Source organism: Schistocerca piceifrons, chromosome 7 (assembly GCF_021461385.2).
Source record: "Schistocerca piceifrons isolate TAMUIC-IGC-003096 chromosome 7, iqSchPice1.1, whole genome shotgun sequence".
Lineage (NCBI taxonomy): Eukaryota > Metazoa > Arthropoda > Insecta > Orthoptera > Acrididae > Schistocerca > Schistocerca piceifrons.
Genome location: NC_060144.1, coordinates 803,761 through 1,380,476, shown reverse-complemented (window position 1 = coordinate 1,380,476; position 576,716 = coordinate 803,761). Strand labels below are relative to the sequence as shown.

Sequence of the window (576,716 nt, the reverse complement as noted above, 5' to 3'; positions counted from 1 at the left end):
TTTTTCCACACTTGAAGAGAAACGGTTTCGCACACCTCAGTGGAGTAGACGTTCTACAGATTCATTTTTGATGAAGTTGAGCGCGTTAGAAATGCCTCACGTAGCTGACTTTGAAACATCAGACAGCCCTCACTTTCGAGGACGCTGTCGCAAGCAGCAAGGTCGGTGCGAGTGGCGGCGGGCGCACGTGATCCGAGTCCCGAGGAAGAGTGGCAACTTGGCCTGCACCCCCGTCTATAGCCACTTCTTGCAAATAGAGTCGCTCAGGCTCAAAATAAGCTTGTGCGCAGGGGCCGCCAAGTTTCAGTCGCACTGTACATGCGCGCCTGCACACGGTATTTTGTGGAAGAGCAACAGTCAGGGGCCGAGGGGCCGCATGTGGCTCGCGAGCTCTGTTTTGCCGACCACTGGGCGGAGCACATACACAACAGCAGTAACTGCAGCAACAGAGAATCCATATTAGTTATACTTTGCCATTACCGAAGACAAAACGTGTATACAGAACGTCACATCGAATCACAGAAACAATATACGGCCGTCGGAAAAGGGTCCAAACTCCGTGCCAGGCTTTTATCTGTTGGGTTATTTGAAGGCGAGAGTGTACTCAGACAGGCCGAGATGCTTGCAGCAATTGAAAAATCGAATTTCGGATGAAATTTCCTCCAGTAGTTACGAAAGATGTGCTAAAAAACTGGTTGAAACGCCTCGAGTATCGTGTAGCTGCGAATGATAGTCATTTGTCCGATGTAGCACTTCATAATAATGAATGTTGTACCTTGTGCTAAATGTTCAATTTTGTTTCGCTGTTAGTTTGTGTGTTATTGAAATGTGAAATCGCCAAAACATTGTGAAACAACCTATGCAATGCGAATAAATACTCTAAGCCAAAAAATAAAAGACACACTACGAAGGACTTGCGAGAATTGGTCACAAAGTGATATTCACACATGTATCGGCGGAAAATACAAAATCGTAAATTCTGTCTGCCCACGGATGAATGTGTGATGCTGCAGCGCAGCAGCTAGCAAGGATAGTAAATAGGGGACACGTCTATGCCACCGGTTAAAGCATTTTCGAATTTCATCCCGTGCACTCAGTTGGACAGTAACCATTCCTCGCAGACAAACGCGTGAACAATATACGCAAATGTCAGCATTTGAGAAGTAGTTGGCTCAAAGAAGACGGTAGAAGTAACTGGCGCATCGCTCGACATTTGAATAGTAACGATGCCACTGTTGGACAATGCAGGCAGAAATTGGTGAACCGTGCCGAATACAGCGTCAAGAAGGACTTGGTCGATCTAGAGAGGCGACAGAAGTAGAGGAAGGACCGCGCAATCGTCGCAGCAGCACTCAAGCCCCGCATTTACCATTATCATCGATCCGATGTGCAACAGGTAACCACAACGACCACTAATAGATGGCTCGCAGGAAAGGGGGCTGACTCGCGACGCCACTTTCTAAGACTACCAGTGACCTCAATACGTCAACAAGCCCGTTTGCGGTGGTGTGGGGCACATTCGGCCTGAAATCTCGTTTACTCGAGTAGAATTGTCTTCGGTGGTGAATCCCGCTTCGAAATGAGCCCCGATGAGCATGCAAAGACGCGTCCGGAGACGCCCCGAACAGGGTCGGAAACCAGCCTGGCGGTGCTCGCCATATGGCCCAACAAACAGGAGTGATGGACTCGCGTGCCCTTTCATTTAATAGCAGGACACCTTTGGTTGTCAACCGTGGCACCCTTACAGTATGTCGACGATATTCTACGCCCCGTTTTGTCGCCGTTTATGGCAAGCCGTCCTGGGCTTACATTTGAGCAAAATAATGCCCGCCCGCACACGGGGAGAGTTTCCGTAGCTTGTCATCGCGCTTGCCAGACCCTACCTTGGGTAGCAATGTACCGAGTGAGGTGGCGCAGTGGTTAGCACACTGGACTCGCATTCGGGAGGACGACGGTTCAAACCCGTCTCCAGCCATCCTGATTTAGGTTTTTCGTGATTTCCCTAAATCGTTTCACGCAAATGCCGGGTTGATTCCTTTGAAAGGGCACGGCCGATTTCCTTCCCCATCCTTCCCTAATCCGAGATTGTGCTCCGTCTCTAATGACCTCGTTGTTGACGGGACGTTAAACACCAATCACCTCCTCGGGTAGCAGTGTCACCAGAACTATCCCCAATTGAGAATGTTTGGAACATTACGGGCAGGGCCCTCCAGCCAGCTCGCCAGCTGCATTAAAACTTTTTATTTTCGAATCTTTATCGAAATAACTTTGATGTTTATTTTTATTCAATTAATTGTTTTAAATTAATATTTTAAATATCTAATCCTTTGTCATGCTATTTTAGTCATAATATTAAGTACTTCATTTGCCTGTATTCTGTCTCACTCATTCTGCGTTTGGAATCTTCGTGCAATACTTTTTTATGTATTAAGTTTGATTTAATTTCTTCCGTTTTATCTTTTTATATTTTCGTCACTACTACTGCCCCCATTACTTCTATTCCTTATGTTGCTTGAATTTCATTTTATTTATAATCCGTTTTCTCGTTTAAATCTTCATCTGCGATATTTTGTCCTTAGTGCAACAACAGTTCATGTTTTCAATGTATAAGTATGAAATGTTTGTATAACGGTTACCATCCAAAGAAATGTACCTTTTGTAGCGAAAAATCTGTTTTCGAATCCTTTGCACAGTCAATGGAAATAGAATATTTCGTCTTTGGTTTTTATCCAATAGATCGGGACTTTCAAACGTTTAACTACACTACAGATAAATAAAAATAATTAAAATCGCAGACACAAAGATTCCAATCCTTTTTCAAGACAAAGTAAGAGCAATACGATGCTTAAAATGACGTGAAAATGATTAGATACTTAAAAAAATACATTTTGAACCAATTAAATGAATAAAAATAATGATCAAAGTAATTTCGATAAATATTTCAAAATAAAAAATTTTAAAACACATCCTGAGATTCGAGCCCTCAACATTCTTAACGTCAGGAACGTACCTTAAACACCACGGCACAAAAAAAACCTCATTATGTACTATTACCACTTTAAAAAAACTGTAATATCAGGTGAAATTAAGAATTTTTTCATCGATTACTCCCAAACAAGTGTACACCAGGATGAATGGCTGCAAGCGTGATACCTGGTACACTAACCTATATCATCGTGTAGATTGTTTCAAAAATTCGAGCCCAAACTGGGGGTCCCTCCTTCTAGCATGATCTCATCGCGTGTGGGATAAGATCCCAGGCATACACACTGAATGCACTTGCTGCCATTTCTTAAAGGCGCCATTATCTGCCGTACCATTTAACTGCCGTCTACTAATCCACCTCTCATTCTGCACCTGCTTTGACGTGACGCGGAATACAGATAGCCTTCCAGCCTACTGTATCGCACTGGCTCAGATTGCCCTCAGTTCCAGATAGAACTTTACACTTACTGTGTTGTACTCAGGGCTTGCCTCTCACGACGCTTGATCTGCACAGAGCAACTAGTCCTGCGACTGACACGCTACTCACAGCCAAGCGGGTGGCCAGGTTGCAGACCAGCCCTTCTGGAGAGGGAACAGCGTCTAGATAATACTTGAGATACTTTGGTTATTTTTAGGAAATTAGGCCAAGAAATCCTCTTGCAACAACTTTCAGCTGTTCGAGTGAACGCAATACAACTTTCAACTGTGCACGAATTTCAGGCAACGCATTCTGATCCTAGAAATAGCAATCACAATAGTATTCCATTCTAGTTAATGTCAATGAAATTGTCTCCTAGAATATTGCAGCTTAGGAGATCCATATAGAATCAGTTATATATATAGAAACAGAAATTTGCGTCAACAGCAAATAATGAAAATTTACTAAACAAGGTATAGTAAGGTGCACCAGACTCTTTTTTTAAAGATGTATTATTGCAACAATTTACGATCACTATGTGAATTTAAGTTGTACCGGACGTCTGGATTGTAAACATGTTTTATGAAAATTTATCACTTTTCATGGCTGTGGCTATACAAATAGCGTTAAGCGATTATAAACTCATATATGGCTAATCACAAAAATAAACACTCCAGCTAAGAGGGAACAATGTTTCTGAATCGATATGCAACTGTAATGATTACTAAAATACGTCGATTTATTAGGAAACACAATGCATGTGGTACTCGTAAATTGTCGAATTTTCTCGAATTATACCTCTAATCACATTACAGTTAGGGAGAAACATTTACGTGGAACTATTGCATAAGTTCTTAGGATGCTCAGATACTGGATGCAGCTGTCGATTTCGTACGAATTACGTTGCTATCACACTAGGAACCCTATGAAAATTTTAAAAATACAAAATATATGATAATACCAATTTTTTATGCACCCAACGAATGATAACTAGTAGGTGCAGCAGCACGTTCATTTTCACATGCGGCGTTAGAACGTAGAATTTGTGAGCTTAATTTTCAGAACGTTAGAATGTAGAATTTGTTAGCTTAATTTTCAAAACGACGTAGTCTCACTCACACATAAAGAAAGAAACCGGAAGTCTGCTACATGTACAGAGAACGCTCAGAAACCAGAAATTACAACAAATTTTATGCATTCGAGTATTTTAGTGACTCCAACACTTGCGTGCCAAAGATGGGAACTGTAGCTTCCTTTGTTCCACGAAAAACGATGGAAAACGAGGAGCAATTTCCACTTGAGCGACTGCTTCGTTTCCTACATTCAGTACCCTTCTCGTTGCCCGCCCGGCTAGCCGCGCGGTCTAACGCGCTGCTTCCCGATCGGGAAGGCGTGTCGGTCCCCGGCACGAATCCCCCCCCGTGTATTAGTGTCGAGGGCCGGTGTGCGGGCCAGCCTGTGGATGGTCTTAAAGGCGGTTTTCCTTCTGCCTCGGCAAATGCGGGCTGGTTCCCCTTATTCCGCCTCAGTTACACTATGTCGCAAATTGCTGCGCAAACACTGTCTCCAGGTACACGTACACCATCACTACTCTACCACGCAAACATTTGGGGTTACACTCGTCTAGTATGAGACGTTCCCGGGGGAGGTGGGGGGGTGGGGGGGGGGGGAGAAATGGTTCAAATGGCTCTGAGCACTATGGGACTTAACTTCTGAGGTCATGAGTCCCCTAGAACTTAGAACTAATTAAACCTAACTAACCTAAGGACATCACACACATCCATGCACGAGGCAGGATTCGAACCTGCGACCGTAGCGGTCGCGCGGTTCCCGACTGTAGCGCCTAGAATCGCTCGGCCACTCCGGCTGGCGCTGGGGGAGAGGGGGGGGGGGTTGTCTACTGGGGGCCGAACGGCATAGTAATCCTGGGTTCTGTGTGGCGCGGCGGTGGGGTGGGTGGACTGCTGTGGCCTGTTGTGGGGTTGTGAACCACTGAGGACTACGGCGGGGCGAAGACCCTCTGTTATCTTAATAAGCTTATTCAACAGTTACTGGGAAAGAAATATTAATCACCTCCAATTGTGTTCCGCAAGCGACCACGATATGCGTTGCGCGAAAAAAATTCAGAAGCCAGATGATTACGTTCGTGTTCACACGCATGTTAATATACCTTCCTATTATATTTTTGATTGATACTGAGCTGTTTTAATGACTGTGTCAGTCTTACCCTGTATTCTACATCTTACTCTCTGTCCCATAGGACTATTGTATCACTGCTGGCTTGCTAAACCTAATGTAATCCCCTTAAAAGTGCAACAATTTTCTACTAGTGCAGAGAACATCGTACAGTGTATTTATAATACAGGTTACAAGTTTTTGTGGCAGTTAACTTTTAAAAAGGTGTATCAGAAAAATAATACGCAGCGGAACAACCCAGAAGATTATATTTTTACGGTACCTATTGGGCTGTATAGTAAATCTCCTATTTGTAGAATATTCAAGGTCCAAAATACGAATCACAGTCGTAAAAAGTTCCTTAAAGAGATAATGTTTACGTGCCACAGTTTTGGTTTTACTGGATGCCGAGTGGAGGCTAGTCCCAACTGCAATGCACAATTAACAAACGAAGAAACGAGGTTATTAGTTGCAGTAATTCATCAAAAGATAGGATTTCCGAGCATGTACCTTCTCAGTTTTGCAATCATTGGCTCAGTAATCAAAATTAATGGTTTGTCTAAGACTGTAACAGGTACGTACCACTTTATGTAAATGACATTAACGTAGCAGAATGCGAGTACAATAGCAAATTGTTTGTCTTTTGTATCCATCCAGTACGATCTCCGATGTTTAAAATTTCATTATAATTGTCTCCCGCATCCTTGCATCAGATATAAAATTTAACTTTCTGGCCGCTAATACTGTAAAAAATAGCTTTCTGCAAACACGTTTCTCAGATAAGTATCCTTTTTTATTTATGAGAATCACATATCGTATGTACGATACGGTTTACACTCACTACCTAATGAGCTTTCATATCTGACTTCCTCTTGTCATCTGCTTCCAAGAAGTAACTTACAAAACATATGTTTGCCCAGGCTGGCGCAAGAACAAAGATCATACGTGCAACTGAATGTTTAACAGCAAATTTGATCTGCAAAATGAGTCGACTTTTATTATAATTTAGTTCTTATTTCTTATCAGACTAGTTTATAAGTAATTATTGTCTTTCCTTCAGCAATTTACGTTTTTTAGTTTTATGTTTACTGTCATTTGTTGAGTTTCACAGTTATAAATATATTTTGAATTTTGGTGTAGTAATTGAGAACGTTGCAAATAAATATTTGATGTTAGAAAACAGATTAGTTCGTTCACTTTCCGATTTTTTAATAATAATTTGGAAAAATTACAACTGGATTTAAGTATATGGTATTACAAAACGGTTTTGGATAGACAAAAAACACACTCATACAATGTATGAAGAATGACCATATAACGTCGACAGCAGAAATACTCAAACGACAATAGCATGGTTCAAACTTCCATTCCAGAAAGCACAAGCATTGAAATTTTCTGTTAACATATCATGATTTGCAGTCAGTACTCTCTTTCCGGTTCTGGTCCTAGCTGCTACCTCCACATTTCCAATACAGTTCACCTGCGGAAATTATACGTATGTGTATGCTCACCACATACTCGAACTTGAGCAACAAGGCACACTTCCCAGGGTGCATAGCGATGGTTCCAGATATGCCATGTAGAATAATGCTGGACAGTACACTTACAGAAAGTTTAACTCTTGGCATCGCTCGACCATACCACTCTCCGGTATACTGCTGCCATTTTTGAGTTATGCAGAGGAGAACTGCTTCATGTTGGGTATAAACATCCAGCGTGAAAGTAAATCAATCAGCTTGTACACAGGAGTAAAAAACTATAAGATAAAACTAATACACTTATTGAAGGGAAAGAAATCGCAACTCCAAACAATACTTAATTTACAAAATTTCGGGAATAAATTTGTCTAGGTGATTAATATTGCAGATTGACGTAAGGCGGAGATAAGCCATTGCAAATACGAATTGATGGTATATGAACAACAGATGTAACCGCCAGAATATTGAATGTAAAAATGCATTCACTGTGTTGTACAGGTGCTGGGTGGCAGTTTGTGGGATGGAGTTCCATGTGTGTTCCACTTAGTCGGTCAATACTGGGACGGTTAATCCTGTTGTTGAATGACGCTAGAGTTGTCGTCGGATGATGCCCATACGCGCTCACCTGGTGATCGAGCAGACCAAGGGAACGTGTCGACATCCTCTAGAGCATGTTGGTTACAACAGAAGTATGTGGGCCAGCGTTTCCCCGTTGGGAAACACACCGAGGAATGCTGTTCATGAATGGCAGCACAACAGGTCGAATCACCAAATTCAGTACAAATTTGCAGTCTGGGTGGGTGGGATAACCCCACGAGAATGTTGTTGCTGTCATACAAAATGGCACCCCAGACCATAACACCAGGTGTAGGGCTGGTGTGTCCAGCACACAGACAGGTTAGCCGCAGGCCCTGAACTGGCCTTGTTCTTACCAGCAAATGGCAATCACTGTCACCTAGGGAGACAGAAAACACAACAGGTCTCCTTCCGCCCTCCAGTGAGCTGCTGCTCAAGTCGCAAGTGGCAGTGGATTGGACTGGGTTCAGTGGAATGCACGTTACAGGGCGTCTGGCTCAGAGCTGTCCTTGAAATAACAGATTTGTAACAGTTCGTTGTGTCACTGCGATGTCAACTGCTTCTCAAATTGCTGCTGCAGATGCCGTACGATAGGCCGGAACCATACGAACACGCTGATCTTCCCTCCTGTTAGTGTTACATGGCTGCCCGGAGCCCAGTCTTCTTGCGACCAACGTTGCCAACAATCATGTACAATGGCTACATTCCTGCCAAGTCTTACTGCGTTATGGCAGAAGGAACATCCAGCTTCTCGTAGCTCAATTACAACACGACCTCGTTCAAACTCTGTCAGGAGTTGATATTGGCGTCTCGGTCGTCTTAACGTCTAACATCATCTCACCAAATTCAATATCAAAGATAACGAACGCACACGGCCGTTACAGCGTGTATTTAAAACAAATATGATATGCGTTCTCACAGTGGCACTGCTAGTGCCACTAATTGGAGCTTGCTGTCTAATGCTGATCCGTAGAACAGGTATCCGTAATCAAAGTGTTTCCGTAGCAGGAACCGGTTAAAAGTCATCGCTATCCCCGATAAGAGCCCAACCATATTCCAGTCGCAGCTCTGATGATAATGATATATCAGATATCAGGAGTCCAACTTAATTTACCATCGATAATCATCCCGAGATATCGAGTTGTTTTCGAACTGGAAATGTATGTTGTCCCACTTGCATTGTTCGGAGAAGTGGAATCCTATGGCGAGTAATGGTCACAAGAGTAGACTTCCTATCACAAATTTTGAAGCCACTTTCTGCACACCACTCATGCAGATGAATGAGAGTAGTGTGCATTTTCCAATGAAAGGACTGAAGAGTACTGTCTTCGGAATATAGGCAAACGTCGCCTGTGTACTGTTATATTTTAATGTCACTGGAAAAGTTATCATGAACGTTTGCACTGGATAGTAAGGGAGTAAAGACAGAGACCTGCGGGAGTCGTCTGCTAATTTCTCTGGGCCCCAATCTAGTTCCGTGTTACAAAATAATTTTCTTACTATTGCTCAGAAAGCTTTCAACGTTACGTACGATTAGTTTCGGACTCTGAAGTTTCTCCATTTTCTTCCCTAAGACTGACAAGATGATGTTGTCGAATGCTTTAGTTAAGTCCTTGAATGCAATTGTCATGCACTTATTCCGAGAGAAATTCATATGTATGCCAGTAACTCACTGTAGAAGACTTTCAGTTGTCCATTTTCCTTTTCGAAACCCAAGCTGTTTTTTCGGTAATATGTTCCCGTTTACACCGCACCATTTTAAACGTCACTTAGTAATCCTTCTCATTACCTTCGCCGAACACAGTAGTAAGGTGACAGGTCGATTGGGTTTATCACATCTTTTTCCCGATATTTGGACTGGGACGACACGACTTATTTTCAGCGAGTCGATTTTTTTTGTCTTTTGTCTCCATACACTATTGTGAATTTTCAGCAGTAGTGGTTTCCCTTTGTGTGGGATGTGTCGTAGCATTCGGTAGTCAACAGAATCCGGGCCAGATGCATGGAAGAGCGCAATGTGAGTCGATCCAGCGAAAAGGATTGTGTACCGGCCGAAGTGGCCGTGCGGTTAAAGGCGCTGCAGTCTGGAACCGCAAGACCGCTACGGTCGCAGGTTCGAATCCTGCCTCGGGCATGGATGTTTGTGATGTCCTTAGGTTAGTTAGGTTTACCTAGTTCTAGGGGACTAATGACCTCAGCAGTTGAGTCCCATAGTGCTCAGAGCCAAGGATTGTGTAACGACACCGTCGTCCTCTTCCTATTCCGCCCTGTCTTCCTTGTCCATTACGTCATGTGGGACTATCTTACACAAGAACGATTCTAAAAGTTTTCGGATGCTGGAGGTATGTGCATGTCCATTGTCAGTCCGTTTTTTATGTTCCTTATCACATTCAAAATCCTTGTTATTTGTGTTTCTTTGCAGACTGCAGTGCAGAAATATTGCCACGGTTTTCGTTTTTGTACTTGGACATCTTCTTGGCTGTAGTTAGCGCTTTCTTAAGAGCATTAGAAAGATTTTTTTATTTTCTCAATGCCTCCTTCCGTTGCTTGAGGACTGCATTACATTCTGAATCCCACAAAGAGAGTGCTGGATGATGAGTAGTCCGCTAAGTCCTTTTTGAGATATTGCGCGCTTCGCTGCTTCGTTGATAAGCAATACCAAGACTTGATAGCGTTTTCTGGATCCTCAGTTTCGATGATCGCTCCCAGTTTTTCATCCAGTAGTGTTTCATGTACGTTCCAGTTGGCTTTGTTTGTGTTTCATTTCCGGCTGAGTGCGTGTTTGAAAGTCTCCCTGGGTTGTGCATTTATTATGATTTCAATTGACAACTGATCCGAACCTAAACTACCCGGTATCACTTCCCATGGTGCTCCGGTGGACAATGTAGGGGATGCTATGCTCACGTCTACTGCCTTCGGGACTTCATTTGGTCGTACTATCCTGCGAGTGACCCTCACGTAGTATTAGAAGGTTTGCCGAATCTAGTGCATCCACCAGCATTTCTTCCCAGTCGATTGGCATTTCAGCAGCCTCACGATGTATGGCGGCCGATAAAGTCACATAGTAACAGAAGGCATTTCCCGATGGAAGCAATGATTGTTGTTATCTGTTGTTTATAAAGTCTGTCGTCAGTGCTTTGTATGCTGAGACCAAATTCAGATGGAGATCCTTGATCCGCACCCTGGCATCCACCATTCGTAATGCATAATGCTGAGTGCCAGCACTGACAACCGAAAAGCGAATATCTTGCTTTACCAACAACGCTGCACCGCCATCTTCTCTAATACCAGAGTAGCCTGAGAATGCGATTGGTACGTTCGGTTTTAACCATGTTTCGTTGATTACACAAATGTTTGGATTAGTTTCGAGCAGAATTATTACAAAATGTGTGTGATATCTTGTTGTTGTTGTTGTGGTCTTCAGTCCTGAGACTGGTTTGATGCAGCTCTCCATGCTACTCTATCCTGTGCAAGCTTCTTCATCTCCCAGTACCTACTGCAACCTACATCCTTCTGAATCTGCTTAGTGTATTGATCTCTTGGTCTCCCTCTACGATTTTTACCCTCCACGCTGCCCTCCAATGCTAAATTTGTGATCCCTTGATGTCTCAAAACATGTCCTACCAACCGATCCCTTCTTCTAGTCAAGTTGTGCCACAAACTTCTCTTCTCCCCAATCCTATTCAATACCTCCTCATTAGTTACGTGATCTACCCACCTTATCTTCAGCATTCTTCTGTAGCACCACATTTCGAAAGCTTCTATTCTCTTCTTGTCCAAACTGGTTATCGTCCATGTTTCACTTCCATACATGGCTACACTCCATACAAATACTTTCAGAAACGACTTCCTGACACTTAAATCTATACTCGATGTTAACAAATTTCTCTTCTTCAGAAACGATTTCCTTGCCATTGCCAGTCTACATTTTATATCCTCTCTACTTCGACCATCATCAGTTATTTTACTCCCTAAATAGCAAAACTCCTTTACTACTTTAAGTGTCTCATTTCCTAATCTAATCCCCTCAGCATCACCCGATTTAATTTGACTACATTCATTATCCTCGTTTTGCTTTTGTTGATGTTCATCTTATATCCTCCTTTCAATACACTGTCCATTCCATTCAACTGTTCTTCCAAGTCCTTTGCTGTCTCTGACAGAATTACAATGTCATCGGCGAACCTTAAAGTTTTTACTTCTTCTCCATGAATTTTAATACCTACTCCGAATGTTTCCTTTGTTTCCTTTACTGCTTGCTCAATATACAGATTGAATAACATCGGGGAGAGGCTACAACCCTGTCTCACTCCTTTCCCAACCACTGCTTCCCTTTCATGCCCCTCGACTCTTATAACTGCCATCTGGTTTCTGTACAAATTGTAAATAGCCTTTCGCTCCCTGTATTTTACCCCTGCCACCTTCAGAATTTGAAAGAGAGTATTCCGGTTAACGTTGTCAAAAGCTTTCTCTAAGTCTACAAATGCTAGAAACGTAGGTTTGCCTTTTCTTAATCTTTCTTCTAAGATAAGTCGTAAGGTTAGTATTGCCTCACGTGTTCCAACATTTCTACGGAATCCAAACTGATCTTCCCCGAGGTCCGCTTCTACCAGTTTTTCCATTCGTCTGTAAAGAATTCGCGTTAGTATTTTGCAGCTGTGACTTATTAAACTGATAGTTCAGTAATTTTTACATCTGTCAACACCTGCTTTCTTTGGGATTGGAATTATTATATTCTTCTTGAAGTCTGTGGGTATTTCGCCTGTCTCATACATCTTGCTCACCAGATGGTAGAGTTTTGTCATGACTGGCTCTCCCAAGGCCATCAGTAGTTCTGATGGAATGTTGTCTACTCCCGGGGCCTTGTTTCGACTCAGGTCTTTCAGTGCTCTGTCAAACTCTTCACGCAGTATCTTATCTCCCATTTCATCTTCATCTACATCCTCTTCCATTTCCATAATATTGTCCTCAAGGACATCGCCCTTGTATAAACCCTCTATATACTCCATCCACCTTTCTGCCTTCCCTTCTTTGCTTAGAACTGGGTTGCCATCTGAGCTCTTGATATTCATACAAGTGGTTCTCTTCTCTCCAAAGGTCTCTTTAATTTTCCTGTAGGCAGTATCTATCTTACCCCTAGTGAGACAAGCCTCTACATCCTTACATTTGTCCTCTAGCCATGCCTGCGTAGCCATTTTGCACTTCCTGTCGATCTCATTTTTGAGACGTTTGTATTCCTTTTTGCCTGCTTCATTTACTGCATTTTTATATTTTCTCCTTTCATCAATTAAATTCAATATTTCTTCTGTTACCCAAGGATTTCTATTAGCCCTCGTCTTTTTACCTACTTGATCCTCTGCTGCCTTCACTACTTCATCCCTCAGAGCTACCCATTCTTCTTCTACTGTATTTCTTTCCCCCATTCCTGTCAATTGTTCCCTTATGCTCTTCCTGAAACTCTGTACAACCTCTGGTTCTTTCAGATTATCCAGGTCCCATCTCCTTAAATTCCCGCCTTTTTGCTGTTTCTTCAGTTTCAATCTGCAGTTCAAATGGTTCAAATGGCTCTGAGCACTATGGGACTTAACATCAGTGGTCATCAGTCCCCTAGAACTTAGAACTACTTAAACCTAACTAACCTAAGGACATCACACACATCCATGCCCGGGGCAGGATTCGAACCTGCGACCGTAGCAGTCGCGCAGCTCCGGACTGAGCGCTTAGAACCGCGAGACCACCGCGGCCGGCAGTCTGCAGTTCATAACCAATAGATTGTGGTCAGAATCCACATCTGCCCCTGGAAATGTCTTATAATTTAAAACCTGGTTCCTAAATCACTGTCTTACCATTACGTAATCTATCTGATACCTTTTAGTATCTCCAGGATTCTTCCAGGTATACAACCTTCTTTCATGAATCTTGAACCAAGTGTTAGCTATGATTAAGTTATGCTCTGTGCAAAATTCTACAAGGCGGCTTCCTCTTTCATTTCTTACCCCCAATTCATATTCACCTACTACGTTTTCTTCTCTCCCTTTTCCTACTCTCGAATTCCTGTCACCCATGACTATTAAATTTTCGTCTCCCTTCACTACCTGAATAATTTCTTTTATCTCGTCATGCATTTCATCAATTTCTTCATCATCTGCAGAGCTAGTTGGCATATAAACTTGTACTACTGTAGTAGGCATGGGCTTTGTGTCTATCTTGGCCACAATAATGCGTTCACTATGCTGTTTGTAGTAGCTAACCTGCACTCCTATTTTTTATTCATTATTAAACCTACTCCTGCATTACCCCTATTTGATTTTGTATTTATAACCCTGTATTCACCTGACCAAAAGTCTTGTTCCTCCTGCCACCGAACTTCACTAATTCCCACTATATCTAACTTTAACCTATCCATTTCCCTTTTTAAATTTTCTAACCTACCTGCCCGATTAAGGGATCTGACATTCCACGCTCCGATCCGTAGAATGCCAGTTTTCTTTCTCCTGATAACGACGTCCTCTTGAGTAGTCCCCGCCCGGAGATCCGAATGGGGGACTATTTTACCTCCGGTATATTTTACCCAAGAGGACACCATCATCATTTAATCATACAGTAAAGCTGCATGTCCTCGGGAGAAATTACGGCTGTAGTTTCCCCTTGCTTTCAGCCGTTCGCAGTACCAGCACAGCAAGGCCGTTTTGGTTAGTGTTACAAGGCCAGATTAGTCAATTATCCAGACTGTTGCCCCTGCAACTACTGAAAAGGCTGCTGCCCCTCTTCAGGAACCACACGTTTGTCTGGCCTCTCAACAGATACCCCTCCGTTGTGGTTGCACCTACGGTACGGCCATCTGTATCGCTGAGGCACGCAAGCCTCCCCACCAACGGCAAGGTCCATGGTTCATGGTGTGGGGTTGATATCTTATGGGACTTAAATGCTAAGGTCTTCAGTCTCTAGGCTTTATTTCGAATGCTGTCTTTGTTTGCCTTGAGCGATCTTCTGTTGGATAATCTTATAGGCCATTTTGAGGTGTAAGGAGTGGGAGCAACATATTGTGGATTCGCATCTACATTTACATCTACATGGATATTCTGCAAATGACTTTCAAGTGCCTGGCAGAGGATCGAATCGGTAGTACGGGAATAGGCCCATTAGTAGCCTGTTGATTCGGTATCGCAGCCATAATTATACTTAAAATGTTGTTAACGAGGTAGTTCCCAAAATCACTCTTTTGACTGAGTCTATGAAAATGTGCTGGGAAGATTTTGGGACTTATTGGAGCGAGAAGGACGCAGAGTTCAGGTAGACGCAACTGGTCCAAGGGTACCCTACCTTGGGTGGACCCGCTATATTCCATGGTGTAGACAGGCATGCCGTATGAGAGAAAGGGGCTGCGGTATCATCGGCGAATCCACAGGAGCCACCGTTCTCCAAGTCTGCGGCATTGTCGTCATGGAATGGACTGGTTGCTTTGTCTAAGAAAGAATTTTGGACCAAGACATTGGCAGTTAATCCTGACAGTCTCAATTTTCATAGAGTTTCCTCTTCCATCGTTATATTGATTATGTGCTTGAGTAATGAATCACACGTCTAATAACTTCGCTTAGTGCCATAGAGTGGAGCCATCACATTTTTCTGTCTCTGCCTTCAACAAATAAGCTGAACGGCCATTTGTCGGTAGTTTTGCATAAGTTAGCACTGCAACTTACATGTAGGTGGGTGGTGGCATCTTGTTGGGTGGCGTCGACAGGTAGCATTTTTTCCCTTTTATCTAGTTGTTCGCCGTGTCCTTCCTCTCTGTGTAGTCCTGTTGGCGTTTCTACGAGGGCTGCAGGTCTCGTGCTGTAGCTGCATCGACAGGTGGAACATATTGGTATGTGTCTGTGTTGTGGAGCCCGATGCCTGCGTTGCTAATCACTTAACTGATGCGTGCATGAAGCGCATCAGCAACCATTGCGACAATGTGGGGTTGATTTTGCGAAGTTTGTGGATCAGATGGGGCTGTAATCGCCAACGTCCATGGTGGTGATTGCAACGCAGCAAAAGTTTTAACAATTTACAGAGCCTCTGGAAGTAGAACAAATACCAGAACGAACTATCATCGCGTATAACGCGTGAGCACTAGTCGAGTAGAAAGTGTGTACTCGGTAGCTTGCCGAAGTTGTCTCTTCCGCTCCCCAGAGTGAACTGTTAGATAGTTCACATCCTTGGCTAGGTGGATGGAGCACGGTCTCGAAAATTATTGGCATCTTCCTAAACTGCTAGACATATACACAACTCCGGCGTGCACGTCGCTGATTGGCTGCCGTTCTATGGTCGTAGCTCCAAATAGTGAATTTCCGATCCGTTGAGTCTGCTCGAATCGACGTCGTCTTCACTGCTCTGGCCCTCCTATCACACGGTTTTGTCCGTCTAACATACGTGGAAAAATGGAATTGCACAGTGATGTGGAATTCAAACACTAGCAGCAGCGACGCTAAATATGTATCTGAGATAGGTAGTGAAAGAATACCATCTTGGGGACTGGATTTTAGATATTGGTAACAATAAAGGAATAAAGCTTGTAGTAATTACAAATATGTCATATCAGTAACTATTTGACAGGAGTTGCTTGTTGGCAGTAGTTTATTTTACCGGTCTAGCTTCAGGTGTTGTATCTGTACTACAAAAGACACACTCTTCTCATAATATTTTACTTATAGTGTACGCAGCAGTGCTTTATGGGTATCCGATTTTTCGTATCAATATAACGTGACTTGCCTCTAAGTTAATCTTTCTATCGTGCTTCAATGACGATATTTCGTAATAATCGTGTAATAGTACGATCATATTATATACATAGGTACATATAAGCAATCAGCATTAGGTATATGTATGCAGTTGTCATGGGCAACAGCTGTACATGCAAATATCATAGAAATCATACATATTATGAAAATGATTCTACATACAGTATGTATGTATATTCCACATCCCCTCGTAAACCACTGGACCAATTTCGAACGAACTTGGTACACATCTCACTTACCAGAATGAAATTTCCACTCTGTAGCGAATTGTGGGCTGATATGAAACTTCCTGGCAGATTAAAACTGTGTGCCGGACTGAGAATCGAACGCGGGACCTAGTTCGATTCTCGGCCAGGCACACAATTTTAACCTGCCAGGAAGTTCCATATAACTTACTGTCTGGAAAGAATCGATGTGAGGGTAAGAAATACGTACCTAGCAAAGGTGTGGGGGTGGGGGTGGTAAACCGCCCGCGAATTCCCAGACTTTATTTTTCAAATGTGTGTGAAATCTTATGGGACTTAACTGCTAAGGTCATCACTCCCTAAGCTTACACACTGCAGCCCCTTAGACCACTCGGCTAATCCCGCGCGGCCCAGACTTTACTCACCCATTATTTGAGAATGAGAGAACTTAGTGACTTGTAACAAACTTTACACATAATTTCAAAGTTTACGAAACTTTTTCTCGCTGACAACCTCAACAAAATGATGAACGGAAAATAAGTTCACCGCTTATTACATTTTCGTATCCATGCCGCATCAAGCATTACGTTTTACTTCTTTACTACCAAATTTATCCTCGACGCATTTTGCACTCGGTATTCACATTTCTTTTTTTTTTTTTTGGTCATCAGTCTACTGACAGGTTTGATGCGGCCCGCCACGAACTCCTTTCCTGTGCTAACCTCTTCATGTCAGAGTAGCACTTGCAACATACCTCCTCAATTATTTGCTTGACGTATTCCAATCTCTGTCTTCCTCTACAGTTTTTGCCCTCTACAGCTCCCTCTAGTACCATGGAAGTCATTCCCTCAAGTCTTAGCAGATGTCCTATCATCCTGTCCCTTCTCCTTATCAGTGTTTTCCACATATTCCTTTCCTCTCCGATTCTGCGTAGAACCTCCTCATTCCTTACCTTATCAGTCCACCTAATTTTCAACATTCGTCTATAGCACCACATCTCAAATGCTTCGATTCTCTTCTGTTCCGGTTTTCCCACAGTCCATGTTTCACTACCATACAATGTTGTACTCCAGACGTACATCCTCAGAAATTTCTTCCTCAAATTAAGGCCGGTATTTGATATTAGTAGACTTCTCTTGGCCAGAAATGCCTTTTTGCCACAGCGAGTCTGCTTTTGATGTCCTCCTTGCTCCGTCCGTCATTGGTTATTTTACTGCCTAGGTAGCAGAATTCCTTAACTTCATTGACTCCGTGGCCATCAATGCTGATGTTAAGTTTCTCGCTGTTCTCATTTCTACTACTTCTCATTACCTTCGTCTTTCTCCGATTTACTCTCAAACCATACTGTGTACTCATTAGACTGTTCATTCCGTTCAGCAGATCATTGTATCGCTTTTCGGTCCTTTGGTTACATTAAATCTCCGTTGAAAACTTCGTCTTGTTGCAACAACACTGTGTTCTAGGCGGTGGAATTCCAACACCATAAAAATCTTCTGTTCTAAGGAATAAACCGTGTTGTCTACAGCACACTTGCACGTTGTGAACAGCACACGCTTACAGCAGAAAGACGACGTACAGAATGGCGCACCCACAGACTGCGTTGTCGTCTATATCTTTCACATCACTTGCAGCGCCATCTGTTGTTGAAAATTGTAACTACTGTAATTTCGAAAGTTTGTCTGCCTGAAAATGTACTGTTGTCCCAAGCATATTGCAACAAACGGTGTATTTCTATCGCTGCTCGTTTAGTTTTTATTGCCGTTTCAAATATACCGGTCATTTTTTAAACACCCTGTTAGTGAATATAAGTGACATGTGCGTACTTTGGCAAAGTCGCGAGAAAAGCTCTTCCTAAACCCCTTGATCGGTTTCAATCAAGCTTGGTAGACATATTACTTACTATCTGGAATGAAATACTATGGGGTAAGAAACATCAGAGTGCTATTGTGGTGGGGTACTTGGTGAGAGAGGTTAGCGAGGTGGACTGAGAGGGGTAAGGACGAGGAAGACACAGACAGGGTGAAGAGCTGGTGAACAGAGAGAGAGGAGAAGGACGAAATGGACAGAGAAAGGGAAGAGGTGGAGACGAACAAAGACACGGGCGAGGAGGAGGTAAGCAGAGAGAGTGGGAGGAGAAGATGTGCACAGAGAGGGGGAGGAGGAGATTGACTTACGGGAGGGGAGCGAAGAGATGAACAGACGGGCAGGAGGTGATGGACAGAGGGAATTGAGCAGCTGATGGTGAAAGAGAGAGAGGAGCAAATGGACAGGAACAAGGGCGGGAGCAGATGGACAGAGAGTGGACAGATTCGAATAATGCACTCAGCTACTATATAATACAGCTACTTCCAATTTATATTATATCTGTTAGCAAAACAAAGAAATGTGCTGACGCTTTCGTAAAAAGTAGAAATTTTCGTATGTAGAAGGTGTTGGAAAATTCCCATTGTAAAGGGCTTGTAGAGGGGAGTGAGTACACAATATTTTGAATAGGAACCCATGTCTGGAAACGTCATCCAAAGACGCTACAGAGCGTCGAAGTTATAAGCCCCGGCGCCTGTGAATGATTCCGTGATGATATTACAAATTTTCGACGATGATGGAGATGGATAAATGTATCAATTTTAAGTGAGGATTTCTGTACCGGAAACTAATGAATCGAAAGTTACAAGCGAAAATCCCACTGATACCTCTGACAATGGAATAGATATACCGGTACAGTTGTTGCTGTTACCTTAGGGTATGCAACTTTCAGGGCAACAACTGTTCTGGAACATGTATTCCACTGTCAGAGGTATCAGAACAATTTTCGCTTATAACTTTTGCCTCGTTCGTTTCCGGTACAGACACCCTTACCTCATTGATATATTTATCTTTCTCTAATATCGGTAAAAGTCTGTAACATCGTTATGGAATCACCCTGTATATACATACCTTTACAGATGCGGCCGCCTCTACGTTTCACGCTCTACAGCGTAACTGGATGACGTTCCCGGACATGGGGTAATATTTAAAATATTATGTACTCACTTCCTTTTGCAAGTCCTAGAAGTTTGTAATGGGAATTTCCAAAAAGCCTGTGTGACGAAACATCCTGACAGTACTTTAAATGAACAAGCCAATCTACAAAAACAAAAAATTCGTCGAAAATTTCACTATCATTCTTTAACGTCAACACATATATTTGTTTTGCTAACAGAGGTAATACAAATTACAAGTAACATTATGTTTATTCTATGGCATATAACAAAAAAACAATCTTCGCGTGTATTCGTGTAATTGCCGCCAATGACGACTGCGTATACCGGTTGCTTCAAAATGAATACCGGGTTTTGAGGCTTTGTAGCGTTTATTATATTCAACTTACAAGTACAAATGAAAGAGCAACTCAAATACCTTTTATGACAAGTGTTCAATGTGAGCGTCATTTGGAACACTGCACACATCGATTCGATAGTGAGTTCTTCCCAAACCTTGTGTCTGGAGTAATTGTTCCAACAACTGCTTCCGTCCTGGTTCTTAAGTCGGTTTGATCAGCCGACCGCTGAGGCACATACACATGATCCTTTATGATGCCCCAAAGGTGAAAATAACATGGCGTCAAATCGGGTGAACGTGAAGGCCATGCGAAACGAGCTCTGTCATCTGGCCCGTTGCGGCCGATCCAGCGGTCGGATAGTGATTTACACACCAACTTGCTACCAAATAAAGTTCTACAGTTCTCCTTTTTCCAACTGAGGAAAGAACCATAGGTCTAGCGCACCAAGATAAGAAATACCAGTTATAGTTGCTTCACCGAAAAGTAAAGACTTATAAACTTGCCGACGCGATATGGCACAAAAAACATTCAATTTAGGGACTCTCGTTGCAATTGTAAAATCTCGTGCGGGCTTGCTGTCCTCGGTTGTGCACATTATGTGTGTTCACATTTCCACTTACGTGAAATGTCGATTCACCACAGAAGACGACACCATCCAGAAAATCTTCACCGTCATGCAGCAACATTTTGTTTGCAAAGCTGGCACGTAAACCGTAGTCTGCCGGCTTCAGAGCTTGTAACAACTGCAAACGCTAAGGACACAGTTGTAAGCGTCTCCTTTAAGTCTCCACACAGACGTCACGGGAACTGTTAATTCACGACAAGTCTTCTGAACTGTTTTTTAGGGCTACACGTGAAAGAATGTCTCACTCGCTCAATACGTTCTTCAGTCATTTTTGGTCGCTCATACTCTTCCCTTTTGCTAAGACAGTCGGTGTCTTCAAACAATGGTATCATCTGCGGATATTACTATATATGGTGAAGAGCCAAAGAAACTGCTACACCTACCTAATATCGTATAGGGCCCCCGCTAGCAGGCAGACGTGCCGCAACACGACGTGGCATGGACTCGAATAATGTCTGAAGCAGTGCTGGAGGGAACTGACACCATGAATCCTGCAGGGCTGTCCATAAAACCGTAAGAGTACGAGGGTGGAGATCTCTTCTGGACAGCGCGTTGCAAGGTTCCCCACATGTATTCAATAATGATCATGTCAGGGGAGTTTAGTGGCCATAGGAAGTGTTTAAACTCAGAAGAGTGTTCCTGGAGCCACTCTGTAGCAATTCTGAACGTGTGGGCTGTCGCACTGTCCTGCCGGAATTTCCCAAGTATCAGGGGTCATGCATCACTCCAACTGCACACGCCCCACACCATTACAGATCCTCCATCAGCTTGAACAGTGTCCCCTGCTGACATGCAGGGTCCATAGATTCGTGAAGTTGTCTCCATACTCGTACACGTCCATCCGCTCGATACAATTTGAAACGAGACTCGTCCGACCAGGCAACATGTTTCCAGTCATCAACAGTCGAATGTCGGTGTTGACGGGCTTCCTCCTTGCAGTTGTGCCTTGAGAATGGCAGGGTGTGCTCCAGTCGAAATATCGGCGGTGGTCGACGACGTCACCCGGCAGTAAACCCGTGAGTTATTTGTGTATAGGTTGTCCAAAAAAGTGTAGAATTGATCCCAACTAGAAGAAAAGTCTCTATAAAGATATGTCCGGAAACCAATACCTGTTCAGATATGGACCAGTCTGTCCTCCCATTCCCATCTGTCTGTTACGTAGAAGCTATAGGTAGTGCCACAACTGGGTTCCACGCATCCTTCACCCCTGCTACGCAATGAATCATTACTCTTTGCAGTACACCCGGCTACATTCGTGCTGCGTCATATGCACTGAGATGACAAAAGTCGTGGCACAGTTCGTAAAATCGTGTCGGACCTCCTTTTGCCCGGCGTAGTGCAGCAACTCGACGTTGCATGGACAAGTCGTTGGAAGTCCCTTGCAGAAATACCGAGCCATTCTGCCTCTACAGTCGTCCATAATTGCGAAAGCGTTGCCCGTGCAGGATTTTGTGTACGAATTGTCTTCTCGATTATGTACCATAAACGTTCGATGGGTTTCATGTCGGGAGATCCGGGTGGCCAAATCATTTGCTCGAATTGTCCAGAATGTTGCCAACAGCGGTGGCCGGGAGACATTGGGTATTGTCGTCCGCAAAAATTCCGTCGTATTTGGGAACATAAGTCCACGAATGGCTGCAAGTCGTCTCCGAGCAGCCGAATGTAACCGAGAATCCAGTCCATTGCATGTAAACACAGCCCACACCATTATGGAGACACTAATAGCTACCATAGCAGCTTGTTGACAACCTTCGTGGAGTCTGCGCCACACTCGAACCCTACCGTCAGCTCCTACCAACTCAAGTCAGGACTCGCCTGACCAGGCCACTGTTTATCGTCTAGGCCCCAAGCGATAGGTCCACGCGATATCGTACTGTTAGCAAAGGCAATGGCGACGGTCGTCTGTTGCCATAGCCCATTAACAACAAATTTCGCCACAATCTCCTAACGGATAAGTTCGTCGTATGTCCCGCATTTATTTCTGCAGTTATTTCACGCACTGTTGCTTGTCAGTTCGCAATGACAACTCCATGCAAACACCGCTGCTCTCGGTCGCTAATTGCAGGTCGTTGGCCACTGCGTTGTCCGTGATGAGAGGAAATGTCTGAAATTTGGTATTCTCAGCACACCCTTGACACTGTGAATCTAGGACTATTGACTTTCCAAACGTTTTCAAAACTAGCTCGAAATATAATTCCGCGTTAAAAAGTCTGTTAATTCCACGGGTGCTGCGATAAGCACGTCGATGACCTTTTCACACGAATCAGTCACTCACTACTAATGACAGCTCCTCCATCGCACCGCCATTTTATGTCTTGTGCACGCGATACTACCGCCATCACTATCCCATGACTTCCGTCACTTCCGTGTATATTGGTCTGTCTATCTGCAAGGGTAAGTTTCTCCAATACCACTGGTAATTCAATGCACAGAAATCGGTGATAACAGCACAAGTTAATCCTTTTGGTAAAGAGTATAGACCTATGATTTTGACACCGACAGTTCCCTGCCCATACACTGATACTGCAGCGGTCCTGATGTCTCACCTCCATCATCGCTCGAGGTTCTGCACGTGCCCCCAGGTCCATAATGTGGTAATTTGCAACCCCTTCTCTAGTGAATCCTGTCTCATCGTTAAAGTGAACTGCGGATCTTCGACGGCACGTATCTCAACAGATATTGGTTCCCGAACAAATCATTTTGAGAATCTTTCTTCTATTTTTGAATAATACTACCCGCTGCAGAAATAGGTTACACTTTCTTTATACATACTGTATATGATCCGGTGGATAATGTCGAAAGCTCCGTGAGGCTGTTGGTGGACGATGCTGTTGTGCATAGGATAGTCGTAACACCAGAAAATATTAGTAAAATGTTGAGGGGGCTGCAGAGAAGAGAAGCTTGATGTGAGGACTTCCGGTGATCCTCAACATGAATTAGGGTAAAGTACTGCATATACATTGGGTAAAAGACTATTTATTGTGAGACTACACTGTCGGATTATGTGGATTACGTGACCATTTCAGCTGATCAGGTCCATCCCATGGTACAATGTTTCTTCCACAATGGTGATACTGTGTTCCAAGACGACAGGGCTGTGTTTACACAGCTGACATAGTCCAGGACTGGTTTTATGAGGACGAGGATGCACTGTCGCATCTGACGTGGCCACCGCAGTCACCAGATATAAATATTATCAAGCCTTTGCGATGTACTTTGGAAGATCTCTATCATCGTTGCCTGAACTTGGAACTATTTAGCAAGAAGAATGGTACAGGATTTCCTTGAAAATCATACAGGCCCTGTATTTATTCACTCCTAGACGGTTGCAAACTTTTTTGAATGCCAACGGCTTTCCTACACCATATTAGGCTTGTTAATCTGTCGTGTATCTGGTGTCACCTTATTTTTGTCCCCCCCCCCCCCCCCCCCCCCCCCCACTGTACAAGTTATGCGTCACGGAGAGGTGAACTGTTAAAATTTCGAGAGGGTACGTTCAGAGAAGAGTCAGGCTACATATTACTCCCAGAATGACTCTGCAGTGGAGCGTGTGCTGTAATGAAAGTTACTTGCAGATTAAAAGTGTGCGTCAAACACTAACCGGTACCTTTCGCCGTCACTCCTCTTATCCACTGAGCTATTCAGACAAGACTGACGATCTGTCCTCGCAGCTTCTGCCAGTACCTCTACATGTACCTCTCTCCTACTTCCCAAACTGTACAAAACCTCTTCCTCATACCTAGCGACACTAGCAATCGGTCCGCAGCTCGTGGTCGTGCGGTAGCGTTCTCGCTTCCAACGCCCGGGTTCCCGGGTTCGATTCCCGGCGGGGTCAGGGATTTTCTCTGCCTCGTGATGACTGGGTGTTGTGTGATGTCCTAAGGTTAGTTAGGTTTAAGTAGTTCCAAGTTCTAGGGGACTGATGACCATATCTGTTAAGTCCCATAGTGCTCAGAGCCATTTGAACCATTTGAACTAGCAATCGTGAAAATAAAAATATCGCGGAGAGATGACTAAGCCACAGCATAGGAGTTGTTTTCAGGATGAATATTTCAGTCTGCAGAGGAGTGTACGCTGGTATGAAATTTCCATGCAGATTAAATCAAATTAAATCTGTGTGGCGCATGGTACTCGAGCCCTTACCATCCGCGACCAATGTACTAACCGACAGGCAAGGTTGTGAGTTCGTGTCCTACACAGCTTTAATCTGCTAGGAAGTTTCAACATATTTCTTCCTCCCAATAACCACCAAATTCAAAAACGACGCAAGAACTGATCGGACAAGGACTGTGGAAGATGCTTCGTTTGTGAACCACGTGTGGATGTGTGTTTCAGCTATTGCTCTGCAGCATTTATTTACAGCTATCATGATGTTGCAAACATGTGGATAATTTGAATAAGGGCTTATGAAAGCGACATTTGCAACTTAGAAACCGGTCGTATTACTATAAGGAGTAACTGTAGCAACTGTTATTTGGAAAATTAGCGAACATTTAAAGAGCCCGTCGGATGATTGCACATGACTATTAACACTTTGTATTGTTTTCAGCATCTGTTTTCTTGAACTTCATGCATTCATTTGGTTAGCCTTGAAGTAAGCCAACTGGCACCGAAACCGAAACGACCTTTCGGAACGGTTCTAGGACGAACTTTTTCTACAGCCGTAGTGCACTGCCTCTACAGTAATTGTGCCCTCAAAATTGCTACCTAGTGCCGGAGAGTGAAGATGTGAAAACGGCCAGCGTGGTTTTACGCTGTAACCAGTCTTTTGTCAAGATTTTCTAATTGCCGCCAAGATGCTTTTAGTATACACAGGATACCGATCAGACGGCAAATGTTTCTGTTCTACGTGGTAGCTATCATCAAGTTGAAGCTCTTCGAATGTCCTATGCCTCCCCCAACGAATGATTTCCTTTGATGAGTTTACTAAAAAGCGTTTTCTTCGCTGCTACAGACGGGTGTGCCACCCGAAATTTTCGTGATTACTTCTCAGTGGGTGCCTTCGAAGTAACTCATCTGCGCACAGCTGCTATTGTCCGAATAATCTCTGAACTATTGTCGTTCGGGTCATTAACCATTCATTAATTGGAGTCCTATGTGCAAAATCCTACTACCATTGCTATGACACTAGTATTTGATAGCAGTAACTCAGCAGTCATGAAATGATAACAAGCAGTGGTTCTCGGAGCAGCAAATAAACTTTGCTATCCAGACTAACAAGAAGAAGGAATAATTGAGTGTCGTGAGTTCCTGACGTATGTAGAGCAACATTTTCTTTCAAGTAGGGGCTAGATAACTAAATAAATTGTAGGAAGGGTATATACTGAGGTGTGTTTTGAATTTTACTTTGAACTGGTAGGGACAAGTATCAAAAAAAAGGTCGTACGGACACACGACCGGTATTGGGTTCCGAGGAGATATGCTCGCTTTGAGGTCGAGATAAAAGTTCTTTGACAGTGGAGGTTTCAATTATTGAAACACACGTAAGAACACTCAAGCAAGCGGGATTTTTCTCCCTGTATCAGTGTTTCAGGGCTACATTAATATCCTATCGCTACCACTTTGAACGCGTTCAGGTCTTACTACCTGCGGACTTGCATTGGCGGCGACCGTGCAGCTGAACACTAGCACACACAGAATACTTCCACACGCCTGATGTGTTCTGATATGTGCTTTCAGCCACTGAAACCTATATTGTCAAAGATGTTTTATTTCCGCCTTTAAATGGGTGTACCTCCGTTAGAACGCATTTCCGGCGTTACGTCCACATGACTTTTGTTTGCGTCTTATCCTCTCAGGGATGATTTACAGCAGTTGGTCCCTATTTAGTAAAATCTTTCTGTATAATGAAGTAGTGTCTGATCAAAGCTACGAAAATGTTTAGACAGATATTGATAAGATTGGAAAGCGGTGCAAAGGTTGTCAACTTGCTTTAAATGTTTAGAAATGTAAAATTATGCATTCGCAAAATGAAAAAAAAGTAACATTCAGCTACTACAATATCTATGTGTTTCTACTGGAATTAGTCAACTCATGCATCTGATTGCAACAGTTTATAGGGATATGAAATGCAACAATCAGACTACGTCGTAGGTCAAACATGTGTCGAATGTGGGAACAGGCAGTTAGTCTACAAAAGAGAATGCTTACGAAACACTTATGCGACCCACCCTCGAATATTGCTCAAATGTGTGGGAACCCCGTACCAAATCTGGGGAGAGCGCGGAGATGCTGGAAAAAAAATGAGCTGGCAGACACGTGAAACGAGACGCAAATTATTCCCAAAAGCCTTCTTACAGAGTTTCGGGGTCAAGTGAGGAATCTAGACGTATATTGCATTCCCCTACATATCGTATCGCAAAAACAAGAATAGACACATTACAATGCACACCAAGGTGTTTAAATAGTCATACTTCCTGCGCTCCATACTTGAGTGAGTGGAATGGGAAGAAGCCCTATAACTCGTCCAATGGGAAATGCACTCTGCTATATACTTCAGAGAGTTTGTAGGGTGCAGATGTACGAGGGCGTGCTGATAAGTAATGCGACGACTTTTTTACATGAAAACTGTTACAGCTGTTTAAATATAACAAACGTTACTAACATTCTAAATCTTTATTTTTCACATCTACATATGTTGTTGTTGTGGTCTTCAGTCCTGAGACTGGTTTGATGCAGCTCTCCATGCTACTCTATCCTGTGCAAGCTTTTTCATCTCCCAGTACCTACTGCAACCTACATCCTTCTGAATCTGCTTAGTGTATTCATCTCTTGGTCTCCCTCTACGATTTTTACCCTCCACGCTGCCCTCCAATACTAAATTGGTGATCCCTTGATGCCTCATCTACATATAGTGACGGGAAAAAAACACCAGAAAGAAGGAGTTTCTACATCAGAAAGATGATGTCTATTCAAATTTCGCTCCTCTCGCATAAGAGTGGCGCTAGTAACACCTCTGTGAGGATGTAAATCAGATTTGCTTTAAATACGTGCTTTAACGACCGTGAACGTAAGTTACATTGGAAACTGGACGTAGTGAGTCGATGCTAGTCAAAAATGCCTTTAAGATGACGAAGACGCCGTTATCAACAGCTAACTGAGCGAGGTCCTGTAATAGGGTTACGAGAAGCTGGATGTTCCTTCCGTGATATTGCAGAAAGACTTGGCAGGAACGTAGCCACAGTGCACAATTGCTGGCAGGGAAAGTACGGTCGCAGGAAGACCAGGACCCGGACGGCCACGCACTACTACCAAGAGGAAAGACTCGAGTTCAGCCTATGGCTGTGGCGGATCAAAATGCGTCTGCAGCAGCAATTTGAGTAGCAGGTAGCAACACAATGGCACAATGAACTTTTAATAAATCGGTTACTCCAAGGACAGCTCCGAACCAGACGCCCTGTAGCGCGCATTCCACTGACCCCAAACCACCGCCGTTCGCGACTTCAGTAGCATTAGAGGGCGGAGGGAGGTCTGTTGTGTTTTCTGGTGAAAGCTGGTTCTCTCTCGAGGCAGTGAAGGCGGTGTGTTGGTTAGGGGGACGCCAGGTGAGTGCCTGCAACCAATTCTCGTCGTTATCTCAGCCTGACTGCAAACTCGGACGTCAGTCTGGTAATTCGGCGCGTCGTGCTGCCATTCATGAAGAGCTCTCCGACGGATGTTTTACAACAGGGTAACGCTCACCCACAATCCGCTGTTGTAACCCGACATGTTCTGCAGTGTCGACATGCTGCCTTCGCCTCGTCGATCACCAGAGCTGTCTCCAAATGAACACGTACGCGTATCATTGGACGACGAGTCCAGTGTCATCCACAACCAACATGAACCGACCCTGTATCGACTGGCCTAGCTCAAAAGGCATGGAAGTCCATCCCATGAACCGACATCTGGCACCTGTACGACACAATGCATGACATTTGGGTGCTTGCATTCATTATTCTGGCGGTTGCGCCGTTTTTTGGTGTACCAAAAACAATCAACACCGTCCAAACAGGCCTCGAAGGCCTTAGGCATCAAAAAATGGCTCTGAGCACTATGGGACTTAACTTCTAAGGTCATCAGTCGCCTAGAACTTAGAACTAATTAAACCTAACTAAGGACCTCACACACATCCATGCCCGAGGCAGGATTCGAACCTGCGACCGTAGCGGTCGCTCGGTTCCAGACTGTAGCGCCTAGAAGCGCACGGCCACTCCGGCCGGCCCTTTGGCATCACCGGATGCGGATACAGAGGGGCGTGTGATCGGCACACCGCTTTCCCGGCCATTGTCTGTCTTCGTGACAGGTACCGCTACTCCTCAATCGAGTATCTCCTCAATTGGCCTCACAAGGGCCGAATGCAGCCCGCTTACCAACAGCACTCGGCAGACCCACACAGTGGCCCACCCACGTGCTGCCTAAGCCTGACAGTGCTTAAATATGTTACCCAGAAAAATGTATTCCCGAAAATTTATTACTTCACATTCGTGTATTTGCAGCCGTCTGCCGCTAGACGACTCCGAATGATGACGTGTAACATGGCTGTGGGTGACGTAACTGTATCTGTGCTTGAAAAACAGAGTGCTGTAATCGAGTTTCGAATTAAAGAGTTCGTCCACAATCGAGTAATCTCTCCTTCAGCATGACAATGTCGGAGCACGGATGAGCATTGCTACATCTGCAACAATCCGACGCCAAAGGTTTACTGTTATCGATCCTCCTCCAAACAATTCCAACTTGGCCCATTCCGGCTTTCATTTTTTTTTTTCAAAAACTTAAAGTACATCTTCGAGGACTTCCACTTCGATAATGATGATGCTGTGGAAGCATAAATGAGTTGTGGCCCCATCAACAAAGTCAAACATTCTACGAATAGGTATCAACAAACTAGCCGTATGCTGGGAGAAATGTGTTCGTCACCAGGATGACTTTCTTGAGAAATAAATATGTAGACACGAAGCTGTAGAATTTTAATAACGTTTGTTTTATTTAAAAAGCTTTAACAATTTTTCGCACAAAAATTCCGAGGCTTTACTTTTCAGAACACCTTCGTAGTTAAAAAACTGCGGGCTCCAAAAACAACGCCTGTCATTGTCATTGCTGATTTCGTTATTACGCTTTTCTGCGATATTCGTTAAAAGAGGAGGCTGATACCTTAGCTTCATACGGGACTTCCTAACAAACGAAATGATGCGCGACAGTGATATGCTGTCGTTTTCAGCAGAATTGTCACATAGTGGGATGACCACTTTTCGCGGGTTTCTGTCAGCAGTGCTTTTCTGGCTCTAGTGCGTACCAACATTTAGATAAAACCTCTGCTTGTCCTCCCTTAGAACATCTGCGCCTGTGTTTTTTCGCTTTGTCACTGCGTGAACATGAAGTCGACCAGCAAGCAGTAGAATCTATTACTCGGCAAAGCAAAGCGTTGTCCGTGCAGTAGCGGAAGCTAAGTTCGTCACCACGTACAGCCACGCCCCGGTTCTTAGCACAGTAGTACGCGTTGTTACCTCGCAGTTAAGTGATTACGGGTAGCTGCGGAGGCTTTCTGTTGGCGCCGTCAAATTTCTTGCCGAAGAGTATGAGAAAGAAATGACTGTGGAGACGGAAACTGTGATGGTACGAGGAAGCAAAATATTAAAGCCAAGTGAGTCGATGGTGTGAAAACGACGCTAGGAGGACACTACGCTGAGATCAGTGGAAGTGAAGTATTTACCACAAAGAAAAAGCAGCAAAATCCATACAATAAATATGTCACTGACGACATGGATAAATGTGTTATTATGAAGAATACAAGGGAAAACCAACTTTGCAAAACCTTGACACACTACTTCCCACATAACAAGGGTAGCAAAGAAACTCGGACAAAGGGAGGGTGCAGGGTCGAGAACGGGGATTGGAGGACGGATTGAATGTTGACTTAGTTTAACACATTAATCCACATTGGTATATATGGCAGAAGAAGAATAAATAGCCACAAAATGTAGCAATAGATAGCGCTGTAAAAATCGTAAATAGCGGTCGACTACGAATGAAAAATGAATTATACAACAATGCGTAAGGTCTACGTTTGATGTTAAACAAGTTGTACTACTTATTGTGCATGGGTGTACAGGTGTGATACTGTTAGTTAAGTAAGCCCATCCACCACGGCAAGGTCATATCGCATCGGATGGGAAAAATCAGTTTTTAATTGTCCTGAGGCCAAAAACCACATGAAAAGCTTCACTCCCATCGGTTTTTAATTGTCCTGAGGCCAAAAACCGCATAAAAAGCACCAATCACATCGGTTTTTAAGTGTCCAGAGGCCAAAAACCGCATAAAAAGCATCGATCGAAATAAAATCGGATTATTAATTTCCGTGTCACTGGCGCAAAACACGTTCAGTACGCTGTCCACCGTTGACTGCAACAATTTGAAATCGAGAAACAGCATGTTTCACAACTGATCGAAGTGTTTCCGGGGTCACGTTCAGAATGTGTTGCGCAGTGCGTGCCTTCAATGCAGCTAAGTTTGCAATCGGAACACTGAACACGTCATCTTTCAGATAGCCAGAAGTCACAGCCAGAAGTCACATGGATTAAGATCTGGTGACCAGGACGGACAGGTTTTAGAGAAATGGCCTCTGGTAATTCTAGCATTTCCGAAATGGCGCTTCAGCAGCAGCTTAAGGGTACTTTGCCTGCTCAATATTATGTAAAAATCAACACCTATTTCTTTCAGACACTGTTTATAACGTGTATGTTTTACAGATTTTTTGTTAATATCAGGTAATGCAGCACACTTTCTAAACAAATTAGAAGTATTTTGAATATTTTTGAACCGGCTTAAGGTTATTAAAAAAATTACAAAGGAATTGATGCAATTTTTTTCCAAAATGCTTCCTCAGATTGAGGTACCATTTAATCCACTGTTATACATTTGAAAGACACCAAATTTTTACCAGAAATGCATGACATGACGTCTGAAGTACTAGACCTATTTAATTCCACCTATTATGTATATTACAGGAATAAAAATTATCACATCTTACATTTTAATTTTTATAATTAATTGTAGAAATATTATTTTTTCTATAATTTAGTTGATTCTGCTACAAAGCTTAGGTCTACTACATAAGTATAGACTATTGCAAGCTACAGAAAAAACATTAGAGCAATGCTTTATAAACTTCAGGAAATATTTGTACCTGAACTCTGAAAAATGCAACTTGTGGGAATTTGCGAATGAAGAAATGAGTCCAATTAAACTGACCCTCAGAACATTCCTGCAGCATTTCTTCATCTTCAAGCTTCCTCTTGGCATTCCTTTTCGCACTTCTTGCTTCTTTAGCAACTTGAAGAGCGAATCTTTCAGCTTCATGCACCTGTTGTATGTCACACGCAAGAAATTCATCTTCCACGTTAGAGACACATTTTATGCCTACATTTCTCATTACTTCCAACCTTCCTATCACTCCATCATTGGAACATATCACTGCATCTAGTACACCAACTTTTAATGTATTTAGTCCTACAAAAACATTCTTCTCCATGTGCAATGATTGAAACTTTCGTTTGTATTCTGAATGCCCCCGGAAGACATTTGCTAAGCAAAACAGGGTCACTCAGGTCTCTAAAAATTGGTTTTATTTCATTCATAACAGGCTCAGGAGGAGAATGCTTGTGATGGTGTATTTGACCACTTTCTTTTTTTTTTTTTTTTTTTTGTAACCACACCAAGAATCTGCTCCTTTAGGACGAAGTCCGTGAACAGGATGGTCAAATGTGGACAACTTACGAAAGTAGGTGGCCCATACAGCTTTTCTCATTGCTGTAACATCATTCAGAGGTGCAGTTCGTCTAATGGCCAGTCCATATTAACTCTGAAGGTCTAGTTCAGTTTCTGCTAATCTGCCTCGGTAAGACAGAGATTTTCCATCAGATAGCAACTTTCCTTTCATTTCTATTCGTAGCTCCCTCAATCTAGCACACATTCTCTTTTGCACATGTCCACAACACTCCAGTTTTGTTACCAAGGTATCACCACAAACATTGAACTCATTAATTTTATTGAAAGCTTTAGTTCCAGTCGCCTAGGTACTTCGTATATCTAACGTTATTAACAGGTGCCGACCTCTGAAATATTTTTAGAGCTCCATCACACTCCATACTTCCACTGTAACCATCATTATTCTTAGAACACTGATGTTCAATATGTTCTTCAGTGTTACCATGGTACGTGTGGTATTACTTAGATAAGCACTCAACATCAACAACTTTTCCATTCTCCAGAGGATTAGCACTTACAACACCATTCAAGGAACGATGTCCTCGTTGTTTCCATGTCCCATCAAGTGCAACAGAAATGTCCCTGGTACCACTAATGTTTACAGTTTCTTCTACTGCACGTTTCATAGATGCTTTATACACAAACGTCAAGCCACCTAAAAGTATTCTTATGTACTTGCTGAACCTACTGGGAGGAGGAGGAAGGTTCATCAAACCACAAAACGTTTGAGCAGCCTTTTTCCTTTTCCTATTTGCACACATTGCATACACTAACTTCAAATTCACATCATATAAATTATGTACAATGTTCGAAGTCATTTTCAAGGTAGATTTATTGCAGGATCTACACAGAACAACTAATTTTGACGCTAACCCCTTCCTGCTACATTGTTGTTCAGTTATTTCCAGACAGCCTACATCATCACATTGTCTACATTTCACCACTTCCTTTATCAAAGAAGCTAAGATGCCCACATCAGCAACAACAAATCCACCACAGACAGAGTCATTCTTAACACAAAAGATTGAATCACCAGGAGGCGTGCCGTGTGGGAGTTTCTTCCCTGGAGAACTGATACTTAGGTTACTTTCAACAGTGTGGCTTGCTTTGTTTGTGAACTGGTTACCACGGAATTTCCTTTTATTGAATTTCTTGATGCGTGGTATAGTTCGTATTTATTGCACACTAAAGGATATATACTTCCACAAAACAAATATTCAGTAACACGTAAACAAACTACTTCAGCGAAACTAGAAACCTGCACTGTAACCAACATATACAATGTATCTTACGTATAATCGCTGGAAACAGAAAGTTCACAGTTCTTTTCGAAATAATACTGGTTTCTATAACGGAAATAAAGGGGGCGTGCTGGCATACATGACCGTAACTTTAAAATTTGATATATATCGGTGATTTTTCATTTGAAGCCCTTTTATGTATATATCAATGTAATCAGAAAAGACTATAGAATTTAATGAACTCATAAAAAATTTTGAGTTTTCCTCTATTTGTAAGTACCCGGTAACCTTAACTGGATTTGCAATGTGCAGAGGTGCGCCATCTTGCATAAAAATTATCCCATCCACACTTCCACTCTGCTGGAGAGCTAGAATGACGTGGTTGCGCAATAGGCATTCATAGCCGCGGCACAGCTAACAGGACCGGAAGCACCTGTCTCTTAAAAAAAAATATGGCCCTATGATAAATGATGCCACACAGTGACCTTTTCAGGATGAAGTGGTGCTGGTTGATTTGCGTGTGGCTTTTCCGTTGCCAATATTCGACAATTCTATGTATTGACATATCCTGTCAGTGGAAGTGGGCTGCGTCTGTCCACAAAATCTTCCACTGCCAATCATTGTCCACTTCGATGCCAGCAAGAAATTCTAAAGCAAAGGTCTCTCTTGTTGGCAGGTCAACAGGAAGCAACTCATGCACCATGCTCACCGTTATGTCCAATGTTCGTGCAATTCTCTGTGCACTTGCGTCTTCTTACATTGCTGTGGCCACTGTTTCCACTGACGTCGAATCAATTCGTTTCCTCCCTGTACCAAGTTGCACATCAAAAGAACCCGTCTTTTCGAATTTCCGAATCATTTTCTTCAGACTCACGGAAGTCATCGGACCAATGCCTTTTTTCAAACCTCCAGAACTTTGCAGAGCTATGTGTGCACAGTCATTATTCTTGTAATACAGCTTTGGAAGCAGAGCCCGATCCTGCATTGAGACAGTCATGGCGAACGTCGCAGGCGCGAAAGGAGGAAAAGCCGTGTGCCCGGCGTGTTTACAATCACACCAAAAAGTATTGGCACAGTTACATTTTAGTGGTTGTAGGTTAAACGAAACATATATTTCAGAACAGAACCCAGACACGTGCCACCTTATATTACATAGGTTATAAATATGTCAAAATCACCTGTCCGTAAAGTAACATACAGTGTTATGAAAATAAACATCGCTCTTATGCAGCCAAAAAGGTATTGGCACACGCGTATGAATCGGACAGTGTGTTCATTTTCTTCACTGATGTTCACCGTCTAATAGCTAGTGTGCATCCCTTTAGCATCTACAACAGCACTTAAATGGCTCGGAATGCTTTGTATTAAATTCTGGATGATATCAGGGGTAATTTTCGACCATTCCTCCAGGAGCACTTTCTCCAAGCCGTCTTTACCGGACGGACGCCTTTTTCTGACTTGTGTGTCAAGATGAGCCCACAGGTTCTCAATGGGGTTCAAATCAGGACTATGAGATGGTGTTAGAACCCTTCTGGGGGCATTGTACAATAACCACTCCCGGGTTTTCATGGCGGTATGTTTTGGGTCGTTGTCTTGCTGGAAATGAAACACCACAGTAAGGCCCAATGTCTGTGCACTAGCGAGTAAATTATCTCGCAACACGTCGATGTATCTCATATGATCCATTGTACCGTGGATTACAACTAGATTTCCAACCCCGGACGTCGCCATACAGTCCCAGACCATGATACCGCCCCTACCATGTTTGACTGTGGGATGCATGTGTTTGATGTCGAGATGCGTATTTGGCTTGCGCCAAACTTTCTTTCTTGCATCAAATCCGAACACATTGACCTTCGATTCGTCGCTAAATAGTGTTTCAAAACACCATCGGCTTGCTGATGTAGTCCTTGGCAAGCTGCAGGCGTTTCTGCCGGTTAATTTACGATATGTATGGGTTTTTCCTGGGAGAACGTCCATGCATGTCAGCCTATTTCAACACATTTCGTATAGCTTGAACACTAACCATCTTGTCGGACGTTGTCTGAACAACCTCAGCAATAATTGCTGCACTTGTGGCAGGTTCGTTCCGAGCAGGTGCGATGATACGGCGACGCTCTCGGGTTGTAAGCACTTCTGGACGTCCAGGACGACACTTGTTCACTGTTGTTCCAGTCTCTTTATATTTATGAATGATGGTTCGTACCGTGGCGTAGCTAACAGACACCTCTGCTCCGATTTGTCGCTAGCTTCTCCCTTGTGAAAGGAGCAATACCACTCTCTTACGCAACGCCACTGAATGTTCCTTCTTCTTCGGCCCCATGCTGACCACTATCGCGCAATACAGCAACATACTAGCGAATGGGCCGTCAACGACATGCAGTGTCTATTGCGTCTGCAGATGGCGTTCCGGTACCTGAAAACCCAGCAATGTACCGAGAAGCCACGCTCTGTGCCAGTACTTTTTGTATGCAGTGGAGATACACGTTTTCCCTTAACACTGGATTTCTTTGTTAATGTTTGGCACTGTGGACAGAATTGTAATGTCTGGTATGTAAGGTAGCACGTGCATGTGCTGTGTACCGGAAGACGCAGCGTTTGTAACCAGCAACAATAAATACGCACGTGTGCCAGTACTTTTTGTTGCGATTGTATATCAAATTCAGTGGATCGTGCGCATGACAGAGATTTTCATTTACGTACGCTGACACATACAATGCCTTCTATTGATCAATTTTCACACTGGTTTTTTTTTTTCTTCTGCCATACGTTTTCCCCCCTTCTCCGATAATATTGCGTTGCAATTTGACGTCATTCTGACCAATGTTATTAAGTAATGGTATAAATATTTACAATGGCGTTTGAGGTACTCATCTTACATTTGTATTCAGCTAACATTTGTCATCTGTGGGTTTACGCTCCTGGTAGCCGCTGGGATAATGTAAATTATTTCCACTGACAGTGCTTGATAGTGAAAATATTTTTTGAAGGTGATTACTAACAGCCGTCAAGTAATGTATACAATGCATGTTTGACCATTAGCAGCTTTTATTTTAAATCCAAATATCGAACGGTTTCAGTCATGGACCATCTTCACGGATAAGGGTTAAAATGGTTTAAGCCACAACATTAGATTTGTCATTATTTAAACAATATGTAGAGCATGCCATGAATAACAATATACGAAACAGGACTTTTAAAGGCAAACATATAATACCAGGTGTACACAGGGCAGTGTTTACTAACACTAAACTAACTACAATACTTTGCCGCAACGGCGTGTAGTTTTCAATAAATTTAAGAGAAACTTATTTCTTTAATACTCTGCAACATAGGTTTTACATATGTTAATTTGGTAGCTATAAATCAGCGGCTAACCTAAATTTAGCGGTATTCTCCCATATTTTGCGATCGTATAGACCAACACATTTGAACGCCGACAAAATTTTAAAACAAGAAATACATCAAACGAATTGTAATGGAGCCAAGACGCCAAATGTGCCATCGTAATACCATAAACGGTGGGCTGTCTCATCACTAAGAACACCGCTGCCATTTTAATAGATATTAAATTCATCTCATCTGTTTCTCGAGGATGATATCTCCCGTACGAAGGTCCACAAGAGTGAACGACTGTTACTTTAAACCATATCATTATACCCAACCGAGCGGGGTGGCTCACTGGTTAGGGCACTGGACCCACATTCGAGAGGACGACGGTTCAAACCCGCTTCCGGCCATCCTGATTTAGGTTTTCCGTGATTTCACTAAAACGTATCATGCAAATGGCGCGGTGGTTCCTTTGTAAGGGCATGGCCGGCTTCCTTCCATAATCCAATGGGACCGATGACCTCGCTGTTTGGTCCCCTCCCATGAATCAAGCAACCAACAGATAGCCATATCCGACTCCTTGTGCTCCCCTTGTGAGTAAAATTGTTACCAATGGAATTTCTTTTAAAGGTGGCAGAATATACAAGTTCTCATATACGAAAGAGACGACATATTTTGAAAAAGTAACTTCCTTAGATTTTTCCGAAAAAAAAAGACACATAAGAATTAAAGTGGCCCGTGGTTCAGTTAGAAGAAACGTGGATTCTTACATGTTACCCTGAGAATAAATGCTATCAAAATGATAGTGCCCAAAAAGTATTGTCAAACAAACGTGCAGTCTAGCAATAATTTTGTATTGTGCAGAGCACTGTGGTATAGACGTGCAGCGTGTGACAGAACACTTGTAATAATGCGCATGCTATTACTATAATCTGTTCATCATTAAGAATAAATCTGATGTAAACATTGCACTATGTATTCTTCCGCGTTTGCTGGAACCCCAATGGACTTCCGTTTCACGTGGGACTGCAGCCAAGCTGTCTCGAGTACTCTCAAGTACGTTTTGTGCTGTGCGTTCCGCGCACATAGGCTGGGCGGTAATACGGGACAACACCTTCACCGGCGCAGTTAACTTGGGCAGCACTGGTTGCAGCAAGCCTGCAGTGACGCGCCCAGCTGCAGTTCACACGTAGAAAGGGAGACGAGCAGAGGAGCAATACAGCTTCGAATGTCATTAATTTTTAAGCTGAATGGAATAATACACTGCAAATCTCCCACAATATGCGCCTTAGAAGACTAGAAGAAAACCGCAACACGTTATCGTTTTTAGATAACGTACTATTGTAATTAAAAACAAGACTGATGAAAATTCCTGACTTAACAGCGGGGTAATTTTACTGCATAAATTGTGTGTAACGTAAGAGAGTACTGAAGTGTTTCACCACATAGTTAAATATACGTAGAAGCCACTGAAGGTATTACTTACAGTCAGTCGTCAGGTAATCTGTACGGTCGGAGGTTCGAATGCTGCCTCGGGCACGGATGTGTGTGATGTCCTTAGGTTCGTTAGGTTTAAGTAGTTCTAAGTTCTAGGGGACATGACCTTAGAAGTCAAGTCCCATAGTGCTTAGAACCATTTGAACCATTTGGTAATCTCTTAGCTCCTTCCTTATTCGAATCCGAGAAACATATTTCAGTTCTGGAAGTGTCACCTGCTACGTTGACAACGAGCCTATCATCAACAGAATCCACGAAGCCAACCCCGCACAGCATGTTCTCTTTCTTTTATGACGGGTCGTTCTATATTCCGGTCAGCGTTCGGCAGTAACGTGTGAAAAAGCTGCGTACATTAGTTCCAGTACGTCTGGCAGCTTAACAGTCTTGTTACTTCTCGAGTCAAATCCAACAGCTTGGCTCCAGGTCTGTTGGGTTCATGCTGTAATGATACAGTAACAAATGTAAAAATGTAGCATTTGTGTGATGCCCTCGATCTGTGAAAATGATTGTTTTTCATGTTTCTACGATACTTATTTACCTCTGTGGTATAAAACGATGGACATGGTCCAAATAAAGAGGTTTGGTTTTTCATTTTTGCCTTAAAAATTAAATTGTTGAGTTCCCTTAATTTAAAGAACTTTTATGAACAGTCCTTCATAATCGATAATTAAGAATTTGTATTTGAAATAGAAACAGGAATTTCGCTTCCAATAGGCCTATGTAATTAGGAACAAGAAGACGTGCATCATTCATAAAAAATGATGATGAGTTTTATAATTACGAAATGTAAGTATTTCATATTGAACGAGGAAAAAAAGATTGTGGGTAGATCTCAACCAACGCACTAATAACCGCATTTGGTTCACATTCCATTACGTGACCGACTGCACTGCACGTTCAATGTGGGTTTGTTTATCAACCGCATTATATAAAATGGGAAAACTTCAAAGTCGCTTGTCTCCGTAAATTTATGAAAAACATTAAGAACAGCCTATTTCTCGAGAGTTTTTAACAGTGTTCCACGCGCGTGTTTCACTACGGAACAGAAAGCAGCCTCAGCCATTTTCATACTGCGCATTAACAGCGCGACAATCAGAGCACAACGCTGCAGTGGCTGAGACTGCACACGATTTTTGAAATAAAAACTACGTGGCTAAAGCGTGATTAAGAAAAATGTAGACGGCTGTTAATACATTTGAATATCTTATAGTTTCGCTTAACGTAACTTATGTACGTGTTTTAGGGAATGGCCATTGTCCTTCCTAGAAATCCTAGCATATCTTTAGAACACCATCCTTTACACCGGGTTTTTGCTCTATCGATAGAAGGCCACAAAAGTTATTCTCTTCCTAAATCGCAACAGATCACTTTTTGATAATTCTTCCTACCAACCAGTTAATCTAACCCAGATCCTCGGCAATGTCCATGATTCCATCCTTCCCAAACGCATCCACAAGCACCTTGAATGGTACTCCTCCTCTTCCACTACCCACTGCAGCTTGTATCTCAACTTTTCCGGAGATAACGAACTCCTAACAAAACTCTTGAACAACATGCACTGCGTCTTGCTTTTCACATCTGACTGCCTTCATCTACCCTTATGCTGTACTGGCTTACGAAGTTCCGTCACCTCCTGCCCTATGTTTGCCGTGCGCAGTTTCAACCTTCACCATCGAAAAAAGCATAAGTTAATCTCTGAGGTCTAACCATCCTGCCAACTGTTACCTCTACCCCACTTGTCCAAAAAGAGACTCCAACCTGCCCTCTTCCTATCAAACTGAAATCCTACCATATAGTAACTCCTACATTGCAGCTACAGGTTCGTTCCTCATGTTACGTTCTCACTACTACTCCCTCTAAACAATAAAGTAGTGTGCCAATCAACCGTAATCGAGCTTCTGGCATAACAGCAAGTCGAAATAAATAAATAAATAAATAAATTGCAGTCCGGCAATAACGCCGCTGAAAGTTAGGACGATATCAATTAATAGGCATAATGTACAAAGAATTCTAAATGCGTGAGACTAAATGCATGAGACGGGTCCCAATTCTTGCCACTTATAGTGTATTTAAAATTAGTTGCGATTTTTTACGTTTGGCTCACCGGTGGGGACAGGACGCCGTTGCCCACGTAACACCAATGGCAAGCCGGCTTTCCCTACCAGGCCGCCAGCAGTTCGCTTGGTAAAGCGCCCCCGTTGTCACGCCGTGGGTAAACGGTACCAAGTGGTGTCGCGGTTTAGAGGCACCTACGTTCATTAGCTCTCGTAGTAAAGTGATATTTTCAAGTGGCCGTCCAAGAACACGTTTCCTGGCTTTGAAAATAATGCTCTGTGAAAAACATTCCTCCGAACTCGACAATATTAAAGGACAATGAGCAATGCCACTCGGTTGTGATGGATAAAGGCCCAACAAAGCAGCGGCGGAAAGCGGCTATTTTTCTCTGGATAGAAAGGAATGTTCGATTGGATAATGTTGAACCTAGTTTGTGTAAGGCGAAGTTAATGCAACTTTTAGTACTGTACCAGCCGAGAACCTGACCCTACCTGGTCGACAAACTGGCTAACACTGAAGGCATACTTTAATCAAGCTTCCTCCGTACCATGCCCATTTAAATCCGAGAATGTATGGGCCTAGGCGAAAAGAAATGTTGCGAAAAACAACAAGAAATTTACGCTCATTGTGGTTGAAATACTGACAAAAGAAATCACTGCAAATGTTACATCACAGGACTGCTCTCAAGTTGTCAGCCATACCAAGAATGTAGTTGAGGAGACATGGATTCATGAAGGATTGTGTCGAATTTTGAGTAATACTTTACTTCTCTTGTTGCTGTGTTAACATCTTCTTCTTCTGCCTAAACACAGTAGAATTTACAGATGCACATCTCGCTGACATTCTATCGTATTTGAAAGGGTGACGGAATCGTAAAATACCATATTATTAAACTAGCAACTGAGGCCGATACATATCAATAGTTATGAGAAAGCCCATTCTCAGTACAAAAATAAATATGCAGTTTCTTCACTTATATTGTTGCAAACCCTCAGCAACTCTCGTTTCACAGGCTGTGTGTGGTCCTTAAAAACTACATTATTTCATTTTTAAAAAAACTGTAGTTGCTTGAATATCGCGGTAGATTGGAGGCTTCACATATTAATCACAAGGAAAAATATTCTCCTCTTTGCGTGCTACCATTTGCCAACTCCTGTTTCGATATCCCAGACTGTTTATGAGATGCGAGGGATTTAGGCTATGAATATTTCATTCCAACTTTTTCAGTGGCGTGTGTGTTCGTGACGGAGACCTTTAAATACATTCCATTTTCTAGACATTGCAGACACATAGCAATATTTGTAGAAGTTTAAAATGTTATCTAAATACCATATTCAGTAACATATGATGTAACACACACCAAACGCAAATTCATAGCGACCCCTGTTTTTCACTACAAACCTTAAGAATTTCTTGCAGTAGTTTGGCTAATACCGAAATATCACAATAACCATGACCGTTAACGAAATGATAGGTAATTCATCATAAAGCTGATAAATGAGTCTCGGAGCTTATTACCGTACAGTTTGACAAATATTGCAGATGGGCCAGCTCGCGCGACTGACAGGTTACGCGCCGAGCAGGCCCGGCATTCGTCGCCAGCACATCCTGGCAGCTACGTTTCCCTCCTCCCGCTCCGTACTGAACTGTCAGAAGTTGCAGCTAATTTTAAACACAATATACACGTTTCTTGCATGGCGCCCTTACTGTGTTGCAGTTTTAATGGCCAGAATGTATATAACAGGTAAAGACGTTACAATAAGCTTCTTGGGGTTGAAGCTCTTTTTTCAGTGTTTGCTTTTAACAAAACGTACGATTTGGCAAAACACAATTTTGTTTTTTACCCCAAACATGTATCACTGCAGTTGCAGCATCTTCAGTGGGCTTTTATTTTATGGCTGTTAAAGATAAAGAATGTTCTTTACTGTTTGTATGCATTAACTATTAGTTTTTAAATCATAATTAACTTACAGACATTTGAAAAAACACATAAAATTATGAATAGATAGATTTTACCACATGGTGTGATATATTGTGTTTCTACAGTGACCCTTTCGTTCCACAGTTTGTCATCTGCAACCACTTACACCTTAAAGTAGATAAATTGTTTAAGCCAAAATTACGATTTGAAAATTGTTATTTCTATGGCTCAAATTAATTAATTCTATGTGTGTGTGTCTATTTACATTATGTTTCACTTACGTTTTTCTTTTTCCTCATATCCATGACTGCCAAACATTATATATTGAGCTAGTGCTGTAGCTGAGAAGGCCAGCTGAAGTAGTGCAGTGAGCGGTGACCACTTTTTTTGATTCAGTTGCTGTGTGTGCTGTTTGAAAGTGTAGAAGGCCAGGTCAAGCGCCCTAACAATATGTTAAGGAAACACGGAATACGTACACGGATCAAGATTGAAGTGGCGCGTTGTCGTACCGCAAAACAAATGTTTCCTTCTGGCAATGCATCCCATCATCCTTCGTGACAATGCCCCATACCGACACAGCGAGCCCCGTGCAGGACCTCCTGCGTACGCTAGGGTAGGAGATACTGGAACATCCACCGTATTCGCCCAATATGAGTCCGTGCAACTACGACCTCTTCGCCAAAATGAAGATAGCTGTTAGTGGCATGCGCTACAACACTACAAAACACATAATCCGTACTATAGGGCTGTCCTTGTGAGGCATCGGCATTGATGGATGTGCTGACGGTATATGATGCCTTCCATCTCTATGTGGGGGTAGGTGATCGATGTGCGGGGCAATTAAGGGCATGTAATACTGTCAAGTCTTTTAATAAAGTATGGTATGAATTATTACCCTGTTACCACTACTTTTCACCCGTCCCATGTAACAGACTATGGAAATGAAGTACCGTGCTTCTCGACAGATCGTAGGGGGACGATGCGGGAGACCCGCACCGCCGTTCTAGGCAAGGTCCTAGTGGAGGTGGTTTGCCGTTGCCTTCCTCCGACCGTAATGGTGATGAATGATGATGATGAAGAAGACCATACAACAACACCCAGTCATCTCGGGACAGGGGAAAACCCCTGACCCCGCCGGGAATCGAACCCGTGCTCGGGAAGCGAGAACGCTACCGCGAGACCACGAGCGACGGACGTAACAAAGTATAGATTTCACAAACATAATATAATTCATTGGCATAAAGGAATCTGTTATCAAATTGCCCCGATTATTTGTTTTGTGTGATATTCTACTAAACTACACTATTTGCAGCAAGTTAGTTTCTAATCATCTCGATGTTATATTATCTAATACTCCCATTGGTAAGGTAACAACATTAACGTCACGGTCAGTGATGTCACAATCCCTAACTTTTCCGACAGCCAATCGTACAAAAGACCAGCAATTTTTTTAGAGATCTTTAATGCCCCATTGCAGCAAAAGAGCGTATTTTTATAGTACACTGGTTCAAATACCAGTAACAGAAATATATTCAATATGGTATTTGTTCGTATAGCCAATTACAGCACAGATAATTGATAGTTATTAATAGCCATAAAATAGATGGCAAGGAAACTGCAATAAACCATATTGCAGAATAACAGTTTACGCCATCTCTAATATCTGTTGTCGCAGGAGAGGAGTCTGGAGCAAAGTTCCGTCATCCTCACTCAGTTCTGACGCTCCACACAAGGTACCTTTGAAGCGACTATAAGGGCCACCACAGAAGAACGACGGATCGCGGCAACCCGTTGCCACGTCGCGCGATCTGTGTACAGAACGTACGTGCGTGGCTGAATCGTAGACTGCAACGACCGATCTCTGATCGCTTGGAATTCCCATTAAAATAAAATGAATCGGATGGTGCACGTGTGTGTGTAACAACCGATCGCTGATTCGGAAAATTAAATCGTATGCGACTTGTGACAGTGTGGCTGCCTGGCAACGATTCGCTTGTCTAGATATTAAGCAAAATTATGCAGTTTGGATTCACTTCACTATGTCCACGTACAGTAAGAACTTTACGTTGGAATTTATAATTATTCAGGGAGCACAAATAATTATGCAAAGTTAAGTTGAAGCCGGAGTTGCCAATTATATTAAGAAGAAAACAAATGTAAAAACATAGATAACCTAACATAGATAACATAGATTTTGCAGCATTAGTGTTTTTAAACCTGTTTAGTGGAAGTATAAATTAAATTAAGTTTATAGTAAAAATCACATTTACTGAGCTCCATCTGGTGATTTTGAGTTCTTTATGAAACAACTAGACGCTTATTAAGGTTTCTAATTTCTAAACAAAGCGAGTTAATATGAAGTGCGCATTTTAATTCAAACGTTTAGGCTTACCCGTTCTACAGTTAATCTGTCTTGTACAACATACGAGTTGTGTAAGCCAGAAGAGCGGTATTTCATAATATTTCTATGGATACTTAGAGATTTTAAAATCGTTGTGTAAATATTTTCAGTTAAACTAAATGACTAATAAGTGACAAAAGGAACTGACAACTTTAAGAAATATTTGCGAAATATAGACAGTAAATATGATTACAGCACACTTAGAGTCAATAAGAAATGTATTGCACTGTGTAACATAGCTTACAGTTCCCAAGAAAAGCGTTTCAAAACAACTTTAATGAATTACAATTCCCGTGGTTTTTTTTTCCAGTATTTGTGGACAAGCGAAGGTCAACTGCCACTATTGCAAAATATAACAGTTCATTTTCCACAACAGACTTTCACGAGGGTCGTGTTTGAGATACTGTGTGAAACTGCTTGATTAATCGCTCGTGTGTGTCGGGGACGAAGCGAGCGACTGATTGCAGGCAATTTCGCTGGCGATCCTATCATGCCCTATGCCGGGTGTATAAGCAGACTACGCGTGCTGTACAAACGTGCACTGTGCTTCGTACTTGTCATCTATCAACACACACAGTTCGCAGCGTAATGTAAACATCTTGCTCTGAGGACTTAAAGGTGAGGCTAACAAACAAATCGACAAAACAACAGGACATTCACGATGTAACAGCAGCACACACAGAAAATTATTGGTTAATCTTTAGGACTGAAGATAGTACTGTGTTCGAGCATGGTTAGAGCAGTCTACGTCGCGGTTCGAAAAATCTCAGCATAGCTCCACGACGGGTCTACCGCTGCAGTTTACTCTCACGATAGTAATTACTATTCACTCTCTATAATTTTTATTTAGTTCATTGGGAATTTAATTTTTAATAAATTTTCTTCCTTGGCTCCGCCCAATGTTCTCGATTTACGTAACAAAAACTATCAGTGCAGATCGCATCATTTTAAATTTTTAAGGTATGGTAACCGCTTTTAATCGTCCGTAGATCATCATCAGACCAGTAATGTCTCCAGGAGAAAGCCGTGACATAAAGTCACGCAGGAGCAAAGTGACCGTCGTGAACCATATACGCAGTCCGCAGAAAGCTGAGTACGTCACAAGGTAATAAACTGTTAACGAAATACTGAATGACTTTATTGATCCTAAATGATGTGTTTCGGCGTATTAATCATAAGATAATCCTGTCACTGAAGGTAACCAGTGGAGCTGATAGTTTTATGATATTAACCAGCATGAAGAGTCTCTTAATGCTGGTTTCATTCATATCATTTAACTATCAGGTCCACTGCTTACCTTCAGTGCCAGGATTATCTTATGGTTGCATGCGCCGAAACACGTCATATTGAATCAATAAATTAGTTTTGTTTTCAGTTAATCACTTTGCGATTTACTCAGCTTTCTACAGCCTACATTTATAGTAACGTCTCCATTCGTGACGTGTGGAAACGATACGAGAACCCAGAGAGAAAGAAGCGTCTGTCATCAACTGCAGTGACGCCTCACCAATGATGCTAGTCTAATGGACTTGTACTGAAGCGTGTTACCGTACCATAACAGTAATAACAATCTGCGTTTTTGGACTGATTGTCTTTGTTACTTTATGTGTTCAAAAATTATTTTCTCATCTTCTTCGCGTTCATCTTCACTTGCAACCAATTTGCTGAAATCATCTTAATAGCCAAATGCATTTTTTTCTCTCTTACGACTGTTTCATATTCATTTGTAGGACATTTTCGCCTTTTTCTGTTAGTTTACTTAGAAATCATCATAAGTTTTTAAGCATGCCAGAACATACTTAAATGTTTTAAAATGTACTTCAGCACGAAATAGTCTCTTTCAAAATGACCATTCTGTCGAAAATAAAAGGAAGGATAGGCAAACAGCAATCAGTCACAATGCCATTAGTTTTTATTACTCCTGCATATCTAGATTTCGGCTATAAGTAGCCATCTTCAGTGCATTTGAGTTGCAATCGTATGGTGGCATCTACTGCCGCGAGTGTGTTGAACTGCAACTCAAAAGAACTGAAGATAGCTACTTATAGCCGAAATCTAGATATGCAGGAGTAATAAAAACTAATGGCATTGCGACTGATTACTGTGTGTGTCTTCTCCCTTATATTCCAGGTAACTGTGCACAACAGTTCCTTATAGAATCAAAGCTGGTCGAAATTATAATCGAGGTGATTCGAGACAGAGCCGATAATCACAGGCGAAAATGTTTCCCTCAAATGACATATGTTTGAGCACCATTATCAGTTCCTGAGTAAAATACTTAAGCAATTAGCATAAATATGTTTAGTTGCTTTTAAAAATAATCATCTAAATTTACACGTCTGTCGCCTGTACATTGTGGTACACGACTTTTCAATGACGAAAAGAAAACAGGACATCAAGCGTAATGGACAAAAAATGGGGTCTGAAGCACAAGTTTTAACATTTTTTAATGTTCGGATAATAAGTTGCCGTCTCTTTATCTAAGAATAGATGATGAATGCAGCTAGCCGCTACCTCTGTGTAATGTCTTGTCTGTATAGACGTGTATCTGTTGCCTTTAAGATCCCTTCACCTTCACACATAAATCTATACAGTAGAGTAAGGGCCTCCCATTTCTTGTCTGATCCGTGATAAGACAGGCGAAAAGTTAGACTAATGGAGGATTATTAGTATTATCTCTATTTTCATTCGCTCTCTCTCTTTCTCTCCTTTATCTAGGTACAGTTTTTAATATAATATTTCATTACGTGAAATCAGCCAAATAGAATCTTTGGTGGAGTCCTTCGTCTTGGTAATCAGCGGCTGGCTTGCTGTAAGAGATCTTTAAATTTATTATTACTGTTAAACACTGCAGTCAGTCGGGAGAATCAATCGTGTGGACAATTTGTTCCTTTTACGAAAGATTGCGAATTCCAGATGTGTTCGAAGCCTTTTTGGACGATTTAACACAGACTCAGTGATTGCAGGCTCTCTTCGACACAGCTGAAACTTCCCCACTAATTACAGGGCCAACGTGATCATCAAATGATTCAGAAAAAACTCATTCGTTCATTCACTCCAGAACAAAAAAGTCACAAACCTTATTTATGAAGGAAATTGTGTATTAAATCCATCTCCATTACATATCCAGATCTCCGGTGATTCCACGCCTTAATTATTTTCCTTTTACAGTCTCTTTCTCTTCAAACAAACCGCTAGCGGCACAAATGTTAATTGGCTCGCTTTAGCGAGAAGAAAAGCAGAATATGTATCTCTCAGAAACACGTCAATCCCTCAACAGATACTACAGAAGCTGTCCTAGTTCCCACTCTAACAACCATGCACTCTAACAACCATGGAGAATGCATCTCTGTTATTTCAAAGAATAAACGCACTAGAAAATACTTTGGCGTCGTCGAGCTGTCGCCGCATATGTTACGAGAAAATCAGATCAGATAACTTTTCCAAAGTGAATGAATGTGGATGGTTTGATTGAAAATGATTAATTGGTGCGTGGTAGAGGTTATTTTCTGTGGGGACATTACAATGCCCCTCGCAGCGAGCGAAGTTTGTGAGCCTAATTTTGATTTACCGAACACACTTCGCGAGCTATCTATTAGTGTGGGTAACCAGGAAGTGATGAGTGTCAGTCCTCTGACTGAAAAAAAAATTATGTTTAAGACAGACGAAGAAAAGAAACATTGAAAACAGAAGAAATGAAGAGACAGGTACCGCGACTGTATTGCTTTTACGTGCATCAAGGTATTATGTCTGCTGTGTACAACCAAGGAAGATGATCTTTCATCAAACTGTTATCAGGGTTTACCCATTCGGGAACTTTCTTAAGCAGGGAAACCTTGGAAAACCTCTTAAGCCTAGACCCCCAGCCTACGGTACATAGAAGATAGGAAAGCCTGCAGAAGAGAAAAAATAATTTTGAAATTGATCTCTAAAGGAAAGATAGCGATCGATTTATATAACGATTTGAAGAAGAGTGATTTGTGCCTCTAGCTAAACAAAATTTTACAATCAATAACTCGAGTTTTTTTTACAATCTTGTTCCCAAGGATAATATCTTGTGGTGCTGAAACTCCCCCGGATCTTGCATGTCCCCGACGTCCACATTTGTAGTCGGTCTTCTACGCGGCCCACAATGGGAAGAGTAGAAGAGACAGGGTTACCAGATTTCACATGCAACATTCATTCCAAAAGAATTAGCAATGACCGAAAGGGAAACTCTTCCTGTAAAAGAACTGGTTAGGTTGCACCGTTCAAGATTCTCCTTTTTGAAAACAAAATCCCTATGGCTTCATGCATCCTTTTTCTTACGATGTACTGCAAGGAATTTAGCCATTGACTTAAGGTTTCCATTTATCCATTGACTAATGCTGTTGCCGAAAACATCATAATATTTGCTCTAGTTTGAATTTTCTTTTGGACTTCGCATCACCACTTGTGCTTATAAGCCCAAAAATTGTGACGCATTTTCGGTCAATGATTTATTCTTCGTAATTTAAAGGATTCATGCAACTTGCAGTAGATTTTGGATTCAAATCATCGAATAATGGAAAGTGTGGTTCATTTTACACAAAGACATAATCCATCATTTCCTTGAAAAGTCATATCATTTATCTATACTGATAAAAATTTTATCCTAAATACATATATTTCTCCGCTTGATTGCTGTAATGTAAAAGTTATTAGTAGTGAGGAATGTGGATTCACTTCTTTCATTTATTCTCTGATTCATCCGGCATTCATACATGCACATATATGGAAATGGATTTTCAAGAAAAATTCCAAAGTGAACAAGACCCATTAAATAACTACTAATTCTATGAATCTTACTTTCTTTTGACATTCAACAATAAATCAAGAACTCTTAACGTCTAATTATGAGACTTTTTTGAAGTTCAACATCAATCAGTTTCCCCTCGCGTTTGATGCGAGTCTTTTACAAAGCATATCTGTGTCGTCTATATCGATTCTAACTCTCGCGCCGACGTCAATTTTTTCGCGCGGGAAATTATCTTTGCGGCGTTAACCGTCACTCATGATTCACTGCCTAAACGCATCACTTCACACGTTTACACATCTAAGCGTGCACTTGAAATTATATATGAACATTCATTGGGAACCTCTTTTGATTATGCAGCGTCATTTTCGGGAAACATTTCTTTCTTCTTGAAGGTCATTCAGATCCTTTATAATTCTTGATAACATTAGCAGTCCTAAAGTTCCATGTTTACCCAAACACAGGTGAAGCCTATCTCCACTATCTTCTTTGCAGCACTCAATACTAGTAGTTAGTCACTATTTCTACAATCTGTGTCACTGATTAATTATTTCAGTTTAAAGTTTTCTAACACTAAACACACAGTTTATTGTTATGTTTTTACAAGCGTTCATCTCTGTCACTCGCAACACCATTCCTCCCTATCTTCTAATCTTCATTAAATTTTTTCAAGTCGTTATGGGAAAATAGCCCTTTAGTTTTGTTAGATCCCGGGTATGCTAACAGATAAGCCCCAGGGTTCGGAATTTGTAGAATGATGTATGGGCCAGTATATAATAACTCCCATTTCTTTATACTCTTCTTTATTAAGGATGATTTGGTATGTCTTTTGACTAGTACCTTCTCTTCGACGTGGTACGCCTGTACCCTCTTGATTGTCATATTGTTGTTTTCTCTGATCAGCCTTTTGCGTCATATTTATGATGGCTTGTCTTATTTTTTCTTCCCAAGGCATCTCAGTTTCCTGAGTTTTGGGCATATGTTCAGTCCAGAAGTTTTCTTCTTTTGCCTCAAACATCAATTCATGAGGTGTATATCCAGTGGAGGAGTGGGGCATGTTGTTGTATATCTGCTCAAATTCTTCCACATAATTTGCCCACGCAGTTTGCTTATTATGGCAATAGGTCATCAAACTCCATTTCAACATGCGATGTATTTCCTTTTGAACTTGAGCCTTTAACCTCAAGGGAACAGGATAGAAAGTTCTATAATACGTTTCGTGCGGCTTAACGTAGAGATGGCATATGTATCCCTTAATAACTCCTGGCCTTTCATCAAAAACGTTTTCATACATTAATAATAATTCACTGAGCTGCTTCTTCTGATTTTCGATAATGCAGTCGGATTCATTTAACGTTTCAAACACTAATTGACCGAAATCTTCTTTGACTTGGAACTCATTAATTACGTGCTCTTTAGAATTTTGGGCCGTCCTGATTACTTGCACCCTGATCCCACAATAATATTTTCTCGTAAGGCTTTTTTTTTTTCAACAACTCCAACTCAATTTCTTGTTTATTAACATTCAACCAAATTTTTCCTGTTTGAAAATCTATTCTGCATCCGTATTGACGTAGGCTGTCGACTCCGATAATGCAATATACCACCAAATTTTTCACAACAAGGAATGTGCTTAATATTGCTACATTTCCGAATTCCACACCAAGTAGTGACTGCACCTTTACATTAGCCGATCGAGCCCCAACGGCGTCTATTATTCTGCAATTTTGATCTGGAAATACTGGTACTCGTCTTATATTTCTGATCCTGTTGAATAGTGCCTCCGAAATAACATTTGTGGTTGCAGCTGTGTCTAAAACCGCCACTATAGGTACGGTCTCAATAATGACTTGCACTTCGGCTACTGCCACCTGTTTCTTACCCTCATCTTGTGGTTCTAAGTCCTCGGTCAGTTCATCTGCCAGTAATCGTCCTTCATTATACGTTAGCATGGGTACACATATCCTGTTGCCCCTCAACCAATTGTTGACCGCTCCTCCGGGGCACGAGTGGGTCCTTACAAGTTTGTTGGATTTTGATTTGTCTGCTGGTTGACATCATCCGTCACTTCGGTAATTACCGGTTGATTCGTAGATGTCCGTCCCCACTGATGTTGGCTATTTGAATTCATTCCTCCCGATTGATTCCACTTTCTATTATTGTTATTATTCCAGGCTTGGGGTCTGAAATTTCTTTCGTTCCCCACACGGGGTTGCATCTTTTCCCGTTCCTGTTGTTCCTTGAATAGCCCCTCGCATGACCATTGCCGGGATTACTATTGAGATTTTGAGGGGTTCCTCCATTATTTAACGATCTCTGTTCATTCCTTCTAAGTGTCGATTGATCGCCATTGGTATAACCCTTACTTCCACCTTGCCTACCGTTTGGCGGAGGTTCTATCGCCCTATATTGGAATCTGTTATCACGGGTTTTCTGGTTGTTCTCTTCGATAATATCTATATGGTCTAACGTCGTGAGGAACGACTCCAAGTCTTTGTTGTTGCCGTAAATCAATTGATTCCGGATGCTAGTTGGTAGTCTTGCCTTAAGTATGTTTATTATGTCTGGCAAGGGCATAGGTCTGTCCCAGTATCTCGTTTTATTTATATATTTTTCGAAATACCTTCTAAGGCTTCCTTTCGAAAAGGAGAAAGGCTCTGGGTAGAGCACCTCCTGCCTTAGGCGTTCCTGTACCCCTTCTGACCAGAACTTTCCTAAAAACGCCTTCTCAAAATCGTCGTATGTCGGGCAAACAGGTCATGTCCGAGTCCCAGATCGCCCCCGAACCTTGTATATATCCTGTAACAAAACTGATCTTCTGCCACTCCGACCAATTTCTGGGTAGCACTCCTCTGAAACTTCGAATAAAAACAATTGAATGGACCCCCCTTTTGTCAGGGTTAAAAATCTGGAATAGCCGATGTTTTATCATTTTTTCTTCGGCATGGCAAAGGCTTTCGTAATCTCCGTTAGATAAGAATTCACGCGAACAACCAGCTTGTGGCAATTTAATGTTTGAATTACTTGCACAAGTCGGTATTGTGTGCGAATGGGCTGTAACTGGCTCTATAGTCACCGCCAACTTCTGCTGCTGGCCTGTATTCATTTGTTCTGAGCCTTGTTGTGAAGCGCGCATCGACTCTTCTATCGTTTGTTTCCAATGCTCCAAATCAGCACCTAACTGCTGTCGCACCTCCTCAAGTCCTTTCGCAAACAAATTCTCTCCCTGTTTGCCAGATAAACTCTGGAATGCTGCCTTAACATTTTGCTCAACGTTTTCACACATTATCCTTTTGTTTTCTAATGTGATTTCGGATAATTTACCCGTCAGTACGTTAATTTTGTGGTCTATAACGTCTTGACGCTCTGTCAGATGTTCAACGCTTTCCTTTAGGTTAGTCTGTGTACGTGCCAATTCAGGAAGTTGCGCAATTGCACATGACATGGCGTCTTGCTTTTGTACTAATTGCGGAACCATTTCCACTTGTTCCCGTACAGTATCTATCTTAATAGCCACATACTCCTCCATTTCGACACGTACGCCGTGAGTAGATTCCTCACATTGTGCTTTCACCAATTCTATTTGTGCAGTTAATTTTCGTTCAGTGTCTTCGGCCTGATCTTTGAGTTCCTTGGTCTTCGCCTCTATCCGCTGCTCTAATTCGGAAAAACTGTCTTATAACTGCTGCTTAATCTCAGTCTGGACTAATTTCGTCTCTTCTTGAGTTTGAGTGACTGTCACTAATTGTACTTTAATATCGGTTTTCAGATTTTCCTGCACTTCAGTAACTGAGGCTAATTTCGCGTTAATGCCGGTTTTCAGATTTTCCTGCCCTTCAGTAACTGAGGCTAATTTCGCGTTAATGTCGGTTTTCAGATTTTCCTGCCCTTCAGTAACTGAGGCTAATTTCGTATCCAAATCATTTTGCCCTTCAGTAACTGAGGCAAATTTCGCATTAATGTCGGTTTTTGAAAGTATTCATGCTCTCGGTTATCATCTGCATCTGTCTCATGATAATTACCAATGGATCTAATCCCTGCTGAGTACTTGCTGTTACACCTCCAGCCGTGTCTACAGGGCGCTCTATTCCGCTATCTGTAGCCATCGGTCCTACAACACTTCTTACTGCATCATTATTATCAGTGCTAACAGCTGAAGGCTGTTGCGTGCTGCTTTGCTCTGCTTGACTCATCCTAAACATTGCCCTAGTTAAAACCATATAAATGTTCTACTGTCACTATATATAACTCCCTTCTACTGTCACTATATGTAACTCCCTTCACACAAGAGTACTTCTGTGTCTACTTTCTTCACGTACATATACAGATAAATGCAACTGGGACAGGTCAATCAAAACACTTCCTATATCTAACACGAACACAATTAATCAATGTTCAAATATCAAATAACACTAAACAGAAAAGCGTGTACTGAAACTAGACTAGCAAGCTTTAATAATAAAAATTTAGATCTGGCCTTTTCTCTGCGCCCAGCTTGCTGTCTTTCGGCTTTATTTTTTTGGCTGATCCGGGATAAGACAGGCGGAAACTTAGACTAATGGAGGATTATGAATATTATCTCTATTTTCATTCGCTCTCTCTCTTTCTCTCCTTTATCTATGTACAGTTTTTAATATAATACACTCCTGGAAATTGAAATAAGAACACCGTGAATTCATTGTCCCAGGAAGGGGAAACTTTATTGACACATTCCTGAGGTCAGATACATCACATGATCACACTGACAGAACCACAGGCACATAGACACAGGCAACAGAGCATGCACAAAGTCGGCACTGGTACAGTGTATATCCACCTTTCGCAGCAATGCAGACTGCTATTCTCCAATGGAGACGATCGTAGAGATGCTGGATGTAGTCCTGTGGAACGGCTTGCCATGCCATTTCCACCTGGCGCCTCAGTTGGACCAGCGTTCGTGCTGGACGTGCAGACCGCGTGAGACGACGCTTCATCCAGTCCCAAACATGCTCAATGGGGGACAGATCCGGAGATCTTGCTGGCCAGGGTAGTTGACTTACACCTTCTAGAGCACGTTGGGTGGCACGGGATACATGCGGACGTGCATTGTCCTGTTGGAACAGCAAGTTCCCTTGCCGGTCTAGGAATGGTAGAACGATGGGTTCGATGACGGTTTGGATGTACCGTGCACTATTCAGTGTCCCCTCGACGATCACCAGTGGTGTACGGCCAGTGTAGGAGATCGCTCCCCACACCATGATGCCGGGTGTTGGCCCTGTGTGCCTCGGTCGTATGCAGTCCTGATTGTGGCGCTCACCTGCACGGCGCCAAACACGCATACGACCATCATTGGCACCAAGGCAGAAGCGACTGTCATCGCTGAAGACGACACGTCTCCATTCGTCCCTCCATTCACGCCTGTCGCGGCACCACTGGAGGCGGGCTGCACGATGTTGGGGCGTGAGCGGAAGACGGCCTAACGGTGTGCGGGACCGTAGCCCAGCTTCATGGAGACGGTTGCGAATGGTCCTCGCCGATACCCCAGGAGCAACAGTGTCCCTAATTTGCTGGGAAGTGGCGGTGCGGTCCCCTACGGCACTGCGTAGGATCCTATGGTCTTGGCGTGCATCCGTGCGTCGCTGCGGTCCGGTCCCAGGTCGACGGGCACGTGCACCTATCGCCGACCACTGGCGACAACATCGATGTACTGTGGAGACCTCACGCCCCACGTGTTGAGCAATTCGGCGGTACGTCCACCCGGCCTCCCGCATGCCCACTATACGCCCTCGCTCAAAGTCCGTCAACTGCACATACGGTTCACGTCCACGCTGTCGCGGCATGCTACCAGTGTTAAAGACTGCGATGGAGCTCCGTATGCCACGGCAAACTGGCTGACACTGACGGCGGAGGTGCACAAATGCTGCGCAGCTAGCGCCATTCGACGGCCAACACCGCGGTTCCTGGTGTGTCCGCTGTGCCGTGCGTGTGATCATTGCTTGTACAGCCCTCTCGCAGTGTCCGGAGCAAGTATGGTGGGTCTGACACACCGGTGTCAATGTGTTCTTTTTTCCATTTCCAGGAGTGTATTTCATTACGTGAAATCAGCCAAATAGAATCTTTGGTGGAGTCCTTCGTCTTGGTAATCAGCGGCTGACTTGCTGTAAGAGATCTTTAAATTTATTATTACTGTTAAACACTGCGGTCAGTCGAGAGAATCAATCGTGTGGACAATTTGTTCCTTTTACGAAAGATTGCGAATTCCAGATGTGTACGAAGCCTTTTTGGACGATTTAACACAGACTCAGTGATTGCAGGCTCTCTTCGACACAGCTGAAACTTCCCCACTAATTACAGGGCCAACGTGATCATCAAATGATTCAGAAAAAACTCATTCGTTCATTCACTCCAGAACAAAAAAGTCACAAACCTTATTTATGAAGGAAATTGTGTATTAAATCCATCTCCATTACATATCCAGATCTCCGGTGATTCCACGCCTTAATTATTTTCCTTTTACAGTCTCTTTCTCTTCAAACAAACCGCTAGCGGCACAAATGTTAATTGGCTCGCTTTAGCGAGAAGAAAAGCAGAATATGTATCTCTCAGAAACACGTCAATCCCTCAACAGATACTACAGAAGCTGTCCTAGTTCCCACTCTAACAACCATGCACTCTAACAACCATGGAGAATGCATCTCTGTTATTTCAAAGAATTTTCCAAAGTGAATGAATGTGGATGGTTTGATTGGAAATGATTAATTGGTGCGTGGTAGAGGGTATTTTCTGTGGGGACATTACAAAGTATAGGCGTCCGGAAGGAAGGGGGGTGGAGATGAGGTTAAAAGGTGTCATTTGGCTTCTCCTAGAATTTAGGGTATAGAGTTATCTCTTATTTCAGAATTGTGACTCATTTTGGAAATGGTATACTGTGACACTACGAAACAGTAGACTTAGTATTGGGGAGCGCGAATGGAAATATTGTGAATGCAACAGCCGCAACATCAACATTTGGTTGTCGCGCTGTTCACGGCTTCGGTTATGCCTTTTTCTGCGCTCAGCATCAGACGTAACATTCCCAAACTAGCGTCTCCAACATTTCCTCTGTCGCTTGCTAATACTGCCTTTATCGAGTTGCAGAAACGGACCGTTTCGACAACCAATGCAGAGGCCAAAACCAATTGCCATGACACCCTGAGATGCTCGTAGAGGCGACACACCAGAATGAGTAAACCCAGGATGGTCGCGCGGAGTCGCCGCGCGGTCACAGGCGCCATGTCACGGAGTGCGCGGCCCCTCCCGCCGGAGGCGCGAGTCCTCCCTCGGGCATGGCTGTGTGTGTTGTCCTTAGCGTAATTTAGTGTAAGTCAGTGTAAGTAGTGTGTAAGTCTAGGGGCCGATGACCTCAGCAGTTTGCACCCTTAGGAATTCACACACACACACACACACACACACACACACACACACACACACACACACACACACACACGCGCGCCAGGATGGTTCCTTTGAAAGGACACGAGCGATTTCCTTCCCCATCCTTGAAATATTCCTAGCTTGTACTCCGTCTCTAATGATCTCGATGTCGATGGGACGAGACGTTAAACAATAATCCTTGTTCTTTTCAGAATCATTAAGCTCCCTAGTAGACAGAGACCAAGAATTTAACTAACACTAACATAAATAATCTTGACAGTTCTTTCGTGACGACAGAGAAGAAGGGCTGAGCAATTGAAAGTAAGAATTACTTCTTGTTGTGAGTACACGCTTCTGATCGGATAACTGGATATTTTTCTAGAGGAATAACTATTTCACAAAAATGGAAAAAAGTCCGAAGGACCACACTGTATTTCTTCCAAAACAATCACAGTAACTGAGTTGAGAAACCAAAGTATGTGATGCCCCGAGCGTCGAGAGGCCAAGACGAAGACTGCTGGCAGTTTTTCCTGACTGCAGTGGCGGCGTTCCTCGGTTGCCTAGTTGGCTGCAGTTCAGTCCGAGGGTCGCGTTGAACCTGTTGGACGCTTCATAGAGGCTCTTAGTGAGGAGCCGCTGCAGCCCAGAGATCTCCCACGTCGACTGGTTCAATAACCGATACCAAACTGCCGTTCCGTGGTTGTGCGCCAGCATAAATACTGTCGCGGTTTGCGGATACGGCGCAACCTGCTTCTGGGTTTATGACATTGCGGAGGAAAATAGCGCCCTCGAATGCCGCGCCGCGGTCGTGGCAGAGATTCCGTGGACAACAAATCTGCCTGTGTAGCTGTTCTCCGGAAAGTTTACTAACAGTGATGCGAGCGCGGTCGGTGTCTGAGCTATCGTGTTGGGGCGGTCGACGCCTGAAGCTTCGATGCCCATTGGATGCGGGTAATATGTCCAGCTGGCGAGTAACAGAGACACAGCACACCCCACTGCTTCCCTCCAGCTGTGAATAAACGTGACTCTAATATGGCAGGCCCATATCCATACCTAAATTCCAGAAGCACGTCCCTTCCCTCCAGTGCACAACTTAACCACAGCAGCAATGTAACATTTGTCACAACAAACAAGGACAATGACGGTCTCCTGAGACGACATACTAATTTTCACGGCACAGGAATTGAAGCAGGACCTGAAAAAAGTCATGTTATACTGTACGTGTGCAAATATAAGCTACATTTTTCTGAACGCAGATTCAACATTCTGGAAACGAAATTATCGTTTCTTGAACTTAAAAAGAGAAAAAAGATATAATTGCAATGGCGAAAAGGTGTTCTCTCGAGAAGGTCACACATCCACGATTTCTACACTATACAATGCTACATGTAGTCATAGAGTTACTATTTCGGCATTTATGAAATGGTTGCAGAATATGTTGTCAAGCTGCGGAGGCTAAGGACTGTGTTGGTTCAATCGTATGTGGCAGGCGGTTAATAGTCAGTTCTGTATGCTAATGTGAGAGTACTTCTGGGATGCACTTTACACAAACAACTAAAAAACAAACAACAACGCGTCAGTCGATATAAAAAACAGAAGACATGAAAATAATGCATTAAAATCATTAGAATGATCAGACGTGAAGCTCTGTCGGCAAAGAAAGCAATTATGGATGGCATCAAAGCTGAATTAGCGTTTTTTAAAAATTTATTTTCCTTACCTACACTTCGAGGAGCACTAATATATTTTCGTTTTGCCGATTATTTCTGTAGATACTCAACAGTACTTTTTCAGTTCTGTTTCCAGTTTGAGATTTTTAATTTTCTTTTTTAAGCTAATATAATTAGTATCTGAATAAAAGTACATTTTGTGACTATTACTTATTAACGCGTTGTTGTGGTCTTCAGTCCTGAGACTGGTTTGATGCAGCTCTCCATGCTACTCTATCCTGTGCAAGCTCCTTCATCTCCCAGTACCTACTGCAACCTACATCCTTCTGAATCTGTTTAGTTTATCCATCTCTTGGTCTCCCTCTACGATTTTTACCCTTCACGCTGCCCTCCAACGCTAAATTTGTGATCCCTTGATGCCGCAGAACATGTCCTACCAACCGATCCCTTCTTCTAGCCAAGTTGTGCCACAAACTTCTCTTCTCCCCAATCCTATTCAATACCTCCTCATTAGTTACGTGATCTACACTCCTAATCTCCAACATTCTTCTGTAGCACCACATTTCGAAAGCTTCTATTCTCTTCTTGTCCAAACTGGTTATCGTCCATGTTTCACTTCCATACATGGCTACACTCCATACAAATAGTTTCAGAAAGGACTTCCTGACAATTAAATCTATATTCGATGTTAACAAATTTCTCTTCTTCAGAAACGCTTTCTTTGCCAATGCCAGTCTCCGTTTTATATCCTCTCTACTTCGACCATCATCAGTTATTTTGCTCCCCAAATAGCAAAACTCCTTTACTACTTTAAGTGTCTCATTTCCTAATCTAATTCCCTCAGCATCAGCCGACTTAATTCGACTACATTCCATTATCCTCGTTTTGCTTTTGTTGATGTTCATCTTATATACTCCTTTCATGACACTGTCCATTCCGTTCAACTGCTCTTCCAAGTCCTTTGCTGTCTCTGACAGAATTACAATGTCATCGGTGAACCTCAAAGTTTTTTTTCTTCTCCCTGGATTTTAGTACCTACTCCAAATTTTTCTTTTGTTTCCTTTTCTGCTTGCTCAATATACAGACTGAATAACATCGGGGAGAGGCTACAACCCTGTCTCACTCCCTTCCCAACCACTGCTTCCCTTTCATGCCCCTCGACTCTTATAACTCCCATCTGGTTTCTGTACACATTGTAAATAGCCTTTCCCTCCCTGTATTTTACCCCTGCCACCTTTAAAATTTGAAAGAGAGTATTCTAGTCAACATGGTCAAAAGCTTTCTCTAAGTCTACAAATGCTAGAAACGTAGGTTTGCCTTTCCTTAATCTTTCTTCTAAGATAAGTCGTAGGGTCAGTATTGCCTCATGTGTACCAACATTTCTACGGAATCCTAACTGACCCTTCCCGAGGTCGACTTCTACCAGTTTTTCCACTCGTCTGTAAAGATTTCGCGTTAGTATTTTGTAGCTGTGACTTATTAAACTGATAGTGCGGTAATTTTCACATCTGTCACACCTGCTTTCTTTGGGATTGGAATTATTATATTCTTCTTGAAGTCTGAGGGTATTTCGCCTGTCTCATACATCTTGCTCACCAGATGGTAGAGTTTTGTCAGGACTGGCTCTCCCAAGACCGTCAATAGTTCTAATGGAATGTTGTCTACTCCTGGGGCCTTCGACTCAGGTCTTTCAGTGCTCTGTCAAACTCTTCACGCGGTATCGTATCTCCCATTTCATCTACATCCTCTTCTATTTCCGTAATATTGTCGTCAAGTACATCGCCCTTTGTATAGATCCTCTATATACTCCGTCCACCTTTCTGCTTTCCCTTCTTTGCTTAGAATTGGGTTTCCATCTGAACTCTTGATATTCATACAAGTGGCTCTCTTTTCTCCAAAGGTCTCTTTAATTTGCTGTAGGCAGTATCTATCTTACCCCTAGTGAGATAAGCCTCTACATCCTTACATTTGTCCTCTAGCCATGCCTGCTTAGCCATTTTACACTTCCTGTCGATCTCATTTTTGAGACGTTTGTATTCCTTTTTGCCTGCTTCATTTACTGCATTTTTATATTTTCTCCTTTCATCAATTAAATTCAATACTTCTTCTCTTACCCAAGGTTTTCTACTAGCCCTCGTCTTTTTACCTACTTGATCCTCTGCTGCCTTCACTACTTCATCCCTCAGAGCTACCCATTTTTCTTCTACTGTATTTCTTTGCCCCATTCCTGTCAATTGATCCCTTATGCTCTCCCTGAAACTCTGTACAACCTCTGGCTTAGTCAGTTTATCCAGGTCCCATCTCCTTAAATTCCCACCTTTTTGCATTTTCTTCAGTTTTAATCTACAGTTCATAACCAATAGATTGTGGTCAGAGTCTACATCTGCCCCTGGAAATATCTTACAATTTAAAACCTGATTCCTAAATCTCTGTCTTACCATTATACAATCTATCTGATACCTTTTAGTATCTCCAGTGTTCTTCCATGTATACAACCGTCTTTTATGATTCGTGAACCAAGTGTTAGTTATGATTATGTTGTGCTCTGTGCAAAATTCGACCAGGCGGCTTCCTCTTTCATTTCTTACCCCCAATCCATATTCACCTACTATGTTTCCTTCTCTCCCTTTTCCTACGCTCGAATTCCAGTCACCCATGACTATTAAATTTTCGTCTCCCTTCACTACCTGAATAATTTCTTTCATCTCATAATACATTTCTTCAATTTCTACGTCATCTGCTGAGATAGTTGGCATATAAACTTGTACTACTGTAGTAGGCATGGGCTTCGTGTCTATCTTGGCCACTATAATACGTTCACTATGCTGTTTGTCGTAGCTTTTATTCATTATTAAACCTACTCCTGCATTCCCCCTATTTGATTTTGTATTTATAACCCTGTATTCACCTGACCAGAAGTCTTGTTCCTCCTGCCACCGAACTTCACTCATTCCCACTATATCTAACTTTAACCTATCCAGTTCCCTTTTTAAATTTTTTAACCTACCTGCCCGATTATGGGATCTGACATTCCACGCTCCGATCCGTAGAACGCCAGTTTTCTTTTTCCTGATAACGACATCCTCCTGAGTAGTCCCCGCCCGGAGATCCGGCTGTAGTTTCCCCTTGCTTTCAGCCGTTCGCAGTACCAGCACAGCAAGGCCGTTTTGGTTAGTGTTACAAGGCCAGATCAGTCAATCATCCAGACTCTTGCCCCTGCAACTACTGAAAAGGCTGCTGCCCCTCTTCAGAAACCATACGTCTGTCTGGCCTCACAACAAATACCCCTCCGTTGTGGTTGCACCTACGGTACGGCTATCTGTATCGTTGAGGCACGCAAGCCTCCCCACCAACGGCAAGGTCCACGGTTCATGGGGGAGGGGGGGGGGTTAATCACATACTGACGTAATATAGAAACATTAACTCAAAAAATATGGCATCCGTAGTCATATTAAGAAATTGAACGATGTAGTTTGTTGCATATCCTGTTTAAATATTCTTATCTTTTAGGTATCAAAGTAATACACAGTATTTTCAAAAACTATGGAGCGCATAAATATCACTCCACTGACAGAATAAGTTTCGTATACGAGTATCTCCTTCATGGGGAACGACACATCATCAAAATCACTTTATACAGGGTGTTACAAAAAGGTACGGCCAAACTTTCAGGAAACATTCCTCACACACAAAGAAAGAAAATATGTTAAGTGGACATGTGTCCGGAAACGATTACTTTCCATGTTAGAGCTCATTTTATTACTTCTCTTCAAATCACATTAATCATGGAATGGAAACACACCGCAACAGAGCGTACCAGCGTGACTTCAAACACTTTGTTACAGGAAATGTTCAAAATGTCCTCCGTTAGCGAGGATACATGCATCCACCCTCCGTCGCATGGAATCCCTGATGCGCTGATGCAGCCCTGGAAAATGGCGTATTGTATCACAGCAGTCCACAATACGAGCACGAAGAGTCTCTACATTTGGTATCGGGGTTGCGTAGACAAGAGCTTTCAAATGCCCCCATAAATGAAAGTCAAGAGGGTTGAGGTCAGGAGAGCGTGGAGGCCATGGAATTGGACCGCCTCTACCAATCCATCGGTCACCGAATCTGTTGTTGAGAAGCGTACGAACACTTCGACTGAAATGTGCAGGAGCTCCATCGTGCATGAACCACATGTTGTGTCGTACTTCTAAAGGCACATGTTCTAGCAGCACAGGTAGAGTATCCCGTATGAAATCATGGTAAAGTGCTCCATTGAGCGTAGGTGGAAGAACATGGGGCCCAATCAAGACATCATGAACAATGCCTGCCCAAACGTTCACAGAAAATCTGTGTTGATGACGTGATTGCGCAATTGCGTGCGGATTCTCGTCAGCCCACACATGTTGATTGTGAAAATTTACAATTTGATCACGTTGAATCGAGCAAGTACAGTACATACTGACGAAACTAAAATGAGCTCTAACATGGAAATTAAGCGTTTCCGGACACATGTCCACATAACATCTTTTCTTTATTTGTATGTGAGGAAAGTTTCCTGAAAGTTTGGCCGTACCTTTTTGTAACACCCTGTATAAGTTACACAAGAAAATGACAGTTTGAGAATTTTGCCCCATCTTGGACAAAATTCAGCGGACGCTATGGACATAAGTCTCAGAAACCATTGCTGCTTGAGAAAACAATTTTACCAAACACACTTCCAACCAGACAGTTCCGTTGTTTGTTCCGTTGCTTCGCAGATGTTTAAAATGATATATTTACTGCTCAGCCTAGCATTAAATAATACAGTTTAAGGAATGGCGTCGCATGAACACTGCGTGAGAAGTCTTGTTGTAAGTTTATTCAAATCCACCATGAGTTTATACCGCATACGTAGGGAAGATGATTTAATGCTGCTTCCTCACGTGCCCCTCGTAAATGTAGAATTCATGCAAAGCGATAGCTTGCTCTGGCTGCTTGGAAGTTTCCCGCATATCTCTTGCACTCGCGAATAGTAAGTCACTCCATATGATTGTTCGAACAACATATCGGCAAATCTCGGAGCCGTTAGAGTACGAGTATCGTTTGCCCAGCCCTAGCTGGCAGTGTATGGGTACAAAACGCTTAACGTTCCGATGTTATTCAACTTCCACCGAATCAGAACTAGGGAGAACAGATATTAAGAACAGTACGCCAAACACTGTGTACATATACAATGTGAAAATTGTTTAAGCCGACAAACACTGGGAGGTTGCACGGGACACCAAAACAAATATTTATCTCTAATTTCCTGGGAGCATCATGTAATCCAGTAGAGGGCGTATTCGTCTTTCAGTTGTAGTGGCTAGTTTGCTGTTGTAACGGTTCCCGTTGTACCAGTAGAGGATATACCTGTATTTCGCTCTTCAGTTGTAATAGCTTTTTCATATTCACAGTTGGTTGTACGTCTTGACCCAGGGCAGTACTTGTGCTGTGTACTGAGCACTGACACCAGGGACCTTGAAACGACGAGAGGCTTCGTTCTTCCGTAACCCTCAGTGGTTCACAACCCCACAACAGGCCACCCACCCCATCGCAGCCCCCCATCGAACCCAGGTTATTGTGCGCTTCGGGCCCCAATGGACCCCCCCACCCCCCAGGGAACGTCTCATACCAGACGAGTTTACCCCAGATGTTTGCGTGGTAGAGTAATGATGGTGTACACGTACGTGGAGACAGTGTTTGCGCAGCAATCGCCAACATAGTATAACTGAGGCTGAATAAGGGGAACCAGCCCGCATTCGTCGAGTCAGATGGACAGGCTGGCCGGTACACCGGACCTCGGCACGCCTTCCCGCCCGGGAAGCAGCGCGTTAGACAGCGGGGCTAGCCAGGAGGGCACTACTTGTTTACTGATGATACTTTATACTTGGAGTGAACACAATGATATGCTTGACACTTACTACATAGTGAACTACGACGGACAAACAGCACAGCGGGTCTAACGACAACAATATTCCAATCGCCGTACCCAACAACATTCGACGTTTACTGCTGTGTATCAACGTCTGCGTGAGGCCGGGTCATTTGTCAGATCACCTGGACAGGGACGAAATCACACAGAGTGAATTCTGCAGTTTGAGAAAACTGTCCTACAGCACGTTATTCAAATCCACCATGAGTTTATACCGCATACGTAGGGAAGCCTTCCATCAGCATTCGTACAATTACACAGAACGTGGGGACGAATCAGATGAATGTAAGAAACGTCCTTTATAGCAGTTGTTGCATCCATTTCACTTACAGTGTGTACATAACCTGCAGCCTGATGATTACGCACTCAGAACACAGTGTTCCGAGTGGTACCTAATGCATCCAAAATTTCCATCCTCTGTGCTCTTTCCAGACGAAGCTACGTTCGGAAGTGATGGGGTCTTCAACATCCACAATGCGCATGTTCTAAGTGAGTTCCACATGCCACATTTACTTGTGCTTATCAAGTGCGGTTCGACGTGAATGTGTGGCACGGTGTTGTTGGTGACTGTTTAATTGGGCCATTACATGGCAGGCGCAATCACAATTTTCTCGTCGGAACATTGGTAGAATTGCTGGATGGCATGCCACTCACTACAAGACAGCGCATGTGGTTCCAGAATGACGGGGCGCCAGCACATTTCAGTCGTCCTGCGTGTCGACTCTTGAACCGACAGTTCCCAGAAAAGTAGATTCGCAGAGGTGGTCCTTTACCATGACCTGCTCAGTCCCTTGATTTGATCCCTCTGAACATTTTTGTGTGGCGAGAGATGTGCAATCTTGTGTACAGAACCCCTGTTGAATCAAAAAAGGATCTGACGGCGCCGGTAGTGGCAGGATAAATTAAGTACACTCCTGCAGTCTTTGTCAGTGTTAGACACAACAAGACCAGCCGTTCTAACCATTGTTTACAGGTCAATGGAGGCATTCTTGAACATCTATTGTAACTGAAGTAATTGTGTTGTGTTAATGTTGTTGTCTTTAGGTAATAAAGAATTACAAATTGTTTGTGTTACTTTTTGTCTACTGTGAGTAGATTTGATGTCCTCACAAAATGAAGGAAAATTAGAGAAAGTGTTCTCAGTGTCCCATGCAACCTCACAGATTTTTCTGATTAAATTAAATTTCATCCAGAGAAAACTCCTTACCGTTCTAAAAAATTCCTCGAAGGAAAATATTACAGAAAAATATTTCTTTTGGTGTTCCGTGTAACCTCCCAGAGTTCGTCGGTTTAAATAATTTTCACCATTTATAAATTGGAATGGCCAAAACTCAAACGATGTTGGTCCCATTTGAAGATGTCTGAACTCGCGGCTAGGCGCAAGTATAGACACGATTTGTGCGCACCTGTTACACACAGGTATGTTGTGAACACAGCTCCACGTTGCTAGTTAGTCAGCTTTGAAAGTAGGATAGACGCAAATGTCATAAGATATTGGTGATTACAGCAGAATTATTATTTCCGACGCCAACAGGGTAAACAGCGGATCTTCAGTATCACAGAGAGAATGTTTCCACAAGCGTAAATCGCAAAGCCGTAAAGGGTGATCTGCAGAGGCTGGACAAAAGTTTGAAAACACGTTGCCACGACCATTGCGGGGTAGGAAAACCTTTAGCATTCAAAGCACTTCCCAGTCGCCTCGGAATGGTTAAATACAAATGTCGCATGGTCTTCAAGGGAATCTTATACAATTCTTCTTGCAAAATGTGGCAAGTTCAGGTGGATAGCGATCAAGCACTCTTCTCTCCAAATTAGATAATACTGAGATCTGGTGACGGTGGTGGTCACGGAAGATTTGCTAATTCATCCTCGTGCTCACAAAACCAGTGCTGGACCACACGAGCTGTGTGAACAAGGGACCTGTCGTCCTGGAACACAGCATCACCGTTGAGAAACAAACACTGTACCATGGGATAGAGCTGATCAGCCAAAATTGTCACATAATCCTTTGCAGTGATGCGACCTTGCAGGGTAGCCATGGGGCCCGCGGAATACCACTATGGCTGCCCAAATCATCACCGAACCCCCGCCATATTTCACTCTTGGTAGCTAAACTCTTACAGAAGTTAGAAACAGTGTGAAACTCATCGGGCCAAATCACTTTCATCCGTTGCTCGAGGTTTAGTGGCTTCTGCGCCACTGTTTCCTGGCATTTGCACCACCGATAAATGGTTGCTGACGGAGTTGGCGTGTGCGACATTCTGTTGTGCAGCTGCCGTATTCTTATTTTTCGTCACAATCATCGTCAGTGATGTCTGTCACGATCGCTCAACACACAGTTTCGTCCGTGTTTTGACTTAGTGGATCATGTTTTCCCTGACTGCGGTATAAATCTTCAATACCGTACCTCTTGGAACATATAACTCCGACTCCCTTGGTTACGAAAGCACCTACTATGCGAGAACCAACAATTTCCGACGTTCGATTTCAGTTAGCTCCAACATAATGCACTCACAACTACACAGCACTCTGTTCTGATCTCGACTGACACTTGCAACGTATTGAGGACACTGCACAGGTGCCGTTCGTGGTCAAATACAACAGTGCAACCTGCAGGCTTAGCTAGCATCTGCATTTTCGTTCAAGCATGCATTTATCGCTGTTTTTCCATATTTCTATTCAACACCTGTACGTCTGTTTCGTTCCAACGCTGTCCATCAAGCAGGTCAGTCTCGGGCATGCCTCAACTCGCCCACTCTTAATAGACCCTTGTCATTTTCCATTTGTTGGAAAGAATACTTCTTGTCTGTCGAAAAGTTGCGTTCCCTCGGCCTGGAGTGCCATAAGATGTGCTTAATAAATTGAAGAATTACAATACTCGGCGTTCCTAAGCGTCCCTTCACATCACAAATTTTGATGAACTGGGCGGTGACGCAAGGAAGTAGGGCGGACAATAACAACAGGTACTTTTGAGGCAGAAAATAGTCACAGTATACCTTCAACGTGTTCTTCTTGCGCTTCAGTTTCAATTATTATCATACGTTTAATTTCATGCAACGATTTACATCGCTGACGTGGAGGAACATTCAACTAATGCGGCATTATGAGCAAGCTACAAAGTTGCGCACGTCATTGCAACAAGTGGCGTGCCATTTTCAGTGGGGACTCTCTTCAAATCGTGTTTGCTGTGACCGTCGTAGACCGCTTATGCAAAGAGAGATAAAGGAATCTGAAGACGTTGGTATCTCCAAGCAAACAGATTCTCGTCGGATCCGACTTATGAGCGTGGATCTGGAAAATCAACTTACTGATTAACGCTTACTGAAACCACCGATGTGGTAGGCTACGCGCGGCTTTCAATAATCTGTTGTGCGTGGTGTTGACTCGAAACTATGGGTTTTCGAGGAGCTCTGAGAGGTGGTACCTATGGACTACACAACGCGGGTCGCGATATGTCTGATGTCATGTCTGAATCCGCTGAAAACATGTGTTTGCCTTGCGACAGGCTCTGTTTTATCACGACAGATGAAGCACCTCTAATACTTGGGCGTCAGCAAGTTTTTGTGTCTAGTATCAAAGAAAAAATCATGACCGAATTTGGGAAAGATATCAAATATACACTGCTTTGTCAACGAGGGAGCGCTTCGCGCAGAATGTGCGCAGTATAGCGACGACATGAAAGTCATCGTACAGTGTGAGAATTTTGTAAGGCGCATTGGTGTCGATCAGCGACAGTTAAAAAGGTTTTTGCAAGATCTGGAAGCAAAATATGGTGAGGTACCTTATCATTGTGCGGTACGATGGCTTAGTACAAGCAAAGTTCGCGATGCACTCCTTACACTTCGGAAGGAAATCGGCCTATTCATGAAAATGAAAGGAGAGAGACAGCCAGTATTCAGTGACGACAAATTTTATACGGACTTGGGTCCTCGCTGATACTACGAGACACTTAAATTTGACAGTACAAGTAAAGAATGTTTATTTCTAACATGCATTCACGCACACGTTCCGTGTACTTGAAAGACTGATTCATAAAAGAAACCTAACGTTCCCTGAAAGCCTTTCATCACTACAGTTACCCTGAGACTAATGTTTCACAACTTATCAACAATATATCGTGCAACTCTGTCAGTATTTTGTGACAAGGTTGAAGGACCTGAGCAGCCTACAAAATGAATTCAGATTATTTGACACTTCATTTTCCACTGCACCAGATATTCTGCCTTCGGAAATGTAATTAGAATTATTTAATGTCCAGAACAGCACCCTACTCAAGGACAGGTATTACAAAACAAGCAGTTTCTTAAGATAGTATCGTGACGTTCATGTAGAAGAGTTTCCGTAGCTACACAGGAATGCAGCTAACATTACTTTTACATTTGGGTTAACGTATTTCCATGAACAACCGTTTTCCGTGATGAAGAGCATAAGAACTACAGAAAGATTCGAGGTCTGCGACCGAACGCTAAAGGGCATTCTATGTGCTTCTTAACGTTGCGACAAAAAAAGAGTCTCACTCCAAATATTGCAGTCAAAAAGAAATATCTTGTATCACAACCATAATACAAAATTCGTATTTATCACTTGGACTGAATGTTTATGTTCGATACACCTTGTTGCAATGTATTTGTTTGATCGTGGTCTCACTACCCAGTTCTGTTACGTGCACGGTGTTGACTGTCGATCAGGGACGTTTCAACCATTAGGCAAGAATACGCGGCCACCTAGGGCGGCAAAATTTTAGTGGTGGCAAAGAGAGGAACAAATTAACTTCAAACCAAACAGCGAAAAAATCGAGCAAATGAGGAGAAAAAATGGAAGAGAGGAAAAATTAAAACACCGAATTATTTTCAAAAGCATACGGAACAGAACCATGGACCTTGCTGTTGGTGGGAAGGCTTGCGTGCCTCAGCGATACAGATAGCCGTACCGTAGGTGCAGCCACAACGGAGGGGTATCTATTGAGAGGCCAGACAAACATGTGGTTCCTGAAGATGGTCAGTAGCCTTTTCAGTAGTTGCAGGGGCAACAGTCTGGATGATTGACTTATCTGGCCTTGTAACGTTAACCAAAATGGTCTTCCTGTGCTCGTACTGCAAACGGCTGAAAGCAAGGGGTAACTACAGCCGTAATTTTTCCCGAGGGCATGCAGCTTTACTGTATGATTAAATGATGACGGCGTCCTCTTGGGTAAAATAATTCCCCTTTCGCATCACCGGGCGTGGACTATTCAAGAGGACGTCGTTATCAGGAGAAACAAAAGTGGCGTTCTACGGATCGGAGCATGGAATGTCAGATTCCTTAATCGGGCAGGTAGGTTAGAACATTTAAAAAGGGAAATGGTGGTGGCGGTTAGTGTTTAACGTCTCGTCGACAACGAGGTCATTAGAGACGGAGCGCAAGCTCGGGTTAGGGAAGGATTGGGAAGGAAATCGGCCGTGCCCTTTCAAAGGAACCATCTCGGCATTCGCCTGAAACGATTTAGGGAAATCACGGAAAACCTAAATCAGGATGGCCGGAGACGGGATTGAACCGTCGTCCCCCCGAATGCAAAGGGAAATGGATAGGTTGAAGTTAGATATAATGGGAATTAGTGAAGTTCGGTGGCAGGAGGAACAAGAGCTCTGGTCAGGTGAATACAGGGTTATAAATACAAAATCAAATAGGGGTAACGCAAGAGTAGGTTTATTAGCGAATAAAAAGATACAGCGCGGGTCAGCTACTACGAAAAGCATAGTGAAAGAATTATAGTAGTCAAGATAGACACGCATCCCACGCCTACCACATTAGTACAAGTTTATAAGCCAACTAGCTCTGCAGATGACGAAGAGATTGAAGAAATGTATGATGAGATAAAAGAAATTGTTCAGATAGTGAAGAGAGACGAAAATTTAATAGTCTTGGGGGGACTGGAATTCGGTAGTAGGAAAAGGAAGAGAAGGGAAAGTGGTATGTGAATATGGAATGGGGGTAGGGATTGAAAGAAAAATCCGCCTGGTAGAATTTTGCACAGAACGTAACTTAATCATATCTAACTCTTGGTTTAAGAACCATGAAAGAAGGTTGTATACGTAGAAGAGACCTGGAGACACTGGAAGGTTTCAGATAGATTATACAATGGTAAGACTGAGATTTAGGCACCAGGTTTTAAATTGTAAAACATTTTTAGGGGCAGGTGTGGACTACAATCTATTGGTTATGAACTGTAGATAAAAACTAAGGAAACTGCAGTAAGGAAGGAATTTAAGGAGATGAGACCTGGATAAGCTGAAAGAACCAGAGGCTGCAGACAGTTTCCGAGAGAGCATTAGGGAACGATTGACAGGAATACGATAAAGAAATACAATAGAAGAAGACTGGGTAGCTTTGGGAGATGAAATAGTGAAGACAGCAGAGGATCAGGTAGGTAAAAAGACGAGGGCTAATAGAAATCATTGGGTAACAGAAGAGAGTTGAATTTAATTGATGAAAGGAAAAAATATTAAAAAAACAGTAAACAAAGCAGGCAAAAAGTAATACAGACGTCTCAAAAATGAGATCGACAGGAAGTGCAAAATGGCTAGGCAGGGATGGCTAGACGACAAATGTAAGGATGTAAAGGCATATATCACTAGGGGTAAGATAGATACTGCCTACAGGAAAATTAAAGGGACCCTTGGAGGAAAGAGAACCACCTGTATAGATATCAAGAGTTCAGATGGAAAACCTATTCTAAGCAAAGAAGGGAAAGCAGAAAGATGGTAGGAGTATATAGAGGGTCTATACAAGGGCGATGTGCTTGAGGACAATATCATTGAAATTGAAGAGGATGTAGATGAAGATAAAATGGGAGAGCCGGCCGCGGTGGTCTAGCGGTTCTCGTCACTCAGTCTGGAACCGCGGGACAGCTACGGTCGCAGGTTCGAATCCTGCCTCGGGTATGGATGTGTGTGATGTCCTTAGGTTAGTTACGTTTAATTAGTTCTAAGTTCTAGGCGACTGATGACCTCAGAAGTTAAGTCGCACAGTGCTCAGAGCCATTTTAAAATGGGAGATATGATATTGTGTGAAGAATTTGGCAGAGCCCTGAAAGACAGAAGACGAAACAAGGCACTGGGAGTAGATGACATTCCATTAGAACTACTGATAGCTTTGGGAGAGCCAGCCCTGACAAAACTACCATCTGGTGAGCAAGATGTATCAGACAGGCGAAACACCCTTAGACTTCAAGAAGAATATAGTAATTCCGATACCAAAGAAAGCGCCGGCCAGAGTGGCCGTGCTGTTCTAGGCGCTACAGTCTGGAACCGAGCGACCGCTATGGTCGCAGGTTCGAATCCTGCCTCGGGCATGGATGTGTGTGCTGTCCTTAGGTTAGTTAGGTTTAATTACTTCTTAGTTCTAGGCGACTGATGACCTGAGAAGTTAAGTCGCATAGTGCTCAGAGCCATTTGAACCATTTTGAACCAAAGAAAGCAGTTGTTGACAGGTGTGAAAATTACCGAACTATCAGCTTAACAAGTCACCGCTGCAAAATACTAACACGAATTCTTTGCAGACGAATGGAAAGACTGGTAGAAGCCGACATTGGGGAAGATCAGTTCGGATTCCATAGAAATGTTGGGAGACGTGAGGCAATACTGACCCTACCACTTACCTTAGAAGCTGTATTAAGGAAAGTCAAACCTACGTTTCTAGCATTTGTAGAATTAGGAAAGCTTTTGACAATGTTGACTAGAATACTCTCTTTCAAATTCTGAAGGTGGCCGGGGTCAAATAAAGGAAGTGAAAGGCTATTTACAATTTGTACAAAAACCAGATGGATGTTATAAGAGTCGAGGGCATGAAAGGGAAGCAGTGGTTGGGAAGGGAGTGAGACAGGGTTGTTGCCTATCTCCGATGTTATTCAATCTGTCTATTGATCAAGCAGAAAAGGAAACAAAAGAAAAATTTGGAGTAGGAATTAAAATCTATGGAGAAGAAATAAAAACTCTGCGTTTTGCCGATGACATTGTAATTCTGTCAGAGACAGCAAAGGACTTGGAAGAGCAGTTGAATGGAATGATGATATAAGATGAACATCAACAAAAGGAGGAAATGAGACACTTTGGGGAGCAAAATAACTGATGATGGTCGAAGTATAGAGGATATAAAATGCCAAGAAAAGCGTTTCTGAAGAAGAGAAATTTGTTTACATCGAGTATTGATTTAAGTGTCAGGAAGTCATTTCTAAAAGTATTTGAACGAAGTGTAGCCATGTATGGATGTGAAAAATGGACGATAATATATTAGACAAGAAGAGAATAGAAACTTTCAAAATGCGGTGCTACAGAAGAATGCTGAAGATTAGATGGGTATATCACATAACTAATGAAGAGGTACTGAATAATATTGAGGAGAAGAGAATTTTGTGGCAAAACTTGACTAGAAGAAGGGATCGGTTGGTAGGACACTTTCTGAGGCATCAAGGGATCAGAAATTTAATATTGGAGAGCAACATGAAGGGTAAAAATCGTAGACGGAGACTAAGAGATGAATACACTAAGAAGATTCAGAAGGCTGTAGGGTGCAGTAGTTACTTGGAGATGAAGAAGCTTGCAGAGGATAGAGTAGCATGGAGAGCTGCACAAATCAGTGTCTGGACTGAATAGCACAACAACAACACCGAACAGTTACTTGATAAGTCTTTACTTAGCTTTGAAGAAACTAAACACGTTGCCTCTGCCTAATGCAAAATTAAAACAGCCTCTACTGATAACGAAACGGGAATCACTTAGACCACTTCGTCACCGGTGTGGCTAATAAAATTTATAGAACGTTCAACAGAAAATGCAAACAAGGTGTCATTTATTTATTTAACCGCAAGAAAGTGGCTGCTGAAAAAAATGAGATTTATTCCTTATTCCAAAAATATGTCAATTAAAACAGAAACGATATAACTCTACATTCTCCAGTGACCTAGTTCGATGATTCTACATGTTTCCCATCAGTACAGCATAATTTCTAAATTCAAGGAAAAATTCGTTCTCCGCAGAAAGAAGTCCATTTTCTTGCATTTGAATAAAATCGTATTTGATGCCTGATTTGGTTGCACTTGTATATTCAGCTGAGTTCTTGTTTAACACGAACAGCTTATTCTTCCTATTTCAGTTATTTTGGGAAATTGTGAATTCCGAGAACAAAAAATATGAAATTAATGACATTCGTTGTCCTCAATGAACTTTTAGGATTCAGGGCAAAGCTTGAAAAGTGAGGACTGTCCCCAGAAATGAGGACGTCTGGTCATCTTATGGTTCAAATGGCTCTGAGCACTATGGGACTTAACAGCTGAGGTCATCAGTCCCCTAGAACTTAGAGCTACTTAAACCTAACTAACCTAAGGACATCACACACATCCATGCCCGAGGCAGGATTCGAACCTGCGACCGTAGCGGTCGCGCGGTTCCAGACTGTAGCGCCTATAACCGCTCGGCCACACCGGCCGGCGGTCATCTAATGATTAAATGTATAGTAGAAGGTTTCCATTGTTGTGCTTTTGGATGTTGGTGGTGGTGGAGGAGGGGATATCAGAGAGACCGATGGTAATGAAACGGAGAGCCAGGTGAAAGGCAACATTCTTTGTACTTCCATTTGAAGCATATCCTTAAGTAGCTTCTAATCTCTTTATTTATATGATCACTAAGAGAATTGTTGTTGGCTTAACTTCAGCTTAGATTCTTTCCACAAACGACTAACTTCTTGCTCACCCATGTGTTTCCACTTGTCGGCAAGCAGCTTAACTGTACGCCATCCCCCCTGCCGAATCTTCAGCATCATAACTAAGTTAGTGATAGGAGCTTGTGAGGCGCTGCAATCCCCGTGTACACATTTTCCCGAAAGATGTGCTGTTTACAGAGTTAGTGACGGAATGACTTGTTATTTTCACATGCCGGACGCTGCTGCTATGCGTTTATCTGTTTCCTTGTAGGAGGTATCCTCCGCTACTAACGATCATTTTATATAGGCGTGTTGCAGGCATCGTATAATTTCTGAACCGTGATCAGATGTGAACAGTGGACAATATACCTCTCCGAAAAACTATATTGTGCTCTTGTCATGCAGAGCAAATGTTTTACGTAAGTAATTTTTTCGTTTTACTGTTCGATAAAATAGTTTATCGTAGAGAAACTGGGAAGAAGGATGTATGTGATGTGCCTGAAATATATTTCTCACAATGGAATATTAACAACGCTACATTCCATACGACTGATAGGTTGGAAATGCAGGCGATCTAACATTACAGCCCATTTTAAGTGTAGAACAATGTAGCCTTACGAGTGCGTGTGTCTATGTTCTCTCTTACCAATACCTTCCAGGTACAGATCCTAGACTCTAGAATAACAGAGTTGATAGCTTGGTTGATTTACGTAAAACTGCGTCGAACTCCATCTGTCTGGAGCTCCATTGCACATAAAAGTCATTCGTTTCTTGTTCTTCTTAACTGTCTGCTATTACATGACGACACTTTGAAATCTGTTACTAAACATCGATAAGGAGTGCTAAGCTCCTCGGCATGGGCGCAACTCGAGAGGAGTGAGGCCTCAGAAAGCTCCATTCATTCCCGAGGCGTGAAGCGTAGCAATCTTCTTCTGGTCGGTCGTAGATTAATTCGCTAACGGTGCTGCAGGGTGGGTTCATCAATGGCAGTGTGAGCCTCCTCAGTCTCTAATTTTACCCTAAGACAGCGAGAATGCTCTGTGACTCTCATACGCATAGAGATAGATCGTAAATCAAACACTATGATTGAGGTGATAGAAATATGTGGAGCGCTGTCTGGTGTACTACGATAATAGCTATGATACTGAAATTGGGGAAACATGCTGTCACATCATTGGTCGGTGTTGAACTTACTGTAAAATTGCTAAAATTGTTCGCACTATCATCTGCGATGCTTATTATTAGAGTACATCGATGGTGTCTTTTCCATTCCATCCGTCCACTGGCACACTGTTGGTTACCACATAATGATTGACTGATATCGCTTGTTTGAGTTGGGGGAAAGAGTTTTGATGGATACACAGCACCTTCTGGGGTGGATAGCACCGAAACACTGATCGTGTACATGAGTGTAATATGAGGCATCAGTCGAAAGGGAACGCAGAGGCATCCGTTATTCTGTCAGTGTGACAGACGAGTCTAAATGTAGAGCTCGTGAATCACCTTCGGACTGTAGTTTGGAGACCTATGCCAACGCCGAAAAAATCTTCCAGTTCACTTATGTTGTAACTGTTTTTTATTTAAAATCAGCCGATGCGTGTTACGCCATCCGCCGTAAGAATATGATTTACACTGTGCAACATCTAGTTTCCTGCGAAAGGCTGTGGATCAGAACTTCTTAATGTCAGTTTAGAAGCTGCCACAGGCCTTGAAGTCGTGGCAGAAAAACGAAATGTTTGGCATTGTACCAAAGCGTGTTAGAAAACTGTGTTTCAAACAACTAAACAGGACCAGAGGGAGCGTCTTTTGCGACTTAGTGTAGTCTGTGGGATACGATCATTCGCCTAGAGTGTAGGTGATCAAACTTTAAAGTGACCTCTGAAGTGCCTGTATATTTAATAGGGTCGTGCCACACAGGCAGCAGTAGCAGCAGCAGTTTGATGTGTAAATTTGGTGAGGGACGGCGTATACCATTAGGAATGCTTGGAGGGCTGCACGCTGTGCTGTTCTGGGAAGCATTGCAAAATCTCTTTCTCCGCACTGGACCGCACTGCAGCTTTGTGTCATTGCGCCAGCATTGGTGCCAAGATGACTTCTATATCGGATGAAGTTAGTGGACCATTTATAGTTCGTAATTTTTCTCTGTTGGGGAGTAGAGAATAACGATGATAGCATGTTGGGCTGATTGATTTGAATGGACATGGATCTGCTTCGGACTGTAGTATCTGTATCTAGTTTGGATACATACCATTTCCGCCGAATGGTCTTGTTGCACTTTAACTCAGGTCGTTCTGTTTCTACACAGGTTTCAGAAGGTGGTGGATATGTCTTTCTCCGACTTCTGCTCAGTTCCGACTTAAATTGGAACGATCACATGTGGAGAGCTGTAGAAATGGGATCAGTTGCAAGATGCGTAGGAGGTGACTAAAAACATGTTGGAATTTTACTGTGGCAGCTAGGTTCGAGAAAGGTGACTCGTTTCGAGATATGGGAGCGCCAGAAATATGATTGAGTAGTGGTTGTAATCATTAAAGAATTGTCAATAGGATCCAATGCAGGTATGTACTTGAATGGGAAGACCTGTTTCCAAATCTTAGACATCATTTCTAGCGGATAGCGTAACACTAGAGATCTTAGAAGCTAGTGTCCATTTTATTATGACCTCAATTAGCACATCATCTACAACTACTGTTAGTGTTCCTTCTCAATCAGTCATCGCTTATAACTCAGTGGATATATCGTGGAACCTTTGACATGGTATCGAGACAGAATGCGCTACAAATACTATAGAATTATCTAGCTGGGGCGGTGTGAGGGAGTCGCAAATACCGCTTACATACCACGTTCCTTAGCCGAATCACTTTCAAAATGCGGTAATTTTATCATGATGTTGCATTGGCGGCTACATGTTGGTCTCATAATCACATTCCTACGATCACCGTCATGGAATGTCATGGAATTTGCCCGCAAAAAAAAAAAAAAAAAAAAAAAAACACCTCATTCAGAAGAGTTAATGTCATACCTCGATTTGTAAAGTGGGTATAGCTTTTAACATGGATACTTGTGTGCACCTGTAAAACCAAGACTGCTTGTGACAGTAACATACAGTAGTTGTTGCGATCTGGTTTTTTTAACATCTGTCCGATTACATCTCTCTTTCTAAGACACTCGCATGAAAAACCTAAGAGATATTCCCATTCATCGTTGATTTTCGGTCAGTATTATTTTGCATCGTGTGGAATCATTTATTCGTCAAGTATTCTACTTAGTAGTAGTGGGGGGTATGTGATTTGTCTGCATTTTAGCATCAGGCTTTAATGTATGTGTGTTCCGAAATGTGTAATGGAAATGACTATGTCCAGTCGTATGGAAGGTACAGATATTTCCATTTCCACAGCCTCAGCCTTCGGTAGGGTGTATTTCGGATACTTCGCTCATTGTCGAATGCCTTTCAATTGAGACCGCGATCGTAACATTTAGTTGTAGGCACAGGGATAAAATATATATGTGACCGATTTCTTAGGATGATTCATTCTACCTGTGCATGCTCGGTCTGCAGCGTCGGTGACCTGTGCGGGAATGATTCACGTTTCCCATTAACGGCAGCAGCCATCCAAGTGCAGAGACCTGTTGGAGTTTAGGAATGTATCTGAGTTAACTTTGCCATCCTCTAGACGACCGAACAGCGAACTAATACTTAGTATGTGCTGGGTGACTTTCGTGATCAAGTGGAAATTTGAGAAGATTGTGTATGGAGGTGCGTTTGCACTGGACCGTTATTCCCTCCCATTTAAATTGTTCGGTCGACTGCTTCTGCACATTTCGCGCCTTTATTTAGTAGAGAGAAGATCGATTGTGGGGTGTGCATCTAGCATGTGGAAGACATGTTTGCCAGTTTTCTAGACGTGAGAAGCACCTTAGTTGGCCTTGTAAATTAAAGGCATGATTTCGAATCTGTTACATCACCGAGATCGGTATTCGTGGATGGAAATATCATTTTTCATCTGTTTGTTTCTAGTTACTCAGCGGTCTAGAGCATGCCCCACCTAGCTAAAGTTTTGGGTTTGTATAGAAATAATTCCCAGTCTATATCTTCGGAATGATATTGCGTGAGCGATCGACAGGGTGCTGCCTAGTGCTTGATATCGAGAAGTACCACGGAAATGGTATAAAATTATGGCCAACCATGCCAAACAAAATATGTGTGTTCTTGTAATCCCTGAGTCTGGAGATGTGTGTAGAAAAGCGAGCAAACACGGAGGCAGGTTCGGAGCAGAAACATTAACGTGTTTGTGCTGGGGGAAACGATCCCGAATTTGTAGAACAGTTCTGAGAGCGACTTCGGTTCGCTGAGGGTGCTCTGATCGCGCGTTGGGAGTGGATGCCTTGTGATCGTTGGCTGTGGGAAAATATATAGTGCTGTAAGGAATATATATACAGTACTGTCCATCTTCACGGTATAAGTATGAATGATGTAAAAGGGACGATTTTGTTTGGCGCAGGATACGAATTGTATGTTTACTATATTGACACGGTATGCGGTGATATATTGCTGGGTCGGAGATCTGTTTCGCGTACTAATATTCGAGCTCCTGTCCTTGGTGGGAGAGCAGTTTAATTAAGTAGGCGTCTTTCCGTATTGGATTATATGTATGGTAGTTTGTAAGATTTAATTGCCAGTGCAATATGGCGATCTGTGTAAAATAACCGCTGAAAGTCTGCAGAAGGAAAAAAGGCGGACAGTGCTTCAATACCAGCGGCATCAGTAATTCGGTGGGTAAATTCGATAAGAGCCAGTCATAATGCTCGATTCATTCACATCCTTTGTGTTGGGATATCGGAACCTCTACATAGAGGAGGGAACGTTTGTGTGTGTTGAAAGCAGGAATGGTAACACGTGATGGACTGGGTACCACGTTAGGTCCGTGAGGTAGACTGCATTCGTCATTATACCTCGCTATTTTCGTAAACAAGTTCTGTTAGGGCAACAATTTCCGTGCATGCAAGCTGAGACATCAAGAAGGCAAGCGTTAACTATTTCTGGGACACTATATAATTTCAGCGATGTCGGCTTGGCTCTTATTTTTTACACAGTCATGTGACATCAGTATAAGATTGAGAACAATGTTAGATGCGCTTGCGAGGGTTTGTAGCTATGTGTACGCATTTCACGGCGTTGTATCAGCCACACTGGGCAGTTAAAAAAAAGCACAGTTAGACATAACTTTAATGTCGTGCTACTCTGTCGTCAACGGTAAAGACAATTGGTGCCCAGAGGTGTCTCACAAATGAGAGCTGAGTGAGCCCCCCTTGGAGTTCTGTGACGTCAGTATAAAACTGACTGCATAATAGAGGCAGCTTTCACCAACATCCAGCAGTGGCTCGTGGCTGTGACAGCGCATGTGTCCCTGAAGCGTTTGTGCTCCCATCTGGTCGTATCATCATGGCGCCTACGTGATCACGTATTTCGATAGGAATTTCTCAGGTACCAGGTATGAAAGGGATGTCACCGTCTTATGCTTGAGGGCAGCTGTACATGGTTTGACAGCTGATGGCCGCGTCACTTTACAGGGGCTGTTGCTAGCCTCCTGTGCGCTCTACTGGACAGGGTGTGGCGGATGGTGTCTGCGTGCATTGATTCCCTGTCTGTTGGATTCTATTGTGAGTGGGCCTGTAGGCTGTGCTATGCGCTATTTGGACAGTTTACGAGTTCTTAGCATGTCTACACATCACTGTGCTGCATTATTTCGGAGGAGTCTGGAAATCTGTACTGAAATTATTTATTTAAGTTAGGAGTTGTTTGCGTGTCTGGAGAGCGTTATTTAGGAGTAGTTTACCGGTCTGCAGACTGTGTATTCTGACCCCAAGCACATCAGGGCGAGTGTTTTGTGTCAGTGTGATAAATTTACTCCATCCCTAAATAACATGTTCCAAAATAAATTACACTCCTTCCTTACTCTCCCCAGCAGCCCAGACAGGCTGCGTCCTTTTTCCAGAAATTCCTAGGAAGAGGTGGCAGTTGGATGACTTAAGTTAGTGGAGGTAGCCCAAGTGACCTATCTTCCTGCCATTTTTCTTAGCTGTGATGCGTTATCCTGTTGGAATTTGAACTTCCCGCCATTTTTCTGGGGGAGGGTGGGAGTTAGGTTAGTGGCCTATCTTCCCAACAAAATACAAACTTCCCGCCAAAAGCCGCCATCTTGGATGACATCACGGCCACCATCTTGGATGACGTCACGGCCGCCATCTTGGATAACGGTACTTTGTGTCAGAATCACCCCTGTCCCAATGCAGATGCCCCTCCCCCATTTTAATATCTCCTAATTAATGGATGTTTGCCTAGGTAGTTGGCATCTGGTTCAGAACTTTAACTTGTCAACCCCCCTTCCCGCTCCTCTTCACTCTCTCTAGCCCCAACAACCCCACAAAAACATCAAATAATTTTTTCTGGGGAAGCAGATTTTTGTTTCTAAGTAAGCACAATATAATCTTGACTATTTTTGTGAATGGAAACAAATAAGCCACTTTTATAAATGAAACAGCTTAAATGATTATTAATCAAGCAGTACAAATAACCAAAGGCCCTTTTAGTGATAAATGACTTTAAAATGCAGCTTAGAATCTCTGCCTCCTTAGACATGTTTCTCGCCGAGGCGATACGACAAGTTCCAATAAGAATATTGCAACTTGGCAGTTATCTGTGTGACACTCGTATTCCCACAGGAAAGATTACAAGAAGTAACAAGACACAGCACGTGACAATAGTCTTGGGTGTGGTGTGTCGCTGTCGGTCTTGGTGTGGGATACTTCCAAACGTGTCACGTATTTACTTAAGAGTGGAAAGAGGTATGACTGTCCTTCCAGCTTTAAAAGCAATATCGATATGTTAGTTACCTTTTGTACACATGACCTAACATGCACACGAGCTAACATGCACAAACGTATAACGGACGGCGACTACACTTTTTACTGCTACATTTTCAAAATACGTGCTGTGTTTTACTTAATTTGGAAGCCGATAACTATGGGCAGTAGGGGAAAGAAAACGAGGAAAAGAGTTCATTATCAAGCTATGATAGCAAACGAAAGGATGTAAAGAAATCAATTTTTTTAACCGAATAGTTTCCTCAAAATCGAATGAGGAAGGTGACATAGCTAGGAACACACTCATATTGTAATACAGCGATTGTTAATTTTTTGCGTGAAAATTAAAGGTATTAATGAGAAACTTTCTACCAGAAACAGGTGTAGCATTGCTTCATATACACAAAACAATTTTCTTAAGGCACATCAGATGACTTGAAAGCTCCCTCCATGTGTATCGTTCAATGCTTTAGCATGGAGCAACAACTCTTTTGCGTCCGACGACACAACAATCGTATCGGCGTTGTATTGCTGTCGTCCAAGTGTGAACCAGTTAATTTGCTTCAACTATGTTTGTTTGCGGTCCATCACGCGGCTTGCTTCTGTGTCATAACGCGAGTCGCATTGAGCATTGTATTGCATACTATATGACCTCAATGAGAACCGTGCCTAACTTTTTCTGTTGGAAATTTTGAAGTTACGTCATCAGATCGACACCTTTAGTCACACTATTTTCGATTGACAAACTAGAGAGTCGTGCTTGACTGATAGTGAACCTATGATAATTCTTAATTAATCTAAGTTGTGAAAAACTCATTTCACTTCGCACTAAAGAAACACACAGTTGTGAAAATATTAACGCCAAAATAAGGATGGGAATAGATTCGGAATATTAATATTCAACCACGAACTGTAAAGAAACTTAAAAGAGCTGCAACCAAGAGATTATTGTTTTGGAACTTCGGCAGTTTTTAGAAATCTGTTCACACGTAGAATTTCTTCAGTGATATTGTCATCAGAATTCTCATCATAATTGAAAACTAAACTTTTTACAATCGTGAGAAGTTCCGTTTCTGGGTTTGTACATACATTCGTTTACACATTTATTCGAAAAACTCTATTTTGAATCCATCAGACCTTAAACTGGGTATCTCCTCCATCTACAACATTATTTTTTGACGATGACAGCACGTACCTTCGCTAATAAAGGATAGGCTTTCATTATTTTACAGTCTCAAATCTCTACTTAACACGAAATAATAACTGACGAAAACCTACGCAGCCTAACCAAATCGTTCAAAAACAGTTTAGTGATCGACGAGTTATGTTAACAATGCTCTTCCATGTATCACTGTCTCAAATACTGTGTGCTATTCTAGCGGTAACATGCGCGTATGCATGGTCAGGTCCAGCCCATAAGCTCTCTAGCTACCCGCACAGCCCTGAGCCCAGAATGAAACAACGAAATAAAAGATATTTTTACAACTAAAATAGGGCCACAAAACATAAGATTTTCTCACACCCGCGGAGCCGGTAACCAGCTCAGACTGCACCCTCCTCCGCGGGAGGCTGACGCTTGAAGAACCCAGAGTCAGCTACTCAAGGACAACTACAGGCAGCACTGCATGATGTGTGCATCAATCTCCCTCCAGAAAGATTCCAACAGCTCAAGGAGTCCATGTATAGACATGTAACTCAGTTTTGTGGGCACACAGTTTTAGCTATAAATAACTATAACCACAAACCATATTGTCGTAACGATTTAAATCTGCAGATAAACACATTAGGTAGAAATATGGGCTAGCTTCAGACTGCAATTCTACAAGAACCCCAAGAGCTTTTTTCCCTTCCCCCTTCCGAACCATCAAAGGCATTAAATCGGTTTCCTTCCTCCCTTCTGCCCAACCAGACGTCCAATGATGAAGAAAGTGCTCCACTAATCAAGAGTTAAACGAACCAGGGGGCATAATTATGGTTGCTTTTAATAAGTAAGAAAGTTACTGGTTTCCTTTCATTAAATTTGAAAGTATTAAGACTAATGCACACGGGTCGCAATTTGTCGAGAAATTCATTCAAGATCAAATCATATAAACCTAAGACTGGTGATAGGCACTTTGCATAACATGTTCCGACTAAAAAATCATAGTATATATCTTTCATAAATTTCACGTGTAAAAGTACTAGGAATTAAGACTTACCCTTCCTCACTGAACACGAAAAATACACGAGGGAAAAATACTCGAAACAAATTTTTGAACATCTGCTAGAAGCGACATATGAGCAAATGCACATAACAACTTTCATTGTCATTTCAGATGTTCTGATATATTTCCTCAGGTTTGTGAGATCTATGGCTAAAAGTTATTGCAACTGTGTTTAAGAGTAGACGTCTAGTCTAGGACAAAATGACTATGTTGTCTTCTTAGCTGGTGCAAACGATATTAATGGATCAAAACATGGTTTTATTGCATCACTAGATGAAACCATTGCAAAATCTAGGCACACACAACTAATTCTATGCACAGTACCGTATAGATATGACATGCCAAATGAAAATAGCAAAATCTACGAAATGAACAGTTACTTGATGCAGAAGGCGTCTTACAGTGAACACACCAGAGTTTTAGATGTAAATAGCTTCCTCCAACAGAAAGACTTCGCTAGGCATAGGCTTCACTTACATAAAAATGGGAAAAAGAAACTGTGTGTTAATCTGCTGAATGCCATCAAAAGTCCACTGATAACAAGAAGTGCCATAAAACGTGTTACACCAGGACATCAAACATATATGTGGACAATCTCAGAAGAATGAACAATACTGCAGCTGAAACAACAACAACAACACCAGGAGCTGCAGAGCCAAAAGTGAATATGCAGTCAGGATCATCAAGGAAAACATCAGAAACAGTGTTAGAAAAGAAGAAGGTATTCACAGTCAGCACCAAGTTACCACCAACATCCTGTGCAAAAATCTCGTCAAGTGCCATAAATCAATCAGCCCACGACATTTTTGAAATGAAATAAAATAAATAAGCGGAAATAGCAAAAAATGTGCAGCCACACTCCAAATCAGTACCACTGGAAACTGTGACAAGATCTTCAACACGAAAACGTAGACCTCCAGCCTACAGCCAGGATTTTTTATAGGCAAGAACACCAGTAGCTCCCTGCTAGCAGCAAACCAAAGGAAAACAGATGCAGAGCAGAATCTTCATGAACCAAAACTACAAGAAAACCCGGTGAGTGGTGTCAAAACTCATTCAATTCGAAAACAGTCACTATTATCCTTTAAAGAATTACACCATAATGTGCAGTCAATGTTTAATAAGTTACTAGAAATAGATCTCTTCCAAAAAACAAAGTCACACTTAGATGTTCTCTGTATTACCGACACTGGTTAACAGAAGACTTGGTGAATTTACTCTAGCTGGTTATTCTTGTAGGAACAAAAGTAAGGGAGGTGGTACAGCAGTCTATGTAAAAAAAAATTAAGCTACAGAAGCCTCACAAGGTACAATAATATGCAAATAGAATCAGACTTTGAATTCTCCTTAATTATCTTAACAGACTATAACCTATTGATACTGAATGTATATAGAGCGCCTCATGGGAACATCCAAACATTCAATCACTCCCTCGAAGCACTACTCACAAAAATTCACTCACTAAACAGAATTCTATTAACAAGTGGAGATTTTAATATCAGCATCCTCACACCTGGAAAAACAAAGATGAATTGTTGAATATTACAAATTCATTCAACCTATCCCCAACTGTAAACACACCAACCAGGATCACAAAAAATTCAAGAACAGCCCTAGATCAGATTTTCATAAACACAGACAAACTACACCACTCAATCGAAGTCATCAGCATAGGTTACAGTGAACATGAAGCACAAATACTAATAGCGAATTTAAATTACATAAGACAGTATCCCACAAAAACTAAAAAGCAAAGACAATTTAATGGTGATAATATAAGGCTTTTTAACTATCTGTTAAGGGCTGAAAACTGGGCAGAGGTCTATAAAGAAAATGTTTAAACTACATATTAAATTGAAACTTCCTGGCAGATTAAAACTGTGTGCCGGACCGAGACTCGAACTCCGGACCTTTGCCTTTCGCAGGCAAGTGCTCTACCAACTGAGCTACCCAAGCACGACTCATGCCCCACCCTCACAGCTTTACTTCTGCCAGTACCTCGTCTCCTACCTTCCAAAGGTACTGGCAGAAGTAAAGCTGTGAGGACGGGGCGTGAGTCGTGCTTGGGTAGCTCAGTTGGTAGAGCACTTGCCCGCAAAAGGCAAAGGTCCTGAATTCGAGTCTCGGTCCGGCACACAGTTTTAATCTGCCAGGAATTTTCATATCTGCGCACACTTCGCTGCAGGTGAAAATCTCATTCTACATATTTAATTCCTTCCATGAAACATTTCTCCACCACTTCAATACTGCATTTCCACTGAAATCCAGGAAAATTGGAAACAAACACACAAACTCATGGATAAGAAAAGGAATAAGGATCTCCAGCAAAAAAAAAAAAAAAAAATTACTTAAAAAATCAGATTAAACACCATGAAGTCGATGATCAGTTTAGGTCATATTGTAAGACCTATTTTGCAATCTACAGGAAAGCAATCCAACAAGCAAAAAAATTATACAATAATAAATTTATAAAGGCATCTAACAATAAAATGAAAGGCATGTGGACAGTTGTAAAAAATGAAACAGACAGTAAGAAGCATGTTATAAACAAAACATTAAAACTAAACCTAAATGATGAAGTCACATCAGATCCCCACAAAATAGTAAATGGTTTTAATGACTATTTTAGCAAAATAGCAGAAAACCTGAAACAGAAAAACTGCCACAGACCAAATACTCAACACCAAACACTAATGTAAACCATACCAGTACAGGCATTAATGTTTCTTCACAAACTCTCTAATACTGAAGTGCTTACAGCTATAAAAAGACTAAAGAATAAGTACCCCAGTGGCAGTGACAACATTCCTGATTTAATTGTAAAGAAACGTGGAGAATCCATTGTAGAACCCCTAACCCACACAAAAAATGCATCCTTTACAAATGGAGTTTTTCCTGACCTGCTAAAGACTTTTCAAATTACCCCACTTCACAAAAAGGGACCTAAAATGATGTAGCCAATTACAGTCCCATAGCCAACTCAGCTCATTCTCAAAAATATTTGAAAAATGATTTTATACCAGATTGGAAGACTATACTAATAAACTATCCTCATTAACAAAACACCAGCATGGTTTTAGAAAACCAAAGACGTCTATCACAGCTATTTATGAGTATCTCAACAAAACCTTAAAAGCACTAGATAATAAGGAAATCTCTACTGGTAGCTTTTTAGATTTATCTAAAGCCTTTGATGTAATTGACCATACCATACTCCTTAAGAAGCTAGCAAATAAAGGTATAACAGGAATTGCAAACAAATGGTTGGAATCTTACCTGTCAAACAGATTACAAAAAGTTGAAATTACTTTTGGAAAAAAGAATACAACCACCCATCAATGTACTGTACACTCCTCTGACACAATGCCTATTAGATATGGTGTGCCACAAGGCTTAATCCTGGGAGCCATACTGTTTCTGCTATACATTGATGACATAAGCACGAAGCTTGGTACAGGACATAGCACACTATTTGCCAAAGACACGAGTATACTAATAACAGATACTGATACAGAGGACCACAACCAAAAAATTAAACCGCTTATGTCATCACTCAGCAAATGGTTCAACCAGAACAAACAGATTGTAAATATACATAAAACAATGTACATCAACTTTAGACTCTCATCCCAAAAACAAGAAATGCCCAATGTGATTCTAAATAACCAAGAGCTTACATGTGTGGGCTCTGTCAAGTTTCTTAGCATACAGCTTGAAGAAAATCTTAAGTGGGAGGCTCACACAAATTATCTCTCAAAAAAACTATCAGCTGTGTGTTACATTTTAAGAATACTAAAAAAATCAGTCACAAAATCTGTTCTCATACATGTATATTATGCTTACTTCCACTCTACATTACATTATAGAATCATATTTTGGGGGAACTCACCTGGAGGTAGTTATATTTTCAAAATGCAGAAAAAGCCGATATGCATAATATGTAACCTAAGACATAATGAATCATGTAGACAACATTTCAAAACAAATGGCATTATGACACTGCCCTCTGCTTACATTTATAATATCGTCTCATTTGTAAAGCCATACCTGTTAATCAATGACTGCACATTAAAATTCAATGGAGATATTCATAACTATGCAACAAGACAGCAATCTGACATACATATGATTCCGTCCAGAACTACCTGCTACCAAAAAAGTGTTATAAATGTAGGGATACAAATGTATAATAATTTACCAAATGAAAGCAACAAAGAGACCAAGAGCCTTCACACATAAGTCAAAAAAGTACCTCTTTGACCAATGCTTTCATGCAGTTGATCATTTCTTTGAAAGGGGTCAGAATTGCAAACAATTTTATAATAAATGTTCAATTAGGTCTGAAAATTATATACCGTGCATGTCTATGAAGTATACTGTATTATTATATTCTGTGCATGTCTATGAAATATACTAGATTATTTTACTATTACATTTGTATTGGCTGTTTGTATTTTACTACACAACATTTGTATTTACTGTTTTGTTAAAGATAGATAATTTCCTCATTACAAAACAATGTAAAATCAATTTATTAAAAATTACTTGCAAATATGTTCTTTTGACCTGTCCAATATCAAATGTACAACTGTACAATTCTGTGATTTGTATTGAGTATTTTGTTTAAGATAGATAATTTCCTCACTACAAAATAATGTAAAAATCAATTTGTAAAAATTACTTGTAAATATGCTGTCTTGACCTTTCGAATATCATATGTACAACTGTACAATACTATGATTGCCTGGATCAATACAATACAATACTATACAATACAGTAAAGTAGAGATTGTTTGAGATGGTACATTTCCTCTAGTCTTAAAGTCATGTAACTATCCAGTTCCCAAGGTATCCTTGAAGTCTATGAAATATTTTTGTGCAATTAAGGCAAATATTTTGCTTTCATTGGTTTGCTGCATAACATAGTCGATGTAGGTACCCGTTTGACTGCATTGTTGAATGGATGGGAAAGTGTTTGTCCCTGATATCAGTGATGAGTATCCATATTTGCAATTTAGAGAAAAAAGGGAAATTGAATGCAAGCTGTATATGTATGTGTACAATATAGCTTCGACTGCACGATAGTTACGTCATTTCCTAATTCTATTCAAGAAACGATCAACTTGAGAGAGGTCAGATGATCAAAGAAAGTTGCAGTACATGTATATTATAATTACATTGCAGGGAGTCTCTGACACTTCTGGAACAATAGCAATAAAGCCTTACTATCGACAGATTAGTTGTGTGTAAAGATTACTTTTATTTGTAAGGATCACTTACTTTGAATGTATGAGAGACTACACTGTTGCTTGTCAGAGGTAAAAAATCTGCGAGAACAAGTTGCAAATTAACGCTTTTAACCATAGAGGATAATTTTATGTTTTGTCTCTGGCACCCTAAATTATCTCACTTGTAGAAAATGTAATTATTGGTATTATATATGAACCATTATAAGATTCGATTTAGTAATTATTCGTGTTCTTTCCATGTTCTGTAAGGAGTAATGGTCTCAGTACTTCGTCCTGTGTAAAACATGATCAGAAATTCATTGCATATAGTCTTCATTTGTTTGCTGTTACACTATCCTTGTAGCTTTCAGAAGCTTGATTAAGAGACCTCATCAAATGCTAAAACTTGACATCTTCTAGATGTACTGACGGCAGCATTGTTCTGTCATGCATATAGCAGATGCCATAGAGTATACAGTAGATACCAGTATCATATCTGTTAAATACACAAGAACTGCAGGAAACTCCTGTGTGTAATGCTGCTTCCACTTAATTTGACGAAAGTGTCAACAAGACACTTGCTTTTTGGAACATTGACACAGTCCATCAGGTACAGCAGCTTTTTTTCTGATTTGTGGTTTATGTGTGTCTTACATAGTACCCAGTAATGTCTCTGAATAATCTATATCACAGACTCTACCAATTGCACGTTTTGTATAGTGCCTTGTGAATTAATAGTACAGTATCATACAAATATAATGGAACCATAAAAGCTGTTAATTGAGTGCTTTTTAATTTTAGTTCCCCCTGTCAAATATACATACACTACAGCGTCAGGATAAAGCACTCTGGTGCTGTGGAATGAGTCTACAGATTTATTCAAGTAAAAGAGGTAGAAATGAAGAGTTATATTTGTAAACTACGCTATTAACTGCGTTGTAATAATTGTTTACTATATGATTTTTACGCTTGTAATGTGTTTTACTCATTTTGTACTTAAAACTGTTCAAAAGAAGTACCTTAGACACTAATAAGTATTGAGAAAACTCTACTGATTTTCCTGTACTTGAATGTGTATACTGCTTGTGTGTACTTCAGAATACATAATTGTGCAAGCAAAGTATTTATTTTCACGCTGTGGGAATAATGGGTAATTTTACTATAAACTAGAATATTAGCAGAGTTCGCCACTCATGAACATAGACATAAACCAATATAAAATTAATCGTAGAAAGAATGGCTAATTGGGTATGATTTTCCAATTTCCTTGAATATTTCTCAGAATTTTCATTTTCTTGTCTTCACATAAGGAGCATGTTGTTAACACTTTCAACACTGCCCTCTTCACACCCGGCACTTGGTTCTGAACTGGCATATTTAATGGATGTTTGAAATTATGTTGCAAAGAACAGAAAAATGATATGAATATGGTTCTTGCATCATTTAAAGGAAAAAGTAAGAGCTTTACATAAATGTGAGTTTATTTTACGATATAAAATACAAATGGTTGTAATAATTAAAGAAGAAAACACAAAAATACCGGCGATAAAAAAGTTTTACATGATCTCTCTCTTGAGTAATGCCATTATTACTGTATCTAAATTTAAAAGAAGTTATCACTGGACTGTCTAACTGCAGGTACCTGTAAACTAGAGTATTTTATAGTTCAGATGTAGTTAGCCTTTGTGTGAAAATCCTGGAAACACTGTGGCTCGCAAAGGCCAAAGCCACAGTCCTTGCACCACCATCTACTTTCCTTCCTGATGCGCTTTCCAGTCTCTTGCTTCCCCCTGTCTGAACATACTTTGCAATACCTAGTAGTATTCACCTTGTTTGCAGTGGGTGGGACCTTCTCTGGAAAGTGTCTTGCAAATGTCCTCTCAATTTGTGAGGATGAGGCGGCTTGTTGCTGAAAAATATTTCCGTCCTTCTGGGCCAATTTCTTCCCCACTCTGTGAATAAAGTCTACTAGGATACATTCTTCCTATTGTTCTCCTTATATAAAATAAAACTGTTGACAGTTGACACGATAAACAAATGGAAAACAGCTTTTACCACACTTCAAAGTTTTTGGGCAAACAGATAATAGCTGGAGCATTGATCTACTCTGTCAACCCTAGCTTTATTCTTATTGTAATCAATAATAACGGTTGGCTTTACAATTTCTGCTATTCCACCTTTGGTCCTCACTTGAATACTAGTGCTGTTAGACTTATGCTTTGTGGAAAGACAAAAAAGTCTCGTTTTGACTTCCACTTCACTGCCAAGAGATGGAGTTTCCTTTGAAAAACTATCTTTTTTTTTAATTTTAATGTTCTGAATATTCATCGCAAACCTTTCCAGTTTTTCAGTACAGTTCCCACTCCAAGAGCTTTATTTTCCCACAACATGTCCAAAAGAGATGGACTGCTGTAGTATCTATCCATATAAATGCAATGTCCTTTGCCAAACTACTGTGAACACAACCTTTTTACAAGGCCTTGGATACTATTGTCAACACTGCCTGCAGAGCCTGTATATACATCACAGTTTAGCATATAACCAGTTGATGAATCGCAGAGAGCATACAATTTTATTCCATATTTATTGGGTTTGTTTTTCATGTATACCCTGAAGCTTGTTCTACCACGAAACGGACACATTGCCTCGTCTATTGTCAGATTCATGACTGGACGAAAACTAATTTTGGTTTATTCACAAAAAAATCAAACAAAGGCCTGACTTTGTTAAGTGACTCGTCCTTTTCTTCGCCTCTAATGAACATAGCATTGTCATTCAAGTGTAACATCGACAATGTAGCGAAAAATCGTCGCGACTCAACAATTTACTCGCAAATCCAGTCTGCGGAAACGGGTTTGTTGACCAATAATCACTGATTTTCGGCAATTTGACGACGCACATGTGCAAAATAATACTTCACTAAATCTCTTGCAATTTTACTGCCGACCACTTACGCCAAACAGAGTTTATTTTCAGGCTACCTTTGCGTTTCATTGTCGTAATAACGTTACCAGCGTACAGATTCGTTTCACTTTTGATGATCTGAATAAGGTCGTCATCAAAGAAATAACTAAAATATTGAAGCTGCTCATTGGCATCTGAAAAATGCGATGCTCCGCCAACCACCTCCTGGAAATCCGGCAGTGCTGGCTGATCGTCTGGTTCCGACCAATCTTGCTCTTTGTGCTCAGTGAGCCACACACGACCAGGTACCACAGATGGTGACTGATGGTCTGTACCATTGTCTGCATAGAAAAAAATAATGCTATGATTGGTACTAAAAGGTACTAAATGCAAGTGAAGTAATGAACATTACTCAAAATGCGGTAATGAACTCTTCACTTTATGAGCAATTGAGATATATACATACCTGAATCATCACTTGTACTCTCGCCTGGAGATTATGATTCCTCTTTGTCAGAATCGTCAATTGCAGATCCTGCATCTCCATAAAGAATATCTAAGATCTCTGTCTCCGTCAACTCGCTGCGCGATATTTTCACAATCGTAAACACCTGTGAATGAACGGCAGGTAACTTCGTCTTTCCAGTGATCACAGCCGCTCGCAGGATGAGACAGCCGATAAGTGCTTGCCTCTTGCGCAAGAAGAATGAAATACCTTCACATTAGTTGGCGAAATTGCTTCGGAGACGAGCTAAACGCGCTTACGGAGCCAAATAAAGGCTCGCCCGTACCGTATACGGGCGCCGTCGCCAACGTCAGGGCGGCCGCGCCCGTATGGCGTACGGGCACCGTGCTCTAAGTGTTTACACAAGAACAGAATGCAGCCTACAGACAATGTTAACAAGTTTTTCATCAGCTTGTTTGATCCAATCATATGCTACCCATAAGTTATTTCCTGGATTTAACATTAGCTGTCTTTGTCAGGCAACGTGTGCATTCATATTTACGAACTTGTACAGAGTATGAAAAGATAACACACTTATTGTTGTTGAAATAAAGTATTTTGCACTTCACATTGTTGTTAAACTGAAGCATTTTGCACTACATGTTAATTTACAAATGTCGAGCTTTAGCTTGTACATAAAATAAAAATCAATAATGTGATATAGGAGGCTATAAGCTGACTGATTTCACATTATTGCAGTGTATTTGCAAACTTATATGGAAACAGAACTAACACTCTAACTATAATGAAGTACCATACTATTACCTTACGTGACATTGGTGAACACATGCCTACTGAAGACATATGTGTGGCTCATTGACATACGGAACTAAATAACACTACCTTTTGACCTTAGTTCTTTTTAGACACACACACATACACACACACACACACACACACACACACACACACACGCCCACGCCTCTACACCTCTACGAGGTGACTTGCATGGATTGCTGGGTAAGGTAAGAGAGTATAGAACTGTGTCAGCTGGGTAGGGAAAGATGTGTGGGAGAAAGGAGAAGCTATGTAAGTAGTGGGAGACAGAAGAGGGGGAGAAATATGGGTGTCAACAGCACTGTCAAAAGGATGATTAAATACGATAAAAACAATACTGATGGAGCGGAGTTAGTGAGCTTTGATTTCGCGTACGTGTGGGAGAGAGGGAAGTGGTCATTTGGGGGGGGGGGGGGGGGAGGGGGGGAGATAATGCAGTGCCAGGACAGAGGAGGAATGGTTTATAAAATGACTGGACGCTCTCCTGTGTATTCCATCCATTCAGTTCTGTGATTGTAACTGCTCCTGAGAGATACGTGTGTCAACCTCATCTATCTCCCAGTTTTTCGCTACCATTCTTACAGCAAACGCCTTCCCTTCTCTTGACTGAGTACCTCATCTGAGTGGTACAGAAACTGCTTCTGATCTGTCAGTGTTGACGTGATTGTGGGGATGTCATTAGTGTGTCTGTCTGTGTGTGTATGTTTGTGTGTGTGTTTGGGGTGGGGGGCGGGGGGCCGGGAAGGGGGTTTATGGGAGTCTCTCTCTCTCTCTCTCTCTCTCTCTCTCTCACACACACACACACACACACACACACACACACACACACACACATAGGTAAAGTACTGGGTAGAGACTGGGGAAAGGAACCACTCATGGTGTGCTTCAATGAAATATGTCAGCATCTGCTGAACATGGTTTACAGAAACATCAAAAAGGCCACAAGAGGATAAGAAACCTGTTTGTCCAGAATAAATGAGTTAGGTTGTCCAGTGTTTAAGGCACCAAACTCATATTCAGAAGGAGTGAAGTTCATATCACCCTCAGGTGATTGAGATTAAGGTTTTCTGCTATTTCGTGAAGTCTATTAAAGTAAAAGTAATTACTAGGATAATTCGTTATTATCCTTGTGCTATTGGAGATAGTGCTTCATGTAATGACCTTTTCATTTGTTCAACCTTAGACACCAGTTTTCCTTTCTTGCGTCATCCAGTATAGAGATCTCTTGTTTTAAACTTTGTATGACACCAAAGCTTTTCTATTTTACCTGTAAACATTGTGTGTGTAGTAAGATAAACACAGTATGATGTGCCAACTACTGGACACTGACCATGTTGTGTATGTAACAGATGACAGAAGGGCTTTGGTGTTAAAATATCTGAAAACTGAAGTCAATTCAGATTTTTAATTCTCATATGTAGAATAGGTTATTCATTTGAGGGAAATGATGATTTTGTAATTTTTGTGCAGCCATCCTGGAGATAATACATTCTACAGTAACATCGACAGTATGCCGGACATTCGACCCCGGCGGAAGTCCATACCACTTGTCTCAGAACTTGTAAGTTTCAAATCACACTCTTTTATGTTATTTTATGTATTAATTATTAAGGTTTGAAAGTATTATATAGTAATTGAGATTAAAATCTTTATACTTCATAATGTCGCTATCTCCTCTCACAATTTGAAACCAGATTTTCATTACTGATGAAATTTCTTAGAATTTTGCATTTTTAGAAACTACTATGATTCATCTGATCTGAGTACCATTTTAAACTTTAGGAATATCTGTGCTACCAATTATTTTGTCTTTTAGTAATTTCCAAAATTGATTTAATAGAATCAGTAAATTCCAAGAAAATTGTGTTTCCTTTTCTCAAGTCAGTAAGTAATAAGTAATTAATAATCAGCTACTCTTAATGTAACAGACTTTTCTATTACCACATGCATACCCATTGTAGAACATCAGCTTTTAAGTCAGTAAGCCTTTAGAGATCATTTTGGATGTCCCATATAAGTTACAGAACAGCATTTTGAAGAACGTCTCCCTTTACCACTCAGTACACTGAATCCAAAAATGAACTTAGATAACTGAACACTTTTTATTTCTACCGGAAAGGATGTTGCAAGTATATTTAGCATCTATGGGTATTTTTTTTGTCACCTTAATTTCTCTCATGTATTGCAAATTACACTTTCATGGTTCATTATGCCTATGTTGACCAAACTATTTTACTGTTCATTATGCCTATGTTGACCAAACTATTTTACTGTTCATTTTAGTTAATGTTTTCTAAAAATCTCATTTAGGTGAAGTCTTCATGTATAATGAAATTGCCAGTGCCTATTAAGCCATGTTCAGAATACACAGAAATTGCTTTTGGCAGCCTTTATATATATATGAAGGATAGGAAGGCAATTAAAGCTCGAGAATGATTATGATTAATTGTGATATGCCTTATAAGGCACCCATTGCTTTATAAAACTCAGGGGAAAAAAGAAGTGATCTGCCACTGCAATCATCACATTATTTTGTTACAAACGTTATGTTAAATTGAGGCACATGTACAGGTATAAAACAAACAAAAATTACTGAAGAATGTTAGTCTTAATTTTGGTTGTCTAACTGTAAAAAAATAGACTTTGTTAATGGATAAAGTATGTATTCGGAAGGTAGCATCACAAAACTGCAGTCATATCATGGTAATTCACAATAATTTTTATGATCATTCTGTCAATATCTTATTTTGACAGTACCAAGTCACATAATTTGACTAGTTATTCTATATGTTTGAAAACTAACTGGACAAAAACTAAAATAACACTATATCTTTTTTATGCTACAATCTTCTGCAGGTTCTCAAGGTATTGACTAGAAAAGTCTTACTCATTAGAACTGCATGTTTCACATTTGAATGTGTGTTTGGTTGTATTATCTCTGGAAAATTTCCAATGTGCTTCCATAGAGTGAAGATTAATAGTTGCATGCTAAAATAGATTACCATTAATCATGGAGTTTGTTCAACCTTTAGTACTTGTTGTGACATATTTGTTGTCTTGCTGTTTGCTAGTAGTTTTCCTCGAGTCCATGACAACAGCGATTGTAAAGTAACCCTATTGTTCGTAGACTGAACTCAAATAACCTATTACAACTTTGTGTTATGCACAGTTAAACGTCTTTTATATTCAGTGTACTTCAGGAAAAATGGAAAGATCACAAGACTTCAATTACGATTCTGTTTCATATCTGTAGATGTGACAGACTGCAGGAGTAAAGTATTCAGGTGATTCTCAGTTAATTCTTTTGTAAAAACTGTTATGATAGAAGTTTATAGTATTTAGAAATCATTTCAGATAACAAGCAATTCTCATTTCTCCTGGTTTATTTTAAATATTATATAGTGTAATGAACTTTTTACCTAGTTTGCCATTTCACTTGGAGCTCCTCATTCCGGCCATTAGGGTATTATGTAGTACTTCTGTACACAGTTCATAATTTTATGACTCCTCTCCATCACTTATGATGAAGAGTTACCAGAAACTGATACATAAAACTGTTGTTTGTATCATGCAACTTGTTAGTGATGTTTGTGTTACATGATACAGGAGCAAATGTTAAGGAAACAGTGTGGGCAAGTCTTAAGCTACATTTACACTGGTGGATTTGTTGCGGAGATTTGTGCCCAGGACACGTAGCCGATGAGGTGTAGCACAATTCGCAAGTTCGTGCGACATGTGCCTGCAATATCGTCGTCAGAATTCCAAGAAATACTCCGTTCTGGCACACGTGCCTGTATCCGCTCGCTGATCCAAAACACAGCGCAAAACCCAGATACATTTTCTACTGTGTATACAGTTCACAGGCAGACTCGTTGCGTTGCATCTTGGGTACAAGTAATCAGTTGTGTGTACAAGGAGGTTAGGTTTTTGTAGTATCCTGTATCAGTCCTTAAATCTCAATTTGCAAAGGCAGAGTGAACGAAAAATAATACTCTGAAAGTTATTGAAGAATTTCGCGAATGGCATTCGTTGTGGGCTCCCACATCCCGCAATTACAAAAACAGAAACGCTAAACGAGATTTAATTCATGACCTTGCGTGTTTATTCGACGTTTCCGATAAGGAGATGGACAGTAAATCACATAACCTGGGGTCACAATTCCTCAGGGAATTCAATAAATCTGTTTCTTTGAAGACATCAGGTCCTGGAAGAGAAGAGATTTGCTCATCAGAATGGTATGCCTTCGAATTGTTGCTCTTCCTAAAGGATATAAACAAACCAAGAACAAGTTTATCCACGTTTGAGGTAAGTTATAGCATATTTATTTTACATTATTTGTATCAAAAATATTTATTTACATAACAATCTGGAATGTAATTGTGTTATTTACACTTGTGCACTGAAAAAGAAAGCATTTTCTGTGAATTTAACATTCATCACTGAACTAAACATACAAATATTGCCACTGCACTTGTCCTTCGTCGGTGACAATATGTAACAAATTCATTCCTCACTTGCTTCGCATCTTCGGCAACATTTCTACACGTTCTTGGTAGCCATGTGAGTGGTGTTGGTCTCTACATCTCCCAGGTTCTATGGTCCCTCATTCTATATTTTCATAATTGAAACTGCCTGGCGGCGAATAAATTGTGCGAGCTTCTCGATTTCTTCGTAAGAAATTGTGAAGATAAATGCAGCACAAAGTTACAATACTTGCTATCTGGGGCCAAGGTGAATCGGTTTTCGTAGAACATGAAAGACTGATGATAATATGCCAAAGGCATTTTCTACAACTCGATGGGCTCTACTGAGCCTGTAATTACATATTCTTTCTTATGACTCTCTGGGAAGGGCTTCATGACGTGTTGTTGTAATGCGAAGGCATTATCAGCAACAATTGCGTAGTGTGTAGACACTGTTCTTCCAGACAGCGATTTCGTTCCTGGTACATGCAGCGCACCTGCTTGAAGGGCTTTGTTGAAGCTTGTACGATTAAATACACCTCCATCTGATACACGTCCTTGTACTCCCACATCTGTATAAATAAACTGGTAGTTGCCATCTACTAATGCCATTAAAACAATACTGGAAGTGTCTTTGTAGTTATAATAACTGCTTCCAGCATATGCAGGATTAACTACGCCCCTATGCAGCGAGGGCAGTTCCAGGGAATCTCAAATTCTCGTGCAATTTCCTCCCACTGTGCTTCAGAATTCGGTACCTGAAAAAAATAAACAAAAAGTCTGAAGAATGTTTTCCTATTTTTTTTATATTTTTATTTTAGTGTACGTCGGAAGAGAGAAGTGAAGAGGACACAACGCTGGAAGAGGAACAGAGTACCTGCAGAAAAGAATAGAGTACCTCAAGTACACAATCAGAGCCATCAAGTCAACCGCAGAAGAAGGCTAAAATTATCAGCGGTAATCTAAACACATCAGATGATGCTGCATACGAGGTGCTCAAGTGCACCAGCCAGCACATTCTAGGGAAAAAGGACAACAAGTCCATGTCGTTTTCAAAATATGTTGAATGTCAACTGAGAGAAATACGGAACAATAAACGTTTAACAATTTTACAAAAAAGATACAAGAGTTGATTTCCGAAGCAAAAATGGAAGAGCTCGAAGAATTTGGGTGTACAAGTGAAGTAACTGAATTGAACTTTGGGAGCAGTCCGAAAATGTATATATTTTTCAGAAGATAACTGAAGTTGTCAAGTAGTAATAGCTTTTTAATTTTAAATTTTCATTTAAATAAAAGGTAGATAAAGATAACGGGTCCTACATTAATTTCTCCTTGAAGTGCCTTTATTGTAGCTTGACACACTTTTGGTATTATATGAATGATTTCGGATTTGGAAATCCTATGCATGTACATCAACGAGCCATACGAATCTCCAGCAACTAAAAAGCATAATGTAATGGCAAGCTGTTCAGCAGGAGTTACAGCATCTCGAAAATTTGTGTCCTTTAATGTGTAGTATTGGGCAGTCATATTTAATAATACTTCAAAGTCCGTCATAGACATACAAACAAAATTTTTGAAACCCTGTTTGTCTTGAAGTTTTAGGTCACTCATCACTGAACTGTAAGCTCCATGACAACACCATTTACTGAGAAAATTACGCACCCACCATCTACATTCCTTTCTCCGAATTTTATTCTCCCGTTTTACAATTAGATTCACAGCGCTAGCGCATAGAAATTAAAGTTCTGCACCAGATGCCATGTTGCGCGAAACTGACTCGCTACATATCGCCAGTGAGAACGCTCTACCTGGCTACTTGTGCCGAGCACATCTCCCTGAACTAATTCGCGAGTACAAAATGCCGAGATACTTTTCTCCGTGACTTGTGCCGGGTACAAATCTCTGCGACAAATCCCTCATGGTAAACATAGCATTACAGTTTACAATTTTTTTACTTTATTTAGAGTATCTGTGTGGAAATTAATGCATTCAGGTGTTTTATTATTGATAAATTATTTGATATATGAATGAGGATTCCAATCAACAACAATGACAGATCAATCTTCTGTTACTCAACAAACGAAACTAAAAAACTGGCTAGGGTAGAGAGAGAGAGAGAGAGAGAGGGAGAGAGAGAGAGAGAGAGAGAGAGAGAGATGCACTTGACTAATTACAACTACAGATAGTATTCTTTGCAAGATCCCAGACCAGTAGTATAGGATTTAGATCTAAAAGGTATGAAGGAAGCCAGGTAGGGAATCATTTTCTTGCAAAATTTTGCTGGTGGAAAAAAGAGGAAAAAGTTGGTGCTCCTTCATTAAGACCAAATGTTCAGGTTTCCTTGTTTCTACCTATTTTTAATTTTTTTCTGTCCTATTTGATAGTCCATCACTTTAGAGGAGAAGTGACCATGAAACTAAACTTTGCGTTCACAACAATGGATCTTTTTCTGGCACTGTTCTTTGACAATACTCATTAGAGATTGTCATTATGCAAAATTTATTAACAGTGTAGTGTGTATAAAAATAAATATATCACTGGCCACTTTAGTTATGTTGCTTAGGCTCCATTTAAAACCAAATCCCCTAAATGGAACAGTTTTTTCTAAGTTTCTTTGCTAGCCTTGAAGTCTTTTGTGACAAAAGCTGTCAAATTTTTGCAGTTACAGTTCTCATTGTCTTGTTCATAATATCACAGAAATTGTTGTCTAATACTACATTTATTTATGTCATCAATGTAATATTTATTGTGTGCATTTTACTTGTTTTGTTTCAAGGCAGATACTTGAATACTGCTGCAGTTGGCATCATATCCCTCCTTCCATTATTTGCACACCAATGACTTTCTTGTGTCTTCTGTCTCTGACTCTGTCACACCACTTTCCCACCTTTCTCATTGTCATTGCCAGTAAAATTAATGATGTTAACAGCAAGTTTTACCTTCCTGTAAAGGTATTTTCTGTCTTCACTTTTCCTGGATGCTTTTCAGGCTTGCACTGCATTGCAACAATATATGCCACTTTGAATTAGAACATTAAGTCGTGATGAAGTAAGTTTGTACTATGGCTAGATTACCAATTCTCCTCGCAAAGAAATAACATAATATTTTCTTATTTATTATCTAAAGATAAGAACGGAGGGAAAAATAATATAAGTTTAGGTAAGAGAAAAAAATATGGAAAAAGTAGAAATCTGATGGAGAGAGAACAAGAACAGTAGGTAAGTTAGAAAGCAATGTACAAATAACAGATTCACAATTGAGATGGGCAGGAAGAGAATAAAAGAATAATCTTTTTATATGTAAACACAATTTATTTATTTATCATGTGTAGACCTAAACTATTACTGTTTGTATTCCCATATAAACAATACTATTAAAAATGCATGATTTTGGCAACGAAAATTAATTTTCAAAATGTATTGCAGTCATTATTAGTCTCCCATGTTCTGTCACACTTTCCTTTTCCAAGAATCCCTTCTCTGTTGAGTACATGCATGATCGATATGCAGACAAAAATTGCAAGCTGAGTGTTCTGTTTGTGTATTCTGATTAATTGAAGCTGCATGCAGCATGTTTGTAGTTCTTTTTGTCAAATCCAGTAAGTGTTACACGATGATTTAGAAATACATTGAAACTCTAGAGCAAAAAGAATGTCAGATAATTTTGAAACTGATTATTGAAGACTTTAACAATGCTAATGTTAATGTCATTTTATACATATAGAAATATTTAGTTGCAACACACTAACATTCTTCTTCTCAAAAACTTTCCTTGAACATTTGGTTTGTAGTTACCAAGTAGTGACATATTTGCTGCTTTCTTTTAATCAGTTTTTTGTGTTAAGTTTTTATTGTTTCTGTACCAGTAAATGCACAAAAGTCCATTGAAATTACATTAATTTTGTTGTTGTTCCTATTTTTTCATAGTAGTTGCATATGTTTGTGTTGAGGAACTTTACATTAAGTTGGGTATTGTATTTTTAAGAGTAATCTGTGAATTGCTAATAATCATGCGAATGTGAAATACTTTACTTGTTAGTATTAATTTTGTGTATTATAACACTTTGAAAAAGAAGTAAAGCACCAGTTGTCAATTTGTAAAATTTTAAAATTGTCATGAACATATTATTGGTGCAGTGAGTTGATTTTCATGTAATAAGCATTTTAACAGTTATGGTGCTATTGGCTATGAAGACTTGAGCTGCATAAGAATTGAGAAATACTTAAATAGCATGGGCCACTATTTCAGGTAAGACTTATGAGACGGTAGTAGCATAATATCAGATTAAATAAGCACTATATACTGAAAGTACGACTGTCTAATGTTAGGATGAGCATTCTTCCAGTTTAAATGGGACACACATATCTCGGGGACTTGTTCATCTACAGAGAAAGTTTCAATACTACATAAATTATTAGTGTCTTTGGTAAGAGAGCTAACATTGGTAATTAGGCACAGACTTGTCAGCTGCAGTACAATGAGCTGCAACTGATAAACAGTTCCCATGACTGAAATGAGAAGTGATCTGATGTATGAAAGAGAAGAATTTTTATTCTATAGAAGCCAGTAAATTATGTAGAGAAAATTCACAACAGTGTAAATGACTTTTAGGGCTTTAAAATGAATTTTTTTTTTTTTTTTTTTTTTTTTGGTCTTAAGATGAGGAATAGCAAAACTAGCACTACTTCCAGTGCTTCAGATTTGATAGAGAATGATGTTTGTCTGTCATTTCCCATTGTATAAATGGAAGAATGAGTACAGACTATCATACACACACACACACACACACACACACACACACACACACACACACACACACACACCACACACACACAGCTTTCTGTAGAAGAACTTAAAATATGTAGTACATGTTTAAAGGTAATGATAATAAGATCATAAGAATAGCAAACTGTGATGTTTTGGAAACTGGGTGAGTTTGCAGATACTAGGAACTGGAATAGTTCAGAAAATACAGACTGAAATCATCATCATTGTCTTGGACAGTTTCCAGCCACTGGCTGGGTCTGTCGGGAACACAAGCCTCTCCATCCTGTTCTGTCTTTCCACCATTCCCCCTCTTCCACCTTCGTCCAGTTCTCTCCTCTTCTCATCACACATTCCTTCACTCCCTTTACCCATCTATCTCTTGGTCTTCCTCTGGGCCTCTTCCCCTCCAGTTGCAGATCAAACATCCTCTTTGGAATTCTTCCCTCATGTGTCCATACCACTGCAGTCTTGATTTTTCTATCCTGTCCTGTACTGGTTCCTCCTTTAGTCTTTCCCTCACATACACATTTCACAATCTGTCTCGTCTTGTTACACCCAACCTGCTCCTCTGGAACTTCATTTCACTAGCCTGTATTCTACTTATGTTGCTTTTGTGCATTACCCATGTCTCACTTCCGTATGCCAATATGGGGACAAAGTAGGTTCGGTATATAATTCCCTTGGATTTCTGTGGCACCTCCTTGCTCCAAATAAGCCCCCTAATGCATTTGTAGAACTGCCCTGCTTTTCTGCACCTTGAAGTTCTCTACCACTTGTAGTTTTTCCCCTCCACAAGTTATATCCACATTTGGCCTATTCTTCTTCCTTGTTGTGACGATTATTTCACTTTTCTTTGCAGAGAAATGCATTCCATATTGTGCTGCCGTTGCCTCCCATGCATCTAACTGCTCTTGCACCTCCTTCTCGCAATTTCCCCATAACATCAGGTCATCGGCAAAAAGCACTGCTTTCATTTTATGATCTCCAATTGCATCTGGTACTTGCTGTTGGATTTCATCCATAACAATAATAAACAATAAAGGCGAAAGTGCACTTCCCTATCGCAGCCCATTTTCCAGCTTGAACCATGCAGTACGTTCCCTCCCCACTTTCACACAACTTTCACTTCCCTCATACATTTTTCTGACTTTTTGTGTTATCTCTTCATCTATTCCTTTTGCGTTCAGCACATCCCAGAGCTTGTCCCTACAGATACTGTCATACGCCTTCTCAATATCCAAAAAGGCCATGATTAAGTCCTTCCCATACTCATAGTGCCTTTCCTGCGGTTGCCTTACCGCAAATATGAGGTCCGTTGTTGATCTTCCCGGTCTGAAACCGTACTGCTCCTCTTGCAGTCTACTTTCAATACTGCTTCTTATTCTCTTCTCCAGGATCTTTTCATAGATTTTTCCACAGTGGCATAGCAGGGTGATTCCTCTGTAGTTCACTGAAGTCACAGGAAGTAAATAAGTAGGTGCAATAAAGATGATGTTACAGAGTGGGAAGATGTGAGACACCTCTCAGCTGCACATTCACTGAAATCAAATTCTACTGTGCACTGTTGTATATTGATATTATAGGCAATATACACTGAGTAGACAGAAGTCGTGAAATACTTCTTAATATTGTGTCGGACCTCCTTTTGCCTGGCATAGCACAGCATCGTTATGTGGCATGGATTGAACAAGTTGTTGGAAGTCCCTGCAGAAATATTGAGGCATGCTACCTATATAGCCATCCATAATTGCAAAAGTGTTGCCAATGCATATTTTGTGCATGAACTGATCTTTTGACTATGTCCCACAGATGTTTGAAGGGATTAATTTCAGGTGAGCTGGGTGGCCAAATCATTTGCTCCGACTGTGCAGAATGATCTTCAAACTAATCACAAACACTTTTGGCCCAGTAACATGGCACATTGTTATCCATAAAAATTCCATTGTTGTTTAGAAACATGAAGTCCATGAATGGCTGCAGCTGGTCTCCAAGTAGCTGAACATTACCATTTCCAGTCAGTGATCGGTTCAGTTAGGCCAGAGCACCCAGTTCATTCCGTGTAAACACAGCCCACACCATTGTTGAGCTACCACCAGTTTGACAGCTCAGGTCCATTGCTTCACGGGGTCTATGCCACACTCAAACCCTACCATCAACTCGTACCACTGAAATCGAGACTGACCAGGACACGATTTTCCAGTCACCTGTGGTCCAATCGATATAGTCACGAACCCAGGAGAGGTGCTGAAGGCAATGTCGTGCTGTTAGCAGAGGCAGTTATGTCAGTCTTCTGCTGCCATAGCTCATTAACACCAAATTTCACCACACCGACCTAACGAATGTGCTCACAGAACATCGCACGTTGATTTCTGCTGTTATTTCGTGCAATGTTGCTTGTCTGTTAGCACTGACAACTCAATGCAAACAGCACTGGTCTCGGTCATTAAGTGGGGACCGTCAGCCACTATGTTGTCTGTGGTGAGAGGTAGTACTTAACATTTGGTACACTCTTGACACTGTGGATCTCGAAATATTGAATTCCCAAAGAATTTCCGAAATGGGATACCCTGTGCGTCGTACCGCCAACTACCATTCCACATTCAAAATCTCTTAATTCTGCTTGTGCAACCACAGTCACATCAGAACCCTTTTCTCATGAATCACCTGAGTACAAGTGACAATTCTCCCAGTGCACTTCCCTTTTATACCTGACAGTACCTGCACCTGTACATGTGCATGTGCATGTTGCTACCCTCATCACCTCAGTGTGTGGTTCACTTGAGATCACTTTGTATGTATTCTGGAGGGACTTTCAAGGCCTGTGCCACTCATACTAAAGTGTATAACTGGAAGTAATGCTTTCACACAGTCAGTGCATTATGCTAAATCATCCTGAGTAGTCACTCTGAGAATTTCGATGTCATATTGATTTTTCCTGAAGAGCTTTCAATTTAATAAACTATATATTTAAGTGAAACGTCCACATCAATCTTAATATCAGCATCAGAATAAGTGTATTGGCTGAAAAGGTGCCAAAACAGGAACAGGTGCACAAGTTAAATTAGTAACGAATTTCTAGCTTTTGGAACAGTTAAGTAGTTCCTTTGTAGGAGTAAAGGAAATGAAAAAATAGAACAGTTAAGCTATACTGCACCAAATTCTGCATTAGGAATACACAACATGTAGAAATAAGTTCCAAAGCAGTATTAATGAGCTTTTGAAAATCTAATACAAGATATTATGTAATCCATATGAAAGTGAAAGATACACATCTACATACGTACTCAGCAAGACATCATACAGTGCATGGTGAAGGTTACTGATTACATCAACCAGTAACAAATCAATAAAGTCAAACATCCACCTTCTGTTCTGCAAACCTGATGTTCTCATATCATTTTGCAATTTTACCTTAGATGTTTAATTAGTGTGACTATTTCAAGCAACACACTACTAATACTGTATACGAATGTTACATGATTGTTTTTCCTATTAATCTGCATTAACTTATCATTTTTATACATTTCGAGCAAGCTGCCATTCATCTCACCAAAGATAAGTTGTGTCTATCTTCATATGATTGCTCAGTGATGACACCTTCCTGTACACTACAGCTTCACCACCAAACAGCCATAAACTGGTGCTCACCCTGTCTGTCAGATCATTTATGTACATGGAGAATTAGAATGTTCCTATTACACTTCCCTGGGCGCTCCTGATGATACCTTCATCTCTGATGAACACTCACCATCGAGGACAAAATAATGGATTCTGTTACTTAAAAAGTAAATATTTTGTTCGTATGTGGGCCTCCAAGAATTTTGTGAAAGAAAACATTGTCTGTAGTACGTTGTTATTTATCCTTTATTTGCTGCGCATGTGGCCATTTTGACTGTAAGTCATTTTATGGCACCTACAAAAATACATGAATGCGGACAAATATTACATTAAATACTGTGAAATATTGTTAACCATAACTGCAATTGGGTTTACTTTCCACAGAGGTAGTCTTACTTATTCATAAGCAGTATGCTATATTTCCTATGTGTTGTGGCATACATTCGGGGGAAAAGAAATAAGAAAAAAAAATTCATATATTCATCCGTATGTGGAATAATACATCTGTATTGCAGTTTGAGATCAAAACCGTCATACTAGTAGCAAATAACCACTTCATCTCTTGTGTAGACCACAAGATTTCTATATTCAGACAGTGGCAGAAATCAGCCATTATGATCTCTAGAAAGAATACATTCAAAGATTAGACAGACGACCATCAATAATATTCCTCTGTGTACCTTATATACTTTGAAGTTGTGCCAGTAAGTGTAATTTAAGCTTATTTCTAGGAACATATTTTGTGAAACATGCTACAACGTTAAAATGAACCAAACAATGGAAAATCCAGAATGGAATGTATAATATTAAATATAAAAATAAATAATTATAAGAATTATGAACCATATGTTACAAAGTCAAGGTGATATGCATAAACTACACATTATAACATAGTAATTGGGGTAGAAATCCAAATATGCATTTTAAGCGATGTGCATTTTCTATTGAACCAAGAGTGCAACAATCTGTTTTTCCTCAGCATTTTCCAAATTTGATTATTAAACAATAGAGTGATTTTTCCATCCTTTATCTGCATACTTGGCACACACATCTCCAGAGCAAAGATGTAGACACAGAAAATGAAAGATACACAAAAGCAGGAAGATGAAGGACAAGATTGGAAGGTAGCGGGTAGGAAGAGGAGAGAAGACCTGAAAGGGGAAAATAGAGAAAGTATGATTGTAAAATGTTGTAAAAGGAAACAGCAGCATAGAAGTAATGATGATGTGAAATATTATTTAAAAAACAGAGGAATGAAGAGTGTTAAAGATAGTGGAGATGCAAAGGGAGGAGAACAGACCATAATTTTTTACCAGGCAGATGGGGAATCCCATTAATGATTTGAAGAGGTAGTTTGTTTCAGTTGAGCCTCCAAGAAACTGGGTGTTGCATGAGGGCTAAATATTTTGGCAAATACACTGATCACAACTGCGTTATGTGCTCAGAAATAGAATACTGTGTGTTGCTTATCGACTTTCATTCCGACTTGAGCTCGTAAGTCGTCATACCATTAGACATTAATAGACAGAACTTGCATACTATTTGGCATATTATAGTTTAGAAATCAATTTGGAAATGTAGTTGAAAATTTCAACATGGCCATCCTCATGAAAAAGAACCTTGAAAATGAGTCATACATATATATTTTATAAATTAGAATCATTGCCAGCCACCTTCTAACTAATCTCACAAATTACATAATGAGCAACAGAGATGATTTTTGTAGCCTTTAACCTTGAACTACAGAAATCAGTTAACCTTTCTTGAAAATCCACCACATTTATATCAAAGTAGAAAAATATCACAGACTGGGTGACAGTATAACTATCCCAAACACACCTCTGTTCACTGTCTCATGTTTTATTGTACAGTGTTCCATTGAAATCAAGCTCACTTATTTCAGGATGACATTTTGAACTTGACACAAATTTCTGCAGATGGTGATTTAGCAAGATTTGTGTGCTAAATGGGAAATCAGTATCTAAGAAAAAGTCTCGTTAATAATAATAATAATAATAATAAAACCCGTGGAGGCCCGGGAAAAGAATAGGCCTCCGGTATGTTCTGCCAGTGAAATATGTCTGCTTGTGTCTGTATATGTGTGGATGGATATGTGTGTGTGCGTGTGAGTGTATACCCGTCCTTTTTTCCCCCTACGGTAAGTCTTTCCGCTCCCAGGATTGGAATGACTCCTTACCCTCTCCCTTAAAACCCACATCCTTTCGTCTTTCCCTCTCCTTCCCTCTTTCCTGATGAGGCAACAGTTTGTTGCGAAAGCTTGAATTTTGTGTGTATGTTTGTGTTTGTTTGTGTGTCTTTCGACCTGCCAGTGCTTTCGTTCGGTAAGTCACATCATCTTAGTTTTTTGATAAATTATTTAACAGTTACACTGCAGACCCATACACTGTCCCTGATACACTTACACAAGGAATAACTTATCTGAAACTTAAAGATCAAGCAGACAGAGCAAACCCAGCAAAATATCACCCCTTAACATGCCTACCAACAATATACAAAATATTAACTTCAGTCATTACACAGAAACTAATGACACACACAACACAGAACAAAACTATAAATGAAGAACAAAAAGGCTGCTGCAAAGGAGCACGAAGATGTAAAGAGCACCTGATAATAGATGCAGAGGTGACATATCAAGCTAAAACTACGCATACATTGGTTACCAAAAAGCTTTTGATAGTTTCCCTGTCTCACGGTTACTACAAATATTGGAAATATACAAAGTAGATCCTAAATTGATACAGTTCCTAAACATAGTAATGAAAAATTGCAAAACCACACTTAATATCCAAAGAAATTCAAATAATATCACATCACAGCCAATACAGATTAAGTGTGGAATATACCAAGGAGACTCATTAAGTCCTTTCTGTTCTGTCTTGCTCTGAACTCACTACCAAACATGCTAAATAATACAAATTATGGATATAATATTACTGGAACATACCAACACAAAATCACAAATTTGCTATACATAGATGATCTAAAAATACTGGGAGCAACAAATCAACAACTCAACCAATTACTAAAGATAACAGAAGTATTCAGCAATGATATAAATATGGCTTTTGGAACAGACAAATGGAAGAAAAATAGCATAGTCAAGGGAAAACACACTAAATATGAAGATTACATATTGGATAACCACAGTGACTGCATAGAAGCAATGGAAAAAACAGATGCCTATAAATATTTAGGATACAGACAAAAAGTAGGAATAGATAATACAAATATTAAAGAAGAACTAAAAGAAAAATATAGACAAAGACTAACAAAAATACTGAAAACAGAATTGACAGCAAGAAACAAGACAAAAGTTATAAATACTTATGCTATACCAGTATTGACCTACTCATTTGGAGTAGTGAAATGGACTAACACAGACCTAGAAGCACTCGATACACTTACACGATCACGTTCACAATGCCACAAATATAGAATACATCACATACATTCGGCAATAGAAAGCTTCACATTAAGCAGAAAGGAAGGAGGAAAGGGAATTATCGACATAAAAAACCTATATTATGGACAGGTAGACAATTTAAGAAATTTCTTTATAGAATGATCAGAAACTAGCAAAATACACAAAGCAATCACTTATATAAATATATCGGCTACACCACTGCAATTTCATAACCACTTCTACAACCCTTTAGATCGCATAACATCAACAGATACGAAGAAAGTAAATTAGAAAAAGAAAATTATACATGGCAAGCACCTGTATCATCTAACACAGTCACGCATCAATCAAGATGCCTCCAACACATGGCTGAGAAAAGGCAATATATACAGTGAGACAGAAGGATTCATGATTGCAATAGAGGATCAAACAATAAACACCAGATATTGTTGTTGTTGTTGTTGTTGTTGTTGTTGTTGTTGTCTTCAGTCCTGAGACTGGTTTGATGCAGCTCTCCATGCTACTCTATCGTGTGCAAGCTTCTTCATCTCCCAGTACTTACTGCAACCTACATCCTTCTGAATCTGCTTAGTGTATTCATCTCTTGGTCTCCCTCTACGACTTTTACCCTCCACGCTGCCCCCCAATGCTAAATTTGTGATCCCTTGATGCCTCAGAACATGCCCTACCAACCAGTCCCTTCGGCCAGTCAAGTTGTGCCACAAACTTCTCTTCTCCCCTATTCTATTCAATACCTCCTCATTAGTTATGTGATCTACCCATCTAATCTTCAGCATTCTTCTGTAGCACCACATTTCTAAAGCTTCTATTCTCTTCTTGTCCAAACTATTTATCATCCATGTTTCACTTCCATACATGGCTACACTCCATACAAATAGTTTCAGAAATGACTTCCTGACACTTAAATCTATATTCGATGTTAACAAATTCCTTTTCTTCAGAAACACTTTCCTTGCCATAGCCAGTCTACATTTTATATCCTCTCTACTTCGACCATCATCAGTTATTTTGCTCCCCAAATAGCAAAACTCCTTTACTACTTTAAGTGTCTCATTTCCTAATCTAATTCCCTCAGCATCACGGACTTAATTTGACTACATTCCATGATCCTCGTTATGCTTTTGTTGATGTTCATCTTATATCCTCCTGTCAAGACACTGCAAATTCCATTCAACTGCTCTTCCAGGTCCTTTGCTGCCTCTAACAGAATTACAATGTCATCGGTGAACCTCAAAGTTTTTATTTCTTCTCCATGGATTTTAATACCTACTCCAAATTTTTCTTTTGTTTCTTTTACTGCTTGCTCAATATACAGATTGAATAACATCGGGGATAGGCTACAACCCTGTCTCACTCCCTTCCCAACCACTGCTTCCCTTTCATGCCCCTCGACTCTTATAACTGCCATCTGGTTACTGTACAAATTGTAAAAAGCCTTTTGGTCCCTGTATTTTACCCCTGCCACCTTCAGAATTTGAAAGAGAGTATTCCATTCAACATTGTCAAACGCTTTCTCTATGTCTACAAATGCTAGAAATGTAGGTTTGCCTTTCCTTAATCTTTCTTCTAAGATAAGGCGTAAGGTCAGTATTGCCTCATGTGTTCCAACATTTCTACGGAATCCAAACTGATCTTCCCTGAGGTCGACTTCTACCAGTTTTTCCACTCGTCTGTAAAGATTTCGCGTTAGTATTTTGCAGCTGTGACTTATTAAACTGATAGTTCGGTAATTTTCACATCTGTCAACACCTGCTTTCTTTGGGATTGGAATTATTATATTCTTCTTGAAGTCTGAGGGTATTTCGCCTGTCTCATACATCTTGCTCACCAGATGGTAGAGTTTTGTCATGAATGGCACTCCAAAGGCTGTCAGTAGTTCTAATGGAATGTTGTCTACTCCTGGGGCGTTGTTTCAACTCAGGTCTTTCAGTGCTCTGTCAAACTCTTCACGCAGTATCGTATCTCCCATTTCATCTTCATCTACCTGCTCTTCCATTTCCTTAATATTGTCCTCGAGTACATCGCCCTTGTATAGCCCCTGTATATACTTCTTCCACCTTCCTGCTTTCCCTTCTTTGCTTAGAACTGGGTTTCCATCTGAGCTCTTGATATTCATACAAGTGGTTCTCTTTTCTCCAAAGGTCTCTTTAATTTTTCTGTAGGCAGTATCTATCTTACCCCTAGTGAGACAAGCCTCTGCATCCATACATTTGTCCTGTAGCCATCCCTGCTTAGCAGTTTAGCCCTCCCTGTCGATCTCATTTTTGAGACGTTTGTATTCCTTTTTGCCTGCTTTATTTACTGCATTTTTATATTATCTCCTTCATCAATAAAATTCAATATATGTTCTGTTACCCTAGGATTTCTACCAGCCCTCGTCTTTTTACCTACTTGATCGTCTGCTGCTTTCACTACTTCATCCCTGTGCTACCCATTCTTCTTCTGCTGTATTTCTTTCCCCAATTCCTGTCAATTGTTCCCTTATGCTCTCCCCGAAACTCTGTGCAACCTCTGGTTTAGTCAGTTTATCCAGGTCCCATCTCCTTAAATTCCCACCTTTTTGCAGTTTCTTCAGTTTTAATCTACAGTTCATAACCAATAGATTGTGGTCAGAGTCCACATCTGCCCCTGGAAATGTCTTACAATTTAAAACCTGATTCCTAAATCTCTGTCTTACTATGATATAATCTATCTGATACCTTTTAGTGTCTCCATGGTTCATTCATACAACCTTCTTTGATGATTCTTGAACCAAGTGTTAGCTATGATTAATTTATGCTCTGTGCAAAATTCTACCAGATGGCTTCCTCTTTCATTTCTTACCCCCAATTCATATTCACCTACTACGTTTTCTTCTCTCCCTTTTCCTACTCTCGAATTCCTGTCACCCATGACTATTAAATTTTCGTCTCCCTTCACTACCTGAATAATTTCTTTTATCTCATCATACATTTCATCAATTTCTTCATCGTCTGTAGAGCTAATTGGCATACAAACTTGTACTACTGTAGTAGGCATGGGCTTCGTGTCTACCTTGGCCACAATAATGTGTTCACTATGCTGTTTGTTGTAGCTTACCCGCACTCCTATTTTTTTATTCATTATCAAACCTACTCCTGCATTACCCCTATTTGATTTTGTATTTATAACCCTGTATTCACCTGACCAAAAGTCTTATTCCTCCTGCCACCGAACTTCACTAATTCCCACTATATCTAACTTTAACTTATCCATTTCCCTTTTTAAATTTTCTAACCTACCTGCCCAATTAAGGGATCTGACATTCCATGCTCTGATCCATAGAATGCCAGTTTTCTTTCTCCTGATAACGACGTCCTAAATGCAATGTAACATATACCGTACAGTTAAAAGGAAATCACACTTGATCAAGGTCCGCATCACTTTCCATTTTTAACCAGAAATGACGTCTGAGAAAGGAAAGAAATAATAATAATAAAACATCTGAGTTTGAATGGCAGGTTGCCTACTTGTATTGCATTCTCATGTCTAAGAAGATTGCATTTCTAAGAGATATAAATACATACTCAAAACATATCTGAAAGTAGGCATTTTTGGTAACACAAATAAGTTAATAATGTTTAGGGAAAAACGTCTTACTGAAAGCGTATATCTGTTAATAAGCAAATGGTGAATTGTTTCCAGGGCTCTCAGGTGTCCAGCCAGATGCGATCGTTGAACTCCCATGATATGTCGGCGAATAACCTTACCTCCATCATCAGGTGGTTCTGATGGAATGGTCTGTCTGCTCATTGTCAGTGTTATTTATGTCTGTCAGTCGGGCTTCAACTCCCTGCGCCGACAGTCCGATTGCAGCTGCCGACATTCCACCTGTGAGGACCGACACACTGATTGTGGCCACCGACCATCCATTTGCAGGTGCTGAGCTAAGTAAGGGTTTCCATGCCTTGCTCAGCTGAAAACCTGTGCCTCAGTTTATGAGATTGTCCGTTACATGAATTTCAATGGCCTTCTTGAAGATACTGTTCCAGTAGAAGGTGGTAGGGCCAGAATCTCGGTCTCCTCGTATTTCACATTGTGTCCAGTTTCCAAGCAGTGTTCTGCCAGAGCCAATTTGTTGGGCTGGCCTAGGCGCGTGTGGCATTGGTGTTCTTTGCAGTGGTCTTTGACTGTTCGGATGGTTTGACTGATGTAGCATTTGCCACAACCATATGGAATATTATATATGCCTGCTTTCTCGAGGCCAAATCCATCTTTCACCGTCCCCGGTCTCTTTCGTACTCGCAATCTGAATGTTGGCAGCTGCAGTCGGACTGTCGACAAAATGAATTGAAGCATGACTGACGGCTATAAATAACACTGATAATGAGCACACAGACAATTCCATCAGAGCCACCTGATGATGTTGGAAAGGCTATTTGCTGAAATATCGTGGGACTTCGACGATCGCATCTGGCTGGACACCCGAGAGCCCAGGAAACAACACATACGCCGTGAAAGCCTCCGATCACATAAATGGTGAATTGTTCATTTTACTTCAAGAAAGATGTGAATCCATTATGTTGTTATGGTATTCAGTCCAAAGACTGGTTTGATGCAGCTCTCCAAGCTACATTATCCTGTGCGAGCCTCTTCATCTCCAATTAACTACACCAACCTACATCATTCTGAATCTGCTTACTGTATTCATCTCTTGGTCTTCCTCTGTAATTTTTACCTCCCCTACTTCCCTCCAATAGTAAATAGATGATCCCTTGATGTCTCAAAATCTGTCCTAGCAACTGACCTCTTCTCCTAGTCACGTTGTGCCACAAATTTCATTTATTCTCAATTCTGTTCAGTACTTTCTTATTAGTTACATGATCTACCTATCTTCAGCATTCTTCTGTAGCACCACATTTCAAAAGATTGGGCATTCTCCTCTTGTCTAAACTGTTTATTGTCCCTATTTCATATCCTTTCATGGCTACACTCCATACAAATACTTTCACAAAAGACTTCCTAACACATAAATTTATATTCAGTGTTAACAAATTTCTATTCTTCAGAAAAATTTTTCTTGCCAGTTCTAATCTACATTATATATTCTCTGTACATCGGCCATCATCATTTATTTTGGTGTTCAAGTAATAAAACACATCTGTATACTACTTTAAGTGTCTCGTTTCCTAATCTAATTCCCTCAGCATCACCTGTTTTGATTGACGACTTTTCATTTCTTTGTTTTGCTTTTGTTGATGTTCATTTTACATCCTCCTTTCAAGACACTGTCCATTCCATTCAACTGCTCTTCCAAGTCCTTTGCTATCTCTGACAGGATTACAATGTTGTCAGCAAACCTCAGAGTTTTTATTTCTTCTCTCTGAACTTTCATTGCTATTCCAAATTTTTGTTTGGTTTCCCTTACTGCTTGCTCAGTGTACAGATTGAATACCATGGGTATGCTGTAGCCTTGTTTCACTCCCTTCTCAATCACTACTTCCTTTTCATACCCCTCGACTCCTAAAACTGCCATCTGGTCTATATACAAGTTGTAAATAGCCTTTTGCTACCTGTATTTTATGTCTGCTGCCTTTAGAATTTTGAAGAGAGTACTCCAGCGAACATTGTTAAACACTTTTTTTAAGTCTACAAATGCTATAAACATAGGTCTGTCTTTCCTTAACGTTTCTTCTAAGTAAAGGTGGTAGGGTGAGTATTGCTTACCAGTTCCTACATTTCTCTGGAATCCAAACTGATCTTCCCTGAGCATGGCTTCTATCAGTTTTTCCATTCTTCTGTAAAGTATTCATGTTAGTATTTTCCAGTTGATAGTTTGGTAGTATTCACACCTGTTGACACCTAACTTTCTTTGGAATTGTAATTACTGTATTCTTTTTGAAGTATGAGAGTATTTCACCTGTCTAATACATTTTGTACTCTAGATGGAAGAGTTTTGTCTTAGCTGGCTATCCCAAGGCTATCAGCAGTTCTGACGGAATGTCATCTACTCTTGGGGCCTCGTTTCAATTTAGGTCTTTTACTGCTCTGTTAAATTCTGCATTTAGTTTCATATCTCCTATTTCATCTTCATTTACACACTCTCCCAGTTTAATCTACAGTTCATAACCAGTAAATTGTGGTCAGACTTCACATCTGCTCCTGTAAACGTCGTACAATTTAAAATATGGTTCTGAAATACCTGTCCTTTCCCCGATTCCATATTCACCTACTGTTTTCCCTTGTCTTCCTTTTCCTACTATTGAGTTCCAGTCCTCCACCACAATGAAATTTTTGTTTCTCTTAACTATCTGAATAACTTCTTTTATCCCCTCACACATTTCTTCAGTCTCTTCATCATCTGTGAAGCTAGTTGGCATATAAATTTGTATTATTGTGGTGGGTGTGGGCTTCATGTCTATCTTGGCTACAATAATGAATTCACTGTGCTGTTCATAGTAGCTTACTCACTTCCTGTTTTCTTATTCATTATTAAACCTACTCCTGTGCATTACCCCAAGTTGATTTTGTATTTAACTCTGTATTCACCTGACCAGAAGTCCTGTTCTTCCTACCAGTGAACTTCACTAATTCCCTGTATATCTGTCTTCAACCTATCTATTTCCCTTTTTAATTTTTCCAACCTACCTGTCCTATTCAGGGATATAACATTCCATGCTCCAATCCATAGAACGCTAGTTTTGTGTCTCCTGATGATGGCATCCTCCTGAATAGTCCCAGCCCAGAGAACAGAATTGGGGACTATTTTATCTGCAGAATATTTTACCCAGTAGGGTGTCATCATCATTTAACCATACAGTAGTGCTGCAGGCCATCAAGAAAAATTACAGGTGTAGTTTCCCCTAGTTTTCAGCCATTCGCAGTACCAGAACAGCAAAGCCATTTTGGTTGAGGTTAATGATGCCAGATCAGTCAGTCATCCAGACTGTTGCCCATGTAGCTACTGAGAAGACTGCTGCCTCTCTTCTGGAACCATGTTTTCATGGCCTCTCAACAGGTACCGATACCACTCTGTTGTTGTTGCACCTACAGTATGGCTATCTGTATAGCTGAGGCAACAAGTCACCCCACCAACAGACAGGTTTATGCTTTATTCGGGGGAGGGGGGGGCATTACATGTGAGGTAATGTCACAGACAGCTGATAAAAAGCTTCCTATTGAATATCGTGAAATGTTATTATGCTATGAAATAAATACAGAATGACTTATTGTAATTACTATAATTATGAGTGGAATGGAAACAGTGGGTAAAAAACGCTCATATATAGTGAAGGCATTGATGTGTCACATCATATGGGTTTGATTCGTAGTTGTACATCTCTACAAATCATCCACACTTTTCTCTCTGTGGTTTCCCTCTCCCTCTATTATATTGTGTCCTACTAATCCCATCTCTGTGCATGACACTTCACAGCCTGGGCCAGTTTGAAATACTTCTAGTGCCATGTTCTTATCCATTTCCCTTGGTTCCCCTCGGTTTCCCTCCCTTTCCCAGCCTTTTCCTTGTCCTTGCATTTGCCCCTGCCTTCCCTTCCTATCTTTCTTGTCCCTCTCTCCCACTCCACCCAACCCAGTCCTCCATGCCTAATTGTTATTATCTTTAGAATGTTTATAAGGAGGACTTTTTCATCTTTCAAAACAACTGTTAAAGTGGACACTGTACTTGTATGTATTAACTATATACATACACCCACGTCCATAAGGTAAGAGATCCTTGAGGTCAATGAAAAAATAACATTGCATCATGCTCACTTTCTGTAACCTAAACAGTAGCTGAACAACATGGAGAAACAAGGCACACAGCTATCAGACTGCTAAGCATACTCGAAATAAAGGTCCTTGGGTATAGTGATTCTAACTGTGAGTTTTGTGTGTGTTTGACCCATATTTTTCAAAAAGGATTCAGTGGCATACACATTTGGGAGATATTACACAGGCCACATCATTGGAAGTTTAGACATGAATGTCACCTGCAGGATGATGTAACAGTTGTGAAGAAGATCCTAGGGGCGATTAAACAGTCATTGACAGTATTGACAAAGACAAGCACGAGCTGGAAACTGGAACAAAGATTGTTACCTTGTCTTCAATGTCTGAAGACATTCAGCCACCTCAGCACTTGTCTGGCTAGAGACTATGTTGCAGCCTGCTGGCCTCATGTTTCTCACAACATTGTGTGTTAGTGACTTTGAATGGTTGCTCAGTGACCCATTAATTTTTGGGTAGTGGCATTTTCATGTTTGAACTATAATCCAGCCTGGAAAGTGATTCCTACTGTTTGTTCATCTGGTACACCTCTCTGACTCTTTACAATTCTGGCAAAATTGTGATAAAGAATCAATAAAGTAGCACCAGTTTCCTCATTTTGAATGACATAATTTTAGACTTATGTGGTGGATGAATGTCTGTAGTAAGTAAATGCAATATGAGAAAATCACACATGTAGCATGGTCTGCTTCTTCTTCCTGTTTTAAATCCAGTTGAACATGTGTGGGATTCATTAAGCTGAAAGACTATAGCCCTAATATTGCCCACAGAGGATGGTTGTTTTATTATGAAAGGCTTTAGAGCAAACTGTGCTAGATCACCAAGACCATGGTATAACTGGTTTTCCAGTATACTGTGTATCCATATCACTGTCTCAGAAGCCACATTTAGCAAAGGTACCTTTTAATACGAGCACAATAACTTTGTTTTGTGTAGCTCAAAGTTGCTTTAAATTAGGGTTGCATGTTGCATACAGCGAAGTCCATTACTACTAAAATGTCATTTAGCATGAATGTGAGAGATTGTAAGAATCTGTGAAAATGTATTTGCAGTATCAGTTTGCTAGTATAGTTGACTGCACATTATTTCACCATCACAGAAATGATAGCAAGCATCATTCAAGTTCTTGACAACAACATTTGATGTGAAATAAAATGTGCATGCAGGTCCTTGTAAAACCAGTAATTAATACATTAGTAAGTCTTCATTCATCACATTGTGGGCAAGTGAATTATGGTTTTCATCACAAAGGACGTTTAGGTTAATAAGTAGAAATTTGTGCTAATGGAATGTTAGAAAAAGTACACAGTTAGATGGAGAATTTCATAGTTAACAGAACCAGTGACACTATCTTTAGCCTACTGGTTAGAGATTGTCAGAAGCAACAGTAGGGTCCAGTGTACATGGATAAAATGTGATGCAAGCACTGAAATTAAAGATTTAAATTGTTATCTTCTAGGATTGTTTGTAGATGACAAAACTGCATAAAGGGAGGTCACATCATTAAAAACTTAACACTAGTTGCAGGGAGATTTGAAGAGAATCAGCTTGTGATGAAAAGACTCAACATAACTTATGTAACTCTAAGCCAAGTAAAAAGACAAAAAAGTCTTATTAATTCCTTCACTTCAAACTGGCCATCAATCTCTGAAAAAACTCCTGACTCCAAACTGTTTTTCTGGAGGAATTTAACATTCACAAACACAAAAACTTTGCTTTAGGGATGGCAGATGCCAAACAGTTTCTTCGGAAGAATTGTAAGAAGGTTTAATTCGCCCATGAAGGACAGCTTTTTCCACACCCATGCTCAACAACTCAATAAGTATTGATTACCAGTCTGGGACTCTTACCATATGGATTAATGGAAGAGATAGAGAAGATTCAAGGAAGAGCTGCACGCTTCATCAAGGGTTTGCATAGTTAATGAGAGTCATAGAAATGTCAACTCTAATGGGAGACACTACAAGAAAGACATCATGAATCGTAGAGAGATTTTCTCTCATGTTGCAGTAGTCTGTGACCAAAATGGTACTGAAACAGAGGATGACAGACTAAAGGCCGAAATACTAAATGTCTTTTTCCAAAGCTGTTTCACAGAGGAAGACTGCACTGTAGTTCCTTCTCTAGATTGTCGCACAGATGACAAAATGGTAGATATCGAAATAGACGACAGAGGGATAGAGAAACAATTAAAATTGCTCAAAAGAGGAAAGGCCGCTGGACCTGATGGGATACCAGTTTGATTTTACACAGAGTATGCTAAGGAACTTGCCCCCCTTCTGGCAGCGGTGTACCGTAGGTCTCTAGAAGAGTGCAGACAGACTAAAGGCCAAAATACTAAATGTCTTTTTCCAAAGCTGTTTCACAGAGGAAGACTGCACTGTAGTTCCTTCTCTAGATTGTCGCACAGATGACAAAATGGTAGATATCGAAATAGACGACAGAGGGATAGAGAAACAATTAAAATTGCTCAAAAGAGGAAAGGCCGCTGGACCTGATGGGATACCAGTTCAATTTTACACAGAGTACGCGAAGGAACTTGCCCCCTTCTTGCAGCGATATACCGTATGTCTCTAGAAGAGTGCAGCATTCCAAAGGATTGGAAAAGGGCACAGGTCACCCCTGTTTTCAAGAAGGGATGTCAAACAGATGTGCAGAACTATAGACCTATATCTCTAATGTTGATCAGTTGTAGAATTTTGGAACACATATTATGTTCGAGTATAATGACATTTTTGGAGACTAGAAATCTACTCTGTAGGAATCAGCACAGGTTTCAAAAAAGACAATTGTGTGAAACCTAGCTTGCGCTATTTGTCCATGAGACTCAGAGGGCCATAGACACAGGTTCCCAGGTAGATGCCGTGTTTCGTGACTTCCGCAATGCATTCGATACAGTTCTCCACAATCGTTTAATGAACAAAGTAAGAGCATATGGACTATCAGACCAATTGTGTAATTGGATTGAAGAGTTCCTAGATAACAGAACACAGCATGTCATTCTCAATGGAGAGAGGTCTTCCGAAGTAAGAGTGATTTCAGGTGTGCCACAGGGAGTGTCATAGGACCGTTGCTATTCACAATATACATAAATGATCTTGTGGATAACATCGGAAGTTCACTGAGGCTTTTTGCGGATGATGCTGTGGTATATCGAGAGGTTGTAACAATGGAAAATTGTACTGAAATGCAGGAGGATTTGCAGTGAATTGACGCATGGTGCAGGGAATGGCAATTGAATCTCAATGTAGACAAGTGTAATGTGCTGTGAATACATAGAAAGAAAGATCCCTTATCATTTAGCTACAATATAGCAGGTCAGCAACTGGAAGCAGCTAATTCCATAAATTATCTGGTAGCATGCATTAGGAGTGATTTAAAATGGAATGATCATATAAAGTTGATCGTCAGTAAAGCAGGTGCCAGACTGAGATTCGTTGGAAGAATCCTAAGGAAATGCAATCCAAAAACAAAGGAAGTAGGGTACAATACACTTTTTTGCCCACAGCTTGAATACTGCTCACCAGTGTGGGATCCATACCAGATAAGGTTGATAGAAGAGATAGAGAAGATCCAACGGAGAGCAGCACGCTTCGTTACAGGATGATTTAGTAATCGCGAAAGCATTACGGAGGTGATAGATAAACTCCAGTGGAAGACTCTGCAGGAGAGATGCTCAGTAGCTGGGTACAGGCTTTTGTTGAAGTTTCGAGAACATATCTTCATCGAGGAGTCAAGCAGTATATTGCTCCCTCCTACGTATATCTCGCAAAGAGACCATGAGGATAAAATCAGAGAGATTAGAGCCCACACAGAGGCATACTGACAATCCTTCTTTCCACGAACTATACGAGACTGGAATAGAAGGGAGAACTCATAGAGGTACTCGAGGTACCCTCCGCCACACACCGTCAGGTGGATTACGGAGTATGGATGTAGGTGTAGATGTAGTCTATGTTCTATTATGAGTCAAGGAACATATTACTCCATTACTCCCTCCATCTTACATTTAATGTAATTTTCACAATTTTGACATCTTTCTACTATTGTACTGTGGATGAGCAAAATGGAAAAGGAGGCAGATGTTTCTGAAACATCATTTCCCCTCCACCACGATGCAGGTAGTGGCTTGCACTGTTGTATTGTTATTGTGGTCCACAGTCTGAAGACTGGTTAGATGTAGCTCTCGACTCTGGTTTGTCTTGTGCAAACCTCTTCAGCTGTTCTTTACAGCTGCAACACTCATACTGTTGAACCTCCTCACTGTAGTCAAGCTGTGGTTTCCGCTACAATTTTTCCGTCTCCGCACTTCTGTCCAATACCAAATTTACAGTTCCTTGTTGCCCCAGGATGTTTCCTATCATCTGATCTTTTCTTGTAGTCAAGTTTTTGCCAGTCTGTTTCAGTACCTCTTCAGTAGTTATCCAATTTACCTATCTAGTCTTCTTTTTCTGTAGCAACACATTACAAATGCTCATGTTCTCTTCTTGTCTGAACTGTTTATCATCCACATGTCACTTCCATACAGGGCTATAAGCAAGACAAATATCTTCAGGAAAAACTTCCTAACACTTAAATTTATATTTGACATTAACAAATTTCTCTTTTCCAGACATGCTTTTGTGCTGTTACCAGTCTGCATTTCATATCCTGTCTGTTTTGGCCATTTTCAGTTATTTTGTTGTCCAAAAAGCAAAACTCAAAAACTAATTTTAATATTTCTGGATCTAATTTCCTCAGCTGATTCAGTTTGACTACATTCAATTATTGCTCTACTTTTGTTGATAATTATCTTATAAGCTCTTTTCCGAAAGGTATCCACCCTTGAAACTGTGTGTCGGACAAGACTCAAACTTTGGACCTTTGCCTTTGTGGGCAAGTGCTCTACCGACTGAATATCCGAACATGACCCTTGGCCCATCCTCACGGCTTTATTCAATCAGTACCTCATTGCCCACCTTCCAAACTTCACAGAAGTTCTCCTGTGCAACTTGTGGGATAACCATTGCTGGAAGGAAGTTTTGCAGGAGAACGTCTGTGTACTTTGGGAGGTAGGAGATGAGATGCTGGTAGAAGTAAAGCTGTGAGAATGGGTTGTGACCCATGCTTGGATTACTCAGTCTGTAAAGTACTAACCCTTGGAAGCAAAGTCTCGAGCTCAAGTCTCAGTCCAGAGCGCATTTTTTATCTGGCAGGAAGTTTCACATCAACATCTTCACACCCCCACTGTGGAGTGAGAATTTCATTTGGCTATCCATTCTGTTCATCTTATTTTCTGAGTTCTTTGCCATATCTGACAGAACTACAATGTCATTGACAAACGTTAAAGTTTATTTTCTTCACCCTGAACTTTAACAACCTTCCCAAAGTTCTCTTTGATTTACTTTGCTGCTTGCTCAGTGGACAGATTGGATAACATCAAGGATAGGATACAACCCCATCTCACTTGCCTTCCCAACTGCTGCTCCTTTTGCATGTCGTCTGACTCTTACAACTGCTGTTTGGTTTCTGTACAAGTTGTAGGAAAGTGGTTGCTCCCTGTTTTCTATTCCTGCTTTTTCTCAATTTCAAAGAGTATTTTCCAGTATACTTTGTCAAAAGCTTTCTCTAACTCTACAATATAAGTTTGTCTTTCTTTAATCCATGAATCTACCTTACAAGTCATAGTGTTGGTACTGACTTGAATGTTGCCAAATTTCTCTGGAAGCCAAACTGATCTTCCCCAAGGTCAGCTTCCGTCAGACTTTCAGTTCTTCTGTAAACACTTCATGTCAGTATTTTGCTACTATGGCTTATTAAACTGATCATTCAGTAATATTCATACCTGTCAACATCTGGCTTCTTTGGGACTGGAATTATTGCATTCTTTGTTAGGGTTAAGGGTATTTAGCTTGATTGGTATATCTCTTGTATCATGTGGGAAAGTCTTGTCATGGCTGGCTCTCTCAAGGTTCTCAATAACTCTGTGGGAATATCATCACTCCAAGGACTTTGTTTTGACTAAGGCCTTTCAGTGACCTGTCAGATATGTCTCACTGTATGTCTCCCATCTCATATTCTCTTCTTATAACATCATCTTCAAGTTTGTTTCCCTTTTGTAGACCCTATATAATTCTTTCCACCATCCAGTCTCCCCTTCTTTGCTTAATACTGACTTGCCATCTGAGCTCTTGATAATCACACAACTACTTCTCTTTTCTCCAAAGATCTTTTTAACTGTCCTATCCATGACATTGATCTTATTTACCTTTCCTTTAGGCATGCGTGTTTTGCAGCTTTGCACTTCTCCTGTAGCCATTCCTGCTTTTTCATCTTGCACTGCCTGTCAGTCTCATTTTTTACATGACTGTGATTTTTTTACCTGCTTCATTAGCTACATTTTTGTGTTTTCTCATTTTGTCAGTTAAATTCATCATCTTGTGTGTTACCCAAAGAATTTTAATTGGCTTTGTCTTTTTTGCTCTTTGATCCTCTGCTACCTCCACTATTTTATGTCTCAAAGCTACCAATTTGTTTTCTATTGAATTCCTTTTCCTTAGTTCGTCAGTCATTATCTAGTGCTCCCTTTGAAACTCTCTCTTATCTAGGTCTTATTGTCAAAATTTTCTGCCTATCTGCAGTCCATAACAAATAATTTATGGTAGGACTCCACATCTGTCCATGGAAAATGTTTTACAGTTTAAAACCTGATTTCTAAATTATATAATCTACCCAAAACCTTCTGGTTTCTCCTGGTCCCATCCACAAATCAATCTTATTTTGTGATTCCTAAACCTATTGTCAACAGTGATAAATTATGGTCTGTGCAAAATTCTACAAGGCCTTTTCTTCTCATGTTAGATTCACCCAGTAAATGTTCTCATATTATTTTCCCTTCTCTCCCATTTCTTATGAATTATGGCTTCTCACACATTTACATCTTTGTCTTCTTTAACAATCTGACTAATTTCTTTTCTCATACCATTTTCAAATCTTTTTATCACCCATGGAGCTAGTAGGCACATATAGGCCTAATTCTATTACTATGGTGGGTGTTGGCTTTACTTACCTGCCTCATTAAGGAATCTAACACTACATACTTTGACCAATAGAATGCCAGTTTTATTTTTCCTGATGCCACATCCTCCCGACTAATCTTCACCCAAAGATCTGAAAGGGGGTGTTGTTGTTGTTGTGGTCTTCAGTCCTGAGACTGGTTTGATGCAGCTCTCCACGCTACTCTATCCTGTGCAAGCTTCTTCATCTCACAGTACCTACTGCTACCTACTTCCTTCTGATTCTGCTTAGTGTATTCATCTCTTCGTCTTCCTCTACAATTCTTACCCTCCATGCTGCCCTCCAATACTAAATTTGTGATCCCTTGATGCCTCAGAACATGTCCTACCAACCAATCCCTTCTTCTAGTCAAGTTGTGCCACAAACTCCTTTTCTCCCCAATCCTATTCGGTACCTCCTCATTAGTTATGTGATCTATCCATCTAATCTTCAGTATTCTTCTGTAACACCACATTTTGAAAGCTTCTGTTTTCTTCTTGTCCAAACTAGTTATCGTCCATGTTTCACTTCCATACATGGCTACACTCCATACATATACTTTCAGAAACGACTTCCTGACACTTAAATCTATACCCGATGTTAACAAATTTCTCTTCTTCAGAAACGCTTTCTTTGCCGTCACCAGTCTACATTTATTTTGCTCCCCAAATAGTAAAACTCCTTTACTGCTTTAAATTTCTCATTTCCTAATCTAATTCCCTCAGCATCACCCGACTTAATTCGACTACATTCCATTATCCTCGTTTTGCTTTTGTTGATGTTCATCTTATATCCTCCTTTTAAGACACTTTCCATTCTGTTCAACTGCTCTTCCAAGTCCTTTGCTGTCTCTGACAGAATTACAATGTCATTGGCGAACCTTAAGGTTTTTATTTCTTCTCCATGGATTTTAATACCTACTCCGAATTTTTCTTTTGTTTCCTTTACTGCTTGCTCAATATACAGATTGAATAACATCAGGGAGAGGCTACAACCCTGTCTCACTCCCTTCCCAACCACTGCTTCCCTTTCATGTCCCTCGACTCTTATAATTGCCATCTGGTTTCTGTACAAATTGTAAATAGCCTTTCGCTCCCTGTATTTTACTTCTGCCACCTTCAGAATTTGAAAGAGAGTATTACAGTCAACATTGTCGAAAGCTTTCTCTAAGTCTACAAATGCTAGAAACATAGGTTTGCCTTTTCTTAATCTAACTTCTAAAATAAGTCGTAAGGTCAATATTGCCTCACGTGTCCCCATATTTCTATGGAATCCAAACTGATCTTCCCCAAGGTTGACTTCTACTAGTTTATCCATTCGTCTGTATAGAACTTGCGTTAGTATTTTGCAGCTGTGACTTATCAAACTGATAGTTCGGTAATTTTCACATCTGTCAACGCCTGCTTTCTTTGGGATTGGAATTATTATATTCTTCTTGAAGTCTGACGGTATTTCGCCTGTTTCATACATTTTGCTCACCAGATGGTAGAGTTTGTCAGGACTGGCTCTCCCAAGGCTGTCAGTAGTTCTAATGGAATGTTGTCTACTCCCGGGGCCTTGTTTTGACTCAGGTCTTTCAGTGCTCTGTCAAACTCTCCACGCAGTATCATATCTCCCATATCATCTTCATCTACATCCTCTTCCATTTCCATAATATTGTCCTCAAGTACACCGAACTTGTATAGATCCTCTATATACTCTTTCCACCTTTCTGCTTTCCCTTCTTTGCTTAGAACTGGGTTTCCATCTGAGCTCTTGATATTCATACAAGTGGTTCTCTTTTCTCCAAAGGTCTCTTTAATTTTCCTGTAGGCAGTATCTATCTTACCCCTAGTGAGATAAGCCTCTGCATCCGTACATTTGTCCTCTAGCCATCCCTGCTTAGCAGTTTTGCACTTCCTGTCGATCTCATTTTTGAGACGTTTGTATTCCTTTTTGCCTGCTTTATTTACTGCATTTTTATATTTTCTCCTTTCATCAATTAAATTCAATATTTCTTCTGTCATCCAAGGATTTCTATTAGCCCTCGTCTTTTTACCTACTTGATCGTCTGCTGCTTTCACTACTTCATCCCTGTGCTACCCATTCTTCTTCTGCTATATTTCTTTCCCCCATTCCTGTCAATTGTTCCCTTATGCTCTCCCTGGAACTCTCTGCAACCTCTGGTTTAGTCAGTTTATCCAGGTCCCATCTCCTTAAATTCCCACCTTTTTGCAGTTTCTTCAGTTTTAATCTACAGTTCATAACCAATAGATTGTGGTCAGAGTCCACATCTGCCCCTGGAAATGTCTTACAATTTAAAACCTGATTCCTAAATCTCTGTCTTACCATTATATAATCTATCTCATACCTTTTAGTATCTCCAGGGTTCTTCCATGTATACAACCTTCTTTGATGATTCTTGAACCAAGTGTTAGCTATGATTAAGTTATGCTCTGCGCAAAATTCTACCAGGCGGCTTCCTCGTTCATTTCTTACCCCCAATCCATATTCACCTACTACGTTTCCTTCTCTCCCTTTTCCTACTACCGAATTCCAGTCACCCATGACTATTAAATTTTTGTCTCCCTTCACTATCTGAATAATTTCTTTTATTTCATAATACATTTCTTCAATTTCTTCATCATCTGCAGAGCTAGTTGGCATATGGACTTGTACTACTGTCGTAGGCATGGGCTTCGTGTCTATCTTGGCCACAACAATGCGTTCGCTGTGCTGTTTGTAGTAGCTTACCTGCATTCCTATTGTATTATTCATTATTAAACCTACTCCTGCATAACCCCTATTTGATTTTGTATTTATAACCCTGTATTCAACTGATCAAAAGTCTTGTTCCTCCTGCCACCAAACTTCACTAATTCCCACTATATCCAACTTTAACCTATCCATTTCCCTTTTTTAAATTTTCTAACCTACCTGCCCGATTAAGGGATCTGACATTCCACGCTCCGATCCGTAGAATGCCAGTTTTCTTTCTCCTGAGAACGACGTCCTCTTGAGTAGTCCCCACCCTGAGATCCGAATGGGGGACTATTTTACCTCCGAAATATTTTACCCAAGAGGATGCCATCATCATTTATCCATACAGTAAAGCTGCATGCCCTCGGGAAAAATTACGGCCGTTGTTTCCCTTGCTTTCAGCCGTTCGCAGTACCAGCACAGCAAGGCCGTTTTGGTTAGTGTTACAAGGCCAGATCAGTCAATCATACAGAGTTTTGCCCCTGCAATTACTGTAAAGGCTGCTGCCCCTCTTCAGGAACCACACGTTTGTCTGGCCTCTCAACAGATACCCCTCCATTGTGGTTGTACCTACGGTACGGCTATCTGTATTGCTGAGGCACGCAAGCCTCCCCACCAACGGCAAGGACTATGATTCATGGGAGGGGAGGGGGAAGGATCCAGGATTTTTCCTGAAAAGAATGCACTCATCAGTAAACCTTACAGTAGAACTTCATGTTCTGAAAAAAATATAATGACTGTATTTTCCCATGCTTTCAGCCAGTCACAGTACTAACATAACGAGGCTATACTGGCTAATGTTACAAGGCTAGGTCAGTCAATCATCCAAACTGTTATCTGTGTGATTGCTGAAAAGGTTGCTGCCCCTCTTCAGGGAATAAAGGCAGTCTGTTTGAAATTGCTCATGTCTGAAATTCAAATCGACTGGTGAGTAACATTCAGCACTATGTCTCTCAATCCCATGAACCATAAAATGTTTGAATCCTCCTTGGCATGCTGCATATATAGTGGTCGACATGTTGCTGCTCAGACTTCTCAAACCCTTGGACAGTGGATCTCTTGAAGTCATCCAGTGTGTGAGGAAAGTTTTACAGTGTCATTCTGCAAGTTTCAACTATCCCCAACCATGCTTATTCAGGTTCATTTCAGCACTTCACCCCATTTGGTGGACTAAGCCTCCTGTTGGAAAATGTTCACTACGTGGGTGTAGTGTGCTCAGTATTATTGTCTTGAAAAACAAATCCATTGTCAAAATGCCATATGTATGGTGGGACAATAGGTTGGAGGATCCTGTCCCAAACCTACACAGCCCTGAAATTAACCTACATGAAGATGAGAGGTCTTGAGAACAAGACAGTAAGGACACCAAGCAGAAAAGGAGGAGGTACCTTTCTTATTTGTGCCTCATGCTATAAGTTCTCCCCCCTCCCCCCCTCCCAACCCCACCCCATCCCACCCTTCTAAACTAAATAAGTAATCTGTTTATTATTCAAAAGTAATCTCCATAACTGTTGATGCATTTATCCCATTGTGAGACAAACAGTCAATGCCTTTAAAGGAAAAATATTTGCAGTTGCCTATTGAAAGTGTGTACACCTCTTCATCTGAAGCAAATTAACAGGCAAGAATGTCTTGGTTTTAACATGGGAAGAGATTGGGACAGTATGGAGACTGTGGAAGAGCTTCCCAGCAAAACTTGTGAAAACATGTGGGCAGCCCACAAGCTGCCAAGTTTGTTTTGGCTACCACGCAGAAGCCCTTACATGTCCTCCATACAGTCCCACTGCCTCACCATGTGATTTTCATATTCTTAGAGCCCTCAAGAAAGACATTAATGGCTGTAGATTTGGTTCAAACACAGAGGTGCATGTCTGAGTACAGTCAAGTTTCTGTAGGCCACCATAAACATTTCTCCATGAAAGCATTGCCTGTCTTGTCTCACAGTGGAAGAAATATATTAATAGTGTGGTGATTTCTTTTGAAACACTGATGCAGCACTGGAAGGATGTTTTGCATGTGTGGTGTGGTGTGTGTGTGTGGGGGGGGGGGGGGGGGGGCATGAAACTTTGTGCGCACATGCTGAGTGTATGTACTAATTAATTGTAATAAAGGACTTTGTTTCAGAGCTGAGCATTTTGTGGTATATTTTTAATGTACCTGTCCTCTTCTGTGTGTTTCCTCTATGTGGTGTGTAGTGGTCTGTCAGCCTATGCATTTTATCCATCAGGGATTTTGCATTAGTCCACTGAATGTAATTAAATATTTAACATAACTCCAGAACAGATGAGTAGTAACTTACTGACATTTTTCAGATATGCATAAATGTTATCAATTTGTCAAGATTTGACCCTTAATAGAGCTCAGATGAAACCAGATATGTTTTATAAGACATAAAGATGATTTGTCTTATGTGCATTTCAGTAGTAGAACCATTCTTATCATGATTTTGTCATAAAATTTATTGGAAGAAGTGGTCTAATAGAGAATTTCCTCTGAGTTACATTGATAACAAGTTTCATGATGAAGGCACAGTGACACTGTTGTAGTGAGGTGCACTTGTCAACAGAACGATTGTTACTAAAGATACATTTTGTACCATTAGTTGAAGTATTTCTGATTATGACACTAATTATGACAATGGGGTTTTTATGCTTCAGTGTTTTTTATTTATTTTTTCCTTACCATAATATATATGATGTAGATAGTAATTCTTTGAGAGGGTCAACAGTAAAAACTTGTTCACTGTCTAGTTTGTCTTATTTCCTGTAACTTCCATACCTTAAACACAGTTGACATAGCATAGCCTATAGTATTCTGGTTGCCTGATATTGTCTCATTCATATATATGGGTAAAATGAGGTACATGGGGAAGACCAAGCTTTGTAGACACAACAGACTTCTCAGTAAGCCCTATTTATCCCAATCTAAGCTGCAAATACAAAATTTGCTGAAGAGGACACACCAATAAAGACTTATCCTCCCAAATTATTCCCCTGTTAAGGAAGATAAAAAAGAACAGTTGGTACTGGCTTGATTGGTTAAGTTTTGAGTGATTCATTTCAGAGATGGAGGCTATATTTGAAAAATTCATATATTGAAAAGAGGTGTGAGATACATGGTAATGCATGTGAATGCACTAAACTTCCAGAGACAGTCGTGTTACTTTATGTGAGGTGTGAAACTGAAATAAGTGTGTATAGACCAGTTAGTTTTTACTTATCACAATACCTTAATAATATCTTGGAGAGAGAGGAATGACAGGCAGCTAAAATTTTGTTAGCTTCAACTTGCTCATTTATATTGCACCAGTGCATGCAGTTTGACTGAGCACACTAAAGTATTCTTTACTCAAAACATTATTCTTTATGCAGATGGTGAAATAGTTTATGCCTAGAACGGTTTCCTTCTAATGTACAGAAGTCTTCAACTTTCCCCATAGTGTTCACATAACGAAATGATGATTATAGTATTAACTTTTCTGTGTCATACGATACAAAACTGTATACTTCTCCAACAGCTTTTCTCAATTTTGAGTGGCAGTAAGTTGGTGCTGTTGTCAACCTCAATCATTTATATAATCATTTGAGTCTTGTGCATATGTTTTAGTAACTATTACAAACAGTTTTCATGTAACCACATTCATTCATGTTATTTCATTATATAATTTTGGAAAGGGAGTCTCAATCAACTTTTTGTGCCCATGTGTAGCTCTCAGAGGCAGTTTCTGTGAGTACTGTCACAAGAGTAGATGTGCTTCTTGCTTCCTAGTAGCTGTGCACACTACTGACACAGAACTCGCAGGTGAAATAGAAAAACCTGTACCAGTCACTTACCTTACATTTTCATTGTTCAAGACATCATAACAGTATGTTCACACTGCAATTTACAATGTCAAATTCAGAAACTGAGTTATAAAAAAATGAAACAAAGATAATAGGAAAGCTCTTGTGATAGTCTGCTCAGCATATAGAAATATCAGTCTGCACATGCAATAACATGAATGAGGCGCACTGATTGCCAGCTTTGCTGTTTGCACTTAATGAAATTGTTATTTTCTGCTTAGTTTTAGAATCAGAATAGATTGAAATGTCTTTTATATTTGTGTGACCAGGAAATTGTGTTTGTAAAATATTTCAGTTAATAATAACAACATTTGCGACATCTACTACTGTAATGTAAGAGTGGAATCAGACAGAACAAAACTATTATCAGTATATATATTTTATAAGTACTTCAAATAACAGTAATGTGCTACATATCATGCACCAATAAACAAACATTCATAAAACATCACACAACAGTGTACACTGTGCTTTTCATCCTGTCATTGAAGTTGTTATTAAATTAGCCACAGACACTACAGAAGGCCATACTCACCAAGAACAGAAAATGGAATGAGACTGACAGTGACACACAAATTTTAAGACTGAATCATATTCTATAAAATTAAATGTTTCTTGTTTAACAGTGAAGACAGGAAAGACACAGCAAAGAAACAGACTAGTTACTTGGAACCTAGTGGAAAATAAGGAGATTCAGAATTTTTAGTGAACTCTGCTCTCTACAATGTTATTATTAAATTTGTAATATATTACTTATCCTGAACACTTGAAATTGGACACTGTTTAATATTTCTGTCACTTCACCCAGATTCTGCTAGTGGTGAGTAAGGTCATTTCATGTCTGACTTGTAGTTTTATACTAATGCTATTGTTTCATTCTGTGTGTAATCCACATGCAACATGCTACAAGTATGAATAATTGAATATTACACTTGGAAAGTATGTCACTAGTTGACCTGAAAGCATTGTGTAAGCACAAATTCAGTCTTCTCAAATAACTTTCAGTATTTTCCCAATTTCAATGCAGTTTTGTATTATATGAGTCGATAGGTGCACAGAAAAAGTTAACATTTTGATCTTAGTAATGGTGCCATAAAAGGTGTAATGAAAAAATAGGTATAATTATCATTTCTTCCAGAGTAATTACTAGGTCACAGTTGACTTCAAACTGCACATTGCATATACTTTAGAAATATGTAGTGTATAGGAACTTCTTTGTTTCTTTATTTTACTTTGTTGTTGTGTTTGATATGCTTGCTGGTAGTTGATGTAGTACTATTTCCTGTGTTAATCATGGTGATCTCATTTGTCAGTTCAGTCAAGCTTTCAGTTCTATATTTAATCTTCACAACCTTTTTGTTATATCTGATATTCTCTCTCTCTCTCTCTCTCTCTCTCTCTCTCTCTCTCTCTCTCTCTCTCTCTCTCTCGCTTAACCAGGAGCACACGCGCGTGCACCCACCCACCCACCCACCCACACACACACACACACACACACACACACACACACACACACACACACACACACAGAGTTGCATAAATACAAAATTAAAAAAGTTTTGTTACACAGAAAGCAATCAAATCATGCTAAATCAGAATATGGATTTTAATTATGTGAAAAATTGATCAAACAGCTTTGAGTATTAAAGTAATCAATAGCACTTAGTGCAAGTAAATGCACAATGAAGACCAGAGGATCTGAAGATTCTCAACAGTGTTTTGTAATCGTTTTTCACATGTAGTGAAAGCTAAAGATACCGAGAAGTCCATCACATTTCTGTGTTAGTATTTCAATATTTACAGTGGAATTTTTGGAAAGTTAAGTGCCTGCAATGCATATGACACAATATACTGAGTTAAGCAATGTAACATACACTTGATAATCAAATGCACACAAATACAAATTTTCATATTAAATGAAAACTTGATGTTCTACTGAGTCTCAAACCAAATTTGTTGCATATTATACATGCAACACTCAAGAATTTGTTTTCTGAATACATCTCAACTCAGTGCCTCAGTATGTCAGTAAATCTCAACTGTGTGTCCAAACTCCACAGGGTCTTTCCTGCATGCATGGCAAACTGACTCCGCTAAGATAAATTATGTGGTAGAGAATGGCTTTGTTACAGCCCAAGATTTGTTTCCACGTTGGGACTTATGCGTTTCTATGTAGTATGTACTGAAATGAACTTTCCTATCATATTAAAATTGCGTGGTGGACTGGGACTCAAAAATACTCTGCTGCCGAGCATTTTATTTAATAAAGAGCCATCTTCTATGCTGTGCATAAGGAATTTTTGCAGTTACAAAAGTGAAGCAGGCAGGTTAGGAAGATATTGTGGCACCAGAAAACATGTAAAAAGAGTTACTGACCAAGTATTTTGTTGGACTGTGAATAAAAATACAAACTGAATCTTGAAACACTTTGCATTCACTGACTATGAAAAAGCATCTAATAGTAAAAAAAAATCCTTCCTGTGTGGGATTTTATGAGCAAATGATTATATTCTCCCCACCTTGTGGATGCCATAGAAGGCTTATAGCATGGCACAAAAATAATGTTGAAAATAGGAAACCTACTACCTGAAGATATTTGCATCAATCAAGGAGTAGGTCATGGTTGTAATTTAGCTCGTATTCTTTTCAGTATATACGTAGGTAATTTAGTTAGAGAATATAAGTTGAGAATGAGGCCAGGAACTGAAATAAATTAAAGAATGCCCCTAATGACAGTATTTTTTTGGTAATCAACAGAGCTTTGTAATATCCTCAAAAAACCTGTTTGAGATATTACATGGAAGTCCCCACACAGTGGCCAGAATATGGCTTGTGTAGGCAAATATGTAGGCCAAACAAAAATAACCCTTAGATGATAGAGTGATTGTACAAGTGTGAATGTTACCTAACTTACAACATTAATCATGATTTTGATTACAAGTTGCATATGTAGCTGGCATATGTGAAACAATATGAAGGAATCTAGGAAAATAAGGAATGTGGTTGCTGTATCATGTTCACTGTATGCAGAGATTTAGATGAGGAATACCAGATTTCATAGTAAGATACATCATCGGAAATGAGATTTCTGAGATCTCTAAAAAGCTGCATGGAACTAGATGTATTTAAAAGTGATGAAGCATGGGAGAACTGAAAATTTTTAAAATGAAAGAAAATAAAGGAAAATATCTCACAAACATGAACAGAATATAAGAATGAAGAATACTAATTGAAGTTTTATGACGTAGATTGAATGGCAGAAGAAATGTTAGAAGACAAACTAGATGTTGGTATCAACTTGCTTTGTGGCTAAAACAGTCATGTGTACTAGTCCTTGGAAGAAGTATTGGAATCCTTAATCACTAACTACTGAGACATAAGCAAACTCCAGTGGAGCTGAGAGACCCAAAGTGAAGACAGACCCCTATTTTAAAGCTTCTGAGACTTGAAAATACTTCTTTCAGTGAGAGGAAAACGCTGACAGGAAATAGAAATTGTGAAGGATGATGTGCAAGTGAAAGAGGTAAGGAGAAGTTACCCAACATCAACAACAAGAGTCAATAGCTAGAGGACAGAAACTTTCTAACAGTTGATATAGGAAACCCAACGACCTGCAGGCAGTCAACACATCCAAGTTTCAAGCAGAAATGCTGAATGAAATCATGGGATTTTAATAATATACAAACAGGAATATTTTTTTTTATATTTGCTTTGTGTGTGTGTGTGTGTGTGTGTGTGTGTGTGTGTGTGTGTGTGTGTGTGTGGGTGGGTGGGTAGGAGGGGGGAGAAGCTATTTTCAATACTTGTAAGCATGGAAAGGGAGGTTCAAATGAGTTGAGTGTGGAACAAGTATCTTAGTATATGATATTTAATCTTGTGTTGCATTGTAATCAGATGATGGAAGTTTGCAGTGGGTATCATTTTCCTGTAACCAGTTACTGTTACAGAAAATTCATTCATAGTTATTTGGCTGTATAATTGAGTACACAATTTACAAGTCAGCTGGTGGATTGTATACATGCTGAGTTAGTCTGTTTTAAGAGAAAGGGTTGCCAGTCTCATGAGTTCTTTCATTTTCTGAAGTTATTCAGTCACAAGTGTGTTTAGCTACACTCCATTTGCAGGGGCCACATTTAGTGAGTTGTGAATAATAGAGCACCAAAGTATAAGCCAGGCACAGTATTTCCCTTGTTACTGCCTGTTATTTGGTGATGCAAATAATTACTCACTTTGTGCCATGAAGACTATGGCTTACATAAATTATACTCTGAAATGATACTAACTTCATAAAAAAAGCAGATAAGAATTTCTAAAAGAGTGCAGATAGAAATCATTTCTAAATCAACTATGTGTATTGGACATTTCCATGTGATTCATAAAATAATTCAGCCAGCCAGTATCATCTGATGAGAAAGTTTGTTTCACCAATTGTACCAATAGTTTCTGGTTATTTGATTCTAAAAAACATTGGTGGATTAAAAGCCGTTTATCAAAGTACATTGTTTTTAATTTATTACTTCTTTAATTCCATGATCTCGATTGATTGTAGGAGACAGATGTACCCATTGTTGTCAATTTGTATATCAGTTGTCTCCATATATTTACATTCACTCATTCAATAAGTGACATGTGAGAGATGTCCACATCTCTTACACATTTGATTAATTTTGTATCTTTGTTTTAGAAGATCATGTAACTGTTTTTGACATTCAGATGGCTGTATGTTGCCACTGAACTGGAATCATCTTGGATATGATTGAGGAAAGTGTTAAAGACCCTTATGACCCAACTCTGTTGCTTTCCCCAAGTCCACAAGCCTGACAGTTATTGCTCTGGCAAATAATGTACCTATGCACTTGAACTTTTAGAAATGATATTGTTGCCTGTAATGAAGCTGTGAGAAAAGGAAAAAAGTATGAATATCTGGTCAGATCTAAAAAATTTCAGTGTTGTTCAGGTACTCACCTAGGACTTAAAGTACTGTTGGGGAGTACGAGTAAACATAAGCACATTACTACAAGTTTTATCAGTAGCATCTACAGCCAGATGTGACATTTAAATTTATAGTAAATCATAATGTATGGAAATATGAAGTGAGAAAAGGGAATTAGTTTATTTGTGGATAAGTCATATCTCTGAGAACTCACAGATTTTATGGAACTGAGATTGGTTGTAGAGTGCTTATATAACCTACCCATAAATATTGCTTGAGAGTGTTGGAAATATACCCAGACTCTACCATGAGCAGTCATAAAGCCTTTACAGAGTAGAATAGACATCTTACATACAAGTCTTGCAGAAATGGTAAAGAGTCTAAGATAGTAGGTGCCTGAGGAACCAGTTTCCAGTTAAGAATGTAAGGAACTATGACAGTTTTCCATGTGTTGCCCACATAAGTATTACAAACAAGTAGATCTAATTTATAACAGGATGTCATTTCTCCCATCTATGGAAATGACAGCAAAGAAATACTTCTGTGATACAGCACAGTACAAGCTACCCTCATCTTGTCTTTTCAGTTATTTTCAGAAATTAGCTCTAGATACCGAAGATAAATTTAAAAAAAACTGCCCTCTTCATTAAAAAAAAAAAAAAAAATTTTTTCAGCAGATGAGATTTTTGAAAGTGTATTGATCAGACCCACTTTTAAAAAGTGTCCCATCACGTGGAAAAGGGTGTAAGAAATAGTTTAGAGATTGGAAAATGGGCATTGGAGCAGGCAGCATTAGTCACAACAACAGACTTGAGTATTTAAGCTGTGAGAAGGGATGTATGAAGAGATAAGGCAATTGATAATACTCACAATCAAGCCAATGACATATGGACTGTGAAATGATAGGAAAGAAAAAGAGTTGGCAGAGGGAAGCAAAAGGTCACAGAGCAAAGAAATAACTTAAGATCTTCATCAGTTAAAATAAAGTACAGTCCTATTACCATAACTAAAAGCTCATCAGAGAAGGAGAAGGGAAGAGATGAAAATGCATTCAGTTTGGTACAAATCGAAGTGATGGGACCCTGTGTGTGTTGGAGCCAAAATCTTCAAATAAGGAATTATTTAAGTTCTCAATTTCAGACATGAATAATGCAACATATAAACCATGTTCAGCATGTTGGGTTACACTAGTACTGCTCATACTCCATATGTGTTATGTTAGGTTCTTATTAAGTTACTGGCATAGAAAATTATATTAGTTTATACTGGTACTGAGAGGTATTTTTTATTTAATAAAAGACTGGTGCATTATGTGTTGTAAGGTGATACATAGCATTGCACTATCCACAAAGTGTACTCTAATACAGGTGGAATTTACCGCTAAAGAGATATGTGAGTAGAAATTAATGTAGATCATGTAGTGTGGATGTAGATGTAGATTTTCCCTTTGTATATGTCAGTAATTGAGTAAGAGTAGTAGCTTATCCTGTAATGAAGTCATAAAGAGAGTAGATATGAATGACATTTGAATCCCTTATAAGTCTTTGTCGTTTGAGTATTTTTGTGTTCAGTACTCAATACTTAACTCTCAACACTATTTTGACTATTCTGTTGTTGCCTTTTTTTCACCTTTAGAAGTTTTGTTGCAGCAGACTTTGCAGTCAGGCAGCCACAGTCTGAGTGCATAATTTTGAAAAGGATAAGACTGCTTTAGCTATAAGTGCTTTGTTTATAGGCAGACTGGCTTTGCAACATTTTAGTTGTATGCTTGACATATTGATGCATCAACTGTTAGCACACAGTCCAGTGTGCATCTGTTGGTAAATGGATGGACCGTGAGCTGCTTAATTTTGCATAATCCCATAGATGATCATATATGGTCTGTTTTGATCAGTATTTTGGTATGTGTGGACCCCATTACACTGTTCATGGTATCATGGGAACATCCCATTTTGTATTATGCTATTTTGTGTTTGATATCCACTTACTTAGCAAAAAATTCCTTTGGATACTGGATCATCCCATTCTCTTTTCTCGATTAGAACATGACTTGATTTTATTGCACGTGACAATGCAGCTAAAATGCTGCAAAACTGGTCATGCCTATAAAACCATAATATCTTTTCAAAAGTTTTGTGTCCCACAACATAAAATTATAAAAAAAGCTTCTAACTCACAGTGCAATTTTTTTTATTTCCAGTTTCAATGTTGTTTGTATTTGGCATTTGTCCATACAGTTACCTTCATTCTTTTTTGAGGTCTCTTTTTCTCTCTGTGTATATAATTTGATTTATTTATTTCTGTGGGTGGTGTTTAATTACTTTTTGATAAGACTAGAAACAGAAAACAGGAAAGTTATTGAACTTTTAATATTCACAGTTGTTTTTCTGTATTTCATTTTTGCAAAGGCAACTGGTGCTCTTGAGGTATATAATGTTCAGAAACAATAAAAATTGATGTTAATGCATATTTAATTATTGTCATATCATACAGTGAGTATCTGAAACATTGTATTTTTAACTAATGCTTAGTAAAGTAATGATTTGCAGCAGATAATAATTGGGCATTATTGTGGATTGTATTTCCGCATTTTTTACATAATGACACTCTGTTTCTAGACAATGGCAGCAACCAAGCGTAATGCCGGGCTGACATCTGCAGTTCCCAGAGCCACTCTTAATGATGAAGAATTGGTAAGTTCATATAAGATTATCATTGTTAAAATGTTTCTATTGCAAAATTGAATAAAAGCTTGGAACAAAACATTGAAACAGCCCATTTTAAACATGGAGAAACTAATTAGTGGAATATGGTTGGACAGTCTTTGCTCAGATAGGAATTAAGATGTTGCATTTATGTGCGAGGGCTGTTCAAAAAGTAAGGTGACTTTTCAAATGGCATGGGCAACATACATTCGATTATCAAGCTTTTTTTTTTTTTTTTTTTTTTTCCATACACACATGTCCCGAACATATGTTCACAGTTTCAAGTGTATTTGTTTTTGACAGATAGAAAGGTTAGATGTGTTTTAGTGTACTCAGTGATTTTTAGTGATTTAAAAATTGAGCAAAGAATTTGCAGCAAATTATGTGTGAAAAATGTAATCAAGTGCTCTAAAACATTTGAAATGTTGACAGTGGCATATGGTTAGTCTGCTCTATGTAAAAAATATGTTTACAAGTGGTACAAGCTCTTCCAAGATAGCCGAGAAGATGCCAGTGATGAACCTCGCTCTGGACGCCCCAGCACATCAACAACAGATGATAACATTTAAGCTGTGAATTACTGTAAGAGAAGTTGCTGAGGATGTTGGCTTATCAGTCGACTCATGTCACGCAATTTTTTCAGATGTTTTGGGCATGAGACATGTGTCAGCAAAGTTTGTGCCAAAACGTCTCATTTTGGATCAGTAGAACCATCACATGAGCATCGCTCAAGAGCTCTTGAATGACATCAATGAGGATCCTGATTTGCTGAAAATTGTCATAACTGGTGATGAAACATGGTTTTATGGTTACGATCTCAAACCAAAGCCCAGTCGTCCAAAAGGTAGCATCCTGGAGAGCCAAGGCTGATGATCTCAAACCAAAGCCCAGTCGTCCAAAAGGAAGCATCCACACAGTGAAAAAAAAAAAAAAAAAAACACACCAAGTTTGGTCAAATTTCAAAGCTTTGCTGTCTTTTTTTTTTTTTTCAATTACTGTGGCATAGTGCGTCATGAATTTTTGCCTCAAGGTCGTAAGGCGAGTGAGGAGTATTACCTTGCTGTTATGCACTGTTTGTGAGAAGCAATACACAAAAATCATCTGGAATTGTGGAAAAACTGTTCATGGCTTTTGCATCACGACAATACCACTGCTAATTTGTCATTGCTTACAAGAGATATTTTGGACAAAAACAACACAACAATCATGCCTCAGTCACCATACTCACCAGATTTCGCCCCCTGTGACTTTTTCCTGTTCCCAAACTGAAGAGACCTATGAAAGGATGAAGATTTTAAATGATTGAGGAAATAAAAACTGCATCACTGGAAGTACTCAAGGCTGTACCAAAAAGTGCTTACTAAAAGTGCTTCGAGGATCACAAGAAGCATTGGAACAAGTGTATTGTGTCTGAGGGAGATTACTTTAAAGGGAACAACATGAATATTGATGAATAAATAAATATTGGAATACAAACGTCTCAAAAATGAGATCGACAGGAAGTGCAAAACTGCTAAGCAGGGATGGCTAGAGGACAAATGTACGGATGCAGAGGCTTATCTCACTAGGGGTAAGATAGATACTGCCTACAGGAAAATTAAAGAGACCTTTGGAGAAAAGAGAACCACTTGTATGAATATCAAGAGCTCAGATGGAAACCCAGTTCTAAGCAAAGAAGGGAAAGCAGAAAGGTGGAAAGAGTATATAGAGGATCTATACAAGTTCGATGTACTTGAGGACAATATTATGGAAATGGAAGAGGATGTAGATGAAGATGATATGGGAGATATGATACTGCGTGGAGAGTTTGACAGAGCACTGAAAGACCTGAGTCAAAACAAGGCCCCGGGAGTAGACAACATTCCATTAGAACTACTGACAGCCTTGGGAGAGCCAGTCCTGACAAACTCTACCATCTGGTGAGCAAAATGTATGAAACAGGCGAAATACCGTCAGACTTCAAGAAGAATATAATAATTCCAATCCCAAAGAAAGCAGGCGTTGACAGATGTGAAAATTACCGAACTATCAGTTTGATAAGTCACAGCTGCAAAATACTAACGCAAGTTCTGTACAGACGAATGGATAAACTAGTAGAAGTCAACCTTGGGGAAGATCAGTTTGGATTCCATAGAAATATGGGGACACGTGAGGCAATACTGACCTTACGACTTATTTTAGAAGTTAGATTAAGAAAAGGCAAACCTATGTTTCTAGCATTTGTAGACTTAGAGAAAGCTTTCGACAATGTTGACTGTAATACTCTCTTTCAAATTCTGAAGGTGGCAGAAGTAAAATACAGGGAGCGAAAGGCTATTTACAATTTGTACAGAAACCAGATGGCAATTATAAGAGTCGAGGGACATGAAAGGGAAGCAGTGGTTGGGAAAGGAGTGAGACAGGGTTGTAGGCTCTCCCCGATGTTATTCAATCTGTATATTGAGCAAGCAGTAAAGGAAACAAAAGAAAAATTCGGAGTAGGTATTAAAATTCATGGAGAAGAAGTAAAAACTTTGAGGTTCGCCGATGACATTGTAATTCTGTCAGAGACAGCAAAGGACTTGGAAGAGCAGTTGAACGGAATGGACAGTGTCTCGAAAGGAGGATATAAGATGAACATCAACAAAAGCAAAATGAGGATAATGGAATGTAGTCAAATTAAATCGGGTGATGCTGAGGGAATTAGATTAGGAAATGAGACACTTAAAGTAGTAAAGGAGTTTTGCTATTTAGGGAGTAAAATAACTGATGATGGTCAAAGTAGAGAGGATATAAAATGTAGACTGGCAATGGCAAGGAAATCGTTTCTGAAGAAGAGAAATTTGTTAACATCGAGTATAGATTTAAGTGTCAAGAAGTCGTTTCTGAAAGTATTTGTATGGAGTGTAGCCATGTATGGAAGTGAAACATGGACGATAACCAGTTTGGACAAGAAGAGAATAGAAGCTTTCGAAATGTGGTGCTACAGAAGAATGCTGAAGATAAGGTGGGTAGATCACGTAACTAATGAGGAGATATTGAATAGGATTGGGGAGAAGAGAAGTTTGTGGCACAACTTGACTAGAAGAAGGGATCGGTTGGTAGGACATGTTTTGAGGCATCAAGAGATCACAAATTTAGCATTGGAGGGCAGCATGGAGGGTAAAAATCGTAGAGGGAGACCAAGAGATGAATACACTAAGCAGATTCAAAAGGATGTAGGTTGCAGTAGGTACTGGGAGATGAAGAAGCTTGCACAGGATAGAGTAGCATGGAGAGCTGCATCAAACCAGTCTCAGGACTGAAGACCACAACAACAACAAAAAATATTTTTTCATAAAAATATAAAGCCACCTTACTTTTTGAACACAATTTGTGCTTTGTAACATGCTGCCTTTATGTTAGCATACATACTACTTCTCAAAAGTTGTCTTTTGAACTTTTATTTGGTTTCATAATGGAAACATATGTAACCTGGAGATGGTTGTTTTCACTGATACTGTACCCAATGCATTCGTTACTATTGTAAGCAGAAAGTTGTTAATGGATACATGTTACTTAATTTGTTCTCTAAGACCAATTACAAGTAGCATGTACTCAGTTGAGACAGTAAGGAATGGGTGGGCCCTACAGAGAAATTTCTGCAACCATTGTTTAATGTGCTTGTTCAGGGACTCAGTTCATCTCTGTTGTTAGTCAGATAAATTTATCACTTTCTTTGTTAATGTAGTAATAACAGACTGCATGTAAGGTCATCATCTTAGAATTTAACACATTATCATTGAATTTGTAACTGCAGGATCAAAAAAGTTTTTGCAAATACCTTTGCTATTTGTTCCATGTGATCCATTGTTATGTTATGAAAAGAGTATTGATTTTCTTATTATATTGTCATGTAGAAGAAGATGTAATTAGATGAATGATGAACACTAACTTCACTTAATGAAGATTTATTCAGCACTTGCACATACAAGAGTGCGGAGCGAACTGCTTCCGGGCAGAACACATACAGTATATATACTATATATAAAAACAAAGATGAGGTGACTTACCGAACAAAAGCGCTGGCAGGTCGATAGACACACAAACAAACACAAACATACACACAAAATTCAAGCTTTCGCAACAAACTGTTGCCTCATCAGGAAAGAGGGAAGGAGAGGGGAAGACGAAAGGAAGTGGGTTTTAAGGGAGAGGGTAAGGAGTCATTCCAATCCCGGGAGCGTAAAGACTTACCTTAGGGGGAAAAAAGGACAGGTATACACTCGCACACACGCACATATCCATCCACACATATATATACTGTTACAGAACATTCCAATACAATTATTTTTGACATTTGTGGATACTTCTAGAATGTACTCGAACCAAATGTAGAAATTAAAATTTTACAGTTCAGGTGACTTTTGAACTCATGACCCCCCATGCAACAGTCTAGTATCATAACCACTACACCATGGTGCTACTCAGCTTCTTCTGCAACATTGCTCCCTCCTTAAGAGAACAGCATGTCAGAGTGATGTCGTCCTAGTATGGGAACGAGTCATCGGTCCTGCATACTCTGACTCCCAATGACTGATGTTTGCACTGGCAGTGATCTTCTTAGAACTTCCTTTGCTGCTACACTCTTCATCACCTTTCTGCTTGTTGCTTGTCACTGGAGCTTTGAGTTTACCCTGGGTTGCAGAATCCTTATAAGGCTTCATTTGAAGGATGTGGACTGTAGCTCAGACCTTTCGTTGTTTTGTGTTGGGGATGAAATCTTCATAAGTAACATCAGTCGACTGTTTTACAACCTTATAAGGTCCAAAGTAGCACCTGAGGAGCTTCTCAGAGAGACCAACCTTCTGAACAGGAGTGAAGAGCCAGACGAGGTCACCAGTCTGGTAGACAACAGGGCGGTGGCTCACGTCATACGTTCGGTGATCGTTTTCTTGAGCCTGCAGCATGCAGAGTCGAGCTAACTGCCAAGCTTCCTCTGCTCTGTTTAACGCCTGGCTAATGTAGTCATCGTCCACGTCATCAGGATGTAACGGAAACACAGTGTCCATCGTCTTAGTCACTTCACACCCATGCACCAGGAAAAATGGTGTAAATCCTGTGGTGTCTTGTTTGGTGGTGTTGTAGGCAAATGTCACAGAATGTAGCACCTCATCCCAGTTGCTCTGCTAAATATTGATGAACATTGATAGCATGTCAGCCAAGGTCTTACTAAGGTGTTCAGTACGCCTGTTAGTTTGCAGATGGTACGCAGTCATCATGTGATGGGTAATGTTGCACTGACGGCTTGTCTCTGTCACAAGATTTGATTGAAAAACTTTCCTTCGATCCATAGTTAACAACTTTGGAGCACCATGTTTTAATACAATGTCTTCCACAATGAATTTGCCTACCTCGAATGCTTTGACTGTTTTTGTGGCTTTTGGAATGGCATAGCATGTCAGATAATCAGTGCAAACAATAATCCATCTATTGCCATTAGCAGATGTTGGAAATCGTCCAAGGAGGTCAATCTCAACACGCTGGAAAGGCATTTCAGCTGGTGCAAGTGGTATGAGTCGGCCAGGTGGTTTTTGAGGAACTGCCTTTCTCGTCTGGCACTCTCGACAGTGCGACACGCAATGACGGACACTCCTAAATAAACCTGACCAGAAAAATCTCTTATGAATCCAATCGTATGTCTTGATAAATCCTAAATATCTGGCCTCAGGTGTGTCATGGAATTTCTGTAGAATATCTAAGCACATCACTGATAGACACCTCTTTCCAAAAGAGTCAAAATTTTCTTGCAAAGTAATCCATTAACTACCTTAAATTTTCCTTTCACATTCTTTGACCGATTTAAGGCAAGCATAATTTGAGATATCTTGGTGTCCTTCTTCTGCTCAGCAGAGAGATCCTGGAGTGAAGTGAGACAGTCACTATCTTCATCAAAGTCTTGATGGTCTTGCACAGGGTTTCTAGAAAGACAGTCGGCATCTTGGTGTTTTCTTCCACTTTTGTACACTATGGTAATGTCATACTCTTGAAGACATAGTGCCCACCTGGCGAGTCATCCTGTTGGATCCATAAGACCTGCCAACCAACAAAGTGAATGAAGTGCATTTTCAACTTCTCATGGCATAATGAATAATCCATTAAATTTTGGGCATGCAATATGAAATACAAAATCCACCTCACACATTGCACAATGGTTCACCAGTGTTGTTGCTATCACAGAGAAAACTTTTGCAGTGTTCCTTCACACCATTACAATATGAACATCCATCAATCCCCACTTTAAATCTGTTTAACAAACAATTAGAAATTGCAAACTCCTCAAAATTTCTATGCTTCTAGATTCAGGAAATCATGAAATGGGACACACTCATGAACTGTGTCAGCAAGAAGCTAAGCAGAAAATGCTATGGCATAAAAATACTTACTATGTGTAGAAGAAAAAAAAGACATCCAAAAATGCATGTTATCTGCTGCAATATGGGATAATTTTTTGGGGCAACTTTTTAGTAAGAAAAATGCTGTTTCATATAGCACAAAAAGGATCATAAAGGCAGCTGAATTAGCAGTACCCAGAAGCTCTTCCAAACCCCGATTTAAAGCACTCGAGAAACTACCATTGCCATGCTTGTACATTTTGACATGGTTACTTACCTGAAGGACATTTCAAAGGCTAAAAATAACTCAATATGTACAAATCAAGAAGTCTGTACATATGACACCAAGCAAAAATTGGATCTTCACATTGAGTATGCAGATACCACCCTTAGATAGAATGAACCACTGTAGACTGGGGAAAAAACTTTGCAATAAACTTCCTCCACCACATCAAGATAGTAAAAGAAATGCAAAAGTTAAAAATTATTCTAAATTAACAAATTTGCAAGATAGATATCATTGTAAGTGAATATATGTTGGCATAAATTTAAATTATTCTCCTTTTTCTTTCAGTATATTCCTTTTGATATCTGTTGTATTATATGTTAAATTATATTACTGTTTTAATGTAGTATATTGCACTGTGTATTGTACTCTATTACATCCTTAAAATTATTTACATCTTTGAGTTAATTACATTGTAATATGCCATGTATTTAAAACTGTATACCAATGTACAAAATAGTCACATCCCATTAAAATGAAATATGAATAATAATATTCTGTTCTTCTTTTGTCACAGAAAATGCATGTGTACAAGAAGACACTGCAAGCCCTCATCTACCCAATATCCAGCACAACACCCCACAACTTTGTTCTGTGGACAGCGACATCACCAACTTACTGCTACGAATGTGAGGGTCTGCTTTGGGGCATTGCAAGACAAGGGGTTCGCTGTACAGAATGTGGTGTGAAATGTCACGAGAAATGCAAGGACCTGCTGAATGCTGACTGCTTGCAAAGTTTGTATAAAATGACTTTTAGTTAATTTAAGCTCAAATTACAACAGTGTAAAGTAGCTATGAAATATTACTTACAAGAAGAATAAGGGAAGGAAGCTTATTAACTTTTATGCGATTCATGTATTACATCTACATTTACATACATGTGCCACAAGCCATCGTATGGTGTATGGTGAAGGGTAACTTGTACCACCACTAGTCATTCACTTGTCTGTTCCATTTGCAAATAGAGCAAAGGAAAGATGAACATGTATATGACTACATGAGGCCTAATTTCTCTTGTCTTGTCTTAACAATCTTTACACAAAATGTAAGTTGGATGCTGATAAATCATTCGGGAACCAGATGCAAATGCTGAGCCTTCAAATTTTCTCAATAGTGTTTCACAAAAAAAATGTCATAATCCCTACAGGGGGTCCCATTTTGAGTTCATGGATCATTAGTGTAGTACTTGCCTGTTGATTGAATTGCTTTGCTGTCTTCCTTTAATTTTAGCTGGTGGGGTCCCAAACATGTGAACAGTACCCAAGAATGGGTCGCAGTAGTGTCGGGGTTGTTTGTCTCAGTAGCATGAAATTGTTCGTTTACTGAGATGTCATGCTTTGTCGCTGGCAGCTGAGCGTGTGCACTCCTTCTCTACTCTCTTGTTCTACTGCTTCTCCCCTTCCACCCCTCCCCTCAGCTTACAGTCAGTGCTGACACCAATACTTGCTGCTAGCCTAGCAGCTGCCGATGAGAGGCTGGGAGGCATCAGGAATGGTTTGTTTGGATCTGAGATTGCTAATGCTGTGCCCAGACACAACAGTCATGTGTGCGTGAATTGTGTCTGAGTGATTGTGTGAATGTGTGTGCGCTGCACTCTCATTTTCTGACAAAGGCAGTAGCCAAAAATTTAGTTGTGAGAGTGTGGTTGTCTTTTCTGTGTGCCTGTCTGTCGCTCAGTGATCATCTCTACAGTGAGTTGCTGACTATCGTCGTTACTATTGATTCTCATAGTGTATGCGCAAGTTATCTGTTGTGTGGGTGATCACTGCAGTCTCATTTCATCAATGTGGTGTCTGTGAGACGTGAGTATCTGGCCACACGAATGGACTACCATGACGGGCCAAAACTGTAGGCCATTTCTGTGGGTATCTCTAATGGATCGGGCCTGCCGATCTCAAACGCATAGTTCCCACTAATGTGCAGGAGCTGCCTGTTAGATGTAGTGTTGTCAATCTGCTCACAGGCCAGGTCTGTCTGTCTGTGGCACAGTGTGGTGAATTTTCATGGTTGATCCATGAACCCAGGGCTGTGGTGCCCCTCAGCAGGCCAGAGGCCATGGGCGATGGATTTCAGGAATTGTGACTGTCTCACCACATTCTAGAGTGCAGCGTTTTATAGACATTTTATTTATTCTAGTACATTTTGGCACCCCAAAAGTAGTTAATGTATTAGAAAGTATGGACAATAAGAAGAAGACAATTGTGACGGTTGCTAGAAGTTTGTATGCAATGTACTCATGCATTTCTTGAAAGAAAAATCACATAATACCTGTAAAGTAAGAGACATAACACAGTGGGTAATAACCAACACTAATGAACATAGTAGAAGCAATATTTTACTGGTGGTCACCCATAGTGTTAGTTTACATAACTCTTCCACACCTTATACATTTCGTTCAAGAGGCCTACGTTCTTCTCAGGTTATTTCTGGAAGCAGTGAAGGTATTTTAAATCTGTGTTGTGACTCCAACAAAATGTGTATTTTTGTCATCAAATGTGTTTCACTTTATTGAAATAAAATAACATCAGTGGTCTTAATGAAACATATTTACAATTTGGGGCACTTTCTCTATCTAAAAACAGTTCATTACAAAATATGTTGCTGTTAGTATTCAACATTTTTGCTCAGACGTTTAGAAATAAAAAAGGCCTTACATTTTTTTTTGTCAACTTACATTTTTACTTACCCTTGAGATCTCAGAATTTGTCAGGGAAAAATGCCAAAACTTGTCTGTAAATCAGGGAAATATCAGGGAATATCACTTGGGGAAACTTGTGTCAACTCTGATGTTTTCTATGCATTCTTATTAATAGATGAGGTACACTTTTGTAGAATTCTCCCAATCAACCAAAGTTGACCAGTTGTATTCCCTACTACTGATCTTATTTGCTCATTTCATTTGATATTGCTCTGCAACGTTATGCTGAAATATTCAATCTACTTGACAAACACCACACCCTAATACCGTATTGGAACATTACAAAATTGTGTTTCCTACTCATCTGCATCAACAGATTTTTCTACATTTGGAACAAGATGCTTAATTTTACAATAAATAGCAGAGATTTTTTCACAGACCAAAAAGCTGCTGGAGGTAATAGGCTACCAAGAAAAATGAGTACCGAATGTTGGTAAGCTGTAAATGATTTTAAAATACAAGGCCTTGTGAGTGACACATTGCATTGAGACTTATCTGGGAGAGTAATATGAAGCATAAAGGCAGAGATCCAGATATTAAGAAATGGAGAAAGAAGAACTGTTGTTCATCAGTCATAAATATTAAGCCTAAAATTGAGAACTCACAAGTTGGATAAAGGAAACTCCGTTACATGCAAACGTATCATAGACTTTCTAGACTGCCTGAATACTCAAGTTTCTATGTCCCTTGAAGAAGGATAGTGGCAGATTGAGGCTATTTCATTATCCTAGTGTTTGAGTCTCTGTCATCTCTCTTTGTTTCAAGTTCTGTCAGCTCCAAAGAGAACTCCTATGATTCTGGATCACTGAATATAGTTCACATCATGTAGGAAGGCATTTCAGCTGTTCTGTGTATCCCACACCATTAACTGCTAGCAGCCAACAAGATTCATTCTCTCTTTGAGCAGCTAGCCATTAGTTACAAGATAGACTATGAGAATCTCTTTCCCAAATGCTGCGACAGTCAGTTTCATTCACAGAGCAACCGAATTAGTCATTCAGGTGTTGATGTTACTTTCTTGTAGCAGTATAGCTGCAAATGTGCATCTGTAAACATTTTAGTGTTATTTCCAAATGAATGTGTCAGATGACTGCAGTAAACAAGAAGTTACTCACAAGCAACTTTAACTAAATTTTTTGTGTGGGGAGTGTTGTCTTAGTTGTGCAACTGGATTTATGATTTCCTGTCAGGAAAGTCACAGTATATAGTCATCAACAAAAAATCATTGAGTAAAACAGAAGTGGTATCTGGCATTTGCAAGGAAGTATTGTAGGCCATCTGCTGTTCCCCATCTAATAAAACGATTTAGGAGACAATCTGAGTAGCCCTCATTGACAGTTTGCAGATGATGCTGTGATTTACCATCTTATAAAGACATCAGGAAAAGGAAGTAGAAAAGGTTTTGAGAGAACTCCAGATTACTGAAGTCATGTTAAAGAATGGTACAGCCAAGGCTGTGACCAAAGACAAAACTAAGAGTTTCCAAGTTAAGATCAACACCAGGAAACCATTTCAGATATCAGATGGGGAAATAAAATAAGAGAAATTATACATCTCACAGAAAGATTAAAGTGTTTGTTTGAGATGAGTAGTATAGATATTAATGTTAGTGCCATTGAGAAACATCTGAATTCCCTAAAATTGAAAGCTGCAGGGCCCAGTAGAATCCCTGTCAGATTCTATACCAAATATTCACCTGAGTTAGCCCCTCTTCTAATTATCTACTGCAGAGTTTTCAAACAAAAATCCATGCCTAGTAGCCAGGAAGAAAGCACAAGTGAGAACCACCTAAGTGAAGGATAGTAGAAGTAATCCACAAAACTTCCGACTAATATCCTTGACATCCATTGATTGTAGAATCTTCAAACATGTTCTGAGCTCAAACATGACATATCTCGAATAGAATGCTAAGCGGCATGGATTTGAAAAATATCAATCATGTGAAATACAAATCACATCTTTCTCACATGACATTCTGAAAGCCATGGATCAGGGCAGCCAAGTAGACCTAGTATTTCTCAGTTTTGTAGGAGAATTTGATTCAATACCATATATATGCTTATTGGAAAAAGTACAGTCATATGAGATATGAAGCGAAATTTGTGACTGGGTTGAGGATTTTCTGGTAGGAAAGATGCAGCATGTTATTTCGGATGGAGAGTTGTCGACAGATGTAGAAAAAAGTGGAAATAATTTTGAGGGTGTTCCTTGGAAGTGTGTTGGGGTCCCTGTTGTTCTTTTTGTATAATGACCTTAGACTTTTCACAGACAGTAATCGATAATGGAGTACTGTCTGAAAAAACTGCACAGATATTCTGTCAGATCTTGATAAGATTTCAGAGTGGTGCAAAGATTGTCAGCTTTCTTTAAATGTTAAAAAATGCTTAAAAAATGAAAAACTATGTATCGTAGGATTACAGTATCACTGAGTTACAATTGGAACTGATCAGCTCAGAAATACCTGGATGTAACATTTTGTGTGGGTATGAAATGATCTCATTGGCTTGGTTGTAGGTAAAGTAGGTGGCAGATTTCAATTTATTGGTGGAATATGAGGGAAATGCAGTCAGTCTACTTAGGAGATTACTTACTAATCACTATGTGACCCATTAGAGAATATTGCTCAGGTTTGTAGAATTTGTACCAAATAGGACTAAATGGGATTTTGAAATTACACAGAGGAGGACAGCATGAGTGGTCACAGGTTTGTTTGATCTGTGGAAGAGTGTCACAGAGATTCTGTAGAAACTGAACTAGCAGGCTCTTGAAGGTAGATACAACTATCCCGGAAAAGATGGTGATGGTAGGAATATAACACAACCCCCTACACATCCCACCTGTAATGATCATGAGGACAAGATTAAACTAATTATAGTGTGCATAGAGGCATTTAAACTGTTGTTCTTGCTGTGCTCCATACATGAATGGTATGGGAAAAGACTCATAAATGGTACAGTTGGAAGTACCCTCTGGAATGCACTTCACAGTGGTCTGCAGAGTATGGATGTAGATATAGAAGTAGATCTCAGTCGCGTGTCATTGATATTATAGTCATAGGATTCTAAATTTCTTCATCTTGTATAGTGCTCAGTTATAATTTCTGTACATTTAAAGCAATGGTGACAACACAACACCCAGTCCCTGAGCAGCAATGCCAATCTTTGCATCAGTTTAAAAATCTTATCACAATCTGGCTTAATATTGTATAGCATTGTTTGGATAGAACTTCATTACAGATCATTGCATCATATGCCAGGTCATTAATATACAGCTTAAATGGCAAGATTCCCAATACACTTCCCTAGGGTATTCATGAAGTCTCTTCCACATCTGTCGATGATTGTCTGTCCAAGATAACATGCTGCATCCTCCCATCAAAGCAATTCTCAATGCAGTCAGACTTTTTTTTACATGTTGTATGATTATACTCTCAGTAATAAGTACTGATGCATTACCACCTTTCAGAAGTCAAGAAATACTGCATAAACCAAATTACTTCATCCTGTAGATTTCAGTTAGATTATTGCTTATTTATTTTTAAGTTTCATGTACCATAGGTCATTTGCATGATAAATCATAATGATGTGAAACGTGTTATTTTACATTCGCACACCACAAAGTATGTTGCAAGTATGGCTACATGCTGAATGTTTGTAAGTTTTTTTAAAGAAAATATGCAGGTGTGAGTTAGTTATTCGTGTCCACCACATTACAGCAGAAGAAAATATTCTAAGGGAAAGAAGGAGTGGTCAAGCAGAAACTTTTTCAGTTTGTTTTCAGCTTTTACTTTGCTACCTGTCAGACATTTTATATCACTGGGTAAGTGATCAGAAATTATAGTTACAGCCTAGCACAGTCCGCCCCGATAGCTGAGTGGTCAGCACAACGGAATGCTGTACCAGGGGGCCCAGGTGTGATTCCCGGCTGGGTCAGAGATTTTCTCTGCTCAGGGACTGGGTGTTGTGTTGTCACCATCACCATCATCATCATCATCATCGACATGTAAGTTGCTGAAGTGACATCAACTCAAAAGACTTGCACGAGGTGACCAGTCTACCTGATGGGACACCTTAGCCACATGACATTTCATTTCATTTCAGCATAGTGCTGTGGCCCGGTGTAATGTTAAGCTCTCTCTATACAGCTTAAATGTTTTCATGGACTTACTTGTTGAAGAATTCTGGTTCTGCTTTCTTGCAGCACCGATGTCTTCTGCTAGCACTGGACGCTTCTCCAAAGATTTCACTGCTAGGAAGGGGAAATTTTCACTCTCTCATTCTCTCTCTCTCTTCTTATTTAAAAAATACGCTACTCTTGGAATATCATTCAATGCACCAGAACATATTTATTTCCACTTTGCACAAAAAAACAACTAAACTTTATGATGTAAGCCCACACATTACCGGACACCCAGATTCAGTTAATTACACATTTTTGAACACATTTAATACATAAGCTTTTATCATGGCTGACTATCCACGTCCAGTCCATGTACTCTCAACAGCAGTTCACCGTCTAATAAACAGTCACTATTTCGAGTCTCTCCATTTGTTTTTTAACAATACAATGCTACATTACTCTTCGCTCATTCTTATGCCCTGCATTAAAATAATGCGTGTTCGAAACGGCTGGAACACGAGTGTCTCCAGACTTTCGTAAAATTCTGGGGGCACTACATATCTCTCCCCTTAGCTCGAACACTTGTATTTTGCGCACAACATATATTTTAATAATTTTTTTTCTTAACACTTATCTTGTTACTTTGTACTACATAAAAACATTAGGTACAAAAACTCTCTTCCATCTCCGTTATTTCATAAAGCTGTTGCTATTTCCAATAGATATATCTACTCTTGCTTCCAGGATTGAGCAAACTAAATCCCTCACCCCCCCCCCCCCCCTTTCTCTCTCTCTCTCTCTCTCTCTCTCTCTCTCTCTCTCTCTCTCTCTCTCTCTTTTTTTTTGTACTGGGGTTTTCTCTTTTTTCTATCCCCTGAGGCAGGACTCGTCTTTTCTATTTAAAAAATTTTAGAATTCAAATTTACCAGGTGAAACTTTCCACTACAATCACAGGTCACTATACCACCCTTTCCTTTGGGTTCCAGTCTATGTAGGGGTTGATACTATGAAAACATCTTCTTCCTCATCCTTGGGTAGGTATGCCCCTTCCATTTATACTAAACTATGGTACAGGTCAATCCCTTTTTGGTGCCCCTGCTCGCTCAGTATAGGTCAGCCTCCTCTGGGTCTGCCTACCTGCCTCTCTTTCTCTCATTTCATCTATATCGGATGTGCCCTCCCTATCTTCTCTAACAATGATTCATAGTCTTGCCTCTTTCGTATTCCTCTGCACACAATTTTATTTAAAATTTCCAGGTAAAATTTCTATGTACCTCTCCTTTCCTCCTCCTGAGTCCTTCAGCCTACCTGCTTAAATTCTTCGCTTGTTCATTGCTTACAGCTCACTTATATAGCCTTCATAACTAAATTTGTTTCGTCAATGGTTGTAACTTTATTTCTTTTCTTTGGGCTATTCGGTCTGCACAATCCTATTATTCATCAGAAACTTATTTGACTTGATACCTCTGGCATAATATCTATTTCTTTTTATCTCCATTCATATTATTTTGTACTACTAAAGCTGTGAACAGAACTTCGTTCCCCCCTTGTTCCTTTAGCTTAAGCTTGAGGAGATGGGCAGTTTTTAATAGCCTCGATTCTCTCTGGGTCTGGTTTAATGCCTTTTACTCCCACAATGTGTCCTAAAAACTTTAATTCCTGCTTTGCAAAGTGAGATTTGCTTAACTTTAGGGTGATACCCTTTTCTTTAAATCGGGGCAAAGTTTATTTCAATGTCCTACAATATTCTTCCCAAGTAGGTGAAATAATCAAGATGTAATCCACATAAATCACTAGTTCTTTCAATAACTCTCATCCAATAGCCTTATCAAGTGCTCTTATAAATACCGATACTGATATATTTAGTCCAAAAGGTAGTATATCAAAGTGGTGAGATTTTCCATCGAACAAAAAAGCAGTTTACTTTTTTGAATCGGGATGTAGCGGGATTTGCCAGTACACAGCCATCAGATCAACAGAGCTAAAATACTGGGCATCCTTAAATTTAGTTAATAATTCATCTATATTAACCAGACAATCTCTTTCAGTTTCAACATGACATTTGAGAGTGTGTGCATCCAGCACCAGTCTCACTTCACCTGTAGCTTTTATCACTACTACTAAGGGATTATTATAGACACTCATACTTCTTTATATTATATCTTCATCAATCATTTTATTAATCTCCTCCATAACTGCTTCTTTAAGACTTATAGATATAGGGTATGGTTTGCAAAAAAACAGAGTCTCATCCTTAATCTTAAATTTGGAAACATTATCGCTCACGGTACCCAGATTCTCTGGAAATACTGAATGGTATTTAGACAAAATTCTCACTAAATCCGTTTGCTTTTCAATATTTAACACTTCAGATTCACTTACCTTTTTGTGAAAGTCATCTTGTGGACATGCAGTATTAGTTAACTCTATCTCAGGAGACAGCTGAGCTGACACGGTTAATTGTAATCTTTGGTGTTCAGATGTTTGATTATATATATTGCTGTCCGTCACAAACGTAATGCAATGTTTATTCTCGGGTTCCCCCACATAAATACAGTTCTCATCAAAATTTAGTTTAACATTGTAATCAGTTAACCAGTCTAAATCAAACAATATGTCTCTGATTATGTCTTCCACTACTAGCAAAGGTTGTTGAAACGTCATATCACTTATATGGCAGTGTGCCAAGGTTTCGTATTTAACAACCTTACTCTTATTTCGTTATACCAACTATGTATACCCCAGTTACTGGTAAAACAGGTAAATTACTTTTAGTTTTTAATGTATGAAAGTATTCCTTAGAAATAAGTGATACTTCACTACCAAAATTGATGAATATGTCTACTTTGTGGTTTTCTATGTCTCCTGTTATAATGGGTTGTGGTGGTGTAGTTATTTTGTCTGCTTCCTCCAGCAGTAGCCACTCCTTGGTAGGTACTTCATGCATAAAGGAAACCTGTACCCTCTTATTTAGGCCTCTCAATGTATTTTGACGACCTGGGCCCCGCTCTGTGTCGAGATCGCTCCACGTTTTCCTCATGGGTAGCAACCATGGGATGATCTCCAAACGTTGGAACTGCATTACCCCCTGTTCCACAGCTGTTGTTGGGCACGAATTCCTGCGTAGTTACTGGACCAAGGTTGGTCGTTAATGGTCCTCGTGAGCAACCCCTCTATTTACATTCCTACTATGTCGGTGGACTCAGGCAAGATTGGATTCATAAGGCTTTGACTGGTTATTATGATTCATATTATTCCTCCTAAAATTCAGATTTTCTTGCGCATGCAAGTTCTCGTTCCTGTCTTTATTGATTCCATCGAGTGCATCTACAAAGAACAACAGTTCCACCACCGTTTTCCACCTACTGCATAGAATATCTTTTCTAGCATAAGTAGGTAGACGTCTTATTAAAATTCTAATCAACCCCTCTTCTTCCATTGGTCGATCTAAATATTTCACCCTTGTCAAATGCCAGTCAAAATACTTGCGCATTGTACCCCAGGCATTACTATAGTATTTAGGATCCCACAAATCTGAGATCAACTTCTCTTGTGCACTTGAAGACCAATATTTTTCCTTAAACTTTCTCTGAAAATCTTCCCAGGATGTGAAGTTTTCAATATTTACTGTGCCCCATTCTGAAGCTTCACCCTCCAAATAACCTACCGCAAACTCTATTTTCTTAGCATCCTCCCAACTTTTAGGTATGGCTTGGTTAAACCATTTTAAGAAATGGGTGGGGTGTACCTCCCCATCTGGTTTGCATTTAGGAAACTGTCTCGAAAAGCCTCAATTTGATCCCCATTGCAAATCAGTTATCATGTCCTTATTTAATGTAATACTTTGGGAAACTGTACCTTTCTCTAGTTTCTACTGCATAAGCTTGAATTCTTTCCTCAACGTTTCTAAGACTCTTTTGGTGTTATCTAAATCAGAAGTTACTATAGGCGAAGAGATATCAGCACTTAGTTTCTCTTCTAACTTTCGTCCTATTATTCTTCTACTTGTTCTTCTAAGCCATTCGAATTTATAAGCACTGCAGTCATTAACTTTTCTTTGAAGTTCTGTTCTATGGTGATTTGACCACTGAAATTTGCGCCTGTACTAGGGGGAGCAACTTGTTTCTGGATATTGGTTTTTAGCAGAGTTAATTCTCGTTCGACCACATCAAATGTAACGTTACATACATTTTTCAAAGAGTCGTATTTTTCATTAAATTGTGTTTCCAAATTACTACATTTACAGTCTACATCATATTCTAATTTTTGATCTAACTCTTTTAGATGAGCTTCATTTCTTTGTTCTAAATCCTTAAATAAAATATTTGTCTGTTCACTCAGGGAATCAGAAAATTCTTTTTCCTATTCTTGCATCTGATTACGAGGGATATTAACTTGAGCCTCTAGTTTTGTGTTTTACAAATCTAACTTAGAGTTTAATTCTGCCTTCAGTTCGTCCTGTTTTGTGTTCTGTGATTCAAACTGTGCTTTGATAAACCTTTGCCTAGATCTGGCCCCTGTTTTTAAATTCCCATAGCCCCAACAAACTCTATGGATTGATGTTCTTTCTCCATTGTGTTTTGTTTTGCCTTTAATCTAGTTATCATTAAAAGTACACTCGCTTATTTCCACAACCCCCACACTTCACAAACAATCAAAGGTCAGTAGTAGCTCACCCGGCGTTGGTGTAACGCGTCGTCAGCACCCGTGTACGGTGGTGTCAGCGTCGATGGACGGTGGCGTTGGCTTAGGTGGATGGTGGCATCGGCGTAGGTAGACGGCGGCATCGGTTTATGTGGACGGCGGCTTTGGCATTGGTGTGATGGGACGTCGGCGTTGGTGTATGGTGGTGTCAGCATTGGTGTATGGCGGCGTCAGCATTTGTAGATTGCGGCGTCGGCGATTTGAGACTAACTGCAGCGTTGTGTGATTTTCTTGATTCCCTTAATCATTTCACCATTTATCAACACAATATTTCTGCATAAGTATCATGGAATCGCTCTTCAGCCTCGCTGTTATCGGTTGCTATGGCAACTCCCAACTGTTTTTTTTCTTTTTCTTATAACTTCTTTAATACTTCCCCTTTTTTCTCAGGTCCTTTCTTTACAGTCGCCACGTTCTTGCAGTGGCCTGGTGTAATGTTAAGCTCTCTCTATACAGCTTAAACATTTTTGTGGACTTGGTTGTTGAAGAATGCTGGTTCTGCTTTCTTGCAGCACCGATGTCTTCTGCTAGCACAGGACGCTTCTCCGAAGATTTCACTGCTAGGAAGGGGAAATTTTCACTCTCTCATTCTCTCTCTCTCTCTTCTTATTTAAAAAATACACTACTCTTGGAATATCATTCAATGCACCAGAACATATTTATTTCCACTTTGTACAAAAAAACAACTAAACTTCATGACATAAGCCCACACATTACCGGGCACCCAGAATAAGTTAATTACACATTTTTTAACATAATTAATACATAAGCTTTTATTGTGGCTGACTATCCACATCCAGTCCACGTACTCTCAACAGCAGTTCAATGTATAGTAAACAGTCACTATTTCAAGTCTCTCCATTTGTTTTTTAACAATACAATGCTACATTACTCTTTGCAGCTGGCCACGGAGTTTCTGGGGCGTATTTGCTTTTCTTGACAGGTTGCGCTGAACACTTGCCAGTGCCGACGAATTATCTCTCCTCCAGTTTCGCTGCACAAACAATAAATGAGTGCAGTATCCCATGCTCATCCTTACGCCCTGCTTTAAAATAACGTGTTTTCAAAACGGATGGAACACAAGTGTCTCCAGACTTTCGTAAAATTCTCGGGGCACTACAGTAGCATACCCCTTTTTGTGCTAAAGACAACTGGCATTGTAATTATGTACATCACTGTTCCTTTCAAACTGCAGTGGATTATTTACAACAAACTTCATGAGGGAATAAATGTACTATGAAGCAGTAGTCAAAATGCCCAACTCCGTAAACAGATATCTACAAGATGATAATGGGTGAGTACCACATATTTTTCTTGCAGTACATATTTCAGCAAAGAATACCTTCTTTCTTAAAGATGAGTTACCCTGAAACATTATTCCATTAGACGTTACTGAATGGCAATATGCAAAACAAATCAAATTACTGATTTATCTCTCCCCATGACTTGAAATGATTCTGTGTGCAAATGTAGTTGAAGTAAGTTGTTTTAGGACTTTCCAAATGTAATGTTAGAAAAGTTGGTATCACATGAATTGGTATTGGATCCATGCTGGTAGGCAGGGAGGAGGTCATTCTCTTTGAGATACTTCATTACATTTGAACTCAGAATATGTTCTAAGATTTTGGATGACAGTTTTGCAGATCACTTCCACTACCCCTCTTGTAGATGTGCTTTATTCCAACTTCTGGACACATTTTTTTCTCAATAGATATATAGTATATTATGGATCAAGGAGAGGCTAAGTCAACCATGAATTCTGTATTATATGTTGTAGGGATTCCATTGAATCCTGGCACATTCTACAATTTCAGTTATTTTAGCTTGTAACTGTTTCTCAATGCCACTGATACTAATATCCAGTGAACTGTATTGTAATGGATTTCTGAGCACTTGAAAAGTGTGAATACAGTAGTTTTGCCTCAACAACAGTAAAAGTTATCATACAATATCTCAAAATCTTTGGTTCTGATTTTTTTTCTGGCAGAGGTACCAGTACAGGGTACAGATGCATTCTGTCACTGATCGAGCATTGCTAATGTCTGCATCACTCATTTTTCAATGGTGTGAGAATTAACCTGGGGCAATGTTTCTTGGTCTTATTTTGTAAAGGAACATTTGAAAGTAAAGTTAGCATTTCTACTTTCATAAAGTTATTTGAGGCTGCTATTACCGTATATTTCAAACATATCACTGCTAAAACATACATAATCTAGGTAAGAGAAGACTGTGAATGTATGTACTTCTTTTTTGAATTTCTCAGTTATGTTGTTTGACTAATGAAAAGTTTTGTAATCACTGAATCTAGGACATTTTTAAGTTTGTGCTGAAAAATAATTATTGATTCTTTTATGTTTGTGTGTTCAATTTTATTATTTTCTATTATTTCAGGTTTTGTATGGTTTTGCTTAAGTCTCATATTTTGTAAGTTTGACATAATAATAAAATAATAATTTGTACTGGAAATACTATATACATATTTTTAGCTATGCATGTAATTTGTTTTTACATTTGTATCTTCTCCTTAGCATAAATGTTCTAGTTGTCCCATATATTTTGTCTTTTGTTTGGTTGGATGGTGAGCAGTATGTGAACCAACTGTGGTCTCATGTAGGTGTGGTAACAAAACAAACATATACAGGATGAAAATTATTCAATAATGACTGCTTCACAAAATTTGCCTAGCTCCTTTACCAATTTCAAAGTTATTTTATTCAAACAAAAGAGTAAGTAAGTTGTATATTTACTAATTGCTAAATACATAAAATTAATATGTATCAGCAGTTTTTCACAAGCAAATTTATCTGAATAAATATTAACCTTTCTTATTATCACACAGGGGCTGCTGAGAAGAGTTCAAAACATGGAGCTGAAGACAAAGCAAATAGTATCATCACTGCCATGAAAGAACGTATGAAGCAGAGAGAACGAGAGAAACCAGAAATATTTGAACTTATCAGGTAGGAGAGACATCTTATTGGAGCACAGAGAATTTCCTTTTGATATAAAAAGTTAATTACATTTTGTTAATCTGGTGTTATAAGTAACTCACAATATTGGCAACAATAAATCATTCTGTAAGTGCCTACTGCAGTTATAATGAAGAAAATTGCTACTTGAAGATATACAGCAACCACCGATTTTTTTATGTAGCCTTATTTGTGCTGAGACATGTTTTGGGTTTTCACTCATCTTCAGTTGGTTTAGTACATATTTTCATCAGTGCCATATTTTTGTTGGCTACATCTTAAATGCTTCAGCTGCCATGTGCAAAGTATGAATTTCTTTAGCTACCACATTCCCCAAGATGTATTTTATTTTAATTAGTACTTAGATGCACTTTCTTTTATTCCGTAGCTTCACTGAATCAGCATCACATTCACCGTGTGCCCAACTTACGTGTTTGTTTACATCAGCAAATACACCCAGAATCAAGCTACAATTTTCTTATACCTTAAAGAAGTGAATTATGTTAATAGGCTTTATATTGATTATGACAATGTTCCATACTCCCCTACCAACCTTAAAAATTGATACTTGCCTCTATGTCACTGAAAAAATGAATGTCATATATCCTAGCGTAACATACAATGTGTATATTGTAAGGAGGTGTGCTAGGGTTTTTTCCCCCAGCTGGAATTTCTTTTCCAGATTAATGCTATAACAATGACTGTGCCAGTAATTAACAGATAGTTATCTAACTAGTGGTGTAGTGACTATCTGGCATCAACAAAATGATAACTAAAATTAGCATGAATGTCACAAAAGTAATATGTCATATTGTACATATAAAAAGTAAAACCACATACTTACAAGAAGAAATGTACTGTAGTAGTGAATCCAGCATTGATTCAGAATTGCTTAATATCTATGCAAATGTGATATATGTCCCAATCTGAGGTATCCCTGGCAATTGTGTCAATGTGCAAATTCCTGCTAGTTGTGACTTCAGCCACTTTGAAGGCATGGTACTCAATAGTACAATTAATTGTATAGAATGTGAACGAAAAAGAATCCTTTTTTGTAAATAATGCTATTACAAAGCTTCAGAATGTACAACATTTTTTGTTTTTGGGATAGTGTGTGGTAAAGAGTATGAACTGGTTTTCTAAACTACCAGTAAAAGCACCAATACAATTGGCCACGTAAAACCACTCTTAATGGCAATCAATTTCAATGTATTTGAATGCCGTACTGTGAGCCATCTTTATAGTTACTGCAAATGAAACCTTTATTTGCTTAAATTGAATGGTTAAATAACTTGAGATCATTGGTATATGAGGTATGAGAGAGACCTCTCCAGCTTGTGAATCTTTGGGGATAGTAGTTTCAGTGACTTTATTTTGCATAGTTTTAATCTGCAAATGGACGGCATTGAAATTTTGTATGATTTATATTGTGTAGTATTATTCTAATCATAAGCTGAAAAGCCATAGTTACAAGTTTCCTAATATTGAATGAAAACAATCAGTATATGAGAATATAATGTAACTGGGTAGATAAAAAGCCTATTCACCAAGCAGTGGTAGAACACACACACACAAAATGTTATAATAAGGCAAGCTTTCAGAACCAGTGGCTCCTTCTTCAGACAGAATTGTTGAAGGGGAGGGAAGAGGGGTGAAGGGAAAGGACTGGAGAGTTCTAGGAGCAGGGATAGATTTCGGAAAAGTGACGCAGAACCACGGCTCAGGGCAGACTTACAGGATGGGATGAGAAGGAAAGACTGATTGTCGGGGACTGCACAGGATAAGCTTAAAGCTCTTAGGTTTTCAAATATCATCTAGTGCAGTCCCCAACAATCAGTCTTTCTGTCCAGTCAGTCTATCTATCCAATTACATTATATTTTCATATAGTAATTGTTTTCATTGAGTATTAGGAAAGTTATAACTGTGGCTTTTTGGCTTATGTTTAGAATTACACTATGCAATATGAATCATACAAAATTTTTAATGCTGTCCATTTACAGATTAAAACTATGCCAAATAATGTTATTGAAACTGCTATCCCCACAGATCCACTAGTTGGAGAGGTCTCTCTCATACTTTGTATATGAATGATACCAAGTGAATTAACTATGCAACTTAAGCAAATAAAGGTTTCATTTGCTGTAACTATAAAAATGGCTCGTGGTACGACATTCAAGTTGGAATTGATTGACATTCACCCTTCTGCCTGAAGAAGGTGCTTGCCTAATTATAACCTTCTTTTATGTATGTGTTCTGCTGCCTGTTGCTGAGTATGTTTTTTATCTATCCAATTACATTATATTTCATAATATTCAGGTTTTCTGTTAAAGCCACTTATGAAGATGAAAGTAAAACAGCACATTTTTTTGTATAAAATTTTTGTTTTAAGTTCTGTACACGAAGAAACAATATATAAGGGAGAAACAATTTTTCTAATGGTTTGAATGCCTTCCTGTTGTAGTTAAAACTGATTATGAGAAAGAAAACAAATATCGTTAATATATACAATATTTGCTTAGAATTATATACATGGAGGAACAGTATATATCGGAGAAACAGTTTGTGTAATGATTCAAAGGACCTGCTATCATAATTAAAACTGAATATGAGAAAAACAACAAAACTACTAATTTTCATGACACAACATAGACTTCTTTTTGGTGGTCCCACCTGAATGTTTATTAGAATATTGTGTAGAAATTTGAAGTAAACTGGTCAAGAAATTTTTGAGATTTTTTTCTAACAATATTCCCCATCTATGCAGGGTGCAAAAAAAGTCAGTTAGCCCAAAATGCAGTGCAATGTTTTGTGGTTGCAGGGGTTTATACAGAGTTGTTTGCTGTACCATAATTATTAAAAATGTCGTCCATTGTTTTCTAGACACTTTACACATTGTTTAAACACTGATATACATATATTGTCACATAACTCCCCATTATTACCAAAAATGTTTCCAAATTATTTTTCAGTGAAATCCCTTAAGTGCTTTAGGTTTAATGGTTTTGTAGCGAAAATATTGTCTTTCAAAAACCTTACATTGAAAAATCAAATCATGTTAGCTCTGGTGATGTTGGAAGCTATTCAGTTTTACCCCGTATTCCTATTCCCTCTTGAAAATCGTCAACCAAAAGTGCACAGATGTGTAATCCATAGTATTGTGGAGAACTGTCTTGCTGCAAAATGAAGTTGTTTCATACAGCTTCAGATACAGGGGCACCATAATTCAGTAATAGCTTCACTTAACATTTCATGACACATCAAAAAAATAAGGGCATATCACTATTTTGCTGCATTCGCTTCATCAGACCAAAGGATTGTTTTTTTTTAAAGTTAGAATCACCTTCACTGTTGCCTACATTCTACTTAAAGAATTCACGTCTTTGATCAGTATCATTCGTGTTTAGGGTCTGTGATAATGTAGACTTATAAGGCTTCAGGTGTAATGTTTTGACTTTCTACTTAAATCTCTGTCAGAAAATTATAGTCCCATAGAAGCTCTTCTTGCAGATTTCTTGAGTGATTGAATGAATGCCTGTGCAACAAGCAGCCACTGCATGGTAAGTCAGCTATAGAATCTGTAACATTGAACCTCTGACTTAATTTGTTGTTAACGTGACTGCATGATTACTGTGTCTGCAGGAACTTTTCAATGAAGGATTGTATTACACCTTCATAATTTTGATAAAATTTCCACCACATCTGTAAAGCAAACACCCGCTGTTCTGTAGACAATTTTTCTCTTCATAATTGTAGTAACACGATTCACGTTTCCGTCGCTCTTCGCATAGTGTGGATCGGGAACTGTCTGCTAGGCATGCCCAATGTGAACTCAACTGGGCACAGCCCTTGCTGCCTGAGTTGTTGTTCCGCTGGCAGAGGGCACGGCCGAATTCTCGTGTGCCCTCTGCTGGACGGAACTTTACTTGCGGCAACTACTGTCCGTGATGCGCCATGCCGATGTGCTCCTCCCACGATCTTTGTGGTGGCTATTGCACTCCTCCTCCTTCGGGGGGCGAAGCCACAGTGATCCACAGTGTCGGAAGGTGGAGCGGTGTGCAGTAGCGATGACCTCCACGTCCATTGGAAGCCTGGAGTCGGGGGGATCTGCCAACCCTCTAGCCGGAACCTTCGAATACGGTTGGAAGTCGTCCCACCACTGGAGCCTGGGACAGAACGGGTGACAAGCCGTCAAACTCCAGATCCTGGTCCACCTCGGAAGGGGCAAGACCCAGTGGCAGGGACGATGGGGAAGGGACGACCACAGGTGAACCTGCCTCCCAAGAAACCGGGCCTGCGAGGGGGGCCTACTCTCGCCGGGGCATCTCGAATGATGGTGTTGCCAGTGCTGGAGCTACTGGAAGTTGCCAAGGCTGAGAACCATCGCAGTGTGGCGAAGTCACAGGTGGGAGGGGTGGTAGCATCCCCTGAGAAAACAACACGGGTGCCGGCAATGGGGAAGCCGGCACCCGAGGGGTCAGAGGGTGGGTGCCCAAACGTCAACGTAGCTGATTTTGGTGACAACGTACCTTCCGGTCCCCCGCCTGCAAGGTATAGAGCCGGTGGCCATTGTGGCGCAGGACCACCACCGGTATCCAATGTGGTTTGCGACCAAACCCACGTGCCCAGACCGACATACCTGGTGGAAAGCTGAGTACCCTGTTTTGTGAAGACTGGCGAGGACCAGGCCAGAGGAGGTGCAGCAGAGTCCTAGGTTGGCGCCCGTGGAGGAACTCTGCGGGGCTGCGTTCTCCCATCAGTGTGGTCAAGTATGCCATCAGGAAAAACGTCAACGCCTCTCTGCAGGAAATTTGTGCACATACTTTTTCGGCTGGATCTTAAATGTGTGCACCATGCACTTGGCTTCCCCATTCAATTGTGGAAGAAAGGGGGGAGAGCAAATGTGCCAAATAACAAAGTGCCTACAAAAATCCTGGAAGGTCTGCGAAATAAACTGAGGTCCATTGTCCGATACCAGGGTGACTGGAAGACCTTCCAAGAAAAGATTTTTGCTAGAGCCTGGATTGCAACTTCTGAAGTGGTTGAGGAGCAGTGAACCACATATGGGAATTGGGAATAAGCATCAATGACAATGAGTCAAAAGCCATTGAGAAACGGGCCCGCAAAATCTACGTGAACATGTTCCCATGCCTGGGTTGCAGGTGGCCATGAAGAGAACGCTGACCTGGGAGACACCTGTTGTCTCACACATTAGGAACAGGCGGCCACCAAGTGCTCAATTTCTCTGTCAATACCAGGCTAGTACACATGTCTGCGAGCCAAGGTTTTAGTACGAGAAACACCTCAGTGCCCCTCATGTAATAACGTGAGGACCTCCCTTCACAAACTTGCAGTAACAACCACGCGAGGAGCTGTATCATCAGTAGCCAGAAGGAGAACTCTATCCAAGACTGAGAGGTGGTCTCGTAGAACAAAATAATTACGAAGAGGGTCCGAGGCCCGGCCTAGAGTTTGGGACGACCACCCCTGCTGAAAGAGGCGAACTACTAGCCGAAGAACCGGGTCAGCTGCCATTTCCCTGGTGACGCGAGAGCTAGTGATCGGGAAGCCATCAACTGCATGGCGGGATGCCACATCCAAATGAAAACACATAATCTCCTCCTGATCGAACTGAGGATCCAGGCCCACCGGAAGACAGGAAAGAGCGTCGGCGTTGGCATGCTGTCCAGTAGGGTAAAAATGAATATCATAATGGTACTTAGAGAGGAACAAGGCCCATCACTGCAGTCTGTGGGCTACCCTATCTGGAATCTGAGAGGCGGAGCCAAATAACGATATTAATGGCTTATAGTCAGTGATTAACTGAAACTTCATGCCTGATTAACTGAAACTTCGTGCCATACAAGAAAGGGTGAAACTTGGTAACAGCGTAGACAGTGGCCAAAGCCTGTTTTTCCACCTGGGAGTAATGGGCCTGCGTGGGACTAAGAGTTTCAGACGCAAACGCCAGGAAACTGCTGCGCCCGTATCTACTTGCAGTCGTAATTGGCGCGACCGAACCGACACCTCGATAAAGAGTTTGTGTGCCGATGTGTCGTTAGCCTGGCCAGATGAAACTTCCTGAATGTCAATGTCCATGTCCTCTGTACCTGCTTCCTTCCATTCTTTTGAGGCTGAGTGGCAAACTTTAGCAATGTGGCCTTTTTTATTACATTTGCGACAAACGGCCCAACGCTGGGGGCACTCTGACTGATCATGATGTATATAGCACTTGTTTCATGGTGGCCATGAGCTCTGTCTGCTGCTCACCTAAAACCCGCACTAAATCCTCCATGCCGTGGATAAGCTGCGTAACCAGAACAATGATGCAACATGTGAAGGAACGACCCTACTTGTCGCCAATTGTGTAGTAACACGATACATGTTTCCGTCGCACTTCACATAGTGTAGACCAGGAACTGTCTGCTAGGCATGCCCAATGTGAACTCAACTGGGCACGGCCCATGCTACCTGAGTTGTTGTTGTTCCACTGGCAGAGGGCACGGCCTAATTCTCATATGCCCTTTGGTGGACGGAACTTTACTTGCCGCAACTACTGTCCGTGATGCGCCGTGTCGATTTGTGCCTCCGGCAATCTTTCTGGTGGCTACTGCAATAATTATCACAGTTCCTGCTTGCAGTGAATGCACAAATTATGTCATGGATACAATATTCACTTGTGAAATAACAGACCAGTTCTGCCATCACTCTTTTAAGAAATTTTTCTGTGCATAGGTTCTGCGATTTTTCAATGTGAAGGGTGTTACTTAACTACTTGGCTAAAATTTCACCATCGACAAAAGTGGCCAGTTGTTAACTGCCTTAACCTTTCTTCTAGTGTAGATTACCTTCGTAACAGTCACATTAATGCAGTTGTAATTCTACTAATTAAGTAAGCATTTATGTTATTGTTAACACAGTCACTTTTATATCATAAATTTAAAAGTAAGTCTACTTTTAAAATAAGCTGCCACTTCTCACTGAAGTACATATGTTATACATTAATCAAGGAATATAAAACTATTATTTATTTCAGTTATACAGAGGCATGTATCAACTTTTAAGCTTCCAATGTTAAATCTGTAAAAACAATTGACTTCAGAAGTAATTTCCGAATGGTATAAGAAAATTGTAACTTGACTTCAGATGTATTTACCAATTTTAAGACACACACAAGTCAGCTGTACTGCAAATTCTGGATTGCATCAGTACATCACTGCAGTTGAAAATTTATGTGCTACACATATAAATGTGAAACAAGGAGCTATAGTTACAGAATAAAAGTAGGTGCACCTACAATTAGTTAAGTGTAAATATGCAACTTGGGAAATGAGGTAGCTAAAAAATCTTGATTTGGCACAGTGCAGCTGCAATTTTAGTCAATGCAGTCAACAAAGACATGGTATTAATGAAGATATAAATGCATTATACCAATTTATGGTGATGGGCAAAAGCTCAAAACATGTTGTGGTGTAAATAAAGCTCTATAAAGAAAATGGCTTGCTGCTATATTTGTACAAGTTATTAATTCAAACCATGTACCTCAACCAACATTGTCACAGGAAAAAAGTATGCTGGAGAAAATATCTCACATATATGAACAGCAACTGTCATTAAGCTTGGAATCATTGCCCAGTTAAAAGCTCCGTTTATCAACACTTACTGGGTATATTATATCTATGGCTCAGATTTTAGGTACACAAAACAACTACTGTTTCAATTGAATTGTATTCTCGAGGAAGGAAAGACAAATTTCAATGTTTTTGATGTTTAGAATGCATTGATATAACAACAGGATACAGAGAGATAGAATATATCTTATTGGTTTTCAGAGTCCTTATTTTTATCAAAAGCAACATCCCCTTGAGAAAACTGTAAAATTACGAGGAGAGGGAATGACTGGTTAGTATTCACAAGTATCTCAAGTAGTGTAATTCCAGTTTTCTGTTAGATACATTTAAAAGTACAGAGAGGAAAAAAAGTCCTGACTTTTGTAAATGAAAGCAAGCGGGGTAGGTTTTTGAAGGAAGGGCAAGTCTCTCAGACCCCGGGTTGCGAGAACAAGGGCAGACATAGATCTTTGTTTCCCCTTGTCCTCACAGCGGGTGGGTTCTTCTCAATCTACAGGTCCAAATAAACTGCCCATTTCCTCATTTTCTTCCAAAGGAAGCCACTAACAGTTCCAAAACTTACAAATTTTCTATTTTTAAATTTGTCTGTTGGAAGTATTGAAATGTTGTCTCCAGAGGTAAATACTGGCTAGTCATTCTGCCACTTAATAGTTTTACAGAATATTTGTTTTATGCTTCATATTTTCTTGCTTATGCTGCATAGAATAAACCCTTGTATCCAGTAATGTTGACTGTGAGAAACTGTTGACAGAAATTTGAAATCATTGTGATATGATATTTTACTAACACGAGTGTAAGTGACAAGATGTCTGCAACGCCACAACTTAAGTCATTGTGGCACTATAATTTATTAATATGTGTGTGAGTTATACAAGATGGCTACGTAGTACTAAGAGCCATAGCAGTATATACAGGGTTCCCATTTATCTTGACCACACTAAGTAACTGTTTGTCCAGATGAAAATTACAAAATGTTTCATGCAAGTGTTATTTAGCCATCAGCGGGACATCAATTGGCATGATTGCCTTCATTGTAGCTTTGTTTTTTACAAAGATATGAACAGCGGTATGACTTTTCTAAATGGAACCAAATATTTTTTATTTGGTAATTCATTTCCTCTCCTAAAGACCTATTCAAATATGTATCACAGTGTACCATTCACTGAAACGCTTTGTTATTAATTACATAACACAACATTGACTTTGAGCCCGTGATCAAAAACTCGTCCACTTGCTGGAGTTGTCAGAAAACTAATGAAAACCAAGTGGAAATGTAACACAAAACTGACTTTGACTCTCCTGTACCATTACCCAGGAGTAGAACATTCAAACATTCAAAAGTACTCAAAATGGTGACCCTGGACACCGATACACTGGTGCACTTGTTGAATGAAAGAATTATTTACTGCTTCCAGTGTTGCCTGCTGAAGAGAATTACAAGCAAGCATGTTACATTCCTGCATGTCCTCTGGAGTTGTTGGAATATCACGATAGACAACGTCTTTAATGCATCCCCAAACAAAAAGTCCAGAGGATTTAAATCAGGAGACTTAGCAGGCCAAGTAACTGTTCCTCCTTGACCAATCCATCTGGCATGATACCTTCAGTTCAGAACCCGATGTGCGTGCAAGGCATAATGTGCTGGACATTCATCGTGTTGCTACCACATAAGCATTTTGATTCTTAGCAGCACTTCATTCAGAAGAGGGGGAAGAATTAATCTGGGGAAGTTGGCATACGCTGTGCCATTTAGACTACCATTCATGAAATAAGGGCCAGTAATTGTAGTACCAAGCATCCCCCACCAGATGTTAACTCTCCATTGACACTGATGTTGCACCTGTCAAAGCCATCGTGGGTTGTTGCTGGACCAATAATGCATGTGTCTCATATTTACCTGTCCTTTGTTTGAGAAGGAACATTCATCAGTAAATAGGACATTGGAGAAGAAGTTCGGGTTGGCGAGGATTTGCTGCTGTGCCCACTGACAGAACCGTACAGGACTCTGGAAATAATTCCCATGTAATTCTTTATGTAGGTATACATGGTAAGGATGGAACCAGTGACATGTAAGAACACATACACTGGTTTTAGGAATTCGAATATCGTGTTCAATCTGTTGTGTGATCACATGTGGATTCATAGCAATGGAAGGGAGAACAGTAACTTTGGCAGCTTCATCTCTGAGAGTGCTGTGACGATTGCAATGTTGTGGATTGAAACTTCCCATCTCATGAAGCGTCGCAACAAGATGAGTAAACATGTGTCTGGAAGGTGGGTTCTCGTCTGGATATTGCTCTCTGTACAGTCCCACTCCCTGCGTAGCATTTCGCCTACCTTAAAAAAAAACAACAATAAAAGAAAAATTATGTCGATGCAGTTTGTAGGAAGGACAGCCTTTACTGTATGCCTACTCTACACAACAGTATTTAAAAGGACTAAACTACTGTTCTAAATGTACCCGTACATAAGAAAACAGCATTGCAATTTCTGTTCTGCTAACTTACATTCCCCATAGATGAGCAGCATTTCTACCTTTTCTTCTCTCACAACTCTTCAACTGATGATGGTTGACAGAATGATGGGTGTGCATTTTACTTATGTTTACATTTGTCTTCTATCAATGTCAGCACACACGTGTTCCATTACCCGAGTACCTGCGCTAAGCTCTGGGAGTGTCAACATCAGTGTTGTGTTATGTAATTAATAATGTTGTGTTTCAGTGAATGGTACACTGTGATACATTTTTGAATAGGTCTTAAGGAGAGGAAATTAATTACCGAATAAAAAATACAGGGTTCCATTGAAAAAAGTCATACCGCTGTTCATATCTTTGTAAAAAACAAAGCTACAATGAAGGCAGTCATGCCGATTGATGTCCCCCTGATGGCTAAAGAACATTTACTTGAAACATTTTGTAATTTGCATCTGGATGGTCAAGATAAAAGGGACACCCTGTATATTGTTTTGTGTGGATGAAATTTAACAATATATCAGTCCACCTTCAATTTTTATGAACTTTCTAATATCATAATTGTTACAAATCTATATAGGCATATGTGTAATTCTTAGAAACAAATAAGAAAAAAAAAGAAAAAATCACTGGAAAATGCCCAAAACAGCTACAAATTTCCTCTGATGTTGAAAAAGAAGTACAGCACAATACTCTGCTTTATCACTGTACTGTGCCACTTTGTTTTGGCTCCTCTAGTGGCGTGCTACTGTTCTATGGTACAGGGATGTGTGCCAGGACTGCACACATGAACCTGGAACCTGCATATAATGCAATATTAACTACGTAACCACCCCAGGTCCATACCCCCCCCCCCCCCCCAAAGAAAAAAAAAAAGGTAATTAAAACTTTATGACGACCCATCATATTAATTTACACACAACAACAATAAAGAAAGCAAACCTTCATCAGTCACAAACCTATTTATTTAATATGCATATAAAATGTACAGGTTATATTCAAATAAAAAAAGAATATATATGAAAATACAAAATATATAAAACAACAAACTATATGAAAAAGCAGCTACACCTGAGCCTCCATGTACTACCACTTTTTCGGTAGTATGCAAGAAATTAGGGCAGTGCCCAGTGAAGGCTGTCAGTGGCCAGTCTTCAACTATATATTTAACCATTTCTATAGAAGCTCCACAATTGCACTTGGCAGAGGCTATTTTCTCCCAATCTGCACAATGAGTCAGCACATCTACCACCATTTGTTCGATGCTGTACTAGTTCTCATTAGTAATAGAATACTACACATGAACTAGTACAACCTGCACTAGTCAGTCATTGAGATCCCCTAACACGCAGTAGGTTTTGATAGTGTTTAAATAAGTGTGTTAAACAATAATGCACTTGAATCATTACATGTCAAATCGAGACAGGTGCCAACCTGACCTCCTTCGATTTTCATAAAATTTGATGTGTTCATTACATGTGATGAGAATGAAAAACATCATATTACAGAATTTTAGCACAAGTAAAACAAGATTAATGGCAACTTGAAGTTCTGAAACTGTGTGGAAAATTTGACAAACACTGTTGGCAGAAATGACTGTAACATCTGTTCTGATAAAGATAGAACGTGAAACAGGTAACTAAAACAAGCTTTTCAATGATAGGTAATTTTCACATATTTGAAAAACGTACACAATTAAGGTTAGTGACCTTGGCCTTTGACCTTGAATATAGTGAAGTGTGTCACTTTCAAAATTGATGAAAAAAATATATTTTGTTCTTCATGTTACATTATACAACACAATAAAAAATCAAACTGAGATGACAATGGGATTTGGAGGTATAAATTAATATGTACAGCAATATGTTGCATTAATGCAATATAAATTGTATTCAGACTCTAACAACATCACACAAAGCACTGAAAAACACGTTTATTGTTAAAAAGGTGGTGTTATAACATAGCACAATAACTTACTACAGTCAACAGGCCAATAGCAAGCATTTATATTGTGCAAGGTCACACAATATAACGTCTGACCTTCAGTTATGCAAAATATGATACAGCCATCACAGCCGAACACAGGGAGGCATGGTAAACAGGTTAAGATTTACAGATACAAATATGACAAATGTATCATGTAGACTTACTATGTTTCAGTACTGGGAAACAACATATAACACTGTTTGTTCATCTTTTTGTGAAAGGAAATACATTCACCCTGTTGTTGTTTTCACATTAACCTTTTTAATAATGTCCATGCCCACAGTTAAGATGTCAGGTTTCCCAGGGTACACATATGAAGGTGAAGGCCCATGAAGATTAGGAAGCTAATTGAAACCTCATTGGTATATTCATTAACCTTCAAAACACAGCCAAGCAATCAGTTACATCCATACATGCACTCAACAAATGAGTTTCATTGGTTCCTAGTTAAAGATTCATTTGTGATTGGAGAAAACTTTCATTTCAATATTGTAATGGCCAGCGAGACTAACACAATGAAACTTGTGTCTACCTGCAGTTGTGTAAATTTGTGAAAACTGCTCTTGAAGGAAAGATTCTTCTTCATTGTACCCACTGTTACTTGTATATTGAAAGTGACACACTACAATGTTCTTGGAGCACTACTCAAACGACTGTCTGGGTGTCATTATCTGAGAGTTGTAGATGCAGTGCTGACTGGCATGGGCAGAAACTCTCTTGACAATACCAGCAAAAGGTTCTTTGCAATGTGATGTAGCAAAGAAATGTCACTCTGCAGAGACATTGAAATCAATCTAATGAAAGATCCAAATTCATATTAAAACCTTTGAATGCTCCAACATTTTGGAAGAAGTGTCAGAATTTGCATCTTCTCACTGCTTGTGGTCTTGGTATTGAATTTCTCTTTCAGTTGCATTATCATTTCAGATTCAACATTTGTTTCATAATCTGCATTTTCTTCCACACTTGGTATTTATTTACTTCAGAATACCTCAGACACTTACTTGAACGTTATTTGTGCATATATTTTCTCTCCCAGTATGTTCTTTTTCACTGGAGACTTGCCAAGAGATACAACACTATCATTTAATGCATCTAAAGCTATTTTTGGGGCTATAGATGCATCTGACCCATGTAAGGTGCTATGTGGGTTTGTGGATTCCATTTGTTTCAATGTATTTGGGTCAGCCACAGGCCTTTGTCCCTCAGTTAGTTTGTTTCTACATTTGTTTATGTATTTTGTACTCTGTCGTTCTGCCACTGATCATGTAAACCATCAACATTTGCACTTTACATAGATTTTTCTTAAATCTGTTGTGTCCATTTTTTTCTGAATTGATTACAGTATTACATGATCTTCTCAAACTCCAGCTTCAAGGTAGATTTGTGTAATTTCAACACACAACACCTTTTGCAGCAACTATCTGTGTAGCAGCCACACTGCCATCCAATATTTGATAGCTTGATATTGGCCTACCTACATTGTTACCATGGTGTGCATTGCTATAGCAATGCCTTTTCAACAAAAAACAGGTCACGTGTCATATTTTGGAGTCTGAATGCAATTTATTTTGCATTAATACAACACATTGCTGAACCTATTAATTAGTCTCCTAATTCCATTGTCATCCCAACTTTATTTTTTAATATGTTGTATAGTGAAACATGAAGAAGCAAATAATTTTTTTTATCAATTCTAAAGGTGATGTATTTGAGGTATTCAAGGTCAAAGATCATACCTTAATTGTGTCAATTCTTTGAATATGTCAAAATTTCATATTATTGAAAAGCTCGTTTCAAGGCCTTTCCAAAATTATGTGGTCCACTGTTCTATTTTTATTAGAACAGAAGCTACATCCGTTTTTTGTCAGCAATGTTTGCCAAATTTTCCACACATTTTTAAAACCTCGAGTGACCATTACTCTTGCCTCACTTGTGTAAAAATTCTGTAATTTGGTACTTTTCATTCTCTTGTCATGTGCAATGAACACATCAAATTTTATGGAATTTGAAGAGGGTCAGATTGAAAATTGCACTTTTCTGTATTTATTTGGCATGAAATGACTCACTTGTGCATTTCTTTTTTAGAAACTGGCTCTTTTTTTAATGTTTGGAAACTGCTAAAGTCATTCCATTTTTCAAAAGGATGTAAAATATAACACAGACAATTATGAGTACATCAATATCTCCTCCAGTAATTATGTATAAAAAACTAACACCCTCCTTAGTTACAATGGTATACTGTCTGGGTCACAGCATGAATTCAAAGGGTAAGATCAATGTAACAGTAACATATGAATGCCTCTATAGTACACTAAATCTGATGGAGAGTTAATAGTTTATGATAAGAACAAATTTTTAGACTTGTTAAAAGATTTTGACATTTTTGGTCACAAAAGCCTTCTTGCTAAGATTGAACATTAAGACATGCGAGTCCTCTCCAACAAGTGTACCAATTCTTTCCTTGGTAATCAGAGGCTTATTTTTGAAACCCCTGAAAAAAGACATTCATGGCTTGATGCCCCTTATAAATATGATAAGGAAAGTTCTGGGTGTGTGCTTCCACCTTGGTGATGGCTCCATCCACAGCCCTGTTCCTTTTACACCCAATAACCACCAGTGGTGCCTGCAGTTTTGATATCTGCCATTCCTTCCACACCAAAAATATGTTCCCATATACCCGGGCCAACTGTGGGTGGCGTATCTGTTGTGCTGAGGTCTGTCTTGCTCAGTATGCTGAAGGTCTCATGAGGACCTTCACAGACAGGCACTACCCTCCCCCAACCTAGTAATATGCAAACACCCCTACTCCTCCCACCATTCCCAAGAATCAGCTACAAAGGGGCCCCCATCGTGCCACCCAGTATCGCTCTGGACTGGAACAACTCAACCATATTTTTTGCCAGGGCTTTCATTATTTATCATCTTGTCTGGAAATGTAGGAGAACCTACCCAAGATTCTTCCCACCACTCCTAAAGTGGTATTCTGTCACCTACCCAACCTACCTTTTCCATCCCTGTGTTAACTGCTCCATCCCTGTTCCACTGCCAGATCCAGTCCCTTGCCACAAGGATCACATCCCTATGGAGAACCAAGGTGCAGGACCTGCCCAGTCCACCCACCCAGCACTTCCTATTCCAATCTTGTCACGAACTTGCTGCCAAACAGTGGCTTAGAATGAAGTTGTATGCAGCTGAAAATAACATGCTTGATTTCAGTGGCTGCTTCACAACCTGCACCATCTGGATCCTCACATCCACCATCAGATTTTCTGAACTACACAGATTGGAGTTATCCTTGCAACACCTTCACTCCCATAATGCTCTTTGCCTCAGTCTCCATTAACCCACTATCACCACAGCCCCTATGCAACAGCTTCCCCATCCTCAGTTCTGTCACCTGCTCCCAATCCAGTCTTCATGTCACCTGCATCAATTGCCACATCTCACTGTCACCAGTCTCAATGTGTCATTTGCCTAGCTTGTGCAGCTGCCACCCCTCCTTCCCACATTTATAGCTAACAAACCTACTGTCTCCTTCCAAGACACTAGGAACCCACCTCCAAACCCTCTTCATGCCTCCCACATCTCTCCTCCACCCACCCCACTTGAAACAAGCCCTTTCCTACCTTAAACCACCCACTGAAATGCAATCCAGGCGTTATGTGTCCAGCCAGCACAATGGAGGGGCAGGTGTGTGTGTGTGTGTGTGTGTGTGTGTGTGTGTGTGTGTGTGTGTTTTGTGTGTGTGTGTGTGTTTTGCATGCTTGACAAAGGATGTGATTGGATATCACTTAGGTTATCTACATGAAGAATGTTGTCTACTTCTGTTCTGGCAAGCTCTTTTAATAGGAGCTTGAAGTGCTTTTTGTTTTGTACATTCTGCTGCTGAAATGTGTTTTGCTTCAATTGATGAGTAACTATTATACTTGGAATACCAGCTAACAGAATAATGTGTGCACTTTTATTCTTCCTGTCTTTTTAGATGTTGTGCATCGACATAAAAGAACTTGCTTGTATGAATAGTGTCATCTCCTTCTTCTTTCTTCTTATAGAAAAAAAAAAACAAATTCTTCTAACCTTGTAAGTATCTCAGAGCTCTTTTGACATTTTGGTAATTCCTTTTCCTTGGATCTTTTGTGAATCAATTCTCATAACTGAATGTGAATGCAAGATACGGTTTGGTTTTACATGACAAAAAAGTCTTTGTATGGCTTCACAGTAAGAAGAGTAATGTGTCAAGCTTCTTGATTTTCTTTACTTGTCTTCCCCTGTGCAACTAAAGCAGTTTTCATAGCATTGCAGTCAGTCTTCTTGAATTTTTCCAGCACTTTTTTGACATACTGTCTTCAGTATGTGTGTCCATAGGTACACAAATTTTCTGCTGAGAGTGTAAATTATTAGGAAGTCCCTCAAAATTTTCTTGATCTTTGAAATACAACTTATGCCTGGATGATGTAACTTCTTGTACCACTCTTGTTTTTCTTCTTCTTTCAGTAATGATTGTGTTCTCTCTTAAGTGTTCACTTTATACAAACCATTTCTCGTTTATGGTCTTTTTAAGTTGAGTATTCTGTCTTTATATTTTTGAATAGAATGTGTATGAAACACAACTGTGTACCCACTTTCAGTGATAGCATTCATATACAACAGATGTCTACTCAGTCCAGGAACATACATAACATCCTTGAGAATACAGTTTTCATCCAGAAAAATTCCTGTTGCAACTATCTTCATTAATCCACCTTGTTTGGCAACTTTCACAGAACCATCACAGTCTTTCATATTTTTTATCTGTTATAACATCAAGTTTAACACATATATTTCAGAACGACACAACACATATAAGTCACAGAGTAAGTTGACAAGCAAGACATGTGTACACGTTAGCATTAGAATGATCACTGAGTCCCAGTCTAGCGGCCGCTGCTCAGCTGGCCGCTTAGGTGGCGCAGCTGCTGCATGGCTGGCAGACAGCGCTGCACGTAGAGGACACGCGTAATTGAGCGGCGGCGCTTTGAATGATTGGCGAGTCACAACACTTTTCCCCCCTTTGAAATTGTTTCACTGGTCTTGATGGAGGTGTCCTGGAGATGGCTAACATCCATAGGCATTGTTTGACTCGCCGTAAAGTCTCGAGGAGGAGGCTTCCCGTACGGATGGAAGTGTCCCCGATGATAACGGGTCGAGATGACAGGAGACGTAGGGGTCGAATCTGCTGGGGCCCCAGGCACCAATCTGCCCGTTGCGGCAAGTCCAGTTGATATGATAGGAGACATGGGCGATGTGTCGGCGTCCGTTGGAGGAGGAGGCGAGCAGATTTGCTCTGACAGAGGATGGTCATCCGGTTCCTGCATGGGCACGTCTCCTGGTGGCGTCCGTTCTTGTGCTGGCATCGTGATGATGGTGAGAGGGCTGCATTGTGAGTATTGAGAGATGCCAAGATCCCGAGCATCAGGTAGAGCCAAAGGTGGTGTAGCGGCATTTGGAACAGGCGTTGCTGGCACACGAGGCTGAAGCTGGTTCAAATGACGCACTGCAACACTTGTGTCTGTCTGGATTTCATACAGGCGTCTGCCACGGTGTCTTAAGATGTGGCCCGGGCTCCATTTTGGCCGCCTGCCATATCCCCATACCCAGATGAGGTCGTCGGTGGTGAACCGGCCAAGTGAAGGCACCTGCGGCCGTGAGGTGGAAGGCCACTGAAGATGAAGTAGCGTGCGGGGCTGTCAGCCATGTAAGAGCTCAGCCGGGCTGTGGTCGCCCATGGGGGTGAAACGGTAAGACGCCAGAAACTGGAGAAGTGCATCATCATCAGCAGCAGAAGAAGTCAGAAGTTTTCGCATCTGCGCCTTACATGTGCGGACCAGTCGTTCAGCCTCACCGTTGGATTGTGGATGTATCGGTGGGGCCGTGACATGGATAATGCCATGATGAGCACAAAAATCCACAAATTTGGAAGAGGCAAATTGTGGACCATTATCAGTAACAAGAGTAGAGGGAAGGCCTTCCATAGAAAAATTGTGGGTGAGAGAACTGGTGGTTGCCGCGGTGGTAGGCGACATGCAATGGACAATGAAAGGAAAGTTAGAGTAGGCGTCAATTACAAGGAGCCAATAAGTACCTAAAAAAGGTCCCGCAAAGTCAGCATGAATGTGCTCCCACGGCTTCTCAGCCGAAGGCCACGGTGACGAAGATGACTTTGGGGCAGCAGCCTGTGACGCACAAGGGCCGCAGGCAGTGACCATGTGTGCTATTTCAGAGTCAATGCCAGGCCAGTACACTTGACGTCGCGCCAGGGATTTTGTGCGAGACACACCCCAGTGCCCTTGGTGAAGGAGGTGCAAGACCGAAGCACGCAAAGACACAGGTACCACAACACGCGGCGAAGCATTGTGAGTGGAGAGGAGGATAACACCATCCCTAGCCGTGAGGCAGTGGCGCAAAGCGTAGTAGTTCCACAACGGATCAGAAGTCTTAGCGGACGGGCGATCTGGCCAACCCTTCTGAATACAGCGTAAAACCCGGGAGAGGGTAGGGTCAGAACCCGTAGCAGCCGCCAGCCTGTCCCCAGTGATGGGGAACCCATCCACAACCCGCTGCTTGGCAACACCCAGGTGGAAACACAAAAGTTCGTCCCTATCGAATGCCTGATCAGGACCCATGGGAAGGCGAGACAGTGCATCAGCATTCACATGGTGAGACGTTGGCCAGAAATGAATCTCATAATTGAAACGAGACAAGTAAAGAGCCCAACACTGGAGGCGGTGTGCAGCCTCGTCAAGAAGTGATGTTGATGGATGAAACAAGGAAACAAGTGGATTGTGATCTGTAACAAGATGAAATTTTGAGCCATAGAGAAAAACACCAAACTTATGAAGAGCATAAATAATGGCCAAAGCTTCTTTCTCAATTTGAGAATACTTTTGTTGGGCATCCGTGAGCGTTTTGGAGGCATAAGCAATGGGTTGTTCTGAACCGTCAGAAAAATGGTGCGCAAGGACTGCACCGACCCCGTATTGAGAGGCATCTGTGGCAAGAACAAGATGTTGGCCAGGTCGATAAGTAGCCAGGCACGGGGCCTGTTTCAGCATAGTCTTCAATTTCTGGAAAGCTGCTTCGCATGATGCGGACCAGTGAAAAGGCACGTTTTCATGCAACAGGCAATGCAACAGCTGAGCCACCAAAGCCGCAGACGGTAAAAACTTGTGATAGTATGCTATTTTCCCCAAGAAGGCCTGCAGTTCCTTAACAGATGTAGGGCGAAGAAGGGCATCAATCGCAGCAACAGTTTGCTAAAGTGGACGAATACCATCCCAAGAGAGTTGAAACCCCAAGTACGTGATAGATGCCTAAAAAAATTGTTATTTCTGAAGATTACACTTAAGACCGGCAGTCTGTAAGACATGAAAAATTGTGCGGAGATTTTGAAGATGTTCTTCAGTGGTGGAGCCAGTGACAACAATGTCGTCCATGTAATTGATACACCCAGGGACAGGGAGCAATAATTGTTCCAAGAATTGCTGAAGGACAGCAGGGGCACTAGCAACCCCGAATGGCAAGCGTTGGTATTGATAGAGGCCGAAAGGCGTGTTAAGGACCAGAAACTGCCGGTAAGCAGCGTCGAGAAGAAGTTGATGATAAGCTTCTGACGGGTCAATTTTAGAAAAATACTGGCCTCCAGCAAGTTTAGTGAACAGTTCTTCAGGACGGGGCATAGGGTAAGTGTCGATGAGGCATTGAGCATTTACAGTGGCTTTGAAATCGCCACTGAGACGAATATCACCATTTGGCTTAGCAATGTCAATCACAGGAGAGGACCACGCACTGGAAGTGACAGGAAGCAATACCCCTGAAGTAGTGAGACAATCCAACTCCCGTTTTACCCAATCACGAAGGGCCACAGGAATGGGCTGAGCCCGAAAAAACTTAGGCCGAGCAGTGGGTTTGAGTGTGATATGAGCTTCAAAGTCGTTTGCACGGCCTAACCCAGGAGAAAAAAGGGACGAAAGTGTCATTGACAAGGAATCCAGTTGAGCATAAGGAATAGCATCAGAGGCAATATTTACAGAGTCATCTATGGAGAACCCAAAAACGCGAAAGACATCGAAACCAAAAAGATTTTCTGTGTTGCTCTGGTTGACCACAAATATGGGAACAGTGCGAACGACGGATTTGTAAGATACCTCAGAATTTAAACTGTCCCAAGAGAGAAATCTTCTGTTTATTGTACGTCCGTAATTGCCGAGTGACAGGTGACAGGAGTGGAGAACCCAACTGAAGATACGTCTGAGAATTAATTATAGTGGCAGCAGAACCGGTATCCACTTGCATGCGAACATCTCGACCAAGGATTCGGAAAGTGAGGAATAACTTCCTTGAAAGGGAAGAAGTGCATTTGACAGACAACACAGAATCAGAATCAGCGTCATGTTCATGAACATCATGTATGTGGTCGGATTTGCAAACGGAAGACACATGACCTTTCTTTTTGCAATTGTGACACACAGCCCAATGTTGGGGACAATCCTCGCGTGAATGTTTCGTAAAACACCGCGGACCTGAAGGAAGTTGCCGGGGGTTTTGCTGCAGTTTCTTAGCGGGTTGTTTACGGCTAGACCGAGGCTGCGCGTGGGAGCGCACTGTGGGCACGTCGGCTGGCGGGGACGCACCGCATGCGTCGTCAACAGCGCACAGAGGTTGTATTTCCCTGACATCACCCCACACCTCTATTTGCGCCCCAGTGGTGTGAGAAATTTCAAAAGACTGCGCAATGGAGAGAACTTCATCTAGAGTCGGATTCGCCAACTGAAGGGCACTTTGCCGAACTTCTTTGTTGGGCACCAACCAGATAATAGCGTCCCATACCATGGAATCGGCATAGGATTCTTTGTGAACGTCAGTAACAAATTGACTCTTTCGACTGAGGCCGTGAAGTTCAGCAGCCCAAGTGCGATAGGATTGATGCGGTTGTTTTTGACAACAATAAAAGGCAACATGAGAGGCTACCACATGCGTTTGCTTTTGAAAATAGACAGACAGAAGTGAGCACATTTCAGCAAAGGACAAAGATGCAGGATCCTTCAAAGGAGCCAATTGCGACAACAACTGATACATTTGAGGTGAAATCCAGGAAAGGAACAGAGACTTACATGGTTGTTCGTCCGTGACATGAAATGCCAAGAAGTGCTGTCGAAGACGGTTTTCATAATCAGACCAGTCTTCCGCCATCTCGTCGTAAGGAGGAAAAGGAGGTATAGCCAATGACGAGAAACGCCCCGCATTTGATGCCGCGACGAAATTGCGAATCGCCGCTGTTAGAAGTGTTTGCTGTTCAAGGAGATTTTGCAGTAGTTGCTCAACAGTAGCCATGGAACCTTGTGGGTCAAGGGTGAAAAGGAAAAATCCACTACCTCGTCGCCAATTGTTATAACGTCAAGTTTAACACATATATTTCAGAATGACACAACACGTATAAGTCACAGAGTAAGTTGACAAGCAAGACATGTGTACACGTTAGCATTCGAATGAGCACTGAGTCCCAGTCTAGCGGCCGCTGCTCGGCTGGCCGCTTAGGTGGCGCAGCTGCTGCACGGCTGGCAGACAGCGCCGCACGTAGAGGACGCGCGTAATTGCGCGGCGGCACTTTGAATGATCGGCGAGTCACAGCATTGTCTTGTTTACTTCATTACATTTATGTCCTGCATATGCAATATCAACGATTGTGACCATTTTCTTCTTCCTCATTAGCTTCTTTTGAAATATTTTCTTTGTTTCATTCGTATGTTTCATGTTGTGATGGTGTTGGACCGTCTTACCAACAACTTTATACTGTGGCAGGGCCCAAGCATATCATTGTCAACATTTATGTCTTTTCTCATAACATGGTGGCAAAGGTAGCATTTAATAAGATTGACTCCAAGGGTACAATGTAAGAAACATGTAAATTAATAGTTCACAGTTCTGGTGTCAAATAGAAAATAACAGCCACTTCTGGTACAATGATATAGTCTCTCAGCTGGAGTCCAGCTTGAGGCCATTGGTTGGCATCCAGTTGAGATCCTAGACGGTATCTGGGTCAGCTGGGTGCAGGCTGGGCACTGGGATGTCAGCAGAATGCTGCTGGCCAGTGGGAGACTTGTGCTTGAAACAGTGGCAACTGCCAGGGCATGAGGGTGCTAACATGTTCAGCCAGGCAACAGTGTCCAAGGCAGCGTATGGCCTATGTCTACATTGGAGTCCAGTTGGAGTTGTGGGCTGCCCTGTGTTGACCCCCAGACAGAATCTTGGGTATTGTTGAAACTGATGCTGGTGATCACTACAAACAAATGGACAGCAAGGTGCAGAATCCAGAGCGTGAATGGATACTGGCAAGTAGCAGTTGCACAATGTGTTAAGTAATTCAATGGAAGAAATTCCATAAGATGTCACATGATGTGCGGATGCTACGTAGTGTTGTGCTTGTGGCACCACAGTTGGTTGTGTATGCTGCTAGTGGGTGATGCTGGTGCTTCTAGTGGAGCCCACAGGAGTCAGGCATATTCACACAGCAACGTGCTACTGTTAAATATATTGACAGGTTGCTGTTGTGGTCTTCCAAAGTTTGGTAAGTACATCGTTTTTTTGATCATGTGTGGCTAGCTTCAGCAACCTGCCAGCTGCAGGTGTATGTACCAGAGGTAACAGTGACCAGGCGAGTGGCCTGGTCTCATTAATATGCGATAAATGCACTGCCTTCTTACTTATTTCCTTCACTGATGTCTTCTTTCTTTTTCTCTTCGGTGATGACTTTTATTCTTCTCTTCAATGATGTCATATTTCTTGTTTTCTTGAGTGATGTCTTATTTCTTGTTTTCTCGAATTATGTCTTCTTTCTTGTTTCCTTCAATGACTGGATCATCTATAATTTCTTCCGATGTGAAAAGTGCTATTTTTGTTGTTAAACTAACTGCCTTCTTCTTTATGATTTGTCCTCTTGCAGTGAGGGCAGGTCTTGAAAGGTTTCACTCTCTACTCATATTTATGTTTTCTTTAAAGTGCATTTCTCCTCTCTTGCAAAAGTCCAAAATCACCTTGACTGTTATAAATTACATCCTTTTTTTTATTTTTGTTAAAATGAACATCAAAGGTGAGTCTCCCCTTTATTAATATCTTTCAGTTGCTCCTCTTCCCTTATGAGCCTCCCCTTGGATTTTCCATAGTCTTCTTTCCACTGGGTGACGAATCACATGTTGGAGAGAAAAGTTTGCATTCATCTGACAAAAAAGGCAGTATCTCAGGTATGAGTATAGTGTGTGACATCTTTTGTTATTGGAGGTGATTCAGTCAAATGCTACATTCTGCAGACCACTTGTAGTACTTGCCATGTCACAAGTTTTTGTTGTGTTTGAAACTATAAAATTCTTGAAGCAACTGCTGAGTTCTTTGAGAAGTAGTTCTCTTGTATATTAGTTTAAGTTTATCATACATAGCCTTGGAAATTTCACAACATAACATGTATGACTTTGCTTTCTTGTCACTTGTCCTCATTAAATAATGTTTCACTTTGCTGCCACTTTGCTGTCATTCTCTGTTTTTTCTTCTGAATTGCATTTTCAAGTTATTCAGTTCCATTCACAATATAGACAGAACAGTATTTGGATTTAGGTGTTCCACATGGTGAAAATACTGCTGGCCTTGAACACATGTATATGAAGAAGTTCTTCATTTTCTTGAGACTTTTTGAATTTTTTTAAAAAAACAGTTTTTGAGTGTTCTTGCGACGTGTTAGAGTTGATTTTTCCAGCACCATAAACACCATGAGCAAGAGGAGAATAGAAACCTTTGAAACGTGGTGTTAGAGAAGAATGCTGAAGACTAGACAGATAGGGCAAATAACTTTTGAAGAGGCACTGAACTGATTCGAGGAGAAAAGTGCTTTATGACACAACTTGATGAAAAGAAAGGATAGTTTGCTAGGACACGTCCTGTGACTTCAAGGAATAGTTCATTTGCTAATGGAGGAAAGTGTGAAGGCTGAAAACTCTAGAGGAAGACCAATGCGTGATGACAGGAAGTGGGCTTCAGCAGTTACACAAGGACGAAGAGATTTTTACCTAATACACTAGTGTGAAGAGCAGCTTCAAATGAGTGACATAGAGATTTGTTCATTACAAGGAAAATTACTGTGGTGGGTAGCTGTAGTAATTATCACTTCAGAATTTTCTCAGCTCCCTAAGTGAATTGGCTATAGAAGTATTGTCATGACATCTGAGGTACACAGATGACACATATTCTGAGAAGAGGTCAAGGAGCAGGAGGTGGTCTGCTCTAGGTGAAACACCTGATAATAGAAGTTGTGTTTTGATGTTTGAAGCTTTTTATGAAGTGGGAGAAATAATTATATTTGATGATGGTAGGAATTGACATAATTTCGCAACAAGAGTAGCTATTCTGTAAGTGTGACATGTGTTGCCAACAAAAATTAGTAGGAAAGATAAATATGAAAGTTCTGATTAACAATTAAATTGGAATTGTGTAATGGAAAGTCTGGTTACTTGAAGTACAGAATGCTGCAAGCAGTCCCAAACTTTCATTGTGGGACTTATAATGCCTGCCCACACATATTGTGTTGCAGAAACCACTTTAAAATGTGTAACTGTGTGGTCTTCTCAGAGTAGTAGAGTGCAGTAAAGCTGTTATAATTTACACACTCACTTTTGAATAATTGTTAATAGTTATTGATGTTATCATGATGAATGAGTTAAAATATGCTTGAAACTTTCAAGTATTATTAAATATTAAAAAGTCAGAAATTGTAGAAAAAAAGTGGGCAGATTAAACAGATACAACACCTAACTTATTTAGTATTCGAATCAGATTTATCACATATTTTATTTTGTAGTATAAGAGGTATACAAAAATTTCTTGCAGAACTGTGGTTGTTGCATACAGATAAATATGGTGTTAAAAAGTGTCGTGAATTGAAATGAGGAATGCAAGAAATTTGATCCTCATTAAGGTGAAGGTAGAGACATTCAAGGAAAAAATTTGATGAGTAGCTGAGATCAAGAATGTGAAAAACAAGGGAAATTCAAAAATGAACAAAAAAGACAATAAATTATTAAGTAAATAAAGATGATACTAAAATGCAGGAAAAGGAGGTTATGGAAACTAGTTTGCAGATGTTCCTCAAAACAGAAGAGCTGTGCAGGGTTTATTAATTTGACTGAAGCATTGCATGAAACATTACTACCTAAACAAAATTTTCGAAAGCTTTTTATTTTTTCCCACAACTTTCTGAACTGTGTATCATACAGAGATGTACTCTATAATGCACCAGATTCTTTTTAAAAAGCCTTGGGTGTAACATACACTCCTGGAAATTGAAATAAGAACACCGTGAATTCATTGTCCCAGGAAGGGGAAACTTTATTGACACATTCCTCGGGTCAGATACATCACATGATCACATTGACAGAACCACAGGCACATAGACACAGGCAGCAGAGCATGCACAATGTCGGCACTAGTACAGTGTATATCCATCTTTCGCAGCAATGCAGGCTGCTATTCTCCTATGGAGATGATCGTAGAGATGCTGGATGTAGTCCTGTGGAACGGCTTGCCATGCCATTTCCATCTGGCGCCTCAGTTGGACCAGAATTCGTGCTGGACGTGCAGACTGCGTGAGACGACGCTTCATCCAGTCCCAAACATGCTCAATGGGGGACAGATCTGGAGATCTTGCTGGCCAGGGTAGTTGACGTACACCTTCTAGAGCACGTTGGGTGGCACGGGATACATGCGGACGTGCATTGTCCTGTTGGAACAGCAAGTTCCCTTGCCGGTCTAGGAATGGTAGAACGATGGGTTCGATGATGGTTTGGATGTACCGTGCACTATTCAGTGTCCCCTCGACGATCACCAGTGGTGTACGGCCAGTGTAGGAGATCGCTCCCCACACCATGATGCCAGGTGTTGGCCCTGTGTGCCTCGGTCGTATGCAGTCCTGATTGTGGCGCTCACCTGCACGGCGCCAAACACGCATACGACCATCATTGGCACCAAGGCAGAAGCGACTCTCATCGCTGAAGCCGACACGTCTCCATTCGTCCCTCCATTCACGCCTGTCGCGACACCACTGGAGGCGGGCTGCACGATGTTGGGGCATGAGTGGAAGACGGCCTAACGGTGTGCGGGACCGTAGCCCAACTTCATGGAGACGGTTGCGAATGGTCCTCGCCGATACCCCAGGAGCAACAGTGTCCCTAATTTGCTGGGAAGTGGCGGTGCGGTCCCCTACGGCACTGCGTAGGATCCTACGGTCTTGGCGTGCATCCGTGCGTCGCTGCGGTCCGGTCCCAGGTCGACGGGCTCGTGCACCTTCCGCCGACCACTGGCGACAACATCGATGTACTGTGGGGACCTCACGCCCCACGTGTTGAGCAATTCGGCGGTACGTCCTCCCGCATGCCCACTATACGCCCACGCTGTCATGGCATGCTACCAGTGTTAAAGACTGCGATGGAGCTCCGTATGCCACGGCAAACTGGCTGACACTGACGGCGGCGGTGCACAAATGCTGCACAGCTAGCGCCATTCGATGGCCAACACCACGGTTCCTGGTGTGTCCGCTGTGCCGTGCGTGTGATCATTGCTTGTACAGCCCTCTTGCAGTGTCCGGAGCAAGTATGGTGGGTCTGACACACCGGTGTCAATGTGTTCTTTTTTCCATTTCCAGGAGTGTATATCTCTATAGAAATGTAACACACTGTGAAATCATCTAGCTTAATAATTTCTTCACTTTCTCTGTTTTATTGGACGCTACTTTCTCAACAAATAAAAAAAATGATGTTTCATTGGTTTTACGGCATTCAGAGACCTAGAGTAGACTGCACAACTTTGTAACAGGTACACAATTCCTTAACTGAATTCATCTTTTAAAATCATTTTAATTGTATCATTTGCTGGATCACAATTCATGCTGTACTCTCAAGCTACAAAAATACGTTAAGTATTTGGTTCATTTAGTGATGAGGAGGGGGCAAAATGAGTTTAGTTTCACTCTACTGGTTTGAATACCTACTAAGATCTGAAATGAAATCCTGCATAGAACATGTTGACAGGTAGTTTGTCCCAAGTGTGTTAATGCGTTCTGAGCTGTCTTCCCACAGCTACAATGTTAATTATGTGAGACCCAAGCCAGTAACATACACCTTTACTCCATTGTTGTAGATAAAGATACTATAATTTCAAAATTTGTGTTTATAAAATTGTACAACTATATGCTGGAAGAAGGAATATCCAATAACATTTTGAAGCTAAGAAGTACTGCAAATGTGTTGTGTTGAAAAGACTGATAATGATGGCTACTCAAAACTGGCAACAGTGTATCAGATGTGGTAACATGAAAAGGGAGCTACCAAATTCATCAAATTCACCACACCTATTACCTTGAACCCATCCTCAACACACAAACTTGTCTAAGATGTGAGGCTGCAAACCTTTCCTGCATCACTTTCTAAGAACTGACTGTTTCTATTAACCAACATTCCACAAATGGTGTAACCTCTTGAATCCATTTTTCTGAACTTGTATAGTATTATTAGCATTTCTTCTTGGGTAAAAGGAATGCCTCAAATGTACCACCCTTGAATTAACTTTATCTCAGAGAACTGAAAGGTTTAACATCGACCAACACCCACAATTTTACGTTCATCATGGTCTGTAGATTCCATCAAGAAGGAAAGTCTTCAGGCATATGGGGTTTGTCAGTGTGAACACTTTCTTCTTTGAAATTATCCCTTTTAAGTTTTGCCTGAAATTTATTCTGGCACTGACAGCCATGGCACCAAAATGGCTGATGTCAACAGAATGATGCGTCTGTGTGAGAGATTTAGCGATTTGTTTGACAAAATGAGATTAAGAAGTAGGTAACTTTTTTTATCGATAAATTAACTTTTAGGTTAGCATGTGTGTAAATGCCTGCATCACTTTCTGTCATAATTTCTAACTCAGTTAAATTTTCCAGAAACCTGTGTCACTGAACTTCTGAGATCACTCTGTGCTGTGTCCATAAAGTTAGTGTTTTTGCAAACTAGTCTTAAGTTATTGGTATGTTTAAACTCTTTTTTGTGATCCAATTTTCATTTTCTTGTTAAAGTCTTCTTCAGCTTTTTGTGCTCCAGTTTCTTTTGGTCTACCTGGTTAGTTTGTTGTAAACTTTCTCGTTGTGATCATAGCTCCTTCTTAAGATATGAAAATTATTAATGCCATAGTTTCATTACTTAATTCAACATTCATAACATGTGCAACTGTAGCTCAATTCATGTGTATAGGAGACACCATTCCGGCATATCTCCATTATACCTCAGGAGGGATTCACAAAGAAAAATTGTGATCTATGACGTCACAGGTATCTTGTAGAATAGAATAGAATAGAAGAAATTTGGCTTTTATTAATCTTTTTCACTGAGGCAGTCTGTTTATTTGAAACAAAGTGTTTCATTCCACATTATTGGCTCTTCTGGCATGTATGGCATTACACATTAATAAAGTACCAAACTCGAGAAAATATAGTCCTGGTACTCCAAGAAAATTCACATCCTGAAAACCATACCGACTTTGAGAACCAGCCACTTATAAGAATTTCGAGCCCAGAAGACCAGGCATTTATGTCATTATTTAAAATTTTACTTGCACCTTTGTGTGACATATCTTAAAATGTAATACACACAAAAAACAACCAATGTTATACATAAAAGCTGAGCATTTCTTTTAGCTGCACTTTGTTGTTGTTGTTGTTGTTGTGGTCTTCAGTCCTGAGACTGGTTTGATGCAGCTCTCCATGCTACTCTATCCTGTGCAAGCTTCTTCATCTCCCAGTACCTACTGCAATCTACATCCTTCTGAATCTGCTTAGTGTATTCATCTCTTGGTCTCCCTCTACGATTTTTACCCTCCACGCTGCCCTCCAATACTAAATTGGTGATCCCTTGATGCCTCAGAACATGTCCTACCAACCGGTCCCGTCTTCTGGTCAAGTTGTGCCACAAACTTCTCTTCTCCCCAATCCTATTCAATACTTCCTCATTAGTTATGTGATCTACCCATCTAATCTTCAGCATTCTTCTGTAGCACCACATTTCGAATGCTTCTATTCTCTTCTTGTCCAAACCATTTATCGTCCATGTTTCACTTCCATACATGGCTACACTCCATACAAATACTTTCAGAAATGACTTCCTGACACTTAAATCTATACTCGATGTTAACAAATTTCTCTTCTTCAGAAAAGCTTTCCTTGCCATTGCCAGTCTACATTTTATATCCTCTCTACTTCGACCATCATCAGTTATTTTGCTCCCCAAATAGCAAAACTCTTTTACTACTTTAAGAGTGTCATTTCCTAATCTAATTCCCTCAGCATCACCCGACTTAATTCGACTACATTCCATTATCCTCATTTTGCTTTTGTTGATGTTCATCTTATATCCTCCTTTCAAGACACTGTCCATTCCATTCAACTGCTCTTCCAAGTCCTTTGATGTCTCTGACAGAATTACAATGTCATCGGCGAACCTCAAAGTTTTTATTTCTTCTCCATGGATTTTAATACCTACTCCAAATTTTTCTTTTGTTTCCTTTACTGCTTGCTCAATATACAGATTGAACAACATCGGGGAGAGGCTACAACCCTGTCTCACTCCCTTCCCAACCACTGCTTCCCTTTCATGTCCCTCGACTCATATAACTGCCATCTGGTTTCTGTACAAATTGTAAATAGCCTTTCGCTCCCTGTATTTTACCCCTGCCACCTTCAGAATTTGAAAGAGAGTATTCCAGTCAACATTGTCAAAAGCTTTCTATAAGTCTACAAATGCTAGAAACGTAGGTTTGCCTTTCCTTAATCTTTCTTCTAAGATAAGTCGTAAGGTCAGTATTGCCTCATGTGTTCCAGTGTTTCTACGGAATCCAAACTGATCTTCCCCAAGGTTGGCTTCTACTAGTTTTCCCATTCGTCTGTAAAGAATTCGTGTTAGTATTTTGCAGCTGTGACTTATTAAACTGATAGTTCGGTAATTTTCACCTCTATCAACACCTGCTTTCTTTGGGATTGGAATTATTATATTCTTCTTGAAGTCTGAGGGTATTTCGCCTGTTTCATACATCTTGCTCACCAGATGGTAGAGTTTCGTCAGGACTGGCTCTCCCAAGGTCGTCAGTAGTTCCAATGGAATGTTGTCTACTCCGGGGGCCTTGTTTCGACTCAGGTCTTTCAGTGCTCTGTCAAACTCTTCACGCAGTATCGTATCTCCCATTTCATCTTCATCTACATCCTCTTCCATTTCCATAATATTGTCCTCAAGCACATCGCCCTTGTATAGACCCTCTATATACTCCTTCCACCTTTCTGCTTTCCCGTTTTTGCTTAGAACTGGGTTTCCATCTGAGCTCTTGATATTCATACAAGTCGTTCTCTTATCTCCAAAGGTCTCTTTAATTTTCCTGTAGGCAGTATCTATCTTACCTCTAGTGAGATAAGCCTCTACATCCTTACATTTGTTCTCTAGCCATCGCTGCTTAGCCATTTTGCACTTCCTGTCGACCTCATTTTTGAGACGTTTGTATTCCTTTTTGCCTGCTTCATTTACTGCATTTTTATATTTTCTCCTTTCATTAATTAAATTCAATATTTCTTCTGTCACCCAAGGATTTCTACTAGCCCTCGTCTTTTTACCTACTTGATCCTCTGCTGCCTTCACTACTTCATCCCTCAAAGCTACCCATTCTTCTTCTACTGTATTTCTTTCCCCCATTCCTGTCAATTGTTCCCTTATGCTCTCCCTGAAAGTCTCTAAAACCTCTGGGTTAGTCAGTTTATCAAAGTCCCATTCCCTTAAATTCCCACCTTTTTGCAGTTTCTTCAGTTTTAATCTACAGGTCATAACCAATAGATTGTGGTCAGAGTCCACATCTGCCCCTGGAAATGTCTTACAATTTAAAACCTGGTTCCTAAATCTCTGTCTTACCATTATATAATCTATCTGATACCTTTTAGTATCTCCAGGGTTCTTCCATGTATACAACCTTCTTTCAAGATTCTTAAACCAAGTGTTAGTTATGGTTATGTTGTGCTCTGTGCAAAATTCTACCAGACGGCTTCCTCTTTCATTTCTTAGCCCCAATCCATATTCACCGACTATGTTTCCTTCTCTCCCTTTTCCTACACTCGAATTCCAGTTACCCATGACTATTAAATTTTCGTCTCCCTTCACAATCTGAATAATTTCTTTTATTTCATAATACATTTCTTCAATTTGTTCATCATCTGCAGAGCTAGTTGGCATATAAACTTGTACTACTGTAGTAGGTGTGGGCTTCGTATCTATCTTGGCCACAATAATGCGTTCACTGTGCTGTTTGTAGTAGCTTACCCGCATTCCTATATTCCTATTCATTATTAAACCTACTCCTGCATTACCCCTATTTGATTTTGTGTTTATAACCCTGTAGTCACCTGACCAGAAGTCTTGTTCCTCCTGCCACCGAACTTCACTAATTCCCACTATATCTAACTTCAACCTATCCATTTCCCTTTTTAAATTTTCTAACCTACCTGTCCGATTAAGGGATCTGACATTCCACGGTCCGATCCGTAGAATGCCAGTTTTCTTTCTCCTGATGACGACATCCTCCTGAGTAGTCCCCGCCCGGAGACCCAAATGAGGGACTATTTTACCTCCAGAATATTTTACCCAAGAGGACGCCATCATCATTTAATCATACAGTAAAGCTGCATGCCCTCGGGAAAAATTACGGCCGTAGTTTCCCCTTGCTTTCAGCCGTTCGCAGTACCAGCACAGCAAGGCCGTTTTGGTTATTGTTACAAGGCCAGATCAGTCAATCATCCAGACTGTTGCCCTTGCAACTACTGAAAGGGCTGCTGCCCCTCTTCAGGAACCACACGTTTGTCTGGCCTCTCAACAGATACCCCTCCATTGTGGTTGCACGTACGGTACGGCTATCTGTATCGCTGAGGCACGCAAGCCTCCCCACCAACGGCAAGGTCCATGGTTCATGGGGGGGGGGTTAGCTGCACTATGTTTATTAATTTAAACCATTAACGTTTACTATTTGTGTGTTCATGCTGCTTAACATTGATGTTGCCATTGACCGACTGCATCATGTGTCCTATGCTCTTAATATCTGTAGTCAACGGCTGGTGAGATCACATAACATGGCTGTGATTGCCTCACACAGGGCACCACAATCTCGATTTTAGTGCTTTGGAAACTGACATGCTGTGTTTTGTGGAATTCAAAGTTACAATTTCATGATACAAAAATATGCAGTGTACATGTTGCTGCACGTCAAAGGTCTTTCCAAACTGTCTTTTTTTTGTTTTGGTTTCGTTTTCTAAAGTGGCGGGAAATTCTACGCCAATATATTAAACCTTAACCATTCAGAGGATTGATAAGTTCTACAGTGCCAAGGGGAAGTATACTATCAATTAACATGGAAAAAGTGTATTTTCACAAGGGAAAAATTGTATCTTTTAATTGGGAAATCTTGGAAATATCTGAGATTTTTTTTTCCTTGTCCCTGTATGCACCCTGTAACACCTCTGAACTATGTACACCAACATTTCTTATACCAATGTCTATCAGAGCCTAGCCTCACTAAAATAACCCTAAGTACCCCTTTCATTGCTGTTTCCATTGAATATACTAAAATTATCATCCTGAAATACTTCGTTCACTTTGTTCAGTAGCCTGCTAACTGAGAATATACACTTAATCCCCCTCCCAGAATGAGTCATATATGTGTTGTTCTTACTAATTACCTGCTACTGCTATCACTGTCAAAATGACAGGTGGTTGGGTGGCAACACACACTCATGCACAGTTTGAAACTTTCACATTTACCTTTGTTATGTGCAATGGGGAAACTGTTGCAACTGTGCTTCAACAGACTTACCTATGTAGCATTTATTTGACAGTTCACCAATTAAAAGTTTGTGAAACACCACGGTTCATATTATCTAAAGCTTCCTTAACATGATGGGATGAAAGAATTTCTTGAATAATATCAATTAAATATGTGATACCTCTAGTTTCCTCACATCCAACTCATTGTTTAGCGTCATTATATAACCAAAGATAATTTAAAACTATAACAAAGTGTTACGGTAAATTAGATTCTTATAAAAACAAAATGAGTAACACAGTAAACTTTTATGCATAAATTGGAAAAAAAACCCATGAGAATGAAAAATAAGCGTCAAAATATGCAAACAGATAAGAAAAGTGCAGAGAATGATCTGCTATTCATTAAAATATAATAATTATAAACTTTCCTTAAACAGATACACAGTTTTACATGCACATCTGGAAGGAACATGCAGAAAGACAGAATGGGTTATATGAGTGAAATAAGAATCACTTAAGACAGAACTATCTTTAAGAGTTTTTTATTAAAGATAATTGTTCAATATATTTGAATGTATGTAGCTAGCTACAGAACTTCTTAATGCATATTTGTTGGTTGGATGAATGAGAATTAAATTGTTAATTGTATCTGAAGGAAAATTCACTTAATAAAACTGGAAATATTAAAAAAAAGAGTTGTTAACCAGTGATTACCTTCAGGATATAAAATATATAGTACTGCCTGCCAATAGCTGCATATAACAATACACTCACTATCCTTTGTTTCAGAACTATTAACTCCTTTCTCAGGAAAGAGGGCTGGTTAGGATGGGGAAGGTTAAGAAGGAATGGCAGATTAAGGGGAAGGAGTCAGAGAGAATAAGAGGTCAAAGATAGCACTTTGTCAAGCACTTCTGTTCATAGAAGATAAAGACTGAGTGAGAAGTAAAGATGGGTTAGCAAAAGACCAATGTATAGTGTAAATAAGGCTAGGAAAACGGAAAATGAGAAAAAATGGAGGGAGGAAAACAAAAATGCATAACGAGTGTGTGTGTGTTGGCGGGGGGAGGGGGGGGGGGGGGGGTGGCAAGATGTTCTAATGAAGATTATGTCTAGGAGAGTGTTGGGATGTGAGAATGTGATGGAAGGCAAGTTCCCATGATGGAGTTCAGGGAAACTAAAATTGGTGGTTCCAAATAAGCCATGTGTTATAGCAGACACTCAGGGTCATTTAGTTCATGCTGAAGAACACGCTCAGCAACTTGGATATGGTTGTCTTCAAGCTTTTAAGTTCATTAATGTGGTCAGCCAGTTTAATGGTGGTCATTTCTATATGAAACAAAATGCAGCAGACACAACCTGGTTGATAAAAAATGTCCATGGTTTTAGTGAGGTGAAGTGTCAGGGGAAGTTTCTGAAAATTTTAAAAATGACCAGATGAATTTGAGTTGGGAAAAGGGTCGAGGTGTTGTAGGAAGTGGAGGAGATCCTCTGCATCATGAGTCTGGACCAAAAAAATGTTGTAAATAAAACTATGCCAAGCCAGGAGGCCCAGCATCTGGATCAAGAGAAACGTTTCTTCCATGCAGCCCATAAAAAAATTGGAATACCAGTAAAATGGGGCTAGCCTGGTTCCCAAAGTGGTTTTCCTGATTTGTTTGTAGGGCTGACCTGCAAAGATGAAATAATGATGGGATATGATGAAGTTGCTGGAAGTGACAAAAAACATGCTTTTAAAAAGACTGTTGGTTGCCATTGGAAAAGGCTGAGAGGCCACATGTGAGTAGGATTTTATTGTAAATTGAGGTCTCAGGAGTACTGGCGAGGAGGATTCCAGGTGGAAGAGGGATGGGAATGGATATGAGATATTTCAAGATGTGGTTGGTGTCTTTTTGCAGGATGGGAGCACCAGAGTGAGGGATTAGAAGTGCAGCAAAACCAGGGCTAAAGTGTGATTGGCAGCACTTCAAAATTAGTTGAAATTAGTTACAACAGGATGGTCAGGATGGATATTTTGTGTATATTTTTAAGTGGATAGACGGGGGGCGGGGCTATTGTTTTAAGGATTTTCTACAGCTCACTTTCGATGGAAGAAATGGAGTCATTAGGAACAATCTTATAAGTGAAGTTGTCAGAGAGCTGATGATGCCAATCTGCCACACATTCTTCACAATCGAACACCACACTAGTGGATCCTTTGACCATAGGGAAGATAATGATAGAGCAGTCTGCTTTCGGGTCACAAATAGCTCAGGATAGATTGAGTAAAGTTTTTCATGAAGGATTTAAGTGAGTGTTCCATGAATGGCAGGGAGGATGATTTTGGGGACAAGGAGGAGGTTCCCTTTGCAACATGGGTTGGAACTATTCAAGGAAGGGATTGATGCACACTCTGTTAGTTGTGAATTGGGATTGGTTTGTGATGCAATATTTCCAGTTCAGGTTCATTGTTACAATCTTTTTTTTTTTAATTTCTTATTTATTATGTCTCATTACTTCTTTACTGCTTTCATTTTTTCATCCATGTTCCCCTCCTTCCCCTCTTTCCCATTGCCTTTCGTTATCCTCACAACATGTGAATTACTTCCATCTTTGAATCTGAGTGACCTACCCTTCCATTTCAACCTTCCCCAGTCCATTGCTCTCTCCTTCCTGAGGAAGTAACTAATAGTTCTGATATATTACATAGTGTGTGTACTTTTATATATATTTATCAGCAGTATTTAGTATTTATTCTCCCAAAGGCACAAGGATTGCACAGGAATATGGAAACATCATGAGAAATGCTGGCATGAAGATAAATGCAGATGTTAGCCAATCCAGCAGGTTGCGCTGTTGTGTTCAACCATAAAAGGCACCTGTGCAATGTCCTCAATACATTGCAAGTGTCAGCCATTGTCAGGACAGTGCCCTGTGTAATTGAGAGTGTGTGATGGTGAAGCTAAGTGAATTCGAACATGGACAAACTTTCAGTGCTTGTATGGTGAAGCTTCCATAACTAAGGTAGCCAAAGTATTTGGTGTTTCGAGAGGCACTACTTCAAAGATTTAGACAGTATATGGAGAAAGAGAAAAAAGCATCATCCACTAAGTCACAACACAGACAAAAGTGTGTGTTGAGTGACCCTGACAGATAGTGATGAGAAACAAGAGGACAACACCTGCAAAATGCAGTACAGAATTGAATGTAGCACTAATGAACCATGTTACATTACACTGTATTATATAAATACTTGTTCCATAGATCACGAATACAGCATTTTGTAATGATATGGAACATGTCTCTTTAACAAAAGTTTTTTTTACACAAAATAAGTAATTAATTTTTTTATACTACTTCAAATCTATATATTCATCTACTGAGTAGAAAGAGTTTTCATTCAGAAATAAATGTTGCTTGGCTATCTGTCAGACTTTTAATGTCATTTGGCAAATGACAAAGGATTTATGTGGCATCATAATTCACCCCTTTCTATGCCAAAGTCATATTTAATCCAGAATAGAAAAGATCATCTTGTCTCCTGTTTTTGTAGCTATGCATTTCACTGTTATTTTTGAATTGGAATGTCTGCACTAAAACAACATGGTGGGAGCTCCATAATCATGGAATTGCAGGGTAAGCTGAAACATCAAATGGTTTCCTACTTGTGGTCGAGTTTATGCCCCAAGAATGAAACATGGTGGGGGTTTGGTGATGATTTGGGCAGCCTCATGGGTACTGTGCCAGGATCCATTACTACCAAGGATTATATGACCATTTTGGCTGATCAGGTCCATCACCAGTAGTTGTTCCCCAGTGATGATGGTATATTTCAAGGCAACATGGGCTTTATTGACACATCTTGCATCATCCAGGACTCATTTTGTGAACACAAGGATGAATTGTTGCTTCTTCCCTGGCCACCACAGTCAACAGATCACAGCATTATTTAGCCTTTGTGGTCAACTTTGGAGAGAAGGTTTACATGATCACTATCCACCTTCATTACATGATCGCTATCCACCTTCATCACTGTTGTGTGAGCTTGCTCTGTTTTTGTAGAAAGCATGGTATAAGATTCCCTTGAAAACCGTCGAGGAACTGTACTCATCCATTCTGAGATGACCGGAAGATTTTTTTTGTATGGTAACTGTTTTTGTATACCATGATAGGCATGGTGATGTCTTTTGTTTTTGGTGTTTCCATATTTTTGTCCACCTCCTGTATGAACAGGATGATTATAATTACAGTTCCAGCTTCAAAACACTCTAAAAACAACCACTGCTTAGAATGATATCAAACTTATCAAAGAAGAGGAAAGTGCTATTGGTGGGGGGGGGGGGGGGGGGGGGTATGAAAATTTTCCCAATAGATGGCACTGTAAGCGTCATAAAGTAAGTGGATTCAGCTATAAATGACAGTTGAATCACAGTACAACACTTGCAGTGTGAGTTGCACATTAAACCAACAGTACTGTGCGATGTGCATGACCGCACTAGTGTGGCATTGAACGGTTGTGGCACTGTTAGTTAGGTAAGCCTATCCACCGTGTTAAGGTCATACCACATCAGAAGGGCAAAAATGATTTTTAATTGTCTTGAGGCCAAAAACTGCGTAGGAAGCAAGAATGACATCAGGTTTTAATTTTTTTGAGGCCAAAAACAGCATAAAAAGCAGCAAAGAAATCGGTTTTCAATTGTTGTGCAACAGTCACAAGACATGTTCAGTATGCTGTCCACTGTTTCTTACCACAAGTTGAAATGGAGAAACAGCATGTTCCACAGCAGACTGGTGTGTCTCAGGGATCGTATTCATAATGCATTGCACAATGCATGCCTTCAATTTGCAATTGGAGCACTGAACACAGCATCTTTCAAATAATCCCACAGCCAGAGGTCACATGGATTAAGATCAGGTGATTTGGACAGCCAGGCTTGTCGTGCAATAGGTGTAAGACATAATGAGATTTTCACTCTGCAGCGGAGTGTGCGCTGATATGAAACTTCCTGGCAGATTAAAACTGTGTGCCCGACCGAGACTCGAACTCGGGACCTTTGCCTTTCGCGGGCAAGTGCTCAACCAACTGAGCTACCGAAGCACGACTCACGCCCGGTACTCACAGCTTTACTTCTGCCAGTACCTCGTCTCCTACCTTCCAAACTTTACAGAAGCTCTCCTGCGAACCTTGCAGAACTAGCACTCCTGAAAGAAAGGATATTGCGGAGACATGGCTTAGCCACAGCCTGGGGGATGTTTCCAGAATGAGATTTTCACTCTGCAGCGGAGTGTGCGCTGATATGAAACTTCCTGGCAGATTAAAACAGGAGAGCTTCTGTAAAGTTTGGAAGGTAGGAGACGAGGTACTGGCAGAAGTAAAGCTGTGAGTACCGGGCGTGAGTCGTGCTTCGGTAGCTCAGTTGGTTGAGCACTTGCCCGCGAAAGGCAAAGGTCCCGAGTTCGAGTCTCGGTCGGGCACACAGTTTTAATCTGCCAGGAAGTTACATATCAGCGCACACTCCGCTGCAGAGTGAAAATCTCATTCTGGAAACATCCCCCAGGCTGTGGCTAAGCCATGTCTCCGCAATATCCTTTTATTCAGGAGTGCTAGTTCTGCAAGGTTCGCAGGAGAGCTTCTGTAAAGTTTGGAAGGTAGGAGACGAGGTACTGGCAGAAGTAAAGCTGTGAGTACCGGGCGTGAGTCGTGCTTCGGTAGCTCAGTTGGTTGAGCACTTGCCCGCGAAAGGCAAAGGTCCCGAGTTCGAGTCTCGGTCGGGCACACAGTTTTAATCTGCCAGGAAGTTTCATATCAGCGCACACTCTGCTGCAGAGTGAAAATCTCATTCTGGAAACATCCCCCAGGCTGTGGCTAAGCCATGTCTCCGCAATATCCTTTCTTTCAGGAGTGCTAGTTCTGCAAGGTTCGCAGGAGAGCTTCTGTAAAGTTTGGAAGGTAGGAGACGAGGTACTGGCAGAAGTAAAGCTGTGAGTACCGGGCGTGAGTCGTGCTTCGGTAGCTCTGTTGGTTGAGCACTTGCCCGCGAAAGGCAAAGGTCCCGAGTTCGAGTCTCGGTCGGGCACACAGTTTTAATCTGCCAGGAAGTTTCAGGTGTAAGACATGTTCAGTATGCTGTCTGCTGTTTCCTGCCACAAGTTGAAATTGAGAAACAGCATATTCCGCAACAGATCTGTGTGTCTCAGGGGTCATATTAAGAATGCATAGTGCAATGCACGGCTTCCGTTCAGGTATGTTTGCAATCGGAGCATTGAAGACAGCATCTTTCAGATAACATGACAGCCAGATGTCATGTCAATTAAAATCAGGTGACCTGGACAGTCAGGCTGTAGAGAAATTCTAGCATTTACAAAATTATGATGCAGCAGCTGCTTCACTGGCTGTGCGGTGTGCAGAGGTGTGCCATCTTGCATAAAAATGATGCCAACTGTAGATCAATGCTGTTGGATGGTTGAAATGACATTGGTGTGCAAAAGACTCTTAGTATTTACCAGTGACAGTACAGGTAACAGTATCTGGAGGAGCTATCTCCTTAAAAAGAGGGGTGCTACAATAAATGATACCATCAACCCACACCACACTGTTAACTTCACAGGATGGAGTGGTACCGATTGATATGCAAGCAGATTTTCCATTGCCCATATTCTATAATTCTGTGTACTGACATGTCCTTGGAGATGGAAATGGCTTCATCTGTCTGTAGAATGTTCCATGGCTATTCGTTGCCACTCTTGTGTGAACAACAAATTGTAGAACAAACATTTTTCTTAGTGGCAGGTCCACATGAAACAACTCCTTAACATGGGTAATTTTGTATGTATAGCAGTGCGAGGTATTCATAGCATTTAACACACCATGTTCACAGGCATGTCCAAAGTTGAGACAATTCCCTTTCTACATTGCAGTGACAACATCTTCTACTGAAGTTGGATCTATTGTTTTCCTCCCCCTGCCATACTGCACTTCAAAAGAACCTGTCATTTTGAGTTTCATTATAATTTCTCCAGACACTTGGCAGACATCGGACAAATGCCTTTTTTCATACCTCTGACTGTCCCGAACGACTACAGAGCTGCTGAGACAGTGTTACCATTCTTGTAAAAGAGCTTTACCAGCAGCGTGCGATTCTGCATTGAGACAGTCATGCCGACTGTCTTAGGTCCAAACTGAGGAACAGCCATGTACCCTACATCCTTTATTTTGTATGTTCTGCCACTTTCAGTACCATCTAGTATTTCATTTTTGCTAACTTTTTTCCTCCATATCGTTTCCCCACTTCTTCAATAATATTCTGTTAAAATTTTTTGACATAATTCTGAGCAGTGGTTCTTTTTTGTAGTGTTTAGAAACTGTAACTTCATTTATAATCACACTTGACTAGCCAGCAGTTCTGCCTCACAATTTTTCATAAGCAAAAGCTTCAAATAATGTTAAAGAAAAATGCAGAATTGTAAAAATTTGGTTTTATAATTTGTCAGGGAAGCAAGACTAGCATAGAATGAAGACAAATAAAAGGTAAGCAGAAAAAATATGTACTAATAATACAGATAATTGCCGTGTAAAATTGAGATGATAGTTAGTCATTTTTTTGTCATTACTTCAGTCTATGGTGTATGACTAAATGAATAATAAGAATATAATGGAGGGAAACATTCCACGTGGGAATGAATAATAAGTTATAGAAGGAGTAAGGGTGACAAATCGCTTAATAATTGAGGTACTGACTTATTGATAGATACATGAAAAAGACTGACTGTTCTCTCTTAGGTTTTCATGGCATGAATAATTAATAGTGTACTTCCGGGTGTTCTTTCAAGTTGTTGTTTCCATTTTATCTACAATATCTCAACAAGTGGGTTGGTTGTTGAAATATTATGCATAAAATTTAAACAACTCAGCAAAACACCCAGAAGGTCATCATTAAGAGAGAATGTTGGTAGCTTTTGGAAAAATCTTTCTTCAGAGCTATAGAGTAGCCTACATAAACACACTCATATGCCCGCACAGCTACAATGTCCTAGCTGACTATGTTGTGCTGGGACAATGTAGCTATGCAGGTGTGTGTGTATATGTATACGCTATAGCTCTGAAAAAGGTTTTCTCTGAAAGATAGCAACATTTTCAGTCTTCTTCATGTGCTTATCGATGACTCAGCACCTCAACTGTTCATTGAGATGTTACTTGTACAGACGAGTAATAGTAATATCAGTAACAACATATGGTTAACATGTAATAAGTGTATTATTGTGTTAATGAGAGATAAACATATAGTAATTTGAACAGAATTTGGAATGTAATTATTCTGCACATCAGGCTTGTCAATGGCTGTTGTCTGTTTCAGTAATTCCCATATTCACACGTATCCTGTTTTTAAGAACTTCTTGTTTTTAAACCTTGTGCAGTGAACTTACTGAAATACTGAGAACACTGTAATTGTTTTAGAAGGCACCTTGTTCTATGTATATTTTAGTATTTCGTAGTACAATAACATGAAAATAAAATAAAATGAATAGTCATACAATAGAATATTACAAATATTTTACACTTTTAGCAGTCTTGCTGAATGCTATATAGTGCTAACTGAAATGAGATTTTAAGTCACAGTGTGAATCAATTTTTAGATATCTTAGCAAACTGTCAGAATAAAAATATTAACAATATGTCATCATCCATAAGACTGCAATGGATAATTTGGTTTTCTACTAGGCAGAGGAAAACATCAGTTTTGAATAGAATCTTCTTTCTGTTATTTTTTGCTTATGTACTATCACAGGGCTGTATTTGGAGTTGAAGAAAAAAGTCACATTGGGCACATGAAAGCTGTGAAACAGTCCGTATTAGATGGTACCAGCAAGTGGTCAGCAAAAATAGCCATAACAGGTTTGTTGTTATGACAGACTACTGTGCTGCCTTCATTTATGCTTCCCTTTTGCCTTTTCTTCCCAAGACACCTGCATCTTCCCTGGGTAAAGATATCTCAAAGCAGGCCTTCTTGTTTAACAGAACAATAAAAACAATTTTTGATGTGGCTTATAATTCTTGCATTGACAGTTAATTTTATTACTCCTGTCATCAGAATTTGCATAAGAAGTGCGTGGAGATGAGACTGATTGCTATCTCTCTTACCTAGGTTATTGTGCCACGAGATATTTGCAGGTATCATAACTTCACACTGCTGCAAATAAGATTTTATATACTTATAGTGCTGAGCAATTCTTCCTGTTACATTAAAGCAAAGCAGCTGCTGTTCAGAAAGGGAAAGCAAGATGCTGTTTTGTCATATCCTTACCCACTGTGCATCCCCCCCCCCCCCCCCCATGATGTGGAATGTGTGTTTGCCCTAGTCTCCTTATGTTAGGAATTAAAATGACTGTTCTATTACTGGCAGATGCTATTGTGATGCAATGACAACATATTTCCATTAGTAATATTCTGGAACAGATATTAGCATTTTTTGCTGTCCTTATCCTGCATGAGAGACAGCAAGTTCATTAGAATGATTATATGCTCATGAAGAACATTTTTTTGCACAAGCATATAATAAAATTAGAACATTTTAGCTCAGTCATTTTAATTCCAGACTACTATTTCAGCTGAATGCTCACTGTCCCTTGCAGTGCCACGTTTCCTCTTGTTATGCTTTCCAGATGCCCGGATTGTCAGTTCATTTACTTTCATTTCTTCATTTTTGTATTGATGTGGTTTTGTTCTTTGGTGTGTATTTTTATATTTCCACAGAAACACCTTTTCAGTGGATCCTGACACACACATTGATTCAATCGAACAGGCCGAAGAAATGGTATTAGAGGGAACATCCAAATGGTCTTGCAAGATCGCTATCACAGGTATCACGGCCACAACATGAAACAAAAATAATGCAACCATTAAAAAAATTGAAAGTGAAAGCAAACCCCCAAAGTCATGGAACCTGCACTCTTCTTCCTTTAGAAAAACAAATATTATATCCTAAGGATTTACAGTCTCACCCTTCTATAGCAACATATGCCTCACTGATAAGTTTCACAAATAGACACTTCTCACCTACAGCCTCCATATTCTCTGCCTTTCTTTTTCTTACTAGTCTTCTGTATATAAATCTTCAGGTGTTGTTCTCTGTTGAAAATGTAGCTTTGCCAGCTTCCTTAGGCATATGTGTAATTGCAGCAAACAGTTTTCTGTCTTAGATGCTTACTTCATTCACATGTCTGTGGGAACATTTAAGGATATAATCAGGCAGAACTACCTAAATGCATTTCATTGTCATTTCTTAAATGTCCTTTGCCCCAGATGTAGGTATTATTCTAGTTTTTATTACAATAATGTAAATTCAGGATTGGAAATAATAAACAACCACTCACCTGTAGCAGATTGATGCAGGGTGCAGAGATATAAGTAAACAGCAGGGAGGCTTTATTTTAACTTTCAAGCAGCCATTATTTTTGTAGTTTAAGTTTACAAATTAACATACATAACACACAGACAGCTCCAGCCACCTGTTGTTGCAGTGACAGTGTTATCAGATTGCAGTGACAGGTTACTGCAGCCTTCTGTGTGTGTGTGTGTGTGTGTGTGTGTGTGTGTGTGTGGAGGGAGCAAGAGAGAGAGAGAGAGAGAGAGAGAGAGAGAGAGAGAGATCATGTACAAGGAGTGACAGCATTCAACTTAATAGAGTGTCCCTGCTGTTATATGTGTTCCGCATACCACACATCAATCGGCTACAGGTAAGTTGTTGCATTTTTTTATTGTTTTATTCTGTATTGTATATTATAATATGAAATTCATGAGACCAATAACACTGAGAAAGTCCTTCATTCACATTTAATACAACAGCCTTGAAATTTGTGAAGATAATATCAGTGACACTTCAGTGATTTGCAGTCACAATGAAATTTTGTTGGCATGAGTTAATATCATTTAGTAGATAGTATTATTTACTGTCAAGAGCTGCTGGTAGAATGTGTTTACTGATCAGCCAGTTTCAGTCCATAGACCATCATCAAGTTCACAAAAACATTTATAACACCTTACTAGGTGACAAAATCAGTGGCATTAGATAATAAAATCCATGACTTCATCATTGTTGTCAAATAGTAAATCCATATTATTCTACTGATGTTTAATATAATGTGAATGAATACACTGTTGTGCACATTTTTGTGATTGACAATGTTATTTTCTACTATCTGACAACAGTGACAAGTTCAGGGATTTTATTGTTTGATACCATTATGTTATCATCTAGTATGTTTTTGTGGATCTGATGATGAAACTGGTTGCTCAATAATGAAATTTTATCAGCAGGTTTATTGATATTCTTCAAATATGTGTGAGTTGTGGGACACAACCTTCTTAAAATACCATTTAGAACTTGCACACAAGTTAATCATAAATTTGGGATTTCTGATAGTGTCTCTGCCCATCTTAACTGGAGATGAGGAGGGTATCAGTAATATAATTTCAAATGATATTGTGCAGGTGGAATTCTAAGAATTGTTTGTTGCACTGTTGTCAGTTGGTGTGTTTGACTATCATTACAAAACACACTCATAAGTAGAACTTGGTAGTAATCAGTCAGGAGATTTGATTGTCATTGTTGTTATTATGTCAAATTGAAATTATGTTCACACTACTTGGGTGTTATTCAGCAGCAGTATTGAACATTTGTCTCTGCATCCCTCACTAATAACTGAGCAAGATACAGAATTTTTCTGTGTGAATGAAGACTACTTTCCCAGTATTGTTCTTAGTATGTTTGTGCTTTGGACCACACTTAAGTGCAAATTTTATTTCCATTTATCTCTTTAGCAGACAGAATAATATGTATTATTACCGTTGGTCTCTTTACATGCACGAAAAGATATTTAATGAAATGGAATGTTGTAAACAGTGACCTCACAGTAATAACTTAAATGTTTCTGTGAATGTGGTTTTTTGAAGCTACATGGAGGTCACAGAAGAAAGCAAAAAGGGGAAAACCTCATAAGAAATTGGTACCCCTAAAATGTTTTCTTCAAGAGAGAACCAAAACCACTTTTAGATGTTAATGTTTTTACACGTTTTTATGTTCTCTTTTGAGGATAATGCCCATTTTGAGCTTAGAAATACTGAAATGCATTTAGCTTAGTTCTGGTTAGGTGATATAACTGTAGACAGAAGTTTAACTTTACACATTTGACATACTTTGTATTGTTTCCTGTTGGCTTGTAGAAAATAATCCTTACAAAGTAAGCATGTTACATGCATTCATTAAACTTACAGGCCTGGTAGCTACAGTACACATTAATACACATGTGAAAAATGCATATACAGTTTTTATGCCACTGTAGTTTTTTTTTTTAGAGATGTAGTCACTAAATGAAATATGTAACCTGAAATGAATGTAAAATGTGTATTTTACATTCTCATTTCAGTTAAACAGTCAAACATACAGATTAGTGGTCAGTCTTTTTAAGCTGCGCAATTAATAAACTTTTAGTGGTATTCACTCTCACAGTCACAAGTCTGTTAACATATTAGCTGAAATGTTCACAGTAATGAATGAAGATTTGGCATTCTTATTACAAAAAATTTTAATCAGTTGGCAATATGTGGAAAATAACTTTATCTAAACTTTCATTTCCTTGATTCTCCTAACATGCATGATCAGTCTTTAATGCACGCACTTATTGTGCTGCACGCATATCTCCTTGCAAAAACAATGTTTGTAACCTTCACAAAATCCCCCTGACATTCAGTATTCAGCAAACAGTTGTATTTGTTTTTCTTGTTTCTCTGCTGTTGTCACTTCTGCTTTTTTGAGGCTGTGAGCAGCTGTACAAAAGTGAGGCACATACATATTTGACAATTGCTCCACCCAGTCTCTTACCAAAGTATTCATATTTATGTCCTCTACCTATCAGTTTCCCCTGTATGTCATTTCCAGCAACATGCACCGTCCCCTTGTTCCTGTCTAATTATAATATCTCACACTGTTTCCTCTGACAATTTTCTTGTTATTGTGCACTTTTGCCTCTGACTACTAACTTCTCAAATTTTAAGTGTCAGTTGTCAGATCGTAATATACCAAAGATATACAGGAGACAAAGAATCTTGATAGTACAATGGGAGCTGTATTTTTTAAAAACTTCCTGGCAGATTGAAATTTTGTTTTTACATAATATTCCATTTTGTATTGTTGCTTTACATACAATAATTTTGATCCATGACAAATGTTTGGCCACCATTCATGACTGAAAATGGAACAAAGAACAAAAAAATTGAGTTGGTAGGTGACAAATTGGAAGTGGTCTCTCATCTTTACAAATAATTTCAATGTTTTTACATGTTGTGTTGTGGTTTATTTTATTTTTATTTTGGTTGTGCAAGTATTTTCAAATGTTTGATACATTGCTTTGGATGTTAAGGTTGGAGTTTGCATTTGTAAATATATATTATTTCAATTGTTTCATGATTTTTTATTGCATTGTTGCTTACAGCTGTTGTTCTAATATTAACATACAAAATTGTGCTGCTTACATTGCATGTTAATATACAAACAGCTTTCATTTACTAAATATGCATGTATTTGCATTTATAGTAATTTCCATGCTACTAGAAAATCATTGTCCACTTCATTTATAGTGTAAATAGTAATGCTTCTAGCATGAAAATTAAAGTTAGATTTAATTAAATTGTCATCTTTGTAGGTCATTTGTTACCAAAAATCATAATTTATAATAGTACTGATATTTTAATTTTATAGAATTTTCAAAGATGTGCATGAAATCAGTTGTGTGAAATCCTTAGCACTTTTACAAAATAATTTTAAATGCCATAAATTGATGTGTCCTGGGTGTAAATAACCTACTTTACAGTAGGCCTCCTATTTCCTTCTAATCACTGCACTACATGGAAGAGTGAACTACCTGCTTTTCCTCTTGATAAGTACGTGCTTGGTGTACTGTTGTTAGAAATCACAACAAATCTACATATCTGATATTAATAAAGTCTTTGCTGATTTGTGTAGGGAGTTCAGATGTAAGTATTACCATCTCAGTATGTTTGTGAAAGATATATGCTTCAAGACCAAGTTTTCAATCTATCATTTGTCATATTTGTCTACAATTGAACAAGATGACTTCTGAATAGACAAACAGCATGAAGTAGCCATAGAAAAAAACCAGTTCCAGAAAGAATCTACAGCATTTTTAGTGTTTTCTATTACACTTCTGAAATGTTATACATTGTCACATTAATATTTTCACCCAGCTGCAAGTGTGGAGAGTGGTCTGTACCAGTAGTTGTCCAGGAGAGTGGGACAGCAGTATGTTGTTTGTGTTAACCTGGCTTGATTTATCATTTCAGGCACCTACATTTTCTGATCTATATTTACCATGATTTCTCTAAGCCACAGGCATCACAAGAGATATAGCAGAATCTGTGGACATATTCTTCAGTGAGCATCTTTTTTTTTTTTTTTTTTGCTTCTGTTTATAATACAATGTTAAAACTATCAAATGAAATGAGTCATTTTTAAGGTGTATAGCCATGTAGAACAAACTCAGAAGGTTATTAGCTGGTAAAATGTAAAAGTTATGTAAAAAATACAACACTGAGGCAGTTTTGTTAAAAAAATATTTTTTTAGTTCTTCTCCTCTTTTAGCAGAAGTATAAAATTGATAATTTTGTCTTCCCATAATCATACTGTGAAATTACATTGTCAGTAATTATGGCTAGTGATTTAGACATTCTCAAATCAGTTGTTTCCTGGAAAATGTTGTCTGAAAAGCATTCAGCTAGAAAAGATACTAATTTTTATATAAAATTGGAAGAAAAAACAGAGTTTTCTTAATCTTTACATTGGCAACATGTGTGCTCTTCTATTATTTTCCATGCCATGTTGATATTTAATTCTCACGTTGTCATGAATGTTACTTTCACTGAGTATTAATTGCGGCTTTAGTATGTTCTGAGTACTGAAAAACTTTCAAGTTGAATCACAGTTCAGAATTCACATGAAACTCATACGCCCAATATAAATGGCTGGGAAAGCTGCTTCTGAGATCGGAAGAACATAAGACCATGCAACCTCCAGCTGCATAATCCTCACTAGAGGACATCAGTATTTAAACCAGCCATGTGGTTGTTAGCTGCTTTACTTTTTATGCCACAATAATCCAGAATCGAATTTTACATCTTATTTTCTTATTACATACATGTATTTTTTTATTTTTTTGCTCACCTTTATTTTCTGGAAATAGTAAGTTCCAAATGTCTCCTCCAGTTGGTCAGTTGCCATGGTCTCATTCTCTAGGCACTGAAATCAGCAGTGCTCACAAGGGAATAGTCCTCCTTGTCACGTTGAAACTCATTTCAATTTTTTATTTAACTTTTCACTTGTAGGAACCTGTATGGGCATCAGTATGGAAAGGTTTAACTGCTGATATGAACTGGGAATAGTTTTGATATTTTTTGAATGCTTTTTGCACTTAAAACTGTCTGGTGTAGAACCATGTGATTCACACTTTCATGTCACAGCTTTGAATAATCAATTGAAAACAATCAAAAGATAAACAACTTTTGATACAGATGTATAGACGAGGGGCATTTGGAAAGTCCATGCAAAGTCAGAGAAATGACACCACTGGCACATATCAAGGTCATTTATAGTTAGTAGTATCTTTGGAAAGAATACACACCAAGTTCTTTGTGTTTGGCATTTGTGTGAACCAAGGTAGTCGAGTGATTGTCAAAAAATTGGACGAAGAAGAATTTCATGTGGTGATTAAACATTACTTTATGAAAGGCAAAATGCCTCAGGAGACTAAAGAGAAGCTTGATAAACATTACGGTGACTCTGCACCTTCAATTAGAACAGTTTATAAGTGGTTTCAAAATTTTCGGAGTGGCCATATGGGGACAAGTGATGCTGAACTTTCTGGACGCCCTGTGGAGGTTACGACTCCAGAAATCATTGATAAAATCCATGATATGTTGATGGATGGCAGAAGAGTTAAGGTGCGTGAAATTGCTAGTGCTGTGGGTATCTCAAATGAATGGGTACGTAATATTTTGCGCAAACATTTGGACACGAGAAAGCTATCCACAAGATGGGTTCCGCAATTGCTCGCGCTTGACCAAAAACGGAATCATGTGCAGTGTTTCAACGATGGTTTGCAGTTGTTCAGAAAGAATCTGCAGGACTTCAAGCATCGTTTCGTCACTGTGGGTGAAACATGGATACATTACTATACTTCTGAGACCAAACAATAATCTAAACAATGGGTTACCAAGGGAGAAGACCAGTCCTTCGGCCGGAAAGGTTATGGTGACTTTCTTTTGGGATTCGCACAGGATAGTACTCATCGAGTATCTGGAAAAGGGTAAAACTATTACAGGTGCATATTATTCATCGTTACTGGACTGTTTGAAAACCGTGCTGCAAGAAAAACGCCGGTGATTGGACCACAAAAAAGTCCTTTTCCATCATGACAATGCACCAGAACACACCTCAGCAGCTGTGGTCGTAAAATTTATGGAAATAGGATTCCAACTCATTTCACATCCCCCATAATCTCCAGACTTGGCTCCCTCGGACTATTATTTGTTCCCCAATTTGAAGAAATGACTGGCAGGAAAATATTTTATTCAAACGAGGAGGTGATTGCAGCAATGGCCAAAGTGTATAAGTCAAAAAGGAGACTATGTCGAAAAATAAAAAAGGTTTACCCCAAACATGCAAGTAGTTCATATTTTTGCCCGGACTTTTCAAATGCCCCTCGTAATTTTTGTTTTCTTGGATAGATAATTGTCAACAAATATAGAAATAACCTTAGGCATGCCCCCGAATTGTGTTTTGGTACCCTTGCTATTCATGTCATATGTCAGTGATCTGGCAGACAATGTTGGGTATAACCTCAGACTTCTTTTGTGGGCAATCCAGTTATCATAATGAACCACTAGCTGAAAATTAGCACGAATATTGGTAAGATTTCATAATGGCTCAAAGATTGGCATCATGCTCTAAACCTTTAAAAGTTTAGAATTATGACTTTTACAAATTGCAGAAACACACTATCTACAGCATCAGTGTGCTATAATTGGAATCAGTAAAGTCATACAAATACCAGATTGCAGTTGTTTGTAGGCATATGAAATGGAAAGATTACAATGGTGTCATGGCTAAAGCAGATGCAGACTTTGGTTCATTGGTAGAATACAAGAAAAATGTGATCTGTCTGCAAAGGGAACTGCTTACAAGGCATGTGTGCAACTTGTCTTAGAATGTTGTTTAAGTGTTTGGCCCTAATACCACAGGGAAGGGCACATTAATGGTGACAGATTTGATTCACTCATGGAAGAATGTCTTGAAAATTCTGAGAAATCTGAACTGGCAGATGCTTGAAGATAGACACCAACTATCTCATGAAAGCCTGCATAGAAAATTTCAGGAACCAGTATCAAGTGAGGAAGCCAGGAATATGGTACAACACCCCCCCCCCCCCTCCCTCACCCCCAATGTATCACTCCAATAATTATTGGAGGGACTAGATTAGGTGAATTACTGAATACACAGAGACATTTAAACACCCATTCTTCCCACACTCCCCATACAAGTGGATCAGGAAGAAACACTAATACATGGTACTATGGGAAATATCCCCATAATGCACTGCACAGTGGCTTGCAGAGTGTAGTTGTAGATCTGTAAAATGTTGATTGTCCTTTGTTGTTTCTGTGATATAACTGTCTAGTGTACAGGCAGGTACTGCTTTTCTGATACACTCTGACAGACTGTCATCATATTCTCCCCAGCTTTTGCTAGTGATCAAAACATTTTGTCACTGCTGATAGTTCTGAGGTGGACAACACATTTTATTATGAAGAAGAGCTGTATTTCAGTGATACTCTCACATGCATCAACAATGTAAGTATCATAGCTACATCATGTATATTTACACTGATCAGCCAGAACATTATGGCCAACTGCCTTATAGGTGGTACATCCAGTTATGGCATGGATAACAGCGACGATGCATCATGGCACAGAAGCAATTAGACCTAGGTAGGTTCCTGGAGGGAGTTGGCGCCTCACTTGCACACCCAAGTCATGTAATTACCGTAAATTTCAGGGAGGGGGGTGATGAGCTCTGATGCCACGTTCAGTGACTTTCCAAATGTGTTCGATCGCCATCATGCTCCTGGCCTTTTGACATGCCACATCTTGTTGAAAAATGCCACTGCTGTCGGGAAACATGATCGTCTTGAAGGGACTTGGAAATAAAAGCCTTGTATTAGCATGAGGTAATTAGTTACCACAATAAAAGCAATTGGATCATCCCTAAGATTGGCAACAAAGCAATCACAGTAATACTTCCTCATAGGAAGTGACAGACCTGAAAGGTAGATGTATAGGCCATGCAGTGATTTATCACACAATGCAATGTCATTACGTAATGCTGCACTTGTAGTATTACCTTCTACATTAATTAATGTATTGCAGAATCAGAATTCTTTGTTCAGTTGAGAAGTACTGACAGATAGCTCACAATTAACCAGATTGTGAAAGTAATATCCATATTGTTACTTGGATTTCAGAGTTTGTTCAGCATCCAAACAGTATGTAATGCCAGTTAAATATCCTCAGTATTGCCGTCATTAATATTGAAACTCTGATGGTTATCAAACTAGAATAATATGCTGAACAAAGATGGATGGCAGTTGAACATGTTCAAATCCTTAGAAGCCATACGTCTCTTTATTATATAAATATGTCAGGTCTCGAACAAGTCTGCCTGAAGGGCGACATGAATTGTTTTTCCAGAATAAAAATAAATATCACATGTATTACTGTAATCCATTGGTAAAAATGTGTTACATGTTTCTTGTATCTATATCAATCCAATAGTGGACTCACATTTGGTAGAACGACAGTTCAACACTCTGTCCAACCATCCAGATATATTTTTCTGTGATTTCCCTAAATCAATTAAGGCAGATGCTGGGATGTTTCCTTTGGAAAGGTCACAGTCAGTTTCTTTTCTCATCCTCTGACAACCCAAATTTGAGCTCAGTCTCTGATGACCTCTAGGACATTAAACTCTAATCTCTATTTTATATCAGCCCAGAATTTAGAACAACTTATCCCTCCCTCCATCAGCAGCACACCTTCTGTTAACACATTTGTAATTTCTGTCTGTTGGTTCCCCTAATGAATAAGTTACTTGAAAATCGCCACCAAAGTAATGGGATTCACTATATCCCCCCACCCCTCTTCTATCTCTGAGAGAGAAAGAGAGAGAGAGAGAGAAAGTGCATTCTTTTTGCGACTGATAAGTATGCCTCTAACTTTAATTTCTGAATTTTTATATTTTCAATTTATCCAGTATTTTGGCCAAAAAAAAAAAAAAAAAAAAAAAAAAAAAAAAACAAACCATTATCAGAGTAAAGATGGGAGACTACTAGTAGCTTGTCTTACCTGCTTGCCCCTATTTGTATAGATTTGAGGGTATAACAGACAAGTAAAACGAAAATGGTAAAAAAAAGAAATCATCAAAACCATTACAATTGTTAGTAGTGGAACACACTATGACTAAGTTACTGCTGCAGCTGATCCCAACTCCCTTTCACTAATATCACAGTCACATTTTTAGATATGGTGTTATACTTCAATTAAGTTAACTCAATAATAAACACTTATGCGATTCTAGTGGGAGACGGGGCAGGGGGCAGTTGGCAACCAGTCACAGGTTTCTATTGACTGCCATGTGCATGCTGTGCTGCTTGTTTTGCACGTACATGCCGAGACTTATCAATTGCTATAAAAGAATTTTATAGCACAAATAAATGGCTAGCAATGCTGCCCCAACAGCATTGCTGTCTGTCAGTCACATAGTTATTTTATCTGAGCTATAACTAGGTTTATAAAACTTCATTTGCTCACAGAAAGTCAGCAGTTAAAATAATAAATCTACATGCTTATTTTCCATCTTTCTTTCTGTCAAGAAACATTGTATAAACTCTGGTACAAGATTATCTGTGTCTAAATATTTGCAGTTATTGCTGTCATCTTTGTTTCCTGTGGAGCAATTGTGGATTTAATTAGAAATCAGATAAAATCATATTTACTGATCTATTTACAGCCTTCTTGAGGGTAGGTAGTAACAAAAATTTATGTGTTTGATACCAATGATTGGGCGTTGTTGCTGCACCAACAATATACAACCTGTGCATCTGTTAACCATATTCTTCCATTGTCATCAGCATGATATTCTGACTGAATAGTGTCTGCAATGACAGTTTTATTAGTGCAACAAATGAATGTATACTCCCATTAATTCTTTATTTGGGGATTATCCATAGTGCTGCGTCACAAATTTTCACCTCTCCAGAATTGGGTGAACGACATGGTGTTTTCTGTAAGATATTAAAATATTATTTACTTTATCATATGCGGCATTTACAGTACAGTGAAAGTCAGTAAAATAAGCAGATATCTCTTTATTGAATCTGTGCTCACAAATGTTTTGCTACCTATAATTATTCCAGTTGGTTTGATTAATGGTTTGCTTGTGGGTGTTCTGCCAAGTTCTTGAAATATTGTGGATAAAATGGAAACAACAGGTGACCCAGCCCTAGCTGAGTTCTTCAGGTACTGCGAGTGGAGCTCTCATATTATAAAATTTGTCTGTATTCTCAATGCAGTTTCTTTATATCTTCCAACATCAATAACTACTTTTGGAGTATGTTGAGTTTTCAGTTTACACTGAGGTGGGATACCTGCTAATATCCTGTTGGACTCCTTTTGCCCGGCATAGTGCAGCAACCTGATGTGGAATGGACTCAACAAGTTGTTAGAAGCCTGCTGCAGAAATATTGAGCCCAGGAGAGACACTGCAGGCGATGTGCTGTTAGAAAAGGCACTCTCATTGGTCTTCTGTTGCCATAGCCATTTCATTCCCTTCCATTTTTCTCCTGTTGTTCTGATACTGCCCACAGTATTTGAGATAGTATTGGCTCACACAGTCTCACACATCATTTGGTGTGCCAGCCATTCGTGTAGTGGTAATCCCATAGTAATATGTTGTAACACATAAATTACTTCTTGTTCATTGTCCACATTGGCAACTAATTTTTTACAAAAAAATAGTTTACCTTCTCTCTCATAGTACCTAAATAAGTCTGTTGATTATATCCAATGATTCCTTTGACACTATGGAGAAGTTAGATAACTGATCATATGAGTAATACACAGAAAGTGCCTGTCCTATGATTAAAGTACCCACTGCCCCCCTCCACACACACACACACACACACACACACACACACACACACACACACACACACACAAAGTATTTTTTGAAGTAGAAGGAACCTGTTTGTGACACGTGAAAATTTGTGCCGGACCAGGACTCTAACCTGTATTTCCTGCTTAATGCAAATGGTCACGTTAACACTTTGGCTGCATGTGCACATCTCAAGGGCTTTCCCAAACCTCCATATGTCACATTGTCCACAACTCTTGCATTCATCATTGTGTGATTCCATTACAATTAGAGACAAAAATTTATTGTTGTCATTTTAGCCAATCACGGCATGTATAATAAATACATCATTGATGATTACAATGTCTGTGTTTATACCGTCTCTGTATCTTTACATTACACTGTTCTTGATGGTTACAGTTGTTGTGAATATTAAAAAATGAATTTGCAATTTACGAATACATATTGACATTAGTTGTTTGAGACACATGACAATTTGTGCTGTGGTCACCTCAACCATTTTGGCTATCCATGCATGCCTACAGGACCAATCCAACCTCCATATGTCACATTATCCGCAACTCTTATGCTAACATATTTCATGAATATTTTATTATTGCCATTTTCGCCCATTGAGGCATATACAGGGTGTTTCACAGTTCATGTTTCACACTTCTAGAAGTTTTAGAGGGGATTTAGTAGGTCAAGTTTTAAACAGGAATCGTTGTTGTGAAATGTCATCCAATAACAGAAAAGAGTATCAAAGTTATAGGCGCCAGCACTTGTAAATGTATGTATGTACAGAATGACTCCGTGATGACATTACAAACTTTCTAGGATGATGGAGAAGGATAACTGTACCAGTTTGAGGTAAGGGTCTGTGTACCGAAAATGAGCAAGTAAAAAGTTATAAGCAAAAACTGTTCTGATACCTCAGACAGTAAAACACATGCAACAGTACTGTTGTTTCTAAGATTGTAGGGTAGGCAACTTTCAGATGTGGTAATATGAACCGAAACAAGAAAAAATGTCCAGTAAACATGGGCTCTAAAATGCATACTTTAAGAGCTGTGAGCACTTGTTCAATGGAGGAGATGTGTTTCACACTAGCAAAGGTAAGAAGAGCTTATAGCTACTCAAGTATATCTTTTAGAGTGCACATTCACTGCACAGTTTCTCTTGTCTTGATCCATACTACTGCCTCTGAAAGTTGCATATCCTTCATTTTTAGCAATATATTACTGGTACATGCATTTCATTATCAGAGGTATCAGAATGATTTTCGCTTGTAACTTTTTACTAATTCATTTCTGAACTAGGGACCTTTACCTCATATTGATACACTTATCCATCTCCATTATCCTTGAAAGTTTGTAAGATCATCATGGAATCACCCTGTCGATCCATACATTTACAGGTGCCACTGCCTGTAACTTTGACACTCTGTAGCGTAATTGGGTGACATTTCCAGAAAAATGTGATCTACTAAGTCCCCTCTACAACCTCTAGAAGTGTATTGTAACATGAATTGTGAAACACCCTGTATATGAAGGCATTTTGAAAAGTAAAGATACAATGGCTCGCAGTCCTTAAATAGAACATTTATTTAGAAAATGTCAGTTACATCTTATTAACTGGATTATTTGTTATTTTTCGACATAATCACCCCCGTTATCCAAACATTTGTTAAGTTGGTGCACAAGCTTTTGTATCCCACAGTCATAGAAGGTTACCGCCTGTTGTCGGAACCACGTTTCAACTTCATCTTTGACCTCTTCATCCTTGTGGAGTGATTTTCCTCCAAGATGTGACTTCAGGTAACGGAAGACATGGAAGTCGGTGGGCGCAAGGTCTGGGCTGTATGGCAGATGGTCCAATACATCCCATTTGAATTGTTTGAGTAGTGCTTTGGTTACAAGCGCTGTGTGAGGCCGAGCGTTGTTATGAAGCAAGCGGACTCGACTTGTCAGCATTCCCCTGCATTTGTTTTGAATTGCCCTTCGTAGACGTTTCAAAGTCTGGCAATATGCAGCAGCATTGTCATTCCAGGGGGCATAAATTCCAACAGAAGAATGCCTTATCTGTCCCAAAAAACAGAAGCCATGATTTTCTTCGCTGAAATCGACGTTTTGTATTTCTTGGCTTTTGGTGAATTCGAATGGCGCCATTGCATTGATTGTTGCTTGGATTCAGGTGTAAGGTGATAAATCCATGTCTCGTCATCTGTCACAATGTGATCAAGGAACTCATCACCTGCTTCAGCATAGCATGTGAGGAAGTTGAGTGCAAAGCCCATCCTTTTCTTTTTGTGTTCTTCTGTTAACAGTTTTGGAACCTAGCACGCACACAATTTCCTGTACCCTAACTTGACAGTCACAACATCATAAAGAGTTGTCATTGACATGTCCGGTATTATCTGATGCAATTCTTTCAATGTGAGACGTCTATTTGCACGAATTGCTTCCTCTGTTCTCCGAAGGACGGCATCAAAGATCACAGATGGTTGACCTGTTCTTTGTTCGTCATGAACATCGGTCCTACCTTCAGAGAAATGACGACACCATTTCATTATATTTTGTCGATTCATAATGTTCCCATAAACAGAAACAATTTCTTTGTGAATAACCGCTGGTTGCTTATCTTTTGCATGAAGAAAACATATGATGGAGCGCACTTCGCATTTGGCAGGATTCTGAATCAGTGCAGCCATTTTAAACACGACTTACTCCAACCAGAAGCAACGTTCAGGCCTGAACGACCATGAGGAGAAAGCTAACAGTTCAAGGTTAACACCAGTGTTGTCAACTTGCTCCCCAAAACTCTTCTGTTCCTCTGGCGTACGGTATATCTTTACTTTCCGAAATACCCTCATATATCATTACAATGTCCTGGTCTAGCACAAATTTTCAAATCCAAAACCATTTCATGATATTTACAACAGAAAACCATTTTGTAATATTTACAACAGTTATAATCATAGAGAACAATGTCTGCTCCTTCAGACATGTGTATTCCTGAAGGACTTTGTAATTTAAAGTAACAGACACTGTATAAACACAGATATTGTAATCATCAGTGCACTAACATATCTGTGCAGGTAGTAGTGACAGCATCTTTCCTAAACGTGAATATTTGTTTTAGTTGTAACTGTAGGAATTTACTGATATCCAGTATTTAGATGAGTCCTCAAAAACTGAATCAAAGTGAATCCGGTCATGTCCAGTCTCTCGTTCTATTGCATCAGTTGACCTGGAAACATTCTATTTAAAATATGTTTTCTAACCAGTAAGAAAGAATCCACATACACTATAATGAAAATAGCTGGTAATAATTTATAAAGGAAATGGATAGTCTGAATTTAAAACCCACAAGCTTTTTCAATTAAACTGACAAAATACATTTATTTAAAAATTGTAATGAAAGAAACTTTTTCCTGATTACATTACTAAAAGCAGTTTTTCTAGGTGCATGCATTGTTTTACAAATTTTTGTTCCTTTTCTTAAGTATTTTCAACTCATGACTGCCAGGAAGTATATTTTATAAAATTATTGAATTGGTCCAATGTCAGTGTAGTCAGAGTCCACATACTGATAACTCGTTACACATCCCTAAAGGCTTTCCTCCATGATAGGATTGAGAGGACACAACAAGTGTATGAATGAGAAATGAAATAATAGCAACACCTTGGACTGACATTGATGTAGTAAAGAAGAGAGCAAATTGTCATGGTTGTGCTTATTTCCAAAATGTACTTAGTGCAGGAGTATTAAAATAAGCTCTGATGCTCACTGAACTAGCAAGACAAGAAACACTGTGGAAAAAGTCCTACCTTGGAAGATAGAACCATACATAGAGGAAAAAGAAATGGATAGACAAAAGGAAGACAATGGAAAAAAGTGAACTTGAAGACAACTTCACAATATGACAAACAGATGGACGAAGAATCTCCAGTAGAGGAGGATAATTCAACACAAATGGACTTCAGCTCAATGTAATATGAAAAACAATGCAAATCTCATATTGATGAAGACACAAACCATTAAAAATGAGGACAGAAGAACTGAAAAGCTCAAACAGACTGAAAAAGTAACATCACCAGAAACAATCTGAAGAGCCAAGAATTTTGAACCTCTGAACAGCCAGGCCATCAGGGCATAGTCAACACAAAAGAGTTCCATGCAACATCAAATACAGCACCAAAAAGTATATGGTATTAAACAATGCATTGAAAGAACAAATCACTGGAACGTGAAAATTGTATTCCAAAATAATAGAATTAAACATTGAGGATCAGAGGAATGCTGTCATGTTCTCGAAACATATAATCTTCCACACTGTACACATCAGCCACCAGAATAGAAGGAACTAAAAGTAATCATAAAGAGAGTGCTAGATTAATTCACCATTGAAGAACAGACTTTGAAACTAAATATCTCAGAGCAGAAAGTTTCAACTATATGAGCACATGACAGACTAGTGCCACATGCCACAGCAATGTGTGAAATGTAAAGCAAACAGCCAGTTCTTTAAAGTCTGCTAAATGCCACAATCAGTGAAAGCAATGTGTACAAACCATGACATGGACTACTCAGCTCATGGTACAGGTGCAGTGTGTACCAGGCACTAACGAAAAAGTATAAATTTGCTAATCAGTGCCAACGTACAACATGAACAAAAACAGTTGTAGAACAATCCAGCCTATGGCAACAGAGAGCCACAGAGGACATCCCAAATAACCATGGAAAGACCAACACTGTCAGGCCTAGCATAGAGTACAATCAGGTGATGACTACCGAAAGCTTATGCTGAGGTTGTGCCACCTAGGATGAAGCAGATGCCATCAGCACCAATGCATTTTTAACACTCCACACACACCAAAAATTCCTACTATAAGATCACTTCTAACAAAACTACTTTAGATATTAACAGCTATTCTTATGCTGGTTGAGGGAATATTTAAAGCAATCAAAACTATTTTAGACATTAACAGCTATTCTCATGCTGATGGAGGGAATATTTAAAGCATTCATAGTGCCTAAAAATAAGCAACACGGCAAGAATAAGACACTTCTGAATATGTGTTTGGAATACTGCTGGAGTGGCTGGGGGAGGGGAGGCTCTAAATGAATGTGTACACAGACACAAATTGGATGTAGTAGTATCCTCAGACACCCATCTAATGGAGCTGGCCACATTTAAATGACACAGTATGCAAGGATATACAACTGAGTAAGAGAGAGAGGAGGGAAATGAAGGGTTCATCAAGAACAACATTGAACACCAGCAAGAGAAACTTCCACAAATGTAATCCCTACAAGCCTTTTCAGTCATGATTCTAACAGCAGCCATAAAAATAATGATTATTTTGGAATGCATCAACCCAAACACAGTGATTATTGCTGACAACTTTTATACAATTTTCGATCAATTTGAGAACATCCTTTTGAGAGGTGACTTCTCCAGTCATACTTACTGGAGTTGTAGAAAAATAGGCTGCAAAGTACAATAGCTACCGGACCAAAAAAGGACTGAATACATCAGTACATGGACCTAGAGATCCACCAACCAACCCATACATGCTAACAAAAGACCAGGTACCTTGTACATCAGTCTAATTAAAAACATGAACCCTCATTTACAATGACTCTCAGTAAGTCAATTTTGTCAAACCATAAACCAGTTCTTGATGCTGTAAGAGAGACATATTGTAACACATGAAGCTGCTATCTGATTTACTTTTAATTGTGTGATCAGTTTTGGTCAGAGATTATTTTCCAGTACAATTTGTTGCTAATAGTATATATATATATATATATATATATATATATATATATATATATATATATATATATATATATATATATATAAAAAAATAAAAAAATAGAGGGAAACATTCCACGTGGGAAAAATTATATATAAAAACAAAGATGAGGTGACTGACTGAACGAAAGCGCTGGCAGGTCAATAGACACACAAACAAACACAAACATACACACAAAATTCAAGCTTTCGCAACAAACTGTTGCCTCCTCAGGAAAGAGGCAAGGAGAGGGGAAGACGAAAGGAAGTGGGTTTTAAGGGAGAGGGTAAGGAGTCATTCCAATCCCGGGAGCGGAAAGACTTACCTTAGGGGGAAAAAAGGACAGGTATACACTCGCACACACACACATATCCATCCACACATACACAGACACAAGCAGACATTTGTAAAGGCAAAGAGTTTGGGCATATATATATATATATATATATATATATATATATATATATATATATATATATATATATATATATATATATATGATATCAATATAATGGAAGGAAACATTCCACGTGGGAAAAATTATATATAAAAACAAAGATGAGGTGACTTACCGAACAAAAGCGCTGGCAGGTCGATAGACACACAAACAAACACAAACACACACACAAAATTCAAGCTTTCGCAACAAACTGTTGCCTCATCAGGAAAGAGGGAAGGAGAGGGGAAGACGAAAGGAAGTGGGTTTTAAGGGAGAGGGTAAGGAGTCATTCCAATCCCGGGAGCGGAAAGACTTACCTTAGGGGGAAAAAGGACAGGTATACACTCGCACACACGCACATATCCATCCACACATACAGACACAAGCAGACATTAAGATACTGGAACCCCTGCAAATAAATGCCTAAAGCAGAGCCAAGAATCTCACATTTAGTTTAGAAAAAGATAAGTACACAAAGAATTACTAGAAAAATACCTTCTACAAAAGATGAAAGATCATGTGGACAGATTATTTACAATAACAGATGTGAGCAGAAATATTATAAGACAAGTCAGAAATGTAGGAAGAATCGCCTCACCGAGATGGCCCAGATGCAAAGTGCCTAGAGCTATTATTGAACACTGGAAAGTTCAAGATGGAATAACAACAATATTATGAAAAGAGTAGATTGCTACTCACCAAATAGAGGAGGCACTGAGTTGCAGACAAGTGCAATAAAATTTTTTCCTCATTGTCATGAGCAGCAATCTATTGTTTCCATAATATCAGAGCTGTCAGTGAAAACATATGAGGAAGTCCAGAATTTCCAACTAAACACCCAGGAAGTTGAAATATGAACATAACTAGACAGCAATAAAGTTCGACTACCGTATTTACTCGAATCTAAGCCGCAACCGGCTACGGCTTACAAGGGAACCTCCCCATCGCGCCCCCCTCAGATTTAGTTATAAGTTGGCACAGTGCATAGGCCTTGAAAAACTGAACACAGATCAATTGAGAAAACAGGAAGAAGTTGTGTGGAACTGTGAAAAAATAAGCAAAATATACAAACTGAGTAGTTCACGGCAAGATATGCAACATTAAGGACACTGGAATTGCAGGAGCGTCGTGGTCTCGTGGTAACGCGAGCAGCTGCGGATCGAAAGGACCTTGATTCAAATCTTCAATCGAGTGAAAATTTTAATTTTTTATTTTCAGTTTATGTGACAAACTCTTATGTTTTCATCACTTTTTTTGGAAGTGATTATCACATTCACAAGAAAACGTAAATCGGGCAAGGTAGAAGAATCTTTTTACCCATTCGCCAAGTGTACAAGTTAGGTTTGTCGACAACATATTCCTGTCATGTGACGCACATGCCGTCACCAGTGTCGTATAGAATATATCAGATGTGTTTTCCTGTGGAGGAATCGGTTGACCTATGACCTTGCGATCAAATGTTTTCGGTTCCCATTGGAGAGGCACATCCTTTCGTCTACTAATCGCACGGTTTTGCGATGCGGTCACAAAACACGGACAGCAAAACTTATTACGGTGAACAGAGACGTCAATGAACGAACGGACAGATAATAACTATGCAAAAATAAAGAAAGTAAACTTTTCACTCGAGGGAAGACTTGAACCAAGGGACCTCTCCCTCTGCAGCTGCTCACGCTACCACGGGACCACGGCGCTCTTGAGCTGCCGGTCTCCATGATGTTGCCTATGTGGCCCATGGACTACTCGGTTTGTATATTTTGCTTATTTTTTCACAGTTCCACACAACTTCTTCCTGTTTTCTCAATTGATCTGTGTTCAGTTTATCAAGGCCTATCCACTGTGCCAACTTATAACTAAATCTGAGGGGGGGGGGGGGGGGGGGGGGGATGCGGTGGGGAGGTTCCCTTGTTAGAATCGAGTGCAAAGTAAGCGGAAATTCTGAAAAATATTGGTAGGTGCCGCTACAACTAACTTCTGCATCGAATATATGTAGCACTACACAGGCACGCTGTGCAGGCACAAATCTCTGCATCAGTAAATAAATTTAAAAAAAATAAATAAAAAAACGGTGGAAGACGAGCATTTTTCTCCACCCCGAGTTTCGACCACTGCATTTTCATACATTATCCAACGAAATAAATACAAATTTTGTATTGTTCATCTTTGAATGTAGCAGCATTTCAATGTATTACAAAAGTCCGACTGGCAAGACTGTTTGGGATGTTTGTCAATATGGCTAACTGTTACGTTCTGAATTTTTTCCTACCTGTGAGAAGAGATGGTTGCTAATAGGAACTTCCGTGAATTGTGAATCACATGCAGTATTCTCTTCACCATAAGAATAATACGAATATAAACATTTTGCCACGTATTCTTTCATGTTTGCTGCTATCTCATTTAAATCCTGTCTGTCTAATAAACTACGAAACTAGAGTGAGACAACAGCAAACGCGAAAGAATATACATATCATGTCATGAAACTCGTGTTATTCTTATTCCTAATAGTGATACAGTCAGAAATGAAGCACGGCAGTTGACTAGATTTTAAATCTAAGATGCCTCTAATTTCTGTGCAGAATGTAATGTACTAAAGAGGCATCTGCAAAGATTTTGAAACGGCGAAAAATTTTAGCTAAACTCTCCTTCAGAACATCTTCTATCATACGCAGTCTATTATTTGGTTCTTGTTGATCATTATCAAAGAAGGCAGCAGTGTTAAGTAGCAACAAATAGCAGTCTCTTGCCATTGTTTCGCTAATGAGATGATTCCTCTCTCTCTCTTTCTTGTTTTTATTGTAAGCGGCTGTAGCGTGCGCAATAGCAAGCCATGCCACGAGTGGCAACAGGCCGTAAATACTCTTATCAGAAGCGACAAACAATGCATGACACAGTACAGTAATGCATTTTCAGCTTAAAGTGAAGTAAACACCTATAACAAAGAGAACGGCACTTATCAGATCAAAGAAAAATAAGCAATCAATTCAAACCAGACGAAGCATGTGAAAAAGGTAGGGTACCCGTATAAATACGGACGGAGCGCCTGACGCAAAGCAATGGCTACCTGGTAAAGCTTAACTGCTAAGCTTACGACTCGAACCAAACTACTATAGCTGTATCGTCATTAATTCGACCTAAATTGTCTCATATTTCAATGGACCAACTTTGTTTCTATTTGGAGGTGCGGCCTAAAACTTTTCTCTCCCCTTGAATTTCGAGTCTCAAATTTCAGGTGCGGCTTAGATTCGGGAAAACTTTTTCCCTAGATTTCGAGTCTCATTTTTCAGGTGCGGCTTAGATTTGAGTGTGGTTTAGATTCGAGTAAATACGGTAAACACCACAACAAGGAAAGAACCCACCTGCCCAAAACCCATCTGGAAGTGATGACATCTGTAACAAATCATTAGCTGGCAAGGAATTTTTTCAGGGGACCAAACAGACAAAAGTCTGACAGTGCATAGACCAGACTGTATGGTGTATACTGACACACCTCCCACCCAAATTTGGGAATTTTCTGATGAACAGAACTAACAACATAGGGGTGAGCATTGTCTTGAAGAAGTCTGACATCAACAGCATTAATGTTATGGTGTTTATCACAACACAACTTAACCAAAGTTCTAATATAGGCTGCAGAATTCACAGTGATTCCATGTTCAGCAAAGTTCCTAGCATACTGAGTCACTCTGAATTTGTACTGGTGAACCAGCATGTTTCCAATCCGTAGAGGCCTGCTTTATTTTGGGTGTATAGTGGTATGCCCACGACTCATCCCCAGTTATGATTCCTTTCAGAAAGTCATGCCCTTCTGCAGCATAATGCATTAAGTGATCCAAGCTTTTCATCATTCTCTGACCATTGTGGTTGTCTGCCAGGTTCTTAAGCACCCAGCGAGCACTGACTTTAAAAATTTCAACGTATCATGAACAATAACGTACACTGCACCATAGGAGACTTTGAACTGCTGTGATAATGTTCATTGTTGCATATGCCTGTCATTCAAAATTACTGCCTTAATGGCTACAACATTCTGCAGAATTGCATCTGTTACAAGATGCCCAGAATGTGGCAGATCACAAGGATTCACAAGGCCTTCTTGGAAGTATGCTCACCTAATGGGGACATTGCTATGATCCATACAGTTGTCCCCATACACTCCATCCAAGTCTCTGTGATTTACACTCAGTGTATGCTCTCTGGCCCACAAATATTGAACTGCTCTTCACTGTTCTTCACAAATTGATGATAGTAACATGCACGCCATGTTTATTTTGTAGTTCAGGCTTCTCTCGTAAAAGCTGCACATGAAAGCGAAATACCATTTGTAGCACAAACTTCAAACCATGTCATCAAGAAAAGTCAGCATTACAACTGGAATTCCAGGGGAGAGAAAAATTATTGTGCATTACTTTCCGATCCTCCCTCATAAATAAAGAGAAATCCACCAAACTGCCCAACAGCCTACAAGAACAAATCACCAAAGATGATTGCTCTTCTCACACAACCCATGTATTCAGTGTACCAAAAGAACTTTTGCACAAACCTTGAAATTTTGAAAAGTACTTCTTACACTCATGCAACATTCACAAACCATTTTTTTCCGAAAAAGAGCATATGTAATTTGAATATTAACATATTTCTCTGCTTTTCAGGGTACAAATTAGTACATTAGAATAAAATTCCTAAAGAATTTCCCAACATTTTTCTGCTGTTCCTCTTCACGTGCATGAGATAAATCATCTATAATTTCCTCCTACTGGATGTATTTCATCTGTTTTAATGTTATATGTAAAATAAAGTTCATTATTTATTATTAATATTTCCCCCTCTCCCTGCATAAAGTAATTGTGCAACTACCATTTCTGGATGTGTGTGGAGTATAAGAAACCTGTTTGTCCAGTTGTAATCTTGATACAGTGTTTGGTATTATAGTATTACAACTCATAACACATTTATTTTGAAAATTATACTGCTATGAAAATAATACCCATTGGATAATCAGAGCATGAACTAATTTACAGTTGCCCAGAAATACAAATACTTTATGTAAGCATTGTATACAGCTAAATGTCTTCCTGGTAAAGTGTAATGAATTTTTCTTAAAATAAACGTACACTCTTGTTCAACAATGGAATATTTCAATTCCAGCAAGGAAAGATCTTTTTCTTGAAAATGCAAATGAAAGTTATTTATTTTGATTCTGTCATTTGTTTCTTGTAAAAGTTCACACTTTCGGTCACAGATGAATGTTTCTCTGTATGTAAGTTGTGATAATATAATATCATATTTTCAAAAATACATTTGCATATTTTTATGCATTTGTCTATTCTCCTTGCACATCCTACTTTCTTGCTTTTTTTAAATTAATTCCGTAGTAGTTCGCAACTCAGGGTTTACTGCACTAAAATTATAGAAAAACTGCTTTCACATTCTATGCATTTGACAGTATTCATTTGGAGCTATAGGTCCAGGAAATTGTATTATTTTCTGCTTACAATTATTTCTTCACTTCTTCTTCACCTATGAGCAAAATTGGTTTTAAGCAGCAGGAGTTGGAAGTTTTTGAATATATGTTTTGGTTTTGTCACACTTTGCAAACAAACAATAGAATTGTACAGTTTCTGCTGTAGTGGCATTATTGTCAAATGTTGTGAATCATTCTGTACTGCTGTGTCCAGGTGTGTTGAGGAAAATTCCAATTTAGTTTATGTGAAATGTTTACCTCAGTAGGGAAATTTTAGATTAATATTTATTTCATGTGAAGAAGAAATCATAGTTTTCATTTTTTATGCTGTCAGTATTGTTCCACTTGTTATCCCACTCTTCTCCCCTTCCCACTGAAATCTGTGCTTAGGGTAGAGCCAGTCTTCTCTCCTCCTGCAGCAGACTGGCACCATGACAGAGTTATTTCCCCCGTGTTCTAAAACATTGCTCTAAAATGGGAAAAACATTCAGTTCTGCTGTTAACTGAATTTTCATTTGATTTCAAGAGTATAAGGGGCAGTCAAATGAATATGAGACAGAGGGGAAAAAGTAAGTAAACTGTTTATTATTTCAAATGCACTTGCCGTAACCGTTAATGCATTTATCTCATTATGAGGCAAGATGATTGACGCCTTCATGGAAAAATGTTTGCCATTGCCTATGGAACCATGATTGTATCCAGGCATGCACTTCTTCCAAAGCAAACTGATTGCCACAAATGTCTTTCTTCAGGGTTCTAAAAATATGGAAGTCTCAAGGGGAGAGATAGGGATTGTATGGAGGATGTGTAAAGGCTCCACTGGAAAACTTCTGTAGTGTAGTCCAAACAATCTAGGCAGTAAGTGGGCGGGCACTATCCTGCAACAGAGTGATGCTGTCCGTCAGTGTTCCTGGTTGTTTGGACTTGATGGTCCACATTGATTCTTGTAAATTGTCCACATACTGCTGTGTGTTAATTGTACCACCATGTACCAGAAAGTAACTGAGCTGTGGTGCCTTGCAGTCAAAGAAATAGGTCATCATGATTTTCCCGGAGCTGGCATGTACGATTTTGGATTTTTTGCAGGGGGGGTGAATCCATATGCTTCCATTGTTGCCTCTGACACTTGCTTTGCAGCTCAAAATTGTGTTGCCATGTTTCATCTTCCACAACAATATGAGACAGGAAATGATATCATTCGCCATGATACCCTTCCAGGTTCTGCAGTGATGTCAGTATTCTCTTTGGTTTCTGCAGGCTTTGGGGAACCATTGCACACAAATTTTCTGTAACTTTAGATGCTTCTGCATGATGGCATGAGCAGTACTATGACTCATGCCAAACATGAGCTGAATGTCTGGCACTGTCCATTGTCTGTCATTTCTGATGGCAGCATCCACCTAAGCAATGACAGAAGTGGTAATGACATGAGGAGCCAGTCCTGGCCGACTGCTGTCTTTCAGTGACATTTGACTTTGTCAGAATTGTTTCTTCCACACAAACACACATGCATGTGACACACTGCATTTTCTGTGCACAACAGACATTCAGGCACGAATTTCACTCCCTGAGACTCTTTGTACTATCAAAACTGTGCTACACCTCATTGTTCTTTTCTCCCAGTGTCTATAGTAAACTCAAATACGCACACTGACCTCATGTCGAGGATGTCTAGCAGACAAATGGCAAAGCGATGAATGTTTTTGCTGTTCCTTCCTGATTTCTAGTATAGGGCACTTCCATGCAACACCTACTTGTGTTATCAATGTCCACACCATGCTTGTTATGTAACTTGTCTCTTTTTTCATTTGACTGACCCTTATACTCAGAAAATATCATTCTTGTGAAACACAGCTAGCTCTTTATACTCATGAAGTAATGAGTGGTATCGACAGGGGATGTCAAATTGATTCCATATTTTTAGATTTCCAGAAGGCTTTCAACACTGTTCCTCACAAGCGTCTTCTAACCAAACTCCGTGCCTGTGGAATATCGCCTCAGTTGTGCAACTGGATTCATGATTTCCTGTCAGAAAGGTCACAGTTCATAGTAATAGATGGAAAGTCATCAAGTAAAACAGAAGTAATATCTGGCGTTCCCCAAGGAAGTGTTATAGGCCCTCTATTGTTCCTGATCTATATTAATGACACAGGAGACAATCAGAGTAGCCGTCTTAGATTGTTTGCAGTGATGCTGTCATTTGCCATCTTGTAAAGTCATCAGATGACCAAAAAAATTGCAAAATTATTTATATAAGGTATCTGCATCTTGCAAAAAATGGCACTTAACCCTGAAAGAGAAGTGTGAAGTTATTCACATGAGCACTAAAAGAAATCTGCTAAATTTCGATTACGTGATAAGTCACACAAATCTGGAAACTGTGAATTCAACTAAATATTTAGGCATTACAACTACAAATAACCTAAATTTTAATGATAACATAGATAATGCTGTGGGTAGAGCAAACCAAAGACTGTGATTCATTGGCAAAAGACTTATAAGGTGCAACAGGCCTACTAAAGAGAATGCTTACACCACACTTGTCTGTCCTATTCTGGAGTATTCCTGTGCAGTGTGGGATCTGCATCAGGTGGGACAGACAGATGACACAAAAAGTTCAAAAGGGGCAGCTCGTTTTGTATTATCGCAAAATAGGGGAGATAGTCCCACAGACATTATACATGAATTGGAGTGGCAATCATTAAAACAAAGGCACTTTTCATTGTGAAGTGATCTTCTCCTGAAATTTCAATCGCCAGTTTTCTCCTCCAATTGTAAAACATTCTGTTAGCACCACCTGCATAGGGAGAACGATCATCATGATAAAATAAGAGAAATCATTGCTCACACAGAAAAATTTAAGTGCTCGTTTTTCCCGCATGCCGTTCGAAAGTGGAACAGTAGAGAGACTGTTTGATGGTGGTTCATTGAACCCCCTGCCAGGCACTTTACTGAGAATAGCAGAGTAATAATGTAGATGTTGATATAGATATTTGTTCCAGTATTTCATCTTTATATGTATGACTGTATATTGTAGGACTTCCAAGTTATGGCATGATCTGTATTCTCTTGAACAAAACTGTATATTTCTTTGCCTGTCCATCCAAATAAGTTTGCAAATAACCATTTGCTAAACAGGAGATGGTAAGTAATTTGCGTTTTGTAAATCATAAATTTCTATAAACAACTTACAATACCATTCATTTGTGGTGTTTCATTTAACTCAAGGGCATCTTCCCTCTATCTCACTAGTAAGCTTCAGAATTTCTAGTAGTACCATTTTCTGTCATCTGTTGAATTTCAGTTTGAACTCTGTTCATCACAGTTAAAGCTGTACAGTGCAGCTCACAAAAAAGGGTCATGTTCCATTAGTTAAAATTTGTAGGCATTTACCTCTGATTCTGAATCTGTTGAAGAACATACTGGTGGTACATCTTTTATCTAAAGACTCACCCACACACACACACACACACACACACACACACACACACACACACACACACACACTGCCTTGCACATCATTGGAACTTATATAAATTATGAGAGCTGTCAAAATGTGCATACCACCAACAGTGCCTGAGGGTTCAACAGCTGCCATCCCTTCCTCACCAAAAAATCCCCACTGTACCGGCTGGTCACTTGGGGACAGCACATGTGCAATGATCGGACCTCTTTGCCCAGTATGCTGTAGGTATCCCAAAGACCTTCACAGTCAGGCACTATCCCCCATACCTAGACTGGAACCCGATTTCATGTTCCATATTTCCACACACCCACAATCTTTCCACCACTCCCCAAGAACCAGCTACGAAAGAGCATCCCTTTCATCACTCCAGACTGGAACACGTGAATCACATCCTTCTTCAGGGCTCAGATTATCAATCACCATGCCCTGCAGTTAGGGACATCCAACCCAGGATCCTTACCATCATTTCTAAAGTGGTGTTCCATCACTCATCCAACCTCTATAACGTACTGGTCCATGCCAAGTCATTCCCAGTCCCAACCCTTTGCCACAGGAATCATATCCTTTTGGAAGACACTGGTGCAAGACCTGCCCAGTCCGCACACCCAGCACTTCCCATTCCAGTCCTACCACAGGCTTGTGCTGCTCTGTCAGAGGCTTGGCCACCTGTGAAAGCAACTGTGTTATATGTCAGCTCTGCCGCAGTTATTGCTCAGCTTTTTATATTAGTATGGTAATCAGCCAGCAATCTACGAGGATGAATGGCCACCACCCGACTGTCGAAAAGCAAAGTGGGCCACCTTGAGCATAACATGCTTGATTTTAATGACTGCTACCCAACCCTGGCTATCTGGATATGGTCCTCGACCAGCAGCTATTTTGAACTGCATAGTTAGAAGTTGTCCTTACAACATATGCTCCACTCCTAAAATCATCCCTGTCTCAACAAATAGAAATCTAATGCCCCCCCCCCCCCCCTCCACCACCACTACTTAACTGTTTCCATCTCCTCTTGTCCTAGCAGCTCCTCCCAACTCGTGTCCCCTCACTCTTATTGTGTGCTGCTCTCTCCCTACACACCCATGTCTTCTCCCCTCCTCTCCATTTCCTTCCCCCTCCCTCCTCCCCCTCGCCCCCCTCCATCCTCCACAGCTTCCCGACATTGTGTCTGGCAGCCTTGGCCCACCATGTTTAATCCCTGCACACTCTGCAAGCCAGCACTAATTCCTCTTCTCCTGTCCCACTCTGGATTGCTGCTCCCATTCGATGCATTTGAGTTGCATTCTGGCCAAGCTTTTATCAAAGGCTGAAATATTTGCAGCATTCATAGAACATAGTTCACATTAATCTCCAGTATAAGACAGTTCAGAGTTGTAGAGTCATACCTTTCATCTCAACATCCCAGCTTTTTGGACAAACTTCGTCAGTCGCTGAAGTAAGTCTCGATACTGTACAGAAAGCATTGTGTGTTGGGAAATCAACCTTTCTCCGACACCAGGTCACGCTATTCTGTGACATTAGGTTAAAGTGAAGTAACTTTGTTTTGAGTATAACACATCTTTACAGATGATCGTGAAGCACACTTCAATCCAGCCTTATTAATATAAATAAATGTTGAAAAAATCAAGGGTAACTTATTTTCCTATGGGAATTGCTTTGTTGAAGTGATAAATTTTATTACTGTTATCTTCCAACTGACTAACTAAATGATAAGTGAGTACATATAAAGATAAAAATGCACCAGTAGCAGTCGAAAAATTCCTGTATGTAAAGAATCGTTTTGATGGCTATTGAGTGGGTTCTGTGCCTTTATTGATGGGACTTTGAATTGTAATCTTTCTTTTTGCTGAATCGTGAACTTAATTTGGGTAAAGATAAAAATTAAAAAGGATGGGAAAGAAAATGAGCCATGACACTGATCCAACATCTGTCCAAAGTAATTAAAATGTATGCCGACATATGAGAGTTTAAACTGTGTTTTTTCTGAATGTAAATCCAGTGTCTTGATCACAGCCCCACCTTGTTGAATCATTGATCCAAAATCGATACCTAACATAACAGATGAGCCTTTCATGATGACAGTGCTCCAGCACTTTTATAGAAGGAGTGAAAAAGCAAAGCATTAATTTTTTTCTGCAGTAACCCTTGAAGTTCTGGAGCACTTCCAAGAACTCACTTGCCTCATGTGATCTCCTCTTGTCATAAATGTTGGCTGATGGATGTTGTTTCTTACAAAAAAGTGCACCAGCAGGTGTTGGAAATGAATGTGGGTATCCATCAGTAGACACGTGGAAAAATATCCAGCAGTGTACCTAATGTTACATCTAATTTTAACATTGAAATTTAGAACAGTGTTGAAAAAACATTTTGATAGTCAACCAAACAGAAGAGAAATACACATCAGGAATGTCAAAACTGTTCATTCAAAATGGCTACAGCTTTGGTAATGATAAAATTTTGTATCACAATTTAAATATAAGCATAATGAGTGAGTGTTATTGTCAGTAGACACTTCATTATTTATAAAAGTACTATGGGATGGAATGGCTAGACTGTACCTACTACTAGCATGTTGAATTCTAAGTCCTGAAAATAGACAAATATAGAAATACAAAAACTGTTCTAGCTTTCAGAACAGTTAGTTCCTTTCTCAAAGACAAAATGGGTAAGTTGTGGAAAGTTAGAAAAGAGGGGCAATTCACTCAGACCCAGGATCAGAATGATCCACAAGTGGAGACAAAACCACAGGGAAAGCATCAGAACCAAGCTGATATAGCAAGGAAGGTGTGGGAAGACCTTTTCAAACAGAACTGGTTGTTTTAACATACACATGATGTTTATGAGATTGTAATGATTGTTAATGAATTTGTACATATACACAAGGTATGTTCAAAATATTCTGGAACATTCATAATTTTGCACCAGTGGTGTGCTGGAGCAAAATGTGGTTGGTATCTCTGTACAAGCCTTTTTTTATATGTAAATGCCACGAGTTTTATCATTGTATGTCTGTTAGTTATTGCTCCGTGCTATATTGATTAGAATGTTGTGTCGCACAGTGTGGGAATGTTGAGATGGCAGAGTTAGAGGAGCAATGGTTCTACATTAAATTTTTCATAATAATCAAGAAAACCTTTACAGGGACACACCAAATGATACTGGAAGCCTACAGTGATGAGTGTTTAAGCCGTACTAGGTTTTACAAATGGTTCACACGGTTTAAAAATGGCCAAACAGAAGTTAAAGATGACCCACATTCAGGATGTCCTTCGACATCTACCGACAAAGCTCATGTCAGGAATGTCAATAAAATTGTGTGTGCCAATCGAAGACTGGCTGCCTGAGAGATTGCAGAATAATGTAACATTTCAATTGGATCATGTCATGAAATCCTGCACAGCATCTTGGAATTCATCGTGCTACCGCCAAGTTGGTCCCATGAATCATGAGTCAAGACCAGAAAGACCCTCACCTTACAATCTGTGGAGAGCTTTTGGATTGCGCAAATGAGAATGAGATATTTCATAACTGGTAATTTTATTTTATTTTACTTGTTTAGTTCTGTAGTACCAAATTGAGGAGCAAATCTCAAAGGTCATGGAACGTGTCAGTACATGAAATTACAACATAAAATTAATAACAGATAAAATAAAATGTTTATGAACCAAAAACAGACAAGTCAGAAGTTTATATATAAATGCCATCAACAATCTAACATAGGAATCAGCTTAATTTTTCAAGGAACTCCTCTACACAATAGAAGGAGTGACTCATGATGAAACTCTTCAGTTTCAATTTGAAAGTGCGTGGATTACTGCTAATAGCTTTGAATTCTTGTGGTAGCTCATTGAAAATGGATGCAGCAATATACTGCACAACTTTCTGCAAAAGAGTCAAGGAAGTGTGATCCAAATGCAGACTGAATTTCTGTCTAGTATTAACTGAGTGAAAGCTGCTAATTCTTGGGAATAAGCTAATATTGTTAACAAGGAACTAAGGTAAAGAAAAAATATATATTGAGAGACTAATGACAGAATACCCAGACTGGTGAACATTAATCGACAAGAGGTTCACGAACTTACACCACTTTTGCCTGAACTGCCCGTTTCTGAGCCAAAAATATCTTTTGAAAATGGGTAGAGTTACCTCAAAATATAATACCATATGTCATAAGCAAATGAAAATAAGTACAGTGTCGAAAATTCACTTGCTTCAGATACCATTTGAATAGCAAAAATGGCAACATTAGGTATTTGAACAAGTTAGTGAACTTGGGCTTTCCACGGCAGTTCAGTATCTACCTGAACACCAAGAAATTTGAACTGTTCAGTTTCACTAATCATATGCCCATTCTGTGAAATTAAAACGTTGATTTTGTTGAATTGTGCATTAGAAACTGAGTCTTACTGTGATTTAGTGTTAGTTTATTTTCTACAAGCCATAAACTTATGTCATGAATTGCACTATTTGAAATGGAGCCAATGATGTGCACAACAACCTTTACAACAAGCTAGTGTCATCAGCAAACAGAAACATTTTAGAATTACTTGTAATGCTAGAGGGCATATCATTCATATAAATAAGGAAGACGAGTGGCCCCAGTACTGATCCCTGGGGGCACCTCCCATCTGACTGTGCCCCACTCAGGCCCCACATCACAGCCATTTTCAACACTGAATAATGACCTTTCGCTGCCTATTGTTAAAGTAAGAGATGAGTGAACCAATTGTGAGTTACTCCCCATATTCCATAATGGTCCAACGTCTGGAGAATTATTTTGTGATCAACACTATCAAACACCTTAGTTAAATAAAAAAAGATGCCTAGCATTCAAAATCTTTTGTTTAATCCAACCAGTCCTCACAGAGAAAAGAGAATACAGTATTTTCTGTTGTTAAACCACTTCTAAAACTGAACTGTGCATTTGGTAGCAAATTATGTGAAATAAAATGATCTAACATTCTTACATACACAGCCTTTTCCATTTAGCAAACACTGATGGCATAGAAATAGGTCTATAATTGTGTACATTATCAGTTTCTCCCTTTTTATAAAGCGGCTTTACTACTGAGTACCTTAATCGTTCAGGAAACTGACCATTCTTGAAGTAAAAATTACAAATATTGATAAGCGTAGGGCTAACATGTGCAGGCAGTACTTTAATATTCTGCTAGGCACTTCATCATATCCATGAGAGTTGCAATCTCCCCCTTGTCAGTAACACAGAGGAGTACTTCAGACATCAATTTCAGAAAGGCATTTCCCAAAACGAGTTATGTGATACCCTCTAGAAACTAAGTTTTTCATTTAATTCATCAGCAATGCACAGAAAATCATTGTTAAAGACTATGTATATACCTGACTTATCATGAAAACATATATTTTTACTATGAACTGACTTTATATCGTTGACCTTGTGCTGCTTGTAGTGTACTGTAGTTGGCAGGAAAGAACTAACGATCAACTTTGAACATGCTTTATTTAACTAAAACGCCTTCTTGGTGTACAATAATTTCCAAATGCAAGAACAACAAGAAGCACAACAATTCTTGCAGTAGCAAACACCAGATAAGAGTACAAGAGAATGAAAGGAAATAATTACCAAAATACTATTTTCTACTGAAGGCTATTGACGAGTGTCTGTTAGGCTAGGGCCAGCGTAGGTATTGCCCAGAGCTGTCCTAGCTGTAGGTAGACACTGCCAGTCTGACTCTGCTGGCGTGCTTATAACACCAATTCAGCAGAGTGCTACACGTAGACACATTAGTTCCAATTGGTGGAGCTTTTAACGGAGTAGTGACATGTTTGTGCAGAAAGTCTGTTGATGTTTACATCCACTGGTGATGTTTTGATCTGAGCTCTTGAAGAGAGGTGGGCATCCCACCTCGCTCGTCTGTTGTGCGAGCCCTCTAACTGATAAGGAGCTGCTACGACCTTTTTCCTCTGAAAAAAATAATGCATAGTACCACAAATGTCCATAGGAGTAGGGACATCCCGGCTGACGTCCATAGGTTCATGGCCAGCAGGGGCTGGAGGCGGCGATGCAGCAGGGGCAGCTGGTGGTGGAGGCAACGGCTGAGGCAGAGGGGGAAGTGGAGGTTCCATCACAGGGCAGCTGGCGACAGGCAACGACAGTTCCCCTGGAACATCGTGGTTCACCAGATAGGATATGAGCTAGTTGAGGTGCGGGTGGGCAGCGGAACTGTTGGTCCACCATAGAGATGACATCTCGCAGCCGTAGAGCTTGGTGATGATGGCAGGCATCCGAGTCCATGGGTGAGAGAAGATCTGCACCCACACCTCCTGCCTGATGCAGAAGTAGTGTGCTGGAGTGTGGGGATGGGAGGGTGAGAAGTCTCGGGATCAAGGACAGATGAGGGAGAGCAGAATGGTTGACGTGAAGTATCTCTGCTGTGGCGTGGTATGTAGCCAAAAAAAGAAGCATGGCCTACTCCATTGGTTGATGGCTCAACAGCTTATAGTGCTGGATCTTGAACATCTGCACAAAATGTTTGGCCTGACCATTTGACACAGTGTGAAACAGAACACTGTGGATGAGAGAAATCCTATTGGCAGCACAGAATTGCATAAACTCAGTCGAAGTAAACTGTGGAATGTTGTCCATAACTATTGTTTCTGAAGTCCGTCGACACCAAAGAGGCTCCACAGAATTTTTACAGTCTCAGCAGAAGTGCTGTTCATCGTGCAGGATACATAAGGCTCAGAGTCGATCAGGAGCAGCCACTGGGAGCCATGAAATGGCCTGGCAGAATCCAAGTGGAGATGTTCCCATGGAGCAGCTGCATCTGGCCATGAAAAATACTGGTGCAGGGGTGCTGCCAGACGTGTTTGGGGACTTGTACTTGAAATTAGGCAGCAAAGGAGATACTAAGGACATCATGTCTAACAAGTCTGAATTAGTGTGCATCTACTCTGCCTTGATTCTTGTTGACGATGAGGCCACAGTAACTGGCGAGAAAATCCAGTCTGTTCTGAAGGCAGCAGCTGTGGATGTTGATCTGTATTGGCCAGGATTGTTTTGTCGTAGGTCTCCAAGAAACGAAGTTACGCCCATGTGATCGTATTGACCTGGCACACTATACCTCCGTGTGTTTTGACCTACCCCCTGTGGCAGGTATGCCGGCTCATGGAGGTGTCATGTTGCTGGTTTGGGATGATGTCTACTACGATCCAGTCACATTGCACACAGATCTGCAGGCAGTTGCTGTCCAAATTACTCTCCCCACTTTCACATTTTCCATTTGTACTGTTAACACTCCATCATCATCATCTGCCTTTACTAGGGCAGACATGATACACCTGATTGCTCAGTTTCCTACACCATTTTTGCTGATTGGAGACTTTTATGCCTACCATCCCCTTTGGGGCTCTCCAGCCTCTCAGGCTCCCTCTTGGCAGACCTTTTCAACCACCTGAATCTAGTCTGCTGAAATACTGATGCACCTACCTTCCTTTCGGACGCAACACATACCTATTCCTACTTGGATCTCTCAATGTCCACTTGCACGTCGGTTCGAGTGGTATGCTCTGTCTGACACATACTCGAGCAACCATCTCCTGCATCACACCCCTTCTCCACATTCCACTAGCTGGAACATCTCCAAAGCTGACTGGGGGCTTTTCGCGTCCCTGGCAACCTTCCATGATCAAAACTTCTCCAGCTGCGGTAGTCAGGTCACATACCTAACGGACGTTATTCTCACTGCTGCTGAATATTCCATCCCTCATACTTCCTCTTCTCCACGTCAAGTCCCAGTCCCCTGGTGGACTACAGTGGGCAGTAACGCTATTCCTGCTCGGCGACGTGCTTTATGCACCTTCCAACGCCATCCTACGATGGCGAACTGTATCAACTACAAACGACTCTATGCACAATGTCGTCGTGTTATCAAAGACAGCAAAAAGGCTTGCTGGGTGGCTTTCACCAACTCGTTCAACAGTTTTACTCCTTCTTTGGTTGTCTGGGGTGGCCTGTGCCGGCTATCTGGCACCAAGGTCCACTCCCCGATTTCTGGCCTGACTGTAGCGAATGAAGTCCTTATGGATTCTGAGGATGTCTCAAATGCCTTCGGCTGCTTTTTTGCGGAGATTTCAAGCTCTGCCCATTACCACCCTGCCTTCCTCCCCCGAAAACATGCAGAGGAGGCACGGCCACCTTCTTTCCAGTCATTGAATCGTGAAAGTTACAATGCCACCTTCACCGTGCGGGAACTCGAAAGTGCTCTCGCCCGGTCCCGATCCTCTGCTCCGGGGCACGATGGTATCCATATTCAGATGCTGAAGAATCTTTCTCCTACAGGTAAAGGCTTTCTTCTGCACAGCTATAATCACATCTGGACTGAAGGTCATGTTCCCACACACTGACGTGAAGCAATTGTTGTTCCCATACCCAAACCAGGAAAGGACAGACACCTTCATTCCAGTTATCGCCCCATCTCCCTTACCAGCTGTGTTTTCAAGATGATGGAGTGCATGGTAGATTCTCGATTGGTTTGGCTTCTTGAATATCGACACCTCCTTACCAATGTCCAATGTGACTTTGGTAGGTGCCGCTTTGCTGTTGACCACCTAGTTACCATGTCAACCTTCATTATGAACAACTTTTTGCGTAAGTGCCGGACGTTGGCTGTGTTCTTCAATTTGGAAAAGGCTTACGACACCTGTTGGAGGGTGGGCATTCTCCGCACCATGCACACTTGGGGCCTTCATGGTCGCCTCCCTCTTTTTATTACTGCATTTTTAATGGATTGAATGTTCAGGGTACGTGTGGGTTCTGTTTTGTCAGATGCCTTTCGCCAGAAGAATGGGGTGCCCCAGGGCTCCATTTTGAGTGTGGCCCTTTTTGCCATAGCTATCAATCCAATAATGGATTGCCTTCCAGCTGACGTTTCAGGCTCCCTTTTCGTGGACGACTTTACGATCTACTGCAGTGCTAAGAGAACATCTGGAGCGCTGTCTTCAGCGTCGTCTAGACCATCTATATCCCTGGAGTGTCACTAACGGTTTTCATTTTTCTGGTGAAAAAACGGTCTGTATGAACTTCTTGTATTACAAACAGTTTCTTCCACCATCCTTACATCTCGGTTCCGTTGCTCTCCAATTTGTGGAGACAACAAAATTTTTAGGTCTTACATTTGACAGGAAACTTTGCTGGTCTCCACATGTGTCTTATTTGGCTGCTCATTGTACTTGTTCCCTAAATGTCCTCCGTGTTCTCAGCAGTACATCATGGGGAGCAGATCGAATGGTCCTGCTTCGCTTATATTGGTCCATTGTCCGATCAAAGCTGGATTATGGGAGCTTTGTCTACTCTTCTGCCCGGCCGTCCATCTTACGCCATTTAACTCTATCCACCATCGGGGGTTATGTCTGGCGACTGGAGCATTCTACACCAGCCCTGTTGAGAGTCTGTAGCATTACTGCTAAACTACTGGCGCGATATGTTGCTTTGTCGGTACACCTGCCAGCTGATCTCAATGCCTGGCCACCCATCATATTTCTCCTTCTTTGACGACTCTCTCGACTGCCAATATGCGCTGTATGTCTCTGCCCTGTTACCTCCTGGAGTTCACTTTCATCGCCTGCTTCAGCAACTTGTTTTACCCTCCCTACAACTTTTCAAGTGGGTGAGAGCCCAACGTCACACTGGCTCCAGGCTCAGGTTTGCATTCACCGTGAACTCAGCTCACTCCCAAAGGAGAGCACCGTGGATTCGATATACCACTCAAGGTTTGTCGAACTTCGTTCGAGGCTCGCTAATAACATCTTTATTTACACAGATGGCTCCAAGACTACTGCTGGCGTCAGATGTGCCTTTGTCATTGGGGATGATACCTTTCAATAATGGCTCGTTGACCAGTGTTCAAGCTTTACAGCTGAGCTTTTTGCTCTCTATCAAGCTGTTCAGTATATCCGCCGCCATCGCCATTCTCCCTATGCCATCTGCTCTGATTCTTTGAGCGCCATTCAGAGTCTCCGTGACTCATATTCAACGGTCCCTCCAGTCGCTAGCTGATACCAGCACTCGTGTCCTTTTTCTGTGGATTCCTGGCCACGTTGATGTGCCTGGGAACGAAGCTGCTGATGCTGCAGCCAAGGCTTTTGTCCTCCTGCCTTGGACAACTTCCTTTTGTGTCCCATCAACTGATGTTAGAGGGGTTCATTGTCGGAGTGTTTCATCATTGTGGCATGAGGCTTGGTCCTCTCTCCATGAAAATAAACTTAGGGCCATCAAACCAATCCCGACGGCTTGGACGACCTCCTCACACCATTCCCGGTGAGAGGAGGTCATTTTGGCCAGGCTGGGAATTGGGCATTACCGATTTAGCCATTGCTACCTGTTGTCCGGTGACCCCGCCCTGCAGTGCTCCTGTGGTCATCCATTGCCGGTGCGCCATGTTTTATTGTCCTGTCCCCATTTTATTCAATCTTGTGTTATCCTGTGTCTGCCGTCTACTTTACAAGAACATTTAGCTGATGACGTTCAAGCAACTGCTCATGTCCTTAGTTTTATTTTGTTTATCTGCATCTTTGTAAGTACTTCCTGGTTTTGCCCCCTGCCCCATTGCGTTTTTCTACGCTATTAGTGGACTAACTTTTGTTACAGGGTGCTAATGACCTTAGTAGTTGAGAGTCCTAAAAAAATGTCGATAACAGTTAATTTGACTAAGGATGGATTGTAGTTTCTTAACGTTGTTGGGAGGAGGCAGATTTTGAATCACCTTGACATACTCCTTAGAGGCATGGAGGCTGAGGGCATCAATTGTGAACCTGAGATAACTGACCTTGCGTGCAAAAAAGTCACACTTTTCTTTCTGGCAATGCAAGTTAGCATCGGAAACAGCATATCCAGCTTGTCCGCAAGGTCCACCGCAGACAAGCCACTGACACTGACATTGACCAGATAATTTGCCACACTGGGTACCTGACTTCTGAGGTGTTCTAAATAATCTTGGAAAGGGGCATGGACGCTGGCAATGCTAAATGGGTGGTGGTTGTACCGGAAAAGGCCACATGGGCTATTGATGACTAGGATCTGCTGCGATTCCTCGTCCAACAGGAGCTGCAAACAAGCATTCCACAAATAAATTTTGATGAAAATGGTTGGACACAGAAGACCGGGCAGTATGTCATCCACCCATGGGGCAGGATATGCATCAATGTCAGACTGAGAATTTACTGTGACCTTAAAATCACACAGATGCATAAAGCACTGTTTGGCTTCTTGACCAACATGATAGGCATCACCGAGCAACTGTGCTCAATGGAACAAGGATGCCTCTCTCTTATATGTGGCAAAATTCCAGCTGGAGCCTGTGTCGGAGAGCAAAGGAGACCGGGTGGGCCTTAAAAAACGATTGACAGCAGAGGGAAGAAGCAGAACATGTGCGGTGAAACTCTTAACCTGTAGTGTGGAGGATGAGAACAACACTTTGTATTTGCTGAGCAATGGGGTGAGGAGGGTATCTGAGGATGGGATCAAAACTGCGTGTACCTCATCCTCCACTGACAAACCCAGATGATCAAAAGTGTCCACACTCAGAAGGTTAGTAGCACTGAGGAGCCAACCATCAAAAACTGAGTGTTGAGGGAATGACTGTTGTAGGAGATTTGTGTTGAAAAAAATGCTGTCGACTGATATGTGGTGATTACTGAAACTACATATGGATACAAAGACAGCAAGCCCAAGCATTGGTATGTGGCACCATTCACAATGTAAATGGAAAATGCCATGTCGATTTGGAAGACCACAGAAATATGCGTGACCTCCAAGGGAAGGAGGAAATGGCTCCCAAATGGAGAATGATGGAGAATACTTGTCCATCAATGGAATGCGAGACTTCCGGGTCCTGTGGTAATGATTTGTGATGAGCCTGTGCATCACAGGAAGCGTGGCATCTACACAATGTTTCTGCAAAGCCTGACACACAACAGCAATATGGCGTGTTTGGCTGCAAGCCGTACACCTTGTCTGCTGATGGGGGCGGTCTGACTGTTGGTGACGCTGGAAACAGTTGGGACATGGTGGAAAACAGGCCAAAGACTTTCTTTCATAGGACGTACCAACGGACCGACGAGGCTCCCGCTTGGCTCTACCCAATTGGCAAGCCACAAAAACAGCTGGATCAAGACACATTGGTTGCAACTGGTGAGACTGCACTAATGATTGGCAGACAGGTGTCAAGAGACAGGTCCTGTACCTTCAAAATATCAGCACAAAGACACTCGTCTGGTGCATGAAACACCACCATATCATGAATCAACAAAGAGGAATAAGACTGCTTGCAGGCAACATTGGCACACTGGAATTTGCAATTGCAGGAGAGACCCTGGAGCATCGTAATCCATTCCCGATATGTCTGACCTGGGGACTTTCAACAAGAAAAGAAAGTCTGACGGGCGAAGGTGTCATGTATTTGTGTGTCACAGTACTCAGAAAGGTAGCCCTTAATATGGGTTAACAAGAGATTGCGAGGGGGCTGCTCAAGGTTCAATTGTTGAATTAAACAGTGCACCTTTGGACCGACTGTTGCTGGGGGGGGGGGGGGGGGGACTGACTTTGATTTTTGTTGTGAATTTCATATGCCAGTAAATGTTGTTTCTACAGTTCAACAAAATTTGACCATGATTCAACAGACCTATCAAAAGCTGTAAACATCGGTGGAGCCACGTGAAAAGTGTTCAACTTACCCACAATGAAATCAACTCTATGAGCTATCTCTTGCATCACTGGAGAGTAAAGGCTATGTTCTGACCTTGTGAGCACTGCCTGAATCTGCTGTAGAGTTTCCATCAAGGACTCCTCTGAGGAGGCCATTTCGTTCAAAAACAAAAGTTTTATCCTTGTCGGCAATAACGGTAGTGTCCTGTAGTTGGCAGGAAAGAACTAATGATTAACTTTGAGCACACTTTATTTAAATGAAATGCCTTAATGGTGTACACCAATTTCCAAACACGAGAATAACAAGAAGCATAACAATTCTTGTGGTGGCAAAAACCAGATAAGATTATAAGGGAATGAAAAGAAATAATTACCAAAATACTACTCTACACAATTACAAAGCGGTGCTACACCCAACAAAATACAACTTTCTACTGCAAGCTATTGGCAAGTGTCTACTAGGCTAGAACCAGCATAGGTATTGTCCAGAGCTGTCCTCGCTGTAGGTACACACTGCGGGTCTGACTTTGCTGACGTGCTTATAACACCGATTCAGCGGAGTGCTACATGTAGACACATTAGTTCCAATAGGTGGATCTCTGTCACATGGCTTTTCACGAAATAGTGCTGTGTTTATGTGGGAAGTCCGTTGATGTTTCCATCCACTGGCGATGTTTTGATCTGAGCTCTCGAAGGAAGGTCGGCAGCCCACCTTGCTTGTGTGTTGTGCAGGCCCTCTAACTGATAAGGGGCTGCTACGACATTTGTCCCCCTGAAAAAAGAATGCACAGTACCACAAACGTCCATAGGAGTAGGGACATCGTGGCTGACGTCCATACGTTCGCAGCCAGAAGGGGCTGGATGCGGCGACCTGCAGGGCAGCGGGTGGCAGTGGCAGCAGCTGAGGTGGAGGGGGAAGTGGAGGTTCTGCCACAGGGCAGCTGGCAGCAGGCACTGGTAGCACCCTGGTTGGAAAAAACACAATCTGCATCAGATCATATGAGGTTAGGAGATCTTCCAACATCCTTTTTCTTGCAAACTCACTAACAAAATTAATAATGAAGGCACCACATACAACAAATTTTTGGTACTTCCTATAAAGTGAACCAAGAACCCTCTCTAGCTTGACCAGAAACACTCTGAAGTCAGAGTTAGGGGTTCTACAAACAACAACAAGTAGAAGTTTAGTTTCACTAAATTCAACTGCTCCTGCACAGCAATCAAATACAAATACCTGTTCAGTGCAGTGCTGTGATACGTCTACGGACTCAAACTGAAAACACGTTTTTTACATACATGAACACCTCCGCCCCCCTCCCCCCCACTCCATAAAGAACTCCTTGAAAAAACAGCCAGCTAATCTATATCCTGGTAAAGGAAGCCTCTGAATTGTGAAGTGGTGCTCTGATATACCAATAATGTCAGAGTCAACATTTATAAGCAGTTAACTAACTTCATCTCTAATACCTCTTACACTTTGATGAAACATGCTAATTCCTTCTCTACTTGGATACCTCTCAAGGTGATTCCTTTATTAGAGGGTTTTTGTTTAAGCAGAGATACCTATCAGCTGACTTGAGTCCACAGAAGGTACAGCTCTAACACCAATTACTACAGGAATTTTTCCATGAGTGATCCCACCACCACCCACTACACTTTCAGCTATAAGCTTTGCCAGCCTTCTTCCCATCCCATTGAGGTGCAGGCCATTCCTAGTGAAACTCAGTCTAATGGTAGACTCAACTGGCACCACTCCAATGTAAGCCATGCCCTCCAACATCAGTGTCTTCTCCAGTCCCATGTTAAAACACCTAACAGCAGCATTAAGGTGAGGCCAATCATGATGCTGAAACAGTTGCGTGAATTGTACATTAGTGCCACCAGTCTGAGTAGCTATCATTACCAGGTCACCACCTACATCATATTCCCTGTCCCTATCAAGACTATCCCCTGTTCCACCCACAACCACAACCTGATCCTCTTTTGTAAAATTCTTACATTACTTCCCCATGTTAACAGTCACATAAGCCAACTCTGCACTAGGCTTTACAATGCTGGTGGTCTGGGACTCACTTCCCAACACTTCCTGCAACTGCTGGCCCACACCCTTGCCATGTGAACCTTCTTCTTTCTGTTACAATTTGCATCTCACTTAGGCTCCCTAACGCCTGAGGACTGCTGCATGTTCCCTACACCTACAGCTACAAGAGCCTCCTCTCCACTCACATCTGATAGTTTGTTAAGTCTATTGGTTATATGCAAAGTAAAACTGTCTGAATAACTCCTCCTCCTAGCGTCTTGTTTACCAACTATCAGTTTCCATTCCCCAGTGCCCTTCTTCCACCACAACCTAGACATGGGTCTTCAGTTATCATATTGGGACCAAGGTTCAATCTTCACAATGGGTCAGAAAATGTTCTCCAAGACAAAATCAAACAATGGAAAATCCAGGATGGAATGTAACGTATTATGAGAAGGAAAGTTGCTACTCACCATATGGCGGAGATGCTGGGTCACAGATAAGCACAACAAAAAGATTTTCACACTTAAAGCATTCGGCCAATGGACTTTGTCAACAATACACACACACACACACACACACACACACACACACACACACTCCCGCAAACGCAACTCACAAGCACAACTGCAGTCTCAGGCAACTGGCTGTGTGGTTTCAGTTGCCTGAGACTGTAGTCGTGTCTGTGAGTTGCATTTGTGTGAGTGGTGTGTGTGTGTGTGTGTGTGTGTGTGTGTGTGTGTGTGTGTGTGTCTTTTGGCTGAATGCTTTATGTGTGAAAATCTTTTTTTAGTGTCTATCTGCGACTCAGCATCTCCGCCATATGGTGAGTAGCAACTTTCCTTCTCATAATATTGTAACAAAAAAGAGAAAAAGCTCATTAGGCAGGGTCAAATGTCAAAGCCATGTTGATATTTTCTTTCTCTTTGAAGGATTAGTTTATCAGGGACAAACTGTTAACTGATGATACTATCGGGAAGTGTTGTGACACACGCAAGAAAATGTGAGAAGGAAACAGCCTGAAATGTGGCAAGACAACTCGTGGCTCTTGCACCACGATTATGCGCCCGCACATTCATCCCTGTTGGTGCGTGACCATTGCACAAAAAACGAAATCACTGTGGTACCTCATCCTATGTACTCTCCAGATCTGGCCCCCATAGTTGAAAACACCATTGAAAGGACGAAGATTTGCAAGACTAGACGAGATAAAAAAAATTCACAGACAGCACTTCGCACGATCCAGCAGGAGGTGTACCAAGACTGCTTCCGCAAGTGGAAACGACACTGGTAGTGCTGTATCTGTTATGGCAGAGAGTATTTGGAAGGGGACTATGTGCAATAAGTAAAACATAAGCACAGAAAAAATTCTGTGGACAAAGTTCTAGACCTTATATGGTGTGTATTGCCAGCAACATCTTATGCAATACATAGTTGCTAATCTGACAACAGATATCAATAAATTGCCTTTTAACTCTTTTCTGAGTACAAAACATCAGCCATTGATGACACCTCATCTAAATTACTCCTCAATGATTGTAGTATTCCATATCAAACCAACTGCATACAGGTAATGTAACTATCAGTCACTAATCTGTACATACTGATAAGTTTGTGGACACCTGTGTAACAATCACGTGTACGTCAAGAGATCATTCTGATGTGCTTCCTAGACAGTAGCACATTCAGTTGGATTCACTAAAGGTGACATTCACAACAAAATAATTTTTTGCCACATTCTGATTTGGAAAGAAAGGGGAATATTCTGCAACCCATCAACTGTCAGTGAAGATACCAGTATAGAGTGCAAATGCAGTCTTTGTGTAGTGATATCCCTGTTTGAGAAGACACAGATCCTGCTTGATTTAGTAAGGGGTGTAATTGATCAGAATGACATCATGACGGATCCTACAAGGAGAGAACATTTTTAAATGCATTAATTCTCATCAGTAGAGATATAGTGTAATTAGCTGTCCAGAGAGTGAAAGGACCAATGAAACCCTACAGTGTCATTGCTGTTCAACATATGTTTAGTGCTTGTCACCAATTATACAATTGCAGTCTGCTCTCCAGTTATAATGAATTTAACTACCAATCACTTCTGGTCATATCTCTAACAGGAGTGTGTAGCGTCAGTAAATTTCTTAACAGCTGTTCAGAGTAATTATATTTCTCATTATAACTGTTCATGTCTTTATTTTAGCATTCTTTGATCTTAGGTAATTATAAAGTCATTTTCCCAGGAAAATAAAGACTTTATTCCATTGTTGTAGAGCAACACATTCTGCTGGTTTCTTTCAGTTGCAAGTAAACCATGCTGTACACAGACAATCTGTGCCACTTTCTTTCACTCTTTGTATTTACTATTCCTTTATTAGGTTTTCCCCTTGATGACATGTAGTTATCAGTTTTGTTTTTCCCTGGCTTTGGAATACCCCTTATCTGTCTTAGTAGTTAATTTTTTTGGCTGGTCTAAGGAACCTAACTTTTCATGTGACAAAATCACATGGACAGTTTTCTTACATTTCTCTTCTCTGTTGAGTACAAGAACTATAGGCACAAATGAACAGAAGATGTTATGACCTTCATAATGCGAAATACAAGGTAATTGTATCTTCAGGAATCACATAATCAAGGAACCTACTGGATATGATGCAATCTGCAGCTCACATTGCTCAGTTATTCCTTTAAGTTCTTATGACTAGGTAATTAATTATAATGCACCCTTTACATTGCACAGTAAATGAGGATATATTTTTTCACTGCAACATCCTTAGGTAATTGTTTCACAGATTCTTGGCCATGTCAGATTTGTACATAATCTCAAGCTTTAGAAAACTTCCTCTGTCACCTCCACCATCAGGAGCTATCTGTACACAGTGTGTGGTATTTTGTTTAGTTGGATGAAATATGTAATGGAGATGCCATAAAATCATGGAACTTCCATATGCTACCAGAGATTATGTCAACATCTGTGATGGAGGAACATTGGTGGTGATGATGATTTTGTTAGATGGTGAATAACTCATATTTGTCTGTAGTCTACCAGACAGTGTGATAAAAAATCTGCAAACGCCATCTCTTGAGCCCCCAAGCCTATACTGCCTGCCTAAAATCCATTACGACTTATCATTACTGTAATAGATTCCCCAACCTATAGGCTAAAAAGTACCTATATGGAGGTGTGCAAAGGTAGTATGTGCAGTTTTGATGACCACTATGTCCAGATGGCTTAGTGGTCAGAGCATCTGCACAGTAAGCAGGAGACCCAGGTTCAAATCCCAGACCAACAGAAATTTTCAGCTTTCCCCATTGATTTAAATCAATTCCCATTTGCAGACAGTATCTGTAATTCTTCTGTGTTTTAATTCATAATAGCTGCTGGATTGAAATAGCGTATAATTAATATATATTGAGGTGGAGACGGCCAATGATCTCTTCGGTGCAGTGCACACGAGGCTCGAACTCTTGTAGGAATCATCAAAATGGTGTGAGTAATGAGGATAATGGGTAGGAATCACTACATTAGTAGTGTGTGGATGAATTCAGACTTTGGGTCTGTGGGGAGGTGTGCTAGGGTAGTCCACGCAGTTAAGATGAAAACTATGTCTGGATGGCTTAGCGGTCAGAGCATCTGCCTGATCTGGCACAAATTTTTCACTTTTCTCATTAATTTAAATCAGTGATCACTCACAGACAATGTCTGTAATTCCTTTGTGCCTTAAAAATAAATAATTAAGCCAATAAAGTCAATAGTAGGTGACTGCAAACATCATATTGAAAACTGCCATATGTTCATCGACATACTTAAACAAATCAGAATCAAAACAGACAACAGTATGGTCAGTTTGGATTTTGTCTCTTTGTTGATAATAAAAAGTCCATGAGGGAAATACATAAAGTTATTATCAGTCCGCTTTGCTCCTAAGACTGTCAAAATGTTTTGTCATACTTTGATGACCATCTACTTAACACTAGAACCGCTGGTATTTGGACATACCTAGAACTGCAGTTGGGTCACTAATGACATGCGATCTTTTCCTTTATTTCCCCTATGTCAATGGGTTATTGTTACTGCCAATGAATCTATTGTTAGAAGCACTAGGAAATTTAGAATGAAATTAACAAAAATAAACAAGGTTTACACAAATTATAATTTTATATTTTAAAACTTACATGTATTTGCTGAGCGTTTTTACTGGGTACCGTTACATAATGAACACAAATAATAGGCTTTTGATGTACATTTGTTGCACACAGTTTTCTTGCAGATGTGACACTTTACAAATGATTTGTTTCCTTCACAGTTAGACTTTACAAGGCAGTGTGTTCATTTTTTTTGTCTGTCAGGAATATCTTCACGTCTGACAGGGACACTAGTCTTTCTGATCACTGCGTACTTCTCAGCAAGCTCCTCCCCCGGCTACAGGATGAAATGCCTGCGTTTCTATTTTTTATCATTTAGGTAATTGAACAATACCCACGCATTCATCCCAGCCAAATCCAGCAAGTTGTAAAATGTGTGAATGGGCCAACGTCTCAATGATGCTTTGACAAGTATTTGCGAGCCATTTGGTTGACCACGTCCACTCCATATTTAGAGCAGTTATAAAATGTAACTGTATCTGGCTTCTTTTTTATACCATCCTCAATCGTTTCAGAAGGATGCATAGTGCTCTGAATCAGGACATTCTTGTTGCTCTTACCCTGATAAACAGTCAGTGTGGTGCGGCAATACTGTGCTCTTGCCTTCTTGATACAGACTGGTATTTCCCTGCAAAATCGATTTATTGTGCCCAAAAGCCTCATAGAATTAGGTTTCAGTGCCTCAGAGAGTGCTAAGGAGGTGAAAAAATTGTCACATGTGACATTTATTCCTTTGTTGAGGTAAGGTTGCATCAATTTTTCTTACAACAAAGTCACCCAAGATGCTCATCACTCCACCTAGTGTCATCCTTTCCTAGATAAGGGATAGCATTCACAATATATTTTGAGTCTTTATCTATCGCCATCCAATACTTTTGCCCGTATTTGCCCAGTTTTTAGGCCATAAACTGCGTGAATCTGCAACGGCACTTTGAAGGAAAAAGCTGTTTGTCAATTGTTATATATGGACCCGGTATGTAGCTAGACTGTGCATTCGCAATGAACTCATTCCAGATTTCTGATACCAAAGCAAACTTGTCTTCTCTTAGTCGTTCTGATCATGTGGATCTAAATTCAAATCTGAGATAATGCATTATCTCTCTGAATCTGTCACGAGCCATTGTTGATTTCACAAAATTATTTCCCCACTTCACTGACCACAGTGTGTCTAGTTCTAAGCTCTTAGCCCCAATGGCACCACGGACATACAATATAGCTATAAAAGCTTCCAGTTCTTCAATTTTTATAGTCCACTCATCTGAGCTCAGTAGACGACGTGCTTCAGTTTCTGTACATTTTACAATATGTTTAAAAATTTTGTCCGTTATCATTAGATGCCATGCACTGTAACAGGTGTCATTCACATTTTGTTTTGCATGTGGAGATGGTCCTCTCCTATCTTTGAAAACATTCTGTTGTCCATATCTTCCAGCTGAACAATCACCTATTACTCCAACTTTCCAGGTTGTTCCATCGGGTGCTACAATATCACTACCTGAAGGAAACTGAAGTAGTCCAGAACCCTGGGCATTTTGTTGTCCACGCCGACCTTGAGGACATCCACTTCCTTGAGTTGACTTAGTCTTTGTGGCAGCTGTTCCTGTAATAGTAGTTCTACATATTAGAACACGATTTAATATTGAATATATTGTGTGATATTAGAACAAAAAAACACCTTCATAAATGTAATATATAATTTGTAAAAATTCAACAGGAAACAAAGAATAAACATAAGTGTTGCAATTAAAATTAGTGTCTACACATCATATACATAAACAAAAATTATTATAAAGCAAACACATAAACAAGCATACATTTCTCATCAGCATTAAGTAGAACCTTCTCAGGGTTAACATCGTCTTCTGATGAAGATCTGGAACTATTCGTGATGGAAATTCTTCCTCAGATAAAGACACCAGCAGTTCGCTCTCAGATTCACTATCTAAAATCTCATTTAGAGCATTTATAATGTCCTCTTACAAGCACTATCTACACAGACAGAATGCACTACTAAACCCATTTTCGTGGCACAAAACTCTGGGTGTGCAATATCTGCATACAAGGTCAGACTTGTTTGAACCTCTCTCCCTCTTGTCCCTTGCTGAAAACTGGAACGTCAGCCAGAAGTGAAGTAAAAAGGAGTTTTGCAATTGTTGACCAAAGACACACTAGCAATAGGCATGAAGCTACACGGAAAATGTGATTGTTATAGCGACTGTGCCATGCGGGTCAGAACTGACCCTTCCGCAGTTCTAGGTTAATCTTCATATTTCTCTTTTATGTTTTTGCCATAAAATGTGAAATGAAGTATAATCACTAATTACCTTATTTCATAAAAAGTCACAGAAATGTAACACTCTAGGCAATAATACAAAAGAGTGACAAACAGAAGATATATCAAGTGGGTCAGGAGTGACTCAGCCGCAGTTCTAGTGTTAATGTGTAGTGATAAATTTTAAGAAATCATTGAGCAATGACCATGGGATCTCCATTGTCTTTGGCAGTGGCTAATTTCTTTTTGACTATTCAGAAATGCATTAAATTCAGCTCCTCTTTGTTCATTGCAACTCTTTTAGTGTGTTGATGACACTTTTATAATCTGTCCACTTGGGATCAAAGCTCTTCACTGGTTTTTTCATCATATGTATAGTACGTACACTAATATCAATTTCACCACTGAGATGGAGTGACATGAAAAATTACTAGTTTGTAGATGTTCTGCCTGAATAGTGATCAGATGGATGTCTTGGCAACTTTGTTTCTACATCTACCTATATGTGCAAGTCACCATACCATGCGGGGCAGAGGATACCTTTCCTATTCCATTCACAAATCGAGTGCAGGGAAACCTGTATTTGATTCTCTACATGCCCTGATATATCTTATGTTGTCTTTGTAGATTTTACACGAGAAGTCTGTTGATGGCTGGACGATTATTAGAAATTTGTCACAGATCCTAGTTCTTAAAATTTTCTCAACAGTTTTCCATGAAAAGAATTTTTGGTTCCCTCCAAGTATACTCATTTGGTTCACAGAGCATAACACTCAAATATTGATTGAACCTACTTGCAACAAATCTATCAGCATGCCTCAGATGTGCTTTGATGTCTTCCTTTAGTCCACCAGTGGTGATTCCAAACACCCAAGCAGCACCCAAGAACGGATAACACTAGTGTCCTACAGGCGTTCTCCTTCACAGATGAGCTACACTTTCCTAAAATTCTCCCAATAAACCAGAGTCTACTGTTGCCTTCCCTACAATTGACCTTCCTGATTCCATTTCATATCGCTTTGCTGCATTAAACTTTGATATTTAATCAGTGTGACTGTGTCAAGCAGCACAACACTAATACTGTATTTGAACATTATAAGATTTTTTTTTCATACTCATTTGCATTAACTTCCATTTTCTTACCATGTCTAAGTCATACTCATTTGCATTAACTTCCATTTTCTTAACGTGTCTAAGTCATCATGTATCCTCCTACAGTCACTCAATGAAACCACTTTCCTATACCATACAGTGACTTCAGAAAATAGTTACAGATTGCTGCTCACCCTGTCCATCAGATTGTTTATGTATGTAGAGAACAAGATCAGTTCTATTACAGTTCTCTTGTCTCTGATGAGCACCCACCATCCTGGACAACATGCTGGGTTTCGATATTTGTATGAAATCATTTGTAGGTCAGTAATACTATCAAACATTGCTGCATGAGCAATAAACCTAAACATAATCATTAATAATAAACATAATTTTTAGAGCCATGTCACCAGTATTGTGATATTAATATTTCAGACACTGGAACATGATCACTATACTTATATGCTTTTAATACCACTGCCTACAGGGTCCTTCTTTTTGGACCAAAAGTGTAGAAAAATTTCTTGTTGGCAGCCTTGAGCATAATGATTTTGTATTATTGTTTATAAGTTTTATTCGTGATTCACAGTATGCTATAAATCAGGTACACATGTTGGTAGGAATGGTGATGGTGCTGGTTGAATAAAGGTGCAAGGCTTGCTTTGTTCCTCCAGTCAAGCAAAATTCAACAATTTCCAACAACCAACAGACATTTGGCAGACTAGTCAAATGACCATTCTCTGAGAAGGCAGGAATGTTGTCCCTCCACCTCCTCCCTCCTGCTGCTGCTGCAGCTGCAATTCCACTTAGCCACATTTTGCACTTTGCAGCTGCTCTGTTTGTATTTGAGCATGTAGTTGCTACTCACATCTATTTGGCCCTTTGCTGGTGATGAGGCTACTAATTGTGGCTGACATTGGTGTTAAACTACCTAATTCATTTATAAATCTCCAATGCCCTCAAGTGCCATGAGACTGGCCCATAAGCTATGGGCTTCTCTTTGGGCAAATACGGTTGTACTTCTGAGGACCCACTAAATCAGATGTTTCCCTGTAATTTGTAAGATCTGGTTTACGTGTTCATTATTGTGCCACATGTAAACCTATTCCTCTGAGCATGTTCTGTACAGTAAATAAAGTATTAAAGAAGATATTACACAAACCATAAGTCAAGAGATGTGAACTAGATTTTTTGGGGGTGCGGAAAACATTTTGAAAAATGAAATTAATATTTGGTTTATGAGCACAATAACTTTTATGTCATTCCATTATCTCACTATATATGTGCCTTTGGTACCTCAAAATTTTTAATAATGGTACATTGCAAAATATTATTAAAACTTATGTAGTTTGAAAATCTTGGTCTTGAAGAACATTGAGTGTCCCAACTGTTGACTATTAACTGTTATTTTGTTACAGATACATCATCTTTGGTAAGTGTGTGTGTGTGTGTGTGTGTTGCTAAAACTATGCGTAAACTAAGAGCTCTGTGAAGCGTCCAACTTCCCTTCAGTGTTTTCCATTTATATCCCACGTTACTATAAATTGCCACCAGTCAAAACCTAGATAAAGAGAGCTTTCATTTATCTCACATCAGCTCTTTAGAGTTGTGACTGCATACCTATTTCTCATACTATTTTGCAAATGAGAAATGTATAGCTGAATTATACCAAAGGCTTACTCATTTCAAAATCATGTGAACTTCTGTCTATTTTGTGAAAAGGTACCAAATGAAGAATGACTTTGCATTATGTAAAAAAACATTCATGGCAAAAAAATAAGTAACTGGAAAGGGAGTCCATTCATTCATGTATCATGAACAGAGCCTTCCAGGATGTATATGCAGCACAAATTTGTATTTAAACATGGAAAATCCATGATGAAATAATAGCAATATGAAAAGGATAAGCTGCTATTCACCACACAGAGGAAGTATTGAGTGACACATTGAAAAAAGATTGCTAATATTGTAAGCTATTGGAATAAGTTCTTCATCAGACATAGACAAAACAAAACACACACACAGGCCACTGTTGCCTCTGGGCCCAGATGCAGCTGCATCTGAGGTCAGAACAGGTATATAGTGGGGAAGTGGAGAGAAAGCAGGGTTGGGATAAGGGAAGGTGCTAGTGTTGGCTGTGGGAGTGTGGAGGGATGTGGTGGGGACAGAGCCAAGAGGAGAGCACTGCACAGGTGCACTGGTAGGATGGAAGACATGTTTGAGCTGGTGTGGAAGTAGCAGGAAAGGGGATAGGCAGGTGGAAGACAGGGCCTAGTGAAGGCTGAAGCCAGATGGGGTACAAGAACAAAGAATATGTTGCTGGGAGAGTTTCCACCTGCACAGCTCAGGAAACCTGGTGTTAGTGTGAAAAATTCAGACGGCACAGGCAGTGAAGCATTTGTTGAAGTCGAACATGTTACGTTGGGCATCATGCTCAGTAACAGGGTGGTTCAGCTGTCTCTTGGCTGTGGTTAGATGGTGGCTATTCATTTGAACACATGGCCCAGACAGAATGTGGCGCAGTGGTTACAGCTAAGTTTGTACATTGCGTGACTGCTTTTGCAGGTGGACCTGAATTTGATGAGGTGGGAGATTCTTGTTAAAGGGCTGGGGCATGTGCTAGTGGAGTAATGTATGTGATAGGTCTTACACCTAGATCTATTCCAGTGACATGAGCTATGGGGCAAGGGGTTGGAGGCAGGAATGGAATAGGGCTGGACAACGATATTGTTAAGTTTGGTTGGGCATCTAAATACCACTGTGGGAGGGATGATGAGGATATTTCAGGACATGATGAGAGGCAGTGGAAAACCTGGTGGAGAACGTGATTCAGTTGCTCCAGTTCTGGGTGGTACTAAGTCACAAGAGGAGTGCTCCTTTGTGGCCAGACAGCAGGCATGTGGGAAGTGGTAGGTGACTTGAGGGACAAAGACACGGGAATCTGTTTCTGGAAAAAAATGGAGAGGAGGGTAATTCCAGCTGTGAAGGTCTCAATGAGGCTCTTGACATGTTTGGAGAAGGAATACTTCTCATTCCAGATCCAAAAACCATAGGTTGCTAGACTGTTTGGAAGGGACATCTTTGTGTGGAATGGGTGGCAGCTTTTGAAGTACAGATATTGTTGGTGGTTGGCAGGTTTTATATGGACAGGGTTACTGACATAGCTATCCTTGATTTGAAAGTTGACATCAAAGAAGGTGGATTGTGAGGCTAAGGAGGACTGTGTGAATCGAATGGGGGAGAAGGTGTTGAGATTCTAGAGGTATGTGAATGGGGTAGCTCACCCTTGGTTCAGATGATTGGTCTGATCATGGTGAGGGGTTTTAGATTTTGTGTCTTGAGGAAAGGTTCCTCTAGATGGCCCAGGAATAGGTTGGCATAAAGTGGTGCCATGTGGGTGCCCATTGCTGTACCACAGGTTTGTTTGTTGTTGATACTTTCAAAGGAGAAGTAATTATGGGTGAAGATATAGTTGGTCATGATGACCAGGAATGAGGTTGTTGGTTGGAATCAATAAGGTGCTGGGAAAGGTGGTGCTCTGTAGTAGTCATTAGGAATGTTAGTGCAGAGAGAGATGTCACTGACAGTGATTAGTAGGACACTGGGTGGTAAAGCGACAGGAACAGCGGAGAATCCATAGAGGATATGGTTGGTGTCTCTTATACAGGAGTGTAAGTTACTGGTAATAGGCTGAAGGTGTTAGTCCAAAGGAATTATCTGTGAGAGCACAGTAATCAGAAACAATGGGGCATCTTGGATAGTTGTGTCTAGGACTTTAGGAAACATGTAGAACAAAGGAGTGGTGGGGCTGTGGAGGGAAACAGACTCAGGACAGAGGTTCTTGTGTGGACCTAGGGGTTTGAGGAGTGGCTGGAGATCCTATATTTCTGGTATGGGGTAATTGTTGCAGGACTTGCACATAGACATGACTGATGCTGGAGTCCCTCTGCCAGGTAATCCCTGTGTCTCATAACCAAAGTGATGAAATCTTTGTGTAGGATTATAAATTCTTGTTGTCAGTCTTGAGCATAATAATTTAATTTTATTCGTGATTCACGGTATGCTGTAAATCAGGTATACATGTTGGTGGGAATGGTGATGGTTGAAGAAAAGTGTAAGGCTTGCTTTGTTATTTCAGGTAAGCAAAATCCAAAAATTCCCAACAGCCAACAGATGTGTGGGAGACTGGTGCAAGAATGTTGTCTCTCCTCCTCCTGCTGCTGCTGCAACTTCACTCATCCACATTTCTCACTTTGCAGTTGCTCTATCTTCTGTTTGTATTTGAGCATGTAGTTACTGTTCACACCTATTTGGCTTTTGTCAACTGCAACAGACTTAGACTACTAGTTGTGACCAGTATTGCTGTTAACCTTCTTCATTTATAAATCTTCTATCCACTCAAGCACCATGAGATTGGCCCATCAGCTATGGGATTTCCTTTGGCGATATACAGTTGTACTTCCGAGGACCCACTAAATCAAATGTTTGCCTGTAATTTGTAAGATCTGATTTACGTGCTCATTATTGTGCTACATGTAAGCCTATTCCTTTCAGCATGTCCTGTACAGTAAATAAAGTATTAAAGGTGATGTTACCCAAACCATAAATCAAGAAATATGTACTGTATAATTTTGAGGGTGTGGAAATCATTTTGAAAAATGAAATCAATATTTGGTTTATAAACACAATAACAATTACGTCATTCCATTACTCCATTAACTCACTATATATGTGCCTCTGGTACCTCAAAATTTTTAATAAGAGTTTATGCTGACTTTAAAACACCTGTGATTTCACTTCGGAAACTGGAAGTAATGTAACTCAGCAAATAAAATGAAATAAAATAAATAAAAGATGTCAGTGTTTCCTCCAAAATTCTTCTACAGAAGAAATTGCTTTGCTGTGTGAAATGAACTCTTTGGTAATTTTTACTGCATCGAGAAACATATTAATGATTTTCATATGCAGTGTGGGAATAGTAACCATAAACTAAATTCACGATGTAGACAGAAGTTTTCCAAAACTTATAACATAAAAATAATCCATACTCTTCACAGAGGAGTTAAATTTGTGTTGGATAACTATTTGAGAACTGTATGTGTTAATGTAAGCTGTATGATTTGATTTCAGTTATCTGCGCCCAGGGTTTGATTGCAAAGGATAAAAGTGGAACATCTGATCCATATGTTACTGTACAAGTTGGGAAAGTTAAGAAGCGGACCAAGACCATGCCACAAGAGCTCAATCCAGTTTGGAATGAAAAATTTTATTTGTAAGTTAATAACAATGTAATTAATAACTGTCATTTGGTATTTTTATATATCCATAATATTGATCAGGAAATTTGTTATGTCTCCTTGATAGCATAAATGTGTTACATATTTCTGTCTTAATGTTTTAAAGTACTGTTGTAAATCATATTGCTACCATACTGAAAAAGGCTACATGTTGTCCGTTTGCATGAGAAATTTGTATAGAAGTACAGGGGGAGCAAAAAGTCTTCCCCCGATTACAAAAATTTATAACAGAATAACTGTTTGAAATAGTAAGTTACATTTGATGTCGTTACATAGGTTAGTGTTACTACTGACCAACAGATGGCGCTAGTGCTCCACTACACCTACGCGGTCAGTTAGGTCATGTTAGTTGCTGGCAAAATGGCGTCGTAATAGAAGAAAGTACAGAGTGTGCTTTGGTTTCATGAAACGAAATCGCCCATCAGTGTTCAGCATAAATTTCGGGCTTCTTATGGATGCTGCCCTCCTGACGTTAAGTCAGTAAAGCAACTGTATGCTAAGTTTAACAAAACAGGCAGCGTTGAAGATCGTCCTCAAAGTGGCAGGCCTCGTGTGAGTAATGCAACTGTTTATCATGTTCGGTAATCGTTTCAGCAGAGTCCGTCTAAATCAACTTGTCAAGCATCACATGAACTTCAAATACCACAAGCAAATACGGTGCAGATTCTTCATGAAAGGCTTAGGTTGCATGCTTATAAAGTGCAAATTGTGGAGGCCTTGCAACCGAATGATTTGCTGTCACGTGCTGAATTTGCAACTGAGATTGTCAACAGGACTGATGACACTAACGATTACTTAAATAGCATATGCTTTACTGAATTGAAGTGAATTGAATTGATGAATCCACCTTTCATGTCAGTGCAATGGTGAATAGGCATAATGTTTATGGGGTTCAGAGTGTCCACATGCTACTGTACACTCACAGTGAGACAGCAAAAAAGTGAATGCTTGGTGCAGCCTCATACATAACAAGGTTTTTGGACCATTTTTCTTTGCAGAAAAATCCATTGCCGCTAACATTTACTTAGACGTTTTGCAACAGTTCATTGCCCCACAGTTAGAAGAATATCAACCATAGATAATTTTCCAGCAAGATGGAGCACCTCCCCCCCCCCCCCCCCCCCCGCCCCCCTCCCCTGCTCCGGGCTTTGATAGTGTGTGGTTTCCTGTATGAAACAGTTCCAGATCAGTGGATTGGAAGGAACAGTCCAACACCCTGACCCTGGCCATCGCACTCTCCAGACATTACACCCCTTGACTTTTGTTTCTGGGGTTATATTAAGGACAGAGTCTTTGTCACATCAGTTGCTGACTTTGACGAACTGAAGGCTAGGATACAAGCTGCTGTGGGTACTGTGACAGAGCACATGTTACGAAATACCTGGCAGGAACTGGAATACCGCCTTGACATTCTCTGAGCTAGCAAGGAAGCTCACATTGAGGTTTACTAACATAAGTGGTCTTGAAAAAGACTAGTAACATTAACCTAAGTAACAACATCAAAAGTAAATTATTATGTCAAATGGTTATTCTGTAATAAACTGTTATAATCAGGGCAAGACTTCATGCTCACCATGTATATGAAATGTAACCCTAGGCCTGAATTTAATAATAGTACTCTCTCTCTCTCTCTCTCTCTCTCTCTCTCTCTCTCTCTCTCTCTCTCTCTCTCTCTCTCTTGTGCATGCACACTCACACACACATACACACACACAGAGATTAATTGAATTACTTAAGAAGCAAAATGATTTTACAATTGTTTATTGCCTGTTAACATTATTATATCACTTGGAATTTCATAAGATATTTTTATGCTTGTTTATTTTACCCCAGTGCCAGAACATGGTAACATTGTGAATAACAGAGATCATTTTTATGGGCAGTTTGAAATATAAGAATGCTGCTGCTGTTTTAAAATTGTGCTCTGTTAATGAGCATACGTTCAGTCACTGGATGCAGAACGATCAAAGTTGTACAGTACCATTTTGGTGCTATAATGAGTTTTCATTAAAGAAAGCTAGCAAATATAATTTTACCATGACTCGTTACCAAACTCTGCTCCATACTTAAAATGCTGCAAACTGTGTTTTGCATAAATATCAAAAAATACACTTCATTAAAAGCGTTTTTACTTTTATATTTAGTTATATTATTCAAAATCTGTTATGCATCACTAAATACTTAGCAGTTTTATGAGTCTACTGATGAATGTTGATGTCTAAGCTATGTCCTGTGATGAGGTAACTTATTTATAATGTCCTATGGTTATAGCAGTTCTTGAAACAGGCAGAATTAATTGCTGCAGAGATGCATTCTTAATTTAGTTTCATATTTCTTGAGATTCCTAATTCCCAATCCTTTCCTGTATTGTATGTAATCATTTCACCTCAATTAGAAACTGACTTTTATTGTTTGTAGTTAATAACAGTAAATCTACTGAAGTGTAGGTCTAAGAATTGTCATATCCTTCAAGAAACACAAGCCATTGAATAAACAACTGTATGCAATATTCTTATTGCCCCCTTTTTTTTAATTATACATCTCATTGACATCTGAACATTACCCCAAAAGGATTTTAGCTATGAAAAGAAACAAATATCTTGAAGTCATAACAGTTACAGATACTTCTCAGAGCAAAGCAAGCTGCTCTGAGCTTTTTGGTTAGCTTATGTTAGCTTATCAAAGTATTAATCCCATGTAAATTTGTTGTCCATCAACACAAATAAAAAAGAGAGTTGGCAGAATCATCTAGGTCAGTAACCTCTTTGAAAATCTATATTGGGCAGGCAGTTTCAAAGTGTCATTTCTATTCTTAGCTGCTATGTAATAAGAGAGGTATCAAATAGAATCAAGGAGTGAGTTACATACTTCCAAATGGTGAACATGTACCACATCATAATTAGCAGGTACTTTGAAAATGATATATTCAACTTGCAATTTTAGTAAGTCTACAACTTTTGTGTTTTGTTACGTCTGCAGTCTTTTCAGTATTTTTATCTCTTCCTCCCCCCCCCCCCCCCCCCATCTGCCCCCCCCCCCCCCCATTCTTTTCTGTTTTTCTACTGTCCACTCATGTGTTTTATTATATCTCATTTTATGTTTGCTCTTACTAGTTGCTTTCTTTTTATCAGTCTGTTTACTCAATTTCTCTCCTCATGTGACTGCTAGTATGCATTTTTATAATTGTTTCTTTCAATTGGCACATTTCTTATTTCCTCTGCAATGAATATCATATCTGCCCATTTCATGTAACAAGCCATTAGCACTTCACTTGAAGATAACTGTTGCCTTTCTTGAAATAGCATTTATAATTTTTTATGTCCTGAGTTCATTTTGCTGTTCATAATTTGAAAAAGAAGTGATGATGCCAGGTGCGCTATGTATTAGACATTCTTTGCAGTATTCGTAAACTATTGCTAACAGTGTTTGCTTAACAAGTAGTCTTTTTGTATGATAGAAAACAATGTTAAGTGTTACCAACATTCATTTCTTGTTATAAAAGTGTAAACATATAATGCTTTAAAGTTCTTTTTTCATAATTTACCACATTTTTTGACTAGAAAGATTATTATTAAACAAAACTAAAATAATATTTAACTAATGGCGTGCTACCCCTTAGCGAACTGGAGACAGAAGTAGCTGTAACCTATTCAAATAAGATTTCACATAAAATCACATTAAACAAATGTTTCATATGACTCAGTCTGGGTTTAGGTTTATGCCATTTTAATTTAATTAGTAGCGACCAATAATCTCTAATGTCAATATTTAAGTAATATTAAATGTTGGTAGGTCAGGTCTTCAACAGAGAGTAAAATGATTCCTATCAGGTAACCAACTTAAGTTTATTAATAAACTCATCTTAAGCAATTCCAGACTAATAATGATCGACAGGAAGTCTAGAAATTATTGCTTACCTCAATGTAAATGAGATTGCAGGTATACAATTAGATAATGACCATTTGTGTACCGAGTGAGGTGGCGCAGTGGTTAGCACACTGGACTCGCATTCGGGAGGACGACGGTTCAATCCCGTCTCCGGCCATCCTGATTTAGGTTTTCCGTGATTTCCCTAAATCGTTTCAGGCGAATGCCGAGATGGTTCCTTTGAAAGGGCACGGCCGATTTCCTTCCCAATCCTTTCCTAACCCGAGCTTGCACTCCGTCTCTAATGACCTCGTTGTCGACGGGACGTTAAACACTAACCACCACCACCACCACCACCATTTGTGTGTGTGTGTGTGTGTGTGTGTGTGTGTGTGTGTGTGAGTGAGTGTGTGTGGAGCAAGAGAGAGAGAGAGAGAGAGAGAGAGAGAGAGAGAGAGAGAGATAGAGAGAGAGGGCTAAAGAACACTAGGTGAAAATTTTCACTCATGTAGTTTGCAATTATAATAATTGTTACTGTAGAAATGAACATTAACAGCAACAACCGCAAGAAGCTTCTTTTTTTTATGAGGTTACCAGTTTCGGTCTATTTTAGACCACCCTCAGACCCATCACCTTGATGGTAGATGGGGGTGGTAAACAGAGCAGGCACTACAACTCCACGAATGCTAACTTACAGTCTGAAACAGACCTGTGTGTGTGCGTGTGTATGTGTGTGTGTGTGTGTGTGTGTGTGTGTGTGTGTGTGTAGAGAGAGGGGAAGGGGGGGGGGGACAGGTCAGTGGAATATAATGGGTGAAGTGAAATGAGTAGAGCCCGGAAAAATTCACATTTTGCAAAATAGATGCAAACTCTGCCTCAAAATACGAAATGCTATTTCATTGTGATTTGTATCCAGATAAACTATTTTATCAGAGATAGTTTGAAATAACTTAATTTTCTGCATATAAATATCAATAATATAACCAATTTCCTGTTACTGGTACTGTACATCGTTTGGTGAAGCCCAATTTGGAAAGATAAAGTGTGTAAGAACCTGATAGCAAAATAAAAAATGTACAAACGCAACAATCTGTCAATGTGCTCAATCGTATGGCACCATGCCAAATGGCTCCATGGCAACTGTGGTTGGTTGAATGGGCTATTTAAGATACATGCTGCGTAATACAACATAGAAGTATGGGTAGACCTACTCAGTTGTGGGAAACAGCATTTTACAACAAAGAAATGTGTAACTTTTTGCTAGCTAAAAATCAGAAGATGGTATAATTCAGACACTTTTAATGTGGAAAATTAGGCATCACATGTTTTTAACTGTGGTCACATTGAATACCCCTCAAACTATGTTGTTAACAATTCTCTGCTAACCTCAACAAAAAATTGTTCGGTAGCCATCCCGAATGTCTGGTGTTGTGCGTTGCTCATTGTTTTCTTTTCTTATTTGGAAATAAGTGAAGCAATTAATCCATGTCCATAACAGATTTTAATTAGCGTCCTTACAACACCAAACGAGACCAGCGATCCCTGTAACAGTGTCACTATGTTTACATGCAACATATGTTCTGAAAGATGAGAACCGAATTTTGGAAACCGTTTTTTGCTGTTGCTGTTGCTGAAGCAGATTTACTGGCCCATCAAGTAGATGAGGTGTAAATAGCTTCAGTCACATATTTCTACTTATCCTTTACTGCACATAAAGTTACTCCATCCATATTAGCCAAAAATTTTTAAAAACAAACAAAACCTATTAGTCCAAGCACATTTAAAAACTAGTTGCATTTACATGAAAGTGAAAATTGATTGCAGATTTGAAAAACCAGCCACCAGAAGCGGATTTCCAGAATCGATTTTGGTGTGTTACATGACCACCCAGAAGCGGTAGGCTACTGGGAAATCGGCTTACGAAATCCACTTTTGGGATCCCCATGTAAATGGAATATGTGTCAGTTTTACTGTAGTCTGCACCCCTACCAACGGCAGGTGGCACTTGTTTGTCAGCACTGCTCCTTTCCCTTCTGGCAGTCAAAATTCTAGTTTGCTTACGATCACGGCATCTGCCACTATAACCTGTGCAGCCTGCCTTCTGCACTATGCCGAATGGAAAATGAAATCTGTAACTTTTTTCAACTGTGCCAAAATCCTTTCTCTAATGCAAAAATAGAGTTACTGTATGCTAGGTTCTACTTCTATGCTATAGTGACCGACACGAAAATAATGCTTCAAGGTCATCTCGCCATATTACGACATTGCCAGTTTTTTTTTTATAGTGATAATTTCAGATGTTCATTTTGAGCAACTCTATTTTTAGTCTAGAATATGATGGAGTACTTTCCAAAAGAAAATTCTGACTATCTGCCAAGAAAGAAATTAAAACTAATGCTACAAGAAATATTTTAGAAAAATAATTTTTTACTTCAACCTGTGGTATCAACAAAATCACTAATGTAATAGGACTGAAAAAAATATATATATGAACATCCTCAAAGTTTAAAGATCCATATGCTGCATCTTTTATTTCAGAAACATAAAAGTATTCTGACATAAAAAATAAAATATTATAAGAGGTGTGAAACTGTGCCTACTACGTAGCGAAAAATGTAGTCATTGATTATTTTTCGTTCTGTAGGACCGCAAAGAAACTTCCTGTGAGAATGTTGTTAAGAAAACTACAAAATTATTTTTGGTAACATTTCAGACATCATTATTGTATCATATCTCATACAGAGGCAAATTACTTCCTCTATATTCCGTGCACAGCAGTGCGCGAGTTGTTGTAGGCCATCACCAGGAGTTTTGTTTGGACCTCTCACTTTAATATGACCTTGAATATTGCCTACTTGCCAAAAATATTTTACTGGCTGCTAATACATAGCCTTTGTCATTGCATCAATCACTCAAAATGCCAATATACACTATGTAAAAGCAACTATAGTTATTTTGCAGCCAATATTTTCTATCAAGTCAAGCAAAAAAGCAACTATAGTTATTTTGCAGCCAATATTTTCTATCAAGTCAAGCAAAAAAGCAACTATAGTTATTTTGCAGCCAATATTTTCTATAAAGTCAAGCAAAATATTTGTTTGAAAGGTTTTGTGAAACCCAAGTTTTATTTAAATTTGCTATAAGCCTATTATTCTCAGCACGCAATATGTGCTTGGTACACAAAAACCTCATTCTTACTAATGCAGTGTCCCTGTCTTGTGTTACAAATTTCGTCCATCTTTACAGTTTCTGAATTAAAAACAAAGTAGGAGGAGAAGACGGTGCATTGAAGTGACTGGCCAGAATAATCAGTTTTATCATGGACATTGCCCTGTATTTCTCTAGCCATCAGATACTATCCTCTGTCATACTAAAGTAATACAATTCTGTGTTCTAGCTTTTTGTGAAAATCGTCAAATATCATAGATTTCTATGCTCTTCTTGGAGAATCAGAATAGGTGCTGAGACTGTTCTGATGTTACTGCGCTGTTTATATATACTGTCAATATAGAAGCAGCACAACATTTTGGCATTTTATGAACTACATTACCCTTACTACGAAACAGCCAGTATATCCTTCTATGAAAACAAGGAGTTAAATTTCGAATGTACAAGTAAACCGAATGTAGTAAGATTATATCCGAATGTGAAGACATTCAATACAGGTTGTTAGGGAAAACTGTTGTTAATTAATGCAGAGTTGACAATCTTATTTTAATTGACAGTTACTGTCGAGTAAACTAATGGCCACCACTTATGATAGTTGATCTGATTCTTAAGTCTTTTTGGCACCTACAATTTCTTCCTTAGATAGGAGTTCTGCCTTCATTTCATTGACTGAAAATTAAACATTCTTTCTCTTTAACCACTCCATAATATCTGCCTTGCACCAATTTGAATGTGGCAGCTTTTCTGTCTGAATGGAGTGGTAGCTGGTGTTATACATCATGATAATTGACCCTTCTTCCAGCACAGACAGCAGTTGAATAAACTAATTCTTAAAAACTTCTCCATTCATTTCTGAATGGTAATCAGATTGGCAAGAACTTTTCCCAACATGTAAAACAAATTTGGCCTCTGGTGTGAAGCCTGTGGTTAATGAACCAGCGAGGGCGATGATTAATCGGCCACCTCTACAAGCAGGTACTTTCAAACTGCTGTTTCCTTTGGAGTCATTCCATATATACTTATTGTTATGGTTCTGTGAAACACAAGTTTCATCCAGGTACACTACAGGCCTGTTGTCTTCAGCATGCAAGGAGTGCATTGTACGCAAAAACTTTCCTCTTGCTGCCACAATGTCTCTGCATTCCATTAAGAATTTCTGTCTGTCATTACACTTCTTGAATTGGAAACCAAGGGAGTGGAGAAGATGAAGAACATAGGTCTTTGAGCCTGAGTAATTAATTTTTTCATGGAGGTCAGCCTGTATTTTTTTAGCTGTTGGATACTCTCCTCTGTTGTAATATCCAAGTACAGTTCTATGCATGAGCTCTTTCTTAAAATCGACAAAGTCAGTTGATTTCTGTTCATGTTCATATACCTTTCTTGGAGTATCGAAACCTCATTCATGTTTGGAGATTCTGCCGGTGACACAAATTTGCAAATGCAGCTTACAGTTGACTTGGAGACACCACACGCTTTAGCACTAAGTTTATGAATTTGCACAAAATTTAGGTTATTCTTTGCTTTTTCATTGTCGGGCAGATCAGTACAAAAGTTGAGTACATTTGATATGATAATTTTCGATTGCTTATGAATGTCTTTCTGCCCTTTATGCACACCGACTAAAGGAGCACTACAAGTAGGCCGTTGCTCCTACAGTGTTGTTCACCACCAAACACCCACCAAAGCACCTTTCTAAAGACAATGAGGCACTGAGATAAGACGTGAATACTCTATATAACACGGTAATACTGAGCTTTCAGCTGCTCTGTCCTACCACACTGCTGACGGTACCTACATGGCAACAGAGTCAAGAGGCAGGCGAATCACAGCCCACAGCCTCTGCTGGTGGCAGGCAGCGGCCGTGACCTTGAGGACTCTGCTTTAGTGCCGGCCACTCTAGTCAGTTCAATCTGTAGTGTTGTTAAACATAGATCTCACAGTTGTGAATGCCCATGGAAGTTCAAAATTCGTAGTCTGCAGATTGTTTAATCATTGAATTGGGCAGGAAAAGCCAAGCGATGTCCGGAAACACCTTACTTCAGTGACACATTCAGTTCACTGGCGGGAAAATACTGCTGCATTTCAACAGAACAATCATTCTTGAAAACTGAAATACTGCCAGATGGAGAAACAAAAGGTCTTTTGCAACAAAAAAGTGTGGAACTTTTGTAGAAAGCAAACAGTCCTGCGAAAAAGTACCCAGTCAGCACTTTTTTAAAGTCACTTTTCAAGAACTAATCTTGGAGAAAAGAGAACCACTTGTAGAAATATCAAAAGCTCAGATGGAAACCCAGTTCTAAGCAAAGAAGAGAAAGCAGAAAGTTGGAAGGAGCATATAGAGGGTCTACACAAGGGCAATGTACTTGAGGACAATATTATAGATATGAAAGAGCATGTAGATGAAGATGAAATGGGAGATATGATACTGCGTGAAGAGTTTGACAGAGCACTGAAAGATTTAAGTTGAAACAAGGCCCTGGGAGTAGACAACATTCAATTAGAACTACTGATAGCCATCTCTGACAAAACTCTGCTATCTCATGAGCAAGATGTATGAGACAGGCGAAATACCCCCAGACTTCAAGAAGAATATAATAATTCCAATCCCAAAGAAAGCAGGTGTTGACAGATGTAAAAATTACCGAACTATCAGTTTAATAAGCCACGGCTGCAAAATACTAACACGCATTCTTTACAGACAAATGGAAAAACTGGTAGAAGCCAACCTCGGGGAAGATCAGTTTGGGTTCTGTGGAAATGTTGGAACACGTGAGGCAATACTGACCCTTATCTTAGAAGATACATTAAGGAAAGGTAAACCTAAATTTCTAGCATTTGTAGACTTAGATAAAGTGTTTGACAATGTTGTCTGGAATACTCTTTTTCAAATTACGAAGGTGGCAGGGATAAAATACAGGGAGTGAAAGGCTATTTGCAATTTGTACGGAATCCAGATGGCAATTGTAAGAGTCAAGGGGCATGAAAGGGAAGCAGTGGCTGGGAAGGGAGTGAGACGGGGTTGTAGCTTATCCCCGATGTTATTCAATCTGTATACTGAGCAAGCATAAAGGAAACAAAAGAAAATTTCAGTGTAGGAACTAACATCCATGGAGAAGAAATAAAAACTTTGAGGTTTGCTGATGACATTGTAATTCTGTCAGAGACAGCAAAGAACCTGGAAGAACAGCAGAACGGAATGGATAGTGTCTTGAAAGGAGGATATAAGATGAACATCAACAAAAGCAAAATGATGATAATGGAATGTGTTCGAATTAAATTGGGTGATGCTGAAGGAATTAGATTAGGAAATGAGGCACTTAAAGTAGTAAATGAGTTTTGCTATTTGAGGAGCAAAATAACTGATGATAGTTGAAGTAGAGATGTTATAAAATGTAGACTGACAATGGCAAGGAAAGCGTTTCTGAAGAAGAGAAATTTGTTAACATTGAGTATAGATTTAAATGTCAGGATGTTGTTTCTGAAAGTATTTGTGTGGAGTGTAGCCATGTATGGAAGTGAAACGTGGATGATAAATAGTTTGGACAAGAAGAGAATAGAAGCTTTTGAAATGTGGTGCTACTGAAGAATGCTGAAGATTAGATGAGTAGACCACATAACTGATGAGGAGGTTTTGAACAGAATTGGGCAGAAGAGAAATTTGTGGCACAACTTGACTAAAAGAAGAGATCGGTTGGTAGGACATGTTCTGAGGCATCAAGGGATCACCAATTTAGTATTGGAGAGCAGTATGGATGGTAATAATCGTAGAGGGAGACCAAGAGATGAATACACTAAGCAGATTCAGAAGGATGTAGGTTGCAGTATGTACTGGGAGATGATGAAGCTTGCACAGGATAGAGTAGCTTGGAGAGCTGCATCAAACCAGTCTCTGGACTGAGGACCACAACAACATAACAACAACCATCTTCACTCATATAGCATGACGTTTTATATTAGCACATCTAATCATTTACAAACAAAAAGAAAAAAAAAGGTCTGTATGTTGCCAAAAATAGATGCTAAATTTTCCTGTAGAAATGAGATATATGTTTCAGGAAAAGTTTCTGCCTGTTGAGTTCAGCTGACATGAGGGAGGGAAAAGAGGGATGTGGCGGAAAGCAAGGGGGTGGGGGAATCAGTTCAAAATGGAGTATGTTATAAAGCAGCCACTATATCAACCATCTACATCTACATCTACATCTACATGACTACTCTGCAATTCACATTTAAGTGCTTGACAGAGGGTTCATCGAACCACAATCATACTATCTCTCTACCATTCCACTCCCGAACAGCGCGGGGGGGAAAAACGAACACCTAAACCTTTCTGTTCGAGCTCTGATTTCTCTTATTTTATTTTGATGATCATTCCTACCTATGTAGGTTGGGCTCAACAAAATATTTTCGCATTCGGAAGAGAAAGTTGGTGACTGAAATTTCGTAAATAGATCTCCCCATGACGAAAAACGTCTTTGCTTTAATGACTTCCATCCCAACTAATGTATCATATCTGCCACACTCTCTCCCCTATTACGTGATAACACAAAAAGAGCTGCCCTTTTTTGCACCCTTTCGATGTCCTCTGTCAATCCCACCTGGTAAGGATCCCACACCGCGCAGCAATATTCTAACAGAGGACGAATGAGTGTAGTGTAAGCTGTCTCTTTAGTGGACTTGTTGCATCTTCTAAGTGTCCTGCCAATGAAACACAACCTTTGGCTCGCCTTCCCCACAATATTATCTATGTGGTCTTTCTAACTGAAGTTGTTCGTAATTTTAACACCCAGGTACTTAGTTGAATTGACAGCCTTGAGAATTGTACTGTTTATCGAGTAATCAAATCCAATGGATTTCTTTTGGAACTCATGTGGACCACCTCACACTTTTCGTTATTTAGCGTCACCTGCCACCTGCCACACCATACAGCAATCTTTTCTAAATCGCTTTGCAACTGATACTGGTCTTCGGATGACCTTATTAGACGGTAAATTACAGCATCATCTGCGAACAACCTAAGAGAACTGCTCAGATTGTCACCCAGGTCATTTATATAGATCAGGAACAGCAGAGGTCCCAGGATGCTTCCCTGGGGAACACCTGATATCACTTCAGTTTTACTCGATGATTTGCCGTCTATTACTACGAACTGCGACCTTCCTAACAGAAAATCACGAGTCCAGTCACACAACTGAGACGATACCCCATAGGCCCGCAGCTTGATTAGAAGTCACTTGTGAGGAATGGTATCAAAAGCTTTCCGGAAATCTAGAAATATGGAATCAACTTGAGATCCCCTGTCGATAGCGGCCATTACTTTGTGCAAATAAAGAGCTAGCTGCGTTGCACAAGAACAATGTTTTCTGAAACCATGCTGATTATGTATCAATAGAGCGTTCCCTTCGAGGTAATTCATAATGTTTGAATACAGTATATGCTCCAAAACCCTACTGCGTACCGATGTCAATGATATAGGTCTGTAGTTAGATGGATTGCTCCTACTACCCTTCTTAAACACTGGTGCGACCTGCGCAATTTTCCAATCTGTAGGTACAGATCTATCAGTGAGCGAGCGGTTGTATATGATTGCTAAGTAGGGAGCTATTGTATAAGCGTAATCTGAAATGAACCTAATCGGTATACAATCTGGGCCTGAAGACTTGCCCGTATCAAGCGATTTGAGTTGCTTAGCAACCCCTAAGGTATCTACTTCTAAGAAACTCATGCTAGCAGCTGTTCGTGTTTCAAATTCTGGAATATTCCTTTCGTCTTCCCTGGTGAAGGAATTTCGGAAAACTGCGTCAATAACTCTTTAGCGACACAGTCATCGGTAACAGTACCAACGGCACTGCGCAGCGAAGGTATTGACTGCGTCTTGCCGCTTGTGTACTTTACATACAACCAGAATTTCTTCGAATTTTCTACCAAATTTTGAGACAATGTTTCGTTGTGGAACCTATTAAAGGCATCTCACATTGAAGTCCGTGCCAAATTTCGCGCATCTGTAAATTTTAGCCAATCTTTGGGATTTTGTGTTCTTCTGAACTTCACATGCTTTTTCCGTTGCCTCTGCAACAGCGTTCGGACCTGTTTTGTTTACCACGGGGGATCAGTTCCATCTCTTACCAATTTATGAGGTATGAATCTCTCAATTGCTGTTGCTACTATATCTTTGAATTTGAGCCACATCTCGTCTACATTTGCATAGTCAGTTCGGAAGGAATGGAGATCGTCTCTTAGGAAGGCTTCTAGTGGCACTTTATCCGCTTTTTTAAATAAAATTATTTTTCTGGTGGATTTGGAAGAAACTGTATTGAGCCTAGCTACAACGACCTTGTGATCACTAATCCCTGTATCAGTCATGATGCTCTCTATCAGATCTGGATTGTTTGTGGCTAAGAGGTCAAGTGTGTTTTCGCAACCAAATTCTGATGTGTCTGCCATTGACAAAATATTGAGTGCATGGCAATGCTCTAATAGTAGATGGTGGTGGGTAGTTGCCTAGAAGAGGTGCTACACTTGTGTCTGCTGTAGGTATGTGACCTATGCAACAATGTGTCACGTGAGTCTTGGATCTGGAATATTAGTGGCATATGGACAGGCAGGCATGTAATGCAACTTAGGTGAAAAACATGATTCAGTTGTTCCTTTGTTAGATGTCATTGATTGATATTGTGATTATCTCTTGCTGAGTCTTGGCTCGAGATATATTCTCTCCATAAACATTTTCACACATTCCAAAAGAGAATTATGCTGCCCACTCCACTCACTGAAAATGTATCTCTTCCTAACCTCGTGCTTGAACCCCCATCCTGATAGATCATACCTCTCCTGATGACCCGGATGCAAGTTTATCTTTTGTATGTGAAGTATGATTTTCTGGTCAATTGAGTGTCATGTATGTTCAATCATTAACATAGTGGTGATAATGCTGCAGAAATTGTTGTATCCATGGTTCATTGAATAAAAATGCAATGTGATAAAGTGTTATCTTACAGGAATACCACACCAAAACTGTGAGAAGGGAACTAGATCTGTCTGTACAGTAACTTAGCAGTTGGCTCCATCAATGCATGGTGGAAATTGAAGACTGGACATTAGGTTGTATGGCCATCTTTATTGGGCATCTGTGTAGATTATTCACCACAGAGGGGAAAATGTAAAAAATTGTGAATCTGACACAGGTCATTGGGTTACATGAATCTCCTGTCTGGAAGCCACTACATTTATTTCACCAGTGATCTTTGTCTGTCTCGAAGCCACTACATTTATTTCACCAGTGATCAAACATCATTGCAATCAGACTTGTTTCACAAGCTGAAGCACAGTTGTTTGGAATTGATGACATAATCTGATGTACTTTCCACCAATGTATTGCATGGTCAAGTATGATGGTTATCATAAGTTGAACTAATATCTTAGACCTGTTATTATCAGCCCGGAAGTTTTAAGTGAAGACCTGTTATTATAGTCTGTTATTGTGCTAACATTGTCAGGGTCCTGTGTTCATGCCATAGAGATCTGTATCCTTGCTTTCTGTTGCATGACTGCAAGGTTCTGTTACCTATTCACAGTGTACACAACACTCAGGTAATCACTGCGTTCATATACTCATATATCCACTGGTAGCTCATTCAATATCACAGGAGTCAGACGATAAGGTAATCCAGCCAGTAACAGCCCAGCAGTATTGCTGCCTTCAAGTTTATCCATTATTTTTAATGCTGCCTCCATTTGTAATGTGGGAACCATACTGACAGTAACATCTTCTTTTACTCAAGAAGCATTGTTGCAGTGGTAGCACATAAAGAGTTGTGATCACTGTTATGCACACTCATGAGCAGAAAAATTGTCTTTGTAATGATATGGAGATCTCAATATCACACACTGTAAATTTCAAGCTTGGAATCCATTCTTTGCACATTTTACAGTTTGCATAAACAGCTTAGTGTGGAATGTTTGACCCCATAAAAAACAGCATCAATTTTCATTTATGTGATTATAGTATGTCATAATGCTTCATCACTGAATTTATGGTCAGTCCATTGTATCTTAAGACCCCGTCTTGTTGAGACTAAGTTGGGATTAATCGTTGTTTAACAAAGACCTGTATGAGGTATCAATCTCTACCCTTTGTGTATTTTAAAGGCAGAACTTAAAAATAGAGACTGCCAGTTGTTTCCATATCTCAAAAAATCATCTGTGTACTAGTTAATGAATTTGTCATAGTACTAATGGTAGTATAAAGGAATCAGATGGTAACAATTAGTAGTTGGACATCTCTCATCATTGGCCATTTATTTTGATATGGAATGGTTCCAGTTGCAGTTCCAGTCATTAAAAAGCAGGTGCTTTCTCCTCTCTCTTGTGCATAACATGTTCTGCTGGGTGTCATATGATGGGAATTCATTTTTCTTTTCAGCAGTAGTTTACTTTCTTCCTCAGTATTCAGACTATTACTGTTGTTAACTACAGTGAATTTTGTAATAAATGTTATCTCTTGTAGTATAATATCAATCATAAATAAAATAAATTAAAGATAAACCTAGATAGTTTGGAATGGAAAATAAACCTCTGGCTCCTGACTACCAGAAATCTGTGTAGGGCACTTCCTTATATCACTTCACGATTCAGAATACTGAGTAATTACATAACATTAAATAAAGATATTCTGTAAAAGATATTAAATACCAATGAGATCTTTTATGATCAATAAGAATACTCATGTGTAAAGCTTAGAACTAACATGTATTTTCCACAATAAAACAGGAGTGAATAAGGCATATCCATTTAAATAGCACTTTTTCGCTCTGCATTTTGTATTTGTCTCCACATACCTTCTTTCATTTGTTTGTTAATGCTTTATATGTTTTTCTCTTTCTGTTTTATTTGGTTTATATTGATCAATGTCAGATAGCAACCATTTACATCTCTGATTGAAGTGTATAAGTTTATAGTATTGAACATTATTTAGCAAAAAATATTTAAATTGCTCCAACAAATGAATACATAGCCAGAAATGTGTTAATGTAGTTCCAAATAAATGTTTATCATATCAGTTGTATAACATCAACAAGGAGAGAAACATTCAAATTACTTATTACAGTGAATGTCACAACTCATCAGATCGTATCAAAGTCCGAGTGTGGGATGAAGATAATGATCTCAAATCCAAACTGAGGCAGAAACTTACACGAGAATCAGATGATTTTCTTGGACAGACTATTATTGAGGTAATGTAAAAACAAAAAACAAAAAAAATTGTTATAATACCAGCATTAATTATTATTCAGTAAATAGTGAAGCAGCTTTGTGCCTATTTCAATATAGCAGAATATACTCTTAGTTGTAAGATATACAAAATTTAGTTTTCTAACTATCTAATTAACAATTTACAGATAAATTGTTGTGTGATATATTTCAGCAAGTAATGGTTTATCACACTTTTTTCCCTGATACTTTTGGCCCATCATTATTTGTCTGGAATTGCACTTTATGAATTTTTATCAAACTATGAAGTGTGAAGTTTTCAGTTGATTTTATGCAATGGGTAATTTGTATGTCAAACAAAAATAGCAAAATTTTCAGAAATGATAGCCTCATTTCTCATACTATTTGTATATAACTGATGTAGAAGGGAGATTAGAAGGAGTTATTGTTATTATTTTGGTGATTTCTTTCAAGTCTTGCAATTTGATAATGTTAAAGTAAGCCTGATTTCATATCTTTGCTATGAACAATAAAAACTATTTTTAGCATCAGACTTTTATATTATCTGATATGATAAAAAGATTCATTGGATTACTTACAATGGAAGAATGAAGTAAATAGCATTTTTACTTCATAATGGTAATGGAAATGCTTGGATGGAGCAGTACATAAAATAAGGCCATTCAGCTGTAGCAGATTGATGCATGCAGCAGAGATGCACGTAACAGAAAACAGCATTCATACTTGCTTTCGAGCACTGTCTCTTTTTCTAGCAAAAGTACACATGTTCACACATACAATCATACAGACACCCAAATACATGCTCCTGTGAGCATTGTAAGACTGATTATTGATATTCAGTTATCGAAAGCAGTTGCCCGAGCTAATGTGGTTAGGGAGTAGGGAAGGACACAAGGAGGAAGTAGTGGGAAAGAGACAGGTCTTTGGACAGATGACTCTGCAGTTGTACATCAAGACAAAGAGAGTACAGAGGCTGGAGCTAGAAAAGATGTAGGAGGAGGGAGAGAGGGAAATGGAGGGGTGGGGGAGAGGTGAGGATGAAGAGAGAGAATGGAGAGGAGGAGGAGAGAGAGGGGAAAGGGGGAGAAATGCCTACATTGGATGAGGGAAGGGGTGGTGGTGGGGGGGAGGGGTGATTGAAGAAGGCAGTGTGTGATCTGGGTGGAGAAGGAGTGTTGTGGAAAGAAGATGGAAATGAAAACTTAAGATGTGGGAGTAGGAACAAGTTAGCAAAGATTTAGGCCAGGAAGATTGTGAGAGACAGTTCCCATCTTTGTAGTTCCGAGAAACTAGTTCTGGTTGGGAGTATCCAAATGACCCATGCAGTGAAATAGCTGTTGAAGTCATTTACGTTTTGGTGTGCACCATGTTCAGCAACTAGATGATTAAATTTGCAGACGGCCACAGTTTAGTGATAGCCATTCATGTGAGTAGGTAGCTTGTTACTTGCCATGCCCACATAAAGTGCCATACAGTAATTGCAGCACAGCTGATATATAACATGACTGCTTCCATATGTAGCCCTGCCTTTTATTGGCCTGTGATAAGATGTGGCTGGTGGGTGTATGGAAATGACCTATCATGTTCAGTATTGGGACTAGTATTATATTAGGAATGGAGAAGATATTCTGTAGGTTGGGTGTGCAACTGAAAACTACTTTGGGGATAGTGGGTGGGATTTTTGGTAGGATATTCCACATCTCAGGGCATGACAAGAGGTAATTGAATCCGTTTGGAGGATGTGGTTGAACTTTTCCAGACCAAGGCGATACTGGGTGATCAGAGGAATGCTGGTCAGTGGATGGTTAGGAGGTTTCCTGTTCTCAGAGGAGCAGATGGCATTGAAGACTTGTTTGGGTATAAGCTGGACAGAAGATTGTCTGTTGGTAAAGATGCTGGTGAGTGAGGTTATTAGTATATATTGAGAGCTCCAGCTTTCCACTACAGATGCAACATCCACAGATGGGGAGGCTATAAGGAAAAGACTTTTTCACATGGGATGGGTGACAGCTGTCAAAGAGGAGGTATTATTGGTGATTGGTGCACTTCATATGTGAGCAGGTGCTGAGGTTCTGGGGGGAAGAGCAAAGATTGTCTCTGTCATGAATTCAGATCATGAAAATGTCATCATTGAATCTTAACCAGAAAAGGGGTTTTAGGCATTGATCAATAGGAATATTTTCTCCATAATTGGGCACACAAAGGTGACATGTGGGTTTCCGCAGCAATGCCATGGGTTTCTTCATAGATTAGGCCTACAGAAATGAAATAATTGTCAGTCAGGATGCGGTTGACCAGAAGGGTCAGAAAAGAGGAGGTAGGTTTGATATCAGGAGGACTCTGGGAAAGGTAGCATTCCATGACTGAATGGCATAGGTATAGGGGATGTTACTCTGTGACCACATTGGATCCATAGTAAGGAGTCTAGTGGCGACAGGGCAGGAACTGTGGGAAGACGGTTAAGGAACTGGGCAATGGCTTGGATGTAGGATGGGAGTATATGGACAACAGTTTAGAGGTGTTGATCAAAAGAGGCAGAGGTTCATTCTGACAGAGCATTGTACCCATCAACAATAGGGCAGTCAGTTGGGAGACCCATGGAGTTTGGGTTTGTGGAGTGGGTAAAAGGTGTGAGTGTGGGGGGTTGCGGGTGTGAGAAGGGAGATGGATTCAGGTTTCAGGTTTTGGGATGGAAAAGGAGCTGCTGGAGGTCATGTTGCACTTGTCAATGGTATCATGGTCATAAAGTTGTATGCAGATGTGTCAGAAAGTTGACGAAGACCTTGAGTCACATACACTCCTGGAAATGGAAAAAAGAACACATTGACACCGGTGTGTCAGACCCACCATACTTGCTCCGGACACTGCGAGAGGGCTGTACAAGCAATGACCACACGCACGGCACAGCGGACACACCAGGAACTGCGGTGTTGGCCGTCGAATGGCGCTAGCTGCGCAGCATTTGTGCACCGCCACCTTCAGTATCAGCCAGTTTGCCGTGGCATACGGAGCTCCATCGCAGTCTTTAACACTGGTAGCATGCCGCGACAGCGTGGACGTGAACCGTATGTGCAGTTGACGGACTTTGAGCAAGGGCGTATAGTGGGCATGCGGGAGGCCGGGTGGACGTACCGCCGAATTGCTCAACACGTGGGGCGTGAGGCCTCCACAGTACATCGATGTTGTCGCCAGTGGTCGGCGGAAGGTGCACGTGCCCGTCGACCTGGGACCGGACCGCAGCGACGCACGGATGCACGCCAAGACCGTAGGATCCTACGCAGTGCCGTAGGGGACCGCACCGCCACTTCCCAGCAAATTAGGGACACTGTTGCTCCTGGGGTATCGGCGAGGACCATTCGCAACCGTCTCCATGAAGCTGGGCTACGGTCCCGCACACCGTTAGGCCGTCTTCCGCTCACGCCCCAACATCGTGCAGTCCGCCTCCAGTGGTGTCGCGACAGGCGTGAATGGAGGGATGAATGGAGACGTGTTGTCTTCAGCGATGAGAGTCACTTCTGCCTTGGTGCCAATGATGGTCGTATGCGTGTTTGGCGCCGTGCAGGTGAGCGCCACAATCAGGACTGCATACGGCCGAGGCACACAGGGCCAACACCCGGCATCATGGTGTGGGGAGCGATCTCCTACACTGGCCGTACACCACTGGTGATCGTCGAGGGGACACTGAATAGTGCACGGTACATCCAAACCATCATCGAACCCATTGTTCTACCATTCCTAGACCGGCAAGGGAACTTGCTGTTCCAACAGGACAATGCACGTCCGCATGTATCTCGTGCCACCCAACGTGCTCTAGAAGGTGTAAGTCAACTACCCTGGCCAGCAAGATCTCCGGATCTGTCCCCCATTGAGCATGTTTGGGACTGGATGAAGCGTCGTCTCACGCGGTCTGCACATCCAGCACGAACGCTGGTGCAACTGAGGCGCCAGGTGGAAATGGCATGGCAAGCCGTTCCACAAGACTACAGCCAGCATCTCTACAATCGTCTCCATGGGAGAATAGCAGCCTGCATTGCTGCGAAAGGTGGATATACACTGTACTAGTGCCGACATTGTGCATGCTCTGTTGCCTGTGTCTATGTGCCTGTGGTTCTGTCAGTGTGATCATGTGATGTATCTGACCCCAGGAATATGTCAATAAAGTTTCCCCTTCCTGGGACAATGAATTCACGGTGTTCTTATTTCAATTTCCAGGAGTGTAGTTACTAAGACTCATGACCACAGTGGTGTAGACTTTGTCCATGGGAAGTATGATAGAGTCTGAATTTATGAGGTAATGACAGCTGTGTATTCTATAAGAGTGATGTTAGATACACTAGAGAAGGATTTAAGATAGGAAGGTGAGGCCAAGTTTGAAGCGAGGAATCCTTCAATGATTACCAGGGGATGACTGGGTGGGAGGAGAGGATGATTACAAATCTTCTGTGCCATCTCCTTCTCTGACACCAGTAAATCTGTTATCCAGCCACCGACTAGCACTCCTCTGACCAGCCAGTATCACCCTGGCCTCAAAAAGGTCCAGCCACATTAATAAGTGCCATACCACAGGTTCCCAGTCTCACGGTGTCCAGTGCACTTTCCGTTCTATAATACTTTAACATACTCTATGCTATGCTAATTTGCTGCAAAACTTAACTGTAAGCCATTTCAAGTGTTCATTTTTCAATCCAGTCAATGAAGGAAAATTAGGGGAAAAATTCATGTAGTAAATACTTTTGTATAGTGATAGGAGAGAGTGCCATGAACAAGATACTAAAATCCTTACTGATGGAGTGTGTGTGTCAGCGGAGGGGTGGAGGTGTCATTTAAAGGTACTGGTTTCTCTTTTTTTTTGTGTGTACCAAATCTAAGTTATAAATTGTGTTCTGTGGGTGTAACAGAGTGGAAAGGTGGGGTTGGAGGTCAGGAAACTGAGGGAAGATAGGGTACTGGATTATGTTCATGCACTGTCCTTCTCCATAGGTCTGCAAACTGAAAATTGAGCATATGATTTCCTTCTCTATCTACTCTGCTACATCACAAGTAGCAACTGCATTGTGTTTCACAAAGTTATACTAACCCTCAACAGTGCACCTTATGACATGTGCAGACATACCGCGGGGAGGGAGGGGTGGGGGATGTACTTAAATCTCCGCAGACTATACAACACTGTTAGAAGGGAAATTGATCCTTAGTTATCCTGTACATTATCTGTAGTGTTCTTCCAGGAAAGGCAGCCTCCCTCACTACAAGTGCTGCTCACTTTTCAGCTTACAGACAACTTATATCTCCACAGCATTTCCTATTCAATTGTCTGATGTGAGTAGACAAAATAACTTCACTGAGCTTGTATTTATATAGTGGAATTATTTTCAGTTTATTGAATCGGTACTTAGATCCAGTTTTTAATGGTCCACTCTCCTCAGTCAGCATGTAAAATAAGCAGTTTTTACAATTTTTTGGTAAAATTTAATGAAGCACTCAACATAAATCAATTTGCACATTTTACTGATTCTTGGACATTTTTGATGTTTTAAAGAAATTCAGTCATCATTAGGCCCCCAATCAGATGAGTTAAAAGTTGCTTTGCCCAAAATGAGGTGTGTCCATGATGAAAGTCCTGTAATCTACAAATCTTATCTGAAATAAAAAACAAAAAAAACAAAAATGTTAATCTGTAGGATATTATGCACAAACTAATAGCACAGTTTTACTAAACTTGAAAAAATAATAAAATGGTGGACATTTCAAGAAAAGATGTAATTTTGTCATATGTTTCAGGTCACTGTTTTGGAAATAACTAATGAATAAATTAAAATAAAAAATTCGACATACACCGTATCTCAAGCTGATGGAATGGGTTGCAGGCACAGTGAATCACTTAGTGATGACTGAATTTCTTTAAAAAAATCAGAAAATGCTGTCCAAGAATCAATAAATAATGTGAAAAACAATTCATACTGATTGCTTCATCAGTTTAAAAAAATCATAAAACTGCTATTTGTTAAAGCTGACTGGCGACAATGAGCCCTTAAGTAATCTTTTATGTAAAACTCCTTTGCTGTAAAGAGTTTAAGTTGTAAGTGTGATGATGTCAGCGACCTGTGTAATGTTAGTGGGAAATTCTATGATCTACCTTTCGTCGTACTTCGATTGTAAGTGTGATGATGTCAGTGACCTGTGTAATGTTAGCTTAGGTGTTAATTTTGATAATTTGTTTTCAACACACTTTGCTTGAAGACAGATATTAATTTTATGCTGTTTAAATAATATTTTTAATTATCTGTGATTTTTTCCATCCCCAGCAACATGGAAACTATTGCTCCTAGAGATAAAATGAATAGGACCTTTTTTGTAGATAATTTACTGTAGTTTAATTTTGTGCTGGAAACATTTTCACTATAAGCTGCAGTTTTTGAGTTATTCAAGAAAAGCATGAAAATTTCACTCCCCAATGCACAAATCCTTTCAGTCAGGATTTTTAGTGTGTTGTTCATTATACTCCCCCCTACCAGTGTACAAAATTTGTGACTACACAATTTTTCCCCCAGTCAGCATCTTTTTGGTCTTTGTTGAACTGGGCAGTAGGATCATATTGTATGATTGCATGTTTTTGCTTTCTGTTGCATATGTCAGTTTACTGAAAGACTTGCACCAGGCCACAGAGCCACATAAAATTATTATTATTATTATTATTGTTGAGCATATTTATTTACGAGCCCATTTCTACTTGTTTTTTCTGTGAAAACATGTTATGACCTTCCTTCTAACTTCCTTTATAGTATCTACCATTTATTTCTGTTATACTTCAATATTTTTTCACCTCTTATTTTTAACTTTGTTTCAGTCACTCCAACGATGTAGGAAAAGGTAGAGTGCTGCTTATGATAAAGATGGCATATTAAGCTGCAGACAGGCACAATTAAAAGACACTTACACAAAGTTTTTGCCACAGTCTTCACCAGAAAAAGAAAATTGCAAGCCATTCATTCACACAAGCTAGCACACTTCACATGCAGAATGGAAGCAGCAATCTGTAGGAGGCTGGGAAGGGGGAGGAGATAGTAATGTACAGATGGTGGGAGGGGGGGTGGAGCACTGTCTGGTGGAGTGTGTAGGGACTTGAGTGCCAACATGCGCAGTGTCAGGAGGTTGTGGGGCAAGGAGGTGGGGAAAACAGAGCAAAAAAGGAGAGGACTGGAGAAAGATAGGTAGGTACATTAGCAGAGGGCAGCAAACAAAGAGGGTGGGAGATGAGAATGGAATGTCCCTTATTTCAAGGTGTGTAGATAGATAATCAAAGCCCTATCGGAGCAATGGTTCAGTTGTTCCAGTCGGTGATGCTATTGGGAGATGAAGAGGCTGGTTCTTGGGGGTGTGGGGGGAAATGGCACTGTAGATCTGTTTGCAGACTGGGTCTGAGGGATACTGCATGTCTGTGAAGGCCTTGGTGAGACTCTCAGCATACTGGGCAAGACAGTTCCTGTCACTGCAGTTATGCTGTCCTCAGGTGGCCATGCTGTATGGGAGGGACATTTTGGTGTGATAGGGATGACAGCTGTTGAAATGCAGATACTGTTGGTGGTTGGTGGATTTAATGTGGGCAGGGTTGCAGATAGAGCCATTAGAGAGGAGGATGTCAATGTCTAGGAAGGTAGCATGCTGTTTTGAGGAGGATCAGGTGAAGCAGATGGGAGAGGTGTTAAGGTTGTGAAGGAATGAAGATAGATTGTCTTGGCCCTAAGTACAGATCCTTAAGACATCATCAATGAAATTTGGTTAGCGATCCAGGAGGTAAAGGGGTGGGATTGGTGGATGGTCAGTGAAGGAAGTGGTTGGTGCGTTTGTCATGGGAGACCAGACTACTGGTGATTTCTTGGAGGTGCTGGTCAATGAGGACCAAAATTCTTTCAGTGGGGGCACAACAACCAGCCACAAAGAGGCATCCAGGATTGTTGGGTTTATGGATTTTGAGGAACATGTAGAAGCTGGATGTGCAGGTGTCATAGGGGTGAGGAGAGAAATGGATTCAGAGGAGAGTTTCTGGGAAGAGCTTAAGGCTTTAAGCAGGATTGGAGGTTGTGTTGGACTTCTGGGATGGCATCACTCTGGCAGAGTTTATAGGTGGAGGAGCCCGATAATTGCCGAAGGCTTTTTGCCATATAGTAACTGCGACTCTTAACAACAGTGGTGGAACCTTTGTCTACAGGTAGGATGATTAGAATAGGAATTGTTTTGAGGCTATTCTTGCTTTGCTGAAAGGTTGGTGTTCTGAGGAGGGGACCTGGGGAAGGATAGTGAGGCTATGTTGGAGGTAAAGAATTCCTGGAAGGTGGCCAGTGGGTGGTCACCTGGAAGGGGAGAAGAATCATGGTTGGATGGTGGTATGAATTGGAGGAGGTAGGGTTCAGTATTGGAATTAGGTTGGTTTTGGTTGGAGGGATTGGTGGCAAAGAAGTATTTTTAATTCCAAGAAGTGGGAGAAGGAGAATAGGTATTTGGAAAATCCAGCATGGTGAAATTTGGGTGTAGGCTAAAGGTGAGACTTTCAGATAGTATTGAAACATCTGTGTTAACTGAGGATTTTGGTGGAAAGGTTAACAAATGTGTTACAGACATTTTTTCAGCTCTGAATTTGGTGGAGTGTTGATAGAGATTTTTGGGAAAGATGGCTAGGCAGGGTTTAGGTGCTGTGAGGTATAATCAAGAAGGAAGTCAGTGGGTAAAATACAGGTTGGACAGGGCCGCTGTGAGGTGGCAGTGGGATGTCACCAGGTGGGATTAATTGCTATGGAGGTGGTGTTCGGAATGTTCATCCAGGTGCTGGAGAGCAAGGGATTCAATTTCAGAAATGTGATGTGTGAAGCAGGGATTGCACAGTAGCAGTACCGTGCAGATGCAGGAGAGGTGGTTCTGGGTTTGCTAGTGCCATGGAGATGTGTTTTTGCAGTACCAGAATTGTGAGTGTTAGGAACTTGCAGAATCTGAAAATGTGAAGGTCATTGTGAAAGGAGGAGTGGGAACAAGAAAAAAGGATTTTTTTTTATTAGGCAGTTAGGTGAATTCCATAGTTTAGGCAGCATTTAAGGAATAGTATTTGGGACTGGATTTTAGCCAGTCACTCCTGTTGTCTCCCAGTCATCCAACCACCATTACCTTTGTGTTCTACCTACAGCATTTCTGAAAAATTCTCCTCTGCCCCAGCAAACCTCCAATTAAATATCATTTTTCTGAAATCTTGTCTGACACATGGTATTCCACCTAATGGGCTTACCACTAAAACTGGCATCCCAGGTTGTCCCTCAGCCTACTGCAAGGGCCTTCACTTCAATTTCCACCAGTCCCTCAACATCACCAATATGGTCCTTCATAATTATGCAATCCAAGTTCAGACCATAATTGACAGCCCTGCTCCTTTTGCAAAATCCTTTTATGCTGTGACCAAAACTTTGCGAGCATTGTCACAGCAATAGAAACTCTTACCTTCCAACAGTTGGAACAAAGTTCCCAGCACCATCTGAGAAAGCTGTCCCAGCTACTCCTGTCTCATGTCTGCAATGGACTACCTCTAGACAATAAAGAGCCTGGAAGTCTGATCCAACCCTCCTATCAACCCCTTGCAACTCCTCAACCATGTCTTGCTGGCTTACTCTGTCTACCATATCCCCAAAAGGTTTCTCCTCTCTCCATGAATCACATTGCTCCTTAAGATTCATCCTGTAACACTGTTGCGAATCTTTTTGCCAAAACTCTGTCCCCTGCAGAGGTCTCAGTACTTTCTAGGCCCACTAATCCTAACTTATACATACTCAAAAAACCCTATTGTTTGTTCCATTGTGGCTGTTGGCAGTTGTCTCACAGAATGGACCTCTGCCTTTGTTGGCCAGCATTTCCAAGCTATTGTCCATAACCTCTTCTCCCGTATGCAAGATAATGCTCTTCCTTTCACCACTTTTCCCCAGTTCCTGTCCTGTTAGAATCAGAAACCTTGTTGGTCACTGTGAATGTAAAGTCTTTGTACACCAACTTCCCCCAAGCTTATGACCCTGTGGCCATGGAATACTATGTTTCCCAGTGTCCCCCTGTTACCAGACCCACTACCTCATTCCTAATGGCCCTGGCCAACCACATTCCAACCCACAATATATAAACATATCCATGGTACTGCCGTGAATACTTTTTTATGAGCCATTTGAAGTAATTTTTCATATCCAATCAACACTTAAAACCCCTTGTCTGGACCAGATTCATTGATGACTTTTTCATGATCTGGACACATAGCAGAGACAACCTTTCCTCTTAATTCCATAACTTCAACACCTACTTACAAATCCACTTCACCTGATCCTTCTCAACTCAGTGAGCCACCATGTTAATCTCCATCTCTGAAATGGTTCCATAAATACCTCTGTTCACATCGAGTGCATCAACCACTAGCAGTACCTCCACTATGACAGCAGTCACCTGTTCATTGTCAAAAGTCTTCCTTACAGTGTTGCCATCCATGAATTCCACATCTGCTGTGGAAATCATAAGTTTTGTAAATATGTCAATAATGTTGCCACAGTAGTTACTGACAGATAATATACTATCCATCTCATCCATAAACAAATATTCAGTGCTATATGCTCCTCTGACACCAGTAAACCTGTTAACCAGCCATCAACCGGCATTCCTCTGATCACCCAGTATCACCCTGGCTTTGGAAAGCTCAACCATATCTTCCACTAGGACTTCAGTTACCTTTCATCATGACCTGAGATGAGGAATATCCTAACCAAAATCCTACCCACAATGCTCAAAGTAGTATTCTCACCCCTATTGAAACTGCAGAACATCCTTGTCCATTCCTATTACAATCCTGCTCCCAATCTTGCAATCCATGTGTCATTCCCTTGTAGATGTCCCAGGTAGGAGACAGTTCCCATATACCTTCCGACTCCCTCATACTACAGTCCATTTCTGAGGTAGTTACTATCCTATAAAAGGCAGGACCATGTGTAAAAGGAATCATGTTATAAATCAGTTATGGTGCAATCACTGTGCAGCATTCTCTATGCTCATTACTTGTAACTGGCTGTCTACTCTCATGAATGGTCACTGCTGAACTGTGGCTAATCACAATGTTGACCATCTAAATGCTGAACTTGCTGTGATCCACAGCATAGCCTAAATGACTTTAACAGCTTCTTCAGTCCACACGATCAGCTCTTGACAAGTTTTTGTTTATAGTAACTCCAAGAAATTTGACAGTCTGCAGTAATCAATTCTTTTCTTTGTAATGTAACTGTAATATTCAGTATGTGGCAGAAATATGAAGCAGCCAGAAAGGAAGGAGGAAATGAAATAAAACTTTGTGGGTTGAGAGGATGTGGTGTTCTTTCAGTGATTACAGAATTGAGACAAATTTCCAAAGAAACTGGCAGTGTGTCTCCATCTACCACTATGATGTTGCACCTCTCTAGTCTGTAAATGAGTTCTGTTCAAAAAAATTCCAGAACGTTATCCACAAAATCCTTCTCTGCATACCTTTTACTCATTGTGCATGGTTTCCTCCACAACTGATACATCTCCCCTAATGCGATTTTTACTTCTGGAAGCAGTCTTGGTACACCTCATGCTGAATCACGTGAAGAGCTGTCTGCAAATTTTCTTTTATCTTGTCTATCATTGTAAATCTTCATTCTTTCAGATGGGTTTTTAACTTTGGAAATAAAAAACAATGTCCACACGACCCAGGTCTGGTGAGTACGGAGGGTGAGATCATTTTTTGTGCAGTAGTCACACACCAACAAGGATGAAAATGCAGATTCATTATTGTGATGCAAGAACCATGAGTTGTCTTGCCACATTTCAGGCTGTTTTCCTTCTCACATTTCCTCACAGTCATTGCAACACATAACGATAGTACCATCAATTAACAGTTTGTTCCTGTGACATGAATTCATGATGAACTAATCCTTCAAAGACAAAAGAAGCTGTCAGCATGTCTGGTGTTGACATATGAGCCATGGGGCAAACTTGGTGGCAATGCAATGCATTCCTAGATGCTGTGTCAGGATTTCATGACATGATCTAACTGAAATGTTACATTCTTGTGCAATCTCTCAGACAGTCATTATTCAATTAGCATGCAATGTTTAAAAAAATTGGTCAAATGTGTGTGAAATCTTATGGGCTTTAACTGCTAAGGTCATCAGGCCCTAAGCTTACACACTACTTAACCTAAATTATCCTAAGGACAAACACACACACCCATGCCCGAGGGAGGACTCGAACCTCTGCCAGGACCAGCCGCAAAGTCCATGACTGCAGCGCCGTAGACCGCTTGGATAATCCCGTGTGGCCACAATGTTTCATTGACGTTCTTGACATGAGCATCATCAGTAGACATCGAAGGACATCCTGAACAAGGGTCACCCTTAACTTCTGTCTGGCCATTTTTAAGCTGTGCAAACCATTCGTAACACTGAGTGCAGCTTAATCATTCATCACCATAGTGTTCCTGGATTATTTGATGTATCTCTGTAAAGCTTTTCTGAGTTTCATGCAAAATTTAACGCAGATGTGTAGCTCCTCTAACTCTGCCATCTCGAAATTTGTAAACTGTGCGACACGACATTCTATTCAATACAGCACTGAACAATAACTAACAGACACACAACAATGAAACTTCTGGCAGTTACACATTAAACACTTGCAAGTGCAGGGATGCTGACTGCGTTTCACTCAAATCCACCATTGGCATGAAATTACGAATGTAATTTTTTGAAAAGATTTTGTTCATATACTGGTCCAGTTGGGAAGGGTGTCATAAAACTATTGTATCCTCTCCTGAAGTAAGCTGGCCTGCAACTGTTGTAACTCGTCCTTGATATCCTGTATATTGGCACAGGGGTAAAAATGAGATACGATGTGGTACCCCACATATTGTATCGGCAACAGATCTGGGGATCATTCTGGTCACAGGAATACCTCAACAGCATATTCACCAAAAACAGTCATCCGGGGTAGAGCAGACCACATTTTATCTCTGAACACAATGTAGTGCTATTCATCAGCAGTCAATGCTCCCTACTCATGACACTGTTCCAAATACAGCCATCTGTGTTGTGGTGTTAACGGCAGCCTACACATGGGACGGTAATTCTCTGGTCTGGCCGCTGCTAGTCTCCAATAAATTGTAGAGGATACAGAATCGTGCATGGAGTTCATTATTTGTTCTCAGACAGCAGGCACAGATGTGTCTTACATGAGTATGCATTGTCTCCATGTCATTCATTGTGATCTCTCAACATCTAACATGCTTCACACCACTATGTACTACCAGGCCTGGTATCAGCAGTAACCACATAAAAACACTTATACTCTTAGTGGCCATTCTACCTGTCACAGGTGTCTGTTGCTTGTATCTCCTTCCAACTTGGACAGGCTCTCTCACCTCTTGCTTTCTGTTTATGAGTTAGGATAAGACCCAGCTTAAAAATTTTCTGTGGAAACCATTAACAGCCATTTTGTGAAGCAGTAGCTTATAATTTAGTGAGGTCACAAAAGATAGGATTCCACAGCTTATTATCAGTTATTTACTTACATTAGTGATTAATTTGTTAAGAGCATGCACAGTATTTTCCCCCTTTCTAAATCTCTGTTGATTATTCAAAATACTGTTATGTTTTGTTATCTGTTTTTTTAAATGGCTAACCTGAGGCATGGTCACCCAGTCCCAATTGCAGGTTGCTTATTGAATGTCTCCCAGTGGCAACAAAAGTTTGATTCTCAATATTTAATTTAATTATTGACCAAATTTAAAAGATTAAATGCTGTCATAATTTAGAGGTTATAGCTTGAGGCAGCATAACTCATAAAGCTTAATTTACCCAGACATTATTCATCTTGTATTTGAGAATGAGAGCACTTAGTGACTTGCAACAAACTTTACACATAATTTCAAACCTTTATAAAAAAAATTTCTCCCTGAGCCCCTCCCTCCCCCCCCTCCCCCCCAACAAAAAAGAATGTTTATTGGTTACTACATATTCGCTGTTCTTTCAGCTAAACTGCTGCATCAAGCAAGACGTGTTCTTTACCACTGACAATTTGCACACATTTTGCAGAGAGTATCCGCATTACCATTGAAAGTGTCTGCAAAATTGTGACATATTTTGAGGAGACATGACTTCATAAACATTGAAGTGTGTGAGAAACTTGCTTCTGCTTAAAACACAGCACAAATTACCCAAATTATACTCATTCAGTGTTTGATAATTTAAACTTAATTTCAAACTTTTTCCTATCTGTTTCTCACTTGCATGTTTAATGACAGATATTGAACACGCTTTCTCATTTGTGAAGTAATCAGAAGTTTGATGCTGTCTCATACATAGGAGTTTGATTTTTTTTTAAACTGGGGGTTTACTGGTAATTTTCAGATTGCTTATGCAATGTTCACTCAAATATTTAAGGAACATTAACAATATCAATATTGAGTGGAAATTTGCCATCCAATCATATTTGCCCATTTTGTAGACAGGTTGAACTTACATGTATTTCAGCCTGTCAGGAAAGGAGTCCTCATCAATTGATTTATTATGTCAAATAATCGAAACTCCAGGTAGGAATGTCAACAATGTAGGAAAAGAAGTTCTGCTTACTATAAAGAAGACATGTCAAGAGAAACACACACATACACACACACAAACAAACAAAAACAAGCATACCTCTCACACACGACTGCCATTTCCAGCATCTTGGGCTGGAATGGAATATCACATGTGATGCAAGCAGCAGTCTGGAGAGGGCAGGGAAGGGGAAGGGGAAGGGGAAGGTGTAGTGGTGTACGGTGGGGAGAGAGACGAATGTGCAGGGACTAGGCTGCCAGCAGGTGCAGTGTCAGGATGTTGTGGAAAAGGGTGGCAGGGGGAAGGAACAAAAAAGGAGAGGAACAGGGAAAGATGGGTGGATGCATTGCCAGAGGGCAGCAAATAAACAGGGTAGGAGATGAGAATGGGAAGGGAATAATAGGACAGAGGGGATAGAAACTGTTGGGTCGAGGGTGTGGGGACAGTATGTTACTTTATGTTGAGGCAGCGGTAATTATGGGACTGGAACTGTATTTTGTAAGGATTACTTCCATCTTCTCAGTTCAGAAAAGCTGGTGGTCGAGGAAAGGATCCAGATGGCTCTGGTAGTGAAGCAACCATTGAAATCATGTGTGTTATATTCATCTGCAAGTTGTGCCACAGGGTGGTCTACTTTGCTATTGGCTACAGTGGCCATTCAACCAGCTCTCTGCCAATGCATCCACCCATCTTTCACCACTCCTCTCCTTTATTCCTCCTTTTTCCTCCACCTCCATGCTCCACAACCTCCTGATGTTGCGCCTTTAGGCAGTCTAGTCCTTGAACACTCCAGCAGATCACATTCATCTCTCTCCCCACCTGTACACCGCTATCCCTTCCTGTACCCCTTCCCCATCCCCTCCAGATTGCTGCTCACATCCCACATGATGTTGCATTATGGCCCGAGATGCCTGAGTTGGTGGTTGTGCGTGTGTGAGATGTGCTTGTGTGTGTATGTGTGTGTGTGTGTGTGTGTGTGTGTGTGTTTACTGATGATGGCTCTGGCTGAAAGCTACATATGAGTGTCTTTTAATCATGCCTCTCCGCAACTCAATGTGTCTTCTTTATGGTAAGTAGCAATCTATCTTTTACTATATTGTTGATTATTTGGCAGAGTTGAGTTGGGGGTGCAGTGTTACGACATCTTCCTTTCAGTATTTTTGTTAGAATTTTGTCCCAGCCCTCAGATCTAAGATTTTTTCTTATGGAATTTATAAACCTAGCCACTTCTTGGCAGATTACACAAGTAAATTTAAATTCTTCATATCTGTGTTGCATTTACTGCAGTTCATGTAAGGACGAGCAAAGTTACCCATTTTATTTGAAATTGTAAAGTACCTGCTAAAGTCTTCCCAAATCTGTCTGGAGTTTGCAACAGTATCCCCAACCGTTTCTAATTTAGGGTTAAAATGAGTAATTTTTCAACACATTTTTCAGTCTTGACTATCTGCCAAACAGCTTTTGATTTGGCTGTGGCATTTAGATGAATTTACTGTTTGCTGTTTGTTTTGCCTGTCCAACAACTCTGTCAGATATTTATTTGTATTTGTTTACATAAATGTGAACTTTACATTGTCATTTTTTTAATTTTTGCTTTTGTGTGCAATTTTCTCATTTTAATGTTAGAGATCTTGAAACCTTCAGCTATCCATTGGGGTATGTTTCCCTATATTTGTCACACACTATTGTGAAAGGGAAACGCTCATGAATACTGAGACAAAAGCTTTGTAGTTAGTGCTTAGTGAACACTGGTTGCTGAATGACCAAGAAGTTTCATACACAATTTTAGGGGAAAAATAGATCGCCACTCTCCATAAAGATGACTGATTGAGTTGCAGACAGGCACAATAAAAAGACTGTTACATGTTATAGCTTTCGGCTAAATCCTTCTTCAGCATAGAAAACACATACCCACACACACACACACACACACACACACACACACAGTCACACAAGCAAGCGCACCTCATGCACATGTGACTGCTACAATCGGCAGCTCCAACTGGAATGTAACTGTGGTGTGAATAGCCGTTTGGAATGGGGACGGGGAATGGGGAGGGAAAGCAGTGTATGGATGGGGTGGGGAGGGGAGAAGTGTGCTCTCTGGTGATGGATGCTGGGGCTAGATGGTGGCCTGGCAAGACTGTTGTGCTGAGTCAGGCGGTGCGCTGGGGGAGGGGGGAGGAGCAATGGAAAAGGAGAGGAGCAGGGAAGGGGAGATGATAGGTGGGTGCATTGGCAGAGGGCGGCACACAATGAGGGTGAGGGGATGTGACATTGGAGGTGATAAGAGGGGGATGGAAACTATTATATGGAAGGTGTTGGGACAGTAAGTTACGGGAGATTGAGGCCTGGATAATTTCAAGAGCAGAGAATGTGTTGCAGTGAAATCGAGCACGATATGTTTCACTACATGTTGTGCCATAGGGTGACCTACTTTGCTCGTGGCAGTAGTTTGATGGTGGCCGTTCGTTGTGGTGGACAGCTGGTTGGTAGCCGTGCCAATATAAAAAGCTGTGAAATGGTTACAGCAGAGTTGGTAATGACTGGGCTACTTTCACAGGTTGCCCATCCTTTGATGTGATGATATAAGCCTGTGACAGGATGGGAACAGAAGTGCTGGATGTGTGAACTGGGCAGGTCTCGTACTTGGGTCTTCCACGGAATATGATCACTGTGGCAAAGGTTTGGAATTGGAAATGTCATAGGGATGGACTAGGAAGTTAGAATTGCATATTAATACCTTCAGCTGCTGACGGGCTTAGTTATATATCAATGGGAACAGGTGAAAATATGAGCCCTGACTGGGACTCGAACGTGGGATCTCCTGCTTACGTGGCAGACGCTCTATCCGTCTGAGCCACTGAGGGCACAGAGGAACACTATCTCACGCACACCTCCCGCAACAACCACATTCCTACCTTATATGTCCACACACTACATTCGTAGTGTCCCTACCTAACACACTCATTACTCTTGGAAGACATTCTTACCGAGTCCTGTAATAGTTCGGGTAATACGTGTGCATCTGCAGAGAAGAGGAAGGTCATGGCTGGTATTGCCAGAACTATATACTTATATGGATATGGTGTTTGTTCTTTCAGACATGTCAGAAAGAACACACAGTACATCCATACAAGGACTAGGAAGTTGTCGAGTTTGGGTGAATGGTGGAACACTACTTTAGGTGGGGTGGAAAGGCTCTTAGGTGGGATTCCCCTCTTTTAGGGCATGATAATAGATAATGAAAGCCCTGGTGAAGGATGTAGTTCAGTTGTTCCAATTTGGGTTGGTACTAGGCAATGAAGAGTGCACTCATTGGCAACTGGCTCTTGGCATCGTGGGGGGATGTGTGGGGAAATGGCACAATAAATCTGACTGCAGGCTAGGTCTGGGGGAGAGTGCCTGTATATGAAGGCCTTGGTGAGACTTCCACTGTACTGGGAAGGGGGTTCCTGTCACTGTAGACATCCAGTGCACAGGTGGCCAGATTGTATGGGAGGGATGGCAGCTGTCGAAATCGAGGTATTGTTGATACTTTGCACAGAGGTGTGGATGGAGCCATCAGACAGGAGGAGGTCAACGTCCAGGAAGGAGGCGCACTGAGTTGAGGAGGACCAGGTGAAGCAGATGGGAGAGAATGTGTTGAAGGTGTGAAGGAATGAGGTTAGGGTAACCTTGTCCTTTTTCCCCCACTCACTACATCCCGATGCTGTGTGTGGCAGTCTTGCCAGGCTGCCACCATGCTTTTGCATGCCCCTCTACACAGCACTATTCTCTCCCCCGACCAAAATCCAGCTACCCCCTGCCTTCTCCACCCCACTGCAGGTTGCTGTTCTTATGACAGTCACATTCCGGTTGGAGCTGCCAGTGGTAGCAGCCATGTTTGCGTGAGGTGTGCTTGCTTGCATGGATGTGTGTGTGTGTGTGTTTTCTTTGCTGTAGAAGGTATGGCCAAAAGCTATAATGTGTAACAGTGTTTTTGTTGTTCCTGTCTGCAACTCAACGGGTCACCTTTATTGTGAGTAGCAATATACCCCTTTCCTAATAATATTGATATCTGGAGTTTACATTGCGAGAAGTTTCAATCATTTTCAGTACAAATCTCTTACATTTTGTTGACTGAATTTCATGTCTCTTATCTCTTATCTCTATATAGGTTTAATATAAATTTGGCAGTTTGATATAAGGCCATTTGTAGGTAACAAGTCCTTCACAGAAATGGAAAATCTATCATCAACGAAGTGAAAACAAATAATACCTTTTCATACAACTTTTCTTTCAGAAACCTATTCAGAAAAGTTTTAAATTCATTTATAAATGCATATGTGATTGAATAGCTGGGAATGTGTTGTATGCCAATAATTAGTATTTATATTGCAAAAGGTTCTACGCAGCAGCTTTCAAGTTATAGTTCCTTATTCAAGTAATTAAAATTTTGTCGAAGTTCAAAGCTTAGTAACTGTTCTACTAGAATCTATGGTCCTCCAAACCCATTTTTCCTACAACAGCTCCCTGGAGAATTATATCCTGTAAATGAATTTAACAAGTCAGTATTGCCACTTTTAAGCCAGTGTTCTTTTAAGCAGAATTTGTGTTCTCTAGTAATACTTCAGTACATATAGCTTGTTCGTCATTTCTACTGATGGGCCACTTATGTTTAGGTGCTTTATGAGGATATTTTTGTGTACTAAATCAAGCATAGAATCATTAAATTGGACAACATTTCTGATACCTGTGTGGGTCCTCATTTCTGCATTGCGTTCCTGCTTCATTTTGTTACTTTTAGGCAGATTTCTTGGGAATTGGTTCATCTCATTAGTTTCCCTCTGGAGGAGCACCTAACACAGTAACAGATGTATTTCTGCTTTAGCTAACAAGATATATCAGCTTGAGAACCCTGCTTGTAGAGATAGCACTCATTTTACTCATATACTGAGATGCATAACATGCCGTGTGAAACAGTTAGCTTGATAATTGCTAATGTCTAATAACTTAACGTATACAAATTTTGCACATCCACATTTCAATTTCAAATTACTTAGTCCAATTTGTTTATTATTTCTTGTTGCTGAAGATTAAATGGCTACAATAGAAATGTGGAGGTACTGAAGTGCATTAAGGATAATTGAAATTTAAGGTAAAATTTAACTATAAGTAGAGTTTTGTTGGCAGGAGACATCCTGAAGCATCAAGGTATAGTCAATTTGGTAATGAAGAGAAGTGTGTAGGGAAAATATTATAGAAACAGACCAAGGCTTGGCTAGAGTAAACTGATTCAGGTGCATGTAGGTGGCAGTAGTTATGCAGAGAGAAAGAGGCTTGCACAGAAGAGTGTAGAGAGCTGTTTCAAACTTGTATACAGGCTGAAAACCACAGTAATGACAAGTTTTTATGGACAACAAATCTCATACCATGTAACTGCAATCTAACAAGATTTGTAGGTCATAGCTCTAATAGTACAGAAGTTAAATTATTAATAACCCTTCGCAAATGTCGCTATGTTTCACTCAGGGCATGTGTGATTATTCTCCAAAAGAGTTTCTCACCAAAAAAGCATTGTACTCAGTGTGAAAGATCAGCAGTTGTTTAACCTGGCAAATTCATATGATTTAAAAGTCATATGAAAATCTGTAACACAACACAATACAATACAGTATTTTGTTGTATTATTTGCAGTAGGCCTATGTGTATTTCATTTGTCTACTGAAATTAGTGAGTATTGTGACGGTAATGATGACCTCACATGTTAAAGCAAACTAGATGATTTTGCTCCCAATATTCATAATTTGTTTTGGATAATTAAGACAATATTAGATCAGATGTATTAGAAGTACTTTTCGTTCCATGGAGATTCTCAAGGATGTACAACAGATCATAAAAACAGAAAACATTATACAGATTTACAATAAATATTATATACTAATGTACTTAAAAAGATCCTATGTGAAATGGTCCTCACGAATGTGGACTAAATTTTAAAAAAATTGGAAAAATATATTAATTTTAAAAGGTAACAACAAATTTGTCATGAAACATGTAAATTTATATAATACACTGAGGTACAGCTGATAATTCTTTGGCTATTACACTTACATAAACATCATCAAACAGAAAAATCTGTTTACAATGCTTATTTACATTAGCCACAGCACAGCACTGAAGATGTGTAAAAGTCAGTTTTTATATAATACATTGTTTGGTATTATTAATAATATACACACATCACAGGAGAAGAACTTACCCACCAAAAAAACCTTTTGGCTCCTCTTAAATTGAACTTTATTACTAGCTAAACATGTTATGGTAGTGAAGAAGTTATTGGAACTATGCGTTCCTGAATGATGGACACATTTCTGGAGCAAACTGAGAGACTTTAAACATTTACATAGATTATTTGTATGTCTAGTATTAATTCTGTGAACTGACATGATGGTTTGAATAATTATTTATGAAAAATTTCATTGAGGAAGAAACATATTGGAATGCAGTAGCTAGAATCCCCAATTCCTTGAACTGGCTTCCCCAGGACATTCTTGAGTTGACACAACAAATAATTCATATTACATGTTTTTGGACTCTGAAAACCTTACTTTGGCATGATGAGTAGCTCCAAAAAATAGTTCCATAAGACATTATGAAATGAATGTAAGTGAAGTATGCTGATTCTTTTATTATTATAGCATCTACAGTGTGACAATTATTGAACTATGTAAAAAAAAAAAAAATGTAAATGAATTACAAACTATGGCATGCACACACTTTATCCAACTTGTAAACGTCACTACAGATGTTCAGATTTAGGGTATCACATGTTCAATATGCCTTCCATCATTGGCAATGATGTGGTGCAGACGAGTAGCAAAATTCTGCATGGCCCACTGAAGTGCTGGAACGTCAGTGCTTTCGATGACATGCTGAATGGCTGTTTTCAGCTCAGCTATGCTTTTGTGGTTATTGCTGTACACCTTGCCTGTAATATAGTCCCACAAAAAGGAATTGCATGTGTTGAGATCCAGAGAAATGGTGGCCAGTGAGGCCCACGCCTTTGTGTATGCCAGGATGACAAACCCTCTCCTTCTTCGATGGGGTCGAGCTCTGTCTTGCATGAACCACATCCTGTTGAAATCGAGGTCACTCTGATAATGCGAATGAAATCTTCATCCAAAACCTTCTTCTAACATTCAGTAGTCACCATGCCATCAAGCAATATGGCACTGATTATTCCACGACTGGACATTGCACACCACACAGTCACGAGTTGAGGATGAACAGACTTCTTGGTCACAAAATGCAGATTCTCAGTCCCTCAAATGTAAAAATTTTACTTATTAACAAACCCATCCAAAGGAAAGTTGGGTTCATCTCTAAACCAACCCGTGCACATGAATACTAGTTCCCATCATGCCCCGCAACCAGCCACACAGTTTGAACATCCTAACGCAAACTGTTCAGAAGTTACGATGATTTTATTTCATGCAGCTCAAGAATTATCACAATATATGTCTGACAAACAAGTTTTGTTTTTCAAATTTTAGACACAAAGTATTGGCTAGAAAACATTTTTTAATGTCCACAACAATTTCATAAAACGGTCTTTCCCAAAATTTCTTTTATTTGCTATTATCGCAATATTTGTATCATCTGCAACCTAAATAAATTTTACATCTGGTAATGATACTGGTGAAAGGTTACTGAGATATACAAGATGAAATAAGGATTGTAAGATGGAACCTTGTGGAATAAATGATATAATTTGGTTCTAGTTTGATGATGCCTGATAGGTGAATATTGGACTTTTTCGTATCAAAGAGAAGTAATTTGAACCATTTTGGAGCATTTACTGTTACACCAAAGTACTCTAATTTACTTCTAAGGTGTTGTGATTTGCACAGTCAGATGCCTTTGACAAATCATGAAGAAGAACCTTCCTTAAATCACAAAATGTTTCTCACAAGCTTGCATATTATAGTTAAATGTGAACTTGATTTATTTAATGTAAATGCATTTTCTTTAACATAACAGGTCCGAACACTTTCTGGAGAAATGGATGTGTGGTACAACCTCGAGAAGCGCACTGATAAGTCTGCTGTGTCCGGTGCGATTCGCTTACATATAAGTGTTGAAATTAAGGGTGAAGAAAAGGTAAGCTATTTTACATAATTCAGTTATTCTTGAAGAATATGCCAACAATTCCATGCTGTTTGTTGTATAAGTTGTAGCACTGAAATTTGTTTAATAAAAACACATCCATAATGTTGCAGTAGCAATTTTATATTTATCGAATGTATTATTTTTTATCATTACTTGTGAAGGTACTTACTGTGATCCAAGAAATAAATATTACCAAGTGGAAACAGATATTAATCTTCCTTATTGTCAATCATCTACTGTTTGACAGTGGTTCATGATGAATATGAAAATCAGTTTTAAATTTCCATCTGTGGTCAGACAAGGATCACTTTCATGCATTCATTCACCTTATAATTCAAATGTTGTTCATGGGATTAACATTTCTTCCTTTAACCCAAGACATGGCTAGTGAGTCACTGATTTGAAAAATATGAATAGTTGTGGGCACCAGAATTTTATGCAGGTTACTGTTAAATACTCATTTTGAACCACAAGTGATTGTAGTTTTGTGGTCACTAAATAGAAAAAGCAATGTAAGGCTCTTTGAAGCCACCAATGGATTTGATTTTTGTATTTATTTATTTAACTTTTATACTTCATAGGAACATACTTTTCCAATTTGCCTGATATAGTTATTTTGCTCATAGTTGCACTGCCATATTACCTGTAATGTTTCCTAGCTTGCTCAGGGACTGTTACACTCTACTAGAGAATAATGAAAAAATACATTTAAAATACCGTCTTGACATGGATATAAAAAACCATTTTGACTGAAGATGTGGAGCAGTGGAAAACACTGAACATGTGTTCAGGAGAACAACGATTTGACTCCTTGTCTGTCCGTCCAAGTATAGGTTTTCCCTGATTTTCCTGATTCACTTACAGCAAATAACATGGTTTTTCCTTTGAAAATGGTATTCCTTATTTCACTTTCTTCCCCAATCTGAGTTTTTGCTCCATCTCCAGTGATCTCATCATTAACATGATATCGAATCCAAATTTTCTTCCTGTTTCAAATTTAGTTTTCTTGATTCTGAAGCTTTATTAGAGTACGTAGTGTTTTGAGAATTTCCGCGTACATTCTAGAACCACTCGCTCTTCGACCATCTCGAACACACGATATTTTAAATATAAGAGTGAGAGAGCCTATCTACTTTGCGTTGCATGTGTGCAGGTCCGAAGTGTGTAGTAAGAAGACTGTAGACACAGCGGTCGAATGGCACTGACAAGTGTTTGGAAAAATAGGAAAACAGTTGAAATATTGTTAAATGGATGCTCATCTTGGACTTGGAAATGATAAGATGTGTATTCATATTCAAGATGAGAATGGACCTGGTTTTTTGAGCCAATTTTCTCTTGTGTGTAAATGAACTTTGTTTCTAACCTTTGGATATGAAAAGAGACTTACTTGACAGTGTTTGTTTATTTGGAGAATGAGATTTGTAAAAGTTTTGATGTTTGAATATACTTCTTTAAGTGAAGCAAAAGAAACTGCGTACATCTGCTTATTTTTTTATAATTAGAAAGAGTCTTCAGAAATTCCTGTTCCTAGCAAATATACTTTGGAGAAGAAGAGAAAAGGAGGTTGCAGCAGCAAGCTAACCAGCAGGGAAAGTTGGCGGACAATCTCAAGTAAGTTGCATCGTTAAAGAAGTTGGAATTTACACACATACTTCATCACTTTAAGTCATCCAAAGCATTAGAACTTGGCAACCTGTGTGAAAGGACAGAAGAAAACAGGAATTTTGAGACGAGATAAGAATATGTTATGTGTTGCCATAGCACCCAAGTATAACAAGATGAGGGAACCATTACAAGAATCAGGATTAAGCCCAGCAATCAATTAAAAAAAAAAGTGAATGTAACAAAGGGAAAGACATAATAAAGTCACAATGTTAAAAGAATGGAGAGAAGATCTCAATGCATTAGACTAAGAAGAGATACATTGTGAACAATTTGACTAAGAAGATCTGGTGTGGGGAGTATACAGTGCTCACACGTATCGTGAGGACGCAGATGGGGAAACCAGCCTACATTCGACACTACCAGCACCAGCTTCTGTTCACCAGTGCTGACCTGCCGTCACATCCACCCATCTACACAGCAAGAATCCTACGCTGAGTGAGCATGAAATAAAATATTTATTATTCTAGTAAGAAGTGTTACAAATACTGTGGGGTGAACTTTTACTTTGTAATTGGTATAATCAAAATTAGTGTTAAATGCTCACAACAGCGAAAGTCTATAGAAGCATGGACAGTATACAACAAGTTGGAGAGACATCAGAACCAGCCATGGCTATGAGAATTACTAAAGCAGGGCCTGACTAGTCTAAGTTAGTAAATCTAATCAAAGCTCAGAATGTTAAGTTAGACTGAGTAAATGCTCAATTAAATGAAGCTTTTAATGCTTAGAGTCTGCAGTTAAATGCTAAATAAGATGCTCAGAGTACAACTTTAAATGCTAAATTGGATGTTCAGAATGAAACTTTAGGATTATTAAGTGCCAAGGTAGATTCACAAAGTAAAGAATTTAGTAATCTATGTGAAGGCATGGGAGATTTGAAGACTGAACTCAACACTTTGAATACCAAAGTAGAAAATTTTAAGATAGATTTAAAGAATGAATTGACTAGTTCCCTGCACATTCATGTAAACCAACTGTTCACTGATCTTAGTAACAAGCAGAATGATACTTTCCGAGGTTTAGCAAAAAAGTTAGAATTTGATATTGAGGAAAAATGTAATATGGTCGAAACCAAAATTAATGAAAAGTTGGGATAATTTGCAAATGTACGTAATGTTAAGTTTAATGCTGTAAAGCAGGGATTGAATACTTTAAAAGAGAGCATCAAAAAGCAAAATAAGTTAATGCAATAATCCAATCGCAAGTTATAGGTGCCAGTACACTAGCTGTCAGTACACAAGTAGATAAGGTAGGCAAGACTTTCAAAGAGAAAATATCCAACTTTGATATTATAAATCTATGTAGTTTGGAGGAACCATTTGAACAAATTATAGATTGAGAAGTGATCAAAAGAATGACATCTGGGAATCTGTCGCCTATGGCTTCTTCCGAACTTCCTGATACCAGGAAGGGCGTAGATGAACTCTGGAAAGAATTCAAGCTTATTCAAGACAAAGTAGAAAAAAGAGTATCTTCACCTGTTGTGTTTAGGGAAGTACTGACTGATTTGCAGTGGGGAGACTTTCTAAAGAAGTTTAAAGAGAAATACTGGTCTGCCAGTGCACAAGAAAAGTTTATACCAGATCCATGGGATCTGGATGGAGTCATTTATCCCCCAGGGACGTTAACATTCTGAGTTAATGGGAAGAGTGATGATCATCAGTTCCTGATTTGTTTTCGGTGTTTCTTCTGTAATAATTTTCCTGCACCGAATTCCCTCAAAGTCTTAAACTATTCTATCATCCCCCACTTTGAGGTACTGGAAAAAACCATACCAGCAAGAATTTGTGATTACGTCAGCCAAGATTGCTCCTGGTAAGAGATTTCCTTGTTCCAGTCGGTTAGACTACTAACAACCCCTAACTCCGTATATAATCTCTTGTGGAACTAAAAAAGCATCTTCATAAGTGCTTCTGGTACTACTCTTATGTACCCTGCGAGAGCACACATGGGGTAGGAATTTGCACTGTGCGTTCGTACCTACCTGTCCCCAATCCGGACTTGTCCCAGCTTTGCTCAGCTGCAGCATGAGGTGGAAATTAGCACACATATTGTCTCCGATCTCCATCATTTGGCATAGCCTTGGGACAAGATATATTAGGTGCGCCTGGTCAGCTCTTATCTCCCTTGGTTTTGACTGTCGTGGTCTCCATGTATACTTAAGTTATATTTTTTCTTGGAATGATCTTGGTATGTAACCTCTTCACCAGTTTCTGTGCAAACCTGTGTGTAGAGGTCTGGGCGAAACCAACGGCATCAATTTTGTATATCGTGATGATATGTGGTGACATTACGATGACCTCAACAGTGGTTTTTGTGGAGGCTGCCTGGTGGTCCCTTTCTCTGTCAAGTAATTTCTGAAGTCATGGGAATACTATTCTCACACTGAACGTAATATAGTCAAGGCAGCTTTTGTCCTTTTGTGCTATGCGAGTTTTCTGTCCTCGCTGAGCTGACGTTAGGACACCTGTGTTATTCTTTGACAGATGTGCTGCCATAATCAGTCCAGAGTTCCAGTTTATACTAACAAAGAGATAGAGGGACTGGCCAGTACTTACCTCAGCTCAGTACAGCCAATAGATACACAAAAAACAGAACCGAAAATTTACGTTCCTAGCTTTCAGAACAAATGTTCCTTCATCAGGGAGGAGAGAGGGGAAAGAAAGGGAAGAAGGGAAAGTGGATTCAGTTGCTCACAACCCCGTGAATCCACTTTCCCTTCTTCCCTTTCTTTCCCCTCTCTCCTCCCTGATGGAGGAACATTTGTTCCGAAAGCTAGGAACGTAAATTTTCGGTTCTGTTTTTTGTGTATCTATCAGCTGTACTGAGCCGAGGTAAGTACTGGCCAGCCCCTCTATCTCTTTGTTAGTATTTGTTTCACATCTTTATATGAGATTTTCCATTAATCATTCAGAGTTCCAGTTTATATTTCTTGACACACATTTTTTCTTTGTGAACTGAAGAAAATATTAACTTAGCAGAACATATGGTACTGGATGACTAATTAAACAACTGTGATAACATAGGATATAGATTTTCTACTTTTTATTGAATATTTCATACCTTTTATGAGATGTGATGCAGATGGGGGGGGGGGTGTATCAGTTTGAAAGGGGTGGGTATTGTGGATAAAAGCATGGTTTACAAAAACACATAAGTCATGGCTAACACAAGACACACATCACACTGTTTGGACAACCTTTGCAAACAAGTGTGCCTGATTCTTCACCATTTGCTGTTTCCATAGGGTTCCTAAGATTTCCTTCAGAGACCTCAAGGGTAAAGGTGGGAATGTCTGTTTTGTAGGAGATAATTTAACACCAAACCTCCTCTGGCTTCTCACTCAAGTACCTACCAGCTACCTTCCTGAGGAAGGGGGTGGGAAGGGTTTCCTGTCTTTGAGGCTGTCTTTTTTTCTCTTCTTTGATTCTAGCAACCATTTATATTTATTTCCTTTCTAAACTTCTCATTTGAGGACCTACCTATTTTTCCTTCTGTCTATATCCATTTACTTCTATCACAGAAGTCCATCCTGGTTTCTGTGGTTTCCAATAACCTACATTTTATCTTCAATCAGAAGGCTGAAGGAATCAGACTACACAAACATGCATCTAGATACAATCTACATAAACACAAAGAGATCAAACAATGGAAAATCCAGGATGGAATGTAACAATATCAGAGAAGGAAAGTTGCTGCTCACCATATAGCGGAGATGCTGAGTTGCAGTAGGCACAATAAAAAGATTCACACAATCATAGTTTCAGCCATGAAGGCCTTTGTCAACAGTAGACACACATACACACACGCACACACACACACACACTCATGCAAACACAACTTGCACACACATCTGCAGTCTCAGAGAGCTGAAACTACATTGCGAGCAGCAGCACCAGTGCATGATGGAAGTGGTGACTAGGTGGAGGTAAGGAGGAGGCTGGGGCGGGGAGGGGGAGGGATAGTATGGTGGGAGTGGCGGACAATGAAGTGTTGCAGTTTAGATGGAGGGCAGGAGAGAAGGTGCGGAGGGGGGAGGGAGTAAGTAGCGGAAAGGAGAGAAATAAAAATAAAAAGAGATTAAGAGACTGGGTGTGGCGATGAAATGACGGCTGTGTAGTGCTGGAATGGGAACATGGAGGGAGCAGGATGGGTGAGGACAGTGACTAATGAAGGTTGAGGCCAGGAGGGTTACGGGAAAGTAGTACGTATTGCAGGGAAAGTTCCCACTTGCGCAGATCAGTAAAGCTGGTCCCTACAGTGGAAACACTGTTTTGCCACCAACCCGACCAATCAGACCCAACCAAAGATCAATATTGAACCTTGCCTAACTCAGTTCACTCCTCCATACAACCATGATCCACCCACACTGCCTCCAAACCACCCCTTGTTAACTTTCCAGAATTTCTTATCCTCGAACATTGCCTCACCATCATTGTGTATGTGTGTGTGTGTGTATGTGTGTCTACTGCTGAAAAAGGCCTTAATGGCCAAAACTGTTATGTTGTGACTCTTTTTATTGTGCCTATCGCAACTCAGCATCTCCACTATATGGTGAGTAACAACTTTCCTTCTCTGGTATTGTAAACACAAAGAGAGACGGATATGCAAACAATGAGGTAACAAATTAGAAAGTTGTGAGAACCACAAACTGTTGTAGAGGGAAAGATATGTGTACATTGGGAAATAAGCACACATCGTTTTTTATTATGGTGGTTCTATATTGCCTGTTGATATAAAAACTATCGTACACACTCAAAAACACTCACACACACACACATACACACACATATGAGAACTGTGACAATTTCATATCACATATATACCACATAGATTGGGGGAAAAAAAAACGAAAATTCACACTGAGCAAGTATACATAAGACGGAGGCATGAGTAATGAAAGAGAATGCAAGAAAGATTGAAGTAATCATGATGTTTATTTAAGGAAAGTCGGTGCAGCAAATACTGTGATAAATTGAGGAGTTGTAGGATAGTGGGACTTGAATAGTGTATGTAAATATATTACCTACTGAATAGTGTATAGACATGGAATCTATTAAGCATGTAGAAGTTGAAAAGTAGAGGAGGACTCCAGGGATTAGATAAAGTATTAAGAAGTAAATGAGAAGTGTAGAATAGATTTTTTTATCTTTACCAGAAAATATTTAATTATGATATGCATAGGAATGGGGTAATGGGGGTAATGAACCATGAGGCCTATTCAGAAAGAAGAAGGGGAGCATATCCAGCATTTACTGAATATATAGGGCAGGTGTACCTACATGGGGATAGGACGACCTGTAGCCTAATGAATAGGGATGTTGTAGAAAGGGGTGTACCTGCCAGAACGGATAGAGGAAATGCACTCGTATGGTCAATCCACAGGCAAGGTATGGATACTGATCATTGGGGAAAAGGACAGTATCATGACAGAAGTCACACATTTTATAGGGATTATTCTGGTAAATTTGAATTCTATGCACAACGAGCATTATTACATACTATGTAAGTTTGCAAGTGTCAAAATGAACACTTTCATGTTTTCATGTTGCCCAGAGTTCCCCCAAACTACATAAAACATTCGAAGTAATACATACTTAGGAAAGGTAGTGTTTAAGATGAAAACAGAAAATAGATTACTCAAATCTCACAGACACCTGTAGTTTATGATTGAAAATAAAAATAAAGTCTCATGTTTCCTAAATACTAGTCAGACTTACTGGATCACTAATGAATACTCAGGTCTTGATATCAAAGTATCACCCAATGTATACTGTTAAAATGTGAATTGTTATTAGGTGTGATATTAATGTACATGATGATTATGTATAAAATATCGTGTGCTCGATCTGAGGAGGGGGATATGAAGTGTTTTGAGAATTTCTATGTAAATTCTAGAACTACTTGGCCTTTGACTGTCTCGAACACATGATATTATAATTATAAATGTGAGAAGGCCTATCTACTGCAAGTCACCTGTTTGTGCGTGCAGGTCCAAAGTGTGTAGTAAGAAGACTGTAGACACGGCAGTCGAATGGCACCGACAAGTGATTGCCGGGCACGCCATGGAAGTTTAATGAAAGAACACGGCAGATTCAAGGAACTTCTGTGTTATTCCGTACTGTTTTATAACTCTGACTATTGTAGTGAAAAAAAAGGGAAAAACAGTTGAAATAATGTTAAATGGATGCTCGTCTTGGACATGGAGAGGTTAAGACGTGCTTTCAAATTCAGCATGAGATTGGACCTGGTTTTTTGAGCCAAATTTCTCTTGCGTGTAAATGAACTTTGTTTCTAACCTTTGGATACACGAAGAGATTTACTTGACAGTGTTTGTTTATGTGAAGAATGAGATTTGTAAAAGTTTTGATGTTTGAATATCCATCATTAAGTGAAGCAAAACAAACTGCATACATTTTCTTATTTATTTACAAATAGAAAGAGTCTTGAGAAATTCCTGATCCTAGCAAATATACTTTGGAGAAGAAGAGAAAAGGAGGTTGCAGCAGCAAGCTAACCATCAAGGAAAGTTGGTTGACAATCTCAAGTAAGTTGCATCGTTAAAGAAGTGGGAATTTACACGCATACTTCATCACTTTAAGTCGTCCAAAGTGTTAGAATACAATATGTTTAAATACAAATTCAAACATGTCTTTTGTTTACTTATGACTTTGCAGTACTTATTGTGGTTGTTTTCTTACCCCCCCCCCCCTCCCCGTGAACCATGGACCTTGCTGTTGGTGGGGAGGCTTGCATGCCTCAGCAATACAGATAGCCGTACTGTAGGTGCAACCACAACGGAGGGGATCTGTTGAGAGGCCAGACAAACGTATGGTTCCCGAAGAGGGGCAGCAGCCTTTTCAGTAGTTGCAGGGGCAACAGTCTGGATGATTGACTGATCTGGCCTGTAACGCTAACCAAATCGGCCTTGCTGTGCTGGTACTACAAACGGCTGAAAGCAAGGGGAAACTATGGCCGTAATTTTTCCCGAGGGCATGCAGCTTTACTGTATGGTTAAATGATGATGACGTCCTCTTGGGTAAAATATTCCGGAGGTAAAATAGTCCTCCATTCGGATCTCTGGGCAGGGTCTACTCAGGAGGACGTTGTTATCAGGAGAAAGAAAAAACTGGTATTCTGCGGATCGGAGTGTGGAATGTCAGATCCCTTAATCGGGCAGGTAGGTTAGAAAATTTAAAAAGGGAAATGGATAGGTTAAAGTTAGATATAGTGGGAATTAGTGAAGATTGGTGGCAGGAGGAATAAGACTTTTGGTCAGGCGAATACAGGGTTATAAATACAAAATCAAATACGAGTAATGCAGGAGTAGGTTTAATAATTAATAAAAAAAATAGGAGTGTGGGTAAGCTACTACCAACAGCATAGTGAATGAATTATTGTGGCCAAGATAGACACGAAGCCCGCGCCTACCACAGTAATACAAGTTTATATGCCAACTAGCTCTGCAGATGTCAAAGAAATTGAAGAAATGTATGATGAAATAAAAGAAATTATTCAGATAGTGAAGGGAGACGAAAATTTAAAAGCCATGGATGACTGGAATTCGGTAGTAGGAAAAGGGAGAAAAGGAAACGTAGTAGGTGAATATGGATTGGGGGGAATAAATGAAAGAGGAAGCCGCCTGGTACAATTTTGCACAGAGCACAACTTAATCATAGCTAACACTCGGTTCAAGTATCGTAAAAGAAGGTTGTATACATGGAAGAACCCTGGAGATACTAAAAGGTATCAGATAGATTATATAATGGTAAGACAGAGATTTAGGAACTGGGTTTTAAATTGAAAGACATTTCCAGGGGCCGATGTGGACTCTGACCACAATCTACTGGTTATGAACTGTAGATTAAAACAGAAGAAAGTGCAAAAAGGTGGGAGTTTAAGGAGATGGGACCTGGATAAACTGAAAGAACCAGAGGTTGTACAGAGTTTCAAGGAGAGCATAAGGGAACAATTGACAGGAATGGGGGAAAGAAATACAGTAGAAGAAGAATGGGTAGCTTTGAGGGATGAAGTAGTGAAGGCAGCAGAGGATAAAGTACGTAAAAAGACAAGGGCTGCTAGAAATCCTTGGGTAACAGAAGAAATATTGAACTTAATTGATGAAAGGAGAAAATATAAAAATGTAGTAAATGAAGCAGGCAAAAAGGAATACAAACGTCTCAAAAATGAGATTGACGGGAAGTGGAAAATGGCTAAGCAGGGATGGCTAGAGGACAAATGCAAGGATGTAGAGGCTTATCTCACTAGGGGTAAGATAGATACTGCCTACAGGAAAATTAAAGAGACCTTTGTAGAAAAGAGAGCCACTTGTATGAATATCAGGAGCTCAGATGGAAACCCAGTTCTAAGCAAAGAGGGGAAAGCAGAAAGGTGGAAGGAGTATATAGAGGATCTATACAAGGGCGATGTACTTGACGACAATATTATGGAAATGGAAGAGGATGTAGATGAAGATGAAATGGGAGATACGATACTGCGTGAAGAGTTTGACAGAGCACTGAAAGACCTGAGTCGAAACAAGGCCCCGGGAGTAGACAACATTCCATTAGAACTACTGACAGTCTTGGGAGAGCCAGTCCTGACAAAACTCTACCATCTGGTGAGCAAGATGTATGAGACAGGTGAAATACCCTCAGACTTCAAGAAGAATATAATAATTCCAATCCCAAAGAAAGCAGGTGTTGACAGATGTGAAAAGTACTGAACTATCAGTTTAATAAGTCACAGCTGCAAAATACTAATGTGAATTCTTTACAGACAAATGGAAAAACTAGTAGAAACTGACCTCGGGGAAGATCAGTTTGGATTCCGTAGAAATATTGGAACATGTGAGGCAATACTGACCCTACGACTTATCTTAGATGCTAGATTAAGGAAAGACAAACCTACGTTTCTAGCATTTGTAGACTTAGAGAAAGCTTTTGACAATGTTGACTGTAATACTCTCTTTCAAATTCTGAAGGTGACAGGGGTAAAATACAGGGAGCGAAAGGCTATTTACAATTTGTACAGAAACTAGATGGCAGTTATAAGAGTCAAGGGACACGAAAGGGAAGCAGTGGTTGAGAAGGGAGTGAGACAGGGTTGTAGCCTCTCCCCAATGTTGTTCAATCTGTATATTGAGCAAGCAGTAAAGGAAACAAAAGAAAAATTTGGAGTAGGTATTAAAATCCATGGAGAAGAAATAAAAACTTTGAGGTTTGCCAATGACATTGTAATTATGTCAGAGACAGCAAAGGACTTGGAAGAGCAGTTGAACAGAATGAATAGTGTCTTGAAAGGGGGATATAAGATGAACATCAACAAAAGAAAAACGAGGATAATGGAATGTAGTCGAATTAGGTCGGGTGATGCTGAGGGAATTAGATTAGGAAATAAGACACTTAAAGTAGTAAAGGAGTTTTGCTATTTGGGGAGCTAAATAACTGATGATGGTCGAAGTAGAGAAGATATAAAATGTAGACTGCCAATGGCAAGGAAAGCGTTTCTGAAGAAGAGAAATTTGTTAACATCGAGTATAGATTTAAGTGTCAGGAAGTCGTTTCTGAAAGTATTTGTATGGAGTGTATCCATGTATGGAAGTGAAACATGGACAATAAGTAGTTTGGACAAGAAGAGAATAGAAGCTTTCGAAATGTGGTGCTACAGAAGAATGCCGAAGATTAGATGGGTACATCACATAACTAATGAGGAGCTATGGAATAGGAATGGGGAGAAGAGAAATTTGTGGCACAACTTGACTAGAAGAAGGGATCAGTTGGTAGGACATGTTCTGAGGCATCAAGGGATCACCAATTTAGTATTGGAGGGCAGCGTGGAGGGTAAAAATCATAGAAAGAGACCAAGAGATGAAAACACTAAGCAGATTCAGAAGGATGTAGTTTGCAGTAGTTACTGGGAGATGAAGAACCTTGCACAGGATGGAGTAGCATGGAGAGCTGCATGAAACCGGTCTCAGGAGTGAAGACCACAACAACATTAACTTCATTGTGTCCACAAGGACATTGTTGTCAATTTTCATCGCGCGCATTGCTGCACTACAGTGTTTTTAAGTATGTGGTTGCACTGTATTGCTGTATGTAACCCTTGCCTTGGCATTTTGTTGCAATATTCACCTGCAACTATTCAGTTATATGAGGGTGAATAAAATATAAATGGGACGTTATTGTAAAAAAAAAAAAAAAAAAAAAAAAAATCATTTATTCAAAGACACAAGGCAGTTACAGTTTATTTTTTCCACATTGTTTCCCAGTTTATAAATACATTTTTTTCAGAAAGAAGGAAGGTTTTATCATTGCGGCATCCTATAATGAAGCTGGTTGCATTAGGAACCAGTTTGCCCAAAACTCTCCATGCCCTCATCATCTTCATATCAGTGCCCACCAAGAGTTTCTTTAAGCTACCCGAACAAAGGGAAACCTCAGGGCGATAGGTTCAGGCTGTAAGGTGGATGATCAAGTTGAGTCCAGAGCATTTCCTGTAGTTTGGATACCTTTCCAATATGGGTCCAGGCATTGTCACCTTGGAGGATGATCTGTTGGGTCAGTTGGTCTCGTCTTTTGTAATGATATGTCTGCCTCACTTCCTTTAACAGCCCACAGTAGTATACAACATTGATTGTGCATTGTTCATGCAAAAAATCAGCAAGCAGATTGCCCTGCCGCCTCCCTCTGCTTCCCCCCACCCCCCACCGCCCCCCCCCCCCCACCCCCACCCAGGTCGAAAAAAATGGTTGAAAGAACCTTTCGAGGTGACAGTCGAGTCTTGGCTTACCTTCACTAGGGCTCCCTCCCCTTTCCTCCACCACTCCATACTGGCTTGTTTAGATTCAGGAGAGTAGTGGTGGACCTATGTTTCATTACAGGCAATGGTCTGACTCAAAAGTGTATCACCTTCTTTCGCAAACCTTACTGTAAGCCCATGACAGACCCCCAAACATCTCAACTTTTCATTTCCTGTCAAAAGACGACTGACCCATCTGAAACACACTTTGTGGAAATATAGGTCATTTGTGATGGTCGCTTGACAGCTCCCATAAGTTATTCCTAACTTTTCTGCAATTTCCGACACTCTTGCCCATCGATCACCTTCAAGAATGTCTCCAACTGCACAAATGTTGTCCTCTGAATGCTGATCCAAGGACGGTGATCATGTTATCGGTTTTCCACATCTTCCCACCATTCCTTGAATTCTTTATGCTGCACAAATGTATGCCCTTGATAATATTTGATGATCAAACTGTGCAGTCAGTCTCTGGAAAACTGCTGTTACTTGTGCTCCTTCATGAGCAAGAAATATTATAATTATGTGCTGTTCATTGGAGGGGTGTAGATGTTGCTCTATCATCATGAGTTTTAGTTGTGAAGCTGTTGAAGCTGTTGGAAGTATGTAACAGATGGCTCTTTTCACTCCTAACAGCCCCACCCAACAGTACTTGATGTGTTGGTCTGGTTCTACCAGCTGATGATGCTCAGGAACAAAAATGTTGTTTATATTTGATTCTCCCTCATATCTTTGGATTTTTCATTCTATACTGTATCCAGGAAACAATTTTTAAGCTTCAGAAGTTTTATATGATATTTTCAGTGTAGTGCTGTCTCAGTTTTAGCAAAATGTTTTCTTTGACATTATTAAACATATTGTTGTTTTGTCAGTTAAATAAATTCCCGTATTTTAACAAGCTCATAGTTACTGAATTAATCCACCTTGTTTGTGCCAAAAATTCATTTAATTTTCTGTTATATTGTTAAGATATCCAATTCAGGACATAACATTAATTATTTGCAGTTTTGAGCATGGCTGTTATTTGGTAACTGTATATTAGTTTCAGTATAAGATTAAACAGCCAACCGGTTCTACTAGGGATGTCTTCATCAGAATGAACAGTTGCTAAATCCTTACATTACATTGCAAAAAAGCAAAAGTCAGAATTTTGAGCAGCTATGCTGAAGTCAAAGATAAAACAAAACATTGTAGTTTTTACCATGTGTACTCAGCTGGGAGCATCAGACTTTTAATTATTTGACTCTGTTTCAGGTCGCACCTTATCATGTCCAGTATACATGTCTTCATGAAAACTTGTTCCATTCTCTATGTGAAGAGAACAGCGGAATGGTCAAATTACCAACAGCAAAGGGAGATGATGCTTGGAAAGTGTACTTTGATGAAGCAGCAGAAGAAATTGTTGATGAATTTGCCATGAGATATGGCATTGAATCAATATATCAAGCTATGACGTTAGTATACATCTGGTTCTTGTATAACACATATGTGTAGCTTGCGTACATTGCCTTCCATGATTTAATAACAATTTCAGGCTAAGATCTCTTCAAAACCTCAAATGTATAACAAGATTTTGTTAGAAATGTTAGTAATACTGTTGTCATTATAATAAAAATGGTATGCACTCTTAACATATGGGGAAAAAGATAAAATAAGAAACAGTTGGATACCTACATAAAAATGATAAAACCATCTGTACTTTAAATTTTTATAACAGTTAATGTATCAGCCACTAGCATTCTTTATGTGTGCAGTGACCTCGTCAACAAAATTCAGAGCTTTCTGTATGTAATTGGATCTGTTCATCTGAAACTGTATCTTTAAAGCTGAAATGCGTTAGTTGTCTGTCCAATACACATTGTGTTCTTTTACTGCACCAGAGTTCTACCACGAATTGACCTATCAGTTCACAAACATACTCATGTGCTCATATTGCTCCAACTCAAGGCCCCTCCTGCACAGTTCATACCCAATAAAGTAGATTCCCTAAAATGCCATGCACTCCATCTACTCCAAATTATACATCTATGGAGTTGAAAGAGCACTTGATATATTGCTACAGTTTACAGGAACCTTACTGGATTACTTTCGGTGTTAAACTGTTTCGTGCCACCATCAGTGAGGTCTGGCTTCCTTCCATTGTCTGCTTGAGGTTCACACTCTGCTCCATGAAGAGAAACAAGGCACAAGAAAACAATTCAAGTTATTGGAATGGGGCATGTATGGTTGGTTACCTTATAACCTTTTAGACAGGATGTTGATCGTGTTACCGGATTTCGGATTCTTCACTGGAAGTTTCCGTGCTCTGTTTCAGCAAATAGTGCTCTCAATTGTAACAACGAACTTTGATATACTATCTGTCATACCTTTACGTATACAATATCATCACAATCACTTTATAGTCTTATGTTATAGCTTGAGGTTTACACTCTGCTTCATAAAGTATGTGCCTGGAAACTGAGAGGTCTTGGGTTCGAGCCTCAGTTGGATCATGAATTTTTTGGTCTTCATTTTAACCTAGAATTCGCATTTCCATGATATGAGGAGTTGCCAGAAACAACACAAGGCTCACATTCCACACTGAAGTGTTGGTGCCCCTTCCTGGTTGTATAACTGGGTAGCTTAGGGGCATGCAAAGCACCAATGTGGCATCCAGTAGAAAGACTTGCACCAGGCCATTGAGCCACATGAAATCATTAGTGTTATTACTAGTACAGCTATGTTTGAAATATGTAAATATCAAACACTAATATATTGCAAATAAATTTAAATAACAATAGTACCCAGCCTAGTTTCCTAATGACCATAATGTTTGTAAGAAACTAAATAGCCACCTTGATTATTACAGGATATTAACAAAATGCAAATTAATGAGATGCATAACTTGCAAATTTCTTTATTGCAAAGATTAATTACATTTTTAAGAACTTACACCTCATCAGAAAACTTAGGAGATGAAATATGGTGAATACTCTTCAAATCTTATCAGACACAATGGACTGAGTTTTGATCAAATTAAGAAATATTTTAATTGTATCACAATTCAGAATTGCTGAACACACTTCATATGTAATCTTGTTAACATCAAAATTCTGTTTTGATTTTTACACTGTTAATTAAATAAATGACATGTAAAAAGTCACATTCTGAGGAAAACTGACTTTAAAATGTACATTTGCCGAGCAAGTTTCAAAACAACAACTATGTTCAAAGTACTGTAGTATTAACTACAGAAACTAAAACATGATATTTCCATAAATAATGGCCACTTCTTGAATATAGAATTTGTTCATGAAAGCCTTTAATGTTTGATATGTTTTTATTGTAATTATTGTTCTCTATTTATTATCTGAGTAGGAAGGTCAAAACATAATCAGCCATTTGAAACTGGAAGTAATTCCAATATTTTGGAATCTCTTGACATGGAATGACACACATTATTTTGATATGATTATGAGGAGACATATTTGCAAAGTCTGTTAAAGTACTAGACAATAGTAACGATGATCTTGCAATGTCGCCTTACATTGTGTAGCTGTTATCTACCAATGAAATAAAAATGTCTCTGCAATGGAATTATATTTCAGATGTAATAGAACATATTATGCCAGCACTAGCTCTTCTCACAAATTAGGAGTCCATTGCACTAATATTACACAATGTGTGATAGTAACCATGGATTCTAGCTGAGAACTGCGAGTGGTATTTCAACGAGTATTGTATTGCAGGATTTCAATGTACAGTAAATAATAGGATTTTTAAATAACCTTTTGTGCAAACTAGAACCTGGTGGACTCTCCATCACTTTTAACAACTTTGATTACAGGTAAGGGTGGCAATTTTGAAAATTTGATTGACATATCTAGAAGGCTGAACTCTGAACATCTGATTTATGTGTAACACCAGATAAAAATGTTTATGCAGTTCATTACATTTCAGTGTTTTTTGTTTTGTTTTGTGGAAGTGTGGGGAATATTGCTGACAACTATATACATTTACTTTACAGTTTTCTGACAGTGGTGTTAGTGAAATATTTTGACTTGGCCTATTTATCAGAGTCAGTAGAACACATTGAGCAAGAGTCAGTGGAGGAGAATGGGGTAGGACTAGTTCAAACAGCTGTAAACATGGTGGCATTTGATCAGTCAGGTCTAGGACAAGGAGGACTAGATCAGGATGGTCTAGAACAAGCAGGACAAGATCATAGTGCAAGCAATGTTTTGCTAGGGTTTCGAAGCAAACTGGAAAAGTGGTTCAATACAGAGTTCAAAAAATCTCCAAAATAGATGTTAAAATTTCCAAAGAAATTGATCAAATGGATGCTAAGCTCTCAAAAGAAATTTTGGAAATAGACAACGAGGTCTCAGGCGTAGAGAAAAGGAATGTAAAGTCAAAAGACAAGATTTCAAAAGAATTTAGTTGTTTAGATAAGTTGATTTTAAACTCATTCTTGGAAATGAAAAACTAACTGAGTACTCAGACTGATGAGGTGAAAAATGAGATAAGTGGCCAAGTGACAGCTATATGTGATAAAGCAGAAAAGTTGAGCAAAAGAATGCATAAGGTAGGAGACAAGTTATCAACACAGACTCCAGACTGGGAGGTGTAGAACTGAAAGTAATTGAAGTGGAGTCACTGGTGCAGGGATGAAGTTTCTATCGTAGAAGCTAAGTGCAGATGTGAAATTTAAACTGTCAATAAGCAAAACACTGATTATATTAATTCTTTGAATGATAAAATTGAGAGCATAAAGAAAGATGTATTTGAGAAAGATAACAATGTAACAGTAATGCAGCCACTTCACATGCAAATTTTATTCATGTGCAAAAACAAGTATAGCAATCACAAAAACGGTCTTGCTCAAAATGATTCTCTAGTGTTGGGTGTAATAACTTGTCTAATATGCCTGTGAGAAGTTTCCCCTGGGAGCAACACTGCAAAGATAATTTACTTCCTGAAATAGATAATGATTTAAAAATCAAGTTTGTAAACAGATTTCTTGAGGAAGAAGCATTGTTTTGGGTTAACCAACTCAAATGCCAATGTTTGACGTTTGATGAATTTGAGAAAGTTTTTGAAGAAGTTTTGGTTTGAAGCATGGGAGGCTGGAGTTACGAGTGCATTTTTAAATCCTTTGTAGCAGAAAATGAAACCTATTTATTGTACATTAAAATCCTGTGGCAAGTCACCAGTTGAAGTCACTCTCAATTCTCAGCTGGACTTTGTGGCTGCTATCACACATCTCATGACATTAGCACAACAAACACATAAATTGTGAGAAGAGTAAAATGATTTCAAAGGATAATGTACTTACTTTTTGTCATGACAGTCTCACAGGCATTGAAAATGCATTGTTGAGTGTCCCAGGATCATTTTCAGTTCTGGACAGTACTAGCATTATAGTTTCTATTACATTTGAAATAATAGTGCTGGCCAGATAATCCAGTGGCAGAGATACTTTTATTTTGTTGGTAGATTAACTGGAACACAGTGTAACAGCACAATGAATGATCATTACTACTGTTGTGTAATACTTTAATAGACATTGCAAATACATCTGCCCATAATCGCATCAAGACAGTATGTGTCATTTCACATCAAAATATTCGAAAATAGTGGAATTACTTACAGTTTCAAATGGTTGATTACATTTTGACCTTCTTGTTCAAACAATAAATAGAGACAATATTCACAATAAAAACAGATCAAACATTAATAATTTTCATGAACAAATTCTATATGCAAGCAGTGACTCTTAATTTATGGAAATATCATGTGTTTATTTTTTTTTGAAACTTGCTCCTTAGATGTACATTTCAAAGTTAGTTTTCCTCAGAATGTGACTTTTTAGATGTCGTTTATTTAATTAACAGTGTAAAAATCCAAACAGAACAGAATTCTGATGTTGATAATATTACAAATCAGGCCGTTTTACAATTCTGATTTACAATACAATTAAAATATTTCATATTTCAATAATCACTTAATCCATCATGTTTGAGAAGAATTGATGTGTATTATGAGTACTCCATCTAGTATGTTCCTGGATATTCAAGAAATTTTTAAAATGGTAACATTCTCAAACTAGATTTAGTGCTGTTGTTATTTAAACTGCTTTGTAATGTGTTAGTTTTTGATGTTGGTCTGTTTCAAATGTGGTTGTAATTTTAGCTTTCCTACAGACTTTGTTCTTTTTACTCAGTATGAGAATGGTAAGTTGACTGTTATGATACTGTATAGGTATAGCTATAGGTATCACAGATAGTATAACAAAGTTTGTTATTGCAGTTAAGAACATTGTTTGCTGAAACAGAATGTGACTACTCAAATGAAGAATCTGATACCTAGTATTATAAAAAGGATAGACTGCTACTCACCATGTAGAGGAGATAAATTGGAGACTAGCACAATGAAGAGACTGCTAAACATGCCAGGTTTCAGCCAAAAGCCTTCTTCTAAAGTAGACAGCACATACACATTCACTCAAGCATAGCTCACACACACATGACCCCTGTTCTGGCCACTGAGGCCAGAGTTTGAGCAGCTGCACATGATGGGAGAAGCAATATTGTGTGGTGGTGGTAAGGAGGAGGCTGTGGCTGTGAGAGTTGACAGAAAGAAGGGTAGTGGGGGATGGTAAACTGCTGCTTGTGAGAACATACAGGGACATGATGGGGACATCGTAGGGCAGTTGGTTGCAGTCAGGAGGTTAAATGGTGTGGGAGGGATAGGAAAAAGGAGGAGGAGGAGGAAAAAGACTGTGGTGTGTTGGTGGACTAGAAGGCTGTGTAGTGCTGGAGTGGGAGCAGGGAAGGTAAGTCACTCCAGTAGGAAGAACAGTACAGATAAGGAGATGTGAACAACAAAGTCTTCATTTCTTTATCTTGCAAGCTTTATGTCTAGCTTGTTTGCAAGTGAGAACTCATGCCCTGTGCCATTATAGTCTCTTTGTGTATTTACACTACAGTAACCACCCACATTCCCAATTAAATTAAAAATACATTGAATAAAATTAGTTCTAAAATTATATGTAGGATACATTTCCTATGTATCAGACAGCTCAGCTATTAAAAAACCATTCATAACCTAAAACATGACCAAAGTAACATACTGTGTTGTGTAGTTTGTATGATTTAATAAATTTTAATTAAAAATTCATTCGCAGGTTTTAGTACAAATTCCCTCTGTTTTGATTTATTATGTTGGTTATCTAAAAGTTTAATGAATAACTCATTTACAGGTTGTGATTTATTATGATGGTTCTCTACTGTCAGGAAGTAACATGCGTATTTTACTGTTTAGGTTCATTGTTATGGATGTATGTGTGCTTTTTCACTTAAAAATTTTCTGCTGACCAGTAATTTATTTTGAAATGTAATGCAGTCATAACAGTAAAATGTGATTTATCAGTGTGCCTATACAACATTCAGTGTGACTTATTTGAATAATGACTTACAATGTCAAATTTCAGGCACTTTCATTGCTTATCAACAAAGTACCTGTGCCCTGGAGTGCCTGCTGTGATGAGTACTCTTCTTGCCAACATTAATGCATATTACGCACACACTACAGCATCTTCTGCTGTATCAGCAAGTGACCGCTTTGCAGCGTCAAACTTTGGGGTGAGTAGTGAATGATACACTGAGATATTCTGCAACTTTATCAGATTACAACAACAACAACAACAACAATAATAATAATAATAATAGGCCTGAACTAACAATAAAATACACTGCTGAGTGTGAATGCTTCAGCACACTGAAGTAATGGAGACAGGAGAAATAAAAAGTATTTCGCTCTTGAGCTAAGGTATACATTGTTGCAGCTTTATCTGAACATAAAATGGAAATTACACGAATCAAATAGGAAGATCGTGTTGTATACAAACTAATGTTAGACTTAAAGATTAATGAGTATTGTTTCAAACAGCACTTTGAATACTGTACCAGAATAGAGGATGTAATGACACTTTACAGGCAACCAGCAGTAAATATTTTAAGGGGGATAGGATGTCAAACGGGCTGACTTCGAGAAGGAGAGGCACCATAGGACATTTTAATATGCACTGTCTATACTTTTACAAATAAATTCATAAAACTTTGTCAGCATGACCAGAAAGGATTCAGAATTCACTCTCATAGCAGTGGAAGTTCAAAAACATGAAAAAATAATATTTTTTAAATGTGAAATTTCATGATTTTTTCACTTACTGTTGGCTGAATTTGTTGCTATAGGTACACTTTTCTTCATACGTAAGAGAGATTCTTTGATGAATTTTGCACAGCTTACAAACCATACTTACAGGTGTATGAAACTCTAGAATTTATTTAATCTATGGAAAAATGAATGGGCTGTTACATTTTAAACTTCGTGTCTAGAGAAAACTTGAATTTTATAGTTAATTATCTCAATTTTTATTACAGTTTTTAACAGATTTGGGAAATTCTAGAGTTCCATACACCTGTAAGTATGGTTTGTATGCTGTGCAAAATTCGTCAAAGAATCTCTCTTACTTAAGAAGAAAAGAGTACCTACAGCAACAAATGCAGCCAATACCAAGTGAAAAAATGATGAAATTTCACATGTAAAAAAAATTTGTGTTGTTATGTGTTTGAACTCTCTCTGCTATGAGTGTGAATCCTGAATCCTTCCTGGTCGTGCTAACAAAGTTTTATGAATATATTTGTAAAAGTATAGACAGTGTAAATTAAAATGTCCTGTGGTGCCTCTCCTGCTCCAAGTCGGCCCGTTTCACGTCCTATTCCTGTTAAGATTCAAAAAGTAGTTGAGAAAGATTATGTATACGTAACAACAACAAAAAATAACTATTTGTGGACACTAAAATTGATTTGCTGATGTAAGTATTGATTGAGGACACTTGGATTTTTTTATGACTACTTTTGGATTCCCAACAAGGGTACAAGCACATATTGCAACTGCCATTGACAATTTGTTTTTGAACCAACTCTCTTCAGTAATGTAGATACAAATTGCTAGTGTATAGTTCATCTGACCAGGATAGACAGATTTTTTAAAAATGATGACCTGTTACTTCAAGATTATAAAAGGAAAGAAGTAATTTGCAGAGTTGTAAACAAGGACTCAACCAGTGTTTGTAGAATGTTTACAGAAAGAATTGTGAGATGAGATTTCTAAAATGAATAGTAGTACTTAAGTTCTGAATCTCACAACAAAGAAAGCACAAGATGACACCTCCAGATGAAGAATATTTAGTGACCTCACAGGACAATAGTTCACAGCAGCTTTAATGTATTTCGTAGCCATGTGGCAAGACAGGTACAGTACAATTCTAGTCACTATAGTAAATAGCACAATGAACGAAAGCAAACTGATGGCGGGCTTCGATATCATACATAGATGGCATGTCGCAGGTGTCCACGTCCACACTGGGCTCTGGCACAGAAGGGAGCTGCTGTGGTGGGGGGGGGGGGGGGGGGGGCAGTCAGGGCTGGTACAGCAGTTTGATCTGATCCATCTTGGGAAGCCTATAAACTGAGGGAGATGAGAGAATCACTGGAACTAGCTAACAGGTCTCAGAACCAGAATGCAGGAGCAACTGAAGAGCAGGTGGAGAGATAGCTGAAGCTCTGGTGGAAGACAACCGAAAGGTGGTATCACCACAATGTAAGTGATGGCTGATGTGTCGTCTGTTGCAGGCAGAGATGATTTTCATGGCGTGTCACCATCCAGTCCCCCATGGTTGGAGTGAACATGTGACACCCCTGGTGCTACCGGTTGACTGCTGGAATCCACTTGTCTTGGCATCTGAAGCCCTGCACCCATACACAGGTGCCTGGTTGGAAGCATGGAGTTAGCACTGCAGACAGTATCACAGGCGCTGGCAGTGAGGGATGGAGGAGCATGCAGGGTTGATGGCCAAGGAAGATTTTTGCCAGGTTCTTCTCCCCTATTGGCATCAATATGTAGGAAATCAAAAAAATTTGTAGCAACCCATCAGTAGAAGGGTCATTCTCATATTCATTTATATGTGTTTTAAAAGTTTTCATGAATATTTTGCCTCACCATTTGATTGGGGATGGAAAGGCAGAGACAACAGGTGTTGATGCCACTTCAGCACAGAACTCGCTGAAAACCCGAGAACAAAATTGTAATCCATATCCAACACCAGAGGAAGTCCTGCAGTACCGAAAATTCTGCTGAGCACTGTGACTCCAGCCTTTGCACTCATTGACCGACAGCTGACCACATACAGACAGTTGGAGTATACATTTAGGACTGTCAGCCAGGTAGTATCCAGGAAGGGGCATGCGAAGTCGACATGAACCTGTTCCAGCGGGTGTGGGTGCATCGGCCAGAGTGAGAATGTTTAGCAGGGAGCCACTTGCTGTTATTCACACTGGTACCACTTGCTGATAAGGTGTTTGACCTGATGGTCTATTCCTGGCTAGTTCACATGGTGATGGATGAGCAGTAAAGTTTGGAAGACACCCCAGTGACCTTGGTGCAAGAGCTATAATATTTTTGGGCACAAAGGTTCCAACAGGACAACCCAGGGAGAACATTGATCCACTGTTATTAGGATAACTCTGCCCACCAAGATTAGCCAGTATTAGAAATGAAAGTGATGTCACAATAGATTGGAATCTCAAGTGGGAATACAGTCCGGCCATCCCTGTTGTATATATCACCATACCTGTTGTTATATATCACCATACCTGTTGTTAAACTAAGCAGATTCAGAAGGATGTAGATTGCAGTAGGTACTGGGAGATGAAGAAGCTTGCACAGGATAGAGTAGCATGGAGAGCTGCATAAAACCAGTCTCAGGACTGAAGACCACAACAACAACAACCTGTTGTTAAATGATCTTGGCCTCAGCTGCAGCTGCATTGGCACCCATCATGGGAAAAGCATCATCCACCTGTTGAGCCTCTTTGTCCAATGGGAAGCACAAGATCTCGTCTTGGTTGAAGTCAAGGTTGGGGCTCATCAGGACATGGGTTAGGGCATTCACATTTGTGCGTTGAGTACTATTGTGGAAGTGAATTTCTTAATTGTAGCAGCTAGGAAAGAGTGACCAGTGCTAGAGCTAGTGGGAAGTGCTATCAGTCAGCTTTGTTATGGGACTGAAGAGGGAGATCAACAGCTTATGACCTGTAAAGAGGTGAAACATTGTTCTGTATTTGAATACATTGCAAAGGTGATAGCAAGGGCCTCTTTTTCGATTTGCAAATATCAGGCCCCACTCAGAGGCTTCTGCTGCTGCGTGTAGCTGTTTGCCCAGTTGAACTTTTTTGTGAAATAGTGCTGATAGGAGTGCCTTCTTCAGGGTCTTGAATGTCTGTTCACATGCCTCTGACAATACAAAAGGCATACCCTTCTTTCTTGTTGAGCAGGTGCACAGTCGATGCCACATCTAGGATAAACTTTCTGCATTACCTTATTTTCACCAAGAGTCACCGAAACACCTTTAAATTTGTGGGGCAAGGAAGGGCAACCAGTTTCTCTGTGCCTGTAATATCTTTGTGTTTATGTTAATGACCAGGACTTTTTGTGGTTCCTCATCCAGAGGTAGTATTATGCAAGGTTCAGAGAGATTGACCTTCTTGAAATACTGGCCTCTTGTGAGTGTAGAGAAAAGCACAGGCACAGTTTCCTTGCCAGATTTTTCAATTAACCAAAAGTGTTGCCAGCTCACTTTGCAGACATGGTTTCAATGACTTCAAGACTGTCAATCCATCAGGCTCATTCTCGATGGCACCCAGTAGTGCGAGGGGCACGGATCATGCTCAGCAGTAGTAAGTGAATGCCAACTTCTTTAATATAATGTGTGCTGTACAGTTCATCACTTTTCCTAGATGCCCCCCCCCCTGCCCCCCCTCTCAATCCCTCAGAGAAAATGTCAGAGTCATCCTTACTTAGGGTTTCCAATTCACAAAAAAGTACTTGTTCTGAGACCAGGTGGACCGAGGCATATGTGACCAATTCTAAAATAGAAAATACATTAAGGCCAAATAGATTCTTTGTATCTGTACTGTGAACAACATGGAAGGTAAGGTGTCATATCTCATTTTTGTACATCACCACAGTTGTGAGTGATCATTGAGTGGAATGTATTAGCAGCACTAGCAGCTGGAGATACATTTGAAAGCTTAACAAGGATGCACAGACACCAGCACAAAGCGAGCATGATGAACAGTTTCTTAGGAGACACCACTGTGGCTTGAGACTACAACAAAACCATGTTAGTGTCTATTAGGTCCTGTGAAGGTGAGTATTTTTTGTCCAGAGCACAGCAGCCAGAAGCAAGCTGTACTTCCTTCTGGCATGTCTCGCTCTGTGCCCACTTGTTGGAGTAGTCTTCTCTGACATGTGTTCAGAAACAGTCTAGACATGACTGAAACGAGGGCGTGTCAGGGGCTGAGACTATTTTCCTTTTTTTCTGAGAAGGAGCTGGAGTGTGGCAATGTTTGCACTCTACTGTTGCTACATTTTCTGTGTTGGCAAAGGTGGATTCTCTGCTGGGTCTGAAGCGACAGCTCCTGCCTCGCCCCAGAATTCTAATCAGCGACCCATTGCCTAGAAAACTGCGAAGGACTGAGCCCATTTTAAAATGTCCTCCATAATAGGATCCTCAAATTGTAGAGCTTTCTGATGCACCTTCTTGTCCGGAGGTGCCCAAATGATCACATGCTTAATCATCACCTCTGCATATGATTCCTTATGTACTGGAGTCACAAAATGGCATTTCCAACTGAGTCCCAGCAGGTGAGCTTCCCATGTGCTCTATGACTCATTAGGCTGTTTGTGACACCAATGGAACTCCACATGGGATGCAGTGATGTGGAAGTATTGGTGAAAGTAGGTAGTTAATGGAGCACACATTTTGTCAAAGATCAGGCGTGTCAGTTCTGTGAGAGGAGCCAATTTGCACAAAAACTGGTATGTTCTGGGCAAGATCTGTGACAGGAAAAGTGATTTTACCACATGTGAGTCCGATATCTGGAATGCAGCAAAGTGCTGCTGGAGACACTTCTTATATGCTTTCCACTGTTCTGCCATCTTGTAGTGAGGAAGGAGTCATGGCAAATTTGTAGCCGATTGGTGAGAGAGCTACACTTAAAACAAGGCTTCCTTACATTTCTGGCGCTCTAACTGCTGTTGCAGAAATTGCTGTTGTACGACTACCACGACACACCCAGTGGCCTGTCGCTGAGGGTCTGTGGTTACATAACTAACATGAAGAATGCCCATTATCATCAGCAGTCATGGTGTAACTCACAACATAAAAAAGACATCAGACGACACCTCCAGAACAAGTGTATTTAATGATCTCACAGGACAAAGTTCATAACGGATATGATGTACGGGGTAGCCACATGACAAGACAGTTATAGTACAGTGCTAGGCTAGCTTAGTAAATAATATGATGTGTGAGAGCAAACTTAGGGTGATAGCATGTTTACATTGCATGTCACAGGTGATGCTGGTAGGTGCCTGTGCAGCCATTATGCAGTGGGAGGGGAGGGGGGTAATATGGAATTCTGCATTGGTCTGTCTTTTTACTGTTCAGTCATATGGTCGTGTGACAGTGCAGCCAAGAATGGTTCAAAATGAGAGACAATTATGTATAACTCATGGAAGGAAACAAGTATAATTCTGTTAGTTATTGTTTATCTAACATTTTGTTTCTGTTTGTAATTACTCATGTCGTTTTCTCTCTGTTTTCTGTACTCATTGTATTCTTTTCTGTCTGATTTTAGAAGGAGAAATTTGTTAAGCTGCTGGACCAATTGCACAATTCACTTCGGATAGATTTGTCAATGTACCGCAACAACTTTCCAGCATCGAGCCAAGAAAAACTAATGGATCTTAAGTCCACTGTGGATCTGCTCACCAGCATCACTTTCTTTCGCATGAAAGTCCAAGAACTTTCTAGTCCTCCACGTGCAAGCACAGTTGTGAAAGACTGTGTAAAAGCATGTCTTCGATCTACATATCAGTTCCTCTTTGAGAACTGTTATGAGCTTTACAACAGAGAATTCCAGGTCAGTATCAAGAAAATGAAGGTGTAATTGTCTAAAACAAAAATTGGCCATGAAGGAAACAAGTAAAACACAAACATAGTTGTGTTACTTTATTTATTTTAACTACCTATGTTTAATTAGTAAAAACAGATCGAATTATTTTAAAAGTGCTTGAAGTATTTTGATAATATCAGTGACATTAATTGAGCATTTCTAATTCACTCCTTTATTCATTCATTCTTATCTTGATTTTTAGTTGTAAATAAGGCTCACATACACAAACTAAAACTTAACTTGTAATTTCACATGAGGAGCAGCGAGATAAATGTTTCAACTTTAGCAATACTGATTTATTTTCCATAACGTATATTACCACTGGAGAAGTGGATTCTTCCTGCCCATCCTTAAAAAAAAAATGTAAAACGGCTTGTTAATTGTTGTTGACATATATTAACAACATACTTTTTAAAGAGATGATGATGTGTAAGTATGGTCCACGACCTTCACAAAGTAACATGCTTTAGATAAAGTGTACTGTGTAAGTTTAACTGAAAAATTGAAAACATTTATGAAATCTGATATAACACTTTGTTAAGGATTATAATTTTTTTCCCAACTTTTCAAAATATAAAGTGTCTAACTAGAGTACTAGAGCGGTTGTAGATGAATGTGTCAGAGAGGAACTTACCATGTGAGCAGAGTGGTCAGGTTGGGATCTGTCTTGTGATGGCGAATCTTTTTGTGATTGTCGGCTTGGTCTCATTGATAAGGTATCTAAGAAGGAAGCAGAGGTGAGATTAGAAGTTTCTAGAAGATTATTGAAGGACAGTGGAAGGGGAATAGTGAAGGAATGTCATTTATAAAGGTGCAGAAGATTTCTGTGCCACCTTTTTTACTGTAATTAACTTTTCCATGTGCCATCTCAATTTAGATTTTATGTTTATTCTCTGACCCACTCCAGGCACTTACCAGTAGTATTCATTCAAGAAGGCAATGATTGATTCCACACCCAATCTTCTCCCAACCTGGGCTAGTGCTCTGTTTTTAATGATCTCACTGCCATGAAGACTCCAGTAAATCTTTTTATTTCACACTGAGGGCATAAATGCCAGCATAATTATGATGGCTTGCAATTAAGCAGTAATGAAAAATGTCTTAACTTCATAGGTCGACCCAAATGAAGCCAAAAGGGACCAAGAGGATCACGGGCCTCGCCTGGATAGTTTGGATTTCTGGCACAAACTTATTGCACTCATAGTGTCTGTCATAGAAGAAGACCGCAATAGTTATGCTCCTGTACTGAATCAATTTCCTCAGGAGCTCAATATTGGTCAGGTAAGTTAGTTGAAACCTTTCTTTTTTAAGTGAAAATATTTGAATGGCTCTGTGTTTTATGCCATTTGTTTCACTCTTTTGACCTGAAAAACCTAATTCTGTGGGAATAGCATTTTCCAGGCTTACACATGTAAGCCGTAAATGCTGCTTTCTTGACTGGAATAGTGGTCCCTAATTTGTAGTTCTGCCCAATTTCTCCAATTTCATGTTTTTTGCGACTCTACACCATAAATTTGTAGCCCCTGTGAAAAACCCATAAGACCAGTGCTAAAAAATCCCCTGATTTTACATTTCTTCCTAGTAAGGTTTACCTTGATTCTAAGTTTCTATTCAGTGTCTCATTTGACTTTGTCCCGTTTCATCCTATTGGCACTTGTGAGAGGTACAGACGGACGGCAGTCATGCAAAATACTTTTGAACATGTTTCCTAAAAATTGTCTTGAGCAGCTAGCTTGGCATCCCACATGCAAAGGAAATATCTTAGACCTTGCAGCTTCAAATCGGCTGGACCTTATCAACACTGTCAGTATAGAAATGGGGATTAGCGATCATGATGCCATTATAACGACTATGATTATGAAATTCAATTTCTGCTAGATAGAGCAGATAAGCACTTATTAACATCTCACTTAGACAGTGAATTGGCATCACTTAGTTCCAAGTGTATAAATGATGGAAAAGACCCACCATGGTTTAATAACAAAATTTGGCGGATGCCGAGGAAGCAGTGGCTGTTGCACTGTTAGTTCAAAGGGGAATGCCTAAATGATGACAAACAAATGTTAGTAGAAATTCACGTGTTTGTGAAAAGATATATGCAGAAAACATACAACTATTGCCACCATCACAGCTTAGCAAAAGATCTGGCAAAGAACCCGAGAAAATTCTGGTCATATATAAAATGAGTAAGCGGGTCTAAGGTGTTCATTCACTCCCTTGTTCATCATTCTGGTGTGGCAATAGAAGCTGAAGTTTTAAATTTCACATTCAAGGAATCGTTTGCACAGGAGAATCATACAAACATACCGTCATTTGACCATTGGATAGACTCCCATTTGGACGACAAAGTAATAAGCATACCTGGCATAGAGAAACAAGAAAATGATTTGAAAGCAAATAAATTACCAAGTCAGGATGGAATCCCAGTTTGATTTTACACAGAGTGCTCTCCGGCATTGGCTGCTTACCTAGCTTGCACTTATCATGAATCTCTCACCCAGCACAAAGTCCCAAGTGACTGGAAAAAAGTGCAGTTGATTCCCATATATAGGAAAGGTAACAGAACAGACCCACAAAATTACAGACCAATACCCCTAACTTCTGTTTGCTGCAAAATTCTTGAACATATTTTCAATTTGAATGTAATAAAATTTCTTGAGGATGGGAAGCTTATGTGCATGAATCAGCATAATTTTAGAAATCAAGGCTCATGCAAAACTTCGCTTGCCATTTTCTCACGATGTATTGAGAAATACGGAAGAAAGGCAACAGGCAGGTTCCATATTATTAGATTTCTGGAAAGCATTCAACATGGTTCCCCATTGCAGACTGTTAAAAAAGATACGGGCATATGGAATAAGTTCACTGATATGCGAGTGGCTCCAAGACTTCTTAAATAATAGAACCCAGTATATTGTCATTGATGGATTTCAGAGACAAGGGTATCATCAGGAGTGCCCCAGGGAAGAGTGGTTGACCGCTGTTGTTCTCTGTGTACATAAATGATTTGGCTGTCAGTGTGGGTAGACGATTTAGACAAAATTTCCAGTTGGTGTGATGAATGATTGCTAGGTCTAAATATGGAGAAATGTAAGTTAATGCAGATGAGTTGGAAGAGCAAACCTGTAATCTTTGGATACAGTATTACTAGTGTCCTGCTTGACACATTCCAGTTGCTTAACTATATGGGCATAATGGTACAAAGCAATATGAGGTGGCACAAGCATGTGAGAACTGTGGTAGGGAAGGTGAATGGTCGACTTTATTGGGAGAATTTTAGGAAAGATTAGATTAGATTAGTTTTTTGTTCCATAGATCCATGCTGAGGAGATCCTCGTGGATGTGGAACATGTTTTTTTTAAAAAAAAGAGCTGAAATAACAATACTATTTTTTGTTCCTGTACATACAATACAAGAAAGATATACCGAAGGTTAAATAATGAACTATGAAGAGAAACAGAGAAACTAGGAAAAAATGGCTAAAAGAGGAATGTGATGAAACTGAAAAACTGAACAGGAAGGGAAGATACGACTTACTATACAACAGAGTAAAGACTATGGCATGGGAACAAAACAGAGCAGGAAGTGCTACTATGGAAATTTTGAGTAAAGACAAAGAGGTAGTGTACAAAGATCGTGACGATGTCCTCCAGAGATGGGAAGAATATATAAAAGAGCTATATGACACAAATAGCAAACCAGAGACTCTGGAACTTGAATCACACAACAGTGTAAGTGATGACGAGAAAGGACCGACCGTCATAATGGAAGAAGTAAAGTCTGCCATAGCTGCAATGAAAAATGGCAAAGCGGTAGGTACAGATACAATACCAGGAGAAATACTAAAATGCTTGAACCACGATGGAATAAGAGAAATATTGAGGTTATGTAATAAAATATATGACAGGGGTGAATGGCCTGAGGACTTTCTGACGACAGTAATGATTCCATTACCGAAAAAACAAGGAACCAAGAAATGCAGCGAGCACAGGACAATCAGCCTCATTTCACATGCAGCCAAAGTGATGTTAAGAATAATTAATAAAAGACTTGAAAAAGTAATGGAGGTGAATCTTGGCAAGGAGCAGTTTGGCTTTAGATGGAATATGGGCACCAGAGATGCAATAGGGCTCCTGCGAATCTTGGGAGAAAGGTTTATTGAAAAAGGAAGAGACCTCTATGTGTGCTTCATCAATCTAGAAAAGGCATTTGACAATGTGGTTTGGGACAAGCTGGCAACTATAATGAGGGAAAAGAGAGTGGAGTGGAAAACCAGAAGACTTATAAATTCATTATATCTTAACCAAAAAGTTTCAGTTAAAGTGAGAGGAGAAAGTACAAACTGGATCAGACTAAGAAAAGGAGTAAGACAAGGATGCTGTTTATCTCCTACTCTTTTCAACCTCTACTTGGAAAATATGATTGACCAATGCTCATTAGATGACAAAGGAGTAGAAATTGGAGGAAGAAGACTAGGGTGTTTGAGATTTGCTGATGACATGGTCCTTCTAGCCACAGGGGAAAAAGAATTACAGGATTTGGTGGACACCATTGCAACTAACAAAAAAAAATATGGAATGAAAATTAACACAAATAAAACAAAAGTATTGGCACTAGGAGGAAATAAGGAAATAAAAATTATGCTGAATGGAGAAACACTAGAACAGGTGCAAAATTTTAAGTATCTGGGAAGCAGGATAGACACCGACTGGAAGTGCACCACAGAAATTAAAACAAGGATAGCAATGGCAAAAGAGGTGTTTTATAAGAAAAGGAGAATCTTCTCCCATGGTCTGGACAGAGAACTCAGAAAGAGACTCATAAAATGTCTTGTATGGAGTGTTCTTCTATATTGTGCTGAAACATTGACTATGAGGAAAAAAGACAGAGAAAGGCTGGAGGCTTTTGAGATCTGGACATGGTGGGAGATGGAAAGAATAAGTTGGATGGACAAAGTAAAAAATGAAGAGGTACTGAGGAGAGTGGGAGAGAAAAGACAGTTACTAGATGTAATAAAAGAAATTAGATTGGGCATATATTAAGAAAGAATGACGGACTGATAAAAACAGTTTTAGAAGGTTATGTAGAAGGGAAAAGGAAGCGAGGACGGAAGAGATTCGAAATACTGGATGACATGATGGACGGTACAACATACAACAGCCTTAAGAAGGAAGCAGTGGATCGCAGAAAATGGAGAGGGAAAGGAACTGCTAATATAGCAGATAACTAATGATGATGATGATGATGATGATACAATACTTCATTTTTTAAGCTGAAATAGCAATACTAATAGTATGAGTATATACAATACATCATTTGTTTCTATTAAAAAGAATTCGGCGATGGAGTAGCAGGATTTTGCCACTAGTAAGTCTTTCAGGCTCCTTTTAAACTGATCTTTATTTGTAATTAAATTTTTTCTGTTTGCTGGTAAATGATTGAAGATGAGTGTTCTTGAGTAGTGGACCCCTTTTTGAACTAACATAAGTGCTTTTAAGTCCTTGTGCAGATCATTTTTGTTCCTGGTATTGTATGTATGAACTGAGCTGTTTGTTGGAAAAAGAGATATATTATTTATGACAAATTTCATTAAGGAGTATATATACTGAGAAACAGTAGTGAGTATAGCCAGTTCTTTGAAGAGTTTTCTACAGGACGTCCGTGAATTTACTCCATAAATAATATGTATTACACGCTTTTGGACTCTGAAAACTTGAAGAGATCCCCCAAAATATTATACCATATGACATTAGGGAATGAAAGTAGGCAAAGTATGCAAGCTTTTTCATTTTTATGTTGCCTATGTCTGCTAACACTTGAATTGCAAATACAGATTTGTTAAGGCGTTTCTGCAGTTCTGTGGTGTTCTACTCCCAACTGAATTAATTATCAACTTGTAATCCCAGTAATTTAAGACTGTCAACCTCTTCTATTTCCTCTTCTTTATACTTTATGCATATGCTGGGTGGAAACCTCTTACAGGTTCTGAATTGCATATAGTGAGTCTTTTCGAAGTTTAATGCCAGTGAGTTCGCTTTAAACCATTTATTAATATCCATGAAAATATAATTAGCAGATCTTTCTAGAACTACACTCGACATACTAGTTATTGCAATACTTGTGTCATCTGCAGACAAAACGAACTCTGCTTCTGCCAGTGTAACTGATGAGAGATCATTAATGTACACAAGAAAAAGCAATGGCCCTAAGATGGATCCTTGTGGGACACCACATGTAATTTCTTCCCATTCTGATGATGACTGATGACTTAATTCACTAGTCCCTCGCACTGACACCCTTTGTTTCCTGTTAGTGAGGTATGACTTGAACCATTTTGCAGCACTGTCCGTGACACCATAGAATTCTAATTTATTTAAAAGCATGTTGTGGTTCACACAATCAAATGCCTTTGACAGATCACAGAAAATACCTGCTACTTGTAATCTGTTATTTAATGAATTAAGTAAATTTTCACTGTAGCTGTAAATAGCCTTCTTAATATCAGAACCCTTCAGAAATCCAAACTGTGTTCTTGTTAATATGTTATTTGTGGTCAGATGGTTGAGAAGCTGCCTGTACATTACTTTTTCTAAAATTTTTGAGACTGCTGCCAAAAGTGAAATCGGTCTGTAGTTTGATGGCATCTCTTTATCCCCTTTCTTGAATAGAAGCTTAACATCTGCATATTTTAGCCAGTCAGGAAATGTCCCAGTTATAATTGACTGGTTACACAAGTAACTTAGAATTGTACTAAACTCACAAGAACATGCCTTAATTAACTTTGGTGATATTTCATTGTAACCACTAGAATTATCTCTGTTTTTAAAGATTTTATTATGGAAGTTATTTCTTTTGGTGAAGTGAGTGACATATTCATGTACATGAAGCTATTTGTAAAGGCTAGTTTCAGATATTCAAGGCCATTATTTACTGATCCTGACAATCCCATTCTATCAGTAATGGATATAAAGTACTTGTTAAATAGATTTGCCACACTATGTCCATCGGTTACTAATGTGTCATCTACCTTTAATGCTATTTGCTCCTGTTCCTTTCTGGTTCTACCAGTCTCCTCTTTCACTATATCCCAAATTGTTTTTATTTTATTCCCTGACATTGCTGTCTCCTTCTCGTAATGCATTTGTTTAGATGTCTGAATTGCTTTTTTTAATATTTTACAGTATTCCTTGTATTTAGCTAAATCATCAGCATTGAAGCTATTCTTGGTCGACAGATACATTTTCCTTTATGTCTTACAGGAAATCTTTATTCCTTGTGTAATCCATGGTTTTATTATAGACTTGTGTTTAATTTTAGTAACTTTTAGAGGAAAACAGTTTTCAAACATGGTACTGACATTGTTCATGAATGTGTTATATTTTTCATTCATGTCATGAGCACTATAAACATCTTTCCAGTTCATATCTTTGAGCAGTTTTCTAAAACACTTAATTTTTGGTTGATTGACTACTCTCCTGTACTCAGATTTAGCAATCTTGATAATCTGCGTAGAATTTGCATCTAAAACAAGGAGCTGCATGTCATGATCTGATAGTCCATTTATTGCAGGTTTTATGATATGATTTTGTTCCTTGGATTTGTCTATAAAAATGTTATTAATGGCTGTCCTTGAGGATTTGGTAATTCTAGTTGGGAAGTTTACAGTGTGAGTTAGATTGAAAGACAACATTACTAACTGCAGTTAATTATTACTGGAAGATTGCATTAGAAAATCTGTATTAAAGTCAATAGTAATCAAAATTTGTTTCTTCCTGTTAAATAACCCAAAAGAGCTTCTAGATGATTTATGAATAGAGTATAATTTCCTGCAGGTGCTCGGTAAATAGTTACTATTATATAGGATCTGTTATGGAACTCTACTTCTGTTGCACATGCTTCTAGATGCTGCTCTAAACACAGTTAATTAATGTCAATGTTCTTGAACTTATGGCAGTTTTTAATAAATGTGGCAACTCCTCCTCCATCCATATCAACTCTGCAGAAGTATGAAATGTCTAACATATCTATACCAGTGGTCACTTGAGTGGTTCACCTGTAAAGGAGACCTATTCCTGAGTTCTGCTAGATTGTTTGGGATCCATACCATGTTGGACTGAAGGAAGACATCAAAGCAATTCAGAGGCAGTCTGCTAGATTTGTTAGCAATAGGTATGAATAACACGTAAATGCTAAGAAGATGCTTTGGGAAGTCAAATGGGAAACCCTGGGGCGAAGGAGACATTCTTTTTGAGAAACATTATTGTGAAAATTAGATAACCGGCATATGATGCTGACTGCCAAATGATTCTGCTGTTAGACTGAAATTTTCACTCTACAGCGGAGTGTGCGCTGATATGAAACTTACTGACAGATTAAAACTGTGTGCTGGACCGAGACTCGAACTCGGGACCTTTGCCTTTCACGGGCAAGTGCTCTACCAACTGAGATACCCACGCACGACTCACACCCTGTCCTCACAGCTTTATTTCTGCCAGTACCTCGTCTCCTACCTTCCAAACTTTACAGAAGCTCTCCTGCGAGTTCCGAGTGGAACAAGAAAGGAAATGACAAGCAGTGGCACAGGGTACCCTCCGTCATGCACTGTATGGTGTCTTGAAGAGTATCTATGAAATGTAGATGTAGATGATGTTACTGAGCGAGTTACAAGTGGAGCAGAAGACACATGGTTTGCACCATGGGTGGTGGCAGAGTTAAGGTAATATTTTAGGACATTGTGGAGAGAGGAGGTGCTGATGTGATCCATGAATGGTGTTGCCAACATGTCTTGCAAAATTTAGCTTCACCACACAATTAAGATACAACTACTGCTAGTTTACTGCAATAATGGAGAAACAAGTCGATGCAAAGTGTTCCGGGCTGAGCTGACATGAGACAAAGGGGCCCAGCTATCACCTTTTCTTGTACCACTTGTAACTCAGTGTCATCTTTTTGCATGTATTTCCGATGTGTTGCATTCAGCAACAGTATCAATCATTAACCTTTTAAATTCAAACACTCAGTTTTGAAGAATATGCTCAGTCATGATCAAGGAAACATCACCCATTTGGCTAGTGAACTCTTATTGGCTGGTGACATTGAGTAAGCCAGTAGCCAGTGCAATCACAACACCACACTAACAGATCTAAAATGAGCTCACCTATTGGATATTTGGAGAGGAGGAGTGGCCCTTCAGTGGCAGGAGTGCAGGTAGGGGTAAAAGAATTTTGTGAAGTGCTGAAAATATACGCTTCGTGCAGATAATGTGCTATGACAGAGGTGTCACCCGAAAATAGAACAAGGGTTTTGTGAGAGCTCATTTTAAAGACTTTTGTGTTCAAATCTGACATGATACAACTACATAGAGTACTCACATATATACTTTGCAGTGCATACACCACCCACTGTAGATCATAAAGATTTGTAGCAATGATGGGGGGCATGAAGTTAAACTGTGCTGCCTACACTTTCTTTCTGGTTTACATTTTACACAGAACATAGAAATTCACTGAGCCAGCTTCTAATAAGCTTGTAACATCAGTTCGGAAAGTAAACTCATTATTTCACATATCTGTTTCTCTCATCAAGCCTAAAATAACACTTTAATGGTGGTGAGTATATGAAATGTGGCTTGTAAGAAAAGCATTAAACAATAACAGCAGTGGTGACAAACTATGTCATTAAGCAGAACTCCGGTCTTATACTTAATGGTTTATCCACTTAGCTGCTGTGATGTTCTTGGTTTAATTCAACATGTTCGTGATTTTTACTTTTTTCTGGGTGAACATAAAGGATGATCTCTCAAAAATGCGTGTTTTGTATGTATAATTTGTGCTTGTAGCTGTCAGAAAACAGGATGATTACCTTGTACCCAGGTACCAATTTCAGTTGTTTGAAGAGTTTTTACCTGCTGTCACACATCTGTGATTTTTTAAGAACTGATTAAATTCATTACCACAAATTATTGTATAAACATGGTGTTGTACATTGAAGTTCCTTCACTTAGACAGATTTTATACAAAGTATTAGAGAGGGTTGCAATTTTTAATCATATTTGCCAATTACACATGTTTTTGCTCATATTTTGTATGTTTTTAACAGTACTCTTGATTCTGGAATTTTGTCAATATTTTGTTTTTACGTCTGAACCACATGAAAACATAAAATGGGGGTTTCACTGTATTTGCTGTTTAATATCTTGTTCAAAACTGCCACTGTATGAGACCCATTGCAAACAATAGAGATCAAGCAACATTTTTCTGTGATGAAAAATCATCTGTTTTCATTGGGACTAACAGAATGTTACCAGTTTATATGACATCCTCAGAAGAAATATACTCAAATTCATTAAAAATTTGAGTTGGATGGGAGGTGCAGTATGTACAATTCTGTGTGTAGTGCGACATAACATTCATCCATGTTTCACTTATGTATAAGGATATATTCCAGACAGTTGCTATCATAAAATACTTTCTAACACATAAATTTGTATTTTATGATAACTTTATCTCTTTCAGAAATGCACTTATTGCTAGTGCCCATCTTCACTCTTTTTGCCTCCCATGTAGCAAAACTCATCTTCAACTTTCAGTATTTTGATTTCTAATCTAATTCCCTCAGCATCACATGATTTAATTCGACTGCAGTCAATTACCTTTGTGTTACTTTTGTTTATAACTGCTGCATTCAAAAAAACAAGTCTGGCACCCAACATACAAGGTATTAGGAAGTGAACCCCTATCACAGAAAAGTAACTGTTGACAGGGTGTTTGTATCTGTAACACAAGTAATGTGGGCAACATGAAGTAAAACAATTAATAAGCTTTTGTTGAAATAATATGCATAGATATACTCAGATTTTGATGATGAATTTTGTGTGGCACTGTAGTTGGAGCTCTACAAACTAGTCTAACCTAATACACTGAAAGATAACTATCTAATCTATTGATCAAAGTTCAGTCTGAACTGATGTATGTAATAGGGTTAGTTCAGGCTCAAGTCTGAATAACACTGTAACACTTAACAGTTACTGTCTATCACTCATTTAAAGCATCTGGCTATAACTACGGCAACTGATGCCCTACATCTATTGATGAGAGCTATACACTGGAACTGGTGATTTGCAACTGTTGCTGGCAATGAACTGGTCGAGTGTGCCTGTGCATCCATGTTTAACCCATGAGCAGCAGAGTGATGTCCATCTGTCACCTGTTTGGTTGATACCGAAAGTAGTTCTTGCTATCAGTGCCCTCTGTGGCAGCTGACATAACTTTAGACAGATCTTGTGGTCAAAGCATGATTAGGTATCTGTTTATGAGTGCTCAGGATGTCTAAAGGTCATGGAACTCAAACTGTTCCGTGTAAGTTTTCAGTTAAAACTTCTTTATTGACAGAGAAGCCTCTTTCAATTGCAGAATTTCCATGAACATGCATAACAGCTGCTGCAGAAACTTGATGATGTCATGGTTCACTCCTTGAGGTAAATTCATCAGTAAGAGATCAAGTTTGTCCTTTTTAGGATTGAACTTTGACTATTTTTAAGTTTGAAGGTCTCCTCTCAGCAATTCTTATGTACAGACTTTAAAATAAGGGAATTATTTATAAAATAGAGGACTTATTTGTCTGTGTGTGCAAGCCATGCAAGCAAAGTTTCTGCGATTGTGGTTTGTAGACTTGAGGGGCAGGTGCAGATGGAGAAATATGGAGGTGTGGCTTCATTGAACTATATATAGTTATTAACAAAAATAAGTGCACAGATATTTTGCAAATTAAAGATAGTCAATGGTGGCTCATGTTTATCACTGAACGTTACGCATAGCTCCATTTTCTGAAATTCTCGAATGACAACTGCATTGGAAGAATTTGTGTCAAAACGACATATGACTCCAATGACAACTGACATAGTGGAGAGAGAGAATACTTTCAAGATCGTGAATATTCTGAAAAACAACTGAAGCAATTCAATCCTAAACTTGTTCGCTTTCTGGTAAATTTCCTGCAAAGTGTGAACCAAGATATCACCAAGTTAGTGCAGAAGCTATTATGCATATTTCATAGAAATGCTGCAGTTGAAAGAGGCTTTTCTGTTAACAAAGAAATTTTAGTTGAAAACTTACAAGGAACCCCTTAAGTGCAAGGTCGCAAGTTCAATCTTTAGTAAGGCACATTTGAAAATGTTGTGTTAACAGTTATGACAGGAAAAGTATTAGGTTCTAATGATTCATCCTATGCATCAGGGTGGCAACAGAAGATGAGTGTGGAAGGTGCAGACATCAACCTTATAATGTGATGTAGGTATTACACTTCACAAAATGGACATGGTCGACATTCAAAAAATGTTCTAAACAAACCATTAACTTGAACACCAAATGAAAAATGGCACACCACAGTGATCACAGAGGTTTGCACCATCAAGTTTGAAGGCAAATTCCTTGGGAGTTACAAACCACGCAGGACATACAGCTAGATATCCCTCTTAAAGAATATGAATAGAATAATATTGGTGTAATGGGGTGATGAGAACTGATAGAATATGATGGCATGCAACCAAATGCACAACAGTCTGTTGCAAAGGCTATTGTGAAATGCCCTCCTTTAAAGTGTAGTTGCAAATAGTGCAATAATATTTTTCATTGTCTACATCCAGAGTCTGAATTTATCCAGTGGTTCTAGACGGTATGAACTGCAATGTCACACACTTTTCAGGAGGGTGAGTTTGCTCTACAGGAATGTGATTTTTTATACACAGACTAGGAATCAAACAAAAGCAAGATTATTTGGCCAGGAACGAGGGCAAACTCGCCACAAGAGCTCTAAGAAGTACATTATAGAAAATTACAGATTTCAACTTCTTCATTGCCAGTATCCCACAAAGACATGATCTTATAGAAGAATCCTGTGTCAACAAAGAAATCACAGTTACTAATAGGAAATTTGAGAAAATCTGCTGAAGCCTCCCAAATGCCACATATGTGGACATACCATCCGCAGATAGAAGTCATTTTACAAGGCATGGGCTTCACAGAAATAAACTCGGAAAATCATTCATTAGTCGAGAAATCCTTAATGCAGTGAAGGCAGTTAAGGACAAGAATAGCACGACCATACCACTTCCACCACCAAACACAGCAGCTGAAAATTTCCAACAAGAAAATGAAACTGAATCACTGACAACAGGTCCAGCACTAGAGTCTCCAATTTCTTCAAAAACAGCTGAGATAAATGATTCAACTAGGACAGAAGTTTCCAAAGCAGCTTCAGCAGATGCAGCTACATACTATGCAACTGCATCATTAACAAGAAAAAAAAGCGCCTGATGTGCCAACAGCCAATGACCTTTCATCAGTATTGGCCGCTCCTCAGTCTTCAACAGTGAAAGACTTTTCACCATCATCAGCAGTAACAGAAGCAAACAGAAGAAGCACAAGAACCAGGAAACTTACAACTCTGCAGGATTTTTGGTACCCAGCCTCAGTTACAAGACTAACATAAGGCAGATACCTTCAGATACACCAACTTCCAAGTCAAACTGCAACAGACTCACCTCCACTGTCATCAACAGAAGAATAACCATGCCACCAGCTCATCTAAAGGATTTTTTAGCATCAGGTCTAAAGGGAAAGACGCCACCAAGATAAGTGAAAACAAATGCTTAACTGTGTTTCGCCAAAACATTGAAGCCATAAAGAACAAAGCACAACAGCTAGAAGTAGAATTGAAAAAATTTGATAGCCAAATTTTGTGTATCACTGAACACTGGTGCAAAGGGAAGCAAATTGAACACGTTTGACCTGCATGTTACTATAGCAGAATCTCAATGAATGGTGGAGGTTCATGTATCTGTGTAAAAAAAGGTATGTCATTTAAAGTAAGATATGATCTTTTAGATCTAGGTGAGGACAAACACTTCGAACTTTCCACTGTTGAAATAATAGGACCTGGCATAGCAAAAAAATTAGTCATATTTTGTGTGTACCGCTCTCCCAGTGGAGACATTGATATATTCTTCTCAAAACTGAATCAAAGCTTAGACAAGGTTTCTGGACCAAAAGCAAATGTAATTATCTGTGGTGACTTAAACATTAATATGATGAAGCCTGATAAGGCTAGCAACATATATGTGAATATTCTAAGCTGTTATGGAATATCCTCCCTTGTTAATTGTCCAACTAGAATAACGAAAGAATCCTCCTCATCTATAGATCATGTAGCTACAGATATTGATAGTAAAAAATGTCATATTGTTGTTCAAAACCTGGGGCTAGCAGACCACCTCAGCCAGATCTTAAAAACTAACATTCATGTAGAAACTCCCCCTAAACTTTGAACATACAAAAGAATGTTTTCCAAATCAGCCCTGCATCAGTTTAAATCCCAGCTAGAATATGAAGATTGGAGGGAAGTCTATGCAGAAACCAACGCAAATCAGAAATTTATCAAGTTCATGTCAATTTTTAAACTCAGATATGAAGAGATGTTTCCCAAAACTCTTTATCAAATTAAAACTGCAAAGAGAAATCAGTGGGTGACTACAGGTATCAAAAAATCCTCAGAAACTCTTAGATATCTCAACTCCATAAAAAATAATCAATCTAACCCAGAAGTTCTGCAATCCTACAAAAAGTACAGGAAAATTTACAGAAAGTTGTTGCTAGCTGCAAAAAAACTTTCAAACAACAAAATATTACTTGAAGCTGAAAACAAGAGCAAAGCAGCCTGGAACATCGTCAAACAGGAAACATCTAACTCTGCTAAAAAGGACCTCAATTCACATATTAAAAACAAAGATGTACCAGTAGGTAACCCTAAAAAATTAGCTGATTTTGTAAACTCATATTTCAGTAGTATTGCAAAAAAATTACAGCAGAAATTTCCAGATACGTATGATTTACCTACTCAGATCCAGCCAACAAACTCAATGGTGCTCTTGCCAACTACAGAAAGGGAAGTGGCACTAGTAGTACACCAACTAAAAAATAAAACTTCAGTAGGACTTGATGAAATCCCAGTCTGCGTAATTAAAGATTGTATAGACTCCATAAAGGGCCGATTAACAGACATAATTAATTAATCTTTTGAATCTGGATACTTTCCGGAGTACCTAAAACAAGCAAAAGTTATACCTATCCTTAAAAACGGAGATGTGGAAAATGTAGAGAACTGCAGGCTGATCTCCATACTGTCTATCATTTCTAAAATAATAGAAATACTAGTCAAAAAGAGACTGCTAAATTACCTGAATAAATATAATCTTCTTTCCAATCACCAATTTGGTTTTAGGCCCGGAAAAGGCACACAATATGCTATAGCACAGTTCACTAAAGTAATTTTAGAAGCACTGGACAAAGGTGAAAATGTAAGTGGTATCTTTTTAGACTTGTCCAAGGCCTTTGATACAGTTGACCACAAAATCTTACTTCATAAATTAGGGCAAATAGGAATAAGAGGTGTGACAAAGAAGTAGTTCAAATCATACTTGGAAAACAGAGTTCAATGAGTTAAGATATCACAAGTTTCAAACAATTACGTTATAAAACACCTGTCTGACCCAGAAAATGTGAATATAAGTGTCCCACAGGGAAGTGTATTAGGCCCAATATTGTTTCTTATATACATTAACGACTTCCCACAAAGTATCAGACATGGCGAAAAAATACTTTTTGCTGAAGACAGCAACATAGTAATAACAGGTGAAAATCCAACACAACTGTCAGAAAGAGCAAACGAGGCTCTCAATGATGTCCACAACTGGTCATTAAAAAATAAAGTAACCCTAAATGTAAAGAAAACTAACTATATTAACTTCCAATTGAACAAAAAACACAATGCCACTAGAGTAAAAGTTAATAATAATGAATTAGAATGTGTAACAAGTACCAAATTCTTAGGGATGAATGTAGACAGCCAACTGAAATGGACAAACCATGTCAACATTTTGGCAAAGAAATTATCCACAGCATGCTATGCTCTTAGAATCCTTGCACCGGTATGCAATAATACCTGTCTTAAAATAACATATTACGGATATCTACACTCATTCCTCAGCTATGGGATCATGTTTTGGGGAACAAGTGCCAATAACATACAAACTGTGTTCAAAGTACAAAAAAGAGCCATAAGGATAGTAACAAATAGCAACAACAGGGCCCACTGTCTAGAATTATTTAGAAAGCTAGGAATTCTAACTGTTTCTTGTGAGTATATCTTTCAGAACATAATGTTCATTTAGAAAAATCTCAACATGTACAACACAAACAGCCTAATACATCCAGAATGAGATTTTCACTCTGCAGCGGAGTGTGCGCTGATATGAAACTTCCTGGCAGATTAAAACTGTGTGCCCGACCGAGACTCGAACTCGGGACCTTTGCCTTTCGCGGGCAAGTGCTCTACCATCTGAGCTACCGAAGCAAGACTCACGCCCGGTACTCACAGCTTTACTTCTTCCAGTATCTCGCAGGAGAGCTTCTGTAAAGTTTGGAAGGTAGGAGACAAGATACTGGCAGAAGTAAAGCTGTGAGTACCGGGCGTGAGTCGTGCTTTGGTAGCTCAGATGGTAGAGCACTTGCCCGCGAAAGGCAAAGGTCCCGAGTTCGAGTCTCGGTCGGGCACACAGTTTTAATCTGCCAGGAAGTTTCAGCCTAATACATGACCATGAAACAAGAGCTTGTCACCGCCTCCATCTAGATAGAAAGAACAAGGCAAAGACGCAAAACAGTATATTTTATAATAGGATAAAACTGTATAACAAATTACCACAAGAAATTAAAGAAATAAATGAGCCCCTCACTTTCAGACAAAAGCTTAAAACCATTTTAGTAAGTAAAAGTTGTTATACTGTAAAAGAATATTAAACATAGATGTAGATTATTAGCAACGTATGACATTATAACCAAAATATTATGTAATTATAAATGTGTGTATGACTAGTTATAAAAACTACACAAAATATGAGAAACCTGTTTAATTGTAAATGTATGTGTGCTCATGTGTTGTAATCTGACGACATCCATACAATATTTATTGTTCCACGGATGAATAAATAAATAAATAAATAAATAAATAAATAAATAAATAAAGCTATTGGCCAAAAGCAGTTCTCAAACCATGATTGTCTCTTATGCCCAATTACCCACTTTTGGTTGCCATGTTGTATTTCCTAATGCAGGAGAAAGAATTATAGGGGGCAGAGCACCACCAACCTCTTGCAGCACAATAAATAACTTCCTAGCCAATGTACCAGCCAGATTCACAGTGAGCATGATCATATATGAATGTGTTAAGACATTGATGTTAGTTAATCTTGATACGACTCTCTTGGTACCTATAATTTCCAGGGTTCCTTTCTTATGCATTTCCTCTTCAAATTCCGATTGGTCATAGTTGAAAACAAATTTGTTACTGAGCGATGGGGTAAGTTTGTTTATCTCATTTACAAATTTTCAGTCAGATTCCACAGTTTGCTGTGCATCATCAAGTTGACTCTTTGCATGAAATTTACTGAGCGATGGGGTAAGTTTGTTTATCTCATTTACAAATTTTCAGTCAGATTCCACAGTTTGCTGTGCATCATCAAGTTGACTCTTTGCATGAAATTTTGTTATCTTACATTTTCCAGTTGTGTAGCACTGTTTGAAGTTATGAAGCCATACACTGTTTCCCTTGAAATCACTGTAGTATATGTCGAGTGCAGTTTGATGGGCATAACTGTATCAAGCATCCTTGAAATGCACAAACACCAGATTTTGTTACAAGTGTGTGCCTTGTCCTCCCTTGAATATCTGTAGTTTTTCATATGCATTACATCATCATACTGCTGCAGACTTATTGAAAATCTGGTCATAATGGTTTCTTACTATGCTGCTGATGATCTTCCATGCAAGTAATTATCTTCAGTACCCACTCCTTGGATAATGGTTGTCCTTTACTACATTCCACTGGAGCGGGGGTTTGTGGCTCCCTGTCTGACAAGGATGATGAACTTCATGGCTTGGCACCTATTTCAGTATCACTTTCACTTGTTAAGCATTTATCATCATCATTTTACTCCTCATGTATATTGTCTGCCCAGTTGAGTGTGTAATACACCACACATCCCAATGACTCATACTGCAGAAATGCTAATATTTCATCTGCCACTTCTTTCGCACTCTGCAAAATTTGTTGGGTTCCTTTTTGATCGAATGTCGACTTCGACAACTGTTGTTGTAGATATAATGCAATATTTGCTTTGTTTATCACTGCCATTGCTCTGCTTTGTATCAACACCACTACCACTGTAGTTCTGTTGTGAGTTACTCATCAGCAAAGCAGTTCAGCTACGCTCCATAGCCTCATGCTGTCCTTGCCATTGGATACCTCCAGTCCCATCCCTTGTTGCCATTAGCAGTCAGTATTGTGGTTGCACGGTAGACAATATGTGGGCCGTGGAATGCCTTAAATGTCACTGGCCTCTTGCAACCTCACACTCAAGGGTTTCCTTTTGAGAAGAAGGTACAGTTGTTGCAGAAAGAAGTGTTTACAATGCAGTACAATTGTTAGGTAGTTTACTTAATAGTAAGAAACATCTGAATTTGGACATTACAAAATCAATGATGCTTCATCAAAAAGAATTGAATTGAATTGAATTGAATTTTATTTGATCCTGTAAGATTACATCATGTACAGTAAATGTACGTGTAATATAGGACATGTCAAAGTATTAAAATTCTTTATCAATTATTTTTCTACACCTTTAGCTTACATTTTTACATCACTGATAATGAGTAACAATATATACAAATTTAATGGCATAAGTATTCTGCAACACTGTAAAACTCTTTTTCAATGAGATAGTCTTTAAGTTTCTTTGTAAATTCATTGTGAAGTACACTATCTTGCAAGGTTTTGGGCAGACTTCTTAGTAGTCTGATACCAGAGTACTGGGGTCCTTTTTCTAGCATTGCCAGTCGGTGGGGTATGCTCCGTACTTCATTCTTCTTTCTTGTATTGTGGGTGTGTACACTAGCATTTGTAATCCAGTCCTCACTACCTTTTGTGATGTACATTATTGTTTTGTATATATATAATGATGAAAAAGTTAAGATACCTAAATTCTTGAAACAGTTTCTGCATGTTTCAGAGGTCTTTCTTCTTAAAATGGTCCTAATTGCTTTTTTTTGTAATGTGAACACTCGTTTTGTCTCTTGTTTGTTTGAGTTTCCCCACACCGTCACTCCATACTGTAAGTATGGTTCGAAAAGTCCATGATACACTGTACACAGAAGGTTCTTGTCTGAATACTGTGATAGCTGCATCATTAAGAATATGACAGAGCTCAGTTTCTTACAGACATTATTAATATGTTTTTTCCATTTCAGTTCATTATCCACAAGAATACCTAAGAATCTAGCAGATTCTACTTCTTCCAGCCTTGTTCCGTCAACCTCTAAATCCATGTCTACAGCCTTTTCCTTGTTTTTAAACACTGCATACATAGTCTTTTTTAGATTTATAACCAGTTCATTTTCCAACAGCCATTGAGCTGTGACATTTGCAGATATGTATGCTCTTCTCTCAAGCTGTTCCATATTTTGGTCACTATTTAGTATTGTCATGTCATCAGCATACAATATTTTCTTTTCTTCCTCCTCAACACCTATATCATTAACAAATACATTAAATAACAATGGCCCCATTACCGAACCCTGCGGCACTCCATATTTGATGGATTGGGTTTCTGATTGGTATGAGTTTCCTAATGATACATACTGCTTGCGGTTGCACAAGTATGATTTTATCCATTCACCTGGTTGCCCCCGAATGCCATAGTTGCTTAATTTTTGTATCAGCATTTCATGGTCAATGGTGTCAAATGCCTTTGAAAGATCCAGAAACATTGCAGAGACAACCTTTTTCTCATCTAAGGACTGTAAAATGTATTCTGTTAGTCTGACAATTGCTGATTCTGTAGATTTACCCTTTCTGAAACCATGTTGTGAGGTCATGAGAATGTTATGTTTGTCCAAATAGTTAACTAATCTGGTATACATAAGCATTTCTAGGATTTTTGAGAAACCTGATATCAGTGAAACTGGTCTGTAGTTGTTGGGATCATCCTTACACCCTTTCTTGTACACTGGCACTACCTTCGTTATCTTCAGTTTTTCTGGAAAAATTGCATCTCTGAAAGAACAGTTTGCTATGTTCAGCAGTGGTGTTATTATCTCCTCACATACCAGCTTTATTACATGATTTGATATTTCATCATCACCAGCTGATTTCTTGGACTTCAGTTTCTGTATAGTTTTCCGCAATTCATCTTCCGTGACTGGTCTTAAGAACATAGTACTGCATGATCTTCTTGGTACCTTAATACCCTTCTGTTTTTGACTATTTCTTTCCAATTTTAGGTTTTCTACTACACTGATATAGTTATTATTCAGTATGTTTGCTATTTCCATACCATCTGTGACCACTGTGTTGTCTACTTTAATTGACCTAATACCTTCTTCTTTGTTTGACCCATCTTTTTCCTTTCTTTCAGCATTGATTGCCTTCCAAGCTGCCTTTGCCTTGTTTTTTGAGTTTGCTATAGTGGTGTCAATTGCTCTTGCTTTCGCTTCTCTTATTGTTTTTCTATACTTCTTTTTTAACACTTTATAGTTTTCAGCTTCGCCCATCCGTCTCACATCCTGAAGCTTCCTTCGCTGTTCTAGTATTTCACTCGTAATCCACTGTGTTTGATCTCGATGCCTTTCTTGTCTCTTTACTTTGGGAAATGCTACGTTAAAATGGTACTTAATTGTTGAAATAAATGCATCATATTTTTCATTTACACTCTGGGCCTGTAGGATTTCATTCCAGGTTTCCTTACTTAACATTGTTCTAAAGATGTTGATATTTTGTTCACTGATGATCCTAATTTCTTTGGTTGGTTGTTTTGGTTCTAATACTGTGTCATTACTTCTGCAAAAGCTGATTAGTTGTCCATGATGATCAGATATTTCTGTCTGAACTACATGTGACTCATAGTTACACATATTAGTAATTATGTTGTCAATAATTGTCTCACTTTGTGAAGTCACTCTTGTTGGTGCAGTTATTGTCACTTTCATGTTATGCTGTATTAACAATTCTTCAAAATCCTGTCTTATTTTTGTGTCTTTTCCCATGTCAATGTTGAAGTCTCCACATATAATAAGATTTCTCTTCATATTCATTCTCAATAAGCTAGCAACTTTTTTTAGAAAGATGCCAATATTGCCACATGGTGACCTGTACACACAAAACACTCTAAAATCTTCTGCCACTATACCAGTAACTTCAAAGTCTTTTTCTCTAGCTATGGGAAATGTAGCAGCTTCACTGTTTACATTCTTTGAAAGAGTACCTGTTTTAATATATATACAAACGCCACCACCCTTATATTTAGATCTGCAGAAGTAACTAGCTAGTTTGTAGTCCTTTACTGCCACATTATGTATTTTACTTTCAGTTAGTCCATGTTCACTTATGCATAATATGTCTGGTCTTACTTCACTCAGGAGTACTTCTGCTTCTAATTTTTTGTTACCAAAGTATTGAATATTTTGATGAAGTACTTTTATGTAATTTTTATTTTGTTGGTTTACATGTTGTGAGCTGTATTCTGGGGCAAATTCTTTAGTATCGTCTTTTTTTGTATGGTGCTTATATTTTTCTTTTCCAGCTGGAGTGTATGATTTTTCATCCCCTTCAGGCCATATTAGTTTCCCTTGCATCTAATGATTTTGCAGACATCTGCAAACATTCTGCTGAACGTTACAGACCCCAGTCTATTTAAATGCAAGCCATCCTTCGCTAGTGAGTTTTTACATAGGAATTTGTTTGGGTCTATAAAAATTGCCCCAAGACGATCACATTGTTCTTTAAGAGCACAGTTTATTTTGGCGATATATTTTTCACTCACCGACCTTCTGTTTATGATTCCGCTAAGTATCAGACGAGATCCTGCATACATATTTCTTGCAGTACGGATCATGTTTCTTGTTTCGCTTGCCATTTCTTCCTCACTGTTGCTCCTTAACGAATTCGTCCCAACATGTATAAACACCCCATTATAGTTATGTCTGGTTTCAGAATCTGGTTCTGTAGTATCTTGTCTTGCATTTACCATATTTTTAAAATGTTTACCGAGTTGATGCGTTCTAATGCCAGGTCGTACATCGATCTTGCAATTGGGGACAGCGATATTCTTCAGCAGCGAATCGCCAATTATTAAAAAGTCATTTTCCTTTTGTTGCGTATCTGTCGCCTTGTTTTTCCTTTTGCTGTATGTCACCACCTTCCATTTATATTTATCTTCCGGTTTTTGGCTTACTGAGTTTACCGAGACATCAACGGGAACACTTGAAATGTTGTTTTTAAAGTACGATCGGTCATTCGTATTTTCGCGATCTTCTTGATTTTCCGTTTGATGGCTTTTACACACACAGGACTTCTTTTCTTGTATTAATGTATCGTTTTCTTTCTTGATGGTTGAAAGTTCGGTTTTTAATGCCTCAATGTCACTTCGTAGTAACTTTATAATTTCGTTTTTTGTATCAACTGCACTTACAAGATCGGCCGTTTCGTCACGTAAACAACCGTGACATGTCCACGGAAAATCATCGCTGACGAACTTTAGATTTACTTTCGCGCACTTTTCGTGTAACCAGAAGTTGCATTTGATACACAGAATACCCTTCATCACACGCTTTTTACATTCTCTACACGAAGAACTGTTCATTTTTTGCCTTTTTAACGAGAGAGAAGCGTCACTACACTTTCCTATCGGCGCCATCTTAAAAAGTCTTTAAAAATGAAGAGATCTGATGACAATGAAGTGGCCAACCTTAAAAGAAGAACAGTTGTAGAACTAAAAGAGTTCAAAAATAAATAAGAATGACTGCAGAAAAGGCAAAAGAAGGAGGTGCAATTTAGATGTTAAAATTTCAAGTTTACTTAAGAAACTTAAAGACTGAATCTTTTACTGTGATATTTAACATTTGAGATAAATTTTGTATCTTCTTATATTGTCTTAAGTAAAATTATTAAGTTGTCACTACATTACTATCTTAAAGAATTTGTTTTTTAATTAGTGTAATGATAAATTTACCTGAAAACAGTCACACGTCATCCTATGTGAGTGTTTAATGTTTTGATAGCACTTGATGGATGGTATACAAGAAGTGACAAATAGTTCATTATTAATGCTGACATACAGTTTAAATGATATAAGAATCATTACGTTCAACTTTCATTTCAAACAGCTTTCAGGTTAAAAAAAAAAAAGAAGTGTTTTTGTCATTGTACCACACATTTTTTCAAGAGGTCATGAATATAACTAAAGATGTAATGAAAAAGTCATGAAAAGCTCATGAATTTGATCATATGAAAAAGCTGGCTGATATGGCCGAGTGGTTCTTGGTGCTTCAGTCTGGAACCGTGCTGCTGCTTTGGTTGCAGGTTTGAATCCTGCCTTGCACATAGATGTGTATGCTGTCCATAGGTTAGTTAGGTTTAATTAGTTCTAAGTCTAGGGGCTGATGACCTCAGATGTTAAGTCCCATAGTGCTTAGAGCCATTTGAAACATTTGTTCATATGAAAATCTGTAGACACCCTGGTGCTCTCTAATTGGCAGCTGATCTTTTACCTCTGTAGGTATTGCTCTGTGCAGTGTATGACTAACTGTGTACACATCATCCCTCCACTGTTCAAAGGCTGGATGGGAGGAATGGAGGCTGATGAAACTTCATTAGTTTCGACATGTTGCTCCATCTGGCATTTGCCTGCTGCACCAAAAACTTCCGTGATGGGTCAGTCAGTCAAGGAATGTGCCATGTCAGTCTCCATAGACATATCTGTGGGGTGGGGTACAATGTCCACCTCCACACACACCACACATATTATCGGTGGCTGCAGCTGGCTAGAGGTGAAGTTGGGGGCAGGTGCTGGCTGATCTCCAAGATTGCTGTCTTCATTGCAGTCTTGAGAGCCTCAAAAAGAGCCTAGGAGTTATGCCTGTATGTGCATAAGTGTGTTGCCTCCTTGTTTTATTTCTGTCACTATGGATAACATTGCCAAGCTGCTGTGTGACACTTCATGTCATACCCAAGATTTCTTTCCATGTTTATACATGACAATGAGTACCAACCAGCGGCTTCCTAAAAATGACCCAGCAATTTTGACATGTTACTGTGACCAGGGTTCTGATGCCTGTAGCCCATAGTTTGTTATCAATGAGAAGCTGATTGGTATCTTTGGCATAAGTGGCATTTAGCTTCATTACTTCTATGTCTCTATCCGTATGTTTCCAGTAGCAGTGATCCCTGGCAATGGGTTTAGTGTGTAGAATGATCTAATAGCATTTTATATACTTTTGGCTGAAGCAGTAGAGGAATAACACTCGTGTCTTTCCCTAGAATGATACCTAGGCATTTCAGTCTGGAACTGCCCAACCACTACAGACTCAGGTTCTAATCCTGCCTCGGGCATGGATGGGTGTGATGTCCTTAGGTTAGTTAGGTTTAAGTAGTTCTAAGTTCTAGGGGACTGATGGCCTCAGATGTTAAGTCCTATAGTGCTCAGAGCCATTTGAACCAATCTCCATTACTTCCAAATTAACAGTGCAAGTGTTGATCAGATGTGGCTTAAATGTACAGCAATAGTATCAACAGCAAATGAGTGATTTATAACAAATAATTAACAAATGCTGGAGGTTATTCCCCTTGGTACAAAATATGGGTCAGAATATTGTTGCAGAAACAATGAAAAACTCATTTCAAATTCAAATGAATGCAATATCTCCAAGATTGGTGATCTTTCACAGAAGCTCAAAATTTAGTGTGTACTTCAATACAAGATACATACAATAGTTTCCACAATGAAACTTCATCTTGAAACCTGGCAGAAAATCCAAAGAGATTCTGGTTGTATGAAAAAAGTATGATAGCGGTAAGACACAGTCAATGCCTTCTCTGCAGGATAGCAGTGGAAATACTATTGTCATTAGTGCTGCCAAAGCAGACCTACTAAATACAGACTTCCAATATTCCTTCACCAAAGAAGATGAAGTAAATATTCCAGAGTTTGAATTAAGAACAGCTGCCAACATGAGTAACTTGGAAGAAGATATCCTCAGAGTGGTGAAGCAACTTAAATCATGTAGTAAAAGAAAGTCTTCTTGTCCAGATTTTATACAAATTAGGTTCTTTCCGCAGTATGCTGACACAATAGCTCTGTACTTAACAGTCATACACAACTGCTTGCTCGTCAAAAGATCTGTATCCAAAGACTGTAAAGTTGGACAGGTCACACCAGTATTCAAGAAAGGCAGTAGGAGTAATCCACTAAATTACAGGTGTATATCATTAATGTCATTATACTGCAGGATCTTAGAACATATACTGAGTTTGAACATTATGAATTACCTCAGAGAGAACAGTCCATTGACACACAGTCAACAAGGATTTAGAAAACCATTCTTGCAAAACACAACTATCTCTTTACCCATATGAAGTGTTGAGTGCTACTGACAAGGGATTTCAAATTGATTCCATATTTCTAGATTTCCAGAAGGATTTCACACTGCATGTCACAAGTGGCTTGTAGTAAAATTGCGTGCTTATGGAATATCATCTCAGTTATGTGACTGGATTCATGATTTTCTATCGGAGAGGTCACAGTTTGTGGTAACTGATGGAAAGCCATCAAGTCAAACAAAAGATATTTCTGGCATTCCCCAAGGTAGTGTTACATGTCCTCTGTTGTTCCTTACCTATGTAAAAGATTTAGGAGACAATCTGAATAGCTGTCTAAGGGTGTTTGCAGATGATGCTGTAATTTATCATCTACTAAAGTCATCAGAAGATCAAAACAAATTGTAAAACAATTTAGAGAGAAATATCTGTATGGTGCAAAAATTGGCAGTTGACACTAAATAATGAAAAGTGTGAGACCATTTACTTGAGTGCTAAAAGTAATCCATTAAACTTTGGATACACAACAAATCAGTCAAATCTAAAGGCTGTAAATTCAACTAATTACCTAGGAATTACAATTACAAACAACTTAAGTTGGGAAGAACACATAGAATATATTGTGGGATAGGTGAATCATAGACTACGTTTTATTGGCAGAACACTTAGAAGATGCAACAGACCTACTAAGGAGACAGCCTACACTACACTTGTCCGTCATCATTTGGAATGTTGCTGCATGATGTGGGATCTTACCAGATAGAGTTAACAGAGTACATCAAGAAAGTTCAAAGGAGAGTAGGACATTTTGTATTATCGAGAAATAGGTGAGAGATTGTCACTGACGTGACACAGGATTTGGGGTGGACACCATTAAAACAAAGGTCTCCTGCGAATACAAAAATATTTTGTTGATGCTGATGTACATAGGAAGAAATGATCATTATAATAAAATAAGGGAAATAACAGCTAGGTGATCATTTTTTCCGCCCACTGTTCAAGATTGGAATAATAGAGAATTATTGTGAAGGTGGTTCGATGAACTCTGCCAGGCACTTAAATTTGTACAGTATCTATGTAGATGTAGAAAATCAACCAGCCTTATGTGATAAGTGTGAATGTTGCTCTGTAATAAGTGTGGATATTGCTGCATATTAGTTGGAAAGGGTGTACTCTGCAAAAATTTAGGCTTATGGTTTGATTGGACAGCTGCTATGGGGAAGAGAATGGTGTTACTGGTGGGGCTCTGCCATGGGATTTCAGGTTATGGCATAAAGACCAGAAAGTTAAGGAACAGGTGGCAAAAATTTGTACCCTTCAAGCAAGGTTAGAAAATGTGAAATTTGATCATGACAACCTCGTACATATGTAAAGAAATGTAGGGTGCAACAGATCAATACTGAGAAACTTAGAGGTAATCAAACAATGGAAAATCCAGGATGGAATATTAACAATATTAATAAGAGGATAGATAGCTACTCACCATATAGAGGAAATACGGAATTGCAGACTGGCACAACAAAAAGACTGTTATACGTTTGAGCATTGGCTAAAAGTTCTTCTTCCAGAGTAGAAAACACACACACAGATGACCATTATGGGTGGCCACTGACTCAGTGGCCAGAGACAGTGGTCATGTGTGTGTGAGTTGTGTTTGCATGATTGTGTGTATGTTTTCTATTTTATAAGAAGGCATTTTGTCCAAAAGCTTAAATGTATATCAAAATTAGTGATAAGTTTGGTGAGAAACAGGAGCTCTACTGCTAGGTAGTAGCCGTGTGAGGGATGTAGATGTAACGTGCCGGGCTCTTTCCTCATATTAGTGCCTCGTATTAGTTCACGTCACAACCAGAAGTACCGGTATTGAAACATTTCCTCACCCAGTAGATAGTGCTCAGTGTTCTCGACCTACCTTGCTTTGTTTATTCAATATTGTCTTCCCGATAGCTGCGTCCATCTCACATGAATCACACTGAAATTAAGAAGCCAGGATCCTAGGTGAAGTTTTCCATAATCAAAAGTCAAGATCGTATGCATTGTTGAACTTTTATGCCAACCACTGTGTGATTTATTTGTTATCACTCGCACACACAATATTCATGTGACCAGGCCTCTTACACTTAATCATCACAATAGGTAGGTCAACAACTTCCAGTCTTTAACAAAGTTTACAGTTACAATTAACGAAAAATTAACCAACTTGCACTTTTGCTCCAAAAGAATCGGACCTAGAACTAACTGAGAATTGCACCTGCTCGGACGTTATATAGATGAGCGCTTGCATATTTGACTATTTCTATTAATATATTATAGTTTATAATTTCCCGAGGTTAAAATGATTCTTTCTAACCAGTTCTGAAGTTAACTATGGTTTTTTTATTTAAATAACATGAGTGAGCTGTATTAATTTAAATACACGGAACTAACTTATGCATCTGCCATGGGAGTTCCCAACTTATAACCACGGCAGCCCTCTTGAACAATAATTTTTACATATTCAAATTTACCTAATTCTTAATTAACGCACTTACAAAGTTGAGACTGGAGTTATTTTACGTAGAAAAATAAAGGTAGCAAAAGTATCGAAACAGATCTCGGAATTATTTGGTAGTTTGGTCACAATTGGCACTGAGAGTCATACAGGATACAGATTTTAAGTCTTAATCTTTATTTAACTATTTAACTTTAGGTTAATTTAAATACTTTGCAGGAATCAGTAAAATTTAGTCTTTCTTTTGGATGCAGTCTTATAGCTGAATTTGATCTATTAGCTCACTCGAATTTTACTTAAATGTATTGCACAATATACATCATTGTCCATAACTGTTAATAGTATGCATTTTCAATAAAATTGATTAGCTCATTACTTTCAGAATAGACATTAGAATGTACTGAAATAATAGATTTTACTATGGGAATTTTATTTAAACTATTTCTGAATTCTGTACTATGAGGCTGAAGGCCACAGAATCTGTAGTCGGAATCTGAGTAGGGGGGGGGGGGGGGGGGGAATTCATTGCTTAAATAAGTTACTGAAGGAGTGTAAAACAAAAACAGGATAGCAGTGGGCAACCCTGCTTCGTTACATCTCCCCCCCCCCTCCCCCCCTCCCCCCCCCCCTGCCTCCTATATGGAATTATACTGATGAATATTTTTAAATATGAATCTGGATAATTCCATGGGGAAAAAAGTTTACATACATGTGTTACATATATACCAACATCATTTCACTTTAAATTCACACATGCAGCATTTCATACACTAAAACATTTCAATAGAAAACCCTGGAGGCACTGGTCATCAAATAACACATATTATTCAAAAAGACAGAGTAAAAATTAACACATTTAAGTTGGAATTTTCAGTGACATATTGAAATCTTCCTACCTCAATACAAAAATAGTAACAAAACAAAAGAAAACATGTACAAAAAATTGACATAATAATATTTACATTACATGAAAACATTCTTATTTCACACACGACAGCTATCTGACAGCTTGTTATATTGATCATAAAACAATTCGTAGCTTACTGGTGAGTCATTCCTCACACTTGAGCTAACTCATTCCACTTGAGATCACTGTCATAGTTTAAATGTCCTTTCCTATCTCTGGACATTCCCCCTTCACTTCTGTCTCTATTCTGGTTATTTTCCCTCCAATTACTCCTATTGGCATTACCATAATTTCTAGAGTTAGATCCACTCATATTATTAACATGGAAATCTCTCCCTTGATTAATATCGTCATCAAAACTTCTCCTACTGTTATCAACGATAGGTTTTACTCTCTCTACTTTGTCCCCATAACTTAAAAATTAATTAATACTACTCCTTGGAGCAGGTACCAGCAATTCTGAAACCTTTTGTGGTAACTTTGTTTCCAATCCCATAATAATCACGTCACTACCCAGTCCCTTATCTAAATATTTCAGTTTGTTAATCCAGTACTGACAAAAGCCTTTGGTAGTTCCCTTTCTAGATTCGTATCTCTCTCCTCCCCAAAACTCACTCAGAATCTTTTGCTGTTTCTCCTTAGACCAATATTCCTTCAAAAATGCAGTTTTGAAGTCACCCCATGAGTTACAAGAATCAGCTTCTTGTGCAGCCCAACCATAAGCATCTCCTATCATAAAACCTCTAGTAAAAGACATTTTCTCTTTATCACTCCAGGTATCAGGTAAGTCATTGAATGCTCTAACAAAATCTAATGGATGCACTCCCCCACATGGGTCAAAGTTACTGAATTTCTTACAACTAATAAAAGAACTATTTACACCATTACATGAGTTGTGCCTTACAGTTTGCACTTTCTTTTCCATTTCAGCTAACTTAGACTCTACACTAGTGTTGACATTCAGTAGCTTAACATCTAGTTCACTCTTTACATCCTCAATTTTGCTTTCAATTTTAGATCTATTTTCAGCACAAAATTTCCTAGTTGCTTGTACTTCCACCTTACCCTTTTTCTCAACAGCCTGTACTGTATTCACAAAGTCCTCACATAACTTCCTTCTCCCCTCGACACAATTAGTACTCACACTTTTAAGTTTGTTATCAGTCTCTTCCCTTACTTTTATGATATTACTGTCACAGTTCTTTTCTACTTCATTCACATGCTGTTCTAATCCAGACACTTTTTCCTGAATGAGACTAACTTCCTTTTTAAAGTCGTTAGCTGGTATGGTCATTCTGGTACCCATGCTAATCATATCACTCCTCACCTTACCAAGTTCATTTCTAAGTTCACTACTTATATCATTACCCATATTATTCACAGACCCCATGATTTGCATGAACATATCTTGTAAATTATTCTCATTTGTGTTCTTTTCTTCACTGAAGTCCTTTCCATCAACATTACTCCTCTTTCTTCCCACCTTGTCTCTAATTGCAGTGGATGAAGCTTTAACTTCTTTGTCCTGAATACCACTTACTTCACTGTCAGTTATGGTCGAATTTAATTCTGACCTATACCCACTGTCGTCTGTGAATTCTAATACTTCAACTTTTCTACCCCCTAAAGTGTCACTCCCTTTCATTCCACTCACAATGTCACTTATGTTTTCCACTCACTCAGTCTCTACTGCTTTGTTTTCCTCACTTTCCATTTTGATGAAAGTTACAATATATATACTACCCGTACGATACCTTAAAGTTCCGGGTGTCTTCTGCATCAGTCGTCAGCCAGTGTCTTGTTTATGATGTCCATGGTCTGCTGCTGCTGCTGTTGCTGCAAATTCGTGATCTGCCAAGCTGCTCCCATTCGTATTCGGCACCTGGTCAGCTATGTCCGGCTTGTGTGGATTGGCTGCTGCTTCCATCATGGCTGCTGCTGCTGCAAACTCGTCGCATTGATTGGCTGCTACTGTTGCGGCTATTCTTAAACTGCGTCGGATGTAGTTATACATGCACGCTTATCACTGCTGCCATGGTTGCCACTGATTTCACTCTCACTCGAAGTCGGTCTTCCTAATATAATCTTAAGGCTCGTAAGTTTGATATCCTCCGCCAAAGGGGCACCACTTGTAACGTGCCAGGCTTTTTCCTCGTATTAGTTCTCGTCACAACCAGAAGTACCGGTACTGAAACATTTCCTCACCCAGTAGATAGTGCTCAGTGTTCTCGACCTACCTTGCTTTGCTTATTCAGTATTGTCTTCCCAATAGCTGCATCCATCTCACCTGAATCACACTGAAATTAAGAAACCAGGATCCTAGTTGAAGTTTTCCATAATCTAAAGTCAAGATCATATGCATTGTTGAACATTTATGCCAACCACTGTGTGATTTATTTGTTATCACTCGCACACACAATATTCATGTGACCAGGTGTCTTACACTTAATCGTCACAATATACAATGATATACATCATTGTCCATAACTGTTAATAGTATGGATTTTCAATAAAATTGATTAGCTTATTACTTTAAGAATAGACATTAGAATGTACTGAAATAATAGATTTTACTATGGGAATTTTATTTAAACTATTTCTGAATTCTGTACGATGAGGCTGAAGGCCACAGAATCTGTAGTCAGAATCTGAGTAGTGAAAATGAAAAAAAAAAAATAATAATAAAAATTTATTGCTTAACTAAGTTACTGAAGGAGTGTAAAACAAAAACAGGATATCAGTGGGCAACCCTGCTTCGTTACATAGACTACAGGAAAAAATTAGGTGCAGAGTACCAGGTCACAAGTTTTGTGAAACGAAAGCCTAATGTTAGCCATTTAATAGAAAACTTAGGACAAATGTGTAAGGACTGCAACAAAGAAGATCAGTTGTTGATAATTGCGGGAGATGGAAATAGGCTGTCTAAAAACAAAAATTATAGTATTAGGGGTGATCTGGACAAAATAGGACTACCTAATGAGCACACAAATATTGGTTTGTGAAGTTTATGTATGCCATGATCAGTCCTGGCTCAATTCTGCTGTAAAGTGAGTAAAAATGGAGCTGAGAGGCTCCTTCAGATGAATACAAAATAACATATTGGTGCTCTTACAATAGTTGTTATAGGAGGATATGGATCTACTTCTGATGACCTATATGTCAATGTGAGGGGAAGCACAAGTTAGTAGATCTATTAGTGGAAAATGGTAGAGAACCACCAGCGCACTAAGTCAAATCCCTGTAATTATTGGAGTCAGTGAGACACTGACATTCGATCAAATTCAGAATTCAGATTGGCAGCATTTAGGGAAATTAAATCGATAGAGACTCACAGTCCATCTTTAAAAATAGAGAAGAAAGTGAAATCAACTTGCATCCTCAGAATATTGGTGGGAAGAGAGGGGTGAATGAAATAGATGAGTTGTTAATTTATTTGCAAGATCTTAATCGTTGGAAAGAAATTGATATCATCCACCTGTCTGAACACAATATAACCACAGAGATAGAAAAATCTTAGCCCTTTGAGTGCTGCACCGGCACGTGTGGCTGACCATGTCAAGCCCGCCCTTGGGGTCCGCTAATCTGTGTACCTGCGCTGGCAGCCACTTCTGAGGACTACTGTGTGTGACTGAGCTCTTCATTCAGCCATCCTCGTCCTGGGCTGAGTATTTCTGGAACCACGGCAGTCATGACAGTCTTGCAGTTAGTGTGATCACCGACATTACAAGTAAATGCAGGATATCTGGATACTTATTCCATAGCTTTGAATCTGAAGATGAATTGCTCGACAGAAATCTGAAGATGAATTGTTCGACAGACCTAATGTACACTGAAACTGCTTATGCTGCTAATATGTAATTCCTCATCAGAGGCTTTCTTTCATTTGCAATTAGTTCTTGAGAATTGTCATAAGATCTCAGTATACAGCTGTCTTTTATTTGACTTACTAATACTTAATTATCAGATTTTTGTACACAACTTATAATGTAAACATTGTAGAATCCATAACGACCAAACATTGACATTCTTCTGTACTAGCACAATAATTCACCGGCAAACAACCTTTGAGGGAAGTGTCTGGATGCTGACACACCCTTTTGAAGCTAATCACTATATTTTGAGAGCATTAACCCAATAAATTATTACCAAAGAAACTTCAAAACCAAAAATTCAATTTTGAATTCTTTTTATATGGGACGCAATTGTTAATGTACAGTAGAAATAAACAATGATTTATAACTTTTGTTTAAGAATTAGATAAGGAAGTACTCAAGTTTCTAAAGTACCTAATTAAATGTCACCTTTAATTCCTAATGACCCTTTGTGCTTCAGAAACAGGCAAGTGTGTGCAACCGACCAACATGTGCCAAGTTTCCCTTTCCAAGTGTAGGCCTAGAATTTTTTCACAAATCCAGTGTCCTGGACAGCAGTCCGTTACTGAATATTTCTAGAAAATTGTAGCCTGGGTTGCAATGAAAGATATTTATTTAAGCAGCGACTAGTTTCGGGCGAAGTCCATTTTCAAACAACCATGTCAAAAAGGAATGTGACAAACACATTATAGCTGTTAATAAATCCATAGAATATCGATAGCTATCCATCTTCTATGGTATTGTTAACAGCTATAATGTAGTTGTCACAGTCTTTGTTTTACATGTTGGTTTGAAAATGGGATTTGCTCAAAACTAATCACCGCTTCAATAAATATCTTTTACCACAACCCAGGCTACAATTTTGTTGTAATAATAATGCTTGAATTTTTTGTTTAGTTAGTGATATTTGCACTAAGTTTAAGGTTTAACTTCTACCAAGAAGTTATGGAAGAATCCATAAATTTGTACTAAGTTTTTATTTTTACACCTTCTGTATGAACATTTGAAGTATCCAGTCTGTGTTTGTCAGCACAGACTGGATGTTTCACATGTTCATACATAAGGTGTTTGTCAGCAAAGTATTTCATCTGGAGAGGCACTTCAAGCTGAGATAATTCACTGATTTCCCCCTCCCCACAGTTTTATTTCCTGTCCTTCTTTCTCATCTGGGCTTTGGATTGGCAATGGCAAAGTTAAAAATATTTGTTTTTTAGTTTTTGTAATTATTTTTTTTAAATATTTAAGTAATTTTTTGTGAAGTAAGGGCTTCATTTCATCTTCCAGCTGTAGCAACTTGGCTAAAAGTTCTTCTTCATGTGGTATGTTTCAAAACATGGGTCAATGCATGAAGGTATATTGCATGTTTTGCATTCATATTTAATTTCTCGACACACATTCTGTTTCAAGCAGACTGCACATCTACGCCATAGTCTACGTTTCTTGGACTGGTCACTTGGAATGACATGTGGAAAGTGCCTTCCAGTAAAGCGAAGAGGATTCTCTTCATCAGAGCATCTTCCTTTCCTATCTCTTCTCTGTTCTGTAGCAAATTTTTCCACAAGTTCTCATACCAGACATAAATGATAATCTGCTAATGATATTTTGCTCCCTGTCACCGATCTGTGCAGAGTGTGAGCATTCAAAACACAAAGGTCCACAACATGAAAAAAAACTTTTTGTACCATTTAACAGATTTATGCACAGATGCAACAGAGCTTAATAGCATATCAGAGTGGTCTACTGCTCCCATATTTGCATTGTAATCAACAACATAGCATGCGCGTACGTGTACAACCCACCACCCCACCCCCGAAACCGCCCATCGTGCCAGTGAATAATACATCATGCTGTTGCTAAATAGCCATCATGGCAGTCAGTACAGTAAATTTTTATTCATTTGTTGCATCCTACCCGTACACGTGTGCTGGTAGTTCTACTACAGCACGCGTACAGGATAACCACTTTTTTTGTCGAAAATCAAGTTACTCAAATTGAATAACTAATATCACCAACTACATCTACTTTTAATGCTGATTAACGTAATACTATTAGTTCTGTCATTAATTGATAATTACCTCCCTAAAATACCATATTTTACTTTGTCTCTCCTATGCTGCAATGTATTTGAACATTAACTTTCCTGCCTTAATCTCCGACCGTTGTTGTCATCAACCACTGGACGTACATCATGAACCAGGGGCTCAAGGATGCAACAAATGGATAAAAATTTACTGTACTAACTGCCATGATGACTATTTAGCAACAGTATGATGTATTATTCACTGGCACAGTGGGCGGTTTAGGGGGTGGGGTGGTGGGTCCTACCCGTACGCGCATGCTGTGTTGTTGATTACAATGCAAATATGGGAGCAGTGCTGCTAGTACTTCTACAGCATGTGTACGGGATAACCACTTTTTTCGTCAAAAATCAAATTACTCAAATTGAATAACTAGTATCGCCAACTAAATTTATTTTTAATGCTGAATAACTTCATACTATTAGTTCTGTCGGTAATTGATAATTACTTCTCTAAAATACCATCTTTTACTTTGTCTCTCCTATGCTGCAATGTATACATTTTTGCCAGTCATCCTGTTTTTCTTTCCCGTGTCACACATTTCTGTAGTGTTGCTGGTAGTCAGCATGAACACTTTTCTCTTGTTGTAAGCATTGCATCAGTTGACATAAACTCAACTTCTCCTCATTTCAGTTTCTTTTGTAGCTTCAGAAAGTTGCACCTGTTCCTACGAACAGTACTGCATGCTGCTGTTCTCCGTTTGTGAAGCCAGAGGAACAAGACTGGACTTGTATACCAATTGTCGACATACAGAGTACGTCCACATCAAGGTATAGCATCATTAGTGTTGCCACAATATCACCAGATTTCCCCAAATTATGGACTTCAATTTCTGTTGTTGTGCCTGTGTATACAATGAAATCCAAGACGTATCTAGTTTTACAGTCGCACAACACGAATGTTCTGATTCCAAATCTACTTCGTTTCAAGGCCTGTAGTCCCTTGGCAGTGAATTAAAAGGAAGCTTCCAAGTCAATGTAATAAAAAAAATGGCTATTTATCACATATTGTGATACGTGCAGACTCACCCATCAAAACGTATACAGTATTTTCTGTTGATATAGACTCATGAAAAGTTGCACAAAGCAAGGTTTCAGAGTACAGATAAAGGGAAAAAATGCAGAAATGATTAATTCGTTATAATATCACATAAAAAATATTAATATTTTTCATTCATTATTTGACTGCAGACTTAAAATATTCTCAAAATTCTTAGAATTCCTGGGACCAATATCTTGTCAGTGCCAGTGTTGGTTAAAAGCAAAAACCATCAAGTTGTCAGTTCGTGTGATGGAGGAAATATTAATATACATAATTAAGTTTGTATAGAACCCTCAGAGTGCAAGTTCTATTTGCACCTGGTTTATTTTTGAAAGTAGTTTTCTTTAAAAGATAATAAAGTGTGCTAACGGTAAGTCATTAAAGAATCTTTGGATCACTACAGTTATCAGAGTCTTTTCACAAAAAAAGGACTTGTAGAAATACTGCTCTTGCTTTATGTTAATGATCTACCAAATTAATGGAATCAGGAAGCAGAGTTGGTCCTGTTCGCAGATGATACAAGTATTTTTGTAAAGCTGAACAAAGAAGAATCAATAGAGAAATAGTAAATGATGTCTTTGTGAAAGTTAGCGAATGGTTTTGTACAAATAGGCTAACTTCAAACTTTGAAAAAAAAAATGCCTTTCACCTAGTTTTGCACATTCAAAACATCCCACCTCCTGTTAATCTAGTGTATACAAACAAGAAAACTGTGAGTTCTTAGATGTGCATGTTTGTGAAAACTTAAATTAGAAAAACGTGTTACACCATTTAGGTTCAGCTACTTTTGCTGTAAGAATAATTGTCAACTTTCGGGATATTCAAGTCATTAAGTTAACATAGTTTGCATATTTTCATTCATTGATATCGTATGGAACAATATTCATGGTGACTCCTTACTCAGGCGCCGATGACAGAAGTGACCTCGGCGGGCACTGGTGACACTGGAAAACTGGACCTGACAGTGTGAGTCCCTGGTGTGTGGCAAAGTCAACAACACATGTGGAATCAGTGGGTGCTGACAAATCCTGTGGGCAGTGGTCACCAGCTGAGAGAACATAGTGAAAGTGTTGGCTTGTTGAGAAGCACAGACGATGGGACAGATGCAAGTTAGTATGCGAGAGGAGCACAATGGTGCTTGTTACTGCGTATCAGTGTGAATGGGTGTAGGTTGGAGCCCAGAGAAAGGGATAGAAAAGGGGTAGAGGGTGAAGAGCGACCACAGCACTGGATAGGTCATTGCTGAGGGTGGTGTGTGGAAGGGCACAGAAAAAGGCAAGCCGGAGGGAGGCCAGGGGTTGCGGGAGAGTCTTCGTCACTGCTTGGATTTGGGATACAGAAGAGGCTGACCAAAGAGAGATCTGGGATGATGGGAAGGACATTGCCACAGCATGCATTTGGAGCTTGGACGGAGCTGGCAGAAGGAGGGCCAGGGGCGGCAGGTGAGACATCGCTGTGGTATGCATGTGGAACACAGAAAGATCTATACCACAGATAGGTAAACAAAGCATGCATGTTACCCAGAAGAAGTGGCCTGTAGTGCTGCGTTGTTCTCAAGCTGAAGTGGTCGATATTGTCTGCATGGGACTGAAGTGGCAGTGCAAAGTAGCAGGTTACATCGGGCACAGTTGTGAGACAGCAGTGTCAGAGTTGGTGTCAGTGTCACTGAAGGATGACACTGTGACTACAGACTTCAAACACTTTGACAATGGAGGTGTTGCTTTAACCTGGAAAGGTAATTGGCCATAGCTGCATCCGCATGCCAAAGGCATAGGCGTAGGTGCAGCGGGGCGGTGTTGTTGAACTTTGTTGCAATTTATTTATTGATGTCAACCTACCTAAGTATAGCATCCATTCACCACCCATTGCTCTGCATTAGTAGATGCTATGTAGATGATGCAAAAAGCAGCGTTGAAGAAAACCACTGTCCATACTTACGATTACAAAGTCCGCGTAACTCAAGTAACATGATAAACCTGTAAATCTCTATTAACAACGGGCAAAGTGGGTGCGTCCCTCCTTCATTGAAATTGTTTGTTTGTAGATACTGATGTTTTATTACAGTCCTTTTCATTTATGGTGTCATTTATGTTGGTAGTACATCTACTACTAGTTCGTGCAGCTTATATCACACATAAGACAGCCAGAAATGTGCAAAGTCCAACCCGAAATATTACGAGATTCACTCAGGCAATACTCTGTTACAAAGCGAGTTCACATTTGGTCCTTTTCAGTGGTTTCTTTGAAAGAATATGCTTGCCAAGTTGTTCTGTACATGCATATGGAACACACCACGCAGAATATTCACAAAGGCTGATTATTTCACATACAGTTTATTCTGCAACCAACATTCCAAAACCACTCAAAACTCCACCGAAATGTCCGTAATTGCATCTGCTAGCATGGCAATATAAACCGAGTGCAATTTAACCATCATTTCTTCATCTTACAGATAATTTTTTCGGACACATTTAACATGACCTCCTCCTCCGACAGTGAGTCCACGACTGACTGAATGCCGTCACTCACAGGGCATATAACTCATTCCATTATGCGGGAATGACTTTTCTCTCATTGGTTGATCAAAATGATCATCCAATCAGAGTAAACTTTCATGATGAATTTCACACGCAAACCACTTTACTCCAGTCAGCATTCCCATATGGATCTACATCATTTCATATTGCAAAAATGTACAAAAGTGTTCCACAAAACCGAACAAAACGCAAATCAAAAGAAAGCTATACTGGAAATATACTTTGGAATTAAGTATCCTCTTACTATCTTTCTGGCTGCCTTATTACAAAAGCAAACACTCCTAGACATACATCATCCACCAGTTAGGGGGAGTCACCAATTTCAGGACATCCTGGTTACATAACACTTGCTAGTTACGGATGGTGTAATACATTATAAAATTGAAATTTGACGTAAGTGTCCGTTAAGTACTTTTTTAATAGGTTTTATTTTATATTTTCAAAAACTATTAAAGTTACCTGCATGAAAATTTTACTCAGTGTTCTTCTAAATTATAAAAGTTCCTATAACAAATTTGAAAACAAACAGATCATATATATGATAGTTATTTAGTTTCTTAGCTGGGATTAATAAGTGATGTTAGTATGTTCCACACCAAGCAGTTCTCATGGTCCACACACCGTGACAGATGACATTATGATGCTGCCAGCAGCGGACTACACAATGGCCGGGGCTGGAGGCTTCATTGCCAGCCTCCAATACAGCTTGACCTAACAGAATAAAACTTACTGCAAAACTCTGCAGCTGTGTAAATAGCTGCAATGTTACAGGCTCATGGCTAGAGAGAGCCACTTGCAGGTCATGGGTAAGGTTAGGTGCAGCAAGAGTGGTGTAATGTCAGAGTAGAGCCAACAGGTGTGTTCTGAGCCATGCCACCCTCATTAGGAAGTCTGGTCACAGCTGCATCTTTGTGACGAAGGCAAGAATTGGCAGGGCAGGGTCGGGTGCGACTGAGCAAGGGGGCATGGTGGACAGGCTGCATGGCAATGTAGATGAATCCAGCTGCTGCAGCATGTAGACTTGAGACTTATCACCAATAGAGGTCTGAGTGATGCCAGCTGCAGAAAAAGAGTGGATCATGGCTGCAACGTGCAGAGCAGCATCAGGCTCAGCTGTAGGTGGGTGGTGGATGAGATGATAGTGCAGTGTGCACAGTTAGTAGCCTCGTCAGTAGTGGGGAACTGGGCAGCGCCCCCCTCGGGAGGAAGGCTAGCTGTGGCTATGTGAGCATCGGGCACAGCTGCATGAAAGTGGTGGCCAGGTGGCAAAGCAGAGCCTTTACCCTTGTCACCATCAGAATCAACAGACGAGGAGAGTGCAGTGGTGTCATAATGATCCTTGTCACCATCTGAAGTCACGATGGTGTCACCCTTGTAAAGAGGGCTGGCCTTTATGCATTTCAATAACTAGTGTGTCATGAATGATAAGGCTGCTTAATAGCTGATTAGTAAGTGAAGGTTCTCATGCAGATAAATAATTTTTATTTCACGGCATAGAAGATTTCACAGTAAATAACAGTTCTGAATATCAAAAGTGTGCAAATGCTGCCTGCTGGAGGAATGCAGCACCTTAAGTATCCAGCAGGCAGAAGGTTACATGTGTGTGCTGACAATCACATGACCTGCTGGTCGTGATAGCCTTGCCACTATTATCATGTGCACTGCTTGCGAACATGGTTGGTACCCTCTGGTGGTGCCTGTGACAATCAGTGTGGAAACTGATTGTAAATGATACCATCTTTAGAGCACACAATACTCATTTGCTGTTTGTAAATAACCTTGTGAGAGACAAACCTGCAGGCTGAGGATAGGCAAACAGGAAGGACGGAGCCATAGTGCTGGAAGTATAACATAGCCTATATATGGCTGATATACAGCAATATTATCAGATTTTGGAGATAAAACTGTCAATAGTTTATGTGCTTTTCCTGATTTCATTCGGTACTACCCTATGGCATTCTGGGATGATTCATCAGTGCTCAAATAACGTTTCGTTGCACAAAAGTGTGTAAGGAGGATGATACATGGTGTCCACTCTAGAACGTGTTCTTGACAGCTGTCTAAACGGTTGGGCATACTGGCAATGGCCCCACAGCACATTTACTCTGTTATGAAGTTTATTGTGACCGTCCAAAACAATATAAAACAGTAATAGCATTCACAACTATAATATTACAAGGAGATACAAACAAACACAAACATACACACAAAATTCAAGCTTTCGCAACAAACTGTTGCCTCATCAGGAAAGAGGGAAGGAGAGGGGAAGACGAAAGGAAGTGGGTTTTAAGGGAGAGGGTAAGGAGTCATTCCAATCCTGGGAGCGGAAAGACTTACCTTAGGGGGAAAAAAGGACAGGTATACACTCGCACACACGCACATATCCATCCACACATACAGACACAAGCAGACATATATGTGTGGATGGATATGTGCGTGTGTGCGAGTGTATACCTGTCCTTTTTTCCCCCTAAGGTAAGTCTTTCCGCTCCCGGGATTGGAATGACTCCTTACCCTCTCCCTTAAAACCCACTTCCTTTCGTCTTCCCCTCTCCTTCCCTCTTTCCTGATGAGGCAACAGTTTGTTGCGAAAGCTTGAATTTTGTGTGTATGTTTGTGTTTGTTTGTGTGTCTATCGACCTGCCAGCGCTTTTGTTCGGTAAGTCACCTCATCTTTGTTTTTATATATAATTTTTCCCACGTGGAATGTTTCCTTCCATTATATTACAAGGAGAAATGGTTTACGCTATCCATCACTCAGCCTTATTGTGGAACAGATGGAATGAGATATTAAACCATAAAAGTCTTTGACTACCTACTGAGCAATTTGGAGAATGTAATGGAAAACAGAATTAAATTCAAACACAAACTGAAACCGTACTTGCTTGACAACTACTTCTGTTCCATATAAGAAGTTCTGAATGTGTAATGATTTGATCTCTCTCTCTCTCTCTCTCTCTCTCTCTCTCTCTCTCTCTCTCTCTCTGTGTGTGTGTGTGTGTGTGTGTGTGTGTGTGTGTCTCAGAGAGAGAGAGAGAGAGAGAGAGAGAGAGAGAGAGAGAGAGAGAGAGAGAGAGAGAGAGAGAAATTGAACATACTTAAGTAATGCTGTAAGCATGAAAAAAATTAAGAAATTATGTAAATGGTCAGCTTTTGCCATTTTTTCTGCTGAGATGTGCTTTAATTGTAAAACTGACTCATTGCATATCATACAGAGAGGCTGCAGTTGTGAGCCATGAAATATGTAAATAGCTAACTAACTACCCAACTTAGCTATTGTATCCTTGGATAGTTTTCACATTTTTGTCTGTCATCCATTTTATAAAGGGAAATAATCTTGGCCATCTGCCATTAGAATGGAATTCCATATTTTGTCCAACATTAATTTATTAAACAAAGAAATCTTTATTTCAAGCAGAGACCTCCATATTTTAGTGGCTCTGTTTACATAGTATCGGTTGCACTAGCTTTCCTGTTTTTAGACTGCATTAGTGTGCATTTCGTCTTCGATAGTGTTGTCAGATTTATAGAAGTATGACTTGATATTCCATTTCTTCATTTCATCTTCCACAGTTGCAACTTTATTGCCCCATAAATTTTCATAGTAGTTTCTTGTATAGTATTCAGTTTGACTTTATCTTTTACTCAAGCATTGATATATCGTTGTTTTATTTGGTATGCTTTGCAAGCCTGTGTATCATGTTCAGTCTTATTTTCGTATATGCTGCAATCTTGTTTCTCCAGTGTCCAGCCTTATGAGAAATGTTGTTCAGGGTAGATGAAACTTGACAGATGAAGTGAAAGCAACTCATTTACAGAAGGAAATAAATGTACAGAGGATCCCAAAGTTTAACAGTTATTTTTCTTTTTATTTGTTTTAGTCTGTTACTCACTGCTTTCTCTAGTTAGTAAGTATTGATTTATCCTTAAATAATTAAATTTAAAGGTAAGATGGCATTGGAATGAGGAAATAAGTGTGGGATGGACAGAAAAGAAAGACATTATTAAATAGAGGGAAAGAAGAAATTGCTGGAAATTGCATCCTTAAAGTTGCATCAGTTTATGAAATTTATTAGTTCAGCAGTAATACTCATTCACTACATATAGCTCTGAATTGCTCAAGCCCTTAGTAGCTGGTACCATAGATCCCTAGAACAGTAGTATAATGAAGTCTCCAGAAAGGAGACATGGGAGAGAAGAGGAGCTAACAAGAGGGAGAGCTAATTTATTAGGTCACCAACATGTTTTAGGTGCACAGCATTTGAGGAGCAGTTAAAGGAAACCAGTCTCATTACAGAGTATGTGCACATTTCTAGAAATGCTACTAAACCTGTGGTGAAGAAACAAGTCAGTAGTAAGATACACCATTACCATTTAGAAAGATAGGCTCATTCTCTCATGAGGTCATTTCTGTGAAGATGGTAACTACATTTTTGTTTGTCTGTTTTCCATTCTCATATAACTTTTTCCAGTGCACAGTTGAATGATAGTGTTTACAAACTGTTTCCTTGTCAGAAAGGACCAGAAGTTGTTCCAAGAAATTGAAATTGGGATTCTGCATTTATAAGATTTTGTTTAGTTATTTCAAGAACTTTTGTGTCTTCTAAAAATTCCTATAAGGTTTTGAGAAGGAAGTCTCTGTCTGCTGAATCATATGTTGTTGTTGTTGTGGTCTTCAGTCCTGAGACTGGTTTGATGCAGCTCTCCATGCTACTCTATCCTGTGCAAGCTTCTTCATCTCCCAGTACCTACTGCAAACTACATCCTTCTGAATCTGCTTAGTGTTTTCATCTCTTGGTCTCCTTCTATGATTTTTACCCTCCACGCTGCCCTCCAATACTAAATTGGTGATCCCTTGATGCCTCAGAACATGTCCTACCAACTGATCCCTTCTTCTAGTCAAGTTGTGCCACAAACTCCTCCCCAATTCTGTTCAATACCTCCTCATTGGTTATGTGATCTACCCATCTAATCTTCAGCATTATCCTGTAGCACCACATTTCGAAACCTTCTATTCTCTTCTTGTCTAAACTATTTATCATCCATGTTTCACTTCCATACATGGCTACACTCCATACAAATACTTTCAGAAATGACTTCCTGACACTTAAATCAATACTCGATGTTAACAAATTTCTCTTCTCCAGAAACGCTTTCCTTGCCGCTGCCAGTCTACATTTTATATCCTCTCTACTTCGACCATTGTCAGTTATTTTGCTCCCCAAATAGCAAAACTCCTTTACCACTTTAAGTGTCTCATTTCCTAATCTAATTCCCTCAGCATTACCCGACTTAATTTGACTACATTCCATTATCCTCGTTTTGCTTTTGTTGATGTTCATCTTATACCCTCCTTTCAAGATACTGTCCATTCCATTCAACTGCTCTTCCAAGTCCTTTGCTGTCTCTGACAGAATTACAATGTCATTGGTGAACCTCAAAGTTTTTATTTCTTCTCCATGGATTTTAATACCTACTCCGAACTTTTCTTTTGTTTCCTCTACTGCTTGCTCAATATACAGATTGAATAGCATTGGAGAGAGGCTACAACCCTGTCTCACTCCCTTCCCAACCACTGCTTCTCTTTCATGTCCCTCGACTCATAACTGCCATCTGGTTTCTGTACAAATTGTAAATAGTCTTTCAGTCCCTGTATTATACCCCAGCCACCTTCAGAATTTGAAAGAGAGTGTTCCAGTCAACATTGTCAAAAGCTTTCTCTAAGTCTACAAATGCTAGAAACGTAGGTTTGCCTTTCCTTAATCTTTCTTCTAAGATAAGTCACAGGGTCAGTATTGGTTCACATGTTCCAACATTTCTACGGAATCCAAACTGATCTCCCCCGAGGTCAGCTTCTACCAGTTTTTCCATTTGTCTGTAAAGAATTCACATTAGTATTTTGCAGCTGTGACTTATTAAACTGATAGTTCTGTAATTTTCACATCTGTCAACACCTGCTTTCTTTGGGATTGGAATTATTATATTCTTCTTGAAGTCTGAGGGTATTTCGCCTGTCTCATACATCTTGCTCACCAGATGGTAGAGTTTTGTCATGAATGGCTCTCCAAAGGCCGCCAGTAGTTCTAATGGAATGTTGTCTACTCCTGGGGCATTGTTTCAACTCAGGTCTTTCAGTGCTCTGTCAAACTCTTCACGCAGTATCGTATCTCCCATTTTATCTTCATCTACCTGCTCTTCCATTTCCTTAATATTGTCCTCGAGTACATCGCCCTTGTATAGCCCCTGTATATACTTCTTCCACCTTCCTGCTTTCCCTTCTTTGCTTAGAACTGGGTTTCCATCTGAGCTCTTGATATTCATACAAGTGGTTCTCTTTTCTCCAAAGGTCTCTTTAATTTTCCTGTAGGCAGTATCTATCTTACCCCTCATGAGATAAGCCTCTACATCCTTACGTTTGTCCTCTAGCCATCCCTGCTTAGCCATTTTGAACTTCCTGTCAGTCTCATTTTTGAGACATTTGTATTCCTTTTTGCCTGCTTCACTTACTGCATTTTTGTATTTTCTCCTTTCATCAATTAAATTCAATATCTCTTCTGTTACCCAAAGATTTCTAGCAGCCCTTGTCTTTTTACCTACTTGATCCTCTGCTGCCTTCACTATTTCATTCCTCAATGCTACCCATTCTTCTTTTACTGTATTTCTTTCCCCCATTCCTGTCAATTGTACCCTTATGCTCTCCCTAAAACTCTGTACAACCTCTGGTTCTTTCAGTTTATCCAGGTCCCATCTCATTAAATTCCCACCTTTTTGCAGTTTCTTCAGTTTTAATCTACAGGTCATAACCAATAGATTGTGGTTAGAGTCCACATCTGCCCCTGAAAATATCTTACAATTTAAAATCTGGTTCCTAAATCTCTGTCTTCCCATTATATAATCTATCTGAAACCCTGTAGTATCTCCAGGGTTCTTCCATGTATACAACCTTCTTTCATGATTATTGAACGAAATGTTAGCTATGATTAAGTTATGCTCTGTGCAAAATTCTACCAGGCGGCTTCCTCTTTCATGTCTTTGCCCCAATCCATATTCACCAACTACGTTTCCTTCTCTTCTTGTTCCTACTGTCGAATTCAAGTCACCCATGACTATTAAATTTTCATCTCCCTTCACTACCTGAATAATTTCCCTTATCTCATCATACATTCCATAAGATCTTTGAATCATAAGCCTTTTAAAATCAACAAATATTAGCACTAGCTTTTTATTCAGTATTTCCATATACATGATTATCTGTTTAAGATTTAGAGTTTGCTGTAGGCAGGATCTGTTACTCCGTGATATTCTCCTGTTTATTTATCTGTCTGAGAATTTAATATGTACAGAAGAGCTTTCAATAATATTTTGTATTATAAAGATAGTAATGAAATTCCTGTGTAATTATTGATATCTGTTTTTTCCAACTTTTTATGAAGTGGATGAATTAATGCAACCTTCCAGTTATCTGAAAATTGTTTCGGAGTCCCAAACTATACCTAGTTTTTCTTATATAATTATGGCATTTATATCTCTGCTAGATTTTAGATTTTGTGCTGTGAAGCAAATCTTCACCCATTGCTTTGTTGTGTTTTAATTGTGTTGATGTAACTTTTAATCATATTGAAACTCAGTGGTTTCAAATTTTCATTTGGAATAATATGATAGAATTCGAATTCTTTGGTCAGTTTTTCACTGTTCAGTAGATAAATATGCTGCCAATAGCTTACTGTTCTCTCTGTTGTTAAGTCTAAGTATTCTACTTTCTTTCATAAAGTGTAGTAATTGTGGAATATACCCAGGCATACAGTTCTTGAATGTTTTGTAGTAAACTCCTGTATTAAACTATATTTTCCAATTAGTGTTTGTCTTCTTACTATACTAGTTATTCTAAGCTTTTTTTCCCTCTAACTGCTTCTTCTCATTTACCATACATGCTTTCTTTGCTTGTTCTGTCAAGATATTTCAAATGCAGTATGTTTAATGGCTTCAGTAAAATTTTTGTATCAATATTCACTTCCTTCTGTTTCTTTTGAAAATCAATTTCCTGTTCAAAGTTTTATTATTAATTCTATTTGTTGTACTAGTTTGTTTCATAAGCTTATGTTTCAGAATGAATCTTATTTAGATCTCAATTGGGTTGTGATCAGAACGAACTTCAATTCCTCTCTTGTCTCTAATGTTCCTGATTTCTTGACATTTATATCTGTAGTGTGATTTGAAGATTGAATGACTTGTGTCTATGTACCAACCTTGAGCCATTTTTGTCAGTTCTATTGTGAGCTGTATAGTTTCCAATAACTCTTTAGAAAAGATTTTTCCTTACCCTTTTGGGAATTGATGGCTCTCATCATGATTATTATGTTGTTCTTGTGAACTGTCAACAGTCTGTTTTTCAGATCTTCCCAGCAGTTTCCTACTTCAACTTGAATGTCTTGTTGGTGCCCGGTAGTTGAATAGAGAGTAATATTTAAGTTGAACAGGGAGTAATATTTATTCTTGCATTTAACTGTGAAAACAGAAAGGCTTTCACTGAAAGATACAAAATCAACATTTCAAAGTATATTTTACTGTTGTGGACTGCAAAGGCTGTTCCTAATGTTCTTAGACTTGAGTTGGAAAGTGTTACAGCTTGTTCACCCTTAAAAATTTGATAGTTCACACTATCCATTATTAGGTCATCAACATACCTTGTTTCTAGTGTGGCTGCTAGAAGGATGTCACTGCTGTTCAAAAAGTTAATTGTCTGCTTGAGTTTCTCAATTTTTTGTATTTCCTGGTAAATTTCAACTTAAGATTACAAAAGTTTTCAGGAGCCCACCAATGGTTCCTTGTATGAGGGTGCAGACACTCCACAATCCAAACATCTCCTTGTGCCTCATTCAGGAGTGGTAGATTGGTCACTTTGACTAATATTTCTTTTTTTCCCACCACACATCATAATTACCCTATTTTTGCAATGTGGGCAGACATATGTGTACCAAAGTTAAAACATAAATTGTTAATTTTAGAGTGTTATTTTTCAGCTGCCCTAACATGAGGTACAGATGCTGACAAACACACCAAATCTGGAAACAGACGTATCTGAATTTAATTCTTAATTTCCATGTTAACCTTAAGAGCAGGGCTGCCTCTTCTGCCAGTTACACTATACCAATGAACTTCAGTTAGGCCATAGGTTCTCAACCTTGTCCAGCCAACCACCCCTTTTCCAAAGAAAAAATACTCATCATCTCCCCTTTTTTTCAGAGAAAGAAAGTCAGACACAATTGCAATCTGAAATGAATAACACAAACTTTTCCAAATTGCTTTGATCATAACATACTTTTCGAATAATAATTCAGTGATCACAATAACCTTACAGAAGTTTGGAAAGATATGGAGAGAGCTAATAGGAGATTAAATTGTGAACTGTCATGAGGTGTGCTTCAGCTACTGGATTCATAAGAGCACTGCTCTATATAAGTAGGTATCTGTGTTCCAATTCCAGTTGGTTCACAATTTTCATCACTCAATTAATGTTTAATTCTTAATTAGAACTGAAGAAAAAGAAATCACATTATTAAAAGGTGTTAACAGTTTTCGTGTCATTCTCAAATGTTGATTAACAAATACATATTTAAAAAATTTGCAATAATTTCAGTCAGAGTTCTGAACTTGGTGTAATGTCATTAACTTTTCAATATTTGGCATCATGCTTGTTATCAGCAATCTTAAATCGCCACATCCTGTGATTGACTGTCTGTATCTGTTATTGGTAACTAATCTGCAAACCATGCTAAATCCTCTTACTGCTGAATACAAAGATGGGAAAGCAATCAAATACTTCTTTGCTGCAGTCCATAAAGCTTGATGCAATGTAGGAGTTTGCCTTTGAAGTCATAATTCTTTATGTCCATTTTTCATTTTAATTTTACTCCCCATTTGTTGAGAGTTCTATTAGCTCATCCTGGAAGAATAATTCTGATGTTTGTACATCACGGATAGGTTCCAGTACCCAATCTCGCATGGACATTTGAAGGAGCTGCTGAAATCTGGTTGTAAAATCTTTTTTAAGTCCATCCAAGGGCTTACAAAATACTAGGGATTAGATTAGATTAGATTAAGGTTTCGTTCCATAGACCCATAAAATGAGATGATTCTCATGACTGTGGAACATGTCAGAAAGTATGACATAAAAACATAAAACATTTGAGTATAAAACTTACTACCCTGATCATTTGTCAGGAAATATCGAAAGTAAGCTAATACAACGCAGTAAACTGGGACAGCTATTATTTACAGGATTAACACACTGTCAGAATGAAACACTCTTAACCATTATTAATAAATTTATCATACACAAAATACCTAATCTTTATTGTTGTGATGAAGTATTATCAAAGCTGAAATCTAACAGATATTTTTACTGGAGGTGACTTACAGTCTCTGTTAAGATATTCATCTATGGAGTAGAAGGAGTTGCCTATCAAAAGTCTTTCAAACTCTGTTTAAACTGTACTTTAGCTGAAACCAAGTTTTTAATGGTTGCTGCCAATTTATTAAAAATGTGTATTCCTGAAAATTGGACCCCTTTTTGGATCATGGTAAGTCATTTTAGGCCTTTATGTAGATTCTTCTTATTCCCAGTATTGATACTGTGTACTGAGCTATTGGTTGGAAATAGAGACGTATTACTTGCAACAAATTTCATTAAGGAATAAATACACTGAGAAGCAGTGGTTAGAATACAAAGTTCCTTGAACAGGTTTCTACAAGATGTTCTTGCATTTAAACCACAAATGATTCTTATCACACACTTTTGCACTCTAAAAACTTTTGCTCAGTTTGATGAGTTGCCGCAGAATATGATCTCATACGACATAATAGAATGAAAGTAAGCAAAGTATGCAAGTTTTTTTATATTTATATCTCCTACATCTGACATCATTCTTACGGCAAATACAGATTTGTTTAGGCACTTAAGCAATTCTGTGGTATGCCCTTCCCAACTGAATTTATTATCGAGTTGTAATCCCAGAAATTTAACACTGTCAACCTCTTCAATCTGCATGTCTTCAGACGTTATACTCATGTTGGAAGGAAATCTCTTACAGGTTCTGAACTGTATATAGTGGGGCTTTTCAAAGTTTAATGGCAAAGAATTAGCTTTAAACCACTTATTAATGTCAGTGAAAATTTGATTAGCAGCTATTTCTAATTCTGTACTTGGCTTGCTACTTATTGCAATGTTTGTATCATCTGCAAACAAAACAAACTTAGCATCTGGCAATGTAACAGATTAGAGGTCATTAATATACACAAGAAAAAGCAATGGACCCAAAATGGAACCTTGAGGAACACCACACGTAATTAATTCCCAGTCAGATGAAGATGACTGCTTACTTCACGGGTATGTCATGGTTTGTTTCCTGCTAGACAGATAAGACCCCCAGTGACACCATAATACTCTAATTTACATAGAAGAATGCTGTGGTTCACACATTCGAAGGCTTTAGACAGGTCACAGGAAACGCCAGTAGTCTGCAATTTATTATCTAATGAAGTAAGTACATTATATCTAAAAACAAAGATGATGTGACTTACCAAACGAAAGCGCTGGCACGTCGATAGACACAAAAACAAACACAAACATACACACAAAATTCAAGCTTTCGCAACAAACTGTTGCCTCATAAGGAAAGAGGGAAGGAGAGGGAAAGACGAAAGGATGTGGGTTTTAAGGGAGAGGGTAAGGAGTCATTCCAATCCCGGGAGCAGAAAGACTTACCTTAGGGGGAAAATAGGACGGGTATACACACACACACACACACACACACACACACACACACACACACACACACACACACATATCCACCCACACATATACAGACACAAGCAGACATATTTAAAGACAAAGAGTTTGAGCAGAGATGTCAGTCGAAGTGGAAGTGCAGAGGCAAAGATGTTGTTGAATGACAGGTGAGGTATGAGTGGCGGCAACTTGAAATTAGCGGAGATTGAGGCCTGGTGGATAACGGGAAGAGAGGATATATTGAAGAGCAAGTTCCCATCTCCGGAGTTCGGATAGGTTGGTGTTAGTGGGAAGTATCCAGATAACCCGGACGGTGTAACACTGTGCCAAGATGTGCTGGCCGTGCACCAAGGCATGTTTAGCCACAGGGTGATCCTCATTACCAACAAACACTGTCTCATTCCCACATAGAAAGCTTCACAGTGTAGGCAGGTCAGTTGGTAAATCACGTGGGTGCTTTCACACGTGGCTCTGCCTTTGATCGTGTACACCTTCCGGGTTACAGGACTGGAGTAGGTGGTGGTGGGAGGGTGCATGGGACAGGTTTTACACCGGGGGCAGTTACAAGGGTAGGAGCCAGAGGGTAGGGAAGGTGGTTTGGGGATTTCATAGGGATGAACTAAGAGGTTACGAAGGTTAGGTGGACGGCAGAAAGACACTCTTGGTGGAGTGGGGAGGATTTCATCAAGGATGGATCTCATTTCAGGGCAGGATTTGAGGAAGCCGTATCCCTGCTGGAGAGCCACATTCAGAGTCTGATCCAGGGCACTTTTGTGTTTCTTCTGTGGGGGGTTCTGGGTTTGAGAGGATGAGGAAGTGGCTCTGGTTATTTGCTTCTGTACCAGGTCGGGAGGGTAGTTGTGGGATGCGAAAACTGTTGTTAGGTTGTTGGTGTAATGGTTCAGGGATTCCGGACTGGAGCAGATTCATTTGCCACGAAGACCTAGGCTGTAGGGAAGGGACCGTTTGATGTGGAATGGGTGGCAGCTGTCATAATGGAGGTACTGTTGCTTGTTGGTGGGTTTGATGTGGACGGACATGTGAAGCTGGCCATTGGACAGGTGGAGGTCAACATCAAGGAAAGTGGCATTGGATTTGGAGTAGGACCAGGTGAATCTGATGGAACAAAGGAGTAGAGGTTGGAGAGGAAATTCTGGAGTTCTTCTTCACTGTGAGTCCAGATCATGAAGATGTCATCAATAAATCTGTACCAAACTTTGGGTTGGCAGGCTTGGGTAACCAAGAAGGCTTCCTGTAAGCGACCCATGAATAGGTTGGCGTACGAGGGGGCCATCCTGGTACCCATGGCTGTTCCCTTTAATTGTTGGTATGTCTGGCCTTCAAAAGTGAAGAAGTTGTGGGTCAGGATGAAGCCGGCTAAGGTAATGAGGAAAGAGGTTTTAGGTAGGGTGGCAGGTGATCGGCGTGAAAGGAAGTGCTCCATCGCAGCGAGGCCCTGGACGTGCGGGATATTTGTGGATAAGGAAGTGGCATCAATGGTTACAAGGATGGTTTCAGGGGGTAACGGATTGGGTAAGGATTCCAGGCGTTCGAGGAAGTGGTTGGTGTCTTTGATGAAGGATGGGAGACTGCATGTAATGGGTTGAAGGTGTTGATCTACGTAGGCGGAGATACATTCTGTGGGGGCTTGGTAACCAGCTACAATGGGGCGGCCAGGATGATTGGGTTTGTGAATTTTAGGAAGAAGGTAGAAGGTAGGGGTGCGGGGTGTTGGTGGGGTCAGGAGGTTGATGGAGTCAGGTGAAAGGTTTTGTAGGGGGCCTAAGGTTCTGAGGATTCCTTGAAGCTCCGCCTGGACATCAGGAATGGGATTGATTGATTGATCTCACTGTAAGTGTAAATAGCTTTCTCTACATCAGAACCCTTCAGAAATCCAAACTGTGACTTGGACAATATATCATTTGCAGTCAGATGCTTAAGGAGATGCTAATACACAACCTTTTCAAATATTTTTGAGAAAGCCAGCAAAAGTGAAATTGGTTGATAGCTTGATGGTATCTCTTCATCTCCCTTCTTGGAAAGAAGCTTAACTTCAGCATATTTTAGCCAGTCTAGAAATGTTCCACTGATAAGAGATTGAGTACACAAATAATTTAAAATAGAACTTAACTTGCATGAGTGCTCTTTGATTAATCTTATCATAATTTGTTTCCACAAAAGAAAGATTTGGAAACTGATGCAATTGTTTTAGACCCTAATTATATCTGTGCAAGGCAAGTTTTGACACAAAAACAGAAATAGTTAACTTTTCTTTGATTATAATCAAGTCAGCACCTTGCAGCTGTAGATTGATTTCATTAATTTTACTGGACAAATTGTTTAGATAAGTTGTATCACCATTAAATTTCAATTAATTATCCCTCAGAGAGTGATCTTTCTTTTCAAAAAGTGTCACAACTGTGCCAAATATATTATAAAATTCTTTTTAGGCAGGTACCATTTGACAGCTAATGAACCTCTACATCTACACCTATAGTAATATCTATACTCTGCAAACCACCATGAATTACATGGCAGAGAGTACATCCTGTTGTACAAGTTATTAGGGTTTCATCCCATTCCATTGGTATATGGACTGCAGCAAGAATGATCATTTGAATGCCTCTGTTCTTATAGGCCCATCACTTTACTGTCATTGTTTTCAAACCTAATAGAAACAATAATGAAAAATCGACTCATGGGGTACTTAACAAAGCACAATCTGCAGTGGCCTGGTGTTATGTTAAGCTCTTTCTATACAGCTTAAGCATTTTCATGGACTTACTTGTTGAAGAATGCTGGTTCTGCTTTCTTGCAGCACCTATGTCTTCTGCTAGCACCAGACACTTCTCCGAAGATTTCACTGCTAGGAAGGGGAAATTTTCACTCTCTCGCTCTCTCTCTTCTTACTTAAAAAATATGCTGCTCTTGGAATATCATTCATTGCACCAGAACATATTTATTTCCACATTGCAAAAAAAAAAAAAACAACTCAACTTTATGACTTATGCCCACACATTACCGGGCACCCAGAATCAGTTATTTACACATTTTTGAACACAATTAATACATAAGCTTTTATCGTGGCTGACTATCCATGTCCAGTCCACGTACTCTCAACAGCAGTTCAACGTCTAATAAACAGTCACTATTTTGAGTCTCTCCATTTATTTTTTAACAGTGCAATGCTACATTACTCTCTGCAGCCAGCCACGGAACTTCCAAGCCATATTTGCTTATTCTTGGCAGGTCACACTGAACACTTGCCAGCACTGACGAATTATCTCCCTTCCACAAACAATAAATGGGTGCAGTATCCCATGCTCATCCTTACATCCTGCTTTAAAATAATGTGTGTTCGAAATTGCTGGAACACAAGTGTCTCCAGTCTTTTGTAAAATTCTGGGGGCAATACAAATCTTCTGTGTTAGGAACAGTTTGGTTTCGGGATCAGCTGTATCATCATCATCATCATCAGGATTTCCTTCCAGTGAGCCAGGTACAAACTTGGTGAATAATATGCCTCCATTGATTTCTGTCCTGGTGTAGCTTTTCCCTCTCCACTACATCCCATGTTACTCCTCTCCTTTTGAGATCTTTCTTAACCTGGTCCGCCCATCTCTTTCTAGGACACCCAATTGGTCTTCTTCCTGGTACCTCCATCTCCAAATACTGGCATGGAGTTCAAGTCAGGTGCATTCGCTTCACATGGCAAGCACTCATTCTCTCCCCTATAGTCAATGTCATCTGCAGGTTTCTCCTTACATAATAATTCTTGACTCTGTCTCTCCTAGTTTTTTGTAGAGCTGACCAAAGGAACTTCATTTCATATGCTTGTATTTGACTCTTTTCTCTCTTATTTATGACACAGGCCTGTAGACTATACATCATGATTGGCAGGAGATAAGTTTTATACTTGGTCTACTTGGCTCTTAGAGGGACTTCCGTGTCCCAGATTAGATTTCGTATGTGATGGAAAAAGCTAGACCCTTTTGTGACTCTGTTTAAGACTTCTAGTTTGGAACTTCCATCGCTACCCAGATAGTTGAAACTTTTCACACACTCAGCCTTCTCCGCCTCCAGTATGATGCTACAACGAGTGGGTGTCCTGGTCATCTTCATTGTCACTGTCTTGTTCCAGTAGTCTAGTCTCGTTTGAACCTCCATTTCCTTCTCTCCCCAAACGGCAATGTCATCAGCAAAAACAAAAGCACTGAGATCTTCATTTTATTCTTCCTTGATTTTTTTTCAAGATTGTGTCCCTAAGTGTAATGAATAGTGAAGGGGAGAGTGAACTGCCTTGCTGAACACTCTCTTTGTCTTAAACCAATCTGATCTTCCACCTCCTACTTGTACGCTACTCTCACAACCATCATACAGCATCTGGACATTTTTAATTAATGAATCAGGAAAATTATGTATTCTCAAGCATTCCCATATTTTACCCCTTGGTACACTGTCATATGCTTTTTCCAAATCCCTGAATACTACTATCAAGTTATAATGAATTATATAATGTTATTTGGGAGAATATCTTTATATCTATATTACTGACTGATGAATATATGTGAATGCAGCTTGCCGCTAACTTGGTGTAATGTTTTGTCTGCACAGAGGTGTATCTGTCGCCTTTATTACTCCTTCACTCTCACACATAAATCGGTACAATAAAGTTAGGGCCTCCTGTTTTATCTTTAGGCTGATCCGTGATAAGACAGGCAAACAATTATACTAATGCAGGATTCTGAGTATTTTCTCGAATTTCATTCGCTCTCTCTCTCTCTCTCTCTCTCTCTCTCTCTCTCTCTCTCTCTCTCTCTCTCTCTCTCTCTCTCTCTGTCCTTTATCTATGTACAGTTTTAAATATAATATTTCATTTACGTGAAATCAGCCCAATAGAATCTCTGGTGGAGCCCTTCGTCTTAATATTCAGCGGCTGGCTTGCTGGAAAAGATCTTTACATTTGTTATTATTGTTGAGCGCTGCATTCAGTTGGGAAAATCGATCGTTTGAACAATTCGTTCATTTTACGACAGATTTAGAATTTCAGATGTGGACGAAGCCTTTTTGGACGATTTTATAAAAACTCGGTAACTGCAGGCTCTCTTCGTCAAAGCTGAAACTTCCCCACTAATTACAGGGCCAAGGCGATCGTCAATGATTCAGACAAAGAACTCATTCGTCATTCACTCTAGAATAAATGGGTCACAAACCTTATTTCTGAGGAAAATTGTATATTCAATCCATCTCCATTACATGTTCCGTTTTCTGTTGATTCCAAGTCTTACTTAATTTGCGTTTACAGTCTTTCTCTCTCTTCAAATAACCCGCTAGTGGCACAAACGCTAATAGCTCGCTTTAGCGAGAAGAAAAGCAAATATGTCTCTTTTAGAAGCCCGTCAATCTTCCAACAGATATTTCCGAAGCTGTCCTTCTTACCCCTCTATAATAACCATGGAGAATACATATCTGTATCTCTGTTATTCCAAAGAATAAACGTACTAGAAAAATACCTTGGCGTCGACGAGCTGTCGGCGCATATATTACTAGAAAATCCGATCAGATACTTTTCAAAAGTGAATAAATGTGGATGATTTGATTGACCATTATTAATTATTGCGTGGTAGAGGGTAATTTTCCGTGGGGAGATTACAATGCCCCTCGCAGCGAGTGAAGTTTGTGAGCTCAATTTTGATTTACCGAACACACTTCGCGAGCTATCTATTAGTGTGGATAACCCGGAAGTGATGATTGTCAGTCCTCCGACTGAAAAAGAATATTATGTTTAAGACAGACGAACAAAAGAAATGTTGAAAACAGAAGAAATGAAGAGACAGGTACCGCGGCTGTATTGCTTTTACGTGCATCTAGGTGTTATGTTTGCTGTGTACAACCAAGGAAGATGATCTTTCATGAAACTGTTATCAGGGTCTACCCATTCGGGAACTTTCTTAAGCAGGGAAACCTTGGAAAACCTCTTAAGCCTAGACCCCCAGCCTATGGTACATAGAAGATAGGAAAGCCTATAGAAGAAAAAAAAAATAATTTTGAAATAGATCTCTAAAGGAAAGACAGGGATCAATTTATATCACGATTTGGAGAAGAGTGATTTGTGCCTCTAGCAAAAAAAAAACATTTTACAATAAATAACGTGAATTTTCGTTTTACAATCTTGTTCCTAGGACAATATCTTGCGGTGCTAAAACTCCCCCGGGTCTTGCATGTCCCCGACGTCCACATTTGTAGTCGGTCTTCTACGCGGCCCACTTTGTAGTCGGTCTTCTACGCGGCCCACAATGGGAAGAGTAGAAGGGACAGGGATACTCAAATTCACATGCAACATTCATTCCAAAAGAATTAGCAATGACCAAAAGGGAAACTCTTCCTGTAAGAGAACTGGTTAGGTTGCACCGTCCAAGATTCTCCTTTTTGAAAGCAAAATCCTTATGGCTTCATGCATCCTTTTTGTTACGACGTACTTCAAGGAATTTGGCCATTAACTAATGATGTTGCCAAAAGCATCATCATATTTACTCTCGTTTGAATACTCTTTTTGACTTTGCATCCCCACTTGTGCTTATAAGTCCAAAAGTTCTGACACATTTTCTATCACTGATTTGTTCTTCGCAATTTAAAGGATTCATGCAACTTACAATAGATTTTGGATTCAAATCATCGAATAATGGAAAGTGTAGTTCATTTTATACAAAGACATAATCCATCATTTCCTTGAAAAGTAATATAATTTATCTATACTCAAAAACTTTTTATTCTAAATACATATATTTCTCCGCTTGATTGCTGTAATGTAAAAGTTATTAGCATTGAGGAATGCGGATTCACTTCTTTCATTAATTCTCTGATTCATACGGCGTTCATACATGCACATATATGGAAATGGATTTTTCAAACAAAATTCCCAAACGAACACGAACCATTAAATAACTACTAATTCTATAAATATTACTTTCTTTAATCATTCATTAATAAATTAAGAACTCTTAACTTCTAATTATAACACCTTTTCTTTTTAAAGTTCAACATGAATCAGTTTACCCTCGCGTTTGATGCGAGTCTCTTACAAAGCATATCTGTGTCGTCTATATCGATTTTAACTCTCGCGCCGACGTCAACTGTTTTGCGCGGGAAATTATCTTTGCGGCGTTAACCGTCACTCACGATTCACTGCCTCAACACATCCCTTCACACGTTTACACATCTAAGCGTGCACTTGAGATTATATATGGACATTCACTCGGAACCTCTTTTGATTATTCAGCGTCATTTGCGGGAAACATTTCATTCTTCTTGAAGGTCAGTTAGATCCTTTATAAATCTTGATGACATTAGCAATGCTGAAGTTCCATGTTCACCCAAACCACAGGTGAAGCCTATCTCCACTATCTTCTTTACAACACTCGATAGTAATAGTTGGTCACTATTTCTATAATCCATGTCACTGATTAACTATTTCAATTTAAAGTTTTCTAACACTACACACACAGTTTATTTTTTTTTTTTTTTTTTTTTACGAGCGTTCATCTCTGTCACTCGCAACACCATTCCTCCCTATCTTCTAATCTTCATTAAATTTTTTCAAGTCGTTATGGGAAAATAACCCTTTTATTTTGTTCGATCCCGGGTATGCTAACAGATAAGCCCCAGGATTCGGAATTTGTAGGATAATGTATGGGCCAGTATATAGTAACTCCCATTTCTTTATACTTTTCTTTATTAAGGATGATTTGGTATGTCTTTTGACTAGTACCTTCTCTCCGACATGGTATGTCTGTACCCTCTTGATTAATTTGTCATATTGTTGTTTTCTCTGATCAGCCTTTTTCGTCATATTTACGATGGCTTGTCTTATTTTTTCTTCCCAAGGCATCTCAGTTTCCTGAGTTTTGGGCATATGGTCAGTCCAGAAGTTTTCCTCTTTTGCTTCGAATATCAATTCACGAGGTGTATATCCAGTTGAGGAGTGGGGCATGGTATTGTATATCTGCTCAAGCTCTTCCACATAATTTGCCCACACAGTCTGCTTATTATGGCAATACGTCCTCATAAATCGATTGAATTCTCTAAAAATTCTCTCAACCAAATTGCCTTGTGGGTGGTAAAATGATGTTAGTATGTGTTTCACACCGACTTGAGACAAAGTCAGTTTCCATCGGAGACCCGTGAATATTTTAGCATTGTCTGTTATGTTCGCCTTAGGTGTACCAACATGTGGAAGATAATCCCTTATCAATCTTAATACAATTACTTTGGCTGTAGCCGCCTTTATCGGGTATAGCTTTACGTATTTCGTACACACATCGAGAAATGCCAACACATATTTAACACCACCTCTTGAAGTAGGTAACGGTCCACACAGATCGCACGAAATTAATTCTTTTGGTTCTTGGACTAATATAGAGCATAATGGGTGCTTAGTACCTTTTGAATCCAGCTTTGTTTTTTGACAGATTATGCATCTCTTTAAGACCTCATGCACTCTGCGCTTTATGTTGGGAAAATAACAGTACCCACTTATCTTGTCTGCACATTTTGTCGCACCGAAATGTCCCCAGGTTAAATGAGTGAACCATACAAGTTTCTCTATTTGCACCTCAGGTATACAAACACACCAACGGACTTTGTTTCGCCTTCCACAGCGGGAAAATAATACGCCATTTACCAGCTTGTAATAATTTGCCATCTGATCCGAAGGTTGCTGTTGTAACCTTTGAATGACACTTCCCCATTGAGCATCTCTTTTCTGTAACTGGGCCATATGCGCACACAAATTGACGTAGTACGTCTTAAATGGATTTTCCTGCAGCAGCAATACAGGGAATCCTGAGTTATTATTTACTTCAATCTCTTTGGTTAAACCCTGCGGTGACCTTGATAGAGCGTCAGCAATAATGTTTTGCTGCCCTGAGACATGTACGATCTTAAATTGGTATTGTTGCAGAGCAAGAGTCCATCTAGCCAGTCTGGGGTGTAACAGATTACACGTTTGTAAAAACGTTAATGATTGATGATCGCAATATACGATAGTCTTTGACCCATATAGATAATAATGAAATTTTTTAAATCCCCAGACGACTGCAAGAGCCTCTAATTCTGTCGTCATGTAAGTTCGTTCACAGTTGGACAAAACACGACTAGCAAACGCAATAGGACAGAAGGTAAGTTTTCCATTTATCTTGCGTACTTGGAAAAGGCACGCTCCAAGACCCACATTCGACGAATCTGTTGACAAGTAAAATTCTTCTTGCATGTCCGGATGGTACAAAAGCGGTGCATTTACTAATTGTTTCTTTATCTCTTCGAATGCTTCTTGACACTCTAATGTCCAGAGCCAGGGCACATCCTTCTTCAGCAAACTATTTAGAGCTGCTGTGTTCATGGCCTGATTTGTTATAAATCTTCTAAAAAATGAGGCAAGACCTATAAACCCTTTTAATTGCCTCCTATTTCTGGGTGTTGGAAACTTACTAATCGCAATTAGCTTCTCCTTGTTTGGTAAAATTCCCTTTGCGTCAATTATATGCCTCAGGAACTTGATTCTGTTTAGTGCAAAATGGGATTTCTGTAGGTTAGCAGTTATTCCCATGGTTTTGAACACGTCCAACACCCGACTCAGTAAGGTAATATGCTCCTCCCAAGTCTTCGATGCTATAAGCAAATCATCAACAAACACTGTTATCCTGCTTCTTAGTTCTGGGCCTAGTGCATAATCTAGAGCTGCTATAAAGATTCCAGCACTAATGTTGAGTCCGAAAGGAACTACAGTAAATTGGTAACTTCTTCCGGAATAAATGAAAGCCGTATATTTCCTTGATAACTCATCCAGCTTGACTTGCCGATAAGAACTCCACAAATCAATGCTCGTCAAATATTGGACATCCTGGAACCGTTGTATAAGTTCGTCTATGTTTTCCGGATGTGTTCTCACTGGAATTATGATTTTATTTATTTCTCTGGCGTCGAGTACCAGTCTCACAGTCCCATTTGCTTTTGGCACGACCAACAATGGGGAGCAGTATGGGCTTGTAGAGGGTTCGACCAAACCCTATTTCAACATGCAATCTATTTCTTTTTGAACTTGAGCCTTTAACCTCCAGGGAACAGGATAGAAAGTTCTACAATACGTTTCGTGCGGCTTAACGTAGAGATGGCATATGTATCCCTTAATAACTTCTGGCCTTTCATCAAACACGTTTTCATACGCTAATAATAATTCTTTGAGCTGCTTCTTGTGATCTTCAATAATGCAGTCGGATTCATTTAACTTCTCATACACTAATTGACCGAAATCTCCTTTGACTTGGAACTCATTAATTACGTGCTGTTTAGAATTTTGTGCCGTCCTGATTACTTGCACACTGATCCCACTATTATATTTTCTGGTAAGGCTTTCTTTTTTCAACAAGTCCAACTCAATTTCTTGTTTATTTACATTTAACCAAATTTTTCCTGTTTTAAAATCTATTCTGCATCCGTATTGACGTAGGCTGTCGACTCCGATAATGCAGTCTACCACCAAATTTTTCACAACAAGGAATGTGCTTAATATTGCTACATTTCCGACTTCTCCACTAAGTAGTTACTGCACTTTTACATTAGCCAATCTAGCCCCAACGGCGCCTATTATTCTGCAATTTTGAACTGGAAAAATTGGTACTCGTCTTATATTTCTGATCTTGTTGAATAGAGCCTCCGAAATAACATTTGTGGTTGCAGCTGTGTCTAAAACCGCCACTATAGGTACAGTCTCCAAAATGACTTGCACTTCAGCTACTGCCACCTGTTCCTTATCCTCATCTTGGGGTTCTAAGTCCTCGGTCAATTCATCTGCCAGTAATTGTCCATCATTATACGTTAGCATGGGTACACATATCCTGTTGCCCCTCAACCAATTGTTGACCGCTCCTCCGGGGCACGAGTGGGTCCTTACAAGTTTGTTGGATTTTGATTCGCCTGGTGGTTGACATTGTCCGTCACTTCGGTAATTACCGGTTGATTTGCAGATGTCCGTCCCCACTGATGTTGGTTATTTGAGTTCATTCCCCCCGGTTGATTCCACTTTCTATTACTGTTATTGTTCCAGGCTTGAGGTCTGAAATTCCTTTCGTTCCCCCACACGGGATTGTATCTTTTCCCATTCCTGTTGTTCCTTGGATAGCCCCTCGCAAGACTATTGCCGGTATTACTATTGAGATTTTGAGGGGTTTCTCCACTATTTAACGATCTCTGTGCATTCCCTTGCCTACCATTTGGCGGAGGTTCTATCTCCCTATATTGGAATCTGTTATTACGGGCTTTCTGGTTGTTCTCTTCAATAATATCTATATGGTCTAACGTCGTGAGGAACGACTCCAAGTCTTTATCGTTGCCGTAAATTAATTGATTCCGGATGCTAGTTGGTAGTCTTGCCTTAAGTATGTTTATTATGTCTGGCAAGGGCATAGGTCTGTCCCAGTATCTAGTTTTATTTATATATTTTTCAAAATACTTCCTAAGGCTTCCTTTTGAAAAGGAGAAAGGCTCTGGGTAGAGCACCTCCTGCCTTAGGCGTTCCTGTACCCCTTCTGACCAGAACTTTGCTAAAAACGCCTTCTCAAAATCGTCATATGTCGAGCAAACAGAAGTCATGTCCGAGGCCCAGATCGCCCCCGAACCTTGTATATATCCTGTAATGAAACTGATCTTCTGCCACTCCGACCAATTTCTGGGTAGCACTCCTCTGAAACTTCGAATAAAAACAATTGGATGGACCCCCCTTTTGTCAGTGTTAAAAATCTGGAATTGCCGATGCTTTATCATTTTTTCTTCGGCATGGCAAAGGCTTTCGTAATCTCCGTTAGATAAGACTTCACGCGAACAACTAGCTCGTGGCAATTTAATGTTTGAGTTACTTACACGAGTCGGTATCGTATGCGAATGTGCGGTAACTGGCTCTATAGTCGCTGCCAACTTCTGCTGCTGGCCTGTATTCATTTGTTCTGAGCCTTGTTGTGAAACGCGCATCGACTCTTCTATCGTTTGTTTCCAATGCTCGAAATCAGCACCTAACTGCTGTCGCACTTCCTCAAGTCCTTTCGCAAACAAACTCTCTTCCTGTTTGCCAGATAAACTCTGGAATGCTGCTTTAACATTTTGCTCAACGTTTTCACACATTAGCCTTTTGTTTTCTAATGTGATTTCGGATAATTTACCTGTTAATACATTAATTTGGTGGTCTATAACGTCTTGACGTTCTGTCAGATGTTCAACACTTTCCTTTAGGTTAGTCTGCGTACGTGCCAATTCAGGAAGTTGCGCAATTGCACATGACATGGCATCTTGCTTTTGTACTAATTGTGGTACCATTTCCACCTGTTCCCGTACGGTATCTATCTTAATAGCCACATACTCCTTCATTTCTACACGTACGCAGTGAGTAGATTCCTCACATTGAGCTTTCACCAATTCTATTTGTGCAGCTAATTTTCGTTCCGTCTCTTCGGCCTGATCTTTGAGTTCCTTGGTCTTCGTCTCTATCCGCTGCTCTAATTCGGAAAAACTGTCTTGTAACTGCTGCTTAATCTCAGCTTTCAGATTTTCCTGCCCTTCCGTAACTGAGGCTAACTTCGCGTTAATGTCGATTTTCAAATTTTCCTGCCCTTCAGTAACTGAGGCTAATTTCGTATTCAAATCATTTTGCCCTTCAGTAACTGAGGCGAATTTCGCATTAATGCGTTTTCAGATTATTCATGCTCTCGGTTATCATCTGCATCTGTCTCATGATAATTACCAATGGATCTAATCCATGCTGCGTACTTGCTGTTACATCTCCAGCCGTGTCTACCGGGCGTTCTATTGCGCTATCTGTAGCGATCAGTTCTACAACACTTCTTACTACATCATTATTATCAGTGCTAACAGCTGAAGGCTGTTGCGTGCTGCTCTGCTCTGCTTGACTCATCTTAAACATTGCCCTAGTTAAAACCATATAAATGTTCTACTGTCACTATATATATATATCTCCCTTCACACAAGAGTACTTCTGTGGCTACTTTCCTACTGTACTTATACAGATTAATGCAACTGGGGCAGGTCAATCAAACTACATCTAGCACGAACACAACTAATCAATGTTCAAATATCCAATAATACTAAACAGAAAAGCATATACTTCATCTATACTAGCAAGCTTTAATAGTAAAATTATAGATCTGGCCTTTTCTCTGCGCCCAGCGTGTTGTCTTATGTTCTTATTTGTAGATCCACTTAATTTGACTGCGAGTATTTCCTCTCTTTTCCAAGCGTCAGTTAAGTTGGCTCGTCGTAGTTCACATGAAACAGAGAACAAAATTATTTTAACAACGTCCAAAAACGTGTCCTGTCACGGATTGGCCATTATAATGAATTATATAATGTTATTTGGGAGAATATCTTTATATCTATATTACTGACTGATGAATATATGTGAATGCAGCTTGCCGCTAACTTGGTGTAATCTTTTGTCTGTACAGAGGTGTATCTGTCGCCTTTATTACCCCTTCACTCTCACACATAAATCGGTACAATAAAGTTAGGGCCTCCTGTTTTATCTTTAGGCTGATCCGTGATAAGACAGGCAAACAATTATACTAATGGAGGATTCTGAGTATTTTCTCGAATTTCATTCGCTCTCTCTCTGTCCTTTATCTATGTACAGTTTTAAATATAATATTTCATTTACGTGAAATCAGCCCAATAGAATCTCTGGTGGAGCCCTTCGTCTTAATATTCAGCAGCTGGCATGCTGGAAAAGATCTTTACATTTGTTATTATTGTTGAGCGCTGCATTCAGTTGGGAAAATCGATCGTTTGAACAATTCGTTCATTTTACGACAGATTTAGAATTTCAGATGTGGACGAAGCCTTTTTGGACGATTTTATAAAAACTCGGTGACTGCAGGCTCTCTTCGTCACAGCTGAAACTTCCCCACTAGTTACAGGGCCAAGGCGATCGTCAATGATTCAGACAAAGAACTCATTCGTCATTCACTCTATAATAAAAGGGTCACAAACCTTATTTCTGAGGAAAATTGTATATTCAATCCATCTCCATTACATGTTCCGTTTTCTGTTGATTCCAAGTCTTACTTAATTTGCGTTTACAGTCTTTCTCTCTCTTCAAATAACCCGCTAGTGGCACAAACGTTAATAGCTCGCTTTAGCGAGAAGAAAAGCAAATATGTCTCTTTTAGAAGCCCGTCAATCTTCCAACAGATATTTCCGAAGCTGTCCTTCTTACCCCTCTATAATAACCATGGAGAATACATATCTGTATCTCTGTTACTCCAAAGAATAAACGTACTAGAAAAATACCTTGGCGTCGACGAGCTGTCGGCGCATATAATACTAGAAAATCCGATCAGATACTTTTCAAAAGTGAATAAATGTGGATGATTTGATAAACCATTATTAATTATCGCGTGGTAGAGGGTAATTTTCCGTGGGGAGATTACAAAGTCCTTTCTTTCTTCCCAGTACTTCTCCATTAACTGATGGAGGGAGAAAATGAGATCTATTGTTTGTTTATTTTTATTTATTTATTTAAGTATTTATTCATTCCATGTAATCTGACAGTACACAGTGTGTTATAGATGTCAGAAAAATCAGTTAACATTGTTAACATATATTAACATATAGTATCCTAATGTATTATATTGCAAAGATTGGTTAAGTTTACTTCACTCCATTGCTCAATGTTTTCAATTTAACACAAATAGCAAGATTACTGTTTAGGTATTCATTTATAGAGTAAAAACAGTGACACAACAAATATGACTTCACAACTTTGTTAAATTTTATGTTGTCTTTGATGGACTTAACACTAGTGGGAAGATTGTTGAACAGTTGGAGGTCCATGTCGAAAGCTCCCTTTTTACACAGTTGAGTGTTTGTTCGTAAAACATGCAGATTTGACTTTTTCTTGGTGTTGTGTTTATGTATTTCATTATTTTTTATGACTCTGGAGTCAGTTGGCATTATGTGGTTTCTGAAAAATTTTAGAGACTCGAGAATGTATAGGCAAGGCAGTGTAAGGATATCCAACTTTCTGAAGATGAGTTTGCAAGAGTCTCTGGGTTTGCTCCCCATAATGGTCCTCATTGCTCTCTTCTGGATGTTGAATGTGCTCAGGGCAGTTGGAGAATTTCCCCAGAATATCACACCATATTTTAGGTGGGCTTGTATGTAAACGTAGTGCACGCTGGTTACTGTTTTCAGGCTAGCACATGATTTCAGTACACTCAATGCACAACAGCCAGTACTAAATCTGAAATTTACCTTTCCTGTATGTGTATTCCATTTCAGGTTATCTTGAACCCACAGACTCAGGAATTTGAAAACAGTGTCAGTATCTATTGGCTGGTTACTTACAGTACAAGTGGCAGAGAGGAATTTGTATGTTGCTTTGTGTGAAAGTTCATGGAAGCTGTCTTTTTGGTGTTGATAGTTAATCTGTTGATTTTAGCCCAGTTACTGAGTTGTTCAGTGGCCAAGTTCACAGCTTTTTGCACAGCCTCTATAATCTTCCCTTTGAGGAGTACAGTTGTGCAGATATTATTGTTTTGTGTGCATTTACATTCAGCCTCAGGTCATTAATGTACAGGGGGAAAAGTAGAGGTCCCAATACTGAGACCTGTGGTACACCTTGCTTTACAGTTTTGTTACTCGATAGGATTTCTGTTATTGAGATGGTTTGTCTATTAGTGTATTTCATGCTGATTCTCTGCATACAATTGGTTATGAATGTAGCAATCCAAGTGTTTGCAATTCCTCTGATACCATAGTGTTCTATTTTTTCCAGCAATATTTTGTGGTCAGCAGTGTCAAAAGCCTTTAACAGATCCAGAAAATGCCTGTTATGGGTTGTTTTTTATCTTTCAGCTCTAATAGCTTATTTATGAAATCATATACTGCAGTTTCAGTAGATTTGTTGCTTCTGAACCCATGTCGTGCTAAACTTAGTATTTTTTTCTTTTTTTCCATGTAGTCTATCAGTTTTTTTAACATTCTTTTTAAAAACTTTAGAAAACCAGAATGAGATTGAGATAAGGCTTACATTCACCTTTTTGGAGACAGGAATTACTTTAGATAGTTTCAGAGCTTGAGGGGAAGTACCTGCCTGGAAAGAACAGTCACAGAGGTGAGTTAATGGTTCAGCAAGTGTGTGTACACAATTTTTGATGACAGCTGCTGGGAACCACCAACTCCAGTTGAATATGAATTTTTTAACTCTCTGAGGGCTTTTGCAACATCATTTTCAGTGACTTTGGTAATGAAAATTGACTCTGCATGTGTGTGATATTTTTGGTTTGCTGGTTGGTAGTTTGTGTTAAGATTATTTTTGACCAATTTTTCGGCTATGCTTGTAAAAAATTTGTTTAAAGACTTCACCACAACTTGGGTATTAGATATAGATTTATTGTTGCGTTTGATTTCTATGTTCGTGTGTGTAGCTTTGATGTCCCCTCTTTCTCTTTTTATAATATTCCACATTGCTTTTACTTTATTGCTGGATTTGTTAATGTACTCATCATTTGCATCCTTTTTGCCTGTCTTATCACTCTTCTTAGGTTCAAATGGTTCTGAGCACTGCGGGACTTAACATCTGAAGTCATCAGTCTCCTAGAACTTAGAAGCAGGATTCAAACCTGCGATTGTAGCAGTTGTGCTGTTTCAGGCTGAAGTGCCTAGAACCCCTTGGCCACAATGGCCAGCATTCTTCTGTGGAGTATTCTTTTATGTTTGCAAGAGATTTTTATAGCTGATGTAATCCAAGTCTTGTTTCTCTTATTATTGTTTGTTCTTACTTGTTCCCCTATTATTTCTGAATCCAAGCTGTTGCTCCTCTAATTGGTGTTCTAGAATTATCTGAAATATTTTTTCTGTGACCTTTTCCATTATTTTAAGGCAGTATGATAACAGTGTGATTCCTCAGTAGTTGTTGCATTTCTTTCTATTACATTTCTTGAACAATTATGTTATAATTCATTTTTTCCAATCATCCAGCACTTTTTTTTCTTTCCATGTTGTCCCAAGAACCCGGTCTAACCATTGTATTCCATGGATTCCTGTACATTTAATCATATCTACTGTCAGCTCATCTACTCCAGCCACCTTACCACTTTTCATCTGTTTCAGGGAATTCTCAGTTTCTAACCAAGAGATTGGATCCTTCTCCTCCTCTAATTCCATGACTTTGGTGTCATTTTCTTGTGCACCTTCCCCATTCAGTAAGATTTCAAAATAATTTTTCATCTCTTGTCTGATACCTTCTATGCCCCTGATAATATCCCCAAGCTCTGTTTCAGTTGCTTTTATGTCCTCTCTATCAGATCTGTTACTTTTCAATAACCCATATAGTAGTTTTTGGCTGCCTTTGCTATACTGATCTAGTTTCTGGGTGAATATTCCCCGACTCTTCTCCCTGGTTCTGATGTCTTTTTTCAAACACCATGTTTTTCTTTGCCGTATTACATTTTTTAATTGCGTCTTTTACTCTGTTGTTCCACCAATTGGTTTCTTTGTCTTTTGACTTTACTCTTTGTTTTGCTGCATATCTGCACAGCACTATTAACTATAGATGTTTTAAATAGGTTCCACTCTTCCTCTACATTACCCCTTTCAATTTTTGGCAATTTTTGTGCTATTACATTTTGCAAAATTTTCTTATTTTCTTCTTCTTTCAACTTCCACTCCTCAATTTTGGCATTCTTTCTACAGCATTCATACTTTTCTTCTTATAATTTAGATCAGCTGCTAATAACCTGTGGTCATTATCCAAGTGCTCACTTGGTATGACTTTAGTGTCCCTTACTTTTCCTCCAGTTAATTTCTCTATTATTATATAGTCTATATCTGTCTTAGATTGGCCATCCCAGCCATATACAGTAATTTTGTGGCTATCTTGTTTCTTGAAGAATGTATTATTCACTAAAAGATGATTCCTTATGCACAGATTTAGAATTTCTTCACCCTCAACATTTTGTCTTCCGTATCCAAAAGGGCCCATCACCTCCTCATATCCATTTCTATCTGTGCTGATCAGAGTATTCAGATCCCCAATTATCATAATGTTATCTTCTCTTACTTGGTCTTCCAGTTCTTCAAGGAATTTCATTTTTTCTTCCTCACTTGCAACCTTGCTAGTTGCATACACTTGGAGTATAGTAAAACTATTCTTTCCCAAGTTCACTCGTGGTCTAATTATCCTTTCACTTACAAAGCTCACACCAGTAACTGTGTCAATGTTTTTGTGAAACACAAACCCCACTCCATTATTTGCCTCTTTCTTGTGGCCCTGCCAGTACAGTTTGCACCCACCTCTCAGCACTTTAGAGTTTTTCCCTTCCACTTGGTCTCATTTAACCTAAGGATACGAATCTTTCTCCTCTCCATCATGTCTACAATCTCTTCAGTCTTTCCTGTCAAGGTTCCCACTCTCAACTTGTTTTTGTCTTTTTGTTGTGTTCTAGTTTTCTGTTCCTGTTTAGTGCATCTTCTTGTGTTCCTTGGAGGCACTAGACAAAGGATAATGTATAAGTCATATTCCTTGACTATACCAAAGCCTTTGACACAGCAGATCTCACAGTTCTGCTAAATACACTGGACACTGGATCCACTAGCAAATAAGGGGTAGGGAGTGTAGCAAATAATTTCTACCTGTAAACCTGAAAAACAGAATGCAACAGGTGGGGATCTCTCAAACCAACTCCAGTCTTACCTCCTTTCTAACCCAAAATACGTTAATATTGGAGTCTCCCAAGAAAGTCTGCAGAGCCCAATATTCTTCTTGATACATATCAATGATTTACCCCAGTAGTCTAACACAGTGAAACAGTACTATTTGATGATGACAGTAATACTCTAATAAGTGATGAACTACCAAGTGTACAAAATGAAAAATTTGGAGAAATGCTCATTCATTTATGCAGGTGAATAGAAAACACCAAATTAATTTTACATGGAGAAAAGGTGACTCTCCAAAAGTCAATGATGAGCTCAAAGACTATGTATCAAGGATAAAATTTTACAGATGCGTATGACCCACAACTAAAGGAGGCTCATGTGTTACTGCCCCCAAGAAGTGAATATTTCAGCAGTTTATAAACTTAGAATAATAAATTCGTTGTGTATAGTAGCTCATATACTAGAATAATATGTATTTCACTTGTTCATTGTATAATTAGTTACAGCACAACCTTCTGAGGAACTATTGAGCAGAACATACTAACAGTCTGTAAGCTACGTCTAGCAAAATAGTGAGAGTCCTGGGAAGACAAGATAAAAGATTTATTTTCAAATCTCCTGAGGAGATCAAGGAGATGTTATTAAGGACAGTCTCAACTTCAGGATTCCTGGGAGTTTCAACATCCCTTGTGGTTTTGGAAGCAATTACATTGGTCAGTTCATCCGCACCATTCCTGACCACTGTGCAGAACATCAATGACGTATAAAAATCAAGAACTGGAGAACTCTTCAGTTGCTGAGCACATCCTCACAACCGAACATAAAATACTCTTTGACAAAACAGAAGTTTTGTCCCAGGCTCTACATACTGGGACTCTGTAATTAAAGAGGCTGTAGAAATAAGAATGTGTGAGAAATCTTCAACCATGACAGTGGATACAATCTTAGTAGTGTAGTGAAGCAAGCTCTTTATGCAGAGAAGAGCCAGAGATATTTGTCGCACCACCTGTGACAGCTTTACATAACTAACGACCAATCAGTAGCAGTCTGTGGGCTGACAGGCCACTGCAGCAGCAGTTTTGACAAACCAGTTGGTCCTGATGAAGATGATGGAGGTTACTGTTGAAAGTTCAATGTTTGCCCTGAAATGGCACAGTAAGAAATCTAAGGATGTTTTATGTAACTTCATTTGCAGCCTGTAAGCTGCAAAAAAAGGGCTGTACAAAAAGCAAAAAGAGAAATCACTGCACTGAATTGTTTAAATCTATGGGAACTTTCACTGTTCTATGTGAATACATTTTATGAACAGTGATCCACATAAAGAAAGACATCAACCAGTATGCAGCAGAAGAGATCTCTACATGAACACAGAACCAGATCCAGCTACCAGTTTTATCCTAGAAGGAGAAACAAAACAAAATCCCGAAGTAGTGTGATAAAGCAAAGTTTTGATTCAGTCAGGACCAACTGATTACCATGTCATCCTCTGTAACTAGCATTCTTTGGTAGGGTATGGAGAGACACAGTATTAGCATGCTGCTCTCACAGCCTTTGTCAGAGTTACTGACCATGGAGCCACTAATTCTAATTCCAAGTAGCTCCTCAATTGGCATCACAAGGCTGAGTGCACCCTGCTCCAGTCCTCCCACCAAGGAAAAATCCCTGGTGCACCAGGAATCAAACCTGAATCCTCCACATAGCAGCCAGACATGCTGAACCCTGAGCTACAGAAGTGGACAAATTAGAATTCTGTATACAAGGGCTGATCAACAAAGACCGAGAAAGACTTACTTTTTTTCCACGCATAGTTATTACAGCATTTAAATGTTAAGCTTATTTTTTCCATTGTGCTCTACTCCTACTTGAATACACTTTTATAGTGTCTCTGCCAGTCTTCAAGCTTATGGTCCATGCCAGTCTATGTCAGACCCTTGAGAATCACCTCACTTTTCTTACACACTGTTTCAGAGTTCTCAAATGGAATTCCCTGAAGCTGTGTCTTTAGTGGTGTGGCACAGAGGGGGGGAAGGAGGGGTGGTATCACATAGAGTGCAAGATTGTTGGGACTATAAGGTGGATGCAGTACACACGTAATGTTGAATTGAGCCAAAAACTGATTTGCAACGTGAGGTTGCTCATTGCCATGATGAAGTTTCCACTAAATCAAAGGAAGTTCTGGTCATTTCCTTGCAATATGCTTACTCAGTTTAGCCAGTACCAACATTTAGAATGCTGTTGTAACATTAGTGTGAGGAGGAACTGCATGCTGGCAAATCAGCAGAGAGACACAGCTCCTCATGACTCATCTGTATTCGCACAGACTTTCGTTCAAGAGTCAAAAAATGTGGCACTCAGTGGGCACAAACACGTCATGTGGAGATGATCATGCACAATCATAAAGACACTGCCATACAAAATCCTAAATACTTCACTGAGTTTCCGTAATGTAATCCGCTTGTCCTCATGGACAATCACAGCAACTCTGTTGATATTGACTTCAGTCACAGCAGAAGCCAAAACACCAGGCTCACCTTACTTAAAACAGACATGTCGGCCTTCTTTGTAGTTCTTGAACCACCTAAACACTGTTGTACATCAATCCTGCATCCAGCCATCCTGATTTAGGCTTTCCGTGATTTCCCTAAATCGCTCCAGGCAAATGCCAGGATGGTTCCTTTGAAAGGGTACGGCCAACCTCCTTCCCCATCCTTCTCTAATCCGATGAGACCTATGACCTTGCTGTTTGGTCTCTTCCCCCAAACAACCAAACCCAACTGTTGCACAAGTTGGTGCATCTTCACTTTAGGCTTACTGCAGCATTTCATAAGTTTCAGTGACTGTTTGGTTCAAATGAACACAGTTTTATTGCGCTGTACTGCTCCTCTCGCATCAACTCTATAGTCTGGTATGCTAAATTCATAGAGCCTACAAAATAGAACGTTACTACCAACCTACCAATACAAGAGTGCTGTCACCCATGGACACTTAAAAAAAAAAAAAAACACTTTTTTCAAATACTCATTGTACAGACAGGAAAGTATCACAGAAGCTACAGGAAAAAAAAGTCTTCTGTCTTTGTTGATCAGCCTTTATAATGGAATGAAATTGTACAAAAAACTTCATTGTGGATGATCATCTCCATATGACATGTTTGTGTCCACTGAGTGCCACATTTTTTGGCTCTTGAACAAAAGTCTGTGCGAATGCAAATGAGCCATGAGGAGCTGCGTCTCTTGAACAATAGAAAATCCAGGATAGAATGTCACAATATTATGAAAAGGAAAATTGCCACTCACCATAGAGCATGGATGATGAGTTGCAGATAGGCACAATAAAAAGACTGTCAGAAATAAAGCTTTCAGGCAGTAAGGCCTTCATCAAAAATAGATCTCTCTCACTCTCTCTCTCTCTCTCTCTCTCTCACACACACACACACACACACACACACACACACACACACACACACACACACAATATACACACTAACGCGACTCACACATACAACTGCAGTCTCAGGCAGCTGAAGCCACACTGTGAGCAGCAGCACCAGTACATGATGGGAGTGGCAACTGGGTAGGGGTAAGAAGGAGGCTGGGGTGGGGAAGGGGAGGGATAGTTGGGTAGGAGTGACAGCACTGAAGTGAAGTGCTGCTGGGGAATGCGCAGGGACGAGGTGGAGAGAGGGTAGGTCAGCTGTGTGCAGTCGGGAGGTCAGATGGTGGGCTATTGGGGGGGGCAGTGGAAAAGAAGAGGAGCAAAAAGGCTGGGTGCGATGGTGGAATGAGGGCTGTACAGTGCTGGAATGGGAACAGGGACTGGATGGGTGAGGACCGTGACTAACAATGGTTGAGGCCAGGAGGGTTATAGGAACATACGATATATTGCAGGGAAACTTCCCACCTGTGCAATTCGGGAAAGTTGGTATTGATGGGAAGGATCCATATGACACAGGCTGTGAAGCCTATGTTTAAAAGTGAAATACGTGTTTCAGGAATATCCCAAAGATTAGCTGTTAGAAAAAATGTGTGCAAACACTGACAAGGATTACTTGAAATGATGAATTATGTTGACAATTATATTGATGATTAACTGCCATGATTAAGGTGCATCTTACAATACATCCACTAGAATAATAAAATATGATGTACAGACACCTAATATAGTAAAGCAAATAGTGCATGCATTTATGTATCTTTACTGGTAAGAATCAATAGGTTGTGTATCTGTATTGTGTAGATTTATATGTTGACAACATCCATACAATTCATGTTGTCTGTGGGTGAAAAAATAATTAATAAATAGGAAAAGGTTTAATTCCAGAAGCTCAGGACTAGTATTTCATATTATAACTGGAGATGAAAATTTACCGTACGAGGAAACAATACATACATTTCTATCGTCATCTCATTCCTTGTTATGTTTGTAGCGAAGAGAATAAGGATTGTGGGAAAAATTATGTACACTTACTTCACTGTAAGCAGTCACTCTTTTATAACATAGAACAGTGGTCACAGATTGATATGGTAGAGTATGCTTCTTTTGTGGCGGTGTTCGTAGCGACAAACACTTGGCTGTAGAAATGGCTTACGAAGTCACCGCCACACTTTTAATAGCGGGCCGACCGGTCCGCTGGAACAGTGAACAGAAAGATGAAAGCCCAAACACTCATATTAAATAAAAGTCGGTACTTATCTTTTATTAATGAAGATACAGTAACACAGTAGTGAATTCGGTGTCTACAGAAATCTGTCTAGTTCGAGTCGGAGCGGCTAGGTCAGCGTCGGCTGATGTCAAACAACTACTCTGCTGCGATGAACACACAACTGACTAGCAAGTACACAATTCGGTGGCGAGTATATAACTGAGCGGCGAATACAGAACTGTCCTAGCGCTCACGACTCCAGCGCTTAAGATGCCAAAAGCCAGCGGTGGCGCGCGCAGACTTGCGGCGATTTGCTGTCTCGCTGGCGCTGCTTATGCGTACGGCGTCCGGACTTTGATGCTGCCAACCTTTTGGCAGCGGGCTCGGGTGGCATTACTGGCTAGGACATAACAGCTTCAAAATAATGTAAAAAAAGGATTCTACACAATGACATTATTCCTCCTAACAGGATAGCCAATGAATAGTGAATTCATCATATCCAGGAATTTTTCAAGGTTTCAAGAAGTCTGATCATCTGCAGAACTTCCACCAGGAACATCCCAGTTCCTGTCTTCATACATGGAAAAACTAAGCCACCTAACTACAGTTATTGTGCTGTATGACACTAAAAACAGTGTTTGAATTTCCGTTAACAGAAATATTTGTTCACAGTTGTCTGCAGCAACAATGTGGAGCCTTTTTGCTGTTGATATGAAGTATGCTTTAGAAGAACATGAGCAGCACCGCCTTTGCAAATCATCAGCATACATGAACTTACACTTCAAAGTGAAGTGGTTACACACTAATTATGTGAAGGATGTGCCTCCATATAAAGGATCGGTTCCAGAGTATCCAGCGTAAGTACATTATACATTATTTGTAGCAGTAAAATGACAGAAATATTTAAGGAAATTCTTTGTGAAGTGCTTTTATAGGTCTTCAATAGGTAAAGTGCTAACTTATAATATCCAGTGCATTCTCATCAAAGTTGCCAAAGGTGGCAGAAATATGTGCGTGGGGTGTGCTTGCTTATGTGAATGAAAATCTGTGTGTGTATTTCCTTTTCTGATGAAGGCTATGACTGAAAGCTATTGTGTAAGTGTCTTCCTGTTGTGCCTGTCTGCAACTTAACGTATCATCTTTATGGTAAGTAGCAGTCTATCTTTTGCTTAAATTGTTCATATTCCAACTTGGAGTTCCCATATTTTAAAATGCTAACTTAAATGTCATAAAATGGCTTGCATCCAAAACAAGTATAGGAAAAAGAAATACCCAAAAATGATCAATGAAGATTAATTTTAAGAATGGTGAGTTCTTTTAAGTGAGCCATAGAGGTTAGTCTGAAATGAAATAGGAAAGTCACTTAATACTCTGATAAAGCAGTCTGTTCTCTCCAATCTGTGACACAGGGTCCTGAACGACTTTTCAGTTTTATCTCTGAATAAGCTCATTTCTCCCATCTTTTCCTCTCTTACACAGGACAAAGGAATCCACACTTCTGAAAGCTAGCATTTGTGCCTCATATTGTTTCTGTCTTGTCTGTTCCCTCCCCGTAAGTAAACTGTTCTCCATGTGCATTTGCTTGTAAGTGTACAATCAGTTCTATTACACAGATGCTCATGTTCTCTTTTTTTGTAAATTATTAGTTGGGGAAATTATATGTCATAATTCCATACTTCTACAGTTTTTATTTTGTATTGTAGTCACATAATATTGTGATTGATTAGATTTAAGTCATGGCAATATTGTTGCTGCCCTGGGGTGTTTATTATTTGTTTGATGTTGTGGAGGTTTATCATTTAGTTTTTATTATTACTGAATTTTTGTAACTATAGTTAGGTACAGTAGCTCAGTGTTTCATTGGAGGTTTTCCTGATGCTGTTTCTTATAGGAAAAAAAAAAGAGAAACGATAGGACAAACAGTTTCATAAAACCCTGTGAGAGAGTTTTACCCTGTGAGAGAGTACACAAGATAGTAAAATTATTCATCATGGTTGCCCTACTGTGCCATTTTCTAGGCTCTACAGCTCCAGATGGGACTAAACAGAACCATCTGTTTACCATCAACTTCTATCTCATAAGTAGTTCACAAACTAATTTTTCATTAATTCCTTGGTTGGATAGATTTTGTGCCTGTTACATTTCCATCTGAATGTTTAGACCACTTTTTGTGTAATATGTCCTCTGTAGACTGCTCAACAAGGTTCAAGGTAAGAGTCCTGATGCAACATGAAAGTAAAACACCCTGGTTTAGCTCAGATGCTTTGCTAATATTTGCAGCATTGACTTGTGTGAGATAATACAAGGTGTGTTTTTTAAGTAAGGTCTGTTTGAACATAAGTACACAATGAAAGATTATTTCAAAAAAGTAAATTTGTTTTCATAAAGTACATACCTCACTTTGTTTTTCAACATAGTTGCCAAGTTTTTTCAAACATGTATCATACCTCTCAACCAATTTTAATATACCCTCTACTTAAAAACTTGCCTCCTGGTCCGATAACCAAGAATTCACTGCCGTTTTCATGTCATCGTCATTATTGTAACGGTTGCCACTGAAGTGTTCTTTGAAGTGGAGGAACAGATGGTAATTGCTCGGCACAAGATCAGGACTGTAGGGTGAGTCGTCTGAAACTTCCCACTCAAAACTGTCCAGTAAATCACAGGTCTGACCTGCAGCATAAGGTCTTGCATTGTCGTGGAGAAGGACAATTCTCTTTGTCAGCATGCCATGTCTTTTGTTTTGAATTGCTCTCTGTAGCTTTCTCAGGGTTTGGCAGTATGCTTCTGCATTGATAGTGGTTCCTCGTTGTGTGAAGTTGACCAACCAAACACCATGCTTATCCCAAAACATCAACACTATGATTTTGCACTGGCACAGTGTCTGTTTGCCCTTCACCTTTACAGGTGAGGGTTTGTGTCTCCATTCCACTACTTTCTAAAATGTATTTTTTTGTAGTGGGACCTAAGTTACTGTTTACTGTTTTTGTTTTGTTTTATGTATTACCATAAATTCTAGCCAAAAGCTTGTAAAATTGACACGTTCCATATCCTGTGATGCTGTCACAACATGGATCACCAGAACAAGAGATAAATAAATAAAATAAATAAATAAAAATAAATAAAATGTTGCTTCAATTCAGGTGTGATATGTGAAACCCATGTTTCATCTCCAGTTATGATCTGACCTAAGAAGCCATCACCTTCTTCGTGACAATGAGTCAAGAACTTCATCACACACTCAAACCGTTGGTTTTTGTGGTCCTCTGTTAGGAGTTTCGGGACCCAACAGGAGCACGGTTTTCTAAACTTTAGGTGTTCAGAAACAAAGTTGTAAAGCACCGATCTCAACACATAAGGAAATTCATTTGAGAGACCTGTTATTGTGAAGCGCCTTTTCTCACAAATCCTCACTTCAACTGAAGCCATCAAATCGTCTGTAATTAAAGAAGCGTGACCGGAGCGGTCCTCATCATGGACCTTGTCATGGCCGTCTTTGAATTCTCATAGCCACATACGCACATTGCTTCCACTCATAACAGTATCATCATACAATTCACAAATCTGTTGATGAATTTCTGCAGCAGACAGGGTCCTTGCTGACAAAAACCGTATCACTGAGTGAACCACACACGCTCCGGGCGAGTTAATAGTCTTAAACATTTTTAAAGCACAGAACAGAACCGTACATGTAAGCAGCAGAACTAAAACTGAGCACAGTTGTTCCCGAGGCTTGCTGGTACGCGTTGCAGGTGCTCATTGCAGTACGCGCATGAACTTCTAGTGTCTATAACAAAATGGACCTTACTTAAAAAACATGCCTTGTATCTTGTCAGAGAAATTTTCATGTTGTCACTCCCTTCTTATTAAATGACTGTCTCCAGTACATATAAGTTATAAACACATCTGTAACAGGCCTCTAATGGATAAAACAAGGTATATCTGTGTAACTATTTACAATAGTATGACCACAAGTGACGAATGTCAATGCTGGCACAGGTTAGTTCATAGTTTAGGGTTGGTGCTTGTGACTTGAAATTTCATTGGGGCCATTGCATAGGGGCAGAAAGGATTCCCAGTTGGATACACAGATTATGTATAAAAGAGAGGATAAGAGATGAAGATTTGTCCCCTTTTAGGTGGAGACTGAGGCTGTGAAAATTGAAATTTCAGAGGAGGGGGGGGGGGGGGGGGGAGGGGGGCATGGGAGGGGGGGGGTGAATGGGGTGTGCGAAGGGTAACAGCAAAGGTACTAAATGGGAATAGTTTGGATAGTTCTGAGCAAAAGGACGAAAATTTAATTCATTATTATGCACACAACAGCCAAATTTTTTTCTGAAAAATTTTGATAAAAGGAATGATTTGGAAATGTTACTTAACACTTACAATATGTGCTCCATTGTTAATTTTCCCACCAGGATTACACAGGAAGGTAGTTCATTAATAGACAATATTTTTGTAAATGAACACTTAAATCAGTGATATAAATGTGTCTAGTAATGAACAGTCTCCATGACCATGATGCAAGACTGGTTAGCCTAGAATCTTACCTGGTTACAATGACTATTCAATCGTCCAGTGTTTACACTCCTTACACCAAGCGAGGCATCGTTTGACGTTTACTGGTGTGATGTGTGGCTTATGAGCAGCTGCTTGACAATGGAAACCACATTTTCTCACCTCATGCACAGTTGTCATAGTACTTGCAGTGGATCCTGATGCAGTTTGTATTGTGGGTTGGCAGGAGAGCCAACAACGGGTTACAAGAGGAAGCCAAAAGGCACGAGTTTTAGCTCACACAGGCTGGTGTGAGGTCTGGAACAGGGCAAGGAAATTAGAATTTAGAAAAAACGGACGTAGCTGGTGGAATACTTAACTTTACTCCATAAATGGTGAACGTCGGTCTTGACGGTACATTATCACAGTATCAATAGTAACTGGTAATGGCGCCTTGCTAGGTTGTAGCAAATGATGTAGCTGATGGATATGCTAACTATCGTTTTGGCAAATGAGAGTGTATTTTGTCAGTGAACCATCGCTAGCAAAGTCGGTTGTACAACTGGGGCGAGTGCTAGGAAGTCTCTCTAGACCTGCTGTGTGCCGGCGCTCGGTCTGCAATCACTGATAGTGGCGACATGCGGCTGATTTAAAGGCTACCACCTAGCAAGTGTGGTGTCTGGCGGTGACACCACAGTTTGGAATTCCTATGTGATGGTCCGAATAGATGTCTGCCTATTACACATTATAACCATCAACTGTCGGCGGTCTCGGTCCGTCAACAGACTAGGTTAGCCTGTACACTTTTGTGCTGTACGTGTCCCTTCATGTTTCCACTTCACTATCACATTGGAAACAGAGGACCTAAGAATGTTTAGGAGTGTGAAAATCTCACATGCAGATGTGTGACGAAGTGACACCCAATGACCTGGCCATGTTCGAAGTCCGTGAGTTGTGCAGAGCACCGCATTTAGCTCTCTCATGATGTCTAATGGCTACTGAGGTTGCTCATGTGGAGTACCTCTCAATAGGTGGCAGCACAATACACCTAATATGAAAAATGTATGTTTTTTGGGGTGTGCAGATACTTTTGATCACATAGTGTATAACCTGTTGCTTTATCCCTTGAGTACATATGCCAATCCTCTTAGTTACTTCCAGGAAATAATTATTAAATACATTGCCCACCTGGCTAATATCATTTATTATTTGGTTGTTTCTTTAATAACAAAGTTCTTGCATTCCTAAACTGATTACCTAGTGTTTCTTTTAGCTACTGCCCAAATAGACTTAATTTGATTATCTGAATTATTGGTTTGAGAAATTATATGGAGATTTTTTGGTCACATTTCTTAATACAATCAGTATTTCTTGTAATATGAACCCAGTCCTATTTCAGTGTTTGTCTCAACCATATCAAACAATTTACTTTCCCTAGCACACAATATTTTGATCCCTTTTATAATTCAGGGCTTTTTTGATGGCTTATTAGTACTGTATTTATTATTTTCTTGTGAAAGCAACTGTTAAACATTGATAGATGCCCACCTAAAAATATATTAAATTTCAAACTGACATCTGTCACATTGTACACATCTTTCCAACCAGCTTGCTACAATGTTGCCTTCCAACTTTTTGTTGTCTGTTCATTGATTACTCTAACCTTTTTGAATGTGACCATTTCATTGTAACCAGGAAAGATTCTAGTATCACCAGTCATGCATCATGGTCATAGAGACTATTCATTACTAGACACATTTATATTAAGTGTTCATTTACAAAAATATTGTCTATTAATATACTATCTTCCTGTATAATCCTGGTGGGAAAATTAACAATGTAACACATATTGTAAGTGTTAAGTAACATTTCCAAGCAAAAACCATTTATCAAAATCATTCAGAAAACAATTTTGTCTGTTGCATGGCATAATAATGACATAAATTTTTGTACCAATATGTGAAAGTTTCCCAATGGGGCTCTTTACAGTGAAACAATCACAAATGAGTTTTCTGGCAGCATTAGCTCATAAGCACAGGCTTTCGATTGTTGATCTAGGAATAACCTATTGATATGAATATACGTGAACTTCATTTAATTTTTTATATAAATGACAACTCATCCTTTCTACGTAAAGGCTTACCTCTTACATCTGTAATCACAGGAATTCTACTACTAGCAATGGTGCCAATCTTATATTTTCATCAATCAGTTCTTTCCCCAGCAGCAACAGGCACAGCATCAACATAAGCTTTATTCAAAGTCAGCAGCAATCCAGTCAGCTCCTGGTTATGTTGACTGACAGTTTTGTTCATCCAGGATTGACTGTGCTGCTGCAGAACATCAGTAAAGTCAACATGTGTATGATGTTGCTTCATCTAGCTCCTCTGGGTGACTCCTGATACTATATTCTCTATTTTTGGTCAGGTTCCTGCTTGGTCTCCTGACTATCAATACCTGGTTCTCTTCATTCAGATCCCTAGTTGCTGCCTCAATATCGTCTACTATTTGGCCACAGTTAGTACCAAGTTTAACAATACTTGTGACCTGGTGCTCTGATTCTAGTTTTTTCTGAATGTGTTTGCCTATACCTCACCCATCACTGCTACCTAGCAGCAAGACTTTTCTTTTTTCTACTCAGCTTAGTTTCCAATCTGTCTGTTAAGTTCTTATTGATTGTCTGCTCTGCACCACTTTCTTCTGCAGCTGAATGAGACTCTTACCCTTCAACAGGCTACACGTGTCCTTTTGCTCAGTGGTAACAGAAATATCCAAACTGTTCCCTTTTAGTACCTTTGCTGTTACCCTTCCCATGTGGAGTGATGAAACATGGTACACAATGTAGTGAACCGATGGCAGGGTGTAGGTATGGTGAATGCCCAGTGAATGTCATCTGCCAGCGTGTGTAGTGCAAACAGTAAAATTCGGAGGCTGTGGTGTTATGATGTGGTCGTGTTTTTCATGGAGGGAGCTTGCACCCCTTGTTGTTTTGCATGGCACTATCACAGCACAGGCCTACATTGATGTTTTAAGCACCTTATTGCTTTCCACTGTTGAAGAGCAATTCGGGGATGGCGATTGCATCTTTACATGATCAATCACCTGTTCTTAATGCCCGGCCTGTGGCGCAGTGGTTACATGACAATAACATCCCTGTAATGGACTAGCCTGCTCAGTCCTGACCCAAATCCTATAGAACAGCTTTGGGGTGTTCTGGAACGCCGACTTCGTGCCAGACCTCACTGACTGGCATCGATACCTCTCCTCAGTGCAGCACTCTGTGAAGAATGGCCTGCCATTCCACAAGAAACCTTCCAGCACCTGATTGAACATATGCGTGCGTGAGTGGAAGCTGCCAACAAGGCTAAGGGTGGTTCAACGCTATATTGAATTCCAGCATTACCGATGGAGGGAGCTAAAAAATTGTAAGTCATTTTCAGCCAGGTGTCTGGATACTTTTGATCTCATAGTGTATGCAATGAGCAGTGCGTCATAAAAGCAGCCAAATCACAATTACCCTTTGCTCAACAAATAAATTAAGAATATAATAAAATCCTCCAAAACCAGAAACTCTTATGGAGCTGATAATATCTTGTATAAAGTACTTAAATTTTGTTTCACAGATTTTAATTTTTATTGACCAGTTTCACTGCTTACCTCCTTCTTGAAGGTACTGGTAAAGATTATGTATGCAAGACCCATAACATATCACTCTGAAATGAAATACTTAGTAAGTCTCTATTTTTTATTTCTAAAGGATGTCACCACATAATATGCTATTTTTCAATTCACAATCATAATCATACAAAATTTGAATGACAGAATATTTCCCTCTGGTGTCTTCTGTGATTTATCTAGATGCTGAATGTGATTGAAGCAACAATAATTAACAACAAATGTAAAGAATATGTGCTTATTCTGCGCATTCCAATGATTCCCCTCTGATTTGCCCTTCACATTCAAATAGCTACAGTTCTATGTGTATTTTGCTTTCACAATGACAATCAACAAAAATCAAGGGCAGTCACTATGTATTACCAAATTAAATTTAGAAAAACCTTTTTTTCTTATGGTCAGCTGTATGGTGCTTACTCCAGAGGAGAAACTCTTAAAATTCTATACATCTATACACTAGCTCAGAAAAACAAGGATGCTGCTTATCAACTCATATTATGCTAAATGTTAGGATTAATTAAAATTATTTTAAGTTAGTTGAATTATATAGCAAATGGAATAGTCAAACATGTTATTCATTCACATGATTTATTAATAAAATATATATATATAGTTCATCATCAGTCTACAGCAATAAAAATAATGGAAAATTATCAGTTTGACCATCTTTCATTTTTCACATTTTTCTACAATCAATTCTAGATCCTAGACTACATACATATCATCCTTTTATATGTTGTTTGTTGTTGTTGTGGTCTTCAGTCCTGAGACTGGTTTGATGCAGCTCTCCATGCTACTCTATCCTGTGCAAGCTTCTTCATCTCCCAGTACCTACTGCAACCTACATGCTTTTGAATCTGCTTAGTGTATTCATCTCTTGGTCTCCCTCTACGATTTTTACCTTCCACGCTGCCCTCCAATACTAAATTGGTGATCCCTTGATGCCTCAGGACATGTCCTACCAACCGATCCCTTCTTCTAGTCAAGTTGTGCCACAAACTTCTCTTCTCCCCAATCCTATTCAATACCTCCTCATTAGTTATGCGATCTACCCATCTAATCTTCAGCATTCTTCTGTAGCACCACATTTCAAAAGCTTCTATTCTCTTCTTATCTAAACTATTTATCGTCCATATTTCACTTCCATACATGGCCACACTCCATACAAATACACCCACTACCGGCTTCCTGATACTTAAACCTATATTCGATGTTAACAAATTTCTCTTCTTCAGAAACGCTTTCCTCGCCATTGCCAGTTTACATTTTATATCCTCTCTACTTTGACCATCATCAGTTATTTTACTCCCCAAATAGCAAAACTCCTTTACTACTTTTAACGAAATTGCTGTGTAAATTTAGATAAAGAATTTTATTTGCTTTTAAGTTAATTTTCTTTACCTTACTTTCTTTGCGTGCGAACTTTGTTGTAGAACCTCTCTCTTATTTACGTGTGGTAATAAAAATTTTCACTTTCAAAAGAATTACGTACATTTAAAAATTACGTGAACTCATATTAACTGATTAAGAATATTTGGTTGAAAATTAAATTTTTCACATCATTCGGCCTTGGCACACATTTTCTAAAGGCAGTGGATTTTTTTTGTTAAATATTTTTACTGAATTCTTTCCCAGCGTTAGTGTAGTGTCGGTAGCTGGACCGACACCGTGATGGGGATTGCTGAAAAGGAATGCTAAACTAACGCTGTGGCCGCTAGTGCACGCTCGGCATAACGCAGACGGGCGTGAAGTCTGGAACATGAGAACTTATGAATGAATAAGAAGAAAAGTATGTAGATGCTTTTTACTTAACTTTTATTGATTCCTTGGAATACATCTCTCTTGAATACTCGAAGCTATAGGCACTGATACAAATGGCTCCTTGCTAGTTCGTAGCCATTAACTTAGCTGATGGCTATTCTGTCTCTCGGCTAATGAGAGAGAAAGGCTTCGTACAACTGGGCGGTAGCTTGGTTCTCGTACAACTGGGGTCGAGTCCACTCTCGTATCACGAGACCTGCCTTGGTGGTGGCGCTAGGTCTGCGATCACAGTGGCGACACGCGGGTCCGACATGTACTACATGGACCGCGGCCGATTTAAGCTACCACCTAGCAAGTGTGGTGTCTGGCGGTGACACCACATTCCTCCCCCGCAAATCGGCGAACGGTCGTGTAATAAGGCTTCCGCCCGCCGTGGGGAGGACCACATGTTGACGTATGCGATGAGGTGGGGAGCCTAACAACAGGCGAGGCTGTGCCACCCGCACCCGGCCATCCGGTCCGAGGGGAGCTAGGAAACGCCTGCAAAACTAGTCCAGGGTGCACGTCAACATGCGGTGTATGCGCCCGTAAAGAAACATGAGGGGCCGAAGTGTCGACCTCCATTGCGTCGGGGGAGCCGACGCGCGATGACGTCATGTGGTCCGGAGCGGGCGGGCGTTCCATGGCGGAGGACAGCTGGTCACGGGAAGCGATCGGCGGCGCGTGACCCTGGGAGGCGCTTGGCGGCTGCCACGAAGCATCGAATGCGGTCGGCGGCGGCGGCGGCGGCTGCTGCTGCTGCTGCTGCTGCGGCGGCGGCGGCGCGTCGCCATGGGGCAAATTGGAAGGCATCGTCGGTAACACCTGGGGATGAGGCGAGCCAGTAGATGGGTCCCCAGGGCGCTGACCGGACGGCACCGTCGCTGAAAGCAGACGGGGAGCGGCAGAACCCGAACGACGACAGAGGCGCAGCTGATTGAGATGCCGACGCACCTCACCAGAGGCCCCCAAAACCAAATACATCGCGCGGCCGAGGCAGCGAAGAATGCGCCCTGCGAGCCAACGCCGTGAACCTCGATAGTTGCGATAAAATACAACGTCGCCTGGAGCAAAAGCAGGAGTCTGCCGCTGCACAGGAACCTGATGCGGCGGATGCAGCAAAGACATCAAGGTGCGATGAGAACGACCGTGGAGCAACTCAGCCGGCGAGCGACCATCGCGGGGCTGAGAGCGATACGAAGACAAAAAGAGCAACAATGCGTCCTCCCGAGAATGCGACTCTTTCAATTTCAACATCTGTGACTTGAAAGTCCGGACCAATCATTCCGCGGCACCGTTGGACTGAGGCGAAAACGGCGCGGATGTCAGATGTTGAATACCATTGGCCTGGCAGAAAGACTGGAATTCTGCGGACATGAATTGTGGGCCATTGTCGGAAACAATAGTCTGCGGAAGACCTTCAATGCAAAAGATAGCAGACAACGCTTGGATGGTGGCGGAGGACGTCGTGGAAGACATCCGAACAACAAAAGGAAAATTACTGAAGGCGTCGACCAGAACCAACCATCGAGCATTCCAGAATGGACCAGCAAAATCAATGTGCAAGCGTTGCCAAGGGGAAGTGGCTTTTGGCCACGCAAAGACTTTCCGCGGCGGTGCAGACTGTTGTTCGACACACGCCGGGCACGAAGAACACATATTCGTAATCGCAGCATCGATTCCGAACCAAGTACAGTGCTGACGAGCAAGTTGTTTCGTTCGCACTATACCCCAATGTCCTTGGTGAAGAAGCCGTAAAACAGAGGACTGTAACGAACGTGGGACCACGACTCTGGACTGATCATTATCAGAACGCAACAACAAAACACCACGTCGAACAAAAAGTCTCTCCTTGTGAGCAAAAAATCGGCGAACCAACGGATCCTCGATCCGAGACTTTGACAAAGGCCATTGCGTAGCAACAAAACGTAAAACAGTAGCAAGGACAGGGTCAGCAGCTGTGGCTGTAGCGACACGACGAAAATCAATCGGAAACGATTCGACCACTTCATCGGTTTCCGAATCAATGAACATGCAAGCAAGTTCGGAAGAATCGAATGCTTTATCCTCAGCAACAGGCAAACGGGACAACGCATCGGCGTTTCCGTGCTTAGCAGTGGACCGATACAAGATATCGTAGCGGTACTGCGAGAGGAAAATAGACCAGCGAATGAATTTCTGCGCTGTACGTGGAGGGACAGGCTTGGTCGGATGAAAAAGCGATGTCAAAGGTTTGTGGTCTGTGATGATGGTAAAGTGACGACCATACAAGAAATCATGGAACTTAGTAACACCAAACACGAGAGCCAAAGCTTCTTTCTCTATCTGTGAATAATTTCTTTGCGCAGACGAGAGCAATTTGGACGCAAAGGCAATAGGGCGATCATGGGAGCCAACTTTGTGCGCAAGCACAGCACCGATCCCGAAATCCGAGGCATCTACCATCAACAAAAGGGGTTTCTGGGGATCGAATGGCGTAAGGCAAGTATTAGAAAGCAACGCCGATTTCAACTGGCGAAAGGCGCGTTCACATTCCGTCGTCCAGACGAACGGAACACCTTTACGGCGTAAGCGATGAAGCGGAGCTGAAATGGAAGAGGCATTGCGCACATATTTATGGTAATAATTAATTTTACCTAACACACTCTGTAGCTGTTTCAGATTTTTAGGGGACGGCAAGTCTTGTATGGCACGGAGGTGCTCTGGACTCGGATGTATGCCTTGGGCATTAATGACATGTCCCAGGTATGGTAAGTCACGAGCAAAAAACACACATTTGTCCTTCCTCAAGCGAAGACCATTTTGCCGCAAGACCTGAAATAATGTTCGTAAGTTCGCAAGATGATCTTCTTCCGTCTGTCCGGAGATCACTATATCGTCCAGATAGTTTGCTGCAGTAGGGACCGACGCACAAATAGTTTGTAAATATTGCTGAAACAAGGCAGGGGCGGATGCACACCCGAATGGCAGTCTTTTGAAGCGGTACAATCCAAGATGCGTGTTAACCACCAATACGCGCTGGGATTCGTCGTCCACCGGTATTTGCAAGTACGCATCGGCTAGGTCCAACTTTGAAAAATATTTTCCCGGGCACAGTTTAGCAAAAAGATCTTCCGGGCGGGGCAAAGGAAAAGTAGCAGTCACTAGCTGTGGATTCACTGTGGCCTTGAAGTCCACGCAAAGTCTCAATTTTCCGGAAGGTTTTGGCAAAATTACTAAGGGTGAGGCCCAGAGAGAAGCTTGCACACGTTCAATTACACCCTGTGATTCGAGATCGTGTAACGTTCTTGCGACCTCATCACGCAATGCGTGGGGAACATTGCGCGCCCTGAAAAATTTCGGTTGCGCGTTTACCTTCAGTTCTAAATGTGCTTCATAGTTTTTAGCGCAACCTAAGCCCGGTGCAAAAATGTCTGCAAATTCGTCACACAGCCGAGAAACACTGTCTGGAGGCACAGTCTGATTCACAGATAGGACCTGATTTACAATAGACATGTTAAACAACTTAAATAAATCTAGACCAAATAAGTTCACTGCAGAAGAAGAACGAAGAACGTAAAATGACACAAGTTTTGTTTGTCCCTTGAATGTTGCAAGAAGGCTGCACTGTCCTAACACAGGAATTTTCTGTCCGGAATATGTAGTTAGCTTAACATTTGCGGAACACAACGGAGGTGCGCCCAGTTGTTTGTACGTGTCGTGATTGAGCAATGAAACTGCAGCTCCGGTATCGAGCTGGAATGGTATCACTTTGCCTTCAAAGTCTAAGTCCACAAAAAGTTTATTGTCCTGCTGACGACAAGAGCGACTGTTTTGTGCAATTGGAACAGACACTGCTACAGAATCACTTGCTAATTGACGTGATTTCCGGCGACGTCGACGCACAGTTTTTGTGGGACGAACACAGTTACTGTTAGAGAAAGTGTCACTGGACGAAGTGGAATTAACGACATGAATGTCCATAGGCGAAGGTCCACGAGCCTGAGTGTCCTTGGTTCGATTCCGGCGCGAAGCAAAGGGCCTGGAATGATTGTGATTGTCTGATCTGAGCTTTTTCTGGCAAACACTTTGAACATGTCCTTTCTTATTGCAGAAAAAGCAAATAGCTTGGCGTGACGGGCAATGTTCACGCGAATGTCTAGTAGCACACCGCGGGCATGATTTCACTGCATTTGTGGGCTGGCGCGGCACACCTGGGTTAGCACGCGGCGTCAGCTGTGCGGACGGCCGCGAGGGCAGTTGACCGGGCCGCGTTGCGCGAGCGCGCCCGGCGGGCCGGTTAATGTTACACACAGCTGGCGAAGTTTCAAAAGATTCCTGAGCACAGTCAAGTGTGTCCTGTCTATCCAATATGTCTATCACTTGTTGAAGGGAGGGATTAACTAGTTTCAAAATTTGCTCCCGTATGCGAACATCAGAAACGTTCTGTGCAATTGCATCACGTACCATTGTATCTGAATAAGAAAGGCCACAGTCACATTCAAAGGCACAGTCCCTAGTAAGTCCTTGCAATGTTGCTACCCACTCCCTATTAGTTTGACCGGCCGTACGTTTTGTACGAAAAAACGTATACCGTTTTGCAACCACATTAACTGTTTCTTTGAAATAGGCATCTAATGCAGACAAAATTTCCTCGTAGGACAGAGTTGCTACGTCTCGTCGGGGAAACAATTTCACTATCACACGGTAGGTGGACACACCGACACAAGAAAGCAAAAACGGCTGCCGCTCATTACCTTGAATTCTGTAGGCAGCCAGGTGGAAGGCAAACTGGCGGGACCACTCTTGCCAGGTCTCGTGGTTCGGGTCGTAGTGCCTAAAAGGCGGTGCAACTGCAGGTTGTGGCTGCGGTAGCGGTGAAGCGGCTGCGGCCGCATCGGTGTGCAGCGCACGTTGACCCTGGACGAGCTGTCCAAGGGCATCCAGTAACGCCTGCGTCTGCTGATTCTGCAAGCGATAAAATTCGGACAGTACATCTGGAGATTGTGGCGAAGCCATGACACAATTAAATGTAAGCAATCAGAAATAAACGTAAGCAATCAGAAAAAGGTCCTTTTCCCTCGTCGCCAATAATTGTAGTGTCGGTAGCTGGACCGACACCGTGATGGGGATTGCTGAAAAGGAATGCTAAACTAACGCTGTGGCCGCTAGTGCACGCTCGGCATAACGCAGACGGGCGTGAAGTCTGGAACATGAGAACTTATGAATGAATAAGAAGAAAAGTATGTAGATGCTTTTTACTTAACTTTTATTGATTCCTTGGAATACATCTCTCTTGAATACTCGAAGCTATAGGCACTGATACAAATGGCTCCTTGCTAGTTCGTAGCCATTAACTTAGCTGATGGCTATTCTGTCTCTCGGCTAATGAGAGAGAAAGGCTTCGTACAACTGGGCGGTAGCTTGGTTCTCGTACAACTGGGGTCGAGTCCACTCTCGTATCACGAGACCTGCCTTGGTGGTGGCGCTAGGTCTGCGATCACAGTGGCGACACGCGGGTCCGACATGTACTACATGGACCGCGGCCGATTTAAGCTACCACCTAGCAAGTGTGGTGTCTGGCGGTGACACCACAGTTAGCTTTTGAACACAAGATTATCACTATTAGCAGAAAATGGTTAATTATTACCAAGCTGACATTTAATTATCACTGATCAAACCTACTTCGCTATACATTAAAGTTATTTGAAAGAACCAAAATTGTTAAATTTCAATGTTAACTATCCGTCTAAGAATGTACAAATGTGTAACTATTTTTTTTAAAATCTCAGTCAGTCTCTGGATCGCTGTAAAAGAAGAACATTCTCTTAGTTCACTGTTAATGTTTATCTATCTGTTCCCGATTTACGGGTTTGGTTGATTTTTCCTTTAGCGGAACAATTTTTTAAATGTGCCGCCGCTGCAAATCGATCGGTCGTGGCACAGCCCAGCAACACCCATAAAAAAAATGCTGAAAACTCTTTAAAGAAATATTATAGATGACATGGGCAAGCTAATTTACATTAATAATACACACTTTTTATAAATTCTGATATATTTAGATCAAGCAATAATTCAACTCACATTAATTCGTAATTTCTCCTTCAATGGCGGCTAAATCTAGATACAGACAAATGACGTCTACCCATTCACCAAATACATCGATACAGCTTCCTACCGCTTTCAGCTCTAAACGAGGAAGACCAAAGAATACATAGTGCATTGTGCTTTTATAGTATTGCTGACTATTAACATTTCTTTGTAATTTCACGACATTATTTCCCTCTGGCTGAATTTCACATCTCTGTTATCTCAGATATTGACACATTTCGCAATTACATATTTAATATAGAAATATTACCATCCTAAATACAAAGAGAATATTACTACAAAAAATATTACAATAATAACAAATGTTTTTTACACAAAATTCAATAATATTTTTTGTTAAATAATTACATTATATACAAATTGCTCAGAGTGGCGTATATGGTACAAATAAATTTCAGTTTGTTAATGTGTGAGTTTGCCAGGGAACGTTACATTGCCCCCTGGCAGCATTTGGCAAAGAGTTTCTATACTTTGACACAATGGTGCCAGTAACGTTCTTTACAATTCTGTATTTTTAAGGAATGGCTCTTTTAATCAGTCCCAGGGTTATATATGTTTATGGCTCCCCCATTTGGGTGAAGGCAGACAGAAAACCTGGGCAAAACTGTGCCGGAGCCCAGCCATCCCAGTTGGTTCATGATTAACCTTGTCTCTTTAGCAGCCATTCTTTTGAATTGATTTAACAGTTTGTCATCAACGGTTACATAATATCTCTGTCACATACAGTTCAACGATATACCGCAAGGTCACTTGTCCTAGGATATTTCACTTAGTTTTTTGAAATCATTTAGCACAGCATCACTTTTTATAATGTTCCCACTACCTACGTGTCACAAATCCATCTCCTACACTTGTTAGTGTTCATTTTCTCTTATCAGTTCACAGGTATACACAATAAATGTTAATGTTTATCAAAAATGGAGTCATTGACATGTTATGCAGTTTGTGTAAATATTTTGGAAAATGACAACAATGCTGTAGTCGGTGAGTGGTGCGGAGTGATTGTTGAGCGGCGCTCGGCGCGGCGCGTCGGCTCCGTGTAGGTCACCGCCCCCGGTGTTGACAGCTACGGCGCGAAGGGGCGTGGCTGTCTGGTCTGCTACGGGCTGCTGCGGCCGCTGCATGGCTGATGTAGCCGGATGCGCGTTGGATATCAGCTCGCCCGTGTGACGTCTTCTTGCAGTGCTCCAGCAAACATGCAACAAGTTCACAAACAGTGTACTATCCTTATGGGCATTTTTCCTGCTGTGGGAAAGAACGCACACAGTTATTGGCAGTTATTATTCAGTAGGCCTTCATTAGTCTGGTTTGCACAATGTTTTGTTGTCACAGTAACACGTTTTATGGGCACACAATATTTTTCACCATGTCATGACTTGTCATTAGTCACACGCAAGTTTCACCTTAGGACAAAATGTATCTCTGCAGTCAATGCACTTTTCTAGCGTCCCTTGACACACTAAGAATTAAAGTTTGACACTAACTTGGTCCACCGTCCGTTATCAGCTCACTGTTCGTGTCGTGCTAGTTCCTTGTCCACTTGCACACACGGCGATAATACAGTTTTTTATTACTTATACACAACAACTTCGTGACGTATTGCTGCAGGTTTAACAGTCACTGTCTGTCTCTGCCACACAATACTGCACTTTTGTTTAAGTTCTTTTATTTTTATTTACAATGTCCGCTGTGCAATTTTTGTAACAGCACATTCGTAACTCTTTACCAAGGTGTGTGATATTTGCGTACATGGTAACAAATATTAAAATTTCGTATTAGTTTGCCCAAAAAATCATCTATATTTGTGTTCGAGTAGATTTTATTTGTGCATTCCAGCCGGATTCAGGCATATTGTTCAATAACTCCTTTAAAATCATGTCACACTTTACTATCAAGGTCCTACGTAACTACAGTGTAGTCTCTGTAGGTTAAAATTGACTTGGACTGTATCTGGCTAGTTCCCTTTTTTTTTTTTTTTTTACCGATTGAATCTGCACATGCTTCAATTGAAGCTTCTCTGTGCGTAACTTTGCGTTACTTAAATTTGCAATAAGTTTGCCTCCCATGGTGCCCTCGGGTCACTACTGGGTGCATTATTCTCTCTGATAACATTGGTTAGATAATAAAGTTCTCAGGGCCTCATATTATCGATATTATTCTGGGTCCGAATCTGTCAATCTGACAGCTACACATATATACATACATACATACATACATACATATATAATAGAAAAGATTGTGCCAAGAAATATTTCAATTTTGACACACATATAGAAAATTATGCAGTACACTAACTAATCATTACTAAAATGTTCCTCTTGACTGAACTCTGTCACAGCTTAACACTACAAATAATTGCACTAATCAGATTATCTGTGCAGACATTTAGAGCATGTTTTAGATAACACAAATTAAAAGAAGACATAACACAAATATTCATACACACATGAGAAAGTCAATCATATTCTTATAACTAAATACTTCTACACTAGTACATTATGTCTACAGATCACACATCATTAATGTTCATTATTTACAAAAGAATGGTGTCCTCATAGGACTATTAGTCTTTTACTGTATGAATATTTTTACATCCTTACGCGGATACAGTCCCCGTACTCTCCCTGAGTGGGGATCTGCTAAGAGATAGCTACACTCATGTGGCACACTTACTACTCTAAAAGGTCCATTGTACACCAATTGCCACTTGTTATTCTGTTTCAAGGATGCCGAGGACTTAGGATGATTGCGTAAGAGTACCAAGTCCCCAACACTAAATTTTTGGTTATTCGTCACATGTCGATTATATTTTTCTTTCCTGTTCTGAGCGCACCTGGTAAGGTTGCACCCTGCTTTTCTTATCTTCTCTTCCTTAGGCTCAGGAATGACTGGGACCTTAGGCAAAGGTGCCAGCCACTCATTCAGAACTCTATTATTATTCATTATAATCTCGTTTGGTGGATACCCCGTAGAAGCATGCGGGGTTGCGTTGTGAATTTCCACAAACTTAGGTATCAGATCTGGCCATCTTGTGTGCTTACATGCAATGTATAACCTGAAAAATTTATTTAACTCTCCAAATGTTCTCTCTACTAAACTTGCTTGTGGGTGAAAACGGGAAATTAGTATGTGCTTTATATCTTGTTCATGTAAATAGTTTTTCCAGGTATGGCCTGTAAAATAGGAAGCATTATCCGATATTATCGCTTCAGGCTTACCCACTTGTGTAAAATATTCTTTCCCTAACCATTTAACTATTCCACGAGCAGTGGCTGATTTAAGGCAGTATATTTTTAAGTATTTAGAGAAAAGGTCATACACCGCTAAAATGTACTTTAATCCACCCCTGGCTCGTGGGTAGGGTTCTGCTATGTCTATAGATACTAACTGAAGTGGCCGATGAGACACTATAGGATGCAGTTCAAACCTTGTGGACTTATTTTGAAACTTAGCTTTTTGGCACAGAGGACAAGTCCTGATAATGGTGCGAGTCTGCTGGCTTATTCCCTTAAAGTAACAGAATCTGGATAAAATCCTTATTGTTTTGCCTATCCCAGCGTGACCCCCTGCTAAATGCGTGTGCCACACTACAGCTGGGATAGCCTGTTGCGGTATACACACGACTCCATGGTCATTTGACACACCCGTTTTATAATACAGAATATCATCTATTATTTTGAAATTCTGAACACTTTTAAGATTGGTTCCTTCTTTAATTTTGCTAATGATATCTCGCCAAATCGGATCAGTTTCCTGCAATATAGACATATTCTTACACATATGTAAAAAGTCCCTCCTATGTACCTTATCTTGTACTAAGAGTATTCGATATTCCTCCGATTGTTCCAAAATCTTTGACATTGAGGATTGCCCTAGTGGAAGCCTCGACAAGGCGTCAGCCACAACATTATCTTGTCCTTTTAGGTACATAATATTAATTTTATATTCCTGCAATGCTAACCTCCATCTTAGGAAGCGGGTATGGTATAATTTGCAAGACATTAAATAGCTCAGAGCCTGGTGGTCACTGAATACTTTGACTTCTTTACCACAGATGTAATAATTGAATTTATTTACCGCCCAAACCACTGCAAGAGCCTCTAATTCGGTAGCGGAATATGCTCTCTCGCAGCTGTTTAGTGTGCGGCTGGCAAATCCGATTACATTGATTGTTGTGGGGTCATTGCTCCTGTCCCACTGAAATAGACAAGCACCCAGACCGTATGAACACGAATCTGTCGCTATGCAAAAATCATTTGTCATGTCTGGGTGTCGCAGTATGTTTGCATTCACCAAGGCGTTTTTGATAGCGTCAAATGCGCGTTAACATTCTTCTGTCCACAGCCAGTGCGCATTTTTACGCAACAGGCTCAATAAAGATTCGTTATTCATTAATTGGTTTGGAACAAACCGTCTAAAAAAGGATGCAAGACCTATAAACGCTTTGAGTTGTCTCTTAGTTCTCGGACTAGGAAACCCACGAATTGCGTCAAGTTTTTTGCTGTCAGGTTTGATGCCCTGTGGTGTTATTATGTGACCTAGAAATTTAATCTGATTACGTCCAAATTTGGATTTCTCAAGATTCGCTGTTACTCCCGCTTGCTTAAACCTTTCTAAGACTCTACTCAGTAGTTCTACGTGCTCCTTCCAGGTGGCAGTAGCAATCACCGGATCGTCTACATACACTGTTACCCTTTGCAGCAAATCCGGACCTAAAACCGCGTCGAGGGCTGTTATGAAAACCCCGGCACTTACATTTAAGCCGAAAGGTAGTACCCTAAATTGGTAGCTCCTTCCCCCAAACATAAATGCAGTATATTTCCTCGACTCGGGTGTGAGCAGGATTTGCCAGAATGAACTTTTCATATCAATAGATGTCAAATATTGCACTCCATGGAATTTTTGAATTTGCTCATCTAAGTTTTCCGGATGAGTCCTGACAATAATTTCGTTTATGTCTCTCGCATCTAATACTAACCGTACCTGGCCGTCTGCTTTTGCTACCGCCACCAAAGGACTACTATAAGGGGACAAAGACGGTTCTATTATTCCCCACTCGATCAGTTTTCTTATCTCTTTAGCTACTACTTCCTTCTTGGACCAAGGAATGGAGTATGAGGCTCGACAGTAGGTTTTGTGAGGTTTCACCTCGATATTGTACTGATATCCCTTAACAATTCCTGGTCGTTCTGAAAATACATCTGCATAATTAGATAATAACTGTACCAAATCCTGCTGTTGCACTGAATTCAAATTTTCGGACTGTGATACTTTGTTCACAAGTGCGTCCACATTTGCTTTTAATTGATCACTTTGTACGTCTGGATAATAGAGATTTTGTCCTATAGAATGATTGTCTAAATGTAGTATCCACTGATTCCTACATTTTATGTTAATAGTATTACAATTAGGCACAGGTACCTCTTCAGATCTGAGCATGGACAATTCTATCCTCCTACCAGCGTTCATCAAACTTAATTTTCCCCGAGAAAGGTCGATTATTGCGTCCCTTTCTCTCAAAAAATCTACCCCCAAAATGCAGGCTACCTTTAAACCCTTTACTACCAGGAATGAGCACGCTATGGCTTCTTCCCCTAAATACATCTCTACCCGCACTTGGAGTTTAATTATTTGTCGCTGTGCACTTATGGCTCCAGTGACTTTACAATTATCCACGGGAAAAGTCAGCATACGCTTTTCTTTCCCCAGTACTCTTTCCATCTACTATTGCTTGGTGGGCCTGTTTCATATCGGTCGTCTGACCTCCTTTTCCGGTCATTATTCACCGGCGGACTATTGCCGTTCCGGTCTCTACCTCTATTCCCGTTTTGTACATAATCTTGTCTCCTATTGTTACCTCCGCCGTTTCCATTACTTGGTGGAGGCGTGTTATTTCGACCATTTCTGTAACCGTTTCCGTTACTTCTAGCCTGTTCAGAGGCTGCCTTAACATCCTCCTGAATCAGGTCAATTGAGTCCAGAACAGACAAAAAATGTTCCATATCGTTTTCGGGCACGTGTATAAGTTTTTCCGTTACGTGTATCGGCAAGTGTGATTTCAAAAGTCTGATCAAATCCCGGGATGAAATCTGCTCGTCCCAATAACGGGTCTTATTAATGTACTTCTCAAAATATTTTCGCAAATTGCCTAATCGTGGAGAATACGGCTCTGGATTATATACCTCCTTCCGTAATCTCTCCTGAATACATGTTGACCAATATTTGGCCAAGAATGCCTTTTCAAATTGCTCATATGTATCGCAACTGTCAGCTGCTTCGGTTGCCCATAATGCAGCATCTCCTTGTATGTAAGACATAACGAACTGTGTTTTCTGTGTATGACTCCAAACGCTAGGCAAAATGTTTCTAAATCCCTTGATAAACACTACAGGGTGAACAGATTTCTTCTCCGTTGTAAAGATCTGAAACTGTCGGTTTCTAATCAGACTTTCTTCAATCACTACTTTGGAATGACATTTATTTGTTTCGCTTACATTGGTTGCCTGTTCTGTCTCGCAGTCGCAATTTTTTACTGCTGTATTTATATGCCTATCATTGTTGGACCTGGCTGGCGTGACACACCCCTGCGCGTCGCCGTGAAGCAAGCTGATTTCTAGCTCGGCAAGACGACGGTTGACATTCCGCTGCCATAGCGGAATGTCAGTGTGCACCGCCGCCTTTTTAAGGTCCTTTATTTCCGCTTTGGAGCCCGCGTCTTTGGCTTCAATCGCGGCGTGCACTTGTTCGGACACTTTGTGCTCAATTACTTGATTTGTGTCAATCTCTAATTGTTCCACCCTGTTGGTCAGTACGCTGATTTCCTCTACGATACTGGCGTTAGCCACTTGGATACTATCTACTCTTTCGCTTAGTTCTTTCACCGCTTTGGGTAAGGTTTCATAGTTTTGCTTCATACTAACAATCTCACTTTGCATAGCTTCTAAAGATTGCATTAACTGCAAGTCTCTCTCATGCATGCGTCGATCACGCTCTGCTTGTTTAGCATCACGTTCACTATCGCGTTCTGCTTGCATACATGCAAATTCAGCTACCAATCTCTGGTCACGCTCTGCTTGCATACGTACAAATTCACTTTGGAAATTGAGCATGCGCTCGAACATAACTCTTAATGATTGCACTTCTGACACCTCACCACTCTCTGGTCGGTGTCCAGTGCTTGCGGGTGGCACAGTATTTCCGCTATCAACTGAATCACTGGGTGGCAGTGGCAACATTTCTTGCCCTTCTGCCCCCAGATTCTCACATTGTACTTCCTGAACTACGTCACTAACATTACTTTGTGTCCCACTTTCTAACACGGTATCACTACTTACTAACTGTTGTTCATTGTCCATGTTGATATCCTTCTGACTACGCAATCTAACCATAGTAAACAAGAGAAATAAAATCTGAACTAAATATCCTAACACTCAGGTTTCACTGACATAATCACACAAGAAATGGTCATTTGTTAAACACACTTATTATATACTACAATGACTAACTACTCAAATGTCCTGTTATTTTAAAACAAAGCACTAACAACAAGCACACCACTAATGATCCGAGAACACTGCACTGAGGCTACTTTACTACCCACAGGACAACTACACTGTAGCTTTACCTTATGGTGATCTATCTTGGGTGCAGCTGCCCCCTGGTATTGTGGTAGGTAATTAATTTTTCGAAATAATGAGCTCTCTTCTTCAGCTTGCCTCTGGGTATATAGTGTTCTCATGCAAAAAATCATATACAGGTATTACCACACAATATTGGTTATGCAATACATACAATACATGGAAAAATTATTAAATGTTCTCCAACAAAGTTCGACTATAATAATTCCCTAGTTATCTCATGGGTATTTAGTGGCCACTGCATATTCAGGCCCCACGTTGAGCGCCAATTTAACGAAATTGCTGTGTAAATTTCGTTAAACAGTTTTATTTGCTTTTAAGTTAATTTTCTTTACCTTACTTTCTTTGCGTGCGAACTTTGTTGTAGAACCTCTCTCTTATTTACGTGTGGTAATAAAAAGTTTCACTTTCAAAAGAATTACGTACATTTAAAAATTACGTGAACTCATATTAACTGATTAAGAATATTTGGTTGAAAATTAAATTTTTCACATCATTCGGCCTTGGCACACATTTTCTAAATGCAGTGGATCTTTTTGTTAAATATTTTTACTGAATTATTTCCCGGCGTTAGCTTTTGAACACAAGATTATCACTATTAGCAGAAAATGGTTAATTATTACCAAGCCGACATTTAATTATCACTGATCAAACCTACTTCGCTATACATTAAAGTTATTTGAAAGAACCAAAATTGTTAAATTTCAATGTTAACTATCCGTCTAAGAATGCACAAATGTGTAACTATTTTTTTTTAAATCTCAGTCAGTCTCTGGATCGCTGTAAAAGAAGAACATTCTCTTAGTTCATTGTTAATGTTTATCTATCTGTTCCCGATTTACGGGTTTGGTTGACTTTTCCTTTAGCGGAACAATTTTTTAAATGTGCCGCCGCTGCAAATCGATCGGTCGCGGCACAGCCCAGCAGCACCCCTAAAAAAATGCTGAAAACTCTTTAAAGAAATATTATAGATGACATGGGCAAGCTAATTTACATTAATAATACACATTTTTTATAAATTCTGATATATTTAGATCAAGCAATAATTCAACTCACATTAATTCGTAATTTCTCCTTCAATGGCGGCTAAATCTAGATACAGACAAATGACGTCTACCCATTCACCAAATACATCGATACAGCTTCCTACCGCTTTCAGCTCTAAACGAGGAAGACCAAAGAATACATAGTGCATTGTGCTTTTATAGTATTGCTGACTATTAACATTTCTTTGTAATTTCACGACATTATTTCCCTCTGGCTGAATTTCACATCTCTGTTATCTCAGATATTGACACATTTCGCAATTACATATTTAACATAGAAATATTACCATCCTAAATACAGAGAGAATATTACTACAAAAAATATTACAATAATAACAAATGTCTTTTACACAAAATTCAATAATATTTTTTGTTAAATAATTACATTATATACAAATTGCTCAGAGTGGCGTATATGGTACAAATAAATTTCAGTTTGTTAATGTGTGAGTTTGCCAGGGAACGTTACATACTTTAAGTGACTCATTTCCTAATCTAATTCCCTCAGCATCACCCGATTTAATTCGACTACATTCCATTATCTTTGTTTAGCTTCCGTTGATGTTCATCTTACATCCTCCTTTCAAAACACTATCCATTCCGTTCAACTACTCTTCCAAGTCCTTTGCTGTCTCTGACAGAATTACAATGCCATCGGCAAACCTCAAAGTTTTTATTACTTCTCCATGGATTTTAATACCTACTCCAAATTTTTCTTTTGTTTCCTTCACTGCTTGCTCAATATAAATATTGAATAACATCGGGGATAGGCTACAACCCTGTCTCACTCCCTTCCCAACCACTGCTTCCCTTTCATGTCCCTCGACTCTTATAACTGCCATCTGGTTTCTGTACAAATTGTAAATAGCCTTTCGCTCTCTGTATGTTACCCCAGCCACCTTCAGAATTTGAAAGAGAGTATTCCAGTCATCATTGTCAAACGCTTTCTCTAAGTCTACAAATGTTAGAAACGTAGGTGTGCTTTACAAATGTCTGCTTGTGTCTGTGTATGTACGGATGGATATGTGTGTGTGTGCGAGTGTATACAGGTCCTTTTTTTCCCCCTGAGGTAAGTTTTTCCGCTCCTGGGATTGGAATGACTCCTTACCCTCTCCCTTAAAACCCACATCCTTTCGTCTTTCCCTCTGCTTCCCTCTTTCCTGATGAGACAACAGTTTGTTGCGAAATCTTGAATTTTGTGTGTATGTTTGTGTGTCTATCGACGTGCCAGCGCTTTCGTTTGGTAAGTCGCATCATCTTTGTTTTTAGATATTTTTTTTTAAATTTTTTTTTCCCCACGTGGAATGATTCCTTCTGTTATATATATATATATATATATATATATATATATATATATATATATATATATATATATATATATATATATAATAGACGGAAACATTCCACGTGGGAAAAATATATCTAAAAACACAGATGATGTGACTTACCAAACGAAAGTGCTGGCAGGTCGATAGACACGCAAACAAACACAAACATACACATGAAATTCAAGCTTTCGCAACAAAGTGTTGCCCCATCAGGAAAGAGGGAAGGAGAGGGAAAGACGAAAGGATGTGAGTTTTAAGGGAGAGGGTAAGGAGTCATTCCAATCCAGGGAGCGGAAGGACTTACCTTAGGGGGAAAGAAAGGGTATACACTCGCACACACACACATATCCATCCGCACATATACAGACACAAGCAGACATATTTAAAACCCGCATCCTTTCGTCTTTCCCTCCCCTTCCCTCTTTCCTGATGAGGCAACAGTTTGTTGCGAAAGCTTGAATTTTGTGTGTATGTTTGTGTTTGTGTGTCTATCGACCTGCCAGTGCTTTCGTTTGGTAAGTCACATCTTCTTTGTTTTTAAATATATATATATCGTGTCTGTGTATGTGCGGTTGGATACGTGTGTGTGTGCGAGTGTATACCTGTCCTTTTTTCCCCCTAAGGTAAGTCTTTCTGCTCCCGGGGTAGGAATGACTCCTTACCCTCTCCCTTAAAACCCACATCCTTTCGTCCTTCCCTCTGCTTCCCTCTTTCCTGATGAAGCAACCATTGGTTGCGAAAGCTAGAATTTTGCGTGTATGATTGTGTTTGTTTGTGTGTCTATCGACCTGCCAGTGCTCTCGTATGGTAAGTCACATCATCTTTGATTTTAGATATATTTTTCCTGCATGGAATGTTTCCCTCTAGGGACATCTGCTTGTGTCTGTATATGTGTGGATGGATATGTGCGTGTGTGCGAGTGTATACCCATCCTTTTTTCCCCCTAAGGTAAGTCTTTCCACTCCCGGGATTGGAATGACTCTCTACCCTCTCCCTTAAAACCCACTTCCTTTCGTCTTTCCCTCTCCTTCCCTCTTTCCTGATGAGGCAACAGTTTGTTGCGAAAGCTTGAATTTTGTGTGTATGTATGTGTCTGTCTGTGTTTCTATCGACCTGCCAGCACTTTCGTATGGTAAGTCACATCATCTTTGTTTTTAAATATATTTTTCCCGCGTGGAATTTTTCCCTCTATTATATATATATTCCTTTTATATAGTAAATAATAAATATACTAGGCAGGGCAATGTCTGCCAGGTTTCACTAGTTCTATGAAATGAAAAAGATGCAATGTTATATTGAGATACTCGAGTGTGCACAGTAAAAAGTATCATCAGAATGTGGGATAATCATGACAGATTTACTGCAGGTATCAATATTGGGTCTGCTCTTGTTCTTCTGTTCCATAAATGCTTTCATGTCAAATATCCATGAAGCACAAGTAGTTCTCTTTGTTAATGATGCAAATATTATAAAGAAACCTAACTTCCAACACTTTAAAATCTAAATAATATTCTCTTGAAAATTAATAACTAGTTTTCTGCAAATGGACTGTCATTAAATTTAAATAAAACACAATACATGCACTTCAGTACCACACAAATTCCAACCGATGTATTAGCTCTACAATTAGTATATTATGGATAATATCAGATTTTGGTGATGAAAATGTTAAAAAGTTGCCTTACTTTTCGTATTTTCACTCACCATTTCTTATGGCATTGTATTCTGAGATAATTTGCCATTGAGGAGAAAAGCATTCATTACACGGAATTGTGCACTAGGGGCAATGTGTCATGTCCATTCTAAGACTTCTCTTTAGTCAGTTGAGCATACTGATAACAGCCTCACAGTGCATTTACTCCCAGATGAAGTTTACCATCAACAAACAGCACAGGTGGAAAACAATAGTGACAGTCATACGACATCTGCTCACTATGTGGTAGCAGGAGTATACACATGTAAAAGGTATAATGTATGCAAGCTTTTGGTGCCTGTGGCTCCTTCTTTTGGCAGAATGGTTGAAGGGGAAGGAATAGGGGCGAATGAAAAGTACTGGTGAGGTTTAGGGAAAAGGGTAGAGTTTGGAAAAGTTAACCAGAACCCTGAGTTGGTGGAGACTTACCAGACGGGATGAGGGTGAAAGACTGATTGCTGGGAACTACACCGGATAAGATTTGAAAACCTGAGAGCTTAAAGGTGGAAAATAGCGTAATATGTAAGACAGAAATTACTGCTGAAACATCAAGAATGAGTTAATAAGAGTGAAAAAACAGTAATGTATAACTGGCCTTTGATGAGGATGAGACCAACATCAAGGGAAGTGGCATTGGATTCTGAATATTACCATTTGAAATTTTATTGGGAGAATGTATTTAGAGATTCCAGGAATTTTAACAGATCAGTGTCACTGTGAGTCCATATGGCATCTAAACTGAAACAGGGGCTAAAGACTTGTGGATCCCAGAAAAACTCGCTCCTGTCGACACATGAAAAGGTTGTCATAGAAAGGAGCCTTCCTGGTTCCCATGGCCATACCCCTTGTCTGTTTGTGTGTCTGTTCTTCAAAGGTGAAATAGTTGTTGGTAAGTATAAAGTTGATTAAGGTGAGCAGGAGGGATGTCATAGGTTTTAAATCAGGTGGACACTGACGAAGAAAATGTTCAGGAACAGACAGACTATGTACATGGGGGATGTTGGTGTAGAGGGAGATGGCTTCAGTGTGTGCTGGGAGTGGGATGAGCATGGATTTCAGAATATATAGGAAGTGGTTGATATCTTTATATAATGGGTTGCAGGTCTTAATTAGCTAAGGCAGATACACAATTGGTGGATGCTTTGAAGCCAGCAACTATGGGATGGCCAGGATGATTGGGTTTGTGGATCTTAGTAACAAGTTTAAATTTGGTGATACATGGTACAGGTTGGGTAAGAAGTTCTGTGGACTGAGGCCTCCTCGTGAGGGGCCTGAGGTTTTAAGAAGGGACTGCAGGTCAGTTTGAATCACAGGGATGGGACCTTGATGGCAGAAGCTGTATGTAGAGGTGTCAGACAGCTGGTGTACATATCTACTTATTTACTCCTGTCTGTCAAGTACCTCTGTGTAGATCCCTTATCTCCAGGGAAGATAATGATGGATTCATCAGCTTTCAGGGAATGAAGAGCTGGAAGTTCTGCAGAGGACAGGTTAAGGTAATATTGTATGGATGTGAGAAAGGGTTGTGAAGTAATTCTGGGTGTGAGGAATTCCTAAAAAAGGATTGTGAGGGATGATTTTGAGTTAGTGGCGGTGGATCAAGTTAGGACCGTGGTCAGAACTGTTTAACGTAGGGCTCAATGTCATGTTTTCTGTTGCAAAAGGTTTTAGGATTGGATTGTTAATTGATATTTCCAGTTGACATTACATGTGAAGGAAAGTAGATCCTTCACCAAAGCAGCATGATTAAATGCTGGTTTAGGGATGAAGTGAGACCTTTGGATAATATGGATAATTCAGGAGGAGTGAGTTCTTTAGACAAGAGGTGGAGAACACTGTACTGTTGTGACTGGTTTTTGTAATTGTGAGTTATTATTGCTCTGGGGGGCAGTGGTGAAGGCTTGGGGATGTAAAGGAGGTTGGCCAAGCTAAGTTTGTAGGAGAGAAGTGGTGGCTGATGATGTGGCTGTGTGGGGAGCTGCAGAGGGACAGGAAGTGAAACACCAAGGTTGAGGTAGTTTAGAGAAGGTGGGACAGCTTTTTGAGATGATGTCTGGCATGTTTTTGCAGTTTGAAGTTGGTTTGGCAGATGATATCATACACGGACACATGAGGACCAGATAACTGCAGGATTTTGTAGGAGGAGAGAAGTCTTGTGGAGTTGGAATTGCTTGACGAGGCATATAGGTCACAGATTGGCTGGGTAAATGCAACAGATTGTTGTACTTGAAACTGTAAAAGAGGCTTGTTTAGAGTGAGATTACATCCAGAAACAGTAATTTTCAATGTTAGGCCTTTTGGAGTAACTCCAAGGCACTTGCAGGTTTGACTTCAAATGGCTCTGAGCACTATGGGACTTAACATCTATGGTCATCAGTCCCCTAGAACTTAGAACTACTTAAACCTAACTAACCTAAGGACAGCACACAACACCCAGTCATCACGAGGCAGAGAACTTGCAGGTTTCAAGAAACAGAATGTACTACCTTAGTTTTGATAATGCAAAAGCATGTTTTAAAAAAGAATGGATGTAATATGTTATGAGATTCATCATGGCAAGAGAAGAGAGTTTGGAGCATTAGAGGTGGTAGTAGTGGCAAAAAAGAAAAGCAGAGGGTGGCAAAAGATAGCAAAATGGAAGAAAAGCAAGGAAAAAGATCAGAAAAATTCACACGAAAATCATGAGAACAGAAAGGGGTTAACAAGAGGTAATGCGTATGTGAGAATTTCTTGCCAGAAAAGTCACCTATATGGTACAAAAAACATTGGAGAAAAGTCTTTAGGGAAAGTCTTGAAAAGAGACAAAATTTTAAAAACTTGACAAAAAGAAAGAGGAAGTTGTAGGAGAAAATGTTACTGAAAATCAGTGCTAGAAAAGACACTGGGGAAAGTGGTACAGACAAATAAGCAAGTGGACCAACACATAAGGTAGAAAGCAGATGACACTTTGAACAAGATATATGACAACAAAGACTAACAGGAGGGTTACAGAAGAGGGAATGATGCCCATACAGGCTAATGTATCAATGAAAATATTAAGTTTTTGACAATGTAATCTAACTGGATAAGTATAAAACTTACTCACCAAGCACTGGCTGGAGAACACACATATATAAAGGTATTACATATGGAAGTGTTTGAAGCCAGTGCCTCTTCTTCTTCCAGAAGGGTTTGAAGGAAAGGGAGAGGTGCAAAGGAAAAATGCTGATGAGGTTTAGCATGAGGGGTAGAGTTTGGACATCCTTCCTGCTCACCTTAATCAACTTTATCTTTGATGGGCCAACATACAAACAGATCAGGGGTACAATCGTGGGAACAGGGATGGCTCCTTCCTATGCCAGCCTTTTCATGCCTTGCTTGGAGAGGGCTTTCTTGGGATCCATAAGTCTTCGGCCCATAGTGTAGATTAGACACATTGATGATATCTTTACCATATGGACTCATGGTGAGACTGACCTGTTAAAATTCCTGGAATCTAAATACATTCTCCCGATTAAATTTCACATGGTCATATTCCACATCCCATGCCACTTTCCTTGATGTTGTTCTCATCCTAACTGAAGGCCAGCCACACACTCCTGTTCACATTAAACCTACTAACAAACAACAGTACTCACATGTTAACAGTTGTCATCCTTTCCAGGTCAAACATTCCCTCCCTTACAGCCTTGGCAATCAAGTCAGACGTATTTGTTCAGATGCAACTCATTACAGCAATACACCACCATTCCCACCTACACCTTCACTGGACAAAATTACCCCAACAACCTTGTTCAAAAGTAGATACCCTTGGCCATCACATACAATCCTTGTAGCACTGACTCCTCCAAGAAACAGCTTAGGAGTACACCTTTTGTCATGCAGTGTTATCCTGGTCTTGAATGTATTAATTAGCTACTTTGACAAGGCCATGACTTCTTAGAATTGTTCCCCGAAATGAGGTACAGCCTGTCTAAGATTTTTCCCACCACACCTAGAATAGCTTTTCATTGTCCTGTCAGTGTCCCTAATATCCTTCTAAGACCCTATGCTTCTTCTGCACCTATCTCCCTATTCTATGGCTTCTACCCCTGTGACTGTCCCAGCTGCAAGACTTTCCCTATGCACACTCCTACCACCACTTATACCAGTCTTGTAACTGGCAAAACGTATACTATCTAAGGGAGAGCCACCTGTGAAATGACCAGCTGTTATGTAAATACTTTTCAGCCTTTTACATCATCATGACTACCACCCAGCTATCAGTCAGGATGAGTGGGCATTGGCAGAGGGTGTATACCACAACACACAATATCCTGTTGCAGAGCATTCTCTGCAACATGACTGTTGTAAGCTTGGTGCCTATTTCACTGCACTTGCCATCTGTATTCTTTCCCCAGACACCAATTTCTCAGAACTCTGCAGGAGGAAACTGGCACTACAACATGTTCTTCATTCCCACCACCCACTTGGCCTTAATTTATGTTAATTTCTTTGGTCTCAGCGTTTCATCACAATAACTATTTCTTTCTTCACCTAGTTTAATTTTTCTAGATATTTCATTTTCTGACCTTTCCATTTTTTGCTGTCCTCTTCACACCTCTATCACATACAATGCAGTTAGCTTTTCGCTGTTATTAACTTGTACACGATGTTTTCACACTAATCTGTGTCTTCCACATTACACTATCCTCCACCTTAAGCTCTCAGGTTTTTGTAATAACTTTTATATGTGTGTTCCTGCCGCTGCTTGGTGATTAGAATTTGGGTATCAGCCCAAACCTGATGGTTACTTCTATCATAATTTGTGCATTCTTTTTCTGTTCTTAAGAACACACACACACACACACACACACACACACACACACACACACACACACACACACACATGGGACAGCATAGTCAACAGGACCAATTGCGGACTATGGTACAGAGCTGAGTGGAACATCTGAATCAGAGGCTCAGAGGGCTCTGTGCTATAAGGTGGTTGGGTTTTGGGTTCCACTGTATAGGTCAGGAGTCCATTACATGCAGGAGGTGGCTACATGGGTAGCAGGGGCTGTGTGTCATGGGCTGGGCAGTTTTGTAGGTGAGAGGGTCTCGAGGAAACACAAAAAGAGCTTCAGTCTCTAAAGGGTGCTGGCCAAACACCGGAAAAACATAGATACAGGATCCATCAGTATAACATTTGTAAATTGTCATACCTGTATTGGGAAAGTACCGGAGCTTCAAGTACTAATAGAAAACACTGATGCTCAAATTGTTATAGGCACTAAATGCTAGCTAAGGCCTGAGAAAAGTTCAGCCGAAATTTTTGTGATGAACGTAATGGTGTTCAGAAAGGATAGGCTAAATGCAGTTGATGGTGACATTTTTGTTGCTGTTGGAAGTCGTTTATCTTGTAGAGAAATTGAATTAGAAGTTAGTATGGGCAGAGGTCATTTTTGGCAACCAAAATAAAATGATATTTGGAACCTTCTACCGAGCTCCCAACATAGATGATACAATTGTTGAAAGGTTCAAAGAAAACTTGAGTTTAATTTCAAACACATACCCATTATTGTTCGTAGTGATTTTAATTCACCCATGAAATGTTGACAAAAATTCATATTTAAATCTGTAGGTACGCATAAAACATCATCCAAAATTGTGCTAAATGCATTCTTTGAAAATTATTTTGAGCAATTGGTTCATAAGCCCACATCAATAGTAAATGAGTAACCAGTTGTGAAAACACCCTCGACATCTTAGCAACAAATAATCCTGAACTAATTACAAACCTCAAAAAGGATTCAGGGATTAGTGAACACAGGGTTGTTGTAATGAGATTGAATGCTGTAACCCCCAAATCATCGAAAAATAAATGAAAAATTTACCTATTTTATAAAAAACAGAGGAAAATTCACTTCAGACCTTCCTGAGAGACAATCTCCACTCCTTCAAAATTAATGGTGTACGTGTAGACCAGATATGGCTTGAATTCACAGAAATAGTATCGACAACAATTGAGAGATTTATAACAAATAAATTAAAAAATGATGTAACTGCACCTCCTTGGTACACAAAGTGCATCAGAGCACTGCTGCAGAAACAATTAAAAAATCATACATAATTGAAATGAATGAAAAATCTCCAAGACTGGCTATCTTTTGCAGAAGCTCGAAATTTAGCATGGACTTACCACAAATGCAAGACAATAGTTTCCGCAATGAAACTTTGTCTTGAAACCTGGCAGAAAATCTAAAGAGATTCTGGTTGTGTGTAAAGTATGCTAATGGTGATAGCAATGGAAATACTATTGACAACAGTGCTGCCAAAGCAGACCTTCTAAACCCAGCCTTCAAAAATTCTTTCACCAAAGAAGATGAACTAAATATTCCAGAATTTGAATTAAAAACAGCTGCCAGCATGATTAACTTAGAAATAAATATCCTCGGAGTAGTGAAACAACTTAAATCACTTCATAAAAAACAAGTCTTCCTGTCCAGAATATACCAGTCAGCTTCCTTTCAGAGTCTGCTGATCCAATAGCTCCATTCATAATGATCGTATATGACTGCTCACTTGGTGAAGATCCATACCCAAAGACTGGAAATTTGGACATGTCACATCAGTATTCAAGAAAGGCAGTAGGAGTAATCCACTAAATTACAGTCCCATATCATTAATATCACTATGCTGGAGGATTTTGGAATATATACTGTGTTTGAACATTATGAATTACCTATTGACACACAGTCAACAATGATTTAGAAAACATCATTCTTGCAAAACACTACTATCTCTTTACTCATATGAAGTGTTGAGTGCTATTGACAAGGGATTTCATATTGATTCCATATTTCTAGATTTCCGGAATGATTTCACATTGCACGTCACAAGTGGCTTGTAGTAAAATTGTGTGCTTATGGAATATCGTCTCAGTTATGTTATGGGATTCACCAGTTCATTGGAGAGGTCACAGTTCATAGTAATTGATGGAAAGCCATTTAGTCAAACAGAAGAGATTTCTGTTGTTCCCCAAGGTAGTGTTGCAGGTCCTCTGTTGTTCCTCTTCTATATAAAAGATTTAGGAGACACTCTGAACAGCTGTCTTAGGTTGTTTGCAGATGATGCTGTAATTTATCATGTAGTAAAGTCATCAGAAGATCAATACAAATTGCAAAACACTTTAGACAAAAATATCTGTATGGTGCAAAAATTGGAGTTGACTCTAAATAATGAAAAGTGTGAGGTCATACACATGAGTGGCAAAAGGAATCCACTAAACTTCGGTTACATGATACATCAGTCAAATCTAAAGGCCATAAATTCAATTAATTACCTAGGAATTATGGTTATGAACAATTTAAATTGGAAAGAACACAGAAAAAATGTTGTTGGGAAGGCAAACCAAAGACTGTGTTTTATTGGCAGAACACTTAGAAAATTTAACAGAGCTACTAAAGAGACTTGCTACACTACACTTGGCTCTCCCCTTTATGAGTACTGCTGCATTGGCTGGGATCCTTACCAGAAAGGATTAATGGACTACATCAAGAATGTTCAAAGAAGAGCAGCACATTTTGTATTGTTGCTAAATAGGGGAGAAAATGGCACTGACGTGATGCAGCATTTGGGGCAGACATAATTAAAACAGAGGTATTTTTCATTGTCGCAGAATCTTCTCACAAAATTTCAGTCACCAACTTTGTCCTCCGAATGTGAAAATGTTCTGTTGACACCAATCTACATAGGCAGGAACAATCATCATAATAAAATAAGTAAATTTGAGCTTTCACAGAAAGGTATAGGTGTTGATTTTTTTCGCACACTGTTCAAGATTGGAATAATAGAAAATTATTGTGAAGGTGGTTCGATGAACCATCTGCCAGGCACTTAAGTTTGCAGAGTATCCTTGTAGATGTAGATGTAGATGTGGAGAGGGCGTACAATCTCAGGACTGGGAAGGTAGGATGGGAACTTGTGAAGGTTGCAGTCAGGCAAATTGCAAGAATGATTGAAGTGATGTTAAAAGTTTTTAGGTTTTCGTAGTGCATCATTCTTGACAGAATATTCCAATCTGGTGTTTTAACCTCAATCCTGGAACTGGCTGCACACTGTCAATTTTAGCAAGGGTGAAGTTGGGGTTTTCTCAGTGGGCTGGCAGAGAATAAACAAAGTTTTATCAGGGGGCTAGGTAGAAACAAAATATGGTAAGGGTTGGGTCGATGGTAAAGGAAGCAGTAGTGTAAATGACTTTTGAAATAAATAATTTCTGTGCTCAGAGTTAGAGATGGTATTCTAACTGTTGTTAAAGTGAAGAGACAGTGTAAAAAAATAGGGAAGTAATCATATTTAAACATGGGTAATTTAGATGCTGTGTAGCTGTTTACAGCTAAAGGTACAAAGCAAATAGCAGGGTTTGTGATATGGGTGTAGAAGAGAATGTAAATATGTGTAAGAAAGGACAGAGAATGGATGAATGAACTATGGACAAAAATAAAGACAATGACAAAAGTAGGATAATATGAGAAGCAGAAATGAAGTGTGTCAAATCAGCAATAATATTTCTGTACTTTCTGCATTTGTGACAGTAATCATTCTTTCATCTCAATTCCTGTCCTGTTACCTCCAAACTGCCAATAATACACTTTGTACATTAACACTGATGAACACTATGACATTGACACCATGTAACACCACCTGTCCCAGCATGCTCCTGAAACCTCCTAGCCAGCCACATAGTGAAACATAATTTTTTCTCCTTTGAAGGCCACATCTAAAAAAAATCTGTAGAATAGCATGATACCCTCCAGTGTAATCCTTTTGATGCACCCCCCACCCCCTTGCCCCCCTAGAAGAACCTTTCTAACATATATGTCATCTCATTGTCTCTGTAGAGTTGCACCATGAGAGCAAGGAGAGGATGTTGTTTGGTGGCCAGTATCCTCTTTCTATAACACAAACTGTACTCATAGATTAACTGGTTTCTTTATTCATAAGTATGAAAAGTTTACTTAAGATATACATTATGTTGTATATGATACACATTTTCCTCACTGCTGGTGAACAACAAAGTCTGCTATGTACACTTCCATGGTTGCTATGTGCTGCCTGTCTCTGTGTTAGTGGTGGAGCTAACTGCTACTGCAATTTCCACTGCGTGTGGCTGATGACTCTGGAACTTACTTGGTGCGATTGCTTGCGACAGACTTGAACTAACTCACCTTCTGGTCCGCAGCAATGATCTAAATACTGGCGGCTGAGAGGGCATTGGTGGCGCCTTCCCTGTGAGTCTGCTGTTGGCCTCTATCTATCTATCTAGCACCAGCTTACACCAGCACACTAACCATCTTACATCTTTAACAACTTGTCTGGTGCAGATTCATTGATGTAACTTTATGATCTGCCTCCATCACAAGTATAGCATCCGATCATTCCTCCAGGACTATCTCCACCACACAAATGGCTCCATAAAATGTATAAACAGACCACCGACAGAAACTCTGTAAAGGTAGCTGTGACCCATTCTACATTACAAAGTCTTTCACCCATAGTTGTAGTACCTGTGGACATAACACCTGCAGAAGAAAGCAGCAGTTATCCATATGTGCTGATAACTTTGCCAGAGTGTTACACTGACATAGTATAATGTCCAGCAAAACCGAAAACAGATTTCTCATATCATTATTTCCATACAAATAACCACTGTGAACCAGTCACCAAACAGTTCTCCCCTTTCCATATAATAACATGCAAGCCTTGGAACAGTGAACCATATCCTCTGCTAGAGCTTCGTCTACTTTTAGCCATGCCCCAATATGAAGGATATGCTACCAAAAGCCTGCCCTCATCTCCATTGCAGTATTCCATGCCCGCCCAGACTACACAGTATTTTAGTTTATCCCTGTGTGACTGCTGCAACCAGTCCTACACCACACAGGCCAGTCTTGTGGATGACACATGGACACTCTTACCTTTTCTTACTGCGGTCTAGTCATAAGCATTTCCTATCCAATCATAGGTAGGGCCACATGCGAAAACAGTCACCTCATATATCATTTTGGTTAATTATTGTGCAGGTTCTATCTGGATATAACTCTAGTGAGCTGTCTATCCATGTGAACTGCCACTGTGAAACTGTTACTAAACTGCAAACTCAACTATCTTGCAGTGGAAGATACAGCATACAACAACATCGGTAATTTCAACAGTTGCTTCAGTTCTCATGGAATTTGAACCCTCCAATTTCTGCTGCTTCCAGGCTCCAGTCCCCAGAGACAGTGGCCATGTGTGTGTAAGCTGTGTGTCTGTGAATATGTTTTTTATTTTGGAAGAAGGACTTTGTCCGAAAGCTTAATATTTTAGCAGTCATTTTTATGCTCCAGTTAATTGTCCAATATGAATTTTCCAATATTTTCTTTCTAGGTGGTTTGAACCATTTGTTATGCAGTGGCTTAATGAGAATGATGATGTATCACTGGAATATCTGCATGGAGCATTTACTAGAGACAAGAAGGATGGTGTAAGTAATATTTTAGTGATTAAAAAAATATAATAAATTATTTAAAGGGTACTTCACTGATCTTTTTTTACTGATTTCCAGTTCCAGAGAAGCAGTGAACATGCACTTTTCTCAAATTCAGTTGTTGATGTGTTCACCCAGTTGACGCAGTGCTTTGATGTTGTTTCAAAGCTTGAATGCCCTGATCCTGAGATATGGAAACGCTACATGAAACGTTTTGCCAAGACAATAGTAAAAGTATTGGTAGAGTATGCTGACATCGTCAAAAAGGAGTTTCCTATTCATCTCAAGGAGGAGCGAATTGTAAGATTTAAGTAAATCTGTTGGATTGTTTTTTATGAGAATTTGTGTAGTTTGCTCAAAATTGGCATATTAAGAAAAACCAGAATGTTCAAAATTGCTTGTGCCATGAGAGTACATCCAACAAATCAATGTGAATTGTTAAAAGTGATAAAATGTTTGAAAACTAAAATGTCAGCAGGAATAGTTGACATGTCAGTACCTGTCATAATCAGAACTGCTTCACAGATTGCAAGACCCCTGGTATACATACTTATCATTTAATGGAGGATTGTTTCCTGGAGGGTTGAAAATCTCAAAAGTGGAGCCATTATTTAAAAATGGTGACAAGTATAAGAGTGTAGGTGTGAAGGCAGATTACTCAAATCACAAAATCAGTTTAGTATCAGGTGCAAAAATTGTGGAAACAGGAGCACCACAAGGCTGTATTCTAGGTCCCACATTATTTATTGTTCATATAAATTACAGTCACACCTCAGACAGTGCAGCCAGTGTAATGCTATTTGCAGATGACAGTAATGTGACAAATGGGACAAAGCAATTGCTGCATATAACTATGGATCAAATTCTGAAGGATGTACACTCTTACTTCAATGAAAATAGGTTGACATTAAATGTTAATTAAAAAAGTCATATGCTATTTAGGAAAATAAGTCAAAATGTAAATCTAGATGTGATGTCAGATGACAGAACCATAGGCAGAGTAACATCCACAAAATAGCTGGGGATTCTTGTTTATGACAAGTTAAATTTTAATTACCATGTCATAAAACCTGCACAGAAACTCAGTTCACCCTGCCTTATTATGGCCATTTTTTGTATCTCAGGGGGTACCAGGATGTCATACTTCACTATTTTCAGTCATTTGCAACATTTCACAGTCACAATACCCAAAACAGCACAGCAGTTCATACTCAATGAACAAAACGTATACACGCACAAAGGCTTGTGAGCCATATTGGTATTAAACTTTACAATAAGCTGTCAGTCTGCATCAGGAATCTACATGCCGAAATTAAACGTAAAGCACACTTAAAAAAAATATTCTACTAGAACAATGTTTTGCTAGATAGGTGAGTATGTTGGCCAATAACATTTTTCTGAAAATGTTTATATGAAGGCAAATTTGAAAATACACTTTTTGTCTGTTGTCTTTTCATTACATTTAAACATGTAATGGGTAGCTCTTGTCTGATGTAAATTCTTTACTAAATCATGGGAATTTAAAGAAAAGATTTGCTGGTTATGGAGAACTAAAGTAAAGGCCTATCAAAAACAAACTACAAATTTTTAATAAAAGCTCCTATGTACATGAATTTGTATTATCATGTAGTGGATGACATTTTGTTATTGCATTTGTATTATTTTTTCTGTATATCTGTATGTTCCATTTCCTTGAAATGAATTAGCATCAATTTACGTACACATTCAGACATCGTATTGTCTACAGGAGGATGGATAAATTTAAAACTAGTGAAGTAAAACTTGCTCACACATGCAAATAAAATTGGTTGAGTGACAGGTAGCCTGTGGCACAGGAAAAATAAATTGTTCCTTCATTTCTGCCGCAGTACTCACATTAAGGCAACTGATATTTGATATACAGTTTATGAAGCATTGCAATAAGGGTTTATAGTAGATGTTCTGACACTCTAATAGATTTCATTGTTCAACTTTCTCAAAGAAAAAAAATAGTAAAACATCTTTTATTTTTCAAACAACCTCAGTCAGGAATAAAAATATAGAGAAACGTATACTCTGACAATCGGATGATTGACAAATGAATCAGACTCACAGCAAAAAATCATCACACATGGATTTTTCGGTGTAGCCCAGAAGCAAAGTTCCAAGTAGTGCATTTAGATAACTTGACATCACAAATATTAAAGTAAAACTGAAACTGAAAGCAAAACTAATATTTTTGTCTGTATTGAGTATGTTAATCAGGACCCACAACATTGATATCTGATCAAGTTGTGGAGAAAAAGTGACCAAATTTGTGTAAGATAAATAATGGTTTCTTCCCTAGGACAACACTCTAGCCCAAAATACCCTCTGTGCACAGCCTTTATTTATTTTATCCTTTTCTTTCGAGGTTGGAAGGGTGGGGCAGACATATTTAAAGACCAAATCTGTCTGCTTGTGTCTGTACATGTGTAGATGGATATGTGTGTGTGTGCGAGTGTATACCCGTCCTTTTTTCCCCCTAAGGTAAGTCTTTCCGCTCCCGGGATTGGAATGACTCCTTACCCTCTCCCTTAAATTCCACTTCCTTTCGTCTTTCCCTCTCCTTCCCTCTTTCCCGATGAGGCAACAGTTTGTTGCGAAAGCTTGAATTTTGTGTGTATGTATGTGTCTGTTTGTGTTTCTATCGACCTGCCAGTGCTTTCGTATGGTAAGTCACATCATCTTTGTTTTTAAATATATTTTTCCCGTGTGGAATGTTTCCCTCTATTATATTGATATCATTAATTTGAACCCAACAATTACGTTTGTTATTGTCACTGTTGCATTTCGAATTCAACAAATAATTATTATGATAACTAGCAAGTTTTCTTTTTATGTGTGCCCATTGGCAACTCTAAGCTTATTATTTAATTACTTTGTTTAGTGTATGATCATGAGTGGAGTTTTGGCATTTCAAGTAGTTAAAAATGAATTTCTCTCATAAAGATACTGACTGATTGGTGTATGTTTCAGCTTATTTCATATGGACTATCAGTGGTTGGGAAGGGAGTGAGACAGGGTTGTAGCCTCTCCCCGATGTTATTCAATCTGTATATGGAGCAAGCAGTAAAGGAAACAAAAGAAAAATTCAGAGTATGTATTAAAATCCATGGAGAAGAAATAAAAACTTTGAGGTTCGCCGATGACATTGTAATTCTATCAGAGACAGCAAAGGACTTGGAAGAGCTGTTGAATGGAATGGACATTGTCTTGAAAGGAAGGTATAAGATGAACATCAACAAAAGCAAAACGTGGATAATGGAATGTAGTTGAATTAAGTCAGGTGATGCTGACGGAATTAGATTAGGAAATGAGACACTTAAAGTAGTAAAGGAGTTTTGCTATTTGGGGAGCAAAATAACTGATGATGGTCGAAGTAGAGAAGATATAAAATGTAGACTGGCAATGGCAAGGAAAGCGTTCTGAAGAAGAGAAATTTGTTAACATCGAGTATAGATTTAAGTGTCAGGAAATCATTTCTGAAAGTATTTGTATGGAGTGTAGCCATGTCTGGAAGTGAAACGTGGATGATAAATAGTTTGGACAAGAAGAGAATAGAAACTTTCGAAATGTGGTGCTACAGGAGAATGCTGAAGATTAGATGGGTAGATCACATAACTAATGATGAAGTATTGAATAGAATTGGGGAGAAGAGGAGTTTGTGGCACAACTTTACAACTGAAGGGACCAGTTAGTAGGACATGTTCTGAGGCATCAAGGAATCACAAATTTAGCATTGGAGGGCAGCGTGGAGGGTAAAAATCGTAGAGGGAGACCAAGAGATGAATACATTAAGCAGATTCAGAAGGATGTAGGTTGCAGTAAGTACTGGGAGATGAAGAAGCTTGCACAGGATAGGGTAGCATGGAGAGCTGCATCAAACCAGTCTCAGGACTGAAGACCACAACAACAACAACAACAACAACAACAACAACAATCAGTGACCAAGGGACGAAACTTTTTATGTTTCAATTACTGTAATTTTGTAAGTAAAGTTCCCATATCAGTGCTTAAGACATTTACTGAGTGTTATGACAGCTGTTTCAGAAGAATTCCATTTTCAAGGATGTCTACATTGTCCCAATGTATATATAACACGTATATATGTGTGTATATATAATATCTGTACGTGGTGAATGTTTTAGTTAAATTTCAAGTGAAATTCTAAAATATTGATTTCATATCAATTTTGTACCATTTTATACAGTTTGCCATAATATTTTGATATAATATTGCAGATATATCCTGTGATTTTTATGTCTCATGCTATAGATGTTTCATATTTACATAGTAAATATAAAATTAAAATAAAAAATAAATATATATTCTGTTACTACATAAAATAAAACATCTGTTGTGTGAACTGTCAAAAATTACAGGAAATATCTACAGTATTATATCAAAATATTATGCCACACTGTATAAAACAGCACAAAATCAACATTAATTTGATATTTTAGAATGTCACATGAAATATAACTAAAAGAGTCACCAGGTACAGTCACAATAGATCTTATATATACATCAGGACAATGTAGTTGTACCTGAAAATGGAAATCTTGCAAAACAGCTGTTGTAATACTCAATAAATGTTTTAAGCAGTGATACTGGAACTTTATTTACAATGTCCTCTTGAGATATATATTTCACTGCAGGCACAATCGTAAAGAAACTTATAGTAATTTTGTTATTATTTTAGTTAAAATTAATGAGCATGGTGATAGTAGTTAAATTTTTCAACATATCTGTTTTGCAGGCTTGCATACTGATGAATAACATACAGCAACTGCGTGTACAGCTAGAAAAAATGTTTGAATCAATGGGAGGTGAAAAACTTGAAGAAGATGCAGCCAACATCTTAAAAGAGTTGCAACAAAATCTAAACTCTGCTTTGGATGATCTGGCAGTGCTTTTTGCAACAAGGTAAAATTTTGTATTATGTCTAGGCAAGAGAAATATAAGGAGAAATGTTCAGTAAGTTTACCATAAAATGCTATTATAATTGTTGTATCAACAAAGTACTGAGAAAATTTGTGATGGAACAGAAGTTGGATGAGGGAAGAGATTTTCAAAGCATAATGTTGTTGGCATCAAAAAATGCAGGAAAGAATCAGAAAGACCATCTCTTTGAGGTTGCATACCTAGTTGCTACGCCCAGTGCTCTTGTCCACTTTAGATCACCATAAAATACATTTTTAATGATTTCTGTTTTCTGTGATACCTCTTATACCAAATTATATTTAATAAGCTGATTAAAATGCTCTTATTGATTAACTTTAGAAGTTATGACAAGAAATATAAAACAATTGGTGATGCATTGTACACACACACACACACACACACACACACACACACACACACACACACACACACAAAAAAAAAATCAACAACACATTTATGATTAAAGCATAATTGAATTGGTGCCTTTGCCATGAATGAAGGGACAGCATAAGCAATCTTTACACTCTACCAGCTTTTAGAAAAACAACAATTGAAGACTCATAAATTACATGAGGTCTTTATAAATCTAGAGAAAACATGTAATAGAGTGCCTTGGCAACAAATTTGGAGATAATACCAGAGTTGTACTATGTCCTGTACAAGATATATATGAAAATGCAAGAACAAGGATAAGAAGGAGCATTGGCATGACAGAGTGGATACCAATTTGCATAGTCTTGTATCAGAGATCTCCGCTCAGTCCCTGCAACTGTTATCTGGTTATCAATGCCCCATCAGAAGGAATTTGAGATCAAGCCCCTTGCTTCATGCTATTTAGCTACAGTAAAAATGATTAGGAGTACAAACTGGAAGACTGGAGGTAAGAACTGGAGGACATGGACTTAAAATAATCAGAAGGTAAATAGAGTATTTAATCCTCAGAAATGAGGCAGGTGACAGCCCTAATGAATGGGGAAAGCCTGAAGAGGGTAGGGCACTTCAGATATCTTAATCAACTGTGGCAAATTATAGAAATTTGGATTCTGAGATAGATCACAGAGTGCAAAGAGGATAGAGGAATTAGAAAAGGATGCCTGAAATATCGTGTCAAAATTATAAATTTCAAAGTCAAGGGGATGACTTGTAAGGCAGTTATAAGGCCAGCATTATTGCATGGAATGGGGACATGGGCCACAGTGGAGAACCAGTGGAATAAGCTAGATATATTTGAGATGAAGATGTTGAGGTACATGTGAGGAGTCAGCAGAATGGATTGAGTTCCATTTAAGAAAATCCAAGAAACTGTAAAAGTTGTTTAAGTGCACAGAAGACTTCACAGAAAGAATAAAGCTGCAGCAGAGGTGGATGGACTGCATCTGAGAGGAACAGATGGAAAAACAACTGACAGCGTATGACAGGCTGGATCAGGAAAAGTGGAAGAAACTTGTTAGACCTGTTAACCCTGTGCAAGGAAAGAAAAGATGGAGGAAAAGGAGGAGGAGGATAACAGGAATAGGTGGATCTCAAAATATAAGAAGGTTTAGGAAGTCAGATTGCTAGGAATTTAGAATTTGCAACAAAGAATTTAATAAAAACGTAGGTTCTGACCACCTTGTTATAGAGGTTTGTTTGTGGGAAAGGGGTAGGGAAGCTCTTTTAGGCAGTCTAAATAGGATGTTAGGTAGAGTGCACTTCATTTCTGTGCATGATGTCAACAATATCATAACTGTGCCAAAGAAGTTGGTTATTGCAGTCTGTATGGGCACAGGACAGTAATGAGAGGTTCACTCCTTTGTAATTTTTCAGAAGAGTCAATAACGCTAGAGCTGGATGTGATATTACTTTATGTTGGTTGGCTCATTGTGTGCTGTAATATGGAGTTGGCCTTTACTGAAACTAAGCTAAGAGACTCCAAGATCCCCAACAGTTCAGTTTCACAATTGGTCGCTATAATAAGAATATCCTCATTGTATCAAAATCACACAGGAGATAGAGTGTCAGAAATTCCAAGTAAATACCCTCCAAGTGTTGCACACTGGTTCCTATGGCCATTCCAGTGATCTCTTTATATATCTGACCTTCAAATGTGAAGCAATTTCCCCAATTGTTGGATTGGAGGAATGGACCAGTACCATGGCCACTACATTCTCCTGACCTCACTGTTATAGAATTCTTTTTGTTGAGTGAGATCGGTGGAATAGAACAAATAGTTGTGTTAAACACACAAATATTTATTGAAAGAAACACCAATAAAAGAGAGAAACTAAATACACTTTTAAGAAAACAGAAGCTTTTTCACTTTTCATTGCCATTTTAAGTAACAGCATTGTTAAAGAAAATCTATTCACAAAAGCAGAACATATAAGAGCTATTATCGAAAAGTAAACTGTAATCATGTATATCATTTTCAACTGTCTCATTGTGTAATTTTATCACATTGATATTCACAAATATTCTGTTTTAGTGGTTTTGTTAAGAATTCTGCTTTTATTTTTATTCTTTGAAATGTACTGAATGTAACTTGTACCATCAATTACTTTCTCTCTGATGAAATGTTGCTTTGTGGAAATATGTTTTGTTCTTGATTTATCTCTATGATTCTTGGAGTGTATAATTGTTACTTGAATATCACACTGTACAAGTGTTGACTATCCAATCATTTCTTTCAGGTCAAGCTTCTTTGTAACTCTCTCATCCATACTACCTCCTTTGTGCAGGCTACTGCTGTTTCTATCATGCTCAATGCAATTTCATTTCATACTCTTATAGTACATTGGAAATCCCACCAATATTATCACATATCCGGTACTACTTTTATGAGCATCTATACAAGTAGCCCAATCAGCATCAGCGAATGCTACAAGTATTTGACCAATGGGATAATATTTTAATTTGTAATGTGCTGTTTCCTTCACTTACATAAGAACCCTTTTTGCTGCATTCCTATGATTCACATTAAATTTTGAACAATATTTTGAGAACTTTGCCACCAAGAAAGCTATGTCTGGTCAAGGCGTTTGTGGAAGGTAAGGGAATCTACCAATAAGCTCACTATATGGAAGCTTTTTTTACTTCATTATCACACGTCGCATCAAGGAAATTTGGTTTAGTATCCACTAGTTCCTTGGCTCCCTTAACATTCTCTGCCAAGTTGTTAATTAACATACTACCCCCGAGAATGATTAATTGTTCCATATTTGTTGTTTTCAAATTTCACTTCTAACATGTGTGATTCAAGCTCATGTGCTTGATTTTAAAACAACAATCTCAAAGAATTTTTACCTTTTGCATTTCCTTCTCATCCTGTATGGTAAGTCTCCCCTAACCCGCAGTTGTGGGTGACTTTCCCAAAATCTACCCCTCTTCCTAGACTTCTCCAGTCCTTTTCCTTCACCGCTCTTCCTTCCCCTTCAACCCTTCTGCATGAAGAAGGAGTCACTCGCAAAGCTTGCCAATTACAACTGTCTTTTATGTGTGTGTTCTGCCACTGCTTGGTGAGTAGACTTTTTATCTATCCAGTTAAATAATTCTGTCAATAATTGAGTGTTTTGTTGTTATATTTTCCTTTAATTGGCTATGCAATATGCACTCTTCACATCATACTGATTGACATGCCACTTTTTCGCAACACTAACTGCTAGCAGTAGACAAGTTGTTTCAAAATTTGAAACAGGAACATAAATCTCATTATCGTCTATGCCTTGTACTTTATGACTAAACAAGCTTTAAATATTGATTTCTCACCAATTGTCTTCTTTTTCAATATCCATCTGTCTTTACTGTAGTTACACCAGATGATAGCTTGACCAATTCCCATGCATCCCAATACACCAAGGAGTTAATGCCTTCAATCATTGCAACTATCCATTCAGTATCTTATCAGAATTAAGTGTTGCATGATACAATAGTGGTTCATTGTACCTTCCTCACACATAATTTGTTTGTGCATCTTCACTATAAGCTTTCTCTTTTGAACAAAGCATCATTGGATGACATTTAGTTAGTCTCATTTTTCCTTTTGTTATATTCTTTCTTTTAGTGTGCAACATTGTTGCAAAGTTACAGTGTGTTCCACTGTTTCCCTATAACCTTCAATTAATAGAAACATTTCTTCCAAATTCTCCTCCTGATCTGAAAATCCACAAAATTCCTCTTTAGTGCTCAAATGTACTATTTACTTCTTCGCAGCATCAATACTAGAAACTGGTAGTGCCCCATCATTGCACAGTTCAATAAAGTCTTTCTGTCCTCTATTTCAATTGAGATTTTGCCTATTTGTTACATGATTTATTATGTGTGCCATTGGTGTACACCATCTCATTCCAAGAAATATTTAGTAACTTGCTTCCTAGCAACTGTGAGCTTACATATTCATTAATCTTGTATTGAGGCATTCAGATATATCATTTTTCTGTAGTGTATATATCATAGTTACTTCATGCCAAATTTCTTAAGACTTACAGAACTGCAACTATTTGTGCGAACAGAATGGTAGGCCATCATGAGTGCAGATTCTCTTTGAAGTATTTACTGATTTGATTTCCCATTGGAGTCAACCATTTCTTGAATTCTTCAAATACATCATACTTATTTGTGAAGAAATATACAAATATGTATCTGCTTGCATAATTCATGATGTTTAATTAAAGATCTATTGCCTCCGAAACTTGGAACATCAGTAGGTCTCATGAGATCACTGTGAACAAGCTCTAAATTGGTTGTTCATTCCTTTGAATTTTGTGATACAGTTTTCAGAAACAGACCTTGTGTCAAATGATAATTAAATCAAAGCCCTTAGCTGCTGACAGGTGTTGTTGATATACATCAATGGGGACAGCTGAAAATGTGTCCCCTGACCAGGACTCGAACCTGGGACCTCCTGCTTACATGGCAGATGCTCTATCCATCTGAGCCACCAAGGGCACAGAGGATAGCGCGACTGCAGGGACTTATCCCTTGCACACTTCCCATGAGTCCCACATTCCCAACTGTCCACAGCCTACATTCATAGTGTTTCTAATAGATATTTGCCCATTCACTCATTACTCGTGCCAAGCTGAGTGGACGAGTCCCGTAAGAGTTCAGGCAAAGCGTGCGCATTCACACAGAAGAAGATCAATGGCCAGGTAGCCTTTATCTATATGAAGATGGTATCTGTTCCCGAAAGAACAGATACCATTGACGACTGTGCAGCTTGTCTAGAATGAAATGATAATTAAATCAAAACCCTTAGCTGCCAACACCTGTCAGCAGCTAAGGGTTTTGATTTAATAATCATTTCATTCTAGAGAAGCTGCACAGTCGTCAACGGTATCTGTTCTTTCGAGAACAGATACCATCTTCATATAGACCTTGCATCAGTTTACTCATCAGATAGCCATCGCACAGATTTATTTCACCTTTTTCGCAGTCTCATCCCAGGACTGCATCCTTTTACATCAGATTTTTGATTGCACTCTTACTGACATGTGTCATTTCACGATGCCACAGATCTGGTGATTTTGTGTTAAATCCACTGTTTCTCAGTATATTTATTGAACTTCTATCATCTGCTCATGTCTTCATATTATATATAAATATACATACAGCAGCATGTGTATATGTATGTCCTGCATGAAGGTTAAAAAATGGGTGTCAAGACTCTGGTGGTTAGTACCTCCAACATTGCATAGGAGCTGAGATATGGGCAAAAACATGTTGGTTTAGTACCTGGAATGTAGGCAGTCCTGCACAACATGCGTGTTGTGTGGGAGTATCATCAACCTGTTTTGCTGTGGATGGACACGGCTTGTAGAAGGATGGGATGGGTAGAGGAAGGTTTAGATGGAGGAGGGAGGACAGGGAAGAACGGATAGGAAGAGAGGGGATGATAGAGAAATGGGGGTAGACAGAGAGATTGTGGGAAAAGGAGAAGGGCAGAGAGATTGGGGGGGGGGGGGCAGGAGGAAGTAGGTTGGGAGAGTAGGACACAGGAGGAGACAGATGGATAGTGGTCTGGGAGATAGAGGGAGGACAGATATGGACAGATAGTGAGGGTAGTGTGTGTTTTGTGTGTGTAGTATTGGCATGCCTTGCAAAGGCTTCATGTGTGGATGGGCACAGTTGATCAGAGATAGAGATTGGAGGAGAAGATGGATAATAAGAGATTGGGGAGGGTGAGGTGGACAGAGAAAGGGAGAGGAAAAGATGGACAGAAATGGGGAGGAGACGAAGGACATAGGGGGATGATGAGGTGGAAAGTGAGAGAAAGGAAGAAAACAGACAGAGAGGGTGAGGAGATGGACAGAGAGAGGGGGAGGAAGAGATGTACAAAGAGGCGGGAAGGAGGGGATGGGCAGAGAGGGAGGGGGAGGAGGAAATGGACAAGAGAGAGAAAGAAGCAGGAGTGCAGAAGGCAGGTAGAATGTGTAGTGGGCAGGCTCTTTGCTGATAATTATCTTTACTCTCACATTAACCTTCTCCACAGCTTTGGTTTCTCTGCTATCACATAGAGTTAGGTTTTCAACTAAAATATTTTTTATCAACAACTGAAAAATAATTTTCTTTTGGAACTGTGTGCTGAGTTGCTCTAGAATCCAGTCTCCAATTGTCACTATTCAGTGTAACATTTGTAGTAACAGCACCTTGTTTCTTTTACTATCTATTAAATTTCCTCTTTTCAGAGCAATTTCTGGACATGTGAACAAGTTTGTGATAGTTGTAACAAACAAAAGTAAGATTTTTGTGTTGCATGTTTCTTAGTTTGTTACTGTCTCTTCTCACATTGTTCAGTAAATGGTGCTTCCCAGCACCTTTAACTGCTGGTATCAAGGACATTGCAGAATGTTCATTTTCATTATAGTCATGACATCTGGCATCTTCAGCAAGCAAACACCATTCAGTTGTAGCACTCTTGAAATCATTATATGGACAATTTCACAAAACTGTAACTACTGCATCCCATTCGTCTGGAGGTTCACATAGAATAGTCATTGTTAGAACTCTATCTTCAGTTTTGTTAGATCAGCTGCCCTTTATTTTATAAGTCATAGAATATTTTCCATAGATTCATGATTTTTCATTTGTAGGAAATATAATTTCTGTATAAGTTACACAGTGTGACATAGGCTGTCCTTTGGAGCATATAATTCTTGAAGTTCTTCTTGGATTGTTTGGTATTTGCCATATTTTATTCACAAATCAGTGTCTATTAGTATCATTTTCATTTTGTATGACCAACAAGTGTAATTCTCTCCATTTTGTTTGTCAGTACTGTGTCCGTTCACCGTCAGCTCTATATATTTCACATATTGTCATACTGTTCTTAAAGGAAAATGTTTTCTTTCACTTGAAATTCACAAATACAGCATCAGTTAACATTTTACAAATGCATCACACAAAAATACTTGGACAGTTTCAGCAAATGTCTCATCTTTCCCACAAATGCAATGTTTAGATTGGCTAATTGACACTAATACAGTTGCCTGTTTCTTTATTAACATTCCTGGGCCTATAACCACCGTAGGAGTAAAATAAACAGTCATATTACACACATTAATATTTAGTGAACAGAAAGCAGCATACACCATTAAAGCAGAGAAACTAACTGCACTTTTTAACAGAACAAGTCTTCTTGATTTTTCATTGCCTTTCTAAGTGGCAACAATATCAAATTTAATTCAGTCATAAAAAATGGAACAAATGAAGGAGCTTTTATCTAAATACCTGACTTTATCTCTCAGCAGAGATGAAATGTTTGGGTACGAGACACTGATAGACACTCCAGAAGTCCTGGTTGCTCCTTGGCTGAAGATATTATTTGTGAAACACCTGGTTGTTTTGAGTATGCTAGACAGTCATTAGCATGCAGATGCCAGTTCTGCATTAATGTAAACAGATGACATTTTCAGCAACATCTATAAAACAATATTTATCACATGACAGTCTGAACATTCTGAAGATCACTAGCTTTGGAACCTTCATGGGTCTTTAACGGGAAAAGGGTACACCTGTGATATTTTTTTTATTTTGTAAAGAAAGTGTTTCTGTTAATGCTCTCTAAACTTTGTAAAATTTTGTATAAAATGTTTTTTTACACCCTGCATATGTGGGGTATATTAATATGTAGGGAGGGCATCAGTGGTAAGTAGCAAGGTGTCTGGGGGAAGTGGAACAGGCATAAATTTTAGACAGTACAATAAGTGATTGTTGCCCTTAGTGTGTAGATGTAGATGCACCATAGAAATGACATGTTCAGTGGGTACTTTGAAAGCAGAACCTACAGGTTGTTGAAAAGAAGAAACAAACATGTTGGAACATGTGGTTTGGGTTGGAACTGGTAATTTGCACTTAACAGATTATTCACTGCCATGTGATGCAAAATACACAAAGCTTGGTTAGGAGACCAAAAAATACTATCTTTTAGGGTCCTGAAAGAATCCTGGGAAGAAATGAATCATTTCAGGTCTTAGTGAAAGATTATCTGAACCCTTGCAGAGGATAAGAATGAGTTTTTGACATAGTAGGTAGCAAATACTATTGGCAATTTTTTGTGACTCGGTGCTTTGTTAGCAATGACTTGGGAAGGTATCTTGGATTACAACAATATAACACCAAATATTTGTTTGTAAACTGTCTGAAGAATGTCCTTACTGTGAAAGCCTTGGAAAAAAAAACCAGCAGCATAAGCCACAATCCACAGAAAGGCCTCAGAGAATGAGTGTGTGTGTGTGTGTGTGTGTGTGTGTGTGTGTGTGTGTGTGTGTGTGTGTGTGTGTTTCTATAGATAAAGTGTGCATGTAGCTTATGCAAATGATATGGTGTAAGCCAGTGTTCATGCAATAGAATTGTATTCCGAACTGTGTGAACATGTACAGGGTTATTACAAATGATTGAAGCAATTTCACAGCTCTACAATAACTTTATTATTTGAGATATTTTCACAATGCTTTGCACACACATACAAAAACTCAAAACGTTTTTTTAGGCATTCACAAATGTTTGATATGTGCCCCTTTAGTGATTCGGCAGACATCAAGCCAATAATCAAGTTCCTCCCACACTCGGCGCAGCATGTCCCCATCAATGATGAGTTTGAAAGCATTGTTGATGCGAGCTCGCAGTTCTGGCCCGTTTCTTGGTAGAGGAGGTTTAAACACTGAATCTTTCACATAACACCACAGAAAGAAATCACATGGGGTTAAGTCGGGAGAGCGTGGAAGCCATGACATGAATTGCTGATCATGATCTCCACCATGACCGATCCATCGGTTTTCCAATCTCCTGTTTAAGAAATGCCGAACATCATGATGGAAGTGCGGTGGAGCACCATGATATTGAAAGATGAAGTCAGCACTGTCGGTCTCCAGTTGTGGCATGAGCCAATTTTCCAGCATGTCCAGATGCACGTATCCTGTAACGTTTTTTTCGCAGAAGAAAAAGGGGCCGTAAACTTTAAACCATGAGATTGCACAAAACACGTTAACTTTTGGTGAATTGCAAATTTGCTGCACGAATGCGTGAGGATTCTCTACCACACAGATTCGCACATTGTGTCTGTTCACTTCACCATTAAGAAAAAATGTTGCTTCATCACTGAAAACAAGTTTCGCACTGAACGCATCCTCTTCCATGAGCTGTTGCAACTGCGCCGAAAATTCAAAGCGTTTGACTTTGTCATCGGGTGTCAGGGCTTGCAGCAATTGTAAACGGTAAGGCTTCTGCTTTAGTCTTTTCCGTAAGATTTTCCAAACCGTCGGCTGTGCTACGTTTAGCTCCCTGCTTGCTTTATTCGTCAACTTCTGCGGGCTACGTGTGAAACTTGCCCGCACGCGTTCAACCGTTTCTTCGCTCACTGCAGGCTGACCCATTGATTTCCCCTTACAGAGGCATCAAGAAGCTTTAAACTGTGCATACCATCACCGAATGGAGTTAGCAGTTGGTGGATCTTTGTTGAACTTCGTCCTGAAGTGTCGTTGCACTGTTATGACTGACTGATGTGAGTGCATTTCAAGCACGACATACGTTTTCTCGGCTCATGTCGCCATTTTGTCTCACTGCGCTCTCGAGCGCTCTGGCGGCAGAAACCTGAAGTGCGGCTTCAGCCGAACAAAACTTTATGAGTTTTTCTACGTATCTGTAGTGTGTCGTGACCATATGTCAATGAATGGAGCTACAGTGAATTTATGAAATCGCTTCAATCATTTGTAATAGCCCTGTACATTATGTAGTTGGTGCGGTTACCCAGGTGTTTATCAAAAGCAAACAGCTGCGCAAAGTTAAAATATTATACCTCTACTTCCAGGAAATAAATCACAGTTTTCATCCTTGATTATTAGATCTGAGTAAAAGTTTTTAACAAATCTGGGTTTTGGTGTTTCCACTTTTTTCATAGTTTAGTTAATAATACTTTGAGGAAGTTGTGTATTAGGTGTCATACTTTCTCCTGTAAATATAAATCAGACAGTAAAAAAATATCAGGGTAGTTTCCTTGTATGATGGTAATACAAGACTTCTGTAACTTAACAATACCCAGACTAATACTTGATGAGAGCCAGGGAAATTGTACAGATTTGCTTGACACCTTTAACCAGTTGCAAATCATAACCAACATTGCATTTTACGTAGTTCTAATCCTATTTTGGTAATTCCCTTTGTTTAAGTTTTTCTGAACATTTGTGTATGCTTGTCTTTAATTTATTTTGAGATACAGTTAAACAACATTGCTTCCTTCCTACAGTGATCTTTATCAGCAAAGAATTGTCTTCTATCCTCTAATGTATTAAGTTGAAATGTTTCAGTACACCTATATTGTTACTTGTTTCATCATCATCCTACATGAAGCCTACATTGTTCTTACATCAGCTGTTTCATGAGTTTTGGAATACACTGGGTAATAGGACTAGTTCTAAAGAGTACATGTGGAATTAATCACAACTGATAATGTAGCTGCTTTTACTTTTCAGGAATGTATGTGTATTTCGGTTGTCATAGTATTAAACATTCAGTTCTTGCCTCCATTATTTGAGGTTTGGGGTATTAACAGAGTCTAATTTTCATATGCACAGCATTACAAATTCCATGTACTATTTTTTCTTAATACTTTTTTGCAAACTTTATTATTATTATAAGTGTTGCTGCAGCATATATGCAGTGTAGTGCTAATCCGATGGGGGTATATAAGGACCAACATATAGGCAAGTGATTAATGTGGCATTTGTGTCTTTTTGACGGGTGTGTAGTAATTGCAGAAATGTGAACTGTGGCAACATTACTATCAAATGCATCAAAATAGAACCAATGTGGTGTTCTTCATCTCTTGTTTGCCAGAGGACAAACACTAGTGGACATCCATTGTTGAATGAAGAATGTGTTGAAAACAACCATTGTGGAATGGTGCACCAAGTTCCATGCTGGTCATTATAAAGCACATCCCCATACTGAAAATTTCATAATGCAGAAGTTAACACCAACTCATGTGAGAGACACTTGAGCAGCTACCCTATAGTCCTAATTTCTCCCCAAGTGATTCTCATGCCTTCAGGGACTTAAAAAGACCTCGAAGGGTCCAAGATTCCTGTCAGATGAGGATGTGCAGCAGGCAGTTACAGACTTCTTCATGCAGCAGGACACTGTGTTTTACCAAACAGATATCTTCAAACCAGTACATTGGTGGGATGATTGCCTTAGTGCTCACAGTAATTTTGCTTGATTGGTGTACCAATTCTGAACTGTACAGCCTTTGCATGCAAAGTTTTTGATTGACCCTGATATTATTACTGTTGTTGTTGTTGTTGTTTCGTACAGTGAGCAGAGTGGCTGCACAGTTTGAGGCACCATGTCACAGATTGCACGGCCCCTCCTGCCAGAGGTTCAAGTCTTCCCTCAGGCATGGGTGTTTGTGTTGTTCTTAGTATAAGTTAGTTTATGTGGTGTGTAAGTCTAGAGATCGATGACCTCAGCAGTTTGGGTCCTTAGGAATTCACACACATTTGAACATTTTTTGTTTTTTCGTGTTGGCCAACTGAGGACCATGAAGTTCAACTATTGTGTTTGGAGTGGGTTTTGATGTCGACCCACTAGTTGTGCATCTTATAACTGTGTCATTCCTTCCTCTCTTTTGTCCACAGAGCACCAGTCTACTCTCTTGATGGTTTGTCTTCGAACCTCATTTGGTTAAGAATTCTCTTGATAAATATCTGCTCTCTCAAATCTCTTTCTGTACCTTCCAGTTCCTACAGATCTTTTATCACTTCTGTTTACTTGCTGACTTGATCTTCCTCTTTTGCCAGCTGGTCAGTATCCTGTAGATATGTTCATACAAGGCTAGAAGTCTCATCCTATCCATGTCCATGATTTTTGCACATTACTTGCAAAGCTCCTGGTCTGGTCATCTTTTATACTGATTATGTTTCTCGACTGATCCCAGTATCTTCCTCATTATCTTTCTCTTTTGGATTCAAAGTTTCTCTTTGTGAAACCATCGTGTTAAATAATTGGCACTCTGAAGCATTTAGGACTTCAGGACAGATAACTGTTGATAGTGCTTTATTTTTGTGATAGAGAGGGTACACTTTTTGTTATACGTTCTCTTGGTCATTTAGTATGCTAGTTCCAGCTTGTTTACTTGAGTTGATAATGCTTTTTTCCTGACAAGATTGGGTTCCAGTCATTCTCCCAGGTATTTAAGCTTGATAGCTTTTTTTTTTTTTTTTTACTTCTCCTGTTCCAGATGCAGTGTGCTCCATGGAGAAAACATTTGGAAGTCCCTGTCTACTTAACTCCTTTCAAAACTCTCTTATTGCCTTTAGTAGTGCAATATTAAAGAGGACAGGGGGGTGACTATTTGCATGTCTTACTCCTGTCTTGATTTCAGAAATTCTTGAAAATGTTCCTTCAAACTTTACTCGGCATCTGATGTTGTTTGAAATCTGTTGGAAAAAATTATCTGTCTCCTGATCCAGCCCTAGTTCCTGCAGGTTTCTCATGAGAGTTGATCTATCACTTGAATCATATGTCTTCTTAAAATAAAAATAAAAGACAACAGCATACTTTTTACCAGTCATTGTCAGCTGTCATAGCATTGACTTTAAATTAAGTAGTATTATGTTCAGTACAAAAGTGTTCTTTTCAGAATCATCAGTGGTAGGGAAAATATCAAATGCAGCAGGTATCAGCGAGCTCTGTCCATAATTATTAATGTCAGTTACGTCTTCTTTCTTATGCAAGGGATGGATCAAAGCAGAAGTCCAATCACTAGGTAATGTTTCAGTCTCACAAACATTTTGTAGTATCTCCATCAACTTGCTTACTGTCTTATCTGTAGCTTGCTTCCATGATTCAGTTGGTGTTGAATAATCCACATATGCTTTGTTGTTTTCAAAGGAACTGGATCGTATCTATCATTTCTTCTTTGTTCGCTGATTTAAAGTTTGATTGCTTGATGTTATCTTCATAAGTGAATGTATCAGGTGGTTCACAGGTAAGGAGATACTCAAAGCAGTTGGTCAGATGGCAATTGTCTATAGTCAGCTCTCTTTCTGTCTGGTCCTCTTAAATGCAAAGTTGGTGGCTATAATGACCAGGGTTTTTAAAGCTTCTTAAGAAATTTCTGGTACTGGTATTGGTCTTCTTGAAGACTTCATCCAACTGTGTTAATTGGTCATTTGCGGCTTCAGTTGTACTTGTCTGATGGTCCTGACAGCTGATTTCTGTTGTTCTAAGAACTTATCCTTGTTGTCATATGTCTTTTTCTAGTTCTTTTTCAGCCATTCTGTCTCTCTCCACATCACCACTTCATCACTGTCCATATCACTGCTTCATCACAGGTTGTTGTCCACCAGGCATGTTTCTTGTATTTTAGCAATGGAGCTGTAACAATGGAGTTGTAACTTCATTAGGTCATCCCTCTGTTAGTCTCAGTTTTACATTCCAGTGCTTCCAATTCCTGTGTCAAGTGATGACAATTTGAAAGTTTCTGTAAATCAAAGTTAATAAGCTTGAATGATTTGGTTTTCTTAGTGGTCTTGGGTTGAAATGTTGGTTTTATTTTGAGAGGTAGTGGTCTGAATCTAAATTTGCATCCCTTAGGCTAACACTTTTACATTCTGGGTCTGTCTATATATTTCCTCCAGCTGGCTACATGGTCTGTCTGTAATTCTCCCAAGAGGTGGTTGAGTGATGTCCCATCTTTTGCTTCCTTTGCAAATGCTTGAAGGCCATTTTATTCATTATCAAGTTTAAAACCTTAGAGAGTCCCTCTAGTCTAGATTCTCTCCATTCCTGTTGGTTGGTACATGGGCTGGGTATTCTCTCTCAGCATCTCTAAACTTGTGCTCCTTCCCTAATTGGGCATTGTAATCACTGACTAGGATGGCTGTACGATGCTCTGGGTCCATGCTAATTTTGTCCACATATTTCTTCTAAAAATTTGTCAGTATTTTCAGTGTTATGTTCCTTGTCATTATCATCATTGTAAAAACCAGCTAGCATCTAATCACATTTGTTGGTTTATTCATCTCACATTTTGTATAAAATCTGCCTTTAACTGCAAATAAAGGGGAGCATTGAGGGAAATGATAGGTGACCAAGACCATAATAGGCTGATCTATTCCAGACTGTATAATTTACAACTGCTTATGCACACTGCAACAAAAGTGCACTGATGGAGAAGCCATTTTTTTTAAATTCATGTCATAATTTGACAGCACTCATTCAAAACATTGATTATAACAATAAGTAATGTGAACATTGATATTTGTAAATGTCGTGCATAAGGTGCTTTTTTTCTTATCCCACTGTAAACAATATATTAATGTTTTGCTGTATTCATTTTTCCATTATTTAGAATATTCTTCTACTGCATTTTATGTGTAATAGTAAGTCCAATATGTTACGTTAAATGCAGTTAAAATATTACTTTTGCATTTTAGTAGAGTGAAAAATATTAACGTGTTATTCTCTTCAGATACAGATAACAGATATGTTGATTCTGTGAATTTATTGTCTTTCTTGGCAGCCTGGAGCCTCGTATAACAGCAAGTGTGAAAGAACTAGGAGACTTACTTTTAGCTATCAAAGGAGGAGGGCAGGTTACACTGAATCAGCCATCTCAGAGACATGCTGTGGCAGCAGAAGCAGATGAAGTGTTGAGACCACTTATGGATTTGCTTGACGGTAATTTATGTTGGCTGCTTCTTTTACTCCTGATTGAGATGTTTTGATAAATTCATTTGTTTAACACCACGACTTTTATAATAGAATTGGTTACTGAAACATCCTACATGTGTTCAACTAAAATTTTAATATTAATTTTTGTAAGTTTGAAAGAAACATATCGCTTGCTTACAAGAACAGTGAGACAAATAAAAAATACAATACTTGAGGAAACTATACCTAAAGAATTAATTCTATAAAAGTTATACTGAAATAGTATAAGCTTCCTTTAAATTTCAAGTAAGCAATGTTGGCAGTAAATTATGTTGTATTTTTGTGCATATTGAGGCACTTCACACCTGTTTTTCAGTGACATAAATAGAAGATGCCATTTCGTAACTTGTGTCACTTTTCTTGCTGTGGTGCTATATGTTGTGAATCGTTTCAGTTAGATAAATAGAAATTGTGTCTACATTTATATATCAGCTTTTGCTCTACGATATACCACAAGCAAAACTTATACGGAAAAATTCACTCGGTTCTTTCGCTTCTCGATTATTTCATCACTAGTGAATTTAAGTATTTTATCTGCATATGTTTTAATCACTTTATCTGCTCACAATTTAGGATCACTATCACTGTACGCTGAATCATGTGAAAAAACAGTTCTAAAGAGACTGTTGAAAGAGCTGTGGAAAATAGTTATGAGAATACTTGAGAAGACTGTTGTGCTTCCTCCAATGACAGACAAAAGTGTAAGTTCTCTCTTTCTTCTTTTGCCCGTATCATCTGGTATTTACAAGAGCTGTTCTATAAGTAAAGCAACAAGGTTTTTCTTCTCTGCTAATTTCGATTGAAAAAAATGTGGAATTTACTGAGGGACATCGTGGAATCGTGTTCTGGTAGGTGGTGGCACTATGTGTAGCCCACAGAATGATGTTTGTAATGGAGGTTAATTCCAATTAGAGAGCTGCTAATGAGTTTGTTTTGGTGGAAAACCAGAGCATCACAAATATTTATAGGCCCTCGTCAAGCAAGGAGTCTCACCGCCACTATAGGGTCGCGCAGACTTGTGCGATCTCCCACGTGTCAGCCAGCCACACGACAGTGACTCCCGTAATGTTGAAATGCGCTGTATGCACCCTCTTTCATGGTGGTCAGTATATCACAATCAAAACAGTTTGCAGCTCAACTAAACATCTCTTTTGGTAGTACTGACACACACATCCACCTGTTGAGGTGTGTGACCGCTGGGTTGCTCATTGCCTAACAGAAGACCATAAAGAGCAATGAAAGACCATCTGTACAGAATTGCTTTCACATTACGAGACTGTTAAACATCATCAAGGTGATGGAACGTGGGTTCGTTGCTTCAAAAAGAAACAAAACAGAAATTGATGGAGTGGTGCCATACCACCTCTCCTCCAAAGGAAAAGTTCAGAGCTGCACTCTCAGTCGGTAAAGTCATGGCAATAGTCTTCTGTGACTCTGAAGAGGTCATTCACTTTGAAGTCATCCCTCATAGTACAATGATATACTCTGAAGTGTATTGGGCTACCCTCAGGAAATTGAAGAAATGACTTCAATTGTTCAATGCCACAAAAATGTAAACAAACTTCTCCTTTACCGTGACAGTGCAAGACCTCACCCAAGTCTGCACACCTGATGGGATCTCACAGAATTTCATTAGACTGTTCTTCCTCATCTACCTTACAGCCCAGATTTCACAACTTCTGACTTCCATCTGTTTGGCCCCATGAAGGGTGTACTCCAAAGGAAGCAGTACGCGGGTGACGGGGCGATTATCGATTCGGCAAGAAGTTGTCTGCAGTCTCTGCCAGTAGATCGTGTCACATTAGGCCTAAATTGTTAGTAGTGATTCGGAGATCTGTGTTTGATCTGCGTGACTTTGATACGGGGTGAGGCATCTATCACTTTGATAGCTGCAGAATGATTAAATATATTGACAAGTGGTATACATTAAGTTACAGCAAATAGTTTAGCACATTATTAGACATACACAAAGCATTTTTAAGGTTTATAGAAGGTGCATTAAGCTGACTTTGTTTTTTAATTTGTTGAATTTAATCATACGGTGACACAGCCCGTCCCAGTAAGGTGGCTTAAGGCCATCACATTGAATGGAGAATATGTTGAAAAATAAGGTTTTCTAGCCAAAATCATGGGGAATAATATGGTTTATTCAAATCTTGAATAAAACTGACCTACTTTCAGAAAAAAATGTGTTGCATTACTTATTCGGCAACTCTTGTATTTTTTAACATGATTGTATGATGTATTTGGAATAATTTATAAGCATTGTACACTTTAATGAAGTTGTGTTTCATGTTTGCTGAAGTCACTAAAAATATTCACATAAGTATGTACTTAGTGAATCCCAGTACAAATTGAATGCTATACAGTGTCTACAAGAGAATAGTAATTTTAACTTTAATTCTGCTATAATTGTTATGTACTGTCACTTTTCCTTTGTCTATCTATGTAAGGCAGTAAGAGAGGGACTTAACTATGAATGATAATGCTGCTGCTTTTCTGATTAACACCTTGTGATATGCTGTTTCCGTTGTGCTTGAAGTAACTACAAACAGGTTTGTGTATTGATATCAACGCACACAGAAAAGAAAGCAAAATATTGTAATGCATATACACAATGGAGACTTGAACTCCATGTACTGAGATTCCTGTAATTGTTCATCTATTGTACTGTTACTGAGTTGTATTGAGTCTTTCTGTGTAGTCAATGATTCAACTTGTTTCAGTTTCTAAGAGACAAATTTTCATGAATTCATGTTGTAGCATACACCAAAACTAGAGAGATTAGAATGTGGGAATTATTACATTTTGCTATACATTTCAATTGTCAGCTACAAATATTATCTAACTGGTACATAAGACTTATAGTGATTCATCAGTAAGTTGATCAACTATTATCAAGTGGCACAAAAGTTTTTAGAGTATCATAATTCAGAATTTTATGATGTATTATGGCTGATACATAACTTTAATTAGTAAGAACATATTAATTTTTATCAAAGATATTGATAGGCAATGTCTTGTTTGATAAGAGGAAAAATTTGAGGGCAATTCAATTATAAATATCTCCTGCATCGGAGAGAAAGCATTCTGTTGCCTCAGCAAATAAAACAGCTCAGTGTGTCATGTGTGGGATATTTTCAGAGCTTCATCATCATGGTATTTCAGCTCAGGATCAGCAAGTCACATAATATCAGCATGTTTCATGAAGATGCTTGGCTTTTCATATTGTTGCTACAAGTGAGTACTGTGAGTACCTCAGTACAGGGTCAAATGCTGTGGGCAACAATGTTCTCATGACAGCAGTCACTATCTACTATCATAATTTGTAGTAGCAGTTAAACAGGCCACAGTCCAGTTTTTCTTTACCAGTTACACAGTGATACATGCCAAAACCACATTAGGCAATGTAGCGATGTGCCCCATTTGGGATAGGGCACCATTCATGTAGGTGGGAAAGATATTCTCATGTGATTGATGTTTTCATTCAATGAACAGGGCTCCTGATGCTTTTGTCATTGAATGTTACTGGAAATATCTGTTTCTTTACCCATAGTTTGACACAGATGACCTCTACCACCAGATGGGCAATACTCCACGCTGTTATCCACCGCCCCCCCCCATCCCCCCTCTCTCCCAATTGTGCCAGACTGATTTGACAAACACTGCACACAAATTCGGGAGCTCATGTGCCGCTACCCCTCCTTCCCCCCTCCCCACCCCCCCCTCCTCACCGCCCAAGTTCAATTGGCCTCCATCCTAATGAGCACAACTGAAATGCCATCAAGCAAGATGTGGCTTTTTTTGGACCCAGCTGCAAACAATCACAATGAGTGTGGGTGGTGTTCAGTGCTAATGGATCATGATGGATCTCAAAAATGTTTGGTGTCTCATGAAGTCCATATGATAGAGTATTGCAACCACCAGTTTCATGAAAGGGGCTTTACATGGTAATAAGTAGATTTCTATAATATAAACATCTCATGAGTTTATATATCACATTCCCCAACATGTTTGTAATTTAAACTAGGTGACTCCTGCCAGGACTTGTTAATCATAAATGACAGTAACAGAAACTTCCTAGACAAAAATTTTATAGGCATAAGTGTTTTTCTGCTGAATGACATCTCAAATGAGTATAAGTTGAGAAATGACCCATAATAAATGAAAATCTTTTTTCCTGAGAAACCTAAGATTAAAAAAAAAATCTTTTTTCTGAAATCCTAATTTAGAAATGTTATGTCATGGAACATTCTGAACTCTGTCAACTCTTGTTTTTGGCCTATGTAAATGACCTACTAAAGTCATTAAAATAATTTTGATAAACTACTATGTTCATTTACAACACAAATATACTAATAAAATGCCTAAAGAAAACTCAGTCAAGACTTAGCTGATTCATAGCAAAACGTTTATTTTAATCTTAGAAATCCAATCTTATTTATTATGAAGTAATAACAATGACTTACAGGGTCCAGAAAAAAATATTAAATTATGCAGGTCACATTAAACTTACATTCACTATTATATGATTAATCTCTGATTGCCAGATTGGTTTACTGAGTCACTTGCAAAATTATTCAGATAATTTAATGAAGTATGACATTAACTTGGTTCCTTTTTATTCCATCAGGCTGCACCAGATTCAGCAGAACTTAGTGTCCTCAGATACAGACAACCAAACTACTGTTTGTACTTTACACACAGAAAAAAATCTTTTCCACATAACATCATTTACATACCAGTATCTTCAACATAATTAAAACTAATCATCATTATAACTATGAAGGTTTTTCAGAAAGTAATGAACCACATTTTTTCCCTCATTCAAAAACAGTGCTATGAATGTGGAACATTAGGTATGTATTATCTGAAGTCTCCTGAGTGAGCATGCCAAGTTTCCTTCACATCTGACAGACAGTGTAGCTGCAGGACAGTTTCAAGATGGTGTGTGTAGGTGTTGTAGGTTACAAATACCATGCCGTTATTGAATTTCTCACTGCAGAGAAAGAAACTGTGGGGAATATTCACAAATGCTTGTGCAAAGTCTAGGGAGTATCTGCTGTCAACAGACATACAGTTAGTCACTGGGCACAGAGGGTGAGCTCATTAGGAGGAGGTTCGGTGGAGCTCCACAATTTTCAGTAGTCGGGGAGATCATCCATGGTTGTCACACCTGACACCTTATCTAGCCTCCATGGACTTCCACTTACTTGGGCCATTAAGGGATGCCATTTGTGGAAGACATTTTGAAGATAGTGAGGAGGTGATTTACACAGTGAAGCACTGGCTTTGCCACCAGGACAAGGATTGGTACCGACAGGGCATACACGCCCTTGTTTCAGCTTGAGGAAGACCATAGAATGGGATAGAGATTATGTGAAAAAATAGGGTGTGTATATAAAACAATTCTTTCATGTGTGTAATTCTCATTATGTTCAATAAAGAACTGTTGAAGAAAAAAGTGTGGTGCATTACTTTCTGGGCAACCCTCATAGTATCCATAAACCATCAACATCACACTTCTGTACATCTATTCAAAACTTTATGTATTATTTATTATTTATTTATTTGTCCAACAATCATTTTAGTACATTGTTTGTACGTGTGGTATAGGACAGTGGTAAACATCATTAATTTACAATATAATAGTAATTTTAACTACATCGTTTACATAATGAAAATGCATAATAATGTAGGATGATGTACTACATTGCTTCTTCATGTGATACTAGCATTTTTAAATTAGATGACATGATAAGTACAACATAAACCATATTATGAATTGACAATTAGTAAAATTTGGTAAATGAGGTTTACTTATTATGATGTTCCATAAATTCAGACAATTCAATGCGAATAATCTCGGGAACACTCAGGGCCACCCCCTGTGCATGGCTTCCTGTACTAGCGAACATAGAGCCTCCAGAAATCAGGCGGTCACAGTTAGCCCTAAAAACCCACAGGAAAATTATAGACAACCCGGACCTCCCTATCCACCAAGATCTGACACCGACAAACAGGCTTAAATCCAGATCACCCTTCTGGAAAATCAGTGAAGAACTACAAGCCTTTGAGCCGAGAACGGCCTGGAATGAAGTATGGTCAGCAAGTGAATTTAAGAACAAAAATTTAGTACACGATCCGAACAAGAAGATTGATGGCTTCAACCTACCAAGAAGAGTGTGGACAGCTCTAAACCGGGTCAGAACGAGTGTTGGGTGATGTAAACATCTGATGAACAAGTGGGGCCTGGCAGACAGCGCTGTATGTGAGTGCGGTGAAATACAGACAATGGACCATCTACTCGTGTGCAAAGTGTATGGCTATGGTGGTGAACTCATGGACATACATAGACTCAGTGACTCAGCCATAGAGTGGCTCAAAAACATATCTAATATAGTGTAGAATTATATTGTTTTCTTTTTTAGTATATAGTGATAAGAATATTGTAAACTATGCCTATGTGATGCCGAACGAGTAAATAAATAAATAAATAAGACAAATAATAGAAGCAGTGATCAAGCAAGAACTGTTTTAACTTTATTTTAAATGCATTTAATGTTGGTATGGATTTTAGGTAAGAAGGCAAATGGTTGTATAACATAGCTCCAGCATAATACTCTCGTCTTTTGCATAAGTTTGTATTTACTGTGTTCATGTGTAGGTTCATCTTCTGCCGAGTTTCATATGTGTGTATATCATAGTTGTGTCTGAAGAGATTTTCCTTTTTTAAGATGCTCCCTTTTGTGAAAATTAGTGTTTCATATATATACAAGCAAGGTATCAGCAATATTTTGAGAGTTTTAAAAAGTGGTCTACAGGAATGCTTGCATTTAGGTATTTTTATCATCCTGATAATCTTTTTCTGTATTTTAAATGTTTTTGTAGAATTTGTGGAATTCCGCCAAAAAATTATTCCATACTTAAACAGTGACTGTATACTACAATGGTACATTGTCAGGACTGATGAGCAGCTTGTATACTGAGTGAGGATGCTCACTTTTTACATCAACATATTTGCAATCTGACGTTCCCTATATCAGTAATAGACATTCTTGTAAGATGTTACGCAATAGTAGTATACAGAATTGGTTCTTTAGATTGCAATTTTGTGTATCATCCCTCTATGTGCTGACTGCAAATACATAGGTAGTAACACATATGTCATCAAGATAGTAAATTATGCCATCCACATAATATAACATATAAAGCAATGTTTATTAATAAAATTACTTTTCATTGAATGTATTTCATTTATCTGTAATCACCATAGTGATTGCATGAAGCAATACAGCTCTACAGTTCTAGCAATATTAACCCTACCAATTCAATATCTGTGTGGTATAGCAGTATGATTATTAAATTACCATTGTCTGTATTCAGGGGCAAACTAATAAGAAAATTCAATGCATACATACAGATATTAGTTAATCACAAAATTAACTACCTAAAGTATACTACATACTATGCCTGGTTATCAACTTCCAAAACTTTATCTCAAAGTAACATACACATCATCAGTTTCATCAACTTATCAACTTCGAAATATTACCTCAAAGCTAACTATGTATCATTATTATCGCCAAAATTTTTATTGTTATCAATCTTCTGGAAATGGTATGTTCATATGTTCAAGTAACCTGTATGTTTTCATTATCATCATCATAAACACCCTCTTTCAAAATATTATCTTAAAGCAAACCTCTTTCAAAACCTTATCTTAAAGCAAACAGTATATCATCATTGTTATTGTCATAATCTTAATCTCCTCCCAAGTAGACACAGTATTCATATTCTGGTATGTAACTCTCTCATTTTGGAAGGAAAATATGGTTGTGGATTACTATGTGTGTGTGTGTGTGTGTGTGTGTGTGTGTAAAACAGTAGAGTTGCTGCTGTCTTTCTTAGCACTGATTTGCAGCTCAGGTAGACACTGTTCTATCACCAGAGAAGGAGTCTTCTATTTTGGACAAAGGTTGCTCTTTTAGTACAAACAAAATTTTAGTTCTAAATTGTTTTACAGGAAATGACTGAATCTCGTTAAATAGACCATTAAATAATTTTAGAGCCACCATTGCGGAACTGTTCTGCATCTTAGTTGATCAATATCTTGGCCTGTCTATACCGCCTTCATAGTGAGTGCTGTGTTGATGAAGTTCATTCCTCTTCCTGTACATCTCATGATTTAACTTTGTGTGAATAAGCCAACTGAGTAAACCTCTTAACGTGTAAAAAATTGTGTGCGGTGCATTTTTTTCCCTTGAGGTACTGATCCTCACTCCTTTGTTATGTAATAAAAGCACATTTTTGCACCCTGCAGAATGGCCCCACAGTAACAGTCCACAAGTAATGTGACCATGGAACATTGCAAAGTGTACTGTTAGTAGGTACTATTGTTATATAACATTTTTTAGTTTCCTCAAGAGATGTAGAACCCTTGGAGTTTGGAACGTACATTTTTTAATGTGCTGTTGCCAAGTTGATTTGGTGTCAGTGAAAAAGCCCAGAAGCTTAACAACTATTGTGTCACCCAGTGCTCCAGTATCACTTAGGCTGCATATTCTCCTCTGTATTTTGTCTTCATTAATTTTCATCTTGTTCATCATGAACCAGTCCATGGCCTCACTGAATAGGACTTCTGCTTGTTGAACAGCATGAAATACATTCTCCTCTTTTGTGAACAAAGTTGTGTCGTCAGTAAACTGCAAGGTGTGCCCTTTGGAGTCTATGTCATTAACAAAAATTAAGAACAACAGGGGCCACATTACAGATCCCTGTGGCACACCATGTTTGAAGCCGTTTCACCTGAGTCTGCTCCATGCACTTGTACAGTCACGTCATCTGTTATTTAGGTAGGATTTGAATTTGTAGAACAACTCCCCCGATACCATATGATTTTAGATTGCTGAGAAGGGCCGTATGTAGGATACAATCAAATGTCATACCAAGGTCAGAGAATTCCTGTGCTGTCGACTCCTTGTATTCAAGACCCTGACTTATATTTGTAATTCAAGTACTGCTGTCATAGTTGACTTTTTCTTCTGAAAGCTGTGCTGTGTATCATAAAAGAGGATATTTCCTTGAAAAAAATTCAATAGCTGATCTTTTGTTATGGACTCCATCACTGGTCCTGTAGATATAGGCCTGTAGCTCAACACTCCATGTGGATTACATTTTTTGTAAATTGGTACTGTGTGTGCTACTTTCTGGAAGTCTGTAAATTCCCAGGTATCAAGGCATTTATTTATTTATTACATCCTGTAAATATCAGGCTTCCCTGATTATTTGTAGCTGTTTACTATTTTTATTGTCTTTTGGGTACACTCTCTTCCACATTACCATGCTGCATTTATTTTCAAACTACATAGCAACAGCAGGATGTGTTCTGAAGTCAAGAATTTCACCTATTGCACTTTCCTCTATATTTGTAATACACTCCTGGAAATTGAAATAAGAACACCGTGAATTCATTGTCCCAGGAAGGGGAAACTTTATTGACACATTCCTGGGGTCAGATACATCACATGATCACACTGACAGAACCACAGGCACATAGACACAGGCAACAGAGCATGAACAATGTCGGCACTAGTACAGTGTATATCCACCTTTCGCAGCAATGCAGGCTGCTATTCTCCCATGGAGACGATCGTAGAGATGCTGGATGTAGTCCTGTGGAACGGCTTGCCATGCCATTTCCACCTGGCACCTCAGTTGGACCAGCGTTCGTGCTGGACGTGCAGACCGCGTGAGACGACGCTTCATCCAGTCCTAAACATGCTCAATGGGGGACAGATCCGGAGATCTTGCTGGCCAGGGTAGTTGACTTACACCTTCTAGAGCACGTTGGGTGGCACGGGATACATTCGGACGTGCATTGTCCTGTTGGAACAGCAAGTTCCCTTGCCGGTCTAGGAATGGTAGAACGATGGGTTCGATGACGGTTTGGATGTACCGTGCACTATTCAGTGTCCCCTCGACGATCACCAGTGGTGTACGGCCAGTGTAGGAGATCACTCCCCACACCATGATGCAGGGTGTTGGCCCTGTGTGCCTCGGTCGTATGCAGTCCTGATTGTGGCGCTCACCTGCACGGCGCCAAACACGGATACAACCATCATTGGCACCAAGGCAGAAGCGACTCTCATCGCTGAAGACGACACGTCTCCATTCGTCCCTCCATTCACGCCTGTCGCGACACCACTGGAGGCGGGCTGCACGATGTTGGGGCGTGAGCGGAAGACAGCCTAACGGTGTGCGGGACCGTAGCCCAGCTTCATGGAGACGGTTGCGAATGGTCCTCGCCGATACCCCAGGAGCAACAGTGTCCCTAATTTGCTGGGAAGTGGCGGTGCGGTCCCCTACGGCACTGCGTAGGATCCTACGGTCTTGGTGTGCATCCGTGCGTCGCTGCAGTCCGGTCCCAGGTCGACGGGCACGTGCACCTTCCGCCGACCACTGGCGACAACATCGATGTACTGTGGAGACCTCACGCCCCACGTGTTGAGCAATTCGGCGGTATGTCCACCCGGCCTCCCGCATGCCCACTATACGCCCTCGCTCAAAGTCCGTCAACTGCACATACGGTTCACGTCCACGCTGTCGCGGCATGCTACCAGTGTTAAAGACTGCGATGGAGCTCCGTATGCCACGGCAAACTGGCTGACACTGACGGCGGCGGTGCACAAATGCTGCGCAGCTAGCGCCATTCGACGGCCAACACCGCGGTTCCTGGTGTCCGCTGTGCCGTGCGTGTGATCATTGCTTGTACAGCCCTCTCGCAGTGTCCGGAGCAAGTATGGTGGGTCTGACACACCGGTGTCAATGTGTTCTTTTTTCCATTTCCAGGAGTGTATATTCAGTAAATTCAACTGGATTGCAAGAATTTGAGCAAAAAGAGACTTTTGCCTATGTTCATTAACCAGATCCCATGCTGCCTCGCAAGGATGTGAGCTGCTTTAATTTTGCTTACTCTACTTATTTTCTGTGCATCCTTTTGGCCTGTAAATAATTTAAGTATAGCCTGTCCTTGATGCCAATAACCTCAGTGGCTTTGACTTTATCATTTAGTAGTTGTACAATGCATTTTATTTTAGCTGATCTGGAGGTATACCCACTCTTTACTTTGACAGTTTCCTATATGTCTTTTTATTTGGCAGTTGGATGTCCCTTGAGTTTTAATGAAAAATTATTGTCATATTTAGCTTGAAGAGTCTGGAACATGGAACAGAATGTATCATTTTTGTGGAAGTTCTTCATACATTTGATACCAATCTGTAGAAGACACTGCAGATTTGAAATCACCTAAATTTTTCATTGAAATTACCCTACTTCTGAAGATGTAATTTGAATCCCAGCTGAGAATTTTTCAGCTACTTAATGATGTTGTCCATAGCTTCATTGTTACTGCACTGTTCTCTGCAAGCATAGGGACAATGACACTTACTTCGTAGTCTCAAGTACACTCCTGGAAATTGAAATAAGAACACTGTAAATTCATTGTCCCAGAAAGGGGAAACTTTATTGACACTTCCTGGGGTCAGATACATCACATGATCACACTGACAGAACCACAGGCACATAGACACAGGCAACAGAGCATGCACAATGTCGGCACTAGTACAGTGTATATCCACCTTTCGCAGCAATGCAGGCTGCTATTCTCCCATGGAGAGGATCGTAGAGATGCTGGATGTAGTCCTGTGGAACGGCTTGCCATGCCATTTCCACCTGGCGCCTCAGTTGGACCAGCGTTCGTGCTGGACGTGCAGACCGCGTGAGACGACGCTTCATCCAGTCCCAAACATGCTCAATGGGGGACAGATCCGGAGATCTTGCTGGCCAGGGTAGTTGACTTACATCTTCTAGAGCACGTTGGGTGGCACGGGATACATGCGGACGTGCATTGTCCTGTTGGAACAGCAAGTTCCCTTTCCGGTCTAGGAATGGTAGAACGATGGGTTCGATGACGGTTTGGATGTACCGTGCACTATTCAGTGTCCCCTCGACGATCACCAGTGGTGTACGGCGAGTGTAGGAGATCGCTCCCCACACCATGATGCCGGGTGTTGGCCCTGTGTGCCTCGGTCGTATGCAGTCCTGATTGTGGCGCTCACCTGCACGGCGCCAAACACGCATACGACCATCATTGGCACCAAGGCAGAAGCGACTCTCATCGCTGAAGACGACACGTCTCCATTCGTCCCTCCATTCACGCCTGTCGCGACACCACTGGAGGCGGGCTGCACGATGTTGGGGCGTGAGCGGAAGACGGCCTAACGGTGTGCGGGACCGTAGCCCAGCTTCATGGAGACGGTTGCGAATGGTCCTCGCCGATACCCCAGGAGCAACAGTGTCCCTAATTTGCTGGGAAGTGGCGGTGCGGTCCCCTACGGCACTGCGAAGGATCCTACGGTCTTGGCGTGCATCCGTGCGTCGCTGCAGTCCGGTCCCAGGTCGACGGGCACGTGCGCCTTCCGCCGACCACTGGCGACATCGATGTACTGTGGAGACCTCATGCCCCACGTGTTGAGCAATTCGGCGGTACGTCCACCCGGCCTCCCGCATGCCCACTATACGCCCTCGCTCAAAGTCCGTCAACTGTACATACGGTTCACGTCCACGCTGTCGCGGCATGCTACCAGTGTTAAAGACTGCGATGGAGCTCCGTATGCCATGGCAAACTGGCTGGCACTGACGGCGGCGGTGCACAAATGGTCCATAGCTGCTTAATAAGTTCATACAAGCTCTATCTTTGTCACTACCTTCGCCGATATGGATGCTGATGTCTCCACATAAGGCAGTTTTTGTTCCAAGGCACACTAGATAACACAGACAGCTTTCCAATTTGCTGATGAAATTTTAAAAATTGCCGTTTCAGGAGTGGTACACAGAAACAGCAATTAAGTTAGCATCTGGCAACTCCAAAGCAGCCAATTCTAGATCCAAGTCCACACAGAAATTTTTTACATGAATTTTCTAGGCACTGAACTTACCATTTGCATATACTGACACACCACCATATATAGGAAGATGTATTTTGTGTCAATGAATAGTAATTTCTTATGTGTATAAGTTGTATGTTTCTGATAATCATCATCATATCTTAGCACAGAAAGGGTGGCACTGATTTAATAAGATAATTGTGACAGATGAATAGAAAAGCTGAAGAGATGATGCAGCACAGAAGAATGAAAAACTGAAAATAATCTACATGGCTTGGAGCCATGTATCACCAAGCAAATAACTCATAAAGAATATGATTCGCTTTAGGATGTACATCTTTACTGATCTACATTATGTACTACACCCTATCATGATCAAATGTAATATAACTATAAGATTTTACTGTATATTGCAACCCAGTTTCTAGCACAAGACACAGCACAATATATTCAGTGGTTCACCCAGCCAAAAATTTTTCTTCATAGACAAATCTGTATTCTTTAGTTTTACTGTTCTACTGCCATTGTGTGTGTGTGTGTGTGTGTGTGTGTGTGTGTGTGTGTGTGCCATCTTCCACTTATATTTAAACACATTACAAATTTTACTCAAATATTTCTCCCACCAGTTGAGATCCAGCTGTTTACAAAATTTGGCTAGTCTTTGCCTCACTGATTCCATAGACATAGTAGATTTTAAATAGCTTTCAGCTCTCCTTTTGGAAATCCAGCTACTTCTGACAGCTTCACTAAAACAGCTACATCATTTTCTCTGTCTTCTGGGAGAGGGGGTAGACGGGGGGGGGGGGGGGGGGGGGGGAATTCTTTTAAATTTCCATAATCCCTTACATCCTAATCTTCATTCTCTACTTTGATCAAAACTTTGTTTTCAACTTCTACATAATAATTACATAAATTATCTACTTCATATTTTATCCTACACATATCAGATATATTGAAGGTTCCTAACATGTGATAAAGTATCATTCTGTTCAACATGCAGTTCTGTTTTACTTTCTGACCCATTGTTCTGTATACTGCTAGGTACTTGATTTCTGTATTGATTATTCTGTCAAATATATTATTTAATTTATCTGTCACATTGTCTGTTTTCTCACATGCATTTGTTAATTTCCCCTTTAATTCATCTTCAGATTGTGTTAATAAGTCATGTAGTCCATTCATTACCTTGTTATATACTTCTGCTGTCTCACCACTCAGTTTATTTTTTGTTTTTATTATCTTGTCATTTATTTTTGCTACGTTATCAGCTATTTGGGCACTCAGTCATTTTCAATCCATTTTGTGATTTACAAGTTCCCTCACCTCTCTCAATACTCTTTCCAATAAAGTCTGATGTAACCCCAGATCATTCTCGGTTGTCAATACAAATTCGATGCTTGCCATTTTTATTTCTTATAGTGACAGTGTTGTTAGCATATTCTGATGAATGTGGCTCAATAATTCCTTGGCCAAGCCACATATGGACTTGACTTAAAAATTTGTTTCTGTCATGGTGAGAATGTTTGGAGTCTGCTGTATTGTGTTTTCTTTTTTTCCCAGCAACTTTCATGCTGACATTGGTGTACTTTGTATCTGTGAACTGTAATTTGTCACTAAATATTCAATATGTTTCTTTTTTAACACTAACTGAGTTTTCAAAATCTAATTCTCATTCATTTACTATATGGTAACTCCTGAAACCAACGTCAATTTCTGGCTTCCTGTAGTGACTCCAGCACTTTGTACTAAAGCTTCAGTTTGATCAAGAAGATCTTATCTGGTTTCTATGACTAAATCCCAGAGAAAGCAGGTGTTGACAGATGTAAAAATTACCGAACTATCAGTTTAATAAGTCACAGCTGCAAAATACTAACGCGAATTCTTTACAGACGAATGGTAGAAGCCGACACCGGGGAAGATCAGTTTGGATTCCATAGAAATGTTGCAACACGTGAGGCAATACTGACCCTACGACTTATCTTAGAAGAAAGACTAAGGAAAGGCAAACCTATGTTTCTATCATTTGTAGACTTAGAGAAAGCTTTTGACAATGTTGACTGGAATACCCTCTTTCAAATTCTGAAGGTAGCAGGGGTAAAATACAGGGAGCAAAAGGCTATTTACAATTTGTACAGAAAGCAGATGGCAGTTATAAGAGTCAAGGGACATGAAAGGGGAGCAGTGGTTGGGAAGGGAGTGAGACAGGGTTTTAGCCTCTCTCTGATGCTATTCAATCTGTATATTGAGCAAACAGTAAAGGAAACAAAAGAAAAATTCGGAGTAGGTATTAAAATCCATGGAGAAGAAATAAAAACTTGGGGGTTCGCCGATGACATTGTAATTCTATCAGAGACAGCAAAGGACTTGGAAGAGCTGTTGAATGGAATGGACAGTGTCTTGAACGGAGGGTATAAGATGAACATCAACAAAAATAAAACGAGGATAATGGAATGTAGTCAAATTAAGTCGGTTGATGCTGAGGGAATTGGATTAGGAAATGAGACACTTAAAGAAGTAAAGGAGTTTTGCTATTTGGAGAGCAAAATAACTGATGATGGTCGAAGTACAGTGGATATAAAATGTAGACTGGCAATGACAAGGAAAGCGTTTCTGAAGAAGAGAAATTTGTTAACATAGAGTATTGATTTAAATGTCAGGAAGTCGTTTCTGAAAGTATTTGTAGGGAGTGTGGCCATGTATGGAAGTGAAACATGGACAAGAAGAGAATAGGAGCTTTCAAAATGTGGTGCTACAGAAGAATGCTGAAGATTAGATGGGTAGATCACATAACTAATGAGGAGGTATTGAATAGGATTGGGGAGAAGAGAAGTTTGTGGCACAACTTGACTAGAAGAAGGGATCGGTTGGTAGGACATGTTCTGAGGCATCAAGGGATCACAAATTTAGCATTGGAGGGCAGCGTGAAGGGTAAAAATCATAGAGGGAGACCAAGCGATGAATGCACTAAGCAGATTGAGAAGGATGTAGGTTGCAGTAAGTACTGGGAGATGAAGAAGCTTGCACAGGATAGAGTGGCATGGAGAGCTGCATCAAACCAGTCTCAGGACTGAAGACCACAACAACAACAACAACATGAATAAATTCATTGCTTCTCCAGAAACAACTTAAGTAGCATGTTTCAATTTCAACATCGTCTGTTTTAATGGTACCTGTAAAATAGGCAGTGTTTTTCTCAGATTCTGACAGGGTCACAATTCTGTCTTGCAGTCTTGAAGTATCCAGTAGCTCATAAATATCTTGGTGTAATAAATTAAGTTTGCTTTGACAGTCAGTGAGTGCATTCACCTGACTGCTACGTGTTTGGACATTTTTAAATTTACATCTGTTAGGTATTGATCTGCTACCCAATTGTGATTTATGAAAATCTGTGCTAGACCTGGACTCGAACCCAGATTTCTTGCTTACCACAAGCGGTCACCTTTGTTACAAGCATTAGGTGAAGGATTTAGCGGACTACAAGAGAAGGATGTAGACAGTGTTACATGTTGTGAGCATTAGGTGACGAACTTAGTGGAAATGCGACATATGAAGATTTGGGTTGGTTAGGAGAGCAAGCGTGAATAGGTAGCCAAAGTGGTTAAGGTTGCTGATTGCGAGAAATGGAAAATCCAGGTTTGAGTTCTGGTCTGACTGAGATTTTCATGTCACTGTTGGTGGCGGTGGGGGGGGGGGGGGGGGGGGGGGGGAAGGGGGGATGGGGGGAGGTCTATCCCTGATACATCTGATGTAAAGGAATTTGGCAGTCAGCAAATTAATTCTGAAAATATTTCATACAGCTGTGGACCATCAACAGTGTCTGTTGTTTCAGACATGCATGTAAGTTATCATTTACATTCATTGTCATCTTTTGATTATTCTTCTTTTTTTTCATGCATTCATTTGAGATATGCCCAAACTTACTCCAACTGACTCATCTCTTTCCCACACTCTATTGGTTGCAGTGGCTTGACATATGACCACTGGCACCACAGCTGAAACACTTTTCGTTTGGAACACAAGCTGCATTTCTGATGATTGTGTTACATGTCCTTGACAGTTTTGTCACTTCAGATTCTGAAGTTTTCATAACTGTAAATTTTTTGTTATTTCAGCAACAACTTTACCCCAGTTTCATAAATTCTCAGTTATTGATAGAATCTTGCATATTTTGTATGTCACAAAAATGTGTTGTTCATTAATCATCTTCTATCCACATTTATCATGTATTAGAATAGCATGTCCTCATCAGGGTCACCATGACTGGCAATCTCTTTCTTTCAGCCCTTGAAGGGACTTCCCATTTCCTCTGTCATTGTGACAGCAGTTGGAGGATCTCTGCAACACTAATATGCACATTGAACACTTCTTGCATAGCTTTTTTGAGTTCAGATGTTTGGCTCTTCTTACCTTTAACCAAATCATTTTTTCTTCAGTTGGCTCCAACTTACTACAAATGTTGTTTCCTCGGAGTCCAGGATACACTTTTAAATGGATGTTTGTCACTGCCATGAAATGACTGCAATGTATGCCCTCAAAATCATGAAATTATAGTGAAAATTTATGTTGGTCATGATAAAAATTTTGCTTCATTTTTTCATCTATTTCTGGATTAGAAATTTCATCATCTTTTTGTTCAGTAAAGTCCATCTTTTATTGTTCCTAGGCCTTTGGCTCCAAAGCAATGGAAAGCGGAAAAAGCATATTGGATACCTTAATGTAGAACTGAGCAATACATATTACCTTCTTTGCTCATTAAAATCGTGCTGTAGTGAGTGCATATCATGCCTACTTCCATTCTCACCTTAAATATAGAGTAAGTTTCTGGAGACACTCTAAAACAGCTAATAGCAATTTCAAACTACAAAAAGGCCATTAGAATCATGTATGGATGCAAACCTAAAGACTCTTGCAAAGCTCTTTTTAAGATATCTGGTATTCCTCCATTCCATGTGTATGCATTATGGAAACCCTTATATTATTTAAAATAAATGTAATAGATAAGGACTGCAGACAAAAAAATCTCTGATATACATGATCACTTTACCAGAGAAAACAAAAATTTACTTCCTGAAAACATAAAAGCAATTACTGAGGTCAAAGTCTTTGGAAATTTTCTGAAGTCATATTTACAACATCGTTGCTTTTACTCCATTGAAAAATATTTAAATTCATGAAGTATATTATATAAATAATTAATGTATAAAGTGTTTTGCTGTAACTTAAATAAGTATGCATAGAAATCACTTTCAGAAGTGTACTTATTACTTGACTTGTCCAATGTCTTATGCAAAAGATGCTTTTGTAGACGACAGGACCAGTAAATGCAGCACAATAGCCTTTTGATTTGCATCCTCCTTGTCTTGTTCATAATCTAGCTGTTTACATTCTTTACTGTCATTAATTTTCAACAAAAGTTTTTCTACTTTGAATGAATAAAAACAAATTTCAGTCTTCATTTTTATTCTAATCCTACTGTGTGTATGTAACATATTGGAGATTGTTCCCTACATGGGTTCTGCTAAATGGCTCTTTGATGAATGACTTCTTAGCTTCATGTTTACAATATTTTGATTGTAAATTAAAGCCAGAAAATACAGTTTTTTCCATTTTCTGTGTCCTCTAGGACACCTTTTGAAGACTTTCTTTTGTAAAGGTTTAATTGGTTTAAACAGTGCTGAGGTTATATTTCTGTTTAGTTTTTTTACTTCAACTAACACTACTATTTGAAGATATTTTTTGAACTTGCTAAAGTCAGCGATTTAGTTCACCTTTGACAACATTCTAAAATAGCACAATAGAGTCTGTTTAAATGTATTCATATTTATGCATAGTTAACCTGACATTGCAAGTTCTAATTTGGCAGTTATTTCTTGTATTTTTTCATTGCTTTGTTGCCGCAGGCAAAACTTTGGTTAAGACAGTTTTTCGGAAAAATCACAGACAGATTTCTACAAACTGTGTTGTCAGTCATTTAATTGGGCCTGGAAGGGTCTGTGACTTAGGCGCGCATCCGCACATGCTACACACACACACACACACACACACACACACACACACACACATATACACACACACAAAATGGCCAGTACAACACCGCTTGAGTCTTCTTTATTTTCACCTCTGCTGAATCAACACATCCATTATTTACCGTCTCTGGTGCTTCACTTCTGTATCAAGAGTAACAGAACAGGGATAAATCAAATCAGGTTATTCTGAGAAAATTATATGAGGATATTGGACACTTGTAGTATTAGGTGAAGGGTAAACACTGTAGAGGAGAGACACCAAGGCATGACTACAGTAAGCATGTTCAAAAAGATGTAGACTGCAGTATTTCTACCAAGATTAAGTGATTTGTACAGGACATACTAGTATAGAGATCTGCATCAAACCAATCCTTGGACTGAAGACCACAACAACGACAACAACAACAACAACAACAACATGGTAAACGTTATAAAAAGTTTTATCAGCTGTGGAATGCTTCCATGTACTCTGAAATGATTTTCAATGCTTGTACCTCATCCAGCTGTTAAAACTGAGTATTTCTTTATCTCTATTGACACTCACCATGGGTTATTGGTCTGTGTTATTTCTATACTTGGTTGGAATTTTGCTCTTGTGCAAGCCATAATTCTACCGCTGTAGTGATGCCTTTGTTTTACATTTCATTTTTTGCTTTGATTTCAGATGATTTTAAAGAACCTCACAGATAATGCCAAGAATTTGGCTGCAAATGCGAAGATTGAAGACATGTCTCGTCTTTTCAAGAACCACATGGCTGGAAAACAGGATGTAAAAAACGCTCTTAGTGGAGTAATGGTAAGTTAGTTTTTTTGTAATATCAGCACATAATGTTTAAAAAATCATCAATATTGTGAAGTTCTGATGATAGTGTACATTAATGCATTATATAGCATTGTATAATTACTATTTCAAAAAACATATACAGCAGTTAAACGATACAGTACTCTCTAAAAATTATTATGCATTTATTTTCTAGGTTTGAAGGAATTTTTTTTATAAGCATATCTCCTGTTCTCATTTACACATTTAAACTTAAATTCTAATCAAGTCTTGCCCTAAATGACAGGTTCATTGCAGTATTTAAGAAATATTTGAGACAGTAAGCACAACATTTTTTGAATGTGATCTCATCCTTTAGAAATGATTGATGAAAGCTTGTGACTGCAAAAACAATGGAGTGGTGTTTGAAATAACTTTTATGATAAGAATCTCAGTTTTTTTTCATTTATATTTTGCACAACACATTCCAGGAAATGATTCCTATTTTCAAGCGTGCTTTCTGTGTCCTATGCTATTTATGCCTATGGTTTTGATATATGAAGTACTGTATTATTCTTTTGTCTTTTTTGGTTTCTTGTGATCCAGTTGTTTAGAAACTCACACCTATTTAACATCACACACAATTTTCTGTGCACAGTAGACAATGAAAATTTTCACACACAATTTTCTGTGCACAGTAGACAATGAAAATTTTCACACACAATTTTCTGTGCTCAGTATGTAATGAAAATTTTCATTGTGTACTGTGCACAGAAAATTGTGTGTGATGTTTAATATGTGCATGTTTCTGAACAACTGAATCACAAGAAAACCCAAAGACAACAGAAACAGAAACCACACTTGAAAATGGGAAACATCTCCCAAAGCATATCGTGCAAAATATAAATAAAAAGAAAATCTTGACCAGTTGCAGAAAAGTTATTTCACAAACAAACCCAACACATTTTCATGTATCTTTTGTATCATTAGTCTCCAAAAGATTCACTCCAACCAGATGAATTGTTGTTTCCATTGTAGTCCAAGAGTCATCATGATTTTTGTATGCTGCAAGTGGAATTGGTAATTTTTTTGTTATCTTATAAATTAATTTATTCTATTTTTGTCAGATACATTGATTTATTTGCTTTTAAATACAAAATGTTATTTTTAGCCATAGAACTATATTTGACAACTGGCTCAGAGTTAACTTCAGCCTTGAAAGCAACTAACTTAGAATATAATTTTTTGCCAAAGACAGTGTAGTATCTAGAGATGCTTAAACAATTCAAAGATTTGCACTGAATGTTCAGCAAAATTAATATTTTTAAGTAATTGATTTATAGTTTTAGTATTTCTGTGTTAATAATGTATGAAATAACTTTTGTGGTATTACAATTTTCTATTCTGATCAAAAGATAAATATGATAACGATAAGGAGAAATCACAGCACCAAAGATGAATCTCTCTTGTTCTGGGATCTTAGTGACATGGTCTCCCTTTTTAATGTTTCCCAATTTATCCCTTTCTCTTACCTGAGGAAGGAGCTATACTCCAGAAAGCTAGAATATTGTACGTACTTTTGTAGGTATCTATTGGCCGTACTTGTTTTGGATTGGCAGGAGAGCCAACCCACTAGGAGAGGAAGCTGAAAGGCATGCGTTTTAGCTTACGCAGGCTGGTGTGAGGTCTGGAACAGGTCAAGGAAATGAGACTAGCAAAAAAGGATGTAGCTGTGGAATACTTAACTTTAATCCATAAATGGTGAACATCGCTCTTGACGGTACATGTTTTACAGAATCAATAGTAACTCGTAATGGCGCCTTGCTAGGTCATAGCAAATGACGTAGCTGAAGGCTATGCTAACTATCGTCTCGGCAAATGAGAGCGTATTTTGTCAGTGAACCATCGCTAGCAAAGTCAGCTGTACAACTGGGGCAAGTGCTAGGAAGTCTCTCTAGACCTGCCGTGTGGCGGTGCTCGGTCTGCAATCACTGATAGTGGTGACACGCGGGCCCGATGTATACTAAAGGACCGCGGCCGATTTAAAGGCTACCACCTAGCAAGTGTGGTGTCTGGTGGTGACACCACAGTACTGACATTTCTCATGAAGGTACTGGGTAGCAATTCTGCCTCTTAAATTTATAGTTTTCTCAAGAGAATTTTCCTTTCAGTATTTTTGCAGAAACTTCAAGAAAGAACTAAAGGACACAACATAAAGCATGCACATGATGTAATTGCTATTACAAGACACATGTATTTTGTTTTATGACACCAACCAAAGACAGAGTTATAGTACACAGCAGAGAGATTGATATAAACATTTCACTTCAACACTTCCCCTAAATGTTTATCTTGGTAAATGCAGTATTTAACACATTGCAATTAATGATCTTAAATATTTAAGCCGGACATGTGGGTATGTTAATAATTCTTTGGCTCATTTATTTCAGCCAGAATAATTTCAATAAGACACTTTGGTTTCTTCAGCTCTTGGCTATTCCTCAATTCTCTTTCACTAGAACTTTCTTTTGTAGGCTCCTTAAACACACTTGCATCTTCATGATTCTTCAATTCTTCATTGCCTGTTTCACTTGGGAGTAACACCATTGTCCTACCAGTTTTCTCAGGTTCAAAAGCAACATCCTTACTCTGAATACCGTATTTACTCGAATCTAAGCAGCACTCGAATCTAAGCCGCACCTGAAAAATGAGACAAGAAGTAAAGGAAAAAATAATTTCCCGAATCGAAGCCACAGCTGAAATTTGAGACTCAAAATTCAAGGGGAGAGAAAAGTTTTAGGCCGCACCTCCAAATTGAAACAAAGTTGGTCCATTGTAATATGAGACAGAATTCAGGTTGAATGAATGACGATACAGCTGCAGTAGTTTGGTTCGAGCCGTAAGCTTAGCAGTTAAGCTTTACCAGGTAGCCATTGCTATGCATCAGGCGCTCCGTCCTTATTTATGCGCGTACCCTTCGTTTTTCATGTGCTTCGTCTGGTTTGAATTGATTGCTTATTTTTCTTTGATCTGATAATTGCCGTTCTCTTTGTTATAGGTGTTTTCATCATTCTAAGCTGAAAATGCATTACTGTACTGTGTCATGCATTGTTTGTCGCATTCCGATAATGAATGTTCACGACCTGTCGCCGCTCGCGGCATGGTTTGCTTTTGTGCGAGCTACCGCCGCTTACAATAAAAAAAAAAGAGAGAGTAATTGTCTCAGTAGCGAAACAATGGCAAGAGACTGTCATTTGTTGTTATTTACACTGCTGCTTTCTTTGATAATGATCATCAAGATCCAAATAATAAACTGCGTATGATAGAAGATGTTCTGAACGAGAGTTTAGCGAAAATTTTTCTCCGTTTGAAAATCTTTGCAGACGCCTCTTTAGTACATTATTTTCTGCACAGAAATTAGAGTCATCTTAGATTTAAAAATCTAGTCAATTGCCGTGCTTCATTTCTGACTATATCACTATTAGGCATAAGAATAATACGAATATGAACATGACATATGTGTATACTTCCACGTTTGTGTTGTCTCACTCTAGTTTCGTAGTTTATTAGGCAGACAGGATTTAAATGAGATAGCAGCAAACACGAAAGAATACATGGCAAAATGTTTATATTCGTATTATTCTTATGGTGAAGAGAATACTGCATGTGATTCAGAATTCACAAAAGTTCCCATTAGCAACCATCTCTTCTCACAGGTAGAAAAAAAATCAGAACGTAGAATTGGCCATACTGACAAACATCGCAAACGGTCTTGCCAGTCGGACTTTCGTAGTACATTGAGAAGCTGCTACATTCGAAGATGAACAATATGGAGTTTGTATTTACTTCGTTGGATAATGTATGAAAATGCAGTGGTCGAAATTTGGGGCAGAGAAAAAAGCTCGTCTTCCACATTTTTTCTTTAATTTATTTACTGACGCAGAGGTTTTGGTGCCAGTATTTATCTTTGTGCCTGTAAAGCATGCCTGTGTAGCACTGCATATATTCGACGGCAGAAGTTAGTTGTGGCAGCACATACCAACATATTTCAGAACTTCCACTTACTTTGCACTCGATTCTAAGCCGCAGGCGATTTTTTGCATTACAAAAACCGGAAAAAAAGTGCGGCTTACATTCGAGTAAATACGGTAATCCATTTTTCTTATTCAATCCACACTCAAAAGCCATCAATGCCATCACAATAACCAACAAAGATTCCTCATTTTCCTTTTGGATCCCATTTCTTTCACTTTTCCTTCAGAATATGAACAAAACACTTCACCCCAAAAATATGAAATTTATTTATCTGCATCACCTTTCCAGTGAATACCTCATCCACACAACTTGTACCAGTTCTGTTTAACACATAAACAGGTGTGTTTTCTGCTTCTGCCCACAAAAACTTAGGCAGGCCCTGAGTTAACAACATGGTTCAAGCTAGTTCCACAACTGTTCTGTAATGGGCTCTGCACATCCATTCTGCTCTGGAGTATAAGGATTTGTGATGACAAGTTGTATGCCATTTAATTTCATCAAATCTTTAACTTCAGTATTATCAAATTCTCATCACCATCACATTGAAATGCTTTTGGTAGTTGACCACAAAAATTCTTCACAATGTTCACCATTTCTGTAATCTTCTCTGCAGTCTCGGACTTCTGCTTGAGAAAATATATCGTGCATAATCTTGAAAAGTCACAAATGAAGCAAAGAAAATATTCTGCTCCTCCCAGCGATTTACACTCAATAGCTCCACACAGATCAGCATGAATCACTTCTCCAGGTTGTGTGGCATGCTGCTGTTGTAACTGAAAACTGCTGTGATGCTGCTTCCCCTTAACACATGCCTTACAAAATTCTTTGCCGAAGTCTTCAACTTCAACACCATGCTGCTTCAAGAATTGTTGGACATGATGCTTGTTTTGTTGACCCAAGTGTTCAAGCCAAATTTGCAGAGAGTCCTTTGACCCAAAATTTACCTCAGGATCATAAGGCTGAATTTGTTTTGTCACTCAAATCAACATCTTTAATAAATTGCCACTACATATGCCACACACTTTTACAACGCCATTGTTTCGGAACTCACACATGTCTTTCAATGAACAAAAGTCTAATCCCTTGTCCATAGCAGATGATACAGAAAAGAGATTTCTTCAGCATTCTGGAGTATACAAAACATTATATGTATGGCATAACTTCCATTTTCCATTGACAAAAGCTTCAAAATAGATAGTCCCTTTTCCTAGTGTGTTCATAGTCAAATGATTGCCTGTGCATATCTGCAGTGGTGTTGCAAACTTAGTAAATGATAGATACCACTCAGTTTTCTTAGCCATGTGATTTGTTGCTCTACAATTAGTGATCCATGAGTCCTTGTCCAATTCTGCATTTATTACTTCACCAATGAAAGCCTGGTCAGGCAAATCACTTTTATTTTGGTTTTGGATAGTTTTTTGTTTATGTTTCACATTTGGACATTTTTTTTTTAATATAGTCAAATACACCATAACCGAAACATTTGAGCTTCTTTTTGTTTGTAGACTTTTTGTATTTGTCTGACGAAGTAACATTCGTCATAGTGATGCCATCTGCATTTTTAATGGTTGCTTTGGAAACAAAAAGCGCAACTACCTCATCCTGTTAACACATCCATTAAACATTTTAGTGTTTGTTGATCTTCAGATCTTGCCCACCACGACTGTCACAGACTTTGATAATTGTCAGGCAGTTTGTCAAGTAGTCGCATCATTAATGATGAGTCATTGGGTTTCACATTGAGTTCCTGCAAGTTTTCAAAACGAACAAGATGTGTCACCATGTAAAAATTGAAGAATTCTGACTGAACAGAATGTGCACCTTGCTTTGTTTTCTGTTCAAACACAGCATGTAGCTTATCCCACATATCTCGTGCACTCTCACATGCAACCAACAATGCCATGACGTTTGCTTCTACAGTTCTAACAATAATCTGACTTGCTGCACAATCAGCTTTGTCCCGTGTTTTTAGTTCAGCATTAAACACATCTATTTGTGCCAATGTAAAATTGCAATGCCCAATTCCTTTCTTGAATTGTATACTGGGTCCAAGTGTACGTGCCAACATCAGATCATGATGATGAAGACGCTGAGAAAATGTATAATGAAATAGAAGACATCATTCCGTCTGAAGGAACAGGAAAAGTAAATACCTTAATCATGGGTACTGGAATAGTGTGGTTGGACAAGGCAATGAAGCAAACATTGTTGGACAATATGGATTAGGAAAAAGAAACAACAGAGGAGGAATGCTAGTGGAATTCTGTCACCGAAATAATTTTGTGGTGATGAACACTTGGTTCAAGAAAAGGAAGAGTAAACTGTACACGTAGAAGAGCCCATGAGATGTGAACAGATATTAAAATGGACTACGTACTCATCAAACAAAGGTTTTGGCGCAGTGTGAAGGACGCCAAGACTACACCAGCTGCCAACATCGACATGGTCCACAACCTTTTGGTTGCAGATATCAGCACGAGGCTGAAGAAGATCTGACAGCATGGGAGGAGAAAACAGAGATGGGACTTGGAAAAGCTAAGAGAGAATAATTGGCAGTAAGAGAATTGTTAGAGAAAAAATTTAACAAAGTGGGACACAAAAATACAAGTGCAAGTGCGGAAGCTCAGTGGCAAAATGTTAAAATGGTTTTGTTAGGTACTCTGAAGAGTGAAGCTGGGAGGGAAACAAAGAGAGTGAGAAAACCCAGGATCACCAATGAGATGATGGAGAAGATTGAGGAAAGGAGGAAGTGTAAAAATGTTGATGAAGAAGAATACAGAAGACTTAACAACGCCCACAGGAGGGAAACAGACAAAGCAAAGGAAAAGTACTTAGAAGAAATATGTGACAAAGTAGAAGAACTACAAAGAAGAGGATGGTATGACCTTATGTACCAGAAAACTAAGGAACTGTGAGAAGGAGAGAACAAAAGTGTAAGGATGTTCGGAATAGAATATTCTAGAGGACAAGTGGTTACTGAACAAGTGGAAGTGCTGAAAACATGGGAAGAATAGATAAGGAAACTATATGGTACAGAACATGGCCCAGATGACATCAACATAGAGCCAGAGGAAGCTATTGATGAAGTTGAAAAAGGGCCCTGTATACTGACAAGGGAAGTAGAGAAGGTGATAAAGGACATGAAGAGTAGGAAAGCTACAGGGGATGATGACATACCAGTGGATTTGCTCAGAGAAATCAGAAATGAAAGTTTGAAAGTTCTGACACAAATCATAAACAAAATGGCCTGAAGACATTTTGGATGTCACAATGGTTACTCTTGAGAAGAAAAAGCAAGCCAAGAAGTGTAGTGATTATAGAACAATTAGTCTGATACCACATGTGGCAATATAATTGCAAGAATACTAAATAGACGGTTGGAAAACAAAATTGAAGAAGTCATGGGAGAAGACCAGTTTGGCTTGAGGAAAGGAAAAGGGACCAGAGATGCCATTGGCATGATGAGGATATTGTCAGAGAGAGTTTTCGCCATTAATGAAGACGTTTGTGCTTGTTTTATAGACTGGCAGAAGGCCTTCGACAGAGTCAATTGATGAACATCCTTAAGGAAATAGGAATCAACTGGAGAGATTGGAGAGTTATAAGGAACTTGTACCTGGGACAAAAGGTAAAGGTACGACTGAACTACAGTGAAACGAACAGTGTGGAAATACACTCCTGGAAATTGAAATAAGAACACCGTGAATTCATTGTCCCAGGAAGGGGAAACTTTATTGACACATTCCTGGGGTCAGATACATCACATGATCACACTGACAGAACCACAGGCACATAGACACAGGCAACAGAGCATGCACAATGTCGGCACTAGTACAGTGTATATCCACCTTTCGCAGCAATGCAGGCTGCTATTCTCCCATGGAGAGGATCGTAGAGATGCTGGATGTAGTCCTGTGGAACGGCTTGCCATGCCATTTCCACCTGGCGCCTCAGTTGGACCAGCGTTCGTGCTGGACGTGCAGACCGCGTGAGACGACGCTTCATCCAGTCCCAAACATGCTCTATGGGGGACAGATCCGGAGATCTTGCTGGCCAGGGTAGTTGACTTACACCTTCTAGAGCACGTTGGGTGGCACGGGATACATGCGGACGTGCATTGTCCTGTTGGAACAGCAAGTTCCCTTGCTGGTCTAGGAATGGTAGAACGATGGGTTCGATGACGGTTTGGATGTACCGTGCACTATTCAGTGTCCCCTCGACGATCACCAGTGGTGTACGGCCAGTGTAGGAGATCGCTCCCCACACCATGATGCCGGGTGTTGGCCCTGTGTGCCTCGGTCGCATGCAGTTCTGATTGTGGCGCTCACCTGCACGGCGCCAAACACGCATACGACCGTCATTGGCACCAAGGCAGAAGCGACTCTCATCGCTGAAGACGACACGTCTCCATTCGTCCCTCCATTCACGCCTGTCGCGACACCACTGGAGGCGGGCTGCACGATGTTGGGGCGTGAGCGGAAGACGGCCTAACGGTGTGCGGGACCGTAGCCCAGCTTCATGGAGATGGTTGCGAATGGTCCTCGCCGATACCCCAGGAGCAACAGTGTCCCTAATTTGCTGGGAAGTGGCGGTGCGGTCCCCTACGGCACTTCGTAGGATCCTACGGTCTTGGCGTGCATCCGTGCGTCGCTGCGGTCCGGTCCCAGGTCGACGGGCACGTGCACCTTCCGCCGACCACTGGCGACAACATCGATGTACTGTGGAGACCTCACGCCCCACGTGTTGAGCAATTCGGCGGTACGTCCACCCGGCCTCCCGCATGCCCACTATACGCCCTCGCTCAAAGTCCATCAACTGCACATACGGTTCACGTCCACGCTGTCACGGCATGCTACCAGTGTTAAAGACTGCGATGGAGCTCCCTATGCCACGGCAAACTGGCTGGCACTGACGGTGGCGGTGCACAAATGCTGCGCAGCTAGCGCCATTCGACGGCCAACACCGCGGTTCCTGGTGTGTCCGCTGTGCTGTGCGTGTGATCATTGCTTGTACAGCCCTCTCGCAGTGTCCGGAGCAAGTATGGTGGGTCTGACACACCGGTGTCAATGTGTTCTTTTTTCCATTTCCAGGAGTGTAGGAAGGGGAGTGAGACAAGGATGTTGTCTGTCGCCAAGTCTCTTAAACCTGTATCGAGAAATTCTGGCAAGAGAAGCGCTGAAAAAATGCGGATACTTTGAAGTAGGAGGACATCTTATCAACACCATCAAGTATGCAGACAACCTGGTAGTGCTCGCTAAAAATCAGCGACAGCTGCAACACATGAGGAACAATTTGGTGGAAACAGGAAGGAAATACAGCATGAAAATCAACATCGAAAAATGTGAATCAAAATGTGAATCAGTTCAAATACCTGGGAAGTTTTATCACAAAGGATGCTACTGCACCAACAAAATCCAAGCAAGAATCACCATGGCCAAAGCTGCTTTCAACAAGAAGAGGACTCTGCTGACCAGCAAGTTGAGTTTGGCATCTAGGAAAAAAATGATGAAGTGCTACATTTGGAGCATTGCACTGTATGGAACAGAGAAAGAAGGAGAACAAATACTTAGAGAGCTTTGAAATGTGATGCTGGAGGAGAATGGAAAAGATCAAGTGGACAGATCGCATAAAAAATGATGATGTACTGCAAAGAGTAAGAGAGAAGAGAAGTATTCTGCACACAATTCTTCAGAGAAAGGCTAACTGGATTGGACATGTACTTAGACATGAGGGACTCATACATGATGTCATCGAAGGGAAACTCAGAGGAAACATCTGGACGACATGAAAGATGGAAGGAGATATAACAGACTGAAGGAAGAAGCTGAAGACAGGGAACAGTGGAATCAGTAATTCTCCATATGAAGACATGGACCTGCCACTAGGCAGAATACTACATAATAACAATAGTACTGGGTCCATAACCTATTGCAGAAAATCCAAGAAAGAACTAAAGGGCACAACATAAAGTATACACACAACATAGTTGCTATAACAAGACACATGTATGTTATTTTGTGATACCAACCGAAGACATAGATATAGTACACAGCAGAGAGATGAATATAAGCATTTCACTTCAACAGATATGATAAATCAGATTACTTTTGTGGTTGATTCGTATGTGACAGAATCACATACACAAGAATTTCTACACCCTCTAACCTCAAAAGCAGATCTAATGATAAAACTGGGGACCATGAGAAAATGAACTGATAGATACCATCTCCTGACAAATAAAAGGTAGATACATGATGAACTGAAATCTCATTAATAATAATGAACAGAGCTTTTTCCACTTTGGTTTCAGTGTTGCCAGTCTGTGTCTCTTTGATATGTAATTGAATCTCATGATTTTTACTGACTAAAAATGTGACCATTATATTCTCTTCAAACTTTTGTGTTTATGAACATCTTTCTCATATTCATTATTCCTACTAATGCAGAAATTTGTTATGTTGAATCATTTAGGACATCTCAAAAGAAGTTGAGAAGAATCTCTCGCCAAAGCAGTGTGCTGTGCTTGATGTGGCACTGGATACAATCAAACTATATTTCCATGCAGGTGGTAATGGATTGAAAAAAGCATTCTTGGAGAAAAGCCCTGAGCTCCAGTCACTTCGTTACGCTCTCTCACTGTACACACAAACAACAGATACTCTAATAAAGACATTTGTCACAACTCAGACAAATGAAGGTAAGCAGTTTCATATTGCACTTTGTTGCCTTTTACTGTGTGTCCTCTGTTCAGTATCCATGACAACATGTTACAGTATCAAACAATTGGCGAATGGAATTTCCAGTCATTGGCTATTTGATTTCTTTTTATTTTAGTGTAAAACATTCTCACAATTTCAAGGGAAGACCTCTCAGCTCTGCTAATCAAACAGAAATACTATTTCATGAAAGAGTAGGATAGTTTCCAAATAATACATCATAAATTTGACAGTTTTTAATTGAATGTATCTGCAAAGGAAAATCATATTAAACTGTATTTCCCACTATGTTAGTAAACTAAAATAAAAAAGTGCCAATTTTGAGAAACAATGCCATCTGCTACACTGTCAGTTGTTCGATGTTTCATCTATCACAGTAGATAAATACAGGCCATAAAGGGTATGAGAGCTTTAAACTGTTGATTCACATCTTGAAACACACATACTGGTTCACCTATGGCTCTCCTGAATTGAATTGTAGTGTTTTACATAATCACTGCAGAAAAATGATTAGTTCACATTCACACTCACATGTAGAAATGCGAAGAAAATTACCTAAAATTTGTCTAATTGAGGAACAAGTGTTATGGCTCTAATCCTACTGCAACACATCATCCCTTAAGAAGAAAGAATAAGAGGAAGGTAATATTATTATGTGCTTCATTTCATAAGTAACTAATATACTCCTTGTTAGGATATTACAGGCACTTGAAAATTTTCTTGGTGGAAACATCCTTTACAAGCCATCTTCATTATTGTGTTCTGTGTGCATACATAGAGCACAGAGAAAAATGGAAATTTCTCAGACTCCAATACCTTAAACAAATAGTTTCTTTTAAGACCAGTGTGAAACAAACAGCAGGTAACAGAGATGAATTTGTGTGCTGGAGGCATTGCATTCAAAACTTGAAGCATAAATCATAAATATTGTCCTGACTGATGGGTTACCATACCTTTGGTACCCAGTGATATTTATGTACAAATACATCAAAAATACAACTGAACTCTGGTATATCCTTTTAACCAATCATTTGCTACACTTATATGAGAAATATCTCATTAATGTTTAAATTATCTGTCTGTTATTATGCCTTGCAGGTATTTTGCATCCATTTGTTCACCTGCAGTACTGTACTGGAAACCTGTATATTCAGTACAAAAGTGCATTTCCCCAATTTAAACAAAATGGTTCAAGGATCCTCCTACAGCTATCAGAGTTCTTTCCTTACCCAATGAAGTCAGCTGATCTCAATACTTTTAAGCAGATGTGGGCCCCCGCACATGGTATGGACAATTGTACAGTCATACAGTCATTACATATCAACATGGTTCCTCCAGACTTTTGTTTTTCCATGGAATCCAAGTCATCATAGTAATAATTATAAAAGAGGCCCCTAACTATTACCACATTAGTGGTCTCATTTGTTCTTTTTGTATCTCACTCTTTACCTGTCTACCTCACTGTTTATGTACATTTTCTGTGCCCTTAATAAGAGCAAATACAGGTGGAACATAAAGAACATTGCTGACCAAAATCAGTGAGAATCCAGAATATAGAGAGAAGGTACAGAAATAGTGAAGTCAGTTATATTTTATGATCCTCTTGATCATTATTTTCTTTTGAACCAGCAACTCAGACATCTCTTAAGGCAATATTCATATCTAACTTATAATTTTTTATAGTTTTCCATGCCAAACCCTGTTAATCCTTTCTCTCCTTAGCTGCCAAAGAAGGGATATTTTATGTAGAGGGTGCAGAATGTCACATTTCTTGCATTCCATATTTACTCTTTTGGGATGATACTTTATTAAATACAGCTATTTGAGATCTCGTTTCTTTTGTAACCTTTTTTATTTTGTACTGTTTCCAGTTCCTATGTGCAGTGAAAAAAATTCCACATTGTTGTCTTATGAAGTTGTTGATGAGACAAGAGGAGGTTTACACATGTCTATGTATCATTTAAATTCAAAGTCTTCTTTGAAAATCACAAACACTCATATTTCAACTCTGAATACAGAATTTTGTAAACCACAATTTATGTAGTAAGAGAATTTATAGGGGTGCAAGTGATAGAATTAATCATCCAAAACTGAATGTGTTCACTTATGTGTGTGGAACACTTTGCACATGTTCACACTTGCTTTTATGTGCTGGTATGTTGTGCATGAAGTGTGTATATGTTCATTTTATTGTGCAGGGAGAATTTTTTGTTTACTATCAACAGCTTAACTGGTGGACCTGTATTTTACTTTGGGTGTGTAATTGCTGGTAGATATGCCTGTCAGTGTAATATTGTGTATAAATGGTGTTGGATGGCTTCAGATTTGAGAGATTCACTTAACTGATATATGCTTTTCTGAAGAATTCATAACAGCATAGATATATTTGTCTGTCTAGCATGGTATCTTCCTGACTTTAAGTAAAGTACTTCAAACAGTTCAACCCTCTGTTGCGTATTACAACCTACTCACATTTATGTAAGCTTTCTGTGTGAGCTTCAGATGTGATTTGCATGATAGTAACCAGTCTTCTCTGAACCTGTGTGTTGTTTTTGTTTTTATAAATTGAAAAAGTTGAGAAGATTTTGTATGCTTTTATTTCTAGTACCATTTCTGTGATTGTCCAAAAAAGAAACATATATGTTATTTTATCTGTTTTCTTTCCTCCTTTCTTTTTCTTTCATTAAAAACACTAAAAGTTCCACTTAACAACAAATCAAACCTTAGACAACGTTCAATATCCATTGAACGTGAAGAGGAAGAGGGAATGGAAGGGCTAGAAGAGCCTCTGAAAGCCAAGAAACGTAGGGAATCACGCCAAGGTAAACATTTGCCAAGTCATTTACTAATGCTTGGTTAATGTAACTGAAGATAACTGAGCTTTGATAGAAGTAAACTAGAAATATGCACAAACTGAGATTAGCATAACTCACAAAAAAGTTTGGATTCCAATCAGTAGATACAGATTTATTTCAGATTATTATGACACGTATGTACACAATGGTTTTGCTGCTAAAGCACCTGCTGCATTGCTGCTTAGCTGGAAAGAGTAGTGGAACTGTCAGTTTGTAATTAAATGCTAGATAACCTGTTACAACAGTTTACCATTTTAATACATCTAATGTTCTCATTGCTAAATCTCTATAAATATTGTTGCACACCTTATTAACGTATGGGATGATGTTATTAAGAGAATGACATGGACATTGAGAATGCAAATAATGGGTCTGTGAAGAAGATACAGCATAGTTATGTAGTTTTATGTAGTAAACAGATTAACAGAAGTAAAGAAAATGTTTACTGCCTAGGTATTACATACAGATGATGGAAAATTTTGTTAATGTAAGGAGTACTTAGCAGTTGCATTATACCCACTCTGATGTTGATTGTGCACAGTAACATATGAATGCATAGGTATACATTGCATAAGTTGGACTAAAAATATGAATGTCTTGTTATATATTGCATTAATTGGACTAGTCCTTTAAGGCTTAAACAGTGCCACATACTGTAGACTTGAAGTAGGAGTGTGTATTAGTAACTGTCGATCAAGAAAATCTCAAATGTGTATTCTGTTTCATGTGAAAAGTGTCTTTTCTCAATTTCAAGCAAATTAGCTAAAGTCATTATGGACAGTGGTGAGATGGCATTTCAGATACTTTTTTTTACTTTGTTGAAAAGTTTTGCATCACACAAGAAAAGCAAGTGAAGATGGTGTATCTGGTTTTAAATAGCAGGATACATATACTAATGAAAATAATCAATTATTGATATTAGAATGTAAATAGGTAGATGAAAAAATCTACTTACCAAGTGGCAGCAGAGGAACACATACACACAAGGGTTTAAATGTTACAAGCTTTCATAGCCAGCAGCTCCTTCTTCTGGCAAAAGAGTTGAAGGGGAAGGAAAAGGTGTGAAAGAAAAGGAATGGAGACTTCTAGTGAATCACTGAGAAGCCTGGGTCAGATGTGTGTTCCAAGGGAGGTGCATCCACTTGAAGTTGGAAATAAAAGATATTTGACAGTGTCAGTTTCAGTGTTTGAAAACCACATGAGAACTCACCAAGCAAGTGGAAATGCTATGTCTGTACTCAGAAGAGCAGTGATCTGGAACCCTATCATGTGGTAACATTACCCTGCTTACCTCCAAAGGCAAGTCTTCAAACAGGAGAGGCAGGGTCACTTGCAAGAAATGCTTGCCTGTGAGACATTATGGGAGGCATGACTGGTCTCATGAGGCACCAATAATACCCACCCAAACATTGAAGCTGGAACTGATGTTGATGGTTCACTGCCACTGTGTCATGGTGATTATCCGTAACCCACAGATGTTGGACAGTTGGACAATATTGGCCTTCATAAAGGTAGTCTTATCTGTTAGTTGGTTGAATGAAAGAAATCCCAGCACCACAATGGCTTGTGCAAAGAACCAGCAATGGAACCGTAGCTGCGAAGGTAAGTCCATAGGCCCACCAGCATGCGCTAAGCCAGACAACCATACAGAACATTTTCGATGACAGCTGCAACTATCTGTATCACTTACAATGTGTGCAGGCCTTATTACCTACAGGCTTGCATCTGCAATGACATTTTCATTGCTGGTTCATAGTACAAACCACCATAGTGTGGGCTTTCTGTCATCCATTCTATTCACAGATGAGGCTACCATTTTTGGGGGTGGTAAAATCCATCTAGACAGTGCAGGTCAGCTAAGGAAAATCCCCGTGGCATGGTGGCAGTTCATCTTTATTATGTGTGTAGATGGTTATTGTTGATGCCCCAAAGCACCAGTCCTCCTTCTGCAGTAGATCACAGGTGAGGTGTAGCTGCATTTCCTGTGAGTGATTCTGTCTTCCCTTCTGGAAGACTTGTGTGTGGTGGTACAAAGAGTAATGAGGTTACTACATGGTGGTGCTGCAGATCCCTGCCCTTTTCAGTGTGGGGCTAAGCTATATAAAGCAGTGTTTTGGATCAGTTCTGCTGTCCCTCATGTGTATGAGTGTGATGTGATCTTTGGTGAAAGTTTTCTGCTCAAGATGACCATGAAAAATGCTGGATAACTGTGGATATTATTTCTTATATAACATAACAGCTGTTCTATCTCATTACAGGAACCTATTGGTTGACCTTTAGCCATTTCAGCAATCTTCCAAAACCATTTATAGAGTTAAAAGCATGTTTTTTTATTGTGGTGCATTTAAATGATGCCATCATAACCGCTGTTTTTTTTAGCATTCTGTAAGAAGTATTTCAGTATAATACTACCAAAGTAGCTGTGGAAGAACAAATGTACCAAAATATAGCATGTTTCATTAACATATGCTTATTTGGCAGTCTCAGTTTTGCCATATTTATGTGTGGATCTTGCTTGCCTCTGTGCATGAACTTAAGTTAACAATGTTCCATATTAGAATTAATTAATCCTTTTAGTTCCACATGGCACAATCAGGTCTATGATTTTTGAAGAATGTGAAATTTTGTGAACATGATTTATGAACTCTGTACCTTCAGAGCCTGCTGAAATAATCAGTTCAGTATGTTAGATGAGTCTCCAGATATACACAGTGAGTGGATACTGTAGTCTTAATATACTGTTTTACTAAACACTTGTCATTATTCAGAAATGAGTGCACAGTGCAGTTGTGTGCGAAGTAACAAACTTTCTCCATTTTGGCTGCCACCTGTAAAAACTGATCATTGAAGTAATCATGTACACCCTACTAACTTAATGCTATTTTCTTACGTGTAGCAGAGAAAAACATTCATTCAGTGAGATGAACGGGAAATGAGTGGTAATAGGAAGCCCTATATTAGACATGCAGACTCCTAACTGTTGTATATCCCAACTGCAGGAAGTTTGCCAGTGCCTGTCGTAATAGTGATACCCAATATATTATTAATGGCCTGCTCTGCAACGTGAAACTAGAATACTAGTTACATCACATCAAGGGTTGGTCGTGTGAAACCCAGTGACTGTAGAATTACTGTGGTAACAAAAAACCGTTTTCATGCACTAGATTCAGATACAAATGTGGAATCCACGGAAAACTGTGATGACAACAACACGCCGAATCTATATAGTGATAAGAACGTGAGCAGAAACTTCCGCAATAAACGTGAAGACAAACTCAAAGTGAAAATATTCTCTGATAGCCATGGATGTGAGATCACAAAAATACTATGTTATAGTCATTGTATACAAGCAACTAGTATTGTCAAACCAGGTGCACCCATCCAATAACTCGTTAGAAACATAGAAACTGAAAATGATCGTCATATTGTCATCATAGCTGGAGCCAATAATTTATATAAAAATGACCTCCACAGTGCAACACGAAACCTTAAGGCAATACTGAACTCAACAGGAGAGAAATCAGTTTTTGTAGTCGGAATTCCACATAGGCATGACCTTTCGGAATGGTCATGTGTGAACGTGGAAATCATAAAAGCTAACAGGCAATACTCAAAGATTTGCAGGGCCTACCAAAATGCAAATTTTATAAGTATGGACTCCTTGCAAAGAGACTTACATGAGACATGGCATGCACCTTAATAACAGAGGCAAGAAGATTCTGTGCCAAAACATCAGCATGATACTGAAAGCATCTGACAACCAAGAAGTAATTGCTGCTCTTCCAGTTCCTTGCTTGACGCAAGCAGAGCCTGAAGAAATGGTTACTTCTATTGCAGCAGTAGAAGCAGAGGTGGAAACAGCAATTGTACCTACCAGCATGATACTGAAAGCATCTGACAACCAAGAAGTAATTGCTGCTCTTCCAGTTCCTTGCTTGACGCAAGCAGAGCCTGAAGAAATGGTTACTTCTATTGCAGCAGTAGAAGCAGAGGTGGAAACAGCAATTGTACCTACACACATAACAAATGCTGCAGCAGCAGTACCTACCACACTTCATCTACAGGATTCAACAGCAGCAGAAGATGAAGCAACATCCAAATCTCCACTGTCACCAGTTGCCACACCAATGCCTACAGCAGCAGCAGCAGCAGCAGCAGCAGCAGTACCTATCACACTTCACAAGCAAGATTCAACAGCAGCAGAAGAAGAAGCAACCACCTTATCTCCTCAGTCACCAGATGCCACAACAGTGCCTCCAGACACCATAACAGCAGTTCCATCAATTCCTCTAGTAGCAGCTTCATCTACAATATCATCACAAGGAGGGAAGAGTAGGTATACAATAGTAGATGTGCTACCACTCCAAGTGAACAATTTTTTGGTAAAAGGCAACAAGAGGCAGAAATCCAAAAGATAAGCCTTGAAAAACGTTTGAAAACCAATCACCATAGTGTTCAGTGTGTAAGCAATAAGAGCATGGATCTTAAAATATGTTACCTTAACGTTCAAGGACTGAAAGATAAAGAACTTATCATAAATGAGTTTGGTCTTGATAACCAGTTTGATATTTTTTGTCTGAGTGAACACTGGGCTAATGACAATGAACTTGCAGTTGCCAAATTTGACAATTTTAGTATAGTAAATAGCTACTATAGGAAAGAGCACATTAGAGGTGGTGTGGCAATTTATTCCAACCAGTCACTCAATTGTGCAATAACCAAACTAGACCTAAATTCCTTGTGTGATGAACAGCACTTTGAAGTTACGGGTATAATCATTAATAGTCATAAGCTAATAGTAGTATCCATGTACAGATCACCAAAGGGAAGCATTAACATATTTTTAGAAAAAATGAACATGCTATTGAGTGAATTAAGTAATATTAAATGGCTACACTATGATATTGCAATAGGAGGTGATTTGAATGCTGATTTTGATGTTACTAAATGTAAGGGTAGTGTTGCAGATCTGGAAAACTTACTAAGACAATACAATTTACATCATATTAATAACAGGCCCACAAGAAACAAAGCATGTTTAGATAACATCTTTGTAAACTTCAAGACCACTGAAAACACATGCAAAGTTGTAGTGTTCCCATTCTCTGACCATGACTCCGTATCTCTAAATTATGCAAGTAAAATTCCCCTCAATAGGAGCAATGCAAACAGACCTGTCCCAACTTCATTTGACCAGACCCATAACTGAGGATAAAATTAACACATTTCGTAATTCCCTTGCTGAAAGAGACTGGTTTGGCCATTGTAGTGTCGATGGACATTACACATCAAGTAATGACCTGCCAGCCAAAATAATATTTGATGGATTTTTTAATGCATTCTTGACCATATTTAACCATGTATTCCCATAAAGAAAATCAAAATAATGGACAGCAGCCACAAATCCAGATCTCAAAACAGACAAAATATATGGTACACTAAACAGCTGACAGATCTAAAGAAACAAGTTTTGTTACTGTACAACATATACAATAGTATGAAGTCTGACTGTGCCAAATCAGCCTATGTGGAATGCAGGAATGGATACAAAAAAGCCATCCTGCAAGCCAAAAAAAATCTACAATGCCAACAGCATACATAATTCCACCAATAAATGCAAAACCGCTTCAAAAGTAATTAACAGTGCTGCCAGAGATACTAAAAAAGACAAAATTAATATCCCACCACAAACACTCAATGAGTTTTTTGTTAATTCAGTGAAAGAAATAGGAGACGCAATTATCAAACCAGACATCAGAGTTACTCTCCCAAAATTGGGGTAGACAGTCACTAAATACAAGCATGGTAACCTTCTCCAAAGTATCGCCTAGATATGTACAAGGGGTCATAAAAGAACTGAAATCATCTGATAGCTTAGATATATATGACATATCATTCAACCTGCTAAAAAAAGTGTGTGACCGCATTCTCTACCCCTTAACCCATTGCATAAACAAGTGCTTACTTGAGGGATATTTTCCTGATGAGTTAAAACTGTCTAGGATCATCCCAGTATACAAAAAGGGAGATAAAGACTCTCCATCTAGCTACAGGAGTATTTCAATAGTACCCGCATTCTCCAAGGTAATAGAATGCATCATGTACCAACAATTATCATCTCACTTTGAGAATCTAGGAATAATTAATGCTACACAATACGGGTTTAGGAAGAATCTGTTGACCATTGATGCAATCAACACGGTAGTCAGTTACATCCTCAAAGTTTTTGAGAACAAAGGCTTTGCTCAGGTCTCATTCTGTGACCTAAGCAAGGCCTTCGACTGTGTTGAGCACATGCCACTACTAGAGAAACTAGAATTCTATGGCATCAAAGAAAACAGTCTCAGACTATTAAAAGCTTATCTCAACAACTGTAAACAGGTAATTTGTGTTGGTAAGGAAATGTCAAACATAGAAAATGTTAAAGTTGGTGTGCCTCAGGGATCTGTACTGGGGCCCTTCCTGTTTCTGATAATGATCAATGACCTCCCCTCGTTTATTAGATCCACCACTGTATTGTATGCAGATGATGCGACTTTTCTCCATAGCAGTAACAATCTTAATGATCTTAAAACCTGTGCTGAAAATACACTCACTCATGCAGCATATTGGTTCAGAGCAAATGGTTTCCTGCTAAATGAAAATAAAACTCAGCAGATAATCTTCTCTCTAACAGACAATCCACTATCTGATGACCCTAGTTCTGTTAAATTCCTGAGAGTTTATTTAGACAAATAGTTATCTTGGGGCCAACATGTAAACTATATTAGTAGAAAACTATCTAGAGTAATTTATTTATTAAGACAACTCAGAAATTGGGTACCTGAAACATACATCAGATCATCTTATTTTGCATTTTTCCAGAGTATAATATCCTATGGCATTATCTTGTGGGGTAACTGTAGTCATATACATGACATCCTAATATTGCAGAAGAAAGCCATTAGGATAATTACAAATTCTTCACATAAGGCTCACTGCAAACCCTTATTTACTAAACAAAAAATTATGACTGTAATAAACCTCTATATATACAATGTCTTAATCTTTATGAAGAAGAACCAACAAGATGTGAAACGTAGAGAAAATGTACATTGTTACAACACAAGAAGCATCGAACACATATACACGCCTTACCACAGACTATCAAAATCAATAAATAGCTATGAAGTCACAGGACACAAGCTATTTAATAAGCTGCCACATGCCATACAGGATCTTCCTGAACATACATTCAAAGAAAGACTGCATGAATGGTTTATTGCCCACCCGTTCTATGATATCAATGAATTCTTCAACTGTAAAATGCAGTAATCCAACAGATGACCCACTGTACATTTACTGTAATATAAGCTAAAATATTTCAGTAGTCAATACCTTATCACACTGTATTATAAATTGTAACTTCATTTGACATTGTCAATTGCTGTAATGGCCTAAAGACAATAAAATCTTTATTATTATTATTATCATCAGGAATCCTCACAACTAACATCAATTTTCCTGAACTGTAAAAGTTAGGATTTGTCCTTCAAGACACACACCTAGACTGTAAACTGTTTGTTTTCCACATTTTTCTACACTTCCCATCTCTGTGTCAAGCCTTCTGGCTCTTTTCTTCTATCTTTTTCCTACCCAGCACTCCCTTCTGAGTCTGTGTTTTTTCTTCCCTCTCATTCATTTGTCTTATTATTGAGCTTGCTGTTAAGTTTACAAAGTACGGGACTCTATTTGAGAAAGATCCATTTGATGAGGTGACAGTGGAAACTGAGAACCATCTTGTCTTGTCACTAACAGTGTCGGAAAGGAAGACTTGTATAAAAATCCATAGAGGAATTGGATCATGCAGTCTCCGTGCTTTGTGGCTGAGAGATGTCACAGTAATGATCCAACTAGGTCTAGTAAATATTAAACCATCACTGCAGTTGGGATATGTTACCAACAACACAACTCATGAATGGGAAAGTCAAACACAAAGAAAATGTACCTAAAATACTCCACAATGATCCTAAGGAATCTTATGGTCTTATTTCCTATTTCAGATAGCAGAACTCAATAAGACTATCATGGAGAGCAGTGCCGGTATGGCATCTAGATTAGATAACATCCAAATTAAACAGAAAAAGAGCTTTATCCCATCAACAAGAGAATAGAACCTACAACTCTTCAACAGCTGCATGATCAGGTGCTAAATAGTAAAGATATGTCAAAAGAGCAGAGTGATGGTCTTATTTCCTGTTTCAGGCATAAGAACTCACTAAGGCTATCGTGGAGAGCAGATCCAGTATGGCAGCTAGATTAGATAACATCCAAATTAAATATAAAAAGAAATTTAGTCCATAAGCAAGAGAATAAAACCTACAACTCTTCAACAGTTGCATGAGCAGCTGCTAAATATCAAAGACATGGCAAAAGGCAGAGTGATAGCTCTCTTAAAGGAGGTATGGAATCAAAGTACCCTTAGAACTTTACATGAGTTACTCTTTTAAGGCATCTCTACAAGCTACTAGAACATGTTATTCTGAATAGAAGCCTAGCTACAATTGACCCTTTACTTATATATGTGCAAGCAGGTTCTTGACCCAGGGAAGCTGTACAGGGTAGCTCTTGAATCCTCTTTGGTTCATGTAGGGCGAGTTTGATACTTGTCATGTTACTGGTGTGACTTTTGTGAATCTAACAACAGCATGTGACACTGCCAATTTCTGATTACTACATATGAAATTGTACAGCCTGATGAAGGACTTCTATCTTACTCTGCTTATTACTCTCTTCACTTCCAAGTACACTGTGGTCACTGGAGAGCACAGAAAAATGGACTACCTCAGGAAAGTATTCCTGTTCTTTCTGACAGGTATACCAATGTCCAAGTGCTGATTCCAATTACAAGAAGCTTTCTGTATGCAAATGACCTACTTTTTGCTATGCAAAACAAAAGCTTCAACACTGTCGAGATAAATCTGACAACTGTGCTCAGACATTTATCAGTGTGCTACAATCAGAACCAGCCAAGCTTAACCAATTCAAGGACATGTCCTTACATTCCAACTATGTAGCAAATAAGCTCACCATGAACTATATATAGTATGGTCAGGAACCTATTAACATCATTGTCATCCTCCAAAATACATAGGAGTAATGCTTGTTAGAACTCGTTACAGTCAAAAACCATTGTAAGAACAACAAAATGAAAAGCTCCACACAAAATGTTGTGATTCACAAATTGTCTGGCTTGAAATGAGGCTTACATCCTCCAACAATCCACCCACAGGCAATGGCATTGCACTTTCTGCTGGACAATATGCCTTGCCCATGCAATACAGATCACTGGTTCTACCTTTTCTTCCTCCTTCTCGTTCATTCGTCTTATAATTGATCTTGCTGCACAGTATATAGAATACAGGACTCTGGAAATGTTCCATCTGGTTAGGCACTCAATGAAACATGGAGGCTGTTACAGATTTCCTCAAGCCTGCTCCAACTGACAAACATTATTACCTAGATTTAATAGTGCCGCCTTCTGTATGCAGAGAAGTTGCTACTGATAAGGAGCCACATCAAGTGGGTAGAACAGTGAGCAGTCCTACCTGCCGCATGAACAATGTCTAGCAAGAACTTCCTGTGATCATTTAAGAAGCTCGTATGCCTACTGAGAAGACAGGTGCGGAAGAGTGGAAGGACAGAATGCCTCCCCTCTGCAGACAGATTCTAGCAGCTGATCAGCTACACTTCTGGAAGCAATGAAAGCTGGAAGCTGGACATTGCTGAACAGATTATGATCCAGACTGAAAGATCTAAAGATAGTATGAAGAAATAGATATTTAATGTTGATGATCCATTCTGTGAGTGCAGATAAGCTCAAACCACAAGCCTAATGCTTCAGTGCCTGCTGTGCCCAACATCCTGTACAGAAGATGGTTCATTCATGCCACCCCACATGCCTTGGAGGTTACAAAGATCTAGACACGAGTGGTATGAAGATATGTGTTCACCATACATGTTGAATTTTTCCAGTCTATATTATCTGTTTCTTGATTTGATTGTCAGTCTGACTCAAGAAAAAATAAAATGAGTACATTTGTCTGTTATTTTATATTTTGCAGTTGTCTGACATACTTTAACTTCCACATTTGTAGTCTTAACTTTTCATTTCATCAGGCATCGCCTTTAATGTGGTGCTTGCCATGTACTTACTAAATTAATATCTTTCATCTCTGCTCCATAGATATCATTCCTTTCTTTCCCCATGTGCCATGTTTCACCTTGGGTTATCACTTTCCTGCTTCATACCCATCATAGCCCCATCACTACTCTACCACAACATGTTTGTTGTCTCCTATCTCACTGACTTTTCTCTTCATGCATAGAAGAATGAGTTGGATGAATAAAGACAATCACCAAGTAAAGACAAGGTTTCAAGCAAAGGTCTTTGTCTACCCTCTTCCTCACTACTGCTGGATCTCTGTCATTCTGGGAGCTGAGTGATCTGCCCTTCCATTTTAACCTTCCCCAAGCTATCCATCTGTTGTCCCTGATGAAGGAACTGTTAGTTCCAAAAGGTAGAGAAGTGGGTCTCTTTTAATTTTATATGTATCTGTCAACAGTAATACACATTTTTCCTGCTGAAGGTAAGTAGTAGCCAGCAGATCTGTCTCATTATTTATTAGTTTCCTCATCAGTGCACTGTTGTTGTAACCACATCATCATTGTTATATTCACCACTGCTGTTCTCAATGGTTGGTAAAGAAGCTGTTACATTTAGCACTGTGTATTCTTTTATCCCTCTTCCTCATTTAGTCTTTGATCTCATTACAGAACTCATTCTTAATGTTCTTGCTTTTGTCTGGCATTATTCATGTGACAGCTTTATTAACCACTCTCTCCAAGTCTTCTGCATTTCTTGCGGTGTGTATATTTTCATTAATTGATATGGTTAAACTTCTCGCATGGTCTCCCAGGCTTATTATTTCCATTTTATGCACAGTATTTGTGTGACTGAGTGTTTGATCTTCTCAAGGTGTTGTGAATAGTGTTCTTGTGTGTAATCCCTCCCAGGACTCCAGCTGTAATGTCACAGCTCTTGAAGGAGATGACTGTGTTGGTCATTGAGATCAGATCAAGAACTTGGCTGAACAACCATGAGCACACTGCTAAAATTTCCACATGTTGTAAAGAATTTCCATTTTTCCTCAACTAGACCAACATTACATCTTTCCTTGCAGAAGCTGTTTGTGCCATATTTGAAAAATAGGTATGGAGTAGTATAATGTGCTATCTGTTATATCAAAGTCACATTCAGCCATGACCAGGAAATGAATCACACTTTAAATATATTAGTGTGCATATGTTGATGGGTTCATTTTATTTTTTAAAAACTGAAAATCAACATAGCACAAGGCATAATACTACTCTTAAAACCAGTATGAAAAATAATAAATTCCTGATAAACGTTGCTGGCACAGTCTTGGTTGCATTCATTAACATCTTTCTACACAACAAATGTATGTTAACGCGTATTTTGTCAAGTTATATCATATTTTCTGCATTCACAAATGAAATCATATCTCCACATCATAAGTCCCCTCATTCCAAAAATATCTTTCTGCCCAAGAATCTTTTCCATTTGAAAGCAATATTTACCAAAACATTGGTAAGGATGGTTATACCGCATCTCTATACAAACCACTGTGAAGTGCACAATAGATGATTCTTAGCACATTAGGGTTTTTTCCCATTCCAACTGCTCAGGAGTGAGTAATGAACAAGTGCTTAAATGAGATTTTCACTCTGCAGCAGAGTGTGCGCTGATATGAAACTTCCTGGCAGATTAAAACTGTGTGCCCGACCGAGACTCGAACTCGGGACCTTTGCCTTTCGCGGGCAAGTTCTCTACCAACTGAGCTACCGAAGCACGACTCACACCCGGTACTCACAGCTTTACTTCTGCCAGTACCTCGTCTCCTACCTTCCAAACTTTACAGAAGCTCTCCCGTGAACCTTGCAGAACTAGCACTCCTGAAAGAAAGGATAGCACTTGCCCGCGAAAGGCAAAGGTCCCGAGTTCGAGTCTCAGTCGGGCACACAGTTTTAATCTGCCAGGAAGTTTCAAGTGCTTAAATGCCTCTGTCCATGCTATCATTAGTGTAATCTTATCTTGTTGGTTCCTACAAGAGCGGTGTTGGGGGGCTGAAGAATATCTCTAAATTCTTCACTTAATACTAGGTCCTGAAATATTGTGTATAGGTTATCGGAAGATAATTTGCATCTATCTTCAGTAGTCCGCCAATTCAGGTTTAACACTTATTTCTATGATGCTCTCCTTTTTAGGCTGACTGCATTTTTCCAGTATCTTGCCATTGAATTGAAGTCTTGTTGCCTTTCATTCCTATAACTGAGCGTATGTGAGCATTCCATTTCATATCACTACAAGTTGCTACACTCAGGTATTTGTTTGAGTTGACTGATTCTAATTGTGAATCATCGATAATGTAGACATAGCCCTCTCCTCATCTACCCCTTCCCCCACCTCCCCACCCCCTCATTTTTTAAAGAATCGAACTGCAATGTATAAAACAGCGTCGAACATTTGACTACTTTACAAATGTGTTAAATTTTTAGATTAGGCATGTAAGATTCATAACCCTGATTATGATGGTTTGATTAGTTTTGGATGTTTCACTCAAAGACCAATGAAAAGGTGTAGAAAAGTTTTGAAATCATGTTTAATGTTTGTTGGAAGTCACTAAGTGTTGTCATTATCAAACATTGTAAAGTTCTAGTCTGGATAATCGCACTCCATTTTAAGAAAAACTAGTTTTTCAAATACCTCAATTTTTTTTAAGTCATATCTCCTGAACTGTGTCTTATACAATGATATAATGTTGCAAGTGTGTTGAGTTACGTATGTGGATAGTGCCTGCAAAATGTGTTGTGAATTGAGTTGCTAGTAAAAAAGTAGTAAATTGAAACCTCATGCCTGATGCTGAAGTTTTTTTACCTGAACAGTGAAAATGTAGTAAGTGATAAACTTTCTTTCATTCAATATTTTGTGGGGAATGTTAGTGAGAAAGAGTTTAACAAAGGTTTCAAATTATGTGTAAAGTTTGTTAGAAGTCACTAAATGTTCTCATTCTCAAATATGGATGAATATGGTTAGGGTCATTTGTGCACTGCAAGTTATGCCACCTATATACATATACAGTTATTATGTTAAGTTAATGTAAGATTATGCCTCTCAATCAGTAGATTATCACAGCAATTGACATTTTAAAATGTCAGTAATTATGTAAATACTGTAGTTCAAATTTTTGTTGCCCCTGGAAGCCATTAAATAGGCAACCATTAACTGGAACTGGGCAGTGTCTTAGACATTTAGTAATATAGATGTTTACTCATTTTGTGAAGTGCATAATTTTACATTTCTATACATTTAAAGTAAGTTATCAATCTTTCCACCAGATTTAAATATTATCAAGACCTGATTGAATATTTTTACTGCATCATCAGGCAATACCTCATTACAGATAACTGCGTCAGCTGTGAAAAGTCTGACATTACTATTAATGTTGTCTGCCAGGTCCATAACATACGACATAAACAACAAGGGTCTCAACACACTTTCCCAAGGCAGCCCTGAATTTAATTCATGTCTGTCGATGATTCTCCATCCTAGATAATGTACTGCTGCCTCCCTATCAAGAATTCCTTGATCCAGTCACAATATCCCATATAACCCTACTTTTGTTAATAAACATTGTTATGGTACTAAATAAAATGGTTTTTGAAGTCAAGAAATACTGCATCCACCTGAATTCCTAGATCCTGGGCTTTGAAGATGTCTTGAGTTCCATGCTGGTTGACATGGAAGAGATCATTCTGTTTGAGAGATCTCATATATCTGAACTTAGAACATATTCATGAATCCTATAGGAAATGGATCTCAATGATCACTTTTGTTATTCTTCTGTAGAAGAGTATGATCTGTGTCTGTTTCCATTCACTGTACACAGTTTGTTCTTCTGAAGTAGGAACCACACACACATTCACACTAGCTCAACTCACATACATGACCCCTGTCTGTTTCCACTGTGGTCAGATCACAGTATCCAGAGATGGTGGTGACGTGTGTGAGCTGTGCTTGTGTGTATGTATGTGTGTTTTCTATTCCACAAGAAGGCCAGTCTTTCCATTGCGCCTGTCTGTGACTCAGCATCTCCACTATATGATGAGTGGCAGCATATCCTTTTCATAGTATTGTTTATGGTTACAGAGTAACTAGTCATAATGGAACTATCAGTGTTCTGTCATATATATCTAGTTTGTAACTATTCCTAATGAAACAATCAATTCTGCATCATAAATTACAGTTTTGATAAAATAAAAAGTAGTTACCAACTGTTGTGACCATCTTTGTTGGTGGTAGGGAGACCAGTAGTTGTGGCCAAAACAGCAGCGTATTTAGCTCTTCTCCCCCATCCCCCTCCCTTGTAAGTATAGCCCTACCTGGCCACCTCTCATCTCAGCAGCCAATGTCACCAGACAAGGCTCTGCATGTACCTATCAAACAATCAACTCAGCAAACAGATGAGCCGTAGATACAACTACAACTGGCTGACATCTGGCCCCTATCACTTGACTCACTGAAACATCACTCACAAAGTTGTCTTAATCAAAGTATAACTCAGCTGCAAATTATGTATAGAATTCAACAGGATCCATCAGACCATGAAGCTTTGTTTGATTATACCAATTTTAGCTGTTTCTCAACATCACTACAACAATATTCCTGTCATTTATTTAGTAAAGGAACACTTGAAAGTGGAATTCAGCATTTCTGGTTTTGCGTTGATACTCTCAGCTTCAGTGCTTGTGTCACCAATAGGTGTCTGTACACTAACTTTGATGCCACTGACAGCATTTACATGTGACTACAGTAGTTGTTGAAAACTTCACACATTATCCTCTTGACAGCAAAATGAGTTTCATTCACAGTCTCTCTATCTATACTGTCTTTTACACAAAAGTGTTATACAGAAGTTGCTTTTCTTTTTACAGTGACTATGTAGTATGGAGGATCCCTCCCATCAGAAAATCACGCATCATTAGACACGAATAGTAATGTGGCAGGAATTTTTTTGTGACCTGACCTCACAAAGGCTTTTGGTTGTGTAATCCATGCATTGCTTGTTTACAAACTTGACAAGTATGGCATTAGGGGTAGTGCCCTATAATAGCTTAAATTCTACTTTTCAAACAGAAAGGAAAGAGTTCAAATTACCATAAATGGGGAAAATAATTTTTCTGATTAGAAAACAGTATCTCAGAGTGTCCCGCAATGCTTCATACTAGACCCAGTCATATTTCTGTTCTATGTCTATGATTCATCATTAAATATCAGATCTGTTTGCTTCTGCATTAAGTGAAAAATCGAAAGTCAGAAAAAATCCCAAATCTTTGATTAACATCCTTGGTAACTAAGAAACTTGATTTCAACTGAGTTGGTTAACTTTAAATATATCTAAGACTCACACGATGCAATTCAAAATGAAACAGTCAAAATACGAGTAGGCTGAGATTATTCACAACATCCAACCATAAAAGAAATTGACTCACTCAAATTCCTAGCGCTAAATTTGGATACAAATTTGTACTGGCTGGTACACATTGAGTACCTAGCTACCAAACTGAACAGCTACGCATCTGCAATGCAAATATTATCAACTACAAGGGCCATGGACACAAAAAAAGTATCACATACAAGTCACTTTAAATCCATTACAAGGTATGGTATTGTTTTTTGAAGCAATTTGGCAAATGTAGGGCAGACACCAAAAAAAATCATTCGAAACACATCCATTGTATATTTTAAAGGACCATGTTGCCCACTATTTAGGAAACTTAAAGTATTAACTCTCTCATCCCCATATATTTTTGTGATTACTGTCTTTTGTATACCAAACACTAATTATTTGAGGTAAACCATTTTGTTCACACACATGATGCAAGAAACAAAGAAAAACTTTATGATTATGACCCACTGCCTCAACCTGTATACCCACATTTCTCATTACAGCAAATGAAAATTTAAAACAAATTCAAAGGGAGAAGTTAATGCAAATGAAAAAAATAAAAAAAAAATATGGGTCCACCGACAAGAAAAGTCTGTGAAATGCTATTACTCAGTGGATAAATTCAAGCAGGACAAACTGTACTTAATTTATTCGTATAGCAATCGTTGTAACTGTATTGTAAATTTTTGACATGTTTCCTGTATGCGAAACAAATGGATTGCAAATGTATGTCATGAAATGAATAAAATGCAATTCACATAATGAATGTCAGTCAGACAAGAATGTTTTTATAGACCACCAGCATCCGCAACAAATGCCCCAGAATGTTTCAGGGCAAGTCTTGAGTACATAGGAAATAAATATCCAAATTATCCATTAGTTATAGGTGGAGACCTTAGCATCCATTGACGTTTATCACAGGAGGCAGAAGCAAAGATTCGTGTGAAGTTATTCTAGGAGCGCTCTCAACATACAACCTTGAGCAATTGGTTAGAACATAGACTGTATCTTGGTGACAAACAGACCTGATCTTTTTGAGGAAGTTAATCTAGAAGAAGTTATTAGCGACAGTAATGTCATTGTGGTTTCTATGTGAGTGGAAGTTGCAAAAAAACTGAAGATACAGTGTAGAATTTTCTTGTTTGGGAAAGCAAATAAGAGTGTCATTAATGAATGTCTTCATAGTCAGCTCCAAGCATTGACCACGGGACACAAAGATATTGAGTATCTTTGATCAGAATGTAAAGGTATTGTTTACCATGTGCTAGAGAAATACATGCCTAGCAAAAATATAGGGTAGGGAAAGAATCCACCTTGGCTCAACAAACATATTTGGAACTCGCTGAGAACGTAGTGAATTTTTCACAGTTGTTTTAAACATAGTCACTGCCCTGCTGAGAAACATAAACTATGCAAAATGACAGCATCTGTCAAAAGGTCAATGAGAGATTCTTTTAACGAATTTGAAAGCAATATTTTATCTGCTGATTCTAAAAATAATCCCAAAAAATTTTGGTCATACATAAAATCTATGAATGCTACAAATAATTCAGTACCTTCTCTTGCTGACAGTGTGGGTAATGTAACAGATGATGGTAAACAGAAGGCCGAAATTCTAAACCTAGCTTTCAAAACCTCATTTATGGTAGAGGACTGCAGCATCATTCCCCCTTTCAAGTATCGAGCAAACGCAATGATGGCTGACATAGTGTTTAGTGTATCTGGGATTGTAAAACATTTAAGATCCTTAAACGCCAGGAAGACATCTCTCCCAGACAGTATCCCCATAAGATTTTATGTTGACTATGCTATAAATATAGCACCATTCTTATCCATCATATATCAGAGATCATTGGAACAGCGGAAAGTTCCATGGGACTGGAAGAAGGCCCAGGTCGTAGCAATCTATAAAAAAGGTAGAAAATCAGATGCACATAATCACCAGCCAATTTCACTGACATCAATTTGTTGTAGATTTATGGAACATATTTTATGTTCAGACATAATGACCCCTCTAGACTCTGAGAAGCTCATCTGCAGAAAACAACATGTTTTTAGGAAACAGCGGTCATGCGAGACACAGCTGGCCCTCTTTGTGCATGATATACAACAGGCTCTAGATACCGGCTCCCAGGTAGATGCCATATTCCTCGACTTTCAAAAGGCATTCTACTCAGTTCCACACTGTCATTTGCTCCAAAAAGTGCACGCTTATGGTCTATCCAATGACATATGCAGTTGAATAGAAAGTTTTCTAACAGACAGAGAGCCGTATGTTGTCCTGAATGGGGAGACTTCAACAGAAACAAGCATAACATCAGATGTGCCCCAGGGCAGTGTAATAGTCTTAGAGTATTGTTCACTTATTTGGAACTCTTACCAGTTCAGTATGATTTAAGAGATTGAGAAGGTCCAAAAAAGAGTAGCAAGATTTGTGACTGGTACATTTAGCCATCGTGAGAGCTAAATTTGAAGTAGGACATATTTGCAGATAGACTGTAGCCTCCGTGACACAGCACTCGTGAATGCCTGTGCTATTGTAAGTGAACGGGATTCACCTGAATGGTGGCAAATCAGACTTACATCCACTCTGTAATAACAATGATACGTCAAGTAAGTTCGAAATGCAATCACACGTCGGGACGGAACAAAAGAAAACCAGAAGATGCTACCAATATGACAATAATATGATCGCCAGCCTAATTAGGCATTAACTGAGTTTCTTCCCTGTACGAATTGGTATATATTCATGCAAAACAACAAGTTGTAACACTGCATAATACAGTAGAATTTTAGAACCAGAAAATCTATTGAACTGATAGCTTCACGTTCTGTACTGATATGGAAAATCATAAATACATAACACTACACTATAATGTTTACTACAAAACTTTATGCTGTCTATTAATCTGATTAAAATCGGCCATAGGTGACCCTAGAAATTGTACTTTCATGCCACACACAAAATGTCAATTTTGATAAAGGTAAAACACTGATAAATTTTGACTTTTATATTGACTTTAACTTTTGCTCATCAAACCAATTGAGAATACTTCAGAATTCGAATGAATGAGGGGGGACCCCGAAACTGTAATGATCGCTGTATTAAAAAAAATTATTACTGAATTTATTATGCGTTCAAGATTTCCAGTATATAAGTTACTACTCTTTTCATCATATTTACTGCTTATTTAAATGCCTTTAAAATGGCTCGAAATAATAAACTTCTTTACTTTTATCAGTACTAAAGTTATCTTTAAACTTCGTTAGATCTTTGTTATTCATTTACTGGTTCATTAACAAAACATTTCTTTAAACACAATTCTAATATAGTTAGTTCTGCAAATAATTATTACTAACACAAATTTTAATTTCCATTTCGGGACACTCGGATTGCACAACATTTGGAAAGGACCCTGTCTAGGTTAGTTGTGAGGATAACTAAATGATGGAAAAGTTCTGGTAAAATTTAGGTTATTATTGCACCCCAACAAACACAGTTCACTCTCTGATCCACACGAATACTACTAAAAGTTTCAACCTGCTAGTATCGATGCGGCGGTTGACAGGTGACGAGATGGCGAGGCACAGAGCACACATACAACCACAGCTATGACTCTTGATGTATTGGCACTTTAATTCTTGTTGTTGTTGTTGTGGTGGTCCTCAGTCCTGAGACCAGCCTGACGCAGTTCTCCATGCTACTCTATCCTGTGCAAGCTTCTTCATCTCCCAGTACCTACTGCAACCTATATCCTTCTGAATCTGTATAGTGTATTCATTTCTTGGTCTCCCTCTACGATTTTTACCCTCCACAGTGCCCTCCGTGATCCCTTGATGCCTCAGAACATGTCCTACCTATCGATTCCTTCTTCTAGTCAAGTTGTGCCACAAACTTCTCTTCTCCCAATCCTATTCAATACCTCCTCTTTAGTTATGTGATCTACCCATCTAATCTTCAGCATTCTTCTGTAGCACCACATTTCAAAAGCTTCTATTCTCTTCTTGTCCAAATTAGTTATCGTCCATGTTTAACTTCCATACATGGCTACGCTCCATACAAATACTTTCAGAAACGACTTCCCGACAGTTAAATCTATACTTGATGTTAACAAATTTCTCTTCTTCAGAAATGCTTTCCTTGCCATTGCCAGTCTACATTGTATATCTTCTCTACTTCGACCATCATCAGTTATTTTGCTCCCCAAATAGTAAAACTCCTTTACTACTTTTAGTGTCTCATTTCCTAATCTAATTCCCTCAGCGTCACCCAACTTAATTCGACTGCATTACATTATCCTCATTTTGCTTTTGTTGATGTTCATCTTATATCCTCCTTTCAAAACATTATCCATTCTGTTCAACTGCATCATTTTATCGCATCACCTGTAGCACACTTACAATTCTCCTTTGACTATTTTTCTGCCCTCTTTGGTGTTTGGCAGTGCTTTATATCACGACTCACGTACTGCCCACTTTGATTTTTGGCAGTCCCATCTTTTATTTGGCTTGCAGCATTTACCTTTACTTTTCAGCCCTTTTTTCCATACACCTTTACATTAATAGTACATTTAATAATCTGAAAACTACATAAGTACATTAGCACACTGACATTGGTATACATACATTTACAAAGATTTGTTACATTTAGAATAAAATAGTTTCAGCGTAAGATACAGCACATATACTGCAGATTGCCTTCTGAGTATACTTAGGTCACTCACTCCTAGGAACATACAGTTTCAGGTCCACAACGTTTCTTACACCTAAAGGTCTCTTGGGTTTTCGGTAGATCAGGTAGTAAGAATTATTGTGTGGAATGTTCTGTATTATATACGGTCCATTATAATTGTATTTAAGTTTGGAAATTTCATGGTTCAGTTCACTAGATTTTTTTGTGGGTTTTTAAAAGGACATAATCCCCAATTTTAAATTTTGAAACTTTCAGGTTTTTATCATGTCTTTTAGATCTAGATTCAGCTTTTTGATTTGCCCTTTTTCTGACTAATTCTTTCTTTTGACTCTACCCCAAGCTTGTATAAGGTGGAAACTCTAGTTTTTCCTCAATTAAGCTTTTACTTCTGCTGCCTAAAAAAATTTCTTCCGGTGGGAACCCAGTAGATTCATGATGTAAGGTGTTCATGACATTCTCAAAGTCCGATATGAATCTGCCCCAGGCTCTATGGTTATGACTGCAGTACGTTCTACACAATCTCCCAATTTCTTGCATGTACCTTTCAACCGGGTTGCTAGCTGGGTGGTAGGCTGAGATATATTTAACCTCCACACCATTTTCCTCTATTCCTGCTTTCCAAATTTTGGATATCAACTGGGATCTATTATCAGACAGTACTGCCTTGGGTTTCCCGACGGTTCTGAAGTATTCGACCATCCTATTAAATACAGCTTTTGCTGTTGCTTTTTCAAGGGGTATAATTTTACAAACTTTGAGAATACTTCCAAAATTACTAAAATATATGCACAATTTCCCGAAGTCTTCAGGAGGGGACCATACAAATCTACTGATAATAATTCTAGGGTGTCCTCAGGTAATGTACTTTGCATTGGACCTCGACTAGTTCTGTTAGGTACTTTGACCCTTTGACAGACATCACATGACTTAATTCATTCATTTACCTTCTTACTGACACTACCAGCAATCACTAGTACATTATTCAGTTTATCCAAACATTTCTTTGGTCCACTATGCCCCAATGCTAAATGGAAATAGTCTATGACATCAGTATCAAACTCGTGTGGCCAACATACTCTCCATTCCTCAGTGACTAAATCTTTCCTCCTGTATAAAATGCCTTTAAAGATTTTGTAGTATTTCTTAATTTGAGGATACTGCTCACTGTCAAATTTTACCTTCACGGATTTCCATGTCGGATCCTCATTCTGATGGTACCTCATGTTTTTACATATTTGCTCAATTTTCCTTTTTCCTGAAACCTCTTTCATATACCTTACCTGGAAAGTACCCTCTTCACCATTTTCATTGGGCACTTCACTCATACCATTAGGCAATCAAGATAAAGCATCTGCCATGTAATTCTACCCTTAACATAGCAAATCTCATAATCAAACTGCTGCAGGTACAAAGCCCAATGGGTTAGCCTACCATTAAGTAAATGACAATCTTTAAGAAAAGTTAAAGCTTTGTGATCAGTATGTATGATGAGCTTATGGCCCCACAGATAATTCCTGAATTTCTTTAATCCCCATATAATGGCTAAAACCTCCTTTTCCAATATAGTGTAGTTTCTCTCGTATTTTGTTAGAGTTCTACTTGCAAATGCGATAGTCCTGTGTTTGACTTTTTTGCCATCACAGATTTCTTGGAAAACTTCTATACCAATCCCATAAGCACTACTGTCTTTACTCATGTGGAAAGGTTCTGTCAGTATGGGATGATGCAAAATATTTTCATGCAAGAGTTCACTTTTTAAATTTTCAAAATCTCTCATCCACCCTTCAGTCCAAACAAAAGCACTATTTTTCTTAAGGAGATTATTCAAATGAGGACTATTAAAAGCTTGCCCCTTGGTGAATTTTCTATAGAACCCACATAGACCTAAAAAGGATTTCAACTGTTTTCTATTTCTAGGAGCTGGACACTCTGCTATTGCACTTAACTTTTCCGGGTCCTTGCCAATACCGGTCGTAGTAATAATATGCCCCAAAAACTTTATTTCCGACTTCGCGAATTCACATTTCTTCCACTTTAGTTTCATGCCCCCTGCTTGTAGAGCAACAAAAACTTCCTGCAATAATTCACAATGCTCTTGCCATTCCTCAGTAGCTATCAGTAAGTCATCTACATAAACAGTTAGCCGGGAACTTAATTCTCTCCCTAATACAAAGTCCAGTGTCCTAATAAATACCGCCACAGAAGTGCTAAGACCAAATGGTACTACTTTATACTGATAACATTTCCCAGTGAATAGAAAAGCGGTATATTTACGGGATTCTTTGCTCAATGGGATTTTCAGGTCTGTCTATTTTCTTCTTTACAATTTTGTTTAAAGTCCTGGCGTCAATGACTATTCTTACTCCCCCATCCCTTTTATTCATAATGATAAGGGGACTATTATATTCACTGTTACTCCGTTCAATTACACCTCATTCTATCATTTTATCTATTTCCATTTGAACGGACTGCCTCTTTGATGTGGGTACTGAAAACGGTCTTACAAAGAAAGGTTTATGCTCTAATGTCTCAATCTGGTATTCAAAGTTCTTAACTAGGCCAGGTTTGTCCGAAAATACGGTGCTATTACTTCCTAAAACATCAAGCAATTCTATTTTCTGATCAGGAGATATTTCCTTCAAATTTTCCACAATTTCTTTAAAATCATGTCCCTGCCTGTCACTCTCATCTATTAACCTCTTGACATGGTACATTTCATACATGTTTGTCAAACCATCATTCCCTTGATCGATCTCCAACAATAAAGAACCAATTTCTGAATCGAACACCTTCCCATTTTCCTCAAATTTTATTTCCAAATTCATAGATGCATTATTAATTTTGACCACTTCCTGGCTACAATCAAAAATAAATTTTTCTTTATCTAGCCAATCTATACCTAGAATCATTTCAGTACTCAAGTCTGGCACAACCAAAAAATCGTGTTCAAACTTTTGTCCTTTTATACTAAATTCAACCAATATCTGGTTCTTTACTGGCTTGCTAGTCTTGCCAGTAGCACCAACAATTTTTACACCAGTCACTGACATAATTACTAGTCCAGGCTTATCACAGATATCTTTGAAAAACGATTGGGAGATAGCACTTATCTGAGATCCAGTATCAAGGAGTACTTGCAATTTCACATTATAAATTTCAACTGGTATTACAGTTTGTTTGACCGTCAAATGGTTTTCATTGTTGTGTTCTTCCCTAAGCAAATCTGGGTCGACAATAACATCATCCCAAGATATGCTTTTGACCTGAACATCACCTATATGTGGCGGTTTCTTTGGTTCCGGGAGTTCAAAGTCATTAAATACTTGAACTCTTTGTAACATTGACACTGAGCCATCCGGTGGCTCCTTTTTTCTGTGTTCAGTCTCAATATCTGGGTTATGTTTCGAAACTTCGTCATCAGTAGGTAAAATATCGCAATTAGCTGTATTCTCACTATTTTCACTAGTACCGAAATACCCGTCATCTGAACTATCGTCAGAATCCAACCATCCTGGATCGCTTTCAGGTTCTAACATAAAAGCTTTTCTGAGACAGGCAGTAAGTTCTTCCTCTGCATTTTCGTCAGGCTTTGATTTTAACTCAGTATCCTCTTTTGGTAAAACGACCTCATTATCAGCTTTACTCACATCCACAGTTACTTCATATTTAGTGTAATCCTCGTGGACTTCAGTTACTCGTAGGTAATTACCTGCCCCTTCCCCACAGTGCCTTTCAGTAACAGCTTGTACTGTTAGCGGATCGTTAACAGAAGTTACTTCCTTGTCAATGCTTAGGATTTCGTCCTCCAATTCCTTCCTATCTTTAACCATCGTCCTATCGGCAGCACGCATACTTTGCATGGCGCTATTTACTCCCTCCTCCTTAAATTCGGGCCACATCATCTTATCGACATCCCTACTATTTCCTTTTTCACTAATTAACCTCCTTGCCTCATATTCCTTCTTAAAATCCTCCCACTCACATTGCTTAAGGCCCTTGTACAGATTGTCGATCTGCACACGCCAATCAGTTACTTCAGCTAATTCATTCTCACAATTTACTTCATTGCTAACACTGCTAACCGCACCTCTCTGTGTATCCACTTTTCCATCTACTATTTCCTTCGCCACGGAATTACCACTCATAATGTATTCGCCAGCTCTTACGGCAATGATTGTATCTAATTCTGCCGCCTTGCTAGCGGCTTCTCTGTGAACAGCTGATCTGCTAGGCTGGGCCATTGCACTCTGATGCTCCACTCGCCTGTTAACATGTAGCGCACTGCGCGGCGAAGATGAATCATCTGCGCACGCACCTGACACTTGTTTCGCAACAGCATGCTGCGACATTCCATGCCTGCCCCTAAGCTGTCTCATAACTTTACTGTCAGTCCAGTATTGTTTCTTAAATTGGAGCTGGTATGTTCTGTCCGCTTTTGTTTGGCCTGCAACGTTCGCGGAAATCAGTTTCCCGCATCATAGTTATTTTGCGTGGTGTACCCTCTACCGCCACCTGGATAACTCCCTCTTCCTCTTCCTCTGCCTCTACTTCTCTGTATCGTGTTGACACGAAAACCATCGCTGTCATTCCTCCTGTCATTATTGATAATTGGCACGACTTTCGCGCCAGTGGTCTTCGTCTTCGACCCTTTCGAGAAACGCTTGGAAGCTGCGATGATTGCTTCCCACATATCTCTTTGAATCTTCTGGAAGCTCTTTATATAGCTCCCATATGATTTAAGAATTGGATCTTCTCCCTCTTGAGTGTGTCAACTTTCGGTACCAATATTCACAGTAATCTTTCAAAGAATTCCTGCCCCTGTTATCATGAAGTTTGGCCATGATAAACTCGCACCACAAATGATCCTGTTTTTGTTCGGACCAGTATTCTTCCATAAACTTTTGTTTAAACTCTTCGAACGTTATTGGTTTCGTATTCAAGTTAATTCCCCAGTGCTTAGCATCACCTGCTAAGGCGCTTAGTACTACGTTTATCTTTTCCTGACCAGATAAGTGTTTAGGAAACATCCTCTCGCAATTTTTGATGAAATCCAACGGATGCCATCCGTTATGTTTCTTGGCAGGATCAAAGAATTCCTCACCTTCCAACAGCTTCGTAAGTGGCGTGCCATTACAGACAACTCCAGGCCTATCTTTGATTTTACTCTCGAGATCGAGATTTTGCCTTGAATTTTCGATGTATTTTGTTCACACTTTTGTACACATCCGGTAACTTTTTCGCCAAAATTCTTTCAGTATCTGAAACTGCGTTTTTCAGCTGTGAGATTCCATGTTGGCATTCATTTACGATCTCAGTTTTAAGACCAATAACTTTTTCGTCTACTTTTGTTTCAACTAGAGGCTCTACTTTCTCTTGGATGTTGAGCATTTCAACATCAAACCTACTGTTAATGTCGTCAATTTCCCCCTGCATAGTATTCATATTTTTATTAATTGTGTCAATTTCAGATATATATATTGCAGAACTTAAATTGCCCACTTTTTGTTCTACCTGTACGATTTGTTTACTAATTTTAATTCCTTGTTCGTCAACCTGTGCTTTAAGCTGACCAATGTGTGTTTGAAGCTGGTCATTCTGCCCTGCAATTTGTTTGGTTAATCGTTCAAATAAGTCGTTCATGCTTAAAATTTTCACACTGTCTTGTTCTACGGAATCGGTGCATTCCGATTCTACTTCAAAATTTTCTTTCGGTTCTTTCTTTATCTGTGGTGAATCAAACTCATCAGTGGATTCGTTCACGTACCCACTATCATCTACAAAGTCACCCTCTACTTCCTGTGTTATTCCTTGCTGTGTTCGAGGCTATCTCGACATTTCAATCTGTTCGTTAACATATTCGTGGTATTGTGCGAATGCCAATTGTCTACCGCTAACGCCATCTGTTATTTGGCCGCGTAAGTTCCAGTCATTGCCAGCCGCATCTTCCATTACGCTCAACGTATCTACTGTGTCTATGTTCTTGTCCATACTGAACGCAAATTACACCTCACTACCGTACTTGACATTCACTGCTATTTATTTCACTGAATATTATTGCAATTCGTGCCACTGAATATCCTCTGTTCGGTATTCAGCACTCGTTAATGCCTGTGCTATGGTAAGTGAGTGGGATTCACCTTATGAGAAAGGATTTTTGTATAGATATTGACCGTGTGCACCTGAATGGTGGCATATCAGACTTACATCCACTCTGTAATAACAATAATACGTCAAGTAAGTTCGAAATGCAATCACATGTCAGGACAGAACGAAAGCAAACCAGAAGATGCTACCCATGTGACAATAATACGGTCGCCAGCCTAATTAGGCATTAACTGAGTTTCTTCACTGTACAAATTGGTATATTTTCATGCAAAACAATAAGTTGTAGCACTGCATGATACAGTAGAATTTTAGAACCAGAAAATCTATTGAACTGATAGCTTCACGTTCTGTACTGGTATGGAAAATCATGAATACATAACACTACACTATAATCCAGAATGAGATTTTCACTCTGCAGCGGAGTGTGCGCTGATATGAAACTTCCTGGCAGATTAAAACTGTGTGGTCGACCGAGACTCGAACTCGGGACCTTTGCCTTTCGCGGGCAAGTGCTCTTGCCCGCGAAAGGCAAAGGTCCCGAGTTTGAGTCTCGGTCGGGCACACAGTTTTAATCTGCCAGGAAGTTTCACTACACTATAATGTTTACTACAAAACTTTATACTGTTTATTAATCTGAATAAAATTGGGCATAGGTTACCCTAGAAACTGTACTTTCATGCCACACACAAAATGTCAATTTTGATGAAGGTAAAACACTGATAAATTTTGACTTTTATATTGACTTTAACTTTTGCTCATCAAACCAAGTTAGAATACTTCAGAATTCAAATGAATGAGGGGGGACCCCGAAATTGTAATGATCGCTGTATTAAAAAAAAAAAAATGATTACTGAATTTATTATGTGTTCAAGATTTCCAGTATATAAGTTACTACTCTTTTCATCATATTTACTGCTCATTTAAATGCCTTTAAATCTGTCTCAAAATAATAAACTTCATTACTTATATCAATACTAAAGTTATCTTTCAACTTTGTTAGATCTTCGGTATTCATTTACTGGTTCATTAACAAAACATTTCTTTAAACACAATTCTAATATAGTCAGTTCTTCAAATAATTATTATTAACACAAATTTTAATTTTCATTTCGGGACACTCAGATTGCACAACATTTGGAAAGGACCCTGTCTAGGTTAGTTGTGAGGATAACTAAATGATGGAAAAGTTCTGGTAAAATTTAGGTTATTATTGCACCCCAACAAACACAGTTCACTCTCTGATCCACACGAATACAGTACTTAAAGTTTCAGCCTGCTAGTATCGATGCGGCGGTTGGCAGGTGGCAAGATGGCGAGGCACAGAGCACACACACAACCACAGCTATGGCTCTTGATGTATCGCACTTTCATTCTTCTTAGCGTTGCAATACTTTTCCATTTAGTGCCTATGAAATTTTGCCATGCTGTGTGGGCGTTGGAACAGCATACCTGAGGCTCAGCAAAGCTATGTCTTCCACGAGAGCCTCCTCACTCCAGAAGGTGTTGCTCAAACCAGAGCCAAACTCCAACTACTACTGCTGAGCCCATTGAGCCATGCAGTGCCCGCGTGCATTTTCCCGCACTCGCCTGCCATCCACCTTTTACCACTCCCTTACATACCGGGTATTCACCCAAGGTTTAGCATTCTACATATCCTAACACATTTCCTACATATGTACCAGACGCACAGTTACAATTTTAAACATCTTACAACATTTTCAACATTTGTTACATTTCAATTCTATTAGAATATTGCTTGACATTTGACATAAACATAAATATTCACACTGAAACTTATTAACAGTTTTCTTAATATAATGGCATGAAACAAAAAAGAAATGAAATCAGAACATCAGTTACACATGTTTATCGAAAAATCAGAAGAAAAGAACTACTTATATGTGCAATAGTATAGAGTTGTTGTTGTTACAAGATGACACGCTAAACGGAAGGACCTGCTCACTAAATTCCAAAAGCCAATCTTTGCCGAGGATGTAGAGCATATATATTAACACCAACTTTCAGATCATGCAATGATCGCCATTCACAGCTAAGGTAAATTAGAGCTCGTACTGAGGTGTTCAGACAGTCGTTTTTCCCTCGTGTGATCCACGAGTGGAACAGAGGGGGGGAAATATGACTTTGGCGTGAATAGTGCCCTCCACCACACACCGCTTGGTGGCTAGCAGAGTATATATGTAGATGTAGATGTACATATCCATTTTTTGTGTAGACAACTGTTGTAATTTGTAGCCGCAGTTTTACATGCTTCTGTCTAGAGGTAAATGTTTTGAGTTCCTCATTGTGGTGGGACATGAGTGCCTCTTTCAGTTACTAAATATGTAAATCTTGTTTGAGCTGTCATTTGTGCTTTAGTAACCATTGTTGCCACAGCTTCCGTGTGGTTACTGACGCTAGTTTCAGTATGGGCATCTTCAAAGAGATCTACATCTACATTTCACAAGCCACCTTGCACTGTGTGGTGGAGAGTACTTTATTTACCACTGTCACATCCCCCTTTCCCATTCCATTCATGAAGGGTTCGTGGGAAGAATGATTGCTAGTAAACCTCTGTGTTGGCTTGAATCTCTCCAATTTATCTTCAAGGGCATTTTTCGAGATACACATAAGAGGAAGAAAATATATTTGTTGACTTATCAAGGAATGTATAGTCTCAGAACAATAACTGTAAACCACACTGTGATGCAAAATGCCTCTCACAGGTCTGCCATTGAAGTTGCTTGATGTCTCCTGTGATACTCTCGTGTTTATTAAATGAACCTGTAATGAAGCACTCTGCTCTTCTTTGGATCTTTTCTGTTATCTGTATCAACCCTTTCTATAATTTCCTAGCAATACAACGTCTCTGTATGAAGCAGCAATATCCGCAGAAAGCCTCAGGGAATTTCCAGTGCTGTGTGTTATGACATTTATAGTATTGTGAAGAGTACAGTACCTGTAACATTCCCTTGGGAGTATGCCCAAAGTTAGCATTCTGTTTGAAGACTTCTCTCCATTGAGAATACCAAGCGAAGTGGCATGTGATGACTAGGACACTGGACTCACATTTGGGAGGATGACGACTGAAAGCCATGTCCAGCCATCCAGATCTTGGTTTTTCACGATTTCCCTAAATTGCTCCAGGCAAATGCCAGGATGGTTCCTTTGAAAGGGCACAGCTGATATCATTCCCCATCCTTGACACAGTCCGAGTTTGTGCTCCTTCTCTAGTGTCCTTGATGTTGACAGGATGTTAAAGCCAATTTTCCTTCCTTCCTTTCCATTGAAAAACTTTGCTATGTTCTGTTTGCTAGGAATTCTTCAGTTTAATCACACAGTTAGTCTAATATTCTGGTTGCTCATATTTTGTTCAATAGGTAACATTGAGGAGCTGTATCACATGCCTTGTGGAAATCAAGGAATATGGTATTTACCCAGGTATTGTATCTGCTGCCTTCTGGGTTTCGTGTACAAACAGAGAAAACTGGGCTTCACATGATCATTGTTTGGGAACCATTGTTGATTCCTACAGAGGAGATTATCAGTCTCCAGAAATGTAATACACAAGCATAAAACATGTTCCGAAGCTCTACAGCAGACCAATGTCAAAGATATAGGCCTATTTGTTGCCATTATGCCTAATATTATGTATAATATATTTCCAACACAAGTGGGTTCCTGAACTATCTGCTCTGTCATTCCCACCACTTTTATAAGTGGTGGGCGTGACAATACATCCTGTGAACATTGCTAAATGCCTTATTTTAATAATGTTCACAGGATGTCTTGCCACGCCCACCACTTGTAACATTATAACCATCCCAACTGATTATTAGATCATAGAGGCTCTTCCACTGATGACGTTGTGTTTGAGGAACACTCATACTAGCAAACTGAGCTTATCTCTAAAGTTTTTGGTTACATCTGGGAGTGAGTTTGGAGGCTAATGAAAAAGATTCAACTACAAGGTTATATCCAACCTTTATAATGAGTCTTGCCTAAACAGTTTACATGATGCTGTAGCTTCTGTCTTCATGGTTTTGAAGTTCTCTCTGCTGTGACAAATACACCACCTCCATAACTCATTGTCTTGTCATTTCAGTATACTCTTAGATTTAACCCAAAAACTCACAACTGTCAGTTTCAAGTTTTTACTGGCTTTTGGTACCTAGTATTATACGAGCTTTGCAGGTTCTTAGGACTGTTTCAAACTCTTTGACTTTGTTGTGACTGCTTTGGCAATTGATCTCTAGGAGTTTAATCATGTAATCTGGGGGGGAGTGCATTTGCTTCAATCTTACCCTCATACTTGAGGGTCTCCTACAGCTAGGAAAGGATACAGAATTGCCTAAGAAACCCTTGTATACACTCCAGCTTCTGGTATGTAGCACCGTCTGACTCATTTAGAGGCACAGAGAGTCCCTACAATTCTCAACCCTATAGCACAAGTCTAGCAAGTCACAGCATAACTTTTCACAGCTCCTTTGAAATCTTTGGTTCAGGTCTTTTGCTCAGCAAAGAACCAAAGGGCCCCAATAAGTTTTGAGGACTGCTTCAGATTATGATGAGGTTTGTTGAACGCTGTGAGCAATGCTAATCTTCTCAAGCTTCTGTGCCAGTCACTTGACTGTTCCAAGAATAACACCAGACAACAGGCATCCTCCATTCCAATGTGTATCACAACTTGTATTTGGTTGAACGTTGTACCCTCAGCGAATATTGGTATGGCTTCTTTAACATGGGGAATGATGTGTTTAGAAATGCACACAGACAGCACAAGGCTACTGTTTCCCAAGAGGGAAGGGAGAGCAGTTGAATTGCCAATGATTAACAGACCCCTACCTTTTTGTGTTCACCTCCCCTTGACATTGGACGCAACAGGTATCCCAACAGGTGAAGTATGTCTTACTGGCTCAGTTTCGCTGGAAGACAGCGTTTGTACTTGTTGGTTAGAGGGATAACACCTGGAGTTCTTCTTGCCCCCTGCCTCTCTTATACAGGCCTGTAGACCTTCCCACTGACAAGTCACTGAGAACCAAGTGGATGAGTGGTGATAGATCTTTTGATAGATCTTGTACTTCATGTAAAGGAAAAAATGGCCATTGGTGAAAGTAATACCTAAAATATATTTGGTATCCTTGTATGAGGTGTGTGAGATGAAAATCAGCAGTTTCATCTAACACACCCACTTGATGCAGCTTTCAATCTCTTGACATAAGTGTGCTGCTGTGTTTGACATGTTATGTCAAACAGGGATGGTGTTTGCCATGTTTGAGATAAATATGAATTGACAGCATATTTGATAAGCAAGTTTGACCCTTTATACAGTTGTTTGTTGAAAAAAATTTTGTTGCTTATCAGACTTCTGAGATGTTGGACAACATGAGTGTTGACACTTTGCCATGCATAACAAATTCTGAAATAGAGTTTGTTGGAAGTATGGTATTTTCATCTGATGTCACATCTAGGACAGCAGTTCTTTATCTAGGAAATGAAAGTCATTTTAACACTCTATTTGAATCTCAGCCTTGAGAAAAGAATTCAATATCTGGTTTCAATATAAAATAACTAAAAAGTACCTGTATTACTGAACAGGACACTTCTGACTTATAACAGTTTTACAAGGAAATATGGAAAATGCAAAATTATGTGAAAACCATGTGTTTCATCTTGTACCATTGAAAACCACTGATTTCACATTCTCTTTCAAATTATTGTTTACATGAAATTTTCATGTCCCTAGTTGAAACCGTTAACCTCACTACATCAGAAGTCCATGTAAAGAGCCTGTTCTGCTCTTGTTAATTGCTCATTGTGATTATGGATTTTATCCATCAACTTTTGATCTCTTACCAGCTGTTATTACCTGTTTGTATAAAATGCTTGGACAGCAATGTTTGCATGTTTTCTTAACCAAGCAGTAATATTTATGAGTTTTGGTACTGATGTTTGCTTTGCCAAATCTAGTTTTGGTATTGAATACTCATAATTGTGGTAAGAAACAATGTTTTGTACCTTGTAATTAGCATGTGTGCATGTGATAAATGAGCAGTATGTAAATTACTACTTTTGATTCCTCCACAAGACTCTGTTGTTAAATCATTTATATTTTTCTCTTTCTGTCAGGAATAGTACTGGACAGTGTAAATCTGTTTGGTGCATAAACATTTTTAGATATTGTGGCAGGATGTACTGTTCTGTCTGTTTGTTGAATGTCTTTTCTATACAAAATCTGACATTTATGAATATCTGTTACTGCACTTAACTACAATGTTTGTACCAAATTCTTGTTTCTGCAAATATAAAAGCATTTGCCAAATTTAATTTGACCATATTTGTTTCACTTTCTCAATAAATTATTTATATACTGTATTTTTTTTCACAGAAGCACAAAGTATTGATGAGGGTAGTGTGGGAGAAGTTTCCATACAGGTGGATCTGTTCACTCATCCAGGAACTGGAGAACATAAAGTGACAGTCAAAGGTAACACATCAAGATTGACTTTAACCAAAAATATGAATTACTTTCATTCATATTATAATAATAATTTGCTTCTAATTTTCAGTGCCCTACAAACTTTTGATACTCAGTAACAAATCTTGATACACATGGCCAAACATTTCTGTTCTAGGTCAAATAATCGAGATAGTGTTTTGCCTAGTAAAATGTATTACATTTGATATAGACAAAACACTATCTATTACACTGACTATATGGGTATACAGTTCCTCACCATGCCAGGTAGTCAGAAGAATAATCCCAACAGCTGAGGTTCAAGCAGATCTGTCAATGATTCTACAGAACAGCAATACAAAATGTAACCCAGTACAGTTGAAATCCAGTAAGCAGTCAGGCCATGAAAGTACAGTGTAAGCAAGATAGAGACTTTAGCACAATGTGATTCGAAGTGTTGCAGCTGCCCAGGGGCCATGTTTTATCTCTAGCTTGACGTCAATGGTCATCTCCATTTGACAGCCTGTTGGCACTTCTTACTGGCCACTGGATGAGTCATTGGCAGCAGACATCACAGGATATAAACAGCATTGTTGGAGGACAGAGATATAGCACCCTTTCTCCCTTTGCCAGAGTATAGGGCCAGAAGTGTCCCAATCAGTGTCATGATCACTGTACCATGAGTTGGGAGGTGTGGATGGGCAAGCCAGCTAAAGGTTTGCTGTCCATCTCTACATCTGGTGTCACTGTGTTCTCCGCTTATTGAAGGAGCATGGTACTGTTGCTGGAGTCAGATGAAACTGGAGTTCTGGTCTCTGTGCCTGTGCTGGAAGTAGGTGATGCTGGTGATGGAAAAGTCCATGGGATACCAGCTCCAGCAGCTCTAAACCTGGGGATGTGGGTCTACCAGGCATCTGAAGTTGTATTGAGCTGGCTCCGGGGGCAGCAGTGCTTGTCTAGAGGTGGAAGCTGCCAAGCATGGGCACAGCTGGTTGGGATGTCATACCAGTATGGTAATACTGGCATCAACTGTAAATATTTATCATTCCTGGTGCGTCTATGATTCCTATTATCCATCATGACATCCTCCCGAAGGCACAAGCGTAAACCTCTGTGCCCAGTGAGAAGTGGCGCAATGGTTGGGCTGGTGTGTGCATGTTGTAGACCTCTGGGGGTCCCAGAGGATCAATTGTTGGCAGCATTTGATGCCAGGAACTGGGTCAAGACCTCAACCGTAGTCTTAGCTGACAGCATTGTCCGCATCTGAAACTTAACAACTAACCACTCAGCTTATCCTAGGCCCTTTCAGAAGCGAGTACTTTCTGAAAAGTGATTACTCCTTCCTTGTTATGGTGTTTCACATTTGAACTACATAAAGAAACGGAAAATAAGTCTATGATGATGAGCTACCTCTCTCCCAAAAAGGAGCCAGTGAAGTCCGTATTGATATACACTCCTGGCTGCAGTGTTGGCCAGGCATAGAACAATTGAAGGGGTGCTGACTGGGTTGACGTGCAGGTTGCGCTGGAACAGGCTGTCCCCTCAATTTCCTGCATGCCAGTAAGTGTGCTGCTCTTGCAGTGCCTTCATACATGTCTTCCCCTAATGGACAAGGTGCAGGATGTTTATGGCATGCTGAGCACACAGTGGTCTTCACTGTCTAATGTCGGCATCAGTACTCCCTGCATCAGTATCCTGTTTTTTAGGGGAAAATATGTGTGAAGCTCTTTAAGGGAGTGGGATGGGAGGTGTTGTGACCAATCTCAGTGAATGTATTTCATAACTTGTTTGAGGATAAGGTCCTAAGATATAACATTTGCAATTACAAATTCTGTAACAGGGAACTCTTGTAGGTGGTTTTGTAAGGTGTCATCTGTTTGGAAGGACAGTGTTTCACAAGAATCAAATGTCAGATCTGGTGTCATAGGTAGTCTGGATAGGGCATCAGCATTAGCATGCCCTGCTGTTGGCCAATAATGAATTGAATAATTGTTATTGCTGAGGAAGAGGGGCCAGCATTTTTTTCTGGAAGGCAGTTCTTAGGACCAAATAAGGAAATTAATGGTTTTTGGTCCATTATGTGTGAAATTTTGTGGTGTAAAATATGTATGGAATTTTTTGTTGCCAAATATAATAGCTAGTGTTACTTTCTGATTTGTGAGTAATTGATCCAGGCTGAAGTCAGCATTTTAGACATACATACAATAGGTTGTTCATCTCTTTCATGAGAAAGAACTTTCCCAGTCCCATATTGAGACAAATTGGTGACCAGGATAAAAGATTTTGATGGGCCATAGGTTGCCACACAAGAAGCAGAATTTAGATAATGTTTTAACTGTTGAAAAGGGTCCTGACACTTATTTGACCATTCATAAATGGACATTTTTTGAAAGTGATAGCGAGGAGAGCTTTGCTGTTCAACCATCCTGTGAAGATAGCAAAGAAATCTTTGAGGCAATGTTTCCTGAAAGTGTTCCTTCTGAATTCACCTTTTTGAGGACACAGGTAAGATATTTAGTATGCAATTATTTAGTTCCATATTTTAAAAATAATTGGTTGATGATATTGGAGCAGCACATTTCTCTCTTTGTTTTGTTGAAATTGTGAATGAAACTACAAAGAAAGAGTCATGGTCTAATAGCAAACAATGGATTGTGGCAAGATATGTACATACTTTCTTCATTGGTAAAGCCACTGCTAGTGTTGTTTACTCCAAGTTAAATGAAGCCTTGGATTATGCCCAGCTTTCTCATTCAAAGTTGTCGATGAGTGGCTGTGATGAACCCAATCTTAACAAAGCTCTGAATGATCTTACACTGAATCTTTGATCCTGGTAGGAGTAAAACAGTTGACCGATGTTGCCACATAAGATACACATAATCCACAATGCATCCCAAAAAGGAGTATAAGACTGGTGAAAATGCTTCAGAAATGAACTTGCTTTTATATAATTTTTTTTATTGCCCAAAAAGCTTGTTGGGGAGATTATGGAAAAAATACAATCACATATGAAATTTCTTTGTCACTGTTTTGTGAAACATGTTCCTTCTAGGTGACTGAAATTAGACCCAGCATTTTTTCCAGATCAGTAAAGTCAATTTTGTTTAATCAAAATGGTCAATAATTTTAGTTGTAAGTTTATCTTCCATCTGTGGAGATATGACTGAAGGTCTTTTAAGTACACAGGCACTTTAGTATTTTCTGCCACTTCCACAGAGTGGCTTGAAGTCCTTTAAAACTCAGTATGTGGCCTAAATATTCCACTCACTGAAGAAAGAATTCAAACTTTTGTAGGTTGTACTTCAATCCATTTTGTTGTAGCGCTGGAACACTAGACGTAAGTTACAAGATGTAGCATATTTATATATCATCCAGATAATTGACTATTCAAAATATTTTGAATCAGCTGCTGCAAGAAATGCTGGAAAAGTCTAGTGCACTACTGATTCCTACAGGTAACCTTTTGCATCTGCACAATACAATTAGGGTGTTTATGACCATGAATTGGCGGAGCTGTTCATCTAGTGGCAGTCAAAAATAAACTGCAGATAGATAGTATTGACATGAACTCTTCTGGTCTTGGAATGGGACAATCTCTGATTGTGCATATACAGTTAATTTAAAGTCACCAGAAACACATAGTGCACTATTTGGTTCTCGTAACAATTCCAGTGTTATTGCATATTGATTAGGTGTCAGGATGTCTTGTTCCATCAGATGACCTAATACAGGCATGAGTTCATCTCATGACGCTATTGGAACTGGTTCAGCTCTAAACTAGTTAGGTGCTGCAGAGGACTAGTTGAATCTGAGTTATGTAATTATTTGAACACCCTAAGGTGGGTTGGAACTCCATGTGGGAACTACTTAGGAGATGTCATCATCAGGAGAAATAAGACTGACATTCTGCTGATCAGGCCAACAGCTGTGACAACACTGTTTCCTGTCAGATCACCAAAGTTAAGCACTGTCGGGCTAGACTAGCACTTGGATGGGTGATCATGTGGTCTGCCCAGCACTGTTGGCAAACAGGGTACACTCAGCCCTTGTGAGCAAACTGAGGAGCTACTTGTGACATACGACTGGGAGAGCAATGTGCTGTCCACATGCTCCTCCATATCCACATCCAGTGATGCTGTGGGCTGAGGATGACATGGTGGCTGGTCAATACCATTGGGCCTTCATAGCCTGTTTGGGCAGAGTTCCCCCCACTCCCACTATAGATCGAAGCATGGAATGTCAGAGCTCTTAATCCTGCAGGTAGGTTAGAAAATTTAAAAAGGGAAATAAACAGGTTGAAGTTAGATATAGGGGAATTAGTGCAGTTTGGTGGCAGGAGGAACAGGACTTTTGGTCACGTGAATACAGGGTTATAGATACAAAATCAAATCAGGGTAAAGCAGGAGTGGGTTTAATAATGAATTAGAAAATAGGAATGGCTGATAAAGTACTATGAACAGCGTAATGAACACATTATCATAGTCAAGATACACACAAAACCCATGCCTACCAGAGTACCAGAAGTTTGCATGCCAAATAGCCCTGCAGATGATGAAGAGATTAAAGAAATATATGATGAGATAAAAGAAATTATTCAGATAGTTATAGGAGACAAAAATTTAATTTTGATGAGGCACAGGAATTTGATAGTAGGGAAAGGAAGAGAAGTAGGTGAATGTGGATTGGGGGGAAGGAATGAAAGAGGAAGCTGTCTGGTAGAATTTTGCACAGAGTATAATTTTATCATTGCTAACACTTGGTTTAAGAATAATAGAAGAAGGTTGTATATGTGGAAGAGACCTGAATATACTTGAAGGATCCAGATTGATTATGTAATAGTTAAACAGAAATTTAGGAACCAGAGTTTAAATTGTAAGGCATTTCTAGAGGCAGATATGGGCTCTGACCACAACTTATTGGTTTTGAACTGAAGAAATTGGAAAGAGGTAGAAAATTAAGGAGATGGAACCTGGATAAGTTGAAAGAACCAGAGATTGTTGAGAGTTTCAGAGTTTGCTTTAGGCTATGGTTGACTAAAACACGGAAAGGAATACAGTAGAAGATGAAGGAGTAGCTTTAAGAGATGAAATAGTGAAGACAGCAGAGGACCAAATAGGTAAACAGGCAAGGCCTAGTGGAAATCCTTAGATAACACAAGAGATATTGAATTTATCTGATGAAAGGAGGAAATTTTAAAATTCAGCAAATGAAGCAGGCAAAAGGGAATGCAATCATTTAAAAAATGAAATTGACAATTGCTAAGCAGGAATGGCTAGAGGACAAATGTAAAGCTTTAGAAGCATATTTCAGTTAGGGAAAGATAGATACTGCCTGTAGAAAAACTAAAGAGACCTTTGGGGAAAAGAGAAGCCCCTGTATGAGTATCAGGAGATTAGACAGTAAACCATTCCTAAGCAAAGAAGGGAAAGCTGAAAGGTAGAATGAATATATAGAGTACCTATACAAAGGAGCTGAACTCGAAAGCAATATTATAGAAAGGGAAGTAGGCACATATGAAGATGAGATTGGAGATATGATGCTGTGAGAAGAATTTGACAAAGCTCTGAAAGATCTATGTTGAAACAAGGCCCTGGGGGTAGATGATCTCTGTCAGAACTACTGATAGCCTTGAGAGTGTGAGTCATGACAGAACCCTCCCATCTCGTGTGCAAGATATATGTGACAGGTGAAATAACCTCAAGCTTAAAGAAGAATGTAGTAATCCCAATTCCAAAGAAATCAGTATCTAACAGGTGTGAAAATTATTGAACTAGCAGTTTAATAAGTCATAGTTGCAAATTACTAATATGAATTCCTTACATAAGAATGGAAAAACTGGTAGAAGCTAATCACAGGGAAGATCAGTTCAGATTCCGGAGAAATGGAGGAACACGCTAGGCAATGCTGACCCCACAACTTATCTTAGAAGACAGATTAAGGAAAGACCAGTCTACATTTATAGCATTTGTAGATAAATAGAGGACGTTTTTGACAATGTTGACTGGAATACTCTCTTTGAAATTCTGAAGGTAGCAGGGGTAAAATACAGGGAACAAAGGGCTATTTAAAGCTTGTACACAAATCAGACAGCAGTTATAAGAATTGAGGGGCATGAATGGGAGGCAGTGGTTGAAATGGAGTGAAACAGGGTTGTAGCCTATTCCTGATGACGTTATTCAATTTGTACATTGAACGAGCAGTAAAGGAAACCAAAGAAAAGTGTGGAATAGGAGTTAAAGTTCAAGGAGAAGAAATAAAAACTTTTAGGTTTACTGATGACATTGTATTTCTGTCAGGGACAACAAAGGACATGGAAGAGCAGTTGAACAGAATGGACAGTGTCTTGAAAGGGATATTTAAGATGAACATCAACAAACCCAAAACAAGAATGATGAAATGTAGTCAGATTAAACCGCGTTATGCTAAGGGAGTTAGATTAGGAAACAAGACACTTAAAGTAGTAGATGATTTTTGCTTTTTGGGCAGCAAAATAGCTGATGGTGACTGAAGTAGAGAGGGTATAGAACGTAGACTGGCAATGGCAAGAAAAGCATTTCTGAAGGAGAGAAATTTGTTAACATTGAATATAGATTTAAGTGTTAGGAACTCTTTTCTGAAGGTATTTGTCTTGAGTGTATATGGAAGTGAAACATGGTCGATAAACAGTTTAGGTGAAAAGAGAATAGAGCTGAAGATTAGATGGGTCAATCATGTAACTAATGAGGAAGTGTAGAATGGAATTGGGGAGACAAGAAATTTGTGGCACAACTTCACCAAAAGAAGGGATCATTTGAGAGGACACATCCTGAGACATCAAGGGATCACCAATTTAGTATTTGAGAGAAGTTTGGGGTAAAAAATGTAGAGGGAGACCAAGAGATGAATACAGCAAGCAGATTAAGAAAGATGTAGGTTGCAGTAGCTATTTGGAGATGAAGAGGCTGACACAAGAGAGAGTAGCATGAGGAGCTGCATCAGACAAGTCTTCAGGTTGAAGACCACAACAACAACGTGCTTGGTAAAAATAGGTCTTAAAATTTGGTGCATAGCGCATCAAAATCATCAGCTAATTGCTGATACAATGGTGATGTCATCTACTATTTTAAAACCAAAAGCTGAAAAAGCGTCCATCCCAAAAATGTTTTGTGCCTGACATAATGGCACAACTAAGAAAGTAATCAGATATCTGACTTTTGTGTACAGTTCTGTTATTGTGCATTTACCATGCACAAGTATGCAGTGCATGCTGCAGGACTGTAACCTGTCTGCTGTCAGCTGGAGAGACAGAGAAATAATGGGAGTGTAAGTTTCCTCATTTATAATAGGAATTGGTGAATTGGTATCAGCAATAAATTGTAGTAACTGGTTGTTGATTGCTAGTGGACGAGAAAAATTTCATCGTTGCTCTGTAAAATGGTTCACCTGTGAGTGTACCATGCTGCTGCAGCATCATCAGTGTGCAGCTTTTGCAAACTTCCACCACTTGTCTTTGCTTACAGTACTGCACGTAGTTTGTTTCCTGATATGGGCACTAAGTGCTCATATATTTACCAAAACAATGTGGGCATACTGTATACCACTTCCTGCTGTTATAGTGAGGTTGAGTGGTAGGAGGACTACATGCAGACTGTGAGTTGAATATGCACTGCTGCTGATTCATTGTTTGGGCTTTCTCCCTAAATGCACATCATGCTTTTGAATACCAAGTCTGGTGACAAAGATAAAGTTGATGAGTCCTGATCATGCTGACTGTACTGTGAATGGGACTGCCCTTTATAGATTCTAGGGCACTTAAATCAAAATTGTGCTGAGCTACATTCTATACATTAAATGGGTTTACAGAAGATAAAGCCAATTTCCTCAAAATATTGCTATGCAGCATCTGACATTTTTGAAATTTATTGTCAATATTTCTTTGAGAGTACGATTTGTTAATTTCACTGCCTGTGCAGAATCTCCTTATGAGTGCATACATAATTATTACATTGTAGTGGGATTGCTTGTAATTCCACTTACAATTGTTTGTGTGACGAACCAACCTTATAGTTGAGCCCACACACTCTGCTCAGAGGAGGCCAATGTGACTGAATGCAAATGAAACTTCAGCATGAGGCAAACACATTTCTTACAATGACTGAGATGCATACAATCGAGCCCGATAGAGTCCATCGCTGACTGCGTGACCACGGTTGATAGCATGAGGTTGAGCATGTCTCGTAGCCGTGTGCTCACAGGCAAGTCTCTATATGGCTGGCTCCCTCCACTATCCACGGAGTGCAGTGTTTTTCGCGGGCAAGGTGGAAGCGGCTGCATAAACAGATGGGCCAGCTTCTTCGTGCGCACGTTCGGGGAGTCCGCGATTGCTGTACCAACGTGCTTCATTGCTAGGCAGGACAGCTCTTCGTGCAATGTGTCCAGCACATTGTGATGCCTGGCTTTCACTGGTTCTCGCTTTGTCATCACACGTCCGGTGTGCACGGTGCCATTGCCGGGCTTTTGACTAATGGTAAATCTGCACGCACACACTGCGAATGCTGTGTCGGGCGCGATAGTAGTTCTAGCATTTGCGCGGCTGTGTGGCGGGCCACCACAGATATCACCCCTCGGAGAGTGGAGCTCGGGAGCTGCGTGACAGAACAGCCATCAGTCCACAACTCTATCCTGTTGTAATTCGCATGCCGTGTGGTGACGTCAGCAGTAGCACAGTGGCTGGGGTCTGGTGTAGCAATGACTGGGTGGCGGCTGGTGACATCAGCACATGGTGCTGGCTGGCGTGCCTCTTGCAGTGGCTAGTGGCAGCAGCAGCAGGCAGGACTGCTGGGCATGTGAGGGGGCATGTCCTCCGTGCAGTGGCTATGACAGGAGTAGCTGGCGGTGCTGGCTCCGAACTGTCTGAAGCATCGCACGGCATAAGTGTATGGCTTTGTGACGTCGTGTCTAGTGCGTGAGTCCCGGAACTGTGATGGATACATCCAGCGGCACAGGGGCGGCATCCAGAGCTGAAAGGGGAAACAGTTATGGTAACTGGTGTGGGAGTATGACTGCCTTGTCACTCAGCATGGCAGAGGCATCTCAGCATGGACGCAGTTCCAATAATGGGGACTGGTGCGGGGGAAACCTGCCTTGACACTTGATGTGGTGGAGGCAACACGGCACGGATGTGGTCCCAGGAGAGTCAACAGATACACAACTGGTGACGTGGGCAGCGGAGTCTGGGGCTCAACTGGTAACGGCTCAGCAACAAGGCAGCCTGCGAGAGACAGGATCTCTATGGCAGGTGGCGTCTAGCGCACTGGGTTCTCACTCATTTGGTGCTGGTGGCATGGCCTAATTGTCACGCAGCACAGGCATTTGAAACGGACGCACTGGAGGGAGCCCGTGAAGTAGTCTGCTGGCGGCTGTGGAGAGGGGGGGGGGGGGGGGGAGGGCTTTGGGCTACTGCACGTGCTGTCTGGGTGGGGTGTGGGGTGGGGAGGGGAGAGGCACACGTGGTGGTGCAGTGACAGCTGGCAGTGGGATGACAGCCAGTGGCATCTGCGGGTTGTCAGTGGTAATTATGGGCGGTGCCGGGCCGGCGGCACGGGAAGCTTCCTCGGCAGTTATGTCTTCTGCCAGTTTGACACGATCGATGGTGACCTTTATCAGTTTGCCATTGACCTCGAGCTCCAGCGTTCTGTAGCTACGGGCGATGATGTAGTGTGGTCCCAAGTACTTGCACCGAAGTGGTGGCTGTGCGGCGTCAGTGCACAACATGACATGGCTGCAGCATTGCAGGTCGGCGTGCACAAACACTTTGCCTGTACTGTACCGCATCAGCGTGTGCATTCAGAGGCCAGCAATGTGTGCACGTAAATGTTCTGTCAGTGGTGGGGTGGAATGGTTGTGCAGCAGTGGTGCTTCCTCCAAGAAGTCCCCTGGAATAGCCAGTGACTGCCGGTATACGAGGGCAGTGGATGAAGTGGCAATTTCCTCCTTGGGAGTAACTCAAAGGCCGAGCAGTACCAGGGGAAGTGCCTCTGCCCAACTCGTGTCACGGCAAGTTAAGGCAGCTTTTAGCGTCCTGTGGAGCCTCTCTTCCATGCTGTTGGACGCCGGATGGTAGCTTGTCATCTTTTGCAACTGCACTTCACACAGTCGGGCGATGTGTGTGAACAGCGCGCAGTCGAACTGGCACCTGTGGTCGGTGGTCAGGTGGCTAGGGCAGTCGAAGCGAGCCATCCATGTTTGGACGAAGGCAGTGGCGACTGTCTTGGCGGTGATGTATGCAGTTGGCAATCAGAGCCGGGCACAGGCACCAGTTCGAGTTGGAGGCTGCTGGAGGCATCGTGGTGGAGGCTATTTAGTTCGTTGTCACTCTCCTGTATGTCAGCAATGTTTTCAGAGTTCACAGGGGGAGAGATGACGGCACACGTGTGAGAAAGGCAGTCGTCCACGGTGTTGTCAATGCCAGAGATATTGGGGATGTCTTTGGAGAAGTGCGAGATGTACTCCAGCTGCCAGAACTGGCATGGTGAACACTTATTGTGATTGTTCATGAACACTTGTGTGATCGGTTTATGGTTCATGAATATAATGAAGGGACAAGCTTCAACAGACGGGCGGAAGTGTTTCACAGCCTCAAATATCGCTAGTAGCTGACAGTCATAAGCGCGTTAAAGGTTTTTGCTATTCCGAGAGCTTCCTGGAGAAGAAGGTGAGTGGCTGCCAGCTGTCGCCGACGAGTTGCTGTAATGATGCACCTATAGCTGTCTGGCTGGCGTCTACTACGACGGCTAGCTGTGTGTCATGCACTCGGTGCACTAGTAGCATCGCTTCTGCAAAGCCACGTTTTGAATCGTTGAAACATTTTTCCAGTGCATCTGTCCAGGGAACAGAGTCTTCTCTTTTGCTGTCGGGCCTCGTAGGGCTGCAGTCAAAGGTTCCTGGATGGCAGCAGCGTTTGGTATGTGACGTCGGAAAAAATCCAGCACCCTCAGGTAACGACGTAATTCTTTGTACATCTGTGGACGAGGCGTCTCCATGATCACTCATATCTTTTCGGGAAGTGATTTGCAGCCGCTGGAGTTGATGAGGTGTCTGAGGAATTCTGTCTCAACGACTCCAAACACAAACTTTGCTGGATTGATGATGATTCCGGCTTTGCTGAGACGCTGGAAAATGGTTGTTAGGTGTTGGCGGTGGAGCTTGGGCTACCTCGAAAACACCAGGATTTTTCTGAGGTACGCAAAGCTCCATGGTAGGCCTCATAAACATTGTCCAGGAAATGCTGCCAAGTTTGGCATGCATTTCTGAGTCCAAAAGTCATAAAGAGGCTCTCAAACAGTCTGAAGGGTGTCGCTATTGCCGTTTTTGGAACATCCTCAGGCGCCGCAGGGATCTGTGTGAATGCCCTCCCACAGTCAATCTTGCTGCACAGTAACGACCCCGCCAGAGCATGGCTGAAGTCCTGCAGGTGTGGTACTGGGTAGTGATCTGGCACTGTTCACACATTTAGTGCATGGCGGTCACCGCATGGACGCCACAAATTGTCCGTTTTCAAGTAAGATGCAAGGCAGAAGACCAGGGACTGCTTGACAGGTGGATGGTGCCTTGTCGCAGCATAACCTCAAATTCGGCCTTAGCTATGGCGAGCCGATCATGGACAAGGCAACACGGTCAACTTGGGGTGGATGGAGTAGTTGTGGTTAATATGTGGTGTACCGTGGAATGTTTGACTTCTTTCGGTGTGCCAGGTTGTCGAGTCAATTCCAGAAATTGGTCTAGTATACAGGCGTAGGGGCAGGAGCACTGCACTGGTTTCACATTGAAGAAGGCAGCGTGTCGCTGCTGTCTCACTATCTTCAACCCGGTCATAGAGTTGATCAGCTAGGTGTTCGCTGTGTCGGCTAGCAAATTGAAGTGCACCAATAAATCCGTGCCCAGGATTGGCTCATTGACGTCTGCCACAGTAAATGTCCACATGAGAATGCGGTGCAGCCGAAGGTTCAATTCTCGGTAGTGTGTGCCATACATTTTTATTCAGGTCAGTGACAGTTCCTTGCTCGATCTTTTGTCCCTGAGCATAGATCATGAGTATATAGACAGGTCACAGCCCGTGACTACTAGGTAGCTGACACTGTCATGCCGCTCTGCACCACAGCTGGATGCATCTAATTCTGGCTGAGGTTGGCATTTTGGTGCAAGTAAGGCAGCTGGCAGTTTGCTCCATCATTGCCAAAGCGGGCGTGGTACCAGCAGTAGCCATCAGATGTCGGCACTTATGTCAGCGACATACTGTCATGCGAGCTAATGCAGTTTGGGTCACGTCATCCGAAGACAGAATGGCTGTTGCTGCGGTTCCTGCTGCGCTATGGTGGTGAACGCACCAAGTGCTCAACCTGCGTGGTTAGTGATGCCAGCTGGGTAGCCAAGTCGTGAACTTTGGTGTGGAGCTTGGCATCCACTGTGGCATGGCCGGGGCAGCGTTTTGACATGGGCCGAGCATTGGTGCTGGTTCTACGGTGGCACATGCTGCAGAGGCGGCGATGTTTGGTGCCGTTGCGAGTGCATCGAGGACTCTGTTGGCCAGGTTCAGTACACTATCCAACTCCATCTCGGGCTGGGCTACAATCACTGCTTGTACTTGCACTGACAGGCTGCGCACCCAGATGGTGCGTAATATCGAATCCAGGACCATATCAAGTTGCGCCAGGGCCCATAAATGGCTCAGGATCTCTGAGGGCCTCCTGTTGCCACATTCTTGATGTTGCAACAGCTGATGCACCCACTGCTCCTGCAATGCTGAAATATGGCGGATTAGTCCATTCTTCAGCTGCTTATATTAGGACTGTGTTGCTGGAGTGGTGATAATGTCTTGCACTTCAACAGCAATATTATGATTGAGATGGTTTACGACGTGGCCAAATTTCGCAAGCTCGCACGTCATTTTGTAGATATAGAACATTGCCACCACCTGGCTAATCCACAGGAATGGATAGCATGGCCAGAATGTCAACATCCTAATTAACATTCGTCCAGTTCGACGGTGGCATGCTTGCGTGAATTTTCATGGGCCAACTCCTCGCGGGCTGTTCGTGCCGTAGCTCAGCTTCCAGCGCCTGGTTGCGCCTTAGCAGGTCCTGGACTGTCCTTCCCAGCTCCTCTGTGGTTGCCATTTTACACGATACTAGACACATTCACAAAAAATTTTAACACAAAAATCACTGTTTAGTTCGCATTCACGCATGACTGTGGTTCACAAAAAAAAAAAATCGTTATTGCGCGAGGTCGTAAGCGTAGATAAGCAGTTCGTGCCAGGGCAAATGTTAAAAGAGAAAAGTTTGTCACCATGCGTTGGCCTTCAGATCACGTCTGGGTCACCAGGATAGTGGATTACTTGTAATTCTGCTTATGATTATTTGTGCGATGAGCCAACCCTATAGTAGCGCCCATGCACTCCACTCAGAGGAGGTCAAGGTGGCTGAATACAAATGAAACGCCAGTGTAAGGCAAACACATTTATTACAATGATAGAGATCATGTGATTGAGCCTGATATATTCCATCACTGACTATGTGACCACGGTTGACGACTTGAGGTGGGGCAGTGCATAATCTGGAGGGTGTACACTCCACAAGACATCTTGTAGCCATGGGCAAGTCTCTGTATGGCCGACTCCCGGCACTATCCATGGAGTGCAACATTTTTCGTGGGTGAGGCTTTTGTGTGCGCACATGTGGTGAGTCTGTGATCATTCAACCCACGTGCTTCATGGCTAGGCAGGACAGCTCTTCATGCAATGCATCCGGTGCATTCCAATGCCTGGCTCACACTGGTTCTTGCTTTGTCTTCACACATCAGGTGCACCCGTGCCATTGCTGGGCTTTTGGCTATCAGTAAATCTGCCTGCGTCAGCTGAGAATGCTGTGTCAGCCACAATAGTAGTTGTAGCATTCACACGGCTGTGCAGCTGGCCACCACACTAATGATTCAGGAATCAGCCCTTTGAGATCAGTTGCCCATGCAGCATATGACTGATGGGACTTCTTGTGACAATGAAATAATGCGAGCCTAGCTGCTACAACATGTAATTGGAATTCTGGATCCATGATTATTGAACTTAGTTTGTTTTCCTCAAACACACATTGACTTTGAGTTGTTGTCTCCAATTTTACACCTGCTATGGTGCAACATGCTCTTTGTTGCTCATAAAATATGGATACACTGTAGTCACTTGATAGTTTACAATTCCGGTCCACACCAGATCATCAGAAATTGTAGAACACACCAAGAGAATTGTCCTAATACTCCAGAGTGAATAAAATTCATGACTAGTCTATAATACAGCAAACTACAATGTAGTACAGTTGAAATACAGAAATCAACCAGGTCAGAAAATTATGGTGTAGATGAGGGAGGGACTTTAGCACAGCATGATTTGAAGTGTTTGGCAGCCACCTGGCAGTCAGTTTACATCTCTGGCCTGAGGTCAGCATCCAGGGCCATGTCGTGGTCCATTGGTGGCTCTTACCGGCTGCAGGAGGAGTTGTTGACAGTGAACATCGCAGGGTATCAACCTCACTGTCAGAAGATGGAAAATAGCAAAATACAAAGGATTCTTGTAGTGGGAAGTCTCCTATTTTGTAAGATTTTCAATTACAATGGAAGAAATACAGTCATCAGTCCATAAACACACACTCAATCGAACTAATTAATTACCTGTGTTAATATAGTAAGGTTGACTTGGATTAAGTTATGCTAACATAAATTTCACTACATGCTTTACTTGTGATTATTGAGTACCGTACAAGTTTTATCACTTATTTCATCTGCTGAGACTTTAGTACTAATGTTTCTCTTGTAAGAACAAATACAGTAATGACATTTCACATGGCACATCAGAGGAGGCAACAAAAACTTTTACACATGCTAGTAACTACTTTGACATATCATAAGTAAAAGAAAATAATTTGTGAATGGAACTAAGTAAATTATTGAATGATGATGGAATTATACACTGAAGAACCAAAGAAACTTGCACACCTGCCTAATATCGTGTAGGTCTCCGCGAGCACACACAAATGCCACAACATAATGTGGCATGGACTCGATTAATGTCTGAAGTAGTGCTGGAGGGAATTGACACCATGAATCTTCCAGGCCTGTCCTTAAATCCGTAAGAGTACGAGTGGGTGGAGTTCTCTTCTGAACAGCATGTTGCAAGGCATCCCAGATACACTCAATAATGTTCATGTCTGGGGAGCTTGGTGGCCAGTGGAAGTGTTTAAACTCAGAAAAGTATTCTTAGAGCAATTCTGTTGCAATTGTGGAAGTGTGGGATGTCGCATTTTCCTGCTGGAATTGTCCAGATACGTCAGAATGCACAATGGACACGAATGGATGCAGGTGGTCAGACAGGATGCTTATGTGGCTTTCACCTGTCAGAGTCATATCTTGACATATCAAGGGTCCCATATCATGCCATGTGCACACTCCCCACACCATTACAGAGCCTCCACTAGCTTGGACAGTCCCGTGCTGACATGCAGAGTCCATGGATTCATGAAGTTATCTTCATACCTGTACACATCCATCCACTCATCTAGGCAGCAGTCATCAACAGTCCAACGTCGGTGTTGATGGCGAAATCAATACTTCATTGCTGCCTCGGAGATACTGTGTCCCATTGCTTGTGTGCTGTCTATAACACCATATTGAAATTCACTTAAATCTTTATAACCTGCCATTGTAGCAGCAGTAACTAATCTAACAACTGTGCCAGACACTTGTTGTCTTATATAGGCATTTCCGACCTCAGCGCCCTATTCTGCCTGTTTGCATATCTCTGTAGTTGAATATGCATACCTGAATCAGTTTCTTAGGTGTTTCAGTGTATTATGCTTTGTAAATTCTATTAATGCAAAGTGTTGATAAATTTGAAATCGAATTCAACACATTAGCCAACTTTGTTATACTAGATCAGTTCACTTTTCAAACCAGGCATAGGATCTTATTGAAGGTATAGTGATTCCAGTTGAATGAGGCATTATCATGTTCACTTTCAATAGATTTAGTAAAACAATTAATAATTTCACTGATCTATATCCTAATACAGTTGTACAAGAAGCATGTAGTTCAGTTTAAAATGACGAAAGATAAGCAGAATGCATTTATTAGCTGGCAATGGTACTGTTGTCCTCTTGTTACTACTCCACACTTCTCGCTTAGGTGTAATTGTATTGGCTGATCATTGCCAGAGGATGAATCTTACTACCATATCCATTCAGTCAGGTTCATCAGAATAATGCTAATATTCATTATGCTTTAATGTAGTCTGCTTATCTTTTGTGGCATCTGAGGCTATCAGTTTGCAGTTTGATCATTCACAGGACTTTTTTTGAGCTCCTATATCCAAAATGCTTCACCAAACTATCCAACATATCACCTCTGAAATACATAAATGACCAAAATTACAGCATCATCACCATCTTCTTCTTCTTCTTCTTCTTCTTCTTCTTCTTCTACAGTTTCCAGCCCATGGGGTCTGTTTGATATATAAGCTTCTCCATCCTTTGCTGTCCTCCCACCATGTTTCTTTCTCCACTCTGCCCCAATCTTCTCTCTTTCATACATTCCTTCACTACAATTTTCCAGCTGTCTCTCAGTTGTCCTTTATGTTTCTTGTCTCCTATCGTCATTTGTGCTGCTGTCTCAGTACCCTATTAATTCTTATTCTTTTAACATGCTCATACCATCTGAACCTTGTCTTCTCCATGATCTCTTGCATGTACTTCCCTTCCACTGTTGCTTTCTCCATCTCATTCCTACTCTATCCATTCTAGTAAGTCCTATCCTTCTTTGAAATTTCAACTTGCAAGCCTGCATCCTCAACACCTACCTTTAGAGGATAAGGTACCCATTATAATATTTACTTACTTTTTGGTGGTATATCCTTGCTCTATATCAAGCTCCTTACACTGCACAGAAATCCATGTGTTTTGCTTCCCCTTTCACTACAATCTCCTTATTCCTTCCACTGTCTTCTATTACATTCTCCATGTACATTCTACTACCTGCCCTCTAATACTTGCATCCATTGCTACTGTTAGTTGATTCCTTGTCATCACCATAACCTTCCACATCTCTGCATTAAATTTCGATCCATATTGTCCCACTACTTCCTTCCATACATTTTAGCTTTTCTTTTGACTCTCTTTCTCCATTTCTCCACAGTATTAAATCGTCTGCAAGCACCTTTGCTTTCATATTGCCACTATGTATGGTGTTGCAGTGTGATATAATGGGTAGCATCACTGGCTGGTTTGCCTTGGCTCACCAGTTCAGACTGAGCCATCAGCAATTTTTATCATTTTCTATTTATAATTTCTGGAAAGTTCTTGAAATATCTTATGTTTGCATTGTTTGTACACCTGGAATATTCCGCGATTGTATAAATACTACCAATCTGGAATATTCAATGAATTCTCCATACAGGAGATCAATTCTGTTCTGGCCATACCTCAGTTTTAGTTATATGGATGCTTTCAGTACCAAGTGCTGCACTTTATTGATAATGACCCTGTCACTGGAGTTGGACTTGATTGTTGTTTAGACAAGACATTTTTGGTGGAGACGCTGAGTACTTAAAAACATCTGTATCGCCTTTGCTCAAATTAGGCAATGTAAAAGCCATCACCTACACAGACAGGAACTGGAATACATAATTCCTAAGATCCATCTATTCAGGTGACAGATGGATTCCAAAACACTTTTTTCTGGAGACGCTTTTCAGGATCCAACGAAATGGCTGAGAGATTCAGCTGGGTCACCAAATGTAACAGCTAGAATGACAAGATGTATTTGGCAAATGTCTACTTTTCTTAGACATTACAGCCCAGTAGTGGTTTGATAACAATGAAGAGAAGCTCAATAGCTGGGACAGATACCAGGCCAAACAGAATAATACTTTTAGTGACAGTCAGCTGCAAGTCCATTTAGTGAAAGAACAATTGAAGAACAGGACACAATTTCATGGAGAAACATAACAGTCAAAGATAGAGAATGTTTTGGTCCTTTGCCACATTGTGAATCTGACATAACAGAAGCCAAATAAATCTCACACTTGAAACAAGTCATGAAAAACAAGTACCATGCTCATCTGGTAAAGATTGTCAGAGGAATACATTAAGTGGCACCAGCAAATCAAGAAAACGCAAATGACAGACCTATGACTGACTGCTGAATGTGGCCCTGTGGCAGTTGTGAAAGACCTCCATGGGCTCACCTCTTTCACACACCAGAAAGTAAAAGAAGAGATACAGCAGTGTGTGCCTGTCATAAATGTTGAACAGTGTACACAAGTGATAGCAGCCATGAATGTCAAACTGAACAAGTCAGGTTGAAATAGATATTGTTAATGGAGTTATGTATTTATCTTTGGCACCAATCTAGACCATCAGTCTAATGCACTGTGAGTGACCGATTTGGCCAACTCTGACTTATCCAGCACATTCAACTGCAGATGATTATAGGTGACCTGTTTGCCAAAGATCGTCATCATGATCATCATTGTACCCTGGATGAGGTTGCTTTCCAACACACTGTAGCCATTCCCTGTTGCCATAATAAAGGCACCAGACACTCACCTAGCCAGGGATGCAGGAAAACTAAGTGAGCTAATTATCTATGGAGGTGAAGCCACCACAGATGAAAACCCTCCATGGGTGACAGTTATGATGATGACAGAAACTGTCATTAACGGCCAATCAATCCGGGTGCTAGCCAACTCAGGGACTTCTTTTTCTGTACTGTTGAATGGTTATCATCACCAGCTAAAGGAGACTATGTCCTCTGATATGAAAGTGATTGTGCTGAAAAATGGGAAATAAACACAAATGGGAAATAAACATTCAGCCAACATATATTGCAAGAATAACTATCAATGACAGACCACAGCCTTACAGATTTGCCATTTTAACAGAGTGTAGTTATGATATTCTCAGTTGGGACTTTCAGCAGGTGTCACAATCAATCAAAGGCTATGGGAAATCTGAGTTCCAAATTGACAAAGCTATTCCAACAAGCACACGTAACAAAGATTGCTCTGAGCATTTGGTTAAAGACATTGTCCCACTGTCATCAATGAGATGAATTCCACTCATCATTCGAGATGCCCAACTGAACAGTGAAACTTTTGTTGATTGCAGAAAGCTGCTCAGGCTCACAGAAGAAATAACATGCCAGTGATGGTCATAAGCATTGTAGATGATTAAGTTAAACTTTGGAACTCTAATTGCCATGAGGAGCTCCACTCATCCCTAAAGACATCTGCATAGGGACAGCCAGACTAGTCCAGGAAGGGCTGCTTAGCGTCATCAATGAAGAACTGTGCTCCACTACTACTGCAGAGAACACAGGGGAGGAACTGCCAATAGGATCTGGCCTGACTGAGGAACAAGTTCAGTAAATTATAGCCAATCTCTACCAATTTGTGAATGCTTTCAGATCCATGCAGCCCATGATAAAACATCGTAACTACAGTGGGGATCATCAATCAGTTAGCCAGCACTCATATAGAGTGCTGCTGGCTAAACGATTGATAATCCAAGAGGAACTGGAAAAGGTGCTGCAAGATGACATCATTGAACCTTCACATAGTTGTTAGTCCTCTCTGGTGGTCCTTGTGAAGAAGAAGAAAGATACATTGAATTTCTACATTGGCTACCTACAACTGGACAGAATCACAACTAGAGATGTATATCCACTGCTGTGCATTGCCATCCATTAGGTGGCCCAAAATTTGTACTTCTTGGGCATCAAAGAGGCACGTTTTCAGATTCAGGTGGAGACCTGAAGTCTGAATGCACTTCAGCATGGCTGCTTGAAAGGCGCAAAATATTTTTCAGACTGCCTGTGGCAAATCAAGGTTGACAAGTCTGACAATAAAAAGATGGGTTCCATAACTCCTGATGGCCTCTATGAGTTTAAAGTTATGCTATTTGGGTTATGTAATGTTCTGGCTCTCTTAGAACATATGATGCACAACCTGCTTCAGCATCTTAAATGGATGAAAGGTCTTTGTTATCTGGATGACATTATTGTTTTCTCAAAGACATTTAAAGGACATCTATTCTGACTGATGTCCATGTCAAAGTGTGTTCAGACTTCGGGTCTCCACTTGAATCTGAAAAAGTGCCTCCTAGCTGCCCAAGAAGTAGAAATCTTGGGGCACCTAATGAATTGCAGTGGAGGCCATCCCAATCCAGAGAAAATAAGAGCAATTACAGAGTTTTCAATTACTTGGCACATGAGAAGTTTTCTTGGAGTGTGCTTGTGCTACTGGCAATTCATAAAGCACTTGTGTACCAAGGCACATTCCTTGCAAGAACTTCTGCACGAAGACACCAGATTTTCCTGGAATGATTCACAAGAGCAATCTTTCCTTGTCCTTAAGGAGACTCTAACAACTTCTCCAATGCTTGCATTGTATGATGAGAATGCCAAGACAGAATTTCACACCAACCAGTCGAGATTAATGTCGGAGGTAGTTCCATGTTGAGACATTACACACAGCATTATAACCAATTTCCATCCACAGATGAATGGCCTCATATAATGCTTTAATAATACATTGGCAGATATGCTTTCTATGTACATAGCTGTCAAACAGAAAGATTGGGGTTCAGTACTGCCCTTCATGACATTTGAAAACAACGATATGAAGCACTACAGACTTCATGCCATTCCCTTTGCTACATGATCAAAATGACAATGGATACACCATCCCCATTTCAACCAGACGATACTCAGAATGACTACGTGAAACAACCTTATCATCAGGACTGAAGAAACAAGGCAGGTTGCTCACATACTGGCATTGGATGCCCGGGAGATGGACTGAGGCCACTATAGCATGTAGTATGCGCCAGTGAGATACAGCCTGGCAGGCTTGGTATGGATTTTTATGCCTAGGCTTAAAGTTTGATTATCGGAAAAATTACTTAAGTGCTACTTTAGGGCATGTTGTATCCTTTGTCACTTGTATCCTTCATCACATATGAAGTTGAGGATTATGTCACTTCATGAAGAAGACAAAATTTTAGAGATGTCATCCATGTCCTCCCTATGAAGCCCTACTGCATTCCAGAAGCACAATCAATGATGGCCAGTTCAAGGAACCTGAAGACCACACAACTGTCCCGAAGTTTTGATGGGAGGGGCTACCTTTGGTGTCCATCATAGTGAAGAGGATGTAACAAGACAAGAATGCAAGGTTCTACCAGTGCCACCACACAGAGGACCACTGACAAGATCTAAATCCAATGAGGACTTCTGAATCAGAGATTCACTGTTACTTCACGAAGAAGCAGTTCTGTGAACTCTGGTGCTGCAAAGTGGTTTAGTTGTGAGCATCTGCCTGGTTTGCTGTGGGTCACCAGATCAAAACTGATCATCAGCAGTTATTTGTTTTTTTTCCATTTTTTATCATTTCTTGAAGGTCCTTGAAATATCTTATGTTTGTAATGTTTGTATATGTGGAACTTTTTGGTGGTTCTACAAATATAGGCATAAGTTCTGTTGTGGCAGTATGTCACTATTAGTAATAAATGTGCTTTCCATACTAAGTGTTGCACTTCATTGATGACCATGTCTCTGTATTTGGACTTGATTGTGGTTTAGACGTAATAATTTTTTCAACTCTTATTTGCACTGCCTGTTGTGCCGTATCAGATCCCTCCTGTTTTTAAACTACTCGCACTTCCTTCATTCATTTCATTTATTCTTCTCAAAGTCAGCCTTCCAATTCCACTTATCTGAAGGATTTCCCAGATCTTGTCTCTTTTCATATTGTCGTAAACCTTCTTAGCATCCAGAAACATCATTACTAAATCCTTACCACATTCATAGTGTCTCTTGGAGCAGCACTATACTGAAAATTAGATCCACTATCAACCTTCCCACTCTGAACTGATACCATTCCTTTTTCAGTCCACCTCCTACTCTCTTATGGATCTTCTCAAATCCCTTGGAAGCATGACACATCAATTTTGATTTAGTTTTGTGCAGACCCTTTTAAAAACTGGGACTATAATTCATGTTCTTCAGTCTTCAAGTGCCATTCATTCTTTCCATTCTGTTGTCATGACCCCATAGAGCCACTGTATTCCAGTAATCCAGCTGCTCTCACCTTCTTCACAAATATTTCATTCACTCCAGGCACTTTTTTCCCTTTCATGGTCTTTATCACTTCCTCTACTTCTCTCCAGATTAGATCTATCTTAACATACTCTGCTTCTTCAGGCTCCTCATTTTCCTCATTCATATTTCCATTGGAGTTTATTAACTCTTCAGAATATTGCTTCCACATCTCCTTAATTTCCTGTACATTCTTAATTTTCTTTCCAACTTTATTGACCATCTTGACATTTTCCATCATGAGCCTCCTCTTAGCTTTAACCATTCCAAGAGGACTTTCTCAAGCCCCTCACTGTCCTCTTCCATCATTTTTGTTCAGTCTTCCATCCATTTGCTCTTTTCTCCTGCCACAACTCTTTTAGTCACAATCTTCTTCTCAGTGTATTGCTCTCATGCTTTCTCTGTTCTCTTCTTAAACAATGTACAGAATGCATTGTTTTTCTTTGTAACTTCATTACTCTGTTGTTCCTCCATGGTGTTTCTTTCCAACATTTCTTATCACTGGTTCTTCTGCAGACTTTTTCAGCTGCTTCCACCATCATTGTGTTGAACCTTTCCCAGTCTTCCTCTAATGACTGTATTTCATACCTTGGTACATTGTTCTTTACTATTTTCTGTAATTCTTCTTTGCATTTCTCTTCTTTCAACTTCCACACTTTTATCTTTCTTTCCCATCTTTTGCCCGCTTTTCCTATTTAATCCCTCTAATGACCACTAATAAAAGATGGTGATTGTTATCTAGAACTTCAAAAGGTAATACCTTGATATCTGTGACTTTTTTATTTGTATCTTGGATGCATATTATGGGGTCTACCACAGATTTGTTCAGCAAATCATGGCTATACCACATTACCTCATGACTTCCTTGCCCATGTGTATTTAGATGTCCTATTGTCATTATCTTCTGTTCATTTGGTTGTCTCTGCATTTCCTCTTCAAAGCCCATCTTCTCTACAGCAGAACATCCAACTACTTGTGGTACATATACTTTCAGAATTTCCATTTTCTTCCCTTTCACTTGCACTCTGACCTTCATCATCCTATCTCACCTCCACTTTCAATCCTCCTCTCATAACTGGTACTATTTGACATGTCTTCCTTCTACCTCATTCCCACTGCAGTAAAGTGTATATCCATTGCTCAGTTCCCTACTTCTTTACCCTTCCACTTGTTTTCTGACAATCCTAGAATATCAAGTCCTCCTATTCATCAAGTCAATCACTTCCCATACCTTCGCTGTCAGTGTCTAGTATGCTCACTGGACCAAATCTTGGTCGTTTGGAATAACTGGTTCATCTTCCATTACATTTATTCTCTGCAAGGCATGGTTGAAAGTATGTATTGTATTCATTGTTCGCTTGCTGGGTCTATCATAGCTGAATTTGTTACCAAAGTTTTGTCTCTGGTTGGTTTGTTCATGGGAGGTATTTTATTCCCCTCCTACCCTTCAACAGCCAGGAGCTGTTGACAAATGTTCCCTGATCTGATACTCTATGGGTTAAGGCTTTCCAAGAGTAACTGACAGAGTACAACACAAAATGAGCAGACTGATCCTGTCTCGCAAAAACACATGAACAGTTTAGTACACACCTACAGAGGCTTCAACTGAACATTTTTTTCCTTCTGATAACATTATAACTTGATGATATCTGGCTGATACCCAGTTGAAATATCATATCTGATAGTGAATGGAAATCACCTGAAACCCTAATACAATAGGGTATTCAGTACACCATGAAAATTTCATAAATCATTTTTCATCAATAAAAAATAAAAATAAATTCTTATATATTGTCAGAAATATCACCTCTTAGAAATACAAATAAAGAAAATGACAGACTATAACACAAAAATCAACCTTAATTATTATTTTAAAAATATATATCTTTTAGCCATATCTAGGAATGAAATTTATTCTCAGTCAAGAAGCTTGAGGTTTCTTCGTAAAACATTCACAATGTTGTGCTCTCTGAACATTTATATGAGACAGCTATACAATGAAGTGTCTTGAAGCAGGCCAAAAATAAAACTTAAGAATATTTGTAATAATTGTAGAAACATTCCCAGAATGTTTTAAAAGTGATACCCATGCAATTCAATTGACATCTCATAGAGTGTTTAACAAGATGAGTTTAAAATGTGTTAGTTTGTCGTGTTTTTATCCAGACTCTTTACATTGATGAGAACATATCAGGTTTCAGCTGGTAACAATTGTAGTTCCTAAATTTCTGGATGCTAGATAAGAATTGATTTAAAGTAATGATCATGCAAACTATTGTTACATCAGTTTCTCGCTATCACTTACTTAATTCTGAGAATGGAGTCACAGAATTTAAAAAATGGATAAATAAAATAACACTCCAAATAGATACACTATTCTGTAATAATATGTTGCTTTATGGTTTCATTATAATAGAAGGAAACATTCCACGTGGGAAAAATTATATATAAAAACAAAGATGAGGTGACTTACCGACGAAAGCGCTGGCAGGTCGATAGACACACAAACAAACACAAACATACACACAAAATTCAAGCTTTCGCAACAAACTGTTGCCTCATCAGGAAAGAGGGAAGGAGAGGGGAAGACGAAAGGAAGTGGGTTTTAAGGGAGAGGGTAAGGAGTCATTCCAATCCCGGGAGCGGAAAGACTTACCTTAGGGGGAAAAAAGGACAGGTATACACTCGCACACACGCACATATCCATCCACACATACAGACACAAGCAGACTTCCTTTCGTCTTCCCCTCTTCTTCCCTCTTTCCTGATGAGGCAACAGTTTGTTGCGAAAGCTTGAATTTTGTGTGTATGTTTGTGTTTGTTTGTGTGTCTATCGACCTGCCAGCGCTTTCGTTCGGTAAGTCACCTCATCTTTGCTTTATGGTTTGTTTGAGTTGTATCAGTAAAGGAGGGTTGTTGTGGTCTTCAATCCAGAGACTGGTTTGATGCAGTTCTCCACACTAGTCTGTCCTGTGTAAGTCTACATCTCTGAATAACTGCATCCATTTGAATCTGCTAACTGTATTCATCTCTTGGTCTCCATCTGCAGTTTTTACCCACTACCCCCCCCCCCCCCACCCCAACACACACACACACACACACACACACACACACACACACACACACACACACACACACACACACACACACACACACACACACACACTCTCTTCTCTCCAGTATTAAATTGATGATTATTTGATGTCACAGAATGTGTCCTATCAACTAACCCCTTAGTTTTAGCCAGGTTGTGCCTTCAAATTTCTTTTGTCCCCACTTCTATTACTTGTGCTATCTACTCATCTAATCTCCAGCATTCTTCCATAGCACAACATTTCAAAAGTTTCTGTTCTCTTCTGGTGTGATCAATGTTTTGCTTCAATACAAGAATACACCACAGACAAATATCTTCAGGAAGACGTCCTAACACTTAAATTTATATTAAATGTTCCCTTTTTCCAGAAATGATTCCCTTGCTATAAGAAGTCTACATTTTATATCCTCTCTACTTTGGCCAATATCAGTTATTTTACTGTCCAAATAACAAAACTCATCTACCACTTTTAGTGTCTTACTTCCTATGTAATTTCCTCAACATCACTAGATTTAATTCGACTACATTCCATTTCCCTATTATGTTCTGATTTTGTTGATTTTCATGTTTTATCTTCCATTCAAGACACTGTCCAATTCCATTTGGTTTATCCTCCAAGCCCTTAACACTGAAATTTAATTGTAACTGAATTTTATAAATCACAAATTTTAAAATACTTATTTTTTCAAAGTGTGTATTCCACATATATTATCAATGTCTAAAAACTGCAGTTAAACTGCTGCTTATGACTAATATATCTCAGCTGAGAGCAAAGGAAAGTCATTATTGTGGTATCTGACTCCCACCCTTCCCTCCCACCCACTGTTAGTTTATCAGGAGCTTCTTATGAGACCATCTTCCTTCCAATATGTGAAATTTTCAAAGTTTTTTCCCTCCAAATATGAGTAGCCATCCTGTATAAACATAGGTTTGCCTTTCTTTAAATGCTTCTTGAAGATAGGTCATAGGGTCGGTATTGCCTTGTGACCTACATTTCTCTGGAATCCAAACTGATTTTCACTTGTGTTGGTTTCCACCAGTTCTCCCATTCTTCTGCAAATAACTGATGTCAGTGTTTTGACTTATTAAACTGATCGTTTGATAGTAGTCATACCTGTGAGTACTTGCTGTCTGTATAATTGGAATTAGTACATTCTTCTTGAAGTCTGGGGCTATTTCACATGTCTGACATATCTTGCATACTTGTTTAAATAGTTTTTTTAGGGCTGCCTCCACAAGGATCTTGATAATTATGAGGGAATGTCATCTACTCCAGAGTGTTGTTTACTCTAGGGGCTTTGTTTACACTTCAGTCTTCATCAAATTCCTCTCCCATCCCATATTCATCCATTTCCTTTGTCCTTTCTGTAATATTGCCTTCAAGTTCATATCCCTTCTATCGCCCCTCTATGTGTTCCTTCCACTTTTCAGTGTTCTCTTCTTTGCGTAGTATTGGCCTTTCATAAGAGCTCTTGATATTCATACAGCTGCTTCTCTTTTCTTCAAAGGTGTCTTCAATTTTCCTGTAGGTGGTATTATATTTTCCATAGTTATACATGGTTCAGCAGCATCCACAGCTGACGGCCATGCAGGAGCTTAGTGAAACTCGTGGCCCCAATTGGTATTGTGCTATAAGAACTAAAAAAAATGCAATAACAGTACACAATGCTGCCTGCTGACCTGAACGCTGGAAATAGGCCATGACAAGGTGTCCCAACTATCAATCAACTACCACAATCAAAACATGTAGTGGTGTGCCAACAGTTGTGTGCGAGAGATCCCCCAGTGACCCTGGTGTAACAAGCAGAGGACATCCTGCCACAGAGCTATTGGAACTGGGACTTGCAGAGTGAACCCTTCCATGGATGGGAGGAAAATACTATCCGACAGGGGGAGGCAATGGCACAATGCAAAAAAATTCTGAAGTGGGTCTGATGCCTGGCACAGTGGACAGTCTGGCCGTCCATGTTGTATTGTGTGCACAACCTGCCGGAGCAGTGGATCTGCCACCACAGCAGAGGTAACATGGGAATTGGTGGTGGGGAAGCCATCACTGTGTGCCTCACTTCTGTATCCAGTTGAAAACCAAGCAGTTCCTCATGGTTGAATGAGGGGTCAGTGCCAATTGGGTGACAGGACAGAGCATCCACATTCACATGTTGTGAGGTGGGACGAAAATGGATCTCATAATTGTATCAGGTCAAGAAGAGAGTTCAACGCTGAAGACAATGAGTGGTTTCATCTGGTAATGACACCGACAGGTTGAATAGGGAAACCAATGGCTTGTGATCAGTAATTAAATGAAATTTTCCTCCCTACAAGATCATATGAAATTTTTCAAATCACAGACAATAGCAAGAGCCTTTTTTCATCAGAGAGTAATGTTGCTACGCCAAGTCAAAAGTTTTCAGCACAAAGGTAGTAGGCTGTTCAGAGGTGTGTGAATGGCAATGGGGCAGGACCCTCAGCCCCACTGTACTAGGGTGCATCCATGGCCAGCACCAGATGCTTGCCAGGTTGAAATGTTTGAAGACATGTCACAGAGCAAAGACTGTCCATAAGCTGCACAAAAGCATGCTCACAAGTAGATGTAACAGAAAGAGCGCATTTCCAAAGCAACATATGCAAGGGGTAGACGATAATGAACATCAACAAAAGCAAAACGAGGATAATGGAATGTATTCGAATTAAATCGGGTGACACTGAGGGAATTAGATTAGGAAATGAGACACTTTAAGTAGTAAAGGAGTTTGCTATTTGGGGAGCAAAATAACTGATGATGGTTGAAGTAAAGAGGATGTAAAATGTAGACTGTCAATGGCAAGGAAAGCGTTTCTGAAGAAGACAAATTTATTAACATCGAGTATAGATTTAAGTGTCAGGAAGTCGTTTCTGAAAGTATTTGTATGGAAGTGAAACATGGACGATAAATAGTTTGGAGAAGAAGAGAATAGAAGCTTTTGAAATGTGGTGCTACAGAAGAATGCTGAAGATTGGATGGGTAGATCACATAACTAACGAGGAGATATTGAATAGAATTGGGGAGAAGAGGAGTTTGTGGCACAACTTGACAAGAAGAAGGGACCGGTTGGTAGGACATGTTCTGAGGCATCAAAGGATCACAAATTTAGGATTGGAGGGCAGCGTGGAGGGTAAAAATCATAGAGGGAGACCAAGAGATGAATACACTAAGCAGATTCAGAAGGATGTAGGTTGCAGTAAGTACTGGGAGATGAAGAAGCTTGCACAGGATAGAGTAGCATGGAGAGCTGCATCAAATCAGTCTCATGACTGAAGACCATAACAACACAACAGGCGATAATTGCTGCTCTGGAAATAAAATTGTGATAGTATGCCATTTTTCTGAGGAAGGCCTAAAGTTCTATAGATTAGACAGGCAGTTGCAAAGCCATAATGATGTTCTGTGGTGGATGTGTCCTGTCTGGAAATTTCATGATCCAAATACACAGTGGCAGGCCGAAAAAATGAGAATTTGCAAGATTACATATGAGGCCCACGGCCTTTAGGACAGTAAACAAATAACAGAGGTTACATATATGACCCTCCTTGATAGCACCTGTCATGACAATGTCATAAGATAATTAATGCAGTGAGGGACAACCATCATAACCTGTTCTAAAAACATTGAAAGGTGGCAGGTGCACTAGTAAACCTAAATTTTAGTATTGATACTAATAGAGGTCACAAGGTTTATCAACAACAAGCATATGTTTTGATGCCTCATCCAACAGAATGTGAAGGCCAGCTTCAGTGAAATCAGTTTTCGAAAAAATTGACCCTAGCCAACTTTGTGAATAACTCCTCCGAGCAAGACAGGGGTAAGTATCTATGGTTGGCTGTGCATTAATAGTGACCTTGAAGTCTCCACATAGTAGAAGCTGACCAGATGGCTTCTTGATGACCACTAATGACTTAGCCCATTCACGTGAAGAAATCAGACTAATCACTCCCAGTGACGTTAAGCCAATCAGCTCTGTCTTTAACCTGTTCGCATAAAACTACTGGCACTGACTGTGCCCAAAAACAGTGGGCACAGGTTGAGGGTTGGAGACAGATGAGTGCCATTGAACTGTGTGTGCAACATAAACCTGGGGCAAATAGATCTGAAAACTCAGAACACAAAGAATCCAATTCATGATAAGGCACTTGGTCCAACACCAGATGCATTGTATCTGTAGTGGAACAATCAAAAGCAGCAAAGACATCTAACCCAAACAGATTTTCAGTACTCACATCATTAACTACCAAGGATATAACAGAGTGGATAACTGACTTGTACACTGTGTCATATGTGAATTGGCTGAGTATAGGAATCTGCACAGAGAAAGGAAGCTTGTTATTTTAATAGTTTAACAGTCTATGCTTGATGCATGTCACTGGCAGGGACCAAAGCCTGGCATATGTCTATGAGTTTAGTAGAAACAGTAGTCCCCACATTAGCTTGTAGGATCATTGTTGGATCCACCAACCACACTTCAATGAGAAATTTGTTCTGGCTTGCAGTCAGGGGCAAAGTCAGTGATGAATTAGTGTGAATATAATCATCCATTGATACCTGCAGTGACTCCTGTAGGAAGGGAGTGGGTTGGAGAGGGGCAGGGAAAGGGGGGGGGGGGAGGCAGTTATCAATACCTCTGCTATATGACCATTCTTTTACATTTATGGCATGAGACCCACGACTTGGGGCATGCTGCACATTCCTACCATACAAAACAAGATGGTCATGAATGACGTAATGTTCACAGTTTCTGCTGCTGACAACAAGTTTGTCTGCATCAGACTGGTTGATGTGTTTGTACCATGGCTGAGGCAGTGCACTAAGCTCCATACACCAGGGTTAGATGCTGTCAACAATGGTAACATCTCTAATAGGCAGTCTACAGCATGGGAGAGCTTGAACAGCTGTGCAATATTCAAAACCTCTTCCAACATAGGATCCTCAAGTTGAAGAGCATGTTGCACCTCCTTATCTGAGACCGAAGGAATGATTGTGTATCTGACTGTGGCATCCGCTTAAGACTCCACAGACTTCCGTCATGACAAACTGATACTTACAACTATGGCTGTGAAGCTTGGCTGACCAAAAGTAATACAATTGCTGGAGCTCTTTGCAACATTAGTAGAATTCAACACATGTTATGGTCCCATGTGTCTGCTTGTGGTTGTAGGTGGACAGCAAACGGCACATCAAAAGAAAGTGGACCTGGTTCTTGCAGAGGAGCTGAGTGCCACAGTAACTTATACATATGATGCGGTATCCACAATACCTCCTTGTCAACCACTCAGAGCACCATGAAATGTTTGCAAATTCACTTCTCATAAGCACCACTGTCTTCCATGAATTCAACATATGGTGGTAGCAGCAGCAGGGGAAAAAGTGGCGGCTGAGCCTGTGCAATGTACCAACAACTGTTCCAACATGGCCTTTTTTGTTGCTGCATAAGGGACTTGTGTGAAGCTTCCATGGAAGAGCTGATTGGTAGGAAACCCCAGAATCTGAAAATAACAATTCAATCCTCTTCATTGCAACTTGTGTTCTAACTAGGAGCACAAGGAAACACACAGCCATACAAGAAAAACAATTTCATGGGTCACGGAGCAACAACAACAAGCATCAGCAACAACACCAAGTGTACAGTGCGGGTAGTTACACATCTCAAATAAATTAACAACTGAGGGCCCAGAGGTCCGTGTGTGTCCTCATAATGATGCTGTCCCCATGAGAAGTTGCTGGTGTAGTGCTGTGTATGCACGGTAGATTGGTTCAAATGGCTCTGAGCGCTATGGGACTTAACATCTATGGTCATCAGTCCCCTAGAACTTAGAACTACTTAAACCTAACTAACCTAAGGACATCACACAACACCCAGTCATCACGAGACAGAGAAAATCCCTGACCCTGATGGGATGCACGGTAGACCAGGCGATGGCAGGCAGAGATTGGGCTGCCCCCAGCGGCTGCCTGGGGTAGTTGCAGGTGCACCGTTTGAATGTTGGCTCACAATACACTTGCCTAATGGCCTGTGGGTGGTAGGTGTAGTAACAGACAGGTTACTGCACTAGTACCCTCTCCTACCCTCCAAACTCCACAGAAGGTCTCCTAGATACCTATTGTATTTTATATACTACTGATTGCATGACTAAATTAATTAATCTTATATTTGTATCTAAAAACACAGATGATGTGACTTACCGAACGAAACTGCTGGCCGGTCGATAGACACACAAACAAACACAAACACCGAGCGAGGTGGCGCAGTGGTTAGCACACTGGACTCGCATTCAGGAGGACGACGGTTCAATCCCGTCTCCGGCCATCCTGATTTAGGTTTTCCGTGATTTCCCTAAATCGCTTCAGGCAAATGCCGGGATGGTTCCTTTGAAAGGGCACGGCCGATTTCCTTCCCCATCCTTCCCTCACCCGAGCTTGCGCTCCGTCTCTAATGACCTCGTTGTCGACGGGACGTTAAACACTAATATCCTCCTCCTCCAAACACAAACATACACATGAAATTCAAGCTTTCGCAACGAACTGTTGCCTCATCAGGAAAGAGGGAAGGAGAGGGAAAGACGAAGGGATGTGGGTTTTAAGGGAGAGGGTAAGGAGTATGTGGGGATGGATATGTGTGTGTGTGCGAGTGTATACCTGTCCTTTTTCCCCCCTAAGGTAAGTCTTTCTGCTCCCGGTATTGGAATGACTCCTTACCCTCTCCCTTAAAACCCACATCCTTTCATCTTTCCCTCTCCTTCCCTCTTTCCTGATGAGGCAACAGTTTGTTGCGAAAGCTTGAATTTCATGTGTATGTTTGTGTGTCTATCGACCTGCCAGCACTTCGTTCGGTAAGTCACATCATCTGTGTTTTTAGATATATTTTTCCCACATGGAATGTTTCCCTCTATTATATTCATAATCTTATATTTGCTTACATTAAAAAAATCCAATTAATTAAAAAATTTCAGCATTATCAAAATTATATTTCATCTAATCCTTGCATTACCGTTTTAATACTATGTGCTATATATAACTCCTTTTACAGTCATGGCCTACATTTTAATGCTCGAAAGTGTTTTGTAAATGGCACATTCATTTAGGGACTTCAACAATTTATATACTGAACTGTTGTGATTGATCTTATTTCAAGGCTGCTTTGTAACTGATGATGCATTTGTGATGAACACATCTAAACTCCTGTGTTGTGCTGAATTAAATTAATTTTGGTAGGGATAACAAAAGATATGCAAAGTCCAGTAGTCTGAGAGAATATTAATTTTATTTTCTGTTACACTGTAATTACAGCTTTTTTATTGAGTTACATTTTCATTCCATGGAGCCATCATGATGATGGCTTTTGCAGACATCAGAAATATTGTTTGTTGTTGTTGTTGTGGTCTTCAGTCATGAGACTGGTTTGATGCAGCTCTCCATGCTACTCTATCCTGTGCGAACTTCTTCATTGCCCATTACCTACTGCAACCTACATCCTTCTGAATCTGCTTAGTGTATTCATCTCTTGGTCTCCCTCTACGATTTTTACCCTCCACGCTGTCCTCCAATACTAAATTGGTGATCCCTTGATGCCTCAGAACATGTCCTAACAACCGATCCCCTCTTCTAGTCAAGTTGTGCCACAAACTCCTCTTCTCCCCAATTTTGTTCAATACCTCCTCTTTAGTTATGTGATCTACCCAACTAATCTTCAGCATTCTTCTGTAGCACCACATTTGAAAGCTTCTATCTCTTCTTGTCCAAACTATTTATCGTCCATGTTTCACTTCCATACATGGCTACACTCCATACAAATACTTTCAGAAACGACTTCTTGACACTTAAATCTATACTTGATGTTAACAAATTTCTCTTCTTCAGAAATGCTTTCCTTGCCATTTCCAGTCTACATTTTATATCTTCTCTACTTCAACCATCATCAGTTATTTTGCTCCCCAAATAGCAAAACTCCTTTACTACTTTAAGTGTCTCATTTCCTAATCTAATTCCCTCAGCTTCACCCAACTTAATTCAACTACATTCCATTATCCTTGTTTGCTTTTGTTGATGTTCATCTTATATCCTCCTTTCAAGACACTGTCCATTCTGTTCAACTGCTCTTCCAAGTCCTTTGCTGCCTCTGACAGAATTACAATGTCATCGGCGAACCTCAAAGTTTTTTTTTTTTTTTCTCCATGGATTTTAATATCTACTCCAAATTTTTCTTTTGTTTCCGTTACTGCTTGCTCAATATACAGATCAAATAACAATGGGGAGAGGCTACAAATCTGTCTCACTCCCTTCCCAACCACTGCTTCCCTTTCATGTCCCTCAACTCTTATAACTGCCATCTGGTTTCTGTACAAATTGTAAATAGCCTTTTGCTCCCTGTATTTTAACCCTGCCACCTTCAGAATTTGAAAGAGAGTATTCCAGTCAACATTGTCAAAAGCGTTCTCTAAGTCTGCAAATGCTAGAAATATAGGTTTGCCTTTCCTTAATCTATCTTCTAAGATAAGTCGTAGGGTCAGTATTGTCTCATGGGTTTCAATATTTCTACAGAATCCAAGCTGATCTTCCCCAAGGTTGGCTTCTATCAGTTTTTCCATTCGTCTGTAAAGAATTCACGTTCGTATCTTGCAGCCGTGACTTATCAAATTATAGTTCGGTAATTTTCACATCTGTCAACATCTGCTCTCTTTGGGATTGGAATTACTATATTCTTCTTGAAGTCTAAGGGTATTTCACCTGTCTCATACATCTTGCTCACCAGATGGTAGAGTTTTGTCAGGACTGGTTCTCCCAAGGCCGTCAGTAGTTCTAATGGAATGTTGTCTACACTTGGGGCCTTGTTTCAACCTAGGTCTCTCAGTGCTCTGTCAAACTCTTCGCACAGTATAATATCTCCCATTTCATCTTCATCTACATCCTCTTCCATTACCATAATATTGTCCTTGTGTAGACCCTTTACATACTCCTTTCAACTTTCTGCTTTCCTTTCTTTGTTTAGAACTGAATTTCCATCTGAGCTCTGGATATTCATACAAATGGTTCTCTTTTCTCCAAGTTCTCTTTAATTTTCCTGTAGGCAGTATCTATCTGACCACTAGTGAGATAAGCCTCTACATCCTTACATTTGTTCTCTAGCCATCCCTGCTTAGCCATTTTGCACTTCCTGTTGATCTCATTTTTGAGACGTTTGTATTCCTTTTTGCCTGCTTCACTTACTGCATTTTTGTATTTTCTCCTTTCATCAATTAAATTCGGTATCTCTTCTGTTACCCAAGGATTTCTACTAGCCCTCGTCTTTTTACCTACTTGATCCTCTGCTGCCTTCACTACTTCATCCCTCAAAGCTACCCATTCTTCATCTACTGTATTTATTTCCCCCATTCCTGTCAATTGTTACCTTATGCTCTCCCTGAAACTCTGTACAACCACTGGTTTAGTCAATTTATCCAGGTTCCATCCCCTCAAATTCACACCCTTTTGCAGTTTCTTCAGTTTTAATCTACCGTTCATAACCAATGGATTGTGGTCAGAGTCCACATCTGCCCCTGGAAATGTCTTACAATTTAAAACCTGGTTCCTGAATCTCTGTCTTACCATTATATAATCTATCTGATACCTTCTAGTATCTCCAGGCTTCTTCCATGTATACAACCTTCTTTCATGATTCTTGAACCAAGTGTTAGCTCTGATTAAGTTATGCTCTGTGCAAAATTCTACAAGGTACTTCCTCTTTCATTTTTTACCCCCAATCCATATTCAGCTACTACATTTCCTTCTCTTCCTTTTCCTACTATCAAATTCCAGTTACCTATGACTATTAAATTTTCATGTCCCTTCACTCTCTCAATAATTTCTTTTATCTCACCATACATTTCACCAAATTTTTCATCATCTGCAGTGCTAGTTGGCATATAAACTTCTACTACTGTAGTAGGTATGGGCTTCATGTCTATCTTGGGCACAATAAAGTGTTCACTGTGCTGTTTGTAGTAGCTCCTATTTTTTTTATTCATTATTAAACCTACTCCTGCATTATCCCTATTTGATTTCGTATTCACCTGACCAAAAGTCTTGTTCCTCCTGCCACCAAACTTCACTAATTCCCACTATATCTATCTTTAACCTATCCATTTCCCTTTTTAAAATTTCTAACCTACCTGCCCAATTAAGGGATCTGACGTTCCACACTCTGATCCATAGAGTGCCAGTCGTTTTCTCCTGATAACGACATCCTCTTGAGTAGTCCCTGCATGGAGATCCAAATGGGGGACTCATCATTTAACCATACAGTAAAGCAGCATGCCCTTGGGAAAAATTATGGCTGTAGTTTCCTGTTGCTTTTAGCCGTTCGCAGTACCAGCTCAGCAAGGATGATTTGGTTAGCGTTACAAGGCCAGATCAGTCAGTCATCCAGACTGTTGCACCTGCAAATACTGAAAAGGCTGCTGCCCCTCTTCAGGAACCACACGTTTGTCTGGCCTCTCAACAGATACCCCTCCATTGTGGTTGTACCTACAGTACACCTATCTGTATCGCTGAAGTATGCAAGCCTCCCCACCAATGGCGCGTTCCATGGTTCATGGGGGGGAGGATCAGAAATATTAATGTGACATTAATTATATTTACAAAATGTGTTACATTTACATAATTACAAGCTGTGTCTCAATTCGTTGAACAATAATAAAGATTTCTGTACCAGAATAGATTTTAATTTTGTGATGTAGTCAATTCCCTTTCATGTTCTTAGATGATTTGGTAGTTTGTTAAACCAAAACAAACCATTGATGTATGTGCTTTGATCTACTATTTTTAATTTCATTCTATTATATAAGTAGTTACATTTTGTTGTGACATTGTGATCATCTACATCACTTCAGTACTTGCAGTTAGTCAACTTACACAAAATGTAAGTAATTTAAATTGTTATAACAAATATATTGTAAGTATTTGTGCTGTATGAACATTTCACAGCATGACTCTGTGGTTTGTTCCACATATAAGTCTTACTGCTCATTTCTGTAATAGCAATATTCTTCTTAATTGGATGTCAGCTGCTAGGAACTATCTTCATGACCTGGCTAAGGAGATATAAGCCACTATTGACTTTTCCACATACAAAGTTAATATTATTTGTCCACCACAGATTTTCATTGACATATCCGCCCAGAAATTTACAGCTACCAGTTTCTGTTGCTGCAGTGTTACATACATTATTTACATTTGTTTGGTGATAATTGTTTTAAATGCCAATAACAGAGATTTGATAACATTCACCTTGAGGCCCTGATTGTTGACATACTTCATTAGTACTGTTAATCCCACTTGCAGCAGAAGATTCTAGCTCCTTGTAATCTCCACCACAGAATAAGATTGAGGTGTCATCTGCATCTAATATGGGAGATAATGGGTTGTTCCTAAGGATGAGAAAGGGACCAAGGATTGAGGCCTGAGGTGCACCTTGTATTACTGTTTCACTGGTGGATTGAAATTTATAATTTTTTCATCTAATTTGTATTTCAAGTTAATGCATTGCTTACAATTCAATAGGTATGTTGCTATAAAATGTGTAGAAGGATCCCCAATATGATATGAATTCAGTGCTTTCTAGAAGTAACGTGGTTTGCTGTATCAAATGCTTTTGTCATCATGTGCTAAAATATACCTACTGTTTGCATTCTCTAATCCAACAGACATTATACCTCAAGGAAGAACTGTGTTACTGCTGTGATTGTGCTTACCTCTTTTCTAAAACCATGCTAAGAATCTATAAGCAATTTGTGCTGTGTAAAATGTCAACTAAGCTGTGATAGAATTTTACTTTATAATATCATAATAAATGTCAGAATTAGCGATACTGGTCCTCAGTTAGAGACATCTTCCTTACATCCCATTTTGAACAATGGTTTCACACCACTGATTTTGTGAACAGCTGAATATACATGTGTTTTCTCTACTGCTGCAGTTAATTGCATAAGTTTTCAGATTTGTTTTAAACATACCTTATCAGTCACACTGGGTATGGCATCCTAGCCAGATGAAATTTTTTTCATCAGCATGATTATCACCTTGCATACTTCCTGCTCATTCACCACCACCAATTCTGACTTCATACATTGAGTGAGGTGACATGGGGCCTCAACTTGTGCATCTATAATATGGGTTGACTGGTCGATAAAACTAGTGAAATAGTTATTAATAATCTTATGTATAATCTGTGGGTTTTTCATGATGTTATCATAATGTTTTATGATTAATGGTTCTGTGGTCATTATCTTAGAGAGCTTTACTATATATGTCCTGTGGTAGCATTCTCGCTTCCCGCACATGGGGTCCTGGGTTCAATTCATGTTGAGGTCAGGGATTTTTCCTGCCTCGAGATGACCGAGTGTTGTTGTGTCATCTGCATCATCATCATTCATCCCCATTACAGTCAAAGGAAGGCAATGGCAAACCACCTCCATTAGGACCTTGCCTAGTACGGAGTGCGGGTCTCCCACATCGTCCCCTATGCTCCTCGAAGTATGGAACCTCATCAACATCATCACTATATATGTCAATTAGCTCCTTACATTGTTACATATATTTGTTTCAGCAGATACCATTGCTCTTGAATATTTATCAAAATTTGAGTTTATTTTTATTTTGCACGTTCATTAAAGCAAAATAGATTAATAAGTTTCTTAAATCTTTATTGATGTCGTACTTTCTTGCACAATTTTTCTGTTTTTAGATTATGCAGCTGTATTGTGCATTTTGTTGGCTTATAGTGAAAACTTTGTATCTCAGAAAAATTATGCCTGGTTTTCTCACGTCATGGTTGCCTAAACAGTATTTGTGGTTTTCCTCACTAGAGTGCAGCACGTAGCCCGTTACCTATCATTTGCTCACTAATTGTTGAAATACAAGGTTTACAGCCTAATAATGCAAGAAAAATATTTTTGTTTTATTTTTGAGATACAAGTTTTTCATTCTGAGCCAATGATTTATTAAGGCATGAAGAGTTTATTTTATATATAGAGGTACAACATGTTTTGATGTTTAACAAATTGAGCTCTTTATATTCTGAGCAGCAACTCTCAAAGAAATATTACTTAGGGCAGTGAAAATTTTGTGTCATTTTACTGAGGAGTAAACTATAGTGCATGTGTGATATGTGGTTTATTCATCTCATTACATACAATTTTCAAATCATTTGATTTGATGTACAGGAGACATGTCAAGGCTTACAAAAGACACTTTTTTCCACTTTTTTAAGAGAAAAACAAAAGTTTACATTATATTTTACATTTCTAAGTTACAGCCACACATGTACATAAAATAATAAATGTAATAGAATCCCTGTGTTCAGATTGTGAAGCTGTCCTCAATGAATTCATCGACAGAATAATAACACTTCTCCACCAGAAGAGTAAAGAGCGATCTTTTCAGTGAACCAATCTCCATTTTAAATATATTACTGCCTTTTATTTTATTGAAAATTTTTAACCCCATATACTCTGGCATTTGGGCATAATGTTTTAAATGATGTGTTGGAAGTTTGAAGTTATCTCTGTGGCGAGTGCTGTAGTTGTGGTCAAAACAGAAAGTGTCTAGTGTATGTTGATTTCTATATAGGAACACTACCATCTCATATATGTAAAGTGAGGGGATAGATAGTATTTTTAAATTTTTTAACGGTGGTCGACAGGATTCCCATTTTTTTGCAACACACATGTTTCTAATTACTTTCTTTTGTAATACTAGGAGCCTAGTGACATTTGCAGAATTTCCCCAGAAGATTATGCCATAACGAATAACTGACTCAAAGTAGCAGTGATAAACTATCTTTCTGGTATCCATGTTTGTGGCACCTGACAAAATACACATTGCAAATGCTAAGTTGTTCAGTTTATTTGCTAAGTAATCTATGTGTACCTTCCAATTTAAATTTTTGTCAAGATTTAGGCCTAAGAACTTCATGTGGTTTGCTTCTGTGATATCCTGATCATTGCAAGTTATATTTATTTCACTCCTTTCTACTGATTTAGCTTCAAATTGCATCATTTTGGTTTTAGTTACATTTAGTTTTAGTCCATTTTGATAGAACCAAGATTCAAGCTTTTCTACAGTATTTTTGGCTTTTTCTGGAATATTTTCAGATACCTCATTTTCAATTAGAACTGATGTATCATCAGCAAATAAGACTGAATGAACATCAATAGCAAGTGGTAGGTCATTTACGTAAAACAGAAACAGATAGGGACCCAATATCGAACCTTGTGGGACTCCTTGGGGAACTGTTTTCCAGTCTGATGAATAATTGGTTCCATTTGAAGTTAAAATTACTCTTTGTTTCCTACCTGACAGGTAAGAGCTAAACCATTTTAAAGCAGTGTCTCTGATTCCATACATCTGTAATTTGTGGAGGAGTAATGCATGGTTCACTGAATCAAAAGCTTTAGTCAGATCACAGAATATACCTGTGACCTTTCTACCTTTATCTAACGTGGAGCATATTTTTTGGATAAACTCATTTACAGCATTCACAGTGCTTTTACCCTGTTGGAATCCGAACTGGTTTTTAAAAATTATATCATTTACAGTAAGAAAGTTATTAATTTGTTTTGCAGCAATCTTTTCAAACACTTTAGAGAAGACCGGCAAGAGAGAGATAGGGCGGTAATTCCCCATATCTTCTGTCGATCCTTTCTTGAATAGAGGTTTGATCTCACCATATTTCAATACCTCTGGAAAGTATCCCTGTTCTAAAGATTGGTTTATAATAGTTGACAGTGTTTGGGAAATAATATCGTGCACATACTTGATTACAGATGTTGTTATTTCATCCCACCCATGTGAGGTTTTGTTTTTTAGAGACAATATTTCCTTTTCCACATCCCTTTGGGTGATTTTTTTCAAATTGTTTAAAAGATGTGTTCTGGCTATTTTCCAAATTTGTGATGCCCTGATAGAATGTCATATCCACATCTGATCCTACTACATTTAGGAAGAATTCATTGAAACTACTTGACATCTGAACAGGGTTTACTATAATTTCATTTTCATGTCTAATTTTCAAAATCTCATGAATTTTTACTTAGGCTCCTAGTTCAGACTGAACAACTGACCACACTGCTTTTGTCTTATTTCTTTGTTCTCGTATGAATTTATTATTTGCCATTTTTTTAGCTGCCACTACAACTTTCCTAAATACAGCTTTATACTGTTTGACATAAATAACAAAATCTGGATTTCTGTTTGATTTTAACTCATTGTGGAGCTCTCTCTTTCTGGCACTAGAGATTTTTATCCCTGTTGTAATCCATTTGAGTTTACCATTTACTTTCTTTTGCTTATATCTACGAGGAAATGATTCATTAAATACCTCAAAGAAACAATTTAAGAATTTGTCATAGTTTATCGAGCTTGAACTATTGTAGTCTACAGGCCAGCTTATTATACTTAATTTACTGCAGAATAAATCCATTTTACTTTTACTGAGATCCCTTTTTATACACACTTCTGGAGGCTTTAGGTTATCTGCTTTTGGGAGCTCAATAAACAGAGCTGAGTGATCTGAAATAACCAAGTCTAAGCAGTATTTGTGCTTTTTTCCACTGTCAAATTTGTAGTTAGTAATAATATTATCAATGCAGGTCACTGATCTGCTCTTTTCCCTAGTGCCTTCAGAAAAATTTAACTTGAAACCACATTTCTGAATTAAGTCACGAAATTTTGTGGAATCATTGCTTTCAACTAAGACATTTAAGTTGAAGTCTGCTGCTATAACAACTTTTTTCTTACTTTCTTTCTGGAGTTTTTCCAGGAGGCATTCGAATTTGGCTAAAAACACTTTTGTTACCGCACATCCAGGAATTCTGTAGATTGCTATAACTAGTGTATTCAGATCACTCAGTTCTACAGAGCAACTTTCAAACTCGCTCTCTTCATTTAAATAATTAAAACTGTCTCTTACTGTATATCTTACAGAAGAATTGACAAAAATGCAGGAGCCTCCACGAGATTTGCTTATTCTACAAAAGCTAGCAGCTACCTTAAAATTATTAATACTATTTAGTACTTTTATACTATCTTCTGTTAACCAGTGTTCATTTAGGCAGATTATTTTAATATTTACGGATTCTGAAAGCAGAATTTTTAGTTCGTCGATTTTTGAGAATTTATGATTTGGTAGTTCTGCCCCTAAGCCATTTATATTCCAGTGCATCAATAGATCACTTTTGCTTTTAATTATTTCACGTGCATCCTTTGTTTGGTACGTAAACTTTTTATTTTCAGTTTGAATTTTTTCTTTGTCACCCCTATCACAATGAATTAGTTTCCCTTGCTTCTTAGGACTTTACACACGTCTATGAACATTTTACTAAGGTTCACAGAGCCTAATCTATTCAAGTGCAGGCCATCTTTTCCCAGAAACTTGCAGTTTAAGAATTTGTTTGGGTCAATGAATACTGCACCGAGTCTGTTGCATTGTTTCCTAATGCCGCTATTTATCCTGTTGATGTAAGTATCACTTACCAATCTTCGATGAATAATTCCACTAATTACCAGCCTGGATGTTGGGTATACAGTTTTCGCTGATCTAATCAGATTCCGTGTTTCATTCACAATTTATTCCTCACTGTTACTGTGGGGGGGCATGTGCTTTCACATCCTTTGATTCCTTATTCATAAGCATGAAGGTAAAATTAACTGTTTCTGTTTTTAAGTCAGCACACCTTTAAGCATTTTCTCTGAAAGCATTTTCTTATCACAGTGTTTGCTGATAATTTTTTCAACTAGGTCTCCAATATTTAAATGCATAATGATGTTATTATGATGTAAGCCCTATGAAAATCTACTCAGTTACATACATTAAGAGTGAAATGAGCTTCCACTTGGTCATTTAGTATTTGCCGTGACTTATTATTTTTAGATCAAATCCTGTTGTAGTTAACACTTCACCAATTTTTGTTAGTGGAAGGAATTGGGAGGAGGACTCACCTCCAGAATTAATCTTCCATTCTGTGCCAGAGTATTCACTCTTTTAAAACTTACTGTCAGATTAAAACCGTGTATCAGAGCAGGAGGCAGTGCTCTTTCGACTGGGCTACCAAGGCAGGACTCACTCGCACTGCTTCACTTCTGCATGTACTTCACTAGGACAAATCATGCCTCTATAGCTCATTAAGTAAAAGCGTTGCCCATATAGACATAACCGGTTCAACAAATCTTATCTCAGTGCAGTGGCAAGTTCATGGGATATTTTCAAACTGCAGAAACCTGAATATGACAAGCAGATTTTTAATAAAACCATGGTTTCATTGCAGGATATATTACATAGTTTTATTACAAGGAAAAAATCTTTCAGTTATTATTAAGTTCCAGATCAGTTCCTTAACAGTAGCGGAGCCAGACAAATTCCATTTAGCAGAGTCTGAAATATGTTTTGAATTTTTTGTGTATGACTGTTCCCAAAAATGTTCACTCCTTCCATTGTATTAGTTTTTGTACAGTTGGTGGACAATTCATTGTTCCTCTTGCATTGACTCCTCAAAGTCCATTTTCATACTTCTGTTGCAAAGTAAGAGAATTAGCTTCTGCATTGTCAAATGGATCCACTATATTGGTTATATTTTGTATACTATATGCTGGTTGTCTTCCAGCCTGAAACATTATAGCTTCCACAACCATGTGTTTACCTATTTTATAACCTGCCTTCATCACATTGCAACATCTTAATTACACTCCTGGAAATTGAAATAAGAACACAGTGAATTCATTGTCCCAGGAAGGGGAAACTTTATTGACACATTCCTGGGGTCAGACACATCACATGATCACACTGACAGAACCACAGGCACATAGACACAGGCAACAGAGCATGCACAATGTCGGCACTAGTACAGTGTATATCCACCTTTCGCAGCAATGCAGGCTGCTATTCTCCCATGGAGACGATCGTAGAGATGCTGGATGTAGTCCTGTGGAACGGCTTGCCATGCCATTTCCACCTGGTGCCTCAGTTGGACCAGCGTTCGTGCTGGACGTGCAGACCGCGTGAGACGACGCTTCATCCAGTCCCAAACATGCTCAATGGGGGACAGATCCGGAGATCTTACTGGCCAGGGTAGTTGACTTACACCTTCTAGAGCACGTTGGGTGGCACGGAATACATGCGGACGTGCATTGTCCTGTTGGAACAGCAAGTTCCCTTGCCGGTCTAGGAATGGTAGAACGATGGGTTCGATGACGGTTTGGATGTACCGTGCACTATTCAGTGTCCCCTCGACGATCACCAGTGGTGTACGGCCAGTGTAGGAGATCGCTCCCCACACCATGATGCCGGGTGTTGGCCCTGTGTGCCTCGGTCGTATGCAGTCCTGATTGTGGCGCTCACCTGCACGGCGCCAAACACGCATACGACCATCATTGGCACCAAGGCAGAAGCGACTCTCATCGCTGAAGACGACACGTCTCCATTCGTCCCTCCATTCACGCCTGTCGCGACACCACTGGAGGCGGGCTGCATGATGTTGGGGCGTGAGCGGAAGACGGCCTAACGGTGTGCGGGACCGTAGCCCAGCTTCATGGAGACGGTTGCGAATGGTCCTCGCCGATACCCCAGGAGCAACAGTGTCCCTAATTTGCTGGGAAGTGGCGGTGCGGTCCCCTACGGCACTGCGTAGGATCCTACGGTCTTGGCGTGCATCCGTGCGTCGCTGCGGTCCGGTCCCAGGTCGACGGGCACGTGCACCTTCCGCCGACCACTGGTGACAACATCGATGTACTGTGGAGACCTCACGCCCCACGTGTTGAGCAATTCGGCGGTACGTCCACCCGGCCTCCCGCATGCCCACTATACGCCCTCGCTCAAAGTCCGTCAACTGCACATACGGTTCACGTCCACGCTGTCGCGGCATGCTACCAGTGTTAAAGACTGCGATGGAGCTCCGTATGCCACGGCAAACTGGCTGACACTGACGGCGGCGGTGCACAAATGCTGCGCAGCTAGCGCCATTCGACGGCCAACACCGCGGTTCCTGATGTGTCCGCTGTGCCGTGCGTGTGATCATTGCTTGTACAGCCCTCTCGCAGTGTCCGGAGCAAGTATGGTGGGTCTGACACACCGGTGTCAATGTGTTCTTGTTTCCATTTCCAGGAGCGTATTTTAACCTTAAAAATCATATCTCTGCATGTTTCCATCACTCATGTATCATTTGATCACAGCTGCCATCAGTTAAAAATCAGACTTCTGAAAACACCATGTGCTGTGTAGAGGAAGCACAGGACAGTTGATAGTCATGCAAATAATTTATTAAAAGAGCATGTTCATTTTTCAATTTTTCAAATCTAACACCAACAGCTTTTACACTGGATATGTTCCAAGGATTTTTCACTATATAATGCACAGTTACTATGCCTTACTTCATATTTATTGAAGGAATGTCCACATATAAGGGATGGTCACAAAATTTTGATTATGATCTCAAAAAAATCAAGCTGCAGCCATGAACCTTGGTAATAGCGTTAGGCCTTACCCACATATTCATCCTTAAATGAGACAATTTTTTTTTTTTTCTAAATGATGGATGAATTGGTTGTCTGCATTTTGGCTGTTAGGAAATCATTCCACCTTGAAAATCACTTCATCATCATTTGGGAAATGCCTTCATCTGACAAAAAAGGAAGAAATCACTCTTGATACCATGCCAGAAAAATATAGGAATTTGGAGGGGGGGGGGGGGGGGGTGAAGGGGGGAGCAAAATTTGATAGAAGTAGCATATGTGAGGAAATAAACTGAGGCCTTGACATGGAAAGAAAACTTCATTTTGATAGCCTCCCATAACTTCATCAGCTGATGTCAGTTGATGCCTGTGTGATGATCTGTCCCCACCACACATCCATGGCTGTGTGAAGAAATTATCTGAATTGACCTGGGGCAGCTGCAACACTTTAGCTGCCAGTTAGGTTCAGGAGGCTTTTGGAATGGGTGTGAGCAGATGTGGAGACCAACATGCAGTGCCCTTTCTCAAATTCAAAATGTAGGAAAAGATGTTGAAAACTGATAAAAGATTTTCACTTTTCCACTGTCACCTTGATTATGGTGTACTGATCTTCGAGCAACAATTCTCTTGCAATCCCTAGTTCTTCACAGAGAGATGGTCTACCACTATGTTCGCCATCATTCAGACATATTTGACCATACTGGCAGTGCCTCCATCACCTAATCACAGCATCATATGCTGGAGCATTGTGGCTGTACACTTCTGCCAACTCAGTGTTGATTGTTACAGTGTTGTTCCCCTTGAAATGCAAAAAACTAGTTGCCTCATGGTACTCTACTTTATCAGTGTACAGTGTCATTTTGTTCTAATTCCCCTAGCAGCATACTATGGTGCTATGGTATGGTGATTTCAGTGTTTGCCATGGCTGCAAGCATGTAACTTTATTTAACCTTTATCTGACGACATGCCAATCTTGTCACACTACCGCTGATGTGCGGTCTCTCAGACCACTGCATTGTTGGCGTCATACAGGCAACATCTCGATGTGTTTTTTTATTTTTATATATATAAATACTTGAAATACATGTATAAGAATTGAAAGGCATGTAAATTTACTTGTGAAACATACTGTTTATAAAGGTTTTTTGATATATTCCATGATTGTGTGTTACAAACATGAGCGGAGAAGGAGCAACAAAATAAGAATTAAAAAAACTACAAATTTTTTTATTTTACTAAACACTGTTTAAAACAATAAATTATAAGGCACTCCGAGTAACTTAACATGCTAATGACTTATTTCAGTCTTATTATAAAAAAAAATAGCTATAGCACAACATTAGCTGCAGTTTTTACATGCAAATGTTGCACATTGTAGACAAATAGCCTTTTTGTACGAGTTACACGAATAACCCGTTTTTCTCTTTAGTTTTGGAGGGCAGGTGTAGCAGGTTCACCTATTTATACCTCCTTCTTCAGGGTCTGGTGCTTGTTCTTCCGGTGCATCGGGTCCAAGAACTCTGATGTTGGTCGCTCTTAATTCCCATGACCACTTGCTGTCCACAGCATGTCATTTCATTTGAGGCAATGCTAAAGCTTGTGCTAATATTTTCAGAAAAACTCCTCTATCTATTGGCTTGGTGGTAAATTGTGTGTTGTAGATCACATACGCATTTACCCCACTCAGATCGAAAATTCCGTAAAAAATTGCCTTCGACCATTGTCTTGTCCTTCGGCTCGTCGAGTAAATTTCGCATTTCTTGTCAAGCTCATCCACACCTCCCTCTGTGGAACTGTAATAGGCAATATTTTCAGGTTTGTTTGTATGCCTATCTATTTCATTAGAATGGTGCATTGATGAAACTAACACCACTTATTTATTTTTTTTAGGCACATATGAACATAACGTTTTTGTACCCGTGAAACCAAATAACGCAGACTCTTCTTCACGGTTTTTGTTTGGAAGAGATTCATTAGGTAATTCTTTTTTTTTCTTTTTTTTTTTTCAGCATACGTAAGGTCCTTATTTATCAAATAATTGACCAACTCAATAGATGAAAACCAATTGTCAGCAGTAACATTGCGATGTGAGCTATAAATAGGCTTACATAAGTGGATAAGTGGATAACATATCCCACGTGGAATGTTTCCCTCTATTATGTAAGTGGATAACAGATTGAGTTGGTACCAAAAATTATTCATCTTCAGACATATCCAATGTAGAAGTAGCTCATTTTGCTGTCACACATGATGGTGTATTTGGCAGGTTTTTGTGGCATGTACTGAACAAAATAAGAACAGCCTCGAAAAGGCACCAACATTTCATCCACAGTGACACTTTCTCTTAAATTGTATGAGCTTTGGGAATTGGAAACAAATTTTTCAAATATGAACAATACAGCTGCAAGCTTATCACTCAACAATCTTTCACTCCTGTCTGTTGCATCATCGAATTGTAAACAGTGCAGTAGTACAAGAAATCTATTTTTGCTCATAATACACCTGAAAATTTCATGGCCAGAACCATCAGATGCGAAAATGTAGTCAGAATTTTCATGATTTGATTTGAAAACTGCCGAATAGAATAATATACGAAACAATGCTCTCGGTTCTATAGAGTCTAATTCACCAAGTTCAGGCCGATTTTCACGTAAGAATTTATTTTTATAAGCAGCTAGTTTTTCATTCGTCCATTTCAAAATTTCATTCATCATTTCAGTATCTACCAACTTGCACCAAATGGAAGGAGGATCATGCTTTTCACGTTTAGGCAACTTGCAAGAGGGTGACTTTAAAATAATTTTGTGTGCAGGAGTTCTAACTGCTCTGTTTGTTGGATTTTTCGACCATTTGTACCAGTTCTTGCCATAAAAACTATTTTAAATTCTTTGTACGGGATCTAGGTCTTCGTCTTCCTTTTCTGAAACAACCATTTCTCTATCATTGTCAGAGACTATTTCTTCATTCTCAGAGTTGTCTGGGGTCTGTCCCACAACACTGAAGTCCGAATCTTCGGTTTCCTCTAACCAACGTTGCACAGTTGTTTCAAAATGTTCATTAGTAAAACATATGTGTTGCTGTTGGTCCTTTTTTGACCTTTTACTGCCAGACGGACTGGCTACGTCAATTTATTTATGTGTACAATACATATAAGGAAGAATGACAAAGTAACCCCTTTGTTGTAAATAATTACACTAATGCTGACGTGCGGTCTGACAGACCTCTGTCAACATTTAATTAGTTCTAACTCACCTGTCTAGTGGAAAAACTGTTTCACTCACAGTTACATGAGTCATCATGCACTTCTCAGAAGCTACTGAAAATGCAGCTTGATAGTGATCGCGGGAAAGTATTTAAATCACGTATTGGAAAACACGCGTGGTCTCACAGACTGCATGTCAGCAGTTAAAGGTTAATCAAGGTTATAATTAAAGCTTTCTGACTACCTCTCATACTTTTCTGATCATAATTCCAATGGGAAAGCAATGTTGATGTACTCAACACACCATAGTAATTGCAATAAGAGATATGACACATATAGGACATTTTATTGTATGACTGAGATATCTGTATTTTTATTAGTCTTACAGTTTTTATACTGAAAAATTATGTTTGGTTCAAAACTGTCTACATGATCTTTTAGTGCTACTTGTTTTATAATAAATTACTTTCAGTTAATATGTGAAATATTAAAAGTCACATTTTCGTGACTATTTAATGATGATACCTAAAATCAGAGTATAACTCTGATAGAGAGGTGAGCTGACAACCTAGTAGTGGAACGCAATGCTGAGCACAATGTACTCAACTGCAATGGTTGCTTCACAGCTTGTGTCATCTGTTCCATCCCTCCCCCTCTCTTCCATACTATCTTCTCTGGAATTAAGTAGAGGGAAATCGTCCATACAATTCATACTTTGATCCCATTTCCCATTGGTATCAGCCTCCACTAGGCCCTGTCCCACACTCACCTGCACTATTTTTTTCACAGCCTCACTTCACTTATCCTCCTCTTCTCAGTCATTGTCTTCCTTCGTTCTGCTGCCCTATCCCAACCCAGTCCTCAAGTGCACACACAAATGTCATTGTGAGCTCACCAACACCACATTCCTCTCCTTTTCCTAATTGCCTCTCTCTAACAGCCCTCAGCCAATCTCCCCTCCACATTTCCCACCACTCTCATGTCTTTTCCTCTTCACTTTTGCTCCTTCCATTACAAGTTGTAATTCGAACATTTATTACTTCACAGTGGTGGCAGCCAATGACTTAAAGTGGCCCACAGTAACGGGAATGTTCCGGCCATTTGTGGAAGTTAATCTCATTGGACCTCATTTAGCTGATAAAAAACGAAAGCATGCAACCAAATCTAAATCAAACAACTGGTCTCCAAAGTACAATGAAACTTTTCATTTGTAAGTATTACACTTTGAAATTGACATTTTTCATAATTTTGTTCATTTGTTTCGGTTCATTGTTGAACACATTTATTTTTTTACAGCATTATTGGAAATGAAGAGCAGCTGGATTACTTTGAACTTCACATATGCATCAAAGACTACTGTTTTGCTCGGGAAGATCGTTTAGTTGGTGTAGCTGTAATGCAGCTCAAAGACATTGTGGAGCAGGGTTCATGTGCATGTTGGCTCTCACTGGGGAAAAGGATACAGATGGATGAAACAGGTTGGACAATTTTGAGAATATTATCTCAGCGAACAAATGATGAAGTAGCAAAAGAATTTGTCAAACTGAAGTCTGATGTCCGGACGGAAAATCCTTTACCAAACCCAACGTGAGAGTCCTGTGATTGATAGGTTAGTGAATGGAAATGACTCTTCCACCGTCCGGCAGTATTTGCCACAAAAAAGCAGAAGAAATGTGAAGTGAAATGTGTGTGCAGTGAAGTTTGTTAGGTAACTATGGCTTTAAGTGAGCTGGTACAAATTACCATTGATCACAAAAAATAAATAAATAAGTAAAAAAATAAAAAAGAGACAGTATAAAGATTTGGAAAAACCAACACCATTCCATGTGATTGCTAATCGAAAGAAGGAAACTGCAATAGCAGAAGTTTTTACAAAAGGAATCGCACATAATATAATTACAGAAATGAAGGAAATGAAACAGCTTTTGTATTTCATTTACAAATTATCTTTTAAAGAAAAAAGTAATAAAATTTATCCCAAAAAATGCTTGTTTTGCTGGCTCAAGCAACATACAAGACCATATTCTGAATTTCTGTAATCATGGGAACTGTCAAAAGTTTTCAGCAATACACATATGTGCTATTGTTAAATGTTTGGCGATGTACATGGCTTGAAAAGACTTTATTCAGTGAATGGAAATTGTGACCAAGTGATGTTAATGTGCTTCAAGGACACATTGTCACAGTTACCCATGTGCTCTCCTCACATTTTCATAACTAGACCAATGGTTACAATGTATACATAAAAGACAAGATGTGCTTTTTTGAAAAACTTTTGCATCTTGTCTTGAATGAAACTGCATTTTATTATTCTAAATGCTCCAACAAAGCACCAATAATGTGCCCCCTCATTAAGTTCCATGTGAGACATTGTTAAAATATTTCATGTTCTCTTTGCTTCAGAACACTGGTATCCAACTATTTCACTGTGATATTTTTGAGGCTACCTGCCTTCCAGCCTCTTTGACAGGTCATATCGACCACTTAAGATCTCTATTTCTCTCTTTATCTTCCATAACACAGTAATAGCTTTTTAAAGAAAAATGTATGCTCATGTGCGTATGCATGTACATAAAAATTAGATCACTGATAAAAACTCAGTCACAAATGATTTACGTATTCTGTTATCCTCATCAGAAATTATAAAGCAGCAGTCATGGATCACTTTATTTTTGTTACAGTGATGTTACTAAGTATGATTCAATTGTTTACTGACTATGAATGCTTGTAAATAAAATCTCAGCCTTGAGCAGTATAAGAAAGATGTTCATTTTCTGTTTGGTTGTATTGATAAAAAGCAACATAATATCATTACTAATAACACAATGAAGTTATAATTCTACAATTACATAGAAGTGATATATGTGATGCAGTTTTGAAGAGAAATTTTTGTTGTAAGAAGTTCTCTGCAATAAAATGGCTGATGAGAATGACACGTTTATGTAATCAGACTTTGATCTTTCAGTTAAAATAATTTCATTTGTTGTATCATCATTTGCATAATCTCCTTAACATAAATACTTGTGCCTACACAGTGTATGTGAACAAGAAACTAAAACAAAATTCTGCTGCATTGTTTGTTATAACTATATACAAAAATTTTGTCTGGGTGGTAGTGAAACATCAGTTGAAAACATCCCATAATATTGTTTATTGCATTGTTTCCTACCTTTGTCATGCTTTGTTACTGCCATATAGATTACTGAAGGTGTTGTAGCAGTTTGTAAGCACATTGAATCTTGAAGATAACTATTTTTATATGTCACATTTTCAGACTCTGAAGAAAGTAATGAATTTTTCTGTCTACATGACTATCTCAGTTCATGTGCACAAAATACTTTTTTGTAAGTTCAGTTTATTTCATAAGAGAAATATTATTAAATAATTTCATAGAGTATGTGCATATTTTGCTAGTATTATGGATTATACACAGATTTCCTGTGGTTTTGTCTGCATTACATCTGTGTTCCATTTACAGTTAAAAAGTGGGTTCATGAATTACCTTTGTAAAGGGAAGCAGTTTTGCCTACAGGGCAACAGCTTATAATTGTGAAACATGATGAAATATGTTTGCAACAAGTACAGCAAACCATTAAAGCTTTCGAAAGAGAAACATGTAATGCACTGAGACCTTCCCATTTAGAAGATTAATTGTCGTGTGCTTAGTTTTAGTTTCTAGTTCACAAAAATATTCAGTCAGATAATTTAGTACTTATGATTATTAAAAGAAATAGATTTGATAGGAAGATGCTAGATGCCTCTGATGGGAACACTTGAAGGATGCAGGTAGTCAGACATCTTTAAGAAATTTTACACATATTATTTGCCATTCATACTAGTAGGTTATCTTTATTTAAATATAATCGCCTGGTCACTTGAAGTTGTCATTGATCCTTTGAGTCCTGCTGCTAACCTGTTAATCTTATTTCCACTTTGGTACCACAAATACATTTCAGTTTTTCTCCTGAGGCATACACTACATAGAATTCTAGACTACTTTTTGTAATCATGCTATGAGTAAAGTTTGTGTTAAATACTTGCTTACAAGTACAAAATGGGGCCAAAAAGCAAAGTATACTTATCTTTTATTCAGACAGCAAATAATGTGTGCAGAGATATTTGAATGACACATTTTAAGTACAAAATCTTTGTATTGCTATCAGATTGTATCAGCTGATATAAATTAATCACATAGTTCCAGAAAATCATGTTTTTACAAATGCTGAATGTGATACAGAGGTATCTGTTATACTTTTGCAAGCCCAATAGTTTTTTTCCTTTCTTTATTTCATTCCTTTTTTTTAAATCGTACCCTGTGCTTTCTTACATGGATTCAGATGACCTGCAGGGAAATTAGAGAAATCGGTTAATTCTAGTGATAAAGAAACAGAATTATGGAAAATTTTGATAGTACACACCAGTGTACTTCAACAGACCATATTGTTTAATTTAATTTCCCAACAACCCATATTGTTTTAGTGAACTCTCCCATATACGTTTTTCTCATGTCTTTATTTTTGCAATTTTAATGGAATTAAATTTACACATAATTGATATGCAATATAATTCAATTTACAGTGGTGATATTGAAACAGAAATATTTCTTGAAGAATAGAACTTCATTCAAAATCAGCTAAAGTAATTAATTTAATAGAACAGTAACATAAGTAAACCTCAAATTTAAACTTATGTTGAAAAGCACAAATATGAATGAAAATTCTATTTTGTGGCTATTTGAATAAGCACGTAGTCTGGAATGGAAATGCAGCCATTTGAGTGGAAACAGTTTCATAAATTAATTTTGCATGTGTTACAAATATGAACTTTCAGTTTCAGGTTCATTTCATATTTTCAAATTCTCTGAACTAGAGTACACTAGAAATAAAACATCAAATTTATATTAATTATTGTGATTTCTTACAAAGGAAACATTTTTGTACTCCGAAACACATTGTAATGAAAACATTTGTGTGTTAAGTAAAATATATTCACTAAGAAGTCAGACTTGTTACCTGCAACAGAAAAAAAAATCATAAAGATTAAAAAGGATTACAGCATGACCATTGTAGTGATATTATCAGTTCCTAAATATGTCAATGGTCATTTAAATAAGTTTAAATTGTATTCCATACATAAATATATTACTTGGCCTTAAGGTACTGGCAGTTCTTTTTCTGAATCACTGAGTCAGTATATTTCTGTAACTATATGGGACTTACCTTTTCAGGAAAAATTAATTAAATCACACTTCTTCTAAAATTATTATACTAACCTGCATCATCTTCCATTAAATTCTTATAAATTATGGTTCCTGTCAAGTATCTTAGCTTGTTCCTTTCAAATTATAACTAATGCTTATAGTATTACTCTTTTCAAACAGTTCTTTTTTATTTTTAGTGTCTATAATACAATGTTTTGAAATAAATTGCAGTAAATTAAATATTTTAAATGAACCAAAAACGAAACTGTTACACTTACTGACAATACAGTATTTACTATTGTCTGCATGACATTTCAAAAGATGTTAACATAGATTTCAAATTCTACCAGTAGGCATAATTATAATCAAAAGGCAGAAACTACAATATTTGAGAATGTTTGAAGTTTATTTTGAATTGCAACCTGCCTGTGCTGTTGTTTTGTATTTTTGTCATATCTCTAGTCATAATATAAACTATATGAAAATCATGTCCCAATGCTATTGTATTTGTTATAAACAAGAGGACAGATAACAAAAATGTTGTTAAAAGTACATTTTTCTATATGAATGTGTAAACACTAAATTAATTTTAGTGTAGCAAGTAACTAAAAATTCCAGCTACGTAAGAAACATTTTTGAATGAGCATGTAATTATTACTATATTGTATAAACTATGATAAATATAATTCTCCTGTTCTTCCATTATAATTGAAAAGTGCTCTATTGGTGTGATGACATGTTGATATTTCAACTTCCTGTAGCCACACTTTGTTGGAAAAATATGTTCGAGATTTTTTTGTGAACAGAAGTCTTTGTGGTATTTTCTAACTGATAAAGTGGATTTTACTTTCACTGCATAATTAAGTGCATGTTGCAGGCCATAAGCACCATGTGGAGATTTTATTCAGAAAAAAGTGTTTATAGTCATGGAACAAAGTATACTGACATTTGAGTAACAAAGAATGATGCTATTCATGAAATATGACACCCAATAAATAGAAGTCATACTTGTAAGAAAGCTCATTATGAATACATAGTAGCATCTGATAGCAATGCTAGTGATTTTTAAAAAGATAAAATTTAGTCCAACAAATTCATCCATTTCTTTGCTCCTATATTTTGCTATGTAAGAAAGAGCGATCAAAGGGTAAAAAGACTTCAACTTTTATTTCAATGCGCCAGTTTGTTTCATTTTTATGTGTGATTGAGGTATAAGTTTCTCCTGGTTAAAAACAAGTCTCACTACAGCTGTCAAATGTCATGATGGACATAGATTCATAAATGTTTTCTGTGACTCACTGTCTTATGTAGTACACACGTTGGTGGCCATACAGACATGAAAAGCAATTAACTACATTTTATTTTACAGAAAATTTCATAATCAAGGAAACCCTGTAAATATTCAAGCATGAAAGTAATTTTAATGTTTATATGCTAACCAAGAGCATTTATGATGTGAATAACAAGGCCAATAGTCCAGCTAAATTGGTTACAGAAATGTGCTTGCTCAATTCTTAATTCTACATTCCTAAGGCTAAAGAGATATTTGTGTAACTGCTTTTATTCTAATGGTGTACACTTTTTTCTGTCACAAGCGGGGACACCATTGCATCTGTAGTATGTGGTACTGAGTTAGATAAAAATGCATGCACATGTAAATTTATGAAGTAAAATCAGCTTCATCAGTTCCATATGTTCTGCCTTGTCCCCCTGCCCCCACAGAGGTAACTGCAGGAACTGACAGCCAACTTTAAACTAGAGAAATTATTATGTTGTTGCAAAATTATGTCGTATATGAAATTTTTCATGTTTATATAATGGAATGCAGGATGTTATATCAGCATGCCTTCATTTTGGACTAACATATCTGGATTGGGTGCTGTTTTAGGTCTGTAATTGTTAGTGAGAACATATTAAATGCAGTTATAAAAGATGATAATTTCAAGTTTTGACACCCTGCCAAAGAATTGCAAATTGTTATTATTTTTTTACTCTATAACAAGCATTTTCTTTTTTGTAACATTTTTGTTAGAATGTTTTTCAAATGACAGTACAATATGCAATATAAAAATAACTAAAATGACATTATCTGCAGATTAGGAAGATGAAACAAAGGAGATATGTACTCTGAATGAAGTGGCTTTCACTCATTAATTGGATATTTGTACTTATAAATGGTCTGATAAATTTAAGTTGCCTCTTGGGCCAAGTCTGTCTTCAGTCAGTCAATCAAATGTAAAGATTAACAAAAGAAACTTGTGTTAATGTGTGTTGGAGTATTTAAATGTTAACATACATGTACAACACTGAATAACATTATTTTAACATGAAGGTTATGCAGGTTAGGTACTGAAGGCCTGCACTTTTACTTTAATAGCAATAACATTTCTTACCTTGAAGGTTAAGGAATGTGTAAGATTAAGCACATTACTTTGGAATCAAAAGGTTGCAGTATCACAGTCAAAATTAAAATTCCAAAAAACACATCTCATGGGCAAAGTGCAATACTACTGTGGCTGAATGTTGATTGTAAAACTTGTATTAATTTATCAATATCATTTTTAACATTATAAGTTATTTGTACAGACTGCAGCCTTGTCCATGAACAATAGAATGACACAGAAAAGAAGAAGTGAGGGACATAAAGGGAAAGGAAAAGTGCTCTTTTGGTATGCACTTACTTCCTTTACAGGTACACCATTATGTTGTCCCCATTCTCTGTTATATTATATCATTTACATTTCTGATTGAGACATTTATTTTCTATGTTACTTCCTTCATATTTAAAAATCCAGTCAGACCTTCAGAGAGCCAAGTCCTCTTAATTGATAACTTTCATTTTGTTTTCATAATTTTTATTTTTTAAAGTATCACCATTTTAAACTTATTTGAGAAGTCATTAATAGTAGGTTTTTAATATGAAGTTACAGTATAATCCTGAGAAATAAATTCACAATACACATGGAGGCAGAAAGAGGTAACTAAAATAACTTAGTAGATTTTGGAGTATTTATACAAAAATGTTCGTAATTAAGTTGCAGTTAGCAAATGCATAACTCAAAACCGTGGTACATTAGGTAATGAGAATCAGATTACAACAGTAATAAGGGACTACGAAGAAGAGCAAATCATAAACTGGCTTTTCAAAGGAGATGGGGCTAATTAGTCAAGTCTATGAAAATGTCAAAAGCCTAAGCTGTGAAAGAAGTATCTGGTACAAAGTCAGAAGGATAATTAAATATAACATGCACCTCTCAAGTTCTGTAAGGGTCTATATATCATTTATTGTAGTTTTTTTTTTAAAATTAGTGTGAGTGTCATTTCTGATTAAACACAACTGTACTACCAATTACTTTGCAAATGTTGTCTTGGTCTTGATAGATAACAGAGTACAAGATTAGAATACCTGGTAATAGTACTGAGTGCAAATGCTGCACATTCTTTAACCTTTAGGTAACGTGACAAAGAAAGGTAACAAAAATCCACTTTCCATTAGGTATTCACTCTGCATGGGAAGTTTTGGAGGCAGAAAAATGTAACATATAAAACCCCATATTAATTGTATTTTGTTTAGTCCTCTTCTTCCTGTTTTTTGAAGACCCTTAATTTTATTCTTAAGTACATCTTTCACAGCCTGTAATGAGGCCTAGCCTGGAAACTAATGTGTGTATCATACCTGCAGCAATATATATCACCCTTTAATAATATTATCATGGCTTTAAATTTCATTAATGAGAGAATAATTACAAAAGCAGTTGACTGCCTGCCTTAATTAAAATGTAGCATTTACCTTATAATCACTTAAAGCTGCAGTTGTTTGTCATCTTGTACACTATAAAATGTAGTTTATGAGTGGT

The 576,716-nt window shown here is 39.5% G+C and overlaps 1 protein-coding gene and 1 non-coding gene across 2 annotated transcripts; one reads left to right on the top strand and one right to left on the bottom strand.

The window, feature by feature from the left end:
- Positions 1-96,589: 96,589 nt before the first annotated feature.
- LOC124805294 (protein unc-13 homolog B) lies at positions 96,590-570,348 on the top strand. The gene is made up of 24 exons (XM_047265806.1): positions 96,590-96,967; positions 137,875-137,949; positions 145,118-145,337; positions 158,963-159,083; positions 201,823-201,929; positions 255,836-255,977; positions 272,141-272,267; positions 294,906-295,025; positions 308,757-308,956; positions 314,974-315,124; positions 321,248-321,532; positions 322,679-322,846; positions 395,790-395,974; positions 433,273-433,369; positions 433,451-433,672; positions 438,153-438,319; positions 453,333-453,490; positions 454,097-454,224; positions 473,161-473,292; positions 483,763-483,988; positions 486,707-486,829; positions 519,615-519,713; positions 568,707-568,869; positions 568,956-570,348. The coding sequence occupies exons 1-24, from the start codon at positions 96,788-96,790 to the stop codon at positions 569,248-569,250; spliced, it is 3,891 nt and encodes a 1,296-aa protein (XP_047121762.1). The 5' UTR covers positions 96,590-96,787; the 3' UTR covers positions 569,251-570,348.
- Positions 443,186-443,259, bottom strand: Trnat-ugu. Its single transcript has one exon. It is a non-coding gene; the product is annotated as a tRNA-Thr (tRNA).
- Positions 570,349-576,716: the final 6,368 nt, after the last annotated feature.

Coding starts and splice junctions, on each gene's coding strand:
- LOC124805294 (XM_047265806.1), top strand. CDS start 96,788: ATGGACAGTAAATCACATAACCTGGGGTCACAATTCCTCAGGGAATTC. Junction 321,533..322,678: donor TTTACAACAGAGAATTCCAG/GTCAGTATCAAG, acceptor TTAACTTCATAG/GTCGACCCAAATGAAGCCAA. Junction 454,225..473,160: donor CTCCAATGACAGACAAAAGT/GTAAGTTCTCTC, acceptor CTTTGATTTCAG/ATGATTTTAAAGAACCTCAC.